This window comes from Arvicola amphibius, chromosome X, assembly GCF_903992535.2.
Source record: "Arvicola amphibius chromosome X, mArvAmp1.2, whole genome shotgun sequence".
In the NCBI taxonomy this organism is placed as follows: Eukaryota; Metazoa; Chordata; class Mammalia; order Rodentia; family Cricetidae; genus Arvicola; species Arvicola amphibius.
This window is the reverse complement of record NC_052065.1, coordinates 115,133,644-115,710,359: the sequence shown is the minus strand read 5'-3', so window position 1 is coordinate 115,710,359 and position 576,716 is coordinate 115,133,644. Positions and strand designations below refer to the sequence as shown.

General features: G+C 39.4%; 3 protein-coding genes across 10 annotated transcripts; all 3 read left to right on the top strand.

The window, feature by feature from the left end:
• Positions 1 to 189,411: 189,411 nt before the first annotated feature.
• Enox2 (ecto-NOX disulfide-thiol exchanger 2) lies at positions 189,412 to 470,688 on the top strand. 8 transcript variants are annotated; one of them, XM_038316243.2, is made up of 15 exons: positions 189,412 to 189,462; positions 190,967 to 191,026; positions 310,828 to 310,971; positions 391,997 to 392,131; positions 406,568 to 406,723; positions 414,839 to 415,045; positions 421,160 to 421,393; positions 432,495 to 432,707; positions 435,477 to 435,583; positions 444,551 to 444,665; positions 455,749 to 455,930; positions 458,312 to 458,419; positions 462,133 to 462,241; positions 466,455 to 466,540; positions 468,768 to 470,688. In XM_038316243.2, the coding sequence occupies exons 4-15, from the start codon at positions 392,035 to 392,037 to the stop codon at positions 468,897 to 468,899; spliced, it is 1,746 nt and encodes a 581-aa protein (XP_038172171.1). In that variant the 5' UTR covers positions 189,412 to 189,462; positions 190,967 to 191,026; positions 310,828 to 310,971; positions 391,997 to 392,034; the 3' UTR covers positions 468,900 to 470,688. The 8 variants fall into 8 exon arrangements, with proteins under 8 accessions (XP_038172171.1, XP_038172166.1, XP_038172167.1 ...); XM_038316238.2 differs by having other exon boundaries at positions 189,436 to 189,592; positions 190,967 to 191,015; XM_038316239.2 differs by having other exon boundaries at positions 189,436 to 189,592.
• Positions 244,180 to 244,855, top strand: LOC119804686 (60S ribosomal protein L19-like). The gene has a single exon (XM_038316245.2). It carries the CDS (start codon positions 244,190 to 244,192, stop codon positions 244,778 to 244,780), a length of 591 nt encoding a protein of 196 aa, XP_038172173.1. The 5' UTR covers positions 244,180 to 244,189; the 3' UTR covers positions 244,781 to 244,855.
• A 96,244-nt stretch (positions 470,689 to 566,932) lies between the features above and the next one.
• Positions 566,933 to 567,675, top strand: LOC119804874 (peptidyl-prolyl cis-trans isomerase A-like). The gene has a single exon (XM_038316648.2). It carries the CDS (start codon positions 566,973 to 566,975, stop codon positions 567,465 to 567,467), a length of 495 nt encoding a protein of 164 aa, XP_038172576.1. The 5' UTR covers positions 566,933 to 566,972; the 3' UTR covers positions 567,468 to 567,675.
• Positions 567,676 to 576,716: the final 9,041 nt, after the last annotated feature.

The window sequence follows — 576,716 nt, the reverse complement described above, 5'->3', positions numbered from 1 at the left end:
TTTAGAAGCATTTTCTGTATATTTATTTGACTCCATACTCATAATATCCCCACGCAGGTGGTTTTGTCTTATTCCCAGTTTTTGCCAGTGCAAGTGGAGAAACAGAGCAGGCATTCATTTTCAGCCCATTCTATGCCAAGTGTTTTAATACACATCTTAATTAAATTTTCAGAAAGCCCCGTGAAGTACGTGTTCTTAGCTACATTCTACAGATGGGAAAACTGAAACTCAGAAAGGAGTCCAAGATCACAAGGAGCATATAATTTGCCTCCTCTGCTATTTCATTGTTCTGTAAATTTGATTATAGAAAATCTAGTGAGCAATATTAAGGAGGCATACAAAAGGTATTATAGAGTGATATTATAATTATTATTTACATAAGTTATTTTTTGGTGTGCGTTCCTATGAAATTTACTGTCAGGCATATAAAGAGCTGGAAGGGAAAATAAAACCTTTCTATTTCCAAACAATCCTTGCCTTTCTCCTTGCATATTGCAGTTGTAGGAACCAGTGATTGAGTGCTTCCCATGCACCAAGCATTATGCTTAGAGCTTTACGTGTGTGTTTTCATTTAATAATGAACATAATCTTATGAGGTAGGGGCTATTATGCCTTAATATATGCATAAGATAATTGCACCTCATAGGAATGAAGTAACTTGTTCAAGGACCCCCTAGTTTGTGAAGTATTTGAAATTTTAAGTCAAGTTGATCTTATCCCAAAGTCAATGTTCTTTCATTGATACTAGGCTGCCTTCCTAAAAGCATAGAGAACTCAAGGGTCAGAATGACTATGTGACATCAAGTCTCCTGACTATATTTCCTACTTTCTCCTGGGTGCTCACATATCTTGTGGAGGAGACTGCTTTGCATTGTCTACAATCTTCATATGTCTAAGGTCTACCTCCTCAGCCTCATCATGAGCTCTTCCAAATGTCTTTAGATGCCTCCACAGAGAGTTCTTACTAAATATATGACAACTGATAAGCATGAGTCTCTCTTCACTTGAGAGGATTATTAATAAACCATCACGCTTTGATAAAGCCCTTATCTCCAAAAGAAGTGAGCCCTTGGTGTTTAGGAGACGTATCAATTTCTCGTCTCCCTGCAGCTAGAAGTCAGAAGCCCACACTCCCCACCTCCGCACAGCATCCATTCTCCAGGGAGCCTCATAGCGTCAGAATCATTTCACTGAAGGCTAAATTATGTGTGTGACTTTGGGAGAGTGAGGTCCAAGAAAAAGGGGTGAATGACTATGAGCTGAGATGCTGCAAGCAGATGAACTCTGGGGATGTTTCTATCTACCTAAATGATGTGTCAACTTCTAGCAGCCACATTCCATACAATGAACTTCACAGATTGTGTCACTGTTATTATAAGGAATATTAATAACCTTATACTTGGACAGTGAACTTCTATTTGCACAAAAGGCTTCTGCACAAGATTTTGTTATTTTTTTAGTTTGTGCTGTTTTTCGATCTTTTTTTTTTTTTTTTTGGGCGTTAGCATTCCACCCCAAACAGCATCCTGTCCAGTCTGGGGAAATGGGAACCAACTCAGGGAAACAGGGACAGCTAAGGCTAGAGAAGAATTTTAATTGAGTGTAATTTAAAGTCAGCAATTGATCCTGCTGCACATTTAGGATCTCAAACATAGTCGAGGTCTTAAATGCAAGCCCCCAGCCTTCTTCCTTTCCTTTTCCTGTTTCCAGAGCGTGCAGAAGCCTTAGCTCCTTCTACCATTATAATTCAGTCTCCCAAGTCCCTTCCCCCACAGATGGCTTCAGCAATTATCTCCTGCCCTCCTCCAGACCAATTTTCTTATGCATTTGTATGAGTCGGTTTAGCATCTTGCAAAGAGATAGGCAGTAGTAATAACCATAGCTAACACTCATGGAGATTTTACATTGAGCCAGGCACTACAGTAAACATCTTACATGAATCATTTCTGTTTGTCCCCACAGTAGTCCTATGAAGGTTTCTTAAGATCCCCATTTCATGGAGAAGGACATTGAGGTTCTGAGTGACTAAGCAACCGCCAAAGACCACACAGATAGCTAATACGGAGTCAAGATTCAAACCTGTGCACGTTCATAAAGCACTAGCTTGATACTGGCTTCCTTTCTCATATACAAACAGTAAGAGCTAAGAATTGGGAAGCCATGTAGTAGTCAGAGGAACAGTTTCAAGAAGTCAGAAAATAATTTTCCTCACATTTTTTTTTTGCCAGTATCTACCTGGAGGACTCCAGGGAGTCACTTAAAGTCCCCTGCTTCTGAATCTGCAAACAGGGTCCAGTGTAGTGAGATTCACAGTTCAAGAAAGGTTAATCTCCTCCAAATTTGTGGATCTTAAAAGCACCACACAAATGCAAAGTGTTCTCATCATAATCCTTAACATTATTATTCCAGCCTTTTCATCTACCAATGAACCTGGGATAGAGTCCTGGCTCTGTCCCTGGATTCTGGTGCCATTTAAGTGCCAAGACAAATGGTCTCGGGGAGTAGTGGGTGATCCATTATCCGGCTATGGATTATTTCTCAGGAGTAAATCGTTAGCCCTGTCGGACACTGATGAATTCTCCCATGGCACCTGGGGGCTCATCGCTCTGCAAGGGACGTGCAGGGAATGTAAGCAATGACTAGAGTCTCACAATGACTGTGCAGATGGGTTCCTTGGGGGCAGGGAATAAGCATGGAGAGTTTAGGTTCCCACAGCAGCAACAATGCCACCCACCTATGAGAAGACAGGCAATGAACTTACCCACCCACAGCTAAGCCCAGGGTACACATGAGTAATTCCTGACCTCTCCTGATGTTTGAAGCATGTTTGAGCCTGGCATTCTGATATACTTAGAAACTCCTCAAAGAGAGATGAAAGGAATGGACAGCAAAAAGAAACAAAAGTAAAGGAATAGTAAAGTAGTATGATGTTATTTGCTCTTTTGGGGGGCCTGCCACCCAGCTCCCAAATGAACCACACATGGAGGTGAATTCTTAGTTATAAACGCCCGACTTTAGCTTGGTTTGTTTGTTGCCTGCTTTTCCTTAACTCATGTTATCCCATCTACCTTTTGTCTCTGGGCTTTTCTCTTCTGTAAATCTTACTCTTCCTCTGTGGATTACTGTGTAGCTAGATGACTGGCCCCTGATGTCCTCCTCTTTCTTGGGCTACTACTCAGAATCCCTTCTCTCAGATTTCTCCTATTATTCTGTCTGCCTGCCAGCCCTGCCTATCCTTTCTCTTGTCGCACTGTTGGCCGTTCAGGTGAACCATCGGGTGTTCTAGACAGGCAAAGTATCACAGCTTCACAGAGTTAAACAAATAGAACATAAACAAAAGTAACACACCTTAACATAACATTCCTGGCACAATAGTGGAAGATAAGGATAAAATAAAGAGCAAAGTGATAAAAAAATAAATAAAATGAAACACAACAGGAAAAACATGAATAATGCAAGGATTAAAGTGAAAGAGAAATCCTAAAAGAAGATTCAAGAGGAATTAAAAGGAAAAAAAAGGAAGGAAAAAAAGAACAGTCTCAGAGAGAAATTTTGTAATGATGGTGGAGTATGGGAAGAAAATGAGTTTATATATGAAAATGTAAGTCTGGAAGAAAAGCAGGCAGTATCCAAAGAAGAGAAAGATGAGAAACTAGAAAAATAGGGGAACGATAAATAGAAAAATAGAATCATCAAATATAAAGAGACAATAAAAAGGAAAGGCATGGAGATAAGAGATGGTAAAAATAGTAAATGAAGGACCCTGAGATATGTGGAAGAAGAAACATCTTTAGAGGGATGAAAAGTGTTTCCCCCAATTTGGTTCTTCTTTCCCCCCTTTGATTACAGGGCACATATAAATTTCAATGTGATGCTCAGGACTGATCTTAAAAAATGGTTAGGTCTCCACTATTGTTTAGAAGGCTCTCTCCCTTGTGTTTGGAAAGATGACTCTGCAGATAAGAGTACCTGCTGCTTTTCCATTGGAACCATGTTCAGTTCCCACTACCCAATGGAAGTACCCAAGCTTCTGTAACTACAGTTACAGGAGGCATGATGCTCTGTTCTAGACGCCATGGGCACCAGGCATGCAAGTGGTTCATATACATACATGCAGGCAAATATTCATACACATAAAATAAAAAAATCCCTTAAAATATTACATAAAATTCTCCCTGACTTTCATCAAGTCTCCACTGCTCTTGTAAGGAAAAGCAGTAAAGGCAGAAATAAAGCTGATATTAACCATTTATATAGACACAGAGGTCTACACATACAGAAAAGCATCTCTCTCTCTCTCTCTCTCTCTCTCTCTCTCTCTCTCTCTCTCTCACCTCATATACAGAAACTCATTCAATCTGAGACAAATAGGCATATGAAAGATAGCCATCCAGATAATATAGGTGCCAAAAGGCAGAAGACATTGTCCAAATGTGACCTCACAATAGACAGACATCAACAAAGCCAGTCCACCCTCAGACCCAAACAGAAACTGAGAAGTAGCGATACACTACTGCAGAAGATGACAGAGACTCAGGAAAAGCTGGTCATTTGTAAGCGATAGGAAGCCAGGGTAGGAGCACGCTTAAATCAACTCCTCCTTAGATCAGCTCCTCCATTCTGCATTCAGGAAATTTTCTAATGCCAGATGTTGGTTTCTCTCTAGTTCCCTCAGAATTTTCCTTTGAGCTTTGTAACAGTTGGTTACAATGTGATTTATTTAAATAAACTCACTCCTGCTAACAGTCTGTTAGCTACTATGTCACCCTTCCTTGGGAACAGATGTCCCCCAACACCACCAGTTTGAATGACTCTCCAAAAGGCCTCTTCAAGCGTGGATGTAAGTGATAGAATTTCCAGCCCTGTGGCTAAGACAGAATTTTAACCTGTCTTGACTTCTACTCCAAGCCTAGTGCTTTCTCCACTATATATCACAGACCTCTACTGTTTCTGTAAGACGAGGAGACCAAAATATGGGACCCACACCCCAGATGGAATAACAGAAGAGTCATCCATCTCCTTATCTACCAAGTGTTTCGGGAAAACCTCAGAGGGAAACAGGGCCAGATGAATTCTAAGAGTGCTCCCAGGTCTGACATTCTGGGATTCTATGACTAAGAACTAAATCATTCAAATCTAAACCTACAGTAATTGTACGGAAACTGACTGGATTTTCTGGGAAAAGATGGTATCACTGTATGCCCCAATAAATATTTACCTGTGGCCCCAGTTTATTGATTTTGTTCAATATCAATATTTCTTGGCACAGTTTCCAGTCCCGACTGATAGACACCTGACAGTGTGAAACATATAGCCTCCAAAGCCCATTCCAGATAAGTCACAGATGGTTGTTTATGTGTCCATCTGGCACGTTCTGACATGCAGGCTGCACCACTCTTTCTGGCTTGTGCTGGGCACGTGGAAGCGTGAGACAACTGCATTTTCAAAAGAAATAGTATTTGGCGGGAAGGATCAGGGTAGTCTAAGTGCTTAGAACTGCTGTGGCCTGCTGTTTGCATAGAGAAGCAAAGCGTTAAGCTCTACTTTGATGATGTGTAACATCACTTAGAGATTCTGCCTCCTTAAATCTCATTCATTCATTCATTCATTCTGCGAAGACTGCTTTCTCTGTACCAACCTCTGGGAGTCAAAATTGTGGTGTAGTGAAGGGGAGCAGTAGTTGAGGGAAAACCACATGATATTAATGCTGCTTAGCATAAACAAACTTAGGCTATGGATAAATATTTATGAGAAGAAGTAATTTGGTAAGGATATTTCTGTATATGTAGCCTTTTAATTTTTCCCCTGGGCAAAACAGTTGAATCAGAGTCTTTTTTCTGCAGTACTCAGGTTTCACAGAAGTCTTGTAATTAGTTCAGGTGAAATAATTTGCTCTGTAAGTACAGCTCACAAAAGTACGTTAGCTGATTTTTTTATCTTTTAGTTACACAGTCTTAGTGACAAGGTTTCATTTGTTGGTAATAGCTTGAGAACATTGTTCTGGGAGAGTATCTGAACATGTACCGAATGATAAAGGAACAAATTCTTTATTTGATGCCATGGCATTAACTCCATAGTAATAGTAAGAGGTTTGGGCACATTGCTGAACAGTCACTCATTTCTTGTATCCAATAGCCATGGACCAAACACCTTCACTGCCTCAAACACTTGGTCAAATGTGGGAACCCTGGAAAGATTCAGATACACCTCTGCCTGTGAAAGGTTTATGTACCAAGACATAACTTTAGGGCTTTACAATGAGTGCTTTAAGAGAGATTTGCTAAAAAATAAGAAGAACAAAGACTATCAATGAGGTACAAAAGATTCTGGAGAGATTCTAAGAGACAAGGGAAGCATTGATGGGGTAGGGTGAGAGAATTATGAAAGTCAACCCTATATACATCATGTAGGGGCTAAAGAAGAACAATCCCCATTCCTCCATGTCCTTTGAAAACAGTAGAATGGGTTCTTAAATACAGCAAGAGGATTCAAGTATTACTGTACACTAAGGTGGCTTTCAAATTATTCACATTCCAAAGGAGCCATAATGACTTCCAAGATAATTGGTTGTAGAAATAAGTCCTTCTAAAAACCCAGCAATAGAATGTTCGTGATGCCACAGGATGATTTAGAGCATTTGGCCTTAATTACTTTGATTGTCCGCCAGGATTTAATATATGAATATTACATTGCGATCTTCAATTTAATTTCTTGTGTAAATGGGTTGTGGCAGAATCCTGTAGTCCTGGAACTGGCACATAATTCAGCGTGGGAGACACTATCTTAACTCATCTCATTACTCAAACCATTTGTTGTCCTTCAGGCTTTGACAGCTAGGAGATGGGAAAGTAGCAGAGGTGATGCGGTCTCTCAACCTGGGTCCAGACAGACATGAGCCATCGTCTCTACCGATTACGTTGTTACACAGACACAGGCAACACTTTCTTTCAGAAGGGGAAAAATATTTCAGTCAACATGCACCTGTGTGTTCTGGACTTTCTTAGCATAGCGGAGTGGGAAAATCTGTGGCATGCATGCAAGAGACCTTAGATCTAGTTCTAGCTGGAACACCAAATTTGAAGCAGGACCTTGGACAAGTCCTTTGATTTCTCTGAGCTTCCAGTTCCTTCTTATTCTAGAGAAAGACATATGACCACTAAGGTTTTATTTTTTTTCCCCCCCAGAAGAAAAGCTTTCTGGAAAATCTAAAATCTTGGCACCATGACTGGTCAAAGGTCATTATCATTAATGCCATGAATAATAAGCCACCCCCAACAGAGAAGGCAAGGTTTGAAAGAAGGGAGAAAAAGTCAGGAAGGATGATTTGGAGGGAAGGAGAAATATGAAAAGGAAGGAAATCTAGAGGAAATAGCTTTGCAGCCTTAGTAAAGTGTCCCCTTCTCTTGTGTCTGGGTGAACTTGCAAAGGGCTTAGCAAAATGGGCACCATTTTAGCTCAGGAAGTCTGATGAAAATTAGGGAGATGAGAATGAGTCTCAAGTATTAACTGAGAAACCACTGTACTGGGAATATACCTGTGGTTGAGGCAGGGGCTTGCTATCATTTATTTATACCAAATAATGTTTATATAAAATCCATAAAGAACTCTTACAACTTAATAAGGAAAAGAACAACATAGAAAAAGAAGCATGGAAGGCTTAAATAGGAACTGTGTGGAAGAGAGTTTAGAAAAGGCCAATGGATATATGAGAAGAAGCTCAACCTTATTAGTCACCAGAGAACTGCACAGTAAAACCACAGTGAGATACTGTTGTACACCCACCAGAATGATTAAAATTTCAAAATCTGAAAACAGTGTTGATAAAGGTTTGGCACAATGAAAGGGTGTAAATTGGTACACACTTTGGAAAACTGGCAACAGCTACCAAAATGGAACATGTGCATATGTTATGACTCAGTTATCCCACTCCTAACAAATACAGGCGCATGTGCATCCAAAGAAAAACAAAAATATTCAGAGTGATATCAATCCAAATAGCTCCAAAATGGAAGTATCTAGCAACCCATGTCTACTAGAATGGATAGATCAATAGTGATATGTCACAAAAGGAGTATTATACAACAAGACAGAACAATAGAAGTTTTGTGCAATGATATGGGTGAATCTCACAGATATAATGTTGAGTGGAAAAATCCATATACCAAGAAGTACATACTGAATGATTGCATAAAGGTGAGTGACTGGCGAACTTATAATGTTTAAGGATGTAAGGTATGTATGAATATAAAAAGCAATAAAGTGCTTCAAACCAAAAGAATAGCTGTCAGATTTTAGGAGGGAATAAGGTTAGGAAAGCTGGCATAATTTGGGAATAAGGAATGTTAATATTCTATTTCTGTTGTTATGGTTGAGGCATGGTGTAGGAGGAGGGCCCGCTTGTTCGTCCTGGCTGCCTGGTTTGCTATGCAACTCTTGGCTGGCCAGCCTTGAAGCCAAAAAGTAGCCTAGCCTGTTCTCAAACTCATAGAGACTCCCAAGTGCTGAGATTACAGACATGCACCACAATGATCAGCAGTAATAGTCTGTTTTCCAGTTGGGTAACAGATAACACTGGCCTTTCACTTAATAAGCTGTACGCCAATGATTTATGCGTTTTTTCCATTCTGTGCAGCATATTTTAAGAGAAAGCTTTAAAACAGAGGTAAGAAAAAGTCAAAGATACCCTTGTCTCAGGCTACTCATCCTCTCACACTTCTGGAAATGGGATTCAAGGCTCTTTTTGTGTCTCTGTATCTGTCTACAGTGATTTAGAGCCAGCCTGAACCAAACCTGTATCAAATAGCTGTCAGCCAACTGAGGTCAGTGACACCAATGTACCTGCTATTGTCTAGAATTGTACTTGTTTTCTCTACTCCCAAATTATTCTGGCTCCATTGCAGCTCTGTCTCCCGCCTCCCCAAGTCTGCTACCTGCTGTTTGCAGTCTTCTTCATGACCTTGAGACTAATGGTTAAGGGATCAAACTAGGTTTCTTTTTCTGAGCTTCAGCAAGGTCTCTCTCTCTCTCAAGACTTCAGTGTCTTCTCTTTACACACTGAAGCATCTTCTACTCCTGGCCAACTTGAGTAGATTCTCCACCAGTACCTCATTCTAAGATCTAAGATACTGAAGGGCTTTATCAAAAACTCTTGGAGCCAGATACATTTCAGAAGTGTGAGAGTGAACGGTGGTGAGGATGGATGGTATAAAGTAATCCCACACTAGCTCAGACTCTGCCTGCAGGGTGTTATCAAGATAAGCATTCACATTCGCTTTTACTATGTGATACATTTAACAGATAGTGACATAGCTCATATAATCAAACACGTTCATATTTTTGTTAAGAAATATATGAATATTCATGCTCAGTAGGATGAAAACTCAGTATTTTCATGTGACAATATGGATAAATATTGAGATAAGTTAAACTGAGTTCTAGTGCCAAACTTTTTTTTTTTTTAGTTTTTGGTACTTTGTGTTTTTTTTTTTTTTTTTTTTTAAAAAAAAACAAATTTAGCCTGGCCATGAAATCCCAGTACTTTGCAGGCTGAGGCAGGAGGGTTGCCATGAGTTTGAGGCCACCATGGTCTGCCTAGCAAGTTACCAGCAAGCCTGGGCTACAAAGTGAGAACCTGATTCTTAAAATGAAAGAGAGAGAGAGAGAGAAAGAGAGAGAGAGAAATTGTAGTAGGAACCCCCTGTTTAAAAAAAAAACAGATAAAGAGGATAGAAATGCATATAGAAACAATGCATTCATTACATGTCACTGTCTTTCCAAATAAGTGAGAAATGCACATTGAACGAGTTTTTATAGATCTAACTAAGAGTGCCCAGTTGTGAGTAATGAAATTTCATTGCTGGCAAGAAGAACACCATTAGAGAAAACTACCCCAAGTAAATCTGCTATCAGATAATAAATGGCCTGCTCTGGATCTTATGGCCACGTCTGGTACTCAATCAGTAGCCACGCACGAAAAAATACAAGTCTTTTTTCTGGCTGCAGGTAGTGTAGGACTAACTAGAAGAGATATGTTGCATTGCACACACTTGGGACTATTCTGTTGGGTGCAGTGTGAAAGTAAAGAATGAGCTGCATGAATCACTTTCAGGTGCTCTTGTTTAAATATTATTCTCAGCCAGGCTTAGCAATGGTATTAAGTAGTAGTCAGTTTAAGACTCCCTTCACAGCAATATCTGGAGCTCAGTAAGTTCATGTGGATAGTTCAACATAGAGGGAAATATTTACTTCCAGCCCCCTGGGGATAAGAGTACTATGTTCTATTGTTCTGGCATGGTCTAGAGGCAAAGCAAAGGTCCCAAAAGAGATTGATAAGGGAGTAGAGCATAAATCTAAGTTAAATTGCCAGGTTTTCCCACCCAAAAGAACCAGTGAATCATGGGAAAACCCCAGTAAGAGAATGTCATACAACTACTCTCAGAACAATGTCTGGAGGGGAAAGCCAGCCAGGTAGATACATTTTAGAAGTTAGGTTTCGCTTCAAAGCTTTGGGACACAAGGTTGCTTGTTTCTAGAGGGCAGAAATGGCAAATCACAAGTTTGGCTCCTCCCACAGCAGTGCCCCAAGCTCTTCAACCTTAAAATAGAAAACAGGACTTAGATGAGCCCACCACCTCTTTCTGTTTTACTTTTGAGGCCCAACAAATCCGTGATTCCTTTGAAAATAGCATGTATGCTTATTATTTTCATAAAAGCAACTCATAGTCCTTGTTAAAAGTTTAAGCAACCAGATAAATATATGCAAGCTTAAACTCAGCTATCATTCCCTTTCTTACACATTTCAGAACATTTCCTCTTGCTTGCTTTTGTTTCCACTCCTTTCATAAAATTTCGATCATAGAGTTTTGTGTTTTGAGTTATAGACTCTCAAGTATATTTGCAGCATTTCTCATACTAATACTAAAGCGAGTGCAATTCAAATGTCCACCAGATACAGTGGTATCTGTATCTTAAAATAGAATGGGTACCCAGCCTTTATGGAATCTAGTCTGAGTAAGAAGACAAGACATATATACATGATCCAATAGTGAGAAATACAAAATGGAATATAATTAAAATTCATTTAGGAAGATAGACAGGAAAGACCGTTAGAACTCTAAGGCGGAAGAGATTGATATGGATTGATATGGGTAGAAAGTAAGGCTCCTGGACAAGAAAGTGCTTACATTGTTCTTTAAATGATAAACAGGGGGAGTGAAAGGGAAAGCCACACTAAAAAAATAACCTTTAATCCTTTTTTTTTGTTGTTGTTGTTGATACTAGAAGTCTACCCATGGCCAGTTTTCTTACTTGAAGGGGATTTGGAAAATAGATGCAAGAAAAAGTGAATCAGTCGTGTTAATAAAATAGCTTCAGCTCAGACCTTATGTTATTTAGAAATTGGCTTTTTGCTGCATACGGAACAGTGATGGATCACAAATCATAATGTGACTGGCAAAGTCCCCAGTTGGACAACTTCTTAGGTAGGTAGTTGGTTAGATGACTTCAGAACCTTGGTCATACTCAAATTCACTACTGTGTCTTGATAGTCACAAGAAGAGAGCACCAATGAACCAATGAGAAGAAGCCCAGGGCACAAGCCCCCTTCTTCTACTGAAGACACAGCTAAAAGTGAAGAAAAGTGAGTAAGCTACACTGGTGATCTGGAGACCGCCTCCAGTGAAACCAGAAATTCCCCAGGGGCAAAAAAAATCAACGAGATGAAGAAAACTAGAAATGTACATGAAATATATAGCTTGCTCATTTGTGATGCATCCAAACTGCTCTTCCTTGTGTCGAGAGACTTGCCACTAATCAGCTGTATGCATTTGAGCAAATTACATTAACTCTCAATGTTCACCTCAGTTCGCTTACCCATCTGTAAAATGGGAACTATACCAAAGTTCCCTTTGGCACCCAAATCCAATGGACCTAAGACTTCTTTGGACCACTACTTCCTTTCAAATTTTAGTAATGCCCTATGACAATGCAAATAACTCTGAGAAAAAAGCTACATCTTACCCTGCGTTGCCAGTCACCACCATACCTGGGAATCGAAGTCCTTTGGGGAATGGACCAGAAGAGTGAGCAGGCCCAGCCTAAGGGGAGAGGCACAGAAAGGAGAAGTGGGTGGGTTCCCAAGATATCACCAGTTAAGCAGAGTGAGCATCTTGATATCTCCTCCTCTTTCTGCCTCTCCCCTGAGTGCCCAGTAGCAGGCTGTGCCCAGTTTCATGCCTACGTACGTGCCTGCTCAGCACAGGATGAGCTGGCTGCCAGCCTCCTATTCTAAGCCAATGAGAGAACCTGGAGGTGAATGATCTTGCGGCCAATCATAGGTGGACGTATCTCTTTAATGGCTTGAGAGATTTTTATCTTTGGCTTCTTTTCATTGGTTCAGGCTAACAGAAGTCTCTCTGGACTGCCAGCCAATGCCAAGCCATAAGCCAACGGGAGTGGGTTTAGCTGTGGGATCTTGCTTTCATCTGGATCTGAAAGTAGTCCTGCCTCAAGGGCTATCCTGTCTCTCCACTGGCATCCCTGACTGAGAGCTTCTGCCAAAAACCCAGGAGACATAAGCAGTTTGATCTAACTGAGGCAGCCTGGTGAGAGGTATGCATGCCTGGGGATCAGGAGCTGGGTGTTTGCCCAGCCCCTACAGGTGAGTGCAGGCATATCAGCAAAGGAAAAGGAGGCAGCACTGGTGGGAGTGAATGCTGTTAGGCTAAAGGCAGGTCTTGGCAGGTTACATTGCTTTTCCTTCCTTCCCACAAGTTGTAAATGTTCAAGGTACCTATTCAAAACGCTAGTGTTTTCTGTATTCGTGCCCTGTGTGGGATTCCCCCTAAGAGAGTGAGAGCTGTGCCAATCCTTCCTGAGCACCTGCATCCCCCATTTTAAGTTGCTCATAATACGTAGTGATAGAAGTTGATGTAGCTGGACTCCAAAGACAGATCGAATTCATGGTCTTCTCTTCTAAAATATTTGCTTACTCTGGGTACCTCTGGTTAAGCTTCAGGGAATGCTGGGATTATGGGTTCCACTGTAAGTTACTCTGTTGGAGTAATTTGCGGCTCCTGTGCTAGACAAAACATGTAAACTTGGAAGCTTTCTAAGCAATGTATACACATTAAGCAGGGTAAGAGCATGAATGGGGCCATGGAAAGCCTTCAGGGTTTCTGGAGAGATTCGGTCATTCGGGAAACTTTTGCTGAGAGCTTTCCATGAGACAGGCACTGTGATAGATACTAAGTGGACAGAAAAATAGTACCTATGGATTTGGGGGAAGTATAACCAGGCCAGAGCCTAGGAAAATGTGTATTTTGGTTCTTGGTGATAGACCATCTTTAATTCTTTCAGTGACTGGTTGGTTGTAGTAATGGAGGTTTTTGAAATACATCAGGACTGATCTTTGGTTAAAAACTGGTCAGAGAAGTCTGGCTCCAATGTTCTTAAGATGCTCTCAATTTAAACTTTGTTTCAGAAAAGAATCTGCAGCAAAAGATATCTTGGATGAGTCATTTCTCAGTTCTCTTCCTTGTAATAAGGAGTTAGACATAAGACAGTGAAGTCTTTTTTTAATCTAATAAGCGATATAAGAGAATTCAGTCGTTAGTAGGAATTTAACTAGCCACATCCTCCTCCATGGGCTTAGCCTCATTTGAAGTGTTGTCTCCAGTTGATAATGAAATGCTTTGTCACTGAGTAAAGAGGAAGAAGTATTTGTTAAAGGACAAAGAAGAAATGGAAAATAATGAACTTCCTCAGGAATCATCAGATTCTTTTCTCTCCGGCTGTAGCAGCCTGCAATCAGTTGAAACTGATCCCAAAAGATTATTTTGGTACTAATGAAAAGAAAAATAGAAATAAATCTGATTGGGGGATTATAATGCTTGAGCACTAAGGAACTGTTGCAGCACCATTAAGGGCCAGTAACATCTCTGAGCAGCTATTTCCTAGGCTCAGGACAGAGTTAACGATAGCAGCTTTGCTCATTGCTCCCTGCCCCGCCTGTTTCAGGTATCTTTTATAGCCCAAATGTCTGTCTTACTGGCCCCTGATATTTTGAATGATACAAGGTCAGGAAAAGTGAGAGCGATTCAGAACTGCACATCATTTCTTAAGCACACTTAATTGTAGAAGGCACCTAATCAATGTGAGTTCCCTGTCTGAACACGATAGTTAAGAGCGGTAAACCAAAATAAGAAAGTCCAAAGGGGAACGGGAGGGAATGGGATCAATGAATCCAATCAATGATGCATATTAATGTTTCCTATATGAGCATGCTGAATGGTAGCTCTCCAGGTGCCAAATGGCATCTGGGAAACATCACTCCATCCCCCAATTGACGTAATAATTAGATTGCATAAATGGCTCCTCTGCGCTCACTGCCAGACCAAGAGACAAATGTTATTGGTGAGCCAATCAATCTACCCCCATCTCACCCCTCCCCATCAAAGCTTTTACCTGCGTCAGCAATTATGCTGTGAAGGTTGAAAGCCACCCAAATGAGTAAAAACTGGCAAAGATAAATTTGGGGAGTGGGTTATGCCAGGCTACTTCCCAGTAGACTTGGAGTGTACATGAACAGATCCACAAAGTGGGCATACCAACAAGGGGCCAAAAGAATAAAGGAAGGACAGTGGCTTCATCTGCAAGACTGCTTTCCTCTGTCCCAGCTCACCCTGAAGGCAAACTAAAGGGACTAAAAAGAACATGGCAAGGGAATGCATTAATCATTTAGTATAGGTCCTTGTGACAGCCTAAATATGCCCCTTCCTCACAAAACTGTGTATTTATTCCCCAGAATCTGTGACTGTGGCATTCTACGGGACATTGCAGATATAACTTAATTACAGATCCAGATCTTGAGATGGGAAGATTAGCTTGGATTGTCTTGCTTCCATTAAAATTGCCCTTACAATAATGAATCGGAGGGAAATTAGAGATGAAGAGGAAGAGGCAATGCATTCGTGGAGACAGAGCTTGGAGTGATGCAGCCACAAACTAAGGCATGCCCACCACCATGAGAAGCTAGAAGAGGCAAAGAACGCAATTCTCCCCTGGACCCTTCAAAGGGAAGTTAGCTTTATCAATTCTCAGTTAAGTTTATATTAGACTTCTGGCCTCCGGGCTGAGATGATATATGTCCATTGTGTTAACCCACAAAGTTAGTAGGAATTTGTGGTCACAGGTCTACAAGAAACTAACACACTCTTCCATCACTATGGCTCATGGCTAATGCAGTGGTAAGTTCATACTGTTGTATAAATAGCATCAAAATCTTCTTTTAATTAACTTTGTTACGTTTGAAAATTAAAAACCACCACACATTGAAATTAATCTGACCAAAGTTTATACATCTCAACCAGTTTTTATACCATTGGACTAGGCGTTCTGAAGCTGTGAAATACACAATCTAAGGTGAAGCTTCACAACTTCAAATTCCTTCTGTGGCCCAAATATGTGGTCTACCATCTTGCAACGCTGAATGTTAGGAACTCAAAATGCACAAAAACACCAATATTTCTACACTTGGGACAGCTTTCTTGCTGAAGTATATATAAGCTCCTGTTTTCCATTAGTGCTTTTGCACGAATTTATATATCTAATTACCTCCAGCCGCCAGATAAGCCTTGGAGGGACCGGGAAGGACACTGAGCAGGTAGAGAAATACAGTCAATATGTCTAAATTGAAACCACAATTGGGATCAAATCAAATACCTTTTAGTAATAACACTAAGGAGGGCCTTTAGGAAAACAAGTCATGGCAGAACTAACTGAATTTACTCTTCTGATAAGGTTTACATGGCTTATAGATCAGGAGAATGCTGTAGACAGGATGAATCTAGATTTTAACAAGGCTTTTGACTCGGGCCCTTGTGAGTCGTTTGTAGAACAGGTGAAGAAATGCAGACTACAGGTGAGCCACCTGGCGAGCGGGTGGCTGCCAATGATGTGGATCATGGTCTCTTATGACAGGTCATGAAATCTATCAGTTCTAGTCAATCACCAGTCTTTTCTATCAGCTCATGTGAAAGTCAAGGCAGATGCCATGCTGTCTAAGGGTGAGGATGCTGGGAACCCAAAGGATTCGGCTAACAATTTGGAAGTGAGAGTTGGGATTCAAAACAATCTCCTAGGTTGGTGCCACTGATTGACCTCTGTGAAATGCAATAATGAACTCCAGGATTTGGAAACTCACAGGGACAAAACCAAGTTTCTATGCAGAGCAGCTATCAGGGTACAGAAAGCAGAGGGGTCGGCAGGGTGGCAGCTTGATGAGTCAGAAGAACGGTGAGACTCTCGGCAGGGGCAAAAAAATTAAATGGATATATCGCCCCCAGAAAGAGGAGAAAGTGAACCATACTCCCACATGCTTGTGCCGCAATGTTCAGACCACACAGAGCTTTAGTTCCAGAAAAGATTATTTTTTTTTAACTTCTCAGATTCAAAAGATTATTTTCAAAGATAGGAGAAGGGAAGGTCTTTGGTCAAAAGCCCAAACATTTGGGTAGACAATAGGCTTAAATTTGAGGAGTCTGTTGCACGGCAGGGTGGCTGTAGCTAGTAACTGTACAATTAAGATTGCTGAAAGAGGTTTTACATAATCTCAGCAATTTGAAAACTGGAATGTGAGATAAAGGATGTGTTGACCAGCCTGAGTTAATCATTTTTAAATGTATATACATATTAGAAGACCACACTATACAGTGGAAAAAATATACTGTTGATTTGTCAAATAAGCCTTAATAAAACTTGGATGGAAAAGAAATTCACCAAAGTATGTGCATTAAAAATCAGTGGCTAAGTCAATTTACCTTTCTTGCTATTGAAGTAGCAAGAACCATAAAAATACATATGGCAACTATAATTGTATTGAAGTGCACTGATGTGTAGTGTTTGGGAGAGGGTAAGTGTATGTCACGGTATAATGTGAATTAATTAGAATAAAGGAATTCTGAGAATTTTATATATTTTGAGCATATTCACTCCCACTCCTCCCATAGTCATCCTTACCTTCCTAACCATGCAACTTCTAGTGTTATTTTTCCCCATAGAGTCCATTTTGTGTTCCCCAACTATTACTGAAAGTGTGCCCTGTCCTTAAGTGTGGTACAATTGCAAGTCATAACCTTAAAAAAATAACCTTTCTGCCCCTCTCAACAGCTGTACAATGCCAATATCTCCTTAGTTGGAGTGAAACTTTGTGCCCACCTCCCTTGCTCTGTGCAGCTATTTGTCTGGCACGCAGGTCATGTGCATGCTGTCACACCCTCAGGGAGTTCATATGTGCAGCTGCCTTGTTGCATCTGGAAAACACCATTTCCTGGAAATCATCCACCACCTCTAGCTCTTGAAATCTTTCTGCCTCCTCTTTCTGACAGGTCCCTGAGCCCTTGGGGAGAAGAACATAGCATCCATGCTTATGTTAGAGCTGGAAAGCAAAGAATAAAGTGATTGTACCAATAGGATATAGTGGTCAGTATACCCAGAACTTCTTCAGTCAGTACATCTTTCTTCTTTCTCATGTCATACTTGAAGATCTGAAGCACTAGCTACTAGATTTTGGCATGAAACTAAATTTCTTTGGGTACTTTTCAAATGCTGATTCTCAGACCTCGAATATAAGGAGTTCACATACAACACATTGAGAAATACTATCATCTGCTATGAGACATCTTTGATGCAAAAAGTGGGAATAAGAACAATGGAAAAAGTCTAGTTCTAGGCATGAATATGTGGAGGAAAGGAACATCTTTTCTCCTTCTCTCAGCAGGTGACCTAGTAATTATAACCGTCTTCATTGCAAAGTTCAATGAAATTCTTCCCTGGGTACCCAGAGATCTAAGTTTTCAGGGGACTAAACGACCGAGGACCACTGCACCATTGTTTCTCCCTCCGTGAAGAACTGTACCATCACCAAAAGTGTAAGTTCACTATAGGTTTTTTTATATAAAGAAGGAGTTTCCAGCAAGTTCTGTCCATAGAAATTGGAAGTCTTCCTACTGCAACCTGTTCCCTGGGAGTGATTAGTTTCCAATCCAAAGAATAATTGAAAACCAAGAATTAGCCCAATATGGAAAAATAACAAGTAAAGGGTGAAACTCTTTAACTTGCTCATCCCCTCAAGTCATGTGTAAGATCATCAAATCCTAACTCCCATGTATCTTGTTTCATCGTCACCTGCTCATTTGATACAAGAAATAAGATGGAGTAGGAAGGAGTGTGAGGGAAGTGAATAACCAGATTGCTCATAAGAGTGCTCAGTGGGGAAGTTCTACAAAATATCAATGTCTAATGACTGGAAAAGGGACTTCTAGAAAAGGAGCCAGAATTACCGCTTACTAATTCAGTCTACAGCTTTGCATTAGAGACTCTCTTCATCAATCACATGCTGTGATTTTCAAAGTCCTTTTACCTTTAGAATCACCAAGTATCCTGCCTTCAGCTCTGAAAGGCCAAAGGGACATCGCTAAGAATACAGAAATTGGAATGCTAAATGAATTTGGGGAAACCTTTACCTTCTAGTAGAAAAGAGAACTATATAGTTCACAGTGCAGAAAAAAGTTATACTGCTATACATAATTTTATGTCTCACAATATAAAGTAGTTCAAATTTCACAAACAAAAAGAGTCTAAAAGGAACTATAGATCCAGTATTGAGTTACCCTTGGGAGGCTGCATGTGAATGAAATTGATTGTTTTTTCTATACTTAGATTTTCTACTCACCTCAGATATTGTATGATGGGCACCATTTATGTTAGTAAACAATGAAATTGTTTTTTAAAAAAAGTCAGCCCAAAATTAAAGTCCCAAACTTTATCCTTTGTACAAGGTGCTTTGCAATCTGAGACTTGGTTTCCAAAACTGTCCTCATGACCCTAAGGCTTGCTTAGTGACAGAAGATATTGGTGAGAAAAGAGGACAGAAGGGCAAAGGTTGCGCTTGAGATGCATTTCCAGTTCTATTTCATGTGGTCTTGTAAAGCAGAGGTACTGTTTTCTGACCTTAGGGATGGTGGCTATGAGAATAACTTTGGAAGTTGTCAAGGATTATTATGGAAATGACAAGACTTATAATTAAAGCCCCTGTTTTTTCTGCATATGAATGAACATATATGCACAAACACACCTTGCCCAAACTGCTTGAAAATCCACTTTGTCTCATTCTTCTCTCCCCTGACGATCTTATTACTAACTTGATGCAGAGTATGCCTGTGCTTTTTACTAGCCAAGCCAGCGACATTGGGCCAGGCTTTCTAAGCTCTTCTTCCCATAGATTGTTATGTCATTAACAAGTGTTAGCTACATAACTCAAAGTCATATCCTGGGGCTCTGCAACAGTGAACACAGTGATTAAAAACAATCTGCACAACAAGGACAGGACCTGAATTGTATTATTCCAAGCCAAATTAATTATCTCATTAATGACCATTCCTGACCTGTGTCCACTCTATCGCTGTAATAACATGTACACACCATCTCTTTTGAGTACTGGGCAGGAGGCAAAGTAGGGATGGAAACTATGGTTTACAGAGCACAGAAAGGGTAAATAAGAAGTCCTGGAATCAAAAGACTGAACATCAAATAATATTAGTATTTCAACCCAACTAACTCTGCACCCAAACCAATCTTTTTATGTTCTGCCAGGGCAGCACCTCATCACTGGATGCATAGAAATAAAGGATGCAAAACTGATGTTGTATACTTAACCATGGAGAAATATGGCATACCATGCAGTTAAACCTTTTTGGGAATAGAATAAGACAACGAATATGACTTGGGAGATTTAATTTAGATCCTAAGGACCAAAGATGCTCTCTCTCTCTCTCTCTCTCTCTCTCTCTCTATATATATATATATATATATATATATATATATATATATATATATATATATTCTTCCACAAATCACTTATTCTGTCCTTATCCACTAACTCCTCTATACTATAAGCTATTAGTGAGCATTTTTCTATGTCAAATATTGTTCTTAGTGTGGTATATATGATACAAGAAAGGGTAGGGCATGGTCCAAACCTTTAAAGAACACATCCTTAGCCTAAGAGAAAAGATACAAACAAATATGGCTTACTTTTAATACATGTTAAAATGGGATTTCTGCCCTGAGAGAGGAAAATGCTTTGGTAGTATAAAGGTAAGATTCTGATATTTTGGAAATGATTTCATGGTGGGTGAGATCAATCTATGAAGACTCAGTAGAAATTAAAGACATAGAAAATGAATCGGGGAGTGGAGCTGCCGGGAAAAGAGAGCAGGATGACGTAGGAACCGAAGGAAAACACCAGATACATTAGATGAGAGTACGGGGATAATTTTATTTGGATGGCGCTGGGATTGTACACAAGAAAGGAAAAAAATGAGAAGATATGCTTTGGGCTAGACTGTGGTAAATATCTAATACTGTGGTCCCAGACTCAGCTTCCGTCTTTCTCAGTATCCAGCAGAAGGGGCTGCTCGGGGAAGCATTTGGAAAAGGCACACAGCATGGGCTGTTTCTCTATGAAATCAGGAGATCAAGAAAAAGAAGGTGATATCTACATGGGCTCCAGAAAGGGATAAGCCAGCTTCTTTTGCAGGGTGAGTAGTAATAGCTAACTGCTTTAGGGGGAAGCACTTCTTTCTTTTATTTTCACTAAAATCTTGGCCTCCCCAGCTTCACCTATACTTGTGTGTAGCTTGAAATCTCTAGTGTCTTTCTAAGCCTCTCTCCCAGTCGATCTGTTTTTAAAATGTTGATTGGCTTCTTTAGGAGGTCTTTCTCTCTGCCTTTTGCTTCAGTGATGCTAAGTTCTCCACAGATAAAGTCATAGGTATCCATTTCTGTTCCTTCTCTTTCTTGTCTGTTCCTCAGCTCGCTCATTGATAGGTGTGAGTTAAATTCTTTCTCGTCTATCAAAGTCTAATTTAAACATGCCATTTCTGGACCGTTTGGTTCCCAGTCGTGTCTGCAGCTACTATGCTCATTGCCTATAAGCCTACATCTCCTTTCTTTGGAGTCCAAGGCCCAGAGAGAAAGTCACCTGTTTGGCATTTCTATTCTGATGCTTCACAAATAACTGCACCTCAGAAACATTCCCATCAAAACATTCCAGACCACTCAATGCATACTTTTCCCACTTAATTTTAACATTGCACAGCTTATGAGTAAAATTAGGCACTTGGAAATTTACCCCAATTTCTCCCCAACTCATTGTTCCCTAAATAATCAATCAAATCCTAAAGTTCCTTTTTCTTTAATATTGGCCAAAGGTGTCAGCTTATATCTATTATCACTGCTAACATCTCAATGGGATTCCTAAACTGATTTAACTTATTACCTGGACTCCGAGTCATGTGCCACAATTTTCATGCAAGCTTTGAGTCAGTACTCGTCAACTAATATCTCTTCCAGAGAGGACAAAAAACTTGTGAGAACCAGAGGACCAGGACAAGGAGCTGCACCCATGAAGTCTCAACAGTATGGTCACCTAAACAAGACCTGCACATTGACACCAGTTGACATGCCAGTGCAGATGAGGAACACCTTACAAGACCATACCCCTAAATAAAATGCTATATGAAATTGATGTCTTCTGGGAGAAAGAAAGTCAATCTTCTTCAGACACAAGCCCCCTGACAGTTACCTAACACCAGTGGTTAACACTAAATTGGTATACATACTAAGAAACAGGAAATCGACACAGCAAGTTGTATTTGTGTGTGTGTCTGCATTTGTAACAATAGTAATTAAGAGGTCTTTTGATTCTTTTTAAAGATCTATTTTTTAACACACATTGGTGTTATACCTGCATATATGTCTGTGTGAGGATGCCAGATCCCCTGGAGCTGGAGTTACAGACAGCTGTGAGCTGCCATGTAGGTATTGAGAATTGAACTTCGGGTCCATTGAAAGAGCAGCCAGTGCTCTTAACTACCGAGTCATCTCTCTGGTCCCAATTAAGAGGTCTTAAAATTAGGATGAAGTGGAGTGAACATGGGAGTACCTGGAAGGGAGTTAGGGAGAAGTAAAATTATGTAGATATAGTATTCATGTATGAAATTCTTTTAAAAATTAAATAAGAAAATAAACAATACCCCTTCTAGAAAGCATTTTTCTGACCACTCCAAGCCCCTGTTTTTCTTCACATAGATCCTACACAGGAAACGCTAGTGCAAAACAGGCAAAGAACTGGGGGAATTATGACATTATCCCTTACTTCTTTAAGTGGGATTCTGGCCAATGGAGATGAGTGTTTTCAGAAATGTCTTCCAAATGACAAATGCTTCTGGAGACTTTCAAGATACATGTGTGCCCAAGGAAACAGAGACGTAGGGCTGGGGAACGGGCTCCAAGGCAGCAGCCGAACTCTGGAGGATTTATACTAATTCACCTCCAAACATTTCGATTTTCTGATTTTACCCTTCTCTTTGACCGTCTCACCAAAAATTTGACCCACTGCTGCAGGGATTTGGGGAATAAAACGTATCACTATTCAAAAATTACTCTTCCCTAAAGTAAAATATTAGCTCTGTTGTGTAGTTAATTACATTATCAGAATGAACAGCTCATCCTCTTTACAATGGTTTTAAACCCTGATCACTTAATAAATGCAGGAATTATAGTTAATCTATTTCAAAATTTAATTATGATGAGTCATACTTCACAAAGCAAAGTACACAGCAAAATTTCAGTGATGTCATGTCCCGCTGACCCTGACCTCGGGCTTGCTGCTTTTTTCTAAGAGGGATATTAAAAACCCTTCCTGGTCGTGAGACAAGAGGCTCTTCCTAAAGAGACCCACCATGGTGTCTACCTTGCAGGCCTTACAAGACAGCCTGCCTAAATCAAATCTTACCCTGAGAAAGCCCAGAAACAGCTCTCCCTGGAGACTTTGCCTTTCCAGATCTTTCCAGTATCAGGGCACTATCCAGATACAGTTGAAGACCACAACTATAGGGACAGGCTGGGACAGGGTACTGAGGAACTCAGACCTTCAAAATCCAACAATGGCTCTACATCTAGATTTTGAGACTCTCCAGGTTGACAGGAACCTGAAAGGTCATCAGTTCTATGTCACATGTTTAGATCGCAAACATTTCCTCACTCCTCACAGAATTGAAGAGAGCCTTACAGGGGTTTCTGAACAGAAATGGGCTCTCTGTCGTCTTTGGAATTTTACACTTCTAATAATGGGATTTTAAAAGTTTTGTCTCTCTGAAAACTTATTGTCACTCAAGTCACCTTCTCTCTGGTCACTCTAGTGGCTTTTATACAAATTTGGGTTGGACTCAGTTGTGCCATTTTTCATTAATGCTTGCTAAATGCTACCTGTGATATTTAATGCATTATTCCTTTTTCTCATATCTCTGGGGAATATTCTTACCCTCCAAAATAGTAGCTGCCTTTTCTTACTTTTTCTCATGTGTACTGTTGAGAAGCAATCTTTTCTTTCCTACCTGTTTACAAGTCATTTCTGTTCCGACTTAACCATGCCCCAGAATAACATGCTGATGATGGCTATTTCCTGATGGAAAAAATTAACAAGGCCTCTTTTTATTTGACCTTTCCTTTCTTTCCAACCTATATTTTGACTTCCTTGTTTTAGTATTTTGGAATTTAGGGGGAAGCGTTTTGCTCTGAACTTTCCATGACTATAAACAGGTTTGTCACATGGCTCTCTTCTCCATTCTGGTTATATATTGGTGTATAATAAACCATTCAAAATTTAGCAACCTAAAGCTAAACTGGTGCTTTACCTGATTCATGTGGAGTCAGCCAAGAGTTGGGGCTAGACTATTTTCAAATTGATTTCTTCACCTACAAGTTTGTCATATCATGCCCTCACACCTTACCCTTCCATTTCATGCGAATCTCCTTCTCTTTGTTTTCAGCCCTCCTTATCAATATGGCGTTTTAGCTTTTGAGGCCTTTCAAAAATCGTCCAAGCTTTCCAAGTGTTGGTAGTTACAGGTTAGTCATACATTGGCTAGCTTTCGATAAGTAGGAAAAGGCAATTGCTAGGCCAGCTAGGATCTATTCCAAGAACTGTCACAACATTAATTATATTGTATTTCTTTGGCTAAATCAGTCATGGGTACAACCTGGACTCAAAGAGGTAGAAAATATGCTGCTTCTTGCTGAAGAAACAGCATATTGCTGCCTTTGTTGTAGAATATGTGATGTTTCAGTCACTATCTTTGAAAATAAAAATATGTACCTTGAATAGATTTCCATATTTCAAAACCTAATACTATAAAATAAAATATATATGGAAAAATTAGACAAAAATGCATGAAACTTAGAGAAATTGGATTTAACTTAAGATAGCATCATATAAGCGTTCAAACAAGGATTTAAATTCTGAAAATCTGAATTTGAAACTTATCATATCTGATACCAATCTTATATATGAGGTAAAACTTGCATATATTAATAAGTACTTACTAAGCATTTTTCATAGACTGAACATTTTGTTAAAATTTAAGGGATTTGGGAATGACTAAAGTAATAATTAAGAACTGAGAAAGGCCAAAGTATACAAGGGAAAGTGACATAAACAAATATTTTAAAAAGAGTGTACTAAATGATATAATAAAAACACCATGTACCTTGGTGGCTCAGAGTAAGAAGCTGTTACTGTGGGTGCCTGGAACTACTTCATAGAGCTGAAAGAAGCAGAATAAAACCAGAATGTGTTATACAGAATGACAGAAATGCAGAATAGCACAAGAAACTGTCGAAAATTAAAGATAGAAAGAAAATATGAAAAACATTAGCATATTGTTAGTAAGCTGTGATACAGTTTTAATCAGCCTAATTAACATAAAATCCTCAAAATAGGAAGGAGGACAGAAAAATATTGGAAGGAATAATGGCTGAATATTTTCCCAATTAGATAAAAATATGAATCCCAGTGTCTAAGAATTGCAACATATCCCAAGCATAAAAAGCTTGAAAAATGATACCAAAGCATATTGTAATCCAGTTTCTTAAAATCAGTTGTAAAAATAAAATCTTAAAAGAAACTAGTGCACAAAAATTAGTATATGAATAAAACCAGATTTTTCCTTAAAAGTTAAATCAGAAGACACCAGGAAACAATATACTAACAATAGATAAAGGAAAAAATAGTATGGCAATATGAAAAGTAAACTTCATGCTAACATTAAAGACTTCAGTTCATCAAGTACACACGACAACGTTTATATATATAGTTGATTTAATAATAGAGTTTCAAAAATATTTGATGTGTGGCAGCTCACTCCCATTATCCCTGTACTTTGGAGGCCGAAGCAGGAGATTTCAATAAGTGTTAGGACAGCCCCAGCTAAAAGTAGGATGCTTTCATCCCTCCAAAAAAGATACATGATGAAAATAAAAATAGAGCTTAGAAAACTCTGCAATTACAGTTTGAGACTTCAATATCCATCTCTCAGCTTATAGAACAAATAGACAGTAAGATTAGAGACAAGAAAAGTACAAGCGAAATTGACCTAAACAACATTAATAGAACACTATACACGAAAGTATCACAATACATATATTTAAGTGCACACAGAACACTTATCATAGTTGATCATACTATGCTACACAAAACAAGCTTGAACATTTTATATTTATTTTATTTTACATGTATTAATATTTTGCATACATGTATGTTTGTATACCATGTGCATGTCTGGTACCTTTGAAGGTCAGACAAGTGTATTGGATCCACTGGAACTGGAGTTATGGGTGGTTAGAAGCTACCATATGAGGGCTGGAGATTGAGTGCAAGTTCTTGTAAGAGTAACAAGTGCTCATAACCACTGATCCATATCTCCAGTCCCTTGGATAATTTTATGAATATTAAAGTCATGCTAATATGCTCTCTGACAAGAATACAATTGAATTAGAAATAAGCAACAGAAATACATTTGAAAAATCCCCCAATGTTTAAAAAGCATACAATACATTATAATTCAGGGATCAAGTAAATAATTAAAAAGGAAAAGTTGATATTTTAAACTGAATGAAATGAATATACCAGTAAGCTATATTTGTAGGTGGCTTAGAGGGTAATGTATATGATGAAATGTTATATATCAAAGAAGAAAGATCTCATGCAATGTTGAAATTTTCATTCTAAAAAAAACTGCAAAATAAAGGCTTGTTAAACCAAAAGTAAAAATAAGAAAAGAAATAATAAAGATTAAAGACAAAAATCAATAAAATGTAAAACAGAGAAACAATGAAACATAAATCTAGTTAGTCTGAGTAAATGAATGAAATGGGTCAGTTTCCTGCTCAGAAAACAAGGGGAGGAAACACAAATTACTACTGTAAGAAATGAGAGAGACGATTGCACTATAGATTCTGTAGGTAATAAGCAATAACGGACAACTTAAACATTTCACACCAAAAAGTTCAGTAGCTTCAATGGCATAGACAAATTCCTTACAGACCTACAGTCACAAAGCTCATCCAAGAAGGATAATATCTTGAAATCCCCCAAATCTATTGAAGGTATTGAATTTGTACTTGAAACCTGCCCGCAAAGGAAATTCTGGTCCTGCATGACTTTTCTGGTACATCTTACCAAGCACTAAAGAAAGAAACAATACTAACTGTACAAATTTATTTCCAGAAATCTAAGAAATTAAAAGATGAGGCAGCATGCTCAAGCGGTCATGTGCATACCTTTTAGCATGACGCTCTTCACAATAGCCCAGATGGGCAATCAGTCTTGCACCAGTCAAGAGGTGAACAAAGAATATGGTTTGTAAGCAACAGTATTATTCAGCCATGAAGAATGAGATCTTGTCATTTACAGGAAAATGGATGGAACTTGAGAGAATCATATTGAAGTTAATTACAAAAGAGTCCTGGCTGTTTCCTCTCATATATGGAAATGAAAACAAAAGAGTGATCTGAAAGTACAAGAGGTATTATTAGAGACCGGAAAGGGAGCCATAGGGAAGCAGGAAGAGAGAGGGTAGAAGAATGAATGCATGGGCATGGTGAGTGCATGCCATATTCAAGTATGAAAATGCTGAAATGAATATCATGTGCATAATTTTGTTAATTACAATAATTCAAAATGTAGGAAGTAAAAAAAAAGATGAAAGAGTACTTTGTAAGTTACTTCTTCACCAACATTACCCTGAGAACGAAACCAGTCAAAATCATTCCAACTAAAGAAAACTATAGATCAAAACAACTCACAAATATACTCACCAAAATATCTGGTGAGTTGTGGCAAATCACCCTAGTAATACAGTCAGAAGATATTGTGTCATAACTAAATGGAATTTAATCACAAACTTGGATTTATATTCGAACACAAATATTAGTATCTCTTCATATTAAGTAACTAAAATGGGACTGGAGACAATGGCTCAGTGTTAGGAGCACTTGCTGTTTTTCCAGAGGACCTAAGTTCAGTTCTTAGTACTCACATCTGGTGACTTACAACCACCTGTGACTTCAGTTCCAGGGGAAAACTCCACATAGACACACATACATACACCTAATTAAATGCAAAAACAAATCTTGGAAAACATAAACTAAAAATGATAAATCTTGTTATTTTCTTAGTGCAAGGAAAATGAATGCCATAAAATTTAATACCCATTCCAGGTTCTAATTAAGCAACTTTATGCATAGCTGCTATGAAAGAGGACACCCACAGACTCCTAAGAGGCACTATGAACGCTTGACAACTAGTATGCTGAACATTAAAAGACTCAATGTTTTTCCATTAAGAGGGCGAATAAAGCAAGGATGTACACTCTCACTTCCTCCTGTCACCATTTTACTGGAGTGTTACAGGGAGCGGGGTCTTTTTTTTTTGGCCACCCGGCTAGCTTACACCAAAATAATCACACAGAAACTATATTAATTAAAAGACTGCTTGGCCATTAGCTCTAGCCTCCTATTTGCTAACCCTCACATCTTGATTTAACCCATTTCTATTAATCTGTGTTCACCACAAGGTAATGGCTTATCGGGAAAGGTTTAGCATGTCTGACCTGGTGTCTCCATGGCAGCCCCTTGACTCTGCTTTCTTCCTCCCAGAATTCAGTTTTGTCTCCCTGCCTACCTAAGTTCTGCCCTATCACCAGGCCCAAAGAAGTTTCTTTATTAACCAATGAAAGCAGCACAAATACAGAAGGACCTCCTACACCACTGAAGACCATGTGATAAGGTATAAAAATAAATTAAAGACATACAGCTTACAAGAAAAAAGAAAATATATTTTGTCCCTAAACTATAGCATCATTATTGCAGAAGCGCTTAAGGGACCTAAAAGAATGAAAGCATCAATAAGTGAGTTGAACAAGGTTGCAGGATACAGGTTAAATATTCAAAACTCAACTGTTGGATCCTAGCAGAAAAAAAGAAGAAAAAGAAAATTGAAATTTTAAAAATAGTGTTTCCAATAGCATCAAACAATACAAAATAAATAGAAATAAATTTGACAAATGATGTAGAAAACTTGTACACAACATCACTGGAAGAAAATTTTAAAAAAGATAAATCATGTTTATGGATCAGAAGGCTCAGTACTTCCAGGATACCAGTTTTTCCAAAATTGATTTGTAGATTCATAACAATCTTATTCAAAATCCTAGCAGGCTTGTTTGTAAACCTTGATAAGCTGAGTCTAAATTTTACATGGTAATTCAAAGGACCTGTATGTGTCAAAACAACCAAAATATGAAACAAATAACTACTTAATTTAATGATTTATTATGAAGATACAATAATCAATACAAAATAGCATTGCTGTAGATAGTTATACATATTAAGGGAACAGAAGAGGAACTCTGAAATAGAACCAAAAATACAAAGACCATTGATTTTTGACAAAGGTAACATAGTAAATAAATGGTGGAAATCTTTCTCAATAAATAGTGCTGAAAAAAACGGAATACCATGTACAAAAATACTGGACTTCAGTCCTTATTTCTCACTATATACAAAAAGTATAAAACCTATAGCAAGATGCACAATAGAAACCCTAAGTGATCTTGCATTTGGTAAAGATGTTCTAAATATAATATAATAAATCTGGATGAGAAAAGTAGAGTAGATAATTGTAGGAAAATAAAAAGGCAAGTCATAGACAAGAAACAAATATTTGCAAGTCATGCATCTAATAAAGAACTTATTTTTAGAATGTATAAAAATTCTTATAACTCAATTATAAGAAGACACAATAAAGTTTTTTTAAAAAATGGACTAAAGATTAGAATAGACATTTCACAAGAGAAGGAAAACAGATGACAAACATTTGCACATGAAAAGATACTTAACATCATTAGTCATTAAAGAAATGCAAATTAAGCCCACAATGAGCTTCAACTGCACACCCATTAATCTGTCTAAAATGCAGAAGACTGACCATAGATTATCGGGGAGGATTGAAAACAGTAAGCTCTGTTATTTTTAGCAAAATATGAATTTATAATCCTGTGGTAAAGCAAATTGGTATTTATTTAGTTAGTTTTCTAAATTAATATTTTTGAGAATTTCAAGCATGAGTGCTGCATTTACACCATTCTCACTGCTTCCTTTTACCCTACAACTCTCTCCACGTCTCTCCACTCTCTCAAATCCATGACCCGATCTTCTTTGATTATTATTGTTTTCTATATATGCACGCATATATGTAGGTGCATATATAGGTATTTTCTTGTAAAAATTAACATATATTTGCTTTGCAATCTACTCATTTTTCTCTTATGTACTTGCCCCTAAAACCAAGTATACATTTGAACAACCCACAAATATTCATTTTAGCCATGATTAAATAGTGCCAATTTTAAATAATCTGAATACTGTATGCAATGAGATTTGCCTGAGAAATTTAGTGCATAACTGTTTGTGTACAAAATTGAGTGACTCTAAAAATAATGACAAATGAAACAAGAGAGACAAAAAGAACATAAACAAATGATGGGACTGTAAGAAATGAATTATGTTTCAGTATCTCTGAGCAGATCATGCATAAAGACCTTGGAGTCAAAGAAAAGGAAATGTGGTAATAGACCAACAATTTACTAGTCAGTGTATAACTTTTAAATAGTCATAATAACACTAATGCTAGTCTTTCATCTTCTAAGGGGATACTTATGCTAACAAAGTGGAATGCAAACAGTATCAGTGTTGAAGTCAAAGTATGGTTGACAAGTGGGAATGTGGAAGGAGGGAGGAAAAGGCAAATGGAATAGTTGTAGTGTTCTTATACAGTCGGAAGCTGAAAGAGTTAGTCTGTTATGAAGGGAAAGAACCATCGTATTCCTTACAGGATAGCTATAAAGTTTCTAAAATAGTAATAGAGCTATAGTAAAGAGAGGTTGGTAGCAAATAACATGAAGACAACAGTAAATGTCTGGAGATGGGCAGTTCACAAGGAATGTCTCAGAAAATAAAAATCAACACCTGGTGTATGGGAATATGTACTAGAGACTTTTCATTTATTAAAGAGCCTGGCGATGAATTGTTATCACTGATTTTTTTTCAAAATTAACTAAACTGAATGGAAGTAATTACAAACACCCAGAGCGTAAAAGGTCAAAATTCTAAAAAAGAGTACATATTGCCAGAATCAATTTACATAAAATTCTATAAATACAAGTTAATCTATGCTAACAAAATTCAGATCAAGGGTTGCTTAGAGACAGCCTAAAGGGCATTTGTATACAAAGGGGGACTCATAAAGCTTTTGTTGGTAGTAGATATACATTATTCTGTTTGAGGCTATATTTTCATTGAAATGTAAATTTTAAATATGCCCAATTTATTATATGCCTAAATAAAGCTAAGAGTGGAGCTAGCAAATAGTCCTGGTGAACAAACAATAGTGGAGTAGAATTATTAATGCCAGATCATACTGAGTTAAGGGAATGAGAAGAGGTAGAAGCAAATGAATATAAGCCACCCACACCCCACAGAAGGTTCTTGTACATATTATACATTACTAGCTTTTAAAATTTAAAAGATGTGAAAGTTGTAATAGTAGATGAAGTAGGCAATGATGTCAAGAATAGATTTCTAAAGAAGAGAGCCCAACCTGATGTAGAAGAACTAACTAGCTTGGAGGCGTGATTTAGGAAAAAAAGAATTTTAAAAAGCAAGTTAGGTAGGTGTCAAGGGGAAGACTAGAGGAGGTTGTACAGAAGAAAAATGAGTTATCTTGGGGTCTAGGGAGCAATACCCTAACTAAAACCCTCATACTAGCAAATAAAAATCCAATACCAGGAATGCGTTACCTCTTTTTAAGTTGTTGCCCAGTGGAATTACATAGACTCCCAAGTATTACAGACTATTATCAATTCCTGGTCACCTCTAGAACTTGATGGTAACACCCCATTGTTAAAGATACCACATTTTGAATCACAGAACATAGAGAATTCAAGCTGGTACTCACCTGAGATCTTCATCCCTACTGTCTAAAATTTATTGCGGGATGTGCTATGCACTGGAAGGAGGAAATTAGGCCTCAATCTCTCCCAATGACTGGCCCAACAAGATATGCTCTTTGGTACAATAGAGCTATGAATGTTATGGGAGTAACCAACTAGTTTCTAACTGGATCTAAGGACAACTCCATGAGATGGAACCCATACCTGTCACTGTTAAGTAGGCCAAGAACATATTGCTTCATAGATCATAATGAGCCATAGAGAGAACTCAATACTATAATTCTAGTCAGTGGACACAGTATCAAATGATTCCTAATGACTTACTGCTATTTCCATAGATCAGAAATTCCCTCAACCCTCACTAGAGAAGCTTCTCCTTGCAGTAGATAGCACTAAGTGCAAAGACTCTCAACTAGACAGGCCCCACACATTTTTAAGACTAGCTAGAGAACAAAAACTGGATCAAGTGGAAAAATAAATCCCAAAGTTGGGTGGTAATGGGTGGTACTATGGGAGGAGAGGGCTAAGTATGCTCCAAGTACACTGTGTGGAACTCTCAAAAATTAGCAAAAGTATTGCAAAAATGGAGCCTCTGGAATGTAAGGACTTTTCTCTTTTTGGCTCCATATTCTACAGAATATAAATACAAAGTGAGATTTAGAAAAACTCAAAAGGATGTTTGTAGATTTGAAGATAAAGAGTTAGAAATGGCTTGAATTTCCTCCGGGAAATAATAATCTCGGTAATTTTTGAGGATTTAAGAGAGGATAGATGGCATTGGGACCTTATTTGATGGAAGTGATGAAGAAACTTAAGTACAAGTGGAAAGGAAATGGAGGAAGTGAGGACTAGATGCATGTGAAGGATTGCTGAGTGACCAGAGGGGTCAGATGTAGCTGGAAATTCTCACTGGTAAAGGTATTAACATTTCTGGGGCTGCTTTTTTCTCCCATAGTTCAAGCCGAGGATGTTGTTATCCCATATTTGGAGGGACCTAAAACTGAGGCTAAACCTTACAAATGTGGTGTTTCTAGTTTCATGGGATGATGATACAATCATTGTTAAATCTATATGTTCCATGATCCTGGTTGGGTAGGAAAAGAAATAAAAGAAAGGGGGAAAAGAGCTTCAAACACGGGCTCTGTAGGCCCTTTATTTAGACCAATAGTAAATGGGAGAAAAAGAAATTTATGGGAGATTTGAGCCAGTATTCAAAAAAAGTTGGGTTTGAATACTTAGTTCATCACATTTCTGTGAGAACAAATTAAGATAATGGATTTGAAATCAACATGGAACCTGGCACCTAGTAAGTGATCTGTAAATTGAAGCAGTGACTATTAATAGTATTTTATTTTATTTTATTTATTTTACCAATTAAGTAATGTTGTCCATGTGCTAGGGGCTCCCTCTGAAACTGTAAATTACAGTTCAATTTTTACAAGCAACAAATCCTCAGACATCAAGAGATAGGAAAGACATCCCTCATTCCAAAGAAAAAAATCTCTAATTTCTACCCTAGCCTTCCAAAGACCAACTTCCTGTAATTCCAATGAAAACGAAACAAGGTACACCATTGGACTTGAGCTCCCAAGGTCCTGATGAGGAGCAGAAGGAGGGAGAACATGAGAAAGAAAGTCAGGACCGTGAGGGAACCTCCAGCTGGCGACAGATGGGGAAGGTGACTGAGCCCCACATTGGAGCACTGGACTGAGCTCCCAAGGTCCTGATGAGGAGCAGAAGGAGCGAGACCATGAGGGAGAAAGTCAGGAACGTGAGGGGTGCGTTCACTCATGGAGACGGTGGGACAGAACTAAAGGGAGATCACCAACTCCAGTTGGAATGGGACTGATGGATCATGCGACCAAACCCGTCTCTCTGAATGTGGCCAACAGCGGGGGCTGACTGAGAAGCAAAGGACATTGGCGCTGGGCTCTGATTCTTCTGCATGGACGGGCTCTGTGGGAGCCTTCTCAGCTTGGTCGATCACCTTCCTGGACCTGGGGGGAGTTGGGAGGACCTTGGACTTAGCATAGAGTGGGGAACCCTGATGGCTCCTTGGCCTTGAGAGGGAGGGAGGGGAGGTATGGGTGGAGGGAAGGGGAGGGAAGGGGGAGAAGGAGGGGAGGGAAGGGGGAAGAGGAGCGGAGGGAGGGGGAGGAGGAGGGAAGGAGATGGAAATTTTTAAATATAAAAAAAATAAACCATGAGAACAAAAAAAAACGAAAAAAAAAATTAAAAAAAAAACAAAAAAAATTCTCAACATATTTGCCTTAGCCACTGCACTTGGAAAGTGCATGTAGTTCTAGTCCTTAGAAAGATGGCATAGACAATATGTTGATTGACTGATTTCACAACACCAATAGTAGATTCAGTTTTGGTAGTCTGGACAATTCCTGGACTACGACTTCTTTGAGAACTAGGATCATGGGTTTTCTAATCTTTTCAAATTATTTCTAAATATGCAAAGGACAGGCATTCAATAATTCTCTTTAAAATAAAATTGATCTCGGCTCTCTGTTTGGTCTTTAAGACAAGCACTCCTGTTAACTGTAAAATTCAATGGGCACAAAATTTGCTTAATATTTAAAGTCAGTTGACTAGCATCTTCATGCACAATTATCATTTAGGAACTTTCCTGACATCTTGCATATACTGTTATTATACTCCCAATAAAATGAAATCCAGTGAGCTTGCAAAGGCAACAACAGCGATAGCATCCCCTTTTAGTACTAGCACTTAAAAACGTATTAATCAACTCGGGAGGCAGAGGCAGGCGGATCTCTGAGTTCGAGGCCAGCCTGGTCTACAAGAGCTAGTTCCAGGCCAGGCTCTAAAAATGCTGCAGAGAAAACCTGTCTCGAAAAACCAAAAAAAAAAAAGTATTAATCAGTGTATGTTTGTACAGGATATGTGTGGGCACAGGCCTAGAAATCTGAGAACATCTTTATGTGGTCCTTCCAACTTAAGCGCACTCCTAATATGGAGCTCAGATCTGCAGGTTGGTGCAAGCACTGCATGATGGAGAATGTGTGTGTCTCTGTGTGTATGTGTATGTATTTACATATGAAAGGCCATCATAGTGATGGGTACCTAGGTGTAGGACACTGTGCATGGAATCATTTAAGTGTTAGGCTCTTTGTTCCTATTTAGAAAAGTATCTTTGGTGTAATAGTGACATAGCTGCTGGTGGAAGTAATCAACTGCTTTCTGGTTGGATTTGAGGTCTACTCATGGAGGGAATACATATCTAATATTGTATATCTGGATAAAGGCCTATCTACGGATGAGCGGTCACAGACCCTGGGGTTTGAGGCTTACCAATGATGTTGTGCTAAATGTAGATATAGGACATACAAATAGATAAAGAAAAATCCTTCATGGTTTCTTTTCTATATGAATGTTTGATTTTAAGCTTTAGATAAGTGTGTTTTGTGTTCTTTTTCTATAAAAATAATTTTATCTATTTGTATGGTATATTATGATCATATTCACTCCCATTACCCTGCCTTATCCTCCTTCAACTCTTAACACCCCCTTCCCACATTTTCTTCCTCCTCCTTTCATGTTCTTTTTATAGTTCAGGTCTCATACAGGTATCCTGAACCGTTGTGCAATCATCATTACAGTGGTCTTATCATACCCAGAGGACAATATTTCCTAACAACTCTTCCTCATCCTCCAGCTCTTAGTCTTCCTACTCTGTCCTTCCCAGTGTTCCCTGAGTCTTTAGTGGAGTGACTTGGACATCCCATTTGGGTACAACTCTCCACTATCACTTATGCTCAGGACTTTGAGAAGCTAGGAGTCTCTGTGGCTGAGGATGATAGAAACAATAGTCTAACGGTATAAAAATAGATATTTAGGAGGCATTTGGCTATATCTACATTTGCACTCTGTCTTTACAATGTTACTTGTATTATGTTTTTAGGGCTGACCATTTGGTCAAAGTCATTTTAATTTTCATTTCCCTGGTGGCTGAGGACACTGAACATTTTTAAGTGTTTCTCAGCTATTTATTTTGTCATCATCTGAGAATTCACTGTTTAGTTCATTATCCCATTTTTTTAATTGGGTTGAAAAGGGGGAAGAATATGTTGCAAATATAATGTATAAAAAAGTTTAAGTGAAAAAAGTAGAAAAAGCAGTCTTTTTTCTCTCTAAACCCCTAATCTAATGTTGAAGTCTTTCTCTGACCAATGCAACTTCCAATCTAATTTTTCTTTTTTCTTTGTTTTCTTAAGTTTCCATTTATTGATAAGGCACGGGAATTTCAAAATGCTGAGGCTATACAGCTGCTACATTGTAATACTGCCTCTAATTTATCACAGAGTTACTTGTCTAAGACGTTGCACATAGCTATATTGAAAAAGTATTTGGGAAATGTGATAAGGTGGATTCTGCTGGAGATCCACAGGGATTTCTCTTTGGAGTTTGAAACAAAAGAGCAAAAGAGCAGAGCAAAAACTATTGAGGGAGATCTAGGTCATGAAGGCAGAGCAAGGAAGGAGCTGAAAAACAGCTCTGAGGATTCAGGTTGCAGAATGTTAGCTGTTGGACACAGGATCAGGATGTAGGGTGCAGGATACAAGATGCAGAATGCCTTCCTTTCAGGTCAAAAGCCAAAAAAAAGTGACTTGGAAGGATGGTATTCAAAATAAAATACTGAAATCTCTTTGTGGACCAGTTCCCAAAGAATCTTCTTCTCTCCTTGAAGTGTGAGAACAGTTATGTATTTTTTCCTATCACAAAATGAACTGTTATCTACAACCTTCTACAGTGCTAACAGGAGCTATTGAAATACATTCCCCAAGTCATGTTTCTTTACAAATCTTTTTTTGTTTTTTCCTTATTTGTTGTTTTTATTGAGCTCTGCAGTTTTCTCTGCTCCCCTCCCTGCCTCTCCCATCCCCTCTTCAACCCTCCCCCAAGGTCCCCATGCTCCCAATTTACTCAGGAGATCTTGTCTTTTACTGCTTCCCATGTAGATTGGATCTATGGAAGTATCTCTTAGTGTACTCTTTGTTGTCTAAGTTCTCTCGGATTGTGATTTGTAGGCTGGTTTTCTTTGCTTTATGTTTTAAAACCACATATGAATGAGTACATGTGATAATTGTCTTTCTGTGTCTGGGTTACCTCACACAAAATAATGTTTTCTAGCTCCATCCATTTTCCTGCAAAATTCAAGATGTCGTATTTCTTTCTGTTGTGTAGTACTCCATTGTGTAAATGTACCACATTTTCCTTATCCATTCTTTGGTTGAGGCTATGTTTCCAGGTTCTGGCTATAACAAACAATGCTGCGATGAACATAGTTGAGCACATGTCCTTGTGGCACGATTGAGCATCCTTTGTATATATACCCAAAAGTGGTATTACTGGGTCTTGAGGAAGGTTGTTTCCTAATTTTCTGATAAATCACCACACTGACATCCAAAGAGGCTGACCCAGTTTGCATTCCCCCAGCAATGCAGAAGTGTTCCCTTTCCCCCACAACCTCTCCAGCATAAGTTGTCACCAGTGTTTTCGATCTTGGCCATTCTTACAGGTGTAAGATGGCATCTCAGAGTTGTTTTGATTTGCATTTCTCTGATGAGTAAGGATGTTGAGTATGTCAAGGGTATTTCAGCCATTTTAGATTCCTCTGTTGGGAGTTCTCTGTTTAGGTCTGTACTTCATTTTTTTTATTGGATTATGTGTTCTTTTATGTGACCAATTTCTTGAGTTCGTTGTATATTTTGGAGATCATACCTCTGTCTGATGTGGGGTTAGTGAAGATCTTTTCCCATTCTGTAGGCTGTCATTTTGCCTTGTTGACCATATCCTTTGCTTTACAGAAGCTTTTCAGTTTCGGGAGGTCCCATTTATTAATTGTTTCTCTCAGTGTTTGTGCTGCTTAGGTTATATATAGGAAGTGGTCTGCTGTGCCAATGTGTTCAAGTGTACTTCCCACTTTCTCTTCTATAAGGTTCAGTGTGGCTGGCTTTATGTTGAGGTCTTTGATCCATTTGGACTTGAGTTTTGTGCATGGTGATAGATATGGGTCTAATTTCATTCTTCTACATGTTGATATCCAGTTATGCCAGCACCATTTGTTAAATATGGTTTCTTTTTTCCATTTGATATTTTTTGCTTCTTTGTCAAAAAACAGGTGTTCAAAGGAGTATTGTCATTATTCTCTATCCCCAATCTTATTTATTCTATCGTATATTCATACTAGTATATATAATGAACATCCTTCAGAACGGCCATGCCTATATATTATCTTAAATTTTCAGTGTTTTCACATACATAATACACTACAAACTTCCTTGCTTTACACTTAGCATTTTGTATGTAAATATCTATATTAATATGGTGAATTGTCATTACAGAATTGTTTGGGTCCATCTTAAATTTAGAAGTTGAAGCAGCATTAATTCCATTTGTAGGCACTCTAATCTGACAACTATTTTGGCACTAAGGTATGTAATGTTGCCGTAACAAATACATAAATATGGTAGCTGATTTTGAATATTATACACAATGAGTAAAGGCTGGTAGGGTTTTGAAGTATATGCTAAAGTATGCATACTATGATCACTTCTGGTGTATTCTAGTGTAAATATATATAATGAACATGTATTGAAAATTTGAGAGTGGACAATCCTTTTAAACCTTGGAAAAGAACTTAACTGATCTACGGTATAGTGATTGGTGGAAGGTAGCATTAGCTCCTTAGGGCTATTTCTAAGCAAAGTTAAAGGAGTAATTTTATTTTTTTCTGGATGTTTGTAGTCAAATATTAAATAAGAGAGATTAATTGAAAGAATCATTATGATCTAGAACTTGGAGATTTCAAAAAGCCTCTGTCAATAAAGAGAAAAATTAAAAAAGCTTCTTTGGAACAGAACACTAAGGGTATGTGTGAACAATAATTCAGTAAAGAGATCATGAGTGTGAGTCACGGGTTTAGTCAGTCATGTCAGCAGAAGCAAGTAATCGAGATGGGATTGCATCATTAAGAGGACCAAGAAGCTCAAATGGAATTCAGGGAGGCTACCAGACTTAACTAAATTTTATAGGACTGAACAGTAAGTAAGGCTATCTTGCTCACTGCAAATGCATACATAGTTCTTCAAGAAAGGAAAGAATGAACCCAGAGGTGATTCAGATATTTTCAAAACTGCTTTTTCCAAAAAGTGTGTGACCATTATCTTGGTTTTGTCAGTACAAATGTTCAAAAATACTTGGAGCACCGAGGACAGGGCCCCCATATAGTGTATCCTGGAGGACATGATCTCCACCAGTAAAACTGCTAAGGGCAAATGACCATCACAGTGGGTCCAGAAGGCAGATCTTGAACCCTCTTTCTCCCTCAATGATGAGAGTGTTCAAGACATACTTGCTCACCCTTCCATTTTTGGGTGTCTATAACCATAACTCCTTGATTGCATAGATTCATAGTAGAGAGAAATTAGCTTCAGGATAAATTAGACCCTAAATATTAATCATGCCCAATTCAGATACTATTTTAGAAGAAACATAAGATTTTACAATTTGTGTTAGAATGAGCTAAGACTTTTTTGTTGCTGTTGGTATAAATTGTTTTTGCATATGAGAAAGGTAGGAATTTTGGGTGGTTTATGTAAATTGACATGGACTGCAATCTGAGTTACTACAAAATATACAAGTTGAAACATTAACTACCAATGTTGGTGGCAAAGGAAGATTTAGAGAGGTGTCTTTAGTAATGAAGGTTGGATGAGGTCATGTGACAAGGACCTCATAATAAAATTTGTATCTTTATTATGAAAAATACTAAAGCTCAGTGACATGCTTGCTCTACTCCTACCTAAAAAGTCCAATAATCCTTTCATTCTGGATTTCTCAACTCCAAGAATGTAGAGAAATGCAGTTCCACTGTTGAAGCCATTCAGAGTATTGTATTACATTACAGCAGCCAGAACAAACCAAAGCCTCAAGCTAGATTGGACTTCTGTTTTTAAACAATATTTCTAGTATATGTATATATCTCTGTTTACTTGTGTGTTATCCTAGAGATAGGGATCTAGTGTGCTTCATTGTTATCACAATGATTTCATAAACATTATCACGCATGTTCCTTAGTGAACCCGTTCACTGTAAATTCACTCATAAGGTTTATACATAACTTTATTAAACTCTTACAGATTGCTCCTCGGATGGGCTCTGTCAATTCATGTGCCATATAATAGTAAACAATATGATTCCCCATGTTATCGCCAGCTAATAATATTATCTGACTTCCTGGTTTTCCTATTGAAATATGTGTTCAATACTATGTCATGATTTTTCAATTTTGTATGACTCATTCCATAATTGGGCATGTTTCTGCAGATGCATAGTCCCTATTGTGTCAAATGACTCATATGCTGTTTTCGATTTCTATTGGATAAATCCCCTTCCCTCATTTGATGAGACCGTAAATCTTTATATTTTATTTGTTATTCACAAGTTTATGTTGAAAATGTATGGGAAGCATTAACATAATAATTAAGGAGACAAGAGCTGATAAATAAGACCAAAAGAGTGATGGGAAAATCACATAAAGAGAGGGAAAAGCAAACATGAAACAGTTACCTCCACTAGCATAGCTCTGAGCATCCTGCTAGCCAAAAAATAATTGAAATGATGATTCATTTATTCAACAAATGTTTTTGTTGAACCTTTATGGTTTCAAAAATTTTTGGTCCCTTGGCTGAGTCTCAATATGGAAAATAAATATGGTTTTGAGAAAATAATCTAGCTAAATCAAGTCCCGAAAACACAACCAGCAGAACAACACTAGGAAAAAAAATATTCTTTGGGGCTGAATCATCTCACTAATCATCACATCTACAACAAGCTTTTCAGACATTTGTTTTGGTTTGAAAAAAGTATCTTCAAGACATGTTGATTTTTAAGTTATTTTTTTTTTCAAAAAAAAAAACTTTTGTTTGGAACAGTAGGAAGCAGAATGCACAAAACGGTTTTTAAAATGTTTTCTAAAAACACTGTGCTGCTGAGTTTTATTTCAAGAACTTAGATTTCCAAATACTGGCTCCAAAATGGCCGTGAAAAATTGCACTCCTCGGGCAAAGTGTAGCTAGAGTAAAAGGATCAGTGATTGCCACAGGTTAAGAGGAATGAGTAATGTAGACACCTCACACGGGGGATTTGTGGGACTGTGAAAGCGCCAGTGTGATGCCATAATAGAGCATACAGGTCATGATACATTGGTCAAAACTCATGGATGTAGAACTCCAAGGGCAAAGCCTAAAGTAAAGGTGGAATTTGAGTGATAATGATGTGTCAATGTGACTTTATCAGCTTTAATAAATGTACCACTCTGCTGAAGGATGCTGACTAGGGGAAAGGGTTCATTCATGTATTGGGGCATATGAGAAATGTTTATATTTCCTTGTCTATTTTACTGTGAAATGAGAACTGTCTTTTTATGATGACAAACGTGTCCTCCAGGGCTGTTGGCACCTTAACATGGCTTCTACACAATGATTGCTCAGGGTCTTAGTTTGAAGCTTGGGTCCCTCTGGATATTGAGCCTTGCAGACAAGAAAAGGTCAAGATTGAAGAGCTGAAAATCGTTAGCTCAAGGGTCCAGGGATTGTCATGAATGCCTCCTAGGGAAATGCTGAGAGATCTTTGATAAAAATAACTCAATGGTCACCTTAGAAGCTCTGCAAACTATTCAGCTGGTCGAGGAAGAGGGCCTTACAAGTCCCTTACCGAATTCTGCTTGATCAGTACCACTGGGTCTTTATAGATCCTGGTATTCCAAAGCAGAAAATTCCATTTACAAATACCATTGTGTAGTAGTTCTGGTCCTCTACACATGTTGCATCCAATGTTCTCAGATCTCCTGAGCAGATAATAGTATTATTCCTGATTTACATATGAAGAGACTGATGCTCTGAGACAATAAATAAAACCCTCAAGGTAGCAAGCACACAAATGGGAAAATGGACTAGATCCAAACAAAGTTCAAATGGTCCCAAATCCAAGCTTTTGATAACCATTTTATTTTATTACCTGTCTCCTCTCCTTTCAGCACTGGGATTAGCAATTTATATTATTATATTGGCCACACTAGTAGTAGCTTATGTTCACTCTTCTGTAAACAGAGTGCTGGGGGTGCAATCCAGGGATGTACACATACTAGGCAAGCAATCTACCATAGAGTTACAGCCCCAACCTTACATCTTATAATTGTATTGTCCTTTGCCACTTAACACTGTACAGTCTGTCCCCCTGACTGGGTCATTAGCCCTGAAAGGGAATGAGCTGCTATTTGTACTTCACTTATACTCCAATAGTGCTTAGCACAGATGTAAAACTCGTAAGGGAAAAAAGGAAAACAAAGGACCTATGTTCCTTTCTTATATTTCGTGCCACATGGAGTATCCCTAGATTTGTCTTTTTTAAATTTTTTTATTGATTTTATTGAGGTATACATTTTTCTCTGCTCCCCTTCCTTTCTTTCCCCTCCCCTTCTACCCTCTTTCTTAGTCTTCATGCTCCCAATTTACTCAGGAGATCTTGTTTTTTCTACTTCCCATGTACATTAGATCCATTGTCTCTCTTAAGGTCCTCATTGTTGTCCAGGTTCTCTGGGATTGTAAATTGTGGTTGGTTTTCTTTGCTTTATGTCTAAAAGCCACTGATTAGTAAGTACATATGATATTTGTCTTTCTGGGTCTGAGTTACCTCACAAAAAATGATGTTTTCTAGACCCATCCATTTGCCTGCAAATTTCAAGATGTCATTTTTTTCTGCTGTGTAGTACTCAGTTGTGTAAATGTACCACATTTTCCTTATCCATTTTTCAGTCAAGAGGCATTTAGGTTGTTTCCAGGTTCTGGCTATGACAAACAATGCTGCTATGAACATAGTTGAGCACACGTCCTTGTGATATGATTGAGCATCCTTTGAGTATACTCCCAAAAGTGATATTGCTGGGTCTTGAGGAAGATTGTTTTCTAATTTTCTGAGAAGTTGCCATACTGGTATCCAAAGGGGCTGTACCAGTTTGCACTCCCACTAGCAATGCAAGAGCATTGCTTTACCCCATATCCTCTCCAGCATAAGTTGTCATCAGTATTTTTGATCTTGGACATTCTTACAAGTGTAAGATGGAATCTCAGAGTTGTTTTGATAAATGGGCTGAGAAAGAAATCAGAGAAATATCACGATTCACAATAGCCACAAACAGCATAAAATGTCTCAGCGTAACTCTAACCAAACAAGTGGAAGACCTGTATGACAAGAACTTTAAATCTTTGAAGAAATTGAAGAAAATACCAGAAAATGGAAATATCTCCCATGCTCTTGGGTAGGTAGAATTAACATAGTAAAAATTGTAATCTTACCAAAAAGCAATCTACAGATTCAATGCAATGCCCATCAAAATTCCAGCAAAATTTTTCACAGACCTTGAAAGAACAGTACTCAACTTTACATGGAAGAGCAAAAAAACCAGGATAGCCAAAACAACCCCATACAATTAAAGGAACTTCTGGAGGCATCACAATTCTTGACTTCAAACTCTACTACAGAGCTACAGTACAGAAAACAGCATCGTATTGGCATAAAAACAGACAGGAGGAACAATGGGATCAAATCGAAGACCCAGGTATCAATCCACACACTTATGAACACCTGATGTTTGACAAAGAAGCAAAAAATATGAAATGGAAAAAAGAAACCATATTTAACAAATGGTTCTGGCATAACTGGATATCAATATGTAGAAGAATGAAAATAGACCCATATCTATCACCATGCACAAAACTCAAGTCCAAATGGATCAAAGACCTCAACAAAAAGCCAACCACACTGAACCTCATAAAAGAGAAAGAAAATGACAGAGTCCCACATAGGAGCACCAGACTAAGCTCTCAAGGTCCTGATGAGGAGCAAAAGGAGGGAGATCATGAGCAAGGAAGCCAGGACCGCGAGGAGTGCTTTTACCCATTGAGACGGTGGGACAGATCTAACGGGAGACCACCAAGTCCAGTCGGAATGGGACTGATGGAACAGGGGACCAAACCGGACTCTCTGAATGTGGCTGACGGTGGAGGAGGACTGAGAAACCAAGGACAATGGCAATGAACATGAACTCTACAGCATGGACGGGCTCACTGTGAGCCTTGTCAGTTTGGTTGCTCACCTTCCTGGACTTAGGGGCAGCTGGGAGGACCTTGGACTTAACATAGTGAAGGGAACCCTGATGGCTCTTTGTCTTTGGAGAGGGGTGGAGTGGGGGTATGGGTGGAAGGGAGGGGAAGGAAGGGGGAGGAGGAGGGGAGGAGATGGAAATCATGAATAAAAAAAAAAGAGAAAGTAGGAAGTACACTTGAACGCATGGGCACAGGAGACTGCTTCCTAAATATAACCCCAGTAGCACAGACACTGTGAGAAATAATTAATAAATGGGACCTCCTGAAACTGAGAAGCTTCTGTGAAGAAAGACAAAATGGCAACCTACAGAATGGGAAAAGATCTTCACTAACCCCACATCAGACAGAGGTCTGATCTCCAAAATATACAAAAAACTCAAGAAATTGATCATAAAAAGAACAAATAATCCAGTAAAAAATGGGGTACAGACCTAAACAGATAACTGTCAACAGAGGAATCTAAAAATGGCTGAAAGACACTTAAGGAAATGCTAGGTATTGTCTTTTTGTTGTTGTTTTCTTGGGTTTTGTTTTTTCATTTCTTTCTTTGAGGCAGGGTCTTATTTGTAGCCCAGGTTGACCTGGAACTCACAGATATACTCCTGCTCCACCTCTGGAGCGTGTGCCACCACTCCAGGCTAACTCACATATTTTCTAGCTTTATCTTCCTAAATCTACATCTGTATAAGTGCTGTTGCTGTTCTCATTATAAAGACAAAGAGACTGAGGTTTAATGAGTTGTAATTACTTGCAAATTCCATTTGCATAAAGACTAAACTTTGCCTGGCTAAATTGTTTCATGTGTCAACTGGGCAGAGGCATGTTGTCCTCGGCATTCTTCTCCAGCAGATGGGCACATCTGGATAGGGTTACCCAGTTGTGCATTTCATATATATATATATATATGTATATATATATATATATATGTGTGTGTATGTATGTATATTTCTAAGTATAAGATTTATTTCAATTAAAGGCATATTGTACAACCAAAACAAACGACATGTCAGAGCTCCATAAATAGTAAATGGTAGGGTGCAATTTGAACTCAGATCCAAAAGATCCAGCTCTTTTGCTTTCCCAAAATGCTCAGCTCTTCTTAGTTTTGCCATTTTTTATAAGGAACAGTTTAGTCCCTCTCTAGATCAGTTTCACCATGGCTTCTCTTACTGAACCCGAACTGAGAAAGGAGGATTCATAAAATGCCCGCTATCTAGCTCTCTTCATGCCCGTCATTCAACAAATGAGCTTTCTTTTAATCAAGGCACCACATTTTAATCCACATGTTGTCGATAATTCAAGTGGAGGCATTCATCAAGCAGACATTAGTAATTAAAAGCCGGTGATGTTGAAATAATTCTTCTGCCTACTTTCTAATGATTGGAGAATTTTTTATCACCGCACATAGCAATGGTAATGGTTTCAGTTCAGTTAATCCATTTAATTGTACCAGTTTCATTGGTCAACTCTCCTGTACAAGTCATTGTGCTAGGTCTGTGGGCAGCTTCACAGAGGACCCTATCAGCATCCCCAATGTACTCCCAGGAGTTGAGTTGAGGAGACAGATATGCACAGGTGCCTTTGCCCTGCCAGAAAGTGGAATGCTGCCGTTTATATTACACAGCTGCAAAGGGATGCTGGCAATCAGGAGGAGACACTGAGTTCTCTGGTGGGAAAGTAGGAACTATCCAGAAGGCCTCCCAGAGGACATAGTTGGAAGCAAGACATGAAAACTAATATCTAAACTGCACAAAACCCTCAGACTCACCCTCAGATTCTTCCGCTCCATTTTTCTCTCCTACTCTGTGTCTAAATTATCCACAGGTCGGTTGCTCAATATTTTAAACATGAACCGATGCTGCTCCTCACACCCACTTCTACTCCGAACACCGAGGACCAAGATTTTATTTGTCACCTGGCCTATTGCACTAGTGTTCTAACTGGATTCTCTCCTAATCTTGCCTCCAGGACTTTCTTCTTCAGTGTTCACAAATCTATTAAAAACATAAATCAATTGTTGCTACTGACCTGCCTAAAAGTCTTCTGCTGGCTTTTCATTTCACTTCAAATATCACCTCAGCTCGCTAAGCGTTGGCCTTCACAATCCTGCAAGCTCGGCTCCCTGCCTTGTCCCCCTCACCTCGTCTTCCTTGTTCAGTATATTTTGAGACATTGTTCTCTTTCCTATTCCAGGAACATTTTGTGTACGTTCTCTGCATGAAAAGTACATGCACTTTTTGTTCCAGAATGTCTCATCCTTAACCTCTTCAGGACTTGTCCGTGTGTTGCCTCCTCCAGAGAGAACCTCCCTACAGTCTGCAGAAAGAATAGGCATCCTATCCACATCTTCTACCTTTGGATCCTGCTTTTCTTCTTATTGGGATTTATCATGACTTGGCATTTGTTTATGTAAATTTGTTTCTATAGATTGGTAAACTGCTGTCCCACTAAAACATATGCTAAATCAGAATCATGAGGTTTGCCTGTCCTTTTTTTCCCAGTTCAAACGTTGCATGGCTAATAGATGGGACTGTTAGTTTTTGCTTATTTATTGTCAATACTCCTAACCACAGTTTTCCACCCTTTCACTCCTCCTATCCCCCCACACCTCCCATCTCCCCCAGATCCTCTCCCCCTCTGTTTCATTTCAGAAAACAGCAGGACTTCCAGGAATATTCACCAAACATGACCTAGCAAAATACATTAAGGCTAGACAGAAAGTCTCATATCCAGGATGTGCGAGATGGGTTTGCCTGGCTTGCTCACTGCAAAATTTCTAAATCCTGGAATAGTGATTTTCACATTTTAGGTGCCCAGTAAACAACTGGAAAATGCACAGGCAGAGATGGAAGGAGATTTAGATTTCTAGGGAAAGAATGGCTCGTGCAATCAACACAATGCTGTGTACTGGGCTAAGGGTTTATCAGGAAAAGTACACCATGTCTGCACAGAATTCCCAGGGTAATAAACAAGCAATTCGAAACTGTAGGGTAAGTTCATTGACAAAGGCTAACGCTGTGGACCATGGGAGGGCAAGGGAGGACCACCCTATAGTGATTAGCACAGTGACTGGCCTGTGATATTGATTTGTTCCTGTCTCCATCTATCACACATTTATTGAACACCTCCTTTACGAAAAACATGGCACTTGGCACAGAGAAGTATCCAATTAAGAAGATGACTCAGTCCTTTCTCTCGCAAGGCTCACAGTCAAGTATAGAAGATGCATGATGAACACTGGGATATAGGAAGGCAAAAGTGAAGGGTAGTAAAAGGAAGAAAGCAAGTAATTGGCAGTAAAGCCCGAGAAGGCACTAGTGCCGTAGTCATCACAGAGGTAGCTGCTGGTCTGGGACAGGGGAACCAGTCAAATAATATGCGGCCGCTTTTTCTCAAAATACCTTTAACTGGGTTGGAGAAGCTTGTTATCAGGCCTTGCACTCCATGGCCCCTCCCATCATCGAACATGTTGCTTTCTCCACCAGGGGCTTTCGTGAATCCTTCCTGACATTTCATGAGTGAGGCCTGTGGCTCTGGCACATTTCACCACACAACTGAAATTTCATTTTGGAAAGAAAATTGAGGCATGGAGGCAAGGTGGGGCTACATTAGCCCTATCAGCAATGAAACGTAATGGAAGAGATATCGGAGGCAAACTGGAAGCGAGGGATGTGTGAGATGTAGGAAGGCCCCTCCCTTGAGCCAGCCAACTGGGCCAAGAGAGCCAGACCAAGAGTTGAGTTTCCAGGGGCCCATAGCATTTCAGCAGACTTATTTAGACATTACTTTATTTATACCCCTGCCTCATTCCACACTGCCTTCTGATCTGATCTGTTGATCCCCTCTTCTCCCCTTACCCTTTCAAATGAAAGGTCATCAAGATAGATTTCCTTGGGGGCCCAGCCTACACCTGTTCCTCGCACGTGCTCAAATGGGAAAGTGGCCAAGGACTAAATACAACTACTTCGTCGTTAGGGAGAAAATTGAGACTCAGAGAAGTTAACAAAACAACTCAAGGTCACAGAGCTAGCAAGTAGCTAAAGCCTGTTTTAGCTTAGATGCAAGCTTGGGTCTTTCTGATAACCCTAGTTCAAGTATATTTTCTCATTGCCGAAATGGCAGAAACATTGTCCAGTGGAAGCTTTGCTTAAATGGAGAATGCCATTCAGCGGAGGGGGGGGGGGTAGAATCCCTTGTATAAGTAGTATGGTGTTCAGTTTTACAAGAAGCTAAGCAAGCTTGCAAGAAGAAAGGTGTAGGGAGGAGGTAGGTACATGCCTATGTATTGGTTTCTGTCAACTCTACGTGTACCAATGCATACTCACACACATACATATTCACTTCAGGTGCCCATAATATTATTAGTTCAAAAAGTTGTTTTGGGTTGCAGCCATTTCCAGCCAGGTTGCAGTGGTCTGTAGGGTCTCAAAGTGATTGAGGGCTAGCATCATTATTTGCTCCTCCTTCTGTCCAACTGTAAGCCCAAGCCCCTCTTTGCCCCTGTTACTCCATAATCATTTATTGGTCACTTTCTGTCACTGCATTCATTGATGCACTTTTTCTCTGCCATTTCCCTATCTCTTTCCCTCTCTGTCTCTGTTCTCTCTCCCTTCTTCCTTCCCTCCATTTTTCCTTCCATCTCCCTCTCCCTTTCCCTTCCTCTCTCTCCCTCTCCCTCCCCATCTTCCTCCAGAAGCCCTCAAAGAGTCTTCTGAGCTGGTCAGTCTTGGTTTTTGCTCCTAAGCACCATTTCCCGTGACTCAGCTCAGGACTGAACAAATATCAACAGCCAATTCCCTTGCCTTGGGTCGCGCCTTGACTGTTAGCAAACACAAAGCTATTCTTAAATCCAATTCCTCTTCTTAGGAGCTAGGATTACTCATGAGAGCTAAAAAGGAAAAGAATCTCCCAAAGTCCAAAGCACACTGTGCCTTCAGAGGTCTCTCCTGCCCTGCTGCAAAACACATACGCCATATACCTGAGAGTATGCCCTTCCATGGAGATAGACTAGGATGGCCGTGAGCAAAGGCCTGCTGGTCTGGTTCCCACAGCACCTGTCACCTCAACCTTCTTACCACCCTTCCTGTAGCTTTCCTTGCACCGGATGCCATTTCTAGGATTGTTTACTCCTTGTGTGTGCTTATGGTGTTTTTTCTCTTCCCATTTGGACAGTAGGCTCCAAGAGGGCCAAATGTGTGTATGTATGGCTCTTTCAACCTTTAGACCCTCAGTGCCTAGCACAGTGTGTGGTAAAGAGTGAGCATACATGCCATACACTTCGATTGAACAAATCAGCAAATGAAGCAATTATGCCCTCTTTAAGCTGCAAGGTTCTCGCCTATAAAATGGGGAAAACATTACCCATGTAATGTTTTCCTCCTAGAATTGTTAGATGTACTGAAACACGGCAATTTATATAAAGTATTATCAACAGATGTTCAATGGAAGTAAAAAAAAAAAAAACTTTGCAGTGTTGTTGGAAGAAAATTAAAATGACACACACGGACCTAACTAGAATAATACCCGGCACAGAGAGGCCCTTGGTAAAGATAAATATCCTTTCCCCCCCCTTTTTTTTTTACATTTTGCTGCTAGAGGTGCAGGGGACCAGCTGGAAGTGAGGCCCCCTCCCAACGGCCACTCAGAATGGAAACCTGTACCGTCTGCTCGCCACCCTCAGCGGTTTTAAGCGGGTGGACACTTAGTTTGTAATCCCCAAGGCCTCCGTCTCCAGCCCCTGCTCAGCCTTTCCTGCTAATTAGATGAGTACAAGTGTTTACTGTCTCTGCCTGGGCAGCTGACGGATGGTTGAGGCTGCAGATCATTAACCTTTCCCAGGTTCCCAAATGTTCTCATTAAAGAGCACTGTCCTATGTCTTTTTTCAGCCCAGAGCTGAGGGCTACAAGACTGCCTGTCATGGGAAACAAGTACTGGGTGGGACCTGACTGCAGCCCGTTCTGGGATGAGTCCTCGGCTGTAGCCTCAGGATTCTTTCTGTTCTCCTCGCCCTTACCAATCCTTTCAAAACCCACCACCTTGTGGGGCCATGTACCTGTGGAAACCCTGCCCCGGCGGAGACTACATCACCCCCCACTTGCTTTTTTCTACTTCACTAGCATGTAAAGGTAGATCAGGGATTTGTCGGGCTGCTCTGAAAACTCACAACTCTGGGATGGAAGTAATAGAGCCCCAGGCAAGCTTGGGTTTAGGTTTAGCCTGCCTCTGCTTTTAATTTGCACTGTGACTTTCGGGCAGACTAGCTGGCCTTCCTCTCCTCTGTGTCCCTGCCTCTGGAGATAGGCTTCTTTGTTCTTTAATGGCTCTTCCACCTCTTCAGAGATCTGTTTCAGAGACAGGGATGGTAACAAATTATTAGTAAGACAGAGCTGAGGAAATCTAGCTCACAAAAGGGGACCTCATTCCACTCTACCTGTCAATCTCAGTTCTGTGGAAGAGAGCTCTTTATTCCCTAAATGCACCTCTTGGACTGCCAGAGGCATACACTCTGGTGCATGGTGACAATGAAGAAATGAATGAATCGGGTTGTTAAACACTCACAACAGGCAAAGGCATCCGGGTTTCGCATCTGACTACGTGTATGAGTGAATGAATTGCCTAGCTCTGCTGGACTTTGGTTTCTTTAACTCTAGAGTTGTTCAAATAACAGGTAGAATGACTTGGGACATTACGGGAGACAATGGACAGAAAACTCTTAACTCAGTGCTTTCATTTTTACAAAGAAGCGTCAGGGCTTGTCCCATTTTTTTCTTGAAGGTTTTCTTTTCTCCTCCCTGAAACTGAGGGAGGGTGGTGCAGAATTCTTGCACGGCTCCAGCCAGCCTTTTCCCTTTAGTCAGCCAGTCACAGTGACATGAGCTACCTCCCTAAAGAGCTACCCATAGAAGGTTCGCATGATGTATGTATTTGCCGTAGGTGAATATGGGGATATGGAACAGAGCAAAGACATTCCATATGGATAGTCTATTAGAACCCAGGGGAAAGTGATGAGATCCAAACCAGAGATGTGGGCAATTCCAAAATCGGAGACATAGAAAGGATGAAATACGGAATATAAGAAGAGAAACTCCTCCATGGTTTTCCCCATGTACCATATCCAATGCACAATGGAGTTCGAATATCTATGTCTTTGAGCATTATCTTTTATTCTCCTTAATTATTTTTTAATTTTTGAGATTATAATTTATTTACAGCATTTCTCCCTTCCCTTTCCCCCCACCAAACCCTATCACACACTGCCCCCCACTCTCCTTCAAATTCATTGCCTCTTTTTCCACTAATTGTTATTGCACGCATGCACAAATTTGTATAAGCATGTGTTTCTAAATATGACCTGTTACATCTATATAATGCCACTTGTATGTGTATTTTCAAGACTGACTCTTTGGCACTGGACAGTCAATTGGAATACCTCTCCCATGCCCACATTTCCTTAGTTACTTCTAGTCTTTTGTGTAGGGGAGAGGCCTTGAACATGTCCATAAGGGAATGTGTCATCCCTAAGCTACTACTCTTACCTATGTTTTCTTCACTTTAGTGAATTACGTTATTACCTGGCATAGATGCCAAGAGAGTGGGCCACAGCCTTCCTCCCTACCTGTTCTTGTTAGACCATGGAAACTCTCCAAGCCCGGTATTCCACATTCAAACTATGTCCAGCTCTCATGCTCTTTGGTCTATCCCAAACCATCAAAATCTAAGGAGGTGAGACTCAGAAATCAGTATTTTTAATTTTTTTCTTTCAAGTGTTTTACAATTTCATACATGCATATCTTATACTGTGATCATATTCAGCTCCCATTACCCTCTCTTACCAACTCCCATGTGAAATCTATAATTTTCAAAAGTATCCAGATGAATCTAAGGTGTAGTAAAGGATAAAAGCCACAGCTCTAATCATTAACCAAAACCTAAATTACACTTTAATTTCCTCTTTACAAACCTTTTCTTGGATTCTGATTGTGTTTAGAATAACCCAAGCTCTTTCTTATGGCCTATAGCAGGGCAGCATATATAGAGTTTCTATTGCTATAATAAAACACCATGAACAAAAAAAAAACTGGGTGAAAAGGGGATTTATTTCATCTTACAGCTTGTAAGTCCATGGAAGTCAAGGAGGGAAGTCAAGGCAGGAACCTGCAGGCATGAACTGAAGTAGGGTCCATCGAAGAGCGCTGCTTACTGAATTACCCGCTCTTACTCAGCCTTTTTTTCTTAGAGTATCCAGGACTACCAGCCCTGGCATGGCACCATCCACAGTGAGCCAAACGCTTCCACTTCAACCATCAACCAAAATAATGCACTACAGGACAATCTAACAGAGGCATTTTCTCAGTTGAGGGTCTCTCTTCCCAAACAACTCTAACTTATGTCAAGTTGATATCAAACTATCCAGGACACAGGACTTCTTAAAAAAATTTAATGGCAACCCCTTCCCAAGAGAGGAAATTTTACTTTGCCTCATAACAATTATAAAATAGGTTTATGAGAAAAATTTATTTAACTTTGTTTATAACAATATATAAAATAGGTATACAAAAATATTTGCTGATAATAAAACTCTTTGGCATACATATAATCTTACCATTGATTAAACATGAAAACAATTTTGCAGGCTTAGCTTTATAAAGACTTAAAGCTTGGCTGAATATTTGATACTTCAGGAGATAAAGCATCATTAACATTCTTCATGATGAAACAATATTGTAACATTATAATCGCCAATGTTGTAGCACATAAATATGTAGTACAAAACAGCAGAAATATGTTTAAGCAAATACGATCAGTGCTAATAGAAGTAGGACACAAATTTATTTTCAGAACACTAGCAGCACTGAGAATCTGTTAGCAATAAAAATTAGTGGGCCTCATGCAGATCTATTGAATCAGAATCCATGAACATGGAGCGTGGTCATCTGTGTTTTAACAAGGCACCAATGAATCTTGACTAGTGTTCACTTCTTCCAAGGCTGTTGTCTGGTAAGAAACAAGGAGGACCTTGTATAACTCTTGAGATGTTTCATGGCATCTAAGCCAATAGATGTTAAACGTAAGCAGAGATGAGAAATTCAGAAACTAGTGGCAAGCTGATTGGGGTGTGCAAACAGCACATGGAACAGCTTAGAGAATTTGAAGTGGCATCAGTGAGCCATAGAAGAGGATAGCCCCAACTTGTGCTAATACCATTTGCTAGGCTGGGACTTTCCACTGCATCCAGTCTGCTTCATTTCTCCTCAGTCTCTAACAGCAGCCTTGGGGAAGGCCCCGACCTATTCTCTCCTACACACTACAGTGTTTAGCTATGGGCCTTGGTTACTGACCTTTCTGCCTTTGAAACTTTCTGCTCAATTAATAAAATCTCTCATCTCCTTAATGGATTAAGCCAATCCTGTTCCAAAACCCATTTCATTTGGCTTTGGCTTTGGGTGGTGCTGGGGGTGAACTAAACAGTCTCACTGAGTTTGCCAGAATCCTCGTTTTTCCCGTACATTCCATCAGTCCACTTACTTTAAGAGCCTGTCCGGAAGATGATAGAGCGCTCAACTTTGTGCCATCTCCAGGACTGGGTCCAATGACCTGGGAGCTGGCCCAGGGAATTGACAGACTCAACAGGTTAGCTGCCAGTCCTATTGGCTTCTTGACGACCTAGAACTCCACAAGATTAAAACTTAAAGAACATTCAAGGTTTTCTATTTGGTCATGTTACTTATTTCATGGAGAAACTGAATCCAATGGCCACACCAGTAAGTGGTTCCTAAGAAGGGTGAGGAAAGGAGTTCTGGCTTTATCATCCCTGTTTCTCCCAAGGAAGACCATATGGAAAAGTCAATAACTGAAGTTCCAGCTTCCATCACTGCTTGCTTTGCTTGACAAAAGTTGCTTCTTTAAACAGTGGACTCATGACAGCCTCAGGGATCCAAAGAGGCAGCTCATGTAATGTAAAATGGCCTGGACCTCCCCAGCACTGTGTTCAGCTGGTGCACGTCCCTGGAGCTTGGACTTTACACTTGTAGATTTCATTCCCTTGTTTATTTGTGCCTTGTGGCAATACCCCATACTTGCCTGCCTTGCCATGGGTTAGACATCCTTTCTATGCAGAGAACTCGTCTGACGAATAACAAAAAGAATATATAGATCACCAGGACAATTGGTAGACGTAAAGGCAGATAGACATGGATTCATAGTTCAAGGTCCATCACTTCCTAATCCTGATATGTTAGTCAGATGATTTCTCTGAGCCCAGTTGCACCCAATTAAAATAAAATGTCATTTTCAGAATTGTCCAGATAGAATAATATCCATTTCAAACTATATACATTGCCAGGGACATAGGAAGCACTTACTAAAGGATAGTCTTTATTTTTATTAGCAGAATATTCTGGAGTATGTTCTTTCTCCTCTCATGCCATCAAGTTCCTTACCATACTTCAGATGGAGATGAAAATATTCTCTTGATACACCTGTTACGATGATTAAACAAGGTTATGATTGGAAGTTGCTTGCTGCAGCACTTAGCACATTATAATCACCCAATGCCTGTTTTCTATGAATTAAGACCGGAGACAACATAATAGCCTGAAGTAGAGGTTAACATAAAGGGCCTGAGTTGCTAGTTTCTCTAAAGTGGGGGGTTTTAACATTCTGTTAGAAGCGCTGGTAATTGCAGAGCCATTGGCATTGGGTTATTTAGCTTAAAGACAGGAAGCTAATAGGGATTTTCTGGGAGAGTTAATCCTGTAACACCAGCATTCAACATCAGTTACTGTTGTCTGGATTTTCCACATTTCTCGGGTTCTCTGGGGGACCATGGCAGTGTTGATTCGGAACTAACCAGAGAAACAGGAAGAGTACCGTCACCACACAGCTTGACTATCGCTGAGTGCCTTGATTTGAGTACTTTGACTAAGGCAGCTTAGCCTGACCACTGCACGGAGATGGGTAAGGCTCAAATCAGTGGGTAAATAGACAGATTCCTAGGCAATGTGGTAAACATGGGTCCTTGAGGGCCTACGCATGGCACCAAAATATCCTCTTGGCAGGTCCAGGAAAGGCTTCCCATTTGAATCTGACTTTGGAAAATGGTTTCAATGGGTGAGAGCAGAACAAGAAAATAGCACATACAAAAGTATGAGTAAGTAAAAGAGCCCGTGAAGGGAACCGGCTTCAATAAGGCTTGAGTTCATCATGTGATTAGCAAACACAGGCTGAGGTTTTTTTTTTTTTTTTTTTTTTTTAAAAAAAAAAAAGCAAAAAACACATAGTGAGTTTCTTTGTAGTACAAAATGAAGAGACTAAACTTGGAAACTGGAAGAACTGGAGATGTTACTCAGGGGTAGATCACTTGCCTATCACACATACAAGATTCTGGGTACTGGAAAAAGGAGTTTTGGGGTTGGTGTAAAGCGCAGCACTAAGATGATTTCCAAACTTGCATGAGGCCTGATGCTTAAACCCCAGAACCAGGTCATGAGGAACTACTGAAAAGTTTTAAACTGAGACTCAATGCCCTGATCAGATTCATATTTCAGAAAGAGTATATAGTTGCACTGTAGAGAAATTGTTACAGAAGAAATTGACACACACACACACAAATCATTGAGGGGGTTGTTGCAATAGTCTAGATGAAAACAAGGTACTATAATAGAGTAGGGGAGAAAGGTAACCAAGGGGGGTGAAGAAGAAGAACTAGAACTTGATTATCTGTTGACTTTGAGGGTTGAAGGAAAGTAGGGGAAAGTGGAGATGACTTTAAAATTAGAGTTTAAGAAACTAGGTTAAGGGTGGTATTGTAAACTAAGGTAAAGAACATAGGATAAAAATGAAACGAATTATGGCCAGTTTTGTCTTGTTTATTTGTCTTATTTTGGGGCTTTAGGAATTAAACTAGAGTCCTTTAATAATAATAAGCAAGGGCGCTGTCACTGAGCCACCTCTGTAGTCACCGGGTTATGAGAATTTTGAGGTACATAAAGGCTATGTAGACGGAAATGACAAAGACTTATTTTCGAGTGCAAAATATGGTATTTTTATCATTTTCTAATTTAATCCTTAAAGCAATGCTCTGAGACACTATGCTTACTCCCATTTTATAGATGAGGAACTGATGGTAGATTTAGAAGCCAACACTAGTCTCAGGCCAGACATCTAGTATGTGTACGTTACCACTCTACCCATGAGACAAAGCCCTAAGAATAGTTCACTGCATCCAGCCCAGGAAATACCTGTCATTGCTCCTCAAGTGGACAAGCAGAACCTGACTTGTTGCTGCGGCAATTCCCAAAGTTATTTCCTGAGATCCCATTGGAGACATCTTCTGGAGATTGATCTAAAGGGGTGTGTTTTCAACCAGGATACTCTGAGCCACTTGGCCCTTAAAAATAGAGAAGACCCTCAGGTACTCTGCTACCTGATCCATAGCTCCAAGGCTTCGTGGGCTGCCATAGTGTGTGCCGTTTGGTCTATACCTAGGTCCCATATCCATTTCTAGCAACTACAATAAAAACAACTCTGGGCAGGCATCACACCAGTGAAAAGGGTGTTCAAGTGTAGGAACCTCATAGTACCCAGGAAGAGATTTTAAACTGCAGTATTCTGGCCTTTTGTCTTTTCCCAGTCTTGGATACCTCTCCATATAAGAGATAACCTTTCAACGATTACCCCCAGAATGGCCTTTCTCACTTATATTCTTTATTTGCCTCCTATCGACCACTTCCATCCTTGGGGGTTTTTTCAAAGTCACTCTAAGACCTCTGTGGTTTTAATTAACCAAGTGGTTTGGTGCCATCAGCCTCCTTCCATCAATTTATTAGTCATTTCCTTCTTGGGCTCATTAATGAACATACTTAATAATGCTGTTTCCATCCCCGAGTCTCCAGAGCCCTCCCCAACCCTCCCCACAATGCCTTTCTCCTTGCCAGGAACTGCTGGACATTCATCCCTTGACCCCTTTCTTCTGTGCCAGCTTGAAATCCATAAATATGAGTTTACTCTCCAGGGTTAGTGAGAAATCTCTGGGTACATGTGTAGGCGTGAGGATACATATGCATATAGAGAGGAGCAGAAGGGGGATCCTGATAGAAGACACAAAAAAGCAACATGGAAATGGAAGAAAATGAAAACATTTTCTTTAATCGGGTGTTGACCCACTGGACTTTTGAAAGACCAGTCAATTTCATATGCTGTGTATTATTCCTTCCCTCACCCAGACTGTGCTCTCACTACTTCCCCCTGTGACTCCTCCATCCAAAAAAACAAAAACAAACAAACAAAAAACCCAATGAATCCAAGACATACAAAGAGGCATGAGTGGAAGGGACCTTAAAGAGCCACTGCATCTCACCTTCCTAACTGGAAAGATGAGGTCAAGAGGTGATCTGGCTAGTGGAAGTTAAGAGGATAGATGTGGGATCATGGTTCTTTAGGTTGAAATCTTAGCTCTGAAAGCCAACTGTGTTGGTTTGCTGGGACTAGTGTACTAAGTTAGCACAAACTGGCTGAATTAAAACTATGGAAATGAATTATCTCACTATCCATGAGGCCAGACGTGGAAATGAAGGGATATGTAGGGTGGGCTCCTTTTAGAGGCTCCAAGGAAGAAACTTTATTCTTCCTTTCTCTGACGTACTGACTGTCTACAAGTTTTGCATTGCTTGCCACACAGTGCGTGGCTCTACTTTGTCTCCGTCTTCACATCAGCTTCTTCTTGTTATTTCTGTGTATCCATACTCCTTTGCTGAGATGCAGGATTTCGTGTCCACACTAAGGACTTCATGATCCTTAATTGATTCCATCCTCATCTTCAAAGGTTTTTATTTCCTAATAAAATCATACTGTGGGGTTCTGGGTGGACATCAATTCTGAGGACTATTATCCAACTTACCATAGTCATGACGCATCTCTGAGCCTCACCTCTCTGCTTAAGGGAGATAATGTTCCTTATCTTCTTTCTAATGAGGTTCAGAAGATGGCATAAGCTAACAGATGGCACAAAGCATTCAAAACAATGCCTGGCATGTAGCAAGCAGGACACTGGCATTTTAGCTCCATTCAGCCCTGAGCTCCATGCAGAATTCTTTCTCTGGTTTTTCCTGTCTTTTATATACCTTGAATTGAGAACTGTTCTTGACACATAGAAGGACAAGGTAAAAATCAAATGGACACGTGGATGTTTAGTCACCAAGAAAAGCTGTTCTGTACACATTCTTCCAGTGGCAAAGCTAGAATTCTTTCAGCCCCTCGGGAGAAACAAAGGAAGCAGTGTGGAGGAGGTTGTTACAGCATTGAAGGTCGGGGTTTATGAACAATATTGGTGAAGGGCATTCTGAAGCCACACATGGGGCCCAGAGAGACCATGGATATATTAGACTCACTTATCTCTGTGAGTGCAGATACACCAATCAGGGTGGGGGGAAGAGAGGGAGAGGACAAGAAGGCAGGCACCAGCTGCTGGTTGACCCGGTCAGTAAGTACCAACAGATCTCTAAATACATCCTCCTAAATGGTTCTGGGGACATTGCTAGCGGGGCTAAAAGAAACAGTCATGAAGTTCCCTATGGTCTCTCTCTTCAATTGGACATTGTCGCCCAAAGGATGCCCTTACTAGGAAAAGTGCCTGGCAGGGTCTGAGCCAGCTGCCCAGCTGTCTTGTAGGGCTCAGTTACGTTTCGCTGCCTCCCCACTGGGCAGGGATTCGTTTCTGGAGTTTGAGTCGAAGAAGTTTCACTGTATGCACATGCTCTTGTGTGTGTGTGTGTGTGTGTGTGTGTGTGTGTGTGTGTGTGTGCGCGCGCGCGCGCGTGCACATATGCTTGCACGTGCACGCGTGTGTATGTGTTTGTGTGTGAGGGGGGAATGGTGAGAATGTGTATATGTGTCAGTGTGTGGTGTATCTGTACCAGTTGGTTTGAAGAAGGATTACTCTCCAGGGCAGGAACACGTAATCTAACCCTTCCTCCAAAGCCAATTCCAGCAGGAGAGCTGAAATCCAAAATTAGCACACTGAGTTGAAGCCTTAGCCTGAATATGTAAGGGTGTGCACATCAGGTACCCAGCCAGGATAGATACTGGGGAAAGACACCAAGGAACCTCCAACTGGGCCACCCTTAGTGAGAATGCAGGTTCATGGAGCCTTCCCTCATTGTCATACCCAGGACCATGCAATGTTAGATGGGCAACTGAGGGACAGTACCTAGAATTTGGAGCTCAGCATATGACCAGATTCAGTTGTTGGCTAGGACAAGGGCCCATAAATAGCAAACATTTGCTGTGTTGGTACCAGGTGCCAGGCACTGTGTTAAACTCTTTACAAACACTGACTTGTTTCTCAGCTCATTCCTAATAGCATCCCTTCCTTTCCAGTCAAAACCTGAGGCTCCTTGGACATTAAGCTACGCTGTTCTCAGAATCTGATTCTTCTAGATGAGGTCAGGGTAAAAGGGGCAGGATGTAGTAAAAGGTAGGACTTTTATCTTCAGACAAACTTGAGGTAATGTTTAGTTCCTTTTCGACCTTGGTTTCCATTTTGATGTATTGCTGCAGCAAAAACAGCAAGGGCTTTATGTAAGGTTGTGCCCCCTTGTGTGTGGAAGCAAGTAAACAAAGACTTCTTCTTCTTCTTCTTCTTCTTCTTCTTCTTCTTCTTCTTCTTCTTCTTCTTCTTCTTCTTCTTCTTCTTCTTCTCCTTCTCCTTCTTCTTCTTCTTCTTCGCAAGATTTCTTTTCTTGTCTATTTCTGTGCTCTGAGTGCCCGGTGGGTTCAGGGCTTTTGCTGCATTCTCGAGTGTGTGCAGTCCCAGGAGGGATGGCTGATGAAAGGAATAGAGTTATGTGCTGACAGAGAGTCCCTAAAATATGCCTAACTAAAGACAAGGGTCTGGGGCATCTAATGTGCTTTAAAATCAGTGATGCAGAAAGAGTTGGAGGATAAGCCAAGGGATTGAGCTAAGTATTTTATGGAAACTGAGAAAATGCAAAGAGGGGAACGTTTGATCGGGAATCCATTAGGCTTCCACCACCTGTTGCCATAATAATCATATGTTCCTGGAAATCAATTAGTAACTATTAAATAATATTTAATGTTGTGAACAGTAAGAGCTCTAATTTATTGAATCCCTACTAGGCTCCAGTGTGGTACAAATTATTCTTTCTGCTTTGCAGTTATGGAAGGTGAACTTTAATGATGCAGACTGGTTCTTCAATTCAGCAGCGGTCTATTTCTGAGTGGGCCAGGTAACCTCTCTGTACCTCAGTTTCCTCATCTTCAATACCATGGGGTTACCTTTCAAATAATTTATCATCCTATAATCATACAAGTCTTTGAGGTCGGTAGTGGTATGCAGAAAGTACTTAATAAATGTTAGTCATTTTCATCTATGCAATGAAGATCCTCTCCCCAAAAAAAAGTCTTCTCAGAGTTCCAGACCACATATCAATCTGTTTTATCATCATCTTCAACTGAAGGTCTCAACAACACTTGAAACTTGATGGATGCAAAAGCCAAACTCAGGAGCACAGACATCCCAAACTTTCTTTCTTCCACGCATCTCAGTGATTAATTTCATCAAACAGAAAGCCCATGCCAAAAGTGTTCCTGCTCCTGTCTCTGGCTCAGTCCCCATAACCAAATTCTTCAACAGTCATTTTTACTCCTAAAGGAATAAAAGAAGTGGTTTAGTGTCAGCTTTAGGAACAGAGTCTGGGCCATAAAACCTAGTGTTAGCTGTGGACCTAGTCACCTCTGCTCCTCAGTTCCTCGCCATAATATACAGACAATATCTGTATCTACCTGCTTACATTGTCATAAGAGTATATAAATCTGAGCATAAAAAAATTCTTAAAACAGTATCAAGTATCTTGCAAACTCTTTGTTGTTGTTAAGGTGCTATTTTCATTAATATAAATCTATCTTGTGAGTTTTTATCTGGATGGCTGTAGCCTTGGCTTCCTTTACTGTGCCTGGCCCTCTGTGTGTTTACTTCTTCTGTAGGAAGCAGAATGGCAGGAAATGAATGTATGAAATTCTAGTAGTGAAATCTGGATGGTAAAGCTATAAATGACCTTAAATCAAACAGAACAGCACAGATGGCTCAGACCCTCATCTATATTCCATATTTGTTAGAGGAGGTTGATGCCGACCTGGAATACAGCAAAAACCTGACATTTAGAGGAGACAAAAGCTGGACCAGATTTAGATGATCATTAGAGACATTTGTTTAGCCACTAACACCATATTAGGTGAACCCCTACTATGTGCTAGACACTGGGAAAATAAGTAGATGAAGCATAGCCCTGCTTTCAAAATCCTCACAGTCTCTGACCTCAACCAAACAGTAGAGTCTTCCAGTCAGGAACCAAACACCATAGTGCTGGGGTTCATCACTGGACATTGCTCAGCATCAATCCCCTCACTTTTGCAAGGAAACCCCTGAGAGTTCCCGTGTCAGCCCCATCAGAAAGGCAGTCATCAAGAAAATAGATGACAAATGTTGATAAAAGACAACTCTTACACACTATGGGTAGGAATGTAAACTAGTACAGCTACAAAAGAAATTAGCACAGTGGTGGATCCATAGAAAACAAGCACCAATCTTACACATGACCTAGCTATACCACTCCCAGGTATTTATCAAAGTCAACATATCAGAGATACTTGTACATCAATGCTTGTTACAGCACTAGTAACATGAGCGAAGTTATGAAAACAGCCTAGGTGACCAATAGTAGAGGAACAGGTAAGCAAACGTGGCTTACATGCACAATGGAAGTTGCTAACCATGAAGAATAAAGTCATGCTATTTTGGGGAATATGAATGCAACTGGAGATAATCATATTCATAGAATTGAGTCAGATGCCAAAGGAAAATGCAGCATGCCTTCCCTCATTTGTGGTTCCTAGATTTTACATAGTCAAATATAATGATGCATGGAGCTATGACATAAAACTAGAAGTAAAACTCTGAGGAACACAAAGAGGAGAGAGAAATTGAGAAGGAAAGGCTATGAGGAATGGAGGCATGCTCATCATACAATATATACATGGATGATTTTTAAAAAGAGAAGTTAAAAAACCAAACAACAACACCAAAAAAAAAAAAAAAAAGACTCGCTTGGCTGCTTCACAAACTCTGCCCGAGAAGAAAATAGTATCCCCAGATCTGAAGGTGCCTAGGTCAAGGGGAAAATTCTAATCTCATCACATAGAAGCTGTGTGACATTTTCTCTAAATCCTTGGGCCCCTGATGTTTCATCTGTACAATAGAATTAATAATAGTACCTACCTCATAGGACTGTGGAGGAGTAAAAGATCATCCATATAAAGCAATGAGCACAGTGCATAGCCTGAGTAAGAATCGAGTTCCCATTGGCCACTATTCTTAGCCCACAAGTATACAGAAATAGCCTGAGAAGCAGAGGGAAGGACCATGAGGTTGTTTGTATTTATTTTACCAACATGGAAGGATGTTCACAAACGAAAATCTTGGGCTCTGTTCTTTTCTAGTTAGGTTTCTCTGTTGCTTGGTTAAACAGTGACCCAAAACAACTTAAGAAAGGAATGGGTTTATTTCCTCTTACAATTCCCAGGAGACTTGAGGAAGGAACTCTCGGCTTGAACCTGGAGGCAGAAATTGTAGCAGTGGCCATAGAGAAACGTGCTAACCGGCTTGTTCCTCGTTACTTATTTGGTCTGCTTTCTTGTACAATTCAGGACCACCTGCCCAGTGATGGCACCACCTCCAGGCGTCTGGCCCCTTCCAAATCAATCAGCAATCATGAAAATGCCCCACAAGCCTATCTCTAGACAATCTGATAGAGGTTGTTCCTCAGTTGGCATTTCCTCTTCCTAGAACGACTGTAGCTTGTGTGAAATTGGCAAAAACTAAGCAGCCTATGTCAAGAAACTAAGACCACCATCCAGGTTTATGACACAGCATCCATATGTGCTGTGTCAGGGCTCACGGAGGGAAAAGATGCACTGCTGTAGGCACTTGGGAAAATAAAGTTACATGGCCAGAGAGATGGTTCTGTGGTCAAAGGCACCTGCTGCCAAATCTGATGACCTGAGCTCTACCCCAAGAACCAAAATGGGGAAAGGTGAGAACCAACTCCCGGAGACTGTCCTCTAGCCTCCAGCGGCATGCCATGACAAGGAGACACACAACAAACAAACAAACAAAATCATGTAAAGGGGAGAAGGAAAAGGGAAATGAGATTAGAGAGCAAGAAGAGAGGGGTCTTGTAGACTAGCAGGGTTGTTTGTTGTTTGTTCATTTGTTTGAGACAGAGTTTCTTGTGTCCCAGGCTACCCTCAAACCTGCTATGTAGCTGAATAATCTGATCCTCCTGCCTCTACCTGCTTAGTGCTGGGATCACAGACACATCCACCATGCTCAGCATGTGTGGTGCTAGGGATCAAACCCAGAGCTTTATGCTTGCAATGCGAGCATTCTACCAACAAACAGAACTACATCTCCAGTCCTGAGGCAAACTTTCTAGAAGTGGAATGTTTGTACTAACACGGTGTGTTGGCCATGAATATCATCATTAAGGAATGAGTTTCTCTAGATTGGGGTGTCATATACCAGATAATCTTGGTTTAAATACCCCTTTGGTTGTGGACTAAAATGGTATACTTTTTCCTTCTACTTTGCTACCACTGTTGTTTGTTTGCTGCATGGGCTCCCTAGAATGTGTTGCTGTCTGCCACATTGTAGTTCTGCTACTTACTTGCTCTGTGACACGAGGAAAGTGACTTGGGCACAGAATTGGGGTAGTCTCTGAAGAGAGAAGGACGTAAAAAGAAAGAAGTATCTGCACATTTCCTGGGTCCTAATTGGAGGCATCCTGTGCTGGGTGAAGGTTTAACTTGCCTATTAAGCTTATCACCCATGTAATTATGAAACCCATCAGAATTGCACTACACACACACACACACACACACACCACATTCTGATTTTGGCTTTAGTGAGACTCAAAAGAACAGACTGTATTTACAAGCATTGGGATTCACTCTGCAGAGTGGAAGGAGACTGGGCCAAATAGCCAATGCGTTTTAACTTTGAACCTCAGCTTTTCTGTGTGGTGTTGGCTATGCTGCTGAACATCTCTGAGCATATTACTCCATTTTGAAAATAGGTATCATCATGACTAACTCGAATTTTTTCTGTGTAGAAGAAATGTTACTGTATTCTTCTCAGACACTACTGAGTCTGAGATACTGAGTCTGGACCATTTATCATGCGGGGTGGAAGGTGGAGATGGGAGGATGAGTAGATCCTGGAAAGGAAAAGGAAAATAATAAAAGAAGATGCAGAATGATTAAGTTGGGATAAATAACATACATCAACCTTACCTATTTCTCTTTATGTTAGGGACCATTTAAAATGTATTATTGTAGTAACTTTGAAATATTCAGTCTTCCTAGTTATAAGTGACCATGCCATGCAGTAAAACTTCCTCCTTTTTTCCAAACTGCAGTTTTGTGCCCTCTAACCTTTATGTCTCCATACTATTCCATGGACTCCCTGGTAACCATCCTCACCCCTGTTTATGCATATTTGATGGCTGTCTTTTAGATTTCACATATAAACGAAAACATGTGGTATTTACCTTTCTGGCCCTGACTTACTTGGTTTAACATGATGCTGTCCAGTTCCATACATGTAGCTGAACATAGCAGAGTCTGCCTTCTTTAGAGCTGAATTGTATTCCATTGTGGGTATGCAGCAAGACTCCTATGAACATTTAGATTGTTAGCATATTTGTGTGTATTTAGCCTTGCTTCACCACTGTATTATATGGATATGTATCATAACATCACTTTGTACCTCATGGATATATAGCGTTACTGCTTGTCAGTTACAAAAAAGGTGGTGTGGGGAATACATATGAAGAAAAGGGCTATGAGGATGGCCTAGTGAGAACTTCCAGGTTCTCTGTGAGAAACTCTGAGGCCAGTGCACTAGGAAAGAAGGTGCAGGAACTTGGGGCTCTGTCTTGCATTTGAAGTTGTTAGCTTTTCCTGTGGCCTCCCTTCCCATCAGTAAATGAATTACCTGCTACTTTAGAAAACCCTTTTGGGCCAGGCAGTGGTAGTGTAGGCCTTTAATCCCAGCACATGGGAGGCAGAGGCAGGCGGATCTCTGTGAGTTCAAGGCCAGTCTGGTCTACAGAGCAAGATCCAGGACAGGATCCAAAAAGCTACACAGAGAAACCCTATCTCGAACCACACCCCTCCCCCCAAAAAATCAAACCCTCTTGGATGAGGAATAGCATGGATTCTGTCTGTGCACATCCTGTCGCTCTTTCAAACCACCCCATTCCAGTGGTCACTTCAGCATACCTTTGTGCTGTGGCTTATCTGGAAGCTCCCTTCAAGTTTTTAGATATCTGTAGATGCCACAAACTGTGAGTCAGTCTGATAGCATTAGAAGTTTCCAGAAGAGGGGGTTGGGAGTGTGTAGTTCTATCCTCGGAGGAAACATAGCACACACACTGAATGGACAACATAGCCAGCTAGCATCTACTTTTTCTACCACTTGAGGAGGGCAGGGACTTGGGTACCCTGCCTTCCTAGTACTCGTTTCTATAGAAATTTCAAAGTTCTTCTCAAACATGGATCTTAACTTTACCCCTCTCCATCCTCTTCATTTCTACCCATTTCTTTTAGCTTGGGCCCCACTATCTCCCCTCCACTCATTCCTCTTTCACCCCGATAAGAGAGACTTTATTTGAATCTCTGAAGCCCTGTGGAATTCCCTCGTAACAGGCAGAGAATTTAAGACAGTGTTCAAAGTGACTGACCTCGTCCAGGCCGGAGGAAGATTTACATCTGCCTCAGAAGGAAAGAGGAGGAGGTTTGCTTTCCCCAGTGGATAAATAGCCTAAAACAAGTCTTTTGAAAACACCTGCCACCTCAACTCTTCAGCTGCAGAAGAGGCCCTACCATCTGTCACAGTCCCTGTGCCCTCCAGGTTACAGAGGAGGGAAAAGAGTGTGGCTAGGCATGCGTCATCACAGGCCAGGGTGGCTGTGGCAGATGGTTGGAGGTGGGAGGTTACCAGGAACGAGAGAGGGGGTCCATTTCCATACATTTGGCCACAAGCTTATTTCTGCTGTTGTCAAATGTTCACATAAGCATATGTACTCAGGGACTATCTTAGGGACTCTTGGTTGTCAGGGACATAGCGTTTGAGTCAGCTTTCCAGCCCAGCTGTTCCCTTACATCACCCTAAAGCACCACTGCCGTCATCGTCCCCGACCCAGGCCCTTGGCTTTGGAGCCTCTCAGGCTTCAGTCGGGGAGCACACCATGTGACTTCTCTGTTGGCCCCCTCAGATCTCATGCTATGTTTTCCAGCACAGATCTTTCTCCTCATCGCCTGCATTGTGTGGATGCGTCAGGGGTGTGAAGAGACTTTTGAATTTGAAGTCAGATGCCTTAATTTGGGGGTTTCAACACCCACAGTCCTCCTGCCGATTGCAATGGTCCCCGGTGGTTTCAGAAAACATTTTTTGTTGTGTGTCCCCTTTAAAATGTATGTATGTATGTATGTATGTATGTATGTATGTATGTATGTATGTATATATATATATATGCACATATAAATGCACATATATCTCCTAATTATTGACTCATTTTCATTACATCTTCGCAGTAAGAGAAAATAAACTGCAAACTCCTTATGTTTGTGGCTGAGATACAATTTTAAAGCCGAAACAAACTTCCAAATGAAATGTAAACAAAACTACAAGACCAATAAAAATCAAATGAACAACAGTTATTTGAACAAGGTAGATGATGTTGTTTTTTCTAAAATTAAATTGCTGTTCAGATCGTGACTGCGGTGCCGACTGAGATACAGGTTCTTTTGAGTTCGTCATGCTATCTTACTGTGAGGCAGGCCATGACTCAGCTCTCACACCACTTTCTTCCTATTAGGTCTACTGCTAAACTGTCATTCTTACAGCCCTCGGGGACATCATTTGGCCTTCACTGGAGACTAAGCCATCATTTATGTATTAAGTCCTCCTCTGTTCTTTTCTCATTAGTCCTTGACAATACAAGCAGGACATTGTGAAGCTAATGAGTTCTTCTGCACGGAATGTAGCAGAGACTGCTAGTTATCCATCCAACTGCACACCTTCTTCCTCCCTTAACTAAAGTCCCAAACCTTAAAAAAAAAACCCTACTCCACAGTCTTCCTTGTAGCCATTCTGCAAGGTCCAGTTCAATGAGACAAATAAAAGTGTTACTTAGATTCTTTTGAAGATCCCCTAATGTGGGAAAGGTAGCCTGTCTTTGTCCTTTGTCCCACCTTCTGGCTTTTAGTGAATAAGGATTAACAGGGCTATTGCAATCAACTTGGATCATGAAAGTGGAAGAACTACTTACAGGATGGCCCCGCAGAGAGCTGGGAGGAGTTGTGGTACTAAACATGGTCATGGAACCATCTTTCTCAACTCTGTAAATCCCACTTCCAAATGTCCTACAAAACAAGTCATCTGTGTTGTTTAAGTCACTGTCATTTTGGAATGTGGGGATCTAATATGCAACCTAATATGATTTGTGTACTGAAATACAAATATACAAGAGGGCCCAGAAGTCTTGTAGCTCTTCTTAGTTTTTCTGTGGTCATTTGGAGGATAGACAACAGGCTTATTGCATTTGCTTTAGGTTTTACGAGAGAGAGAGAGAGAGAGAGAGAGAGAGAGAGAGAGAGAGAGAGAGAGAGAGAGAGGAGAGAGAGAGAGAGAGAGAGAGAGAGAGAGAGAGAGAGAGAGAGAATTTTTATTGGTGTAGCCATCATGGGAGACAATATAAAACTTACTAAAAAAAACATAGAACGCACAGAATGAAATCAATACCACAAAGAGTTACCTGCGTTCCCATGTTCATTCCTGCTCTCTTCACAATAGTCACGGTACAGGAACTCTCTAAATATTCATCAACTGATGAACAAAGAAACTGTTGCACACACGGAGAGGAATATTGTTTTACCTTTTATAGAAAGTGGAGCTCGTTACCATTTTCACCATCATGGATGAAAATGGAGATCATCAATCTCAGTGCAATAACACAGACATAGTCTCGCTTATATCTGGAAAGTTTTGTTGGAAAAAAATGAGTCGTGCAAACAGGGAGAGTACATGCAGACAAGATGGCTGCATGAGGCCAGTGGCAGGGATGAGGTCCTGGGTCATAAAACTGCAGTTCCATGGGATAAATCGTATAGAGATCTGCTATACGGTATGAGTACCATATAGTCAGTAATAATGGATTGCACAATGAAAATTTGCCAGGATGGTAAATTGAAGGTGCTCTCATCATAGAAAAAAGAACTAGGAGAATATAGGTGTGTTAATTTGTTTGACTGCAGCAATCATTTCACTACAGATATGTTCGCATGGTACACATTAGCATGTACAAAAGAGTTTTAAGAATCCAAAGACTAAACTTGCCACACAAAAATCTAATCCATAAGAATATGCCATGCCCCCCAGAGGCTGTCATTGACACCCAGAAAGCCATTAGGGTGATGTGGGAAACAATGGAAGTCCTACTGGGATTCCCAACTTTGAGCTTGCCACAATCAGGCCCTAAAGGACATAAACTAGAATTGAGTGAGGTGGGAAACTTAAGAGGGAGATGACCTGTGGTGTGAGGAAGCCAGTGAGACCCTCAAGGAGGCAGGCTGGCAACGGCCATATCTGCCTGTGTTGTTCTGCTCTTCCTCAGCCTCCCAGAGCTGCACAGAACCCGGTTTATGATGGCATGAGAGGCCTCAAGCCAAGAAAGTGGCTGTCATTGCTTCCTAGAACGCCAGTGGCATGGAGCAGGTGACAGGAAGGTGGGGGCCAAAGTGCTAGCCAGGAAGGGCCAGCTTTCCACCCCTCTATGGGGCCTCAGCTGCTGGACATAGCCACAGCTCTGGAAACTTGACTCTTCTGACTGAAATCCCCGTGCTAACTTCAAATTTAGCCCTGGGCCTTGGGCCACTTCATAAGTTGCCTCCCTCATATCTTCCCCACTCTGGCACCTCAGAGCTCAGGGCCAAAATCTGGATGAGGTTATGAAATGTGAGCCTTAGTTTGGCCTGCTCAACCCATCTCCAAAGAATAAATCTTAATCAAGTCACTGAAGAGAATCCCCTCTGCCTTGGCTATAAAATGATTTCTGCCTCTGCCCCTGCCCCCCTTTCTGCTCCCACCTCACTTCGAGCCTTCTTAGACTCCTTGCCCTTGGCCCAGCTGGCCTTCCCTTCTTCTGCTGGCCCTGCCAGGCCCCACAGGATGAAGTAGTGGAAAAAGCATACATTTGAGCCACAGAATGCAAGTTAATCTGGGATCTACCACTAACTAACTGTGAGATCCAGGACAGGTCACTTCAATCCCCTCTGTCTGCTTCTATTCCAGAAAAAGAACGCAGTGCAGTGCTTCTGCTAAGGAAACTGCCATTGTGGTTTTTAATTGGATGAGACACAAATGTAAATGTCCCTAAGATCTAGTCAGGAATGTCTGTTGCTACGCATGTCATACATCCTCCCCCGGACAGAACTATTCCCCCATACCTGACCCCTTCCAATTCTTCTGGCCTTGATGAACGACACCTGCTGTCAGCCAGCAGGCAAACAACGATGCCTGACTCATGCTTCTGCCTTCACTTCTAACTCCAATCTATCACCAAGTAAGTCCTGTCAATATTACTTCCGTGTCTAAGCCAGATATTGTCTCATAAGACCATGTTCCCTTGTCACTGCTTTCAAAAGTGGCAATTTTGCCTTGATGATGTGATGATTCATGCTAATCTCCCTGCTCTTTATTGTACTCCCAGGCCTAGCACAGCATTCGTCATGAAGTTGGGCGCTTAATAAACAGAGTTGAATAAGAGAATTAGATGGGGGTTAGAATTATTGCCATTAACTGGTAAAGCACATGATTTTTGCAGAATCTAAATGCCTCTCCCGGAGTGACAAAAATAGAGAGCAATGAAGAAACAGTTTGAAGAGAAATTTGTCTGATGCCAGAGTCAGCTCCCCGACTTTCTTGAGGTATAGAATTAGATCAAACTGTAGAGACCGAAAGTATACAATCTGCCGAACTGTTGTACACATAAATGGTGACCTTAAAATGATTGCTATCATCAAGTTCGTCAGCACACTCATCAGCTCACCGCGATCAGGTCATGTGGGGTGTGTGTGTGACTGTGCGTGTGTGTGTGTGTGTGTGTGTGTGTGTGTGTGTGTTCGTGTGTGTGTGTGTGTGTGTGTGTGTGTTGAAGTTATTTAGGATCTGTTCATGAACTGTGCCTACATGACATTTGTCCCTAATTCTAGCACTTGGGGTTGTTGAGACAGGAGGATCGCTAATTACAGGCTAATCTGGACTGGATAACAAGACTCTGTCTCAAAATATAGAGATTACCGAACAACAGCATTTACTCAGGATGCTGTATGTTCGAGAAAAGCTCACTTACAATGCAAATTAAACTTTGTCCACTTGTCACAATGACAAAATTGCTGTGTGTGCTGTTTAAACTACGGTGGAGACATGTGTCTTTTGTACATGTTTGCCTGCAGACTGGACTTCAGTTAAATTCTTTCTCCTGGTGTTTTGGGTTTGCTGGCGTGGTGTGAGCCTGGGTCAGGAATCTCATTATGTTGACATTTTTCATCTCTTTTCATGCATGGTATAGGAGTGCTATCAGCCTTGACCACCCTAGCAGCTTAGGCTTGAAATTTCTTTTAATTATATCTGTTCTGAACACGAAGGAACATTTTGCTTCATGTTATCCTTAAACAATATAAAGCAGCAATTACTTATGTAACATTCCCTCGTATTATTTATTGAAAGCAATTTAGAGATGATAGAAAGTGCCTTAGTGTAGGCTTGGAAGTACTATACCATGTTATAAAGGGGACTTGGACACACGCCGATTCTGACTCAGGGATCTTGACACAAATCCCCATAGATACTCAGGGATAGCTGTATATGTGGGTGGGACCTAGGAGAAATGTCAGGCAGACCCGTACTTGATAAAATGAAGCTTCCCTGGTGTCTAAAGGGAGTAGTGGTGTGGCTTAGTATCACTTGGTAGCTACATAGCAGTTCCCCCAAGGTACCCGTCTCATTTAACATGGAGAATGAGTCATGAGAAAATGTCAAGATGTCTGGGGCTGAAATGAGGGGATCAGAGCAGGAATTAGAATCATATTCAGAATTGAGAGTTAATTGTGCACAAGAGTCTGAATAAGATGTTGATTTAATCCTCCCACCAAACCAGATAGAAGCTAAAAGGCCAGAAAATAAAGCGACATCCTTGAACTCATGAAGCTACAAGATTGCGGCAAACACAGCAAGGACCTGGAGCCAAGGCTGTTTCTCCAGCATTCCTGTTCTTTTAACTATACCACAATAGTCTATGCTGCAAACATGAGGAGCTTAACAGAAAAGTATGCATAAAGAAATGGAGTTCAAGGCCAAAGCCACTTCTGTCCTGGTGTAGTGGAACAAGCATGTAATCCTTGCCCTGGGAAAGGCAGAGCAAGTAGAATAGCCACAAGTACAAGGCCAGCCTGGACCACACAATGAATGCCCATCTCAGTTTCAAACTAAAAGGACCTGACCACAGAGCACCAGGCTCTGATGCTCCTAGGCTCTCTTGAAAAGTTCCTGATAATCAGCTGATGGTGACGGCCAGGCTTTCAGAGCCCAGCCCTGCACGCCCAACACTCTAGCCCTATGCCATCCACTCAGCCTCTGATTTGCAGCATGCTCTTGATGCTCAAGCCCAGTGGCTCTCCATCCATGGATCTCAACCTAACTCATAACAGTAGTAAAATTAGAGCAATGAAAATACATGTATGGTTGACGGTCGCCACAACATGAGGAACTCACTGCAGTAAAGGGTCATAGCATTAGGAAGGTTGAGAACTGCTCTTCTGGTGTCCAGTGTTGTTAAGGGCTACTGTTTTGGAGTCCATTCTCTCTTGACAGGAGGTGAAAAATAATATTGCAAAGCCATTCAGATGTGAGAAAAATAGATTAAAAATAATTTAATGAAGCCAGGCATTGTGGTACCTGCCTGTGGTCCCAGCTACTCAGGAGACAGAGACAAGAGGATCACCGCCCAGGGATTTGAGCAACACTTTTGTAGCAAGATCAACCACCTGGCTGCGGTTGAACCACAAAGTCAGACTTCATCTCAGAAAAGGTGTAATGTCTATTATGCCCAACATTTTAATCAGGATTAATAAGGTCTCTAAGTTTTCCAAGTAGTCATGAACCTGAAATACTTCTCATTGCTTTACCACTTAGCGCTATTGTATCTTATAGGCAGCTCACTCCCTAGCCCCGATCCTCAGATCTGTAAATAGGGACCATCCTTTGTTTCATGGGCATTGACTAAATGACGAGCTAATGTGCGCCAAGAGCTCTTTCGGGCACCTGGCACACGCTAACGTGCCATTGTTACTCATAGCCAGCTGTACCCAGCATAACATCCTGTTTCAGCAGAACATTAGTTATTAGTCAAGTGTTAAAAGGTTCCATTTACTTATTCAGACATTTCATTGTAAATACAAATTAGCAATCTTATCCTGTTCGGATGCAATCCTGAGTGAACATAATGATCAAACTTCCGGGTGATCAAACTCTTGAGAGAGTTGTCTACCGTGGCAAAAGATGGGCTGGGGAAGGCACGGGCACTTTCTGTCTGCCATCTGTACGTGTGACCCACTCCGAAAGCACATGCAGGGTGATGCATGTTCTTACGTGTTTGGTGACCTGCAAAAAATATTAGCCAGCAAATTCGGTGCATTTAAATTTGTAGCTAAATATTGAAAGCTATGAAGAAATTCTTTGGCTTTAAAACAGTAAAACATGGTTAGAAAGGCCTACAGTCTTGAATCTGTAATCTTTCATTGTCAGTGTTTATAAATGGACGCTTTCCCTTTTTTTTTTCTTCCTGGTTACTGAATATTTGGTACACATTGGCTGAAAAAGATGGGTGAAAGTCTCATCATTTAACCTAGGTGAACATTAAGGAACCATAGCCAAGTGTTTGTTTGCTACACGTTAGCACATGGCACTGCAGGGGCTCTCAGTGATCACAGACGCACCGGGAACCCCTGAGTTGAAAGGTGTGGCCAGCATAGCTTAAGTGCCATATGTAGGACTAATCAACCATCAGGTGTTTGGGCCAACCTCTACAATTCCAGCACTCCGGAGACAGAGTCAGGAGGATTGCTGAGAGTTCTATGCCAGCTTGGGCTACACAGTGAAACCCTGTCTTTGAGAAGGCATAGATCCAAAAGAAGACTCATATGAAGCAGGAGCAGCTGGGAGGGCTTCTGCGTGCCTTCCTGGCAAGCCATGAATCACCATTTCCAAAAGCTGTAAAGCGGAACAGCGCCCTCTGGCGTTGTATACTATAATGGTCTTGCCCATACTTACGAAACGGGAAGAGCTTCTAGATAAACAGATAAAAAAGGGATTGCTTGCAATTTGTGCCAAGCAGCCCAGAGTTGTTCACAAATGTGCTTGATAGATAGAGGTGCCCCCTTCATCTGTCTGGGTTTGTTGCCATCTCCCGAGTGCTCAGACTTGATAGCTTATCCGTGTGTCCAGAGAAGAACATCCACTTAGGCATCCCAGACATCAGGTTATACCTCTGGACTTCTCAGAGACCTTTCCTAGCCCCTGTATTGATGCCTGTCCAACCAGACATACAATCTGAGAGTGACGACTTGTTCCAGGAAAAAGGACAGATAGGGAGTGGCTCAACAATTTCTTTTGAAACTCCTTTGGCCTTAGCAGTTTTTCTTTGACCTGACCCCTTAAAGAAATAGTCTCAATAGGAAGCAGGAACATAGCCAGCTTCAGAGAGAGGCCGAAACTACTTCATCATGGTCTATGCAGACTGGGCCACAGGACTCCTTCCCCCTCAAACATAATTTCTTCCCAGATACCCACTCATTTGACATATGAGGGCCCGATACCTGCCTTCTGTGACTGTCAGACATTTTGTATAGAAAGATCGATCCTGTGTGCCCTACCTGACATGAGCCAGCCATCACCATTTTTTGGTGGGAGGTTTTTTCCTCATATTTCTGCAGCCAGCTCCTTTAAGCTTGATGGAGAGCAAGATTCTGTCTTTAGAACTAGCCAAATCAAGACCATCCAGGCTCTTACCATTCCCTTCTCAGGGATCAAATAACCTAGCATTTAAAAAATAAATAAGTATTTGTGAAAAAAGAAAACAAATTTAGAATACGTAATGATGATAATATTGGCTCAAAAAATACTGGCTAGGATATGTATTCTTCTCTGATTAGTTTAATGATATATTTTATTTGTAAACCATCAGAAAACTATAGGTTCATAAAGGAAAACCTAAAAATCACTTTTAACACCAAATCACAGAAATAGCTACCATTAACTACGTAGTTTCTCTAGTGCTGTTTTCCAAGGTATAAAAAAATATGTTTGTGGCTGTGTTGTATATACAAATATGCTTCCTTTGTTTCTTATGTTGTTTCTTATGTAAAATTATGAATATTTCCTCAATTAAATGTTCTCAAAACACATGATTTATCTAACTACTATACTATATAACAATAGAAACATATTCCATAACCTATACAGTCTAAACTCTACTCCTCTTAACAGATTTCCAAATGTGAAAACACTATTCTCTCATTTAGAAAGAAAGAAAAAAAAAACAGAAAATATGTTCCATAGAGGACAAAAGCCAAATTCTTATTCTGACAAAATTTTACAAGTTTGTTTTCAGCACGACTGCTCTTAGAGCCTTATTATGCCATTGTGTGTAAAATTTACATAGATTTCCAAGGAGATATGGCATGCACGATTTCCTGTCTGTGGCGCAAAACATTAAACCAAATGTGAGGACATACTGCCCTCTGGTGGTCATTTAGTATGTTTTCTCTCTCTTTTTGTGTGTGTGTGTGTATCTACGTCTCTCTATATCTCTCTCTCTACCTATCTCTTCTTTTGTATACACCTGATGTTTTCCTTAGAAAAGATTCTTAAGAAACTATTGAACAAATAGTAGACTTCTGGGGCTTGATAAGTTGCTTTATTTATAGAGTAGTTGTTAGCATTCACAAAGCCCTGTGTTTCTGTTTCATACCCGAGGTCATTCTTGGAAGCATACAGTTTCAGGACAGCATAGTATACATAAAACTCTGCTTCAAAACGAAAGGAAACATGAATAGAGTTTTGATTCTGCACTCTGAATCTCAAAACTCAGAACAACAAGCTTATTTACACTCAGGCCAGCATTATCTGCTTAAGCTGGAGGATCTTTTTTAAATTTAAAAGCGAAAGGTCACAATGTTTTCAATTTTTTAACTGCTCTACTATGGGGGTTTCCATAGATAAACTGCACCATTTCCCCTGTTATTAAAATCTCACACTGGTATGGCATAATGTTACAATTAATGAACGAATGTTGCTAATATAATTAAACTTTATAATCTTCAAATTTTATTAATTTTGAGCTAATGTCCCTTTCTTTTGCAGGGTTTTATCCAGGATGCCTCAGGATGTTTAGCCATCCATAATATCTATCCTCTTAGGCTTCTTATACTTGGCTGCTTGTTTCTCAGACATCTCCTATTTTTTGTTTGTCTGATTGTTTTAGTTCTTGCGGGTTTGTTTTTTCACCTCAACAGTTTTGTGAGGTTGTTTTGTTTGCCTTTGCATTTTGATTTTCAGACAAGGTTTTACTCTCTCATTCAGGCTGGCCTCGAACTTGGAGAACTCCTGCCTCTACCTGTTTATTGTTGACATCCAAGGCATATATCCTCATGCTGGCTTACTTTAAACAGTTTTGAATCATTAGGTGGATTATATGCTACATCCCTTAACTAAGATGTGTCCGGCATTTGCCTGATGGTTAAAATGTTTTTGTCAGGGAGTACTCAGAGACCAAGCACTGTTCTCAATGCATCATATCAAGAGTATAATATGGGCACAGTGTTGACACTGGCAAGTAAAAGGTGGAATTCAGAATCCTCTTTAGGTTGTAGAGAAAGATAGGCATGAAAAGAAGTCAATGACCACAGGGATAGCCACTTTTAATAGAAAAAAATGCTTTGATGTCTGTTTTTAAAACCCACTGAGTTGTCTTAGGGTTGTACAAGTATGGGTAGCAGGTTATTTACTGGAGCACAGGCAAATTGATAATGGCTACAACTAAAGGGAATGACAGTCATTCTCCCAGCAACCCTTAACTACCAACAGCTGCTGGAGTGTCCTCAGGAAGTGCCATCCTACACACGACAGAATACTACAGGGCCCAACTGAGTGCAAGTGTCCACAACCACTGCACATTCACGGTTGCAATGACCATGTTCTATGGAGTTCAAGTTGTTAAAATGCATTAGGGCTATAAAGATGGCTCAGTGAGTATAGATGCTCACTTTCAGGCCTCACAACCTAACTGCAGTCCACAGGACACACGTGGAGGAAGAACAGAGCTGATGGCCAAAAGTTGTTCTTTAACCTCACGCACTCTAATACACATTGTGCATTGACACACACACACACACACGCACGCACAAACACAACAAATGATTGCATGGAAAAAGACAATGTACTTATAGTTTGTGTACTATAGGTGAAATTTCCAGGTGACTTTGCAAAATTTTAAAATATAACAACCTCAGCGAAAAACTGCCTACCCTCTGAAGCCTATCAAAATTGCCAAGGGCAAGATAGCAAATAAAGAAATACTAAGTCAATCTATTAAATCTGGGTGAGAACAAAAGAAATCTATGCAGCTGAGCCATGAGCTTCCTCTACCCTCCCCCAGCTGAGTCTGAATGAATGCATGCATTTTACATATACACGATAATAAAAAATAATTTTAATAAATAAAAAAAAACTCCGTTCAGGTCAGTTTGGTGGAATGCAGGCTACCTCCCTTAGTCCCCAGTCTAGGGCGATCACCAAGAGGGATAAGCCATCTGCCTGTACCACTATTGCCCTACAACTGACAAGCTCCTGGTGACCACAAGTGTGAGAAAAAAAGATGGTGAAATGTGTCTTTCTTCCATCAGGCTTCATCACAGAGAAGAAACGCTACTGGTCCTCCAGACGCCCTTGACCCAGGTCACTCATAGGCAGAACTCCAGTCGTGGGAGACCCAAGGTGAGAAAATCACAGGTTACTGCCCTTTCTAACTGAAATTACTTGCATGGCTCTAGAACCCAAAAGTGCAGCCTTATTTGTGGCTGAATAATAACACTAACTATCCTGGTCACAAACCATGAGCAGAAACCCAAGAAAAGCAGAGCAGTGTCTCAACACCCAGTTGGGGAGCGATGACTCTTAGATAAGCTTTTAATTCAGCAACGGGGGTAGACCTTAAAACACAGATTTCCAAAGCTCTTCCTAAAGAAGCTGGCTTTATCCAAACAGACTGTAGTAACGCTCAGTAACAAGGCATATTTGGTGGTAAACAATTAAGAAGCTGTTGAGAAGTCTGTTAATTAAGAGCCACAGATAAATGACTTTCCTGAGGAAAGCCAAGGAAAGAGACAATGATGAGGAGCACCCTTGAGATCTCAGCAAACTTCAGAGACTTGCCTCAAATACTACAAGTTGGAAGAGGACCAGATTTAATTGGATCTGACTGTTGAACAATTGGTGCCCCAGGACATGTTCAAAAACAATAAAGCAATCCCTGCCCAGCACGCGGCAAAGCCTAGCATCTGGGTGTGATTGCAGCAAAAGCAAGAGAAAGTCACAGCCAGCTCTGAGGAAGCCACTGCCATCCCGCAGTGCTGGTGCAGGGGCTGGAGGCTGTGATTTCTGCATATCAATGTGAAGGCTTCACACTGAGGCAGAACTCGGCCTCGCTGTAATAGTTTAATTAAACCACAAAACAGGAAAAGTAACAGCAAAAGTAAGCCTTGGAGAGGGGGAGACAGAAATCAATATCTAGTTGATATAATATATTACCTGGCATGCCCAATTTTCAACAAAAAGAATTAGGAGACAAGGAGAGAAACAGAAAGGAAATCACAACATGCAGGAGACAAAGCAAGCACCTAGAAACCACGAGGGCACTCCAGGGTTGGATTAGGCCAAGACAGCAAAGCTTAGAAACCAAGCACAAGGAAGGAAAAGAGAATCAGAGAAGCCTGCCCAAATCCTCTTCCTAGTAAAGGCAATGGGAAAACTACCAAACAATTCCAAATCAATGTTCTCCCAAGAATAAACCAAGGCTTTACAATGATCTTAGGTTGATTTAGCCAAACCAAATGGTGGAGGATCTCAATAAGGATAGTGATATTTGTGATGCTGTGTCTTGCCCAGGTGCGACCCTGTACATTCTGGCTCCAAAGTTGTTCTGAGAACTCATAGTCTACACCCACAGTGACAATTAAAACCCTGGAAGGCAGTAAGGAGCAGAAAGGGGCTGGACTTCCTTGGGGAATGATTCCCACAGCACTGCCATTACTTGACCAGACTGGTGTTGCCTTGGAACAGTCCCTTTGGAAGGTTGTGTGTGCATAATGGGACTCAGGGCTCCCTCGGTGTGAAAAGCCCTTTGTCTAGGAGTATTTGTCAAAAACAAGTCCATGGGACCCTCTTTGCTGCTCCATGAAGCACTTCAAACTGAAAGTAGATTAATGAAAAGATCTTTGAAATTAAATCTGGAAAATAAAATCTCCATAGAAGTTTTTTTTAAAAAAAAAAAAAAACTTTATTTTAGCAAGGGAGCCCAAGCAAATCAATGAGAGAGCCCTTCCACGAGGTGCTGTGATAACTGGACCATCAAATTCAAAGGAAGGATGCTTGCTCTTGCATTTCTTTCTAAAAGTTTTGTATTTCGTGTTACTGACATTTAATGATTTGATGTACTTGCAGCTAATTTGTTGTGTACAGTGTGGAAGATGTTTGTTAAGAAATTCTCACACAGCTAAAACAGGATACCACTGATGGAGTAATTTACGAAGGACAGAAGTTTATTTCCTCACACTTTAGAAGTCTAGAAAGTCCAAAATTGAGGAATTACCTATGGTGTGAGGAGGGACATTTTACTTTGTCACCCATGGCAGAAATCTAAAGGGCAAGAGAGATCAAGAGATCAAACTTGTAGCCTTAAGTCCTTTTATAATTGTCATTAATCCAATTTAAGGACACCATCCTCATGACATAAGGTCCCACTCCCAGCACCGTTGTCCTGGGGATTAAATTCTCATCACATGCTTTTGAGGGAGCACATTTAAACAAATGACTTCTCACTTGATAATTTGGGAGCAACATACGAAATGTCAGGGAAATGAAGCAACGTCCTGCTCAGATAGGGCAAGCTACGTAAAGGATTTTCAACCACAAACTAATCAATTAATAGACCAGTCATCTGGTCGTGATTGTACTGGATCCCCTCCACAAATAAATGTTACGCACACTGGGCAGATCACATCCATTTCCTGCTCACAGCCTCAGGTTCATTCATACACGCATACAGAAATGTTGTATGCCAACCCCACGTATAGGTGTTTGGAGTTAATGTCACACTTTAGTGTAAGATTTGATGCTTTACTTAGAGATGTGGCCTTGACCATGTTGGAAAGCTTCCTTAACCTGTTCTCAGCCGTGAAACATAGACAATGTAATAGCCAAACCTACGGGGTGTTCGTGAGGGTTGAGTGACAGACAGTTCATGTAAAGCGGTTAGCATAGTACCTATCCAAGAGTCAGTATTAGGATGGCAACTTTGTTCCAGCCCTCCACCCACTGGTAGGACCTGAAAAATTAACCACCTTTTATCAACAACTAGGCCCATAGGTGGAAAACTGCCAACTCTCAGGCATCACTCCTGTCTTAAAGATTCTGAATATCCCTACAGCAGATGGTACCCCTGGCTTTTAACTCATTGCATCCTGGTGGGCTTCTTCCTCTCATTTGTCAGGGCTTCATGACCTGAGCCAAGCCGAAGTGTCAGAGGGAATGGCAAACCACGCTCTCTGTGCTGATAAACATCCCATCTCTCCCCACGTTCCTCCGTCAAAATATTGTAATGCATGTCTCTGAAGTCCAAGATAAATCATTTGAGAACTGCTGTTAAGATTGTCTGCAAACAAGTTCACCTCCACCAGAGGAAATAATTAAAATCTCACATACTTCCTTGGAGCAATATTCTTTTACATTTGATTCAGTTGAATGGCCATGATGAGAATTCCTTATAGCTTGATAGCTTTCAAAGAAATTTTATATTAGTCGCTTGGAAGGCTAAAACCAGCTGTGGGAGTGGGAGGGTGGGACTCATTCAGTAACTCTGCAACTGCCATAAACAGATGTCTCGAACCTCCTGACTGCTCTCTGTTGTTTTTCTCAGGTACCCTAGCGCCTTTGAGAGCTCTATACACTCATCACTCCCACCAGCTGGAAAGCAATCTTTTCCTCTTCCACCCAAAGTTTTCTTTGCCCCTGCTTAGGAAACTTTAGCCCCTTTCTGAGTAATCTGTATCCAGGCCCCAGGGGAGGTAGCCCTGCTGGATTTTTGATGATGTCTTTGCTCTTCCTGTTCATCACCACTTGCAAACGGCACTGCATCCCTCTCTGTCTTTGATCGTTGTCAGTCTGACTCATTTGTCAATTTTCAATCTTGAGTTATCACTCCCCACCCAGGTGCTTATTAGAAGCTACCAATATCTTTCCATCTCGTCCATCTTCTCAGCCTCTGCATCTACCACGCAGAAGGTCATATTTCTCTATTCCAATTTCTGTTAATGGCCTTAACAACACTTAATGGGAACAGAAAAGAACTTCACCTTTCAGAAGGTGGCGATCAACTTTCAACAAGTTCCCCATTAATTCTGACTGTGTTTCCAAGGATTAATCGAACAGGGCTGTTGACGTCTACTACCCTGGGGCTGCTTCATAACACGAAATGTCCTGCTGGATTCTATCTGCTGAGAGCCACTTAGAGGGTGGAAAGTTATATTTAGTCATAATCATTCTGCTTGACAAATGACCTTAGGGGGCCAGTCATGTCCCAAGAACATTAGCTGAATGGCACCCCAGAGTTAATGTACTGTTTCTTTTTCTCAAAAGTACAGATAAGTTGACCAAAATTCAGCAGTATCATGCCCTAGTTCTTACATCTCCGAAGGAGATGAAGCAAGAAAAAAAAAAAAGGGTGCTAGATTTGCAATTCTTACTGCGTTGATGGTGGCCGGCTGGAAAATTCTAGCTGGGTATGCGTGGAGCCTTACTGAGAAGCCCCTTGGCTCTTGCAAGCCGGATTATGGGACCACACTAGTTACAGCACTTTAGAAGGCACACATTCTGCGTTTACTCTCCCAGCATCTACCCATTAACACAAGTGTCCCTACCAAAACCATAAAGTAGAGATCAATGAAGACAAGTATTGGTCATGTCAGACCTCTTGCAAGTCTATGGAAGAAGCAAGCTGAGACAGAGTAGATGGCCTAAAGTTACAGACCGAGAGGGAGAGATCAGTGGGACAGACAAATACATAACCATGTTAGGAGGCAGCAGAAGAATAACTATTAATGGGTAGATACAGCATGCCTCAAGGACACAAAAGAGAAGTTCCAGCTCTGGGCTTGGAAGATTAAGATGGATCTCTTTGAGAAAGTAGTTTAAAAAAAAACGTGTAAAGAGACAAACTAACTAATGGTAGGCTCATCTGAATCCTCTTCCCAACTAGGCCTTAACCTGGACTTCCATGTCTGTCTCTGCAGTACCACATTTTCACAAGATCTTAACTGACTTCCCGAGGCTCCATTTCTCATCACGTTCTTCATCCTTTATAGTCCACAAGGGACGATGAGCACCCTGGCCTGTCTTCAGGAAGAATCACATTATGCCAGTTTGAGCAAAGTGGCCCCTCACCCCTAATTTTTACTCCTAATAACTGTTAATTCACTGACGGTCTCCCTATTCTTTGGCTATATACTATACCCTCATATTTCCTCATTGTACTTGACGTTGAGCTCAATCCTCACCTACTACAAAACATTGTATTTCTCCTTATACCGGACACAATTGTCGCACAGAAAGTCTGCCTTCCTATCTTTAATATGTCTTTACAAATAAAACATTTTCCTTTAGTACACTGATCTTATTCTCTGAAGCATGCCAAATAGGTACATGAGCAAAAGTAGCTGGAAGGGAAGAATGTTCTAAGCATGGGAGAGCCACATAATCATCAAGTCAGAGGGAAGGAAGATAAAGAGGGAGAAACAGAAGGCCAAGCCACAAGAGGTTCTCTACATACATCAGCTTCCCAGACACCAACTGGGCAAAGATTGGCAGGTTAATTTCACCCATATGCCTACTCATAAAAATTCCATTATCTCTTACAGGATGGATAGAAGCATTTCCAGTCTCCAGGGAAACAGCAGATGTGATGGCTCAGGGTCATGGAGCTCGTGTCGTCAGAAGCTCTCAGCATCTCCTGGACAATGGGACTCATCAAACAACAACTAACCAAGCCCTCCACTGAACTCAGGTTATCTTGGCCCTCACCTCAGGATCACCTCACGTTCCCCTACGGGCCTGAGCCCTTTTGAGTTGCTTTATGGCAGGCCCTTTCTCCTTAACCATCACCTCCCAGTTCAAACTCCTCCACTGGAGGGGTACCTACCCTACCTCTCCCTCTTAAGGTCCCTTCTCCATTCACACGCTGACAATTGTCTTCCTGCCACCACACTAGTGGACCCTAATGCCCCTAAACCTGCCCTGCTCTCCCCAGAGGACAGAATTGTTGGGGCAGCTGGCCCAATCCCTGCGTTCAGGGGCGTGGCTGCCCCAGGGAAGTAGGATACCCTTAAATAGGATGGGGCGCCAGAAGGAGCCCGTTTTGCTCTCCCCCGCGTACCTTCTGCTCCGCTGGACCCTTGGTTCTGTAAGTTCCCTTATTTCCCCTTGTATTAAAACTGATTAATTATAAAAGGACTATCGTGGTTATTCCCTAACCCCTACAACCGCTGGTACCGCCGGCACTTGCCGGTACATTTGCCGGTACACAGAATACTCCTCAAACAGTTAACTCCTAGTCTCCCAAACCTCAATGGACAGGACCTCACACGGTAATCCCCACCACCCCCTCTGCTGCCAAGCTCTTGGGACACTCATGTTGGTACCATCTCTCCAGGCTCAAGCAGGTGCCTACTCAAGATACTTGGTCTGTCCAGTAGACAGGACCTTCCACCCTCCAGTTTTCCAGGATGCCACAATGAAGGGCCTACCTGTTCCTCATTGTGGCACACTCATCTTTAATGATAACATTTTTTTCCCTAGACACCTGCCTTCTCACCTCCCCCAAGGAACAGATGCCGGTGTCTCCGAAATGACAGCTGACAGGATGCCTTTCCAGCCACACCTCTTGCTGAACTTGGACACCTAGCTCTTCCCTTCCCCACGCCACCCCGTGCCCGCAGGAAGTAGCCAGATTTGAGTCTACGCCCTTTTTTCCAAAGAGAGCCTAAATGTTTGTCATAATTATCGCTCCAATTTTCTGTCACCCCTATAGCCAAAGAGTCTGGAATGTCAGGTTGGGAGCATAGGCCCCAGCCCCTCTCATCTATCCCAGCCCCCAGGCCTGGTCGGGACTCCAAATCCCAGCAGGCCAGGTCCTGATCCCTCCCTGGGGGTGGGATCAGGATCCCTTTTTTCCCCCAGGGTATTTAAATGAGTTCCCAAAAGAATGTGGTCTCCATTTCTTCCTTCTGGTGGCTTCCCGGTTCCCCCTCGGGGCTACCTGAGAGCACAAAACTTCCATTAAACCTGGATATTTTTTAATTTTGCTTGTTTTAATTCGGCTTGATTGGGAATTTTGCATCAGCAGGGAGCTCGCGTAAGGAAATATTCCTAACAGTCCCCGACTTTAAGATGTTTAGGATTTGTCTGGAATGTTTTGAGTAGAGACATAAAAGGTATCAGAAGTCTAAAAGACACGGTGTTAGGGATCTCAGATATCTGTATGGTTTTGATATTTTCAGGTAGCCATGGCATCTGAATAAGCCCTAGTGAGTAAAGAAAGGCTTTGTGAAAGAATGGGTATTAATCAAAGACTCAGGCTCCACCAGTTACCTCTGTGACCCCTTGTTTCATTGAATCAATGGTCATTCATTGTTAATCACAAGCCACTAGCAAGCTTGCTAGCATCCTTGCCAGTACTGAAGGATGCTGACTTTCAGTGGCTCCACCAAATAAGGAAAAAAAAATAAATGTAATTCCTTATAAAAAAAAATGACCATGGATAAAAAGCAGTGTAGGCTTCAGGCAAGCTAAGAGTCCATTCCAAAAAAAGGAAAAGCACAATATATCCTCAAATACCTCCTATTGCTTCTCCATGGTGGTAGCACATCCTTAACACTATCAGCATTATGTCTTTCCAAGTACACTCTTGTTCTTCCCCCATGCAGATGTGGAAATTATTCTCCCAAGCCCCCAAGCATGCACTATCCTGTAAGTGTTTCAATCAAATGAAAAGAATACAAGTTTCTTCAAACCAATTCCAAACCCAGGCTTTGTCTACTTCCTATTCTTCAAATGCTCCCTGTGGGAACCATGTGGCCAATGAACAGAAATCTAAGCAACAGGTAAAGGGCTCACATAGATCTTTTAGTCAAGGTTCCTTCTGAACTCCTACATGACACCTAGCATAAACTGCCAATGACTGTAAATCTAGCTCCATCTTACTATGGCTTCACGAGGAAAATGAAATGAGCATTTCTCATATGTCCCCACCCAATACATAGAAGTGTGCAATATAATAATGATTTGCTGTCTGCAGACACAAAGGTTAGGTGTCATCTAGTAGATGACACCAAAATCTGAGCACTTTACTATTGTATATCTTTGTACCACATGCACGCTTAGTGTTATATGAGGCCAGAAGAGAGTGTCAGCTGTGAGCTGCTGTGTGGGTGCTGGGAATCAAACCTTGGTCCTCTAAAAGAGCAGCCGGTGCTCTTAACCACTGAGTCATACCTCCAGCCCCACTTGCTGCTCTTGCAGAGGACCCAGGTTCCGTTTCTGGAACCTATATCAGATGGCTCACATTGCTTGTAACTCCAGTTCAGGAGATCAGACGCCCTCTTCTGGCCTCTGTGGACACCAGGTCTACATGTGGCACAAACATGCACATGCAGGCACTCATACATACACACACAAAATAGAAACAAAAACCCCTTTAAAGTATATGTTTTTACAATAGCGCCAAAGAAAATGAAGTCCTTACATATGCAAAATTAAACAGGAACTGCATCCTGAATAAATCTTTAAATGTGAATAAAACAATCTTTTTTGAAGTAATTGGAAAGATACACTTTAGAAGATTCAACATAATAAAAAATGTCAATTCTCCTCTAAAATTACTTGTAGGGTATGGCAATCCCCATAAAAAAATCTGCAAGACAGCTTGTAGACACAAATGGACTTTTTCTAAATTTTATTTAAGAAGGAGAAGACCTTCTAACAGCTAAAGCAATTTTGAGAAAAGCAAAATGAAGAGTTACCCCTACTCAATACTGTCTACCCAATATTGAAGGTTACTCTATAAGCACAGCAATCAAGAACATACAATATTGGCAGAAGGGTAGACACACAGATCAATAGAAAACTAAATAAAGATGCCAGAAAAAACCCACACACATACATCCACCTGATTTTTGACACAGTGACCAAACTATTTCAAAGGAAGAGGAGAACACCTTAAATAAATGGTAGTAGAGCCAGTGAAAATTCACTTTAATATTTCAAAATGGATCATGAACTTCAAATGTAAGATATGAAATTAGAAAACTTTTTTGAATGGGAGAAATTATTCAGGGTTCAGGGATACGTTGCACTTGATACCAAAAGTGCAATCCATGAAATTTGGTGAGATTTCAACAAAATAAAAATACCATTGCTCTGAAAAAATGGTATTATGGCAAAGCTAAAGAATAAGAGACAATATTTGCAGAGTGCATAGCTCATAAAGGATGTTATTTAATATATACAAGTACCTCATAAAACCCAATAGTTTCAAAGATAACAATGAAATAATAGGCATTTGATGCATGTGTTAGCCAGTTTTTCACCAGTGTGGCAAATACCCGAGAGTAACTATTTCAAATAGAAAACAAGTTCCTTTTGTTTACAGTTTCATAGACTTACAGTCCAGGGCCATTTGGATATATTATTTCTGAACTTGCCATGAGGCAGGACACCCTCACTAAGAGCATATGGGAGAACCAAGTTGCTTACTTTATGGCGTCCAGGAAACAAAAAGGCACAAAGGGACAAAGGGCAGGACCTTCCCAGGACGTACCTTCAGTACCCTTTTTCCCTGCAAGGAGTCCCTACTTCCAAGTCTCTACAACTCCCAGTAATGCCATCACATTATGAATCTTTAATTGGATGAATCCACTGATTAAGAGCCCAATGACAGGATCCAATGGCATCCCTTCAAATTCCACATTTCGACACTACTACATTGGAATCCAAGCCACACATGAGAATTTGTGAGGACATCTCATATCTAGACCTTCTGAAAATGAACAAACATTGCACTAATACATAGATGAAAAAAGGTACATGAGAACATGCTCAGAGTCATTAACTACTAGTTAAATAAAAATAAAACAAAATCATAAGAGCTGAAAATTTAAAAATAGTAGTGATGCCAAACTCCAAGAAAATGTGAAAAACTGAATCACACATATATTATAGATGGCAATGTAAAATTATTTGGCTCCTATGGAAAAGCTTGGTAGTTTTTCAAATGTCAAATCTAGTTTCTGTGTGGTCCATTGTTATATTAATGAGCCGAATACATTCTGTATATTGGCCCCCTGTTGTATACTTCTTTACAGCAGGCCAGGACCTGATAGCAAAGCCCTCCAGCATCCATCTCAAGTTTTTACATATGCTATTGTTTTCAATGTAGCACAGAAAAGGAATATTTTATCTATTAAGAACCTTGCCTGCTGTAAGTATTCCACAAAACTGCCTCCAACATCTGGTGAGTATGGGTAAGATAAACCACGGAGCTGTAAAAACCCTAAGCATCTGTTGCCTTTGGAAGGATTCTGAATCAGAGACACTTCCATGATGCTGAGGATATTTAACCTGCCTCTCTAATACCTGTCTTTTCAGGGAATTCCTATGACTATTTTCTCATTAAAATAAAAAGCCATAAAAAGTCATATATATATATATGTGTGTGTGTGTGTGTGTGTATGCATATATATAATCTATCTATGAATGTATGTAACCATCCATCTATCTATTCATCTATCTATCATCTATGTAATCTATGTATTATGCATCCACCTATCTATCTATCTATCTATCTATCTATCTATCTATCTATCTATCTATATCATTTATCTAGTGGGGAGCTGTGCCATGACACACAAGTGGAATTCAAAAGAAAACTTGTGGAAATCAGCTCTCTCCTTACATCATATGGGCTCCATGGATGGAATTCGAGTGTCAGGCTTGATGGCTAGCACTTCTACCCATTGAGCAAACTAACCTGCCCCCCCCCCCACGTCTCCTCTTAATGCAATACAAGGGGAAGTTTGTTCACAGAGATAGGCACATACATCGAAATGGTGTAACAATGGGCCTTTGGTGATGTAGTGGAAACTGGAATAAAGACAGCTGCAGACCAAAGATGTCCAACTACCACCAGAAGGTAGAGATGGTAAACAGTAAGTTCTACTAAACTGGAGTCTCAGAGGGAGTTGACACTTTGATTTTGGATGTCAAGTCTCTAGAACTATGAACCAGCCAGGCTGGCACTTTGTTATGCCAGTGCTGTCAGGCTAGCATATCGTGGAATAACGATAGTAAGAGTATTGTATGCCCTGCTTATGGTTACTATTGCTGTGATAAAAGATGACCAAAGCAACCGAGTATGAAAGGGATTATTTGGCTTATACCTCCATATCATTGTTCATTGTCAGGACAGGAACTCAAGTAGGGCAGGAACCCGGAACCAGGAACAGACAAAGAGGCTATGGAGGAATGATGCTTACTGGCTTGCTTCTCATGACTTGCTCAGCCTGTTTTCTTATAGAATTATAACCACTAGCCCAGGGATGGCATCATCCAAAAATAGGTCGGGCTCTTCCTCATCCATCACTAATTAATAAAATGCCATAAAGGCTTGCCTACAGGTTTGTCTACAGCCAGATCTTAAGTAGGCATTTTTTTAAACTGAGGTCCCTGGTATAGGAAGTCCTTCTGTATATGTGGTTTTTTTTATTGGTTAATGAATAAGGAATCTGTTTTAGCCAGTGGCTTTGCCGAGTAGAGCTAGGCAGGAAAACTGAACTGAATTCAGTGAGAAGGGAGGCAGAATCAAGAAACACCATGTAGCTTCCAGAGGGGAAAGATGCGAGCTGCCAGCCGGAACCTTGCTGGTAGGCCACGAGCCTTGTGATAAAATATAAAATAATAGAAATGGGTTAATTTAATATGTAAGAGCTTGCTAGGAATATGCTCTAGTGATTGGGCAAGAACTGATTTAAGTAACACAGTGTCTGTGTGGTTATTTCAGGAGTCTGGGCAGCCAGGAAATGAACAAGCAGCCTCCTACAACAGTTCTCTTTTCTCAGATGATTTTACCTTGTGCCAAGTTGACATAAAACTATCCAGCACTGCACACTATTGATAAACGTAACAATTTTAAGATGTACACTGAATGTTTAAAAAGTTCGATTTCAGAGAGCAGGGAAATGGCCCAGTTGGGAAAATGCTTACTGCGAAAGCGTGAGGATCTGAGTTTGGCACCTCAATTCTCAAGGAAAAAGCCAGACTCCTCAATGCGCACTCGTAATTCCAGTATTGAAAAGTTGGACACGAGTAAATACCTGGAGCTTGCTGGCTAGCTAGTCTAGTCCAATAAATGAGATGAAGGTTCAATAAGAAACACTTTCTTAAAAATAGAGGGGCCATACAGATGGCTTGCCATTCAAGTTGATAACCTTAGTGTGGCCCCTAGAACCCATGTAAAAGGTTGGATGTAGCAATGTGCATCTGTAGCCTTAGCACTCCCATGGTAAGATAGAAGGCAAAGACAGGCAGTACAGGACCAGCTAGCATTGAGTATTCTATGCAACGGCAGAAATAACAAGAGAGACTCTGCCTCAACAAAGTGGAAGACAAGAATAGACACCTAAAAGTTGTTCTCTAGCCTCCATATAAAATCTGTAACACACACACACACACACACACACGCACACACACACACACACACACACACACACAAAACCAAGCACAAATAAAAAGAAAAAATAAGTAAAAGTTAATAAAATGGAGAGCATTTGAGGAAGAAATCCAGCATCAATCACTGGCCTCCACATATACATACCTGTGCAAACATATGTACACACAAACACATATACACATGTATTAGTAACTTATCTTGCTGCTACAACAAAATACATGACACAAGCAATTCAAGAAAAATGTAATGGTTAAATTTTTTCAACTTGACACCAGCCTGAATCTTAATGAGGGATTCTCTTTATTGGTTTGGCCTATAAGCACATCTTTGTGGCACTGTCTTGATTACTGATGTAGGAAGAACCAGCCCACTGTGAGCAACGCCATTCCCCAGGCATGGGGTCCTGAACTATATAAGGGTGGAGAAATGAAGCAACTAAAAGGCAAGAGAGCATGTATGCATGCATTTACCTCTGCTCTTGACTGTAAATATGATGTGACTAGCTGTTTGTACTGCCTGCCTTTACTTCCCCACAATGATGGACTGTAACCTGGAATTTTGAACTAAAATAAACCCTTTCTTCCCTAAGTTGTTTTTATCAAGATATTATGTTACAGAAACAGAATTGAAGTAAACTAGAGGGGTTTGTTTGGGCTCCAAATTTGAGGATACATCCATCATGAGAGGAAAGGCACCATAGTAAGAGCTTAAGGTCAGCTCACAGCGTATCTGCTGCCAGAAAGCAGATAGTAATAAACATTAGTGCTTAGCTCATTTTATTCTTTTTATTCACTCTGGGACTCTAACCTATGGCATAGTGCTTCTTACATTTAGGATGGACCTTTCCACTTCAATCAACCTAACTCAGAAGTTCCCTCAAAGACATGCCCTGAGATTTGTTTCCATGGTGATTCTAAATGGTGGCAAACTGACAACCTTCACAACTTTACCTTTTGCCAACTTGACAACTGAATACATTAAAGTCATAGCATTCCACCTTGACCCCATAGGCTCATGGCCATCTCATAACGTAAAATCCACTTAACCAACTTAAAAAATCCTCAAGATTTTCACAGTTCCAACGCTGCTTAAAAGTCCAAAGTCAAAATCTCAGCTGAAATTCAAGGCAATGTGTTAACTGTGAGTGCCCACAAAATTAAGAAAAAACCCAACAAGTTACATTTATGTGGTTGTTTGAATGAGAAATACCCCTATAGGATCATGCATTTGAACATGTGATCCCTGGATGGCACTTTTGGCAAGGTTTATGATGTGAAACCTTGCTAGAGAAAGTATGTTACTAGGGGAAAACTTTGAGAGGATATAGCCTCTCCTACTTCCATTTTTTCTCTCTGTTTCATGTTATTTTGCTTGAGGATGCAATCTCTCAGTATCCTGCTCACCATGCCTCCCTGCTGTGATGCGTCTTATCTTTCTGGAACCCTGTAGATATTTGAATGGGAATGGCCCTCATAGGCTTATATTTTAGAATATTTGATTCCCAGTTTGTGGAACTAGCTGGGAAGGGATTAAGAGATATAGCCTTGTGAAATAAATTATGTCACTGGGGATGAGCTTTGGAGTCTCTCTCTCTCTCTCTCTCTCTCTCTCTCTCTCTCTCTCTCTCTCTCTCTCTCTCTCTCTCCCTTCCTCCCTCTCTGCATCATAGTTGTGGATCAAGATACAAGTTCTCAGCTACTGCTCCAGTGCTATGTCTGTCAGTCTTTTGTCATGTTCCTCACCATGATGACCATGAACTCACCTTCTGAAACTTTAAAAAAGTCCCCAATTAAATTCCATCTTTTATAAGTTGCTCTGGTCATAATGTTTTTTCACAGCAATTGAAAGGTAACTAGAGAAACCATAAGCCCAAATATTCAGACACTTCCTTCTCTAAGTTAGCTTCAATTGGGGAGTTTTGTCATAGCAACAGAAAGGAGACTAATACAATCTTCCCAATATACAACAACACAGAATAAACATTCCCATTCCAAAAGGGGAGAATTGGGACATAGTAAGCAATAATCATATCAAAGCAAGACTGAAAGCAAACATAGAAAACACCAACATCTAAATCACCATGCCTTGTATCTAAGGATAATATTAGAATCACATGGATACCAAAGATCTCTAATATCCCCTTCTCTCCAGGTCTGCCTCCTCTAATACACAGAATAGTGATTATTGGACTTACGTGTAGCTTTCCTCAGAAGGTACCCTCCAATCTTGCTATCTCCCAAATCTTGTGGCTTCCACTGCAACTCAGACTTCACCTTCACATTTTCATACTGTGCCCTCTAACAACCTCCTTGCAGGAACTCCAACTCAGCTACACATCGCCTTGTCTCAATGATTCTGCGGAACTACTGTGCAATACTCTATGGCCCAGTTCTCAATAGATTACATGTATAATCCTATTTACGTGGTAGTTTTGAAATGATTAAATCTTAGAAATAGAAGGCAGGTTAGGATTTAGGCAGGGATCATGAATAGGACAGGGAGATGATGAATGTAGTTACAAAAGAGAAAAACAAATGAGTCCTTTGGAAATGCTCTGAACCTTGACTGAGGTCCTGAATATATAAACATATATGTACATAATATAATTGTGTAGGACTTAAAACATGCATGTGTAAATAAAACTGAAGGTATAATCAAATCAGTGAATTACATGTCAGTATACTGGATGTAATATTATGGTGTACTCTCTCACCATTTTACCATTTAGGAAACTGAGTAAAAGCATTAGTGAGCCTATGGATTATGCCTAACAACCAAATGACCCCACAACTACCATGATAAACAAATTCATTTTAAATATCATTATGAAACTATTTGCTTTTTAAAATTTAAATGGCCAAAGAGAAAACAGGGAGTACAGTCAGGATCGTAGCAGGAGAGACAAGAAGAAATGGTTGGATTTCAGAGGGAAAGGATTTTGAAAACAGAACTGGAGCAAAGGGGTCAAGGCCACCATGGGGATACCCAAGGAAACAGCTGACCTGAGCTAGTGAGAGCTCACTGACTCTAGAATGAGAGTAGGAGAACCTGCAGAGGACCAAACTAGGCCCACTGGGGACAGTTGTGAGTCTGTGGGGCCACTGGCAGTAGGCCAGGATTTATCCCTAGTGCTTGAACTGGTATCTAGGAGCACACTGTTTTTGGAGGGATATCGTGCTCAGCCTAGATATAGTGGGGAGGGTCTTGATCTTGCCTGGAAGTGAAGTAAAGTGTCAGACTTTGTTGACTCTCCAAGGGAAGCCTTACCCTTTCTGAGGAGTAGGTGGGGGTGGGGTGAGGGAAGGGTGGAGTGGGAGGAGGGGCGGGAGTGGGAATGGGATATCTATGTAAAACTGAGAAAATATTGCATTAAAAATTCATAATGAAAATGAAAAATATCAATACTCAAAAAAGGAAAAACCTGACAAATTTTGCTGAGGGTTACATGCAGGGTGGAAAAAAAGAGTAAATAGCATTGGAATTTTAAGCTGGAGGTATCTGCTGATGGAGGAGATTTGGTAGGAGGGGAAGAAGGAGAGGTTAATGATGGAGGAGTGTCTATGTGTTACTTTCATTACTAATAAAGAAAACTGCCTTGGCCCTTTAAGAGAACAGAAAATTAGGTAGGTGGAGTAGACTGAACAGAATTGTGGGAACAAGGAAGTAGAGTGGGGGAGATGCTTCAGGCATTCGCCATAGTGAGTCTCCATGCTGCTCCTCTCCGAGATGGACGCAGGTTAAGATCTCTCCTGGTAAGCCACACCTCGTGGTGCTACCCAGATTACTAAATATGGGTTAAAGCAAGATATGAGAAATAGCCAATAAGAGGCTACAGATAATGGGCCAGGCAGTGTTTAAAAGAATACAGTTTCCATGTAATTATTTCGGGTGTAAAGTTAGCCGGCGGCCGGGTGGCAGGACGCAGCCCTGCCGCTTTCACACTACAGGTTAAGATGTTAAAATGTAGGGCCAGAATAAGATCCTCAAATCTACAAAAAAAAAAGAAGAAGAAAAAGAATAAGAAAAAAAGATAGAAAGAAAAAAAGAAAAAAAACCTAAAAACCAAGACTTCAAGAAAGATTCTCAAAGACTAGCCCCAAAAACACATCCCTCAAACTTTGCTACTTAGTTGTGAGAGTATTCCTTGTTCAGATGATTCAGGGTCTACCTGCTGTAAGGAATTTTTAATCTGCAGGTAGTGTTCCGGGGAGCATGAGCCTCAGGACTTGAGATGTCACAGCCCACAAATCTAGGAGAAAGCATTCCCCCTTTCCCAGCAAACAAAAGAGCGGCTGCTAGTGCATGTTGCAAAAGTTTCTGAGGGTGGATATTTTCTGGTAAATACTGTATAAAGAATGACTTCAGTATGCCTCTTGAATACATTTTTCCACTGAGGGCTTGCTTGCTACCCCCAGGTCCAGCCTGGAAGTCTTATATTTGATAAGAGACTTCAGGAGAGATGGCCCTGGCTGCCACCCTCTCTCCATCATGTTGCTAACCCCATTTGTTGGCTCATTCTTGATTCTCTGCACTTGTATTAGAATTCTCTTTTGGGAACCCAATTAGGGCAAACTCATCAAGCAAAACAGATGTGCCCTCTGTATGAAGTACATATACCAATGTTTAATGTGTTGGTATTGAGAAACACAAACAACACTCTGGCACTGCTCCCATAACACCTGTCACTTCCGGACAGGACCACATAGGGGAGGGAAAAGGAGGGAGGAAGAGAAGAGGATTGGAACATTTGGGAACATAGCTGTCTCCCACGGCTGCTTTTCCATGACTGGAAAAGCAATGAAAGCGAATGGCAGGAACTCAGTTTCCTAGGCCCCTGGTGAGGCAATGAGAGCTCTAAGCCAATTAGTTTCACAGAGAATGAGAAGGTTGCTCAGTTTGGGGAAACAAAGCATGGAGGGGGCTGAGATGGAGACAGGAGTTTTCTCCAGTGGCGAGTGTGTATAGCTGTCAGTATTGGGGACACGAAAATGATGGAGGGAATTGCTTTCTTTAGTTTGACTTCAATACTCAAACCTAATGATACCAGTGAGTTATGAGAGACAAAGGAAGTAGGTTTAGGTGGGGACAGATCTCTTGATAGCCAGTCTTTCTATCAACCTGGCTCAACCTGTTTGTGGTCTGGGACCCATTGAAACATTTCAAAACACTCTGCTGATCTTGAGCTTTTTTAGCCTTATACTATGGTGCAAAATCTAACTTTATTGAGTCCACACAAAATACCTTCTCTAAATCATACTCAGTAGATTCCTTCCTGTCTCAGGAAGCTAAAGAAGGAAACTAGAGAGAGGATAAGGTTCTTCAATATATAAGGGATTTTTAAAAAGATTTACTTACTTTATGTGCATAGGTGTTTTATCTGCATGTTTGTCTGGGTACTAGGTGAGTGCCTGGTGCCCACAGAGACCAGAAAAGGATACTAGTTCCTCTAGAACTGGAGTTACAGATGGTTGTGAGCCACTACGTGGGTGCTGGGAATCAAACCCAGTACTTCTGAAAGAGCAGCCTGTACTCTTAAATAGCAAGCCACCTCCAGTCACAAATTATTTTTAAAGGACAAATTTATGGAGTCACCTCATTTCCCTCTCTTCTTCTGAGGATTCCTATTATGCATGTAATTGTGGAATATTCCTTTATATTATATAAATATATGTCACTGTGATTGGTTTAATAAAGAAGCTGACTGGCCAATAGCTAAACAGGATAAGGTGGGAGAACCAGACTAAGGACACTCGGAAGAAGACTGGAGTCAGAGGAGTCACCAATAAGACACAGAGAAGAAGCAAGAGGTATAAGATGAAAGAGAGATAATACTACATGGAAAATGCAGATTATTAGAAATGGGTTAAGTTGTAAGTGCTAGTTAGTAAAAAACCTGAGTTATTGACCTAGCATTTATAATTAATATCAAGTCTCTGACTGATTATTTGGGAGCACTTGCCAAGACACAGGAATAACTCTGCCTAAAAATGGTGGCCAAACATCCAGCACCTACATCCACATAAAACTTGAGAGCTTTAAAAAGGTTCTAAACACACAAAAATTGAGCCAAATAGAGCTTCCTAGTCTCATGTCTCTCATGCCGGCCACAGTACTGAGATGCATCTCATTGCAATTGTCTGTGGGAGCAGTCAGTCACCAGCTGCCATGAACTAAGGTAAGCTTCACTGGTAAGCACTGACATGGCAGTATATCATTCATCTCATGTGATCAAAAAAAACAATACAGATGTTGAGTAAAGACAGATCTGCATGGGATAAAAACCTCTAAATGGATTACAGTGTGTTTAAAAATATACATAGGCTTGGGAGAAAAAAAGAGAAAGGATAGAGATAATAATAGATTTTAAAATAGTCTAAAAATAATACTACAGTCCCTAAAAATGGAATAGAGTAAAAAAGAAAATAAGCTACATAAAGATGAAAATACATAGTCTTGATTCTGTATGTTATTATGTTGTCTTTAGATTTTCTGATTGTTAATAATGAAATGTTAGCTGTTAAAACAATAGATTATGAAAAATGCTAGATTAAACTGACCTCTATATTTTAAAAAATTTCTTGATTTTAAAATGGAAGCCACAAGATTAGTTACTTTGAGGAAGAGGTTTTGCTTTTATTTCCACAGAAAATGAGAGGCTGTAGATTCATTCCAGATTGATATGGGCTAGGTTTGATCAAGGATGATCCCTTGAAAGTCCAGACTGTAAAGACAAAGAAATAAACCTTTAAAAAAAACCCTGCATGCTTTACCTTCTCAAACATAAAACAAAAAATCATTTTTGACTAACTTGTGTACCACACAGTCTATACGTATATTAATACAGATATATATGTTATCTTTAAAAGTTTATGTATTTTCATAACAAGGAAATGAGATACCAATGAAAACAGACAGCCCAGGTGATCCAACATGTCAGAATGCCTCTGTTGCAGCTTTCTGAGTTCAACATCCAGAAAATCTTCACGGCTGCTGGTTCAGATGATCCAGCCTCATAGACTACTACAGAAAAGACTTAATCATTATCCCAATTTTTCTCAAGGTCCAAAGATACCAGCACCCCTAAAGAGGACGTTGCCTAGAAAATAACACATATATTCCCAAAAGATGGCTTATGGATGTTTATTATCATTTAAGGGTAATTGGTTACAAGTTGTTATTGGTAATTATCAAGAAAAAAAGCTGAACAAATCAGATTAGATCCAGTGATCTTGTTCTGAATAGAAAAAGGAGAATATATAAATGATGCAATAAAATAGTAGATTACTGAATCTACTTTTAAAATTAAAAAACAACTACTAGTCTTAAATATTTTACATTGATATGGATTTTATTGATACAAATCTAGAGTTATTTTGCTGTACTATATGTATGTTTCTACTCTTCTTTGAAATATTGTGTTCATGCAAATCTTTTTTAAAATATAAGGTATAATTAAGAAATATGGGCTAGTTGTCATCTAGTTGTAGTCATATTAGGTATGACTTCAAGGTTAAACAGATATAGTTAGATAGATGATCTTCAGACAATTCAAAGCCTAACAGAATATGACATTTAAAATGTTTTAATAACATAAAGCTTTTCTTGACACCACAAATTTACTTCAAAGATGATGATGATGGGCATCGAAGAACCTCCATTTGGAGTTTGTTTGCTTCATGGCAAAAGCTAGCCATTTGGACAAGGAAAGTGCCCCTTGCCTCAATTGCTGACAGTGTACTATCCAAAGTGGACCAACAGGATGCAAAAGAAAGTGACTGTCAAACTTTGCCAAGACAAAGTTGAACAGTCCTTCAAAAGTCCCTGCTTCTCAAAAATGTCTGTCAGATATATTAGTCCTGTGGGCCAAAAATGGATGTTCTAACATTACAGAAGAACTTTGGGTGACTGTTTAGGCAACCAAATGTTCCTGTCATTAGGTAATATTTCACCATTTTGGGGTCTTTGATAGAGTTAAAGACTAAATAATTAAACTGAAGGTTTTCCTTGGTTATGATTAAAAGATAAATTAGTTCCCATTTTTTGTCCGGCAATCTTGTCTACTTCCAGTATCCAGGAAGATAACTATATGTTTTTCTTTGGGTTCACCTTCTTATATAGCTTCTCTAGGATTTTTTACGAATTATAGGCTCGATGTCCTTTATTTATGGCTAGAAACCAATTATGAGTGAGTACATCCCATGTGGTGGGATGGGGGGATGGGAGGGTGTGGAGAGAAAAGTGTGAAGTGGAGGATGGGAAGAGTTTGGGGGAATAGGATGGTTGGGATATAGGAAAAGTGGATATGGGAACAAGGAATTATATATCTTACTTAAGGGAGCCATTCTAGGGTTGGCAGAGACTTGACTCTAGAGGGGTTCCCAGGTGTCCAGGAAGACGCCCCCAGCTAGGTCCTTGGGCAGCTGAGGAGAGGGTGCCAGAAATGTACAGATCCTATTACCATACTCATGAATATCTTGCATATCACCATAGAACCTTCACCCGGCATTGGATGGAGAAAATGACAGAGCCCCACATAGGAGCACCGGACTGAGCTCCCAAGGTCCTGATGAGGAGCAAAAGGAGGGAGATCATGAGCAAGGAAGTCAGAACCGTGAGGAGTGGGTTTACCCATTGAGACGGTGGGACAGATCTAACGGGAGACCACCAAGTCCAGTCGGAATGGGACTGATGGAACAGGGGACCAAACCGGACTCTCTGAATGTGGCTGACGGTGGAGGAGGACTGAGTAACCAAGGACAACGGCAATGAACATGAACTCTACAGCATGGACGGGCTCACTGTGAACCTTGTCAGTTTGGTTGCTCACCTTCCTGGACTTAGGGGGAGGTGGGAGGACCTTGGACTTAACATAGTGAAGGGAACCCTGATGACTCTTTGTCTTGGAGAGGGGTGGAGTGGGGGTATGGGTGGAAGGGAGGGGAGGGAAGGGGGAGGAGATGGAAATCTTTAATAAAAAAATGAGAAGAAAAAAAGATAAATTAGTTATAAAACTTCAGACTCATGAAGATAAGATGGGTAGTATTTTTTCTAAATTTACCAAATACAAATGGACTGGATATTGTAACTGAAAGTCTTACTTTTTAACTGTTTTGGTGTATATAATTTTACTATGTTAAAACCTTGTTTTTTATTTAGACAAAGGGGGGACTGTGGAATATTCCTCAATACTGTATAAATATATGTCACTCTGATTGTTTTAATAAAGAAGCTGACTGGCTAATAGCTGGACAGAATAAAGTTAGGTGGAAAAACCAGACTAAGGATATTGGGAAGAAGGAGAGTGGAGTAAGAAGGTTGCCAGAAAGACATACAGAGGAAGAGAGGGTATAACATGAAAGAGGGACAATACCACTTGGCAGAATTCAGATTAATAGAAATGTGTTAATTTAAGTTGTAAGAGCTAGTTAGTAATAAGCCTGAACTATCAGCCACACATTTATAATTAATATCATGTCTCTGAATGGTTATTTGGGAGTGACTCCTGAGACACAGAAAAAATGAGCCAACATATAGTGGTGCATGTATGGCTATTTCACAAGCCTTTCAGGTGTTGTCTTTTGGCTTCTTATTTCTGTTTATCAGACTGCCCAATAATCATCTACCTTTGAGTTTGCTGTTGAGCCATTCTATTAAATTTTTCATTTCAGTGATTATGCTTTTCAACTGCCAAATTTCTATTGTATTCTTTTTCTAATATTTCTTATTGATTTACTTTATTTGATGAAAATTCATTGTGATAGTTGTCTTTAGCTTTTGAAATATGGTTTTGTTTAATTCTTTGAACATACTTATAATAACTACTGTGAAGTTGGATTGCTTATATTAGGCATAGTACATGTAGAGAGATTTTTCATTGACTGCCTTTTTGGTATATAGATTATACTTCCTTGTTTCTATGCATTATATTTGTTTTTTCATTGACAACTAAACATTTTAAATAAAGTATCATACAAAATTTAGAGATGTATCTCTTCTCTGTGTCTTGGTGTTGACACTTGCTTTATTTAGCGACTTGACTAAACTAAGTATGTGACTTTGGGTAAACTATTAACCTTATATTGTACAGTTTCAAATGTCCCTACTGAGGCCTTTTTCTTTTATGGTTATTTTTAAGATTTATCACTCATTGGTAAACATAGTTGGAGGTCAGAGACTAACTACTTATAAGTTGCCTGTTTTAATGTTTTCACCCCTGCCTTTAAATGGATATGTAGCTGGGAGATTGCAATTTCAGGTCAATGGAAAACTTTTTCAGCAACTAGTGTTTTCAGTTCTCTAATATTTCTGAGTTAAGTATATTCTGTGTCATGAGATTCTTCCTTTTTATCTGAGATGAGTGTGAATTTAGCAAGACCCTTTTAATCTGTCTTTTCCATGATATTTTAAGGTTATAGCTGATTTATCTCTATCAGTATCTCTGATCAGTTCTCTTCCTGATGCTATTTTAGTGTGCATGTATGCATGCACGCACGCATGCATGCATGCATGCATATGTGTGTGTTCAAAAACATTCCAGGGCATGAGTTTCTCTAGCCTCTAATCCAAAACATCTTCCCCATCACTCTTTGCATCTTGACCACTTATCTCATAAATAATATTACTTCCAGGATACTGCAACTACTTCTCTACCTAGATCCTTTCTATGGATTGAATACTGTAGGTTTGGGCTGTTGCCACTCATGAGTGAAATTTCTGCAGTATGTAGGTGGGAAAAGAGGATCTACTGATAGTAAACAACCTCTATTACCTTACCAATATACTAATAGATCTTTCACACTAGGGAACTGGGAAAAATACAAGAGTTGCCTTCTTGTCTATAACTGTGCAGGTAGGGTTGTTCAGTCTGCTGAGAGAGTAGAACCACAAACAGCACTCGAGGCATGGTGCGTGCCATCTCTGGCTCCTCAGATGCTGTGAAATAGATGTCTCTCAATTTTGGTTTATCCCAAAGACTTGAAAATGTTTTCTTTGTGAATTTTAACTAGTTTAACAGTTGTATCTCTACAGGAATAGATTACTTGAACTGCTTACACCAGGGAAGAAATTGTACAAACTTCTTATGCAAGACTGAGATCAAAATTACAGTTGAGGTCTTATGATTGAGAACCAGAACCAAGGTTGGATAGAGAAAGTAAAGGCTGCCATCATTATTAGTCTGGATCAATAAAGAAGTAGACAGGAAGAAAATTCAGCCATGCCATGCAAAATATATGTGTTATAGCCATCCTTGATCTGGGTTTACTTCTATTTTATCCTCACAAGATGTCACAAATGGCTGTTTGCATAACTGACAACAGATTTATAACCCATTCAACTGAAAATGCATCTGTCTACTCTGAAGCAGGATATGTCCTCTGTATTCATTCCCACTCCCTTAGTAAATGATTTCCTGGCCAACACTGGAAGGAAGAAAAAAATCCTTAGTGGTTCCTTAGTCTGGTGTTTTGGGAGATATTCCCCTACTTTGTTGGAGTAGAAAATTGAAAACCACCTTGTAGAAATCAACAGAATGCCATTGTGTTACATGGAACACATGAGAGGATGAGACAAAACAAGAATTAGGTCAGGGCCTTGATTCATATGTCCAAAGTTCATCCTTTTTCTCTTAGAACACCAAGATCTTGAGCAAGACATTTAACTTTTCATTTTCACCTTTTCTCCTCTATAAAATGAGGTTATTGATGGCTTCACAGTATTCCAGAGGTGATAAAAAATAATCTTGCCTCTGCTTATCTCTTTAACCCATCTCAAAACTAATACCTTTTTTCATTCAATACACTCAAAACACACTGTTTTTTTGTGTTACTTGTACACATCAAGTTCTTTGTACCCTTGGGAACTTTTATAATATATTCGCTCATCTACAGGTTATCTTTGGAAGTTCTTCATAACTTTAGTTTTTGGTAACAGCTTAAATATAATTTCTGAAGAGTATGCCTGCTGTGGGCCAATGGTCTGTACCCTGTCACTTGTATTTTAAATAAACACTGATTGGCCAGTAGCTAGGCAAAAAGTATAGGTGGGGTAACCAGGCAGGAAGTAGAGGTAGGGCAACAAGAATTCTGGGAAGAGGAAAGAGTCAGTCTGCATTCATTAAGCAGACACAGAGGAAGCCATTTAGGACTTAATGACTGCAGAAGCCAGGCAGGAGAGAAACCTCAGTCAACAGAATTGTGCCCAACATGTGGACAACTGTATCCACAGAAAATCCGAGAGAGCTTGAGAAGTAATTCTAGATGCAAAATAACAGCATTAAGCACAGCTTCTTGGTAGCAATTTCATGGGTTTTCTCTCTTTGCTAGAGGCAAGGATTCTCATATAAGAGAGGCTTCCTGACTCAGTTTACCTGCAAAACCTTGAAGCTCTTTTAAGAGGTCCTGCCACAAAACACTTAAATAGTGTTGATGAAAAGCTGACTGCATACTTTTTGGTGGTATCAAGGACCTTGAAATGCCATAGAGTTGTGGCAATAAACATGGCTCTGGCCAGTACCTCTGCCATGAGGCTAGACTCAGAAAAAAGCTAAGGAATGGGCTGGATCCAGCTGTCAAAGCCACAGCTTTAATCTTAGCCATATTGCTTAGCATATTAAAGACTTGTGTGGTCAGAAAAATAGAGATATACAATAAAAATAGATTCAGATGAAGTAAACCTCTAAATGGTTTACAGTGTGTTAAAAAAATATATGTAGGCTTGGGAGAGAAAAGAAAAAAAATGATAAAGTCCTTAAAATAAAAAAGAAAGAAAAAGAGTAGTTGGGTGTGGTGGCACACCCCTTTAATCCCAACACTTGGGAGATAGAGGCAGGCAGACCTCTGTGAGTTCAAGGACAGCCTGGTTTACAGGGTGAATTCAAAGACAGCCAAAAATACACAAACACTGCCTCAAAAAGACAAAAATTAAAAATAAAAATAAAAGAAATACAGTTTAAAATAAATCCATGTAAAGATGAAAAATATACAAAGAGTATGGATATTGTATGTTATTGTATTGTCTTTAAATGGTTTGATGGCTGAGGAAGGAGCAACAGTTGCTAAAAGACATTTGATTATAAATACTGCTGGATTAATACAACCCATATATTTTAAAAATGCTTTGACTTCAAAATTTAAGTCAAGAGATAGGTTACTTTTAAGAAGAGGTTTTGTTTTTGTTTCCACAGGAAGTGAGAGGCTGTGGATTCATTCTGGATTAAGAAAAATCAGGTTTGACCAAGGAAGATCCCCTGAGAAAACTCTGATAGGAGGAATGGCCCAGATGTCCGAGTTTTACATCCAGAACAATTCAAATACTGCTGGCTGAGATGATCAAGGCTCACAGGATATTCCAGTCAGGACTTGACCATAATTCTAAATTTTCTTTAGGTCCCCATAAGATTATCAGCACCCCAATCAGCAATAAGTAGCCTGGAAAACTATGCCCACATTCCCAAAAATGGATTAGAGATTTTTGCCTTTGTTTAGAAAGTTGGTTACAAGTTGTTGTGGATGATGGTCAGTAGAAAAGCTAAACAAAGATTTGATTCAGAGTTCTTGTTTTTAAAAAGAGGGGAGTGCTGTGGGACGATGGTCTGTACTCTGTCACTGTATTTTAAATAAACACTGATTAGCCAGTAGCCAGGCAGGAAGTATAGGTGGGGTGACCATGCAGGAAGTAGAGGTGGGGCAATGAGAATTCTAGGAAGAGGAAAGAGTCAGTCTGCATTCATCAACCAGACACAGAGGAAGTGAGACACAGAGCAAGCAAGATGTGACTGCCTCACCAAAAAAAGGTACCAAGCCACTGGCTAACACAGACAAGAATGATGGGCTAATATAAAATGTAAGAAAAAGTTAATAAGAAGCCTGCGATACTAGGCCAATCACTTTACAATTAATGTAGACCTCTGTGTGATTTCTTTGGGACTTAATGACTACAGGAACTGTGAAGGACAGAAGCCTCAGTCAACAGAAATGACAATTCAATTTAAAATAAAACCAAACAAAAAATTGTATGTTGTGCCCATTCCATCTCATTTTATTTTTTCATGACATTTATCAATACCCAAACATAGAGACAATATAACTTAATTGGATAGTGCCAAATGCCCTAGGTTTAAATCCTGTTTCTATAAGTGTTTGCTTACAGTTTTAGAGGGTTAATCCATGATCATCATGGCAGGAAGCAATCAGGCATGGTGATGAAGCAGTAGCTGAGAGTATTACATCATGATCTTTAGGAAACAAGCAGAGAAAGAGAGAATGGGTCTGGCATGAGATTTTAAAAACCTCAAAGCCAACCTTCAATGACAACCTCCTCTTAATTCAACAAGGCCATGACTCCTAAATCTTCTCAAACAGTTCAACTGGAGAATAAGAATACACATGAGCCTTATATGATCCTATTCTACATATAATAATTATGCAAATTAGAAATAATTTTGTGTACTGCTATTAATCGGATTCCAGGATCTACCATTGGGTTCAAAAAGCAAAGTTAAAAATAGTGTTTACAGTATGCTCTCTTGTACCTGGGTTCGGGGAAAGGTAAGACTAGGAATGTGGAGTTCTTTTTCTTTTTTTTTTTCCTGAGGATACCAGATGAAAGTATTAAAAATCCTTTGTGTAGCCTGTTTTGTACGTAACATATTTTTTTGTTTGTTTTTTGTTTTTTGGGGGGGTTTTTCATGGTTCTTTTTATATTTAAAAATTTCCATCTCCTCCCCTCCTCCTCCCCCTTCCCTCCCCTTCCCTCCACCCATAGACCCCCTCCCTCCCTCTCCAGGCCAAGGAGCCATCAGGTTCCCTACTCTATGTTAAGACCAAGGTCCTACCAACTATCCCCAGGTCCAGGAAGGTGATCAACCAAGCTGACAAGGTTCCCACAGAGCCCTCCATGCAGAAGAATCAAAGCCCAGCGCCATTGTCCTTGGCTTCTCAGTCAGCCTCCACCATGGGCCACATTCAGAGAGTCCAGTTTGGTCGCATGTTCCATCAGTCCCATTCCAACTGGAGTTGGTGATCTCCCATTAGTTCTGTCCCACCGTCTCCATGGGTGAACGCACCCCTCACGGTCCTGATTTTCTTGCTCATGTTCTCCCTCCTTCTGCTCCTCATCAGGACCTTGGGAGCTCAGTCCGGTGCTCCAATGTGGGGCTCAGTCATTTTCTTCATCTATCGCCAGGTGGAGGTTCTATGGTGATATGCAAGAAATTCATCAGTATGGCTATACGATCTGGCCTTTTCGGGCTCCCTCTCCTCAGTTGCCCAAGGAACTAGCTGGGGGCATCTCCCTGGAAACCTGGGAACCCCTCTAGAGTCAAGTCTCTTGACAACCCTCAGATGGCTCCCTTAATTAAGATATATGCTTCTCTGCTCCCATATCCACCCTTCCTGTATCCCAAGCATCCCATTCCTCCGAGCTCCCCCAATTCTCCCCTTCACGCTTTTCTCTCCCCATCTGTCCTTGGCCCCGTCTCGCCCCACCCTCAAGTTCCCAATTTTTGCCCGGCGATTGTGTCTACTTCCAATACGCAGGAGGATTACTATATGTTTTTCTTTGGGTTCACCTTCTTATTATCTTCTAAAGGATCCTGATTTGTAGGCTCGATGTCCTTTAATTATGGCTAGAAACCAATTATGAGTGAGTACATCCCAAGTTCATCTTTTTGGGTCTGGGTTACCTCACTCAGAATACTGTTTTCCATTTATATCCAATTGCATGCAAAATTCAAGATGTCATTGTTTTTTACTGCTGAGTAGTATTCTAACATGTATATATTCCACAGTTTCTTCATCCATTCTTCAACTGAAGGGCATCTAGGTTGTTTCCAGGATCTAGCTATTACAAATAATGCTGCTATGAACATAGTTGAGCAAATGCTTCTGTAGTATGATTGGTCATCTCTTGGGTAAATTCCCAAGAGTGGAATTACTGGGTCCTGGGATAGGTTGATCCCGAATTCCCTGAGAAACCGCCACACTGCTTTCCAAAGTGGTTGCACAAGTGTGCATTCCCACCAGCAATGGATGAGTGTACCCCTTACCCCACAACCTCTCCAGCAAAGGTTATCATTGGTGTTTTGGATTTTAGCCAATCTGATAGGTGTAAGATGGTATCTAAAAGTTGTTTTGATTTGCATTTCCCTGATAGCTAAGGAGGTTGAGCATGACCTTAAGTGTCTTTTGGCCATTCAAACTTCTTCTGTTGAGAATTCTCTGTTCAGTTCAGTGCCCCATTTTTTAATTGGGTTAATTAGCATTTTAAAGTCTAGTCTCTTGAGTTCCTTATATATTGTAAAGATCAGCCCTTTGTCTGTTGCTGGGTTGGTGAAGATCTTTTCCCAGTCAGTAGGCTGCCTTTTTGTCTTAGTGACAGTGTCCTTTGCTTTACAGAAGCTACTCAGCTTCAGGAGGTCCCATTTATTCAATGTTGCCCTTAATGTCTGTGCAGCTGGGGTTATATGTAGGAAATGGTCTCCTGTGCCCATTTGTTGTAGAGTACTTCCCACTTTCTCCTCTATCAAGCTCGGTGTGTTCAGAATAATATTGAGGTCTTTAATCCATTTGGAATTGAGTTTTGCGCATGGTGATAGACACGGATCTACTTTCATTCTTCTAAACGTTGACATCAGTTATGCCAGCACCATTTGTTGAAGATCCCCTCTTTCTTCCATTGTGTACTTTTGTATCCTTTATAAAAAATCAGGTGTTCGTAGGTTTGTGGGTTAAGATCCAGGTCTTCTATTCGATTCCATTGGTCGACTTCTCTGTTTTTATGCCAATACCAAGCTGTTTTCAATACTACAGCTCTGTAATAGAGTTTGAAGTCAGGGATGGTAATGCCTCCAGAAGTACCTTTATTGTATAAGATTCTTTTGGCTATCCTGGGTTTCTTGTTTTTCTGAATAAAGTTGATTATTGTCCTCTCAATATCTGTGAAGAATTTTGATGGGATCTTGATGGGGATTGCATTGAATCTATAGATTGCTTTTGGTAGAATTGCCATTTTTACTATGTTGATCCTCCCAATCCACGAGCAAGGAAGATCCTTCCAAATTCTGGTATCCTCTTCAATTTCTTTCTTCAAAGACTTAAAGTTCTTGTCAAATAAATCCTTCACTTCCTTGGTTAGAGTTACTCCCAAATATCTTATGCTATTTGTGGCTATCGTGAAAGGTGATACTTCTCTGATTTCCCTCTCTGCTTCTTTATCCTTTGTGTATAGGAGGGCAGCTGATTTTTTGGAGTTGATCCTGTATCCTGCCACGTTACTGAAGGAGTTTTTCAGCTGTAGGAGTTCTTTGGTGAAGTTTTTGGGGTCGCTTATGTACACTATCATATCATCTGCAAATAATGAAAGTTTAACTTCTTCCTTTCCAAATCAAATCCCCTTGATTCCCTTATGTTGTCCTATTGCTATTGCTAGAACTTCAAGCACTATATTGAAGAGATAAGGAGAGAGTGGACAGCCTTGTTGTGTTCCTGAATTTAGTGGGATGGCCTTGAGTTTCTCTCCGTTCAATTTGATGTTAGCTGTCGGCTTGCTGTAAATAGCCTTTATTATATTTAGGAATGACCCTTGTATCCCTAATCTCTCCAAGACCTTTATCATAAAGGGGTGTTGAATATTGTCAAATGCTTTTTCGGCATCTAATGAGATGATCATATGGTTTTTTTTCCTTCAGTTTATTTATATGATGGTTTCCATTGATAGATTTTCGTATGTTGAACCAGTCCTGCATCTTTGGGATGAAACCTACTTGATCGTAGTGGATAATTTTTTTAATGTGTTCTTGGATTCGGTTTGCCAGTATTTTATTGAGAATTTTTGTGTCAATGTTCATGAGTGAGATTGGCCTGTAATTCTCTTTCTTGGTTGACTCTTTGTGTGGTTTAGGTATCAGGGTAACTGTAGCTTCATAGAAGGAATTTGTCAGTGACACTTGTGTTTCTATATTATGAAATACCTTAAGAAGTATAGGTATTAGGTCTTCTTGGAAGTTCTGGTAGAATTCCACATTGAAACCATCTGGTCCTGGGCTCTTTTTTGTAGGGAGGTTTTTGATAACAGTTTCTAATTCTTCGCGACTAACAGGACTATTTAGAGCATTTACCTGGTCCTGGTTTAACTTTGGTATATGGTATTTGTCTAAAAAAAAAAGTCCATTTCTTTTACATTTTCCAATTTTGTGGCATACAGGCTTTTGTAGTAAGATCTAATGATTCTCTGAATTTCTTCTGTGTCTGTGGTTATGTCCCCCTTTTCATTTCTGATCTTATTAATTTGCGTGTTCTCTCTCTGCCGTTTGATTTGTTTGGCTAAGGGTTTGTCAATCTTGTTGATTTTCTCCAAGAACCAGCTTTTTGTTTCATTGATTCTTTGGATTGTTTTCTGTGTTTCTATTTTGTTGATTTCTGCCCTCAGTTTGATTATTTCCAGTCTTCTACTCCTCCTAGGTGAGTCTGCTTCTTTTTTTTCCAGAGCTTTCAGGTGTGCTGTTAAGTCACCAATGAGTGCTTTCTCCGTTTTCTTTAAGTGGGCAGTTAGTGCTATGAACTTTCCTCCTAGCAGTGCTTTCATTGTGTCCCATAGGTTTGAGTATGTTGTGTCTTTGTTTTCATTAAAATAAAGAATGACTTTAATTTCTTTCTTTATTTCTTCCTTGACCCAGGTGTGGGTCAGTAGTTGACTGTTCAGTTTCCATGAGTTTGTAGGCTTTCTGGGGGTAGCATTGTTGTTGAATTCTAATTTTAATCCATGGTGATCCGATAAGACACAGGTGGTTACTAATATTTTTTGTAACTGTGGAAGTTTGCTTTGTTACCAAGTATATGGTCAATTTTCGAAAAGGTTCCATGAGCTTCAGAGAAGAAGGTATATTCTTTCCTATTTGGGTAGAATGTTCTATAGATGTCTGTTAAGTCCATTTGGTTCATTACCTCCATTAAGTCTTTCAATTCTCTCTTAGGTTTCTGTCTGACCTGTCCATTGGTGAGAGAGGAGTGGTGAAGTCTCCTACTATTAGTGTGTGTGGTTTGATGGCTGCCTTGAGTTCTAGAAGTGTTTCTTTTACATAAGTGGGAGCTTTTATATTAGGGGCATAGATATTCAGGATTGAGACTTCATTCTGAAGGATTTTTCCTGTTATGAGTATAAAGTGTCCCTTTCCATCTCTTCTGATTGATTTTAGTTTGAAGTCTACTTTCTTAGAAATTACTATGGCCACACCGGCTTGCTTCTTAGGTCCATTTGCTTGATATACCTTTTCCCAACCCTTTACTCTGAGTAGATGTCTGTCTTTGTGGTTGAGGTGTGTTTCTTGTAAACAGCAGAATATTGGATCCTGTTTTCATATTCAATTTCTTAGCCTGTGCCTTTTTATAGGTGAATTGAGTCCATTGATATTAAGTGATATTAATGACCAGTGGTTGTTAAATTCGGTCATTTTTTTGTAGTAGAGTTTCTGTGTTTCCCTTCTTCTAGTTGTGCTGGTGAAGGTTCGCTAGATGCCTGAGTTATTGTGGGCATTGTTGGACTCCTTGGTTTGTGATTTTCCTTCTATTACTTTCTGCAAGGCTGGATTTGTAGCTACGTATTGTTTAAATCTGTTTTTGTCCTGGAATATCTTGTTTTCTCCATTGATGGTGAATGCTAGCTTTGCCGGGTATAGTAGTCTGGCTTGCATCCATGTTCCCCTAGTGTCTGTAGCACATCTATCCAAGACCTTCTGGCTTTCATGGTTTCCAGTGGGAAGTCAGGTGTAATTCTGATAGGTTTCCCTTTATATGTTACTTGACCTTTTTCCTTTGCAGCTCTTAATATCTGTTCTTTATTCTGTATATTTTGTGTTTTGATTATTATATGGTGTTGGGATGCTTTCTTTTGATCCAGTCTATTTGGTGTTCTGTAGGTTTCTTGTAGCTTCATAGGAATATCCTTCTTTAGGTTGAGGAAATTTTCTTCTATAATTTTGTTTAATATATTTTCTGGGCCTTTGAGTTGTAATTCTTCTCCTTCTTCTACCCCAATTATTCTTAGGTTTGGTCTTTTCATGGTGTCCCAGATTTCCTGGATGTTTTGTGTTAAGAATTTATTAGATTTGTTTTGTTCTTTTATCTGTGAGTTTATTTCCTCTATAGTATCTTCAGAGTCCGAGATTCTTTCTTCCATCTCTTGTATTCAGTTGGAAATACTTGTCTCTGAAATTTCTGTTCGTTTACTCAGAATTTCCATTTCCAGTCTTCCCTCGGATTGTGTTTTCCTCATTACCTCCATTTCATTTTTCAGGTCTTGTACTGTTTCCCTTACCTGTTTGATTGCTTTTTCTTGTTTTTCTTGTTTTTCTTGGGTATCTTTGAGAGATTTATTTATTTCATCTACTTTTTTGTTTGTCATCTCCATTTCTTTATTGCAGTTTTTACCTCCTGTTTAAGGTCATCTATTATTTTCATGAAATAATACTGTTTAAGGTTGATTTCTTCTTTCTTCTGGAGTAGGTTGTTCAATTCTTGTTGTTTAGGGATGACTGGATTCTGGTGATTGGAGTTCTTTTTCTATTTGAAGACACCACTAAAGTGACTTTGACAAGTTATTTAAACCATCTTTAGCTTCTGCTTCCTTGTCTATAAAGTAGGAACAATAACAATGTCTGCCTCAAAGTGCTGTGAGTTGGTATCTGTGAAGTTCTCAGCATGGTATATGGAATTTCTGTATGGATTTCTGTCAGTGCTAGCTCTTGTGGTGCCAGGATATAAGGGTGTGATCCCTACCTTTGGGTAGTGATCTCTCTAGTCATCCTTGCCATATGATACTTACATACTGTTTGGTCTGTGAGAGAGGACCGAAGTCATGGCATTGCCCCTTCTGAGACAAGGTATAAAAGACTTCATTTCCCTACTTCCCAGCACCCCCATGCTCCCAATCTTGTTAAGCAATCCTGTCTGTTTACCCCTTCCAGGTGAATCTATGTATGTTCTTAGGGTTCACCTTGTTACCCAGCTTCTCTAAGATCATGCACTATAGGCTCAATATTCTTTGTTTTATAGCTGGTATCCACTTGTGAGTGAGTATATACCATGTTCATCTTTCTGGGTCTGGGTTACTTCACTCAGAATGGTTTTTTTCTAGTTCCATCCATTTGCATACAAATTTCAAGATGTCATTGTTTTCACTGCTAAGTATTAGTCCAATGTGTAAATGTGCTATACCACCTTTATCCATTCCTTGGTCAAGGGGCATTTAGGTTGTTTCCAGGTTCTGGTTATTACAAATAATGCTGCTATGAACATATTTCAACAAATGTCCTTGTAATAGGGTGAAAGGGGAAGAGAAGGGGAGAAGGGGGAGGAGAACTTGAGTGAACAGAATAGTTGAGATGGGGGGAGGATGAAGGTGGGAGCAAGGAAAGAGATATTTTGATTGAGGGAGCCATTATGGGGCTAGCAAGAAATCTGGCTCTAGAGCAATTCCCAGGAATCCACAAGGATGATCCCAGCTAAGACCCTAAGCAATACTGGAGAGGATGCTTGAACTGGCCTTGCCCTGTAGTCAGACTGATAAATATTTTAAATATCACCATAGAACCTTCATCCAGCAACTGATGGAAACAGAGACAGAGACCTATATCACAACTCTGGACTGAGCTCCCAAAGTCCAGTGGAAGAGTGGGAGGAGTGAGAATATGAGCAAAGAGGTCAAGGCAATGATGGGTACACCCACTGAAAGAGTTTACCTGAGCTAATGGGAGCTCACCAACTCTAGCTGAACAGGGAAGGAAACAACATAGGTCCAAACTAGTCCCTTTGAATGTTCGTGACAGTTGTATGGCTGAGGCAGACTGTGGGGCCACTGCCAGTGGCCCCAGGATTTATCCCTACTGCTTGTACTGGCTCTTTTGGAACCTATTCTCTTTGGATGTATACCATGCTCTGGTATGGGACAATTCTGTATTCTGTCAATTATATTTTTAATAAATGCCTATTGGCCAGTAGCCAGGCAGGAAAGATAGGCAGGAGATGGGGCAAGGAGAACAGGAGTATTCTGGGAAGAAGGAAGCTCTTTCCAGCAGTCATGTCCAGACCACGGAAGAAGTAAGATGTGACCCCACTGAAAAAGGCACTGAGCCATGTGGCTAACATATACTAGAATAATGGGCTGGTATACATTATAAGAGCTAATACAAAGCCTGAGCTAATGGGCCAATCAGTTTATATCTCATGTAAACTTCTGTGTGATTTTGGGGGGGCTAAATGGCTGAGGGAACTGGGCAGGACAGAAACCCCAACAAGCAGGCCAACATGTTACATTGCTCAGCCTAGATATAGTCAGGAGGGCCTTGGACCTTCCCCAAAGCAATGTGTCTTACCCTCTCTGAGGAGTGGATGGGGGTGGGGTGGTAAGTAGAGGGAATGGGAGGAAGAGAGGGAGTAGGAAATAGTATTTGTATGTATAATGAAAAAAGATAGTTTGTTTTCTTTTTAAAAAGTAAAATTAAAAAAAGAAAGACTTCATCTTTCATCCTGGGTGTCTCAGTTATCTTTAATATTTCCCATCGGTAATTACCCTTAGGGAAGGGCAGCCATATCATATCACCTTATGAAGAAAGTTACAAGATGATCACACACACACACACACACACACACAGAGAGAGAGAGAGAGAGAGAGAGAGAGAGAGAGAGAGAGAGAGAGAGAGAGAGAGAGAGAGGTAGAAATGATCTAAACTCAAATGACTGAACTTGGCAGTAGATTTGCTACCCTTCATTGCTTCACTTCAACATCATGAAAAATCTTTATCCAGAATTATTAAGCTAATCTGCTCCAGAATTCCTGACTTCCAGAAGTCATTTATGCTAACAAATATTTTAAAGTGATTTGTTATGAAACAACAGAGTATTAATATAGCCATTAAATGACATTGTTGGTTTACTTCATTATTAATCATTACTGTTTGCTCTATCCCTAGACCTTCTTTAGTAGACTTCCAAGTTGAAAATGAGCATATGCAGTAAGTATGGCTCAAAATTTAACTGAAAGGCTTAAATAAGCCTTGCTTTATTGTTATTTTACTTATTGTGCTATAATGTAGACCACTGGACTAGGAATGACAACTATGCTTACTGCACTTGATATCTGAGTGATCTTAGATAAGTCATTTCATATCCTGGAACATTCTCATATCTCCAAGAAACAAACTAATATCTTTCCTACCCAGTGAAATGAATAATTATGAAGATGAAATGAGATGATAGATGGGAAACTGGTGACAGAATAAGCAAGTCAGGACAACATCAAATTTCCTCTAACACTTGTGTTGTTCTTGTCCTTCACAGCTATGTGAACAAATATCTCCTGAAATTTTTTAAAATTATTATTATTATTATTATTAATTTCTATATGGTATGTGGAATTAGACTCTGTTGTAGTTTTGATATGATTTAATATAACACAGTTTTCCATGTAATCCTCCCCAATTTTCCAATTCTGTAACTAGCAATTATTATGTCAAAGCAAAGATTTTTTTTCCTCCTAATGTACCAAAACATTACTCTCTTCAAATATTTGTGATTTCCCCCTTCGTATTAATTCCTTTTAATTTAGGTTTGAGTATTCAACTTCTGCCACAAATGGATCAGTCCTGAAATGATGAATTCACCATTTGTGTAATTTTTTTGTGGTGCAAGTACCTGCCCATAACTTGAAATAGATAGTTTCCCTTAATTCTCTGCTTGCCACACCAAGGCCTGCTGCATGACACTGTTTCTTTTAAAGCTCACACATTTAATCCCAGCACTCAGAAGGCTGAAGCAGCTAGATCTTTGTGAGTTCAAGGCCAGCCTGGTCTACAAGAGCCAGTTCCAGAACAGCTCCAAAACTACAGAGAAGCCCAGTCTCAAAAAAACTGAAAAAGAAAGAAAAGAAGGAAGGAAGGAAGGAAGGAAGGAAGGAAGGAAGGAAGGAAGGAAGGAAAGAAGGAAAAGGAAAAGAAAGAACTATCTTCAAGGACAGATTGAAGCATCAAATTTTTCATTGCTTTTTATTAAGCTCTACATTTTTCTCCGCTCCCCTCCCTTTTAGTCACACAGTGAAGAACTATATAGCAATATAAAGGGATTAGAAATCATTTTGTGTACTGCTTTTAATTTGATTCCAGAATCTACTGTTGGGTTAAAAAAATGAAGCTCAGAATAGTGTTTACAATATTCTCTCTTTATCTAGGGTATGAGGGAAAGTAAGAATATGAATGTGGAATTATTTTTCTATTTAATAAGAATCCTGAAAAGACAAACAAAAAATTAAAAAATGGCTACCTATAAAAGGAAGGAGAGACTAGCTTAAAAATAGAGGAACATTTACTAATATAAACATAACTCTTTTGCATGTTTGTCTTTGAAGCACTGTAGCTCTCATATAAACTATCAAGAATTTACATAAAACAAAATAGCAACGCAGTCACTACAATTAAAACAAAAATTAAATAGATATACTTAATTGCATACTGAGATGAAAACCTACCTTATTCATTTAAAGAGAATCATTTCAGCCAGGTGGTGGTGGCACATGCCTTTAATCCCAGCACTTGGGAGGCAGAAGCAGGTGGATCTCTGTGAGTATGAAGCCAGCATAATCTACAGGACATCCAGGACTGTTACACAGAGAAATCCTGTCTCAAAAACAGAAACAAAAACAACAACAAAAAAACAACTGAAAGAGAGAGAGATTGATGTGGGATTCCCCTCTCCATGCTGTGAATATACTTTACCATCAGTTAACTGGTTAATAAAGAAGTTGCTTTGGCCTATGGTAGGGCAGAATAAAGTCAGATGGGAATTCTGAACTGAGATATATATATAGAGAGAGAAAGTAGAGTCAGGAAGAAGCCATGTAGCTGCCCAAAAAGCAGGAGGTAACAAACCACAAGTGTTGTGATAAAATATAACATAATAGAAATGGGTTAATTTAAGATCTAAGAGTTATCTAGAAATATACCTGTGACATCGGTCAAACAATGTTATAATAGTTAATATAGGTTCTGTGTGATTATTTGGGTCTTGGCAGCTGGGAAAGAAATTTTACAGAGAATTATTTCAAGTGATTTTAAAACATAATTTGTTTATAAATCCTTTAATGTATATACTTCAGGGACAAAAGCAGTTGTAAATATATTTTTGATATAGTTTCAGTAACCATATTCCCTGTAGTAATATTGATAATATTATGAAACTCTAGGTCTTAGTTCAGATAGCTATAAGAAAATATCAGAAACAGGTAATTATAAAGACCAGACATTTATTACTAAGAGTTTTGTTCTGGGAGCATTGTTACTAACATCAGTTCTGGGGACAGATGGCAATGAGGATGTTAACATGACCTAGGTTTTGGTGAAGGGTCACTTATGTGTTGTAGACAAAACTATTTGCTATGGTATTCCTAGCAGATAGAGCTTTATCTATCCATTTATCTGATTTATTATAAGTGAGATCATCCTGTTTCTCTTCCATTTTCCTTCCTTCTTTCCTTCCTTCCTTTCTTTTTTATTTCTTTTTTGTTTTTTTTTTCAAGACAGGGTTTCTCTGTGTAACAGCCATGGATATCGTGGAACTAGCTCTGTAGAACAGGCTGGCCTCCAGGCCTCCAACTCACAGAGATCCATCTGCTTCTGCCTCCCAAGTGCTGGGATTAAAGGCCTGTGCCACCACCACCCAGGGAGCTCATCCCATTTTCACAACTTCACGGGTGTGATCTAATTTTCTACCAAAGCCATCTTGATGGAAATTGGTATTTCAACATATGGGCTTCACAGAATATAATTTGTCAGTCATAATACTATAATAAATGTTTTAGGATAAAGTAAGCAAATAATTTTATTACTTTTATTAGAAACCAAAGTTTTGAGTATATAAAATTTTTCCAGTCAGGCCTCACTCAGAATCTATAGCCTTAGCTCGAAGGACAGGACATTTGTTACTAGATGGTGTCTGTTAGACATGACAGGGATGCTGTACCCACTAGATCTTAACAATATGGTTGATTAAACAAGACCTTCATAATGATAACACCACTCCACATGACAATATGAATCACAAAATTTTGCAAGGCTCCACCCCTAAATAAAGAACTACAGGCAATAATGGCTCCTATGAGAGTGAGAATCAGTGTTCTCCAGGAATGAGGCCTAATATCAAGTACTCAGCCATAAACACGTGCACATAAGAACAACATTAAATGGACTCAGTAAGTAGTGTGCGTGTGTGTGTTGTGTAAAACAATAATAATGAATTTGAGAGAGTGTTGAGAGCATGGGTGGACTTAGAGAAGAAGATGGAGGGTGGAGATGATGTAAGTACAGTACTCGTATGAAATTCTAAAAAGAAATTTAAAAAAGATACCTCTACCCTTGCCAGGTTATCATGAAGCTCTCCAAACTCAACCATCCTGGCAGCACCAGAGGAGGCTTCTATGCTCAGCAGTGATCTCATCCCATGCTACATCACTGTCTACTGATGTGGGAGGGTCTTCTGTTTTAATAAGGAAACTGCCTTGGCCAGCCCTTAGGTGGGTGGAGTACACAGAACAGGAAGAAGGAAGTGAGGTAGATGGCTCAGTCAGATGACACACCTCTCCTCTCTGAGATAGACCGCCTTGCCTCTCCTCAGAGACTGCCAGAGATGCCATGCTTCTCCTCAGGGAGCGAGATGCGATGAAGCCAGCCACCAGGACAGACATGCTGAATCTTTCCTGGTAAGACACCATTCGTGGTGTTACACAGATTATTAGATATGGGTTAAAACAAGATGTGAGTAAGAGGCTGAAATTAATGGGTCAGGCAGTATTTAAAAGAATACAGTTTGTGTGTTGTTATTTCTGGGGCTAAGCTAGCCGGTGGCCGGGACCCGGGTAGGATGAAAAGCAGGCCTGCCCGCAGCCCCTCACTATAGTCTACACAACCATGTGTACACTTGGACTCCCACATGAAAACCAGAAGAGACAGGCAAAACATTCTTTACCCCTGAAACAAAAGAACTGTTGTCTCGGAATCCTATATCCATAGGAAGCATGCTTCAGCTTTGAAGAGAAAATCAAGATATTTTCACTTGAAGGAAAATTAGTATTTAAATTAAAGATTTTTTAAGATTTATTTTCTTTTTAGTTACCTTTGTGTGGGTATATGTGTGTGTTCATGCAGGTGCCTGTGGAGCCTAAAAGGTGTCTGATTTCCTGGAACTGGAATCATAGGTGGTTGTGAGCTGCCGAGTGTCAGTGCTGGAAACCAAACTTGGGCGCTCTGCAAAAGCAGTGCACACTCTTGAATCTCCAGACCCTTGAACTTCAAATTGAAGGTATCAGAACTACCATAAAAGAATGACCTTAAAAAGTTCTTGAAATGGAAAAGGAAATGACAAGGGAGAAATATCTTGGAAAATCAACAAAGAAACCACAAATGGGAAAGTGTGGATAAATAAAAGAAAATTTTCTTATTCCTTTTAATTTTTAGATATGTGTATCATGTGATGGAAATTTTATAGCTGCATAATAGAACTTTAAATATGCATAAAATTATAACATTTGCATACCAGAGTAAGGAAATGAACCAGCAAGAGGGATGGGGGACAACAGAAGATATTGGGGGTTAAATATTACCAAATTACATAATATACACATATGAAAACATCATAATGAAGGCAAATCAACACATCAGCAATAATACAAAGACAATTATGTCATAAATTAAGGAGGACCTAGGGACAAAAGGGGAGAAAAATTATCTACAGTTCACCTGAACTGATTAAAATGTGGCATGTGATCATAAAATTTATAATCAATTTTATGGTCTATAAAGTTACATTTAACATTGAATTCACAAATACAGGAACAATACTTATATTTAAACAAATTATGCTATGTATTTATAGCATGGTATTCTCTATGTTGCATGATTTGATTGGCTGAAACATTTTAGGATTCTTCAATTTATTTCTGAAACAGGTGTTGGTTTGTAATTATCCTTTCTTTATAATTTCTGCTATAAATTTTTAAGCAAAGTTTTTCTATTAATTCTATTTATTGTTATTGTTCTATCAAATGGAATTTGCATTAATCAGAGTTCTCTAAAGAAACATAATCTGTGTATGGAGATTTATTAGGCTTATTTATAGAATGTGGTCCAGGTAGTCCAAAAAAATCATTGTCTAGAGTGCAAAGGTCAGGAACCCATAATTGTTCAGTTCAGGAGACTGATGTCTCAGCAGTACACATACAGCACAGAAATTCTGGATGATTCCTAAAGTGCTGGTGGTCTTCAGTTTATGTTAGAACTCCATAAAAGCAAGTTCTAACACCAGTGGAAAAATGGCTCATCAATAGGGTGGATGAATTTGCCAATGATTGTGAAGGCAAGCAGATCAAAAATGAAAGCTTCCTTCTTCCATGTCCTTTTATATAGACTGCGCCAGAGGTATGGTTCAGATTTAGGGTGGGTTTTCTAGCTTCAAATAATTTGATTAAGAAAATCCCTCACAACAATGCTCAGAGTCTTGGATTTTAGTGGATTCCAGATGTTGTCAAGTTGACAACCAAGAATAGCCACCTCAGGGTTAAAAATACTTAAGATCATTGTGAAAACTGAATGAAATATCCATACCATTTAGCATGGTTCCTATCACATTATAAAGATATTAATAAATTGTGGTTGTTATTTCAAATGGATTTTTTAAATCTTTGCAAATGGCAAGCAATTGTTCAGTATAAAGGCTTATTCATCTAGATATAATTGTTCCAGTTATTAAAATATGGGCTTTTGTCTTTAAATACTTTCTCTGAGATTTGGCTTCAAAATATAGGACTGAACCTTGGCCAAACATATTTTCATCATGTTGACAGTTCTCTGCTGCTTTCCCATTCCTAATCTTGTGGCAAGAGTTTTAATAATGCTTTTATATTTCCTTAATACTGAATAGGATTCTTCACTAGTATTCTAATTTTATACTGTTGTTTAACATAAATTATATTTTTAAATTATTTTTTCTGCTTTCTACAAAAATTTAAAGTTATTGGAAAAAGTTCTTTGTAATATCCCATTATATTTTCTAATATAGAGAGTGCATATAGTGATTACCTATTCTTTTATTCATGAAATAGACAATTTTCTCTTTATTTACTTGGTAAGTCATGCTGGCGTTTTATCTATATTCATTTTCTTGCTTTATGAATGAACATATTCTTATTTATTATTCCTCTTTTGCAAACCTATATAAGGTTATTTGATATACATCACATATATATGTACTCATATATATGTTTTAGAGATGATAGATAGATAGATAGATAGATAGATAGATAGATAGATAGATAGATAGATGATAGACAGCATCTCATAAATACTGCTTTGACAGTGTTCCATAAATATTAATCAAAACATCTTTTAAATGTAGTTATAATTTAGAAAGTAACATTACACAGTTTTGATGAATTTTAACAAATTGCCGCAAGTGTCATCCAAACCACTATAAAACCAGAATAAGATAATTGTGGTGATGCATACCTGTGATGCCAGCACTCAGGAATATGCTACAGGAGGATGAAACGTTTAAGGCTAGACTGGGCTACTTAGCAAGACAGTATGTATCAAGAAAATTTCATAGCCTGCTACAGTCATCAATGAGTTTCCCTCAACTTCTGCTACAGTTATAGTCTACTTTTAGCCAGATGAAATCAAAATCCTAAACCATACTCAATTATGTAAATATGTCATAAGTTTCTTATGCATGACACCTTATTGAGACAGGGTCACAGACATGAACCACCATGCTTGGCTGAATTATACTTTTGATAGATATTTAAATTGTTATTCATGTTCAGTTATTCTGAACAATGACTTAATGATTGCTCTGAGGATGTCTTGAGGTTTTTTGCCTCCGTGTAGTAATTAACTAAGAGTGGATTGGTAAATGACACATTAGGTATTTGTGATGGTCAATTTTATATGACAATTTAACTAGATTACAAGTTGACCATATATTTGTCTAGACATTGTTTCTAGTTATTTATGGGGACATATATGAATTAGACCAGCATTTGAGTCAATAGTTTGAGCAGGTATCACCATTAGTTGGACTGAGCCCCATACCATCTGCTAAGGACACAAATGGAAGGAAAACATAGAGGAAGGGTTAATTCCCTCCTCTCTCCTCTTGACTTAAGACATTTGTCATCTCTTACTCTTCATGGGAGCTCTTGGATTTTAGATCTTTAGAATATTGAAACTGCATCAGCAGACCACATTCCTTTGCCCATTTCTATGAGTGTCAGGCCTCCAGTCTGAGATGAAATTTACATCAGCAACTTGGCTGGTTATCCAGCCTGCAGATGGCATACTGTAGGACTTCTGAACCTTGTACAACACATGAACTAGTTCTCATAAAGAATCATCCCCCTGCTTATTTACAAATATGTCCTATTGGTTCTTTTCCCCTGGGGAATGCTAACATATGTCTAAAGTTGTAAGAAATAAAAAAGAAAAGAAAAGTTATTTCAACCATGTTTCACCAGCAACATATAAGATACAGTTTCTCTACAATCTCAGGAAATTTTGGCACTGACAATCTTTTTAGCAATACCTGTATTGTTGTATGAAAAAACCTATAATTATGGCTTTAACTCAAAGGCTGATATTATTGAACAACCTTATGGACCCTTTACATTGCCTGCAAGCCACCCATAGGCCAGTTATTTGGTTGCTGTTCGTAGGTTATGAAGACAAAATCTTACTATAGAGCCCAGACCAGCCTTGAAGTCATTAAGTTCTTGAGATAAACACCTTTGTATATGATATATTTTGTAGTATACTTCCTGGATTCAGTTTAGTAATATTTTATTACAGATTACTTTGTATCATGTTCACGATGAATGTTGGTTTGAAATTTATAACTCTTATAATGCTCTTGCCAAATTAAAGTTTGATGCATAATGTGAGGCCAAACACAAATAAAACAGTTTCTGTACAGAAATAGAGAAAACATACTAAAATAGCAACATTATTCTTTGGAATTTTGTATTGCACATAAAACATATTAATAATGATGTTAAAGATTCATAAATAATACTATAAACTTACAAAGTAAAAAAATGTTGTAGATGTTCATATTGATACAATAATAATGACAGTTCAGTTTTAATGGTATTGCTATGTAATAAAGTGTAACTTCAAACTTAACCTTTCTGCCTCTGTTTCTTAAACACAGGAATTAAAGGTATGCATCACAATGCCTGCTTCTCTCTCTTCTTTCAGTTATGAGCTTTTAAAGTTACTTTTCTAAAAAATCATTTATTGCATTACCAACATGTATACTTTTGGCAACCACATTACCTTTTTGATAATTAAAATATGTTTTATTAACTCTTTCTTCTCCCTTTATTGAAAATAGAAGTATCATACAATATTATATATTCTGATTATAGTTTCCCTTCCCTCTAGTCCTCCCAGGTTCTCCCCACCTCTGCTCTCATCTGGATCCACTCTCTTTCTATATCTAATTAGAAAAGAACAGGCTTCTAAGAGATAACAACCAAACATGACACAATAATATATAATAAGATAAAACAAAAAATCTTTGCATCAAAGTTGGACAAGGTAAACCAATAGAAGGAAAAGTACCCAAGAGCAGGCAAAAGAATCAGAGAATGATTTGTTCATACACTCAAGAGTCCCATAAAATACTAAAATGAGAGTTCCATCTGGACTGCCTTCCCTAGTGTTTTCAGGTGTCCTGCTCCTGTACTAAGGCCATCCACCCAAAGGGGTCAGACTCTGGCCTCTAGGCAGGTCTGAGAATTCCTGCAAGGGAGTGCGGGCTTCTTCAGATTGTGCCGCAAGGAATAGGTCCTGCTCTGGCTCTGGGGAGATCCAACCAGATTCAGTCACAGCAAAGATTGGTCTAGGACACCAAGCGCCTCCCGGCTCCATTTGAAGGAAGAGATGGGCAGGTGCCAATGCAAGAACTCCTCCAAAAACATGAAAGGCAACATGACATCACCAGAATCCAGACATCCCGAAAGTACAAGAATTGAACACCCTACCCAGAAGATATAGAAGAAACCGACCTTAAACAGTACTTTATGAAAATAATAGAGGACCTTAAACAGGAGGTAAAAAAACTGCCATAAAGAAATGGAGATGACAAACAAAAAGGTAGATGAAATAAGTAAATCTCTCAAAGATACCCAAGAAAAACAAGAAAAAGCAATCAAACAGGTAAGGGAAACAGTACAAGACCTGATAAATGAAATGGAGGTAATGAAGAAAACACAATCTGAGGGAAGACTGGAAATGGAAACTCTGAGTAAATGAACAGAAACTTCAGAGACAAGTATTTCCAACTGAATACAAGAGATGGAAGAAAGAATCTCAGACTCTGAAGATACTATAGAGGAAATAAATTCACAGATTAAAGAACTAAACAAATCTAACAAATTCTTAACACAAAACATCCAGGAAATCTGGGACACCATGAAAAGACCAAACCTAAGAATAATTGCGGTAGAAGAAGGAGAAGAATTACAACTCAAAGGCCCAGAAAACATATTCAACAAAATTATAGAAGAAAACTTCCCCAACCTAAAGAAGGATGTTCCTATGAAGCTACAAGAAGCCTACAGAATACCAAATAGCCAGGATCAAAAGAAAGCATCCCCACGCCATATAATAATCAAAACACAAACATACAGAATAAATAACAGATATTAAGAGCTACAAAGGAAAGAGGTCAAGTAACATATAAAGGGAAACCTATCAGAATTACACCTGATTTTTCAATGAAAACCATAAAAGCCAGAAGAGTTTGGATAGATGTGCTACAGACACTAAGGGAACATGGATGCAAGCCTAGACTACTATACCCAGCAAAGCTTGCATTCACCATCAATGGAGAAAACAAGATATTCCAGGACAAAAACAGATTTAAACAATACGTAGCCACAAATCCAGCCTTGCAGAAAGTAATAGAAGGAAAATCACAAACCAAGGAGTCCAACAATGCCCACAATAACTCAGGCATCTAGCGAACCTTCACCAGCACAACTAGAAGAAGGGAAACACAGAAACTCTACTACAAAAAAATGACCGAATTTAACAACCACTGGTCATTAATATCACTTAATATCAATGGACTCAATTCACCTATAAAAAGGCACAGGCTTAGAGATTGGATATGAAAACAGGATCCAATATTCTGCTGTTTACAAGAAACGCACTTCAACAACAAAGACAGACACCTACTCATAGTAAAGGGTTGGGAAAAGTTTTATCATGCAAATGGACCTAAGAAACAAGCTGGTGTGGCCATACTAATTTCTAACAAAGTTGACTTCAAACTAAAATCAATCAGAAGAGATGGAAAGGGACACTTTATACTCATAACAGGAAAAATCATTCACAATGAAGTCTCAATCCTGAATATCTATGCCCCTAATATAAAAGCTCCCACTTATGTAAAAGAAACACTTCTAGAACTCAAGACAGCCATCAAACCACACACACTAATAGTTGAAGACTTCACCACTCCTCTCTCACCAATGGACAGGTCAATCAGACAGAAACCTAACAGAGAATTGAAAGACTTAATGGAGGTAATGAACCAAATGGACTTAACAGACATCTATAGAATATTCCACCCAAATAGGAAAGAATATACCTTCTTCTCTGTGGCTCATGGAACCTTTCCGAAAATTGACCATATACTTGGTAACAATGCAAGCTTCCACAGTTACAAAAAAATATTCGTAACCACCTGTGTCTTATCAGATCACCATGGATTAAAATTAGAAATCAACAACAATGCTACACCCAGAAATCCCACAAACTCATGGAAACTGAACAGTCAACTACTGAACCACACCTGGGTCAAGGAAGAAATAAAGAAAGAAATTAAAGACTTTCTTGAAAGATACAACATACTCAAACCTATGGGACACAATGAAAGCAATGCTAAGAGGTAAGTTCATAGCACTAACTGCCCACTTAAAGAAAACGGAGAAAGCACTCATTGGTGACTTAACAGCACACCTGAAAGCTCTGGAAAAAAAAGAAGCAGACTCACCTAGGAGAAGTAGAAGACTGGAAATAATCAAACTGAGGGCTGAAATCAACAAAATAGAAACACAGAAAACAATCCAAAGAATCAATGAAACAAAAAGCTGGTTCTTGGAGAAAATCAATAAGATTAACAAACCCTTAGCCAAACAAATCAAACGGCAGAGAGAGAACACACAAATTAATAAGATCAGAAATGAAAAGGGGGACATAACCACAGACACAGAGGAAATTCAGAGAATCATTAGATCTTACTACAAAAGCCTGTATGCCACAAAATTGGAAAATGTAAAAGAAATGGACTTTTTTTAGACAAATACCATATACCAAAGTTAAACCAGGACCAGGTAAATGCTCTAAATAGTCCTGTTAGTTGCAAAGAATTAGAAACTGTTATCAGAAACCTCCCTACCAAAAAGAGCCCAGGACCAGATGGTTTCAATGCGGAATTCTACCAGAATTTCCAAGAAGACCTAATACCTATACTCCTTAAGGTATTTCATAATATAGAAACACAAGAATCACTGCCAAATTCCTTCTATGAAGCTACAGTTACCCTGATACCTAAACCACACAAAGACTCAACCAAGAAAGAGAATTACAGGCCAATCTCACTCATGAACATTGACACAAAAATTCTCAATAAAATACTGGCAAACCGAATCCAAGAACACATTAGAAAAATTATCCACTACAATCAAGTAGGCTTCATCCCAGAGATGCAGGGCTGGTTCAACATACGAAAATCTATCAATGTAATCCATCATATAAATAAACTGAAGGAAAAAAAACCATATGGTCATCTCATTAGATGCCGAAAAAGCATTTGACAAAATTGAGCACCCTTTTATGACAAAGGTCTTGGAGAGATTAGGGATACAAGGGTCATTCCTAAATATAATAAAAGCTATTTACAGCAAGCCGACAGCTAACATCAAATTAAACGGAGAGAAACTCAAGGCTATCCCACTAAATTCAGGAAAATGACAAGGCTGCCCACTCTCTCCTTATCTCTTCAATATAGTGCTTGAAGTTCTAGCAATAGCAATAAGACAACATAAAGGAATCAAAGGGATTCGATTTGGAAAGGAAGAAGTTAAACTTTCATTACTTGCAGATGATATGATAGTGTACATAAGCGACCCCAAAAACTCCACCAAAGAACTCCTACAGCTGATAAACTCCTTCGGTAACGTGGCAGGATACAAGATCAACTCCAAAAAATCAGCTGCCCTCCTATACACAAAGGATAAAGAAGCAGAGAGGGAAATCAGAGAAGTATCACCTTTCACAATAGCCACAAATAGCATAAGATATTTGGGAGTAACTCTAACCAAGGAAGTGAAGGATTTATTTGACAAGAACTTTAAGTCTTTGAAGAAAGAAATTGAAGAGGATACCAGAATTTGGAAGGATCTTCCTTGCTCGTGGATTGGGAGGATCAACATAGTAAAAATGGCAATTCTACCAAAAGCAATCTATAGATTCAATGAAATCCCCATCAAGGTCCCATCAAAATTCTTCACGTATCTTGTGAGGACAATAATCAACTTTATATGGAAGATCAAGAAACCCAGGATAGCTAAAAGAATCTTATACAATAAAGGTACTTCTGGAGGCATTACCATCCCTGACTTCAAACTCTATTACAGAGCTGCAGTATTGGAAACAGCTTGGTATTGGCATAAAAACAGAGAAGTCGACCAATGGAATCGTATAGAAGACCCAGATCTTAAATCAGAAACCTATGAACACCTGATTTTTGATAAAGGAGCCAAAAGTACACAATGGAAGAAAGAGGGCATCTTCAACAAATGGTGCTGGCATAACTGGATGTCAACCTGTAGAAGAATGAAAGTAGATCCGTGTCTATCACCACGCACAAAACTCAAGTCCAAATGGATTAAAGACCTCAATATTAATCTGAACACACTGAGCTTGATAGAGGAGAAAGTGGGAAGTACTCTTCAACCAATGGGCACAGGAGACCGTTTCCTACATATAACCCCAGCAGCACAGACATTAAGGGCAACATTGAATAAATGGGACCTCCTGAAGCTGAGCAGCTTCTGTAAAGCAAAGGACACTGTCACTAAGACACAAAGGCAGCCTACTGACTGGGAAAAGATCTTCACCAACCCTGCAACTGACAAAGGTCTGATCTCTAAAATATATAAGGAACTCAAGAGACTAGACTTTAAAATGCTAATTAACCCAATTAAAAAATGGGGAGCTGAACTGAACAGAGAATTCTCAACAGAAGAAGTTCAAATGGCCAAGAGACACTTAAGGTCATGCTCAACCTCCTTAGCTATCAGGGAAATGCAAATCAAAACAACTTTGAGATATCATCTTATACCTGTCAGATTGGCTAAAATCCAAAACACCAATGATAACCTTTGCTGGAGAGGTTGTGGGGTAAGGGGTACACTCATCCATTGCTGGTGGGAATGCACACTTGTGCAACCACTTTGGAAAGCAGTGTGGCGGTTTCTCAGGAAATTCGGGATCAACCTACCCCAGGACCCAGCAATTCCACTATTGGTAATCTACCCAAGAGATGCCCAATCACACTACAAAGGCATTTGCTCAACTATGTTCATAGCAGCATTATTTGTAATAGCTAGATCCTGGAAACAACCTAGATGCTCTTCAGTGGAAGAATGGATGAAGAAACTGTGGAATATATACATGTTAGAGTACTACTCAGCGGTGAAAAACAATGACATCCTGAATTTTGCATGCAAATGGATGGAAATAGAAAACACTATTCTGAGTGAGGTAACCCAGACCCAAAAAGATGAACATGGGATGTACTCACTCATAATTGGTTTCTAGCCATAATTAAAGGACATAGAGCCTATAATTTGGAATCCTTGAGAAGATAATAAGAAGGTGAACCTCAAAAAAATATATAGTAATCCTCCTGGATATTGGAAGTAGACACGATCGCCAGGCAAAAATTGGGAACTTGAGCGTGGGGCAAGACGGGGCCAAGGGTAGATGGGGAGAGAAAAGCGTGAAGGGGAGAATGGTTGGAGCTCCGAGGAATGGGATGCTTGGGATACAGGAAGGGTGGATATGGGAGCAGGGAAGCATATATCTTAATTTAGGGAGCCATCTGAGGGTTGTCAAGAGACTTGACCCTAGAGGGGTTCCCAGGATTCCAGGGAGACACCCCCAGCTAGTTCCTTTTCAGCTGAGGAGAGGGAGCCTGAAAAGGCCAGTTCCTATAGCCATACTGATGAATTTCTTGCATATCACCATAGAACCTCCACCTGGCGATAGATGAAGAAAATGACTGAGCCCCACATTGGAGCACTGGACTGAGCTCCCAAGGTCCTGATGAGGAGCAGAAGGAGAGAGAACATGAGAAAGAAAGTCAGGACCGTGAGGGGTGCGTTCACCCATGGAGATGGTGGGACAGAACTAACGGGAGATCACGAACTCCAGTTGGAATGGTACTGATGGGACTTGAGACCAAACCAGGCTCTCTGAATGTGGCCGACGGTGGAGTCTGACTGAGAAGCCAAGGACAAAGGCGCTGAGCTTTGACTCTTCTGCATGGACAGGCTCTGTGGGAGCCTTCTCAGCTTGGTTGATCACCTTCCTGGACCTGGGGGGAGTTGGGCGGACCTTGGTCTTGGCATAGAGTGGGAGCCTCGATGGCTCCTTGGCCTGAAGAGGGAGGGAGGGGGAGTGTGGGTGGAGGGGAAGGGAGGGGGGGGGAGGAGGGGAGGAGATGGAATTTTTTAAATATAAAAAAATAAACCAAAAAAATACTAAACTGAAAGCTATAATATATACACAAAGGAGCCATAATATATATACCTGGTGCAGACTTGAGTAAGCCCTGTGCTGGCAACCACATTTTCAATTGATATAATGAAAACATCATGTATTTCTAGATCATGATAATTCTGCAATACATTTTGATATATTATCTTGAAATATAAATGATGATTCTTGAAGAACAATTTGCGTTTGACTATGTGTTGGTCTATATGTATGTAGATGTGTGTGTGTATGTATGCACATGTATATGGAGGTCAGAGATCAACATCAGGTGCCATTCCTCAGGAAACATCCACCTTGTTTGTTAAAACAAGGTCTATGAATGACGTGTGAACTAGGCTGACTAACTAGACTGGCTAAAGATCTGCCTCCTCAGCCCCTGAACTGCAAGCATGTGTCACCATATCTACCTTTTTACCTTTTCTGGGGATGAAATTCTGGTCCACATGCTTGTATGGAAAGCCAGTGCCATCTCCCCAACCCCAAGACAGTATTTTGAGGTAGATATTGTGTCATATCCCAGACTGGCCTCAAACTCATAGTAATACCCTGCCCCAGATCCCCAGGTACTGGGATTGCAGTTGTGAGTCACCATACCAATCACAGATCAAGTCTGTAAAAATCTAGTTCATTATATGAATTAGTTTTCTTTAAGTTTATATATATATGAAATGATGTGCTAGGTAGGATTTTTAAATGGTCCTTAAAATATCAATGCTTTAACCCCAGAACCTCTGTCAATACATATGATATGGTGAACTATATTTATTATGGTTATGTCTTGTTCTATATGACAGATGATCTTCAAATCACAAGATTATTCAGGTGAACCTAATAAAATCCTATGAGCACTTTTGGACATAGCAATTTTTCTCAAACTAGTAGGAGAATTGGAAGGTAAAGGTGTAGTCAGAGGCAGCTCATTCATTCCCGGTTTTTCTTACCTGAAATAATCACACAAAAACTAAATTATTTGCAATGCTATTTGGTCAATAGCTTAAACATATTTCTAAATAGTTCCTATATCATAAAATAACCCATTTCCATTAATCTGTGCATCACCATGAGGTTGTGGCCTACAGGCAAAGTTCCAGAGGGTTCCAGTGGGGGTATCTGTCTCCTGCAATGGCTACATGGCTGCTCGCTGACTCCACCTACTTTCTCTCATTCAGTTTAGTTTTCCCACCTAGCTCTATTCTGCCCTATCACAGGCCAAAGTAACTTCTTTATTCATTAGCCAGTAAAAGCAACACCTATTCAGAAGGACTTCCCATATCATCTCCCCTTTTCTATCTAAATAAAAAGGAAGGTTTTCACTTTAACATAGTAAAATTATATATAACAAAAATTATCAAGCAAGAATTACAGTTACAATATTTATATTTACTTTATTTTTATCATAAGTAAGGAAAACTATAATTATAACTATCTGTTTTTCAACTCCATCGAAGACTCCAGACGGCTATAATATTACCTAAGTTAACAGGAAGTGCATTGTAAGCAACTTCCAAAGCTCTAGAATTAACAGAGACATCTCATTGCCTGGACGGTCACCCAAAGTTCTTCTGTATTATTGGAGCATCTATCTTCAGTCTACAGGCCCATATTACCCAGCAGATTTTTCCACGAAGCAGGAAATTTGAAGAAGGAAATTTGAAGATCTATTTTGCCTTGTAATGGCAAAATTTGTCAGTTGCTTTCTTCTGTGTCCTGTAAAATGTCTGGCAGTTCTTTCATGAAGCAGGAAACAAAGGACCATCTCACTTTTTGGCAAGTTCAGCAGTCATTTTTCTGTGGGTCCTGTATGTCCAATTTATATAGCATACCTTAAAGCAGTCCAGGCAAGAGCAGTCTCTTGTCCAAATGGCTAGCAAACTCCACAAGGAACCTCTGCCATGCCCATCTTCCTCTTGAAGCAGATTGGTGCTGCCAGGAGCAGATGTGTCTTATTGTCATGAAAAGACCTAAGTTCTTAAAACATTTTAAATGCCATATTCTGAAGGTCTCTGCTTCAGAAATTCTTGAAAAATACCTAACTAACTGAAATATATCTCTATATATCTAGAAAACCTAATTAACATGACTACACGTTTGACTGTTACAGATAACTATATCTAGAAAACCTAATTAACATGACTACAAGTTTCATAATTATAGATAATTATCTATTAACCTGTATTTCTGAATTAAACATTACATTTTAAAATGAGAAGCACAAACACAATACCTGAATCAAGAGCAGAAAAAAAAAAATATATATATATATATATATATATATATATATATATATCAAGATTAACCTTAAATTTGTATCAATAAACCAAGAACCATAACAATGCAAATCTCTATAGCATATCTCATTTTAAATGAAAACAAATAATTATAAACAATATTTGGGAATCTGGGTATAGTTCTTTCCAAATTGCTTCCTGTTTTTGTTGGGTGAAGTAATTTTTTAGGGGTGTTCATGGCAACTTTTCAAGGGATCTTAGTCCATCTAACCACATTAGTTTAGAAGGAATCTACAGGTTCTCATCCTCTGTGGAAACAAAAGATGTACCTCTTTTACAAAGCAACATATCATTAGACTCAAACTTTGAAGTCAACATACCCTTAAAACCTATATATTGGTTTTACTTAGCAGCCCATACAATGAAATGTCGCTCTGTTTTTAGCTCATTCACAGTCAAAAACTCAAAGAAAACACAATAATATATATAATCCAGACTCTCTGTGTATATTCCATCTTTATGTGGCTTATTTTCTTTATTCCTTTCATCTTTGACAGTCTGTACTCTGTCTCTTTAAAGACTTTGTTTTATTTTTTAACAATTTACTTCTTTTTATGTAGAAGGAATGGTGGGCTGTGTCCCGCCACCCGGCTAGCTTTACCCAAAATAATTACATGGAAACTGTATTCTTTTAAATACTGCCTGGCCCCTGGCCCATTATCTGTAGCTTCTTATTGGTTGATTCTCATATCTTGCTTTAACCCATATTTAGTAATTTATATAGCACCACGAGGTAGATCGCTTACCAGGAGAGATCCTAACCTGCGTCCATCTCAGAGAGGAGAGGCATGGTTACTCATTATGGCGACTGCCTGAAGCGTCTCCCTGACCCACTTCTTCCCAGCATTCTGTTCTGTTTATTCCACCCACCTATGTTCTGACCTACTGGGCCAAGCAGTTTCTTTATTATTTAACCAATCAAAGTCCTCCATCATTTCCCCTTTTTCTGTTTAAACAAAAAGGAAGGCTTTAACTTTAACATAGTAAAATTACATATAACAAAACAGTTATCAAGCAAGAATTACAGTTACAATATTTAGATCTATTTTATCTTTTATCCCAACTAAGGAAAGCTATAACTATCTATTTATTCTTCAACTCCATCAAAGACTCCAGAAGGATATAATACTATGTAAGTAAACAAGAAATATGCAGCTTTCAAACTCTAGAAATGACAGAGACAACTCTCTGCCTGGACAGTCACCCAAAGTTCCTCTGTATCATTTGGGCACCCATCTTCGGCCTTCAGGCCCATAGTGTCCAGTAGACATTTCCATGAAGCAGGAAATTCCAAAGACAGTTCAGTCACTTTCTGCTGTGTCCTGCAGAATGTCTCGCAGACTCCCTCACTAATCAGGAACCCTGAAAGACCATCTCACCTTTAGGCAAGTTCGGCAGTCCTCTCTCTGCAGGTTCTTTGTGTCCAGTTTATGCAACAGTCCAGGCAAGAGCAGTTTCTTGCCCAGATGGCTATCAAACTCCATAAGAAGCCTCTTCGATGTCCATCTTCCTCTTGAAGTAGCTGGTGCTGCCAGGAGCAGATGTGTCTCATTGTCATGAAAAACCCTAAGTTATTAAAACATTAAAATGCCATATTCTGCAGTCTTTGAAAGATATGAAGAATGTCTATCTGAAATATATCTATGCACATCTAGAAAATCTAACTAACATGACTACAAGCTTGACTATTATCAATAATTATCCATTAACAGCCTATATTTCCTAATTATACATTACATTTTAAAATGAACTACACAATCACAATAGCTTAATCAAGATCAGAAATACATATACATATAGCAAAATTGACCTTAAAATCCATACCAATGCAAATTATTTATATCTATATCATATCCCCCTTTAAATGTAAAAGAACATTTATAAGCAATATTTGGGAATGTGGGCGCAGTTATTTCTCTTCAAACTGCTTCCTGCTGAATGGGGGCGCTGTTAATCAGATCTTCCATGGTGTAATCTGTGTGCCAGGGTCATCTTAGTCGGCAGTTGAGTGAAGTAATTTTTTGAGGGTGTTCACAGCAACCTTTCAGGAGGGCGAGGTCTATCATACCATACTGGGATAAAAGCAATCCACAGTGTGTCATCCTCTGTGAAAACAAAAGAAGACCCTCTTTTCCAAAGCATCATGTTCTTAGATCCAAATTCTGAAGTCATACTGTTAAGATGTCCATTCTGGTCTAGCCTGGCAGCCCATATAATGAAATGTCTCTCTGTATTTAGCTCCTTTACAGTCAAAAATTTCAAAGAAAACAAAATAAAATACATAATCCAGACTCTCTGTGAATTTTCCATTTTTACGTGGCTTATTTTTACTCTTTCACTTTACCCTTCTTTAAAGGCATTAACTTTATTCTCTATATTTTCTTCTTCTCTCTCTCAAGCCTACGTACATTCATCCAACATTGTGAGCCATTTAAAGGCCTTCTATGTCTGAATCTTTTTTATTGTGAATCTGTAATTTTTTTACTGTCGAGAAACATGTTTGATTTGTGTCTTTACATCGCTAAGCGCTTAAGACTCTAAGTTGTGACATTCCTAGGTCAAAAACAGGTACTGTGTGCTTGCCCTGCCCAGTCCAACATGGCAGAGCTGCTTGTGACTCTGAATTGGTTGCACCTCTGAGCTGCAGAGCCTCCGGGCTGTTCTGGATGTTGGCTCCTCCTCTCTCCAATTTCAAAATGGAGGATATACCATTTTCTGCTAGCTCTGGGGCCGCCAGGTAGGAGCCACACTCAACACTTTAACTCTGAGACTGAGCATGCAGCACAGAAACTCTTTTCATCCAAGTTACAGTAAAATCTGACATACAGAGCACTGCGCAGTCTGAAAACATCTCTCTGCCATTCTCTCCCGCTCGCCTAAGCCTGATTCCACCATCTGCCCAGGTGCAGGCAGGGAGCAGCGAGCCATTGGCACAGTCTCAGACTACTTTCTTTCCGATCCCGAGTGGGCACACAAACATCCAGTCCTATAAAAGCCATTGAAATGCTTTAAAGCCAGAGTTTGCACTGGCGGCACAGCACCAGGAAGCCCGTTTTAAAATGACTCAGCTTTTTCTCTGCCGCTATTGCCGAAACAGGAAATCTCTCTACGGCACATCCTAGCAAACAGCAAAAAGCTGTGTTATACTCTCTCTCCTTTATTTAAAGCACTCTCAGGGTTTTAAGTCGATTTAGTCCATCACGTTGGGCGCCAATCTGTAGAAGGAGCGGCGGGGCTGTGTCCCGCCACCTGGCTAGCTTTATCCAAAATAATTGCACGGAAACTGTATTCTTTTAAATACTGCCTTGCCCCTGGCCCATTATCTGTAGCTTCTTATTGGTTGATTCTCATATCTTGCTTTAACCCATATTTAGTAATTTATATAGCACCATGAGGGGTGGCTTACCAGGAGAGATCTTAACCTCCGTCCTTCTTGGAGAGGAGAGGCATGGCAACGCACTATGGTGACTGCCTGAAGCATCTCCCTGACCCCCTTCTTCCCAGCATTCTGTTCTGTTTACTCCACCCACCTATGTTCTGACCTATTGGGCCAAGCAGTTTCTTTATTAATTAACCAATCAAAGTCCTCCATCATTTTTATAACTCTTTATTCTTTTTTCTCCTCTCTCCCAAGCCTACATATATTTTTAAACACATTGTGACCCATTCAGAGGTTTATTTCTGTCTGAATCTGTCTTTATTGCATATCTGTAATTATTTTCTTGCCAAGAGCACTTTTTTTTAATGCTAAGTGGGATTGGCTAGGACCAACTCCATGATACTACCTGTTAGCTTTGCCCAGTCCAACATGCTGGAGGCATGTTGGCTGTCTCTAAGAGCCATGCACATTGCCCCATTTTCAGGTACACAGCAGGTCTATGTTGTCATTAAGGAAGTTGTAGCACTCTGTTCACAAACCCATTTAAATGTTCCACAGTCAGACCTTCTGAAAGAGTCAGAGCCATTTGTGCTGGTGAACCAGGAAACCACCATTTTTAAAGAAGCCACACACATTTTACTGCGCTTTCCTTAAAGGAGCCATGGCACTCCTGCTCTCTGCAAGCCCATCTGGGGAAAAAATGTGAATACCAAGAAGCTGCGCTAAAGTCTGGGTTTTTGTTTGTTTGTTTGTTTGTTTGTTTGTTTTGTGTGTGTATGTGCCTAAATTCCTTTCCAAGCTTTCTTAGGTTTTACATGGATTTAGTCAGCCCCATGTTGGCATGCCAATCTGCAAACGGAGGCCGCTCATTCATTCCAGACTGCCCTTACCAGAAATAATCACACAGTGCTGCGGGAGCTATTTGCAATACTGTTTGGCCAATAGTTTAAGCATATTTCTAGCTAGCACTTATACCCTAAACTAACCCATCTCCATTAATTTGTGCATCACCACGAGGTCATGGCCTACTGGCAAAGTTCCAGTGGGCTCCAGTGGGGGTGTCTCTCTCTTGTGGCAGCTACATGACGTCTTACTGACTCCACCTACTTTCTCCAAGCATTCAGTTTAGTTTTCCCCCCTATCTCTATTCTTCCATATCACAGGTCAAAGAAACTTCTTTATTCATCAACCAATAAAAGCAACATATATACAGAAGGACTTTCCATATCATAAAGGGATTTGAAGTATGTGTGATGGAGAATTGACAGAAGAAATTTTGCGTTCGGTATAATGCTCTGTGAAGGCTTCTGCACTCTAAAGTTGATTTGTCCCCATTTAGATGCAATTCACTAAGACTTAGCCACACTCAAGGGGATAGAGGTAGCAATAACTAAGTTCTATCTCGTGGAAAAGTGAGTCCCTAAAAATTAAATTACATAGAACTATTTTATAAAGATGAATTGTCCCCATTCTTCTACTCATTTACTTAAATATTTAGTTATACAAATAAAGAGACAAATGCATTCACTTTGTATTTTTAACAATAATCTAGTAATTCTTTTTCTCAGAATTTTCCATCTCTGGGCAATTGGAAGTTGTTTGTTATTAGCCTCTGTGGTTCTTTCATGAAGTCTTTTGTTGAACTTCCTTACTTTCTGGTACTACAAGATACTTTACATTCATCTTGTACTTTCTTTCAACCATTTTTAAATGTTAAATTAACCCACTCATGTTATTGATATAGGTGATCTGTTTATTTTAAAGTCTGTCATATAATTTTATTTTGCATTTAATGTGTGTTCAGCCATGTTAAATCAAAGAAGGAAAAGAATGGGTCTGTGGGAGTATGTATATACATTTGTTACAAAACATGGCTTATGCAGCTGTAAAGGCTAGATAAGCAATCCTGAAATTCTTTTTTTTTTTACTTTTTTGTTTATTTTATTGAGCTCTATATTTTTCTTTGCTCCACCTTTCTGTCCCCTCCCCTTCAACACTCTTCCAAGGTCCCCATGCTCCCAATTTACTCAGAAGATCTTGTCTTTTTATATTCCCTTGTAGATTAGATCCATGTGTGTCTCTCTTAGGGTCCTCATTGTTGTCTAGGTTCTCTGGGATTGTAAATTGTAGGCTGGAAATCTTAAGTGATTCATAAGAATAGCAATGACAGGCAGGTAGAGACTGACATGGATCTTCAGAGGCATAGCTCCTTGTTTCTTAGAGAAATTTCAAGCTCAATTTACATTCATAAGTGATTTTAGTTAGGCTCACTGCATTTATCCATAGTAATCTCCTTTACTTGAAGCCAGTGGGTTAAAAGGTTAATTGCATCTGAAGGATTTTTTAGCAACAACATCTAGATTAGTGTTTGAAAGAACAATAGGACTGCAGGTTATACAAATTGATACATCACAATCACGCTCTGCCTGTTTTGTATTTACAGTGCCTATTTACTGGGAGCCCGTCTTTGTATTTAAGCTGATTTTTCATTTTGTACCAGTGGATCACTTGATGCTAGTGCCTTCTGTAATGCCCTGCTATTCTCTTCCCTGCTTAATCTTCTATTATCCAAAATTTCAGACTTAGTGTTTGTTATTTTTTATCCATGAATTCACTATGCAATAATAAAAGAAAGCTATTTAAAAGTACAATGAAAACAATTTTGTTCAAGAAATTTGACATGTAAATATCTGTAATCCCAATTCTTAGGAAACTGAACTAGAGAATGGTAGATGGTATGTCTAATGATAACCTGAGCCACATAACAAGACTATGTCTCGACATTCACTTTAGTTTATTTTTTTTAATTTACATGTTATGCCTGAATATACATGCTATACAAATATTACTCATGTTCTTTTATGCACATGTGTTCCTGATGCACTTAGAGGCCAGAAGGAGTCATTGGATCCCCTGGAACTGGAGTTATGAGCCACCACGTGGATTCTGGAATCCAAATCTGGGTCCTCTGAAAGACTATTAACTTTTCTTAACCAGTGAGCCACCCAAGGCTCAGGGATCTATGGAAAAGAGAAGCCACAATGATTTGTAACAGCCAGAGGTAATATGCAACTCCAAGAGAATACTGTCTTCACGACAACAGGGATATCATGTAAAATCACAGAGATGGACAGAATGTGTAGGGCCTGCACAGGTTCAAACCAGACAGAATCCTAGGTCAAGAAGGATAAGTGGACACAATGACACACTCATAAACCAAGAAGCTATTTTAAATTGATAGTTTCTGGAAGGATAATCAGTTTTATCTAATGGAGTGACACTGTGTATCAACCACACTTGTGTTCAGGTCTCATTCTCAGGAGCAGTTGAATAACACAAAGCAAACTTCATGGCTTTTTTCTGTGCTCTGTTGTGTGTGTGTGTGTGTGTGTGTGTGAGAGAGAGAGAGAGAGAGAGAGAGAGAGAGAGAGAGAGAGAGAGAGAGAGAGAGAGAGAGAGAGAGGGAGAGAGAGAGACAGAGAGAGGGAAAATAACCGACTAGTCTCTCTCTCTCTCAGAGCTACTCTATATAAATGCGACTAGCTCTATAGAGCAGTACGCTGCTCCATTTTTTTTTGTTGTTGTTTTGGTTGGTTTGGTTTGGTTTGGTTTTTGGTATTTCTCTTTCTTTTTTTAAAGAAAACAAACTATATTTTTTTTTATTTTACATACCAATTCCAGTTACCACTCCATCCCCTCCTCCCATTTCCTCCACCTAACCCCTTTTCACCCCCTATCTACACCTCAGAGAAGGTAAGGCATATTGCTTTGAGGAAGGAAGGTCCAAAGCCCTCCCTATTATATCTAGTCTAAGCAAGGTAGCCATCCAAAAGGAATGGGTTCCCAAAATTCCAGTACAAGCAATAGGGATAAATCTACCCCAGCCATACAACTGTCACTCACATTCAGAGGGCCTAGTTTGGAACTATGCTGGTACCTTCCCAGTCCGGCTGGAGTTGGTGAGCTCACATTAACTCAGGTAAACTATTTCAGTGGACGAACCCATCATGGTCTTGACCTCTTTGCTCAGATTCTCACTCCTCCCACTCTTCAACTGGACTTTGGGAGTTCAGTCCAGTGCTCCACTGAGGATCTCTGCCTCTGTTTCCATGGGTTTCTCGGTGAAGGTTCTAGTTGATATTTAAGATATTCATCAATCTGACTACAGGGCAAGGCCAGTTCCGGCACCCTCTCCTCTATTGCTTAGGGTCTTAGCTGGGGTCATCCATGTGGGTTCCTGGAATTTCTCTAGTGTCAGGTTTCTTGCTAGCCCCATAATGGCTCTCTCAATCAAAATATCTCTTTCCTTGTTCTCATCTCTGTCTTTCTTCCTTCTCGACTATCCTATTCCCTCAAGTTCTCTTCCCCCCTTCCCTTCTCTTCTTCCCCTTTCACTTTCCTTTCTTTCCCACACACCCACATGCTTCCAATTTTGTCAGGCGATCTTGTCTATTCCCCTTTCCAGGTGGATCTGTGTATGTTTTTCTTAGGATTCATCTTGGTTCTTAGCTTCTCTAGGATCATGATATAGGCTCATAATCCTTTGCTTTACAGCTAGAATCCACTTATGAGTGAGTACATATCATGCTCGTCTTTCTGGGTCTGGGTTACCTCACCCAGGATGGCTTTTTCTAGCTCCATTCATTTGCATACAAATTTCAAGAAGTCATTGTTTTTTACCTCTGAGTAGTACTCCAATGTGTAAATGTGCCATATTTTCTTTATCCATTCTTACATTGAGGTTGTTTCCAGGTTCTGGCTATTACAAATAATGCTGCTATGAACATAGTTGATCAAATGCTTTTGTAGTATGATAGGGCATCTCTTGGGTATATTCCCAGGTGTGGTATTGCTGGATCCTGAGGTAGGTTGATTCCCAATTTCCTGAGAAACCGCCACACTGATTTCCAGAGTGGTTACACAAGTTTGCATTCCCACCAGCCATGGAGGAATGTTCCCCTTACTCCACATCCTCTCCAGCATAAGCTATCATTGGTGTTTTTTATCTTAGCCATTATGACAGGTGTAAGATGGTATCTCAGAGTCATTTTGATTTGCATTTCCCTGATTAGTAAGGATGTAAACCATTTGTTTCAGTGTCTTTTGGCCATTTGAGATTCTTTTGTTGAGAATTCTCTGTTTAGTTCTGTACCCCATTTTTAAATTGGATTGTTTGGAATTTTGATGTCTAATTTCTTGAGTTTTTTATATATTTTGGAGATCAGTCCTCTACCTGATGTGTGGTTGGTGAAGATCTTTTCCCATTCTACTAGTAGGCTGCCTTTTTGTCTTATTTGTCTTTTGCTTTACAGAAGTTTTTCAGTTTCATGAGGTCCTATTTATTTACTGTTGCTCTCAGTGTCTGTGCTACAGGGGTTATATTTAGGAAGTGATCTCCCGTGCCCATGTGTTGCAGACTACTTCCCACTTTCTCTTCCATCATGTTCGGTGTGGTCAGATTTATATTGGGTCTTTAATCCATTTGGACTTGAGTTTTGTGCATGGGGATAGAATTGGATCTATTTTCATTCTTCTACATGTTGACATCCAGTTATGCCAGCACCATTTGTTAAATATGCTTTCTTTTTTCCATTGTATAATTTTAGCTTCTTTGATTTGATTCCATTTGTCAATCTGTCTGTTTTTATGCCAATACCAAGCTGTTTTCATTATTGTCGTTCTATAATAGAGCTTTGATGTCAGGGATAGTGATGCCTCTAAGTTCCTTTATTGTACAGGATTGTTTTGGCTATCCTGGGATTTTTTTGTTTTTCCATATGAAGTTGAGTATTGATCTTTCAAGGTCTGTGAGGAATTATTTTGGAATTTTCATGGGAATTGCATTGATTCTACAGATTGCTTTTGGTAGGACTGACATTGTTATGTTGATCTTACCTATCTACCAGCATGGGAGATCTTCAATTTCTTTTCTTCAAATACTTGAAGTTCTTGTCAAACAGGTCTTTCATTTCTTTGGTTAATGTTATCCCAAGATATTTTATGTTATTTGTGGCTATCGTGAAGGGTGATATTTCTCTGATTTCTTTCTCAGCTTCTTTATCATTTGTATATAGGAAGGTTACTTATTTTTTGAGTTGATCTTATATGCTGCCACATTACTGAAGGTATTTATCAGCTGTAGGAGTTACCTAGTAGAGTTTTTGGGATCACTTATGTATACTATCATATCTCCAAATAGTGAAAATTTGACTTCTTCCTTTCCAATTTGAATCCCCTTGCTCTTCTTTTTTGTCTTATTGCTGTAGCCAGAACATCAAAAACTGTGTTGAATAGATATAGAAAGAGTCAACAGACTTGTATTGTTCCTGATTTTAGTGGACTCACTTTGAGTTTCTCTCTGTTTAATTTGTTGTTGGTTGCCAGCTTGCTGTATATTGCTTTTATTATGTTTAGGTATGTTCCTTTTATCCCTGATCTCTCCAAGACCTTTATCATGAAGTGGTGCTGGATTCTGTTGAATGTTTTTTCAGCATCTAATGAGATAATCATGTTTTTTCTTTCAGTTTATTTATATGGTAGATTACATTGATAAATTTTCATATGTTGAACCATCCCTGCATCTCTTGAATGAAGCCAACTCAATCGTGGTGGATGATTTTTTATGTGTTTTTTGTGTTTTGATGAGTTTTTTCTTTAGCAGAGCAAAAGAACATGAAGTTGAGGGATGATCTGGGAAGAGTTGGGGAATAGGAATGAGTATAATCAAAACAACATATGAATAATATAAAATAAAGGTAATAAAGTTGATTCTGTCTGAAAATAAATAAATAACAGGATGTAGAGGCTAATTAAGTTTTTTGATTCAAGAATGAACTTTATTGTGGTGTAACAAAAGTTGGATATTTTGGGTAGGGCTGATGGTGATGACCTTAGTCATATTTATGTATTTTTAAGTTACTTTTCTGTTTTTCTTCTTTCTGTTGCATAAATCTCTCCCCAGTACACCCTTCTTCTCTTCAACAGTCTCTAAAATGTCCTTTTCTCTTTTGCTTGACACAGTTTCCCAGAAGAAGTTTTCATGAAGCTTCCTCCTGTGCTCCCATGAGCATTGTGATTCAATTTTCATTTTGAGATAACACATGCCTTTAATCCCAGCACTCGGGAGGCAGACAAATCTCCATGAGTTCAAGGCCAGACTGTTCTACAAGAGCTAGTTCCAGGACAGGCTCCAAAGCTACAGAGAAACCCTGTCTCAAAAAACAAAACAAAACAAAAAATATATACTTCCATATGTCTGTGTTAGAAGTAATCATGAAGAATCCTGTGTGCTCTTTACCCAGCATTCTTCAATGTTAAAGAAGTATTAAAGTTTTTTTAAAAAACTTGAAAACAAACTAATTAGTATAGTCACATAGACACAGTCAAGGTACACAACATTTGTATTATCATGATTGATCGTGTTGTACTTTTATATTCACCGTCTCGTCTCCTCCTACCACCCCATGTTTAATCTTCCTAATCCTTAATCTTTGTATATATACATATATATATGGGAATGAAATGGTGTGGCATGTAATTTTGACTGCTTTAGTATGATTCTTTGGAGTTCTCTATGAAGTTTATTGTGTATATCAACAGTTTGTTCTTTACTATTTTATTGTTTTGTGTTATATATATATATACATATATATATACGCAATAGCTTGCCAATTCACTCATTGACTGATATCTGAGTTATTTCCAATTTTTAGCCATTACTAATAAAGTTTTTATGAGTATTTATGCACTTGTTCTGTGTGGAAATAAGTTTACTTTTAAGGTATGTAGTGTTGATGCGAGCAGGCCTGCTTTTCATCCTGTCCGGATCCCACAAGGCTAGCTTTACACCCAAAATAACAACACACAAATTGTATTCTTTTAAACACTGCTTGGCCCATTAGCTTCAGCCTCTTACTGGCTAACTCTCACATTTTGATTAACCCATATTTAGTAATGTGTGTAGCACCACGAAGGGTGGCTTACTGGGAAGATTCTAGCCTACGTCCATCTTGGGTCGGAGCTTCATTGCATCTGACTCACCTCCCTTCTTCCCAGCATTCTGTTCTGTCTACTCCACCCACCTATGTTCTGACCTATCAGGCCAAGCAGTTTCTTTATTAATTAACCAATGAAATCATCAGATAGATAGAAAACACACCTACATCAAAGGTATGTCCAGGTGTGTGATTCCCAGTCATATGACAAATGTTTAATTTATTTTCTACATGTCATATGTTTTATGGATTTGAATAAGTACAACCAATTGGACATCATTAAGAGCATACCTATGCTTTAAAGTAACATGATTTTTGTGAAACATGATCCTAATTAGTCTTACCAATAAAAATCAGGAGTCAGATATTGGGTAAAAACCTGGAAGATCAAAGAACCAGGAACAGCTGCCAGACCCTGTCTCTGCTGTACCTTATCACTTCCTGGGATTAAAGGCCCATTAACCTCCCAAGTGTTAGAATTAAAGTCATGAGCAACCACTGTCCAGTTTTTATGGTTAACTAGTGATGAGCTCTGCCCTCTGTTGTCAAGGCAAGTTTTATTTGTCAGAACACAAACAAAATATAACATGACATTTTTGCATAATGCATTAGTAATATTTTTATTTTTGAAGTTATAATTACCTCATTTCCTCCCTCTATCCTCTCTTTTTCATTACCCCTTGCTCTCTCTCAAATTCATGATCTCTTCTTACAATGCACATACAATACATATTCATATATATATATACATATATATATATATATATATATATTCCCAAATATACAGCAACAACCTTGTCAGTCTATATAATGTTACTTGCATGTATAAGATCTCAGGACTGACCATGTGATATTAGATAACCAAGTGGGAGGCCTGTACTACATGTAAGCATGTAGTGTTCTATTCCATTCTGGACATGAAAGAGAAGTTATTATTTCCTAGAGACTATGTATATTTGCACAATTGATGTATGAAAGATTCAGATTCCAAGGATTCACAGCATCATGAAACTTTATTGCTTTCATTTGGTTTTAATAAGAAGTCTGTGATCAAATGCCTGACAAAAAGCACCTTAACAGAGGAAGAACATATTTTTTCCTTACACTTAGATGTGATACAATCCATCATGTCAAGAATGATGTAGTAAAAGGTGTATGAAATGGTTGGTCAGCTACACTGTCTTTATAATCAGTAAACACGGGTCAAGAAGTGATTATGGTCTATTTTTGGGCCTGTCCACTGCGAACCACTTCTACTTGTTAGGTCCCACCCCAAGGCCTGACCCCAGTTGGGGACTAATTATTCAACACATGTGCATACAGGGTGCATTTCCCATTCAAACAATAAGATCTCACTTTGTAACTTAGGGTGGTTTTCAAACTCAAAGTAAGTAGATTCCTGCTTCAGTCACCTGAGTGCTGGAATTATAGGCATGAACCACCACACCTGGCTTATCATTTTATAATAGTTGGCCTAACTAATTTGTAGTGATATGTCACTGTGGTTTCCTAGTAGCTAATAAAGAACTGTTTTTAAATACTTACCGTTGAGTTTCAGAGATGTTCTTTGTGATGGTCCTCATAGGCTCATATATTTGGATGTGTGGTCACCAGTTAGTGGAACTATTTGGGAAGAATTAGTAGGTGTGTGCCTGTTGAAGGAGGTATGTCATTGAGGGCATGGACTTTTAGGTTTTGAAAGCTCACACCAGGCCCAATCTCGCGCTCTCTCTCTCTCTGCCTGCAACTTTCCAATCAGATGTAAGGTTCCAGCACCAGCTCCATCACCATGTCTGCCTCTCTGCCACCATGTTGATGATAATGGATTTACCCTTTGAAACTATAAGCAAGCCCCCAGTTAAAGGCTTCTTTTAAAAGTTGCTTTGATTTTAGCCATTCTGACAGGTGTAAGATGATATCTCAAAGTTGTTTTGATTTGCATTTTCCTTACCACTAAGGAGGTTGAGCATGACCTTAAGTGTCTTTTGGCCATTTGAATTTCTTCAGTTGAGAATTCTCTGCTCAGATCAGTACCCCATTTTTAATTGGGTTAATTAGCATTTTGAAGTCTAGTTTCTTGAGTTCTTTATATATTTTGGAGATAAGACCTTTGTCTGTTGTGGGGTTGGTGAAGATCTTCTCCCAATCAGTAGGTTGCCTTTTTGTCTTAATGACAGTGTCCTTTGCTTTACAGAGGCTTCTCAGTTTTAGGAAGTCCCATTTATTCAATGTTGCCCTTATTGTCTGTGCTACAGGGGTTATATGTAGGAAGTGGTCTCCTGTGCCAATATGTTGTAGACTATTTCCCACTTTCTCTTCTATCAGGTTCAGTGTGTTCAGATTGATATTGAGATCTTTAATCCATTTGGACTTGAGTTTTGTGCATGGTGATAGATATGGATCTATTTTTAATTCTTCTACAAGTTGACAACCAGTTCTGCCAGCACCATTTGTTGAAGATGTTTTCTTTCTTCCATTGTATACTTTTAGCTCCTTTGTCAAAAATCAGGTGTTCATAGGTTTGTGGTTTAATATCCGGGTCTTCTATTTGATTCCATTGGTCGACGTCTCTGTTTTTATGCCAGTACCAAGCTGTTTTCATTTCTGTAGCTGTGTAATAGAGTTTGAAGTCAGGGATGGTAATGCCTCCAGAAGTTCCTTTATTGTATAAGATTGTTTTGAGGTCTTTGGGGTCACAAAATCCCACAGCGCAACCTGTTTGGGTGCCGGGACTGGGAATTGAGTGCACTCAGGCCGGTGGGAGGTCCCCTGTTTCAATAGTCTGCCTGCAGCAAGGTAGGCCCTTTGTCAGTGAGACACTTGGCCAGCAAGGAGACCTGACTGTCTACCAGAAGATCCATCATTCATTGGGGTGAGTGAATTGAATTCATTGGGGTGAATTGAACTTCTAAAAGAAGACCAAAAGGGGATTATTCAGAGGAAGAAATGGGCAGGCGCCAATGCAAGAATTCCTCCAACAATTTGAAAAGCAACATGAAAGCACCAGAACCCAGTGAACTTGTAACAGGAGGACTTGAACACACTAATCAAGAAGAAGTAGAAAAAAATTGACTTTATGAAAGTAATAGAGTCCCTTAAACAGGAGGTGAAAAACTCCCTTAAGGAAATGGACGAGAAGAATAACAAAAAGTTTGAAGAATTGAGTAAATTCGTAAATATCCTAGGAAACCAAGAAAAAACAATCAAACAGATAATGGAAACAGTGCAAGCCTTAAAAACTGAAATGGAGGCAAGGAAGAAAACACAAACTGAGGGCCAGCTGGATATGGAAAATCTATGTAAATGAACAGAGACTACAGAAGCAAGCATAACCAACAGAATACAAGAGATAGAAGAAAGAGTCTCAGATTCTGAAGATACCATAGAGAAAATAAACGCACTGATCAAAGAAAACAGCAAATCCAACAAATTCTCATCACAAAACATTCAGGAAATCTGGGACACAATAAAAAGACCAAACCTAAGAATAATTGGGGTTGAAGGAGGAGAAGAATTACAGCTCAATAGTCCAGAAAATATATTTAATAAAATTATAGAAGAAAACTTCCCAAACCTAAAGAAAGATATTCCTACTAAGGTTCAAGAAGCTTACAGAACACCAAATAGACTGGATCAAAAAAATCATCTCCTCACCATATTATAATCAAAACACAAAACATACAGAATAAAGAAAGAATATTAAGAGCTGCAAAGGAAAAAGGTCAAGTAACATATAAAGGTAAACCTATCAGACTAACACCTGAATTCTCTATGGAAACCATGAAAGCCAGAAGGTCCTGGATAGATATTTTGCAGAAACTAAGAGACCATGGATGCAAGCCCAGATTACTATACACAGCCAAGCTTTCATTCACTCTAAATGGAGAAAACAAAATATTCCAAGATAAAAACAAATTTAAACAATACGTAGCCACAAATCAAGCCTTACAGAAAGTAATAGAAGGAAATTCACAAACAAAGGAGTACAGCATTGCCCAAAATAACTCAGACACCTAGCGACCCTTCACCAGCACATCTCAAAGAAAGGAAACACACAATCTCTACTACCAAATAAAAAATGACAACCGGACTTAACATCTACTGGTCATTAATATCACTTAATATCAATGGACTCAATTCACCTATAAAAAGGCACAGGCTAAGAGATTGGATACGAAAACAGGATCCAACATTCTTCTGTTTACAAGAAACGCACCTCAACCACAAAGACAGACAGCTACTCAGAATAAAGGGTTGGGAAAAGGTTTATCAAGCAAATGGACCTAAGAAACAAGCCGGTGTGGCCATACTAATTTCTAACAAAGTTGACTTCAAACTAAAATCAATCAGAAGAGATGGAAAGGGACACTTTATACTCATTACAGGAAAAATCCATCAGAATGAAGTCTCAATCCTGAATATCTATGCCCCTAATACAAAAGCACCCACTTATGTAAAAGAAACATTACTAGAGCCGGGCGGTGGTGGCGCACGCCTTTAATCCCAGCACTCGGGAGGCAGAGGCAGGCGGATCTCTGTGAGTTCGAGGCCAGCCTGGTCTACAAGAGCTAGTTCCAGAACAAGCTCTAAAAAAGCTACAGAGAAACCCTGTCTCGAAAAAACAAAAAAAAAAAAAGAAAAAAAAAGAAACATTACTAGAACTCAAGGCATCAATCAAACCAAACACACTGATAGTAGGAGACGTCAACACTCCTCTCTCACCAATGGACAGGTCGATCCGACAGAAACCTAACAGAGAATTAAGAGACTTAATAGAGGTAATGAACCAAATGGACTTAACAGACATCTATAGAACATTCCACCCAAACAGGAAAGAATATACCTTCTTCTCTGCGGCTCATAAAACCTTTTCAAAAATTGACCACATACTCGGTAACAAAGCAAAATTCCACAGTTACAAAAAAATATTAGTAACCAACTGCATCTTATCAGATCACTATGGATTAAAATTAGAAATCAACAACAATGCTACCCCCAGAAAGCCTACAAACTCATGGAAACTGAACAGTCAACTACTGAACCACACCTGGGTCAAGGAAGAAATAAAGAAAGAAATTAAAGTCTTCCTTGAATTTAATGAAAATAAAGACACAACATACTCAAACCTATGGGACACTATGAAAGCAGTGCTAAGAGGAAAGTTCATAGCACTAAGTGCCCACTTAAAGAAAACGGAGAAAGCACTCATTGGAGACTTAACAGCACACCTGAAAGCTCTAGAAAAGAAAGAAGCAGACTCACCTAGGAGGAGTAGAAGACTGGAAATTATCAAACTGAGGGCTGAAATCAACAAAATAGAAACACAGAAAACAATCCAAAGAATCAATGAAACAAAAAGCTGGTTCTTGGAGAAAATCAACAAGATTGACAAACCCCTAGCCAAACTAATCAAACGGCAGAGAGAGAACACACAAATTAATAAGATTAGAAATGAAAAGGGGGACATAACCACAGACACAGAGGAAATTCAGAGAATCATTAGATCTTACCACAATAGCCTGTATGCCACAAAATTGGAAAATGTAAAAGAAATGGACACTTTTTTAGATAAATACCATATTTTTTAGATAAATACCAAAGTTAAACCAGGACCTGGTGAACAATCTAAATAGTCCTGTTAGTCGTGAAGAATTAGAAACGGTTATCAGAAACCTCCCTAACAAAAAAAGCCCAGGACCAGATGCTTTCAATGCAGAATTCTACCAGAACTTCCAAGAAGACCTAAAACCTATACTCCTTAAGGTATTTCATAATATAGAAATAGAACAGTCATTGCCAAATTCCTTTTATGAAGCTACAATTACCCTGATACCTAAACCACACAAAGATTCAACCAAGAAAGAGAATTACAGGCCAATCTCACTCATGAACATCAATGCAAAAATTCTCAATAAAATACAGGCAAACAGAACCCAAGAACACATTAGAAAAATTATCCACTATGATCAAGTAAGCTTCATCCCAGAGATGCAGGGCTGGTTCAACATACGAAAATCTATCAATGTAATCCATCATATAAATAAACTGAAGGATAAAAACCTTCATCTCATTAGATGCTGAAAAAGCATTTGACAAAATTCAACACCCCTTTATGATAAAGGTCTTGGAGAGATTAGGGATACAAGGGTCATTCCTAAATATAATAAAGGCTATTTACAGCAAGCCGACAGCTAATATCAAATTAAACAGAGAGAAACTCAAGGCTATCCCACTAAATTCAGGAACACGACAAGGCTGCCCACTCTTTCCTTATCTCTTCAATATAGTGCTTGAAGTTCTAGCAAGAGCAATAAGACAACATAAGGGAATCAAGGGGATTCGATTTGGAAAGGAAGAAGTTAAACGTTCGTTATTTGCAGATGATATGATAGTGTACATAAGCGACCCCAAAAACTCCACAAAAGAACTCCTACAGCTGAAAAACTCCTTTAGTATCGTGGCGGGATACAAGATCAACTCCAAAAATTCAGTTGCCCTCCTATATACAAAGGATAAGGAAGCAGAGAAAGAAATCAGAGAAGCGTCACCTATCACGATAGCCACAAATGGCATAAAATATGTTGGGGTAACTCTAACCAAGGAAGTGAAAGACCTATTTGACAAGAACTTTAAGTCTTTGAAGAAAGAAATTGAAGAGGATACCAGAAAATGGAAGGATCTCCCTTGCTCTTGGATTGGGAGGATCAACATAGTAAAAATGGCAATACTACCAAAGGTAATCTATAGATTTAATGCAATCCCCTTAAAGATCCCATCAAAATTCTTCACAGATCTTGAGAGGACAATAATCAATTTTATATGGAAGAACAAGAAACCCAGGATAGCCAAAACAATCTTATACAATAAAGGTACTTCTGGAGGCTTTACCATCCCTGGCTTCAAACTCTATTACAGAGCTACAGTATTGAAAACAGCTTGGTATTGGCATAAAAATAAAGAAGTCGACCAATGGAATCGAATAGAAGACCCAGATCTTAACCCACAAACCTATGAACACCTGATATTTGATTAAGGAGCTAAAAGCACACAATGGAAGAAAGAAAGCATCTTCAACAAATGGTGCTGGCATAACTGGATGTCAACCTGTAGAAGAATGAAAGTAGATCCGTGTCTATCACCATGCACAAAACTCAAGTCCAAATGGATTAAAGACCTCAATATCAATATGAACACACTGAACCTGTTAGAGGAGAAAGTGGGAAGTACTCTACAACATATTGGCACAGGAGACCACTTCCTACGTATAGCCCCAGCAGCACAGACATTAAGGGCAATATTGAATAAATGGGACCTCCTGAAGCTGAGCAGCTTCTGTAAAGCAAAGGACACTGTCACTAAGACACAAAGGCAGCCTACTGACTGGGAAAAGATCTTCACCAACCCCGCAACAGACAAAGGTCTGATCTCTAAAATATATCAGGAACTCAAGAGACTAGACTTTAAAATGCTAATGAACCCAATTAAAAAATGGGGCACCGAATAGAACAGAGAATTCTCAACAGAAGAAGTTCGAATGGCCAAAAGGCACTTAAGGGCATGCTCAACCTCCTTAGCAATCAGGGAAATGCAAATCAAAACAACGTTGAGATACCATCTTACACCTGTCAGAATGGCTAAAATCAAAAACACCAATGATAGCCTTTGCTGGAGAGGATGTGGAGTAAGGGGTACACTCATCCATTGCTGGTGGGAATGCAAACTTGTGCAACCGCTTTGGAAAGCAGTGTGGAGGTTTCTCAGGAAATTTGGGATCAACCTACCCCAGGACCCAGCAACCCCACTCTTGGGAATTTACCCAAGAGATGCCCAATCATATTACAAAAGCATCTGTTCAACTATGTTTATAGCAGCATTATTTGTAATAGCCAGAACCTGGAACAACCTAGATGCCCTTCAGTGGAAGAATGGATGAAGAAAGTGTGGAATATATACATATTAGAGTACTACTCGGCGGTAAAAACAATGACATCTTGAATTTTGCATGCACATGGATGGAAATAGAAAACACCATCCTGAGTGAGGTAACCCAGGCCCAAAAAGATGAACATGGGATGTACTCACTCATAATTGGTTTCTAGCCATAAATAAAGGACATCGAGCCTATAATTCGTAAAAAAAAAAATCCTAGAGAAGCTATATAAGAAGGTGAACCCAAAGAAAAACATATAGTTATCCTCCTGGATATTGGAAGTAGACAAGATTGCCAGACAAAAAATGGGAACATGCGGGTGGGTTGGGATGGGGGGAGGGAGGGGATGGGGAGAGAAAAGTGTGAAGTGGAGGATGGGAAGAGCTTGGGGGAATAGGATGGTTGGGATATAGGAAGGGTGGATATGGGAACAAGGAATTATATATCTTAGTTAAGGGAGCCATTCTAGGGTTGGCAGAGACTTGACTCTAGAGGGGTTCCCAGGTGTCCAGGAAGACGCCCCCTGCTAGGTCCTTGGGCAGCTGAGGAGAGGATGCCAGAAATGTCCAGATCCTATTGCCATACTCATGAATATCTTGCATATCACAATAGAACCGTCACCTGGCATTGGATGGAGAAAATGACAGAGCCCCACATAGGAGCACCGGACTGAGCTCCCAAGGTCCCGATGAGGAGCAAAAGGAGGGATATCATGAGCAAGGAAGTCAGGACCGTGAGGAGTGCATTTACCCATTGAGACGGTGGGACAGATCTAACTGGAGACCACCAAGTCCAGTTGGAATGGGACTGATGGAACAGGGGACCAAACTGGACTCTCTGAATGTGGCTGACGGTGGAGGAGGACTGAGAAACCAAGGACAACGGCAATGAACATGAACTCTACAGCTTGGACGGGCTCACTGTGAGCCTTGTCAGTTTGGTTGCTCACCTTCCTGGACTAAGGGGACCTGTGAGGACCTTGGACTTAACATAGTGAAGGGAACCCTGATGTCTCTTTGGCTTGGAGAGGGGTGGAGAGGGGGTATGTGTGGAAGGGAGGGGAGGGAAGGGGGAGGAGGAGGGAAGGAGATAGAAATCTTTAATAAAAAAAAAAAAGAAAAAATATAAAGGAACTTCTGGAGGCATTACCATCCCTGACTTCAAACTCTATTACAGAGCTACAGTATTGAAAACAGCTTGGTATTGGCATAAAAATAGAGTAGTCAACCAATGGAATCAAATAGAAGACCCAGATCTTAACCCACAAACCTATGAACACCTGATTTTTGATAAAGGAGCTAAAAGCACACAATGGAAGAAAGAAAGCATCTTCAACAAATGGTGCTGGCATAACTGGATGTCAACCTGTAGAAGAATGAAAGTAGATCCGTATCAATCACCATGCACAAAACTCAAGTCCAAATGGATTAAAGACCTCAATATCAATATGAACACACTGAACCTTTTAGAAGAGAGAATGCGAAGTACTCTACAACATTTGGGCACAGGAGACTGCTTCCTACGTATAGCCCCAGCAGCACAGACATTAAGGGCAACATTGAATAAATGGGACCTCCTGAAGCTGAGCAGCTTCTGTAAAGCAAAGGACACTGTCACTAAGACAAAAAGGCAGCCTACTGACTGGGAAAAGATCTTCACCAACCCCGCAACAGACAAAGGTCTGATCTCTAAAATATATCAGGAACTCAAGAGACTAGACTTTAAAATGCTAATTAACCCAATTAAAAAATGGGGGCACTGAACTGAACAGAGAATTCTCAACAGAAGAAGTTCGAATGGCCAAAAGACACTTAAGGGCATGCTCAACCTCCTTAGCAATCAGGGAAATGCAAATCAAAACAACGTTGAGATACCATCTTACACCTGTCAGAATGGCTAAAATCAAAAACACCAATGATAGCCTTTGCTGGAGAGGATGTGGAGTAAGGGGTACACTCATCCATTGCTGGTGGGAATGCAAACTTGTGCAACCGCTTTGGAAAGCAGTGTGGAGGTTTCTCAGGAAATTTGGGATCAACCTACCCCAGGACCCAGCAACCCCACTCTTGGGAATTTACCCAAGAGATACACAATCATATTACAAAAGCATTTGTTCAACTATGTTTATAGCAGCATTATTTGTAATAGCCAGAACCTGGAAACAACCTAGATGCCCTTCAGTGGAAGAATGGATGAAGAAAGTGTGGAATATATACATATTAGAGTACTACTCGGCAGTAAACAACAATGACATCTTGAATTTTGCATGCACATGGATGGAAATAGAAAACACCATCCTGAGTGAGGTAACCCAGGCCCTAAAAGATGAACATGGGATGTACTCACTCATAATTGGTTTCTAGCCATAAATAAAGGACATCGAGCCTATAATTCGTAAAAAAAAAAAAAATCCTAGAGAAGCTATATAAGAAGGTGAACCCAAAGAAAAACATATAGTTATCCTCCTGGATATTGGAAGTAGACAAGGTTGCTGGGCAAAAATTGGGAACTTGGGGGTGGAGTGGGATGGGGGGAGGGAGGGGATGGGGAGAGAAAAGTGTGAAGGGGAGGATGGGGAGAGCTTGGGGAATGGGATGGTTGGGATATAGGAAGGGTGGATGTGGGAACAGGGAATTATATATCTTAATAAAAGGAGCCATTCTAGGGTTGGCAGAGACTTGACTCTAGAGGGGTTCCCAGGTGTCCAGGAAGACGCCCCCAGCTAGGTCCTTGGGCAGCTGAGGAGAGGGTGCCAGAAATGTCCAGATCCTATTGCCATACTCATGAATATCTTGCATATCACCATAGAACCTTCACCTGGCATTGGATGGAGAAATTGACAGAGCCCCACATAGGAGCACCGGACTGAGCTCCCAAGGTCCTGATGAGGAGCAAAAGGAGGGAGATCATGAGCAAGGAAGTCAGGACCGTGAGGAGTGCATTTACCCATTGAGACGGTGGGACAGATCTAACTGGAGACCACCAAGTCCAGTTGGAATGGGACTGATGGAACAGGGGACCAAACTGGACTCTCTGAATGTGGCTGACGGTGGAGGAGGACTGAGAAACCATGGACAACGGCGATGAGCTTAAACTCTACAGCATGGATGGGCTCATTGTGAGCCTTGTCAGTTTGGTTGCTCATCTTCCTGGACTTAGGGGGAGCTGGGAGGACCTTGGACTTAACATAGTGAAGGGAACCCTGATGGCTCTTTGGCTTGGAGTGGGAGGTAGTGGGGTATGGGTGGAAGGGAGGGGAGGGAAGGGGGAGGAGGAGGGGAGGAGATGGAAATTTTTTATAAAAAAATAAAGAATTTTTAAAAAAAGATTGTTTTGACTATCCTGGGTTTTTTGTTTTTCCAAATAAAGTTGATTATTGTTCTCTCAAGGTCTGTGAAGAATTTTGTTGGGATTTTTTTTTCATTTCCCCCTTTTCTGTTTAAACAAGAAAGAAAGGCTTTCATTTAACATAGTATAATGGGGATTGCGTTGAACTTATAGATTGCCTTTGGTAGAATTGCCATTTTTGCTATGTTGATCCTACCCATCCAAGAGCATGGGAGGTCTTTCCATTTTCAGGTGTCCTCTTCAATTTCATTCTTCAATGCCTTAAAGTTCTTGTCAAATAGATCTTTCACTTCCTTGGTTAGAGTTACCCCAAGATACTTTATGCTATTTGTGGCTATCATAAAAGGTGAAGTTTCTTTGAATTCCCTCTCTGCTTCTCTATCCTTTGTGTATAGGAGGGCTACTGATTTTTTTCGTTGATCTTCTAGCCTGCCACCTCACTGAAGCTATTTATCAGCTATAGGAGTTCTTTGGTAGAGGTTTGAGGGTCACTAACGTACACTATCATATCATCTGCAAATAATGAAAGTTTGACTTCTTCCTTTCCAATTCTAATCCCCTTGATCTCCTGATGTTGTCTTATTGCTATTGCTAGAACTTCAAAAACTATGTTGAAGAGATATGGTGAGAGTGGACAGCCTTGTCTTGTTCCTGAATTTAGTGGAATGGCTTTGAGTTTCTCTCCATTTAATTAGATATTAGGTGTTGGCTTGCTACACCTGTCAGAATGGCTAAAATCAAGAACACCAGTGATAGCCTTTGCTGGAGAGGATGTGGGGTAAGGGGAACACTCATCCATTGCTGTTGGGAATGCAAACTTTTGCATCCACTTTAGAAATCAGTGCGGCAGTTTCTCAAGAAACTCGGGATCAACCTACCCCAGGATCCAGCAATACCACTCCTGGGAATATACCCAAAAGATGCCCTATCATACTACAAAGGCATTTGTTCAGCTATGTTCATAGCAGCATTATTTGTAATAGCCAGAACCTGGAAACGACCTAGATGCCTCTCAATGGAAGAATGGATAAAGAAAGTATGGAATATGTATGCATTAGAGTACTACTCAGCGGTAAAAAACAATGACATCTTGAATTTTGCAAGCAAATGGATGGAAATAGAGAACACTATCCTGAGTAAGGTAACCCAGACCCAAAAAGATGAGTATGGTATATATTCAACTCATTAGTGGATTCTAGCCATAAATGAAGGACATTGAGTCTATAATTCTTGATCCTAGAGAAGCTAAATAGGAAGGTGAACCCCCCCCCAAAAAAAACCATGTAGTTATCCTCCTGGATATTGGAAGTAGACAAGGTTTCCAGGCAAAAATGGAGAGCTTGGGGTGGGAGTAAGGGGAGATTGGGAGAGATAAGTGAGAAGGGGAGGATGGGGAGAACTTGGGGGAATGGGACAGTTGGGATGGAGGAGGAGTGGATATGGGAGCAGGGAAGTATATATCTTAATTAAGGGAGCCATTTGAGGGTTGGCAAGAGATTGGACTCTAGAGGGGTTCCCAGGTCTCCAAGGAAATGTCCCCAGCTTGTTCCTTGAGCTGCTGAGGAGAAGGTGCCTGAACTGGCCCTTTACTATAGCCACTCTGATAAATATCTTGTACACTACCATAGATGGATGTCGATGGATGGAGATAGAGACAGAGACCCACATTGGAGCACTGGACTGAGCTCTCAAGGTCCAAATGAGGAGCAGAAGGAGAGAGAACATGAGCAAGGAAGTCAGGTCTGCGAGGGGTGTGCCCACCCACTGTGACAGTGGGGCCCATCTAATGGGAACTCACCAAGGCTAGCTGGACTGGGTCTGATGGAGCATGGGATCAAACCAAACTCTCTGAATGTGGCTTACATGGAGGGCTGACTGAGAATTCAAGGACAATGGCACTGGGTTTTCATTCTACTCCATGTACTGGCTTTGTGGGAACCTAGTCTGTTTGGATGCCGACCTTCCTAGACCTGGATGGAGGGGGGAGGACCTTGGACCTCCCACAGGGCAGGGAACCCTGACTGCTCTTTGGACTGAAGAGGGAGGGGAAGGAGAAAGGGGGGAGGGGGAGGGAAGTGGGAGGAGGGGAGGAGGTGATAATTTGTAGTAATAATAATAATAATAAAGAAAAATAGTTGCCTTGATCATGGAGTCTCCTTAAAGCAATAGAACAATAACTAAAACACTCTTTATCCAGTAGAAGACATTCTTATTTTTGAGAACTTTATGTTTTAAAACATTAGTAAAGTTTGAACTTTGTCAAATAATTTTTCTGCATTAATTCTTATGTTCATTTGACTTTTTATCCTATTGAGATACTAGACTAATGTTAAAATCAATTGAATTAATTTTCAAATGTTTAACTAGCCTGTTAGAGATGGATTAAACACTGCTCAGTTGTGTCATATAATTTTAAAATGTATTAATACATTCTAGTTGCTAAAATATTGTTTGGAGATTTTTGTGTCTGTATTCACTAGGAATATTTGCCTATAGTTTTATTTTTGTATATATTTGCATTGTTATTAGAAAAATAAAAGCTTTACAAAAGGAATGCTCATTTCTCTGCTTTTGTCATATATTGTATAAAATTAGATCAATTTTTCTGTAACTGCTTACTAGAATCTTCCAGTAAAATCATGAGGGTATAAAAAATTTCTTTTTGCTTTTGAAATTTAAAAGATACAATTTTATTTCTTTAATATATACATGTTTATTAAATCATTGATATAATATTTGGTGAGTTCTGATTACTTATACATTCAAATTTACTGGCTTGTTCTTCCTTTCTCCCTTTCTTTTTTCTATTTTATTTCCCTCCCTTCTTCCTCCTTCCATCCTCCTTGGCTCTCTCTCTTTTGTCTTTTGTCTCCCCCCATATGTGTGTTTGTGTGTGTGTGTGTGTGTGTGTGTGTGTGTGTGTGTCGTGTGTGTCTCCCTCTAAGATAGGACCTTAATAGTCCATGCTGTCTTCGATCTTACTAGGTAGCCTAGGTTGGTGCCTAAATATTGACCATATTGCCTCAGCCTCACTAATGCTGGAAACAGCTTTATACTACTGTCTGGCTCACTTTTTGTTGTTGTTAATATATTTTGAGGCTTTTTATTTTCATTAATTGCTTTAAAAGAATTTTATCACTGTAATTTTTTAATTCCTATGTTTTAAATATAAAATTTCCCATATACTACACCTCCAGCCCCCTGTCTAATTGAGTTTGCTTTTCAGGTTTCATTTATAAAGCCTTGTGCTCTTGTCTTTTTTTATTTCTTTATTTCTGTTTGTTTTGAGTATATTTTGTCATGCTTTTCTAGTTTCTCTTTCATTCTTGAGACAAGATCTCTTTAAGTGGACCAGGTTGGACTTGGATTTACTACATATTCCAGACTGGCCTCCAACTCTCTTTATTTCTGTTCAGAGTCCTCAATGCTAGAATTACAGGCATATACCACCACGGTCAAGATCCTCTTTTTTCCACCTCGCTTTAAAATTACTTCCTTGAGAGTTTTGTACAATGTATTTCATTCATATTCTTTCCCTCCCCATGCTCCTCTAGATTCATCTTCCTTCCCTAGCTGCTCAACTTTGTTTCTTCTTTAAAAAAAAAACACATCAAATACAACTGGTCCTTCCCATACATCCTTGGATGTATGGTCTTCCACTGGAGTGTGGCCTATGTACCAAGGGTAACACCTTGAAGAAAACTGTCTCCTAAAGGAGGAGGAGGAGGACGAGGTGTTGTCCAGTTTAAAGATGTATCTTCCTAACTCAAAAATTCATATTAAAGATGTATCTTCTTGCCTGCCTCAAAGATCCAGATTTTAAAAAAAAAATAGGTCTTCCCACTTCAAATGATTTAACTAAAAAAAAAATCTCTCACAGGTGTGCCCAACCTGGGTTTTAGTTAGAGAATGTAGCCAAGTTGAAAACCAAGAATATCCATCACAATGGTCTATTAGTACCGTCTACTGGAGGAGAAAAGTAATCACTAGTTTCACCTAGCTGTAAATCCTATTTACCACAATAGCAGCATGACTGAAGATATGTTCACTGGTGCAATAGAGCACAAATGTTATGGGAGTAATCACGCACTTTTCATTGTGTTTAAGTCCACTTTATAAGATAGAACTCATTCCCAACTCTGTTCATGAAACCAAGAACCTGACACTAGCTAGGTCATGGATCCTAAGGAAAATATACTATTATTCTGATAAATGGACTGTGGTAGTCTGAATGAATATGACCCCCATAGACACATAAGGAGTAGAATCATTGGAGATGTAGTCTTGCTGGGGGAAGTATGTCACTGGAGGATAGGCTTTCAGGCTGTAGAAGCTCAAACCAGGCCAGATGTAGAATTTTCAGCTACCTTTCCAGCATCATGTCTTCCTACATGCTGCCATACTTCATGCCATGATGATCATGGACTTAACCTCTGAACTGTAAACCAGCCCCAATTAAATGCTTTCCTCTATAGAAGAGTTCTCATGGTCATGGTGCCTCTTCACAACAATAAAAACCTAAGATACGGACACAGCAATAAAACAAGGAATGATGACTATTGTTATACACATACATCTTACTGTTGTGAAGAGACACCATGACCATGGCCACTCTTACAAAAGAAAGGATTTAGTTGGGGTTTAATTACAGTTTCAAAGGTCCATTATTGTCATGATGGAGAACATAGAGGCAGGCTGGCAGAAATGGTGCTGGAGAAGGAGATGAGAGCTCTACATCCAGATCTGAAGGCAGTAGGAAAAGAGAAATACTGGGCCCAACTTGAGCATTTGAAACCCCCAAGACCAGTCCCAATGAAACACTTCCTCCAACAAGACCACACCTACTCCAGCAAGGCCACACCTCTAATACCTTTCAAGTAGCACCACTCCCTAATGACTAAGCATTCAAATACATGAGCTTATGAGGGCCATTCCTATTTAGACAAACACTCAGCTCGCTGACCCCTACAGACGTGTAGCCCTATCATAATGAAAAAAATGCACTCAGTCCAACTTCAGAAATCCTCTTAGTTTATAACGGTCTCAATACTCTTTAAAAGCCCAAGGTTCAGAGTCTCTTTAGATACTGATGACAATCTCTTAACTGTAATCCCCTGTAAAATAAAAATCAAAAAGCAGAGCACATACTTCCAACACAGGATATACATCACCATTTCAAAATGAAGAAAAGGGAGCAAAATAAGAAAATATTGGACCAAAGCAAGACCAAAAACCTTCTGGACAAACTCCAAACTCTGCATTTTCATATCTAAAGTCAAAGAGCTCTTCAGATCTCTAATTCCTTTCATCTTTGATGACTGCAATACACTTCTTTCTCTTGGACTAGTTCCACTCCCTGTTGGCAGCTTTCTTTGGCAGGTATTCCAAGATTTTGTCATCTCCAGTACTTTGGGGTCTTCAAGGCAATCCAGATCTCACCTTCACAACTTCACACAAAGGTGTCTCTGGGCCTCCATGCAGGGACACTCCTATCCACATGCCTCAGTGGCTTTCCTTAGTAGTAGAAAGAGATGCTATAACCCCCTTCTTGTATCCTTGACTCTAAAGCCAGACCATGAGGCCAAAGCTAACAAGTTCTGCTGTTTGCTGGGGCTAGAACTTGGTCCACTCATTCAAATACATTTTGATCAGCTTTCGATTTTCAACAGTTTCCTTTATTACTTGAACTTTTCTTTAATTCCTTTCCACAAATTAGAAACTTAGGCGGGTGGGATCTTTCCCTGAGATCAACACTTCCTTTATTCCATTTAACATTAGGCTTAAACTTTTTATCTCCTTGAGCCCTGGACTTAGCTCCATTACACTTCCTGATGCTCCTTTTATCTTCAAATTGTACATTTTGTATTTTTGCTTGCTCAGCTTGCTCCTTTTCATTATAGATTTGCATAAAAGTGGCCACTAATAACCAAATAACACCATCAATCCTAGGTTGTTTTGAAATCTCTTCTGTCAACTCTATTAATCCAAAATTCTTCAATTTAGCCTCAGGCAGACTTTTCAAAGAAGGGCAAAAAAACCAGTCACATTCTTTATCAAAATATCACAAGAATGATCTCTAGACCACTTGTTAATATTATCTCCTTTAAAACTTCTTCAGCTAGGTTGTCATAACCTACATTGTTCTCAGTACTACTGTCTTCCATGCTCTTACTAGTATGGTCCACTAAGCCCAACTTAAAGCATTCTACTTCTTTCCTAATCCAAAGTTCAAATTCCTCCGAACAAAAGCATGGCCATCCCTATTACAGCAATACCCCAGTCCTGGTATCAATTTCTGCTTTAGTCAATGTTATATTGCCATGAAAAGGCACCATAACCACAGCAGCTCTTATAAAGGGGAACATTTAACTGGAGCTGGCTTACAGTTTCTAAGGTTTAGTCCACTATCAGCATGGTAGGTAGTATTGCAACATGCAGGCAGACCTGATATTGAAGAAGGAGCTGAGAGTTCTACATCTGGATCATCAGGCAACAGGAAGAGAGAGTGAGAAAACCGGTAAGCCTGACTTTAGCTTCAGAAACTCCAGGGACACCCCCAGTGACACACTTCCTTCAGCAAAGACACTGTACTCCAACAAGGCCACACCTACTTCAACAAGGCCATACCTTCTAACCCTTCTCAAATACCACCACTCCCTAAATATAGTGTGGAGGGCTGTGGGCCGGCCTGCTTTTCATCTGGCCTGGCTCCTGGCCACCAGCTAGCTAAAGCCCCGAAATAACAACACACAAATTGTATTCTTTTAAAACACTGCCTGGCCCATTAAATGAGCCAGGCAGTTTGTTTATTAGCCAATGAGAATCCTCCATCATTTCCCCTTTTTCTGTTTAAACAAAAAAGGCTTTAACTTTAACATAGTAAAATTACATATAACAAAACAGTTATCAAGTAAAAATTACAGTTACAATATTTATATCTTATCTTTTATCATAACAAAGGAAAACAACTATAACTATCTATTCTTTAACTTCATCAAAGACTCCAGAAGGATATAATATTACCTAAGTAAATGAGAAGTAAGCAACTTACAAAACTCTAGAAATCACAGAGACATCTTGCTGCCTGGACAGTCACCCAAAGTTCCTCTGTACCATTGGGGCATCCATCTTTGGCCTTCAGGCCAATAGTTTCCAGCAGACATTTCCATGATGCAGGAAATTTCAAAGGCAGTTCAGTCAGTATCTGCTGTGTCCTGCAGAATGTCTTGTAGACACTTTCATGAATCAGGAACCCCAAAAGACCATCTCACCTTTAGGCAAGTTCAGCAGTCCTCTTTCTGTGGGTTCTTTGTGTCCATTTTATGCCAACAGTCCAGGCAAGAGCAGTTTCTTGCCCAAATGGCTATCAAACTCCATAAGTAGCCTCTTCGATGCCCATCATCTTCTTGAAGTAGATTGGTGCTGCCAGGAGCAGACGTGTCTCATTGCCATGAAAAGCCCTAAGTTATTAAAACATTTAAATGGAATATTCTGTAGTCTTTGAAAGATATTAGGAATGCCTATCTAACTGAAATATATCTCTATATATCTAGAAAATGTAACATGACTACAAGCTTGACTATTATCGATGATTATTCATTAACAACCTATATTTCCTAATTATACATTGCATTTTTAAATGAACTACACAATCACAATACCTTAACCAGTATCAGAAATACATATACATATTACAAAATTGACCTTAAATTTATATCAATAAATTTAAATTTATACCAATGTAAATTATTCATATCTATATCATTTCCCCCTTTAAATGTAAAAGAACATTTATAAACAATATTTGTGAATATGGGCACAGTTATTTCTCTCCAAACTGCTTCCTGCTGAATGGGGACGCTGTTAATCAGATCTTTCATGGTGTAACCTGTGTGCCAGGTTCCTCTCAGTCGGCAGTTGAGCAAAGTAATTTCTTGAGGGTGTTCATAGCAACCTTTCAGGAGGGCGTGGTCTATCATACCATATTAGGATAGAAGCAATCCACAGGGTTTCATTTTCTGTAAAAACAAAAGAAGAATCTCTTTTCCAAAGTATCATATCCTTAGATCCAAATTCTGAAGTCAAGGCATTTTCAAAATATCTATCTTAGATTAGTTCAGCAGCATTTATAAACAAATCTCTTTTATCAGCTGTTGTTTCTTCCTCAGCATTCAAACAATTCAGAGAGAGCATAATAGTATACAGTATTAAGATTCTCTGTGTATTTTCCATCTTATAGGACTTTATTTTAACCTCTATTTTTTTATTTTTACTTTTATTTTTTGAAACAGGTTCTCTGTATATCTTTGTCCTGGAATAACTCTTTAGACCAGGCTGTCCTTGAACTCACAGAGATCCACTGTCTCTGCTTCCCAAGTGTTGGGATTAAAGGTGTGTGCTACAACACCTTGAACTCACAGAGATCTGTCTGTCTCTGCCTCCTAGGCATTGGGATTAAAGGTGTGTGCTGCCACACCTTGAAGTCACAGAGGTCAATCTACCTCTGCCTCCCAAGTGTTGGGATTAAAGGTATGTACCACCACACCCAAACTACTCTCTTTCTCTCTTTTTCTTTTTTACTTTTAAAAACTTTAACCTTTAGCCTGCATGTATTTTTTAACACACCATAAATCATTTAGACATTTTCTTCGACTTTGAATCTTTCTTTTACTGTATATCTCTCTTTTTCTGAACACATGAGCCTTTAATTTACCAAACTATATCGGTAGGACTAAAGCCTTGACTTTGACAGCTATATCCAGCCCATTCCTTAGCTTTCTGCAATCCAGCCTTGTGGCTGAGGTACCACCCGTAGCCACGTTTATTGCTACAACTCTACAGGTCCCTGACAGCAAGCAAGCTGCAGCATTCTTCTCAAAGACCACATTCAAATGCTCTGTATGTATTCGGACCGCCCGCCTGAAAGAGTCAGAGTTTGCCCTGGCAGGACGGCCCAGAAAGCCGACATTTTTAAACAGCACAACGTTTTTCAGCTATGGCTGAAAACAAACAAGCATGCAGTCAGCTTTTATCAACGCCATTTAAGTGTTTCGTAGCAGGACCTCTTAAGAGCTGCAGGGTTTTGCAGCTAAAGCTGAGTCAGGAAGCCTCTCTTAGATGAGAGCGCTTGCTTGCCTCTTGCAAGCATAGCCAGACCCGAAAACATGCTTTACTCTATTCTTTCCCAAGCTTTCTGAAGCTTTCTGTGGATTCAGTTATCCACGTTGGCGCCATTCTGTAGTGTGGAGGGCTGTGGGCCGGCCTGCTTTTCATCTGGCCCGGCTCCTGGCCACCAGCTAGCTTATGCCCCGAAATAACAACACACAAATTGTGTTCTTTTAAAACACTGCCTGGCCCATTAAATGAGCCAGGCAGTTTGTTTATTAGCCAATGAGAATCCTCCATCACCTAAAGACCAAACAGTGAAATATATAAGCCTATCGGGGCCATTCCTATTCAAAACACCATACCATAGATCAGGGCATCTCTCAGTACTCATCAGAGAAGGACCTTCTTGAAGTAGATGGTAAGTAACAAAGTGACCCACAACTAGACAATGTGCAGAGAGTAAGAGTACTAGGCCCTAAATGGGATGTCTATACCACACCCCTCTTCACGAGGCTCAGGGTTCTATGCGGAAGAGGAGGGGAAAAGATTGGAAGAGCCAAAGGTTGCGGACAATATCAAGGACACTGCATGACCAACAACAAGGCTGATACACATATGAACTCTCAGAGACTATGACAGCATGAACAAGATCCATACAGGTTCAAGCCAGACAAATTTTCTGTGGGGCTAAGGAGACACGAGTACAACATCCCACTACTAGCCGAAAGGCTATTTGCAATTGATAGCTTTCACACAAGGAAAATTGATTTTATTCATTGAAATGACACTGGGTATATCAATCAAATTTCAGAGCAGGCCCCAGGTTCAGGAGTGGTTGGCAAACATAAATCAGACTACATGTTTGTTTGTTTGTTTTTGCTTCTTTTTGTTGTTCTGATTTCATTTTTTAAAAATCACAAAAGACCATGAAGTTAGGTGAGTGGGGAGGTGAGAAGAATGTGTGAAGCATTGAGGGAGGGAAAACAATATGACCAAAATTTTTGAAATTCTCAAAAATAAACAAAAACATTAAAAATTGACCCAATTGCTGGGCAGTGGTGGCACATACCTTTAATCCCAACACTCAGGAGGCAGAGGCAGGCAAAGTCTGAGTTCGATGCCAGTCTGGTCTATAGACTGCATTCCAGACCAGCCAGGACTGTTACATAGAAAAACTCTGTCTCAAAAAAAAAAGAAAGAAAAAGAAAAACTCTGTATCATTAAAAAAAAAAAAAGGTCCAACAAAGAGAAATCACAATAGCAAATGTCAACATGGAAGTGGAAGAACTGGAACTTTAATATCTTGTTGATGTGAGTGAACGGTATGGCATCCACTTCAGGGAAGCATTTGGTAAAATGTTCTAAAATAACCCTACACCATGATGCAGTAATTACACTTCTAATAGATTTCCAAGAAAACAAATGAGGTACATTGCTCTCATGCAAATAAATAACCACCGACCTATGTTCGTGCAGGCAACACTAGTTAAATGTGGCAGGACACACACACACACACATACAATGGAAATTTAAGGGGAACTTGGGGAAAAGGGGAGAGTTCAGTGTGGGGGAAACGGGATACGATATAATAATGTAGTGACTATATAAAGTCAACTAACATTTTATCTGTATGAAATGGTGAAAAAATAAACACATTTTTAAAAGAAATGAATGCATATATAAAATTACACATTTAAGAATTCTGTTATTCTACTCATAAGAATCTCAAACTGAAAAAAAAAGAAAATTCCATGAACATATTAACAGTAATGGGACAAACATTAAAGTCACATGGTAGACTGTTATAGAATATTTGTTTAACCAGGCAAAGATGTGTTGCATTTTATTTATGCTGAAGAATATTACTTTAACTATGTAAAGGTGTGTTGTTTTTATTTATGCTGCATTTGTTTAACTATGTAAGGATGTGTGTTTAATGATATAAAGATGTGTTGCATATATACCCAAAGGTGGTATTACTGGGTCTTGAGGAAGGTTGTTACCTAATTTTCTGAGAAATCGCCACACTGACATCCAAAGGGGTTGTATCAGCTTGCATTCCCACCAGCAATGCAGGAGTGTTCCCTTTACCCCACAACCTCTCCAGCATAAGTTGTCATCAGTGTTTTTGATCACCGTGCCACAAGGACAAGGGCTCAACTATGTTCATAGCAACATTGTTTGACTTAGCCAGAACCTAGAAACAACCTAAATGCCCCTCGACTGAAGAATGGATAAAGATAATGTGGTACATTTACACAATGGAGTATTACACAGCAGAAAAAATAACGACATCTTGAATTTTGCAGGAAAGTGGATGGAGCTAGAAAACATTATTTTGAGTGAGGTAACCCAGACACAGAAAGACAATTATCATATGTACTCATGCATATGTTGTTATTAAACACAAAGCAAAGAAAACCAGCCCACAAATCACAATCCCAGAGAACCTAGACAACAATGAGAGACATACATGGATCTAATCTACATGAGAAATAGAAAAAGACAAGATCTTATGAGTAAATTGGGAGCATGGGGATCATGGGAGAGGATTGACGTGGGGGGGGGGAGGCAGGGAGGGGAGCAGAGAAAAATTTCGAGATCAATAATGTCAAAGAAAATAAAAATAAAGATGTGTTGCATCTGTTTCACCTTGTCTGACTAAGGCATCTTATTGGTCCAATAAAGAGCTGAATGCCCAATAGCTAGGCAGGAGAAAGGATAGGCTGGGTTGGCCGGCAGAGAATAAATAGGATGAGAAACCTAGGCTCAGGAGGAAGGAGGAGAGCATAAGGGACATATTCAGGATAGGAAGCCAGGCAGATGCCAGCTAGCCAGACAAAAAGAAGCAGTGACAGTAAGATGTACAGAAGAACAGTAATAAGACCCAAGGCAAAGGGTAGATAACTAGAAACAGGTTAATTTAAGTTTAAAAAAACTAGTCAGAAATGTGCCTAAGCTACTCCAAGCATTCAAAACTTATAATAAGTCTCTGTGCCATGATTTGGGAACTGGCAGCAGCCAGTCAGCAAGCAAGTCTCCTGCGGCCAGATCTCTCCACCACCATCCCCAGCTGCATCAGAGGACCCTGGAGGCGCATTCTCACCTGCACCAACTGAAGGAAGAGTAGCATCAGAGAGCCCCAGAGGCACAGCCCCAACGGCACCGATTGGAGGATGATTTGGGAGTTGGTTGGTGGTCCAAAAGAAAAAGCCTGCTACAATAGACTGTTATCCAGAATTTTGAAAATGTGATTGAATTGCACTGAAATGGAGAAAACTATGAAAAACTAATAAATATAATTTGGATAATTTGGAAAAATTATTTGAAAAACATTACTCACTAATAATGTTATTAGAAGAAATGGGAAATATTTTTAGTCTTTTCTATTAAGTAATTCTGTTATTAAAATGCTTTCCACAAAAAGTTTCCAGCCCCAGATGGTTTTGTACATAAATTTAGTTTATGTTGACCTCTATGGGTATTCATATGATGAAGGAAATATCATTTTAAAACATACTGTCTTCAAAGCCAGAGGAGTAAGTAACATTTCTCAATTCACATTATGAAGTCAGTATTATCCTAATATTCTAAGAAGATGAATAAGAGGTTCTCAACCTTCCTAAAGTTGCAACCCTTTAATACAGTTCTCCATGTTGTGGTGACCCCAACCATAAAATATTTCATTGCTACTTCATAACTAATTTTGCTCTTGTTATTAATTGTAATGTAAATATCTGATATTTAGCATATCAGATATGCAACACCTTCAGAGGGTCAAAACCCACAGGTTGAGAACCACATGCATAGAGATACATGCAAGTTAATTCCAGAATTTGGTAGGCTGAGGTAGGAAAATAGTGAGTTTGAGGTCAGTTTGGATGAAATAAGACCCTACTTCACAAAAGCAGCAATAACAAAAAGATAATGTAATAAAATATTAAATCATTATTCTAAGAAAAGTCTTACAATTTTTAATCTACCAATATAGCAAAGAATTCAAACTAATAATAAGTCTCTGTGTCATGATTTGGGAGCTGGCTGGTGTCCCAAAAGAAAAACCCTGGTACTGTAGACCAGGGAGTGGTCTTCCATGATCCAGTTGATGGTCCTACACCCAAGCACAAGCGCATATGCAAAGCTCTAATTGAAATCGGTGGGTTATCAAGATAAGAAAGAGGATGTGAATCTGGGAGTGGGATGTGGGGAGGTCTTCGAGAAGTTGAAGGGTTAATAATATATATGGAGTTAACAACATGCATTCATACACACACACACACACACACACACACAAAGTGGGATGTCTTAGTTTCTTTTCAGTTGCTATGACAAAGCACCATGACCAAATCAATTCTTAAAAGAAAGTATTTAATGTGGGACTCACAGTTCCAGGGGTTTAGAGTCCATGACTATCATGGTGGGGATCATAACAGCAGGCAGACAGGTATGACATTGGAGCAGTAGCTGAGACAACAACCAAACACAAGGCACTCTCATTCAGACCACCACATGGGGTTTATCCCATGAGTACAAGAGTATTTTACTATTTGAGAGGCAGTGTCATTTGCCATAATGGATTAAGAGAGAAAAATCTGTATAAAAAATCTACCTAAACTTTTGCAGAAAAGATACTTGATGAAACTTGTAAAACTTATCTGAGCAATTCGGAGAAGACAACTTCTTTAACTTCATGAAGGACAGTGAGAAAGAGAGAAGAGGGAGAGGGAGAGGGAGAGGGAGAGGGAGAGAGAGAGAGAGAGAGAGAGAGAGAGAGAGAGAGAGAGAGAGAGAGAGAGAGAGAGAGAAAGAGAGAGTTTTTAACTGAAGAAGGAATACTTTCTTCCTTTATCAGGAAAAAGCAATAATGTTTACTACCATTGTTTTGTTGAGTATTGTACTGGATGTCAGTCAGAGAGTGACACCAACATGAAATGAAAGGAATACATATTAGAAAGGAAGATCTTATTTGTTCACGTTATAATTGTGGTTATAGAAAATTTGAAGCAATCTAAAGAAAAAAACTAGTCAATCTACTTATGTGAATATAACAAGGTCAACATATAAAATGCCAATATGAAACTATCATTCGTAATTCTGTATAATAGTAATGAAAGTGTAGAAGTGATCTTAGGAACAATTCCATTTATAAGAGTATCTGAATATATATGGAAAGAGGAACAAATCTTATAGAAATATTTTATAGGATCTATACAGTGAACACTATAAAACATGGTTAAGAGAAACTCAAGCAGAACTAAATGAATGTAAAAGATATTCCAGTTGAATGCATGAGAAGACTCAAAATTGTAAATATGTAAATTATTTCCCATTTTATTCACATGAGTCAAGAAAAAAGAAATTGATAATGTTAAAATGGATATTAGAATAGAGCCTAAGAAACATGTCTACTCATACAGTAACTTCTTTATTACAGACACCACTACCACTCAGGGGTGGAAAGATAGTGCTAGGCGAAGTAGACCCTCATATGAAAAAAATGGCTCTAACAGACCCCTTGCATTATAAACAAACATCAATTAGTTCTAGGAAAAATAGAATAATGTTTTTATTTTATTCAAGAAAACATATTTCTTAAGAAGAACACATAAAGTACCAAGAAGAAGTTAAAGATGGGCCACACAGATGGCTCAATGTTTAAGAGCAGTTGTTATTCCAGAGGACCTGAGTTCAATTTTCAGCTCATAGTGGCTCACACAGGTCTGTAATTCCAATTCCAGTGGATGTACTGCCCTCTTCTGGACCCTATGGGCCTGCATGCACGTGGTACACAAACATTCATACAGACCAAATACCAGTACACATAAAATAAAAATAAATAAATCTTTTAAAAATAAATAAGAATTCAGTTTCAGTTCAGCTAAGAATACTTTTTAATTCAAATAAAAATAAAAACACCAAATTGTTATAAAAGCTTAACAATATTATTTTTAAATAAACTGTCTTTCAACAGGCTGAAGTTTAGCAAAATGCAAGAATAAAAAATGCAGAAATCATGATTTGTAAACTTGAACGCAACTTATATGGTGTTACAGATTCCAAAGCTGAAGGGGGGAAGCATAACAGCATGGATACAAGTATGGAATCATTATGCTAAGTGACATTAGCCAGGCACAGAGAGACAAGTATCGCGGGGCCTAAAAATGGAGATTGCAGTTGGGAAGTGATAGGCAGAGCTGATGAATGAATGAGAAGTTAGTTAAAACTAATTGATGTTTGTTTATAATGCAAGGGGTCTGTTAGAGCCATTTTTTTCATATGAGGGTCTACTTCGCCTAGTACTATCTTTCCACCCCTGAGTGGTAGTGGTGTCTGTAATAAAGAAGTTACTGTATGAGTAGACATGTTTCTTAGGCTCTATTCTAATATCCATTTTAACATTATTAAATTATTATCATTACAGTTAGGAGCAAGAAGTTCTGGTGTACGACTGGACAATAGTGGCTACAGGTGACAATTTTGACTAAAGATGTCAAAACAGAATGAAGGACGTTGAGTATTTGTTGGGGGCTGCAGACCCCTAGCCCCTTGACTTTCTTTGCCTGCCTCAGATCCTTTGCCTGCTGGAGTGAACGGAGTAAACAACTTGTTTTCCTGTGCCTGCAGCTGCTCTGAGCAGGAGACCCCCATGGGTTCCTGGTGGCAGGGGAGTGGCTTTCACAGCAGAAAATCCCAAGAGCTGGGGCATGGCTATCACTTAAGGATCCCTATATAAGCTTCCCTGGAACACAATAAAGTTGGCATTCTTGTTTCAAGGATGACCCGTGTCCCTGTGTCTCTGTCTCTGTGTGTATGTGTTTAAATCTCCAGCCCCTTTCCTGGCATGCAAACAGTCCTGTAAGTATAGGCACTACAAGTATTCTCACCTCGAAGAGTGGACAAACATTTAAGGAGATAAATAGGTTTAGCCTGGTTTAACCATTGCTCCCTGGGTACATATGCAAAATGTTACCCAGTATCCCATTAATACGTGTATTTTTATGACTTTTTTGCCTTCAATAGAAATATTATAGCCTTTAAAACATGACAACTAAAAGGTCTAGCCATAAACTAGAAGACATATAATCTGCTATGTATCCAGAACATAGAAACACAAAATATATGACCACACTAGAAAAAATTAGTTATACAGATGTGTACCCATGTAACGAATCTGTCAAGGGCTATATATGAAATGTGCGCATTTTCCATATATAAGATACATATCAAGAAATAAGAAAAGAGGAATTATTTGAGATGATAGTGTTTTCATAGAAACTCTATATGTAGGAATATAAAATTATTGGAATTAATTTTGTAGATCTGGTGAAAAGCATCATTCTGTTAAAATTCTGTATTTTTTAGAAATGCTTTCTGAATTTGATTAAAATAATTCAGCTTGGTGGGACGGGGTAGAAGAGAGGACATACGAAACAAGATTGACTCTGTGTGAATAATAATTACAAATTGATGAGTAAAAGAAATTTCATTATGTTATTATCTTCACTTCCCATTTAACTGAACATTTTCCATAATAAGGAAACCTTTCATCATTTGAAAAGAATCACGGGTTTTTGCGGGCACTGATAGACCCTCTACTGATCAGCTTTGTTAGTAAAGAAAACGAACAGTGGCCTAACCTACTTGCCTCCATTCATGCCTCAGAATCTAGGACAGCCCCATAGGACTCCAGGGTCGAGCACTCAGCGTGAGAACTAGCTGGAGTACACCAGGTGCTCAATACTGACTGATTGCCTTGTCCCCATTCCCTTCACCCAAGCTTGCCCTTATTTCTCCAGTTGGTCTTTGGTTTCCTAAGGAACACTGTGTTCTAAAGTGTATACCAACGTACTTTCCCACCTAAGGACTTGAGAGGATGTAATGTATAGTTTGAGAAGAGACGATAACAGTGTAGGCTAGTTCTGGTTCTGTGCTGTGAGATGGCGATGCCCTTGTCACACTAGCTGTAGGTAGAGTAGCTGATTCAAATGTACCTCCTGGCTAAAGAACTAGGTGCCTCTACCCTGGAGCAACTTTTCCTTTGGTCCTAGGTTTGAAGGTAGAGATGTCCAAGTCAGTGGTATGGTGACACTCCTCCCTCCTTTTTCCACCACTCCATAGCCTCCTGGACTCAGAGTATCCAAGGTACCTTCTTGCTATCTTAAAGTTCATCATGTCATCACAAGTGTGATGGACAGCAACTACAATCTACAGCTTAGTGATTAAAACCTCTAACGGCCTGCTACTAAATAACTCCGGAAGTTATTTAGCCATTCTGGGTCTCATTTTACATACTGGAAAAGCGGAGATTGTGTGCTAAGTGGTTGGTAAACTCAAATGGGAAGAACTGCATATAAAGTTCTTCGCACAATAATGGCATTGGTGCAAGCAGAAAATATGATCTTATAGGCCAGGAACATTCCACATTCCTTGGGTCGTTTTCCTTATCCGCCTGCCTTTTGGGGCCCCTAGTTAATCCTAACACTCACTAACCTTTCAGTGCCTGACCCCCGACTGCTTACCCACCCTGGGCCAACTTCATAGTCCACCTTCCCCTGCAAACTTAACTGCCCACTTTTCTGTATCCTGACGCACTGCCTCTTTTCTCCAGTAGGTGGCGCCAGAGAATGTCACAAGCCCATCAGCTCCTCGTGAAACTGCGGAATGGTATGAATTTGGAGGTGGGCTTCCTGGAGGAGTAAATAGTACTTTCTTCCATAAGGATATTTTAGGACTTTTGTTTAAGGTCCGCCCGAACTAGTGTTTCACTCTGGACCGACTTAGTCCACAAATTAAGTTTCTGCCCTGCCTAGACTGTTCATTCATGTTGCTTCCTTTTTCATGCTCTTGGGTCCAGAGAGGCCTTTCATTTAGAGCAAGCACCCCTTCCCCTGAACGCTTTCAAAGGCTACCTAAAGTCCCCTTAGATCTCTTAAAGTACTCTCCCAGGATCCCGCTATTCTTCCTGCACTTCTAACCATCTACCTCTTTTCATCTACTCACTGCTGGCTGCCTACAATGGATGGGGAGTGTTTCCTTTAAGAAGTCTTTGAGAAAGACAATCAGCTAGCCCTGGTTGGCTACCTTTGTAGGGTGGTCCCTTGTTGGAGAATATTATTTTAATGTGTTATTTTTGTTTATGCTGTGGAACATTTGTTTAATGATGTAAAGATGTGTTGGTTTTGTTGATGCTGCATTTGTTTAACTCTGTGAAGCTGTGATTTTTTTGCCTGACTAAAACACCTGAACGCCTAATAAGGAGCTGAACGGCCTATAGCGAGGCAGGAGAAAGGATAGGCGGGGCTGGCAGGCAGGGAATATAAATAGAAGGAGACCCGAGCAAGAGGGGGGGACGTCAGGGGCCAGCCACCCAGTTACTGAGCAAACCATGGAGAAAGAAGTAAAGAAAGGTATACAGAACTAGAGAAAGATACCCCAAAGGAAAGAAAAAGAGAGAGAGAGAGAGAGAGAGAGAGAGAGAGAGAGAGAGAGAGAGAGAGAGAGAGAGAGAGAGAGGGCAGTTGGAATAATTTGTTAAGAAAAACTGGTGAGGAACAAGCCAAGCTAAGGCCGGACATCCCAAAGAATAAGTCTCTGTGTGTGTGTGTGATTTATTTGGGAGCTGGGTAGTGGGCCCCTCAAAAATTCTAATAAAGTATCACACAACAGTGCCTGACTCTCGAATCCTCAAAATACTAGAATGAGTGTTTTAGCTGATGTACAGGAAGTTCTTTTTGAAAACTCAATACTATCCACACATGGGATCCACCATTAGAAAGGCTCCAGGTAGGCTGAGAGAATTCTGAGGAAACAGATTCTACAGACAAAGTTTCACACGTTACCATTTCTACAGCTATCCAGTGGAGACCATTGTAGTTCCAGCCATGTAAGATTATTATAAAGAAAAACGGTATTGTTTGTAAAGTACTTGTAACAGTGTCTGGCATGTAACAAACGCTGTCCTTCCTTTGCTAACAGCATTGCTACCATTAGGAGTCTTTTGTCACATCAAGGCCATACGGACAAAGTGTTTTTAGGAAGCTGTTCCTTTCTTGGCCTTTACTGTCTTTGTAGAAAGAGGCGGCGGGCTGTGTCCCGCCACCCGGCTAGCTTTACCCAAAATAATTACACGGAAACTGTATTCTTTTAAAACACTGCCTGGCCCATAGTTTTAGCCTCTTATTGGCTAATTCTCATATCTTCCTTTAACCCATATTTAGTAATCTGTGTAGCACCACGAGATGTGGCTTACCAGGAGAGATCTTAACCTGCGTCCATCTCGGAGAGGAGAAGCATGGAGACTCATAAGGCGATTGCCTGAAGCATCTCCCCAACTCTACTTCCTTGTTCCCACAATTCTGTTCTGTCTACTCCACCTACCTAATTTTCTGTCTCTTAAAGGGCCAAGGCAGTTTTCTTTATTAATTAACCAATGAAAGAAACATAGACAGATAACTCTCCTCCATCATGTCTTTACTTTCCAAGGTGTTCCTGAATTCCTCTAGAAACATCTCAGGATGGGAGCCAGCACCCTCCAAGTTGTTTCTGTTGATAAATTCTAAAGGAAAATCTTAATGAAAATCAGACAGAGCTGAATGAGTAGAGGGGAGTCTGTAAGAGGTGACCCATGCTGCTCAGGGGCTGGCTCAAGAAATGTGTTAGAATGGGAAAGGCTTAGCCCCAACAAGGAATCTGAGGCCTTATCCCCTACCCCAGATGTTCCCAAATTTTGTAATAATTTGACACTTTCATAGGCTTCTTCATGTTGTGGCAAACCCTCCCAACCATAAAATTATTTTGGTGCTACTTCATAACTGCAATTTTGCTACCGTTATGAATCATAATATCTGATATGCAACCCCAAGGGGTTGTGACCCACAGGTTGAGAATCACTGTGCCCTCTCCCATCTCCGCCTACCTTCTTGATTGTAGCTCAGGCTACTGTACCATGTTTAGAGCTTCCCAAGCTTGCTGCAATGTTTGTCGCCCCTCTCTATCACTCTGTGTCAAGCTCTACTTCCTGTGATGTGATGGTTGTTACTTCGGGGCAATGAGAACCACCAAGCATTTAAAGTTCTAAGTGGCAAACCACCATTTTGCAGAAAAGAAACCTACTTCCATCTGGACAGAGGAGGGGCCTTGCTAACAGACATGGAGGTTTTGCAAGGATGAGGACTATGGTTCTAGCCAACTAGCATGTTGTCTAGTAGACCGAAAAATCAGCACATTTCCTGCAAAATAGGATCCACTGTTTTCTAATCTCCAATACCAGCTGCGGGCCATATTGTGTGGAAGATACAAAGACTGCATGCAGGCATGAAGCAGGCTGACGACTTCCAAACCTGCCCTCAGTCCTGTTGTCCATAAGTCTTTCCATCTTTACCTTTTCAGACTCATTAAATCCACCTCAAAACTGAGATTCTAGGCTGAAACTGCAATTAGGGGTCCTTGTAGCACCTTCCCCCATGTATTAAGAGTCCCCCACTACTTCTATTTCATTGTTTACTACCACACACTCAGAGCATGTGTCCGGTACAATTCTGTGGTAAGAGGGGGAGGCAACTCTTCAATTCCACTGTCCTTGTGATGCTGTCAATGATGTTCTCGACTGTCCATGACTGGTCGTACAATCTGACGGCCACACCCTGCACACCTCTCGCTTCCTGTCTGTATCAGCATGCTATGTGCTTCAGTTGGACTGCCCTATTAATTATCTTCCTCTCCACATAGTCAAATCCCCACCACACTGATGTCCTGCCCAACTACACACACCGCCAGGAAGATTATGATGCCAACTCTCTGTGAATGTCTATGGTCTGTCCTGTTGCCTGAAGCCATGTTGCTGCCCATTAATGCTGCCCCCAAGGGCCACATTGATGTGAGTGTCCTGCAGTGCCACCTGGGACCAGGTTGGTGTCCATGGTCCCAGCTGCCTTTGAGAGCCTTATCTGGGTCTGTGGTCCTACTGCAGCTGGTGGCCATGTTCATGGTTCGTGCTGCAGCCAGAAAATGTAGAAGCCCATGTTCTCACCGACTATAAAGAGCAAGGAAGATGCCTTTTGCAGTGGTATCAATGACTACGGATGCCCAGTTGAGAAAGAGAGACATGAAAGGCTTCTGTGACAACACTTACCCCCACTTCCACTTCAACCCCCCAAAAGTAACAGCCTAAACAAGAAACCATCAAAAAGAGCTCTTAAAAACTGTGATGGGGATGCTGAAGTTAGCTCTCCACAATTGGTAGTTTCTGGCATGGGTGCAGGAGTGGAAGGACTCAGTTCTATTTAAGAGGCAGGCCACTGAGAATTCAATCATGCTCCAGTTGAATAGCTATAGATAACTAGGCTTCAGTTATAGATAACACAAATGGGACTTGAGTTGTTTCTGTTTTAATTTTAATTTGGAGGGGAGTGTTGAGAGAGATCTCTGTCCCACCAGGTCCCGCAGCTGTTCAGTCTCAAACAAACACACAGAATTCTATATTAATTATAAACTGGTTGGCCTAATAGCTCAGGCTTCTTATTAACTAATTCTTACATCTTAAATTAGCAAATAAATTTTGTCTGTGTTAGCCATGTGGCTTGGTATCTTTTATCAGTGAGGCATTCTCATCTTGCTTCCTCTTGGTCTGCATAACAACTGCAGACTGAGCCTTTCCTCTTTCCAGAATTCTCCTTTTCTGGTTGCCCCACCTATACTTCCTGCCTCATCACCTTGCCTATACTTCCTGCCTGGCTACTGGCCAATCAGCATTTTATTAAAACAATACACCTGACAAAACTTTACAGGGTACAAAACCATCTTTACAGGGTACAAGTCCCACAGCAGGTCAAAAAGGTTGGGGGCAGACATGGAAGGACAGGGAAATGAGGGTGACTGGATACATGATGTGAAATTCCCAAAGAATAATAAAATATTTTTTTAAAAAGTATCTCCCTGAACATGTTTCCCCAATCGTATAAAGAAGATAATAATAATACAAGCCATCTTTTCAAAGTTGTAAACATAAAATATGACACAATCAAGTCAAAGTAAGTTATAAATCTCATATATGATACAGAGAAAATAATATCATACGAAGACATAGAGGCTTGAAGTCTGAATAGAACTGGATTTTCAATCTGGTTCTGTATCAACCCCTTCAAGCTTCTTAGCTAGATTAACAGGTTTTCTTATCTCTATGATAGATATAATACCACTCAAGTAAATGTCATGAAGCTACAACGGGAGAATGTGAGTGAAAATAGGAGCTAACAGAGTGGGATTATGAACATGTATCCCTGGCACTTGGAAGGCTGAGACAAGAGGATTATAATTTCAAAACTAGCCTGGCTGCAACATGAAAACCCTCTCAAAAAAGTGAAAACAATCAAACAAGAAAGAAAACAAGCATGTGTGCTATACTGGCTAGTCTATGTCAACTTGATACAAGCTGAAATCATCACAGAGATAATTTCCTTGATTGGAAATATACCTCCATTAGATTGGGCTATAAGGTATTTTCTTAATTAGAGATTGATGGGAGAAAGTCCAGTGTTGTGGAATATTAATTGAAGATGTGTTACATTTGTTTATGCTGTGGAACATTTGCTTAATGATGCAAAGATGTGTTGTATTCTTTTATGTTGCATTTGTTTAACACTGTGAAGCTGTGTTACTTTGCCTGTCTAAAATACCTGATTGAGCTAATAAAGAGTTGAACAGCTATGAAGCATTTCAATGGCATTTGTGGGCCCTGGTGTATGTGTGTTCATTTGGGGTCAGGAAGAAATAGCTGAGACCATGCCCATGGCTCGGCGTTCCCTGCCTGGGCAGGTGGCAGAATCAGATCTACTAGGCATGCACAAGCAGGAGAGCATGGCGATTCCTGCTGCCATACACAGAGATGTTTCCAGGCTGTGCAGTGCTCTGCGTAGCAGATTTGGCTGTTATTCAGATAAAAAGGGTTTATGTGCTGAACACTCATTCTTGGGGTTGGAGTGCTAAGTACAGCTTCTGCCTGGCCCCAGAGCTAGCACTGGTTGTGATTCCACCATTTTAAAAGTGGAGAGAGAGGCAGAGCCAGCCTCCAGAGCAGCTGCAACCAAGCTTCTTATCATTTAAAAAGGTCTTCAAGACAGTAGAGCATTACAGATTGGCACCCACATGGCCAACTAAATCCACTTAAAACCTGAAAGAGTTTGAAAAGGAATTCTAGACATAAAAATACAGAGTTTAACACAGCTTCTTGCTGTTTGCTGGTGGTGTGCTGCAGCTCCTTTAAGAGAGATTTTCATGATTTAGCCCTAACAGGAAAAAACCCATGGCCATTTTAAAATGTCAGCTTTCAGGGCTATGCTGCCAGCAGAGTGGCCTCTGGCTCTTTTGGGATATGGAGCATTTGAGTGGGGTTTGTGGGCAGCATGCTGCTACTTGCTTGATGGCAACTTGGACCAGCTTTGTGCCTGGAAGTATGGCAGTGTGCATGGCTCAGAGATGCAAGCAGTTCCACCATGCTGGACTGTGTGGGGCAAGCAGGCAGTACCAGTACCATATTTAGCCTAGTAACATCACAGCTTAGATTCTTAAGTGCTTAGTATTTTATGAAGCACTTCTGGTCAGAAAATAATTACAGATATGCAATAAAAACAAATCAATGGGTCATAATCTTAGATAAATGTACATAGACTTGGAAGAAAGAAGAAAAAGAGTATGGAGAGTCATAAAATAAAGTTAATGCTTTAAAAAAAGGGTAAACTCTTTAAAGAGTACAGATGGTCATAGATAGGAATAAAGAAAAATAAGCCACGTAAAGATGGAAAATTCACAGAGAGCCTGGATTATGTATATTATTGTGTTTTCTTTGAATTTTTTGACTGTGAAGGAACTAAGTACAGACTTTTCATTGTATGGGCTGCTAAGCTAAGCCAGCATGTATATTATAAAGGTATCTTGACTTCAGTATTTGGGTCTAAGGATAAGTTGCTTTAGAAAAGAGGTTCTTTTGTTTCCACAGAGGATGAAAACCTGTGGATTGCTTCCAGACTGGTATGGTTTGATAGACCACACCCACTGAAAGGTTACTGGGAACACCCTCAAAATATTACTTTGCCCAACTGCTGTCTGAGATGAACCTAGCACACAGGATACACCATGAGAGACCTGATTAACAGCACTGGTGTAGGAGGTCCTTCTCTATTTGTGTTGATTTCATTGGTTGAATAAAGAAGCTGCCTTGGCCTTTTGATAGGGCAGCCCTTAGGTGGGCAGAGTAGAGAGAACAGGAGGCTGGGAAGAAGGGAAGTGTGGCAGATGCCATGCTTCTCCTGTCCAAGATGGACGTTGGATAGACTCATGCCAGTAAGCCATGACCTCATAGTGAACACAGATTAATAGAAATGGGTTAATCAAGATGTGAGAGTTAGCCAATAAGAGGCTAGAGCTAATGGGCCAGACAGTGTTTAAATGAATACAGTTTCTGTGTAATTATTTCAGGGCTAAGCTAGCCAGGTGGTGGGACACAGCCTGCCACTCTTCTTACAACACAGCACCTCCCAAACATCAGGAAATGATATGGACAAATCTATGCCCATATTTCCAAATACTGTCTTTAATTGTTTATTTACATTTAAAGAGGGATATAATATAGATATGAATAGATTGCATTGGTATGGGTCTTGGTTTATTGATTAAAAACTTAAGGTCAATTTTGTTACATGTATATTTCTGATCTTGATTAAGGTATTATGATTGTGTAGTTCATTTAGAAAATGTAATGTATAATTAAGAAATATAGCTTAAGATAATTATTTATAATAGTCAAGATTGTAGTCACATTAGTTGGATTTTCTAGATGTATAGAGATATATTTCAGTTAGTTACATATTCTTTAAATCTTTCAGAGACCTTCAGAATATGGCATTTAAAATGTTTTAAGAACTTAGGACTTTTCACAACAGTGAGACACATCTGTTCCTGGCAGCGCCAATTACTTCAAGAAGAAGATGGGCATCGAAGAGTCTCCTTAGTCATTTGGACAAGAAACTACTCTTGCTTGAACTGCTTGAATGGACATGCAGAACCCACAGAGAAATGACTGCTGAACTTGACTAAAGGTGTGATGGTTCTTTGGGGTTCATGCTTCATAAAAGACTCTAGTAGACATTCTGCAGGACACAGAAGAAAGTGACTGGCAAACTGCCAATATAGGCTGAACTGTCTATGAAATTTCCTGCTTCATGGAAAAGTTTGCTGAATAATGTTGGCCTGGGGGTTGAAGATAGATACTCCAATGATAGAGAAGAACTTTGAGTGACTGTCCAGGCAGCGAGTTGTCTCTGTCATTTCTAGAGTTTTGGAAGTTGCTTACAATGTACTTCTTGTTTACTTAGGTAATATTATATCCTTCTGAAGTCTTTGATGGAGTTGAAGAATAGATAGATAATTATAGTTATGGTTTTCCTTAGTTATGATAAAAGATAAAGTAAATAGACATATTGTAACTGTAATTCTTGCTTGATGCCTGTTTTGTTATATGTAATTTTACTATGTTAAAGCTAAAGCCTTCCTTTTTAATTTAAACAGAAAAGGGGAAATGGTGTGGCAGGTCCTTCTATGTGTTGTTTTGATTGATTGATGAATGAAGGAACTGCTTTTGACCCATAGCAGAGCTATAGGGGCACAGAGCTAAGGGGTGGGGGGGGGATTAAACGGAATGCTGGGAGGAAGAAGGCGGAATCAGGAGATGCTATGGAGCCGCTGTCAGAGTCAGACATGCTGGCACTTTGCTGGTAGGCCACGAAGTCATGGTGATATACAGATTAATAGAAATGGGTTAAATTAAGATGTAAGAGTTAGCCAATAAAAAGTTAGACCTAAGAGCCAAGCAGTGTTTTAATTAATACAGTTTTCTATGTGGTTATTTCAGGGCTAAGCTAGCCAGGCAGCCAGGACAAACAAGCTGGCCCTCCTCCCCTGCGACAGGCCCAATGTTGTGGAATATTAATTGAAGATGTGTTACATTTGTTTATACTGTGGAACACTTGTTTAATAAGACCTAGATGTGTTGTATCCTTTTATGTTGCATTTGTTTTACACTGTGAAGCTGTGTTACTTTGCCTATCTAAAATACCTGATTGAGATAACAAAGAGCTAAGCAGGCCAAAGCTAGACAGGATAAGGATGGATGGGGCTGCCAGGTAGAGAGAAAAAAATAGAAGGAGAAAAAGATTAGAGGAAGAAACAAGAAAAGGAGAAGGCAATGAAGACACCATGGGCAAGCCACCCAACCACAGCCAGATATGAAGTAAGAAGAAAAGAAAAGGTACACAGAAATAGAGAAAGGTAAAAGACCAGAGGCAAAAGGTAGATGTGATAATTTAAGAAAAGCTGGCTAGATATAAGTCAAGCTAAGGCTGGGCATTTATAAGGAAGAATAAGTCTTCATATGATTATTTGGGAGCAGGGTCCCCCCCCAGAACAAAAATAGTAAAAAATAAAAACCAACAACATTTGGCAAACCAACATGAGGCTCGAATTTCCATGGGGGCATAATAAAGCTTTAAAGCTCCGAAGAAACTGTGTCTTACAGCAGAGCACTTAAACAGCCCTTTCCACACCAAATAGAAATTTTAAAAAATCTAAGTAAAAAACGCTTGCCACAGTGCAGGACACTGGCATTCCAGAGTTGGGGGTTGAATGCAGTCCTGGTCAAACACACCTCCACCCAGGCCATGAGCTTTAGGCTTGGCTCTCATGACTGCAAAGTGGGTAGAGCCAGCTGCCAAAGCTGCATGATGTCCTACCCATGCCACTTAGCAGTTTCTGCTCACACAGACAAAAAGACTAGAGATACACAGTAAAGACAGATCCAGACAGGGAAAAAAAAACAAACCTCTAAACAGGTTCCAGTATGTTTTATAATGTGCATACACTTGAGAAAGAAAAAGAATATTATAGGTAGTCATAGAAAAAAATGAATATTTAAAAAAAATAATAGTAAAGTCTTTAAAGACAGTAAAAAGTAATATAAAAGAAAAATCCATGCAACAATGGAAAATAGACAGGGAGTCTGGGTGTTTTATAGTATTGTGTTGATTTTGAATTTTTTGAATGCTGATAGAGCAAATGACAACTGCTGACAGACATGGGATTGTGAACTGGACTACTAAATTAAGCCAGACTATATGCTTTAGGAATGCCTTAACTTTAAAATGGAAATAAAAATATATATTTGTAAAATGGAAACTAAAAAAATGCATTGCTTTGGAGAAGAGGTTTTGCTTTTGTTTTCACATGAAATAAGAGGCTGTGGATTCCTTCAGGGTGGATATGGATCAGGTTTGATGGGGAAAGACCTTCTGAAACTTAATACTTGATATCTATCAACAAAGGTTACTGCTGGTCTTCCCAGCACTTGGCCATTATCTCTATTTTCTCAAGGATCCCTAAAGATGCCTTCACCCACAAACAACAGGAAGCAGTTTAGAGAAAATGGCAACCACATTACAGGAGACTGGGTTTCCAGGCAGAGAGAATAAGTAGAATGAGAAAAAGAGAAGAGGGAGGAGCAAGAAAAAGGAGGATGTCAGGAGCCAGCCACCCAGCAAAACATTCAGACATGGAATAAGAAGGAAAAGAAAAGATATATGGAAATAGAGAAACATAAAAACTCAGAGGCAAAAGGTAGATGGGATAATTTAAATGAAGAGAAACTGGCTAAAAATAAGCCAGACAAAGGCCAGGATTTATGAGAAAGAGTAAGTCTCTGTGTGATTATTTAGAAGCTAAGTGGTGGACCCTCTGTTATGGTTTTCGTCTCTTTAAGAGGCAAGCTACGCCCACTCCTGGCGACCCCTGCCCTCCTCCTGCCATCTTGGATCTCTCACTGTCCCCTCTTGGCATGTGTGTGTGTCTCTCTTGGGCCCTTCTCTGTCTCTCTCCTCTTCTTCTCTTCTCCTTCTTCCCCCCCCAACACTCTCTCTCCTCTAAGTAATAAATATCCAATTCTATTCTGTACGATGTGTCTGCCCATGTGCCTTCCTTTTACCTGCCGCCTGCTCATACTTGCCCACCTGCCAGCCCGCCTGGGACCTGCTGGGAGCTGCTCGGAACTGCGTCTCTGCCTGGGACTGGCTGCTCTGTGGGTCTGCCTGCCTACTGCTGCTGGGGAACTGCCAGCATTTCCCCGCAGCCAGCTGCTTGGGACCCCCCAGCCTGGCCCCCGGCTGCTTGGGACTGGGGACCGGGACCACCACCAGCTGCTCTGTGGGCCCGCCGGGGATTTTTTTAAAAAAATAATAACCCCCCCAAAAAAGTAAAAAAGAGTAAAAAAAAAAAAAAGAAAGAAAAAGCTCAGCCCATGGTGGGTGGGGGTCATCCTGGACAGGTGGTCCTGGGTTGCATAAGGAAACAGACTGAGCAAGTCAGTAAGTGGCACTCCTTCGTGGCCTCTGCATCAGGTCCTGCCTCCAGGTTCCTTTCCTATTTGAGTTCTTGTCCTGACTTCCTTCAGTGATGAGCAGTGATATGGTGTTTCATCACAGCCATAGTATCCCTAACTAAAACCCAGATCGCGATGAATAGTGACAGCAAGAGCACTGGTGGAGCTTATTGCCCTGTGATAGGATACAGGATCAGTATAGCGTGGAGAGACATGGGAAAGAAGCTAGAACGGATACTCAGGAAAGGTCCATTACCGGCACACACACACACACACACACACACACACACACCAAAAAAAAAAAAAAAAAAAAAAAAAAAAAAAAAAACGTGAGAAGAGCACTTAATCAACAGCGGTTTCCATCCATTACAATTCTGTTTCCATTTTACCTTACTCCTTCCTAGACAATGTGTAGAGAGTTCTGTCCTTCAAGAAGCTTCCATCTACTTTCCCAGGGTGGATATTCTCAACTCATCAGTTCTATGATTTCCCTTCAATGTTCTGTGTGTGCCTTACTACTACCTTAGCATACATTTCTGAGACACCCAAGACATTCGTGGTCCAGATTCATATGTCTGCCTCGCAGTAATGCCAGCATTTGGGAAGCAAAGGTACGTGGGTTGCTAATTCCAGGTCAGCTTGGGATCCATTGCATTCTTCAGAGCAGCCTGGAATACAGACTGAGACTTTGGAAGAAAAGAAAAAAGTATGAAAAGGAGGAAAGGAAGGAAGAAGGGAAGAAGTAGGAATTATCCAAATGTTTAAGTTGTAGAAATCTGACTCTTAAAACATTTCCATGACAACCTTATTGAAATGCAATCAATATACCAGTACAGATAAAGTAGCAAGTTTCCTAAGCTGGATCATATGCCACCCAGGCAGACTCAAATAGAGGCCCTCTGTTTAACTCTGGCCACCAACTCTATATAGAATCAAAGATTTTTGCTTGGGCTATAGATGTAGATAGACTTCTAATTCTGGACTTAGAGATTTAATTTAAGTTTTGGAAATCTCTCAAGCTAGCCAAAGACAGATACCTTAACTCTAACCATGAAATGAGTCTCTTTTTGGCCACACTCCAAATTTTTAACCCTGAGAAAATTGAGTTCTTAGACCTAGTCACATACAAACTACCAAAGTGTGGCCCATTCACACCTATAACTGCTGAAGACAAAATTTCTAACCCTCACCTAATTGTAATGTAACTATTGTCATCAAATCTGAATCCAATGTAGTATCAGACATAGCCCCTAAACTTGCCCCTAAACTGAATGACTACTTAAGTTACAGATTGAGCTAACTTTGGAGTATAGTCAACATTACACACACACACACACACACACACACACACACACACACACACACAAAATGAGGGCTCAGCATAGTACTGAGTGAGAGCTACCCCTGAACACAGACTGACTTTCTAACTCAGTCACAACCTGAGATCTGATCCTGGAAACTAAACCAGCTACAATTTCCACAGACTTAGCACTAACCAGAACATAACTCCAACCTTGGCAAGAGAGTGACTACTAAACTTGGACTCAGACAGCAAGGAAAACATGTACAGAAACCAAACTCTAAACTTGGCCTAAGACTGCTGTAATGATGGCCAAGAAGTGTAACTCAATCTTCTATAAAATCTGACGATATATTCTGACTCAGACGAGGCTTGAATATAGCTGCAGACTAAGAGTTAACCTTATTCAAAGACAAAACTCAAACCTAGTTATGAAGGAGCTAGTAAACCTGACCATGAAATAATTGACTGAGCCCTATCACTGGCCACTAATTTGTCTCCTAAACATTAAAGTCTTAAACTGCTCATAGGCTGAATCCCAAATTTTGACCACAGGCTAAATATGTAACTCTTATCATAGACTGAAATTATAATCTTACTTTCCAACCTGATCTTTCAACCTGAAAGTAAATCTAACTCTCACTCCCATCCCACCCCACTTCACATTCATTAAAATAGCTAATGAGCAATCTTGCCTCTTTAAGATGGAAAGAACCCTATTTCTGGATAAATATTAGTTCCGGAGTGGATCTGAACTCTAACAAGCCATAGCTTTAACCTTGACTCTAGCCATAGAAAAATAGTAGCAGAATCTAAACTGCTTGTCAGAACTGGGATGGGATTGAACCAAAACTTTAAACATGACTTAAGTACAAACCTGACCAAGATAGACATACATGTCTCATAATCCGAGCCTGAAACCTACCATCAGATCCTATTCTGTACCCGACTACAGACTAAATTCACTATAGTCAAGGACTGAGCTCTATCATTGGCCACATTCAGAGCACTGACCTGAGATGAAGCCTTTAAACCCTGACCATAGTTGGAGACCTAAAAATCAAGCTCCATTTGTGGCTATAGAATGATTCCTAACACTAGTAGTCTAAATCAAAGCCTGCTTCACATTACTAAAATGGCCAAGACTGACTGCTAATATTCATTGTAGAGTTTTAAGTCCGTAAATAAAATTCATCCTATTTGTGGCCACAGACTAAGTTCTAGCACTAGTTCAAGACTGAGCAATCTGTCTGGCTACAAACCTGTCCCTAAATTGGGGATAGAAGCACTCATGAGAACCATCAACACAGACTGAACTCTAATACTGATACCTGCATTCCTGCTACACTGATGAGAGCTTAAGTGTGTAACTGACAATTGGGCATGAATACTGTGAACTCTAAGCAAGCCAGTAGTTTGATTCCCAAACCCTCACTATAGCAAAGTTTCTCAACTTGAATTCTAGCTGTATCCTATGGCTTTTAAATTCTTATTCCAGCCTTACCCATAGACTGACATGAAACGTCACTGTGCTGAAAAAACAAACAAATAAACAAACTGTTGACTCCTTTAGCTCTTAAAGTCTTCTACACATACAACTTACCCTGAGTATTGCTAACTCCAGAATCCTGGTGAAAGTTTAAATAGAAAGCATGACCTTTAGCACTCAGTAAACAAAACTATAGATAATGTCAAAGTGGAGGCACTACCTCCAGATCCAAGTCTAGAGGACTGTGATGGTTAGAATTTTCAACTTGACAGAATGAGTTCCTAGGCATGCCTGTGTGAGACTATCTTAATTTTGCTAGCAGAAATGGGAAGACTTGCCCACTATTCCCTACCTGGGATCCTAGATAACATATAGGTGGAGAAAAAGGCCTGAGCACTATGTACGCTTTCATCCATTTCTGCTTCCTGATAATTAGTGTGATTTGATCAGGAGCTTTAAACTCTTGTTGCCTTTATTTCACCTGAACAATAAATATCCTTTCTCCCTTGAATTGTTTTTATCATAGCAACAGAAAAAGAGACTAACTCAAAGACCAAATTGAAATGAAAGAGGTCATAGTTATGGAGTCATACTTTGTCCACTGATGGAGGAATCTCATTGGTTAATAAAGAAACTGCCTTGGCTTTTCAATAGGGCAGGATTTAGGTGGGTGGTGTAGACAGAACAGGAAGAAGGAAGTTAGTCAGATGCCTCAAGCAGTCGCCATGACTCTCCTCTCTGAGATGGATGCAGGCAAGAATCTTCTCGGTAAGCCACCTCTCATGGTGCTACACAGATTACTAAAATTGGGTTAATCAAGATGTTAGAATTAGACAATAAGAGGCTGGAACTAATGGACCAGGCAGTGTTTAAAAGAATACAGTTTCCGTGTAATTATTTCGGGGTATAAGCTAGCCAGGCGGCTGGGAGCCAGGCGGGACAAAAAGCAGGCTTGCCCACAGCTCCTCACTACAGTCCACTGAATGAAGACCAATACTAGCCACTGAAACATTATTCCTGATGGGTGTAAAATCTTAACACTAACTAAATTCAGAAATCACAATTTGAACATAGACAAATATGTACCCCCAATCCTGTTCATATTTACAGTTGATATCCTGGCCACAAACTCATGTAGTCCATAGATAAAACATTAGCTGCAATTTAAGAACTCCAGGACACTCCTTTGGCTTTGGTGTAATTTGTCATATAAAAGTCTAAATGTAAAGGTGATTCCCCAAAGTGACAGTATGAGGAGTTGAGGTCTTATGAGAGGTCCTTGGTGGTCTGTACAAAGCTGGTCTACAGACTGAGTCCTAGTGACAATCTAAGAATCATGGCTTTTACAATGAGGTGTAACCCAGACCATTCTGCAGTACTGTTCACCTCAGAATGAGGTTTAACATTAATCAAAGATGTATTTTGGTTCGTGGGCTAAAATATAACCATAACTTTGGAGCCTAATATTGGTATTGAGTTGAATAGTAATATTTGCTTTATGGCTCACTACCATGGATCCACACTAACCTATAAATATAGCTGCAGTTCAACAACAACTTATACTGAGGCAAAGTTTAAGTCAAGCACATTCTACATTATAAACATAAATCAAACTCTGACCTGATGAGGTTTATACTGGCTCTGTCTGAAAAATTTTGAAAATTTCCCTATTAACTGATCTCTGAATCCATTCAGCATTATTTGGCAGTATTTCAGAAATGGGATGCTATTTCATAAATTTATTCTGCTATACACCAATAGGTCAAAGAGTATCCTAACAATGAGCCAAAGTCTATCAGCTTTTCAGCTTTCTACATATGACTAGTCAAGCAGGAAGTATAGGTGTGGTGACCAATAAGGATGATGGGAAGGAGAAGGATGGAGTTAGGTGTCACCAGCCAGACACTGAGGAAGCAGGAGATTAGCATGCCATGCTAATAAAGGTACTGTCATGTGGCAGAGAGCAAAAAAGAAATATCAGTTAACTTAAAGTGTAAGAGCTAGTAACAAGCCTGAGCTATCAGCTGAGCATTTATAAGAAATATTATGCCTCTGAATGCTTGGCGGGTAGGAGAGAAACTTCTGCTTACATATATATACATAATATATACTATATTATTATATATTAATATATATATTATATATATACTATATACAATATATATACACTTAGGCCAAATAATATTTATGTGCATATGTACATATATACAAGTATATATATATACACACTATATACCTATACCTATACATATGCTAGATGTATCTACCATATCTCTATTTATATATGTCCATATGTAAATCATATTTTATATGTGTGTGTATGTATATCCATTGATCTTGCTCCTTTACAGAGCCTTAACTAATATACTGTCCTATTTGTATCCCCTTTATCCACCTCTCTGTCTTATTCTTATTGCTCAAACTAAGATTGCAAAAATAGGGGGGTGCAGGAACATCCTTGTCTGTTGTATTACTTTTGTGGAAATACTTCCAGTTTTCTCTGATTAGCATGATGTTGACTGCGGGCTTGTTGTTATTACCTTTATTATGTTGATATATATTTGGTAGATTCTCCAGGAATTTTATCGGATGTTAGTTTTATCAAAGGTCTTTTTTGTTTCTAATGAATCAATTATGTGGTTTCTGCCCTTGAGTCTATTTATGTCGTGGGTTACATTTATTGATTTACATATGATGAACACACCTGTATCTCTGGGATGAGGTCAGCTGGGTGGTAATGGATGAACATTTTGGTGTGTTCTTGAATTTGGTTTGTAAGTACTTTATTCAGTTTTTTCATCTATGTTCATTAGGGAGAATTGGCCTGGATTTACTTTTTCTTCCTTCCTTCCTTCCTTCCTTCCTTCCTTCTTTCTTCCTTTCTTCTCTTTCTTTTTTTGGTAAGGGATATTTATCTGGTTTTAGTATACTGATAATATTGATTTAATAAAAATAATTTAGTAGTGTTCTTTCACTTTCTATTTTATGGAATGATGTGAGGAGCATTGACATTAATTTTTCTTTGATAGTCAGGTAACATTCTATGTTGAATCCATCTGGTCTTGGACATTTTATATCTGGGAATTTTATTATTACTGCTTATATCTTGTTTGCTACTATGGGCCTCTTTATATTATTTCATCATGGCTTAAGTTTGGTAGGTCATATATATCTAGAAGTTCATCCATTTCTTTTAGATGTTTCCTTTTCATGGAATATAAAATTTTAATGTCCTCATGATTCTCTGAATTTCCTCATTATCTGTTGAAATGTCTCTCCCTTCATCTCTAATTTTATTAATTTGGGTCTTATTTCTCTTTCATTTGATTAATTTGCAATCCCTCAAAGTTTGTTTGTTTTGAAACAGGGTCACAATATGTGCTCTTGACTGACTTGGGACTTACTATGTAAACCAGGCATGCTCTGAGTTCATAGAAGCCAACCTGCCTCTGTAGTCTGAGTGCTGGGGAAGGTGTGCACCACCACACCTGGCTTTCAGTTTTCTTTTGCTTTAAATATAGGCCCTTAGCACTATAAAATTTCCTCTTAAGCTTTCTTTCATTGTGTGCTATAGATTTTAATATATTGTATTTTCATTTTCAATCAATTTTAATAAATTTCAACTTTTCTTCTTGAGTTTTTTTCTTGACCTAATTATCATTCAATAGTGTGTTTACTTTCCACGAGTTTGTGTGATTTTTTATTGCTATGGATAGCTAACCTTATTACACTGTGGTTCAATAAAATACAGTATGTTATTTCAATTTTCCTTTTTTAAGACTTGTTAACATCATCTAAAATGTTAATTTTAGAATAATATCCACGGGCTGCGGGGAAGAATATGTACTCTTTAGTCTCTGAGTGTAATATACTGTAGGTATCTGTTTGGTCTACTTGATTTCTGATATCATTTAAACCAGAGTTTCTCTATTTCATTTTTGTCTAGATGAACTGTCTGTTGGTGAGAACTGGGTATTGAAGTCACCCACCATGGAAGTATTGGCATTACCTGTGCTTTGAGATCTAGTGTGTCTTTTATGAAGTTGGGTTTACCTTTGTTTATCCACCCATTTATTTATTGCCCTCTTTTCACATAGTTTTACTTAAATGACATTTTCTTAAAGATAGATAAATTACTTACTATTGCAGATGTATTGTGTATGTTAGAACCTATAGCTTTATATCAGTACATGGCACACCCACTGAGCTTCGCTGCAAGAATGCAGGTTCACTGCATAATTGTTTAAGAGATTGGTTTCTTCTGGGCTATCCCATATCACATTTTCATATTTAATTACGACAAGTTCTAAGGGAAAATATAATTCCCAATTAGAAGTATGCAGTTTTTATACTTTATTGTTTTAATTTAGCTATACATTTTTCCCTTCTTCCCCTCTCCCCTTTCACCTTCTATCCTGTCCCTCATGCTCCAAATTTACTCAGGTGTTCTTATCTGTTTCTCCTTTCTAGGCAGATCCTTCTATTTCTCTCTTAGGCTCTTCTATGTTGTCTAGGTTCTCTGGGCTTGTGGTCTGTAGGATGGTTGTTCTTTGTTTTATCTCTAAAAGTCACTTATGAGTGAGTACATATTATATTTGTTTTTCTGGGTCTGGGTTACCTCACTCAGGATGGCCTTTTATAGTTCTGCACATTTGCCTGCGAATTTTAAGATGTCATTATTTTTTACTGCTGTGTAGTATTCCATTGTTTAAATGTACCACATTTTCCTTACCCATTCTTCATTTGAGGGGCATCTAGGTTGTTTTCAGGTTCTGGCTATTACAAATAATGCTGCTATGAACATAGTTGAATAAATGCTTTTGTAGTATGATTGAGCATCTTTTGGGTATATGCCTAAGAGTAGTAGTGGTATTGCTGGGTCTTGAGGTAGATTGATTCCTAATTTTCTGAGAAACTTCCATATTGATTTCCAAAGTGGTTGTACAAGTTTTCACTCCCACGAGTAATGGGGAAGTGTTACCCTCACTCCACATCATCTCCAGCATAAACTGTCATCAGTGTTTTTTATCTTGGCCATTCTGACAGGTGTAAATGGTATCTCAGAGTTTTTTGATTTGCATTTCTCTGATGGCTAATGATATTGAGCATTTCCTTAAGTGTCTTTTGGTCATTTGAGATTTGTCTGTTGAGAGTGCTCTGTTTAGAGGTCTGTACTCCATTTTTTTTATTGGATTATGTGTTCTTTTGATGTCTAGATTTTTGAGTTCTTTGTATACTTTGGAGATTAGTCCTCTGCCAGATATGGGGTTGGTGAGGATCCTTTCCCATTCTGTAGGTTGCCATTTTATCTTGTTGACTGTGTCCTTTGCTTTACAGGAGCTTTTCAGATTTAGGAGATCCTATTTATTATTTGTTGCTCTCAGTGTCTGAGAAGTACACAGTTTTTTTTAATGACTCTAATAAATGGCAAACTTTGACGGGTAATTAATTAATTAGTTTTTTCGAGACAGGGTTTCTCAGTGTAGCTTTGGAGCCTGTCCTGGAACTAGTTCTTGAAGACCAAGGTGGCCTCGAACTCACAGAGATCTGTCTGCCTCTGCCTCCCGAGTGCTGCCTCTGCCACACCGATTAAAGGTGTGCATCACCACTGCTTGGCTTTAATTCTTATTTTTGAGACAGGGTTTCTCAGTGTGGCCCTGGCTGTCCTGGAACTCACTCTCTAAATGGTCTTTAACTCACAGAGATCTGCCTGTTTCTGCCTCCCAAGTCCTGGGATTGAAAGTGTGAACCACCGATGCCCAGAAGTTAAAATTTTAAGCTTAAAAAACAGTATATATATATATATATATATATATATATATATATATATACACATATATATATGTATAATAAATAGTCTTGGTAGCACATGTGTTTAATATGTGTCTCAAGAGGCTTAAGCAATAGGATCCTTAACTCAAGGCTACTTCTAGGCTAGATAGTAGCGTTTTGCCTGAAAAACAAAACAAAACAAAAAAATCAACCATACTCAGACTTCAGTGAGAATGTCAAATCATAACACAATGTGAACGTGCTTTCTTCAAAACATAAGCATTTTAAAAGCATTCAAAAGAGTCTAGAACATTAGTTTGCCTTAGCAAGCACTTTATACTCTAAGCTAGTTTGAGGGGCCATGCACATTAAACTACAATACCCAGACTACTCTCCTGTAGCCGACCTCAAGGAATTAGCGGAAGCTTGGTGTTAGAAGAATTATGGGTGTCTCGAAGAACTATATTGACTTCATCTCCCACAATCCACTGGCATCCTTTGAGTTTTTCCACCAATGCCAAGATTGCATGGTTCCGAGAAAGAATAGTATCCAGTTACTTTAAACTACATTTCCCATGAGGCCATGCTCTTAGGACTTAGACTTTCCTGGTGATCAGTAGCCAATGGCAAAGGCCTCTGTAGCCACCCAGTAGATTAGAGTTCAGCCATTGGGTCCCATTGCTTGGCCTAGGCCGGTTAGCAGAAGGTACTGAGTTGGGAAGACAGTTGTGGGGCTTGCGGTGCTGCAAGGGCACTCCGGGTCCAGGAGCTTCCGAGCGGACCCGATTTTCCGCGGATGTTTAAGGAGTAGAGCTTCCGTAGCCGGGGAGCTGGAGGTCAGCGAGGCAGAAAGCCCGAGTGGCAGTGGCCGGGGACTGTGGGATCGAGGGGGCCTTGGGAGGAGGGTGCTTCCGGGGCTGCCGTCTTTGGCGCCTAACTCCGCCCAGCTCTGCCACTTCAGGGGTGGGGGGTGTCCGTGGGAGTCAGGGAGTGGGCACCGGTTGCTGGAGCAGCCAGAAGACAAGCACGTCCTCCACACCCCCCCACTTTTGTTTTAGTTCCTACCACCACTCGCCCCTCTCTCACACACCTCTCAGCATGTGCTTCTTCATAGCTGATAGGACTGAGAGAGTCTTCATTAAGTGGCAGCTGGGAAGGGAAGAGAGAAAATGCTGACGAGCAATAAGCGAGAAAAGAGAGAAACGAGAATAGAGACGAGAGCACCAGAGAGAATAGAGCACCTCTCCTCTCTCTCTCCCTCTCTCTCTCTCTCTCTCTCTCTCTCTCTCTCCTCCCTCCGCCTCCTCCTTCTTCTCTCCCTTCCTCCCTCCCCCCTTCTCCTCCTGCTCCTCCTCCTTCTCCCCCTCCTCCTCCCTCCCTCCCCCCTCGCGTGCTTGGAAATTCCTTGCTATACCTGAAGCTTGATTTTCTGTCCGTTTCAGCTTCCTGATGATGAGATTTTTAAAAAAATCGACCTATCTCTCTTACTGGTCCTCTTCAACCAGTCATTGGAGTAGAAAGTATGTTCAATTTCCAGAAGGGATAGGGAGCAGAAGGAAAGAACCTTACTTTTGATGAATGTATAATTAAGGTTCAGTCCAGTGTTCTGGTGAGAGGCAATTGGACCTATTAAAAAACGTGGAGCATTTTAAAAGCTTCCAACGAAGACTAGTTAGCACTAGTGTTGCTAAACATTTAATGGGCTCACTGTCTGCAAAACACAGTAGACTGTGAAACACACCGCATTAATTACTGCATATTACAAATGTGTGCCAAAAGTGCTCAGGGCTTAGTGGAAAGGCATATAGATAGGAGGGAGAGGCTTATTTTGGAAAGTTAGAGCCTAACTCAGAACTTGTTGGAGTCTTGAAATTTATCCTTCTTTTAGATCAATCCTAGTAAGCTTTGTGGAGGAGGTCACCTTTAATTTGGGCTCCCATGGAATAAAGGAAATTTGAAATGAGCAAAGGTGGAAAAATGCTTTCTAATACGGGGATTGGCAATTAAGAAGAAGGCATAGAAAAGGGGGGCTGTGTGACAGGGGCACATCTGATTATATAAGAGCTATCAGCACGGATATATTGGGAGGTAGTGTTTGGGATCATAGTAACATGAGAGGTTGAAGGATGTACAGAGTTTGAGTTTTATTCTGTATTGAATAAAATTAAGATTGAAAAATTAAGACTGCGTGATTTTCCTTTTCATCCTAGGGGAACCTGATTTGAGGTCAATTCTCGGAGAACACAAAGAAGTGTGGTGGTATGTTCCAGGTGTGAGTTTAATGTAACTAGAAGGAGAAACTTTTGTCTTGCAGATGTTTTGTTTATGACTATTCTTAGCCACAACCTGTAATTGTCAGTTAGAAAGCAAAGTGCCATAAACATTTTCTTAAGAGATGAGTTTGCTGTCCTTGTACAGCAGATTATCCGTATTGCAATCTTCTGATTAGTTACTAGTAATGACTCTTTATTGCGCTCAAATAATATTCCAGGCTTCATCATAAGCCTTTTGTTATATTATCTGAGTGTCTTATAAGATGTGTACAATTTTTTCCATTTTTTTCTCCAGAGAAGAAACTAAAATGCAGATTTTTAAGCCCATAGATTGGAGGTAATTGAGGTAGAGTTTCAGTGTCCAGACTTCTGACTTGAAAACCTATGCTCTTTCCCCTGTGGTTTCCAAGTCCTGATATGCATTTTTTGTTTTTGATTTTCCAGTTGTGGCAAGGGAAGGTTACTGTAAGGTACAATTGGCCATCCTGGAAGAAACCCAAATGAGTCATTTTGCATTTCTATATCACTGTTTTTGCTGTAAAATAGTTGCCAATACCAAAATTGCTTAACTGCCGTTATAACCATAGTTGATTATGTCTGCCAAAATTATAGTCAATATATCATTTTCTAAATTAGATGATTCTGTACAAAAACTATGTCCTATCTCTCAGCCATTCAACTCTAGTCAGTTCTGTGCATTTTATTTTATTTCAGCTTTTTCAAAGGGGAGCCAGGTTACTAGATGTCCTTTGTGACTGGAGCACACATTAAGTGTAGAAGATGCGAGGAAATACAAGGTCTGAACCCACAGTGGGTCCAGGGGACCACAGTTCTGAGATACCATAGAGTAAAAAAATTGTGGGAGAACAGAAAGAGGTACAGCATTGTGGTAGGATACAGGAAAGAGTGGCGAACCAGAGAAAGAGAGAGCTGGGACTTTTGTGAGGAGGTGACATGATACATAATTCTTGAAGGTAGAGAGGAGCCATTGGAGATACAGGAATCAGTCTGTAAGAGGTGTGTTTATGGTAGAGTGTGGGGGTTTTTCTAATGTGAGCAGTTCATCCTAGCAGGGTTCTGAGACTGAGACAAGGAAGGTTCAAGCAAAGTATGCTGCAGAATTTTGAGAGTGCTTTTTGGAGAATCAACCGTAATACTAAGAAATATGAGTGTGTTCCCACAGGTAGTTACATTGTGCTTCCACTCACAATTCAGGTTTCATTAGTTGCATAGTTGGATGTATCTGATTAAAAAAAAAACTATTATTCATCAAACCTAAGGTACAAAATACACTAGTCTTAAGTTGGTTTAAAGACAAATACTAAGTAATAGTATGAATATGTTAAATATGGCCAGGTTATAACCTCTTACTGTTGGGTGTAAGAAATAAAGTTGTAGGCGATAGGAAAAAAAGTCAACATTTTTAGGAAAAGAGAACCATGAGCAGATTTTCCCATTTGTAAGATAACAGTGGAAAGGATGCACTGGAGGGAGGCTTGATCAGTAGGGTGTTTCCCTTCAGGGAGCTCATAAGTAGTGACGTGGGAGAGGAGGAAACAAACTTGAGAGATATTTTTTTTTGGTTAGGATTAGTAGTAATGGGTACATGTAAATATTATTCCATTAGTGTTTCCAATTGCTTATTCTCTATATTTTATGATGAGCATAACATTGCCAGAGCATGCTATTGCATACATTAAGGTGGCAATGTAGGGGAATTGGTACTATTCAGGAGAGTGGATTTGGGGAATTGGTACTATTCAGGAGAGTGGATTTGGGGAATTGGTACTGTTCAGGAGAGTGGATTTGGGTTATGCAAAAGCACCCCTTTGCCTCATTGAGTGTTACTAGAACCCTCAAAGTTCAATTAAAACATGAGTTTCTCTGGGAAGCCTTTCTAATAAACACTCCGCATTTGCATGAATGCACACACAAGGCAAGGTTAGTATTCTCACTTCTGTAGGACCCATGCTGCCTCTATTCCAGGTGAGATCATACTGTAGTATGCTATTCTGTGGTTGTTTCTTTCTTAGTAGATTGTGAGCTTGAGGGCAGGAATCATCTCGTTCATCTCTATACTTAGAGTACTTGGGACAGTAGACATCTGACAGTCGGTTATTATATGACAAAACGTAACAAATATTCACATGGATGCAGCTATGGAACTTGGTAGTACAGGATATTAACATTTATTTTTATTGGCCGGGGGGTGGTGGTATGCCTTTAATCCCAGCATTTGGGAAGCAGAGTCTGGTGGATCTCTGTGAGTTTGAGGCCAGCCTGGCCTACAAGAACTAGTTCCAGGACAGGCACCAAAGCTACAGAGAAACCCTGTCTCAAAACAAAACAAAACAAAACAAACAACAACAAAACCAACAAAATAAATAAAAATAAAAATGTAAATGGACAAAAATATAGCAGTTTACTGAGTGTGCTACTTTTACTGAATATCACAATTCAAATGCCCACACTTTCATTGTGTGTTCATTTTTAGACATTCTTGTTATCTTTTTCTTTCTCATAGTTTAAGCCTGTTAGGCCTGCTTTACTTCTCTTGACAGGGTTCACACTTTTCCTTTCTTGTTACTTTCTTAGAAAACATCTTCCTCTCTAGCCACCCGGTCCCTTTGATTATCTTTGGCATTAGTCTTAAATGCATCTTCTCTTGGTTAGGCACATTGGTAGTGGGCTGATAATTTTAGTCAGCCCTTTTTTGAAAGGGATTTGTCAATATGAGTCAGAAATCCTAAAACTGAACATAGTCTTTAAGCGATCCTCAACTTCTAGTGCTGTATTCTGAGGAAGCAATCATGTTTCCTAAAATTTAGCTCCCTGCTATCCTGGAGCTGTGTATTATAATGACAAAAAGAGGGGAAAATGGCACCAAAATTACCCAGTACGGGAAGTTGGAATGAAATCAATTGTGGATCATTAAGTAGCCACGTCATTGGATGTTACCAAAGTATATTTCATGATGTGGAAACTTGTTTGTGATATATCCAGAGAAAATTCAGGCCATAAAACACCCTATATAATGCAGCAGATTCCAACTTAAACATATGTACAGATCTTATACATGCCACATAAATCTTTGTATGCACACAAAGGAAAATTACTGTTAAATACACAAATAGGGGTTTGCTACAAATGATAAGATTACATAATGACTTCTACTTTTTATCTTTTATTTTTATTGTCCTATATTTTCCGGGGATACATTTGTTCCTTATTTTTAAAGATAATTCCACCATACTTCATTTTTTAATTTGGTAAGTTTATTTTAAAATAGTTATTCCTTGTCTACCACTATTGCCTTTGCTTTACTTTGGGTTGTGCTTACTAGCCAGCACAAATGCGTCATTTCTAGCCTAGATTTCTATTGCCTCTACACTAGCTCTCTTCCCATCTGTTTTACATAGAAAGGATTTTTTTTAATGAATTACAAATATGATTCTATTCAGCCTTCATAGACATAGTTCAAAGGCTGCTCATTTTCTTAGAATACTATCCAGATGATGAAAGCTTTGCAAATCAGCTGTACTTGGATCCATTTTCTCCTATAACTTGCTTGGATTTATAATCTTGGAATTGTAGGCCACTGTCAGGCAGATGTGAACTGTTTATAGTTGACCAAATGCTGATGTGGATTATATAGGCTGATTGTTGTCAAACACACAAACTATTAGTATTCTATCATCAGAGCAAACATATTAAATACATTCAATAGTTGTTACTATTTTAAGCTGGGTGTAACAGAGGCAGGCAGCATTCTGTGAGTTAGAGGCCAGCCTGATCTACATAGTAAGTCCCTGTCTCAAAAAAAATTACTGCTATTTTACAGATGGGGAAGACTAAGTGATAGAAGAAAAATTATCATAATAAGGGACTTTGTTAAGAAAAACCATTAACACCCTGCAGTGGCTCAGTGCTGTGTACTTTCCTGAAATACCTGTTGATTTTCTCACTCTACATAGACTTAAAGTCCCTTGGCACGTTACATGTGATCACAGCGCAGCAAGAACAGTCCCAAACTGGCATAGTTTTACTATGCAATGTTTCACATTGTGTTAATTATAGAGATTTTCTTACTCACATAACACTTCATGGAAGGGAGTTGGAATAGTTCCAGTTTCTCTGTGTTTCTTTCTTGAAAGTCTGTGCCTTTGGGAATGGGCATCCCAGCAGGAAGCTAGAGAAAATTGTGGTAGAATTGAGTGTACAAGAAGCAGAGCATGTCATGGGGGCCAATGTCATTGGCTATATTTTTTTAAGTGCCATGTAAATGCATTTTTCAGCAATTTGTCCCTAGGGAAGACCTTGGTTGAATTATACAGTTAATCCCATTTACAGAATATAACCCATGAATGCACTATATTCTTGCATTAAATGATTTTAGGCATATGTAAGGGATTATCATAACAAAATACTTTTGTATGAATGTTGGATATCAAATTTTTCTCTACAAAAGTAGAGAAAAAAAGTTGTCATCCAGTCACTTAGTATCTTGTAGTGTGATTTCTTCATTTTTCTTACAAATAATAAGCACTGTGCAAAATGAATGATCTTTAGGGACAGAAGTTATGAGTACAAATCATCTGGGAATGGAATAATATTACTTTACATAGACTACCATATCCCCTTTAAACCCATTAGTTTTACAATTAATATGCCTATATACTAGTAAAAAAGAATCTGTAATTCTCCAGTTCAACATTGAAATTATAGTTAGGATTTCAAATTATTCACTGAATTATTGCAGGCTCATTATGTGCAATTACTGTGCTAGACTCTGTACCAGATAATCATAAATACTCCTTCTGATGCCTTTGGAGTTTGTGTGTGTGTGTGTGTGTGTGTGTGTGTGTGTGTGTGTGAGAGAGAGAGAGAGAGAGAGAGAGAGAGAGAGCGCGAGAGAGAGAGATTAGAGAACGAACATTCAAGAGCTGCTAAAAGAAAGAGAACACTGCAACGAGCAAGCCTATCATCTAAATGAAAATTTTACCCAGCTGATAATTGGGCTGTGTGCCAAAAGGGGGTTATTTTTCTTTCCGTCTTTTCCCTCTGTGGGATCTAGGCAAAAGTGAGCTACCAGATAGCGGATAAGCAAACGATGTACTGGCCTGTTTCTAAACAGTATTACCTATGGAAGGGTGGGTTCCTGTGGCTCCGGTGCAGCACAAGCTTGTCGGTGCTGTGAGAATTATGATTGTGTCAGCTTTTCCAGGGCTCCTGTCCCTGCTGCACAGATTTGGCAGACACCTCAGACAAATTTTATGTCTCTTAAATCTTCCTCAAGCAAGCCTTGGCCCTTAGATTTATATGTACACAAAAAAACCCAAGTGTTTACCAGTTTGACATTTTTGAAGATCAAAACAGACTCAGTTGTTTTTCTTTTTCTTTTTCTTTTTTTTTTAGTTCAGCAAACCACCTCAGTTTAGTCTAAAGAAAAGGCTAATTGCTTTGTCCTACTTTTAAGAAGTAGCCGCAAGTACTCTTTAGAAGTGGCTGCTAATCATATACCTAAAGATTTACATTCCAGTCTTCAGCTTTGTTTCCTCTGTTTCTTCCCTACAAAGTACAATATTTTGCTGGCCTTTATTTTCCTTTTTACACTTTACTGATAACAGCGTATAAAGCTTTGTACGATGGGGACATAGTGAAACGCACTGGTGATATAGAAGGAACAAAGTTGTTTTTTGCTTTTTCTTTCTTTTTTTTTTTTTTAGAGCTCTGTTCCCCTTCCATTTGTAATATTTTGTTTAGTGGTCTCTTAAAAAAAAAATACTGTTCCCTGGCATAATAATGATAGGTGAGAATAAAACTTGGAGAACATTCAATGACTATCCATTAACAGGGCTGGTCCAAAGACATCAGTAGGCAGAGCACAAATGAAAGTTTGGCTGTAATTCACAGAAGCTGAAGCATTATATGGAGCATGTTATAGTAACAATATTGCTTCAGTGGTGGACTGCCTAACAAAGATGGGGAACTCCCTGGTAAGGCCCCCTCTCATCTGCTCCAGCTGCTCTTTTTAGCAACAACAACTGCCAGTGAGAATTGCCCGGGATGGAAACAATCCCACAAGAAGACCTCATGATATGTCCGTCTGCTCTTTCCTCTTTAGTCGTGTGTCCTCGGACACACTTCACTACTATTACATGGGCCGCATGGTATTCCAATTTTCACATTTCAGGCGATGTCAAGGGCTGTGAAATAAATGTGGCATGAAAGCAGAAGGCGGACTGTTTGGGGACATGAGGAAGGGGACTGGCAAGGAAAGGGGCTAAGCCAGCTAGTGGGCAAAGAATAAAGTATAATAATGCCACAATAATACCCATTTATTTCTCTGCTAACCAAACATTAATTTTTGAAAAGATGCTGAATTTAAAATCAAAGGACTTGTGATTTTCAAAGTCACTCATTTGATAAACATTTGATCACTTATAAAGGTCTGGACCTTATGCTAAGCACTGGAAATACAATATGTAATTATATGTAATCCTTGCCCACCTTAATGAGCTCACAGTCTAGCAGAGGAGATCGAACTCAAAGCAGTGACTATATTCTAATCTACACAGGGTACTCAAAAAGAGAGATGGACACAAGGCTTCCTAGAAACACAGATAAAGGAATTACTGCCGGGTATGGGCAACCTGTAGATCCAAACCTTGACTTGGCTGAGTCATAAAGAATAAATGGGAGCTGCCTATATTCTAAGTAGATAAACAAGTTGCTAGCAAGGAGTCTTAGCAGGACAGCCAACATGTAAAAAGAAGTTTGGATAAACGTGGAAAGTTTCGGTAAAGGTATGATGCTGTATGAAATCTACTAGGAATGTGACATAGGGATACAGACTAGGAATTTTGGAAGGTGTCCTGTGGCAAGTTAATGAGAGAAATTGGTTGGTACTAAGTGTAGTCATTGTCTCATAGGCACGCAGGGGTGAGACAGTGGAGGGGAGTAATACAACTGGGTTAGAGGGTTTGGGGAGGCCGAGAAAGTTCACTTTGTAATGTAGCAGTTTTAAAGAAGTGGTATTTTAATCACTTACCCCTGTCCACCAGTGCCACCACCATTAAGCTTTCTTTCAGTATACAGAGTAATATTGTTGCCTTGTACACACAGGACATATATTCCTGTACCCCTTTGTATGTCACTTAGTTGAATATTCAGTTTTTCCACCCCAAATCAGTGATCCTTGCAGCAATTGGGGTTTGATTATCACAAAGGAAATCAGTTTCAGAGCCTAGCAGCTTCATTTCAAAAACATTATGTGAAGCTTATTTATTGCTGGCTGACTCAGCAACACTGAGGCAAGTTGAGGGCACAAGGAGGGAAAGGGACATAGGCTGAATATATGTAAGGAAAAGGCTGCCTGAAAAGTTGCCAGTGTCCACAGCGCTGGAAATCTCTATAGTCCATGTGAGATATACAGGGGCCAGAAGTATATAGATATAAGCCAAGTGCATGTTGAAGGTACATTTGCCTAAACAAATTGTACTATTTAGCTAATCAGTTTTAGTTAATTTTCTTTCCCTGACTCAGAAACCATAAATAGCTTCCTGTTATCCTTAGGAGGAAGGCCAGATTCTCCACCCTGGCATTTGCTGCAGTTTGGCTCTAGTCTGTTTCCAATATTTATACTTCTCTCTTACAGAACTCTGCTCCAGCCAGTTACCCTTTCAGACAACACTTTGGCATTCCTTTATCTATATTTTTAGCTGGCTCAGGGCAGGGACTATTAAAAACAAAACAAAACAAAACTCTGAGTCCCCTACAATATCTTGAATATGGTATCTTGAATACTCTAATGCATCTGTGTCTTTTCTATTGGTTGATGATTATTATTCTCCTACCCTTGTTCCATTCTTTTCAATATCTACCACCATAGGCCTCTACTAAAAATGGTTGCTGAAACAGTCAAATGTCATATATCTGAATTTAGCATTGGGGAGATTGAAGCGTAATGATCACCACGACTCTAAGGCCCACTTGGTCACATGGTCACATAGTTCTACAGCCAGCTTGGGATGAGATACTGTCTCAAGAAGAATGAAAAAGCAAATCAACCAACCAGTCAGTAAATACACGAATAAAAGTTTTGAAATGACAACTGAGCAACTGTGATACTAAATGAAAGGGATCACTGCTCAACAAATTGTCTTTGAACTTTGTGGTATGTGTGCATGTGTGTGTGTGTGTGTGTTACACATGTTTGTACTGATGAGCGTACTAGTTAGCATCTGTGGAGGCCAGAGGAAGGTGCCACTTATTCCCTTGCATCACTCTCTGCCTTATTACTTTGAGGCAGGGTCTCTCTCTTAACTTGGAAGTCACATTTCCCAGCTAGACCTGTAGGCAGAAAGCCCCAATGAGCCTCTGAGTTTCACCCCACTCCCAAATCTATGGCTCCTGACACAAGCCATCTCTCCAGTCCTTTTAAGCACTTTTAAATATGGAGAAAATTCACCATATAATAAGTCTTACCATTCATTCAGAATCACCAATTTTGGTCTAATTGACTCATGCTTTTATAATGTATGACTATTTCCTTTTAAAAATTTGAGGTTTAGTAAGCTATGCTCTTTATCCTTAACCTCTAATTATGAAAACTTTCAAATGTAACAGAAAAGTTGAAAAGAACTATGCAGTGAGCACTCAGATAGCAGTTAGTCATGTTATTGTATTTGGCTTTTGAGTTTATATAGTGTGTGTGTGTGTGTGTGTGTGTGTGTGTGTGTGTGTGTGTGCATGCACGTGTGCACGTTTGTGTGCACACATTCATGAGCACGTGTGTGCCACTGCACGTGTATGCAGGTCAGAGGACAACTTGAGGGCGACTGCTTTCTTCTTCTACCATGTGGATTCTGGAGATCAGACTCAGGTCATTAGATTTGGTAGCAAGTGCCTTTACCTGCTAAGCCATCTTGCCAGTCCCTGTATTTCTTTTTATTGCCTGCATTACCACCTATCTGTCCCTTTCAAACTAAGTTTTGCCATCAGTACAGATTTTCTAAATTCTTCAGTATTTGTATCATTAACTACATAAAGAAATGTTTTTGTGCTCTGAAATCAGTCAAACCTTCAATTATACCTTCATTTGCTATGCTGCCAAAACTCTAATCAGCCTGGGTGTCTTAGACCTGTGTTGCAATGGAGCATGTATCTCTTTGATTAATTTTGAGATGTCCCCCTGTTTTATCTAGTGGCAGTGTCAGGTGCATAGTCCATAAATACCACTTGATGTTCTTGAGCAGAGACAGCGCTAGGCTAGGGCAAAGAATACTAAAAGTCAGCATACATGGAGGAAGGGAGGGGCAAAGGAGAGTCTGAGAAGGCCACAGTTGAATGGGAGGTGGTCCATGAGGACTTAAAATATTATGGGAAGAAGGATGCTCAAGTTCCATAAGTAATCCTCCAAGCAGAGCCTCTATTTTCTTCCCTCTCTCTTTAGAAGCAGTAGTTCTAGGAAATTAGACACAATTGCTGCTTAGTGTAGCACATGGCAAGTCTCCTTGCTGTTGTTTAAATACTACCAATTAATACATTCATTTTGCTCTAATTTATCATACGATGCAACTTAATTTTGGAGGCCATGGGTGGACTACTGCTTTCATATTCTACCTGTGCTATGCCTAAGTGCACCTGGGCTCTAAACTCTCTCTCCCTTTTTTAAAGCCCTTTCAGGTTTTTAAGTGGATTTAGTCCATCACGTTGGGCGCCACTCTGTTGTGATGGGAACGGCAGGCTGCTTCCTGCCACCCGGCTAGCTTTACACCCGAAATAATTACACGGAAACTGTATTCTTTTAAACACTGCCTGGCCCATTAGTTTTAACCTCTTATTGGCTAATTTTCACATCTTGCTTTAACCCATATTTAGTAATCTTTGTAGCACCATGAGGGGTGGTTTACCAGGAGAGATCTTAACCTGCGTCTGTCTGTCTTGGAGAGGAGAGGCATGGCATCCGCCTGAGGCATCTGCCTGACTCTGCTTTCTTTCTCCCACAATTCTGTTCTGTCTACTCTGCCTACCTAATTTTCTGTCCTATTAAAGGGCCAAGGCAGTTTCTTTATTAACCAATGAAAGTAACACATAGACAGATGACCCTCCTCCATCATAAACCTAGTTTTCTTTTTTTTGGAACATCCCCCCCCTTTTTTGCTGTGCCACTTAAAATACAAAGAGACCTCTAATCTGATTTTATTGAGCAGAAATTTTGTGCCAGGTATTGTGCTAGCTGCCATCACATCAGTGTTTCTCCATTCGCCAGACAAGGGAATTTGAAACTTAACACTGTCAGGTCCATAAGCCAGAATGAGAAACTCAAGTCTGTCTGCCTGGAGAACCTAATAGTCCCCTACATCATCAGATGACATTTTAAAACAGCAACAAAACAAGGGACCAGAGAGATAGCTTAATGGGTAAAGGTACTTGCTGTCAGTCCTGATGACCTGAGTTCAATTCCTGGACCCCACATAGTGGAATGAGAGAATCAACTCCCTCTGATCCCCATTTGTGCCATGGTATTTGTGTTCCTATTCTCTTTCCCTCCTTCCCTCCCTCCCTCTCCTACCTCCCCTTTTGTGTGCGTGTGTGCGCACACACATAGACAATAAAAAAGGTTATAAGAGACAAATAAAAATACAAGGAAGTCTCCCTTTACTAGATGGGCTCAGCATGTGATTTATTCATTAGGTATTCAGTTGTATGATTGACTTAGGAAGTATGCCTTAATCATTAAGATTTTGGTATAGTAAAGAATTCTGGTTGCTTGAGTTAAAAATCTTATAGCAGTTGAGTGACTAAGTAGTCAATCAATATAAGCTGTCCAATTTTCTTGCTTAGAAAAATGTATATAGTACCTGAGTAACACTGTGTTGTGGGTACTGACTTGTGTAAGATACCTTGTTATGTCTAGCATACAATAGGTGATCAGCGTATTTTAGGTTACTCTCCTCTCTTCATATTTTTGTGGGGACACGACTGTGCACTTTTAACTTTGACCTGAGGATAAGAAAGTGTTTCTAAATTATTTTTTAGAGTATACATATTTTAAAACAAAGACTGTTGGGGTATTTTCTTGAGTCTGAACAAGACAAGCGACTAACTCTCATGTAAAACATACTTCAAAATAAGCTAGAGATGTAAACTCATAAGAGAGTTGTGATCAGTGAGTGTCTCTGCTTCTTAACACTCCTGGCCAAATTGTGATGTCATTTAATTTTTTTCCCGCTAGACTAAATTTCATAGTTGGCAGCAACTATTAGGTTTGGGCTGTTGGCAATCTCAGCGCAGGTATTTCCAAGCCAACAAAGTAAGGCTGAGAGAACAGAAGTGACTTGAACAAGGTCAGACGGTTAAAAAAAGTAAAATGGCAGCGTCTGGCTATTCTGATTATCTTGTTTGTTTGTGTGTTTTTGCCTCTCTAAGCCAGCCTGTAAAGTGTGCTCCTTACAGGACTTGAGCTCTTTGTTCTCTCAGGGTTTTGGGGTGAAGTGTGATGCATTCAGAAAACATGAAACTTTGTTTTGGTTCAAATTAGTTCATTACTTTTTACTTTGATTACACTCTTAACACTTTCATATTAAGGTTTAGCAAATTAGTGTTGTTCCTCCCAGTTGAGGTCCGTGGTTTGGTTCAAACCCTTGCTTCTTTGAAATCTTCCACTGGGACTTTTGTTTTTGACAAATATACCTAGAATCCCAAATGAACAATGACCCTAGTTCATTTGAAAAGAACAGGCAGGCATGGGTGTGACTGCTGAGGGGAAGCAGTTTAGGATGCCATTTATGCTTAGATTTTAAAACGTGATGTCAAGAAGTAAGCCTTGCAGTAGTCTTTGATATTTCTTCTCATCGGGATGTTTTTATGGTTTCATTTCCATTCTTGCTCACGTGGGTTGAAGGTGCTGCCCCCACCCCACCTCGTTCCCTTTGGGATACTCTGTCAGACGTCTTATAGATAGGGCTTTTACATTTTGACTGAAGGAACAATGCGGACAAAGCATTTTCCCAGTCCTTCCCCGTTTACTTTGTGTGGCAATTCTGAGGAACTTGAGGGATTCGAATTTCAAACTTGGGTTTGTGGGAGTTATTTACAGTGTCCAAAGGAGTATCACCCTGATTCTAAAATAGACATTCTTTCTTTCCCCTTTGTGGAACCGGAAGTTTGGCTGATACCTTTCTTTGCAGCCATGCCAGAGGTTAGGCTGTGGTGGACGATTATAGGTGGGAGGCCTCTGGAGGTCTGTATTTCACACACTCGGCTTTCTGCATGCCAGGGGAAGTAAGCTTTGGTGTTGGGACCTCCAGTGCCTTTGCATCTTGTTTATCCACATAATCAGATGGAAGGCAAGGTTACAGCTTTGGTTATAGCAACTGTCATTCCCAGTGCTTTAAAAGGGAAGCAGAAGGGATTTGCTCTGACCCAGTGTGTGATTAGAAAGCTCACTTCTCACTCTTCCTTTCTCCCTCTGCTGTTTCTTCTAGCTTTTCCTTCCCTTGCTCTTTAAATGGCTCATGTGGCCTTAGCTACTAGTTAGGTAACCCTTTGTGATTCATCTTCTCTACTTCCCCCATTGATTTAAAATAGATTTCAGATAAATATTTTACTGGCATTTTCAGCAACGGCAATGGTATTGGAAAGAGCAATGAGGAAGTTTTCTTTCTTATTTTAAGAGTTGGTCTAAACACTTGTTTGAAGACACAGATGGCACTGGATGGGGCCAAGATGAGCTGACATCTGATATTTCTGCTTTTTTTTTTTTGGCTGTTTCGCATTTGTCCCATGTGGACAGACACACACTTGGGTAACTACCATACAGATGGAAATCAGGACATGTGGGATTTGGCTGAACTGGAGGTCCCCAAACATTGCCTGGATCATTTAGTACCCCAGGTGTGGCCACCCCAGGACTTCATGTGCTAAAATTGTGTCCCAGTATAAGCCAGCTGGTCACTGTATATATAGTATTAAGTCAGCTTGGAGCCTTAGAAAGCCTGACTTTGGATTTTTACCTTGTAGATTTAGACTTAGTCAAGTCTTTTCCCATATGCTCGGCATAGAGATGAACCAGATAGATAGAAAGAATGAGCAAAAGGAGATGTTTATTTTTCAATAGTTAGCATTCTAGATGGGACATGAACTCAGATCCTATGAAGGAAAATGGACAGACTTTCTAGAAAGAGAGAATTAGGGGGCTCCAGTTCCTTTGACAAACTTCTGATATACTATGGATTACTCTTTAAAATGTTTTTTTTAATCCCCTTTTTTGGGGACTTATGAGAATAAACAATGATTCTAATTAGAAGAATAAATAATGATTTAAAAAATCATATTTGTCCTTTTTATTTTCCTTATGTGAGAGAGGTGCTTCACTTCAGTCATTTAGGCAGGAACTGGCTCATAGTGTGGCGATAATAACCTCATACATTGCCTGTCCCTGTATAGTTTGCAGAAGAGCCATGCCCATTATCCCCTTACCTTCATATGATACTCTTGTGAAGCAGTCATGACGTGTACCATCATCTCCAGTTTAGACATCTGGAAGCTCAGGTACAGAGAAGTTATGTTCCTCATCTCGTGTCACCAAGCTGTAGAAAGGGAACCCAGGTTCCTGGAAACCTACCCCGAGGTGTTCCTTCACATGGCTCACATTTTCCCCATAAGAATGTACTTCCTTCCTGTTTCTATTCATATATAATTTTTAAAAATCAGTCAAAAGACGTGTGCTTCACTTTAGCAGATGATGAAATCAAACCACTTTCAGGTAGTCTTTTCTGAACGTCCCTTATCAATTGAGTTCTGCACATAGCTCTTGGTTTTTCAGCTTTATTTTTAAATAAATTAGTTTTAGATAGCCATTTTTCAGGGTTAAATAGAGGCACAAAAGTTGTTTGATCAATTGATTATAGGTGTGGAAGCTGCACCTGGAAAATGGGAGTCGCGATGGAACGTTGGCTTAAAATAATTAGCTTCTTGTCTTTTTGTTAAGAGATGTCATGTTCAATAGAATTTAATTTCTTTATACTTCCCTTGCTCTCAGCCTTTTAAATATAATTCTTTAGGGAAAATGAGCAAATACTCCTTCAGAATGTTGATTTGTCAGGAACAAGGGGTAGCCAGAGGAAAGAGAAAGTAGAGAGGCGACTTTCTATACCCTGGAAGTGTGGATAAGTGTTATTTTGTTTGGAGCTGCGAGCTAAGATTTCTTTTAAGGCATGCAAATCGTAAAGTTCTGATTTGTCAACTGCATGCTGTTTCTTTAGGCACTGATGTATGAAATCCCGAACGAATTCTCCAATGAACATACTGCTAATTGCTTCTCCACCTGCTCTCCAACCTCCCCCCCCCACCCCACCCCCTCCACTCCCAATTCAGCCTCTAAGTGTCCGTCATTGGAGATGGATGGTGACACATGCAGTAATAGCAATTCATAAAAGGCAGTTCCAGCCCTTGTCTTCAAGGCTCCTGGATTTTCCCCTGCCTGCTTTTGTGTAAGTGAAGTGGATAGAAGTGCTACTGGCATCAGAATCCACCTCCCCGTGCTCCGTGCTCCGTTGCTAGAGCTCAGTTGCTCGGCTGGAGCTGAGCTTAACAGAAGCATCGGAGCTGAGCCGAATTGTGCCTGTGGGTTTTTTTCCTCCTCCATGGGGGGGGGGGGGTTAGGGATAGTGTGTAGTGGGGGCTTAGGGTGTTTTGGCTTTTCTTTTTGAGGAGAGAAGAGGGTCAGGAGAGAATAACTCACGGTAGGATACAGCGTGAAACAGTTCCCCGAAGAGTGTCACAATGTTCCTGGTACAATATACAGGTATAGTATGTTTTATTTTCTCTGAAATTTCCCTTTGGTTTCAAAGTGAATTTCTTTCTCTTCTTTCTCTTCCTCTTCTACTAGGCTGAAAGATAAATGGGATTCTAACAAGCTAAACAAAATAGCTGCATAAAAACTCCGTAGCTATGTGTGTGGTAGATTGCTGTGTGAAATCTGGGTTTTCTGTTAAATTGGTAGTCGCGATCCCTTAATTGTTCACGCTTCTCTGCTGTATTCTTGTATTGAATTTCCCAAGTCTTCCATCTGCAACTGGTAGTATGTGATAATGCCCACACTGTTTGCACACAAGACAGTGTTTTGGAAGCAAAAAGCAATTTTGAAACTCTCAGTATGTTGTTTTGCTCTTGAGTTTTTAAGCTCCTGTATTTTTTAATTGGTTGTATGGATTTCCATGTAGTTAAGAGTAAGGAAACTTCTAATGGGAAGCATTCCGGAGCACATCTTTTCCGTCAATTTATTTTCCTTTCAGTATTGAACTCAGGCTGATTAATATCATGTATTATTGTTTATTCTCATGGTGCTGAAAAAAAAAGTGCTGGAAACAGCAAAGCTTAAAATGCCATCCCAAAGCCACCGTATTGTAACATATCATCGGATCTAAAATGTTCCTTAAGGGTTTGCTTAAGCTTTCAGAAAAATATTGGTGCATAATAAGGCAAACTCTGGGGCTCTGATCAGCCACTTATGCGGCTGTTTCAAAGGCTTGCTATACAGCTGTTAGGCAAGAAGGACCCTTGCAAATGAGAAACCTTGAGAAAGTTTCACTTTCCCACTGAGCAGACCAGGAGCTTAGTCCCTCTAGCCGCATGGTTTTGGGGGAACTTTGGATATCATTTATTGCTAAGGAATTGCATCCACATTCTTGTTTCCTTCTTAAAAGAATATCTCCTGTGCTGAGCAGCTAAAAGATCACATTCTGTTTTGATGCGTGGTTTGACACTTGCTTTTGCTCCTCATTAATGGGGCAGTATGCAGATGATGTGGAGAAGGGAGTGAGTAACAGGGTTTCAAGGCTGCATTGAGGAGCATACAGTGAACCTTAGTCCCTGGACCAACAGCTGCTGAATTGAATTGTCTGCAGTTAAAGCAACAGCAGGTTTGTGTAGTCTCCCTGCCGCCCATTTCTTTGAATTTATGGCTTTGGTTTCCTTCCTGGCTATCAGCTGGTTTGTTTCTGGAAGTGTTTTGGAAAGTTGTGCTTGCTAGGTGTTTTCTCCAACTACCAGTGCAGGCACGACTCCCCAAGAAAAGTATCTGGACATTTTAATGTGACAAGTTGCTGAGGTTGTTTTCCTCTGGTTAAATTCAGAGATGTCTTATTTTGTCATTATAAATTAGATAGCTATATTCTCATGGCAAACATTGCTCTGTTCAATACATAGATGTTTCTTGTGTGCTGATAATGCTGGTGTAGATGTCTGGCAGTGCAAAATCCTGGACTTTGTTATGCTCCTGGAATTGCTGTATCTGGGAACACTTCTTTGTGTTAATACAATGTTTACATTAAAAGAAATGGTGGCGTCCCTTTGCTCTCTCTCAATTCAAGGTGAGCACATGGATAATACCAAATTCAACCAGGTGGCCTTACTGGCTACATTTGATTCGTGTGTTAGTAATGGATATGTTTAACTCTTTAACGGTTTTATTCTATTAAAGTTATATTACAGTTGTTGGTTGTTAGGGTCACAGTGGATATGTAAAACATTTCTACAGTGATTTAACTCATACTCTCAGTTTAAGCTCGTAACAATTCTACGTGGCAACAGTAGTGATGTGATCCGTATTTTATAGGTAAGAAAACCGACACTGAGACTCAGAGGATAAGTAACTGACCTGAGGTCTTATACCTACTGAGCGGCAGAGCCTGAACTCATAGATTAAATCATCTGATTAAAAAAATCTGTGTTTACTTTTTCTCCCTTATAGCACACTATCTCTCTAATAATAGGTCCCGGGTAAATTGGACTATGCTACAAGTTGAGAAGACTACATTTAGTTATTTCCAGAAGCAGTCTATTCTTTTGTAACACACTAGTGTTCTGGAGAATTTATATACCAATATGAATAAAAGTAAAAATTGAAATTTTGAGGAAATAAATCTTGTCTGATTTAAAGGTTAATGTAAACTATTTTTCCATCCAATAAGATAATTTGTTGTACTATTTTGCTCCGTGGACTTATAAATGGTTTTCATAAGTATGTATGTATTTGAAAATATCCTGGCTATGAATGTGAACTGTTATGTTTTCAAAATTAGAATATTTTTGCACAGATAACAGAAAAAAATATGTAGCTCATTCATCCTCTTCCTCCTTCCTGTGCTCCTCACTTCTCTCTCGTCTTTTCAAGTTCTCAAATAGATTTTTCAATTTGTTCATTTTAATGAAAAGTCAGACTTTTTGTACCACCAAAGAAGGGAATGCTGTTTCAAGTTGCGTTCTAAATTCAGCAACGGGATCCAGACATTGAGTAATTCACACTTGCTCTAGATCTCGTCTCTGATCAAACTTTTCTTTCAAAGCCTTTGAGGAGACATTGCTCGTGGAGTCGTTCTTACATCAGTTTATGGGAGCTCTCATGTCCTGGGGAAATGACTGCTTTCATGCCATGCACAGTTTCCCAGCATCTGGCAGTGTTCAAGAGTGTTATTAGGGAAATAAGTGAAGCCAGGCATGGTGGCAGCACACACCTGCAATCCCTGTACTTCTGATGCGTAGTTAAAGGCAGAGGCAGGTGGAGAGGCAGAGAGGCAGAGGCAGGAGGAGCACCACAAGTTCAAGGTTAGCCTAAAGTACAGAGTGAGACCCTTCCTCAAAGAGTAAATGAACAACAGAAAAGAAAATGAATCAGAGATAGGACAAATATTGTTATAATGTGTTTATTCAACTTTTAGAAAAATAACATATGAGGATGGTAATGACTATAGTGCCTCAGCCACCATGCGGTTAGAATTTATCTTCATCCAAGATTATGTCTTTAATACATATTAAAGTAAAATAAAGCATTATTTCCTCTAGTTAAGGAAAAGGAGGACTATATGAAGCCCATTCATCTTTCTTTAAGCTTAAGTGAGATTTGGTAATTAAAAAAGGAGTCATAGGTCAAGTTTACAGAAAGGAGAGGTGGGGAATTGTATACATGAGATTGGAAGCTCCATATTAAAAAAGTCTTGATTTTTCAGTGGACAATTTCTCATGCATTTAGAAGCTTTGAACAAAACCCCCTTCTCCACCCCCAATTCACACTGATTCCTTTTCGTGGGAACAAGCACACTGAATTTAAATGAAAAGGAACTTATTGGAGGCTTTTAAAAGAAATTGGTATTTTTTTTTTAACTGGAGAAGAAAAAAGAGTCTTTGATCTGTTTAACGTTCCCTTCCCTGCACTGGGTCCAAGCAAAACTACAAAGCCAGTTTCTGGGCTTCAGCTCTTCAGGGCTGTAAAGCTGGGTACACCTGTTAACTGTGTTCAGTGAAGAAGAGGGCAGGCCCAGCCTACTCAAGATTATCACTGAGAATATTTACAAATGGAAATCCTTACTAAAAATTACTTAATATCCTCATTAAGAATAATCCTCAAGGGGTGGCAACATGACTCAGCAGGTGAAGGCACTTGCCACCAAGCCTAATGAATTGAGTTAGATCCCTGGGACCCATATGATGGAAGGAGAGAATCTGTTCCTACAGGCTGACCTCTGATCTCTACATACTCCGTGTGGCAATGTGGCATGCCTCCCAAACAAAGAAAAATAAAAGTGTTTTAAGAAGGAATAATAATTAAGGCATGCTGTTTATTGTAGTGATGGGAGAGGCGGGCCGCATTCCCGCCCGGCTCCCAGCCGCCTGGCTAGCTTATGCCCCGAAATAACAACACACAAACTGCATTCATTTAAACACTGCCTGGCCCATTAGTTCCAGCCTCTTACTCACATCTTGATTAACTCATATCTAATAATCTGTGTAGCACCACGAAGTGGTGCCTTACCGGGAAGATTCTAGCGTATGTCCATCTTGGGCCGGAGCTTCATCATGTCTGACCCAGAGAGCAGAGGCATGGCGATTTATTAACTTCCCTTCCCAGCATTCTGTTCTGTCTACTCTGCCCACCTAAGGGCTGGCCAATCAAATGGGCCAGGCAGTTTCTTTATTAACCAATGAAATCAACTCAAACAAAAGACCCTCCCACATCAGTTTATGCAGGACAGTAAACTTCAGGTGCTCCTTGGACTCCTGAACAGAATTATGACATCCTAGAGATAGAATACTCATGCCTTTAGGGTTACTGTGCATAGTATAACTAAATGTGTGTTCTCCACTCATGTATACATAGATGAGCTAATATTTATTGAATGCTATTCTGTAGCAGGTTGTTATTTTAAATAAATAACTTGTATGTATGGGTTCATCAACTTCCCATAGGTAGATAGTAGTATTTCCATTTAAACAATTAAAAAACTGAGGCACATTCCTTTTTCTTGGGTTGTTTGGGGATTTCCACGGGAGCCCTTTGGTTAACAGCTCAATTGGATGGAACCCAGCACAGACTTTTAAGTAACCTGCTTATCAGGTCTTAAAATTACTAGGCTTCAGAATGTGTGTGTGTGTGTGTGTGTGTGTGTGTGTGTGTGTGTGTGTGTAATTGCTGTTTGAGACACAGTCTTACTATGTACCTCAGACTGACCTCAAATGTTCTATGTAACACAGATTAGCCTAGATTTTATAGTTTGCCTCTTCCTCCTCTCAAGTACAGTGTTTGTCAGGTAGGCACCACCATATATACCAGTACTAACCCCAAGATTTGATCACTGAAAATTTGCCCCAGAGCCCTTATTCTTAACCACATGCAATATGTAGGGAGTCTCCATATACTTCACTGAAGAAGCTGCATGTGCACGAGTTAAAAGCTGATATTCAGTTGTCTGTGACTTCAGAAGGGCTAGGCACTGCAGAAGCATCTGCTCACTAGACCATTGACACTTTGTTTTTAGTTTCTTTCTGATCCCCATCGTGAATCCTCTATGGACAGAGTCACGAAGGACCACTGAATTCCCAGCAGTTTTGAAATGCTGCCACTCTTCATGGTTTTCATAAGATTTTCAGCTTTGTTTTAATAAAAGTCTTTCCTATTCTGTTGCTTTTCTCTTGATATTTAGCTTTTAGCAGTAAGAAACATTGCAAGTAGAGTCTATTTTTGCTTCCATGCGGCCCAAATGACCAATCATAGCACATCATCTCTGCTTCTCCTACCTGCCCAGTACCTTTTATGCCCAGCTAGTACAATGTTTCCCTAAATACAGATCTAATACTTAGCTGTGCTTCTCATTTTTTTTTTTTGCTAAAGGATTATTTTTTTTAACTAGAGACATTTAGGATAATCTGTGGTTGTATCCCAGCCACCCAGAATGCTTTTCTCCCCCGATGTTACACCATGCAACTTTGTATATCCTATTTATTTATGAATTAGACTACTTCTGGGTCACCTGGTACCTTCCGTATTTTAAAGCTCTTATGCTTCTTCCATGCTATTCTCTACATTTAAATTACCACCTTTCACATCTCCAGCGACTTAGAATCACTTGACACTTAAGATTCAGCTCAAATCACACCTGCTACTGTATTATAGTACTTATCCTTGCTCTGTCTTCCTCTGGTAGACTGAGTTCTTGAAGTCATTAACTGTATTTTTACCCATCTCTCAGCCCACAGTCTAGTGTCTCACACAAAAGCATTGACTTATAATATTAGGCCACCTGCAGCGGTACCAAGGTTTTTCTCCTCTCCTGCTATCTCAAGTTTCAGAATCATTTTAGAGAGTTCCAGAAAGTGGGTAGATACTTCTGCTTTGCACAGATATTCTGGGATATTCTGTTCAAAAGATTTGTTCCTATTGCTTGATTTTTTTTCTATGCTTAATATTTTCACAGATCCAGTATACCTTGAATGTTCCATTGTCTTTGGTGAACATTTTGTAATTTTACATAGAGGGAAAGTCTGTATTATGTATATACAGTAATATATATATATATATATATGTATATACTCAAAAATAAATCGATACATATAATATATATGTACTTATAGGAAATGATACACACACATATAAAATGATAATTGGAATTTTCCCCATGGTATTATGTCAGGTAAAAACTTTAAATATTTAAATTATATTTATTTTTAGATTACTATATAAAAGCCCTCCAAAAATGTTACCTACTAATGGGGTGTTATCTAAGTAGTGTTAACACATCCATACATTGTGTAATGTCCAAATTATATTAAATATTCCTATTTCCACAAACATTTATCTTATCTTTCCTTTTAGGCAGAGGCGAGAGTGACTTGTAACTCATTGTTTTCCTGAGTCAACCTACCAGGTGATGGGATTACAGGTTTAGCCATCATGCCTTGGCTCATTTATCATTTCTATGTGCTGAAAACTCCTTCCATTTTTTTCTTCCAGACATTTCAGATATACAGAACAGTTGTTACCTTTGGCCTCTTTATTATGCAACAGCACATACCGTGAAGTGTCTTTATCACTGCTTATGACTTAGCACTCACCAACCAACGTCTACCCTCCCTGTCCTTTGCTCTGCTTTTCCTAGAATTGCTTGGTAACAAACATTCTATCCAAAACTTAAGTGAGATCAACTGTTTAGATCCCACATGTGAGTGAGATTATGCAGGACTTGTATTTCTTCGTCTGGATTTTTGTGCTTAACAAAAGAAACAATCTTCAATTTTGTTCATATTATTGGAGATGACAGCATTTTATTCTTGTTTGTAGCTGCATAGTATTCCATTGTATGTATGTTCTACATTTTCTTTATCCATCAGTTGACAGAATCAGTTGGAATATTTTGATGTATAATTATAACATTTCTCAAAATGCAGAAATGCATATTTCTAGATCCAGACCTACAGAATCATTTTTTTAGTAATAACCACTTAATAAAACCCCTCAAATAGTTCTTCTGCAAATTGATTTTTGATAATCACTCTTCAAAGTAAAGCATAAAATGTTAGTGCAGATCTGTATTCTCTATGAATATGAATACTAATTACATTGTTTAAAACTGTAATTGAAACGGTTTCATTTTTGGTTTATCACTGAAGCCTTAGTCTTCTGATAACTAACCCAATACTATCTGAGGAAACTGTCTATGATGATAAAATATTCTGACCCATTCCTTCCTAATACAGTAGCGCCACTAAGTGACATGTGACTAGTCAGCTTGGAAAGATGGCTGTTTCAAATGACCACGTTATTTTATTGGATTTTAATTCAATTGAAGTTTAAATAGTCACATCTATTGAGTATGGTATTAGGAGTGAAACTGGAGAATCTTTGGTGATAGCCCCATTGATAATTGTATCAATGGTCAACAAACAGAGATATCTGTTCCTTTGACATATAGGGAATTGCATTTCTCTTGATGGATAATTTAAATTTTAAATATGGCCTAAAATGCATTATTTTTCAGAAGTGATTTAACAAATTATGATCTCAATTAAATTTAAATGAGAGCTCCACTCTGCATTTCTCATCAGTACTGTTTTTCTCATCATACTGTTGAGAGCTGGCTGTAAGCCTTGATGTCTAAGCTAAAGTGTAGTTAATCAGAAGAAAGAGCTCCTGGCTCCGCTGCTGCTTAGGTCATGGATTCTTGTATGCATTTTAGCGTTCACAGACCTTCCCACTTTCCTCTACTAGATTATTCCCCCTTTCATATGCTCATGACTTTGCTGGTTTCATATGCTCATGACTTTGCTGGTTCCATTTCTTCCCTGACAAACTTTCCTTGAACATGTATGCCCTTTCCAGATCATTTCACTACTTAAAATCTCATGAAAAGTTTGGAAGCCTTTGAATGAGAAACACTGCGGTCTGTACGCAGACATGATACCTCCCTGTTTTTATTATTATGTGAGTTCATGCGTATTAGTTGTTCTTGGTGGCCTTAAAAAGGGCCCAGCTTCTAAATCCATAGTTTTACAAAAACACATGGGTAATATATTTGAATATTGCTGCCTACTAAACTGTATGGTAATAATTATGCCTGCTTGACCTGCCCTCTGTTGCCTGGATTCTAGTTCTTTATATTCTAATTTTTAATTGCAAAAAAAATTTGCACATCCTTAAATTCCCATTCTGTCCCTTGGCATTCTTCACTTTCTTTGTGGGCTTTCACTTTTCAATGAACAGATGATCTCGTCTCCTTTTTTGGTAACATTTAAATTCATTGTTGTGTCTGTCCTTACTCGGTTAACCTAGGGAGGTTCAAACTAGTTCATCTTAAGGCTTTAAAGCATCACCCAAGACTCCCTGCAACACTCGTAAGTAAGTTCCTTTGTTTTGAGGACTAAAAAGACTGAAGCTTAGCGACAGTTTTGAGGAGTTGTAAAATCAAAATATATTTAAATCTAAAGGAAATTTTTAATCCCTTCTCTCTCCCTTCCCCCACACTACAACCCTAATGTCCATTGACTTAAAGATAATATGTTAAGGAATCAAGACCTTGGTTCTTTTACTTTAAAAAAGTTCCTTCCGATCCAGCACTTCCATGATTGAACCAAGTAGACAAGCAATGTTTCTCAAAGGTATACTATAGGGCTTTGCTAGGATTCTTTCACAAGTCATTTTTATTTACTCCTCAGCATTCCCAACTAATAATAGTTGTTCTTCTCATTCAAGGTTGTTAGAACACTAACTTGTTAACACCTCTGACTTTAAACTCCAAAACCTGTATTTCTTTAGATGACTGGTTTGTGTTTAAATGTGAGTGGTTGTGCTCCCTCCTGTGTGTATGCATTTCTAGGGAAAGAGAAGGAGAAAGGGGGGTGGGTGTGAGAGGAGGATGGGGGATGGGGAGGAGGGGGAGGAGAAGGTGGAGGATGTGTTTCCTTGTGAAAAGCCCAGATGGGTTAATGTGAGAAGTGTAAAGGAAGCACTCTGTTTAGCTGTCATCGAAGCGAGTTTGGGATGTGTTCAGTCAGTGCCTCCGAGAGGTTGTAAAGAACATTTTGTTTAGAGTCTTTATATAGTCTCTTCGTTGCCACTCTGATCCTCTATCCTAGACTGCCAACTCTTCCCCCATAAAATTGTTGGCATTTTCTCAAACTCTGTGACTTTTGGGTTTGGAGGTGGAAGAGCTACAAAGAATGTCAACCTTTATATACTTGACTGAGTCATAGAAATTTGCCCAGCGTATTCAGTGGAAGTTGTACAGTCTGAATTCACCTCAGTTTGTGCTAGAGAATGAGAAGAATATAAAATAATTGTGATAATGCATATTTAATATTCAGAGAAGTAAGTTTCTGGAAAAGTTTTGTTGATTTATATGTTACATTTTATCTTGATTATTAACTATCAAGTGAATTGATTTCAAACAGGTCACTGAAGATGCTTTTCGTAAGTCTGTGGGTAATGGATGTAGTATATCAGAAGTATGTAGTCAGTTATAGCCAATAGGGATTTTAATAACTGACATGGCCATGGATAGACAACTTCTTAGGGCCAAGTAATGAGAATCCCGTTTTAAATCATAATAAGACCATGCTGAACTTCGCTTTTTCTACAACTGTGATTCTTGGAATGAAAAAAAAAATAATTGGAATGCTTAAGATATCTAGGGAAAATAGTTTATAATGGTGGGACACAAAGTAAATACAATAAATATAGCTTGAGTAATTAATGAATATTGGTGCTTATGGCTGTTTTGAATGATGCGAGCAATAAAGAACACAATCTGGCAGAAAAGGGGATAAGCTTGGGCAGAAATATGATCATTGGTAAAATAAGCCTGGAATTCCAATAATATGTCTATCTCTCTCAAGTAGTGTTCCCCGAGTGCCCTGTTCATTGGTCCTTTAAAACGTTTAACAAGAAGGAAACAAATGGGCTGGGACTGAAATAAGAAAGGCATACTTTTTGTCAAGTATTTCTGTCTAGGGGCTGACAGTGTAGCTCAGTGGTAGAGTGCTTGACTAAGGTGTGTGTGGCCCTGGATTCTATCCTCAGCATTTGCAAAGCAGCCTAACAAATCACCAAATACACTCGAATTGACAGTCACACACAGGAGATGTTTTCTGTGGTACACAGTAGGTTGAGAGTATTTAAGTCATGTTCTGTATGTTTCAAATTAGATACAAGAAAGGATTTGGAATGTTTTTTACACTGAGAAGTAATAAATATTGGAGGAACTAAATATATAATATTCTGATCTAAACATTACACAAGGTATACATGTGTTGAACATTTAAATGCCTATTTTTAATTTTATCAATTAGTATCTGAGAAAGTACATCTATTTAAAATGAAAAGAATACTAACCCAACAACAAACTCTGTGGAACATTTTTTTGGCTGTCCTCTCATAGAGAAAAGCTGTAGAGAAGATCCTCACACTAGCATGAAATATGATATAAGGCAATGCCCTTCTTGGACCTTCTCCATGGAGATTTATTACTGGAAGGAAGAGAAGGGCTATGTCAGAACATTAGAACATAGTTCCAAGGCATGAACTTCAAGGTTGACAGTGAGTACAATTTCACTGTAGATGTTTTTCATTTCAAAATTTTGATACAGAATTTTTGTGCATGCCGAAGTTGTCAGTAAGCTAGGATAAGTCAGTACTACTTAGCACTTACTATCTATGTTGATGCTCCTTGACCAATCTAGTGACAGAAATACTTGAAGCTGGTTTGTCATTTCTAGGTCCCTAGATGCTATTAGTCGGCTTTCTACTGGAACACTAAATTATCCATTGGTATTGGAAAACATGATAATTATATAAGCAGATTTCTCATAGTATCTGGATTTGAATTTTCTTTTGAATTTTTTCAATAGAGAACAATTCTAAGGACTTTTAAAGAATAAAGTGGAGTAGAAATTGCTGCCCCATGAGTTTTTAAGTCTACATATAGCTGCCAAATGATTTCCCTTCATGATCTCAAGTTAAAGTTCTCAACAGAGAATAAAAGCATTGCAGGAGGACCAAATGCCAGTTTCTTATGGCATTTATGGCTTTCTGCCAAAAGATTTGAAATGCTCATACAAATAGTTCATTCTAGAGCTTTAGAAGCAACTTACAAAAATCAACAGCTTGCATGTTCCATGTCTGGGGAAAGGCCAGGAGATGGTAGAAATGAAGGACATAATCCAGAGTGCTTTGCATTCATTAACTGTTATTAGTGTAAGTACAGGGTCGGATGTTTTTCTTGTTGAAATTCACATTACCTTTAAAGCTGCAGACTAAAAAGTAAGTGTAATTGAATACATAGCTTCTTTAAGAAATAACTGACCCGGAGACAACTTGTGTAGATTGGAGAAGGCTAAATCACAAGGTCAAGTTTTATTTTCTTATAAGAAATCATTATTGAGACTTCTGTCTGGTATAAAAATATGCAAGTATTCATTGTCTCTTGGCTATTGTTAAAATTATTCCATGGGGAAAACCTTACAGATGCAAGTTTTGATGGACTTTGTAATGAGTGAATTTTAATAAAATTGTAGGATTTTAAGAAACCTTTGAATTTTATTAAATTATATCTCCCCATCTACAATATATACACACAATATATTACATGTACCCATCCACTTCATCCTTAATAGGTTAATACTGTTTCTATCTGGAAACTTCTAATAATTGTGTTCTCCCTACTCTAAGATGAGAAATTTGATTTTTGAGTAGCTCTAGTTACTGAATATTTACATAAGTGAATCAAAATCTTTCCCTTTTCTTAAGCAAAGGCACACAAAATACAATATGAACTGATTACTCCGCTGTGTAGTTTAGCTCTGCTTCAGCTCGTCCCTAGAGGCTGCACCAACCAGCCCTGCTGTGCTTTCATATGGTATCCCTTGTGATGGGTAGTGTTCATTGTTCATTTGGTGGACTCTAAAATCACTTGGAAGTTTGGTTTTAGGCATGGCTGTGGGGAATTGTCTTGACTGTCTTCATTGAATTGGAAAGACCTGCCCACTGTGGGTGTCATTCTTCCCTGAGTAGGATCCTGAGTTTCTTAAGTGGAGCAACGGAATTAAGTAGTAGCATGCATTCATTGCTCTTTACTTTTTGACCATGGAATTTCCTTTTGCCTTGACTTCCCTGCAGTTATGGATAGTATTTTGGAACTCTGAACTAGAAGAAGCCCCTTTCCCTGTAAGTTGCCTTTGAAGTAATAGGAAATGAAACCAAGACTTCCATCAGATGTTGGTGTAGTGATTAGCTGTGGGCCGGATTTCCGCCGCCCTGCTCCCTCATGCTTAGCTTTACACGCAAAATAACATCACACAAATTGTATTCTTTTAAACACTGCCTGGCCCATTATTTTCAGCCTCTTACTCACATCTTGATTAACCCATATGTAATAGTCTGTGTAGCACCACGAAGTGGTGCCTTACCATTTAGTTTTTAGCATACGTCCATCTTGGGCTGGAGCTTCATCGCATCTGGCTTCTCTCTCAAGAGAGGTACGGTGGTCTGTCTCACTTAGGAGAGGTGTGGCATCTGACTGAGCCATCTACCTCACTTCCTTCTTCCTGTTCTGTCTACTCCGCCCACCTAAAGGCTGGCCAATCAAATGGGCCAGGCAGTTTCTTTATTAGCCAATGGGAATCCTCCATCATTTTCCCTTTTTCTGTTTAAAAAAAAAGAAAAGCTTTTACTTTAACATAGTAAAATTACATATAACAAAACAGTTATCAAGTAAGAATTACAGTTATAATATTTATATCTACTTTATCTTTTATCATAACTAAGAAAAACGATAACTTGTTGATTCTTGTATATTGATATATTGAACATTGTATGAGAGTATGATACTACCTCTGTTTAAAACAATTGTTATATTGACATTGTTTACTATATTACAATGTACATCTCTACCTCTGATATTATTTATGTAATGACATTGTTTACCATATTGCACTGTACATTTCTACCTCAGATATTATTTATGTAAGGACCCTGTTTACATTTGGAAATCATTGTCTTCATTTTTTACACAGTTGTCTATTCTATTAGTCATACAGTTACATAAGTGTTGAGAATTATATGTTGGTCATATTTATATTTAGGACAATCAGGTTTTTTAGACACATAGAGGTTGTATTTAGTATAGATAGCATAATCTTCAACCTCTTTGAAGAGCTGTAGAACATGGCCTTTAATCTAACCTACAGTTTTGTATTTATGAGACACAATCACTCCTGGCAACAATGCTCTACTCCCGAGAGAACGTTGAGCACCAAAGACGCTCCACTGGGAGTTTGTCTTCTACTTGGCAGAACTGGCCTTGGGACAAAGAAAAGCCCATACCTCCATTACTGACTAAAGTACAAAATATCCATAAGTGGATAAAACAAAATTGTCTTATCTTGCCAAGACAGGATAAGATAGTTCTACTAAAGGTTCCTTGCCATTGTATAATGGTATGTCAGGTTTTTTCAGGCCTCAGCCAGAGTTGGTTGCCTCAACATTGCTATCAAGACTTCGTGTGGTTGCCCAGGTAGTCAATTGTCTCTGTCTTCTGTTGCACATTTTGGAAGTTTCTCGTTTGTGCTTCCTGGTTGCTTTGGTAATTTTACTCTCCTTCTCAGATCTTTGATGGGGTTAAAGATTAGATAATGGTAGCTACCTTCTAGATTATTTAGACTTCCCAAAGTAGAGTGATTAAAAAAATTCTTCGTTATATACTTCTCGCTTGATATTGTTTACTTTTTGTAATTTTATATGATCTGTTCCCATTGTATATAGTTGTATTTGGTTTCTGAATCTGTCTTATTTAGACAAAAGGGGGAGATGTTGGGACAGCTGGCCCAATCCCTGCGTTCAGGGGCGTGGCTGCTCCAGCGGGGTAGCATTCCCCTTAAATAGGATTGGGGCGCCGGAAGGCGCCCCGTTCTTTGCTCTCCCCCGCGCTCACCTTCTGCTCCGCTGGACCCTTGGTTCTGTAAGTTCCCTTATCTCCCCTTGTATTAAAATTGAGTAATTATAAAAGGACTATCGTGGTTATTTCGTAACCCCTCCGACCGCTGGCAGCCGGCACATGTTGGGAAAGAATTATGTATATGCTCCCCAAGTTACAGATTCTTTTGTTTTGAAAGCTTTGTTGAGGTATCATTTACATACTAGACCATTCACCCTTTTAATTGTGTAATTTAATCAGTGATCTTTAGTTTGTTCATAGTTGCCTAACCATCACCACAATTATTTTTTATATATTTATTTGTGTATGTGTTGTCTGGTGTGTGTGCACACACATGCCTGAACTTGCCATAGAGCATGGATGGAGGTCAGAGAACAACTTTCAGGAGTTCTCTGCTTCTACCATGTAGACTTCTGGGAAATAAAAGTTGCCAGGCTTGGCAGAAAATTCCTTTACCTTACTGAATCATTTCACTGAGCCCCCAAACTTTTATTTTTTGAACATTTCATTACTGTACAAAGAAGTAAACCTTGATCTCTTTTAAGGCTCCTCCTAGCCCTCTATATCTCCCTGCTACCTGAAAGGTAAGCAACCACTATCCCAATGTGTTTGAATACAATTGACTATCTTAGTTATCCCACATGAATTAAATCACAAATGTGTGGCCCTGTCCTTATTTGTCTAGCTAGAGGTTTATCTGTTTTTTTTTTTTTTAAATCTATTTATAGAGCCACTTCTATGCTGAGTTCTGGTTTTGATATTGGGATGTTAGCCTTCTAGAAAGTGTTTGAAGATTTCTTTCCTCTTTTGTTTTTTGGAACAAATTAAGGAGAACAGGTATCATTTCTTTAATATTTGGTAGAATTCAGCAGTGAAGGTACCTGGTGTTCTTTTGATTGTGACTTTTCATTACTAACTCAAACATATTACTTGGGATTGGTCCATTTGGGTTTTCTGTTTCTTCATGATTCAGTCTTGCGAAGGTATGTATGTCTAGGAATTTTTTAATTTATCCTATATTATTAAATTTGTGGACACATAGTTGACCATAATAATCTCTGATGCCGTTTTTCATTTTTCTGATGTCAGCTGTAATTTTTTCTTTAAATTTTTTTTCTCCACTTTGTTCTCATTTGACTAGCTAAAAGTTTGTGTATTTCTTTTCAAAGAACCGGCTCTATGTTTCCTTGATCTTATATATTATTCTTTTATCTCTATTTGATTTATATCTTCCCTGATCATTACTATTTTTACCCTTCTACTGACTTTGGGCTTAATTTATTTTGTTTTGATATTTCTTGTGATAGTTTATCTGAAATCTTTTACTCTTTTGTTGTGGGTACTGATTCATAGAAACTCCTTCCTTATTACTTTTTTGCTATGCTCCACATTTTTTGGTATGTTTTATCTCCATTTTTTTATTTAGTTAAAGTAATTTCTAAACTTCATTGATTTCTTCCTTTCTCCATTGGTTGTTCAAAAGTAAGTTGATTTGATATTCATATATGAAATTCTCAAACAATAAAAAGCTATAGAGCTATAGACATAACTTAAAAATACTTTTTAAAGTAAATTACTAATTTACATGTATTTGTATAGTTTTCTGTTTTTCTTCTGTTCTAGATTTATTGCATTGTGGTCAGAAATATACTTCATATAATCAGTAATTTCTCTGCTGGCATCCTCTATCCCTAAGTCTTTCTCTCTAATACACACACACACACACACACACACACACACACACACACACTGTACTGTGCTGGGGACAATGTAGACACTGACACATGCCTCATTTAAAAGATTATTGAAAATTGTTTTGTGTCCTATCATATGATATCCTCTGGATAATATTCCATATGTTGAGAAAAATGTGTTCTTCAGCTGTTGGATGGGGTGTAATTTAACTCTGCTGTTTCTTTGTTGATTTTTCTGTCTTGGTGATCTGTCCATTGCTGAACAGGGAATGGTAAAGTCCCCCACTGTTATTATGTTCAAGTCTCTTAGTTTCTTTAGGTCATTAATATTTGCTTTATGTATTTGCATGCTCTTATGTGTGTTAGATGCATATTTAGACTTTTATTTCCTCTTGCTATATTGAGCCCTTATCTTTATATACTAACTTCCTAGTATCTTTTTATTGCTTTTGATATGAATGCTATTTTGTCTTAGTACAGCTGCATTCTTGCTTTCTTTCAGTTCCCTTTGCATGAATCATTCCACCCATTCACTTTGTACCTCTTCATTTTTAGTCCTTCAAGGAAATGTGAGTTTCTTTTAAGACACATACATTGGATTTTATTTTGTTATCCATCCAGTCATTCCATGCCTTTTAATTGGAGTATTTAATCCATTTGTATTCACAGTAATTATTGACGAGTAAGGTCTTACTACATTCATTATGGAAATCGTTTCCTAGCTTTGCTGTAGTTAGTTCTTTTCTTTCTGTTTTCCTCTCTTACTCTGCCTAAATGTTTGTGGGAGTTACTCTAGTTGTGCAGCTAGGATTCCATGCTTGTTACAAATTGGTCCATTACAACAATGTCCGTTAGAAAATTTTGCTTTATAGTTTGATTATAACAAATTATTTTGGAATGAAGATGGGGTTGTTTGGGATCTGCCAACTGTTAAATTTCAGCAGCCCAACAGCCATTTCCATACAAAAGTCCTAGCCTGGCAAATGAAGCCTAGGGATGTTGTTCAGTTCATGCGGGGACAGCATTTGTGAAGGCAGATCCTTGACCACCTGAAACGATCACGCCATAGTCTAAAAGTTACAAGTATTCCCTGTCCCAGTGGGTACCCTGACTGCTACACCACAGGTAATTGTGATTCAAGCTGGAATGTAAGTCTGTCTGATTAGATTAAGGACTCTACTTGGTATCAGCTCCTTTCCTCCAATCCCTATCAATGGGCACTTGGATGACAGTACTATGTTGTCTGGGTGGGAGGATTGGTTGCAGAGATTGTTCCTTGGCCACCAAGGCTAGTATGCTTGGTTGACCTAAGTCTTACAGCAAAACTGTTTTGTGTAGTCTCAGGAGTAGGGTGTGTGTTTCCCAGGCTCAGTTTACAATGGGAAATAGTACCGCTGAAACTGTGTCTTACACAGGTGAGCAGATCTTTTGGTGCTGGAGCTCAGTCTGTGGGCTCTGGCCTATGCATAGTGCTTTCTCCTTCTACAGGATCCTGTCTCATGACAACAGGCCTTAGACTTTTCTCCAAGACAGCTCTGTACTAGGTTCCATGCTCTGCCATTTCCCTGGGGAAAGTATTGCTCCCAGATCTACTGCAGGAGGTTGAAGGAACCATGGTCATTGATCTTATTGCTACCTGGCCTGGTGTAGTTGGAGCAGCATTGTTCACACAAATATTGGCCTGGGAGAGAGGGCATTGCAGAGCGCTGTTTCACTCTGATAGGTGTTGTACTAGGCTTTAACTTTTAACACCTGGGTTTAATTCCTTTCCCGCCCTCAGTGGAGGTAGGTGCCTTTGTTCTACATTGCTTATCAGGACAGGGAGAGAAGAACGTGACTCAACTTCCTTCTTGCCTTTTCCAGTGCATTTACTCATAACATCTTACCTAATTCCTTAGTTCTGGTGCTGCCAGATAGGCACGTGGATAGCTATTCAACTGGGTGTGTCTGTGGGGAGAGATCATTGGAATGTCTTGGCTGTCATATTTGTCAAGTTCCACTAAAACTATTTCTAGTACTGATTTATGACTGCCCTTATGTTAGTATCATCCCGTCTTGATTATTAGCCTTTGTCATAATATTTGAATTCAGGAAGTGGGAGTCCTTCAACTTCTTTGTCAAGAATCTATCTTTCATTTCTCTGCTTTCCTTCTTCTGTTTCTCATCCCTTTGTTTGAAAGTAGTTTCTGCATTTCTTTGCTTCTGTCTCATAGCATTCTATGAATATAGCCCCCCCACCCCGACACACATAACATTACTGTCTGTTCTTCCAGTCTTGAGCTACTGGGTTGCTGACCCTCTCCACACTCACACTTTAAAAAAAGGATTCACACTCACACTTTAAAAACAAGGATTCACACTCACACTTTAAAAACAAGGATTCACACTCACACTTTAAAAACAAGGATTCGCCGGGTGGTGGTGGCGCACGCCTTTAATCCCAGCACTCAGGAGGCAGAGGCAGGCGGATCTCTGAGTTCGAGGCCAGCCTGGTCTACAAGAGCTAGTTCCAGGACAGGCTCTAGAAACTACAGGGAAACCCTGTCTCGAAAAAAAAAAAAACCCCAAAAATAAATAAATAAATAAAAAGGATTCAGTTGTTTTACAGAAACTTTCTAATTCTTTCATACCTCATGCTTCTGAAGGCACCAAATTCACCAGGTCATGTGTTCCCTAATTAGATACAACTTTTCTGGGAAAAGTCCAGGCTATTGCAAACAATACACTTATTAGAGACTAGAGAAGAGAGAACCAATCCCTACAAATGAACAGCATTCACTCAGTACTTTGGACCTTACCTGTAAACCTGGAGTTGCATTACTGCCTTTAGCTTTTAAAAATCGCCTTGGCTTTCTTCTTTCTCTCTCCTACCCCCTTTCCTTTATTTTTTCTATTAGCATTATGATCTACCATTCAAGGGAAGATTAAAATGAAGGTTCATAATAGTTTACAAGTATTAAGTCTAGACTAATGCTGAAATCATGTAGAAGAGACATGCCGCCTTGGGAAAATATAGAAGTTGAGGAGACATAGCTTGAAAAATGCTTCCAAAAGATTCTTATATGCTAATTGGTAAGTACTATGTCATCCTGTTTGAGAATCATTTCAAAAATAAAAATGACTCCCTATTTCTAATGAGAATTTTATATTCTTAGCAATATGCAATAGCTTGATATACATTAGTAAACACATTTGCCTTATAAAATAAAACAGAACAAAACTACTTTGGTCATTTCCACTCTTTGTACTTAATAATATCCACCAATTGTGATGCATCAAATGAAGGTTAAAATATTCTTACAAATAAGAGGAAATGACCATGCATTTCATTAATTCTAGCTAATAAAATAGCGAAGAAACATATTTGCCTCGGATAGGTAAAGAGCAGAAAAATGCATTGGAAGACCTCCCCTATCATCCAGTTTTTTTCCCACATAATTTCACCAATTGGTTGATGCTCTCTCTTTTTTCTCTCTCTACTTTGATCTCATTCTTGCTCTAATATGCATATGTTTCATGGAAAGTTTAAGTCGCAATCATATTTTAGCACTTATCACTTTAATCAAATATTCAGATCAAGTTCTATGAAAGTTTTCTGTTCCTGATCAGGTTAGAAAGGACACTGCACATCTTGTTTTCTTCATTATCTGTTGGAGAGTACTTGGTGTGGGACTTTCAGAATGCTTCCTGATGTGAAGAACTCATTTTGGCCTGGGGAGATAGTTAGTAAACAGAATGCTGTGAAAGCATGAAGATCCAAGTTCTGTTCCCAGGCCCCTTTTAAAAATGCAATGTGGTAGCATGTACTTGTAATCCCAGTGCTGGGGAGGTGGAGACAGGTGGACCTCTGCCAGCAAACTTTGTGACCTCCAGGCCAGTGAGAGAAACTTTCTCAAAATACAAGATACCTGAGAAAATGACGAAATGACAGCTGAGCCATTTCTGACCTACACACACGCCCCCCCCCACACACACACAGAGAGAGAGAGACAGAGAGACAGAGAAACAGAGAGACAGAGACAGAGAGACAGAGAGAGAGGGTGCTCACACACATAAGTCAAGAGTTGGGATAGGGTTACTGTATGTGATGTTGATTAATTTGATTCATTGGCCACCTTCTTCAGCTTTCTAAATCCCAACCCACTTGACCTAACTCAAATCCTATACATCACAGAAAAGTCTCCCTTTCTTCTGATAGTCTACTTTAATTTCCCCCTTCACTGAACTGTAATATATTTGCTGTTTGTACCCCCAATCCAATATTTGATTGAGTATTATATTCTCCTGTTCTTTAGTAGGCTTATGTGTGCTGAGCTTGTGCTTCTTTATATGAGACTGATGGTAGATTTGCAGTATAACTTACTGCTGGAGAAATAATTATAATTGAAAATAGATTTTAATATATTCTGATTATGGTTCCCCTCCCCCAACTCCTCCCAGATCTTTCTCACTTCTCCACCCACCAAAATCCACACCCCTTCTTTCATTAAGATGCAAGCAGATATCTTTAAAAATATTAAAACATAATTAGATGAAGTAAAGACAAACCAGAATAGGACAAAGCAAACAGAAGAAAAAGAACCAAAGAAAAAGCTCTAAAAACATATACAGACATGGAGAGACAAACACTTGCACACATAGAAATACCATAAGAACACAAAATTGGAAACCATAATATATATGAAAAGGATGTGTAAAGGGGAACAACCCCAGACAAAGCATTATGAGACAAAGAACCTCCAAAAAATGCCACTGAGTTAGCTTTGTGTTGGACATATACTGCTGGGACTAGGACTTGGCCTTAAAAGGATGGTTGGTATCTGTAGTAAGGAGGCCACTAGTTAGTTCCCGGCCACTTAGCCCTGAAATAATCATACAGAAACTATCATTTAAATCACTGCTCGGCCCCTTACCTCTAGCTTCTTATTGTCTAACTCTTACATATTAGTTTAACCCATCTCCATTAATCTGTGCATCACCACGAGGTTGTGGCCTACCAGCAAAGTTTCAGCCTGTCTATCTCTGGCGGAGGCTCCATGGCTTCTCCTCCTGCCTTCGTTCTCCCAGCATTCTGTTTAGTTTCCCCTGCCTACCTAAGTTCTGCCCTATCAGCAGGCCAAGCCAGTTTCTTTATTCATTAATGGCAATCACAGCATACAGAGGGAAATCCCACATCAGGTATCCCCAGTGCGACTCTGTTAGAGCAAACTAGTTTTTCATTGGGGGGTGGTTATGGATTGAAAATAGCTTCTGGGTTAGGGATCTGGGCTTCTGTCCATTTCCTCTCTTAGTTTTGGGACCCTGTCAGGCTCAGACCTATACAGGCCCTTTGAATGCTGCTTATACCCAACACTGATTGGGTGACCAAAACCTGAGACTAAATAGACTGGGTACTTAGGGGAAACCAAATGATACTCTTCTGCTAAAAGAACAAAGCAATGAAATGATTCCAAAGTATTCTCATGTATTCTTAAATCTGTGCCTCACTCAGCCATCATCAGAGAAACTTCCTCTTGCAGTAGATAGGAACTAATACATGATTATAAATTCTTGCAAGCTCTAGAGAGGTTTCTTTATTTCTGCTTTGATATTCGTCATTACATGCCAATCAATACAGTTAGATCTATGGAAAAAATCAACAAACTACTGATGTAATTAATGTAATTCATTCAGTGCTGTTGTCCCCCTTAAAATTTATGAGTGTGCTGTACAGAAATGCCTGTAGTCACTGCCTAAGTTGGCAACATTGTTTTATTCTATTCTTGTAAGCTTTTTGTAGTAAAGTGGGAAGTAGCTTTTCCTGCTACTAGCCATTTCTTGTGGCCTTGCTATTGGCTCCTTCTCACAGTGACAACTGGGAACACTTAGAAGGACTACCTAGTAGCTTCACATAATAGAGTAGGGACACTGAAAAAAATCCAACACTCTTTTCATGTTTCCCAGATTTCTAAGATCTATAAGCAGACTTTATTTTGTTGCTCTTATTTCTTAAATTCTGTCTGTAGGACGCAAAGAAAACTGTTGACTTAGAATCATTTTATTTTTTTGACATAAATTCAGGAGAGCAAAATAAGAGTATTCTTAGTCTAGAGAGCTATAGCGCCTTTTAATTTTCAGCAGTCGGTGGAGCAGTGAAGCACAGTAGCCATTGTCAGAGTGTGTGTTAAAGGGATTTATATATTTAATTAGTTTCCCTCCGCACTTCCCCACTTCTTCCTTTTAACAGCAGGTAGAATACAGTGCTGACGATTGCTTCCCCTCTCCCCCAGTTGAAGTTTAAAATTATGAGTGTTGTATAATGAAATGGTGATTTTTATTCTGTCCTGGTGGTAAAAAGGGATTTGCTGATGTGTAAAATGAGACAAAGATAAATAACAAACAGATGTTCTCACAAAATGTTCATTAAATCCCTGCCTAGTAGAAGATACTAGATTACATGTGTTCAAACTCTAAATGTGTTAGAGAATAAGGAGCTTTTATACCTTAATGCTCAATTTAGGAAAGACTATATAACTTTCTCAGTAAAAATCATAGTAATCAGTGACTTACAGTCTCTTTCTCATTTCAGTGAAGCTTGTCATGACTGTTTTTAAACTTTCCTCATTGCTTTTCACAGGTCCAATTATTCAAGCAGACATCACTTTATTGGGGATTATGAAGTGGGGTTAAGTTTTTATTTGGCCCGACATAGGGGTATTCCACAGGTGGAAATTGCAGCTCACCCTTGGACCACCTGTAAATGATTACGTGATGTGGCTATGTAATAATGGTTTTAGGGGGATGGGGTTGCAAAGAGAGAATAGCAATAAGATTCTATTCTTCCTCTGGCTCTTCCATAGTCGTAGCAAATATAAGGTTTTCTGTCATTTTAAGTGATGGGTTGTCTTGCCATACTAGGCAGATCAGGTAGTTCTTTTTCTTTTCTTCCTTAAAAATATTTATTATATTTAATTGTGTATATGCAGGTGGAGGGGTATGTGCATTTGAGTATAAGTGTTTGCAGAGGCCAGAGGAAGTGGCTTTCCCTGGAGCCAGATTTACAGACAGTTATAAGCTACCTGACATAGATAATTGGAACCAAACTCAGATCTGCTGCAAGAATAGTACATATTCTTTACTGCTGAGGCATATCCAGCCCAGAGTAGATAGTTCTTGCTGCATTGTATTGCTTATAGTAAGGCCTACTGGACACGGTTAAGTCATGGCTCTGATGTGTTAAGTACTAGGTAGTTGTTTTCTTCAGGTAAGTTTTAATATGAATTTTATGTCCTAGTGGCAATAAGGAACTCCTGGTTTTACCTGGGGAAGGTATTACTAGAGAAGAGATAATAGTCGGTCCTATTGTTGAGGAATAGTAGAAGTTCATTAGGAAAGGGAACAAAAAAGTATTCCATCTGGTGGAAACAACATATACAAAAGCGCAGACTCTGAAACAATATGAGAAACTTTTGAACTCTCAGTGATTCAGTTTGCTTTTGTGTCTCAGTTTCCTCACCTACAAATAGATGTAGCAATAAAACCTATCTTATATATTTATAATGATCAAGTATATGTAGTTTAGAATAGTTTCTCATATATGGTAAATGATAAAAAAATCTTTGATTTCTGTTGTTTGTTACGTGGTTGGGAAAGTGGAGAAAATGTCAAGTTAAAGTAATTAGTATGAGTAGAGGTCAAATTATTTACTTATACTATGCTAAGGATGGACATTTTCCCTTTTAGCTGATGGAGAACCATTATGGCCTTTGTTCAGGACTTGAAATATGTCCAGACATGAGTTTTAGAAAGACTATTCTGTTTGCCTTCTGCAAGATAAAACTGGATAGGAAGAGAAGGGAGAAAGATTTGGAAAAATAGAGTCAGAGAGGTCAGTTATAAGACTTTGCATCCACACATGTAAAAGATGATGGAGAAGTCCTGGTCTAGGAAGTTGAGCATCCAAACAGGCTAGGTCCCCCCAAAGCCAGTATATATAGTAGGATCAAAATCAGAACCTTTACTGCTCTTTGGACTGGAGAGGGAGGGGGAGGGGAATGGGGGAGAGAGAGGGAAATGGGAGGCAGGGAGGAGGTGGCAATTTTTAATAGAAAATAATAAAAAAGTAAAATGAATTTACAAATTAAAAAAAGATGATGGAGGATCAACTCAGAAAAGTGGTGGTCAACATGAACGATAGGTAGAAAGTCTGAATGGAATGTCGAAAATACGTTTAATTTTGCCTATAGTGTTGAAATTTGAATAGCTTTCTATGGAATGTATGTTCTCCAATTTGACCTAGGCTCCCTATCTTATTACATCACAGATTTACAATGCCTGACTGCCCCTTTTGCGGGGGGGGGGGGCGGAGAAAAAAATGAAGAATGACCCCTAAAATAAAAAAGGGAATGTAAATTGGGAAGGAGATGTACCAGGGGCTGGTATAGGGGTAGCTGTAGAGAAGGAACAGAGGATAGATATGACCAAGATATACTTTGTATGTGTATGACATTTTCAGAGTGCTTAAAATGAGTCGTACATATGAAGATTAAAACTACTTTGATATGCCATGGCCAGTTAATATCCATGGGAGGCCTTCCTCTTTCTGAAGGGAAATGGAGGAAGAGTGGATGTAGGGGGTGGGGTGGTACTGGAAGGAGAGGAGAGGGGAAAATGTCGTTGGTATGTAAATAAATAAATAAACAAATAATAAATGAAAGCAAAAAACAAAACCAAACAAAACTCTACTTTGAGATTCTTTATCACAGTTAGAATGGCTATCATGAAAAGCAATGATGCGTGGGGATGTAGTTCACTTAGAAGATTACTTGTTTAGCATTCATGAAGCCTTTAGATTTTGTCAACAGCACCCTAGAAAACCTGATATTGTAACACTCCTTAAGTGGAAACCAGGGGATCATAAGTTCAAGGTGAGTTTCAAAACAAAATAAACAGGAAAGAAGAGATAAAGAAAGAGACGAGGAGGAAAGGCTACCGTATGACATTCACCTATGCCTTTCCTGGGTAGATACCCAAAGAACTTTAAGTTCTACCACAGAGATACCTGCTCATTACTGGACTATACACAGTAGCAATGATGTGGAATCAACCTAAATGTTCATCAGCAGATGAATAGATCATGAAAAATGTGGTACATACATACAATGGAATGTTGTTCATCAAGAAAGAAAAATAAAATCATGGCATTTACAAGCAAATAGATGAAAGTAGAAATCATCTTAAGTATCCCAGACTCAGGGTGATAAGTTTATAATTTTTTCATATGTGTATCCTAGTTTTTTATTTAGATACAGATACACATGTGTGTATACATGTGATACATGTCTTGAAACTAGAAAGAAAAGCATGAGAGGTGACTTCGTCAGTGTTATTTTGCTGTGAAGAGACACCATGACCATGGCAACTCTTATAAAAGAAAGCATTTAATTGGGGCTTATTTACAGTTTCAGAGGATTAGTCCATTATCTTCATGGTGAGAAACATGATGGCACACAGGCAGACGTGGTGCTTGAGAAGTAACTGAGAGTTGAACATTTGGATCCACAGGAAACAGGAAGAGAGAGAGAGAGAGAGAGAGAGAGAGAGAGAGAGAGAGAGAGAGAGAGAGAGAGAGAGAGAGAGAGAGAGAGAGAGACAGTGACAGAGACAGACAGAGAGATTCTGGGACTGTCTTGGGCTTTTGAAACCTCAAAGCCCACCCCAAAGACACACTTCCTCTAACAAGGCCACACCCCTTAATTCTTTCAAATAGTGACACTCCATGGTAACTAAGCATTCACATCTACCAATCTATTTGGGCATTTTTATTCAAACCACCACAGAGGGGTAAGGATTTTCTTTACTTTTTATTTAATTATTATTATTATTATTATTATTATTATTATTATTATTATTATTTTGTATTTATTGGTGCTCTTGCACTATTATCACAGCAAACATACAGGTCAACAGACAGCCTTCATGAGTTGGTTCTTCTATGTTTACATGGATTTCAGAGGTTGAAATAAGGTCATCAGTCTTATATATATGTATATCTGTGTCATCTCACCAGCTTGAAAAAGATCTTAAGGGAAGATTGGGAATAGGGAAGGTAATGGTAACAGCATATGTATGGAATGGAAGAGGAGGGGTGGATGGGTAGAGAGAGAACTAGCAGGAGGAAGTACAAGGGTGGTGGATGGTAGGATCAGGGGAGGAGGAGAAGCAAAACAAATTTGAAAGAAAAGTTTGTCTATTATATTAATAGATACCAGAAACAGGTCCGAAGTTGAAGAGCTAAATCTGCATTAAAGGTATAGATTTAGGAATCATTTCTTAGCTTATACATGATACCGGAAATAATTTTGGTCAATCATATCATTTCCAGTTTCCTAGATACATGCACTTATTTAATTTTGTGTGTGTGTAGGGTCATGCCCTTGCCATGGTTCATGTTTGGCAGTCAGAGGACAACTTCCATGTGTCTGTTCTTTCTTTCCACCATAATGGTCCTAGGGATTGAACTCAGGTCATCAGGTTTAGTGGCAAGTGCCTAAACCCACTGAGCCATGTCACTGGTAGCTCAGTATTATTCACAGAGTATTATAGTTGGAACAGAAACTGTCTGCCATGCTGGTGGTGCTCTTTTCGTAAGTTTTGGCCCCCTTTGCACATTGGGCCTGCTTGGCAGTCACAAGGTTGAAGTGCTCTAGAGGCAGGAAATATGCATTTCAGCTTGCCTTGGTGTTAGCCCAAGTCTCTTTGGTTCTTTGTTCATCAAAAATATGAACTGTTCCAACCACTTGCTCCCATCATCATGAACTTCCCCACTATGGACTGAAAGCTCAAATAATGAGCCCCATAAATTCTTCCTTCTTTCAGTTCATTCAGCTGTTTTCTCACTGCAATAAGAAAAGCAATGAACACCCAACAGAAGTTTGAGCTCAGTAACAAAGCAGTGAAGTGCCCAGAGGTAATGCTAAATGAAGAAAGAATTGGAGACATAATATAGACCATTTGTTCTCAAAAGTGTGGTTCATGGGTCCTGGGATTCCCTAAGATTGTCCACAGGCTTTGAAATGTCAGAACAATTTTCAAAATAATTTTAAAGTGCTTCTTGCCTTATTTTTTATGTTTATAATTCACTGATGGTCCAAAAGCACACGTGACTAAAAGTGCTAGTGACCTGGTAAGAATCAAGGGAGCAACACAAAACTGCATTATTTAGTAATTTTGTTCTTGGCTATTGCATATTCAAAGTTAGGAAAACAAAACTATGTTTGTAGTGAGGAGCAGCGGGCTGTGTTCCTGCCGCCTGGATCCCAGCCCTGAAATAACAACATGGAAACTGTATTCATTTAAACACTGCCTGGCCCATTAGCTCTAGCCTCTTACTGGCTAACTCTCAGATCTTGGTTAACCCATTTCTAATAATCTGGGTACCACCACAAGGTGGTGGCTTACCGGGAAAGATTCAGCATGTCTGACCTGGTGGCTGGCTTCATGGCGACTGCCCCAGAGAGGAGAGGCATGGCGATTGCCTCACTTCCCTCTTCCTCCCAGCATTCTGTTCTGTCTACTCCACCCACCTAAGGGCTGGTCTATCAAATGGCCAAGACAGTTTCTTTATTAACCAATGAAATCAACACAAAACAGAAGACCCTCCCACATCATATGTTTACTTAGTTATATTGCTTTTTACAATGAACAGATACTGATATTAATTTTAACTTTATGTAGTTTTAATATCCTGTATATAAATCATGAGAAGTACTTCTGATGCTTTGATGCATATTAGAATATAATGGTTTCTTTTTGTGTAAATCATTTGCATGTTTGAGTTAAAAACTCAGCTCACAGCTTTTTACATGAGACTCCAGCTTCACTTAAAACTGACAAAGCATGTTTATTGTGTGTTACTGGGTATTTGGCAGGAATCAACCCCAAAATAAAGTGGGAATGTTATTTTCAGGATAGCAACAAACAGTATTTATTTCTTGCCAGTTGCAAATATAAACACTTAAGTGCAAGTTAGAGTTTTGTCACTTGTTTTCTGCCATCTTGAACTTGACAGCTTCCCAATACACTATAACTTTTTTGATGAGGCCAGTGATAATATTAAATAATATGATTTATAAATCTTGCATAATTAAATGTGCCACCATCTGGAAAATTTTCATAACTCAGCAAATCAATAGTTGTCAAATGATCAATACATGCTGATATAAAATCATGCTTTGGAAAATCAGTGCAGAGATGACCAATGATTTTAATATAGCTAAGCCTTAAAAGTTCATTAATATAGATTCAGATTCTCCATTGCTCTAAAAGAAACTATTGTCAAATCTTCATGTAGTAACAGATAATACCAAAATTATATGAAAAATATTCTCAAATAGTTCTTTATTTTCTAACTATATATTTGTTTGGGGCTAGGTTTTCTTTGCACATGTCAGCCAAAGACCACAGAACAGGCTGAATGCCAATACATTAAATACATATATGAAATGTCATAATAAACCAATAATATGTATGATTAATGCATACTAATAAAAGCTTTTTAAGAATCATTAAAAGAGAATCTCAATGTTTTCAATAAACTTGAAACATTGTAAAACAGTTTATAGTTATTGTCAGTGACTACTTGTGTTGGAAAACAAGTTATAAGCAATTTATGTTAACATGTACTGCATTTGTTATATTTTAAGTAAATGAATACTTGAAATTTCATGGTTATAATTCATATAGAGTAAGTAATAATAAATATAACTACCAAAAACCCAAAGTATTTTTAAAAAATATTTTGGAGCAGGGTGTGCAACAGCAGAAATTTGGAGGTCAGAGGGCAACTTGCAAGACTCTCTGCTTGCCTTTTACCATGTGGGACTCAGGAATTGAACTTAGGTTATCAGTCAGGCTTGGCAAAAAATAGCCATGGCCCATCCTATTTGGCTCCCCCAAACATTTATTTTGGGTATCCTTCATATTCTTGAAATATTAAAAGGGGTATCAGTATGAAAAAAAGCTTTGGAAGTGCACTGTTGTTATAGAGTGCTGAAAGTCGTGAGGAAAATAAGTGGGAAAGCTGTCTCATTGTCAGACAGCCTCATTTTCTATAAGGGAATGGAGACGATGTAAAATCAGAATGTGGAAAAATATCACTAGCCCTAGACAGTTAGTAGTTTCTACTAAAGTAGAAAGTAGTGTGGAATAGAATGCTTAAGAGATCTTTTAGACATACAGACTTGAGAAATGTAGGACTTTGTAGCACAAGATAGAAGAGGATATGTTCTGATCGTGATGATTAACATGAGCAAAATTCCAGAAATTAAGTTAGACACAGCACTTGGGAAGAGCAAGTAAACTATCTCTGAAGGAATAGTTTATGTTGGTGAATAGTGATAGTTTAGTTGAATAAATAGTATAAAGCCAGATTATAAAGCTTTACATGCCAAGATAAGAAATTAAGTTCTTACTGCTAATAGGAATCTCTTAAAGGTCCATGATTCAGCATGAAAGTACTATGAAAATGATATTTTATGAAAATTAATCCAGAAACAACATAAAGGTGAGATTGTAAAGTAAAAGATTAGAAGTCAGTTAAGGGAGTATTATAGTCATTTATACAGTCAGTGATTAGGACCTAGTAGTTGGAATGGAAAATAAATAATGGATATGAAAGATATTAGAATAGCCTAGTGGACAGAACTTGATTGATTGGAAAGAGGATTAATTTTAGAGTGGCCAACTGAGAGGTTAGTGATGCAGGCGATGAAAAAATGAAAGAACAGGTAGACAAGTAGTTAATGATGACTGGGTTGTTATTTTATTTGTTGAAAATCTGGGATTATTTTAGTAGAAATATGGATACTTAGGGCATAATCATAGAGGGGTGATCATTGGATTTGAGAAAATGAATTAATTGTATGAGGAGCAAATTATGTAAATCAGGAGCCTACAAAATAAGTCATTATCTCATTAGGTTTTGATAGGGGCAGCCAGTGAAGAAAGCTAAAAACATGATTGGAGACTTTTAGAACAAAATAATATTATATTGCAGACACCAATAGAAGAGTTTCAAGAAGATTGCATGAGCTATGCCAGGTTCTACACAGAATAGAATGTTTAACATATGATGTAAGGTTTCTGAAAGTTGTCTTAATATATCCTCTGTTTCACTCAATGATATTTCCAAAATGCTTGATTTGATACATATAGTATGTTTGGTACATGATAGATAATGAGAAAATAAATATATTTGGCTATCAAATGCTAATATTTTAAGCATTTTTAATGTGTTTAGGCTTATAAACACATTAAAGAAAATTAATTGGGAATATCTTCAGTTGCAGTCCTCTCTAGACACATTGATTGTTTCTGTTTGCTTATCAGTGCCTATTAGTGTAATCCAAAATAGTGTCATTGAAATACCCAGTGAATCTAAGGTAGATCATTCAGGTCTGCTGTCTCGTATATAAGGCAACAGGAAGATGACTGCAAAACTCCACAGACTGCAGCACAGTCGGTGGTCTTACATTCTAATCCTTTTAAATTGTGCTCTTCATCCAGGTGTGGCATAACCTTATTCTTATGATGTTGTATGCATGTATTATCCTACATCAAAGTGAAGAATGCCTTAGAGTTTAAACAGTTGTGATTACATTCATTAAGACATTTGATTTGAGCCTAAACTTATTTTGATAACAGTTCATAGATTCTAGTTGCAAATTGTTCAGAAAACCAATACATTGCTTGGATTAAAAATTTATGTCTAATTTTTTATTTCAGTTTTTATATTAGTAACCATAATAAATATGAAAGGAAAAATAAAATTTTTAGTAGAAAATAGAAGTTATCTGACATTTTTTCAATTTATAAGCCAATGATATGAGAATTAGTGTTTTGGATTTTATATTAGCTATCAACTGTTCTGTGACAAATTATGGCAAAGTGCAGTAGGTTAAAGCAGTAAACATTCTGAATGTTTTTAAGGGTTAAGAATCTAGAAACAGTTTGGAAAAGTGGTCATGTCTCAAGATCTCTCACGAGGATGCAGTAAACTGAATGCCTTGGTTCTGATCTCATCTTGAAGGGTAACTGGTGCTGGAGAGATGGCTCAGCAGTTAAGAGCACGGGCTGCCCTTCCAGAGGTCCTGAGTTCAGGTGGCTCACAACCATCTGTAATGACATCTGGTACCCTCTTGAGGAAGAGATCTGGTTAGTTATCCTCATCAATTTAGACCATTACACCCAATATGGACAAGTTCAACACTGCCATATATGGGCTGCCCATGCATGCTTCAGTGTTGCCAGGGCATAAATTTCAATTTTTTAAAGGTTAGGTGGCTATGCTTTTAAAACTCAGAGCTGTGCTTCCTGCAGTCCCTTATCCATGGACTTTTTCACAGGGTTGCTCAAAACATGGCAAGTACCACTGTAGAGACCATAACCCAAGAAAGAATACCCAAGATAACCAAGCCAGAGGTATTTCAAATTCTAGTCCCAGAAATGATATACCATTACTTTGAAGTAAATCAAAGATTAGTTAATACAAAAAAATAATTAATACCAGGAGGTGGGGATTATTGGCAGCCCCTGTAGAAGTTGCCCAGTATAGGTTTACCTTTAAAGCACATAACTAGAGTTATAGAAAAGAAAACAGCTACAGACCCATTTTCCTCAGTAAATCCTTTTAAAACCATCTACCCCTTTCATTATTTTTTTAATTAGCATACAAAATAATAGGCTTTTATTATGGATCTTTAGTAATGAAACCGGCCATATCCTGTGTATTGAAGCATGAAATGTGGAATTGTCTGCTATAAAGAAAATAGAACTTAGAAAATTGCCAGACTTAATTATATGTGTGTATAGATAGCAATATTTATATACACTAAGATATATACACATGTATCACACATAGGCAGACTTTATATATATTTATTTTGTTTTATTGCTGTGTTAGAAATTGACCAGTAGTCTTGAGGCACACTAGACAAATGACTTACCACAGATCTATACATAAATTCTGTATCCAATCTTTAAAGGCATCTTGTATTTACTAAAATACAGAATCAGAAGAGACAGAAAACCTGATTTAGAAAGAGGTCATAATTATTTTTAATTTACTCCTGTACTTAAAGTTCCCCCAAACACATAAAAAATGATATTAATAGCAGTCGTATGTAAATTTCAATACTGTTACTGAATTTATGTAAGTAAGCATGGACTAAGGTAAAGACCACAGTTAAGTGTATCCATTGCATACTGCTTTTAGTGGGTATTTGAATACAGAGACAGAGAAAAGTAGAATGAACCTACCAAAAGTTGAATTTTATATAGATATAGATTTGCTCACAGTTTGTATCTTTTCCTCTTACCTTTTCTTATGTTACATTTTCGCTTAATAACTGGAATTATTAAATGCACATTTTTGATGATGGGATGGTAATTTGGAAGGAAGCAGAACAATGCTGTCTTTCAAAAGTAGATCTTTAAATCCAATTTTAACTAAATTAATTTCGCGAGAGCTAGGCTGTTCTTTCTAAATCCAGAAATTATAGGTATTAATTTATATTCACAAACTATATCCCATTTATTCCAAATAAAAGATATAACCCTGTACTTGTCTACAGAAAAAAAGGAAAGGATTAAGGAAAGAAAAAAGTATCTTATTAATCATAAAACCTATCTGTTTGAATCTGAGGAAGAAATTATGTATAGGACATGCATTGGTGTATGTGCATTTCAAAAGAGATGTACTTTTATTTGGTCATTCCTTATTTTGAAATACAGACATATTTGATATCATAAAGGAAAATAATAAGTGAAAGTGGAAGAGTTTTGAATTTGGTGATGTCTCAGGTGGATCCTAGCCTTAACATTCAGAATCCATGTTCAATCAGAATCCATGTTCAATTTAGATATTTGAGGTATAATTCTTGGTTATTTGTGCTCAGGAGAATGTATAATTATATATATATATATACATATATATATATATATCTATATATATATATCTTTGAGTTTAATTTTTTCCACATGAAGATTCTCCTCAAATAGGCTTATGCTATTTTTGAAAAAAGTTTGATGTATTTTAAAACTGTTTTACTATATTATTTGAGAATTTCATACAATATAATTTGATTTTGATCATATTCTCTCCTCTCCCCAACTCTCCCCAGATCCTCCCCTACCTTCCTACCCAGCAAACTTCATATCCTTTTTTTCTCTTCAAATAGTCTGATTTGTTGTGGTGTATTCTTGGATACGGGATCTGCCCTGGAGTGGTTGTTAAACCCAGTGTCATTCCATCGAAGAACTTGATTTTCTTTCTCCCAGTAGCTGTCAATTGTCAATAACTTGTTATGCAGAAGTGGGACTTCTCGCCACCTCCATGATGGGACTTTGTCTGGTTTTAACATGTGTAGGTCCTGTACGTGCTGTCATAGTCTCTACAAGTTTATAGTTACAACTTCCCTGATGTGTCTGAAAGACACTGTTTTCTTAGAACTTATCCCTCTTCCATATAAATCCCGACTGTTGGGTGGAAGGGATATGATATAGATATCCCATTTAGGGATGAGTATTCCAGTGTCTCTTACTCTTTGTGCATTGTCCGGTTGTAGGTCTGTGTGTAGCTCTTAATTAACAACTACTACAAGAAGCTTCTCTGATGAGATCTGAACCATTAACTGATCTATGGGTTAGATATATATTCTCAAATTCTCTTCAACTTCTCAGCCATAACTAAGCCATAACTAAGATAGCTGTTCCATATTTTCTCAGCTCCTATAGGTTTCGTACTTATCCTTTAATTGGTCATATATTTACTTTGTGCTAGGGACTATTTTATGTACTGTCAATGTATATGGTCATCAAAAAAACCCTAATTTATTTCTTAGGTTCTGAAAACGATAAAATGTTAAAAATATTAGTCACACCCATACACAGAAACACACATGTAGTCTTTAAGTTATATAATATATATAAATAATATATACATATATATATGTATATATATATATTTGTAAGATGATAAGTATATATGCTGGTTTTGTGTATATAATTGGAAGAAACAGAGCAGGCTTAGAGAAATTGAGAGCAATGGTAAATGTACAGGTTATAATTTTCAGATGTCTGAGGTTGCTTCATTGGAAGGAACATTAAACAGTTATTTGGGAGAGGTTGGAAGAGAATAGCTATCTGAGGGAAGAACAGTGAAACCAAGGACATTCCCAGCAGAGACAGTCAAAAAACTTCCATTCAAGGAGCTTGTGTGAGTAAATCAGAGTGAGAAAGGGGAATATTAGGAGCTGAATTTGAAAGTCTGTATTTAAAAGAGCAGCTGGATTTACCTTTTAATTTGAGTAAAACTTATAAGTAAGTCTGTGATGAATCTTGTGCAAGGAGTGATGTAATTTAGCTTTTAAAGGAGTTTGGGGGAACTTTGAGTGATGGCTTGCTAGGTAAGAGCAGTTGCTCTTGCAGTGTAATCACTAAGTGCTGAGTTTGCATCCATGTGGCCACATGTGTGCCTGACCCCAGAACTGTGCGACTTGGAGACAGGAGGATTGCTGAGGCTTGTTGGTTGCCAACCTCCAGATTTAGTGACAAACTGGTCTGCAAGGGATAATGTAGAAGGTGATAGCAGGCCATCTGAAGTCCTCCCTTGGCCTCAGCCATATACTCAGTGCACATACTCAGGAACACATACTGCCACACACATGTGTATACTCACACATTTACCCCACCCAACACACAATACTGGTGGCTATTATTATTTATGTTGCTTAAAGTCAAATAATTAAAGTGCAGTTGATGAATAAAATGTTGTATGTATTTAGTGTACATATCTTGATAATATTGGAGATAATTATATGTCATAAAATCATGTTAGTTTGTGCTATGAGCCTATCAATTATCCCTCAACGTTCCCTTTTCATGTTTGTATGTGTGATAAGAATACTTACTAAAAGATACACTGTCTTGGCAAACTTTTAAGTCATTATTACAGTATTTTTAACAATTAATGCTATACTGGCTCTCTAAGACTTAACCAGTCTTGTAGTACTGAAACTCTACCCTTGACCTCCTTTCTTCATCCTTCCCTCAGTCCCTAACTACCACCTTCTATTCTCTGATTTTATGGGTTTTGTTACTTTTGAATCACCATAAAGTTGCTACCATGTGGTTTTTGCCATTCTTTGTCTGGTTCATTCATTTAGGATAATATTTTACAGGTCTACTCATTTTGTTGCAAATGCTTGTATCCTTTTAAGACTGAGAATACTATTTATGCTATTTTTCATCTATACAAATATAATTTGTATAATCATAGTATATATGTATATTTTCTTGATTCATTCTTCATATATGGGCATTGTGTTTTTTTCAAGTCTCAGCATTTGGGAAGACTATTTCAGAGATCCTAGCAGTATAGATATCTCTTTAAAGCTCTTATTTTAGCTTTTTTTTAATGTATGTATAGAAATGGGACCATTGAATCATAGCAGTTCTATTTTAATTGAGTGGGATTGTGACTCCATAGTATTTTCCATAGAGACTGTACCAATTTATATTTTCAGTAGCAATATAAAACTATTTCTCCTCCCTTGTATTCTTGATAATACTTTTTATCTTTTCAAAATTGTAACCAGCCCTGTGGCTATGAGGTAATAACTTTATTGTGGTTTTGATTTGCATATTCCAAATAATCAGTGGTGTGAGCCCATTTAAATATACCTGCTGTCCATTTTACCTTTTTTGGAGAAGTGTTTATTCAGGTTTCTTTTTATTTCCAGTTTTTAAGTCTCTTTTTAATTGTTGCTACTAGGCTGTAGGAGTTCTTTTGTGTTTTGAATAATAATGTTTTATCAGATAGATGTTTGGTTTGCATATATTTTCTCTCATTCCATGGGTTGCTTTTTCATTTTATTGTTTCCCTTTTTTGTGCAAAAGCTTTGGCCAGCTAAAGAAGAGATCATTAATGCCTTTGCAAGGTAAAAGCCAAATACAAAATCACTAAGATAATTTAGGCAAGAGTTGATGCTTATAGGTGCTGTTGCAGGGAGGCTACTTGTTTATCCCAGCCGCCTGGCTAGCTCAGTCAGTAGAGCATGAGACTCTTAATCTCAGGGTTATGGGTTTGTGTCCCACGTTGGGCTCCAATTTTTGTAAGGGAGAGAGCTGATTATTTGTTCCGGCTGCCCAGAACCGAAATAAGCACACAGAAACTATGTTAATTAAAACGCTGCTTGGCCCATTAGCTCTACCTTCTTATTGGCTAGCTTTTACATCTTAATTTAACCCATTTTTATTAATCTGTGTATTGCCATGTGATTGTGGGCTACTGGCAAGGTTCTGTGTCTGACTCTGGTGGCGGATCCATGGTGTCTCTCTGACTCTGCATTCTTTCTCCCAGAATTCAGTTCCATCTTCCCCGCCTACCTAAGTTCTGCCCTATCAGCAGGCCAGGGCAATTTCTTTATTCATTAACCATTACGAGCAACACACAGAGTGGACTCCCACATCATAGGTGCAGGACTGAAACAACTTTTGATGTTACAACACGTAAGATTTGTTGGTATATTGGCTAGGGGATATAAAATGGTGATGCTAAGGATGAATCCTATAGCTTGTTCCTGTGGAAGAAGGTGACATTTACTAAGGTAAGAAAGACTGTAGGTAGATTAAGCTTAGCATGAAGGAGTTCACTTTTAGACGTTTCACTTTCAAATCCTTACTAGATATCTAAGTGGCAATTAGGCAGTGTATACATCTGGAGTATGGAGAAGAGGTCTGTATTGGTACTATGCACTTAGGGGATTCATCATATACATAATTAAAGCCAAGAGTGTGAAGGCAAAAGAAGCTATAAGGACTGACCCTGTATTAGCGTACTGTTAAAATCTTGTGAGCTAGAGGAAGAACCAGCAATGAATACTGATAAGAAGTGGCCGACAAGGAATGTGACGACAATCAGTTGTATTTTGAAATTAAGTAAGTTGAATTATGGACAACTAACTCTTCCATCTTGTATGTCACCAGTGCTTTATTCCTTGCTCATCAACACTGTCATTACTTGTCATTACTTGTCTGACCTGCAACAGCCTCTTACCTGGTCATCTTGTCACCATTCTGTTTCCTCTACTGCATCCATACTGCCATTCTTTTCCATCTAAAACACAAATTTAATCTGGTCACCCTTTTGCTCCATGATAATCTATTTGTAGTTTATGTACATTCTGATGCTTTCTCTTTCACACCTCCATTTCCTCATGCAGGTTATTGTACCTTCCCTCTACATCCCTGATCAGCTGGCTAACTCCAAAGCAGCTTTGATCCTTCAAGATTCAGTTTACGTTCTATCTTATTTGTATAGCCTTCTCCAGTCTTCCGTTTGTACTTTTAGTTTGCTTTCTGCATATTGTAATTCTTGCTATAATCTTTATAAATTAAATTAAAACTCTTTAAGAATGTTATGTGTAAACACTATCTACCTCACTCCTATCCTTTCCTTCAATACTGCCCATCTCACTCTCCCCTCCTTAATTCATATTTTTATAATTATATATAATTATAATGATAATGCATATATATGTATACATATAGTTATATGCACACATCTATATACTACCCACTAAGTCCATTTAGCATTGTTCATAGGCACATGTGTCCAGAGCAAACTATCTGTGATTGGACAACCTATGCTGGAGCTTGTCTCAGGAGGAAGCTGGTTCTCCCTCTCTCAGCAGCCATAGACCACCTGTAGCTCTTTAGGGGTATAGTTATCTATGATCTGTTTCTTGTATTTTAGGCTGTTATTTCTCGTAGGACAGTTACCATATTTTATCCATATTTAAATGTTTGGCTCCTAGCTAAGCAAGTGAGTAGTTAATCCAGTGATGTTCATGCCACTGTTGTGCCATTGGACATGTCTTGTCAGACTAGTCATTTTTGTAGCTTGCAAGATTCACAGTTAGGTAAGATTGATGACCTCTTTTTTCCCTGGTACTATGCATTGCACCTCCCAGCTTGATGAAAGCTAGCCCATAAGAATGAAGCTTTCGGGTCAGTACCAGCTTGCTGTTTCCATGTCTCACCAGCACTCACCCATTGGATCATCATCGACGCATATCTTTATTTTCCTCTCAAATACTAATGTTTTCAACTTACTGCACTTGGCAGATCTTCCAGTACTATATATATTGAATATTAGATAAATTGTGACAAGAGATACTGTTTCTTTCATTAAGTCCTATTAACTATTCAGTTATTACCCTTTATATAAGATGTTAATAGGAGCTTTTTATAGATATCCTTTAACATGTGGAGAACATTCTTTCAATGTTCCTTTGTTTTTTTAAGGCTTTTAAATAATGTATTACTGATGAATTCTTCAAATGCTTTTTCTATATCAATTACTATAATTATATGGTTTTTCCCATTTAGTCTTTTAGTATGGTGGGCTCACTGATTGAGTTTTTAATATTGAACCGACCTTACATCTCTGGAACAAACATTCCTTGGATAGGATACATATTTTTTTTTCCGTTTTCCCTTTTATTGAAAATAGATACTTTTCTCATGCATTATATCCTGATTATGGTTTCCCCTTCCTCTGCTTCTCCCAGATCCTCCCCACCTCCCCTTCCATCCAGATTCATCTCCTTTCTGTCTCTCATTAGAAAAGAATAAGCACGCCTTTCGCTGCTGCGTCCGCAGCCATGAGTATGCTCAGGCTACAGAAGAGGCTTGCCTCTAGCGTCCTGCGCTGTGGTAAAAAGAAGGTCTGGTTGGACCCCAACGAGACCAATGGAATCGCCAATGCCAACTCCCGTCAGCAGATCCGGAAGCTGATCAAAGATGGGCTGATCATCCGGAAGCCAGTGACTGTCCATTCCAGGGCTCGATGCCGGAAAAATACTTTGGCTCGACGGAAGGGCAGGCATATGGGCATAGGAAAGCGGAAGGGCACTGCCAATGCCCGGATGCCCGAGAAGGTGACCTGGATGAGAAGGATGCGGATCCTGCGCCGCCTGCTCAGGAGATACCGCGAATCCAAGAAGATTGACCGCCACATGTATCACAGCCTTTACCTGAAGGTCAAAGGGAATGTCTTCAAAAACAAGCGGATTCTCATGGAGCACATCCACAAGCTGAAGGCAGACAAGGCCCGCAAGAAGCTCCTGGCTGACCAGGCTGAGGCTCGCAGGTCTAAGACCAAGGAAGCAAGAAAGCGCTGGGAGGAGCGCCTCCAGGCCAAGAAGGAGGAGATCATCAAGACTCTGTCTAAGGAGGAAGAGACAAAGAAATAGAGCTTCCCTCGAGTCTGTACATAGTGGGTTGCCTGTGGCCTCAGGTGGATCAGTCATTAAAATAAAACAAGCCTTTGTCTGGTGGAAAAAAAAAAGAAAAGAATAGGCATATAGTAGACAACAATCAGACATGACAAAATAAAATATGAGATAAAATAAAAAACATCACATTGAGATATGACTAAACAATCTAAACAGAAGGAAAGAGCCCCAACAGTAGGCACAATAATCAGAGACCCACTTGTTCTCATACTCAGGAGTCCCACAAAAATACTAAAGTAAAGCTATAATACATGCACAGAGGATCTGGTGCTGACCCATGTAAGCCCTGTGCATGCTGCTTCAGTCTCTGTGAGCTCATTTGCTCCTTGATTAGTTGATTTAGAAGGCCTTGTTCGCGTGTGTCTTCATTCTGTCTGGCTCTTATTATCTTTCCTTATACTCTTCTTTGGGATTCCCTGAGCTCTGAGGGGAGATATTTGATGAAGACCGCCCCCTTTAGACTCTGTTTGTATAATGTCTGGCTGTGGATATCTGCATCTATTCCTATCTGCTGCCAGAGGGACCATCTCTGATGATGATGATATAGAATTTTGTAAGGAATTTAATTTTAAGCTGTGTCTGGCCTTTCAGAGTTCAGGGCAGGAAAATTGCCATAATTTTGATAACTATCCCCGCAAAAAAAAAAAAAAAACTAAAAGAGTCTACCTCAAAAAATAAAAAGTATAAGGAGAGGGGAAGAGAATGTGTTGTGTGTGTCTGTGTGTGTGTGTCTGTGTGGTAAGACACTAGGGGGAGTGGAGGCTGCAGCCAGCATATATTGTATGAGAGAAGAATAAATAAAAAGGAAAAATGCAATACTATTTATATTGGCATATATTCATTGCACATAGTATGGGGTTTCATAAAAATAGCATCTTTTAGTTGGATTGCAATTTGACCACATTCAACCCTTCTACTCCTTTACCTTAGTTCTTCTTCTTCCCTTTCTGCTAGTCATCTTCTTTTTTCCAGTCTTTCTTCTGCTTTCTTGTTGTATATGTATATGTGGTTTTGTCTCTATATAAAGAATTCTGGTATCCACAAATGAATGAATACGTGGTATTTTTAATCTTTCTGCACTGGCTAATTTACTTAGTGTTATCTCTAATTATATCAAATTTCTAGCAAATGGTATCAATTTATGCTTCTTTGTAGATAATAAACCCCCCCACACACACACACTGATTATAGTTAGTTTTTTATAAATTTGACACAGACCTAGACATACCTAGGAAAAGAATCTCAGTTAAAAAACAGTCTCCATCTGATTGGCTTTTGGGCATGTCTGTGGGGGAATTTTCTTGATTGCTGATTGATGTGAAATGGCCAGCCTGGTGTGGACAGTATTATTCCAGGACTGGGGGTCCTGGGCTTCAAAACGGAAGGTAGCTGAGCAAGCTAAGGAAGGAAGCCAGTATGCAGCATCCCACCATGATCTCTGCCTCAGTTCCACCTTCAGATCCTGCCCTGGCTTCCCTTGATTTCAGACTAACCTACAAAACCTTTTCCTCTGCAAACCGCTTTGGATCATGGTGTTTATCATAAAAACAGAAAGCAAATAAGGACAATGCTGTATTTCTTTATTCATCTGTTAGCGGACAAATAGGCTGATTCCATAGCTTGGCTGTTAAGAATACTGCTGCAATCAACACCGATGTACTGGTTTATATGGCATTTTCTCTTATAGTCCTTTGGATATATATACCCAGAAATAGGATAACTGGGTTATATGATAATTCTATTTTTGTTTTTATGAGGAAGTGCCATATTGATTTCCACAGTGACTGGACCAATTTGCATTCCCTGGAACAATATATGAGTTTCATTCCACAGCATCCTTATGACTATTTGTTGTTGGTCTTTTCTTGATGATAGGCATGGAGTGTTATGACATCTCGGTATAAATTTTATTTGCATTTCCCTGATGGTTAAGGATATTTAACCTTTTTATATGTTAATTCACCTTTTGCACTTCATCTATTAAGAACTATTTGCTCATTTCATTAGCACATTTATTGATTGTATTGTTTGAATTTGTGTTGTTCAGCTTTTATGAATTCGTCATATATTCTAGGTAGTGATATTCTATCAGGTGTACAACTGGCAAAGATTTTCTCCTGTTCTGCATGCTAACTCTTCTCTTGATTAATTCCTTTGCTGTACATAGTTCTTCAAATGTCATGTTATCTCATTTGTCAAAATGCTTGATATTATTGAAGAGTCTTGGCCAGAAATTTCTACATTTTGCTCAGAAGATAGAAGCATGTTACAATTTGGCCAGCTGCCGTGGCTGCATTATAACTCATGTGATCCTTTGAGTAGCTGGACCCACTCCAAATTTAAGTCTCCCAAATGAAGCTCAAGACCTTGAATTGCATTTGTATTTTACAGAGGCAGTGTGAAAATTAATGAGAGGAGTCATAGATGTCATTTTTGTGAACTTGCCTACTCACTTTATTTTCCCCCAATATAACTTGGTGGCGGGTACGATGGTAGCAGGTACATATAGGTGTCTCCATAGACTGAATTCTCTATATTTGCCATAGTAGATGTAGAAGTGCAACGTTTCCCATCAGATGTCATTGAACCTTGGAGAAAAATGAGAAAGTGTTGAACATTTTTAATTTAATCTGTTAATTTGATAACTCTCCAAAGTCCTCTGTTACCAGACAGGGATAATAGATTTTTGTTAAAACCCAGAACTGTTTTACACCCTCTGTTTATAAAAATATGTCTATCTAAATGGCATATTCAAGATACTAAGACTATGCTAAAACAAAAAAATGGAATTTAAATTTGCCTCAGTCTCCTTTCAAACATAGTAGCCTTAAAGGAAAGCACAACTGAGATTTGAAAGCATTAGTTATATACAACACTTGTCCTTGATAACTTATATCACCTGAGCCATAAAAGTTTAGAGCCATCTGTCCCTTTCCAGAAAGATTTCCTCAAGAACTGATATTGTGCTTTGAATGGGAAAAGCTTTTACTTAAATGATCTGTCTCCAGTAAACTGTCAATCAAATTTCCTGCAATTGGTTCTGTTGTCTTAATTTTATTTAGGTGCTGGGTAGCTGATTTTGAGTCAGAGACCAAAAAAAAGTTATTATTGGGAAGAATTTAAGCTTCAGAGGAAAAGAAAACCAGTTGCCTTCTGCTTGACCTTCCTGCCTTCTTCCCACTGCTAACGGAGATGAGAGGGAAGAGAGAGAAATGCTCCTCATTTCTAACTTGATTTACCTACTTTGGAGACTTGCAGCATATGAAAGACTTCCAAATAAACAGGCTTGTTGCAGGAAGGAATTCCTGTCAAAGCAAAAGTCAGTCTTGCTTCAACAAAATGATATTTCAAATGACAAGGACTCATTTTGTATTTAGTTACTTCAATAACTAAAATATAGGTGCTAACATGTTTGGGTGGGATTTTTTGCTTTGTTTTTATTCTAATAAAATATCACTATTGTGATTATTATACTAGATTGAATAAATGGGGAAATGTGATTATTTTTCCTGGCACCCTGTACATATATGAAAGAAAATATGGAATGTACTTTAAAATCTTGACTGTTTTGGATGAATTTCAGGGAATGTAGATGATCATTTACTTATTCAATATTGATTTGAGTGCTTGTTTTCCAGGCAATAACATTAAAATAAGAAAGATATAGAACTAGACCTTTACTCTAGTGGCCCTAGATATTATCCTGTTCCTTAAAATCTCTTTTGAAGGCCCTCCTCATAGTCTTGATTTTGATTTCCCCAAGATGGAAAGCTCTTTTAAGGTAGAAATCTTATTTCATGTTTTCTTTGCTACTGTATAGTCAACAAATACTTACCAGATTTGATATAGCAAAGAAGATGTAGGTGGGAAAATTTTAGTTTCTTGTAGATTATGAGCATTGGAGGGAACCTTAAAAATTATGTGGCAAATAAATTTTCAGTGTTCCCAATCTGTGTAAGAATCTTTCAGGCTGTTTCCAGGGAGAAGGGGAGACCTAGTGGAGAAGAAGGGGACATGAGATTGTTATGAAGACACTGTAGTTCAAGCATAAGAGTTCCTCTTTTAACTCTTTCAGATATAGGAGATTTCTTTTTCAAAAACATTAAGCTAGATGTGATAGTACACTCAACACTCCTGAGACAGGCTGGTGGATCTCTTGAAGTTCAAGGCCTGTGTACTTTACCTTGTGAGTTCCAGACCAGTCCAACCTACAGAGACTCTACCTAAAAAAAGAAAAAGAAAAAAATTGAATAGTCCAACATCTTTATTAAGTCATCCATTGGTGTCAAAGTTTGTTGTATATTTTAGCTATACTCAGTAGTGCTGTAGTGCACATGGGGGTGCACCTCTCTTTTCAGTATGATGACTTAATTTCTTTTAGGTATCATACATAGTATTTGTATCTCAACGCCTTTACTTTTTAGATATCCCTAAGAATGTGAGTGATTTGTCCAAGGTTACAGATATAGTTCATAATATCCTTAAAACTAAATGTTAGAATTAATGTTTTGTGTTTTCCCTTGATAATCTGTTGAGTATTAGTTTTTACTTACTGTGAAGAGACACCGTGACCAAGGCAACTCTTATAAAAGGAAACATTTAATTGGGGGCTTGCTTACAGTTTCAGAGGGTTACTCTTTGATCATGGTAGGAAGCAGGAAGGTGTGGTGCTGGAGCAGTGGATCCAAGCTTTATGTGCTAACATGCAGACAGCAGGCAAAGAGAAAGTACAACTAGACCTGGCATGGGTTTTGAAATCTCAAACCCAGTACTAGTAATATTCCTCCTCCAACAAGGCCACACCTCCTAACCCTTCCCAAGTAGTTCCACCCCTTGGTGACTAAGCATTCAGATATGTGAAACTATGGGGGCATTCTCATCAACCACCACAGTGCTTGTGTTCAATTTTGATATCCTGACTTTTCATTCCTGGGACCCACATGTTAGGAGAATAAACTTGCTCATGCACATTGTCCTCTGACCTCCACATGTTTGCTACACACTTCTGCATTCTCAGACATAGAATAGTATTTTAGGATTGTAGAGCCTTCATTTGACTTAGTTGCCTCACCTTATCTCTACAGATAAATATTTAATTTTAGTCTTTTAGCTCTTTGGTATGATTTCTCCTTTAGTTTGGCTGTTTAGTTTATTTCTTCTTCCTTCCCTCCCCTGTTGCTTATCTTCTCTGTATTAGTTGGATTGTATGTAGTTGGATAAACTCTCAAGTCTAGCTTACCTGGTATTATTAGCAAGGACTTTGAGATTTCCTCAAGGGAATGTCCTTTAACATCGCAGTTTCTCACATCTTGTAGATGGATCCTCAAGGACTAGTTTGCAGGAATATTTTCTTTTGGACACAGATGTAAGACTGCTTTAGGGAGGGGGCATTGTCATCAGCCTCTGCTGATAATACTTCTGCTAGTAAAACAGGAGGGAGGAAATAAGCTCTTTGAACTGACAAAACTAGATTTTTTTCTAGAATATTCTTGATTGGGGATGCTTCTTAGCATTGTAGTCCTAGAGAAAAATATTAGAATTCAAAGATGAAACTTGTTTCCAGTTAGATAACAAAATAGGATTTCTGCTTATAAAGTTCATGCCAAGTTTGCATCCTTTAAGACTGCTTTCATAATTTTTGTTACTGCTTTTTGTTGCCACCCAGATGTTTCTGTTGTAGTAAATACTAAATATTTACCTGTTATTTTAAACTGGATAGACTTTTTTTGGTAATAGTATTTATTAACGTATAGGTATTGATGACAGAATTGAGACTTTTTGAAAATACTGTTTATTCTTTGAGAATTACATACAATGTGTTTTGTTCATGTTTATCTTTTCTTCTCCCCTAACAGTCAGATCCCCTCCCAATTTTATATTCTCTTTTTAACAACCCATGGAGTCAAATTTGTACTGCCCATAATGTATACGAGTTTCTAATTCGGTCTTCTATAGATGTTTATAGGTCTTCATGATATTGATAAATTATGGTTTTGTATATTCATAATGCCTTCCATATACATATACCACACACACACACACACACACACACACACACACACACACACAACACACACACACACATACACACACACGTTATTTTTGGCATATTTAATTTTTTGAGTCCCCGAGGTCCAGAGAAACCATGATCAGTGTGCTGGCTAGTTTTATGTCAACTTGACATCGGAGAGGAGGAAGCCTCACTTAAGAAAATGCTTCCATAAGATTGGGCTGCAGGCAAATTTATAGGGCATTTTCTTAATTAGTGACTGATGGGAAAGGGCCCAGCTCATTGTGGGTGATGCCATCCCTCGGCTGGTGTTCCTTGCTTCTATAAGAAAGCAGGCTGAGTAAGCCATGAGGAGCAAACCAGTAAGCACTCCCCCTCATGGCCTCTGTATCAGGTCCTGCCTCCAGGTTCCTATTCTGACTTCCTTCTGATGTGGGATTCCCTTCTGTATATTGTGAATATCATTGTTTAATAAAGGAATTGCTTTGGGCCTATAGCAGAGCTATAGGGGAACAGAGGTAGGTGGGGAAAACTTAAACAGTGCTGAGAGAAAGGAGGCAGAGTAGAGAGAAGCCATGGAACTGCTACTGGAGATAGACATGCTAAAACTTTGCTGGTAGGCCACAACTTCATGGTGATACACAGATTAATAGAGATGGGTTAAATTAAGATGTAGGAGTTAGCCAATAAGAAGCGAGAGGTAATGGGCTAAGCAGTGATTTAAATAATACTGTTTCTGTGTGATTATTTTTGGGTCTAAGCTGCCGGGCTACTGAGAAACAAGTGATCTCCTCCCTCCAACATCCTTCAGTGATGAACTATGGATGTGGAAGTGTAAGCCAATTGCTTTTTGTCATGGTGTTTCATCACAATAATAGTAGCCTAAACTAAGACTACGAGTTTAATTATTTTTCTAGACATGAGAATGACTAAAATAGAGTTATTAGATGATTTAAGTGTATGGAACTTTGACAAAATCAGTTAGAAACTTGGAGCTTTCTCAAACAGATAATTGATTTGGTAGCCCAGAATCATGCTAAAACTAGGATTTGTGCTGAATAATTCTATAGTAAATTATATAATAAAGTCTTTGAACATTATATAACATAGGACAACCGTTGGCTTATAACATAGTGAAGAAATATTGATAGCACTATCTTAGGAATGAAGGTTATAGTTCTAAGTTAAATGGGCAGAGCTACTCTTTTGAAAGTTGGTATGTTTTTGAGTAAACAGAAGACCTTACAACTTTGTCCACATTTTTGTTCTGATTTTTGTAGTGAGGAGCAGCGGGCCACGTTCCTGCTGCCCCGCTCCCTGCCGCCTGGCTCCCGCACAGCTAGCTTAAAACCCGAAATAACAACACACAAACTGTATTCATTTAAAAAATGCCTGGCCCATTAGTTTCAGCCTCTTACTCACATCTTGACTAACCCATATCTAATAATCTGTGTAGCACCACAAAGTCGTGCCTTACCGGGAAGATTCTAGCATAAGTCCATCTTGGGCCAGAGCTTCATCACCTCTGGCTCAGAGAGCAGAGGCAGGGCAATTGTCTGAGCCATCTACCTCACTTCCTTCTTCCTGGTCTGTCTACTCCACCCACATAAAGGCTGGCCTATTAAATGGGCCAAGGCAGTTCTTTTATTAACAAATGAAATCAACACAAACAGAAGACTCTCCCACATTAGATTTTTTTTAGGAACTTATATCTTCTGAAGGTTTTTCTTTTTTTCCCTAGACGTTACCTAATTGATATTACTCAGCTTAGATTTTTTTTATTAATTGGATTCAAGGCAATATTTGGCAGAAACTGAATTAATGCTTAGGTATTCTAATACCGTAGGAACTGAAGTAATACTGTATTAGAATACCTAAGCATTAATTCAGCTTTTTCAAAATTGGAACTGGAGTAACCATGTGGTTTTTAGGATCGGAATCTGGGTCATTTCTCTATTCCCTCAAAAGTTTATTTTTTTAATGTACATGTGAAAATACATTTTTTTTCCAAGTAGACAATCCGATATAGCCTTCTCAAATGATTTTAGGGCACTTTCTTACATCTTATTTCTTACAAAATCCTAAATTTGGCCTTGGGCCTGTGAGATGGTCCAAGATTATTTTCTTACCCACTTTTGTAATGAAATCCAACTTCCTTAATAGGGACTTGGTGAATACTATCTCAGGTGGCTGATTTTGAAGTATAGATTTTTCCTCTTTGTCTTACACCCCCATCCATCCTCTATATTTCAAACATATACTTTAAGCAGAACCAGTATGCCAGAATTCAGATTTATAAAAGATAAGTGAAGGACAGTTCTACATGAAGCTTATTGGTACAGGAATACTTCACTTCAGACAAAAACTCTATAAGAAACTGAATATATAAATTCCATATTTGCAGAAGCAAATTTTAGTTTGGAGTACAATATTAGCTTGACATTTTAAAAGGCTGCCATGTGGAATGCTTCTGTATTACAAATAACCTTGCCTATATTATCTGGTTTGTAGGCTGAAAAAAGGAATAATAAATCTTCTTAAAGTAGGACACACTGTATACCTATGCAGAGTTCCTATTTCGAGGAATTACTGCTTTGTTAACCCCCATTTCTTCATCTTATCTACCCTAATACCTTGAGATTTCATTTTACTTCTTTATTATACTGATTCAGGTGGACTTTCCTGACTCCTCATCTCTGCTCAACTTAAATATATTATATATCAAAATATAATATACATTTACATGTGAAATATAGGAAGAGTTTATACAGGAGTCTTATAAACATGGATGTTTCATTCTGTACAGTGCTTTCTAAAACCAATGAGAATAGTATGCATTGTTAAGATATACTTCTATATATTGTTATTTACTCTATTTTTTATTTCATCTTTAATCTTTTTCATGTTATACTAGCTACTGTATCCACTAGCATCTTTGTAACTATGTTGAAAATTCTCTGACAAAGTGCCACTCATTCTTTTTTATACAGAAAGAGTTTAACCTATCTTCAGTGCTAATAAATGATAATGGTTCTTTCGATTTGCTTTTAAGAGGGTATGCACTGGTAATTGCATTTGTTTCTCTCATTTCCTAGTTTGTTTCCTTTGCCTTACTTGCTTCTTTATGGGGAAGAATGCATCTGAGGCTTTCTTTGCTTCTACTTTTGCCATAATATGTAGACGAGTTTATGGAGAAATACATCAATTGCTTGCTGTGCATTTAAATTTCCTACTTCCTTGCTGCAACTGTGTGCTGCAACTAAAAGACAAAGAGATAAATGCAGGGCCATTTTTGTCAGCATAAGTTTTTGAATGCATACTTTACCAAGCACACTTATCATTAAATATGGGAAGCAAAAATGGTAGTATTTCAACTTTGTCCCCAGAGAACAGAAGGGTCAGTGTTTATGAGAACTAAATGGAAATGTATCTTTCCTTATCAATCAAGGAAATTAGGAGATGAGAATTGGCTTTTTAGGCCATCTGGTTCTTCCCCAGAGACCGGTAGATGATTGGTCCTTTCATTATTTTGCTCTTTGAGCTGGTTTTTGTTACATGTTTTCATAGGTTTGCAGTAACCTCCAATGATTCTATATCTATCGTTTCTCCACTTGTCTTAACTGGAGAAATTCAGATTGAAGTCCATTTTGAAGGAGGTCTCTCTCTCTGTTTGCAATTTGCAAGAAAGCACAGGGTACTGTGATTCAGACTTTATTTAAAAGGTGAATAAATTCTCTTGTATCTTATACTTTTTAAAACTTTACCTGTTTTGAAGTTCTCTTATATAATTTTAGCAATTTGGACATCATAAACTAATTCAACATTGTGAACTTCTTAAAATTGGACCTCAACTTCATTTTTACAAAAAAAATAGAATTATTTTTATTGAGCTGTACTTTTTCTCTGCTCTGCTTCCTTCCTCCTCTGTCCTATTCTATCCTTTCCCATGACCCCCATACTCACAATTTACTCAGGAGATCTTCTCTTTTTCACCTTCCTATGTAGATCCATGTATGTCTCTCTTAGGGTCCTTTTTGTTGTCTAGGTTCTCTGGGGTTGTGGACTGTAGGCTTCTTTTCTTGGTTTTATATCTAAAAATTATTTATGAGTGAGTATATATTATAGTTGTTTTCCTTGGTCTGGGTTACCTCACTCTATATTTTTTTCTAGATTCATGATTTGCCTGCAAATTTCAGGACATCATTACTTTTTACCTCTGAGTAGTACTCCATTGTGTAAATGTATCACATTTTCTTTATCCATTCTTTGGTTGAGGGGCATCTAAGTTGTTTTCAGGTTCTGGCTATTATGAATAATGCTGCTATGAACATAGTTGAGCACATGTCCTTGTCGTATGACTGAACATCCTTTGGGTATATAGCCAAGAGCAGTATTGCTGGCTCTGGAGGTAGATTGTTTCCTAATTTTCTGAGAAATGGCCATATTGATTTTCAAAGAGGTTATACAAGTTTATATTCCCACCAGAAATGGAGGAGTGTTCCCCTTAACCTACATCCTCTCCAACATAAGCTGTCATCAGTATTTTTGATCTTGGCCATTCTGACAGATGTAAGATGGAATCGCAGAGTTGTTTTGATTTGCATTTCTCTGATGACTAAGGATGTTGGGCACTTCCTTAAGTATCTTTTGACCATTTTAGATTCATCTGTTAAGTAAGAATTCTGTGTTTAGGTTTGTACCCCATTTTTATTGAATTATTTGTTCTTTTGATGTCAATTTTCTTGAGTCATTTGTATATTTTGGAGATCAGACCTCTGTCTAATGTGGGGTTGGTGAAGATCTTTTCCCATTCTTTAGGTTGCAATTTTGTCTTGTTGAACATGTCCATTGCTTTTACAGAAGCATCTCAGTTTTAGGAGGTCCTTTTTATTAATTGTTTCCCTCAGTGTTTGTGCTACTGGGGTTATGTTTAGGAAGTGTTCTCCTGAACCAATGTGTTCAAGTGTACTTCCCACTTTCTCTTCTATAAGGTTCAGTATAGCTGGCCTTATGTTGAGGTCTTTGATCCATTTGGTCTTGAGTTTTCTGCATGGAGATAGATACTGATCTATTTGCAGTCTTCTATATGTTGATATCCAGTTATGCTAGCACCAGTTGTTGGTTATGCTTTCTTTTTTCCATTATATTTCCAGCTTCTTTGTCAAAAATCAGGTGTTTGTAGGTGTGTGGATTGATTTCTGGGTCTTCAATTCGATACCATTCATTCTCCTGTCTGTTTTTATGCCAATACCAGGCTATTTTCATTAATATAGCTCTATAGTAGAGTTTGACGTTAGGGATGGTATGCCTTTGGAAGTTCCTTTTTTGTACAGTATTGTTTTGGCTATCCTGGGTTTTTTGTTTTTCCATATGAAGTTGAGTATTGTTCTTTTGAGGTCTGTGGAGAATTTTGTTGGGATTTTGAAGGGAATACCATTGAATCTGTAGGTTGCTTTTGGTAAAATTGCCATTTTTACTCTGTTAATTCTACTTATGCAAGAGCGTGGGAGATCTTTCCATTTTCTGGTGTCTTCTTTAATTTCTTTCTTCAAAGTTTTAAAGTTCTTGTCATAAGGTCTTTCACTTGTTTGATTAGCGTTACCCCAAGATATGTTATTTGTGGCTATTGTGAAGGATGATGTTTCTCTGATTTCTTTCTCAGCCCATTTGCCATCTGTATAAAGGAGAGCTACTATTTTACGTTAATCTCATATACTGCTACATTACTGAAGGTGTTTTTGAGTTGTAGGCATTCCCTGGTAGAATTTTTGGCATCACTTATGTATAGTACCATATCATCAGCAAATAGAGTTTGACTTCTTTTTTTCTGATTTGTATCCACTTGATCTCCTTTTGTTGTCTTATTGCTCTAGCTAGAGCTTAAGTAGTATACTGAATAGATATGGAGTGTGTGGACCACCTCATCTTGTTCCTGATTTCAGTGGGATCATAAACTATTTCAACATTGTATACTCCCTAAAACTTCATTTTTAGAAAAGATAGACATGGTTTCTTTAAAACACATTTCCCTCTGTCTTTATCCCATATTCCTGTGATGGTTAGTTTTAATTGTCAGCTGCTATGACTTAGAATTACCTGGGATGTGTCTCAGTGAGGAATTGTCATAATCATGTTGGCCTGTGAGATATTCTGCTTCATTGGTTTCAATGAGGGAGAAAGGCCCACTCTGAATTTGAGTGGAACCGTTTCATAGGCTGGTCTTTGGACTGTGTAAGAGTTAAAAATGAAAGCTGAGCAAGAAGCATGAGTGCCTGCATGTATTTCTTTCTGCTCTTAACAGTGGATGTAAACTGACTAGCTGCTTCTAATTCCTCGCTTGACTTCCCTGTAATTCCAGGACTATAACCTGGAATTGTAAGCTAAATAAGCCCTTGCTCCTAGTATGCTTTTTGTTAGTGTATTTTGATCACAACAACAGAAATTAAACATGCTCCCTCCCTTCTTGCCCACCTCTGTCTTTTCTTCAAAGTCTTGCTCTCTTTCTCTCATATCTGTCTTTTTTTCCCTCTCACATGTATACAAAGAAATATTATATGTCTTGGCTTTTACTCAACTTTTCTTCAAATATCTAAAGCAGATTATCACAGTGCTGTTATGATGACAGAAATTCAGGGTAGGAAAAGAGGGAGATGGTTTGGGAGATGGAACTTGTATATGACAAGAAAACTGAACATTACTGAATTTCCAAGATAGGAGGAAACATAGAGAACTTATACATCATACAAATGATGCTCACAAGGCCCCAATACTTCATTCCTAAGCCAGTTGACTTCTAGAATCTCTGTACCTTTTTCCAATGCTAGATGAAGGTAAAGGTTGTGGATATTGGTAGTGTGGTAAAAGTCTGGAATTTCCACCTGCACAGTAATTCGTTCAATTATTTATCTCGTATTTGTTGGCAAACAGTGGTGTGCCTGGCATTATATTGTGCCTTCCTTTACCATGTAGTTCTTGAGCTCCAGGAGCTGATAGTTCATATGCCAAGTTTAGTGGGCATCAGAAGAAAAGAAACAGGCAGTCATAATACAGAATGATGCTTGCATAGCAAGTATATGATATTATCTGAGTATATACGAGGCACTGCTCTTGGAACCTTAGAGTCTAGTGATGGCTTCTTAGCAAAGGTTACCCAAGCCGAGGTAGACGGGGTGTTTAAACCTTTTATGATTGAGATTATATCTCAACTCCTGGAACTTAAGTGCACAGCAGGCAACTGACGTATTTCTCCATAAACTGCTCTAGGTATCACGGTAAAAGTTGAAACAAAAAAAAGCCTCAGGTGCATTCTTCCCCACAAAGAAGCAAATGGGGCCAGGGATTCAGCTAGAGCATGTATAGTAGTTAAGGGCTGAATGGATTGGTAAGAGGTCGACAAACTACAGAGTACGAACAACCTACTCAGATGAAAAGGAGTTAGGCAATGAAGGACTTTGTTTGCCATACCAGGGACTTTCAGGGTTTGTGGTCCAAGAACAAGAAACAGACAAGAATTTTGAAGTCAAAAGTGAGATTATTTTTTATTTTTTGCTTTAAAAATGTCACACTGCCTGCAGCTGAGAGTTGATTGGTGACAGGAAGACATGCGAGGAGGATATTTAAATTGTTCATCTTTGTTGACATGATGCTTACAGGGAGAAAGGTCCACATTTGAAATAGGAGGTAAGCATTAGAGAGTTTGGTTATTGAATGTGGAGAATGAGGTGGAAGATAGAGCATATAGAAAGCAGAAACAAAGGATTCTCGTGCCACTACACTGTAAGACGTCCACATTGAGAATAATTGTTACGAAAGATATGAGTATGGAATTATCAGCATTCATACAGAGATGATTTGAAGTTTGGGACCAATCATAGTCAGTTGGAAAATCAGTTGCCCTGCTTCCTTATTTTGTTTTGCACTCACGAACCTGACAAACAGTATGTACCACTCTATATATAGCTTCCACAGACTTCTTGAAGCAGGCCCAGGAGCCTTTGTGATAGGCAGGTCTAAAACCTCTGGATGTAGAATAAGAATAAAAGAGCCATAAAAAATGCGACACCAGGAAACAGTATATTAAAAAATGGGTAGACATGAGGTTCAAGAAGAAACTGAGAAAGAAGTAGCCAAGAGTCAGCGTGTATTAAAGAAAGCTAGGCAAGGAAGAGTTACAAGAAAGCAGGACTGATTGATAGACTTTGGCACGACAGTTAAGAATAAGGTAAGGCCTAAACGTTGATAACTGGCTTTGGCAGGCAAGTGGCAGTGACCTTTACAGGGGTGTCAGTAAAATACCGTGGACAGAATCCTGAATGTAGGCCTTAAGACGTAGATGGGGAGGGAAGCAGTGACAATAGGAAATGTGGTATTGGAGTTTGAGGGGAGGGGTGATTTTTGTTAATATAAGACCGTATAGAGCATGCTGAATTTCTTTCAGTATTTCTTTTTTTGGCATTTCTTTGAACTTCCTAATTTTCTGATTTCTTACCATTAAAAAGATAAGCTGCTTAAGAAATGGGGGTTTATAACTGCCTACTGCTTATGTTGAATATTAATAAATGATGAATTGTGGGTTCATATTGTTACAACTGTATATCTTTCTCAGTTTTGTTGAAGGTATTTGTCTAGTCATAATCAATAACGCCTTGGGCTGTACTAAATTAGCTCTGTCATATGTATATTCAGGCTAGCCTGTCTGGGTAAGGGAGCCAATAAGGCTGGCCTTAGATCCTAGAGTGGGGAGCCAGCTTTGTAATGCCCAGCTTAGTAATTATGGAGGCGTTATGTTTGCATGTGTGAACCTTAGTTAAGCTTTGTCATAGGTTTCCCCCAAACACCTGGGGCTTTGGTATATGAAAACATTAATTTGTGTCTCCAGGGGCTATGCATAAATCAAACTGGGAACAAGGGGAGGAGGAAGGAATTTCTTTCTTTGTGCAAATCCCAGCTCCTGTTAACTGTTTAATTGAGGAGAAGGAAAAAAGTCCTATGGCAATTGCTGCATTCATGATGCGCTATTATCTTCTGCTTGATGTATTCTTGCTTGGTGCGTGTATAGTAAGAAAGGCAGTACATACTGCCTCTCCCAAGAAGGCCCTGCTTTGTTGACTTTCAACAGAAATGTTGCCTCAGATTTCACAGTTCCTGTTGATTCAAAGGGAGGCTTAATGTGGGTTAGTGATGGTTATTAATTTAAACTTTAGTCCTCCTTTTTTACCATCTGTTGTGCAGTGGCTTGTCACTCACACATCAGGGACAATAGCAAAGCCCCTACCTAGGGAAAGCTGAGTAATAACATAGGCCCTTAGGAATACTGCTGCGCCTTCCTCTCCAGCCTTGGAACAGATTATTCAGAGGTAATATACACCATCATGGAAGTAATTGTCATATTAGAGTGAATTTAGAACAGGAAGTGAGCATGAGTCAGTATGCTTCGAACCTTTGAAGTACCAGCCTAAAGGATATTGTTTTAATGCAAGCTGGCTCCTTCTCCCACTGCTTTGGCTGTATCTTTTAGCCACTGCATGTATCTACCAGAATGCTCAATATTTAGAACCAGGAGGAATCTAATTTTCTGTTTCTGTAATTGCTGCCCTTTTAGTCTGATAGAGTAATAGATGAAACAAATAGAATACACTCTATAAAATAGACTAGGACTCCCACTCTGCAGTTGTGTGTGTGCCAAACACAAGAGTAAATTCATGGAGGCAAAGGGCTGTATTTTCTTATATAACATTTGTGTGATGTCACTATAAGTGTCTAAATACTAAAATTCATACGCTATGACTTTATATGATGTTTTCCAAATTAGAAGCCAAAAAACATCCACGGGTATTTTTGTATTTTCTGGATTAATCTAAAATAATTGTAAACAGCAACATTAATTCTTAGGGCTTCTCTTGGGCAGTATATCTTCCTTCAGGTTTAATATAAGGAAACGTGGAATGGTAATCCTAATTAATGGGCTGTTGCTGATTATATATTAAATATATCTATTTTAAAATATTTTTCTTATAAAAATATGCACCTCCTTGTAAAAGAAAGGGTTTGAGGTAGGCTGTGTTGTGCTGACAACACAGCACAACACAGACTTAATAGCAGTCATTGTGTTTCTTGACTGCTTCATGACCACACCGAATCATTGATTTACACCATTTGGGTTTCTGGAGGTACATGCTATGATACTGATACATGACATCTCTCAATGCATTTCTCTGAACTTATCCCTGTTGTGAGATGAGATATGGCTGTGCTGTGTGGAAAAAATATGAAGCAAGAAAAGGGGAAAGAAAAGTGACGTGTGTGTGTGTGTGTGTGTGTGTGTGTGTGTGCATGCTTGTGTGCATGAATGTGTGGAGCCAAAAGGGTTATGCTGGGTATCTTTCTCTAGGGCTCTTTACCTTATTTTTTGAGCCAAGGTCTCTTACAGAACCTGGAACTTATTGATGGGTACACTGATTTTGGCCAATGAACTGTTATGATCAACTTGCCCCTGCCTCCCAGTACAGAGATCGGTTTATGCCACCACAGTTGAATTTTTATGTGATTTCCAGGTGTTCAAACCCTGGTCATTTTACCCACGGAGTTATCTCCTCAGCCACAGGCAAGTTGATGTTCTGGGTTTTATCCTCGTACCCCCTAACAAACTATTAGTTTGTCCTAAGTATGAGTATTCACAATATATTTATGCAACATTTAGGTACTATTGTCAAGCATGCTATGAAGAGCAAGGTTAAAAGTAAGATAACATCAAAGGCCTCTAACTCAGGTTGTGTGAATGTGCTGGGCGTACCTGCTATGTTAGTAAGCCTTTGTGCCCTTTCAAGTCAACCTGTGATTCATTATAGACAGCTTTCATTTCTAATTCTTGTTTTTAAAAAGACTGGCCTTCCCAAGTCCCAGGCTGGCTTCAAATTTTCTGTGTAGCTGAGGATGCCTCTGAAATTCTAACGGCCCTGCTTTCACCTCTCTAGTGCTGAGATTCCAGGTATCTAGTATCAAGCCTGGTTTATGTTGTGTGTGAGATGCAACGTAGGGCTTTGTGTGTGTTAGGAACGCACTGTATCCACTTGCTGCAGCACCAGGTTTTTATTCCATTTCTGTTACTCTGTAGATGAGCTCTTTGCATAGGGAATTGTAAGTTAATGGAGAAAAAGCCATTCCAAAGGCCTTGTTGTGAGAAGAAATAGAGAAATGAGTGGACAATGTCAAAAAAAAAAAACTGATTAGCCTCTGGGGTTCTCTTTTTTAATCACAATAATTTATAGTGAAAATGAATGAACTATCCACGTTCAAACTCCAACTCATGTTATCTTAATAATTCTTTGCATTAATTTGCCATGTATGGTGCTTCCTTTTCCAGTCCTGTGATAATGTCATGTATCTATTTATTCAAGAAACTTGCGTAAGCCGGGCGGTGGTGGCGCACGCCTTTAATCCCAGCACTCGGGAGGCAGAGGCAGGCGGATCTCTGTGAGTTTGAGGCCAACCTGGTCTACAAGAGCTAGTTCCAGGACAGGCTCTAAAAAAGCTGCAGAGAAACCCTGTCTCGAAAAACCAAAAAAAGAAAAAAAAAAAAAGAAGAAGAAACTTGCGTATTTTTATTAGTGGCCAGTTACAAAGCCATCTGTGAAGTCATATAGCACACTTGCCCAAAGCATAAGAGTTTCATATAATTTAAAAACATAAACAGCACGCCATGAGAAAACAAACACAGAGCTATAACTAAATAAACAGCTAACTCTTTTCTCCCTCTGCCTTAGTCTCTCTCCATTTTTCTTTGTCTGCTTTTCTAAAATAAAATAAAGTAAGTCAGGAGAAAAAAAATGAACTCTCTGGGAATTCCATCACTGTCACTGGCAAACACAAGGAGACACTACCATTAACCTCCTTTTGCTCAGTTGCTCTTTAGAGCTTTGACAAAGCAGCTAGGAGTGTGGCTTATCATTGCTTCTGTGTCAAACATGACAATAGGTAGTCACCTGGGAAGGCAGCAGGCAGAGGGAAGCAAGCCAGGAACCGCTCTGGAGAGATAGGACTGTAAAATCTCAAGACTTGAACTGACTGGCGTCCCTGTAAGGAACCAATAAGTCTTGTAAATGTGTCCACTCTTTCTGATGACTCACTGATGAGTTTGACATTATACATTGTATGGTCAAGAGGCTGCGCATGCTGATTGGGATTCTGTCTTATCAAAGTTAATGTGGAATTTTCCCCTGTGAAACTGAATTCTCTATCGTCTAGTTACATTTCACATAGCTTTTCTCTCAGTTCAGCTTTACGTAAATCACCAGTCGTATTTCAGAAACAATATATGAGGCTTTTACATTATTAGGACCATTTTTATTGACCTAACTGAGGCCTTTGGTTTAGTCACCCATAAACACTTTCTTCGGAAATCCCATGATTCTGGGCTTAGCAGTGACCCTGCAAAATGGCTTTCTCTCCATTTAGTTTTTGCCAACTTAGCCTTGACCTGGAGGTCCAAAATCTTTGCAGACTTGTCATTTTTAGTGAAGATTAAGGGAAGTTTCTCTTTGGCTGATGGTGAAGGAGAGTTCAAAGACTGCTGCCAGCTCCATTTGCTATCACAAAAGGTTTCCCTTTTGAAATCCTTTCTTCAGCAGATGTACTGTATCGAGGGTATATTGGATGGAGAATTTCTTTCTTGAGTTACTTATGGTGTAAGTTATCTCCAGCAGCAAACCGTCTATGGTGATTCATGAGACTTACTTAGTAGAACAGTAAAGTGGTGGAACCTTTACCTTGATATCTTTGTTTGCTATGTGGAACAGCTGAGGCCCAGAGCATTAAATGGTTCACATATTACCATGCAGTGGTTAGCTTTGGAGTTTAGATTTGAACCCAATTCTTAAGACGACCCCCCCCCCCACTTGGATGTTGTTTTCCTGCATTAAGCTACTTTCTGCCTAGCTAGTTTATGTCGAATTTGTCTCTTATATGTATGCGTTTAGATGGCACAAGAATATATGCTAGATAAAACTATTTGAGATATAGCTTAGCAGTTCACAGCAGACCTGGATCGGAATTCTTCTGCTTATTGTTGTATGAGTTTCTACACCTTATTTAACGTTTGACCCTCAGTTGTTTACTAAGCTAATAAGAGTATTACATATTATATGAGTATTTTATATACACTTGTCTAAATGATTGTGAATATTAAGTGAGAAAATATATGAGAAGCACTTTTCAAAGTGCCATTCAGATAGTTGGTTTTCAGTGAATGATAATTTGCTATGCTATTTAACTTTTTCATGCATGATTCATATGTACCCACTTCCCCATCTTCCATCATTAGAATTCTCTTGGAAATATTAATTAGATTTAAAATAAAATTTGATTTTTATTAAACTAGCAAGCTAATGTATTGAAAAGCAGCAACATTCTTTTTACTAAACCCAATCTAGTATATCATTTTATTTTCTAAGCTAATTGCATCCCAATCTGGTTTTGTTTAGTATTGCATCTATTTCTACAAACAGGAAATTGTTTTCTGTATATTTTGATTGGTAGGGATGGTTTTTTATAAATGTTACTGAATTACACTAGTATTGCTGTATGATGAGGGACACAATATCATTATAATTCCTTTGGTGCTTATATTTTTCATAAAATTACCCTTTGGAATAAAATTTTTTCAGATGAGGTGGAAAAAATTGGAGGGTGTTAAAAGCGGAGAAAATTTTTGTAACGTTTCATTTGACTAATGATAATCACACTTTAAGGTTTTCCTATTTGCCCCTGCAGTTTCAAAAATTTGAAACCCCATAAGAACCAAGAAATTCATAAAAGAGTGTTTTTAAAGAACATCTTGCAGAAATAGAAATCCCAGGGGAACGGTGTGTGTATGTGTGTGTGTGTGTGTGTGTGAGAGAGAGAGAGAGAGAGAGAGAGAGAGAGAGAGAGAGAGAGAGAGAGAGAGAGAGAGAGAGAAAGGAAGAGAGAGAGAAAGGAAGAGAGAGAAAGGGAGAGAGAGAGAGAAAGGGAGAGAGAGAGAGAAAGGGAGAGAGAGAGAGAAAGGGAGAGAGAGAGAGAAAGGGAGAGAGAGAGAAAGGGAGAGAGAGACACACACAGAGACAGAAATAGAGAGAGACAGAGAGAAATCAGTTTTATGAAGATGTATCTGGCTCCAGAGGCTTTCTTTTTCAAATCATCTTTGACAGTACAGATTTTTTTTAATAACAATATATTTTTTGAAATTGGACTGTGATATTTCATATTCCCAACTATTCTTGATTTTCACTTTGAGAAGTATTTATCAGGAAGAAAAATAAATATAGACAAAGTAAACATTCTATAAAGGCTCTAGGGCTAAGGGAGGCAAAAATTCTAAATAGAATTGGAGGCTTACAGCTAATCAGAGACCCTCAAATTCAGAAGCCAGAGACTAGTGCCTTAGGAATTTTGATCAAATTTCTGTCGTCAGGATCTGAGAGACATGGGGTATCATTGTAATGAAAGCTTTCTTCATTAGAGCTAATCACAACTAGAGGGAATCAGAGAGATGACGGTGGCTGAAAGAGGTTATTAAGGTTAGGTATGGGGTTGGAAAGAATTTAAGAAGCAGCAAAAAAAAAAAAAACAACCTACACTGAGCCCTTGAGAAGCTAGAGAGTGCAATAAAAAAGAAGGGTTTCTTAATCACTTAGACTAGCTTTAGGTTATATGATGATTGCAGTTTTTACTAACTCAACTAAGCAATCCCCATTTAAAAATGTAAGCTTTGTGGCAGTCAGCCTTATTGTGTTTGCTTCCTAATAGATATCATCCGTAGGAGCCATGTGTGTGGTTTATAGATGGGCCAAGTTCATGTTTGCTGAATCTATGAATGAATCTATGAACGTCACTTTGGGGTTTCTTTCTTCTAAAATTAGATGAATTGATGACTCCACTGCCTTCGTGTATGTTTTAGAGCGAGGAGAAGATTAAGAAAGACCCTAAACCCAGTGTGGAGATCAAGCAATAATGATGATCTGGGCTCAGGGCAACTGAAGTTTGGGGTTCTTTAGAGAATGTTTTATTTCTTTCAGTTTACTTTTAGCACAAGATTGGTTTTACTTTTAAGGTATCTGTCACTGGAGTCTGAGATATATTATGCTGGAACTAATAAGGAAGGAAGCTAAAGTGACCCCTTTTCTGATATCTCACCCGCTGCTAACAGCCTACGGCCATTTCTGTTCCCTTACATGATTAAAAACAGCAACAAAAGGAACAGCCTCTTACACATCAGAAACTTTTTGTTACATGAGTCTATGAAGCTATTCTGTGGCCCTTTAATGCCGGCACCCAGTACTAAGCAGACTGTCTGTTGAGACTAGTGGTAGTGGCACAAAGCTTTAATCCCAGCACTCTGGAGGCAGAGGCAGGTAGATCTCTGTGAGTTCAAAACCAGCCTGGTCTACAGAGTGAGTTCCATGATAGCCAGGGCTGTTGCACAGAGAAACTTTTCTTGTAAAAGCAAAAATAAATAAATAAATAAATAGATAGATAGATAGATAGATAAATAAATAAATAAATAAATACATAAATAAACGAAAAGACAAAGAAAAGAAGAGAGATACCTGTTGAATATATGGCCCTGTCTGGTCATGTGATTTTGAGGGACACCTAGTATATTGCAGCACTTCCCACAGCCCCCTTAAGAAGACAGGAGCATATCAGGAAGAACAATTATGGAGAAATTAGAGAACAGGAATGTAAAAGTAATTGCAATTTCATATGTGCTCAGATTCTTGTGTACTTTGGGAAATCTCCTAAGTGTCTCAGATGAGCTACAGCTCCATTCTGTAACCCAGTTCCTTTAAATGTGCAGATGCTAAGACTCAAGAAAGTTCAGAAACAGTGCTGGTGTCTGTGTCACTGTGCATGAATACTGATGCCTGAAATAATAGCATTTAAACATTCATGTCTTTTTTGAGCTCCTCTGGCCCATCAACTATAGGAGCCATACTCAAGTACATAATAAAGACTTTTCTGAGCTTCAACCCCAAAGTATTTGTGCATAACCAACTTCTTTAAAAATAAGGAATGCTGTAGAAAGGCAAATTTTCTTTCTAGGTGAAATTTTGGATTTGACTGCCAAATGAACTATCGATAAGGCTGAGTTTCATGCCCTAGATGCTAGGAAATAAACAATTATGGACAACGTTTTTCGTAATAAGGCTAGATGTGGAGGATACAAAACTAATACAGGAAATGGAGAACAAGAATGTCTGGCAGCTTGCTGCTTCTGTGTAAAATGGCTCTTCTGGAACACTAGTGGGAGGCAGTAGGCTATAGTCATTGTAACAGCTTTCTTCTCAGTCTTCCATATTCCTGAATTTTTCTTATGCTTTAGATTTTTGTCTGGTTTAGTTTTGCTTTTTCTTATAAAGCCCACATTCCCTCTCCCTCTCCCTCCTCTCTCTCTCTCTCTCTCTCTCTCTCTCTCTCTCTCTCTCTCTCTCTCTCTCTCTCTCTCTCTCTCTCTTTGTGTGTTTGTGTGTGCGCGCGCGTATGTTGTCTGTGTCTGTGTGTGTACAAGGTAATGTCTGTATTTAGTTTCTGTCTTTAGGTGAGTTTGTTTTCTCGAGTTACTTCTCCAACAGCTGAAACGGTATTGTTTGGCAAGTCGTTTATTTTGAACACTAGAAGGTTTCTGATGAGAGTTCTGTAAGCTGCAGCTCTAAATTGGTGTTGAACAATCGATAAACTACTTAGCAGAGGAATAAATGGCTTGAGGTAAAAATAACCAAGTAAAATATACCTACTACTTTCTGCTCAACTCTGGATAGTGGAGAAAGAAGCCTCGATCAAAATACCCTTAGATGGGCTATAACCCTCAAGGTTCTTTGTCTTTTGAGTTAACTTTGAAGATTCAGCTTCTCTCTGTATGTGCCTTTCTCTGTCTCTCTTTCTCTCTTTCCCTTCCTCCCTCCCTCCCTCCCTCCCTCCCTCCCTCCCTCCTTCCCTCCCTCCTTTCCTCCCTCCCTCCCTCCCCCCGCCCCCCCTCTATGTTAGAGAAGAGATACCATGAAAGCTGATAAGAGCATACTGGTTACCATTTATCAAAAGTTAGCAATCTAAAAATAAGCCTGATTGTGTTTCTAAAGAGGCCACATTTTTTTCTTTTTTCAGACTGTTTTTAGGTAAAGTATAGTGGTAAAAGATTATAAAGTACCTTAAAGTGTCTCATGTGGAGTTTTTTAATGTTATAGTTTACTGGTACTAATGGACTACTCCCCTCCTTCTTTAGGTTTATTATTCTGAGCACCGTGTCTTTGTCTACTTGACTATTGTTTCAGATACTTTTCAGTGAGATTTGGGAATTAGCCTATTCCTAATTCAGAAATTATGTAACGAGTATGTTGAGACTATTTGGTGCCAGATAGTCTATTAGACACTGTAAAAGTAACAGTAGAAAGATATACAAAGGTCCCTTTCCTTGGTGAACTTTGAGATAGAGAGATAACATAGAAATACATCAGTACACATATAAACACGTACTGATTATAGGACATGCCAGCACAGCTGTGGTTGAGGGAAATGGAGAACTTACTTAGTTGTCATGGAACAATTCCCTGAAAAGATAAATTTAGGTTGAGACTTGGCAAGTAAAAATTCATTATGCACGTTTGCTATGGAAAAGTACGCACAGGTTCCTGGAGCAGGGAAAGACTGCTGTTCTGCAGAACAGAGGAATGGACGGCATTGTGGAGTGATCATTCACAGCATCAGATGAAGCTAACAGAGGGGGCCACATCAAACAGAGCATACAGGCGCCAACATGTTAGAATCTTGTTCTAAGAGCAGCGAGAGCTCATAGAAAACCAGAGGGAAAGTAGGGAAAGATTTGAATAACTTTTTATTTTAAAGTTCTTTTTAAAATAAAAGCTACATTGCTTTTGAGAGCAAGTTAAAGGTAAACAAGAATGGAATTACATAGCCAATTACAAGGGTAATTATTTAATTATTGCAGGAGTCTAGGTAGGAAAGAATGATAGCCTAAATGGTACTAGCAAAGATGAAGAGAAATGGATTGAAAGTTATTTGGGGTTTGAATAAACGTTAAGATCTGCAAACGGTTATGATCTACTAGGTGTTGAAAGAGTAGAGAAACTCAGGCTCTTCCAGTAGAAAAGGGAGAATGGCATAGAATTCAAGAGCAGATCTGAGTGGGGAGCGAGGATGGTATTCAAGGACTTGTTCTTCCAGGCAGAAAACAAGAATATAGAGGTGGGTAAGTGTGGAGACTTAGTGATGTGAGGATGAGTGTGCTCCTTCTCCTTATGCCCTTTATTTTTTCCATACACTATAAAGCAAGATTATTAGTTAAAGCCTGCAAGTAGGAGTGTATGTGTGCATGCGTGTGTGTGTGTGAGAGAGAGGGGGGGGGAGGGAGAGAGGGAGGGAGGGGGAGACTTAGAAATATTGAGGACAGCAGTGAAGGACCATTCACTTTGAAACATGAGAAATCTAGTTCGATGGGAGAGTAGAATGGATGGGTAGAGATGAGTACTCAGATGAGGGGTGTTTGTGAACACTTCCAATGGAAGTGAAGGCCATCAGCTGACCTATGGGAATTTTCTCCAGGAAATTTCAGTAGCTTAATTTCTTTATTTCTTCCTTGACCCGGGGGTGCTTCAGTAGTTCACTGTTCAATTTCTATGAGTTTGTGGCCTTTCTGAGAGTAGTATTGTTATTAAATTCCAATTTTAATCCATGGTGATCCGATAAGACACAGGTGGTTACTCAGATTTTTTTTTTGTATCTGTAAATGTTTGCTTTGTTACCAAGTATGTGATCAATTTTAGAGAAGGTTTTACGAGGTGTTGAGAAGAAGGTATATTCTTTCCTGTTTGGGTGGAATGTTCTATAGATGTCTGTTAAGTCCATTTGATCCATGACATCTGTTAGTTCTCTTATTTCTCTGTTAAGTGTCTGTCTGGTTGACCTGTCCATTTGTAAGAGTGGAATGTTGAATTCTCCTACTATCAGTGTGTGGGGTTTGATGTGTGATTTATTTTCTTAGTATGATATAATAGAAGAGACACCTGACCATAGGGTCAGATGACCTAGGCTCTAATATGGGCTCAGCTACTTGCAGACCATATGACCTTGGGCAAGTTGATTAGCCTTGCACTACTTCACATGTCTCACTAAGAAGAAAGACTAAGTCTTTTAGTTTTTTTTTTCTTTTGGGAAATTTTGTGATCTCAACCAGTTTCTTTTGAGTATCATGTTTTGGTTAAATGTATAGGACTGGAGCAATACTACTTGGATTTGATTTTATCGCTAATTCCCCAGCCATGTGACCTTGAGAAAGTTATTTCCTCATTGACTACCAAAGTTTCTTCTTCTTTGCTATGGGCATAATAACAGAACATACCTTGGGAAGATCATTATGAAGATAAAATGAGCCAGTGTATGTGAAAATTGTAACGTCGTTCCCATCATGTGCTATGCCATACGTGAGTGGTAGCCACGATCGTTACTCCTGTAAGAGGCCACACAGGGACTGGAAGCCTGGCTTTTCTCCTACCTATGAACATGTGCCACCTGGCGGCATACTCATTTGTTTACTTTTAATTTCTTAGTATTGTAATATGTGTGTGTATGCGTATGCATGGCATAACACATGTGTAGAAACCAGAGGACAACTTTTTGGAATAGGTTTTCTTTTTCCACCTTTTCTATGGGTTCTTGGGATCAAAATCAGGTTCCCAGAGTACATAACAAGTGCTGTTACCTGCTGACCGGTGGCACCAGCCCCCTGGGACCTTTACACCAAAAGATTTTGAACGTACTCAGTCTTGGTTTGTATCCTCTGTCAGCCATTTAAATAGTGTTGAGACAGTGAGTAAATTAATCAGCTGCTACTCAAATTCCTCTTTTCTAAAATGAGGACAATAGTATAGTTTTCTGATAATGTTTGTGGCAAATTAAATGAGATACCACAAGCACAGAATGTGATACTATAGGGTTTATGGGTTGGGCATTTAATTACAGAAATTATTACTGTCAAAGTACTCTTTTTATAGCAACTATTGAGGAATAAGTTACTTCTGTTGTTCTTATGTTTATCCTAGAGTGCAGAAAAGTAACAAATAGTCCAACTGGAGAAAATGACCTAAGCAATAAAGCAAGAACAGCTAGTAATTAGAAACTAGGGTAGAGCAGAAAGGTTAAACAAAGAGCATTGTCTTTTGTTATAATAAGCATTATAAACAATTTAGACATCTAACATTAAAGTGTTATTTTAGAGATAAGACACCGACAGAGCCCTCCTGATCAGGCTTCATGGCAGTGGCCATTCCTGTGAAATCCATGAACTTCTCAATGAAAAGGCATAAATCACATAAGGCTGAAAAATATAATAAAATGTCATTCTTCAAGACTGCAGTTGGAATAGTACCTACATATATGAGTATGAAAACACCTTTCCAAGTTGGAAAGTTTAGGATTGCTTGTTTGTTTTTTGGGGGGGGGTTCATTTTTAAGCAAGGAAATTATGGTGCTAAAGAGATGTCATAGTGGTTAAGAATACGTATTGCTCTTGCAAAGTGACCAAGTTCAGTTCCCAGCACCCATGTTGGATGGTGCGCAAGTGCCTGTAATTCCACCTGTATTGAATCTGACACCCTCTTTTGGACTCCACAGGCACCTGTATTCACATGCACACACATGCATATACACATAATTAAAATAAATAAGTCATTGTAGGAATGAGCTCCTCATTTAAATGGTTTTGGATAGTGTTAAACTTTATCATATGAGGCTAAATACGATCCAAATTAATATAGGTGTTTTCATTGCAACGTTACTTTTCACATGGTATTAATTACAAATATAGATTAGGCTAAAGTGTGTTTTTTCTTCTTAATTGCATTTTAGAAAAATGTTAGATTTAATTACTATAGCTGAGGCCTTGGCCACTCTTGTTAAATGCATTTCATTTTATTAGTCTGTTAATTTCTTGTAGTTAACTGAATGACTAATGTTAATGCAAAATTTTACCAGCTCCAAATAGAAAGTAAATGCCCATACCAGCCCCAATTTACCCTTGTATGTGCTTGTTAAGTCAGTAATTTGAACCCAGAAGCTAAATTACTTTTACTAGAGCAAAACATATTAGTGAGTATGAATTATGGGATCTCTTTCTGTATCAGATATTTGCTCTTATCTGTTCCTCTCACTCTAAAAGGTTGTGATAATAATTGTGATCTTACTAGGGTATACTGTTCTAGTGGCTGGAGCATCAAATTGGATATTGGGATACCATTTGCAGATGGGAGAGTTCACTTCACTTCTCAATCCATTTCCCCCTCAGAAAAATGACAGTGATAATGTCTGCCCTCATGCATTTTAGTCAGAATTTGTAAAAGTAAATGAAGCATGGATGGAAGCAGTTTGGGCATAAATTCATAACTGAGGAATTATTACTCTTCTGGACTTATTTAATTATACTGACATTTGTGTTCTTAGAAAACTCTCAAAAAAAAAGAAAACTCTCCCTCTCTTCCAATCAACACGTGCATAATTCACTCTATCATTGTGAAATTTAAAGAGACGTGGATATATAAACCCTCATGTTACCTAATATATTTTTCCTTAACATCTTTTAAAAATGAGTGCTTTTCATTTTGTAAAATTTGACTTTAATGTATTTTTATCTGACCATTTATAAATCAAATCATCAGTTCATTAACATAGCCAACAGTTACTTATCAGCTACCTACTAATGTGCTAGGTGCCATTCTATGCTGAGGAAACATTACAGTAATAAAAATTAAGCAGATTTTTTTTTGCTCACAAGCTTATGATTGAGTAAGGAAAATCAGAACACTACTGAAGAACTTTAAGTCCTTATTATAAGGGTGATTGTCGAGGGTAGAATACCTCGAAGGAATGCGGGCCTGAGATGAGAAGATAGAAAGGCAGTTCACAGAATCGACAGTCATGCTGAGGCTTAAAGAATAATTGTAACCCAGCAGAGATGTGGGGAGGGACATGCAGAGGGGACAGTATTACTGTGTGGTGCACTGGTGTGTGGATCTGATCACCTTTCGAAACCAGCCTATTTGCAAGTAACTGTGGCTCCGGCTAACCTAGAAAGAAGCTCATAGCTTTTCAAACCATGTGGATTAGTCACTTTTTGTCTAGATTCACTGAATGAATGAAAAGCTTCTCTAATATGAGTTGGTTTTGTCCGTTAATTGATTTTCTGCTTCCTAAAAATCAAGCTCTCAATCTTATTATATAAGTCTTTCTTGTGATAATTTTGAAAACTGTTTATTTTTCTTATCACAACTACAGATAATTCCACATTTGCATTTAACAAATTTCTATGCTTTTAATAACTTTCTGCATTTTAGCTGGGTTAATTACTCTATTGGAGAGTTGTGTCCATCAACACACAAGGTACTTTATCTTTATAAGCTCTGCAAGCATATGTAATTTACTGATATTAACATAGTCTTATTAACCAATGATCTGTGTGATTTGGGCAGTGACCATTTATTTATACACTATTTTAAGACAATGCAAAAGACCATGTAATCTACTTTTTAAAACAGGTTAAAGTCACTTTCTTCCACCAAATTTCTAGGACTTTCTTACTCACTGAGCTCTGCTTACCAAAAGTCATTCCAATTAAATGTTACAACTATTTCTTATTGACTTAAATTTTTCCCTGTATCATTTTCAAAGCGTCAAGCTAATCTCTTGTGTTTTTCTTAATCCCAAATTGTTTATCCTTCAAATTAATGCCTGGGTTCTATTCAAGCAAAGCTAAGTTCAAGCGGTTTGTAGAGAATTTGGGGTGTAATTTACAAAGGCTATGGTAAGTCTTTTCACTAACTGGACTCTTGAGCTAATGGCTATAAAAGCTATCACTGTTGTGTAACAAAATGAATGGTTTACTATTTGAACATAAGCATGTGACCGTATATCTGATGAAAATATATAGTGCATTATTACGTATGTTTATGTTTTGTGGGGCTTTTTTGAAGGGCAACAAGTAGGCTGAAGGCAGATCCACACCTCTCCTTCTGCTCCTCCAGTTCCAACTCTTGAACCCCAATCTCAACCCTAGCTCCGTAGTAGAACACCTGCTGTGGTCTCCTTTTTCTCCCTGACCCCATCCTCAATGGATCCCAAAGATCTTCTCTCCCAACCTCCCGCTACCCAACTCCTCCCATTATCCCAGCCTCCGAAACCAGCAGACATTCCCTGGGAACACAGGAGCTGAGAGGGCAGGGAAACAGGTAAGCTAACTGAAGACCTTTGCCACTCCCTCCTCTCCTCCAAATCCAGTGCTGCTGTCTCACCCCTAGTGCTGCAACAGAACCCCAGCTACAGTCCCCCCAACATCTCCTGTGTTTCCTACAAACCACCGCTCCTAGCCTCTCTCCTCCTGTGCCTCACGTTATCCCAGTCCCCAACTCCAGCACACACACCCCGCTAACACAAGGACCCACTCCTTCCAGGCAACAAGTAGGATGGAGGGACTTTGGAGATTCAACCTAGGTATGTCTTCATGCATGCCAGACAAGCATATTACTTCTGAGTGATACCTACATCCCTGTGAGACTTGCATTTGTCTTTTTGGTTAAGATCCTAGTCTTTAACAGCTGAGCCATCTCTCCAGCCCGTTGTGGAACTTTTAAAAGACATCAAAGCTCTAAAGTTTGTAATGAATAAGCAGGTGGTTGACATAGTAATGTCTGTGGTTTTGTAATGTGAACCATTGATAGTTGTAGAGAAAATGCATTTCTCTGTTCTTTCATAAAACATCGTATTATGAAAAATTCAAATCAGAAAATAGGACGTGCAACTTTCCCTCTATATTATATGTATATATGTATGAATCTAGCCATAGTTTTAATGTTTTCAAAATTTCATAATTCACTGTCTCATGGAGCAACTTGCCCTTTTCATTCCACATTGCATGTTTCATACTTACTGTATTACCTGCTTATTCTTTTCCTTTCCATTTTTTAAAACCGCAAAAATACTTCATTTGATAAATAAGACCTTCTCGATGGTTTTATTCATTTCCCGTCCATGAAACATTTTTAGGATGTTTCTCTTTTTTTACTCTCATAAGAAGTTCTTAACTGTCTCTTGAATGTCTGTGCGGTGTCTTTCGATTTGAAGTAATATTCCTGGGTTGTGGCGTGTGCAGTTTCAATTCTACTAGCTCTCCAAGGTCTTGTATCATTTTCTACTCCCACAAGTATATATTAATATTCCTGTTCTCCACATACTATAGTCCTCAGCATTATAAGATAGAAAAATCTTTTCAATGTTGTGGGTAAGAAATAATTATTGTGTTCTGATGTGCATTTCCTATTTATTAGTTAGGTTTAATATTCCATGTGTATATTGAGCATATCCTTATCCTTTTCTCTGTTTAGTTGTTGGCCTTTTTCTATTGACATGGAAGATATTACCTATTCTATATATTAATCCCTTACTTGAAAATATTATTTCCTACTCCTCTACATGTTGTTTAGCTTTACCTAACACTTCCTTTGACCAGGCCTTTGTTCTTTAAAAATACTACTGGGTAGAAGAAAGTGCATTCCCATACAATCTACAATACTTCTCATAAAAATATAATGAAGCAACTTGAAGTAAGACAGCAGGTCATATTAACATGATTTCACATAAAATAAATTTGGGTGGTTGATTACAAAGGTATAAGTGTTTTCAGAAAAAAAAACATGTAACTTCACCAGACCATTAAAGAAAAATATAGCTGGGTGGTGGTGACACATGCCTTTAATCCCAGTACTGGAGAGGCAGAAGCAGGCTAATCTCTATGAGTTAGAGGCAAGCCTGGTCTGCAAAGTGAGTTTCAGGACAGGCAGGGCTGCACAGAGAAACCTTTCTTTAAAAAAAAGAGAGAGAAAGAAAATATGAATATTAACATGTGCAATGCCCTGTGTTTAGTATTTAGTACTGCTCCCCAAATAAAAACTAAATAAAGGTACGGAAGGCTTGCACACACCTAACGGTACTGTATTTTATTATTGTTTGTTGGTCTGTCTGTCTGTCTGTGTCTATGTTTGAATGTCTGGGTATGTACACATTTGCCATGCCACATATGCAGAGGCTTGAGGACAGCTGGTGGCAATCCATTCTCTACCTCCACTGTGTGGGTTCCAGGAACTGAACTCAATTTATCAGGCTTGATAGTGCTTGGTTTTACCCACTGAACCATCTAGACAGCCTGGCAATATCTTTAAAATTTTAAAGTTTAAGAAATTAGCTTTCATGTTATTTGTGCTTTTTCAATGTGAGACAAGAAACTAAGAAAAATTTAGTATATTCCCTTTAAACTAAAAGAAAATCGTATCCTAAGAAATGTCAATGTTAATACCTTTATTGATAATTATGCACCTTGGACATGTGAATTTTTTACCTCTTCATTTTTCATATGTAAAGTGAGTAAATGTGGGCTCTAATATATATTCCACCTCAAAGTTGTGTGATATTTGAAACAGTGATGAAGGACTTAAAAGTATTCTTATTTCAAACTTTCGTTAAGAATTTCCCCAATTTCAGATCATGCAAATTCTCTCAAGAATTCCACTGGTATCTCAAGAAGGCTTCTAGGACACATCTACTTCCCACATAAACCTCAGAAGTCCTGGGTAGTTACAAGCATTCTCCATAGGTGCTTTTGAAAGCTTCTAATACACACCTACGGTCCCATGTGAGCCTCAGAAGTACTGGGTAGTTAGAAACATTTTCCATAGGTGCTTTTGAAATGCTTAAGCCATGAAAAATCCTCAGATCCAACTAGCCAGTTGTGTCCTGCCATAGGGAATTCTTCTGGACCCTGAGCGGTCTAATTGGCTTAACCTCAAAAGAAACCTCGATATACAGAGATTTCTTAACCAGTTTCTCTGCTTTGTGTTTTCCTAGTTCTTTCATTTTGCAGTTGTGTCGCCCCTTGTATCTCTTTGACAAAAGTCTGCTTTTGTTAAAGTTTAGTGGAGTGATATTCTTTGGTAAGACTTCTATGTAATGCCGCAACTGACATCCACTGTTAGGTAATTGTGAAACTGACATTCCATGTCTGGATGTAAAATCCAGGATAGGAATTCCTATTACTTCACCAGTACAATTTTTACAGTGGATTTAAGCTCCACAAGAACACTCCTTCTCGCAGTTCCTCTTACCTGTGCTGCTCCCTCCCCTTTCCCTTCTTTCACTAGAAGAACCAGCTCATCAGACAAATGATGACTCTCCTTCAAGAATTAGTCACTTCATTTCTTTTATTTTTAAATATTATTTATGATGGGCAAAGATTTAATGTTCTGAAATAATATGCAAACATTATTTGATGACTGAATTGAGCTAATTAATTTTTTGTGTGATGAGAAGCACTTAAAATATACTCTTATTTTCAAGAATATAATGTTACTTTGATAATCATGTTGAACAATGGATTTCTTGAACTTACTACTCTAACTGAAAAATCTCCCAACCCCACTACCAGCCTTGATAGCTATCATTCAACTCTGTGTTTATGTGACTTTACCATTTTAGATTGCATGTGTGTGAGATCATGCAGCATTTGTCTTCATGTGCCTTACTATAATGTCTTCCAAGATCACTCATGGTAGCATAAATTTTAATATTTCCTTCATTCGGAAGATTAGGTGATGTTAAATTGTTTTATAGTTACTACTTCTCCTTTATACATTCATCCATTTATGGACACAGGTTATTTCTGCATCTTGGCCATTGTGACTAGTGCTACAATGATCATGACAGTGGACTTTTCTGATATGGATTTACTTTTCTTTGGATATAGACACAATAGGTGGATTGCTAGATCATGCCGTAGTTCTATTTTTTTTTTGAGGAACTTCTATGCTTTTCTACATAATGATTATGCTAATTTGCATTACCACCAACAGTGTGCAAGAACTCACTTCTTTTCACAGTCTAACTAATACATCTCATCTTTTTTGATATTAGATATAATTACAGGTATGAGGTTATAGTTTGTTGTCATTTTAATTTACATTTTCCAGATGACTGATGACATTGATCATTGTTTTCATAAGTTAGTAAGCCAATTGCATATTTTTTCTTGAGAAATGTTTTCTGTAGCAGAATAATAATAGTAGGTTCATTCCTGGTGGCAGTGAGCTCTCCAGTCATGGATTCTTGGCCATGTTTATTGTACAATGTATGCATTTCTTTCTCTAGAGCAGACCTTAAAACCAATCAGGACTTATTTGTGGCATTTTAAATCCTACAGAGGAGCAAAACTGATTTTGAGGGGGGGAGGGTCAATCCCCAATGGCCTCCAAACTTGAAAGGATACCGACTTTTGTCAAATATATTTTTTTCTGTCTATTGAGATGAACTTAATTTTTTGTTAATATGGTGATTGTAGGTTTTCCTCTTAGATCCATGACTTCACCCCCCCCCCCCAGTAATTGCCTAGATTTCCAGGACCAGGAATGTTTTCCCTTATTGAGTAAATACAACTCCAGTTAGAGAGACGCTGATTATCACAAAGATATGTATGCCACTTATGCCATGCTGGTCATTGTTGTGGGTAGAACCAACTGGGTGAGCATTGTCAGCCCAGGTGTGAAATTTTTATTTAAACTATGATACATACACACAGATTTACATGTGTTATAGATATTTTTAGGTAGATAGTTAATGATTCCTTATGACTTTTTTCAAACATCCTTATTGTTATTATGTAGTGAGGAGCAGCGGGCTGTGTTCCTGCCACCCAGCTCCCGGCCGCCTGGCTAGCTTTACGCCCGAAATAACAACACACAAACTGTATTCTTTTAAACACTGCCTGGCCCATTAGCTTCAGCCTTAACCCATTTCTAATAATCTGTGTAACACCACGAGTGGTGTCTTACTGGGAAGGATTCAGCATGTCTGACCTGGTGGCTGGCTTCATGGTGACTGTCCCAGAGAGGAGAGGCAGGGCAATTGCCCGAGGCATCTGCTTCACTTCCTTCTTCCTGTTCTTTCTACTCCACCCACCTATGTTCTAACCTATCAGGCCAAGCTGTTTCTTTATTAATTAACCAATGAAACAGCAGATAGAAACACTCCTACACCATTATTATATACTTTTACTTCCTTATTCTGAATTTACTCCCTTTTCACTTTTTAATCAAAGTCACTCATTTTGCCATTTCTCCCTTTAGATCACTCGTAGCCTGCTATTCACCCCCTATCCCCGAACCCCACCAGACAGCACTCCTTTTTACCTTCCTGTGGCCATATACTCACATCGGAAGATTTGTAGCTAGGAGCCCCAAATAAGAGAGAAAATATAGTAAGTGTCTTTCTGAGTCTGGTTACCTCACTCAGTATGATCTTTTGCTAGTTCCACCCGTTCACCTGCGAAGTTCATGATTTCTTTTTTCTTTATGGATGAATATCATATTCCTTAGTGTATATGTACCGTATTTTCACTATCTATTCATCAGTGAAGGACATTTAGGTTGTTTTCTATTTCTTAGCTGTTGTGAACAGAGCAACTGTGAGCATGGCTGAACAAGTATCCCTATCCATGGAGTAGAATGTCAAGTCCTTTCAGCCCAGGCCAAGGTGATTTATATGGGAGATTTATTTTTAGGATTTTGCAGATTCTCCACATCAGTTTCTAGAGTTGCCAGGCCAGTTTGCAACCCCACCAAGAGTGAATGAGGTTCCTCTTTTTCTCACACCCTCTCCAAGATTTATTGTCTGTTGTTTTGTTAATCTTTGCCCTTCTGACTTGGCAACATGAAATCAGAAAGTTGTTTTGATTTCAATTTCCCTAACTGCCAGGAACAATCAACACTTTTTGAGATGTTTTTAGCCATATTTTATTTCTTCTTTTGTGAGCTCTCTCCTGAGATCTCAGGCCCATTTTTAATGGTCATTGGATTGTTTTTGGGAGGGGTGATTTTTCGAGACAGAGTTTCTCTGTAGCTTTGGAGCCTGTCCTGGAAATCGCTCTTGTAGAGTAGGCTGGCCTCGAACTCACAGATTTCCCTGTCTCTGCCTCCTAAATGCTGCGATTAAAAGTATGCACCTCCACCGCCTGGCAAGGGTCATTGTATTTTTTTTAATTTTTTTAAAATTTTTTTATTGAAAATTTCCATCTCTTCCCCTCCTCCTCCTCCTTCCCTCCCCTCCCCTCCACCCATACCCCAACTCCCACCCTCTCCAGGCCAAGGAGTCATCAGGGTTCCCTACTCTATGTTAAGTCCAAGGTCCTCCCAACTCCCCCCAGGTCCAGGTAGGTCAGCAACCAAGCTGACAAGGCCCACACAGAGCCTGTCCACGCCGTAGAATCCAAGCCCATCGCCATTGTCCTTGGCATCTCAGTCAGCCTCCACCATCAGCCACATTCAGAGAGTCCGGTTTGGTCGCATGTTCCATCAGTCCCATTCCAACTGGAGTTCGTGATCTCCCGTTAGTTCTGTTCCACCATCTCCATGGGTGAACGCACCCCTCACGGTCCTGACTTTCTTTCTCATGTTCTCTCTCCTTCTGCTCCTCATCAGGACCTTGGGAGTTCAGTCTGGTGCACCAATGTGGGGCTCTGTCATTTTCTCCATCCATCGCCAGGTGAAGGTTCTATGGTGATATGCAAGAAATTCATGAGTATGGCTATAGGATCTGGCCTTTTCCGGCTCCCTCTCCTCAGCTGCCCAAGGAACTAGCTGGGGGCATCTCCCTGGATACCCGGGAACCCCTCTAGAGTCAAGTCTCTTGACAACCCTCAGATGGCTCCCTTAACTAAGATATATGCTTCCCTGCTCCCATATCCACCCTTCCTATATCCCAAGCATCCCATTCCCCCGAGCTCTCCCCATTCTCCCCTTCACACTTTTCTCTCCCCATCTGCCCTTGGCCCCGTCCCACCCCACCACCAAGTTCCCAATTTTTGCCTGGCGATCTTGTGTACTTCCAATATCCAGGAGGATTACTATATGTTTTTCTTTGGGTTCACCTTCTTATTATCTTCTCAAGGATCCCGAATTAAGGCTCGATGTCCTTTAATTATGGCTAGAAAACGATTATGAGTGAGTACATCCCATGTTCATCTTTTTGGGTCTGGGTTATCTCACTCAGAATAGTGTTTTCTATTTCCATCCATTTGCATGCAAAATTCAAGATATCATTTGATGGAGGACTCTCATTGGCTAATAAACAAACTGCCTTGGCTTTTTGATAGGGCAAGATTTAGATAGGTGGAGTAGACAGAACAGGAAAAAGGAAGTAAGGTAGATGGCTCAGACAATTGCCCCGCCTCTCCTCTCTGAGACAGACTGCCGTGCCTCTCCTCAGAGAGAAGCCAGACGAGATGCGATGAAGCTCCAGCCCAAGATGGACGTATGCTAGAAACTAAACGGTAAGGCACCACAGATTATTAGATATGGTTAATCAAGATGTGAGTAAGAGGCTGAAAATAATGGGCCAGGCAGTGTTTAAATGAATACAGTTTGTGTGTTGATATTTCGCGTGTAAAGCTAAGCATGCGGGAGCAGGGCAGCCGGAAGCCGGCCTGCAACCCCACACTACAGAATGGCACCCAACGTGGATAACTGAATCCACAGAAAGCTTGAGAAAGCTTGGGAAAGAATAAAGCATGGCTTCTTGGTAGCAGCAATTTCTCGAGTCTGAAAGTGTGTTTTTCGGTTTTCAGCCATAGCAGGAAAAAAAAGCTGTGCTGTTTTAAAATGCTGGCTTTCTGGGCCGTCCTGCCAGGGCAAACTCTGACTCTTTCAAGCAGGCAGTCTTGACTATGGAGCTTTTGATTATTGTTTGACATTGTTGCAGCTTGCTTGCTGGCAGGGACCTTGAACCGCCACAGAGTTGTGGTGATAAACATGGCTACGGCCAGTACCTCTGCCAGAGGCTGGAAAGCTAAGGAATGGGCTGGATCCAGCCGCCAAAGTCATGGCTTTAATCCTACCTATATTGCTTGGTAAATTAAAGACTTGTGTGGTCAGAAAAAGAGAGATATACAGTAAAGAGAGATTCAAAGACAAAGAAAACCTCTAAATGGTTTACAGTGAGTTAAAAATACATGCAGGCTAAAAGTTAAAGTTCTTACAGTTTAAAAAAGAGAAAGAAAGAAAAAGGAAGTAGTTTGTTGTGGTGGTACACACCTTTAATCCCAACACTTGGGAGGCAGAGGTAGATTGACCTCTGTGACTTCAAGGTGTGACAGCACACACCTTTAATCCCAATGCCTGGGAGGCAGAGACAGACAGATCTCTGTGAGTTCTATGTGTGGTAGCATACGCCTTTAATCCCAGCACTTGGGATGCAAAGGCCAGTGGATCTCTGAGAGTTCAAGGACAGCCTGGTCTGCAGAGTTATTCCAGGACAAAAATATACAGAGAACTTGTCAAAAAATAAAAAAAAAGTAAAAATAAACGAAATAGAGGTTAAAATAAAGCCGTACAAAGATGGAAAATACACAAAGAATCTTGATGCTGTATACTATTATGCTCTCTTTGAATTGTTTGAATGCTGAGGAAGGAGCAACAGCTGCTAAAAGATATTTGTTTATAAATGCTGCTGAACTAATCCAAGATAGACATTTTAAAAATACCTTGACTTCAGAATTTGGATCTAAGGATATGATACTTTGGAAAAGAGTTTCTTCTTTTGTTTTTACAGAAAATGAGACCCTATGGATTGTTTCTATCCCAATATGGTATGATAAACCACGACCTCCTGAAAGGTTGCTGTGAACACCTTCAGAAAATTGCTTCACCCAACTGATGACTGAGATGAACCTGGCACACAGGTTACACCATGAAAGATCTGATTAACAGCGTCCCCATTCAGCAGGAAGCAGTTTGGAGAGAAATAACTGCGCCCATGTTCCCAAATATTGTTTGTAAATGTCCTTTTACATTTAAAGGGGGATATGATATAGATATGAATAATTTGCATTGATATGGATTTTGCTTCAGTGATTTAAATTTAAGGTCAGTTTTGTTATATGTATATGTATTTCTGATACTGATTAAGGTATTATGATTGCATAGTTCATTTAAAAATGTAATGTATAATTAGGAAATATAGGTTGTTAATGAATAATCATCGATAATATTCAAGCTTATAGTTATGGTAGATTTTCTAGATATATAGAGATATATTTCAGTTAGATAGGCATTCCTAATATCTTTCAAAGACTACAGAATATTCCACTTAAATGTTTTAATAACTTAAGGCTTTTTATTACAATGAGACATGTCAGCTCATGGTAGCACCAAGTATATGGTCAATTTTCGAAAAGGTTCCATGAGCCGCAGAGAAGAAGGTTTATTCTTTCCTATTTGGGTGGAATGTTCTATAGATGTCTGTTAAGTCCATTTGGTTCATTACCTCCATTAAGTCTTTCAATTCTCTGTTAGATTTCTGTCTGATTGACCTGTCCATTGGTGAGAGAGGAGTGTTGAAGTCTCCTACTATTAGTGTGTGTGGTTTGATGTCTGCCTTGAGTTCTAGAAGTGTTTCTTTTACATAAGTGGGTGCTTTTATATTAGGGGCATAGATATTCAGGATTGAGACTTCATTCTGAAGGATTTTTCCTGTTATGAGTATAAAGTGTCCCTTTCCATCTCTTCTGACTGATTTTAGTTTGAAGTCAACTTTGTTAGGAATTAGTATGGCCACACCGGCTTGTTTCTTAGGTCCATTTGCTTGATAAACCTTTTCCCAACCCTTTACTCTGAGTAGGTGTCTGTCCTTGTGGTTGAGATGTGTTTCTTGTAAACAGCAGAATGTTGGATTCTGTTTTCGTATCCAATCTCTTAGCCTGTGCCTTTTAATAGGTGAATTGAGTCCATTGATATTAAGTGATATTAATGACCAGTGGTTGTTAACTCTGGTCATTTTTTTTTGTATTAGAGTTTGTGTGTTTCCCTTCTTCTAGTTGTGCTGGTGAAGTGTCGCCGGATGCCTGAGTTATTGTGGGCCTGGTTGCACTCCCTAAGCAGTCCCAGCGCCCTGATCGGGACTGAGCTGGATATGTTATGAACCCGAAGAGGGGAGGAAGAAGGGAGGGGCGGTTTTTCTGGGTGCAAGCTGGGTGGGGTCGGAAGATGGAGGCAGTAGCCAGAGAGACTAGCCCCTGCAGGAAGACTAGAAAGTGTTGGGGATCAGGGAGTGGCTGTGCTCTGTCTCCCAGGCTGCTGCCGAGGGGTCAGGAAGTCACTCACCTCCCAGATGTGTCTTCTGGTCCTAATATCCAGTGTCTTTGCTGGCCAGGGAGTTCTGGAGAGGGCCTACCTTGCTGCAGGCTGGCTATTCGGGTCATTGTATTTTTAACTTGGTTTTTGAGTTCTTTATGTGTTCTGGACATTAATCACCTGTATGATGTGTAGCTGGCAAAGATTTTCTCCCTTTCTGGGCTTCCTCTTACTCAACTGATTGCTTCTTTACCTGTGCAGAAGCTTATTAGTTTTATGAAGTCTCACTTGTAAGTATCCGGAAAATGGAGTTCTATTCAGAAACTCCTTACCTACACCTATATCATGTAGTGCACTGCCTATGTTCTCTTATGCCTATATCATGTAGTGCACTGCCTATATTTTCCCACACTTTTATCATGTAGTGCACTACCTATGTTTTCCCACATCTTTATCATGTAGTTCACTACCTATGTTTTCCCACACCTTTATCATGTAGTTCACTACCTATGTTCTCCTACACCTTTATTATGTATTGCACTACCTATGTTCTCCTACACCTTTATCATGTAGTGCACTGCCTGTTTTTTCCTACACCTATGTTATGTAGTTCACGACCTATGTTTTCCCACACCTATATCATGTAGGACACTGTCTATGTTTTTCCACACCTTTATCATGTAGGGCACCTACTACGTTTTCTAGCATCTTCAGGGTTTCAGGTTTCACATTTGTATTTGACTCATTTAGTATTAGTTTTTGTGCAAAGTTATACATATGAGTTGAATTTTGTTTTTCTGCCTTTGGACATCCAGTTTTTCTAGCACCATTTGTTCAAGGTGCTTTCTTTTCTCCAGCTGATGTTTTTAGCATCTTTTCCAAATATTAAGTGGCTAAAGTTGTATACACATGCTCAGGCCTTTGATTTTGTTCCATTGGTCTACATGTCTGTTCTGTGATAATTCCACATTTTTTTATAACTATGACTGTGCTTTATAGCTTGGCATCTGAAATCATAATCTCCAGCATGGTTTTGTTTGCTCAGGATTGTTTTGGCTTTCTAGGATCTTTTGTGATTCCATATAAATTTTAGGATAATTTTTTTTCCTATTTCTATGAAGAATGAAGTGGGAATTTTTATTGGGATTACATTGAATTTGTAAATAGGCTTAGATAGAATGGTAATTTTCAAAATATTATTTCTGTCAATCTTTGAGCAGGGATCTTTCCATTTTCTAGTGTGTGTCTGTGTCACTTTCTTTTTGTCATTTCCATCAGCCTGTGTTTGTGTTTCCTTTGGCATCACTTAGGCATTTGTTCTCCTTAGTTCCTTCTCTCTGGTTTCACTTAGCTCTTTCTTTGTGTCTTCTTTGAATTCCTTGAATTCTTTGATGAAGTATGTGATTGTTCTTTTTAATTCTGTTTCTTGGGGTTAACCTAGGTAATTCTTTTTTAAGTTTTTTAAACTTATTGTTGAAAATAGATTCTTCTTTCACACAATATATCCCAAGAGATGGCTAAGCTGTTAAAGGGTAGGCTCACAACAACAAAAAAAAATATACAATCTAGGTGATTCTCATTGGCAAAAATTTCTACAGAACTGGATGATTTTAAAGGGAGGTTAGCCAGTAAGCAGTACTCCGACATGGCTTCTGCATCACCTCTTGCCTCCAGGTTCCTGCACTGCTTGAGTAACTATCCTGACTTTCTTCAATGATGAACTGTGGAAGTGTAAACCAAATAACGCCCCCCACATACAAAAAAGAGGAGTTACTTCTTGGATCTTTCATACTACTTGTGTTTTTTAAATGAGATCTGGGCATGTGTACTTTGGTTAGTTCTGTGTGTCATATAGGCAGAGCAGCTTGGCTCAGAAGAGAGGATGTGCAGGTCTGGTTGGGGCTAGAGGTTAGATATGGTTTATGTAGAATGAAGTAAAGTGGACAGAGGGTCCCAGCTGATGTACAGGATGTGATTTGTGGTCCAAGTCTGGAGTTTTGGGGTAGATATGGGGGACATGAGGGTGGTGAAACTATGTGGAGGGTAGAATCAGGTGAACTCAATAAACACCGGAGAAGCATGTACAGAATCTTGCTGCGTGGATAGGTTAGATGTGGCATGGGAGGGACCTGTGGGTCAGGGATGCAGGGTGGCTCCTGTGGATTTCTAGAGGCTGAGAGTAGTTCAGAAAGGGGTGGCCAGACTAGGCTGGGTCACTTGATAGGGGACCCAGGGTATCTTGAGGTTGAGGAGAGAGCTTAGAGGGAAGAATCATGTGGACTCATCTTGCTGTAACCTGGAGAAGGATGTGCCTCTCTTCAAGTGCTTACAGAATATACAATTTTACTCTCGGTTAACTCTTTGTGTTTTATCTATTGTTTCACTGACTTGATTATTTATTGGCATTTTCTTTTATACTTCAAGGAACAATTATTTAAAAATCTTCACCAAGTATACTGTATTTCTTCATTTCTTTGGGGTCTGTTCCTGGAGTTTTATTTTCTTCCTTTTACAAAGTCATACATAGTTTCTTGATTTTTCTTGATCCTATAGCCGTGAGGTAGTATTTTTATATTTGCAAAAATAGGCTTACTACACCGTTAATGATTTGAACTGTCGTGGACCATCGAGGATTCTGGTCAGTCAGTCCGAAGATTCTGGTTCTGGTATGATTCATGTGTCAGCTTGATGGAGTCCTTATGCAGGTTTGCTTGGTGCGTAGGTCAGCAGATTGGTGATCTTGATTTCTGTGTCTTTGAGATTGCACTGACAGCCTGGAACCCTTGGTGTAGACCATTTAGTTAGGTGGTCTTTGAAACTAAGCTGATCAGGTTCGACCTCTATCCTTTATCTGTGGGCTCTAGGCTGAAGTGTAGATATGTGCAAGTTGGACCTCATATTAGGGTGATTTTTATCCTGATTCTGAAAGTACCAGGTAGGTATTGGGATGAGATTTGTATTTTGTTATACTATGACAAACCAAGATCCCAAGTCCTGGGGAACTGGCTTAACACTGAGATCTGTTTGTAACCTGCATCTGTGGGTACTGTCCCAGCTCTGATGTCTGCAAAGATGGGTCCTGGTGCCGAGTCTACTAGAGCAGATTTAGGAACCCAAGTTGTCTTTATTTCTGGGCTGTAGACGTTATCACAGAAAGTGGGAGAGCAAAGACTCACTGCAGGCCTAATATGTGTGCCTGGGGTAATGATTTGATTCCCCCCATACCTGAGCTGTTGAACTAATATTGAGGCAAGTAAAAGGCCTGGATATTTAGGGACAAAAGTGGTTATGACTAGTGTCATCTGGATCTTAGAGTTAGAGAGACTGACCTGGCACAGGGCATTTGTGGATCCTGTATCTTATAGTTCTGGGCTGATGACTAGAACTTCAGTCGTGCTGGAGTGGCTCCTTGGGGGCCTTCCCAATGATGTGTTTTACTGAACCAGTCTTGATGTTGGGATCTAGGACAAAGTCTGGTGCTCCCTTCTCTATCATTCCCCAGAAAAATGGTATCTTTCTCCATTCTGCTTTTGCTAGTTTAGGGGAAGGATATTGGCAGTAATGGTAATACGGTTCCTCTTATTCCCTCCCTCCTGTAGTGATGAAACAAGCCGGCAGGCCTAGTTTTCATCCCACCCAGCTCCCGCATAGCTAGCTTAGCCCCAGAAATAACAACACACAAACTGTATTCATTTAAACACTGCTTGGCCCTTTAGTTCCTGCCTCTTACTCACATCTTGACTAACCCATATCGAATAATCTGTGTAACACCACGAGTGGTGTCTTACCGGGAAAGATACAGCATGTCTGACCTGGTGGCTGGCTTCATGGCGACTGTCCCAGAGAGGAGAGGCGGGGCAATTGTCTGAGCCATCTACCTCACTTCCTTCTTCCTGTTCTGTCTATTCCACCCACCTAAGGGCTGGCCTATTAAATGGGCCAAGGCAGTTTCTTTATTAAGAAATGAAATCAACACAAACAGAAGACTCTCCTACATCACTCTCCAATGACACTTTTGAATTTTTGTTTTATGCTAGTTGCTATAATTTCTTACCTTATTTCCTGATTGCTTGTGTAGTTACTTTTGTATTTAGACAGTTATTCGAATTAATTATCTGCCGGGATGTGAGTGCTCAAAAGTCCTACTCCCAATCCTTCTCAGGTTTCTTACTTGACTAAACTTTCAAGTGCACTGCCATTCTCTTAGAAAGAGCACTTTCAGATGCTAGGTTTTTGTCTCATCTGTTCTGATGGTTGGTAAACATATACCACAGCCATTCTGTACCATTCTTGGGGTAGGGATTAAACTTGAACTTGCAATACAAGTGTACCCTTTTGCTAATTGTAGCTGTAATCTTTCTACGACTTCTCTGCTCACAGCTTTGCTATATAAAGCATGAAATGAATAGCACTAACCAAAGATATAACTTCATTTTGTCTATCAAAACAAACTCTGCTTTTGCCCTATGCAAATAGCAAAAAACTTACTTGAAGGAGCATGAAAGTTAGTAACTTAAACATATGCCTTGGCATTGTTTAAAGACTGTGAAACCATGAATTTTCATTGTCACTCTGGTAGAACTCAGGACAGTAGCAGTGACAGCTATCCTGGCAGATGCAGAACTGGCATTGTTACTTTGAGTAGTGTAGTGGAAACTCGGTCCATGACAGTATTATAGATGCTGTCTACAGTGAGTGTCCCAGAATCAGCACTTGAGAAACTGGTGACTGGTTCACTGTGTTTCCAACAGCCTTACATACATCAGCTCCTCTTTTGTAATGGAATAGCTAGTTCAGCTACCAGCAAAGAGGAAATCAACTGTAATTTTCTTGATCTCCAGATAATGAAAGCGTTGTATCCCTCTTAGTAAACTTAAGAAAACTCTCATGAACATTTTCATTTGTTCCTTTTGCCACTTTAATCACAATTTTTGATGGTCATCTGGAAGGAAATAGGAACTTACTTCCAGGCCATAATATTTTGAGCAAAAGTTCGACCAGCCTTAGTTAATTAAAAACAGCTAAAATTCTTCTGATTTTTATGTCACACACAAGAGCAGTTAGAAACCTCCTATAACTGTGTACTCTATGGTGTGCTAAATATATATAAAATTAGTAGGTGAGCTTCTAATTCTGTGAAGTGAGAAGCAATGTACAAAACAAGGTTGTATACATGCCACAGTTCAATAAAGTAATAGGAACTTCAAGTGCTTAGAGAGAATACAGATTAAGGTGAGGTCTTTATAATGTCCAGTTATTCTTGGAGGCGTTTTAGTCTTGTTATCCCATTTACCAGCTCTCCTAAATCACACTTGCCAGATCTTGCAGCATACGCTTTCTGCTACAGAAAATAGCAGATCTTTGAGAGTCTTCACATTTAAAAATTATTTTCAAAATGTGTATCTCTTGTTTTATACCTAATTGATACAGTTTTATGTGTGTTTTTTATCAGTTCTGTGACTAAACATTGGAACCTTTTCTTATATTAACTTAGTTCCCTAAATATATATTTTATTTTCTGTTTTTATAAAATTATTAGGTTTCATAAATGCCGATTTTTTTTCCCATTTTGTCCACTGTCGTATTTCCTTGGCCTATCATGTAATAATTACTCAACAAATATCAGTTAGTTGAACAAAAATAGAATCATTCAAAGTTTACTTGATAGTGTTAGCCTAGGAACTGTTGGCAGGGAAAAATGAACACATGTTATCTATCTCCTTTTCACTACTTTGCTACATATCTGATTATTTGATGATTATATTTTTCTTATATTGTTTCATTTGGGTTCTATAAAGACTGTGAAGGAACAATATACAAAATGAATACATATACATCGTACTGTTAAACAAAATGGTTCTGACTATAAGTGCATATAGACAAAAATTGTTGTAGGGTATTATGTTTCTATGTTACATTTTTATTAGTGTATATTCATTGAAGAAATAATTTGTTTCATTATGATATTTCTGTTCATGAGTAGAAAATACTTTGTGTCATATTTCACCCCCTCCCATTACCCTGTCTTGCCGATCCCCTTCTTATTTTCAAATAGTCCCACTTTTCCTTCCTTTGTCATTATATATAATATATTACATATTTATACATGTGATAAATAATATATTGTGTACATTTATATGTGTATTATATAAAATATTACTTTTAGTTCTAGATTCTGTATGGGAGAGTAAACAAGGTATACATCTATATACATATTTATATACATATTTATATACATTTAGATATAATCATATTTATAAAATCTAGATTTGGGGGCTAGGCAGATAGCTCAATAAATAAAGTACTTACCATAGTAGCATGAGGATCTGAGTTTGGATCTCTAACCCATGTAAAAAGCTAGTTACACATGCTTGGATCTTAGTTCTGAGGAGGCAAAGACAAGAATCCCTACAGGTCCCTTTTCATCTAGCCTTGCAGAATTGATGAGTTCCAGATTCAGTGAGAGACAGTGTCTCAAAAAATAAAGCGGTGGAAGTATGTTGGTGCACACCTTCAATCCCCAAAGTCTGGAGACAGAGTGAAGCAGAATTCTGTGAGTTCTTGGCTAGCCTGGTCTGCAGAGTGAGTTAAGGAGAGTCGGGGCTACATAGAAAGACCTTGTCTGAAGAATAGAAGTGGTGAGTAGTAGAGGAGGACCCCAGACAACAGCATGAAAATGCATGCACACAAACTCCATCACAAGCATTTGTCATCATCTAAATTCTATAAAGAGAACAAATGTACAATAGTTATGTTCCAGAATTTGGCCTATTTCATTTAACATAGCTATCCATTCACTGAAAATGATAGAATTTCATTGTTTATAGTTGAATAAAACTCCCTCATGTATATATGTCTCTTTTGTGTTTAAGATATCTCAGCTGGTGTAATAACTTGACTGTTGTCAATAGTTTTGCAATGACCATGGATGTGCAAGTATCTGTGTGGAATACTGGTTTTTAGATTACTTCAGTTCTAAAGGAACCATATAAAAGGATTGCATGGAAATTCTAGTTTTTTCCTTTTCAGAGGAATCTATATTTATTTCAACAGTGATTTACTAATTTACTAATTCATGCCAGGACTGTCTCAGGATCCCCGCCTACTTCAGCCAGCATGTGGCCAACATTTGTTGCTGTTTGTTTTCTTGATGGTAGCCACTTTGACCAAAGTGAGACAGGATCTCAGTATATTTTGATTAGTTGCTTCCTGATTATAAAAATATTTCTTTGGCCATTTTTACTTTTTCTTTTTAGAAGTTTCTGTTCAGTTCATTTGCCCTTATATTTATCAGATCACTTAATATTTTGCATGCTTATTTTTATGTTGTTTATAATTTTAGATATCAATTCCTTGTGTGAATATATCTGCCCAGTTTCTTCAGCACCATTTATGGAAGGGGTATCCATTCTCCAATGTATGTTTTGGGTACCTTTGTTCAAAGTCAGATAACTGTAACTGTAAAAATTTATTTCTGCGTCATTTGTTCTATTCCATTGGTCAGTACATCTATTTTGTACTAACACTGTGTTCTTTTTGTTTTCGTTGTTACTGTGGCTCTGTAGTATAATTTAGATGAGGTATTGTGGTCACCTCCAGCACTGCTTCTTCAAAAAATTCTCTTTGGCATCATTCATGCTTCCAATCAAATCTTAGGGTTTTTTTTTGTTTGTTTCTCAAATTTTCATGGACAATTGTATTGACTCTAAACTCAGAACTAAAACAACATTATGCGATATTTTCACTCTTAAATTACTCTTATAATACATTGTTTGTATTAATGTTTTTGCACTCCTTAGACCACTAATTGTTCTTTTGCACAAGACCTTATTGAAATAGGTATACAGTTAATCAGTCCTTATACATTTATTCTTAATTGCTTTTGTTTATGCATGGTCTTGTATTTGTTTGAATTTATTTTTTTCAGAAAATAATTTGTTATCCAGGCACACTTGCTCATAGAAGTGATATTCTTTAATAATAGAAAGACTTGAATGAAATATGAAAATGTGCAATCGGCTTCTTGGGAATTTTCCCATTCTCTTAGTAGGTTCAGTATTAGCCAAATATTTTATCCTGTATGCAGAAAGTTGCTGGTTTTGTCCATGATTCATAGCATCCTTTCTTTTTAAAAATTGTTTTTATTGAGCTATATATTTTTCTCTGCTCCCCTCCCTTCCCCCTTCCTTCCTCCCTCTCCATGATCCTGACTCTCCCAGTTTACTCAAGAGATCTTGTCTTTTTCTACTTCCCATGTAGATTAGATCCATGTATGTCTCTCTTAGGGTCCCCGTTGTTGTCTAGGTTCTCTAGGATTGTGAATTGTTTGTTTTTTTTTTTTGCTTTATATCTAAAAACCACTTATGAATGAGTACATATGATATGTGTCTTTTTGAGTCTGGGTTACCTCACACAATATGGTGTTTTCTAGATCCATTCATTTGCCCACAAATTTCAAGATGTCATTTTTTCTGCTGTGTAGTACTCAGTTGTGTAAATGTACCACATTTTTCTTATCCATTCTTTTGGTTGAGGGGCATTAAGTTGTTTCCAGGTTCTGGCTATGACAAACAATGCTGCTATGAACATAGTTGAGCACTGTCCTTGTGGCACAATTGAGCATCCTTTGGGTATATACCCAAAAGTGGTATTGCTGGGTCTTGAGATAGGTTGTTTCCTAATTTTCTGAGAAGTCTTCATACTGATACCCAAAGTGGCTGTGCCAGTTTGCACTCCCACCAGCAATGGTTGCTCAGCCATTAAAGGCTAGACTCACCACCAAAAATATAAGAGCATCCTTTCTTTAAAAGATGATGCATTATAGGATGCTTTCTTCTGGTGTCTGTGGACACGTGCACAATGTGGTGCATAGACATACGTGCAAACAAAACACCTCTTCACATAAAATGAAAATAAATCTTAAAGTAATTTAAGTCACTTAGCTTCTCTTACCTATAGGATTCTGTATTTAAACTGTTTGAGATTGTCTTCTTTGCTCACTTTAGAGAGTAGCTCTGACATAGGTATGAAGGAATGTTAAAAAGATAGTAGTGATCGCTGAGCGTAAGTTGTTTTAGAATACTGTAATGAAACATCAATTTAATTGTAGCAGTGAATGAGTGCTCCTACTTTTGCAGCTGCTTCGTGTTTATCCACATCTTGTATACAAATCCCAGCATATCAGTGAATCTGACATGACAGTACATTTGACAATACAGTTCAACTTTATGCTGAAGGGCAAGAGCGGCATTTTTTTAAAAATAAGGCTGCTTGCTAGAAGGTATTTGTGAAGCAGCTATAGATGTATTGCAATTTGGAGCCAAATCATTTTGTTGACCACAAGGCAGAATGGTAGCAAGCTCAGATGGAAGAACTGTAGTCATTATCCAAAGGTCAAACTTGATAAGCAGACTCTGCTGTTTCTTCCCCTAATTCGCATATGTCTGGAAGGGCCACTGGGTAGCAGAGGGAGCCAGAAATTTCGTTGTCAAAAATATTTAGGAAATTTTCTGCAAACAGTCCTGGTTATATTGTGTGCTGAGTAACAGAATTGTCTGTCTTCAAGGAGTTCTTAGTCTAAGGAAGTAAAGCAGCTGCAGGAGCTTAAGGCAGAGCCAACATCTGTCATGATTCTCGCCCCAATCTAAGCATTCCTTAAATGTCACTTGAATGAGTGTGTGAATGAATAGGTGGACAGACATAAAATAAATGAACAATAACCTTTGAAAGGTTATTCCTCAGAATTACTTTCGTAGAAACGTGAAGTGACATCTTGAAAGCATTTAGGAATATAACTAAGTTTTGCATCCTTTTCCATTTATTATATGAAATCTGAACACCTGAAACTCAGATTAACTATGAGGAATAAATTATTTTTTCTAATTTGTATAGAAAACTAAAGCAAAACTTAAAATTAGTAATTCTATCCCTCTTATATGAAGTCATACCCAGACTAATTACTTATTATTAAGTTATGAGTTCTAATGAATAATTTATCATGTTTTTAATCTGCTTGATTTATTTCCTATCTAGATATCCTGGAGGTAGTGTTTATGCTTTCTCTTTCATCATTGGTGAACCATGCGTCAGTAAAAATCATTTTTCCACAGTTCAGGCAGCATAGTACAGTAGGGAAGCCAGGAGGTAGGGACTCTCGGTCCTCTACATTTCATATCATGACCTAGTGCAAGTTGCTGAACTTCTGATCTACAATTTTCTTCAGCAGCAAACAATTGACATTGATTCCTTCCCCCACCATAGGCATGTTGCGGAAGCAATTGATAATCTCTAGTGATCTATAATGATAACAGATACTTTTAGAGTTAGAAATAATTTTTTATTGCTCAACGTCTTTGGTTTATGGCATTTTAATATCAAAAGCCCTGTGTAGTCCCCAAATTTTCACCACTGTTCTAAGATTTTACAGTATTAAAGTCTTGAACTCATAGCAGCTATGACTTCCTATATAATTCCTATACAATATTAGGTTCATCAACATTTCCTCATGGAGGAGGAAGGGCTCATGAGACCCCCACCTTTGTGGAGGACTTACAAGCACTGAATGGTTGCTAAAGGAGGAAGAGACATTTTCTTCGGTGCTGTAGCCACTGGTAAGTTGCCCAGGCTTCTGTAAGCAACCCTAATGAAAATCAGTGGACTACATAGTCACACATACATATGAACACGCACACACACACATACACCCTCGGGTGGGGCTAATTAGGAAGGGCATAATCAGGAAAAATGGGAAGAGTACAAGAGAGGCTAATAGGGCTTATGATCAAAGTGTGTTATATATATTTGTGGAAATTGTATAAAAACCCACCATTATGTATAATTTATGTATGTTAATAAAAAATTTTAAAAATAAAAAAAATGCTCCAAATTATATTTCATATCATAGTTGGCAAGATTGTAAGGGATAGTTAATACTCTTTAGATTGTACTACTCAGTTGAAGACCTCTCTAAATTTCATACATGGCATATACTGTGTCCTGCTCTGTGTTACACTGATCTACGTGGATTTGTCTCATTGATGGGCCCTCATAGCATTTGACATGTGCCGTAGTTATTAAAAGCTTTGCTGTAATATAATTGTCTCTCTTACTCAATTACAAAATGACCATTTACATTTGGAAGATTAGTATCCTTGTAAACACAAATCTCTTCACTACCCTCCAAAATGTAGTTGTGTTTCAAAGCAATAAGCAAGCTGCAGTACTAGATGGGATTGTAAATTTGTCACCAAATGTTCAAATCAGATTGTCACAGAAGCCCAATCCCATCTCCAAGAGGAAGATATCTATTAAGAATGGGCTTTAGAAAAAGACATTTTGTAGATGTGCTAAAATAGGAAACATAAGCTGATTAGGCAAAGTTCCAAAGATTCATTAGTTTATTAAACTAGATTGAAATGAATGTTTGAGAGATTTAAATAAATTAACCTTTAATGAGTACCCAGGGGCCAAGGAAAAAGAATGACAGAAGATTAGGAGCATTTTGTGTGATTTTTGCATAATGCACACTGATTAGTTTTTTTTCTCAACGCTCATTGCTGTATAACAATACTAATAAATAAAATAGATTAAATCTAAAACATCTCTAGATTGTGTTTGTTGCCTCCTCTTATGTGTACACAGATGCTGTAGTTGCCTTTAATAGCTATCCTGTAGGTTTGGTGGAGGGAAACAGGAATTTTTGTGTTTATGTCATTACATTTTGAAATGTCTCATATGTGACCAATGCTATGCTCAATTAGGGTAATTTATTCCTGCTGTTCTGGACACGCTATTAGCATTTCAGCATTAGATTCTTAATATTAATTGTGGCAAGTTAGATAGAAGGTATATTGGCATTTAAACATCATCAAAACAACTTTTTTCTCTGTGCACCCTACCTGGTTCCATCTTATGATTAGCAAAATTCTTTTTTTTAAAAAAAATTATTTATTGTGTATACAATGTATGCCTGCAGGGCAGAAGAGGGCACCAGACCTCATTACAGATGGTTGTGAGCCACCATGTGGTTGCTGGGAATTGAACTCAGGACCTTTGAAAGAGCAGGCCATGCTCTTAACCACTTAGCCATCTCTCCAGCCCCGATTAAGAAAATTCTCAAGGATATCCTTTTTTTGAAGCTGTATTAGAATTCCTTTGATTTTTTTTTTCGTAGTGTCTTAACTGTACTACCATTCAATCATGAACTGGCTGCTACGTGAGTGTCATGTAAGTGGTCTTAGGACGACCTCTTGGTCCTCCTGCTGTTCTGTTTCAAGCCCCTTTCACTGGAATTGATTTCTGGTTTCTATTGATGTCTTCTGCCTAGCTTTTTTCTAAAGTTCAGAGGTAGGAAACCCCATTTTTCATATGACAGAACTGATCAGGAATTGCTCATACTTTGTTGCTCAATGAATTGAAACAGCAGACACGAGCAGCTATTGTCGTTATGAAGCATTCTTCCACTATACTTCTCTTCCTCCTTTGATTTTTTTTACCAGACTATAAAGTTCAGTGAGATCACTGAGGTAAATATATACATAAACTGTATTGCAGAGTTATTTTTATCAAGTACACTTGTAGTTCGGATGCAGTGTCTTCCAACATTTTGCATGATATTGTATGTTCAGTGAAGAAAATCAAGTTCTACTTCAAGACAGGAGGATTGATTGACCTAGAGTTGCAAAGAACATGAGATTCAAGGCCAGTTCCCAAAGGCAGCTTGGACTCTTTCCCTGGAAATGAAAACCTGATATAGTATTGCTAAAATAATTTAGCTAATTGTCCAAGAGGAAAGGAAAAGACCTCAATCCTGCAAGAATACTTTGCCTAATTTTTCTTTGACACTTCAGTTTGTTTTGGTTTTGCCATTAATCCTTCTTTCTTCCCAAACTGCAAACTTGAAAAGCCTCATAAACTAGACAGGTTTAGGTCTAATGCATTTATGTCAGACAACCAGTATCATCTCATGCCTGTTGTAGGTAATGAAGAAGTGAACTTCTAAATGTTTTCTGGTTTCAACTTTAAAAGAAAATGAAAGATTGGGATCTTCCTTTTCTGGCCTTAAATTAGAAACACATTTAGACAGGACGCTTTCATTTCTGCCTGTGCATTAGAGTCCCCTGGTGCATATTTAAGCTCCGTCCTGACCATTTTATATTGTGTGTGTGTTTGTGTGTGTGTGTGTGTGTGTGTGTGTGTGTGTGTGTGTAAATAGGTGTTCTTTAAAAAATCCTCCCATGTGATTTTGTAGCCAGGAATGAATCATTTTTGTGTTAAAGTTTAGGGACTAATAATGTCTGGGGATACCCCTAATAAATCTGAGGACTAATAATGTCTGGGGATACCCCTAATAAATCTGAAGACTAATAATGTCTGGGGATACCCCTAATAAATCTGAAGACTGGACTGAGGCAAGTAAAGAGGTGGCAAAAATGAGAAGATTATGGGACTTGCTTTTGTTTCTGTTTGCTTTATAATAAACCACACTTGGTTACGTATGTGCCAAAGTCCACCATTGCCATTCAAAAAACCAAGGAAGCGGCCCTTAATATAATAGATTTAATAAATGTCAGCTATGATTGGCATCTGCCCAGGTTGCCACTGTAGAGTTAGGTTTTCAGAGCCTGGGTTCATTCCTACTTTATTTCCTCCTTTCCCTCCATCATCCTAGGCAAGTGCCCAGTTTCCACAGATCTTAGCCTCTGAATGTAACCAATTCAAATCTGTTTCCAAAGGACGTTTTCCTAAGCTTAAGGAGCAGGACTTAAAAAAAAAAGCCTAAAATGAAAATCTTAGTGGAAGATCTCAGTGGATTCTATTGAGAAGGAAATGAAAATGACCTAATACGGAGTAATGCCTTGTCTTTTGATACTCACTACAAGGTCACAGTGACATTAGTTGGGCTTGGATGTTTAGGTCTTTTCTGATGTCCTAGAGGTACTTTTGGAAAGTTTCTGTGCTTTTACAGTCAGCCTTTGTTTGGTACATTAGCTTCATCTATTTAATTGAATCATTGGGCTGTACACCTGCTGCTTCTTGGTTACCTCATATTCTTAGATGGGAAAAATCTAGGCAGTGTTTAAATCAATCTGCTATGATGTCTCATGATTCTCAAGCCTACCCAGTGCTATTCTGTTGCAGGGACACTCTTAAGTTGCGAGTGCTTGTGGGATTTATTCAACCATGGTATGCTGGCATTCTGGTATTGAGTGATGTGATTCAATCCATCACTTTGCAGTCTCCTAGGAAGCCCAGTGTTCTCTGTTAGTTGTATCAGAACAATTTCGTGAAATGAATTTACTTTAAATTTAAAGATGATTACAGTACTTCTTCTTCAGTAGACAATTACATTGCTATATTCTTTGGCAGGAAGAAAATCATGGTAGCATTATTTTCAAGTTAGCCTTGAGTGTTATTAAAAGAAAAATTGTCAGTTTATTCCAACAGAGTATAATATCAAAAAGAACTACTATTAAAATGCTGTATTTGATAATAAGACCATTTGGGAAGAGGCGAGAAGGAAATAGTTTGAAGAGAGAGAGCAAAGGAATCTATTAAGTATTACTGACCTTCAAAGACAACTTTGTCAGGGAATGCTATACACAAAATAACCCAACTCTACAACCTATTATTAAAATGCTCTTTCCTCTCCTTAGCCCAATTGTTTATCCTGCCTCTTACAATATTATACTTTTTATTCTGGATGAATTTGTGTCTTTTGACAGGCTGTGTTAGGAATACACACTAAAGGTCAAGTGCAAGTCATTCCTGGTATTCTTGGCAGCCTTTATCCTATGATAAATAAAGCCTGGAAGCAGCTTTATTTACAGCATAGCCATATAGATATGCGTCACGATGAAATGTGCTTTTCCTCCTACTGATAGCCACAAAGGTTGCAGCTTTTATGTGTTTGAGGTATATGTATCTTTTGTGTGCATGGCAAATGCCAGGGCACATCTGTTGTTATCAGGGTTAGGTTCTTTTCTTTCCACTGTGAGTACCAGGAATTGAATTTAGCTCATCAGGCTTGAAAACCAAGCTCTTCTTCCCACAAGCCACCTTGCCAAGCTAGGTTTCAATTTTTAGGATTCAAGGGTTTTTAATTGAATCGTTCTGTCTCAAATCCAAGATCCAATCAGTGGATTGGATGTTTCTAAAGATGATTCTTCTTTATAAATATTTCTGAAACCCATTCCACTGAGTACTTGCTACTGCTGTATTTCCACAATATGACTGTTATTTTTCAAATTTGTCTTTCTACCTGTAGTGCTTTCTAATTTTCATTACATCCTTCATCTTGGTATCAGATGGCATAGGTCCACTGTCACAGTGCCCACCTAGAACACACACAGATATCCAAAATGAAGTCATATGTCCTGCTTTAAGTGTTCTGAGAAAATACTCAGCAAAGAGAACCTTCAAGGGTGAGGGAAACTTCCCCAGAGAGGTGGTGTGTGGGGAATTTAGAAAGGCAAGTAACACTCTCCAAGTGGATAAAAGGGAACACTGATTTTCAGGCAGGGAATGTAAACACAGAAAAACACGGACATGAATGTGACTAGCATTTTGGGGGTACTTTGAGAAAGTTAGATATGAATGACCCAGGTTACTTAAGGAAAGGAGAAGGAGTTGAATCTAATGCACAATTCAGGCCAGATTGTATTTTGCTGGCCTTCCTTTCTGGCTCTGGTCTCCTTGAGGAAACAGACTATCTTATCACATTATAAACTCCTCAGGCCTTGCATACTGATAGACACACAGAATTGTTTTAGTGAATTGGGTGAATAAGCAGGCAGATAATGGGTCCATATTAATTCATTAGCTCATTTATTCCAATACATATCGACTACCTCAATTAGACTTCAGACAGAATAAAATTAATTTCCCACTCTTTTATACAACAGCAGTTGTACTACTCACTTCAAAGGTAAAGGTGCTCTTCTTCTTTTTTTTTTTTTACAAGCTTCTCTTAATAAAGTTCTGCTTTCTTCCCAAGAATCACAGTCTAGCTTCTGCAGAAATGAATTTAACTTCAGCTCTGGCAGTGGCTTCACTAAAGGAGTTATCACTTGTCACCTCCCTGTATTAATGATACTCTTGAGATGAAGTAGTTATAGGGAGGTATGGATCTCTAAAGATGCATTAGTATATTATGGGAATCTCTGTTTCTTCCTGTGTGTTTAATTCCACAGTCAACAAGAGACATTTATTGTACATATTTGAAAAATGAATCCAAATGGTGATCAAAGACCTCCAGAGCATCAGTGAAAGAGTATAGCAAAAGTTAATGGTGGTTGTCGGGAGGATAAAACTTTTGAGAATGTAAATGAAGATTTACCATATTTATGCAGTTCTATCTTTAGGGAATGCTAAATCACAAACTCATCATTGGTTAATTAGGAGGAAATTAAAATTGTAGCACAGTGATTGGAAAAATAGTTAATGACAGCCGAATATATGAGGGAAGGAAATCTGATGAAATTCATATTTTTTTTAGAAAGCAAAGATTGAGATATTTTTCATGCAGTGCGTCTCTCATAAAGGATACCGATATCCCTCTAGCGTTAATTGACGAAATGAACTCTCCAAAGATCAGAAGAGTTCCAGCTCACTTTTCCTTTCAAAGCATCTTACACTAAAGTCCAGATTTTTCTGACAGCAAGTTCAATTTCATTCACTCACAGCATGCGAAATTATGTTGCTGAAAGTTGTTTACAACTTATTTACTGGCATCGTAAGAATCTATTAGGGGAAATTGGTGTTCTCTGTGTATTATAACTGTTCCTATTGAAAGGGCTTCCCCAGCCTAGGCTCCTGACCAGATCTAGCTGATGAGCTAGTTTTCAAAACTGTTGAAGTAGGTTTTGCAGTGAAAACTCTGCTTGCTTTTGATAATTGCCTCAGCTTTATGAAATCAATCAGCCTGAAGGGAAGACCTCATTACAGATCTGACAAGGTAGACTCCAGTTTCAATACCAGAACAACTCTCTGCCCTTAGGTTCAGAAATATGCGATTATCTGTTTTATCAAGCCGGAGAAACCCATAATACAGTGGCTCTGGGCACATTAGCAAACAGGAACTAAGTAGATAACCTGGTGGTCACTGTGTTAAGAACTTGCCCTTTCCTGTTACTGGGGTGGAAAGTTGGTCAACAAGAATTGCTGCATGACTTCAAGCCAGCTCAAAGCTGCACTGACGAATCACCATCTTTCTGTACCAGCTCCCAAAGATGTACAGAGACCAGTGGGTACCCAAACTGTTCCCTGGGGCTAAACTACAGCAAACTTTAGACCACTGTTATCATTTCCTCTGAGGAATGCCAGACTTTAAAGAAAATGATAGATTGCCCATCTACCATCTGTCAGTTTGAACTATTCTATCAAATCAAACATTTTTGAGCCTTGTTTTCATTGAGTAATGTGATTTTGCTGTGTTTCCCAGCATTAAATTGTATAAAGGAAAGAGTTCTGAGGCATTCTTCTTCTGAAAGGTAGAAATCTGTATTTGGTTTTCTTACTCAGGAAACTTAAGCACCTTAATAAGTTTAGCTCAGACTCACTCAAATAATTCACCATTACCAGGCCTGTAGATGTCATCCCCACAGGAAAAGCACAGACAGTACCCCAAGTTAAGGGAAATAGGGATTTAGAGAAATGATTCTTGTCTATCGCAGCGCCACTAACACTCCAGTGTTGCAGTATAGCATCCTTCTAAAGATACCACTTAATACAGCTTTGGGACAAGGCATTATAGTTGTAATTTATTCTTACATTTTTGAAAGTCCATGGTGATGATAGGAATTATCTCAAGGCATTACAAGCCCAAAACAGTCATATTTTCAGATTCTTTATTAATATTTGCTTTAATCACTATGTATTAACTGGAGAAATGCATTAGAAGAGCACAAGACTAATATCTCTCAGTCCTTCAATAGGTATTAGTCTGCAGGTGTAGGCTCCACACTATACTACAAATGGTCCTAATTCAATTTGTGAGGCAAATTCATATAAATTCCTGCTGATTTAAAAGAGTATGTTAGTTATGTTTCTTGTTGCTATGAGAAAATACTGGGCAAAATACATCTTAAAGGAAGAAGAGTTTACTTTGGCTAATGCTTGGTGGTTGCAGACCATCATAATGGTGACAGCACTGAACATGAATGGAAGTGCCTGGTCTTGTTGCATATATAGTCAGGGGGCAGAGTGAGATGAATGCTGGTATTCTACTAAGTTTCTCCTTTTTATTCAGTGCAGTGCCATGGACCATGTAATAATTATGCTCACCTTTCAGGGTACATATTCCCTCATCAGTTGAAGCTCTCTAGAAATGCCATAACAGATATGCTCAAAAATTTGTCTTCATGTTCTAAATCTCAAGTTAACAATCCAGATAAAGTATCGTAAGAACCTTTTTAGTTTCTAATATGTACTAGACCTTAAGTGATTATTGTCCCTATATTAGCTAATACTGATCGTCAACATCCCAGGATCTAATATCAGCAAAGAGACAAGCATGTCAGTGAGGAATTATGTAGTAGGGAACCCGCCTGTTCATTTCCTGGCCGCCTAGACTCCATAAATAATTACACAAAACTATATTATTTAAATCACTTCTTGGCCAGTTACTTAAGTGTATTGATTGCTAGCTCTTACATCTAGAATTAACACATCTCCATTATTTTATATTTTATCACGAGGCTCGTGGCCTACCAGCAATGTTCCGGCTGCCTGGCTGCTTCCATCTGTCTCCTCCATGACTTCTTGACTCTGCCTTCTTTCTCCCAGCATTCAGTTTAGTTTTTCCTGCCTACCTCTATTCTGCCCTGAGCAGACCCAAGACAGTTCTTTTATTAACCAATGGTGTTCACAGCATGCAGAGGGTAAACCCACATCAGAATTATACAAATTAGATTTATTGGAGTAAAACCATGTACCTTAAATGTGCTTTTCAGTCAACATTTCATGGTCTGCCCTCCAGGACTATATAAAAACGAAGAAGAAGCAGAGTCCCAGCATTCAACCACTCTGTCCTGCCTGGTTGCTGATACAACCATGAACTGTGAGCCAAAATAAACAATTTCTTCTTTAGGTTGTTTTTTGTTTGGTCTTTTGTCCCAGCAACATATAAAATAACTAATATAGTCCCATTTAGTTTTCTTCATATTCCAATATTGGAGAGACATTCCTATCCCTGTATTACAGTACAGAACTAGAAGAGATAAAATGACTTCTCACGCACCTTATGAATAACATATTTAACAACTGGAATGTAAATAAAGGCTTCTCTGTCCCATCCCTTCCTGTAGCCACTTCTAAATAATCACTCAGAGGCTTAATACTAATTGCAGAATGTTTGGCCTATAGTTCAGGCTTATTACTAACTAGCTTTTACATTTAAATTAACCCATTTCTATCAATGTATATATTGGCACATGGCCATGGATTTTATTAGCCTGCTGCCACCTTGCTTCTTGTACAGCTTGCTCCCATCTCCCTGACTCTGCCCTTCTTCTCTCTGTATGTCCACTTGGATTTTCTGCATAGCCAAATTCTGCCTTACTATAGGTTAAAGCAGCTTTTATTATCAACCAGTGAGAACAATATATATTAATGGCAAACAGGCATAAGCCATAGCACTGGGATACCAAGTAAGTGACAGATTTGGGTTTAAGTTCATTTCTAACTCTATAATAGCAGTGTCCTGTGGAACTTTATGTGATGGTTGGGATATTTTGTGTGGTCTGTCCAATATAGGAGTCCTTAGCTACAAATGTCTGGTAAGTCCTTTAAATGTCACTAGTGCCACTGAAGTTTTCATGATATTCCATCTTAGTTAATTTATATTTAAAGTTATAATAGCTGCATATATCTTATGCCTATTGTATTAGAAAACACATTTTTGTAATCTGTCTTTTTAAATTATATTTTCATAAAGTAGGGTAGGTAACTTACTGCCCTTAGAAATATTAAGAAATGATTCACATATGCTCTCTTCTGTAGTGTTTTATTATATTGGTGTCTTAGACAATGCAAAGACCATTTTGGCTTCCAGAAAAAGAGAATGAAGTTGTGCAGAGTCATGGTCCACTAGTTAATTTTCCATCATTGTGACAAAAGAACATATAATTAATTTTAATTATGGAATGATTTCTTTTTGCTCATGGTTTTGGAGGTTTCACTCCATGGTCACTTGGTTCTATTGTTTTGGGACATGTGGCAAGAAACACATAGTAGAACAAAGCTATATACCTAATAGCATCCTGTAGATAAAGGGGCTGTCACACCAACATCCACTGGAAATGAATCCCCACAGTGTTCTAACTTCCTTCTTTTATTTATGATCACTCCAGCCATAGATCCATTGGTATCTGGAATGAGTAACACCATTACTGTATCAAAGATAAGATACAATATCAAAAGAAGTATAACACAAAGAATGTTTTAAAATGCACAGGTAATATACAGATTAAAATAAAAGGAAAGCTACAAGAATGTTTTGGATTTTAAAAAGCCTGTGTTCCTTTTAATATTGCTTATTAGCTTTTTGACCTTTGATATTTTCTTTCAGTTCTGTAAGTCTCCCATTCCTTGTAAATGGGAATGATGGCTAGGAAATAAAATAGATAATATGTGTAACTAGTGTATATAGTATACAACCAATAATAGATTTTTATGAGTAGCTGATCTCTTTGCTTTGTATATATTAGGTTTGATATAAGTAAATGAGGAATTGCATCACCATGTAAATATAACTACTGAAATAAACCTTAAAGTAATGTTGGTATTTTAAAGTTTGAAAATCAAGAAGAGGCAATGGAGTTTCACTGGGCATATTAACCACACTTAAGAGTAGGCCCCATGCCCAGCAATGAATCGTCAGTACAAAATCAATGGTATTTTATAGACATTTGGTCTCATATTATTTTTTCTGGACATTTTTTTGTCTTACTGACATTTTGTTTGTATGTATGGTTTCTGGTTTTATGTTTTTGTGCTCTGTATGTGTGTGTGTGTGTGTGTGCATTTCTTTTCTTAAAATTTTATTCTACTTATCTCATTATGTTTTGTTTGTTCTCTGTATGCTTTCTAAAGAGAGAGAGAAGGGTGTGCAGTTGTTGCAGGAAGATGGAAAGGATCTGAGAGGAGTTGGGGGAGGCAAACTGTAATCGGAATATATTGAAAAAAGTAGTTTTTCAATAAAAGTATTAAGCATAAAAAATAGGCTGAGGAACAGTGTACACTAAAGATATGGAGGTATAAAAATAGATGAGATAGATTTATATCCACAGAGACTCTATACCATCATGTCCAGCAACATCCAAGAAATTCCCAGGAAAGCAGCCCACAATTCAGACTTACTGAATCTGAATCCTAGGCTAACGTACAATCTCTAGTGGATGCATAAACTTGTCAAGAAAAGTGGGTTGGGTAAAGTTTTAAGATGGGCATAGTACAGACTGCTAGGCAGTGGTGACACACAACTTTAATCCTAGCACTCGGAAGGTAGAGGCTTGCAGATCTCTGTGAGTTCCAGGACAGCCTGGTCTACAAAGTGAGTTCCAGGATAGCTAGGGCTGTTGCATAGAGAAACCTTGTCTCGAAAAACCAAAACCAAACAAATAAAAAGCAACAACAAAGGCATGTATTGGATGGGATATTTTTATGATGATCCTAGTGCCTTGACTGACTAGTTTGGGGAGTAATTAAAGTTGAGGGTCCATCTTTTATGAAAATGGATAGTTTCTTGTGTTGCACATTTGGGAAAACATGACTTTAGTGTAAATTTTGCTCTGAAAGTTATGTCCATTAGAAATCATGCAAGACCTTTATTTACAAGAAAAAATTTATCTCTCTCTCTGTCTCTCTCTCTCTGTGTATGTGTGAGAGAGAGAGGGAGAGGGAGAGAGAGAGAGGGAGAGAGAGAGAGGGAGAGAAGATCCCTTTGTGTAGTGAGAGCTGCGGGCTGCGTTCCTGCGGCCCAGCTCCTGGCCTCCTGGCTAGCTTATGCCCCAAAATAACAACACACAAATTGTATTCATTTAAACACTGCCTGGCTCATTAGTTTCAGCCTCTTACTCACATCTTGACTAACCCATATCTAATAATCTGTGTAACACCACGAGTGGTGTCTTACCGGGAAAGATTCAGCATGTCTGACTTGGTGGCTGGCTCCATTGCATCTGTCTCACTGAGGAGAGGCATGGCGATTGCCCGAGGCATCTGCCTCACTCCCAGCATCCTGTTCTGTCTACTCCACCCACCTAAATCCTGCCCTATCAAAAAGCCAAGGCAGTTTCTTTATTAACCAATGAGAGTCCTCCATCACCTTTGGGCCTGTAGTGGCTGTGACCATTCACATATGGGTACTAGAAATCAAACTCTGGTCCTCTGCAGGAGCTCAGTGTGGTCTTAAACATCTTGCTGTCTCTTAACCTCTTCAAGGAAGACCTTTGTTTGATATAGATGGAGTGGCGGGGCTGCATCCCGCCACCCGGCTAGCTTTACCCAAAATAATTACATGGAAACTGTATTCTTTTAAACACTGTCTGGCCCATTAGTTTTAGCTTCTTATTGGTTAATTTTTATATCTTGTTTTAACCCATATTTAGTAATCTGTGTAGCACCATGAGGTGGTTGCTTACCAGGAGAGATCTTAACCTGCATCCATCTCAGAGAGGAGAAGCATGGCGACTGCATATGGCGACTGCCTGAAGCGTCTTCCCAACTCTGCTTCCTTTTCCCCACAATTTTGTTTTGTCTACCCCGCCTACCTAATTTTCTGTCCTCTTAAAGGGCCAAGGCAGTTTTTTATTAATCAATGAAAGTAACACATAGATACTCCTCCATCAGTTTGAGAAAAGTTTGCCCTTTTTTCCCATCTCATAGCTGACTTTAAACTGAAATCATTTAAATAGGACAAATTCACCAGGATGTTCCTGTTGCCAAAAAGCTGTTCTTTTTTTTCAGCATTAATTTCTGTGTGAAGATTGCTGCCTTCAGTTAACAGATTTCACAGACCTTCAGTCATTTTCACGTAAAATGAACTTATCCAGAGACATTTAATGTTCGTCTATGAGCCACAGCTTTAAACAATAAGTTGGATCCACAGGGTCACATTTTAACCCTATAAGCTAAAACACCCATTGTACGTATTAGAATGCATTGGGAAGGGTGTTCCTAACTTGATCTGATAGTAGAATACTATAGACAGTTCCTATATTGTACAGAATGAACTTTGTAACCTCAGAAGTTTCTTCCACACATAACAATTTTCAGTTCATCATGTTGGTTAGAATCTAGTAGAAATTGCTTTCATAAAAGATTTGAAAGTAAATCCTATAGTTTCAGTTAGAGTTACAATATTGGCGTTGCTAATATTTTTCTTTATATCATCATTGAAATTTAACAAGAAGTCTTGGCATTAAAATTATAGATTTCATTTTAATATTTAAATAATTTTGTGATGTCTTTTCACTTAAAATATCATTTGACATAAGTCACATATACCTAGCACAGAAAAGACCCTATAGGGGCCTATTGACTTACTAGTTTATTTGATGCTGTCTTTGGGGAAGAATGAAACAATACAGTAAAAATAGCTAGGAATCACAAGTGTCATAGAATTTTACCAGCTCTATAGCTCTTGCTCTCAAGCTACAAATCTTTGAAGACTATATTGGGTCCTAGATAATATAAAATGTGGATTTGTGTTGAATGAACTGGCTTACTGAGTGAAATGTCTCTGTCTTTGACATGAGATCTTTCCCTATAAAAAAAATAAGACCTGAGGTGCTGCACTAAATTTTCATGTATCTGGATCTAATAAGAGGTCAGTTCACAGAAAACTCTTGAAATCTCTGTCTTATTTGATGTCAGAAGATCTAGACATTAGTATGAGGCATAAATCATCCGAATCTCCGATGTTATCTGCAACCAAATAGAACAAACACAGTTTTGACCAAATGCCTATGAGCAACGACCCTCAAGTCACCAGACTTTTGTTTTTTGTTGAATTCCTTAAACTTTTACAAAAATGGAAAAAGAGCAATGGAAAAGTTAAATGAGGGAAGTAGGCTTGGTTTTGGATTAGGCCAAATTCAGATTAGTTTCCCTACTTTATATTTCCTCAATATAACAAATTAAAAATTTAAAATCAATATTTTAGTAGTTGTGGTCAGTATTTATTGAGCTTACCATATTTATTCAACCCCAGCATAGAAGCCACTCCCTTGATATCTCATGTGCTCCCTCCAGGAGGAAACAAATGTGTTGACCTGGGGCGGAAGCAAGAAGTAGGAAGGCAGTGCCATAAATTAGACAATCAAGAATATATTTTTTAATGTATTTGATTTAAATATATTTTGATGATCAATATATATTTATTGATCATTAGCTATGGGCCAGATGTGATAGTGAATGTCTCACATCCATGATCTGGTTTTATATTTATATCAGTCCCAGGAGTTAGGTGTTTTCACTAGCCTCCACTGACAAATTATGCCTCAGAAGTCCTAACCTACTTCATAAGCAGGAAAATGGACTAATACATTATTCTTCAAATTATCAAGTGCAAGGCAAAATTAAAAGCTCTTATGATTAACAGTCATTAATCAGAATGTCCTAATCTCTGAGAATTTCTTTTAATCAGTATTTTACCCATCCTGTAGTATATTACTCAAATGGTGGAGATGTGTTTAAAATCAAATTATTTTAAATAATATTGCTCTAATCAGCATTAGAACTTTTCAGTTGTGGCATAATTCTTGGCTATCATCTGTCAAGACTTTATAATCACATGACTTATGAACTACCTACACCCACTAATAAGTTAATTTATTCAATATTCACTATGTATTAGTGTGGTGCTAGGTAAAAAAGGATACAATTTTTGGGTGCAGAGTTTCCTTCAGAAGAACTTGACAAGTTTATAAGGCAAATCCTGTTGTAATTCACTTACAATAAAAATAATTGCCACAAACATCTATTTTTTTAATCTCTGCAACCACCCTGTGTAGTATTATCACTTATTATATACTTTATGAGACTAGGGATAAAAGAGATTATATGGTTTGCCAATCAGCTCTAGCTACTAAAGGAAACCAAAGATTTGCATTCTCAATGTGTTGTGCGTTTCCCCTGTACAAGCATTCTGTTTTCTCCGGAATTTGATCTGATCAGAATGATAATGCAGAAGGAAATGCTAAGAAAGTTTTGCAATTGTTAAATCACTTTGGAGTGATTGAGATCCACACCACTGTGTCTACTCTGTTATTTTTAGTTCTAGTTATGATACATATTTAATGGGATATAGACAGGATATAAGTGAACAGTTGACTTAAGAAAAAAAGCAAGTTTGATTATTTCATGTACTTACATGTTGTAAATGAAGAATATTTGATAAGTTCCAAAGGACACTTAATGGAGGTGTTCCTAGTGGAGTCTAGTTGCTAGGAAAAAAAATTACCTTTTATATGGTCTGAAAACATTAACAAAAGGATATTTAATAGAAACAATAATGGAAAGCATTTTGCTCAGTGTTCATGCTACTGAGATTTGACTGACATTTACCTATCTTCCAATGTTTTCATTGATGTTTTGTAACATTGTCTTAAGAATTGTACAGTTGTGGGTCACAGAAAAATTAGATTAAAAAATGAACCATGTCAGTCCAACCTGATTCCCCTTTAAATAGGAAGTAGTGGATAAAAGGCTTGGAAGAAATATGCTTACTTTGGGCTTTCACAAAGCTTTTCTTTCTGTAGTTCATGACATTTTAATTGAAACCCTTGAAATTCCCTGTGCTGCTGCCAGAGAGAGAACTTAACTGGACTCGCCTCTTAAGGTGTGTCTATGCTGTGGCTTCAGAGCCACTAGCTGAATGCAGCACAATACAGAATTGTCAGTTTACTTCAAATATTAAGGATTTCTGTGATGTTTTCTATAAGTTTCACAAATGATAGCATCGTTTCTTAGTGTCAAAGATTTTGACAGAGCTCTAAGACTTAGCGAGTGGAAAGTACCTTTTGGCATCCTGTGTGGTGCAGCAATGTTATAGTTAAGTATCCATGCCTCTGACAGCATTTGAACGTGATGAGAGAAATGCCAGCAAACCTGGCCTAGAAGCCCCCATTATTCTAGCAAGTAAATAACTCCCCACAATGTCCATATCTTTCTTTTCTTTTCTCATTTGCCATGAGCTTACAGTTTTGTTATGAGAGACCTTTGTGTTATCTTTGGAGATGACTAACACCAGAAGTATCTAATGCTTGTATCTGCATCAGTTCAGCAAACCTCATAACAAAATAATAGAGAAGGTCTTAAGGGATAATTCAAAAATTCAAAGCTAACCTTTCTCAAAGAAAAGTAGGTTCAGCTACAGAAACATCTAAAAAATAACTTCTATATTTTTTGTTTGAGATGAAGTCTTACTATGAAGTTTGTGGTATCAAACTTCTATACTTACACGACTTCCTTGCCTCAGCCGCCTGAGTACCTAGGCCTATTGGCACAAATCCCTGCATCCAGGTAGCTCTGTCATTTTAATGGAAGAAGTATAAAACAAAATTGGGAGGATTCTTAACCAATGACAGAGTCACCATCTTATATTTTAATTCTGAACTTGTCAACAATCTGCAAAAATTACAGAGGGCAACTGTCCTGAAGGATTTATCTTTTTACAAGAAGACTCTGTTAAGACCTACAAGATTTTTTTCCCCACTAGTGGCATCTATAATAAAGTCTGGGGATGATCCCAGTCCTTAATGGAGTCTGGACTTGGCTTTCTTTTTCTTCTTTAGGATTGAACCAGCTGCCCTTTGACCCTGCCAACAACAACGAACCCCTGCAGTTTGGTAGTGCCAGTGTCCCTCTGGTCACAGATGGCCTCATTGCGAATGGAGGGGATTCAAGCAAGAAAAGAAAGAGAACAAATACTCCTGCAGGTAAGCTAGGTGGAAATGCACTGTCTTAAATCAGTGCTATTGAGCCAAATTTTTCCCATAACCTGGTAGGTTGTGGGCACTGCGCTAGGCAGTGTAGGGATTGCAGAAGCAAGTCAGAGGCCCATGCCTTTTCATCTGACAGTGGGGCCACATATATGAATAGCTTGTATTATCATGAGTGCTGCAGTTGAATGTGTGCAAGGGAGACAAGCTGAAAAAAGGGATATTTTGATTTACCTTTAGAGATTATGGAGCACTTCATACCGCATGTGACATTTTTAGCAGATCCTCGAAGAATAGGTAGATTTGAATCAGGAAGAATAAGTAAAGAGTTTTGACTTTTATAGAAAAGGAATTGTGTGAGTAACTATTTCACTACCCACTTGTCTTTTTATGAACATGGAACATGGAACACTTTATCTCTAAATCAGGTAATTGCATACATTTCTATCTCTCCAGCTCCCAGTACCTCTGCAATGCATATAATGTTCACATGAATACGGTTATTTTAAGACAGTATTTCACTATGTAGCCCAAGCTGGCCTCAAAATTATCTGCCTTCGTGACTGAGTTGTATGATCAGAGGTTTCACCACCATAGCAGGCCCTACATGTCTTTTATACCCTCAGAATTAATTAGACTACCTGAGAAACAGATTCTCCGCACTCCCCTAAAACAGCACAGTGGATTGTTAGCATTCCCTGCAATCCTTTCCTCATTCCTCCTGTCTCGTCGGCACATTCTCATCTTAAATCTCTCTAAACTCAGTGAGAAAACAGCAAAACCAAATATTAACTGACCATTTAATATTCAGGTTTCATCATTTAGGTCAGACATCAACCCGAGATATTGGGGTGGGCTTGCCTAATAGACATGTTTATAGTTTTTTTTAACTATTACTGTTATTTGCATCTTCCAAAATCAAGTATGTTTATGAACACAGTATCATTTTCTGTCTTTTAGATCATAGTCAAGATGTTTGCTAAGTATATATTTGGAAAATGAAAGTACAGTATAAATATTGCCTGTATGGAATCCTTAATATAAAACAGAGTTCTTTTTTGTAGAGTTTGGAAAGGTAAGGTGGATAGCCCAGGAGCTGTCTTGAGTTCTAACTCTGGAGATCTCTCTCTCTCTCTCTCTCTCTCTCTGTTAATTTGTCTCTCTCCTTCATTCTTTCTCTCAGCTTAGAGTGAGTTCCTTAGCCTCTCTGAGGTTCCCTTTTCTTCATGTGAAGCAGAAATGATGCTAAAGCTTTCTTCAAGGGATTGTGAGGCAAAGTAGTTGAAATGATATAGGTGGTTTTTAACATCATAGCTCCATACAATGACCACTTAATGAATTGCCATTCTTTTCTTATTACATATGAGCCACATCATTTTTAGCATCAATATTTTTCACTTTTGAAGGTTATCTGTTGTCGACACAAAGTATGCCTCGTTGTGTATGTGGGCTTGTGAATGTATTTGTGTTTTTTTCTGTTTTTTTAATTAAAAATTTCCATCTCCTCCCCTCCTCCTTTCCCTTCCCTTCCCTCCCCTCCCCTCCACCCATACCCCCACTCCCTCCTTCTCCAGGCCAAAGAGCCTTCAGAGTTCCCTACACTGTGTTAAGTTCAAAGTCCTCCCAACTCCCCCCAGGCCCAGGAAGGTGTGCAACCAAACTGACAAGGCTCACACAGAGCCCGTCCATGCTGTAGAGTCCAAGCCCATCGCCATTGTCCTTGGCTTCTCAGTCAGCCTCCACCGTCAGCCACATTCAGAGAGTCCGGTTTGGTCGCATGTTCCATCAGTCCCATTCCAATTGGACTTGGTGATCTCCCGTTAGTTCTGTCCCACTGTCTCAGTGGGTGAAAGCACCCCTCGTGGTCCTGACTTTCTTTCTCATGTTCTCCCTCCTTCTGCTCCTCATCAGGACCTTGGGAGCTCAGTCCAGTGCTCCAATGTGGGGCTCTGTCATTTTCTCCATCCATCGCCAGGTGAAGGTTCTCCGAGATGTATCTTCTGGTGCTGAGATCAGGTGTCCTTGCAGACAAAGGGCCTACCTTGCTGCAGGGAGGCTAATGAAACAAAGAAACTTCCGCCCGCCAGTTGCACTCCCTATCCGGTCCCAGTGCCCCAATCAGGCTGAGCTGGAGATGTTATGAACCTGAAGAGAGGAGGGAGGGTTTTTCTGGATACAAGCTGGGTTTGGGTAGGAAGAGAGAGGCAGTAGCCAGGGAGAGTAGCCCCAGCTGGAAGACTGGGAAGTGTAGGGCCTTGAGGAGAGGCTGTGCTCCCTCTCCCTGTATTTGTCTTTTAAAACTACATTTGACATAGTTCAACTTGGATCAGTTAGGGGCATCATTGGTTATTTACTGCACTTTAATAATTCTATTACAATTTTCAGAATTTACCAGGGAAGATTATACAACTTTACCTGTATACTAACTTGCCCTGGGTTGTATTGGTTTTCTAGTTATCACAGCTACATTTTATACAAGGTCTGTTCCTTTTCTGCAGTCTGCAGTCACTTAGTCTTCTCAGTGTTCTTTTAAAAAAAAAATATTTATTTTACATACAAATCACAATTGCCTCTCCTTTCTCTCCTCCCCTCCCCTCCCCTCCCCCACCTGCCCTACATGTTCTTTAGCAATTCTTTTCCTTTTTCCAATTAGTTAATAAACTTTGAAACTATCAAATAAAAAAATCCTTTAAAAAAAAAACCCTGTCTTTCTAAGTTCGTTTCTCACGCCTGTATGTTAAATAAGGGCAGAACTGACTGTCAGTAGAACCTGCTATGGAGAGTGTTCTTATGATTTATAATATCAACTTTAAACGTCGCTTTTGGCTGCAGGCTTTTTAATCACTTGTTCGTTTTTATACTATAATCATAAGTGATGGACTAGTTTCAGGCAGTACCTTTCTAACTGTGGCTAACTCGAGGGGGTGGGGAAAAGGGATATGTATTAATTTGAATTGTGAACCAGCTTTAAAGAATTGACATTTCATTTCTAATGAGCTTATTCAATGCGAGCCAAGTTAACTGTTGCAGATAAAGGATTTTAACAGTAGATTACACTAATCTATAATTAGCAGAATCAATTTGCATTCAAATAATGAATATTCTGAAGTTCCTTAAAAACAGTGTATTCTTTAAAATAGGTGGAATAAGCTCCTAGAAAGCTAAATTAACTTTCTTGAAATCCTGTTCACACTATTTGTTTAGTGAGCCCTTTCTTTGTTAAGTATCACAAAGGTAACACCAGCCTGGTTAAATGACCACAAATTCCAAATTGGTGTAGTTTAAATTAACGAGATTTTGCTATAGAAAAAAGTCTCTTATAATAGTCCAGCTGGCAATCCTGTGATATTACAAATGGGTGAGTTGCTTCATAATATTATTTCTTTCTTGCGCGGGAGTAGACAAAAGGAAGATTGATGGTTTGTGAATAGGAACTACTCCTTTTGTCACTGTTTACTACCACATGCCAAAGAGGGAAGCTGGGGTTTGATGTTCTCGTAGGAGCTACCAGACATTTCAGTTCTGAGCCACTAACTGTCTATCCGTTACATCCATAGCTGTGAGACAAATCTGACTCGTTCTTCTTCTCCGCAAATGAATTGATGCTGAAAATCGACTTCACCTTCAGGCCCTCCTTATGCCTTTTCTTTCCTTCCTTTCTCATTCCAACTACATTGCCTCCTTTCAGCAAACCCTTGGTCTCCTTTTGTACTGAAACCAATGTCTTGAAAGTTACTCATGATTTCTGCTGTTGTTCTATTCTCTCAAAGATTCCTGTGGTTTGTTCCCCCAAAGGTTCTTATGCTAGAAGCTTGGTAGCAAATATGGCACTGCTAAAATGATGAAATCTTTAAGAGCTGGACCCTAGTGAAAGGTATTTAGGTCCTGAGAGCTCCCTCCCTGGTAAATGGATCGATGCTGGCCTCTTAGAGTGGTCTTGCAGGAATAGATTGATTTCCACAAGACTATATTTTTATAGAAGGGCATGCCTGGCCTCTTCCTGTTGTCTTGTTTTCTTGTTTGCACATGCACCCCTTCTCCACATGGCTGATTCATTTTCTACCTCTCTGAAAAGTAATGATATAGTCTGATGGAGGCACAGTACCATTTGGACTTTCCAACCATCAGAATTATAAACCAAATAAACATATTGACAAGGTACCCAACCTTGACTATTTTGTCTTTATGACACAAAATGAATGGAGACAGCCTCAGCAACTTTGAAGTTAATGTACTTCAGGCAGTTTTTGAAGGACATTTTTAAAATTGATACTGTTGATCTATACATTTTTCTTTTTTTTTTTTACATTCCTTAAACTCTTTTTTTTCTTTTTTTTCCAGTTTATTTATTTTTTATTAAAAATTGCCATCTCCTTCCCTCCCCTCCCCTCCACCCATACCCCACTCCCTCCCTCTCCAGGCCAAAGAGCCATCAGGGTTCTCTACACTATGTTGAGTCCAAGGTCCTCCCAACTCCCTCCAGGTCCAGGAAGGTGAGCAACCAAACTGACAAGGCTCACACAGAGCCCGTCCATGTCGTAGAGACCAAGCCCATCGCTATTGTCCTTGGCTCCTCGGTCAGCCTCCACCATCAGCCACTTTCAGAGAGTCCGATTTGGTCGCATGTTCCATCAGTCCCATTCCAAGTGGACTTGGTGGTCTCCCATTAGTTCTGTCCTGCCGTCTCAGTGGGTGAACGCATCCCTCATGGTTCTGACTTTCTTTCTCATGATCTCTCTCCTTCTGCTCCTCATCAGAACTTTGGGAGCTCAGTCCGGTACTCCAATGTGGGGCTCTGTCTCTATCTCCATCCATCGCCAGGTGAAGGTTAAGGCTCACAGTGAGCCCGTCCATGCTGTAGAGTTCATGTTCATTGCCGTTGTCCTTGGTTTCTCAGTCCTCCTCCACCGTCAGCCACATTCAGAGAGCCCGGTTTGGTCCCCTGTTCCATCAGTTCCATTCCAACTGGACTTGGTGGTCTCCCGTTAGATCTGTCCTACCGTCTCAATGGGTAAACACACTCCTCACGGTCCTGACTTCCTTGCTCATGATCTCCCTCCTTTTGCTCCTCATCGGGACCTTGGGAGCTCAGTCCGGTGCTCCTATGTGGGGCTCTGTCATTTTCTCCATCCAAAGCCAGGTGAAGGTTCTATGGTGATATGCAAGATATTCATGAGTATGGCAATAGGATCTGGACATTTCTGGCACCCTCTCCTCAGCTGCCCAATACATTTTTCTCTGCTCCCCTCCCTGCCTCTCTCCTCCCCTTCAACCCTCTCCCATGGTCCCCATGCTCCCAATTTACTCAGGAGATCTTGTCTTTTACTACTTCCCATGTAGATTAGATCCATGTATGTCTCTCTAAGGGTCCTAATTGTTGTCTAGGTTCTCTGGGATTGTGGTTTGTAGGCTGGTTTTCTTTGTTTATGTTTAAAAACCACTTATGAGTGAGTACATATGATATTTGTCTTTCTGGGTCTGGGTTACCTCACTCAATATGATGTTTTCTAGCTCCATCCATTTGCCTGCAAATTTTAAGATGTCATTTTTTTCTGCTGTGTCGTACTCCATTGTGTAAATGTACCACATTTTCCTTATCCATTCTTCAGCCAAGGGGCATTTAGGTTGTTTCCAGGCTCTATCTATGACAAACAATGCTGCTATAAACATAGCATTTGTCCTTGTGGCACGATTGAGCATCCTTTGAATATATACCCAAAAGTGTTATTGCTGGGTCTTGAGGAAGGTTGCTTCAACATTGCCATACTGATATTCAAAGGGGTTGTACCAGCTTGCACTCCCGCCAGCAATGCAGGAGTGTTCCCTTTACCCTACAACCTCTCCAGCATAAGTTGTCATCAGTGTTTTTGATCTTGGCCATTCTTACAGGTGTAAGATGGAATCTCAGAGTTGTTCTGATTTGCATTTCTCTGATGACTAAGGATGTTGAGCATTTCCTTAAGTGTCTTTTGGCCAATTTAGATTCCTCTGTTGAGAGTTCTCTGTATTTGTTTGTACTCCATTTTTTCCCTCTGTCTGATGTGGGTTAGTGAACATCTTTTCCCATTCTGTAGGCTGCCACTTTATCTTGTTGACTGTGTTTTTTGCTTTACAGAAGCTTTTCAGTTTCAGGAGGTCCCATTTATTAATTGTTTCTCTCAGTGTCTCTGTGATTGGGGTTGTATTTAGGAAGTGTTCTCCCATACCAATGCATTCTAATTTACGTCCCACTTTCTCTTCTATGAGGTGCAATGTGGCTGGCTTTATGTTGAGGTCTTTGATCCATTTGGACTTGAGTTTTGTGCATTGAGATAGATATGGATCTATTTTCATTCTTCTACATGTTGATATCCAGTTATGCCAGCACCATTTGTTAAATATGCTTTCTTTTTTCCATTTGATATTTTTTCTTCTTTGTCAAAAATCAGGTGTTTGTAGGTGTGTGGATTAATATCCAGGTCTTCAATTTGGTTCCATTGGTCCTCCTATGAAGGACATTTCTCAATGTATTTATGTACTGAAAGGTCAAGTCTGTACACTTAACCCCATTTGGTAGCATGCTCATTGGCTCCCCCCCCCCCCATTTTCAATATGAGCTACAGTTTTAAGATCCAGGATGCTAACTCCCCATTGAGAATGAATCTCATCTTATCTGTTGTTGTAATTTGTACTGATAGCTTTTTACCAGCTTAGCCAGGGTGCTTTTGTCTTCCAAATTAAGCTGTGATGGCAACAGTTGTACCTGTCTTCCTCTGGATCAGCCATCCCAGCCTGGTCTTCTCCTTGATGATGCAACAGGGTACCCTCATTTTGTGATACAAGGAAGACCCTCCCACCTTATGTTTCTCCACCAAGATAGTGACATTATAGACCCCCTGCTTGAAGATCAGGAGGTCTCTTAGTGAGGGGACCCTTTTTCCAGAATCTTTTCCCCAGCCCATGTCAACAGCCTCTAGTTTTCTCCTGATTTGTCTCTGGCCTCTTCTTGTAGGCAAGTTTGAACAAGGCCTCGGTGACCTGGTTATCACAAGAAGATGGGGATTGGAGGCTGTTATTTGAAAAATCAGATGAACTTCCTTTGGGGATGGATGTACTGTCCAGTGCCAAAGTTAAGGTGTATAAAAAGAGAGATCTCTACCCGTTTTCCACTTGTAATGATTGAATCCCAAGTGTCAGTTCCTTCAGAAAAATACGTCAATTTATTAATGATCCACTTCAGTGTGGTGATTCTCTCAAAGAAATTGCATATTCTGTTAGTTTATACAGATGAGATACTAATACCCAGAAAGGAAAACCAGCTTTGACCAACATATACTAGCATCACTAGAAATGTTTCATTAAGATAAGGACCCCACCCCATCCAGGTACTAAACAGATCCAACCCTGGTTAGCTTCTGAGATCAGAGTTGACTGAACATTCAGGGTAGTATGCCAGGCCTCCTTAGTGTAGTGAGGGGCTGCGGGCGGTTTCCCACCGCCCTGCTCTCGGCCACCGGCTAGCTTATGCCCCAAAATAATTACACGGAAACTGTATTCTTTAAAACACTGCCTGGCCCATTATTTTCAGCCTCTTACTCACATCTTGACTAACCCATATCTAATAATCTGTGTAGCACCACAAAGTGGTGCCTTACCAGGTAGATTCTAGCATGCGTCCATCTTGGGCTGGAGCTTCATCGCATCTGGCATCTCTCTCTGAGGAGAGGCACGGCAGTCTGCCTAACTTAGGAGAGGCGTGGCATCTTACTGATCCTTCTACCTCACTTCCTCTTCCTGTTCTGTCTACTCCACCCACCTAAGGGGCGGTCTATCAAATGGGCCAGGCAGTTTCTTTATTAGCCAATGAAATCAACTCAAACAGAAGACTCTCCCACATCACCTTAGCCTCCTTATTCCCCAGGGAAAGGTGAGTGTGCTATCTGCCTGTTCTGCAGCCCCACCATGCAGGGCAATCAGACACGATAGGGAGTCAAGTCAAAGCAGAAACTCAGTTTATTACTGTGAGTGTTAGCTTATATAGGTTAAGTGACATCGTGTGATGTGGGGTACCTCCAGCCAATGAGAGAAAGCCAAGCCTTCACTCTGGCTGGAGGGGTGTCTACCTAGATTTTGCTGTCTAATCCTTACTTGGTAGTTTTGAGACTATCCTTCAAACTCAAGCCGGGCTTTTCTCTGTCCTACAGGCCATGATGTACAGGCCCTGAGATAATTTTGGCCCAACAGTAGTATAGTCAGATGTTACCACAGTGGGACATAGGAACCCTGATCCTGACTGACCACTGCAGCAGAAGACCTGGTCCCACTCCTCATGTTAGAGTTGGCCCCACACTTACGAGAGAGTGGTCCCATCCCTCACCATGGGCATGGGAGAGCTGGGCATGGAAGAGCTAGCTCTGCCCCCCACCTCAGAGGTGAGTCCCAGCACCCAGGAGTGACCAAATCAGCTACTACCCAGACACATATCCAAGGGCCTTTGAGATGGCCCACCCCAAAATCTACCCCATCTGTGACCTACCAGAGTATGTGAAAAGACCAGTTCTGTGGAACCATAGCCGTGGGTAATCACCATGACTCAGAGCAACAGCAGGATCTCCAAGAGGAGTTTCCGTGAGGGTCCAGTATTGATGGGTATACCAGAAGCCAGAGGACTTTAACCAGACCAATACCTCATTGCAGTGAACATTTGCAAGTAAAGCTGAGTGGACAAAGGGTCTACTGTGCTCTCAGTGCACTAAGGTGAATGAAGAGGTGTTGGAGAGGCAGGTAAAATGGAGGAGCGAAGTGATTATTTTGATTGTTTTATTTTGTTTTCAATTAATAGTTTTTAACTTTTATTTTGAGAGGACACTATGGGGGTGAAGGGTAGATATGGAGGGATTGGTAAATGAGTAGAATTAGGGTGCATGATGTTCTCAAAGAATCAATTAAAAATTATGTTTAAAAGGTATGTATCTAATCCTGATCATAGATATACTACTATTCTAGCTTGTTGTGATAAACGTCATAACCAAAAGCAGTTTGGGGGAGGAAAAGATTTATTTGACTTGAATTTTGTATCCTAGTTTATCGTTGAGGGAAGTTGGGGTAGGAACTTAAGCAGGAACATAGAAATTGGAACTGAAGCAGAAATCAGGGAGGAACACTCATTAGTAGCTTGTTCCCAGCCTGACCTTCACCTTCCTTTCTCATATAGCCCAAGGCCACTTGCCTAGGGTTAGTACTGTACACAGTGGGCTGGGCTTTCCTATTTCCTCACAAATATGTCCATAGGCCAATCCGATGGAGGCAGTTCTTCAGGTGAGTTTCCCTCTTCCCAGTGTGTCAAGTTGACAACCATGATCAGCCATCACACTAATTTATCACAAATTTCTGCTATAATTTCTGACAATCAAAGCAAGAATTCATGATGTGAATACAGTAAACATTTCCACCAAGGGCAAGTCTATAATAATACAAGGAAGTGAGCCTGCAGAGCAGCTAGAAAGAGCTTCAGTCAGATATAGAGAACTGTATTGGAATGAGTTATCAAGGAAGTTGCTCAAGCTCACTTGGAAGGGAAATACAAAATTAGATAAAACACCTGTCTGCTTGGACGTGTTTTTATTTCCTTTCTCCTCTAGAAAAAGAGCAACAAACCAGCGAACTTTTCAGTGACACTAAAGCCCTTTGATTTACCGCAGACTCACAAGGCTGAGACTTTTATTTCACGTGGAATTTGAAGTTCACAAATGAAAACATTGATTGTTTTTAAAGAGGAAGAATGTTACCACTTTTTGTCTGGGAGTGTGGTATTTCTAGCATGTCAGCTGAGTTATTATAGTGCCAAAGGCAAGAAGAACCTATTGTTCCTTCCAGTGGAATTAAAATACAGAAAAGAATAGACTAATCGTCCAACTCAGTTTCTTTAGTCCTTTGGACATTTTTATCTGATTATAGTTTCAAAAAATAAAACCATTATCTTGATAACTGAAGGGATCAAAAAGTAACTAGGCTACTTGCTTTCTCAGGTCTGATAGAATCTCAGTGTGAAAATTTTTGTCTTCAAGGACTATCTTAAGGGGAGAATGAGGATGTTACAGAAAAGGCAGGGGAGAAAAATGCAAATATATCTCTTAAATTTCCTCAATCATTATACCAGCTTTGGAATGATTTTGTAATTTCATTACACCAAAGTCTTTAGACATTAGTAGCTTAGCAGACAGTGGTAAACTTCGTATGCTGATGATAAAAAAGCTAATGGTAAAAACTGAATCATAATACTTTAGACTTGAAAACAACTTTGTCTGATTACATTTTTACAAGCAAAGAATTGAGACCTGGAGAAGGCCTGAAGTCACATGGTTAATTCTGAGACTTTGATGTAATTAGAGCCCAACATATGTAAATATTTCAGTTTGGCTCACACTATATGTGATTAATTTATTGTTGCTAGAACACATGAAGTGCTGACTTCTATGCTTATACCCTTATATGATTTGTAACAAACTAAGCTAGTGGCATGAGAGACCCCACAATCTCTTATGCTGCTACCCAGGGGAAAGCTCTTTGATTTTCAGATAGGGAAAGACTTTATGATTAGGAAACACTTGTGAGGGAATTACTTCTGTCAAGATGGTACATGTGCAGCTTAGCAAATCACAGAAGAAATCCATGATATTTGCTTACTTTTGTGTCCCCACTGCCAACCCACCCTTAAGTCCCCTTCATCTATATAAAAACCATTTATAAGTATGATTTATCTGTGAGTTCAACTTTGTTGTATAATGTTGTCTAGAGCAGTGGTTCTCAACCTTCCTAAATGCTGTGATCCTCTAATACAGCTCCTCATGTTGTGGTGACCCCCAACCATAACATTATTTTCATTGCTACTTCATAACTATAATTTGCCACTGTTATGAATTATAATGTAAATATCTGATAAGCAGGATATCTGATATTTGATACCTAAGGGAGTTACGACTTGCAGGTTGAGAACTGCTGGTCTAGAGGCTATCTCTTAATTTCATTAAGTCATTTTTTGAGAATTTTCTATATAGGTATTGTATTTATATTATTTGCACCTCTCCCTCTCTCCCCTCCAACTTTTCCTATGGCCAAAAAATTCATGATCCCTTCTTTGATTGTTGTATATACATACATACATACATGTGTGTGTATATATATATATTATGCCTGCATATGTATGTATAAACACAGCCTTCTGTGCCCATTGATGATATTCATATGTATGTGTGTTAATATCTGACTGCTTGGGATTAGATAACCTATGATTGGGTTCATCTCTGGTGAAGACTGGTTTGCCTTCTCTTAATTGTCTGTAGCTTCTGCATCCTGGCATATGACTTTATGAGAGTCTCCCCACCCACCATGGCATTTCCTTATGCGAGGCTTGATTAGGCAGCCATGTGTTTGAGATTTCATAGGTGTGGCTTTCCAGTCATATGTAGAAGTTGCTAGCTAACACTAACAGTCCTGGCCCCTTGTGTCTTGCTGTCTTTCTGGTTCCTCTTCTGCAATGTTCCCTGAGTGTTAGGTTTAGAAGTTATGTTATAGATGTATCAATTATTGATGGATATTCCCTCTGTTATAAAAAAATCATTGATGAGGTTGAGAGCTACACTCATCTGTATGTATAAGGATGTGTATTTAGGATACAGTTAGAGGTCCACTCAATACATGTTTGGTTCGGTGAACAGCTACCCATGGCCAGTGAGGTCCTGGACCCTAGGAAGAACCTACTGCCTCCACTTTCAAATTTCTTGAGTTTTAGTCAGACTTGTTAAAAACAAACAAAAACAAAAACAAAAGCAAAAACAAAAAAAAACCCACAGTCTTGGGTCAGTGAATCTCAATTTTAGCACAAGAGGGTTCTTACATTTTGGGAGGTTCTGTCCCTTTCTATTAGCTCAGTAAAGTTAAGGTCTTTTTTCTTGTCTTTTGGGCCTGTAAGGAACTGGTGAGAGAAAGGAACATACTTAGATATTCAGTGAAAATTAGTTTGGGTACTGAATTTGTCACTAACTAGTCTTTTGACCTTGAATAGATCATAGAAGCCATTTCTAAGTATCACTTTTCAAATCTATTTAATATGAAAAGCATTTTTAAAGCTGTCAAAAAACGTTCATGGTTACTGCTCTGAACATAAGAGTTTGAGAGCCTAAAGGTACCATATTGCTTTTATTATTTTATGAATTAAACCAAGGAAAACAAAGAAACTTTACAATAAACCAAAATAAACTCCCATAGTCTCATTATACCCAACCCATTCTGAGGAATGTAGCTCGAGCCAGAGGCTCAGTGAAGCCTTTAAACCCATCTAGCTCCAAATGTGTCCTTCAGTAGGAATCAGTCCACTCCTTGCCATCTCAGGGTCCTTGAGAATGGTTGCATCTATCACACTTAAATAGAAACTAGAAATTATTTGCAAGGTGGGCCTATGGGCATTTCTCTATATCCACGGTAGGGTACAATTCTGGAGACTTTTATCTGGCATTTTCTGTACGCCCTTACAAACAACTTGAAAGTTTCCTCCTCCCCATGAAATGATAACAAATGGGATAAGAGCCTCCATATCCCTAAGAACTGACATTTACTTTAAGATTAACATGATTTGGTTTTCTAAAACCTATCCTTAGGATTCTTTTATACAATGGGTAACTGACAATGACAGTCTATTGTGTTAGAAAAAAGAAATAGTGTTGTCTAGTATACCTGTATTACATTTAGATTTTTTTCTAACTTGTGTCAAGACAAATTCTAGGTGAAACCAGCCTCTTATTAGTTCCACACAGTGAAGATATTTCATTTTTATGAATTTCAAATACAGAACATTTCTGATGCCTTTTCAACATAATCGTTCATATGAGGCTGCAAATTTTAAAAGTCTCAACTACCTCTTCTAACAGATAACAATAAAAATACTTTGTAGAGGGCTGGTAATGTGACTTAGCTTATAAAATCACTTGCTGCCACGACTGAGTTTCATCCCCAGGATGATCTGAGTTTGATCCCCAGGACCTATCACCGCTTTAGAGGCAGTAGGACCTGGGAGGATGGAGCAGATCAATGAGGTAGACTAAAGTTTCATACAACAGCCAACTTTATTCATAGCCTCAGACAACTGTACCCTGAGGGTTAAGGTTATGCAAGTAATGTTCTCAGGAATCCAAGTTGTATATAATCACAAGAACAAGCCACATGTGTCAAAAACATGTTTTTCCATAGAGGTATATAAAGAAATAACAATAGCCAGTTGTAATAAGTAATTGGAAGTAAATCAGTAAATCTTAGTCATCAGAAGTAAAGTCACTCCTCCCAACTACACTTAGGAGGGGCATGAAAATACATTTCAAGAATAATTCCATGCTTTGAAGAAACTGAAATTGCCATACTCTGTCTTGTTTTCTTGACATGTTCTCATAAGCACTCAGACCTCAGAAATCTCCTCACATGACTCAATTATTGGACCATGTTCCTTCAAGGACCCATACAGTGGAAATAGAAAACCTGTTCCTGCTAATGTTCTCTCTGACCTCCCCACCTGCACCATTGCACATGGAGCACTGGAATAAGTAGGAATGCCTAGACAACTGTGCTTCAAAATACAAGAAGTATGCAAAGTAAGGCCTCGAGAAACTAAAATGCTTCTATAGAGAAAAAAAAAATATTCATTTGAGTTGAAGAGGTAGCCTACAGAGTGGGAAAAAAATCTTTACTAGCTATATATCTGTCAGAGGGTTAGTGTCTAGAATATACAAAGAACACACAAAAACTTCAGCACCAGCGAGCTGGGCGATAGCTCAGCCTGTTAAGTGCACAGCACTGGCGCAAGCGAGGTCCTGAGTTCGAACCCCGGGTCCCTGTGATTCTGTCACAGAGCGGTTCTGTGTCCTGTGTCTGTTGCGTGTGTCTGTGTGCATGAGGTTTCCCATGCTGTCTTGTGGGGAAAATAAAGTTTTGGGCTGGAGAGATGGCTTAGTGGTTAAGAGCATTGCCTGCTCTTCCAAAGGTCCTAAGTTCAATTTCCAGCAACCACATGGTGGCTCACAACCATCTGTAATGAGGTCTGGTGCCCTCTCTGGCCTGCAGGCATACATGTAGGCAGAATTTGTATACATAATAAATGAATAAATATTAAAAACCTTCAGCACCAAGAAAATAAACAATCCAATTTAAAAATGGAATTTGGAATTAAAGAGAGTTCTCAAAGAAATAGAGATGGCTGAGAAGTGTTAATTTTAAATGTCCAGTAGCTCTAGCCAACAGGGAAATGCAAATTAAAGCCCTACATATGCCAAAAACCTATATATCTCATACACATGAAATAAAATAAACAAATATTTTCAAAGTAATTATTCTGAGTGAGGTATCCCAGATCCAGAAAGACAGCCTGTACATATTCTTTCTCAAATGTGGTTGCTAGCTTTGAGTCTTTAGATAAGTGCATTTTAATTGGAGTTTCCATAGAAATCAGCAAACTAGTAAAGGGCCATGGGAGCATTTCAAGGGAAAGGGTAAGAACACAAGTGGCATGATGGGAGAAAGGAATATAATGGAACATGGGGGGTTAAACAGGGTGGGGGCATGATAGAGAAACAACTGGTGTGAGGGATAGCTAACACTAGAGACTTTTTGAAAAGCCATAAGGAACCCCATTACTATTAGAGTGTCCTTACAGATATATATGCATGTATGTATGTATGTATGTTTGTATGTTTGTATATAGGTGTGTGTGTGTGTGTGGTAATTTAATTAATTATTCAAAAAGAGGGAGATAGTGCCTCTCACAGGTACCAGAGTCTATCAAATAAAAATCCCAGTGAGTGGTATCACTTAGCTCTTTCTAAATTGTTGGTTGGTTGAATCCTACCCCATCCCCAGGCATTATAGGTTCTTGCCATTGTTTTACCCTCTAAAACTTGATGGTAAGACCCTATTGCTGAAGACACCACATACTTGAGACATAGGATATGGAGAAATCATGCTGGTACTGACTCAGAAATGCCACCCTTACTGGCTAACTTTCACGGAGCTGTAAGATGCTATGCAAATTCGTGGAAAGAAAATAACCATCCACCTTACCTAACTGTGAATAAAAATTGGCCTATCAAGATATATTCACTGTTGCAATAGTGGCACAAATGTATGGTAGTCACAAACTAATTTTTAATTGGATTTAAAGCCTACTCTACAAGAGGGACCTCATTCCTAGTAGTCATTAAGTGGACCAAATTCCATAACTAGCTTGGTCCTAGAACCTAGAGAGAACTAAAAACTATTATTCTGCTAAATAGACACAATAATAAGCTGTCTTCTATGTTCTTCATATCCATAGATTAGTGCATAGCTCAACCCTTATCAGAGACTCTTCTTTTTGCGTAGATGGCGATTAATGCAATTGGTCAACATGCAGAGAATAAGAGACTGTGGAGTATTTAACTCTAAATATTTATCTCATCCCTTCCACCATGGCTCAGGTATCCTTAGAGGTAGTGGGTGTCTGCAAGCGAAACAGTATTTGCTTGACATGACAATGCTTTTCCGTACGTGAACTCACAGCATCTTTGACTGCATGTACAAGACCTGAACAAATTAAAGACAGCCAGAATACCAGCATGTATTGTAGAGGGACACAGGAAATCCTACCATGAATGACTCTTGGCATTCGGGGTATGGATAGTCCATTTTCTTCAGGGATGTGGATACTAAGAGGCTAGCCAGCTACCATAGGCTATTCTACATATACACACACACAGATAAGACTAAGCAGTGTTATGTCTCTATGTTTTTTTTCTTTTCTAAAAAGCACACAGAGCTATAGAGATTGCTCAGTGACTCGCAGTGGACACTGCTCTTGCAGAAGATCAGAGTTCAGTCCTAGCTCCCATTTCAGTTGGCTGACAACAACCTGTAACTGCCACTTGACAGCATTCTATGTGAGTCTCCTTCCAGAGCACCCACACATATGTGCACATAACCCCACTCAGGCACACACATATACACAACACATAACTAAGTATAGAAAATACTTTATATAAAACATGCAAATTTCATTAGGAAATGTGATATAATAAAAATCTATCTTCATGAAAAAGAACATAGGCAGTTGGTAGGAAAAGTCAGGGGGATAGAGGAGGAATTAAGAGGGGAGGGAATATGAGTAGATTTAACTAAAACATATATGTATGTATGAAATCATCAAGCAATAAATAAAATCATTAGTAATGTGGACAATTCTAGGACCGAGTATGTTGAGAATGTTCTGTTAGAAACTAAGGTGGCAGAAAACGAAAAGATAGAAAATTAACGTAGTGTGTAAATGTTGCCCTTTCTGTGCATCTAAACACAGAACAAAGAGACCACGGTATTTGCAATTTTTTCTGTGCCCTGTTTCCTGATATCTACTGATTCTTTGCCAGAATCCATGAAGATGAAATTCCTTGTAGCTATAAGCAAAAGGACATTCTTGATTTTTCTTTAATTTTGAATTTCCTTAATAGTGTAAACTGTTGAGTTTAATATTTGTAGCCTATAGTAATCCTCATTGAGCCATTTGTTTTATAATAGAATTTAAAAATATTCCTCATATTCCATTTGTATTTTAACCAAAAAGGAGATCTTCTGTGCAAGTTGTATTATGAAACGCTGTGAGGGTTGATGAGAGTTACACAGTAATCTAGTAGAGACATGCCCAACTGCAGAAACAAGTGCCCTGATTCACAGGGTGGGGCAATGCTTAGCAGGTGGCTTCCACTGACTGCAGTCACTTTTCCTGCATACTGGCATTAGTAATAATAGTAATAGCAGCAGCAGCAGCAGCAATAGCAGCAGCAGTAGCTTATATTAAATCTCGATTCTATGCCAACCACTCTGGCCAAGTGCCTTACATATATAAACTCAAGCAGTCGTTACAACAAACCTGTGAGATAGACCTTCATTCCTTTATTTGGGGGTACTTTTTAAATTTCAGGCTTGGACAGCGTGAAACATCCTCTGGAAATTAGAGGAGGCATGTTAGCAGCGCATGTTCAGGGGCCTGGCTCTGCCCCTAGACAAGTTGCTGCAGGCCTTCTCAGTTTCCTTACCATAAAATACCAGTAATCCAGGTATGAAGCTATTTTAGAATTCCCTCAGAAATTAAAGAGTGCTTAGTACATTGCAGTTTTGTTCAATTAATATTTATAAGTGTGAGTCATTTGGTAGGCACTATGCTATTACAGTAAGCTGTGAATAAGACAGACATTGTCCCTTGCTTTGTGACATAGCCTAATGAGGAAGATAGCCATTAAGCAAATAATTATTTGCATTCATGCTTAGTGCTATGAAAGAAGGACTACTAAAATAAACACATGGTAAATAAGAGTAAATATTTACTGAGTGGGTATTGCATGCTGGGATCTATGCCAGGCAAAGAATTGAGTGAAAGTCCATAGTCATTTGAAGAGCGAAGGCCATCTCATGAGCTTGTCTATTAGTTTAAGATGGGCTCAAAGGAACTTTGAGAGGATGAAGTAAAATATATGAAGATGCTTGGTTCAAATCACTGGAAAGCAAAGAAAACAAGTTGTAAGTGTGCTTTCGTTCCACAGGACTAATTCCTGAAGGTCGTGTAAGTCTTGAAATGTAGGGGACATTCCCGACATGAGAGTATATGAGAGAAATGTTAGGAGGCCTGTGTGACTAACCATGGACTCCAGCCTTTTCTTCTCCAGTAAATACTAGGGTTTGAGTTTGCCTTGGGATTTGGCATAAAGGTGTGAAAGTGGCAAGTCACAGCTATCCGCTGTTTTCGAATTTTTAGTTAAATGTCATTTCATGCAAATATAGCGGTTCTTCTGGCAAGCTGTTTTCTAATCTTGCTGTTTTTATTCTCCTCCATAATTACCCTGATGTACGATGCACAGCCTGAGAAACATTGACTAATGCATCTGAAATTATCTCAGCAGGGTAACCACAAAATTTCAGCTTCTCTTGATTTTGTGCCAGGTCTCTGTTAAGCCGCTCTTTCCACATTAGGTATTTGCAGGGAGAACTCCAGATCATTCAGTCTGGGGCTTGCCATCAATTAAGACTGTTGTCCTTGGCTGTGGGATGCCACTCTCTGTGGTACAGCCTATAGAGAAGCAGATGCCTTGACTCTCTGCTCTCCTGTCAAATGGCTTATTGGTTGATTGGGAAGCTGTGAGTTCCTGCTCAGATGGCTTAGAAGTGGTTTCTGCCTTGATTGGTGTGAGTCAAGTAGTAGGAGCTGAAGAACTTGACTCCTTGCTTTCTTCCTAGGTCCCTAGCTAGTAAAATTAAGGGTGGTTTAGGACGACATGCACCCAATGGTTAAAGTCATTTCACCGTGACTCTGTGATGCCAGCTTCTGCATCCTTAGATTTAGTCAACCATGGATCAGAAATATTGACAAAAAGTATGTTAGGCTTCGAATATAGTTCAGTTTTAGAGTGCTTGCCTAGCATGTGTGAGACCCTAAGTGCAATTCCTAGTACCTTACCTATGAAATACTGTCTGTACCGCATAAGGACAGACTACTTGTTATTCTCTAAGCACTAGAGTATAACAACCATGTACACTGTATTAGATACTAGAAATAATCTGTCATTTGGACTTAGGAGCAAATGTGAGTGTACAGCCCAAGAAGTAAGACTGCAGAGTTCAAAGACTAAGGGCTTAGTACATTTGGTGACTACAGTTTCCCTAATCGCCACATCATCCTCCAAACCTTGGTATCTTGGATCCTATACCTTGGTATCTATACCTTGGTATCTGGCCAGTTTGAGAAATGGTAGCTGCACTTTTGCGTAATTCTTGTCTCTCTGATGAACAGTGAACTTAATCATATTTTAAAATATTTACTCGCTTTTGTGTTTCTTTTAGAACTTATTTGTGATCTCTTTTGCCATTTTCTATAGTTATTTGGCTTTTTAGTTTATAGATTATGTCTTTTATGTCATAACAATCAATGCTTTTTGTTAAATGTGTTTCTAAAAGTCTCTCATGTTTTTGTCACCTTTTATACAGTAAGCCATTACTCAGATCTCTTCTATAAAGGTATTTTTGTAGATACTTTTGTCATCCCTAAGTATGGTAAACCACATCCTCCAGATATTTGAGAGTATCCTGATCCCATTGACCCCAGAAGTCTACTAAGTACATAGATCAAATTATGTTTTCTGTGCTATTGAGTCATCTGGCCTGTGGTAGTTGGCAGAGAAGCTCCTATTTTGTTTACCAGACTAGTTCCAGATGCTCTTTGAGAGAAAAATAGGGTAGCAGGACACACCTGCCACTAAAGCTTTGGAATTTGCTATGTGCTGAAGAGAATGTGACCAAGTATTCTAACATCATATACCCAGCTGTTTTGTGCTACAATTCTGAGATGTCTAGTTGCTGCCTGAAAGTGTGTGGTTACACAGAATAAGGTCTGGAAGAGTTCTATCTGGTATCTATTAAAGAAAGCTGGACTGCTTTAGGCATAGGGGACATTCTCCTAAATTCTCATGCATATTCTTAAGGACTAGAAGATTATGCACAAGATCATAAAAAATCACAGCCTATACATAAAACATTTGTGAAAAATTTACACCTGCCAGTCTAATATTTAGCAACTTATATAAACAATTTAGAACTATACATAGAAGTAGGCAGTTAGAAACAAAGACTATAACTTATGTGTATTTGCTCAACATTACTATATGCCTGTTATGTGTCAGGTAATGCCTGATAGAAGAATAAATGAATGTGACAATTTCTAACAGCAAGTGAGAGATGAGTAAGATCTGGCTTCTGTATTCAAGGTATTTACACTTAGTAAATAGAAACTGTGCTCATCTGCTGATGAAAAATCTTTCCCTAGTAATTCTAAAGGGCCCACATTTGTTAGTGTTGAGTTGGAATTGGCGAGGTTATGCAAGAATAATAAAAGTAAATTTTCAAGCCTTTAATAAGTACCAGTGTATTATATCTGTATTTTTCTCTCAGAAAGTCCATTAGTATGCTATTTTCAGAAAAAGTCAATGTAAGCATTCAGCTAAGTAAAAAAGATGCCTTGTCCCTTTTTAGAATTTTCTTTGACCAAGTGCTAGTGACATCTTGAAGCTATGAAAGGGAAAGTGATGTTCATTTGGATTGATGGGTGTTCAGATGGTAAAAATAAGAAAACTGAGATGTGACATTAAGCATTACAGAATGACAGATTTTTCACTGAGAAATGTTCTGGGGTGATAATTAGCTTCCTGTTGCTGAAGGACCATAACTTGAGAAGAAAATATTCCCCTAGACTATGAAAAAGGTGGTGTTGATATTTTATTTCTAAAATTAATTCAGTAAACATTCGCTCCAATAATCAAGCTCTATGAAATTCATTCCGAAGGCATGTTTTCATTTTTAGTGTAATTTAAAACTTTCATAAGGATAGAACAGCTTAAAAAAGCAGCTGAATAGTAGACTGACCATCTTCTTCCCCTCTCTGCCCCATTCTCTTGCCTCCATCCTAGCTGTATTTGGTGTCTTGATCTAGCGGGGAGTTTTAAAAGTCAGACCTTCAAGAATAGCTTTATAATTCAGAATTCCATCTTCTGTGCACCCTGACTCCAGCCTCTACGTTTTTCTCAACCATTCTTTGAAAGGATCAGGCTGCTCCTGCTTCCTACTGAACCCCAGAGTTATTTTTGCAAGTTAGCACTGGCACGGTAACTCTATCCCCTTCTTTGTGGAGCAGGTGCTCGGGTCTTTCAAATTTCATTGGCCGCTAGCGGTCAGTTTTCTTCCAGGGCAAGATTTTATAGCCCCGAGAACCTCCAGAAGGGCCAAGTATTCCCCCGAGAGGCCCATATTAAACGGAAAGCTTAGCTGGGAGTAAGAAAAGAGCCAAAGCATATGAAAAGTTGCTGTAAGGGGCAGGACAGGGTGGTGGGAAAGACAGATGACTTAGAGATCGTCTTTCAGTGATTCAGAGCCAACATGGCAAGGGGTGTAGTCAAGTATGTAAATATTTGTCATTGTAGCAGTGATAAAACAGTTGGGGGGGAGAGCCTGAAGCAGAGACTCTTATTGGATACGTTTATAAAAAACATTTCCAAGAAGTTTTGTGAGTGCAGTGTTAGGAACCTGCCCTCCTCGCCCAGTGTTAACTGAGCTGCAGTCCAAGTATCACATATAGTGCAGTGGCAGAACTGAATTGATCCCACATCTCTGGGGTTCGTAAGAACCCTTAGTTTTCATCATTTACAATTATGGGCAGAAAAGAAGACAAAGAAAATGAATGGCCTGAGACTGAATACCTGCCTCCATTCTTACATCTTACCCTCAATATTACAAATGTGTTGAATCCTCATATTCAAATACAAGTCATTCTTATCTTCTGCTAGACATTTTGAGCATTTCCTCGAGTCCTGATACAATACTGGATTTCTTGCCAAGAGTGTCCTATGTTTTCAGTTCAATCTAAATAAAAATCTCCTGAATTCAAATTCACATTTTCTCCTCTTACAGCACATAGTGTTTCTTATGTATTCTTGATATGTATACACATTTAAGCTCCAACTATGTTGTTTATAGTGAATATCTTCACACTATAGTAATAAAAGTAAAAGTCTTTAGAATCGAAGAAAGTTTCGAGGAGGAGATTCCTGCATATATGAAGCCTGAGTATCCTTATGCAGGACACAGATAGCATATAAGAATAAAAGAAAATATAAAAGAGCATTTAATAAGTGAAGGTGGGAAATAGTTTAGTTCATCACAGTTCTAGGGACTAGGAAGTCCATGATCAAGGACTGTATCTGATGAGGGCTCTCCACCAGGCAAAAAACACAAAAGAAAGGGGGAAGAAGAGGAAGAGAAGAAGCGAGGCTGAATGGATCCATCTGTTCAGGCACCAACCTACACCTAAAATAACATGAATTCATCCATGAGAGCAGAGCCCTCGTGATTTAAGTCACCTCTCAAACTTCCCACCTTCAAATAATCTTGCATTGCCACATGTGCTCTTGATGGCATTCAAGCAATATCAAATACAAAATTTAAAAACTAAATTTTAAAAGCTTCAGTAGAAGAACATTATTGAATATCTCACTAACCTTAGAAATCTGAATGTGATTTAAGGCACAAGACTTCAGGGTATTAAAATATTTGCAAAGGTTGATAATGGTGCCTGCAGCCAAGCCTGATGAGCTAAGTTCAGTCCTTGGGACCCATACAGTGGACGGAAAGAGTCGACTCCTGTAGGTTGCCTTCTGATCACCAAAGGTGCACAAGGGTGTGGACATGCCAACACACATACACAATTATTTTTGCAACTAAAAAATTTTGTTTACCATATTATGTCAGATATAGCTTGATCTGTATAAAAAAAAAACAAGATACAGACTAAGGAAACACATGCAAAAACAAAACTGACGAGATATTATGGAGTATATGTAAAGATGTTTAAAAAATTATTAAGGAAGCTGGAGAGACAGACGCCTCAGTGGTTAAGTATGCCTTCTACTCTTACAAAGGACTAAGATTCAATCTGCAGCGCCCATATTGGATGTCTTGGCAACTGCCCCTATCTCCAGTTCCAGAGAGATCAATATGGCCTCTGCTGGAACATGCACTCAGGTGCACACACCCACACACAGACACATAATACCTACCCATAAATTTTAAAAAAAAATATAGTAACAATAGATTATTTTTAAAAAGACAGCACAGGCAGGAAAATGGACACAAAACATCAATGTTCCACAGAAGTGTAAGCATATCTGGCTAATCAGCTTGTGAAGAGAGATTCAGCATCATTACGATTCTGGGAAATATGCTTCAAATAATACTAAAATATTATTTTAAACCCAATAGGTTAAAATAATAATTAAAAAGTGAGAATATCAACAGTGATTCCTGGCAAAAATAAAGTGTTAATGCCCTAAAGCATTTATTATTTAGAAAGAATTAACTTCTCTGTTTATCTAAAATGGTACTAGCCACTTTCCACCCTTAAGAGAATTGAAGAAATAGTCATTCGAACAATTTTCTGATTTTCATGGTTTAGAGGAGAAATTTCAGCTGAAAAAGGCAAGTATTAGAGCTTTGCAATTTTGCTAATGAAATAGGAAGCCCAGAAATAAGGTGCCACAGGAATATGTATGTACGTACATACGTATGTATGTATGTATGCATGCATGCATATTTGTATGTATGTAAAATATGTAAAATTGCAAATTGCTGCAAAACCATTTAAAGAAATTTTTGGCATTATCTCTGAAAGTTAAACACTCATATACTAAGACCAAAATATTATACATCTTCATATATACACAGAAACTTTTCATCATGTAAATCAGAATATATGGAACATTATATGTATGTTCATCTCACAACAGTCTAGAAACCACCTAAATTCTCATCACCATTAATCTATTATTTATTGGCATTTTGTATAGCCTTCATATGAAGACCCACCCATAAAATATGGATCAATCTTATAACACTTCATAAAAAATAAGCTCTAAAATATTACATAGAGCATGCTATCATTTTATAATCTTAGAAATTACAGGCAGGAGGATGAGGTAAGAGGAACTTGCCACAATTTGAGATAGCTTGTGCTATGTAGTGAGTGCCAGGACAGTATAGACTACAGAGTGAGGAAACCTATATCAAAGAACTCCAAACCAAACTAATAAAAACATAATTTCAATGGTACATGTAGACTTAGTAGAACTATATGAAAAGAAAGGGAGGTAAAATGAATGTGGGTTCGGTATGGTTATATTGTCAATGGGAGAGGGTATGTAGGATTGGAGAGAAGAAAAACGTATGCTTTGTTGTTGGATATTGATTGGCCAAATCTTAGCTTTCATTCTGGATTTTTAGATTATGGGTAGGTATTACCTTATTTAAAATAATTAGCTAAAGAAGGGACTAGTGATGACGTGTCACAAACCAAGTGTTCTAGTTCATGAACTTGAAACCATGAAATAAAAATATACATAAAAATGTGTTTAATAACCCAGTGCTGTTGATAAAAAATAAGGCTAGGTAAATGATGGTTTACATTAGTAACTTTTATTATTTCTCTTCCTATTTTTCTTCTTTTCTCAGTCATTCATTATCTTCCTATTGTGTCTGAGAATTAATGATTCTGAGAAATATTAATTTGCCCGAGAAAGTCCCAAATAACTGAGAAAACTGCATTTAAAATTTAATGTGTTCTAAATTGTCAAACATTAGTAAAAATCCATTAAGTCTCATTACTTGCGTTTTCCCAATTCTGAAAGTACCCTGCACACATACTTTTAAAATCTCACACCACCCAAACCTTTAACCTCTGCATATTCTGACTGTAGTACTCCAAGTCAGTAACAATGTGATAGTCTAATAGTGCTAGATGGTACTGAATTTGTGCACTTTGCTAGATCATGGCTCGTTAGATAGGAAAAAAATACAAGAAAGTAAAAGCCTGTGCTCTTAGTCTAAATCTCTTAAGTCTGCTAAATAAGTTTATTTATTAGACTTCCTGAGTGCTTCCGTCCATTCTTGTCACAAATTCTTCTATCTTTCCATCAGAGAGCTGAAATTTGAATGCCTCAAGGGGGAGATGAATTAGAGGTAGTTATTTTAGTGTATTATTTTGGTGTTGAGCTTCAGTGCATAAAAGGAAAAAGAAAACTAACTGATTAAGAGAAGAAATCAAAGACCTGGTTGTGCTATCATGTATGATTATCTTTGAGGTTAAAACAAACAGGAAGGCTTCTTTTCCTAGGTCAATGGAGTTGTTGGTGTGCTCTTACTATTTTTAAAGTTTCTAGTGAAATTTAATCTAAATATATACAATAACATGCATGAGTTTTGAAGCATAAAAATAAAATATTTCCAGATTTTTAATTCTGTATTATTTACATAAAGAATAAAGCACGCACATGTTACTGAGAAGCCCACACAGGCAAACTTTTTCATACATTGAAATTGGAATTAATATAGCACAGTCTCCAAGAGCCGTATTATAAGAACCATGCTTCTTCTCCCAATGGGCAGGATGATGATCTAATGAATCATGGTATCATAGTGCTGAAAGGCATGGTATTCCAAAAGATTTAATAATGGCTCCTATATCCTGGAGTTAAGGAACTCCTGTCTATTTGGACATAAGACCTGCTAAATAGGAGGGAATTAATGTCTGACGGAACTGTAGCTTTACTACCTATGTGTGGTTTGGCCAAGGAACATAGGGGAACCTACTGCCACTTTTACTTATTATTTACACAACTTAGTTATTTGTTGGGTGCATGGTAAAGTTGTGTTATAGTCAAATCTTGATATCCTAACTATCAATAATGAGGATCAAAGTTCTGATACATCAGCAGCATGGAAGAATCTCCACAAAATTACAGAATATAAAAAAAGCAGTTACATGTTATATTATTTTTTCATATAGCATTTTTCACATGACATGAATATAGAAATAAAACACACAGTGATGGTTGCCAGAGATTAGGAGCTGCATGGTTAGAAGTAGGATTATTGTAAAGGGCACAAAGGATCTTTCTGGTGATGGAATTATCCTTCCATGATCAAAAAGCTCTTGGGCGGTGGTGGCGCACGCCTTTAATCCCAGCACTCGGGAGGCAGAGGCAGGCGGATCTCTGTGAGTTCGAGGCCAGCCTGGTCTACAAGAGCTAGTTCCAGGACAGGCTCTAAAAAAGCTGCAGAGAAACCCTGTCTCGAAAAAAACAGAAAAAGAAAAAAGAAAAAAAAAGCTCTTGTTTTGTGATATTATGATATTATACGAAGCTACCATTGGAGGGAATGGGTAAAGAATATATAGTGTCTCCACATATTCTTTATTATACTTGCAGGTTAGTCTGTGGTTACCTCAAATTAAAACTTTCTTTAAAATGAAACTAAATGAAAACAAATATCACCTCTCAAGGATTGGGATACTTAAGTAAAACTGAGTTCCTATTCTGCAAGGCAATATTAGATAACTGAAGCAATGGGAACTGGCCAGGACTGCATCTCCATTGACAATCATTTAACTTCAACACACACACACACACACACACACACACACACACACCTCATCCACAAAAGATAGTTTTCTCTGCCTCTGCTGCTGCTGCCTGTCAGGCCTTACTGTAGCTAGTACAAAAGTACAGAACATAGCTAAGGATATTTCTTAGAAGTGCACTGTGTACATTTTGTGGGGATTTGCCCCTAATCTTTGGTTATATAGTCTTGTTTTACCTGTACTACTTGGACAAAATGGATTCTGAATGGTCCCAGTATGTGAAAATAAATTTGCAAGGAAGCAAGCATGGACACAGATACCCTGATGCTAGCAAGATTAGGAGAGCAAGGACATAACAGGTATTAGGCAGAGATGGATATTTCTAAATCCCCACAGATAATTTGATGTCCTTATTCCAAAGAATATCGAAGTGAAGAAAGCAAAGAGTGAGTAATTAAGATCTGAGAATTCTCACAGGATGTGTGTAAATTGATGTTTTGTCACAGAATATATTCTAATATTTAGTATTTAGCTTTGTGCTTCCAAAGATGAAACTTCATTAACCACAGAGAAACGTGCATTATGCTAAGACATGTGGAAGTAACAGCGTTTGCCTGAGTAAATACCTTTTGTGTTTCCACAGACTTCTCCTTTTTTAAAGACAGTCATTGTCATTAGCCTAACTAACTCATGGGCCTGAATTTTTATGCTATGAGCCAAGAGCAAACTGCTCTTCCATGTTGCTTCTTTTCTCGTAATCAGCCTCACATCCAAATGACCCATTCAGAAAATGAGAAGAGCATGCTGAAAGACTATGTTAATTAATATAATTTCTGTGTGTGCAAATGTGTATATGTTCCTTTGTGTGCAGGTGCACATGGGGATGTGTGTACCTCCAAATGGGGACCAGAAGATGATTTTAAGTGTCGTTACTTATGTGCGATCTAACTTTTGTTTTCTCTTTCGAGACAGCATTACTCACTGACCTTAAATTCAACAAATAAGTCAGAGAGCCTCAGGAATCCTCTTGTCTACACCTCCAAGCACTGGAGCTATAATCATATTCCCTCAAGCCCATAATTTTATATGTGGGTTCAGATGGTAAAACTCAAGTCCTTGTGTTTGTATGGCAAGCACAGATATCTCCCCAGCCATACAGTGGATATATTTTTGAACAGTATGGATGGTCCCTTCAGGATATACAGCAGGCAGGGAAACAATATACCAAGAGACAAGACTGAAACTCGGTTTAGCCCAATTTAGGTACCAGTGCTGGGTCAAGTCTTTGAGAATCTAACACTAGTTTATTTACTGTAGCCATATTTAAACACAGCACAATTGAGGAAAAAAAGTTTTTTGATAGCAAGTAACTCAGCCCTGTGAATACAACAAAGCTTAAGACGTGTTTACCTTGAAGCTCTTTGCAAAGTACACATGACTCTGTCCAGAAGATGGATTCTTGTGGACACAGAAATAGTGCTTAGGATAAGGGTCTAGGGAGAATGATTGAGGGAGTCAGGATTTACCTGGCCTTAAGAAAACATAGAAGTCACTTAGACTGTTATAAAGTACAGATGATATCTGTCACAATGATGAGTTTTGTTATCCAGAAGTAATGCTCAAGGTTTTAGGGGGTGTGAGTTCTAGGATAAACAAACATAATTGGGGGATATGGGTGGAACTTGGCCCAAAAGGTAGCAAAGAATTGCCAGGTTGTTAAATGACATCCATTCCCACCTTTCCAGGAGAAGGACATGTTAAAGACCTCTTTCCTTTAAAGCATGCCTTGTATGATTAACTTTCCTGACTTCTTAAGTGCTTATCTGTGTGCACAAGGACATGTTGCCTTCTACAGAACAGAGTTTTGGCATGATATCCATTCAGTCTACAGAAAATAGTAATCAGTTTGTCAATAGTCCATGTACACACACAAGATTATCAGAAACATATTTTCTGATGTCCTTTGTAAACTGCACAGGAGAAACAACTTTGACAACAAAACAAAGCTTTGAAGGTTCAACAAATGATACTATAGATTTCCTCACATAGGTAGATGATTTCACCCCACAGAGCATCCAAAGTAAGGTGCATGATGCACAGACAGTACTTAGAAGCAAGGTACATATCTACAAACAGAATTTCCAGGTACTTCTCATACAGGTATTCAATTTAAAGCGAAGTACAACACATCTGTTTCATTCATTCATTAATTGTGTGTATGCACATGAGTGTGTCTGTGCAATGGCGTGTTTGTAGAGGTCAGAGAACTATTGAAAGAGTTAGTTCTCTCCTTCTATCATGTGAATCCTATGAACTGATCTCAGTTCCTCTTGCTCATGGGTCCAGCTTTATGAGAGAAAACTCGAAACACAACTTATGAACTTCCGTTTAGAATTCCAGGACTTGGTAGCCAGTGTCATTACCCACTGAGCTATCTTTCTGGCCCAACATCTCTTTTTTTTTTTAAAAAAAAAAAAATAAGGCATGTTAGCTCATCACAGTTTTAAGTCCATGTTTTATTTCAGTGTGTGTGTGTGTGTGTGTGTGTGTGTGTGTGTGTGTGTGTGTGTGTGTAAATGTATAACCTGCCCCAACTATTCAATGTGGGAAGCATTGAAGAAAAAGAATTAGAATGGATGTTGTTTGCAAATTCACATTGTTTTTCACTGCATAAGATGTGAATATGTCAACAAAATCACATAGATTTATACATATCAGGACTGCTTACAAGTAGTTGAAAATCAAAGCTCCACTCTCACTTTTTTCTTGTCTTTGTAACTTCAGTGCAGACATACTACTGAGAATAGAGAAATGTGCCATGGAATTCATCTAAAACATCATCTCAGATAGCTCGACAGCCAGAGTCAAACGACATTCTAAAACCATAGAACCATAAAGATCTTAGTGGTATGCCTTCATTCTTTAGACAAGAAAACTTTATGGACGGACTTTCCCAGAGTCTCATAACCCTCTTGATTACCACTCCAGTACTGCTTAGATAATTATAAGGATGTCAGTTACAGAAGGAGAATAGTCACATGTCTTGTAAAAATCGATATATATATATATATGTGTGTGTGTGTGTGTGTGTGTGTGTGTGTGTGTGTGTATGTGTGTGTTGTTATTGTTGTTTGTTTTGTTATAGTTAGAAATATTTTGTTGCTATGTAGTCCAGACTGACTTTGAACTAAATATCTTCTTGACTCAGCCTCCTGAGCGCTGCTATTAGAGGCATGTGCCACCATAGAAAGACTGTATGGAAATATGCTTTGAGATGTGTCATTTGGCTATTTCGTCTAACATGGGTACAGTGTCATTAGGTAATATACTCTCATGTCACCACTGTCGTGTGCCATTTTTCATTAATATGAACAGTATAATGTAGCACATGATTATAATGAGCTAACATTTGAATCAGGGGGCTTCTGCTGGGCCAGGCAGTGTAGTGTTCTGAACGCTTTGTTCAGATGTCTCCTTTAATTCTCATAACAACCGTGTGGGCTCATGTATTGTCATGTTGTGGACAAAGCAACTGAGACACAAAGATATTAAATGACTCTGTTCCGTGATGCAAGTAATTATTTCTTTGTTATCGAGGACTTGAGGCTTAAGAATACTGGACTGTCAGGTAAAAAGCCAGTGATTATTGTGATAATAATCAGAAAAATATCTTGATTGCCTGGTGCTTCACTGGCGGTGTAAATTCTTGGGACAATCCATTCAGTGTCTGTATTATCTGTAGTCCATTCTTTATTCCCTATTTCCCTCAGAAGAGTTTCTCAATCGTAGTTGTCTTCTGGAAGCTTAGTTAAGATGCAAATTCAGTGAAATGTTTACAATATATATTTTGATACATACATTATTCCACTAAAGGACAGCTGCATAACCACATTTGAAACATTGAAGTTTGTATATTTCCATGTTTTAAAGTATCCAGTTGACATATTAGATTTATATTTCAGAAATCAATACACTCCATTTTTTTGCAAGCCAAGGTCTGTCATTCCATTCTCTAAGATGCACGTGTTTAGCTGTCACCGGTTAAGAAGTAATTCATACTTCCGCTGTTAAAAATGCTACTGTCATTCAGATCAATCTCTATAGCACTTTCAAAGTAGAGTACCACGGAGAGGCAGACACGCTGATATAGAAGAAGGAATGGACCGTATGGACAGGGTCAGAAATAGATAGGTAAAGATAGACCCAGAATAAGAGATAAACAGGCAGATGGAGGGAAAGTAAGAGGAAAACAGATAGAGATTCGACCAACAGGAATCGAGAGAGATAGAGGTATATCAAGAGAGATACAGAGGCAAAGACAGGGGGCCTGGCAGGAAGACAGACTAGTGGAATGCCACAGAGACAGAAAAAGAAAGACGGATGCGGACACAGAGCAATGAGAGGTTGGATGCTGGTTGCCAATCTTGGTTGTCAGTTTGACTGTATCTTGAATCAACTGAAACCCAAGATGCTGCACACACCTGTGACTTTCCTTGATCAGATTATTTGAAGCAAGAATACCCAGCCTAAGTCTAGACAGCACCTTCTGTTGGCAGCCTAGATAAAAAGACACAGAAGGACACTTTGCTTTTTGCCAGCTTGTTCTCACTGTCTATTTTGCTAGTATCAGAACCAGATTCTTCATGATTCCAGTGCAGACTGAAGATCAGCAGCTATCCAGGAATCCTCCAGGATGCTAGTGCCATACTGGGCCTTCTGAGCCATCGAACCTCATGGACTGAATAGCTACCAGATTTTCAGCCTTCCCAGGATGGGACAACCATTTTTGGATTGCCCAGACTGCATCCTATATTTTATATATATTTATTCTCTCAGGTTTTGTTTTATCTTTAGAGAATCTTGACTAATATGGAGTAGGGCAAGACACAGACAATCAGGAGTAGCCCAGAATGGCAGGGTCTGAAATTGAGATAAATGAGCACAAAAGGAAAGAGAGACAGACTGCAATAGCTCAAAATCTAGAGAGAGATCTAAGAGGTAGAAGCCAAGGGAGGAAAATGAAGAAGAAATGGATAGAAGAGAATATGGAAAAGGAGGGCAGAGGAACAGTGATTTACACCCACAACGATAGACAGAACTTCAAATGAGAAGCGGAGGACACAGGAACACAGACTGAGTAACGAAAAGAAGCGAGGAGTTGGGTGTCAGGAGGGACACGCAGAGCCAGGACATAGACAAACATAGAAGCAGAAACTACCAAGAGAGAACAGCAAGTAGTGAGGAAAGATCCTGGACACAGAATGTCAGAGATAGTTATGTAGGACAAGTCGAGAAAAGAGGGAGGGAGGGAAGGAGAACCATAAAGAATATAACAGATACAGGCTCAAATTGAGTGACAGAGTAAGACACACACCTAGAGAAACATAGAAGAAAGCAGATAGCAAAACAGACCAAAAGAGACATTTACCAAGAGAGACAGAGACAGAGAGACACAGAGAGATTTCCCATAACAAAGAGCTAACCCAGAGAGGGTGGAACAGACATAGAGTTAAGACAGAAGTGGGGAATGAAGGAACCGAGATAGATGGATGAAGAAACTGAAGAGAATGACTAAAATGGGAATAGAAGTCAAGAAAACAAATGGAAGAGAGAACAAGTAAAAAGGAAGGAAGATGACAACGGGATGGTGTGTAAGTATAAAAGAGAAGACATGGAGATTTACATATATATGCCAAGGGTCCGGAATCCGAGAACACTCAAAAAACTCTTAGAGCTCAAAGACGAAAGTCTGCAGTTGTGTAAGCAGCTGTACCAAGGGCAAGACATCTGGAAAGAAAAGTGCATTATCTCGTTACAGGGATCATTATCCTCTCCCTTTAGTATGCCTTAAGGTGGATCCCCCTTCCCAAAGAGTGTTCCTGCCTTCCTGAGCTGTGTGATCTCTTATCTGGGAAATTGACCAACCTAACTGGAGTGCTAGGTTTTTACTCAGGCTAGAGATTACATGCTCTTGACCAGAAGGAAATAGATTTCCCTGAATGAGTTTTCAGTGCTGCTGTGGCAAAACAAGGCTAAGGACTTGTGCAGACATTTTGGGGGACGGGGAATAATACATTCAAATTGCTAGTAGGCACATAAAGACTTGCTCAGTGTCATTGATCATTAGCAAAATACAAATGAAAAATCACATTGAGATACTACTTTATACTCACTACAATGGCTAGACTCTAAAACATGATACTCAGCTGTTTTGAAAGATATGAAGAAATTAAAACACTGCTAAATCTCTAATATAAATTGTTTCAGTCATTTGCAAAACAATTTGATGTTTCCTTAAAAAAGGAACTTAGAATTGCCACATGACTTAATAATTCCACTCCTGTATATCTAACCAAAAGATGAAAACAGGTTCTCAATCAAGTAAATATGAATGTGTGTTTACAGTGGCTCTATTGCCAATAGCCAGGACATTGGAAAAAGCCCTAATGTCTGGGTGAACAGATGATAAAGTTATATGTCCATACAATGGCATATTATTTAGCCATAAAAAGAAATGAAATGTTGACACATGCTATATGGCACACAAAACTTATCATACATAATTCTAAGTAATATAGCAGCCAGACACACAATTGCACATTCTATATGATTCCATTTATATGGAATAGCCAGAATCAGTAAATCCCTAGGCTAAAAGAAGATTGGTCGTTGCCGGTAGTTGGGAACAGGAAGGGAGAAACAACCGCTGAATGAGTGCAGGCTTTCCTTAGCAAGTGATGAAAGTGTTGGAGGACTAGAGAGGTGGTCACTGTACAGCCTTGGGAATGCACTGTACAATGCCTCAGTTTCTGCTTGCGAATGAAGGTGGGTGATGGTCACAACAGGAGAAAAACCAGCAAAGAGAAGTTAATGAAACAACTAGGAAACTGCTAAGAAAACAAGGGAAAACAGACCCTAGCATGCTGACATCGAGATAGGTTGATGGAAATGCAGATAGAGAAATTGCACAATACATGGAGCGTCCCCTCCTCCATCCCCAGTTTAGCTGTCCCTGCTCCTACTTCTACTACAAATGTCCTGGCTTGCTGAGCCCTGGGTGAGGAACAGCAGGGAAAAGTTTTGGCATTATAGGTGGATCATGGCAGATATTTAGGGAAAAGTGGGGCTGACAAAAAATTGTTCTGACCCCACTTTTTTTCGTGCTGCACAGAAACTAAGTATAAACGTCTTTGCTTTTTGGAAATATTCCAGAACCCATGTGCTATTAATGTAGGGGAGTGCTTGTCCTATGTCAATACTATGACTCTTTTTCCCTTGTCAATATTGTGGGACTTGGCTTGTTTTTATTTTGGTTTCTGAGTAAACACATGAAATCTCTTAGAAGTCCATTGTTTGCAGATTTCCCATCATGCTCCCTTCTTCCCTAGAGGAAAACTCTTTGATTCTTTGATAAAGCAAACTTATTGCTTTTTTTTTACAGTCTTCTACTTAGTGTGTTGTTTTCATAGTTTAGAATTCGTACAGCTCTCAGGCAAGGTTCTCTAAGATGTTTCTATTTAATATTCTGCTGTTGCACTAAGAAGTTTATCATTGTCTTCATTTTTTGAAATAAAAATCGGGGGAAATGTGTCTTCTTCCCGTAGGCATTTTGTCTTAATGTTGTTGAGAGACTTTTAGTTTTTAAATAATTATGACTGGTACCTGAGAGTTGCCACGCCTTACTATACAAAGAATGTGTCAATAAATAAAAAATGAGGTCCAGAGGTTCCTTTTTCCTGCCCAGACCCTCAAGTGGTGGTAGGCAGACCAACTTGTGACCAGGAATGGACTATTAAGCAGTAGGGTGTTTGTTACTTATCCTCTGGGAACTAGAAAGTGAGGGTGAGTCTCTAGTCTTAGGGATTTGTAAGGGTGGGACCTTTTGTCCTGCCAATTTCGCCAATGTGCTTTATAGAGGCTGTTCCATTCTCAGAAGCATTGGACAGGAAAGTCAGTACCCCAGAGAATCAGGAACCTCACATTCTCAAGAGGGAAACCTCACACAGCCTATTAAGAATCTAGTGAGAAATCTATCTACTGAAATTTTATCCACACTTGTCTAAAGAAAACAAAGCTTGCCCCACACTCTGTGGAATTATTGCTATTTTAGTACTAGAGAGTGGGAAGGTTATCCCGCCTAAAGGTGTCTCCAGTAAGTGAAGAAATGAAGGAAGCAGAAACCTCATTTAGTAAATTGTAAACCCAAGGCCAGAAAACTGAAGAAATCATTCAGATTCTGTATAGCCCGTGTTGCATTAGATATATATCTAACCTCTCTGTGCAGAGATAAGAGCGCTTACAAATGATTGTAATGAAATAAATGAGACAATGTCATGACATAGTTTCTGATGCATGAGTAAGTGTTTAATGTGTCACTTTTTATTATCTAAGAAAGAAGTGACTTGGAGTTATAGCCTCTTGCTTGCTTGCCCAATTCCCTTTGAAAACCAAGATCTACTGAATATGTAGTAGTTCTGCCTTTGAAGCACAGACCTCCTATGCCCTTAGTTGTTGCTTTTCTGAATTTGCATAACTTTGGGAGAAACAAGAGCCTAATGAGCATTTTCCTCAAACCACATCCCTCCACATTTGCTACTAATCTTTGTTATTGTCTCCAGGCCTTCTTCAGTGGTAGCAGCAGCCTGAGCTACAATCTGAATTGTCCACAGGCATGTTGAATAAACACATCTGTCCAAAGACCCCCAATTCTATCCTCTATAATGCTGCAAGTCTGGTATGCAGTGTTGCACATCTTTATTTTTATAGCACGTATAAGCTGAGGGGCTGTTTGCTACTGGTTGAGCCTAATTACTGTGTGCAAAGAGCTTGCTCGGCAAAACAGCTCTTTAAAAAGCCCTATTTTGGGGGCACAGGGCCCATACATCAAGCTACTTTGTGTGTGAAAACAGGTTTTCTGCGAACTGTTTCTTGAGTCACCTGAGAAATAACACTCCAAACTCAGCCCGGGGAGATAGGATCAACTCTCTGCAAAACTTAGACTTCGCTGAGGCTCCTTTTATCTACATGGATAATTACCAACTTGAACCCGGGAAGTAGTCTGAAAGTTAAGTTGGAGCTATTGGTATTGAAAGGGTTTTAAGCTGAATAATTGATCCCAGCTTCTTATCATTCAGTTATTTTTGTTTGAGAGGCCATTGCCTTCACAAAGAGGATTATGGGAAATCAAAGCTTTTATTTGTTGCTAATTTCCATCGTGAGTATATGGGAAAAAGTAACCAACAACAGAAACTTGTCTCCTGTCTTTGAGTAGAGTGCAAAAGCCTCATGTAACATCCATGGGCTTCGTTTGCAGATCCTGTTTAAGTGATGAGTTACCTATTCTTTATGCCTTGATCATCTGTCTCCCCATGCAAACTATGTGTCTCAAGTCATCCTTGCACCTTAACTTAAAAATTCAGGGTTGGTAGTTCTTGCTGCTATCATTAAACAACTTGGATTGATTCCATGCATGGTTCAGGCTCCTTCTTCACCTTCCAATTAATATCTAAGAGTAAGAAATAAATGTAGGTAGCCCTCCTTTCCCATTTTCATTGCTTATAGCCCATTGTACACTTTTAATACTCTCAGTCTCTCTGTCTCTTTCTCTGTCTCTCTCTCTCTCTCTCTGTCTCTCTCTCTCTCTCTCTCTCTCTCTCTCTCTCTCTCTCTCTGTATGTGTGTGTGTGTGTGTTGTTACAGATAAAAGACATAGCTATTTGTCCATTGCTTTTCTTTATCTGTTATTTTCTTGATCTTGTTTTCCATTATACTTAATTGAATTTAAAATATCAACTTTAACTTTGTAGTATTTGAATTTTTCTTTTTTTTTCTAAAATCATCTTTGTCCCATGATTTAATTTTAAAACATTAATTTTTTTTATTATTTCTTTGCTTTTTTTGTTTTTCGAGACAGGGTTTTTCAGTATCTTTGGAGCCTGGCCTGGAACTAGCTCTTTTAGATCAGCCTGGCCTCAAACTCACAGAGATCCACTTGTCTCTACCTCCCGAGTGCTGGGATTAAAGGCAGGTACCACCACTGCCCAGCCTTCTTTGCTATTTTTAATGTGTTTTTTCATGAGCATATATTCACTGTTCATAATACTGGGTTTCATAGACAATTTCTTGTAAGTGTACCATGCAATTTAACCATATTTACACCCTACGACCTCTTCTTTTTCCCCCTCTCCTCCTCTCTCCCAATGTTTTCCTTCATTCCCATAGCCTCTTCTGCTTTCATGCTGTGTGTGTGTGTGTATAGATTTATGTATACCTCTATAAAATCTAGAATCTAAAAATGAGAGAAAGTATATAATATTTATGTTTCTTAATCTAGCTTATTTAACTTAATTTTAATCATTTCCAGTTGGATCCTTTTCCTGTAAATGATAGGACTTCTTTATGGCTGAACAAAACTCCATTGTGTATATATACATTTTCTTTTCCCATTCGTCTGTTGATGTGCACCTTGTTTGATCCTAAGTTGCTTATTCCCAATAGTACGTTTAGTATCTCTTTGGGATGTTGATTTGCTTCCTCAGGGTATATGCTAGCTTTCTGGACTCCAGATGTTTCCTCATTGCTGACATGCACATGATTGATCTCCTATGATGAAGACAGCCTCATTCTGGCTGTCAGTAGGTGCTGTGCACAGACACAGCTATCCTGCTTTGTTTGAGGCTTGAGATAGTACAACAAAATGCAACCATCTTTTGCATGCTTCTTGATTAGATACTAGATTCACTTCCACAATTCCCATCATGGAATATGAGATTGCCTTGTGCTTAAAGACTAGCTTAATTGTTTGGTCTTTCTCTCATGGTAAGTAGTTCTGAACGTGGCAAGTCATGTTGAAAGGAAATAGAGATTTCTAGTCCATATCAAGTTGGATATGAATGCAAGGATATTTAGAAAATCTTGCCAATCACGGTTTCCGTTAAACACATAGAACTGGTTTGCAGCTGCTGTTATACTAACCTCTATACCTAAAGCAAGGAGAGGCTCAGATCAAGCATAAAAGAAAGCAAAAGTAAGGTCCAAATAAAAGGGAGAATGAGGCTAAGTTTATGAGGACTCTTGTATGTGAAGCAATAACACAGAAAAATGAAACCAGGCAGGGCAACAGATGCACCCCAAGTTCATGGTTTTGTAAGCATTCTTCAAGTGTCCAAGGGTTAGAAAAATGGGGAGTACAAGCAATGGTTTCTGACAAGACCACTGCTTTCACAGGAAGCTTAAGAGGAATGCAGGAGCTGGGGGAATGCACTGACCTTTCATCCAGTGTTCAGATTGTCACAGAAGCAGTTTCTGCTTGCTCTGGGAATAGCTTTTCCAAAGTGTGAACTTGTGATCTGTTTGACACAGTGGATATGTAATTCATCCCAGGCTATGGAGAAATGTCAGGTTCGGACCCAAAACTTAATATTTGAAGTGACCTTCCAAATTTTTCCTGCAAGTATTTAGTCCTTCATTATCAACTATTGTCTTTTTCTTTCGATTCTTTTATTCCATTCTGTTTACTTTCTTCTAAAAATATTTTTAATTTTTTTGAGAGTTTCACACAATATGTTTTGATTATATTCAGTTCCTTCTCTGACTCCTCCCAGACCCCCCCCCTTTTTTCCCTACCTGCCCATCTTCTTGTACTTACTGTCACAATCACCATGAATTCTTATGTGCAGCTGCCCTGTTGTGTCCAAGAAACACTGTAGCGATCCACTGCCTTTTGTTCTTACGGTTTTTCTGCCCTCACCCCTTCCTCAATGCACCCTGTGCCTTGTGGGGAGAGTATGATGTATTCTCTGCATATCGAGCCATTAGGCTTCTGTGTTGATTGCCATCTACTGCAATAAGTTTCTCTATGAAGGTGTGAGAGATGGGCTAATCTATGGACCCAAGTTTAATCAGTCATTTTATTACTATGTCCATTTAGTAGCACAGTTAGTAGGTCCTCCCCTCAAGTCCATAGCCTTTTTAGCCAGAAGTACTTGGCAGAGATGGTGTCCGGTATGATGCCATCTAGTGAAAAGGGTCTTAAAATCCAATCATAAGTATTTGGTTACTCCTATAATATTCAGGCAACTCTTGCACAAGTAGGCATTTCTTGTCAGGACAGTCATTTTTTTGTAATTCATAGGGTTCACAGCTAGGTACGCTTGGTGATTTCTTTTCTCTTTCAATTAACCTATAGCGGGAGCAGTATCCCTACTCGATCCCACATGCTACAAATAAGCCTCCAGTATCAGGAATACATTAGTTAGTTGTAAGCCCATGTGGTTTCACAGACCTCCCCTTCAAAACAGTACAGCCTATTTCTGTTGCTCTTGGTCACCCTCTAGAACATGGCAGTAAGCCCCTGGTACTGAAGACACTGTATACTTGAGTAACAAAACATGGAAAAATCCAGCTTGCATTGTCCCAATGACTCTACTTCCTATCTAGCCCTCATAGTTTCTTTACATTCTTAACCAGGATCCAGTAGAACCAAAGAATTTTTCTAAACTTTAATAATTTATTCTAAAGGAAGGAGGTGGGTTGTTCCATTAAGGAAGTTCCTTAAGAACATAACGGTCCTTCCAGCAGATCTTAGACTGGTCAGAAAATTCATCCATTGCTTTACAGTCTTTATTAAAGGTACACTTAATCTGAGAGCTCACCCATGGAGAAATCTAGATCTTCTTCCTTCTTCATACGAATCATCATAAATCACTATTGCAGGGTTCTGCTCATGGTGAGCAATATTTGGGTGATAATACATCAACTGTTTGGTCTCCTATATTTCTCATCTCTTAACAATTGTCAATCTTGATTAGGAAAACAATGGAAAAAACTATATATTTCAATGCCTTTGTTCTGCAATATTTCTTCAAGAATATTCTTCTCACAGTCATACCTACAGAAGAAGGTAGGAACCTCCAGATGCATCACTGTGTGTGCTAATATGGTTAGGCTTTCCATTGGAATTATTTGTTTTAGGGAGTTGGAAACGCAGCTTAGCAGCTAAGAGAATGCTGGAATGTTTGAACTGTGTGAACTTTGATTAGTGACTTCTCTTGTTGACCTGAACTGTACATGGAAATACTATCTTCCTATTGATAGTCTAAAGTCCTTGTATGGTTTAGATATGGTAATCTACTTAAATATTGTAACATAGCAATGGGAACCAAGTTGAAAATAAGGCTTTGTAAATTATTATTTCTATGTGCCTCAACAGAATCATCATCCTGTGATTCAACCATTAAGATGAATTGATTTGGAAGTTTACATTTTTGTACTTCTTCATTAATACATTATCATTAGGGTTCAAAATTATTTTTTGCTTTCTCATATCCAGATGGTATTCTTATCTATCTTTTTGAATCCTTGGCATGTGTATGATTTTCAGAAATGTTTCCACATGTTTGCATGTGCACATATATGCACAGAGATAAAGAGTTAAAAATTCTGTGTTTGGAGCATCTGCATTGATCTCTGTTTAATCTTCCTTAAATTAAAAAGAAGCAAGGATGATTTTTTTTTGTCTTATGTTAACAGTTGTCATGACTCATCTAACTCGATTCTACCATTACCTCACCATAAAATTCCTTGTGGTACATTTTGTTCAATTATTTGTCTAAATATTCCATGTAACTTTAAGACCACTGTTTGCAGTAGAACTACTCCTGTCTCCTTGGCCCTCATGCAATCCTTATGGGGATTCCATTTGCTGCTATATTGACAGTAGACCATAGTTTTCATCATTTAGTAAACACTCACTAAATGCAACTTATTATCCTTATTCCATGACTGTATTTCTATAATTATTAGATGTTTCTTTCTTACACAGTGCTGGATAGTTTTATGTCAACTTGACCCAATCTAGAACCATTTAGAAAGAGGGAACCTCTTTTGAGGAAACTACCCCACAAAAGTGACCTATGAGTAAGCATATGGGACATTTTCTTGATTTATGATTGATATGGGAGAACCCAGCTTACCTCTGGGCTGATAGTTCTGGATGCTATAAGAAAACAGAATGAGCAAGCCATGAGGAACAAGCCAGTAAGCAACTAAGCTCCTCCATGGCTTCTGCTTCAGTTTCTACCACTACTTTCATGGCCTGACTTCCCTAGAGATGGACTGTTACATGGAAGTGTCAGCAAGTATAAGGTAGGCATACCTTTTCCTCTGCAGGTTGCTCTCATGGTATTGTATTACAGAAAACTAAACCTTAACTCAGACATGTACTTAACCATAAACTATTTCCTAGGTTGTAATATAAAACACATGACAGCAAGTCTAATCTGTTCTTGATTTTGACGTACTGGTCCTTGAAACACATACAATTCCCACAAACTCACATCTTTCCCACGGAAGCTAAAGATTCTGTTTACTTTAAATAGACCTCATAGGAAATAGATTTCAAACACTTCTCACCAGTTATTTTCCCCTAGTTGTGTTCCTCTTGCTCTTTTTGCTATCTGCCACAGCAGAATCCAGTGGCCAGTAGCAGAAAACAGTGGTTCTGCTTCTCAGGTTCTGGAGTGTACTGATGTTTGTTTATTTATTTGTTTGTTTGTTTATATATTTATTTATATTTGTCTTATTTTTTTGAGGATCGAGGACAGTGTTGTTAGCGTTTAAGAAGAGAAAACCAGATCAAACAAATTGTAAATCTCAACAACTGCCCAAAAAAAAAAAACAAATGGAGTAGAAAAAGAGAAAAGGCCATGCCATTTGAGTGAAGCCAGCATGGAGGTCAGCCACGTGGCAGGGAGGGAAGCATTAGAGAAAGAGTGAACAAGTCCAAAGTACCAGAGGAAGCATGGCTAGGCTCTGGCCAGCATTAAAAACATTTATTGGTTTTATTAACATAATCAAAGTTGTACCTGTTTTTAGAAACTGTTTTATAATATTGGCTGTTATTAACTTGGCAAACTGAATGACCTGTGTCTTTGTAACACAAGCTATGGTACCATAATATTATCTTCATTTCATTCTTGGATGATCTGTTTTATTTTTCATTTTCATAGTTTCAGGGCCATTAGTTCAGCCATTCTGCCTCATAAAAATAGAGATATAATAATAAACCAAAAAGTTGAAATATTCCCTGTCTTCTTGCTCAGAATAGTTTTAGTGTGCCATTAGTCCATGTTCTTGTTTTCCTTGCTTCACTCGGATCTTTAAGGAAACCCTAGGCAATAAACATGATGTCCTGTAGACTGATCCTCTCTGTTTCCCATACCCTCCAACCTCTGCTCAGTTTTGCTGTGTCTTCTGGAGAAAGAATATTCCAGTGTAATTGTCAAGACAGTGTGAGTAATAACTACAAGTGTAATATGTTTTCTAAAAACCACTGATTTAGTAGAAAGCACACTTGCCTTGAAGTACAGATGTTGCCACTTACTAACTCTGTAGCTTTGGATAAGTTATTAACAATCTCTCTGAGCTCTATGTCTCCTAACTTTACAATTTTCAAACTAGATAGTTTATGCACATACAGTAGTGTTGAAATGATAATAAATAATGGTAATAATTATTACTGAAACTCAGTAATAGCATCAAAAAAGTTTTCTCCCAATCTTTGTCTTATCTACCATTAGGATAAGCCTGCTTTTAATACTGTCATTCCAATAAAGCCATACATTAATATACTGAGCATGACATGGGCAAGTACAGAGTACTTTAAAACTATTGTAGACGAGCCATGAAGTTGTCGGTCCATACAGTCACTGCTTGAACACAGTTTGTCACAAGAATCTGAGTAACGAAGTTATATGATCTGCATTGCTCTGTCTTTTAAAGTAAGGTCACTGAAAGCTTTGCTGCGAAGCTGTCATTCTAGTATCCTTTCAAAGAAAAAAGAATTAAAGAAAATCATCTTTCCTTAAAGTCATGCTATTACACTAGCTTCACTGGTCAGCACTTACTTTCATAAGTGCTTGTATATCATCTGTTTAATAAGTCATTCTTCAAGTGGTGACAGCCAACAAGCTCAGCGATTTTAGAACCCGAATTTCCCTCCGTTTGCAAACAAAGTTGTTATTTTTTGTCACAACCAATGGCTTTCTAGACTTTCTTTAATTCAAAATCAAGACTATAGCCCTGGGCAAAGGACAATTACCTATAAAGATTATTTTGATGATAATACTTTATTTACTGTAAATTTTCCTTTTTCTGAAAGTAGAAGGTTTTTTCTCACATTATATATCCCGATTATGTTTTCCGCTCCCTCTAGTCCTCCCAGCTCCTTGCCCCCCCCCACTCCACCCATCCAGATCCACCCTCTTTCTGTCTCTCATTAGAAAACAAGCAGTCATCTCTTTTCCTCCTAATGGGTAGGCTTGTCCAGCCTCCATATTGTTGCAGGAAGCTGCTTGTTGGTTCCCGGCTGTTCACTGATGTGGGATGGTCTTCTGTTTGAGTTGATTTCATTGGTTAATACAGAAACTGCCTGGCTCATTTGATTGGCCAGCCCTTAGGTGGGTGGAGTAGACAGAACAGAATGCTGGGAAGGGAAGTTAATAAATCACCATGCCTCGCCTCTCTAGGGCAGACCACTGTGCCTCTCCTCAGGGAGACAGATGCCATGAAGCCAGCCACCAGGTCAGACGTGCTGAATCTTTCCCGGTAAGACACCACTCGTGGTGTTACATAAATTATTAGATATGGGTTAAAGCAAGAGATGTGAGAATTAGCTAATAAGAGGCTGGAACTAATGGGCCAGGCAGTGTTTAAAAGAATACAATTTGTGTGTTGTTATTTCAGGTGTAAAGCTAACCATGCGGGAGCCAGGCGGGACGATAAGCAGGCTTGCCCGCAGCTCCACTACAGTTCACCTAACTTAGACCTGAAATAATCATACAGAAACTGTTTTAATTAAATTACTGCTTGGTCCACTAGATCTAGCTTCTTATTGGCTAATTCTTACATTAATTTAACCCATTTCAAGTAATCTGTGTATCATCACATGTCTATGGCTTACCAGCTAAAGTTTTGGCATGTCTGAATCTGGTGACTCCCTGGTGTCTCTCTCCACCTTCCTTCTCCCAGCATTCAGTCCAGTTTTCCCCAGCTACCTATGTTCTTCCCTATCAGCAGGCCAAGGCAGTTTCTTTATTCATTAACCAGTAAAAGTAACACATAGACAGAAGGACCTCCCACACCACATATGAGAGCTTTTGCCTTGTCTTGGTATATCGTGTTTTGTCCTGTTTGGCTGTAGTCTCTTGGAGGCTTCCTCTTTTCTGAAGAGAAAATGAAGGGGTGGGTCTGTAGGAAGATGAGAGGTAGGGGGAACCTGGGAGAGTGGAGGAAGGGATGTATTATATGAGAGAAGAATCTATTTTCAATTAAAAAGAAAACAAACAGGCTTCTAAGGGCTAAAAAGGTAAAGTAAATCATCATTAATGATTATAAGATAAAACAAAATAAGATTAAAAGTAAAACAATAAGATAAAAGCAAACTAACACATTGGAATTGGACAAAACATGGAGAAGGTAAAGAGCTCACAAGAAGGAGCAAGATATAAACTCACTCATTCCCACACTCAAGTATTCCATAGAAACACTAAGCTGGAGGCCATGATATGTATGCAAAGGATCTGTAGGGTAAAAGAGAAGAAAACTATGTAAAGAAAATAGAAATAAGATCATTTAAAAAAAGAAGATGAATTCTGGCACAATATTATGAGACAAGGATCTGCCATTGGTGATCTGCTGAATATACAACCTACCCTTAAATGTAACTTGTTTCTCCAGTGAAACGTCCTTTGAGGAAACTAATTTTTTATTTGTAAGTGGTTATCAATCGAAGGTTGCTTTTGGTTTAGGAATGGGGCTTGTGTCCACGCCTCCTTTCAGCTCTAGGAACCCAACTGGTGCAGGCATGTGCAGTTACTCTGAGTGCTGCCTCAGTCTCTGAGTTCATTTGTGTGTCAATCATGTTGATTTAAAGAGCATCTCTTTTTTTTTGGTGTCCTCCATCCCCTCTGGCTTACTCTTTTTCCAACATTCCTGTTAAGACTGAGTGTTTATTTCAAGATCTCTCATTTCCTGCATAATATCTAGCTCTTGATCTCTGTGTTTGTTCCCATCTGCTGCAGGAGGAAGCTTCTCAGACCTATGAGTAAATCAGAATATCATTTTATTGCTTTTATTACTTTGTTTTGGGGGTTTGGGTGGCACTTTTTGTTTGTTTCTTAGAACAGTAGTATTTGTTTTAGTTCTAGGTACCTCAGGGTCTTGGTCACCAGTGTTGCAGCTGGGTTCCATCTCGTGGAGTGGAAGCAAATGTCTTAGTCAAGTGGAGAGACACCATGACCATAACAACTATTACAAAGGAAAACATTTAATTGTGCCTGGCTTACAGATTCAATGTTTATTATCATTGTGGGAAGCATGGCAGCATGCAAATAGGCATGGTGCTAGCTAGGGAGCTGAGAGTTCTACACCTGGATCTGCAGGCAGCAGGAAAAGAGAGAGAGGGAGAGATTAGGCCTTGCTTGGGCCTTTGATACCTCAAAATCCAACCCCAGCAACACACTTCCTCCAACAAGGCCATGCATACTCTAACAAGGCCACATCTGCTAATCCCAGTCAAGCACCACTCCCTAATGACCAAACATTCAATTATATGAGTCTGTTGAGGGCATTTTTTATTCAAACCACTACATCAAATATTGGCTAGTTATTCCAACAGGCTTTGGGACACCTTTGCACTAGCACATCTTGCAGATAGAACACCATAGATGCATTGGTTTGTGGCTGAGTTGGCGCTATTGTTTCTCCTTTGGTAGCATACGAAATACCTTCCTGTACCAAAGACGCTAACACAGAAGAGTGAAGGCTTTATGTAGGCACCAGGTAGACTTCTCTGTGTTCAATGACTTGTGTAGGTGTGGGGCCTTGACATCAGTTTCTGGAGAGCTACCTAGAGTCTTGGCAACAGCCTGGGTTGTTTGGCAGTTCTCATGAGACTCCTTTGGCTGAAAACTGAAGTAGATGATTTACTCTATGTTTTATAGATGGTTAGAACTATGGAGCTTAACTAGATGATTTTCTTATTTGGAACCAGTTTGTCTCTCTTGAGTTCCTCACATTTAAATATTACATTGTTCACTGTCCCTTCCCCCTTTTAATTAGTGTATCCATCTGTTTTTCTAGTACCAGAGGGAGGCTCATTGGTTGGTAATTACAGCAGCGTCCCTGGGCTCCTATTTTGAAAATGTGTTCCACATTCATGACCTTCCAGGCTCAGGTAACAGTTGCTCTCTCCCAGGATTCTCTTGCCTATCACTCTTGGTACCTGTCATTTCCTTCAGTTTCACTCGCACACACCAGGGACTGACTTCCTTGGAATTTCTCAGGCACTCCTTAGAATAGTTGACTCTTTGCTTGGATGTCTCTGACCTCTTAGGAGAAAGTGATTTATGCCCAGGGTCCTGAAGATAAAATGTCAGTTGGAATTTCTCATCCATTAGAAAGAATGTGGGGGAAAGCTAGTATGCCAAGCATGCCATCCTTTTAAGAAATGCTCCCTTGAAAAGCTGAGTGTCCGGTGCTGGGTTCAGCCACTTTCGCTATCAGTTGGTTAAGTTTCCGTCAAGTGATTCCTGTGCCTCTTTCTCCGTAGTTGGAAGACATATGTAGTCCCCATAGGGCAATCTCCTCAGACCAACCATGAAGGTTCTGCAGAATCTGACCTTAACTTTCCTTGTCAACACTTTCCCCAACAGCTGTGATTATAGTAGGCTCCGCATTACAGCCCCAGTGTACAGCAAAGGAAACTAATCTCCTAAGAGGTTAATTAAGGACCCTGTCTTCCAGAGAGTTAGTAGTATTCCTAGTACCCAGTCCCATATCTGTCTGATTTCAGAGCCTAGGCTCTTAGCCATTATTAAGCATATCTTCAATGTCATTTTATTGATGAGTGAAGAAAATGTGCAAAGAACGCCCTCTTCTTGAACACTTAAGCAGAATATGGCTCGGCCAGCCACTCTCCTCCGTTCACACCAGCATCCTCAGATGTTCATTGTTGTGCTTTATCTCATGATCTCTGAGCACTCTTTGGTCGCCTATTCCTCTGCCAGTTAAGTTCACCCATGCCCTTCAGTGCCAAGTCTAATTCTATTTATTGCATGAAATACTTCTCTCTTTCCCATGACATTGTTACATTTATTGTTATGACTGTAGTGTTGATCACTTCATTATACACTGTTTGATTCTTACAAATTTCCTTGTGGTCAAGAGTCACCTTTTACATTTTTGCAAATCCCCGCAGCACTTGTACAGAATCAGTTAAATGGATGTCCTATAAATATTTTCTTTGATTATTTTTATACATATGTAATGATCAATTTATATTGAAGTCATCAAGCAATATGGTTTTTTTTTCAGAGTCCTCCTAGCCAGTGATCCTAGTATGAGAAATGAAGCAAATGCAGTTACTCCTGAAGTGAATGTAAACTACTATCCACTATCTAGATCTAGCACTTAAAATCTCTCATCTCCAACTGGCACTCTTGACAGCCCATACAGGACAGCTGGGAGATGTATTGGTAAATTAGCCAAACCAATTAAAATGTGGGTTCTATTATCATTAAACTTGAAACATGTTATTGACTGATCTAAGCCTTATGGGTTTTTTTTTTTTTGGTCTGGTAAATGGAGATACTATCTATTCTCCTAACTTTATTGGATTCTTAAGAAAAATATATTTGAGAAAATACATTTATTAGCACATTAAAAGATGTACAGCACCATGCAGATCTGGTTATTTTAATTAGTATAGTTTCTAAGAATTTTAACATTGTAGAAAAAAAGAACCATAGTTGTCAATTATTTGTGAGAAATTCCATGAATTTTCTGTGAATGGGGCTCCAGCGTAGTCCTTTATGCCAGTCTTAGGCTGGGCACACACAGCCTTTCACTGAGTTGGCTGGAATCCCTTCCGTGATAGAATCATATGTTCCTGATCTAAAAATTGACCAGCTCCAGCACAAAGAGGAAAGCACTTTGTTTTCACTAGGCAATAGGGCAGCTCTCTCTGGATGCACAGTTGGGGCCTTTTGTAATCATAGTCACTTGCTGTGCTTCCCATGAGGTGAGTTAATGAACCACTAGAGAGCTGTTGTGAATTAAAAAGGTCATACCTGACAGGAGCCATTTCAGTGCTGGCATCCTGTTCTTTTCCCCCTCTTCAAGGGGAAGATGTTATTTAAGACCATCTGCAATTTGCCCAAGTTGTGAACTGTGTGAATGGCAAGATGACCCTTGCAAATCCGTGTCAGGGGAGAAAACTCACTAGGAATGATAGACTCATAAAAGATCACTCTGAGGTTGGAGAGTAAGCTTTTCTCATCTAATAGATGAAGAAGCTCACATCCAAAGAAAGGAAGTGACCCAACCAAGAACATGCAGTAAGAGATGACACTTGAAAACAAGTTTCCCTAGGTCCTCCTACTTCTTGTTGACTATACTTTCCTCCCTGTCGGTCATTTAAGTTACACATTTGCAGTGCTGTAACTAGCCACCTCCATTTTACTGGCCTTCTCTAAAATAGAAAGACTTCCTCTAATCCACTAACCAGGAAGAGTTAGAATGGCACACCTGCTTTCATTCCGAATCTGTCATTTATCGGTTTGAAAGCTGTCAGTTGAATATCTTAAAAGCACTGCCATCACCACAAGGCATTCAGCCACCCCTTCATTCACACTTATATACTGTACAATGTTTCTAGACTGTGTTCAGCAGTTCTCAAACTGTGAGTCACAATTCTTTTGGAGGTTGCATATCGGATATCCTGCATAGCAGAAATTTACATTACAGTTCCTAATAGTAGCAAAATTACACTTGTGAAGTAGCAATGACAGTAACTTTATGGCTGGGGGGGGGGTCACTAAAACATGAGGAACTATATTAAAGGGTTGCAGCATTAGGGAGTTTGAGAAACACTGGTTTAAGTTGCCAGGAAAATGTATAGGTACCAGCTTCATGAGCAGTTGGATGGCATTAGGGATATATTGCAATAGAAACTGTTGTAGTAAATTTACATTTCAAGATAAATGCTGAGAAGCAACCCTGATGAAGCTCACTAGGTTACTATATTAACCTCTAAAGGAACAGAACCAAAAATGAACATATATTAAAAGAGGATTTATCAGGTTGGTGGAAATGATATGATCTGGATATTCTTTCTTCACAATGGGAAGGCTGAGAACCAGTAGTTGCCCAGTCTACAAGTCTGGATGCTCAAATATCCTAATCTGGTAGTGAAGGCCTAGGACTTTCTCAAGAGCTGCTGGTCTTTGGTTTATGTTAGAAGGCCAAAGACATTTTAAAAGTTTTATTGAAGCACATTTATATCTGTTATTTTCATAGTATCCATGGCTGCTTTGCCATGAGAAAGGAAGAGTTAAATCACTAGAGCAAGAAACTATAGACTGCAAAACCTGAAACACCAAGGATTTGGCTCTTTGGGTAGAAGGTTGTCAACATCTCTTTATTAGAAACTGGAACTTGAATGGAAACCTGAAGTGTTTAAATTACAGTTTTTAATAAAATATGCAAGCATATATCTATGATCACATATTATCTCTTAAGATCTTTCTGGATCTATCTATCTATCTATCTATCTATCTATCTATCTATCTATCTATCATGAGAGTGTAGCACAGCATACATAAGGAAATCAGGACAATATGCAGGAGTCAGCTCTCTTCTTCTACCACGTGGTTTCTGAGTATTGAACTTAGGTTGTCAGTCTTGGCAGCAAGTACTCTTACCCACTGAGGTATCCCACCAATCCTTCTACAGTATCTTTAACAAAATATTATGAATGCATTTTAGTGAAGAAAGGTGTTAAAAATCATTCAGCCACAATACCTAGAAAGGCCTCATATTAATATTCTGATGTATATTTTTTTCTGGTGGTTTTTACTTCTCCATATATTTTTCCTAAAATTAAATGAGTTATATTGTACATTTTATTTTGTAGCTTGCTTTCCAGCACTTTTTTCGCACCTGTAAACATAGATCCCCATCCTCATTTGCACTGGCTACCAAATACTCTGTTGTGTAAATATTTAATTATTGAATTAATCCTTTTTAATTAGATTTTGAGTTATTTTTCTTTTATGGCACTGCCTTAGCAGGCAGCCATCATATGTACAGTTTTTTATACTTGCATTCATATGTTCTTTTCCATTTTTTAAAAAATCATCAGTTAATGTAGACAGAGAGCTAGAGAGCCAAAGCTCACGTGCCTTCATGGGTAGGTTGAATTGGTGTAAGCGACTGGATTAACATTAATTAACAGCATGTGTGTTGCAGTATATTTTCTGAAGTTTCCAGTTCACATTAAATACCAATGACAGGCAGTAATTTCCTCCTTCAGGGGAATGTAATCACCCAAGCAAAACTGAAAAGGGTGGATCCACTTAAAAAAGAGAATACCCACAGTACTTATAGCAAGGTCAAGTTTCTGTTGGAGATGGCAGCTAGAAGAGAAGGGGGACACCAGGATGGTACAGTGCTCTCTGGAAATGGGCTGAACACAAAAATGAGTGTGAAAGTCTACGGTTCTTAAGGTGACTCTGGAACACTTAAAGAAAACGGGAAATGATGCAGAAGCAGGACAAACTCCCTGTGCAGCACCAATGAGACAGCCAGATCCCAATGGCTGTAGCAGACCTTCTCCTGAGTGAACTTTTCTGTTAAACTAGAATATCTTAGTTCAGCCATGCTACATGTTCACTTAACCTCAAGGAACACTGCTGAGTGTAGTCACCTGCCTTCGTGTTTTCCCATAGATTTTGTCAACATGGAGGTAGTGTGTGGGAAGGCCTGAAATTTGTTGTTAGTCAGGGAACAGAGGAGAGCAAAAAGAAAAAGTATTGTGTCTATTTGAACAAACTCTGCCAAAGATATGAAGCATTCTCCCCCTAGATGCATCAGCTACATTAGAAGCGGCTGTGTTTGCTCTTCTGCACACTCATCCATGTGTGAACAGTTAGCCTTTAAAATCAGATGCCAGCAGTGAGTTGGTGTTTACTCAATACTTCCACAAAACCTATCCATGATAGGTAAATTGATGCCCAATTACCCAGACATGTGGAGACAGACATTCTGCTTTGTTTTGTTTTGTTTTTCAAGACAGGGTTTCTCTGTAGCTTTGAAGCCTGTCCTGGAACTCACTTTGTAGCCAGGCTGGCCTCAAACTCACAGAGAACCACCCGCCTCTGCCTCCCCGTCCCGAGGGCTGAGATTAAAGGCCTGTGCCACCACTGCCCAGCTGCTTTGTTTTCTTTTCTTTTTTGTTTTTTTTTTTTTTTTTGTCAAAGTGTGATCCTCCATGTTCTCTCCACCCTCTCTTTTTATTCTTTACCTTGTATTCAGTACAGAGCTGCCATATGTCCTGCTCCCCGCTGCCTGTCCTCTCCATAGGCCATGCCAAAGAATACACCTTTTCTACCCTGAGACCCTCTCTGCTGAATTATCTCAAAGGAGATTTGGAAGTAGCAGCCAGGGTTGCAGCAGCAGTGCTGTTTGGAGGATTTTTAGGAACTCTCCACATTGTGACTATGCCTGAGCTTCTTAACCTGCATTAATTATGTGATATACCCCCACAGTTTCCAAATTTGTAAGAACAGTGGCTAATACCCCAGTGAGAGGAGCAAGTACTATCTCTGCATGAAAACTCTGCTTTGCTTTCCTACCCCGGGGGGATGTCTGCAGCACAGTGGATTAGCCTGGGAGGCTGGAAGCCTGGGAAGCTGGGCCAGACATCTGAACTGAGCTGTAAATGGGTTTCTGCTCTGCTCTGTTCTCGCAAGCACGCCTTGCTCTCTTCCATTTTTTTTAAACTAAACTTTTAAAATTTGAGATGAAGACTCACATGCAGCTGTAAAAAATAGTGCAGATTCCATATACCTTTTACCAGTTCCTATCTTGCAACACAACCAGCATATTGCTGCTGTTGAGAGCCAAAATGCAGAACGCACCCCTCTCCATAACTATCCCTTGTTTCTGCCTCCCTCGACCTCACTGTCTACAAAACCTTCCATTTTCCAGAATTTTGGCATTTCGGGAATGCCATATGAATTATAATCTTTCTAGTTTTGTTTGTTTCATTGGTTTGTTGGTTGGTTTGGTTTTGCTCAGCTTAATCCCCTTGATATTCATTTGGTTGGGTAACTGTGTGTGTCAGGAGTTGATTTTATTATGTTGTATTTTATTGCATGCATATGCTGCAGTTCAACCATTCACCTATTGAGGCTATCAGGCTTTTTTTCAAATTTTGCTATTATGAAGAAAGCTACTATACAGACCTACATGGAGGTGTTTTATTGAGGGCCTTGAGGACCAGCCTCAGGGCTCAGAATAGGATGCCCATGGCAACAAAGATCTGAGGGTAAAATAATTAACTCAAGTAGGTTACCTCAGCACGTTCTGTGTGTGTGTGTGTGTGTGTGTGTGTGTGTGTGTGTGTGTGTGTGTGTTAGGGAAAAAGGTGAAGTGAAGGGGCGATCTCTGGGAGGTTTTAGTTTGACGGACGTAGTTGGGAATTTCCATAGGCAAAGACAATGATAATGTGCATATCAAAATCACAAAAGGGCAGGTAGAACCTGATAAAGCAGCAATTCTGAATAGGTGACACCACCTAGCATTCAAGCGGAAGTAGCTGACATTCCAAACCCTTAGATAAGGTTACTAAACCTCCCCTATCCTGAATTCACCCTTTCTCCTCAACCCACCCAATTTCGGTTGTGATAACCAGCTTTGGGGACGCCCAGATTTGTTTGTTAACAAAGGTGGGTCATGCTGCCTTCCTGCTCAGTGCCTGTCTTCTTTAGAAATTTCTATGTGGTCTGTTAGCAGGTAATTTTGTGGAATTGTCTATATGTAAATTTGACTGCTAGAACAAAGAGTGAATGTTGTCCTCTAAGGCCTCATAGGCATTTGATGTTGTTCTATTTTTTTAATTTAGTCTGGGAATTTAGTGCAGTTGCAGAGTGCTTGCCGAGCATACCCAAGGCCCAGGGTTTGATCTCCAGCATCACACCAAAAGTATTCTGAGAGGTATCATGTTGTTTCTCACTGTGATTGTGATTTGAATTTCCCTAATGGTTAATGATCCTGAAGTGCTGTCCATTTGTATGCCTTCTTTGAAGCAATGCTTCATCCTGTTCATTGTTGATACTCATCCTCTGTTGTCAAGAAAATTAGTGTTTTCCATTTGATGGAATCCAATTTTTTAAAATATGTTTTTGATACCTGGGTTTTAGGTGTCTTATCTGTGAAACCGTTGCCTGGCCAAACAACAAGAAACATTTCTCTTTTTCTTTTGTAGGAGTTTGATGGCTTCAGATCTTATAAATCTTTAATTTATTTCTAATTTTGTGTCTTATTCAAATTAACGGGTTCAGTCTCCTGGTTTTTGCATGTAGCTATTCCGTAATCCCAACACTGTCTTTAAAAAATGTCATTTCTACGTTGTGTGTTCTTAGCACGCTGTCAAAACTGCTTGACTATGTAGATGCACAGGTTTATTTCTAGAATTTCTTTTGTGTTCCACTGGTCTGGATAGCTGCCTTTGTTGTAGATGCCGTACATATTTTGATTGGTTTAGGTTTGTAATGTGTTTTGAAATGAAGAGATTTGATCCCTCAAATGTTGTTCATTTTCAAGATTAATCTATTAATAGTACTATATAGTCTTTTACAATTCTATATGAATTATTTTCTGTTCCCATAAAAGATGCTGTTTGGGATTTTGATATCTGTGGTGTGAAAATGTTTACCATATTATCATTCCATTTGTATGTACTTTATTTAGTTCCTTTCATCAAAATTTTGCCACATTGTTACATTTATTCCTACATATTTAATGCTTTTGATGCTATTTTAATAGTAAGTGTTCTGCCAGTTCTCCTTTTTCATAGTTCACTGTGAGTGTAGAGAAATATAACCAACTTTAATGTCAATTTAGTATCCTTTAACTTTACTATGTATGTTCATTAGTTCTAATGAGCTTTTATGTGTAGGTTTTAGGACCTTCTACATGTACCATGTCCTGTGCAAATAAGGATAACTCTTTCCTTCCTTTTCTATTTGCATATTCATTTGTTTGTTTCTGGCTAGTATTTCCACTACTGTGTTGACCAAGAATTTTCAGAGTGGACATTCTTACTTTGTTCCTTATATACAGGAAACACTTTGGGTTTTCACTATTGGGTATAGTGAAGGCTGTAGACATGTCATATGTGTTCTTGATTATGTTGAGTTTCTTTTGGTTCTAGTCTGAGTTTATTCATAGTTTTTAAGTTTTCTATTTTCTCTTTCTGCGTGTGTGTCACACACAGGCTCTAGCACACACAGGTGCAAGAGGCACATGCATGCCACATGTGAAGTCAGAGGATGATTTCATGATGTTCATTCTCTCCTTGCACCTTTCAGTATTTTCAAGAATCAAACTCAGGTCTTCATGCTTTTTTGGAAAGAACTTTGACCCACTGAGCTAGTTTGCCAGACCCAAGAGATTTTTCTTTTTAATTATGAAAGATTATTGAAATTTGATAAATGCTTTTTTGTATCTCTTGGAGCAATTCATGTGATTTTTATTTCATTAAAATGGTATATCACATTTTTAGTTTCTTTTTTAATTAAACTTTTAAAATAGTATACAAATTAGTGGGTCATTATGACCTTTTCATACACGTGCCCATGCACACATGGACACATATGATTATGTTTTTCATTTATGTTCCTATCTCACACCTCCTTGCCCCCTTCCTTTTGATTTCATGTCGTTTATTCCATTGCCCTCTGTTTTTTCCTGCTCTTCACTCCTTTAAGATCTCTCCCTCTTTTACATGTACCCTTGCAGTGCAGAAATGAGTCACATTTGATCGTAGTTTATTCTCTCTGGGCATCCAAATGTACCATTGGATTCAGTTTGTGATAATGTTTTGTTGAGAATTTTTGCATCTACATTTATCAAGGATACCATATTTCATTTTTAATTAATTTTTGTGTAAGGCATATATGTTAATTGAGAAACAAGCATCAATATCTGGGGTTGGAGAGAGAGATCAACAGGTAAGAGCACGTGTTGCTCTTGTAGGGAACCCAGGTTCAGTTTCCAGCATCCACATGGTGTAGGAGGAGGTCCTGCTTGTTATCCCAGCCACCCGGCTAGCTTAGCCATGAAATAACCACACAGAAACTATATTAATTAAAAAACTGCTTGGCCCATTAGCTCTAGCCTCTTATTGGCTAACTCTCACATCTTGATTTAACCCAGCCAACAGAGACTCACAACTGGTCAAAGTATTAAGGACTGTTGAATTCTCAGCCCTAAATCAGGTACCTATACAATCTATTCCAGGGAACATTGCAAAAGAGGGGGCAGAATATTGTAAGAGTCAGAAGATGGGAAGAAGCACTATAAGATGCTTTCAAGTAGTTATAACATGGCCTTTGCAACCATAAACAACAGCAACAGTAACTGCCTGCCTAAGACCTGTACAGAAAAAAAGTTAAAAGGCATGAGAATGGGAGGTGGCCTAGTAGGGAAGAAGGCTGTCAGCAAGAGTAACAGTAATAAAAGAAGATAATACTGAGTGAATATGGCCACAGTACTTTGTATATCAGTATGGAATTTTTAATTAAGCCAAAGAAAGTGAATCAGCAGAAATTTTGCAAGTTTGTATTTTTCAATCCAAAATACTTTTCTTTGTGTTTTTGTTTGTTTGTTTTGTGTTTGTTTTTGTTTTGTTTTGTTTTTTGAGACAGGGTTTCTCTATGACTTTGGAGGCTGTCCTGGAACTAGCTCTTGTAGACCATTCTGGCCTCGAACTCACAGAGATTGCCTGTCTCTGCCTCCCGAGTGCTGGGATTAAAGGCGTAAAAAATACTTTTAAATGAATAGTAGTTAAACACATAGAGTACTTACTATTCTTTTATTCCTTTAAAAACTTTGTTATGCTACTATACTTTTAACATATTATTATCACCATTTTACAGATGAGAAAATTAACTCAAAGAGGTTAAAGTCCTGTTCAATGATAGGAGTAAATCTATGTGCTCAGCCCAGAGGGAACTTTTGTTATTTTTGTTTTTAGAGACAGTCTTACCATATAGCCTTTACTGGCCTGAAGCTTTCTGTATAGACCAGATTTTCCTTGAACTCACAGAAATTCATCTACTTCTAACTCTGTAGTGCTAGAATTACAGGCATACATCACTACACCCATAGAAAATTATGGAATTCCCGTGTGATGGTGGCATACACCTTTAATGCCAGCACTCAGGAGGTAGAGACAGGCAGATTTCTGTGAGTTCAAAGCCAGCCTGGTCTACAAGAGCTAGTTCCTGAACAGCCAAGGCTGTTACACTGAGAAGCAGTCTCCAAAAAACAAAACAAAACAAAAAAAAAACAAAAACAAAAAACGAAACAGAGAAAAACTATGAAATTGATCTAAAGGTATATATGCCATAAATTCTAGGCTGCTCTTTATGTCAGTACCATTTTCTGTGTTTCAGTCCACCTAGCCATTCGTGGAAACAATTTGTAGTGGGTTGAATTAGAACATCCCGTGTTCTATTACTGTAATAAAACACCATGACTATAAAAGAAAGTGTTTAATTTGGGTATTGGATTCAGGGTTAGAGTCTGTGACCATCATGCTAGGAAGCATGGCAGCAGACAGTCGTGCTTGCTGCTGATGCAGTTACTGTGAGCTCACATCTTGAGAAACACCCATGACGCAGAATGAGAAAGAAAATGTGGAATGGTGTGAGTCTTTTGAAACCTCAAAGCCTGCTCCCAGTGACACACCTCCAACAAGCCATCCTAGTCCTTCCCAAATAGTTCTACCAATGGTGTGGGGAGGGCATCTCAAATATGCACAGATATGAGCTGATGAAAGCCATTCTTATTCAAACCACTGCATCACCTCCCCTCCAAAGGTTCAGATGTTTGAATACTTGTTGCCTATTTAGTGGTACTGTTTGGGTAGGTTTAGAAAGTATGGCCTTGCAGGAAGAAGTGTGTTATTTGGCAGACGCTGAGGTTTCAAAGCCACATTCCATTCCTCATGTGCACCCTTGGTGTTTTGTGCATGTGTTTTGAAATATGAGCTCTCAGCTCTCAGCTTCACGCCCCAGCCGCCATATCAGACTACCTGTTGCCACACTTTCCTGCCATTGTGACAATAGACTTTTCTGTCAATGGAATCATATTCCTTCTATAAGTTACCTTGGTCCTGATGTTTTATCACACCAGTAGAAAAGTAACTACTTCACAGCTGGCTCTCTGCTATGTAGTCATGATAACGGCACCATCAAAGGCTTTAATTTTAAAGGGAGGGCACTATGTTAAGAGGAAACAGGCCTACACTGATTTTCAGCAATCCTTAGTCAATAGCAGTGAGTTGCTGAGGCTTTACAAAGAAGTCCAAACTGGGGCACTAAACTCCTACCTGCCACTTATTCTCCCTGTCCCCACCTGCTCTTGCAGTGTAAACTCAAGGTGCCCTGAAGCTGTATTCTTTGTCCCACTCCATATTTGGATCTGTGATCTCTCTGCCTGCACCTATATGGGATGAAAGAGGAAAAAGCCAATAAAGGTTTCCTGGAACTGGGATCAGAGTCAAGGTTGGAATGAGCAGAATCTGGAGGAGAAGCAGAGACTATAGCTTCACTGAATTTCTGGAATCCAGTGGGTTAGTGTTCTAGGAGGAGAGGAATAGTATGCAAAATAGTTCCAAGTTCTCTCCTTCATCTGTGCTGATCAGGACCTTCACCTGCACACAAAGCACTATGTTCGACATGATCCAAAGAGCCATGGACGTCTCTAAACTATCAGGATTCATAGGTACTCTGTCTAAACAACCTGTAGTGGAAGCTGCTGTGGCTTCCAAATGGCAGTTGTTTTTACTGTGAGGCCCATAACCCATGGGGTGTGTATCAGAAATGGCCTGGTAATTGAATATGCTGATTAAGTATGAAGCTTTCTGTGTGCTTAAATTTGATCTGGGCCAGTACTTCCTAAATACTCCAGAGATTGATTTGTATCACATATGGGGAACATTGTAGCTGACTACCAGACCTTGAGATTTACAATTCCTTATTCATATCTATTTAACTACTTTCTTCCATTTTTGCATTTGTTGAGCTTTGGGGAGGCAGAATTGTTGTATAAGCTAGTCAGAGCAGGGACACATAAAGAATATAAAAGTAGATAGGTAGTGGTTAATTACTAAGTGTTTTAGAAAATGCTTTATGCAAAAAAAGAATTCAGCCGTACAAATCCATGAGTAATATAAAAATTATGATGGTGTTCTGTCACTGGTGAAAAACGGTTTTCCTCATAATACTTGCAAAAGATACTGTCATGCAAGCTTTGAACAGCTAACTTCTATGCTAAAGGTTCAGACGTTTTCCCACAACATTCATGATACTTTCTGTTGTGTAAACATTGTTATATGTTTCTAAGTGAAGGCAAGGTGTAAGAAAAATGAAAGTAATTGATGTCTTGAATTGGAGAGGAGCCTTGAGCTTTGAAAAGGAGTCCTGTCGGTCATCAAGGATTCAGATACCACAGATTGTGAATTCAGTATTGGCCATTTTACTACAGATAGCAATAATTTTAGGTTGTCATAACACATACTTGGTGTAGAAAACTTGACCTGTGTAACTTCAGGTATTACTGCAGTTGGTAGGGATCATAAAGCACCTGAGTGCCATTGTCCTTGAGTTCCTCCGACTCTGCTTGTCTTTCCAATCTATCAAGTTTTTTCAGCTTCATTGCATATGTTCCAGCACCAAAGAAACCACACATGTTGTAACTAGTTTTATTTTCTCAGAAAGCAGAACAGACGGTCTCCAGCCCTTCCTGGGGTAGGCAGGATGGAAACACTAGTTCCTTGTTTTGTCTGTAAACCTCATCTCTAGGAACAGAGATGTCCTAGATCTCTGTCCCTACCCACACTCTCCTGGAAGCGTCTCTGCCCTAGGAATAATGAACATTGAGAGGCAGGGGAAGGAAGTCTTTACATTGGCCTGGAAAATTCGTAGAGAAACCACACAGTAATTTTAATAACACAGGTTTAGCATAAATATTGGCTGTAACAGAGGACTGTTAAGAATCAAAACATCTACAAACACTATGCAATCAACAGATGTAAGGCACAACCCCTATTGCTACAGTTGAACTAGAATATCTAGAATGAAACTCCCCCTCCCCTGCCCCGTTAAGATCTAGATCTTATAAGAGAGCACAGTCAAGGCTCACTGGTTGGCAGCAGAATTGCTATAGCACTGCTTCAGCAAGACTTTCTCGAATTGTGCACTATAAAAGTTCTGGGAAATCCATCCTCTATATACTAACTAGGAAAGTTGCTCATAGGGAGGTATCCCACTATAGGTATTCTGACACTGAACCCTCCGATTGAAGAGTCTTAGGAGAAGCATTTGGCTGCTGGGTGCCCTGATCACCATCACCACAGGAGCTGCATACTTGAGAAGTTTTTTGCACTGCAGAAATTGGTACTTTTTGAGCTATTGTAACTGGCCACTGAAGATACTGAGTGCTTCCATTACAGAAACCAAAAGGAAAAGTCCTTTCCTTTCAAAAAGAAACTGTCTAGCACCCTCCACTGAAAAATCTTAAAGCTCTGCCAGATGGGAAAGGGGATGTATTTAGAGGGCGCATAATAGTTCTTCACCAAGCAGTCAAAGTGATTTTGGAGATGAGAGCAAAGTACTGAGATACAAGTGATTCTCATATAGTATTATTCTATTAATTCTGGTTTGTGTTCTGAATGATCTCTCAATCTCCTGTAGATTTGGGACAAAAGGATAAATGTTAGTTACTCCTTATCTTTGTGTCTTTTATCACCCTTTCTGTAATGTTATCCCTGAGAGAAAATAGAATATAATTCCAATTCACCTATGCAACCTCTCATGTTTTTATTGTCAAATATCCAGGTTACTCTCAACTCTTCCAGCCACCTACCTGTACCAGTTGATTAATATTGGAACATTATCAAATTCCAATAGACATGGCAGAATTCATAGGTTAAGTATATGCTCTCTCTGTGTGTGTGTGTGTGTGTGTGTGTGTGTGTCTGTCTGTTTCTCTGTGTTGAGTTTGGTATGGGTGTGGTCACATGCATGGCATGGCATGCATGTGTAAGTCAGAAGACAACCTTGGGTGTCAGTCATTTCCTTACACCTTGCTTGACTCTAGTTTGCTGCTGTATGTGTGAGGGTAGCTGGCCTACAAGCTTCTGAGGATTTCTCTTTCCACCTTTCATCTTGCTGTAGGAGTGCTGGGATTGCTAAAGTATGCTGCAGTATCCAGCTTTATGTGGGTTCTAGGGATCCAGACTGAAGTCTTCATGCCTCTGCAGCAAACGCCTTACCCATTAAGCCGTCTCCCTAGCCAAACAGCATGAACTTGTCAAACACAAGCTTGGGTTATAATCCTTTATTTGCCCTTTACTCCTATGCAGTCGTGAACGTGTGACTTAACCTATTAAAATCTTCCCCCTTCTTACACACACACACACACACACACACACACACACACACAAATACACACACACCTAAATCACTACCTATAACTATAAATAGAAATAAGGTACACATACAAATCAAGAGTGCCATGAGATTTCAGCATAACTAACCTACCAAACACAATTCCTGGCACATGAGGCCAAATGAAAGAACTAGCTTCATCTTTTACTAATTTTTGAGCCTTTGTTCAAATTACTTAAACTTGACAGACTTAGTTTGCTTCCCCCATGAAATTAGAATCATAGTAATATCTACCTTACGAAGTTGCCATAATGGTTAGATGCATACAGAAAGCTTGCTACCATAATGGGTGCACATGAAGCACTTGGTAAGTGCTATATCTAAAGGTGTATGCAGAGGTATGCACATCATATTGTGCCATATACTTTGCTTTCATAGTCTTTCCTTCACCCACTCTAGCCTCCCTGTTGTGATGCTTCTATCTCGTGAGCAGAACATAAGCATTATTCTTGGTCCAGTGACTGCCTGCTGGTTCAGTGAGCAATCCTCCCCACCACCAGACACCCATCTCAACCCAGAGGCCCTTATCTTGAAATAGAGGTAGAGGGTGCAGTTCTTCATTCTGGCTTATGACAAAAAGGTCTCCATCCCTTTGAAAAAAATTAATTTCCTCAGTAATTATACTATTGCTTCTTTGAAAGTATGTTACATGCCAAGGAAAGAAAGAGACAACCCACAGACCTAAATCATCATAAAATCATTAGAGAGAGACTGGGAGAAAGGGGGAAATGAAAGTAAAGCATATTGAAAGAATATATTTTTTTTCTAGTGTCAGCAGCATGAAATACCCCTGACAAACTTCAGACCAACTTAAAGGTTCAAATTTCTCCTTTACTGGAAAGGTCATTTACATTCATGTATAAATATCCCATTGGTCTGTTGCATAAGTAAAATCTCCAGCATGACATTTTTGCAACTGAAGCTGATGCAACTTAGCAAGAGGTAGACGTGGGCATGAGACTTGGAGATGCCTGTAACTTCCCTATCACTCTCTTCCACTGGGCATGCACGTCAGAGCTCTTCTGTGTCATGTATGCTCTGTGCAGGCATTGATCCTGCACATGAAACCTCAGCTTTACGAGGAAATCCCCTAGGGAAAGAGCTTCGCTTCAGTGGAGTTCTTTTATTGCAGTTGATGGAGGGTAAAGAAGTTCTGGGGTATTTTCTTAAAATTCACTAATGAAGACTCTGATGGCTCTTCCCCCTCTGCACCATGCTGTGGCATGCCATGTGAAACTATTAATTAGTGTGCACTCTCATTTCTTTTTGTGTGTGCAGCTTGCAACCTGAGAAGTATCCTATATAGTAAGATAATGTAATGCAGTAACATAATGCTTCTGAATTTTTCCTTAATGCCCACATGAAAATTACTACATCACTTTCTTAAATACCTTTTGATATTTCTTTGAGAATTTTGTGAGTACTGTACATCATTTTTACCTCTCTCTCTCCCCACTTTAATTCTTCCTGTGCCTCCCACTCCCTCTCATATTCATGGCCTCTTCTTTAATCATCACTGTTACACACACACACACACACACACACACACACACACACACCACATGTTGAAAAGAATACATTTTATGGGCACAGCTCCTCTGTCATGTCTAGAATATACTGTCTCTCAGTAGGCATTCTGGTTCTATGGCTTTTACAATTGTTGCTCCTCCATTTCCATTAGGTTTCCTGAACCTTGTGTGTAGGAGTTCTGCCATAGATGTATCAACTGAGGACTGATATATGGCCAATTATTCTTTACATTTTGACTGGTTATGAATCTCTGTAGTGGTCTCTGTTTGTTGCAAAATGAAGCTTCTTTGATGAGTGACAAGAGCTATAATTATCTGGGGGTATAAGAACAAATACTTATAATGTAGTTAGAAGGTACATTGGTTTAGGAAAAAAGTAGTAATAGCTTCTCCTCTAGGGCCTATGATCTCTCCAGCCATGGGTAATTGCCTATATTTATAGTACTAGGCATGAATCCCTTTCTACTGAATAGGCCTTCAGTTCAATTAAATAGCTATTGGTTACCACCAAGAATAAAAGTGCCACTGCTCTACTATTGAACATCTTGCTAGACCTGTCATTATTGTGCTTGTAGGCTTTATAACTGGTTAGGACTTTCAATGATTTTTCTCCCTTGGCTAGTCCTCAGAGAGGAGGCGACAAGGTCTGTTCCAGCTCAGTTCCTCCAGGTCCTGTGTCCAAACTGTGTGGTATCTTCAACGATAGGGTCTTTCCTCAAGTTCTGAGAGGCAAGTAAGTACAATGACAATAGCCTATATTGTTTATTTGGGCTTCTTAGCCACGCCCCACCCCTCAGAGACAGCTAAATGGTTAAGAACGTGTGATGCTCCTCCAGAACCTGTGAGTTTGGTTCCTAACACCCACAACCACCTGCAACTCAAGCTCTTGGGGCTCCAACTGGCCTTGGACACCTGCACTCGCATGTACTACTTCTACATAGATACATCATCATAATTTAAAGTAAATGATATATTTTTAAATATATTGAAAGACTTTCTATGCTGGTTGTTAACTCAGTACATCTGAGTGTCCTCTAAATGATCCCTGTCACCAAGCGCATCGTGCTATTTCTCCAGGTTGCCTCATGTTGCAATAATATCATAGCAACAGTATCTTCCAGATCCATATCCAGCGATAAAGTGTGCCTATTTATGTTTGGTTGCCAATGTCATTCTGATGTTCAAGTGTTTTACACTTTATTTCTGACTTCCCTGTTGTTAACCATAATTTTTTTGTGAACATGTTTTAGGCAAAATTAACCAACTTGACAGGAGAGTCCTTATAGCTGACTAATTCTTATATAAATCAAGTATAATTATTGATAGAAGTAAACATGGGAAGTAGTAGCAAGATTAACTTTAAGAAAAAATATATAAATTTTCCCAATAGCACTTCTACTTTTAAAGAATCAACAAAGATTGAGAGCCACAATTATGGTTAGGCATTACCACATAGTCAATGGTGCCATCATATTGAAAGAGAAAAATATAAGCAAATTATGATGGTTATTTGTTCATTATATGGTGGGAGGGGTGGCATAATTGAAAGGTGTATTTCATACCTTCCCTGCCATTAGGAACTTTTACAACCTAGCAGGGGAAATCTTTCAGGTAGCTAGTTGACTATTCATGTAAGGCAAAATCCAAATTGCCATTTAGAAAATCACACCTATGGCGTATATCTCTTAGAAAGGCAGGAAACCAGCACTTTTTCTATGCTACAAAAATATTCCCAGTCTGAGAAATGCTTAGTTCCTGGGAAACAAATGAGAAGGGTTCCTTACTCAAAATTGGATTATCTCTGTAATGTTAAATGTGTACTGACTCTGCGATGATATATGAGACTTAATGCCATAAAACTTAACTATTAAAAATAATCTTACTGATATGAATAGAGTAATATAAAAACAGACCATTGCATTGAAGGTTGCCTTCTCTCCTGTGATGGAAACCAGCTGGATAATTTTTATTTCGTTATCATCCTCTATGAATTATATTTGTTAATAGGATATACTTATCATTGGTAAAGAAAGAAGAGTAGAGTGAATCATTATAATGAATGTGCAAATAAAGAGCACAAGACTCAGAAAGCTACATTAATGTACTGCCTAAATCAAGTCAACCAGGCTTTCCCACTCTGTGTCTAGTCATAGTCCTTTGTGTATATAATACACTTGTTAGAACACAGTGACTGGACAGCTAATTCCTCCTGGGTAGTACTTTGTTAGTGCTGCTGTTGCAGAGGTTTTCCAGAAACCCTACAGAGTTTGCCTGTGGAGAGTCTCTTAGCTCATTTGAAGATGATGCATCCTCCCCGTATGTTACTATCCCTTGTGCTTCTTAACTTTTGGATAATAGATTCCTGCTACAGACTCACTACCATAAGCTGGCATAAGAAAGATCATGCAGAAGGGTGTCATGTTTGTACCATCCCCAACCTACACATTTTCTATCTTTGCCCTGAGCTCTCTGATGCTTGCCAAATAATCTCCTTATGTAGGAAGCTTATCAATCTTGAAGTTGCATCTATATGTGATAGAGAAAAGGTTGGCTAGTTATCAAACACTGGATTCACCTTACTCATTATTCTTATTCCCTAAATCATCAGTTCTGACTAGGTACTTAATATATGCCAAATATATATACTAAGTGTAGCCTCTTGTACTTTATTCCTAGAAGTCTATAGCTCCTTTCCCACATAGTTCTGTCAGTGCACAGGTATCCTGAAATACATCAACCTCAATTCTCCCTCTGATGAGCTTAACTGGACTTTAATAATCACTCCTAAATTGCCTTGTGACTCTGTCAAGTGAATAAAGACTAGGGACTCTAGGTTAGATTATAAGCATCAAATTAATTTTATTGCAAAGGTCAGGGTGCTCTCCTAGTATTCTGTTGTGCTTGAAGGTTAGTCCCTGCATGCTTGGCCAAAACCTCCCTGTCTGAGTTGTATTCAAAACAGATTTCAGGATACAGCCAGATTGAAAACCAGACGTTTGGAGATAACAGGCTGTGGACTCTAACCCCTTGGAAACAGCAAGCAGCTGCAGTGATTTCATGTGTGTATATAATATACCATAATCTCCAGGAGATTATGGGCATTAAGCTCAGCACCTTTTGCTCCCAAAGCAAATGTCTGCTCATCCTTTCCACCTAGCTGCTCATGTCAGAGTTAAGAAATAGTTCTTACCAAATGACTTCTAAGCTTGCTTGTCTTTAAGAAGTGATGCCCCTGGGAAAGCAAGACCTATCGGTGGAGTCTGACTCAAAAAAAGATGTAATCATATTCAGATAGTGCCAGACACCTCCATCCTGGTTCCCCTTAACCTTCATCTGTCTTCCCAATTTAACAGAAGGATAGTCTTTACAGCTCACCTCCTTTGGCCAACCCTGTTATAAGTCCATGTGCTCTGATGTATGTGTCCAATATATTCATCAGTTCAAGTTCTACAAGAAACATTAATGTAGTTTCTTGTCATTTATACACCCATAAAAATCTACTTAGGCTTTTTATGGAGTCTTGTTTGGCCTTGACTTTGTGCAACAATTTGCCTACTCCTTCCTTGTAAGTTTGCTTAGGGAAGGATTTCTTTCTTCTGAGAGGCTTCTGTTTTTCCTGTCTCAGCCATTAGAAAGCAACAGTAGAAAGGCTCAATAAGTATACGTCAGTTTATTTCTGACTAGGGAACACAATCCGAATGGATTATACTGGGTTCAGAACTCAGATGTACCATTCTGTTCTTAGAGGTGAAAGTTTACCTCTGAGGTTGCACTGTACTCTTGAGAAGTAAAAACACACTCCACAGTTCTGTGCTACAAGCCATAATACATTTTTGCCAAGTGCGGTGGTTCAGGATTATGTGCTTTTCACTGGATTTGAGAGGGGACTGAAAACCAGCACTCATTGCATTCCCTGAATGATGCCCTCTCGAAATTACAGCCCCAAAGCCCATCTGTCGGCTCTCTTCATAACTCAAGTCCTGTTTTGCGATGCTGGTGCCATCTCTTTTCATCTTCACTTAAATTCTCCATACCTTTCTGTTTTCCTCATCAGTATCGATCTGCTTTCCAGGGATGCTTTGAGGACACAGTGCTGATAAGAAAACATTCTATGAGAGAATATTGATGACAGTTGTTTTGTAGGCACAAAAGGAGAGGGCACTCAGTAGTAATTGGGGGCCATGTTTAGCTACGCGACCACCCATTATCGTTAACACTCAGATTGAATCTAATGCATTGGAATAATGGAGCATGGGCTACACATGGAGAAGAGGAATTTATTCTCATGTGATTGTTAGCAATGACAAGCTGTTTGAACATACTCTGAACATAGCTGTATGGGTGTCTTTTGTTTCTCTTCCTTTCTTTGTTTGGAAATCTAATATTTATTTATCCTTGGCTTATCCTATTTTCTCCTTTTATGTTACATGCTAAAGTATTGTTTTTATTCCCTTTTTTAAAGCCCTATTTCTCAATGAACAGCTTAACCACAGAGGACGGATTTAGAAAAGCAGGTTAAGCAGTAAAGTCCAATTTAAGCATTGTGGTAGATGTTATCACTGGGCTTTATTAATGGACCTCATTCTGGCTACATTGCACTTTTTTCCCTATGCATTTGTATAAAAGCCCTTGGCTGTCTCGTTAACCCCTTTGACTGTGTTAACTCATTCCTGGGCATTTGTTTCCATAACTGCAGCTGTCCTTCAGCTGGAACCCCAATGCTGGCTCCTTTGTGGGCCTGTTTGTTCCAGGCGTCAGCTGTTAAGCGGAGGGCAAGAAATTGACAACCTCTGAGGTCAAACAGCCTGTCCTGTTTGCTTAAGCCCTGTCTGTTTTTTTTCTTGCGCAGCAGATGGGCATGTGGCTGTCTGGCCCCAGGGCTGGGAAACACGTGTGGGTACATGACCAGGGTTCATCTTCCCTCACCCACTCTGGGCACCAAAGCAGGTAGCCTAGCTCCATGTTCAAAAATATGATCAATAGTTCCTCTCAGTTGACTGAATCTCTTCCTTCCACACCTGAGGCAGCTGTGAGGAATTGTGTGAAACTTATGTCTGTTCCTAGAAATAATTGCCAGCAATTTTATGGAGTGTCTCTTCTGTGTGTTTCTGCCCTTTTACAGATTTGATTATACCTTTTGCAGAAGCTTACCACTGCTTGCTCTCTTTCTCATAGATCTTCCTGGAGACACCCCTCTTTTTAAAGCAAATTGGAAATGTTCTGCAAATGGCTATATCCATATCCCACTGGCAAAAGTTAGGAGTTGCAAAAGGTTCCTTGGGCTCAAAGTGATCAAGTGATAAACACATCTTACATTCATTTGTTTGAGATAGCAGCACTGTCCTATGAGAAATGATTACAATGAGAAAAGGCTTACATACTTGTAAGGTGCAATTACGTTTTGTCCTAGTACTAATGAAGACCAGAGCCAACACAACTTTCACACACAGAGACTGAGCAGGTATAGTAGGGACTGTAGGAAGTATGAAGATGGAAAATTTCCACACAGACCGGGAACACAGCACTGGAGAAGAAATTTTAATGTTGCCCATGTTGTGCCAGTTTTGCTAAAAAGCCCATGAAAAATAACCTACCGATTGCCCGTGCTCATAAAATTCCAGTATAGCCTTTTAGCTCTGTATAGCCTTTCGCCCTGACTTTAATAGAATTGATAATATGCCATCAACAACAGCAGCACAACTAACATCTAACATTCCCCCAATATTTCACAGCTTTCCAAGTCTGTTTACAGTTGACAACTCTTGTTTAACTATCTCAAGAACCCTGTAAGATTGTTGTAAATGTTGATGGTGCTTTTTATGATGAAAAAAAAAAATCCCAGGCCCAGAGACACAGACAAGCGAGTTGTCTCAAGGTTATATAGCTAGTAAATAGCCTTGTCTTCTGACGCCAGACCTCTGAGGCACTCATGGTAGGCAAGGTACACTGCCTTGTCGCCATGCCATCCAGCCCACTGCTTCGTCTGCGGTTCCAAATCTGCACCAAAAATTCTGGGTAAAGGAATCCAGGCCCTGCAGGGATTCACTTTAAAAGCAAAGGGAAAGTAGCCACATTACTGGGGAATTAGTGCCTTCGCATGTGGATTTGCTGCTAAATGATATCTTTGGCACTTGTGTTTGTTCCTAGATCACAAACTACTGATGTAGCTAAGAAAGGAAGGTTGGAGAGTGAAGAAGTAGGCAGAGTGAGAGAGCAGAACAACTGTGCTGGCTAGTTTTATGTCAGGTTGACACAGGTTAGTCATCTGGGGAGAGGGAGCCTCAATTGAGAAAGTTCTCCCATTGAACTGGCCTGTGGGCAAGCCCGAGTGAGTACATTTTCTTGTTTGATGATTGATGTGGGAGGGCCCAGCTCTCTATAGGTGGTGCCATTCAAGACTGGTTTTCTGGGTGCTATAAGCAGACTTAGCAAGCCATAAGGACCATTCTAGTAAGCCGCACTCTTCCATGACTTCTGCTAGAGTTCCCGTCTCCAGGTTCCTGCTCTGCTCAAGATCCTGCCCTGACTTCCATTGACAGTGGCCCTGTAAACTGAAATAAACCCCTTCCTCCCCAAGTTGCTTTTCATCATGGTCTTTATTTAAAGCAATAGAAACCCTAAGAGAAGCCGTAAGCTCTTGACAACTAAAGAATTTTTTAGAAATTAAGATATTTTTGAAGTAATACATTTGAGATACATAGTAGATCTGTGAGGATCAGCAAGGGATGATTAACACAAAATCCTAGTCATTTTTTTTTTTCTTAAACCACATGTTGGGTGCAGTTTTCACAACATTTTTTATAGTTTATGTATGTCTCTTCTAAATTTTCTTTTGTAACTGCTCAGTCTTTGATTAAAAGCTAGAAGTCAGCACCAGTTGTACTCAGTGGGTTTTATTTTGTCTTTTAAGACAGTAAAAACAAACCTAAAGTTAGGAGGAGGCTATACAGGCGATACTGAAAGGAGTTGGAGGAGAGAGTGGAAGTAGACGTGATCTAAATAATTATATTCACATACCAAAAGAATAGATAATAAAAAACAGAAAAAGACAATGTGAGGCAATAGAAACTAGGCTTTGATACACAGAAATAGATTTACTGCTACTGAAAACGAGATGCATGTTGATAAAAAGCTTGGCCGGTTTACTCTGGCAGTGTCCCCAGTAACATACCAGACAGATTCTCAGAAGTGCTGATATGTATGGACAGTATGATTTCCCAGAACAGTCTGAGTATTCACATGGCCCTGCCTCTTACTTTCTCTTCTTTCTCACAATGAACTTCTAGCTTCCTTGAGATAAGAACAGTTGCATGGTCCTTTGGGGATTGGAAGTTGAATGCCTTAACTGTAACCATGAATTGATACATTGTTTCCTAAAACCTGGTGGCTTCTCTTGGTCTTGGACCTGATAGAGAATGCAGTAAGCGGATGGGCTTGTCTATTTATTTTCATTCTGGGTTGGTTTCTCTCTGGCCAATCTAGACAACATGTGAGCATGGACTGTCAGAAATTACAGCTTTTCTTCCAGGTGGAAATAAATGGATAAGAAATGCTCCCAGGCTGAATTTCTTTCCGATTCATTATTTACAGGGAATTCACCCTTTGTTGTCAGTTTGGAATCAGATTTACTCTACCAGTCTCTATAAGGTTTGCCCCGGAGTTCCTTGCCAAATTAGATGCCTTGTATTTTTTAATACCTTATGTCTCCTCCACATTAATGCCATTAAACACACATACAGAGAGAGAGAGAGAGAGAGAGAGAGAGAGAGAGAGAGAGAGAGAGAGAGAGAGAGAGAAAGATTTAAAAATGATGTCACTATTGGCCTAGAGATTCACTAAGGAAGAAATTTTGAGCTAACTTCAGAAATGCATACAAAGGAAAGTAAGAAAGTTAATAACTCGCATCCTTTTGCTGTTTGAACTGCTGTTGCTGCATTAAAATATTAAAAACATATAAAATGGTTTTCAGGAAAGGAACAATTAGTATAGCTATCTTAGAATCATACACTAGCAAACTAACAACGAAATTTCCTTGCATACAAATTGTTCCTAAAGTAGACTAATACAATGGGCTTCCTCTGCCCAGCTGTCACAGAGGTCACGGTTCTGCCCTTAACCTCCCCTTAGCTTTGCTAGAAAGTTGGAAATAAAGAACAGTCCTTGCCAGGATTGTCATGGATAATTAAGATGCAGGGTCAGAAAAGAAAGTGTGGATACAAAAATGCTACCCAAGTTTTTTGAGGAATAAAAAGCTTTGGAAATTATTCTGGTGAGGTTGGGGTGTAAATTGGAGTAGAAGCTAACACTGGAAAGTGTTTACAGGATAAGCAGTACTTTTCTGAAATGCGTCAGCTGGGACTATTAAGGCAGCCCAGCATGTAAAGCACGTGCTGCACCAGCCCGATGAACTGAGCTTCATCCCCAGAACCCATGTGAAGAGAAAACCAACTCCACAAAGTTATACTGTGCGGTCCACACATGTGCACCTCCATACCTGTCACACACAATAATAATAATAGTACTTATAGTTAAAGTAAATAGTAATAATGTAAATACACAAATTAAAATGCATCAATAGGATGGAAGAATTTAAGTTAGTTTTGTTCTTCTGGGCAGTATTCTTGGTATAAAGACAAAAAGAGAAGCCATCCTGTTCTTTTGTTGATGTTGCTGTTGTAACCGTACTCCCTAGTATTATTGATGGGTGGTTCCTTCATGTCCCTTCACCATGACGGAATCAACGTTGTCTCCTCTCCTCACCTCTGACACCCATTTTTCATAAGATAGCAAAGGCCAAGCTCACAACTGTTACTACATTAGTAATCACTCATATTCTGCAACCATATTATTGAGCTAAATGCTATGGTACACCTTTTCACATATTTTCTTTTTTGATTTTCACTCCCACTCTATGCGACAAGCACCACTATCCTCATTTTTCGACTTACAAAATAAATTGCAGAGACTGTAGCTCACTTCCCAGGCATTACACAGCTAATTAGCGGTATGCCAGGATTAGAATTCAATTGTAATCCAAAGACTAATCGTAATCGCTGTTATAGCCAGAGTTTTCTTCAATCAGGGTCATACTGTATTAAGGATTGAGAGATCTCGGTTACTTTTTAAATTAATTCTTCTGTAATTTCATACATACGTATACAAAGTATTTCAGATATATTTACCCCTCACTACTCCTTCTAATTCCCCCAGATTCACCCCTCAATCCCATATCCCCTCCTGACTTCATATCCTTTTATATATATACAGGCCACTGTGTACAATTTGTACTTCCCATATATATATAGGCATGAGTATGGGGCCATTCACTGCATAATAATCATCCTACAAGTGAGCATATCCCTAAAAAAAACTGTCTGCCCTAGAAGCTTTAAACTATGAGTACTTTAAAGTAGCCCAGACTCTTGAAACCCTCCCCTGTCCATATTAAAATGTTGACTGGCTTGACTTGGTACCTGTTTTGGGCAGGCACCCCACATCTACTATGAGCTCATGAGTGTAGGTTTCCTATCATATCCAGAAGACACTATTTCACCCCAGTCTTCCCTGACCTCCATCTCCTGTGATCTTTCATTTCCCTTTTCTGTGTTGGTGTCTAAGCCTTGGGAATGAGGTATGATATAGCTGACTCATTTGTAGCTGATCCTTCCACTGATACTTATTTTCTGCAATTTGATCATTGTCCAGTGCACAAAGAAACTTCACTGATGAAGTCTTTTTAGCCAAATTAATCTTCAGATAGAGAGATACTTATTTAGAGGGCAGTTTGATATTAAGTCCACTTTACAAACTAATAGCAATAGGCTTAAGAGTTCCCTAAGCTTGGATTGTTGGCCAGATTTATAGTACGAGACATGTGTTTCCTCCTGTGAAGAAGTCCTTAAATCCAACTAAGAAAGCAGTTGATTACCCCATAGCATTCATGCCACTATTGCACCCTTGGGCATATCTCACTAAGCTGGTCATTTTATCTCCCAGTGTTCACAACTGGGTACGGTTATTGATGACCCTTGTCCTACAGCAGCTTACATAGCACCTTATGGTACTGTGAAAACTGGCCAGTAGAGAGGACGCTTTCCAGTCAGTTTGAGCTTGGTCTTTACATATCCTGTAACCAAATTATGTGGTGTCTCCAGCAATAGGGTCTTACTATCAAAATCTGGCATGATACCGAAGGCCAATAGCCTAGAGCTAGGTATGGATATTCCTCCTTGAGTAATTAATTGGTCAGGGATGTTGGGAGATCCCCCCAAACAATACAGGGTTAAGAGTTTTCTAGTTGCTCTGGCCAATTGCATATTGACAGCTGATGAAAGGTAGTTTTCAGAGAAACAAAATGAGTTATTTTGACACATGAAAGATGATGAGTGATGTGAACATCTGAACAGTAAAGGCTATTGCTTCCAGATTATTTGTTAAATGGGAGTAAAGTTTAGAAATTCCGTTTCTGCTGTTTATGGAGGGAAAGGGGAAGACGAAGTTTAGAAGGAGCCACAGCTGCTGGCCCAACACAAATCCTACCATTAGTCACTGCCTCCCGTGGCTGTTTGTGTATATATAGCACTGCCCTTCATAGTTGAGAGCGACCCTGCTGAGGCAGCTAGTTCTCAAGCCAAAGTTCCCATTATCACTAGGATTTAACACCACACTTGTTTATAGTTATCATGGCTAGGGGCCCACCTCCCTGACCTAGACCATGGCACTATGGTTAGTGGCCTTGCCCAGCAAGTCAACAATATAGTCTCAGAGACAACCAACTGAAGAACAGAAAATAACCCCATTTGTTCAGCATTCTACTTTTAGTGTAGATAGAAGCATAGAGTCAGGTATGGCCAACACATACTAACTATTCATGTTATTTTCAGCACAGCACCATGGAAGAAATGATTTCAGTCTCATTATTAGATAAAGAAATTAAACTCTGTGTTTCTCAGGCAGGAAGAGTTACCTAGGCTACTTAATCACAAGGCAGATTCTCCATCACCACCGAGATGAAAATCCCAGCAGTGGACCCTAGAAATCTCCCCATTTAGCTCACAGTCCCGTGTGTTCTGTTCCAAGCATTGGACTCGGCATTCTTAGTGGTAGTGTAAAGCTCAGTTTTGAAACTTGGGTGCTCTGGAAGCATACTTTCCCAAGATGGAATTTCACTTCCAGAATTACATATATCTGTGCTGACCTAGGCAATTTCCTAACTTCTTTGTATTTCGTTTTCCTTATCTGTAAAATTGACATAATTGATAAATATTACCTGTGTCATTTGGTCCTTGAGAATAACATGTAATGAGCATAGGGCCGGAAATACATCTTTTTTTCTTTACTAAAGCATTTCTACTTTAAAAAATCATTAGCTATAAAACTACTTTTGCACAATTACCCCTTATTCAATATTAGAAATCAAAATAATTATCGTTTGGGGCTGGCGGGTTGCTCAGTGGTTAATACACTTTCTTCATAAACATGGGAACCAAAATTCAGATCCTCAGGTCCCACATAACTGTTGCAAGGGTATAGTGGGCATTGTGGTCCACCTATAACTCCAGCCACAGGTATGGAAACCGGGCAAGCTGACTAGCAAGAATAGTCAAGAGATAGAGACAGGGACAGCTGATTAGCAAAAAATCATCTACCAGCAAGTTCTAGGTTTGACTGAGAGACCCTGCCTCAATGAAGAAGGTGATTTCCAACACCACCATTGGGCATCCGCATGCGAACACACAAGTATGCATATCTACACACATTTACCCACACACTTGCAAAACATGTACATATAGGCACACAAACCATATACACATTTGAAAATGGGAGGGATAGTGACTGAATAATTGCCATTGTCTTTGTACCCGAAAGATTGTCAGTATGTTCAGCTATAGGTGAATAAACTGATCAAAAAGTTTATCAATCTGTCAATTCACACAAGTAATAAATTTCAGAACTATGGTGAGAAGATATGATTCTGTCTGCCTCCAAGGTGTGTTGCTTCCACTCCACTGTGTTGCCTTCATAGATACAGGATATAGGCTATGAATTCCCAACTGGGCGTGGGCCAAAACCTGTGGCCTGCTTCCTTACTACCACCACCCTACTCTACTATAACTGTTACCAGAGCACTTGCATACAAATAAGAGTTTTGCTCAAACCCAACCCCTTTCCTCTTTTTTAGATCTTTCAATATCCCCCACTACTTCTACCTCCCAACCACATGCACTCTGCTTTCTTATCCCACGGAGTCCAGTTAGTGTTGCCAGTGTGTACATGGATGTAGGGCCACCATCCACTAGCATGTGGACAACCTAGCAGGGGCTGCATCCCTGAAGAAAACTGACCCTCCCCAAGAAGCCATCAGCCTCCAATATCTCCTTAACTCTGGGTAGGACTTCCTGAATGCTTGTCCCATTTATGCTGGAATTTTGGCTGGCTTTATTCTGTGCATGTCTCATAGAATTAGTTTAAAACCTGCCACATTCTCATAACTGTTCCAATACTATCTCTAGGACTGTCCTGTTTGTTCATAAGAATATTGAATCACTGAGATGCCGTTTACTTTGTGGAAGTACCTTATACCCTAAAGTTCTCATCTGTATGTTTTAAGGATTATCCTATCTCTCACCCATCCTGCTCCACTCACAACCCATGTGAGAATGGTTACCTACTGTATACACTAACATTAAGACCCTTTGCTCAACAAAAGATCCTTTTCTCCCCCCCTCCTCTTTTTCTTTCCTCATCCACTCCCTCTCATTCCCCTCCTCTCCCCTTCCCTCTCCAGTAAGAATAAGTTGTGACATCCTAGTTCTCTCGAGTGGCTCTTTGAGCCATCCTCGATAATACTCGCAGGGAGGCAAAGCCCCTGCTTGTCTAATAGCATCATCTGTCTTTGCTGTCTCAGAGCTTTGCCTTACAGAATTTATTGTCCGCTCTTTCAACCTGCATAACCATGATGCAAGCTGTGGCGTCACTGCCAGTGACATCTGCAACGGGAGAGTGGGTACCTGGGGCTTCGGTGCATTGTTCACAAACAATGATGGATTGGTAATTTTCAAAGAAAATGAACAAGGACTCAAAATAACACTTGCAAAGCACAATATATTGCTTCATGAGCAATAAATACCAAGCAGAAGATAAAACCTTGAGCCTTAGGCTTAATGCAATTCGAAAACATGATTTATTCTGCTGCTTCCTTTCTATTAGCCAAAGAACTGAAAGCACAATGTTATTCAGTACTGGGATACACAGTCCTATCCTTACACCATAATCTATCAAAGGAAATATTTTTGTGTGCCTATTGTGTACAGGGTTCTATGTGATGTGCCAAAAAATGAAGGTTTCTTCTGTGTTCTATGCAAACATTTTCTAAGGTTTCTCTCGCTTCCTTTCATCATAGTGGGATTCCTAATGCTATTTCCAGTACCACTCTCTAAACAGCAGTCTATCAGCCATGCATAATGCCTGTTCCCACCGCCACCACAGTAATGATTTCTTTGATGTAGCACATAGAAACGGACAAACATTTTAATAGGCTCCTGGGTGTCCAACCTGATTAGATTTAGTATTTACTGTATAGTAGCATGAGAGAGTAGGGCAAGAACTGTGGACATGGGATTGACTGTGCAAGTGATAGATGATTCAGGGTTGCAAAGAAACCGGGGGTATGGATCACTCTTCATTAAGAACCCACAAAATTGTGAACTATGGGGATGGCTCAGTGGGTAAATGTGCTAACCACACAAGCAAGCATAGTGACCCAAGTTCAATAATGACCCAGGTTCAATCCCTGGAACTCGCCTGGAACAAAGGTGCTAGATGAGGTGGCATACATCTGTGAGTCCAGCATGTCTACCACAAATAAGTTAAGAAATACATATTTTTTAAGGAACACACAAAATAGCTGCCATAGAGAAAAGTCTCTCAAAGTCGATACAATAGACATTTGGAGCCAGATAATTCTTAACTTTAGCAGACTGTCCTAAAGGACAAAAGATGATTCTCAGCTTCTCTGCCTCTATCCACTCACTAGACAGGTCTCAGTAGCAACTTCCTGACCCCAAATGGTACAAACAAAAATGTCTCCAGATATTGTCAAGCTTCCATTGAGAACCACTAGAATAGAAGATGTGAGGTATGCCCATATGTCCAACCTCAAATTGGACTAAATAATTTTTTGACTGCCCTGGCTTTGTATAGCCTAGTAGGTAAGAGCAGAACTAGTGGAGCCAGGCTGTGTAAGTTAGTATTCCAGCGCCACTGAAAGCTCCCTGTCTAGCCTCTCTTCCTATTAATTCATCAATACGATGGGATGATGAAAAGTTCTTTCATACAGTTGCTTTGAGTTTTAAATTAATATACTTTTTAATAAAATGTCAGAACAATGCCTGGCATATAGTAAGCATGATCAAAGTGTTAGGTGTAGTGATATTTTGTTTGTGTTTTAACAAATAAACTTTGTTTGAGGATCAGAGTGCCAGGGGGTGGCCTTTCATTACAGGACTCAGGAGACAGAGGCAGATGGATCTCTGTTACATGAGACTGAATCAGTCTAAAAGAGAAACAGAGCTCACACAAAGGTGATCCCAGCAGTTGGGATCACAGGCCTTGAATCCCAGCACTAGGGAGGTGGAGATCGGAGTGATCCTGATCCAGCTAGGCAGGGAAAGGAATATAAGGTGGGAGGAGACAGGAGAGCAGTGCAGTCTGAAGATTCAGTCAGCCCTTTCCATCTGCGGATTCAGAAGAGGTAACAGGTCTCTCCAGTGGCTGGCTGCACTGCTTCACAGATCTGTTAGCTTTTACCCCCTAATATCTGACTCCAGGTTTTTATTAAGAGCAATTAGAATTTGTGTTCTACTTAGGCCTATTATGGTTTCTGTTATATTGTTTGCCATATTTATAAGTAATGGTGTGGTTCGATTGTCTGGGGTCTCCTCTCTTTTGTACTATATTCCTTCTACAGACTGGAGAGCTAAGTCCACAGGCCTGAATCACACAGTATAAAAAGATTTTGGATAGCTTTAGATCTGTTAAGTAGACAATGCAGGTAATCCCCCACATTGAACATTGCGGAGTTCTCTTATTTAAAAGTAGATTTATTGGTAGAAGTAACAAAAGTAAATGAGATTTATGTCCACTGACCAACTCCCACAAGTCATATACTCTGACCTCCATGAATGCATGGCATATGCTTTTCCACACACAAACACAAGATAAATAAATACTATTATTTTTTTTTAAAAAGAATTGGAGAAGAGTAAATTGCCAAGAAAGGAGAGTTTTTATTTGAATAAAAGAATATAGTTGAGCTGGGTGGTGGTGGCATACACCATTAATCCCAGCACTCAGGAGGCAAAGGCAGGTGGATTTCCGTGACTTCTTGGACAGCCTGGTCTATAAGAGCTAGTTCCAAGACAGCCAGAACTGTTTTGTAGAGAAACCCTATCTCAAAAAAATCAAAAAAGAATATACATAAAGAGATGGTACCAACATATTCATTCTACTTATTTCAAAAGAAAAAAAGAGAAACATTTATAAGCATAAACTCTTGTATGATAGAATTTGTAATCTTCATTTTCAAATAACTTTTACAGAATTGAGTAATCAGTGGTTCATAAACGGCGCTGACTTGTTAGTTCTAGAGAGACATCAAGTTAGAGTGGGCAATCACTTCAAAAGCTTTCATTCCTTTGATACTTATGCGCTCTTATTCCAAAGTGCTATATCTTCAATCGAGTCACCCCGAAGGCACTTATGAACAACTCCTCTATAACTTCTGATCTTGAGGAGTTGTCACACAGCAAATTAGAACTAGGGAAGATATTTTGAAGAGCATTTTTGCATCGCTGGCATTTGCCTTCTCTCTAGCCTTTCTGAGTATTCTTGGCTGCTACTAGTAATTTGTAAGAGTCAGAGGAAACAGAGCGATATCCTCCTCTCCTCTGTGATGTTAATATTCCTTTCTTTTCTTTTTGGGGACAATTTGTGTGTGTGTGTGTGTGTGTGTGTGTGTGTGTGTGTGTGTGTGTACATATGTGCACATATGTATGCAAGTCTATTTGTCTGGGCACACGCATAGAAGCCAGAAGAGAGCCACGTTTTTCCTCTTCTGTCATTCTCTGCCAGTTGTTTTGAGGCAGGGTGTCTCCATGGACTTGGGGATTGTGTTATCTTAGGCTGGAATTCAGCAAACACCAGTAACCCCTTCCTTTCCACCCACTTTAGAACTGAAGATATAGGCATATATGGGGTACTCATATGTTATGTGTGTGCTAGGATCTGAACTTTGGTTCTCAAAAGCACTCTTAGACAGTGAGCCATCTCTAGCCCTTTCTGAGTATTCTTGGCTGCTAATAGTAAATTATAGTAGTCAGAGGAAATGGCAGCATCCTCCTCTGTGATGTGAGACTAGTTTGATAAGATACTTAAAGAAATTTCCAGATATCCATATTTAGACTTGAAAGAGAATTAGACTAAAGCTCAACTTTTCCACCGCTTAGTGATAATTCTACAGATATATTTGGCATAGCATGCTTTGTTAATGTGAACCATTAATCTGGACAGCTGGGAAGCAAAAGATCACCTAAAATTTGTCTTTGAATGAAAACTTTTGCAATCTTGCTTACATAAATGATTGTGCTGATATAGGCACATGGTTATAGGTAATAAGATCAGACTAAATTATTAGTTGCATAGATCTATCTCTGGTTGTAACTCTAAGCAAATTCCTACATATTTTTATTTGCTATTGAGAATTGGTTTAGCAATAATGCCATCTCTATATTTAAAAGTTTATCATTCTGAACATGGATGTAGACAATCAATGAATGCAATTGCATGCATTGCCTGTTTGTTAGTCATTTATTCAGATATATCAAGGCATTAAGAGTTGGAGGCTTAGAAAGATGTCTGTACTGGCCGTGCTGCCACACACCTGTAACCCAGCACTTACAAGACAGAAGCAGACAAATCTCTATCGGCTCCAAACAAGCCAGGGCAATGTAACGAGAGTCTGTCTCAAAAACATTATTAAAAAGATGCCTTATCTCTTAAACCCCATCTCTGACCTAAAGGAGTGACTAGCTAGAAGATAGAAGTGTAGCCAAGAGCTATAATTCAAGACAATCGGTAATAAATATTCCGTTGTTCTTGATTCCTACGCTTCTCTAACCTGATGATCTTCCAATTCATTATCTGGAAGAAAATCATAGCCTTCCTTAAGGACACATTGCAATGATATTTTCCAGCAAAAGCTTCTCTGGCAGCTCATCTCCGTCCATCCCAGCTCCAGATACGTATACCTAAACCCATTTCTGTAATATTAAACTATTCTCCTGGAGTCCCATAGCACTCGACTCATTGTAATGCTTATTACAATAATTGATATTTGTTTCTTTGTGTTTCTGTGCCTCCCACTGTACTGCACACTCCTCCAGTAACCAGGTTTTGTTCATCTCTATATTCCTAGTTGCTAGCTCAGAACCTGCTGTATAGCAAGACGCACCAAAAACTGGGTTTGAGGAGGAGGAGGATTCTAAGAATAAGCAAACATATAAAAATCACACACAAGATAAAATGTAATGAGAACACATAGGAAGGAATAATTCATTCCAGTGAAGCGGCTTTACAGGAAAGGTTATGGTATTTCAGATAACCCATGGAAAATGAGTAGGATTTGACAAGGTGGGACTTAGGTGGTCTGAGAAGGGAGGGAGATGAGAAGAACATTTAAAACACACTTGGGAATTTAGGAATGACAGTCATTGTGGTAAAATAATGCTACTAGTTCCACAGGGTCCTTATCTGTCCTTACAAACAAGCCTTCCCGGGAACTGTGCTCTCGGGCATCTTAACAGGCACTTTGATTAGTAGACATTTTGAAAAGAAGACTACTGTATTGTCCTTTAAAACTGACAGTTTAGATCATTATCCTTCACTCCCTGGCCCCCAGATTTGTTCAGTTTAGAGAGGTTGGTATGTTGTAAATTCCATTATTGGATTTCACGTCCCATGTTGAGAAGCATTCCCGAGTTGTTAGTTTTTCTTTTTCACAGGAATACATAGCCATGCTGGGAATAAATAAAAGAGGCAAAAGAAAAGCATTTTTGACACTGGGACCTAGCTCCTGTGGAACTGCCTGTATTCCCTGGGAGCCATTCAGCAGTCTTAAATCAGAGATCCCCTAAACACTTGCTACTTGTGGAAATTGGAAATCCAGCTGGACCTAATTATTGCTTCTGTAAACTCTGGACCCAAAGGATGTTCGATGATATATGTTTGTTTTCTTACTAATATTTCCAGAGGAGCTATGTTTAAACTTAAGTTATGTCTTCATAAGAGAGCACTGAACGTGGGTGTGAGGACTAGAGTTCCTGCAGGCAGGGAAGTCAGCAGCTCAGGCTGTAATGTGGGATACTTATGGTCCTCTCCCTCTCTCTCCTCCCCTTCCCTCCTCTCTGTATGTGTGTGGTGGGTGTTGTTGGAGGGAAGGCAAATTCAACACAGAAGAATGACAAAGACTGGAATCTCAAAACTAGTGTCTTTGGACGTTTGCTTGTTCTCACCAGGACTAAAATAGCACAAGTATAAATAACTCAGCCAAGGACCATCCCTGATGTTGCCAGCTTAGACGGACATGATGGACATTAATAAGCTACACATAGAACAGAGTTACCTTCAGGGGTCTGATTGGCAGATGTTCATATTGGACTGTAGTAGAAAGGCTGTGTGATTTTCTTTTACCTGGAGGCTATCAGCTATCAGGGGGAAAATCCCAAATTAAAACCCTTTTGTGCTCAGATAACTTATTGACTATATCTCACCCAACACAGTTACCACATGCCCTTGTAAATATAACCCACTTCAGTGTCTTTTCTGAGGTGTCCCTTCCTTTTCTTTACTAGTTAATAGCCAGCTATCATTCAAATTTTACTACTCTTTTAACATCCGTTCTCTATAATTTCTACCTACTCAGACCACAGAACCTTTTTATTCCATAATCTTCAGTAATCCAGTGTATACCACTCAAGTATTTCCTTGGCTCTTAATTATTTCATTAGGGATAGTAGACCATAGCCATAGTGACTAAATGGATGTATTCTGTACAATTTTGGGTAAAAGAGATAATCTTTAGAAACCTCTCATTTGTTACATGCAGATATAAATCCTCCCCACCTCATAGCTTCGTCCCAAAAGTTAAATGACAGTGACGCATGCCAGCTGCTGTAGTTGACATATGGTAAGCACACAATAATTGGTTGTAGTGAAAAGAAGGCTGAGGTGGTGCTAGTACTAACAGTAATTATCATTATCATCGTCTTCTCTCTCCAACTAGACTTGCAGTCTTTGTGGCTAGGAGCCATGTGGACTGTCTGTTTGTTCATTGGTTCTTCGCAACCCCCAGAATGTTCTATTAGCTGTTGATATATATATGCTCAGCTCTTTTGATTGTACTACTGCAAGGACCTACAATCTCATCAGGAATGTAATTTTCATATTTTATTGCCAACTACAGAAGCCCTTGGATGATTTTATTTTCTTGGTTTGTATTTCTGAGGAGTTTGAATAGAATCTGCTGAAGTAATAATATGCTAGTAGACAAAGGATGAGAAAATTCTTAATTATTCCAATCTCCTTTGATGTGTACATTTGTGATTGGGAGAGACGGGGGAAAGGGTAGAAAGGAAATACACTGAAATGCCATCTGGTAAATTGCTTTCAAATTTCATGACTTCCTGCCACGTCAAGCTGTATTATTTCAATCCTTGTAAGAAAAGTAGCATTGCATTGAGGCCTTATCCACCACTTGTCTGTTGACCATTTGTGTAAAGTGGTTGTCACAGTTTTCTCTAATAGCGTAACTAGGTACCGGAACCTCAACACAACAAATTATTTGCCCTGTCATTTCATTTCAGCTGATAGTGCTAGACCTCTGAACGTAGATTCTACTGCAATGACGCTGCCTGTGTCTGATCCAACTGCGTGGGCCACAGCAATGAATAATCTTGGAATGCCACCACTGGGAATTGCTGGACAACCAATTTTACCTGGTATGTTATTTTTAATTACATCCCAAGTACGTCTTTTTATTGACCATGTGGTCACATCTTATTTTGAAGTTAACGCTTTCTGGATTCTGCCTTGAGTGAGCAATTTTTTGATATGAGCTTTATAGGCCCGATGGCCAGTACGATGGCACTTTGTGTATATCTAGGGGGTATATCTGATGCGGGATGGGGCTATTGAACATGTACTGAAGTAAAAGGCAACAGAATTTTGGCAAGTATTAACAAAGCTTGTCTAATTTTATAGACTTCTTACAGAAGACAAACATAGGCATAGAACAAGAACTTACTGAAAAAGATCTCAAATCCTAGATTCCTAAAGGGAAGAAGGGAAAGTGGTAGGTGCATTGGCTCCAAAATAATTTTGACAATAAATAATACTTTTTATACATATGTATACAGGCACACACATAAATGTGAGCACACATGTGTGCAAGAGTGGCCATGATGGACTAACTATATCTCCACTAAGTATGAAGACAAGGACCAGTAAAATAGCTCAGAAGGTGAAAATGACTTTGTCCCAAAGTGTGATGATAGCTTGATATTGATTCCCAGAACCCACATGGTGGAAGGAGAGAATCAACTCTTGCAAATTGTCCTCGTCACTTCCACATGCATGCCACATGCACACAAATCAGTAAACATGTTTTGTAAGTGTTTATTATAAAAAAATAAAATTAGAAGAAAAACATCACAATATGTAAAGGGGTTCATGTAGACACAAAAAGGACTTCCTGGCTAGTAAGAGCTAATTAATGCCATTTCAGGGAGCCTGGGGTGGCTTTTGAAACAGCATAAACATTAATCTCCTTCGATTTATTTAATTGTGGCCCTACATAAATGCACAACAAGACCTAATCAAGCTAGATGCTTGCTGCTCAAATGTGCTTTTGTATAGTCCTAGGATTGTTTTGATTCCTAAACTATGAGGTCCCATCCCAGACCTACTGAAGCAGAGACTGCAGTTTTACAAAATGCCCGGACAATTCACAGGCATGGGCATCACCATTATGATCCCCTTTGCCGTGCCATGCAATCAGTTCCTTCTCCAGTTTCACAATTCCAACCTGAATTTTAAATCTTTATAGATTAAAATGGAATTGATGGCAATATTAGAAAAAATTAAAAGGTGCTATAATGCTAACCACTGGGAAACAAATACAAAAGAGATCATGGGGGGGAAACGATGCCTTTCTGAATAAGAAATTGATACCAAACCAGAAACTTCATTAATATTTGATAACTTTAATAGTTCCAGGAAATTGTATTTATGCTACAAGGAAAGAAAAATATTCAACAATCTTACCCCATTGTGAACCCTGAGAACCACAGTAGCCAATGACCTGGCAAGATGTGCGCACTGATGCAATAGTTATGTTATAGGGATAACCAGTGGATTCAAAGCCTACTCTACAAGACTGAACTCATGACTTGTACTGTTGTCTGGCTAAGCCACAGGCCCTAAATGAGAACATAATACTGTATTAGTCTGTTTAATGGGCATAGTATTGAACTACCCTGTGTTCTTACCTTCATATTCATAACTTAGTGTATCCGTTATCCCTCATCAGAGAAGCTTTTTGGATTTTTTTTTTTTTTTTGGTTTTTTGAGACAGGGATTCTCTGTGTGTTGCTCTGGCTGTCCAGAACTAACTCTGTAGACTCACAGAGATCATCCTGCCTCTGCATCCTGAGTTCTGGGATTTAAACCATGTGCCACCAGTGCCTAGCAAAACTTTTTTTTAAATTAGATAGCCATTAATTAAGAGACCCACAACCGTAAGGTGAGGGATCATGTAGTGCTCATCTCTAAATGGGACATATATATCATAACTGCCCAAGGCTCAGGGACCATTGCAGGGGCAGGAAGATTTTAAGATTCAAAGGTAGTGGATGGCCACGTGCTTACTAGAAATGACAGAACAATAGCACACATGAACTCATTAAAGTGCTGACTGCATCACTGAGACCTGCACAAGCTCAGGTAAGGAAAATTCTTAACATGTATTGCATTGAGCGATGTATACTGGATTGGACTGATAGATGTGTACTGGATTGGACTGATAGATGTGTACTGGATTGGACTGAGAGATGTGTACTAGATTGGACTGAGAGGTGTGTACTGGATTGGACTGAGATATGAACTGGAATGGATTGAGATATGTTCTGGATTGGACTGAGAGATGTTTACTGGATTGGACTGAGATGTGTCCTGGATTTGACCAGAAAGATGTGTACTGAATTGGACTGAGAGATGTGTACTGGTGTGGGCTGTGATGTGTAACACATTGTTTTGAGTGATGTGTACTGGATTGGACTGAGAGATGTGTACTCCATTAAACTGAGAGATGTGTACGGGATTAGTCTCAGAGGTGTGTACTGGACTGGACTGAGATATGTACTGGAATGGACTGAGATGTGTTCTGAATTGGACTGACAGATGTGTACTAGATTGGGCTGAGACCTGTGTTCTAGACTGGACTGAGAGATGTGTACTAGATTTGACTGAGATGTGTACTTTATTGGACTTTGAGATGTGTATTAGATTGGACTGAGATGTGTACTGGTTTGGACTGAGAGATGTGTGCTGGATTGGACCGAGAGATGTGTACTGCATAGGACTGAGATGTGTACTGGATTGGACTGAGTTGTGTACTAGATTGGACTGAGAGATGTGTAATGGATTGGAATGAGATATGTACTGAATTGGACTGAGAGATTTGTACTAGATTGGACTGAGTGATGTTACTTGATTGGACTGAGAGATATGTACTAGATTGGACTGAGAGATGTGTACTGCATAGGACTGAGAGATCTGTACTGGATTGGACTGAGTTGGATACTTGATTGGACTGAGATGTGTACTGGATTGGACTGAGGTGTACTATATTGGACTAAGAGTTGTGTACTGGATTGGACTGAGAGATGCGTAGTGGGTTTGACTGATGTGTACTGAATTGGACTGAGATGTGTACTGGATTGGACTGAGATTTTTAATGAATTGGACTGAGAGATGTGTAGTGGATTGGAATGAGCTATATACTGGATTGGATTGAGAGATGTGTACTGGATTGGACTGAGACATGTGTACTGGATTCGACTGAGATGTGTGGTGGATTGTACTGAGCGACTGAGACGTGTACTCGATTGGACTGAGAGATGTGTACTGGAGTGGATTGACATGTCTACTGGATTGCACCGATATGTTTACTAGATTGGACTGAGAGATATATACTGGATTGAACCAAGATTTGTGCTGGATTGGACTGAGAGATTTGTACTAGATTGGACTGAGAAATGTGTACTAGATTGGACTGAGAGATGTGTACTAGAATGGACTGAGATGTGTAATGGATTGGTCCGAGAGATGTGTACTGGATGGCACTGAAATGTGTACTGGATTGGACTAAGATGTGTGCTAGATTAGACTGAGATGGGTACTTGATTGGACTGAGAGTTGTGTACTGGATTGGATTGAGAGATGTGTACTGTATTTTACTGAGAGGTGTGTACTGGATTGGTCTGAGATGTGTACTGGATTGGACTCAGTAAAGTGTACTGGACTCGTCTGAGATGTGTACTAGGTTGGACTGAGATGTGTACTGGATTGGAATGAGAGATGTGTCCTAGATTGGACTGCCATGTGTACTGGATTGGATTGAGTTGTATACTGGATTGGATTGACAGATGTCTAAGTGATTAGCAGAGCATACCACTGGATACATCTGTGATGGTTTTCACAGAGATGATTGACATACAGGAGAGCTACTGAGGAGAAAATACCCATAATTAACATGGGCAGCACCATCCAATAAGCTAGAGGCCATTTGAAATACAAGTAGACAAATCAGAATTCAGCCAGCAGTTGCAAATTCACTTTTCTGAGTGAGCATATCTCATACTGTTGTCCAAGCACATTGGAATCCTACCACTTTAGCATCTTAATGTGTGTTTTTACTACTTACTCTCTAGGAATCTCTGGCCTCTTCAGTCTTCAGCCAGGACTACATCATTTAACCTCCCTCTTTTTCTGCAGCTCAGTTTCTTTCATAGAATAGTTACTAGTTAACATATGTAATTTTTGCCCAACCCTCTAGAAAGCTGACCAGTGAGAGGGGAAAGTGATAGAAACTGTGGTAAAATCACTGTCCTTAATTACATGTATGGAAATGTTATAATGAAAACCACTGTATTTTTGCAACTATTTATACGCTAAATAAAATGACTCTTATGGAACTGTTCTCTTAAGTACCCTTATTAATGGTTTAGGAATTCATCTACTTTTCTTCCACTCAGGCATTTTCCTGCTGAGCCAGTAGGCTGTGGTTTAGCCTGTCTCCTCTGGCCTTTCTATGGTAATAGAATACACTTCGTCATAGATAAAAATCAGATAATACATAAGCTTTCTTGACATCCTCCTGAGAGTTCAAATCTCTACTGTCATGGATGTTGATGGATACATACTTGTCATTGAAGACAATGACTGACATAATTATATTCTTCAAGTGGAGAGCAGAAATAGGCCATCTCAGGTTTGGAGTGGATCTGCCTTTCATCTGTCATGCTGTTTTGTGCAGCTGCTTTTCAGTAAAATTAATTTACAGGGATGACAGGTCAGGATCCCTTCTTAACACCTGTTTTCTGCAACAGTGTTTGTTTTGCCAAAGCATTCCAAAAAGTCTCTTTATTTGTCCCAAGAAAGAGTCAACCAGAAATGCCAGAGCTTCTGGTGAAAAAAAAAAAAAAAAAAACAGTGTTCTAGTTCAGTCATGCCAGATAGAATCAAGGATGAACCAACTGAAAATTACTCAGTGATTATTATTTGCCTCTGCTTAGTATTTCCATCTTAATTCAAATAGTTTTAGCAGCTTCATAATGATCTATGAAGTATGAAAGTAGGAGAAGAATTTCATTATGACATCTTCTTTGCAAGGACTCAATATTGGAAAGAATGGAAAGTGTGGGACATGGATCTTACTCCCAGAGCAAGTTCAAGCCCCACCTTGGGTATTGTCTTCCTAAAAAAGACAGTTATCCTTGAAATTACTGGGTTAACTATAAGAGAAACAAAAAGAAGAATGGGATTGCCTGTCTCATGGCTGGTTCCATTTCTGACAGGCCCTGAAAGAAGACTGGACTTAGCTTTGTATTAATGTTTACATCTCCAACAGATACAGGATGCTTTCAGTGACAAATGGGGTGAGATCCTGGGAAAGATTACTTTACCAAAAGCCAATGATACAAATGACAGTGTTCCATATAGAATTAATATTTCTCCAAAACAAACTCAGAATCCTTCCGGTAATGGTAATCCTAAGATACCTCATGAAATATATTTACACCTAGAGATGGTTAGTTATTCTCCGGGAGGCCATGTGTGTTCCCACGGTTTCACAGTAGCTGGCAGGGACATCAGGGAAAACAAGTTGTCATCATTTGGGTTAGGCATGGCTGAGGTTCTATAGAATATAATGGAAAATATTTAAAATGTGTAGTTATTTGCCTGTATAAATAAAGAGGTACCCAACTGTATGATCCATGTACTGTCATATTTTTCCTCAGAAACAACCACATCATGATTGACTTGGGAGCCGATGAGAATATCAAAATTAACTAGGGCATAGGGGACAAAATGTAGATGGCACTGTAGAAGTTGAGTATTGAGAGACAACCACCAAAGTTGAAGCCTAGACAAACGTCCCAAGGACTGCTCCATAAGAACAGATAGTAATTTAACGTCACAATATGTGTAGATAAATGCTATGGCACCGTTTTCATACCGAAGTGTTCTAAACTATTTATAACCTTTAGAAAAATACCCAAAGATCATGAGCTTCAGAAACTTCAAAATAAAGATCATGGTCTTACATGCCTTTAATCCCCGAACTCAGGAGGCAGAGGCAGGTTGATCTCGGTAAATTTGAGACCAGCCTGGTCTACGGAGTGAGTTCCAGGACAGTGAAGGCTACACAGAGACACCCTGCCTCGAAAAACCAAAGAAATAAAAGATGATGGTCTTAACTCACTGAAATACATAAATGCACAAGCAATCATAAGAAAAAAACATATTTTTTTAGAGACTTCCTACTGGAAACCATTAGGAAGGATTGTAGTGATACCGTTTATTTATTCACTCATAGAAGAAATATTTACTAAAGCCTGCTATATGCAAAGTACTATTATGAGCCCTAGAGAGAAAGCAGGTGAACTCAAAGATCCCCGCTCTGAAGTTGGCAGAATCACATTTTCTCCTCCCCCAATAAAATGTGTTTGCAGGTATAAGCTGTCTCTTGATTGGCAATAGCTCAAAAACTTCCCATCCATTTTATTAGTTTGTTTTTTCACTTCTGCATTCATTTATTAAATCAGACACTGAACTCAGTCAAAGTAGAGATTCAAAGGGTTCAGTCCTTGCCTTCAGATCAGACTCCATTGGTAGGGGCAAAAAAATAAATACGACTGTTTTACAATGTAGAGTCAGAGTAAAATATTGTACACAACTAGATAAACAGTGCTGGTCTGGGAAGGTTCACAAAAGAGGTGACTTTTGCATCAGAGTTAACTAGGAGCATGTTGGGGACAGAGAACTGGACAGGGGGAAACAGTGGCCATAATCAGAAATTAAGCAAGAGAAGGTAGTCTAGAGATAGTAGTGAACTACTGAGTTCGAGTAGATCACCTTCTTCCACAAAGACGTTGACCCAGCTTGTGAAAAAAATGACAGTATAAGAAAAATAAGTCTTCTACAAATAAAGGGAATCATCACCTGGGAAAATATAAATAAGAATGGAAAGAGAAGACAGTGCAAGAAGGTTAATTAAAAGTCATATATATAAATCCTAGAACTGCACTGTCTCCAAAGTTGAGAAAAAAACTGAACAGGCAAACCGAATGAAAAAAAAAAAAAGACAGGAATGAGGGACCTGATCAGTTATAAAGATAAAATACACCAATATTCCAGTCCTTGAGGAAAAGGAAACATTTATGTGTATGTATGTGTGCATGTATATGTCTTTGTGGTATATGAAAATTAGGGTGCACATATATAGGGGGTGCACATGCCTTTGTGCTGTACAGAGGCCAGAGGAGATTATTGGGTGTTCTGCTCTATTGCCTTGTGCAATATGTAGGGGTTCATAATAAGTGAAATGCTTGAGTGGTTTCAGAGAACTGGTACATAGCCCCAGACTAGTGAATACTACTTTCACTAGTCTGCTGCAAAATATAAAACTGAAAAATATAATGAGTTTTTGTGAAGCTGAATTTGATTGACTGAAAAGAATGTTTTTTATTTCTAGAGTATCGGTTTCTTAAAGTGTGTTTTAAAATGTTCTATTCCCTATGAGCTATATGAATCACTTAGATTCCCTGTTATTTTTTCCCACATATCTTTTCTTGGCAAATTCAGAAGTTAGCGATATTAAACATATATGCATACATAATATTTTATGCATCTCTAAAGCCCAGATATTTAGAAACGGTGTATAGAATAGGAAATGTTCTCATTAGTTCTCCAAAGGTGTGCAAAACATCCTTGATTGAGAGTTGAGAGCATAATTTGTAAGGCATCAAATTTTCTAGAAAGACAAGCACACAATGCAATTGAATTGGAAGGACTAGAGGAAAGATGGCTAGAAGGGTAGATGTTCATAAACCTTCAACTATAAGAGTGAAATCCCATAATAGGATATGTGGGACCAAAACAAAATGTAAGAATGAAAAGATTGCTCAGTGAGTGTGGTGATTTGAATACATATGGTCCCCATAGACTCACGTGTTTGAATGCTCAATCCATAGGGATTGGTTGTTAGGTGTGTCCTTGTTGGAGTAGGTGTGGCCTCGTTAGAGGAAGTGTATCACTGTGGGGGTGAGCTTTGAGGTGTCATATGTGCTCAATCTATGCTCAGTATATGGTCTTTGCTTCTGCTGCCTGAGGATCAAGAGGTAGAACTTTCAGCTCCTTCTCCAGTACCATGTCTGCCTACATGCTACCTTACTTCCCACCATGACAATAATTCACTAAGCCTATGAAATCATAAGCCAGTCCCAACTAAATATTTCCTTTCTAAGAGTTGTCATGGTCATGGTGTCTCTTCACAGCAATAGAAAACCAAACTAAGACAGTGAGTATAAGGCATTTGCCACATAATCCTAACCTAAGTTCAATACCCCGAACCATGTTCTGGAAGGAAAGAACTGACTCCACAAAGTTGTCCTCTGATTTCGTCATATGCATCATAGTATGCCCCACATAAATGTATGCAAATGTACATGCATACACCCACAATTTTTTAACAAAAGAAACCCAAGCCAGTCTGCTAGCTTATTTTCCATTGTCCATGAACCAGGCCTTATTCTACCTCATCTTGCCTAATGGGCTGAAATAGATATCCAGTGATCTACAAAGGCATGGTAGGTGCTGGTGGAATTTTGTATGCATTAAGCCAAACTTTGGGAATGTGTGCTTATATGAGGTCTCATAATTATTCCAGGAGAGTCCAGAATCATCTTACAATTTAGCCAGGCTGCTCTTAGAAATCTGAATCCTTTCTTTCTATTAGCTGCCTACAAAAATCTTGCAAAGGATCTGTATAGGGAGTCCGGACCAGAATCAGAAAATATCAACTATTATGCCATAAAATGTGTAATGTCTTTGTTTCCATTAAAGATGGGAAACTTCTAAGATTTCTAGGATTTTAGAAACAGGCCTAGTCCAAGAGTGTCAGTCACCCAGCTTTATACCAATAGGCTCTTCCACAGAGCAAAAGTGCCATGACAACAGTTGCCCTGTAGGATCTTAGACATGATTACAATACTCTGAAAAAGTTCATTGTCAGTCTAATGCGAGGGTTTCATGCCTTTCTAGTTTTGTCCTTTAAAAAAATAAATGAGCCGGGCGGCGGTGGCGCACGCCTTTAGTCCCAGCACTCTGGAGGCAGAGGCAGGCGGATCTCTGTGAGTTCGAGACCAGCCTGGTCTACAAGAGCTAGTTCTAGGACAGGCTCCAAAGCTACAGAGAAACCCTGTCTCGAAAAACTAAAAAATAAAAAAATAAAAAAATAAAAAAAAATAAAAAAATAAATGATTCTATTAACCCATCACACCCCACACCAACCAGACTGGATACTCTTTTTGCCTTTTGGGGGTGAGATTATAGAAAATGCTTAACACGGTACCTAGGATATTATAAGCATCCAATCAATAACGATGGTAATGATAATAATTAATGGCAGTATTCTGTTTGCATGGTTGTTTCCAAACTAGAATACGATTTTGTCGTATTCATTTCGCCAATGCTTGGCACAAGACCTGACACCAAAATTTAGACAATGTATAACAAATTAGAGAGAGACTGCTGCTCTCTAGGGAACCAAGATAGGATTCTGCTTGATCACTGTCGAGTGATGTTCAAGTGCTGTTGATGTTAATATAAGCCCTTATTGCAAGCACTCCTTTCATCTTCATTTCCTTTACAAAGTTAAGGTATTGCGGAGGAACATTTGTCTTCACAATGACAGCTATTAGACCTTATCTGGTGCCGTGGCTTCTTTGAGCAAAGAACCACCCACCAAGCAGCCAAAGTGCCCTCTTATCAACACTAGCTGCGTCATAAACTCCATGGACACTTGAAGAAACTTCAAGGCAGTTATCGATGTTGGCTGCTTAAGCACGACTCTGGTCCAGAGAGGAATATCCCTATCAAGTTTGTTTTAAACAGCCTATAGTAGGCTTTTTTCCACCCAAGATGGAAGAGGCACACTTTCCACAGATGCCCAGCAGAAGGCCTGTAATTCGTACAGACACATTCATTAACTTGAATGAGAGACTCTTGTGATTAGGATAAGCATGGTTCCATATTTGCCTAAGTGCTAGTGTCACTATTGGCCCAAGCACAGCCCTTCATTTCCATGAAAGTGTACTTTAATTAATGCAAACTTCCATGACACATCCCCTTTCCAGTTATATAAATGGATTGTTTGACTCACATTTCTAGTAAGCCTGGAGACACCCTCCTATGCTGGTGTTTCAGCATTCAGCCCAATAAAGGATTCCCTTGAGTCGTGTTTTTTTAACCTAATAGTCTTCATCAATAGTAAAGGCAAAGGAGAGGACAGGGCGGCAGCAGCAACAGCAGCAATGGGATAGCAACTGAAGAGTTCCACAGAGTGATGAAAACAGAAACACTAGAGAACGGAGACAGCAAAGAAAAGCCAAAGATGAGGACCAGAGGGCTCCGATCATTAGAGGAGTACCAGAAAGCTACCAGCCTTTAAGGGCTAAGGGCCTTGGATACCCTGAACCCAAGAGCTTTGTGTAGGCCACTGTCAAAGCCTGAAGATCCCAACTCTCTGGACCAGAGAGTTCTAACAGTTGTCAGTGCAGAGCTGTGGGTCCTAGCACCTGAGATCCATGTGAGAGATTTAAAACTAGAAGGTACTGTCTGCTTCTGCTATCTGCTCTCACCCCCACCCATAAAAGTTGCTAAGTAGCAGGAAAAGTAAGTCTACACTGAAAATTTACTTGGAAATGTGATGGATCTACAACTCTTACTCTGAGCAGAAAGCTTGCCCAACTAGCTCAGAATTGGCAGAATTTCTAATAGGGTGGGACTTTGAAAATTGCATGACTCAAAAGGAGGTATACAAACCAATATTTTATGGCCTACCCAGCAGAAGCTGTGCCGAGTCAAGAAGGCTGTAGGAAATCATTGGCAAAAGAAGAAATAATAAAGGCAAAATTGAACAGTGAAATTTTTGTCAAATGAACTTTGGAGGAATACTTTGCCCTTTTAACAGCCTTTGTGTATGATTTCAAATCTCTTTCAGTTGTTGAAATTCCAAATAATAGGTGGCAATAATACATATGTTGGCAGTCCTCCTCAATCCAGGCTAGAAGCCAGAAAAGGAGAAGGAATTTCTTTTCTGTTCTACTCCCAATGTATTTTAAATTTCTCTTTGAGTTTTCAGATTCTGTAATACTCATATAAAGGCCTAGATCTTGTTGCTTTTCCCCAGTGGCATTGGAAATCTGGGTCCATTTTGTGTCGTAATGGTTAAATGTAAACAAAATAATTAATGGGATGGGAGTCTTTGAAATGTCATGAACAAATGCCCTCTAGCAAGCCCTCTTGGGCAGTTTAGCCTATGGAACTCGACATGTTGAATTAAAGGGAGGTTATCTATTCTATCTTTAGCCGTATGTCATGAATACATTTGCTTTTAAATGAATTCATAAAATATTAATGTAATCCTACCAAGCTGCAGAGTGGTGACTTCATCAGTCAGGAGTTATATTATCCTATATATTTGTTTGTCTCCATCTATTAGTAGACAGTACATGAAGACAGGCATTTCCTTCTCGGTGGAAGCAGCAGAACTTGTTTAATGAAGTGATGTGTCTGTAAACTGTGGAAAGGTAGAGTTGTGAGTGACAGAGCTATATGAATACCAATGAGGAGACAGGCAGAACAATAAGAGGATGACAAACATTTCAATAGCTGGGGAAGTAGATGGAATTGTTTAGGTGGCATACAGTCTAATCTGATCTCTTCCTAAAGAAAATTAGTAGTTTTTAAATGGGTGAGATGATGTTAGCAATGTCTCCAAAATCTTCTGCACAAAGAATCAGATTTTACGAACACACAAATGGCATTCTGAATCATGGTGCTCTTACTTGCTGTAGGCACAGTAAGACAGAGGGCCAGAGACCTAAAGTTCTCCAAGATGAAAAGGGAAATTAGACACCTTTCCTGGCCCCTGCGTAGAGCCTGACTTAAAGAAGGCTTATCATAAATGTTTGTGAACTATAATAGTGAATGACTGAATTAGTGAGTTTATCAGTATGTGTTTCACAACTGGCACAGAAGAAAGAAAAGTGATCTATGCCAGGGGTCTTAATACCTAATTTGTTCTTTCATTGTTTGAGCTGAATTTCGTTATGTGCCCCTATTGTTTACCAAAAAGAAAATGGAAGCATGGAGACATTAAGAAACTTTCCTCAAGGTCACATACTATTGAGTGCAAAAGAATAAAATTATGAGAACCTCAGGAGACAGTTATATACAGGTGTGCATGCATGTTGAGTAGGTTAACCTATGAGGGTTGAACCTAAGTATTTCTATAAAATAAAAGAGCTCTTGAGAGAAACTTTTTTCTTCCTAAACCTCTCTAAGATATTAGCACCTCAGGGAGACAGACATTAGAAGATGGGGATGACCTAGCTTTCTTGGATTGTCCTTGCATAAGGGAATGTCCATGTGGTATTCACTTACCTGTCTGCCCAGACACAGGGTTCCTTCAATTCTTGGCATGGTAGGACTAAAGTTCTGCCCCTTTTGGAACCACAGAGTCTCTCTGCTCTTTAAATCTGCCTCCTCCAGCGTCTTCAAGAACCACCCAAGATCCTTGGGGCCACCTTAAGGACAACCTTACAAACATTATTCCACCGAGCTCTGTGGCTAGCATGACGAAATCTTTGGGAGTAGGGTTCACCACTGCTAATGCAACTGTCCCTTCATCACCAGCACGACCTTTCACAGTGTCTCTTTGATTGCAGTACACTGTATGCATAGCTATACTGAGGTAAGTATTGTAATGGGAAGTCAAAGAAACTTGAAGTCCCTTCTCTCAAAGAATTTTGTTTACAAATCTCCAAGACTTTTTTTACAAAAACAACTTAGACAGTGAAATTAGGACTACTCTTATATCCAAATGAAGCCCTTGTTCTGAGCCTGTACTGCATTCGGGGGTCATGCCAGGCTTTCGATGGCTTATTTTGCCATCTTCTAAGTCTCTCTAGTGCTGAACACTGGCTAGGAGGTCAGTGCCATAAGATCAGTACCAATCCAGAGTAGGATCTGTTTATTCTACCCACCAGAAGCACCTTTCTTGAAAATTATAAATTCCTCTTCCATATCAGGGACTGATCAGAACTGACACTGTACCTGGGTGCAGAATCCCAATTTCATTCTAGGTCCCTATGGGCCCCCGTTTCTATTTATCCCATTTAGGGGTCCTGTCCCATTTTCTATACTGTATATGGAATCAACTAGATACCTCTAGAAGCTTCAGGCCATATGCCTATGGAATCCTCCTAGATTCTGGTAAAGAAATCAATCCAGGGGCCAAAGTTGTATGTCTTTGCAATGTATCACAAGAGAGTGTGCCATCAGAATGATGATGATATTGATGTTGTTGATTTGAGATTCACATATATAAACCTCACAAAAATTGTTTGGGTACTGTCTTAGGGCTTCTATTGCTGCGATGAAACATAACCAAAAAGCAAGTTGAAGAGGAAAGGTTTATTTGGCTTATACTTCAACATTGCTGTTCATCACTAAAGGAAGATAGGAGAGGAACTCAAACAGGGCAGGATCCTGGAAGCAGGAGCTGATGCAGAGGCCATAGAGGGGAGCTATTTACTGGCTTGCATCCTCTGGCTTTCTCAGCCTGCTTTCTTGTAGAACCCAGGACCACTAGCCCAGGGGTGGCCCCACCCACCATGGTCTGGCCGTCCCCATTGATCACTAATTGAGAAAATGCCTCACAGCTGAATCCGATGGAGGCATCTCCTCAACTGAGGCTCCTTTTCTCTGATGGCTCTAGCTTGTGTTGAGTTGACACACAACCAGGCAGTGCAGGTGCTGCCATACTTCCTAGAGTCATACCTTTTTGTAAAAACAAAAGCAATGGAAAGTAAAATAAAATTCAGTGGCAAAAAGTTTGAACAGATTTTAGACACAGAATTAAGGATGCACCAGAATAATCTACAAAGGACGCTTCAAGTGTGTAAGACTTAGGCTTTGAAGCACAGGGAAAATTCAGAGAGCTTCAGACCCTTCCAGCCAGGGAAAACAGCATGGACAAAGACACACAGAGTAGTTGTTTGTTGAGCCACTTCGTGTTGTGCGTTATGCTCAGCACATTTCATTCTTCATTCTCTTTACGCCTCATGGCTCCCTGGAAGGTAGGAGATATAAACCACATTGCAGCTGAATGACAGAAAGGAGAACCTAAGTCTGCCCCATCCCCACAAAGTGTATACTGTTATCACTATACTCTAAAAAGGCAGAAAAGGTACAAGGAACAACAAGAATGGAGCCAAAGATGTGTACTGGAAACTGATGGATTACACAAGGCAGAGCAATGTTATAGAAGATGCTGAATATCAAACAGACATGTAAAGACTATTTACATAGTCTGGGATCAAACAAAACAACTCCTACATCGTGAAAGAAAAGTGTACAGATACATGGTAATTAAGACTGAGAATGTTAACCAGAAAGAGGCATTTGTTTGTTTTGCCTTTGTCTAACAAAGACCTTTTGACTTGATATTTATAACATTCTGCCTCCATTTGACCTTGTCTGCTATCATTTATTTGTTTGTTTGTTTGTTTGTTTGTCTCCTTTTTCAGACTTTGACCCTGCCCTTGGAATGATGACTGGAATACCACCGATAACTCCACTGATGCCTGGTTTGGGAATAGTGCCTCCGCCAATTCCTCCAGACATGCCTGTAGTAAAGGAGATCATACACTGCAAAAGCTGCACTCTCTTCCCTCCCAACCCAAGTACTAGCCTGCTTTTTCTTTCTTTCTGTTGTTGTTGTTTGGTTTCACCTATTTAAGCCACAGTGTTTCCGAGTGTCTTCTTTTTCCAAAGAATACCTAAGGGCTTCTTGGCTGTAGATACAGAACTTCACCTAGAAAGAGAAACGGAAAGTTGCTCTGTTACTGGGAGAGGCTGAATTTTATGTACAGAGCAGTAGATGTTTGTGTGCCGGCTACAGTACAAGTGGTGCAGTGTGCCTAATGCCGTGTGGCAGGGAATTCAAGTGTGGTCGTACAGAAGGAGGTGCCCAACCCGAAGAGCTCACCACTGTCTTTTGTGGGCTTTTCTTTTTATAACTGATACACACAATAGTGATGGCGGAGACTGAGTATGGTCTGAGCCCACTTGAAGCCCTCGCCTTGAGAATGAGCCTAATGCTAAGCAGGCCCCATTGCTGCCGGGTAGTCCCACATCATTTTACCAGCTGCTAGTCACCTTCTATACTATGGTATACAGTGAGGTGCAATTCAGTTCCTTGGAAGGGCAAGGAATGTTGAGACTAAGTCAGGCTACTTGTAGCCCTGTAGTCATCTAACCCAATAGAAATGATCTAGAGAATCCAGCTTGCTGGTGAAGAATAGGCTTCTCTCTAGCCTTACTTTACATGTCTATAGTATTCAGGTCAAATTTAACACCACTAATCCACTTTTTCTCCAGATCCATATTTTAAATGATTACGAGCTATCCCTCAACGTGACTCAAGCCTTATTAATGTTTCTCCTAGAGTCCTAGTATACTGCATGGACTGTCAAGGAAGCTGCTGCTGTATCGCTCAGATTTGAGTTGTTGGTTTGAAAATCCATCTAGCTGTTTAGACCATAGAGCAAATGAACTTGCCTCATCAAGACAAATAGGAACCTTTAACGTGTGTCTTCAGACAAATATTTCATCCTCTATGTAAATAGGAGTGAGTTCATCATGAATCACATGCTGCCAGGGACCCGAATTCTATTTAGTGTGACTTGCTCATAACTGAGAGGGCTTTAGAATCAGCAGAGGGCTTTAGAATTTGGCTTGACAGGTCCCCTTGGCCACTTTTGCTAGTGAAAAATGATCTTAGCGCCTTCTGGGCTTTTAACTGAGTTGTTAACAGGATACATCTTTTCAGACCACTAAGAAACCTAGGAGACCAGCATCCAAAACTATTTAGAAATGAGTATTTTGTTTCAAAGAGAATTGGGGAATAAAGAAGAAAAGTCTTTTGTAGGCCCTTTCTTGACAACTCACATGGCCATTCCTGGATTTTGGTTTTATGCATAGCAATGTCATTAAACCTTATGTCTTACTTTTAGTTCCACTGTCCTCATGTATGCGATGTCCCTTTTGCCCCTTTCTTCCTGCATTTTGTGTTCAGATTATAGAAAGAGGCACATCCCTAGTAGTTCCTTTATCATGTAAAAACAACCCCTGAATGTAGGCATTGCGAGCATTAAAACTAAAAAGGCAGAGTCCTGCTGATTTAATCATTCATGTATTACGTGAGCAGCCTGTGCTAGACTTTCATTATTTTCATCAAGTCTAAGCTAACTGGATGGTTCATAACCTGTGATGTCCAGGGTGGATACAATAGATGTTCAGTTTAAGAGTCGAGTTTCTAAGTCTCCAAAGGAGAGCACAAGTGTCCTGATTTTTGTTTTTCTTTAACACAGAGACCACATTATTAAGCAGTCTTTGAATGCATGTCGGTGCATGTCTTAAAGAGATTGTAACTTCATATTCTTTCGTAAAAGAAATAAGTAAATGTCTCAAAAACGTTTTTACCTTTCTCTTCCTGCAGCCATGATTCCTCTGTTCTGAGTTGGAAGAGCCACAGAGTAAGAAGGCAGCATTTACCCAAAGGCCCAATCATTTAGTTCTTCATCTTTGTACTAAGGAAGGCTGACAGGGCAATTAATGCCAGTAAATGAGTGGCTTCTGGGCATGAATCTGCTTTAGAATTGAGTTCAAAAATAACACTCCCATGAAGCTTAAATCAGACTGGCTTTTTATTTGCTTTTGAGAAATGGAAATTTTGTTTAAAGAGAGATACTCAGTTTAGTCGTGTACAAAAACTCGGGCATCTCTTTCTTAATTCTTTGCTGAAAGTGTGGCAATTCTGCCATTTTTATCAACAGTGAGAACTTGTTTTGTAAAGGTATGACGGAAAGCAGGCAGTTGATATAGCTTGAACACCTTATCGTCTTTAGGGCCCACCAAGCCTAATTTATTATAAGGCCTTGATGAAAAGCCCCACTACTTCCTCATGCCTACCTAGTATATTCAAAGTCGCCCTCAGCACTAAGATCCTAGTATTCATCTCAGTGTCTTAGTCACCGTCCAGTCCCCCTCCTAAATGCTTGCTCTATAAATAGAACTGATTCTCAGCCTTCCTAATGCTGTCACCCTTTAATACATCTCCTCATGGTGTGCTGACCCCCAACCCTAACATTATTTTTGTCGCAACTTTGTACCTGTAATTTTGCTACTGTTATCAATTGTAATGTAGCTATCTGTTTTCTGGCCATCTTAGACGACCCCTGCGAAAGGGGGGGGGGGTGACTCCCAAAGGGATCCCGACCCACACGTTGAGAACCCCGCTGCTTCATTACTGCTTGCAATTCTTCTTTACCACTTACCACATGCCTACCCTTTAGTCAGGTCCCAGCGCTTCCTGAGCTCACAGCCTCACTCACCTCCCGCCGAGCTCCAAGTGTGCTCTCCTCTTCTGGAGTACCTCAGTGTGAGAGGTGCTGAGATTAAATCTGTGGTGAATCCTTCTGAGACATTTCTATCTAGATGCTAAATCCAATGGAAACACTGGATTTTTATCCCTTACTTTATCTCTATGCTGTATTTCATACTGTTGACCCACTTACCCTTCTTGAGAGCTTACCTGATTTAAAGGAGCAAGAATGACTCAGACCAACCAGAGATAAAAATCAAAAATAAATAGTAGAATGCAACTTGATGAGGATTCCCAACATTTCAAAATGTCAAAAAGAAACAGTGGGCTAGGTTCTGTGGGTAACATGCTTGCCATGCAAGCCCGAGGACCAGTACCCCATGAAAGCTAGATGTTGTGTGACCTGACCAGAAGCAGGCAGATCCCAGAGGTTTGCTGGCCAACCAGTGTAGCCAATCAAGGAGCTTCAGGTTCAGGGAAAGCCTCTGTCTCCACAGAAAGGCAGACGTTAATAGAGGCGCATCTACCACTAAACCATGCTACCTAGTGTCTCAGATTCTTTACCCGTAAACTATGATATTGGCTTAGATTAGCCTAGATACCGCTATCTTCACTCAGCTCTAAAACTATGACTACTACATTTTAAAAAAAAAATCTACCACTGTAAATATGTTTCTAGGTAAAACTCTTCAAAATATACTAGAAAATCAAAAAAGGGTTGGCTTGGAATATATGGGGCTTTTTACATTTGCTGGAGCAGGCAGAATACCTTAACAGTTAAGTACTCGGTCTCAGAACCAGCCCAGGCCTTATTTCATAGCCCAGTTTTCCACCTCTTTTCAGCCATGAGATGTTGGCAAGTAACTGAACCTCTCCGATCTAGAGTAGGTGACGTAAAACGTAATCTAGAACTTCAATAGAATTTACTAACGGGGAGAAGACCAAGCACTGGGCTCCTATTCCCAGGATTCGGAGTATAGCAAAAAGATAGCTGCCTATAGCACACATGCTTTCTCTGCAGGATCGCTCTCAATGATGTACTGATTCTCTCTCAGTGGGTCTCTCCGATGAGAGACCAGAGCACCATCTCTCTAGCAAAGTCAGTTCTGTCAAGATTTTCACTTCCACTTTAACACCTTCTGAGGACAGGTTACATTTTGAATCTGTTGGAAGTAACAGTGAATGAGGGATGAATAATGACATGTCACCTACTGCCTGTGTGCAGACACATGTGGAAACACCCAGGAACCAGAAAAGGCTTTTTTTTTCATTTTACCACATCAAAAGAGACAGAACCCATTTTGCCTCTGAAGGCTGGACTTTATAAAGAGAATTAAAATAAATGAGTAAATTGGGCATTAATAACAATTTTCCAGCGTTCTGATTGTTTCCAATTAGTTGGGATTACATTAAAAATGCATCTGACCTCCACTGATTGTCTGTAAGGCCTTCGCTCTTGGGCTGTCTAATAAAATCGACTCACAGACTTTGCATTGTATACGTTCTGACAAACCAACCGAGTGTTCGCTGATGCTCCTCTGAAAAGTAGGATGTTATGCAGATGGTATTTACACCCTCTGTGCTGCTCTCTGCCTCCTTTCTTAAAGACCAGCAATGGATTCCGATCCTAATACTGATAGTCTTAACACACTCCCCAGAGTGGCTGCTTGGATGTAATTAGAATTACCAGAAGCGCCTCCTTTTCCATCACCAAAGACTAGTTCTTTATTCTTCCAGTTATCTTGCATCTTTACATGAACCTTTCTCTGTCACCACACTGAGTGATGATTTAGACACTATAGGACTTAGCCCATTACCTGGTGACTAAGGAGAGTTTAAATGTGGGGTTCTCATTGCTGTGTACTGATCAGTGTATTCCAGTGGCTTTAGAAAGTCGGGCCTGGACAACAAAGACATTGAACTGTTAATTAAAGAAGAGATACTATACTATCCATGAATGAAGACAATGCAGTCTTTTCCCTGCTTACAGGGATACACCTAAATCCCGCGACTGCTCTCAAAGAGGTAGTCTGCATTTACTTAAGGAAAGCAGATGCATCCCTGGCATCCTCTGCATTATTCTTAGTGGATTTTATGCTCCATTACTTAACTGAAGTCACCACAAAAGAATCACAGCATCTGAATAATGACTTCATCACAAAATGTTAAATCCCACAAATGTAGTTGGGAGATGGACATTTGCAATTGGGGCATTATATGTAACTTCCAGAACAACCACATATTCCTTAGTCTGTCAGTGGGCATAAACTAAATTCAGGTCATGTAAAGAAGGTGACTTTTGCTTCATAAAAGAATTATTTACCATGCAGCTCCTTTAAAAGTAAGTTCCAGAAGCCTTTTTTATTCTAAAATAGGACTTCCAAAGCTTTTTGTTTGAGAACAATTCTATCTAAACAGATGGTCTTGAAAATTCACTGCCTATATACCGTGGCTTGGTTCTATTCTGTGGTCAAAACTACATGCATCTTTATGGCCACAAATCCCTCAAGCTCAGATTTATCTGGGTAAATCAAGGGGGGGTTGTATTTCACAGGTTCGGGTCCTCGCTAACACTGTACTCCAGTGAAATGCTAGAGTTGTAAAAAGCACCAGATTGGGAATTAAGACACCTGTGAATATTGACATTTTAATGACTACTATTTTGTAGTGAGAGCTGCGGGCCGGCTTCCTGGCTACCGGCTAGCTTATGCCCTGAAATAACAACATACAAACTGTATTCTTTTAAACACTGCCTGGCTCATTAGTTCCAGCCTCTTACTCACATCTTGACTAACCCATATCTAATAATCTGTGTAACACCAAGAGCGGTGTCCTACCGAGAAAGATTCAGCATGTCTGACCTGGCGGCTGGCTTCATCGCGTCTGTCTCCCTGAGGAGAGGCATGGCAGTCTGACTAACTTAGGAGAGGCGTGGCATCTGACTGAGCCATCTACCTCACTTCCTTCTTCCTGTTCTGTCTACTCTACCCACCTAAGGGCTGGCCAAGGCAGTTTGTTTATTAGCCAATGAGAATCCTCCATTACTATTTATTAGGAAGCTAAGAAGTGCTAGGGTTTGTACAACATCCAATATGGTCAATGTAGTATCAATAGTCATACAAAAAGAAGTTTAAGTTAGGGAATGGTATCCCAATTTAATAGATTGAAAAGGGAGTTTTCACAGGTTGGGTAACTTCTCCATGGTCACACAGATTTCCTGTTCCAAGTTTATGATATCTTTATCTGATCTGATGTCTTTGAATGAGACACTTCATTTAGCCAAGAATTTTTCTCTGGAATATCAGAAGTTCAGAATACTCAGTAACTTTCAACACTAACTACATACTAAGTCTGCCTGAGAAGCTTAAAAAAAACCACACAAGCAGCACCCTGAACCCTGATGAGCTCTTGGTGTGTGGCCAGGCATTATGTGCTCAACTCCCAAGTGGATTCTTTCATGCAACCAGAGTTAAGAATAACTGGAATTAGGATGGCAATAGTATTTTCCAGTTGTTAAAAACCCCAAAGCCTAAGTCTTAAGCAATTGTCAACCTTTTTCTTCCATAATTGCTAAATGTCATCACTTAGTACTCCTAATTAAGATAATTCAGACTCCTGCCGACTCTAACTTGTTCTCTTCCCCTCTAAACTTCTCATAGGGAACACCCAAGCGAAAACTAAAACGGTGAGTTCTGAAAATTGCAGACTTCAAAACTTAGCAGTTTGTAAGTTCTCCTATTGTCCACTTTATCAACTAAATAAGAGAGGAATGTCATCATGAAAACCTTGGTCTTCTCAGCACCCCAGTAAAACAGGCAGCAGTAGCAAAGCGAGGTACATAGAGAAACTGCTAACAAAGCAGGCTCCCAAATCAGCTGTTTGCCAGCTTGGATAAGACTCAGGTGGAGGCTTCATTCTCCTCTGTGAATGAGACTCATTTATTTTCACAGGGGAGCTGTAATCCCTGATTGTTGAGCTTCCAAATCTTGAGCCGGGAGAATTGTTGAGAGCTGAATCAGAAGAATGGATTACACAAAATAAATCCTTGCAGACACAAACCAACACTAAGAAGAAGAAAAAAAAACATGGCCACGGGCTGGAGAGATGGCTCAGAGGTTAAGAGCATTGCCTGCTCTTCCAAAGGTCCTGAGTTCAATTCCCAGCAACCACATGGTGGCTCACAACCATCTGTAATGGGGTCTGGTGCCCTCTTCTGGCCTGCAGGCAGACACACAAACAGAATATTGTATACATAATAAATAAATAAATAAATAAATAAATAAATAAATAAATAAATAAGGTGGATTAAATTATTTTTTAAAAAAAATATGGCCAGGATGCTTTGTTTTGTTGGGCTTTGAACTGGAGGGTTTCATTTTTAAAAATGCTTTGACACATATAAAAAGTAACAAGGAGCTGACAGATTTAACAAGCTTTATATATAGTGAGTGGAATGCACTTTTTATGCAGAGGGTGAATCATTTCATTAGAGATTTTTTTGAGGTTGGATATTTATTTAGTGGATTATAGAAGGGAAAAGGGAGAAGAGCAGAAAGAGAGGTAGGGAGAGAGACAGACAGACAGACAGACAGACAGACAGACAGACAGAGGGAGGGAGGGAAGAAGGGGAGAAGTGGGGAGAAGGGAGAGACAGAAGCTGCCTCTCAGAGAGGGAGACCAAAAAGCATTAGGGATACTTTTAATGACTCTCTATGGCAAGATTTATCTCACTTTAGTTAATGGTTTTCCAGGCAAGCTTAGAGTTTCTGCCCCTTTAAATGCTATAGGATTGGCTTTGGACCTCACTACTCCAAAAAGAAATTAGAGGAAAGGTTTATTTGTATTTATATTTTAAAATCCCTAAGAATATAAAAGTAATACTTTGTACTCTAATTTATTTAACCAAGCCCTTCTAACAGCTATAAATACTTTTGTAAATATTCACCTTGTAATTGTCAAATTAGTCATGAACCACCTCTTTCAATAAACATAAATAGAATGTATAATCTACCATCTGAACTAAGTCGACTCCATCAGGGACGTTGGGTGTACAGGCTTGAATGTAATTAGTGAAGCTAAGGGAAATTTCCCCTACTTATTCCTCTTAATACAGATAACCAAAAAATTAACAGTAAAGGTTTATCACAGCAAAAGTAAGGAACAAAACTGAAGGTCTCTAGATGAATCAGACAGAATGGGTCTTCATTCCGTAGCAACCACAATCACAAAACTCATTGGATAAAATGCTTTTCAGGTTCATACAATAAATTTTCTGTGGGGCAGAGACAGGCACTTAAAGAGGCTAAAGTTTTTGAGGAGACAATAAGACTATCTCTGAAAAAAAAATCAGATTTCAAAGAGGTCTGTCCCAAGCAAATATTTTTATTTCCAATTATTTTACCTTTTAATTTAGATCTCCCACCACCTGCAACACGAGAGAGGCCACCAGGATGTAAGACAGTATTTGTGGGTGGCCTGCCTGAAAATGGGACCGAACAGATCATTGTGGAAGTATTCGAGCAGTGTGGAGAGATCATTGCTATCCGGAAGAGCAAAAAGAACTTCTGTCACATTCGCTTTGCTGAGGAGTTTATGGTGGACAAAGCCCTTTATCTGTCTGGTAAGTGTTGATCTGCGGGGATTGTACTCACCAGGCACAATGCAGAGATCTGAAAGCAGAGTATTTAGGTCATTAGCAGAAGTGTGTTAATTAAAAGGGACTCCCTCTACCATAAAAGATGGAAAAGGCATATTACCTCCTATCCAGCCTTCCCCCTTAAAGCCATCAGAAGTTCCAAACTGTCTGGAAAATAACTAGACTTTACATGTGGCATTAAAGATGTGGATGATAGACTCGGCTCAATATCACATCCCAATTCTTCCTGCACACATGTCCCAAATACACAGTAAATTCTAGGTTCCAGAATGCGCCACAATGTTTTATGTCTTTGCCCATGCCAATCCAACACACACTCATACCCTAATGCTGCAGCTCAAATATAAACTCTCTGGAAATCTTTCTCTAATTTATCTGTCCAATCTGTCCCAGGTTTGGGCACCGTTTTCCTGAGTGCCCCCACAGCACTTGGCACTGTATTCTAACATGACATCTATTGCATTATTCTAGAACTCATGCTTCTACCTCCATCTGATAAGGCGCACTCACTACTAATAATGATGACTGATTTAACAATTACCACAGGGAAGGGAAAGCTAATGGAAAGGTGAGTGAAAGAGGGATGGAAAGAATAGGGAGGGCTATTTCCGAATCCCAAGAGAAATACACAGAAAGGTCAGGTTTGAAATTGTATTTTACATTTATCTGTGGCGGCGGCGGCGGTGGCGGTGGCGTGTCTGTCACGGCCTGCATTTTGAGGTCAGATGGCAGTTTACAGGAGTCAGTTTTCACCTTCTGTCACAACTCTGTCCCTTTGCAGCAAGTGCCTTTACTTATGGAATCATCTTTTAGGCACAAAAAGATTGATGACGAAGCGAAAGCATTTTCTGGTGAACTATTGTTGTGGGGGCTTTGAATGAAATTGACCCCCATAGGCTCATATGTTTGAATAGTTGGTCCCCAATCGGTGGAAATATTTGAGAAGGATTAGAAGGTGTGGCCTTGTTGGAGTTTGTGTGTAATTGGAGGCAGGCATTGAGGTTTGAAAAGTCTGTGACCTCCCAGTTAGCTCACCCTACCTCCTACTTAGAGATAAGACTGTAATGTAAGCTCTCAGTTACTGTTCCAGTGCCATGCCATGCCTGCCGTCCTACCTGCCTGCCTGCTGCCATGCTGGCACCGTGATGGGCATGGCCTATAACCCTCTGAGACTGTAAGCCCCAATAAACGCTTCTCTGTTTCATTGTCATGTCTTATCATAGCAATAGAAAAGTAACCGAGACAGCAGTGGAACAAAGAATCCCATGAGCAGAATTACAAAAGTAGAAAGTTATGGCAAACATTCAAGAGAGTAAGAGTGGTGGCTTGTATATTAAGCAGCCATGAGAGAGGGTTGGAAAACCTAAGTTGTTAGCCTACATTGAAAGGTTTAGCAACTGAGTTTTTACTCCCCGGGTAGTAGGGAGTAAGGAAGACAATTTTGAACAAGGAAACTGGTTGTCTCAGGAAGATTAATCTGACATTTCTGTGTAAAAGTGGATTAGGGGGAAGAAGAGAAAAGAAGAACGGAGGTTAGTTTGAAGTCTGCTGCAATAGGCCAGGGGAAAAGGTATATAGAATTTGGAAAAGTAGGCTAGTAGCATGGGGAAAAAGAGGGGGTGTTAGGTGCAGGATGCTCTTAGTACAGTTGCTAAGTGCTACAGAATTCAACTACTGAAGATTAGGCAGCACTTAGCAACAATAACAGCGCAGGCCACAATAGACTATTTTAATAAGAATGTCAAGGTTTCAAACGCCCTAAATAGTTAGACATTAAAGAAAACATACTGTTTGGGAGGCAGCCATCTGAACATGAGTGAAATCTAGTCTCTGTTTACAGTCACCTCCTACAAACATCCGCAGGACTGCCAAAGGAAAGGAGATGACTGGCAATCAGTGTTGTGGAAAGAACTAAATTTTCCCTTTTAAATTTGAGCATTCTTCTGGGGAAGGTCACAGGTGCCACTAATCTCTTGAATTCTTCTTTTATTATAAATTATAAAAGAATGTGATGAAAAGAATCAAAACATAAAAACCTTTTCTAGAAGATGTTACAGGAATGTAGGAAGAATCATTTCCTTTTTTTTCTTTCTTTTTTTTTTTTTTTGAGTCGACACACCTTTGGGTCTACCTGACCCACAACATCGTAGCATCTTTGCTGTGGCTTCTAGGGCCTGAATATCCTCATCTCTTTTGTAATTCATCTGCAGCTCCACTTTTCTGATGGCTTAGATGATCAGTAAAATGAATGGGCATGAGAGTACCCCACCAAACAGGAAAGGGTCGTAAGTTGGTTGATAAAATATGGTTATTGGTTTTTTTTTTAATTTTGTTTTTTTGTTTTTTGAAAAAGAAATATGTGACACCCTTTGTGTTACTAGGGGTCACTTATTACATAACACTAATCGAAACATAGAAGTATGATCATTAATACACATAATTCAAAATACAATTATATAATGTGTGATATGATACAGATATAAAATCATCACCATTTAAAGAATTAGCATACCCTCCACTCCCTAAAGCTTCCTTTGTCCCGCGTTTGTGATTCTTTCTCCCCTCCTATTTCATCTCAGGCAGTCACTTATCTGCTCTTTATCAGATTACCATGCATTTCTTGGAACTTCCTGTAAGTGGAATTATACATTATGTATGTTCTTCTTTCCCTTGCAGAGTCAGATTTCCATTTGGTATCATTTCCCCACTGCTTGAATTTCCTTTAACATTTTTCATAGCACAAGTCAGTTCCGATGACCTCTTTCAGAATTGTATGTTTCAGAAAGAATTAATCTTAGCATTCAGGAAACTAGGGGAGGAAAATTGGGAGTTTCACCCCAGCCTGCGCTACATAGCAAGAACCTATCTCGAAAGGGAAAAAAAAATGACTATTTTCTTTGAGAAAGATATGTTTATTATTTCTTTCGTTTTTGAGATTATAATTATCTCATTTCCCCCTTTCTTTTCTCTAAACATCCCATATACCTTTCTTTGCTCTCAGATTCGTGGCCTCTTTTTCATTAATTGTAGTTACATGCATATATGTATATACAAGTATTTTCTAAATTCAACTTGCTTTATATTTATAATGTTACTTGTATGTATGTTTTCACTTCATATTGGTGGAGATACACACTTTTATATTCTTATAAATAATACTTTTGAGCTTTGCTCTAAGATGAAAGTATGAAGCCTGAGAAACTTTATCCTTTTAAAGGTTGCTTTTAAACACTTTCGGTAGGACCAAAGCAAGCCTAGGGCTATTCCCATCCCCCCTCCCGTCCCCCCACCCCCGCTATTAAGGTAAATGTTTCTAATTACCCAGTACTCTGTTTTTTATGAGTTTTTGTCCTCTGTCTGGTAGAGAAAGGAGCTATTTCCAGACCTATGTGAGCTCCAGAGATTGCGACTTGTAGCGTTCAGATGGTTTCCACTTATCATGATAAATTATTGTGGCGGTCTTTGAAGATCTCTCCTACAGATACCTTAAGTTTTTTCACTGTGCAGATTCCTTCCTTCTGATATTCTGCCTTATGAACTCTGTTTACCATATTCTTCATAGAATCCCAGGGAAGAACAGCAGGCTCTATCAGAGCTTCACATTCTGCACTGAGACCTGGAAACCTCTGGACTGTAGCCTGGGGCAATCACAGGGATCATCTCCTAGGATTGTCTCCCACTGCTCACTGTCTTCATTGTCCAGTATCTTAAACACCATTGTTTCATGTGTTTACTCTTTTTTCCAAGATAGGGTTTTTCTGTGTACCCTGACTGTCTTGGAACTCACTCTGTAGACCAGGCTGGCCTTGAACTCAGAGATCTTCCTGCCTCAGCCTCCTGTGCTGTAACTAAAGGTGTATGCCACTGCCACCACCTGGCATGTGTTTATTTTTTTAAAGAGGAGGATAAATATGACCCCCTATTGCTTATCAAAGAACAAATTCTATATTGGGCCTTACTCAGCAGAATAGAAGAAAGCTCAATAGCTTTGCAAATCTAACTTCTTAGATTCAAGTTCTGATTCTGCCCTTTGCAAACTCCACTCCCCACCCCCACCCCCAGGACAAACTGCTTAACCTCTCTACCTTCTCTGATGCTTATGTTCCTCATTGGTAAAATGTTTGCTGAGAACGAGAATGAAGAATATATATCTGAGCTCCTGAAACACAATGTACTAAACAACATCTTAACTGTTTGTCAAGAAATTTTGCCTAGGTGATATAACTGGCACAAAAAAAAAAATAGAAGGAAGAAGTTGGTTCTGATTTTCTAAATCCAAATTCTGTTTGAATATTCTGATTACATCAACATCTTTTATTATCCCAAACTATGTACCACTGCATTGTATTACCCCCCCCCATCTATTTAATTCTCTCCCAGAAAGGAAAGTAGTCCAGAATTCCTAATTACATCCAGGAAACAATTTTTAAAAGTTAAATTACAAGCAAATACATTTATATTTCACTAAAATTCTATGGAATGATGTAACTTACATTCTTGAAGTTGTCCAAGAACATTATAATTGGGAAATGCCATTTCCATTCTTCCCAGTCCTTGGTACAATAGAAGGCTCATTCTTTCCTTCATGGTGCTTTGTTTTAGCATACCTTGCCTCTATATACAAATGTGTGATGTGGTGCTTGAGCACATTTGTGTGTGTGTGTGAATGTGAGCATGTCTGTCAGTCCTTATCCTCTACATGGTTTGAGACAGGATCTCTTGGTCACTGCCATCTGCACTTGCAGTTGAGCTCCTGAGGATTCCCCATATCTCCCACCCTGTCTGCATCTCCATCTCCCATCTCATCGTAAGAGCATTTGGATTACAGACATTTGCTACCATGCCTGGTTTTCTATGGGGATTCTGAGATATGGGGATTTGATTCAGTTCTTCATAGTTATGCAATGAGTACTTTACTCACTGAGCCATATCCCTGAGCTCTGATGCCCATGCTTAATGTCCTGTCAGGTGGCAAAGTAGAGAAAAGGAATCCTAAAAACAAGATCATCCATATCCATAGAATAGAAAACTGTTACTAAAGATGTGTTCTGCGTGGTCTGGAAAATGATCTGTGATAGCCATACTTTGTGTTTTTAATGAATGGGTTTATTAAGTACATAATGAGTCAAAATAAAAGAAGAAAATACCACCAAATTAAGTACTCAAAATATCCAACAGAATTCCACTGGGAAAGCTTCGTAGAGGCAAGTCAGCAGGAATTACTAATTGAGAGAGTCCCAGGCAGAGCAGAATGTTCCCTTAGAAAAGGACTCCAAGTAAAAGAATCACAGCACTAAGGTAACATGCTAAAAATGGAGGGTTACAAACGTCAGCAGAGACCGACTGGGGAAACCCTCATAAGGCAGCCAGCTGAAGTTCCCAAATAAGATCCCTGGGGAGAGCAGTAAAGTTCCTTGAGTGAGGCTTCCAAGTTAAAAAAAAAAAAAAAGCAACAGATAGAGATAACATCATCAAATTAGGCCCTCATAGCACCCATCAGAAACCAACTGGGGAAGCTGGACCAGTCAGCTGGAGTTCCCAGTTGACCTTTGTCTCCATGGATGAGCTTTCTGTGCTGCACTTCTAGATCCTCTTTCCCACTGTAGATACTTTTATATCTTGGAATAAATAATAGTAACATTTTCTGGAAATCATTTGCCTTCTATCTACACTCAAAGGCATGTTGCTTTTTACTCTTGGACTGTTTGGCACTTCTTTTCCCCTCCCTGTCATGGAGTAGAAGTGAACAGCCCAGCCCCAGACAAGAGGCTTTGGAGGACACTTTGAGACACATAGAGTTGGGTCTGAAATGGGGGAAAGAGAGGCAACTCCATTTCCAGCTCCATTTTCTCAGTAAGTTCAAACGACACAAGACAACTTCATACAGTGTACATTACAAAACAAGATTGCAACCTAAGTCTTTTGCTGATTCACTTTGATACCATGAGAGAGAATTTGGTATTATGTGACCACTTTGAACTACTCAAACCATCTCTAAGACACTGAACTTTGAAAAAGTACATATAGTTGTTGGCTTACTAGTCTCTAATCGCTTCCCCCACTACCCGTTTAATGTAGGTTACCGAATTCGCCTGGGCTCCAGTACTGACAAAAAGGACACAGGCCGGCTGCATGTTGACTTTGCCCAGGCTCGGGATGACTTGTATGAGTGGGAGTGTAAGCAGCGCATGCTAGCAAGAGAGGAGCGGCACCGTAGACGGATGGAAGAAGAAAGACTGCGTCCACCTTCTCCACCCCCAGTGGTCCACTATTCGGATCATGAGTGCAGCATTGTTGCTGAAAAACTGAAAGGTATAGAAGGCATTCAAGCTCCGTGATTGGGTGAACTTTTGGGGGGGGAGAATTGTAATAAATGTCATTGTGCTGTTCAGAGTTACCCTTTCAATTTCTGGCTAATAGACTCTAGCATTTCTTGTATTGGAAGCTTGCTGATAGTAACAAGTAACTCTAGAATCAGGAACTGTCTATCGCATGTGTGTCTCTGTTCCTTCGTCGTCTCAAAGGTTGATACCTTTCAATTCAGACATCAGATAGCTAAGAAGAAATATTTTCCCATTTGCCACACTAGATAATTTGAGGTGTGACTCATGGTTTAGGACCTACATGTACCCCCTTTCTTAGTGGGTACTAGTGAGGTTTGAACTTTCAATCAGTGAGTACATCACCATGATAGAACTGGATATAACACTGGGAAATTCTAGTAAAGTCCTCATTTTAGAGATGTCAAAATGAGCTGGTATAGTGGGGCATGCTTGTAATCCCAACACTCTGGAGGCTGAGGCAGAGGGATCACCAAGAATTGCAGGCCAGCCTGGGTTATAGAATGAACTGCTATCTCAAACTAAATAGACAAAATCAAACCAAGATGGCAAAATGGAGACCCAGAAATTAGTCACCATGTGTATGCATTGAAGACTTAGCTACTACTAAAGAAGTCTTTATCATTGTTAAAGGCCAAGTTATTCCACAAAGCAACTATGGAGACGTCTAGATGTTGTTAAGGCAAACTCCTTTTTTTTTTTTAGTTTTGCTTCCTAGTCTTGCTTAGATCTTAGAGCCACTTTGCTAATTTGACATTAATCACCTTGCCTGTCCTCTTGTCTTAGTAACTCACATCCAGTCTCAGCTTTTCCGAGGATAGCTGATTTCACTGAATGAATGCTGCTGTCCCATTGACCTTTCTTATGACACTGACCCAGCTCCAATGAATGGTGTGAATTTGCCCTGCTTCTGTGCTTTTCATTTCAGCAAGAGATCCTGCTAATTCTACTTTCTAAATAAATAGGTTGCACTTGCCAAACTTGTTTACACCACATGTAAGAAATCTGTTTGGACTGACTTTGACTTTCTGCAAGGGAAAAACAGAAAGCGTAGCATCCCGAACTGAACAGGAATGATGGTACATTTTGAAACACTAGAGAAGCTTTCACGTAGGTGGGATGCCAGTTTCCAAGACTTGTCTATTCACATGACACCAAACAAGAAACCTTACATTTTTTTTAAAGAAAAAAAGAGATTCCATGGCCCTCAGGAGAAGCATAAGCAGTGTCAACATAAGAAACAGTATCCAAGTAATGAAATGGAAAGCTGCTACATAGGGGAGACTCATCTACCGCTGTGTCTGCACCGAGAAATAAAGGGCAGGGGGCAAGAAAATAAAATTGCAGAGCAAGATATTTCTGCTCGACTAAGAGCTTCTAGCCAGTGAGGGACATGGAGCTGTAGAATGTAGCTTCGCTTGGATGCTCTTAGAGTCTGTTTGGCAAGTCTGTAAGAACAGAACATGTGAGTAGCTTAGGAGGGAAGCCTGGAAGGTATGGATGAGCTGTGCTCCTCTAACATTACAGGATGACCCCTGGGGAACTGCAGACATCTACTGGAAGGCAAGGGACAAAGGATATGAGGACACATGGAAACAAAAGGATCAAAATAGATCATGACTGGGACTGAATAGGGATGCAGAGCTCTGAATTGGATTCCAGAGTGCTTTTAAAAATGCTTGAAGATTTAGGTGCTTACACATACAGAACTACATACTGAACTCATTCCTGAAGCTCTTTCCATAACTATAATTCTATGGATCCAGGGTAAAAGTCCTGACATATCCCACTTACATGCAACAGTCTCAATGGCTTTTCCTTATTAAAATGCAAGATTATAGAACTGTGAGATTCCCCCATTGTTAATCCCCCCAGTGTGTGTCTACGCATGTGTCTGCATGCATGCTTGTGTGTCTGTCTCTCACTCTCTCTGCCTCTCCCTCTCTCCCCATCTCCCTCCCTCCCTGCCTCCCTGATGGTGTAAATCACAAACAATCCCACACCAGTTTGGAATTATGATTAATAGAATGGTTATTTATTTAAAGGGGAAAAAACTTACAGATCACCGTCCCAGACAACAGCCCTCTGCGCAATCAGGAAGGGAGCCTAGTCGTCAGAAGCGGAGCCGGAAGCCAGAGAGCGAGCGGAGGGAAGTGGCCGCATTTTTTAAAAAGAGAGACCACGCCCCAATGGGCTGGTATCTCAGCGGCTATTGGCTAAAGGAGCAGAAGGAGCTCCCGCAACACCTCCCCCTTTTGTTTAAGTAAGAGAGTTCTAAACCTACTATGAAATTATATACAATAAGCACAGATATCCTATTCCAACTAGCTTAAGTCTTGTATAATAAATAACTTGGCCAAGTCATGAGAGGAAAGTAACTACATTTATATAGTCTTCAACCCCATCGAAGATCTGAGAAGGAAAATAAAGTTACCTGAGTAATTAGGAAGTGCATTCAAACAACTTCTAAAACATGTAACAAATCACAGAGACAACTAGCTACCTGGACAATCACCCAAAGTCACGTTTGCAGCGTTGAAGCAACCAACTTTGGCTAAGGCCTAATGTAACTGACATACCATTTTCAAAGGCAAGAAACTTTTCAGAACTATCTTACCCTGTCTTGGCAAGATATGACAGTCCTGTTTTATCCATTTATGGATGCTCTGTATCTGTCAGTGGTTGAGGTATGGGCATTTCTTTGCCCAAAGGCCAGTTCCGCCAAGAAGAAAGGCTCCACGTGGAGTGTCTTTGGTGCTCAACATTCTCTCAGGAATAGATTGGTGTTGCCAGGAGCAATTGTGTCTCACTACCAAATTATTTGTCTACCATGAAACTCTGAGTTAAATTAAAGGCCATTTTCTACAGCTCTTTGAAGAGGTTGAAGATTATCTATCTATTCTGAGTATAATCTCTATTTATCTAACGAACCTGATTAGTCTAATTATAAATGACAAACATAGATGACTACTAATCTATATAATTCTCAATACCTATCTAACTTAAAGACTAAGACAATAAACAACTGTGCAATAAATGAGGACAATATCCCCAAACGTAAACAATGTCATTATACAAATAACATCAGAGGTAGAAATGTACATTGCAATATGATAAATATCTCAATATGACAATTGTTTTAAACAGAGTTAGAAGCATACTCTCATACAATAGAGGTAGAAGCATACTCACATACAATGTTCAATATACAAGAATCAACACCAATGCAATTTTCTAATAACAATAATTCACAAATACCAATCATCCCATCAAACCAGGTAATTCCCCCCCCCTTTTTTGTTTCATAAACACCCCTGAGTCCATATAATACCTCCCCCATCCCCTCAACCCTATACCAACTACTAAATGATGTCCCTAAACCAGAGGGCAAACTCTGTTGGGAGAGGGGGCGTCGTCCTCTAAGATTGCTTCTAGCTGACATGGGGGCGACGTTCTTCTCAGGGGGTCCCATGAAAGCAAATGATGGTAAAATTCCCAGAATAACATTTGGTCGAGGAAATTGTAACTAGCCTCTGAGTGTTTTGAGGAGGTCCGGCCAGAGTGTTGTCAAAATTGTACACCATTTGAAACTGTCTTGTGTAGTTGGTACCAAAAAAAACCAAAAAAAAAAAGGTCTAATTTTAGCGCTATTAAAAACATGACGTCATAGTAACCAGGTGAAATTGATGTTGTGGGGCCCCATCTTCATCCTGGAAACTTCAAAGATTACTGAAGGAAAATTTTTTGTTTGTTACAGGAAAGGTAAACATTATCTACAAAGACATATACAGACATATATATTCGATGGAAGGTATAATAAAGACAGACACAGATATGAGGAAAGGCAAAGAAAGTTTATCAAGTATCATCATCATCATCATCATTATTATTACTATTATTATTCTGTCCCATTTCATGGCTCCTGACCTGAGACAGAATCTCTGAGATATCTCTTATCAACAGGCTTGGAATTGAAGAAGGACTGAGCCATAGTCCAACTCCAAAACCAGCTCTATATACATATAAATAAAAGCATAGTAATGTATATATATATATATATTTAAAAATTGTTTTATACTTACTAAACCTATTCAGGTTCTGTGTTGATCCATATTAGGTTGTAACTAGTGTCCATCCATCAGTATTTAAATATCCAGGGTCCCTTAAGTTCTTTGAAGATGAGTGGTTTCCTGTGGAGATAAGAAAAGAACCCTGCCCCCAACCTATATGCTTTTCTTACCATCAGTATGATCATCATCCTTGTGAATGAATTATTTTTCTTTTCCAAGGGGCTTCTCCTCTTCAAACCGAACCTTTATTAATTTTGATGGTATCCACAATTTTTCCTCTCCTGTGGAGACAAGAGCAAAACCCCTTCCCCAACGCAGCACATCTCCTGGCTTCCATTGAGAGGTCAGCACATCTTTGAAATAAATTGGTTGATTTAGTTCAGCAGACTTTTCCATTATCCAATGTCTTTCTGCCGCTGTTGTTCCTTTCTCATTAGCGTTAAGAAAATTCAAGGTTAATAAAGCATTATGCAATCTATTTCTGGGGGTATTTTCCGTCCCTTTTTGTTTGTTCAGCATATCCTTTATAGTACGATTTGATCTTTCTATAACTGCCTGACCTGTAGGATTATTTGGTATACCTGTAATGTGTTTTATATTATAATAATCAAAAAAGCGTTTCATTTTCTTAGATACATATGCTGGACCATTGTCTGTCTTTATTTGTGCAGGTATACCCATGATGGCCATAACTTCTAATAAATGTGTGATTACTGAATCGGCCTTTTCTGAGCTCAGGGCAGTAGCCCATTGAAAACCTGAATATGTGTCTATGGTGTGGTGTACATATTTTAATTTACCAAATTCCATAAAGTGAAACACATCCATCTGCCAGATTTCATTCCTTTGAGTACCCTTTGGGTTACTCCCTGCAGGCAACGGTGTTTGATTATAGAAAGAACAAGTAGGACATCTCTTTATAATGTCCTTAGCTTGTTGCCATGTAATGGAAAATTCTTTCTTTAGGCCTTTACTATTGACATGATGCTTTTTATGAAATTCTGAGGCCTTCAACACACTTCCAATCAATAATTGATCAATCTCTGCATTACCTTGTGCTAGAGGACCAGGCAGACCCGTATGGGACCGGATGTGTGTTATGTACATTGGACAAAGCCTATTCCTAATTATATCTTGTACCTGGATAAACAATGAAGTCAACTCTGTGTCATCTGGAATAAATTCAGCAGTTTCAATATGCAAGATAACTCTTTCAGCATATTGTGAATCTGTAACTATATTAAGAGGTTCTTTAAAGTCCCTTAGCACCATAAGAATGGCATATAATTCTGCCTTTTGGACAGAATTATAAGGGCTTTGTTCCACCTTACTCAATTCATCTGACTTGTAACCAGCTTTCCCTGACTTATTTGCATCAGTATAAAACGTACGGGCTCCAGTTATTGGAGCATCACGTACAATTCTAGGAAGAATCCAAGAAGTTCTCTTTATGAGATTAAGTCTATCACTTTTGGGATAGTTGCTGTTAATTTCTCCCAAAAAATTAGCACAAGCTCTTTGCCATGGTTCATTGTCTTCCCATAACTTTTTTATTTCCTCAGTAGTAAAAGGCACTATAATTTCTGCTGGGTCTATACCTGCTAGTTGACGAAGTCTCAGCTTACCTTTTATAATTAATTCAGAGACTTTTTCCACATAAGTTTTTAATTTTTTACTTGGTTTATTAGGCATAAATATCCACTCTAAAATAGTATCTTCCCTCTGCATTAAAATCCCTGTAGGAGAAATTCTGGAAGGCAATATGACTAGGATGCAGCTAAGATTTGGGTTCACCCTATCCACATGTGCCTCCTGTAATTTTTCCTCAATCATTGTCAGTTCCTTTTCTGCTTCAGCTGTCAGTTTTCTGGGACTATTCAAATCTTTATCACCATCTAAGGTTTTGTTTAAATGAACTATTAGATCAGGTGTTATCCCAACAGCTGGTCGTAGACTGGAAATGTCTCCTAACAATCTTTGGAAGTCATTAAGAGTCTGTAACCTGTCTCTCCTAATTTGTGCCTTTGCGTTTTAATTTTCTCTAACCCTATTCTGTAACCTAGGTAATTAATAGAATTTCCTCTTTGAATTTTTTCAGGGGCAATTTGTAATCCCCATTTAGGCAAGACTTTCTTTACTTCTTCAAACATCCTTTCTAAAGTATCTTTATTTGAATCAGATAACAAAATGTCATCCATATAATGATAAATTATTGACTTGGGAAATTGTTTACGAATTATTTCCAATGGCTTACTTACAAAATATTGGCACAATGTGGGACTATTGAGCATCCCCTGTGGGAGGACAGTCCATTGATATCTCTTAGTAGGCTGAGAATTATTATAAGTAGGCACTGTGAAGGCAAATTTTTCTCTATCCTTTTCTTGTAAAGGTATAGTGAAAAAACAATCTTTCAAATCAATAACTATAAGAGGCCATCCTTTTGGTAATAGAGAAGGCAAAGGAATTCCAGATTGTAGTGGGCCCATAGGTTGAATTACCTTGTTGACAGCTCTTAGATCTGTCACCATTCTCCATTTACCAGATTTCTTTTTTACAACAAACACAGGAGAATTCCAAGGGCTGGTTGATTCCTCAATATGGTGAGCATCTAGTTGCTCTTGTACCAGCTGTTCCAATGCCTGTAATTTATCTTCAGCTAAAGGCCATTGTTTAACCCATATTGGCTTCTCGGTTAGCCATTTTAAAGGTAGAGCTGTTGGTACCTCTAAAGGTTTGTTAGTTGCTTTATGTTCTTGTACAGCCTGAATGGCTGGTGACCTTTGTGCATGGTACTTTATTACATCCTTCCCAGAATTATGAGTTCCTGAGACTGCAGGAATGTTAATCTGGGTATTCCATTGTTGTAGCAGGTCACGGCCCCATAAATTTATTGCAATATTGGCTATATATGGCCTTAGTCTTCCTATTTGCCCTTCAGGCCCTATGCATTCGACCCATCTTGTGCTTTGTTTTACACGAGACAGGGTTCCAATTCCCAGGAACTGAACATCTACCTCTTGAAGAGGCCAATTCGGATGCCAAGATTCTGGAGTAATGATACTTACATCCGCACCTGTGTCTAATAAGCCTTCAATAAAAATGCCATTTATACAGACTCTTAGCTTTGGTCTTTGATCATTAATAGAAGTCTGCCAAAATATACGTTTACTCTGTCCTACTGGATTTTTTGACTCGTCCTCCACATGTAATTCATTATTTAGACCAGTATTACTTTTTACAGCAGAAATTGGAGCTTTTAGTTTTCTTGGTGAGGCACGTTCTCCACTGTGACTGGGAATGACTGGGCCACTGTTGGCTTGGGGGCCTGCGAGAGGCCCCTCAAGGGGTTTCCCGATGGTATCGGGTTTCCTTGTCTGTCTGTTGTTGACCTGCATTCGTTGGACCAATGTCGGCCTTTACCGCATCTCCTACATATACCTGAAGGCCGAGGTCTCCTATTTTTGTCATTCCCAGAAGAGATATTATTCCTAGAAGTTCTTTGTCTGCAATCCCTTTGCAGATGCCCTAATTTACCACAATTAAAACACCTGGCAGTTTGATGTCTCCTCATTGCTTTGGAAATTGCTTCTCCTACCCAAGATTCATCATTATAGCTAAATGTCTCAACATTCATCGTATGCTGAATCCATTCATCCATAGGTGCTGATCTAGACTTTAAAGGCCCAATTATCTTTTTGCAATCTACATTTGCATTTTCAAAAGCTAGAGATTCAAGAAGTATTCGTCTAGCTTCTGGGTCTGTTACCCCTATGTCCAGAGCCTTAATTAATCTTTGCAAAAAGTCAATAAAGGGTTCTCTCTGTGTTGGCGCTCCAACGTGGTGACTAAATCCACGTAAAAACCTGTAAAAGCTTTAAATAAAGGAGAGAGAGTGTTTAACACAGCTTTTTGCTGTTTGCCTGGACGTACTATAGAGAGATTTCCTGTTTCGGCAATAGCAACAGAGAAAAAGCTGAGTCATTTTAAAACGCGGCTTCCTTGTGCTGTGCTGCCAGTGCAAACTCTGGCTTTAAAGCATTTCAATGGCTTTTATGGACTAGATGTTTGTGTGCCTGCTTGGGATCGGAAAGAAAGTGCTCTGAGATGATGCCAATGGCTCACTGCTCCCCACCTGCACCTGGGCAGATGGCGGAATCAGGCTTAGGCGAGCGGGAGAGCATGGCGGATTCCTGCCGCCATAGAGATGTTTTCAGACTGCGCGGTGCTCTGCGTGTCAGATTTGGCTGTAACTTGGATGAAAAGAGTTTCTGTGCTGCACGCTCAGTCTCAGAATTAAAGTGCTGAGTGTGGCTCCTACCTGGAGGCCCCAGAGCTAGCAGAAAATGGTATATCCTCCATTTTGAAATTGGAGAGAGGTGGAGCCAACATCTAGAACAGCCCAGCGGCTCTGCAGCTCAGAGGTGCAACCAATTCAGAGTCACAAGCGGCTCCGCCATGTTGGACTGGGCGGGGCAAGCACACGGTACCTGTTTTTGACCTAGGAATGTCACAGCTTAGATTCTTAAGTGCATAGCGATTTAAAAGCACAAAACAAAAGTGCTTCTGGATAGTAAAAAAATTACAGATTCACAATAGGACAGATTCAGACATCTGAATGTACGTAGGCTTGAGAGAGAGAAGAAAAAATATAAAAAATAAAGTTAATGCCTTAAAAAAGGGTAAAGTCTTTAAAGAGACAGAGTACAGACTGTTATAGATTAAAAGAAGTAAAGTGATAGAGTAAAAATAAGCCACGTAAAAATGGAAAATTCACAGAGAGTCTGGATTATGTATTTTATTGTGTTTTCTTTGAAATTTTTGACTGTAAAGGAGCTAAATACAGAGAGACATTTCATTATATGGGCTGCCAGGCTAGACCAGAATGGACATCTTAACGGTATGACTTCAGGATTTGGATCTAAGAACATGATGCTTTGGAAAAGAGTTTCTTCTTTTGTTTTCACAGAGGACGAGACTCTGTGGATTGCTTCTATCCCAATATGGTATGATAGACCACGCCCTCCTGAAAGGTTGCTGTGAACACCCTCAAAAAATTACTTCGCTCAACTGCCGACTGGGATGAACCTAGCAGACAGGTTATACCATGAAAGACCTAAATAACAGCGCCCCCATTCAGCAGGAAGCAGTTTGGAGAGAAAAAACTGCGCCCATTTTCCCAAATATTGCTTATAAATGTTCTTTTACATTTAAAGGGGGAGATGATATAGATATGAATTTGCATTGGTATAGATTTTAAGGTCAATTTTGTTATATGTATATGTATTTCTGATCTTGATTAAGCTATTGTGATTGCAGTTCATTTTAAAAATTGTAATGTATAATTAGGAAATATAGGTTGTTAATGGATAATCATTGATAATAGTTAAGCTTATAGTCATGTTATTAGATTTTCTAGATATGTAGAGACATATTTCAGTTAGATAGACATTCTTCATATCTTTCAAAGACTGCAGAATATGGCATTTAATGTTTTAATAACTTAGGGTTTTTCATGACAATGAGACACGTCTGCTCCTGGCAGCACCAATCTACTTCAAGAGGAAGATGGGCATCGAAGAGGCTACTTATGGAGTTTGTTAGCCATTTGGGCAAGAAACTGCTCTTGCCTGGACTGTTGCATAGACTGGACACAAAGAACCTGCAGAGAGAGGACTGCTGAACTTGCCTAAAGGTGAGATGGTCTTTCGGGGTTCCTGATTCATGAAAGAGTCTGCGAGACGTTCTGCAGGACACAGCAGAAAGTGACTGAACTGTCTTTGGAATTTCCTGCTTCATGAAAAAGTCTGCTGGACACTATGGGCCTGAAGCCCGAAGATGGATGCCCCAACGGTACAGAGGAACTTTGGGTGACTTTCCAGGCAGCGAGTTGTCTCTGTCATTTCTAGAGTTTTATAAGTTACTTATTTCTTGTTTACTTAGGTAGCATTATATCCTTCTGGGGTCTTTGATGGAGTTGAAGAATAAATAGATAGTTATAGATTTCCTTAGTTATGATAAAAGATAAAATAGATTTAAATATTGTAACTGTAATACTTGCTTGATAACTGTTTTGTTATATGTAATTTTGCTATGTTAAAGTTGAAGCCTTTCTTTTTTGTTTAAACAGAAAAAGGGGAAATGATGGAGGAGTGTCTATGTGTTACTTTCATTACTAATAAAGAAAACTGCCTTGGCCCTTTAAGAGAACAGAAAATTAGGTAGGCGGAGTAGACAGAACAGAATTGTGGGAACAAGGAAGCAGAGTTGGGGAGACGCTTCAGGCATTCGCCATAGTGAGTCTCCATGCTGCTCCTCTCCGAGATGGACGCAGGTTAAGATCTCTCCTGGTAAGCCACACCTCGTGGTGCTACCCAGATTACTAAATATGGGTTAAAGGAAGATGTGAGAATTAACCAATAAGAGGCTGAAACTATGGGCCAGGCAGTGTTTTAAAAGAATACAGTTTCCGTGTAATTATTTCGGGTGTAAAGCTAGCCGGCAGCCGGGTGGCGGGACTCAGCCCCGCCGCTTCACACTACACCTCCCTCTCTCAAATAATCAGATAAATTAAGAAATTCTCAATACATGAAAACTATCATATCATAAACATGTTTTTGTTTAAGGGAGAGTGTGTGTGTGTGTGTGTGTGTGTGTGTGTGTGTGTTTGTGTGTGTGTTTACTGGGGATGGAAACTAGGGCCTCACACACACTGACTTACAGCCTCAGAAATTTTAGGAAGGAAAGAAGCCACCCTCTTTTTGAAACTCTTCTTAAGCCATAAGCAGTCTTCCTAGGCTTTCTTTATTTCTTTCTTCCCACTTGCTGGCTGTGTGTGCATGTGTGTGCATGGGTGTACATGTGGGCTTCCTTCCCGTCATTAATTCATTGAACTATAGTTGCCAAAATCCCTGATGCACTCTTTTCCAGCATATTGTAAAAACAGATCAAGATTTGGTCACTGCCCATAGTTTGTTTTCAGAATAAATTCTTTTGTTTCAGATGATTCCAAATTCTCGGAAGCTGTGCAGACCTTGCTCACTTGGATAGAGAGAGGAGAGGTGAACCGCCGCAGTGCCAACCACTTCTACTCCATGATCCAGTCGGCCAACAGCCACATCCGCCGCCTGGTGAACGAGAAAGTAGCCCATGAGAAAGAGATGGAAGAAGCAAAAGAAAAGTTCAAACAGGCCCTTTCTGGAATTCTTATTCAGTGTAAGTGGAAGCTGATGTTGTGCTGAAAGCCTGAGAGAGCCCTCTGCTTAATGGCCACAGGCCCTCCACAGGACCCAAGGCCTGCAATGCCATCTATTTCAAGTGGCCAGGGAACCTTCCTATCTGCCTTCTGCTCTCCTTATACCAGTGGTTCACAGCCTTGCTAACATTGCGACCCTTTAATACAGTTCCTCATGTTGTGGTGATCCTCCAACCATAACATTATTTTTATTGCTACCTCATAACTGTTATTTTTCTGCCATTATGAATGGTAATGTAAATATCTGAAGCGTGGCGGTCGGCGGAGATTGGAAATAACCAAAAACAGCCTTTTTCGAATGAATCAGTTTTAATAAGGGGAGCAAGTGGGGTGCACTTACAGAGCCTAGGTTCCAGTGAAGCAGAGAACCAAGCGGAAGAAGAAGGGGCCGGGCCTACCCCAAACCCGGTTCTTTTAAAGGTATGTTTTGCCCCTGGAGCGGCCACGCCCCTCAGACAAGGGATTGATCAGCCGCCCTAACAAATATCAGATATGCAACTCCCGAGAAAGGCTCATTTGATTCCCCCAAAAGGGTCACGATCCACGTGTTGAGAACCACTCCCTCATACTGTCAAGTGCCAAAGCTCTAACTTCACAGGATACATATGAGCACCTGTTCCCATTTTCTCTGGTTTAGCTTCTTCGGCTCTCCAGAAGCACTGGGATGTAGGTAGGCAACAGTTCATCTATTTACAACCCTGGTCCTCAGAGTAGAGGATTAGAGACTTCATTGCTGAAGTTAGAATATGATGTTAGGATTTTATGGCTGTGTTTCTTCAGATTTACATGATTATCATCATGTAGTATGCTGTTTAGGAACTTCTAATAAATAAGATTATATTTTCCCAAGATGATAGCATAAAAGATAAATTAGCTACTTCTACATTTTCAGTTTAGTTTTCTTTATCTTCACTAGATATGATAGGCACCATAGGGGTGAGAAGCCATTGAAATGGCCACTTTGAAAAATTAGACCACTTCAGATCTATCTAGGTTCTTAAATGAGATAGATCAGATAAACTCTCAAGTAATTTTTTTTTTGTTCACCCTGTAACAAAATTATATGATCACATCTTTTCAGTAAGGAGCTATATTCACCTTAAGAATCAGGGCAGTTTTATGATTTTGCTTTTAAGCAATTATGGTCCCACTCTTCCTACACTTTTTTCTCCGTACTTGACTCATACATAACTGTGATTAAGGAGTTCCTCCGCTTCCACTCATACTTTGGAAGTATAGCTAGACATAAAATCCAAGAAAGGAAAGCACATATCTTCAGGACTACAGAAGAAGTAGAAAAAGAAAACAGGGAGAAGTGTGAGAATCCTGAAGTCATTAGAACACAGTGAGAACATGACTGGAAAGAGAAATCCTGTCTCTGGATTTGTCTGCTGTGAGAAGCAGGGGTTCTTCTGCTTTTGTTTCTCCCAAATACTCATATCCAAGCTCCTCTTCCTGTGAGCCAGAGAGATGGCGCCGTGGGGTAAAGTGGATGCCTCCAAGTCTAACAATTGAAGTTCAAGCCCCAGAACCAACATGGTGGAATGAGAAGACTGACTCTCACAGCTTGTCCACACACACACACACACACACACACACACACACACACACACACACACACACACACTAAATAGCGGACTATCCCCAAAGATTTGTGTGTGTTTCTCCTTTTAACATTTTAAGGGACCTTGAAAGATACTCTCTAGGACTGCATTCACAAAGATTTCTTGCATAATTTTTTCTCTAGTCAACAAGTGTATGTAGGTGTACTTAATATAGACTCAACCATTTTATATTTTGATTTGATGCTTCTGGTTAAACATAACTTCGACTAGCAAAAAAACGAATTTTCCTTGAAGTTAAACATTCCCCTTTATTTTAGAAGGCAACTTAATAAACAGAGACAGTGAATAGGAGTAACACATAATCAATATATGTATGAAAATGTTATAATGAAGCTCACTGTTTTATGTTATCTACAAATTAATTTACAATAATATTAAATAAATAAAAGGACCCAGTAATATAGTTTGTATCCATGCTTTGCAGAGTTCATAGCACTCAGCTAAATATAAAATCTGAACTTAAAACACATTTATTTTGACTCTTTCTTTTTCCATAAATGAATACACAATTTTCGTATGAAAAACTTGGCTCATCATCTCACCCCAAACTGGGAGTTTCTTCTTCCTGTATATTGATGTCTCTTTCCTTGAGTCTCATTTAAAATCACAGTACCTGTTCTGATTTGAATGAGAACTGTCCCCATAAGCTCATATGTGTGAACTCTTGGTCCCCAGTTGGTACTAATTTGAAGGTTGTGAACTTATAGGAGATACAGTCTCACCAGAGGCAAGAGACCACTGAGAGCATTTGTGAGGTTCTAGAGTCCTGCCTCATTTCCTGTCTACTCTGTGCTTCCTGACTGACATGCACTGACCGCCGCACACTCCTCCTGCCAAGCCTTCCCTGCCATAATTAAACTATGAGCCAAAATAGGCCCTTCCTCCCTCCTTCCTTCCTTAAGTTGCTTCATAATGTCTCACAGCCATGAGAAAAGTAATAAAGTACATTGGCCCATGTGATCTTATCTGATTACAGTCACAGGCTGCTTTGTGTCCTAAGAACTTGATGAAACAAGCCTCATGTTTCTCTTTATTTCTCTCTCTCTCTCTTTCCATCCCTGGATGTTGATTTGGCCCGATCTGACCGCTGATTTGATGCTGCAGTTGAGCAGATAGTAGCTGTGTACCATTCTGCTTCCAAACAGAAGGCATGGGACCACTTCACAAAAGCCCAGCGTAAAAACATCAGTGTCTGGTGCAAACAAGCTGAGGTTGGTAACTTTCTACTCTGGCACCTCCTCTTGGGGACAGTTTCCTTCCTTAACAAGTTATTGATTTGGGGGTTTAACCAGAATTAAATAGTCCAAGCTCCCATGGTCACAACAAGGCCCTAATGAAACACTAAAATGTGTTCTATACCCTGTCAACATCCAGACCCCTTGCTGGCAAAAAATAATAAATATGCATGTGTTGTCTTAAGTGCATCCTGCTGGATAGAAATTCAGTGAAAATGCAGCTGGGATAATTGTAAGTTTACTTCTCCACACTAGCTGGTCTTGAGTACAGTGATAATTACTGACCTGTCCTTCTAGCATTAATATTATTAGGGCTGTCTTCCATTTATTAAAGTGCATTGACAGTTGAGGCTAGCAGCTGTCTGCTGGTACTCTGGAGCAAAGAAATTTCTGAGCTTCTTTTATCAGATCTGTCCAGCTGTCTGTACATGCAGGAGATTTAAAGGGAAGAAAGGACTGTGATTTCAGATCAAGGTCGACACATACCCTTCTGCTTGTGCTCCAGGAAACCTTTAGCAGAACACTACAATATGTGTAATATGATTCGGTTAATAGCCTGCGTCTAAAGATAAAGTACATGGGAGGTTTGTTTCCACTGAACTACCTGTGGAAATAGTTTTAAGGGTATCTCCGTGCCCATAGGAAGCCTCCTTCCCTGGGCCTGATTTTTTTTTTTGTCTATATATACAGCAACTTTTTCAGCTTCACCTATGGTTTATTTGGCCATTCTGGTAACAAATTCTATATCGTATCCATAGTTCAACGTCTCATATTCATCTTTCTCTTTCTCTGTGCTGACAGTTGAACTCAGGGTCTTGTATATTTTAGACAGACACTTTCCCACAGAGCTATAGCCTCAGTGCCCAACACTTAACATCCACAAGCACTGTACACTCGTTATATCGCCCAACCGTAAGCCTTACAGTTAATGCCGTGGATACAGGCTACTTGTGGACTGAGAGTCCAACAAGAATTCAACTGTCAGCTTTTGTTACATTTGTAGCTTGCTGGATTGAGCAAGTTATTCAGCATCTCTTGATCCCTATTCCTTTGCCCGTTAATTGGTGATGATAACAATGGAACCAGTTTTATAAAATTAAATGTTTAAGAAATGTATGAGCAGTTTGAAAATGTAAATGTGTTATTTCAGTTTATTATTAAACAACTCAATACAGGATAATGAGTAGGTGTAGAACCCATGCTTTGCATGTAGCAAAAGTGAAATTCAGAAATGTTAAATGACTTCACAAAATTACACAAGTAGGAAGTGAGTAGCAATTATTCTCCTCTGAGCTCTGCTACAGACTTCCATGTAGTTTTGGACAGATCTTCTAATCTCTGTGAGACTTAGTTTGCTAACCTTTGACAAGTCAGCAATATTCTCTCTACACTGTCCTTTTACGAATAGGTAAGCTATTTGTATGGGAACAGCTTCAAATCTTGACAAACATTTAAGGAAAAATAAACCAAACTCTGGTCCTAAACTTGTATCTGTAAGGCTTCAGTTCTAGGTCAGCAGAGAGAACTGGGAATCACTGGGAAATCTCGTGAAGACATCTATCCAGTGAGGGTATAGAATTATAAAAGGCTAATAGCATTTTCATTCATTTTTGATCTCTAGTATCATGTTGGCACTCAAACATTTTCAATTTTGGAAACATTTTAGATTTTGAATTTGGTGGATTAGTAATTCTTAACCTACATTAAATATCTCCCTTCCCTTTAATATACATAGGCCTGCATACCTTTTAGATGGTCTAAGATCTAAGCTCCCCAGAATTTTTAAGGAAAGCCCTACAGAGAAGAAAGGGACTCACTTCCCAAGGCAACAACTATCAGGCAATAAAATATTCCCCAAAGTAGATGTGGTAGCACACGCTTGAAATCAATCCCAGCAGGCTGAGGCAGGAGGACCATACATTCAGTGCCATCCTAAACTATATAGTGAACCCTTATCTCAAAAAATTTCCCCATCAAGGCTCTGAATATACTAAGCCTGACTACCTAGGGAGTATATACGTTATTCTTAAGCTGAATTAGGGTCATAGTAAAGATGGCTGTCGTGGTGAACTGGACATTTCTCCAGAGCTCTAGAGAACTGAGAATCATAGAGCCCATTATACAGTATTGTAAAAACCTCCTAGGCAGGAGTGGTAGTGATAAGATGCACGGGCATAATGGTTTGCCAAGAGCTACATGTTCCATCTGTGCCTTGTTGGTCAAACCTGCTTCCTGTGTATTTGATTAGATTAACTCCAGGCCTACCTTCCTTAGTCCTGGTAACTAGAACTGATAGTGACTCATAGCTAACTCATGACGTTCCTCTGCTTGCTTTTACATTCAACACTGAGACATATCTCATGGCTTTCCTTTGAGCTTGCCTTCCCTAAACCTCAAAGCATTCTTCCTCTTTGCATTGCTGTCTCCTGAACTGTGGTTTGGTGCTATTATTTTCGTTTTTGCTTTCAACTCCACAAATTCTCTGCTGATAGCAGACCACTGAGAAGATTTAAGAGATATAGCCTATGGGAAGTGAAAAAAGCTATCTTCTTCAGATGCGACTGCCTTTTAGCGCACCCCCACTGAAAATCAGAACAACTCAAAAGTCAGGTGTTCCATCAAGTTAGAAGTTTTGACAACTCCTTCCCAGTCGCCTCAGGGAACAAATCAGCTGCTGGAAGGCTCATGTCAGAAGGTACCGTTCCTTGTCTCAGTGTCATGCATCTACCCGCATTTCTTATCCTGCTGAGTGAGGGATAGAGAAAGCATGAACTTAGGGGGAAAAACCGTCTGTGAGGAACTCTAGATACTGTGAAGAAGTCCGTGCCAAGCTGATGTGTTTGGAAATGAGTCTTTTTAATTGCTTTGGCTTTCCTGGTTGGGCTCCTAGAAATGAAATGCTAAGAAAAAGATGCTAAGAGGGCTGAAGCCCTCCTCTTTTTGCAGGTTGATGCCTACAGTCACAGTTGTATTTACGATGGGGGCTCCTTCCTACAGAATCATTTGAAAAATCTGTGTTTTGCTCAAACTGACCCACACTCGGTGCTACAGCTTGGATAATGTATAGAAACTAGAATCATAGCCATAAACATGAAGATGATAGCTTCTTGCACCCTTCCTCGCAGAAGATTTTACACCACTGAGCTGAAAGAAAAGGGCTTTGATGATTGTAATTGACAAAATACCCTTTTCCATTTACTTCCATTTCATAGTGTGAAGAACTGTTTGTAGATAGATAATGAAGTCATCTGTGCACCCTTGGTTTAGTACTCACTTGCATTAAGACTGGCTGTTGGCCTTCAGCCATCCAAAGCACACTAACTCAATTTTGCATCAACCTAATTTGTATTTCCATTATTTGCCATACAGGAGGCAAACCTGTGTTTGTGAGTTGCTTCATTTTATTAAATGATATTTCAGAATCAAATTGTTCTGTGAGTGTACATGCTACTTATTTCCCTAGCCTCTGTTCTTTCCATTCCCTCCTGACTCTTTTCCTACCATGGTTCTTATTAATACTGAAAAATTATAGGTTAGTAGGGTCTTGTTACACATTTAATAAGGAGTGTTGATATTCTGGTAATAATGTTCCTATCATAAAGCATGAGTAAGATCAATTAAAGTCCACATAAATTCTTGTGAAACTATGGTTAAATAATTAATATGTAATGATTTATGATTTGCTTACTTTGTAATAAATCAAAGATGTCAGCTGGCACAAAGTGGTTCTTTGCATGAATTTCCTTCTGTCTCTGGTTCATTTCATTCTATAAGAAAGTGCTTTTTGTTCTCCATTGTGGAGCAGTGGAAAAATCTAAGTTTCAGAAAGGGTTGCCACCATTAGAGCAGACTCTAAATTATTACAATGCCATTTCAGAAATCACTACCTGTTCAAAATGAGATGTACCACATATTTACAGTGGGCAAAAGGGTGGCATAGAAACTTTAGAGCCACTTATTTTTAAAAAGTATTCTGCATGTCTCAGAAAATTTCGTGTAGTGACTAACACCTGCAAATTACTGAAAACCTTTTTGCATGCTATTCCCACATTTTGGTTGCAGTGCTATATCAAGATGTCAGAATGGGAAATGGAGCAAAACTGAGATACAGCTATTACTTTTGATGTCTGAGCTTCAGTTAGGAATCCACTCCCTACCCAGTCTTATATCTGAGCTATTTAGAAGGTCTTTTGGGGGGTGCATTCCACCTTGCAGTCTGTTACTCTGAAAGCATTTGTAAGGATTTCTTTCTCAAAGCTTTTCTGATCCACCAGAAAATTCAGAAAATGGATGCAGAGTACTTTAATGGTAAAGGTTTCCAAGAATTAACAAAGTCTCACTTTTCTTAGAAGTAGCCTATCATTTATCAAATGGGCCTTCTAAATTTTCTTTAATATGGTACCCCATAGCCTCTGCTGTTCTCTTTGCTTCTACTCCAATTGTATGACTTAGTATTGTGTATTTGTAGAAAAATAATGATATGAGCTTTAGGGAGTTTTTTTATAGCCAAGGATTGTATAGTGTACAGTGCAGTCCACTGAGTAAATTAGAAAATGTTTCCCTGAGTTTTTCATTATTCTCATTTCATTATTAGCTAAAATAACCGACAATTCTTGTCCCTGAGGTATTTTGAAGCATTTAGGTAAAATTTGCCCCAGGTGTGTTATATTTATAGGGGTGTTTTGAAACTGTAAAAGACCTCTAGGTAAGACATCATGTAGTTATTGAAGTCTTTGTATTTCTAAGATCTTAAGCTGTCTTGCCAAACTGGAAGCAAAAAGATGCTTTGTGAATGCTGGGAAGCTACAGGACCATTCTTAGTTGTAAGATCTTGCTGCCCTGGGATATTTCCCTAGAATGAACACAATTTACTCTCACGAGAAATGTAATAACTTTATCAGCGTTAGTGACATGTGTGTGAGTTGAGAGTTGGTGTCTGATTATACCCTGTGACAGCCTATGTTTTTATTAGAAATCAAGAAAGCACACAGCTTTTCCTGATGCAGTAAACTGTACAGTATTTGAATTTGCCAGTGTCAAATTTTATTATAATCACCTTCCAGTAACAGCCCTGCTGCTAACTGAAACTAAATCCTATGAGGTAGAGTGCATTCAGAGGAATGAGATTCCCTGATTGTTCTTCATGCAGCGAGTCTGAATAAGACATAGCACATCTTTTTCATGACACACCCCTCTAAAGTTCATCTATCACAAGCAAGTCAGTGTTTTCTTCTATTTTAAGTAAAGTTCCTGCAGTACATGGGAGGTGCTATGTGAACATCTGATTTTTTTGTTACTTCTTAACAATCAGTGATGACTCGCTTTGTAAAGAATCCATTTAGTGTTAATCGAAACTTAACTGGAACTAGAAATCATTTTTTTTCCTGATAAAGGAATGAAAAAATAGGATAGTGACAAACTATGACATTATTAATAAATCCATTTGAAGGCCAGGTGTGGGTGGCACATGCCTTTAATCCCAGCATTCAGGAAGCAGAGACAAATGAATCTCTTGAGTTCAAGGCCAACCTGATCCAGAGTGAGTTCCAAGACAGGCAGGACTACTTTGTGAGACCTTGACTCAAAAAGAAAAAGAAAAGAAAAAAGCAAGAAATGTATATAATGCTTATAAATGCGATAATTTATACCAGACAGCTATAGATGTTTCTGATATTACACCCCAATAGGAGTTAACCTAGGTAGGGTGGTCTCAGCTTAACACCTAGAAAATCAGTACAGTCAAGTGATGTTTAAATGATTTCAAATTGCTCTGATATTCATAGTTCTCATTCTTACTTGTTTTGGTATAATGTGCGTGTGTGAGTGTGTGTGTGTGTGTGTGTGTGTGTACATGTTGACATGTATGTTCATTTATGGGTAAGAATGTGTTTGATCACAAGCATATATTTGAAGACCAGAGGTCTACACTGAATGTCTTTCTGAATTGTTACTCCCTTCCACACAGTGGATTGCAATTTATTTCTGATGACTGAGCTTTCTAGTCTTAGAAGTGTAGTGTACAACAAGAGCTACTTTGCTTTGGGTTAGTATGTGTGTGAGTGTGTCTATGTAGTAGGTTTCTTGTTCATGTCACATCTTAGGTATACTAGCTAAGTATACCTAGTTCTTGTATGTGCTGTTTCATTATATTATAGAGTGATTTTTATCACCTTCTAATCAATCCCTCATTATTCCACTCCTTTCTGTGGTAAAAAAAAAATCTTCACATTAAGTATTTCTTGATTAAATTTTGTTATGCTGATTAAATTCTATCACCAAATGTTAAATCATTTCATTAAAATTTTTACTGTACAAAGATATGTGGAAGGAAATGGCAATAACATCATAAAGGTCTGCAGTAAGAACTTTTGTTTAATGTGGAAAATAAAGTAACTTTTCATTTCTTAGTTCATTATTTCTGGATAGAAGAACTCTTTTATTTTAAGCTAAATTAATCTGTGAGTTATTTTTAAAGTATCTGACCTTTTGATATAATTTCCTATCTTTTTTTTAATATGAGCACAATTTCTTTATGCCAGGAAGATAGTTAAATAGATACTTGATTATTTGTTTGCTGAGTACCACATCTGAATCACTTCAAGGTTGTTCTGTCGTTCTTTTTCTGGAAAATGTAATCTTAACCTAGTTTCTGAGATGTCCAATGATTTTGGTGGTTATCCTAGATATAAGTATTATAGTGTAAAAATTATGGACTCTTCTACACTCTTCCAAAATGTTCGCTTTGTGTTATTTTGCTTAAATGATCATTTTAATTGTTTTTATTCAAGCTAGAGGTTTATTGGATAGAAGTTCCAGTAACAGTTTGGCTCCTTTAGCCTTAGCTAGACTGCTTAGACTCTCTTGTGCTTCCTTGGTGGAAAAAGCATGCAAAACTTTGAAAGGATTTTAGATACAAACTGTAAACAATCTCTGTGTGTGTGTCTTCCTTTCTCCCTTCTGCTTACCTTCCTTTATGCCCCCCCCCATTTCTTCTTTCTAAGATTCCCTTCTTACTCTCCAATGACTGTTTTTCTTTTTACAACTCTCTTGCAATTATTTAGGCCACAAAGGCTGGGTGTTCTACTAGAAATTTAGCTACCCTGTGACTGAATAACTCTGATCTGCTCTCAAACTAAGAGGAAAATCTGGGAAACTTGTTTCTTCCAAATGCCAATTCCTCTTCATAATATGCCTACTTTGTTCCCTGTCCATTGACATCAAGTAGCTATGTATTTTGGTTTGTCCAAACATTATAGCTATTGTCCATGAGAAAGTTAGTCTTGTAGAAGGTTGCTCTTAGCAGCTCTTTTTTTTTTGTTTTGTTTTGTTTTTTATTATTTATTATTTTTATTAAAAATTTCTGCCTCCTACCTGCCTCCCATTTCCCTCCCCCTCCCCCCTCCCCTCCCCTTCCTTTTCCAGTCCGAAGAGCAGAAAGGGTTCTCTGCCCTGTGGGAAGTCCAAGGTTCTTCCCCCTCCATCCAGGTCTAGGAAGGTGAGCATCCAAACAGGCTAGGCCTCCCCAAAGCCAATACATGCAGTAGGATCAAAACCCAGTGCCATTGTCCTTGGCTTCTCAGCAACCCTCATTGTCTGCCATGTTCAGGGAGTCCGGTTTTATCCCATGCTTTTTCAGTCCCAGTCCAGCTGGCCTTGGTGAGCTCCCATTAGATCAGCCCCACCATCTCAGTGGGTGGGTGCACCACTTGCGGTCCTGACTTCCTTGCTCATGTTCTCCCTCCTCATTTGGACCTTGGGAGCTCAGTCCGGTGCTCCAATGTGGGGCTCTGTCTCTATCTTCATCCATCGCCAGATGAAGGTTCTATGGTGATATGCAAGATATTCATCAGTATGGCTATAGGATCGGGCCATTTCAGGCTCCCTCTCCTCAGCTGTCCAAGGAACTAGCTGGGGACATCTCCCTGAACACCTGGGAACCCCTCTAGAGTCAAGTCTCTTGCCAACCCTAAAATGGCTCCCTTAATTAAGATATATACTTCCCTGCTCCCATATCCACCCTTCCTTTATCCCAACCACCTCATTCCCCCAAGCTCTCCCCATCCTCCCCTTCACGTTTTTCTCTCCCCATCTCCCCTTACCCCCATCCCACCCCACCCCCAAGTTCCCAATTTTTGCCTGGCAATCTTGTCTACTTCCAGTATCCAGGAGGATAACTATATGTTTTTCTTTGGGTTCACCTTCTTATTTAGCTTCTCTAGGATCACGAATTATAGGCTCAATGTCCTTTATTTATGGCTAGAAACCAATTATGAGTGAGTACATCCCATGTTCATCTTTATGGGTCTGGTTTACCTCACTCAGGATAGTGTTTTCTATTTCCATCCATTTGCATGCAAAATTCAAGATGTCATTGTTTTTTTACCGCTGAGTAGTACTCTAATATGTATATATTCCACACTTTCTTTATCCATTCTTCCATTGAAGGGCATCTAGGTTGTTTCCAGGTTCTGTTTTTACAAATAATGCTGCTATGAATATAGTTGAACAAATGCTTTTGTAATATGATAGGTCATCTCTTGGGTATATTCCTAAGAGTGGTATTGCTGGGTCCTGGGGTAGGTTGATTCTGAATTTCCTGAGAAACCACCACATTAGCAGCTGATTTTTGTTGTATCTTCTAAAACTACAAAAATCGTGGTTTAGAGTTCTGTTCAGGAAAGCTGTTGATGGAGGGGAAATAAGAAGCAGCAAAATTAAAGAACCCAACATGGGAAGGTATAATGACCAAACTCTAAAGGGAAATTCCAGAACTCCACACAAGAGCCAAGTGTGCCTTTTAGCGAGACTGTGTAGTTTCAGTATGCTGTTGTTGCCTTTTTGTTTAAGAGCACCCTGAGAGTTTTTAATATGTCCCCATACCTCCGTCCATTTCCTCAACATTTTCTAAGTTTTCCCCCTAAAATACATACCTTTTAACCTTAGGAAATTCGCAACATTCATAATGATGAATTAATGGGAATCAGGAGAGAAGAGGAAATGGAAATGTCTGACGATGAAATAGAAGAAACGACAGAAACAAAAGAAACGGAGGAATCAGGTAATGATCATTGTGGTGGGTTATATGTAATAAGCATTTCCTTGCAGTGGCAGTATTTTCAAACCTTTAAAACAAGTTAAGATGATATATACATCAACCCACCAGACTAGACATCAGATAGAAAACAAGTTGATGGGGCTATATGAGTAAACACTGGCTAAATATCAAACCTCTGTCTACAGGGTTTTCTGTTCTTCATGTATCCCCTTTTCATTTGAAGTGCCTAATTTAACATATGCACTTTTTTCAAAAAAATAAAACCCCCACTGGACATTTAGGTATCATTGTTCCATATTTGATTTGGATTTATTCATATTCTCTTCAACTGTGAGAAAAATCTGCATAAATGCTAGATTACTTATACATTCTACCCAAATCAGTAACAGATAGATATGAAGTTGATTATATAATTTAGAAGAAACTGTCAAGATTTTTTTTAAAGGCTTAGTCAGTGCTTACCATGCAACGTGAAGACCTAAGTTCAGATCTCTAGCATCTGTAGAAAAAATTAAAAGCTGGAACAGAGGGCCACACCTGTGATCCGGATGCTGAGGAGTTGGAAACCGAAAGATTCCTGGAACCTGGCCAGCCAATCAGTAAGCTTCACGTTTGGCAAGAAACCCTGTTTCAAACACAAGGTGGAGTGTGATGGCACAAGAAACCCAGCATTAATATCTACTTGCACATGTCCATGCACATCACGTACACATGCACACCCCCTAACACACACAGTTTAAAGAAGATTTTGGACTAGTGCATAGAAAATTAAATATTTCCATAAAGTCCAAAAATTAAAATCTACCAAGTAATAAATAACTATCGCAGTTACTTAGCAAACATATTGGGTACCAAATAGGAGTCCACAAAGGTTGTCTGGGTGAAGGCTTTTATTCTATTCAAGTATTAGCAGGACCTCACAGAAGCTATGATGTTGATATCCAGTGGGCCTATAAGGTAAGCTTCAGGAACAATAAGACAACACTTTACCCATTAGTTCATCATAAATTACTGTGGAAGGAAGATCATCACAAGACTGAATACCTGCCACCAGACCAGTGTTTCCAGTAAACCACTGCAAACAATATTAGGACTTTAATTATATGGAATGCAGTCTAAAAATGCATTAGGCTAGGGAGATGTCTCAGTATGTAAAAGCTTTTCCTTTGGCAAACACGAGGACCTGAGTTCAAATCCCCAACAACTACATATAAAGCCAGGCATGGCCTTGGATGCCTGTAACCCTAGCATTGTTTGGGGTTGGGGGCACACAAGATCACTGGAAAATGATAGAACAAAACACCCAACATCATTCTTTTCTGGTGTCTATGTATGCATGTGGCTGTGCACATCTGCACACACAGGTCATATATACATACACATTTTTAATTAAAAAAAAAGCACTAGGCCTGAATTTCAAATATCTGAAGTCTACTCTCCCAGATCCCTCCCTGACAATCATCTGCCATGTCATAACAACTGACTTGGATTTTGTGGTGGTCAGATTATTTCATCCAGTCATTTCATTGCTGTTGTATGCCAAGCAAGTTGTAAATATTAGAAATATAATAATTTAGTGTCTTTAATTTAACTTGTCATGTGGTAGGAGTACATATCAATTGGCTGAAACTCAAATCTGCATTTGGTCTCATGTAAGGGGTCTTAGAATCTTCACTCCATAAACAAAAAATCTTACAGAAAAAGAAAAAAAACCATCAAGTCGGACTTTTTAAAGCTATCCATTAGCTATTGTAATGAAATTTTCTCTATTTTTGTGATATACTAAACATAAAAACTATTGTCTGTGCGTGATACTTTCTATAAGCATTGGTTAGCATTTTCAGAATATTGAATTGCTGCAAATAAATACTACAAACCTATAGCCAAAATAAAGAAAAGTCTGTAATAATAGTGAAGCTATTCAACTTCACTAAGTGCTTCACTAAGATGTGTTAGAGCAGATTAATTATGACTTGTAGTATTGCCTCCACTTCAGTATCTCCAGCATCATATACACTGCTTATACGTTGTTATAGTGGGATAGATGCAACCTAATTTTGAGCATCCACTTGATGGATTGCAGAGTTTGAGGAGGTAGTGGGGGAGGTGAGGGGTATGTGGGAAATCCATACTGAATGCACTTACTAGGGATATATAATTGCATTTTGTTTCTGTATCTCTTCTGAGTTAAAAGCTGTATTGGCTACTGCACAGAGTCTTATTCGTTCAGAGACTGGAAACTCCCTGACAGATCATCTTATAGCTATTTTCTCTCCTGTTCCACATGCCAGGATGCTGCTTTGTCAAATAAAGCTATCTACAATAGACTTAATGGAGCTTACCAAATAGCTTTTCTCCCAGAAGGTTTCAATTCATTTTAATTCAAGGACTTTTGTGCATTTTTCTTCCCCTCGATCGTATCTAATTCTGTTATCTCACTTCTGTAGTACTCAGCTGCAGAAATCCTGCTTGACGTGAGCCAGCAAGAGTCTCCTTGGTTTTTATCTAAATCAGCTACGTTTTTTAGCTATCACATGTTTCCAATTAAAAGCTTAAGCAAGTAGATCGCCACGTTGTTGCTTTCTCTCACTGTGCTTCCCAGACTTGAATTCCAGGGGCCTGTGGCACATCTCTGGTTATCTTTTACCTCTCAAACTAAGTAAAACTAGTTACATTATCTAGTGTCACAGAATTTCTGTTCCTCCAGAGACTCTGTAGTAGCCCATATCTGTGACACAGTACTTGCAAAAGAAGAAAGGACTACTTTGCTGAAAGCAGTCTATTAAACGGGGAAATCCCATCAAATTGGATATTGTGGAATTGTTTCATTCTTTTGTTAATCGTGTGCCCAGTACACAGAAGAGCCAAGAGGGACTGTTCTCTTCATATCCCTTTTCCCTTCTTCAGTTAGATTAGTGCTCACCAAGACTGGTGCCCCTGAAAATCATTTTAGGCGTCCTAAAGGGTACAAGCTGTCAGTCAGGAGATACACAGTCTAGAGATCCAGGGTGTACTGCTGTCACTACAGTAAATCGTGTATTTATATGTGAAATTTGCTGTGAGAGGGGACATTAAATGTTAGCGACTCCCCAGGAACTTTGTTCACAAGTATGTTAATTAGAACATACAAATCATTGTACAAACCTTACTTCTCTGGAAAAGAAACATTGTAAACCTTGAGTATATACAATTTTTTATCAGTCATACCTCAATAAAGCTGAAGAAAATTAAAATTAAAAAAATATTTGTAAGATGCAGAGAGTCTGACCCAGAAGGTCTTTAATGGTGTTTCAGATACTTCAATTATTTAGATTCTGGTGGTCTGGGGACCATTTGAGAAACAGTGAAATAGACAAATTCTTCTTGATTGTTCTAGCCAAAATATTCTCTTCCAGGTTCCCAACTTCTCATCATTTAGCTTCCATTATTCTCACTTTAAGAATTTGAGCAATCGAGCCAGGCGGTGGTGGCGCACGCCTTTAATCCCAGCACTCGGGAGGCAGAGGCAGGCGGATCTCTGTGAGCTAGGCCAGCCTGGTCTACAAGAGCTAGTTCCAGGACAGGCTCCAAAGCTACAGAGAAACCCTGTCTCAAAAAAAAAAACAAAACAAAAAAGAATTTGACCAATTAATTATTACAAGTAATTAACATAAATATAAGTAAATCTGCATAAATTTAAAATACTACTTGGTGCTAACCTAGAAAGTACTGAATAGAATCTAACCAGGGCAAGAGATATCAGTGTGATCCCAAGTAGTCACAGCCAGCAACAATTGCTCAGGACCTTGAAAGGGGAACAGTTTTATGTATGATGTGGGCGAATAGAAGGAATAGGGAGTCAGTGATGGAAAGAGGCATAATATCTGCTGGGGGATAAAAGACTAGGTAGGCACAATGGGTCTAAAGTCTGGAGGAGAATACATGCCAGGCTCAAGTTTAGCATAGTAAGCTCTGTGGCACCATAAGCACTTGAGAGCATAGCACTACTACGATGAAAACATCATGGAATCTACATTGTAGGAGATAAGTTTGGAAAAAGGGAGACCAGCCTGATTCTGTTTTACAAATAGAGTCGTGAAATGATGAAGACTTGGACTCGAGCGACGACACTAGGAAGGAGCAAAATGACAAAAAAAAGAGACAAGAATGGAAATATGAGATTCATAAAGGAATGGATTCCAAAGGCTTTAGTGTAAAGCTGGTGTATAGATGAAGAAAAGTAAGGATCACTCAGTGAGCTAGTCTGAGAGACCAGGGAATAGTAGATGGGTGTATTTGATCACTAGAGCCAGAATAGCAAAATACCATCCCGTGGTTGACTTAAACAGTCATTTTATTTTATTTTTATTTTATTTTATGTGTATACATGTGTTTTGCCTGCCCAACATGTATGCAGTGTCCATGGAGGCCAGAAGAGGGGATTGGGTTCCCTGGAACTGGAGCTGCAGTTGGTTGTAAGTTGCCACATGAGTACCAGGAATTGAACCCAAGCTCTCTGCAAGAGCAGCCCGTGATCTTAACTGCTCAACCGTCTCTCCTGCTCTATGGTAGTGACTCTTGACCTGTGGGTCTCAACCCCTTTGGGGGAGCAAATGACCCTTTCACAAGGGTTGCATACCAGAAATCCTGCATATCAGATATTTACATTATGATTCATAACAGTAGCAAAATTACAGTTATGGTGTAGCAATGAAATAATTTTATGGTTGGGGGTCACCAAAACATGAACTGTATTAAAGGCCCACAGCTTTAGGAAGGTTGACAACCACTGGCCTGTAGAGTTGTGTTTTATAACAGATTTATTGTCTTAATTTTATTAACACTAGGAACTCAAGGTGGAAGTATCAGCAGAGTTAGTTCCACCCGAAGGCTGTGGGACATAATCTTTGTAGCCTCCTCACAGTTTCTGCCGTTTGGCAGCAATCATTGGCATTCTTTGACATATAGATTTATTACCCCAATCTCTGCCTTTATGCTCACATGAAGTATGTCTTATCTCCCTGCCCAAAGTTCTCCTTTCTGGAAGGGCACCAGTCATAAGATTAGGACCCACCATAATGACTACACTCTAACTTGATTACTTCTGTAAATGTCCTGTTAGTAAGCAAGATCCCATTCTTAGAGCTTCAACATCTTTGGGATGACAGGGAGGAACACAGTGCAATCCTCAGAACAGAGCTTGTATAGATGAACTGAAATTGAAGTATTTGTGTTGTTGTTATGGCTTATGTTGATGGGGAGGAGGCATGGGGTTGGCAGGGTTTTTGCTGAGTAGCCCAAACTGCTCGGGACCTCACTGTGTAGCCCAAGTTGATCTCAGACCTGATGGTTCTTCCTGTCTCTTCCTTCTGAGTTCTGGGATTACAAATGTGCCCTTTTAAATTGATTTTTGATGTTCAATTAAAGGGAAGAAAGTCATGAAGAATGTGACTTCTTCAGTACTTGAAGATGTGGCAACATTTATGGGAAATTGTGGAAATGAAGTCCTAGAAAAAAAGAACAAAAGGGGACTCAAAGTCAGAAGATGCTTACATTCTCATGAGAATTGTCTCTATGATGAAAGTAGGGGAAGCTGAAAGTTATGTATGCAGCCCAGACTTCTGTATATAGTAAGAGATTGGTCATTCATTAATCACATAAGCTATTTAGAAGTAAGACCATGGAGAGTGAGCGATAGATATTGAGTACATACTGTGGAAGCATGGAAGGAAGAGAAAGGAGCTGAGAGATCCCATCAGCTAGGACCAACATGATTCCATATTAATCTAGCTACCTAATTCCACAAATTCCTTTAAAAGTACTCTGAGGCCCAAGAGAAAGAGCAGAGAGAGTTGAGTCAGGTGACCATGAGTTACAGACTGGGATGGTCAGCTTGGTCAAAGGTTTTTCAGGAGACTGAAGAAATATTGGGTGCTGAGGAGTTTGCAGTACAGTCTATCCAGAAACAATTAACTGACTGAATGGAGTTGGCCATTCCAAGAGATTAAGGATTTAAGAAGGAGAACAGAATCTTAGAGTGATGAAGGGCTAGGAGGCAACTAACCAATTAGGATGAATTCTTTACTTGATAGAGGGATGTAGGTGATATAGAAAGGAACCATGATGCTCCAGATGCATCCATTTTGGTAGAAGACTGGTTAGAGAGAAATAATGACATGTAGAGGCAAAGAGAATAAGACTTTGTGAGATCAGGGAAACTACTCGAGATTTTGCCTGAACCACCTTGCAGCCACCTCTATAGGTTGTACTTACATCATCTCCCTGTCTGGTTTTTTTTTTTTAGCTTTTAACCCTTTAAGAATTGCTAAGGCTTAGATTTTTCATGAACCTTGAGAAAAATGTTGCACATTTTCTTTCTATCTTCTTGTCGCATTTTTTTTAGCTTCTCCAGTCATAAAGTTTTCCAAGAATAGCTTAATAACTTAATGCATTTAGCATTATTTGGCTTTCTTTCCTTTACGCCATCGAATATTTTTAATGGCACGAAGTCTGTTTTGATTCTTCATTGTACAGAGACATGTCTGAGATTCTGCTCTCAAAGGCTCCTCTAGGAGGCTATGTTCACAGCTGCCTTCATTATTTTCATATTGTCATGAGAACCTGGCAGCCTTCAGATCTAAGGAGCAATTGGCATAAAGAAAAACATTCTCCACATACGGAATAGTCAGAAAAGAGAAGCTGAAAGTTAACGATGGCAGAATAGGAATGCATCCACTGTACTAGGCTCTACAATGTCAAGACTGGTGGGTTCACTTACTCAAACATAGTATTCAAATTCAAAGGTAATATTGAACCTTTCAGTGTTCTGACCATGTACAAAAGACTCCAACTTCAGGAACAGGCCCAATTAATATTAAGTCTGTGAAGGGAAGACTTTGTGTTCTCATTAAAATGACACTTTAATTTCAGAGTAGAAGTTACATTTTGTCAAGAATCCCTCCCCCTAGCAGTAGATGGTTACCTTGTTTGTTTGGTTTTTTTTCTCAGTGACAGGTATAAACTGAGGAGATTATTATCTGCCCCTGCTTCTGTCAGTGCCCGTCACTCTGCCCTCTCCCCCGGGCAGTATACAAGCACTCTCTCCTCATCATTTTCTTAAAGGGAATTTTTTTTTCACACTTAAACTTGAGATTATGCCTCTAAGCATTGTCCTGAATCTGCCTTTCCCTCAGTCGTGCACCTCCAGTGACACGTAGAGTGAGAGCCTACACTGGCCTGTAGGACTGTAGTATGTGAAGAAACCAAAGGAGGAAGATGGAATGTTGCCATTTTGTTTTGAGCCATATAGATCACCAAATGACATTCAAACCACAGCAGAAACAAACAACTGTCCATCTATAGGAATCCCGATTTACAGAGGAACCTGTATGCCTATGAAGCGGATGCTATAAGAGCTTGAGGTGCTGTCCTTGGGGCTGATTCAGCAAACAAACCAAATATTGCTTCCTCTGTTTGACAGGTGGTTAATGTCCCTTTTCCTATAGCATTTTGTTCATACACGAATCATTGTATCATCTTTCTCTCGTGCTGTGAATGCCCGATGAAAAGTATCTCATGCCCCTGTGGGTTGACATAATAATGGGTAAATAATATTTAGAGATCTAGAAATGCAAATCTCTACATAATGGCTTTCTCTTCAAAGACATAAAATCTGTGTGGTTACAGAAGTAATTAAAATCAGTTAGAAAAATCACACACAAAATGAATGTGCCCTCAGAAAGGGCTTTTGTAATTGATTAATTGAAATGTGAGATCCAAAACTACTATATCAAGATAATTACATGACCATTCATTGAAAACAAATGTGGACACTGAGAAATTCTTTCTATTACAGTGCCACCCTCTGCTTTTGGTAGACAATCTGACCATAGTAGCCTAATAACTTTAGGAATACTCCTAGGCTCAAGACATTTAATTAAACTCAGTTCTCCCTAAAGGCAGATTCCTTTTAGGAATGAGATATGTCTTAGTCTCAGGATAAAGTTCTCTTTAAATCCAGACATGGTATAATATGCCTCTAATTTCATCATTTGAGAGGAGGGGCAAGAGAAACAAGAGTTCAAGAGCATAAGTGATTACATAATGAGGCCATTCTGGAAATCCTGAGATTCTGTGTGAACACAATACATTTCTTTCTATATATAACTCATCTTTTAGTAGGGTAGAGATTGCATTTTGCTCAAGGTTTTGGATGTTTGGCTTCATCATGACAAAGAAGGTATAGCTGAGCTGTTCGTGTCATGGTAAACAGGAAACAGAGAGAGGAATGCTTGAATTAAAAATAAATTGCTGTGTAGACCAAACTGACCTCCACTTGAAGCCATCCTCCTGCCTTCTGAGTCCTGAGAATGTAGATATGTGCAGTCATGCATGGCTAGGGACTTTTTTGGTTTACTGTAGTGACAATGTGTTTTGACTGGTGTATTCAGAGCAATGACATTTAAACTGATTATCGGTATGATTGGATAAATGCCTACTATATTTGCTGAAGTTTTCTTTGGAGTGTCCTTGCCCCCTCCTCCTAACTTGTCCTCCATACTTTTTCTTCTTCATATGGCTTTAAGCATCTCCTATTATTTTTTCTCTTTCCTCAGTATATTATTATGCAGGTATCCTACATTAACAAAATATTTCCAATTCTCTCATCCCATGCATCATTGCTATTGTTCATTTCACATGTACAGAAGCATCCATAGTGTGTGCACTGTTACTGCCGCAATTTTGAACTTTATACTCTAAATCAATAAGAAAATTTAAAAGGTTTTATTTTGTCATCACAAACTCATCTTTTATGTTCTACTTTCCTGTGTGTAGATCTGAATTTCTGAACTATGTCATTTTTGTTGCTTCGAACAGCTTCTTTAATATTTCTTTCAGGGCAGATTTATTGTCAAAACTCACCCTCAGTTTTTATTTAGCTAAAGAAATCTTTACTTCTTCTTAATTCCATTCGAACATAATTTCACAGGGTACAAAAATTCTACACTGGTGACTTTTTTTTGCTAAAATATTTTCCTCCATTCTCTTGCTTTGTGTAGTTCTGGGAAGTCCTATGTAATATTTTTGTTTATTCCTCTCTACAGCTTTGTTCTGGCCTCTTTAAATAATTTCTTTATTTTGATTTGCTGAACTTTGAGTAGATTTGAGGGTATTTATCATTAATGCTCTACGAACTTCATGGATCTGTATGTAGTTTCATGCATGGCACAAGTTTAGGGAAATGTTTAGTCATGGTTGTTTCAAATGTTGCTTTTTCTCTTCTCTTTTGACTTTGCCATTTATGCATGCTTACACTGTTTGTACCAGGTTGCTGGATATCCTGTTATTTTCTTTTAGTCATTTTTTTTTCTCCCTGCTTTTGTTGTCACCTCAGTGCTTGTGTAGCCCAAAATTCATATGCTGAAATGTACTCACCACTTAACTAGTGGAATCTTGTGTAACCCTGGCTGGCTAGGTCAACTCAAAGTTCTAATCCCCCTGCCTCCACCTCTTGGGTGCTGCGATTAAAGCTGTATGCTACAATACCAAGTTATATGTGGCACTGGGGATTGAACCCACGGCTTCTTGAATGCTAAGTAAGCCCTCTACCACTGAAATACATCCTAGCCCTAAGTCTCGGTCCTTTGGTAACCCTGTTTTCATGGACAGTGAAATTCACCAGTGCTTCTCAAATGTGTTCCTATGCCCTTAAGTGGAACAAGATGTCTATAAGTCTAGAGCAGTGGTTCTCAACCTTCCTAATGCTGTAGTCCTTTAACACAGTTCCTCGTGTTGTGGTGACCCCCAACCATAACAGGATTTTCATTGCTACTTCATACTGTAATTTTGCTACTATTGTGAATTGTGCTGTAAATATCTGATCTGCAGGATGTCTGATATATGACCCACAGATTGGGAACTGCAAATCTCCAGTTAAGTATCTCCCTTTCTTCAATTCATCACGGCTCTTTTAAAACTGTCAAAGGTTCTGATCAAAGTTTTTCTTGGGGATAGGTCTAGTTAAGAATAGAATGTTCTGGCATTTCAAACTTCACAACTGTTCCTTCCCTGCTGTGAAGCAGAAAGGTTTTTCTCTGATATTCACTTTGAGGACCCGGTAGACTCACAAAAGTGTACCCAATACACACTTGTGGAGCTTTTAAGTCACAGGCTTGTCCATACTAACCTCCAGTAATTCAGTTTGTTTCTCTACCCTACCGCTGGTTCCCGTGAGGGTTTCTGCTCATGGCTTTGGGGTTCTGTACGATTTGATTTGTTGTGTTCAATGTCTCTGTCTCTAGTTTGAAGAGTTAATTTGCTGAATAATCTCAGTTCTCTGAAGACAATAAGAAGAGTTAGTTGTTAAGACAGTCTTGGCAATGCACACGTTTAATCCCAGCCCTTGGGAGGCAGAGAGAGGCCGCTCTATGTTTTCAAAGCTAGCCTGGTCTATATAACTCCAGGCCAGCCAAGGCTACTGGCCAGCCTGGTCTACGTAGCAAGTTCTGGGCTAGTCTGGGCTATGACGGGAGACCCTGTATCAAACAAACAAAAGAACCAAAAAGAGTTGTTTGGTTTGGGTTTGTCCAGCTTCCTACTCCCTGTCAAGATGCAGGGGGGTACAGAATTCATGTACAGAATGTGGAAATGTCATCTTGGTTCATGTGCTTGCTTTTCTTCTGTGATATTAGTGAATCTAGGTTTTTTTTAAAAAAGGATTTCTCTTTCAACCAAGTTTTTGTGTAGGCAATCATCTGTTCAAGGCAATCAGTCCTGTATTTGATCACTACTGTGCTCTTACCACTTGCTCCATTTCAGTGAAAGTAATGGGTGGTACTTGCAAATAGTTACCTTTGGTTTGGAGAATGTGAACCACAGTGAAAATAGTTGTGTATTGAAATCCTGTTACATTTGTGAGAGCAAGACCGTCTTGCTTTTTGTGTCCATCTTTCACTGCCATGAACAACTAAACTTGACCTAAAATTCCTTATGAAGCAGCTTTGTCTACACATTAATTAAAAGTACCAAGTTTTCATAGCACTCAGATGGACCACAAAAACATCTAGACACAAGGTTTAACATTTTCCATTTTCCATTGACTGTTTAGCCTTAGTCTCACAGGCCGAAGCTCTGAAGGAGGAAAATGACAGCCTCCGTTGGCAGCTAGATGCCTACCGGAATGAGGTGGAACTGCTCAAGCAAGAGCAAGGCAAAGCCCAGCGGGAAGATGACCCAAACAAGGAGCAGCAGCTGAAGCTCCTGCAGCAGGCCCTGCAAGGAATGCAACAGGTATGGGCAGCTGGTTTTGCTGCACCGTCTAGAAGGATAGCATCAGCTCTTTGTTTGCAAAAAGATCTGAAATTACTTCAGGCTATTTGAAAAACTTCAGTTACTTACATATGATAAAATGCTGATCAGTGAGTATTAAAACAAAAAAAAATAGTCTTTTAGAAAAAACAACAAACATCTCTTGATTTCCATGGAAATGGGGACCTTGTAATAAGTATCAGTGCTTTGGGATTATAATACCAGTTTGATTTTTATTTTCACACCAATTTATGTGAGTTTACAAGCACGTAATCCCAAGTACAAAAATTAAGGTAGAGTGCCAGAGACATGACTCCATGATTAAGAGCACTTGCTGCTCTTGCAGAGTATCAGTATTTGGTTCCCATCACCCACGCTGCTCAACTAACCACCCACGCTGGTCAACTTCCTGGTATCTGATGGCCTCTTTTGGCCTCCATGGGTTCATGTGTAATAAAAAATAAAATGGCAGTCAGGATGTAAAAAACAAATAAATAAATAGAATGAGCACTAAAGATTCATTTGAATCAAAAGAAAAATAAATAATTAAATCCAGTGGAAACTACATTCAAATGAAAGCTTGTTAATAATAACCTTGTGGTCAGTATCTCGACGTTTGTTGTGGCTATCACCACAGCGAGCCTCCAATTTCAAATCTATCAACACCTTTGACTATAGAGAAGGACTAGTGCTTCTGAGAAAGGACATGATCATATTCTGTCTTGACAGTCTACCAACCATCTTCCGTACATTTTAAATTGTGCAATACATTTCAACTCTGTGCCTGGAAGTTATCTAGGGCAAACTAATTGCTGGTGGGAAATTATAAATGACGAATGGGGAGTCTCTTCTGGCACTAGCATCCCTGTGTTATTACTTCTGTCACCATTGTCGTCCTGTGTGACAAGTATTATCACATTAATATTTCACCTTTCCCATTAGCAAAATGTGTGAAGTAATGCTTACCTTCCTTTTATTGTCACTACAGAGTTTAATTAGAATACATAAATTATATCAGGAATCTGTCTACCAAAAACTGTGTCCCTGTAGCCGCCCTTCAAAAGGCTTTGGCAACATACATTGTACCTTGGTTTCTAGCTGATGGCCTTTCGCAAGTCTAAAATAAGACCTTAAACATTTTTATCATTGTTTCTCTCTTCTTACATTGCTTTTGAAACCATTACAAATAAGAACCGTTCTGTTGCTTACATGCAAAGATCTCAGCAAGAAGTCTCTGCCTTCTAAAAATTAATTTCATTCACTTTGATTTCTTCCATTGGGAAAATAGTACTGTAGCCAATGAACAGCATTTTCCCATTTTATCGCAAAAGATTTATAGTAAATATGGATTTTGCCTAAGTAAAGGAGTGTCAGGGTTGCCTGGCCTGGCTTTAAATCTAATTCCGCTACTTTCTATCTGAATGGCCTTAGGAAAGGTCACATGAATTAATGTACATGAGTCCCTTAGCACAATGCGTACTTAGTTCATACTGGGAATTCAATAAATAGTTGCCATTACTGATAACAATAAATCCAGTTCCTTGGCTACTAGTATGGAAACTGACATGTGAAATTTGGATTCATGACTGTCTTACCTACACAAATCAAAGTTGGCATACCAGATGACATCACAAAAAATGTTTTCCAACATTAAATTCATGTCTCTGCAATAATTAAAATGCAGTTTGTACAGTATTAACTGCATGGTATGCTTACCTATGGCCAGGACACAGAAGAAGCTAAGCAATTGTGTTTATTAATTTCTCTGGTCCTTTAAAAATATGAACAAGTTCGGAGCTTACCAAACCCAGCTGGACTGGGACTGAAAAAGCATGGGATAAAACCGGTCTCCCTGAACATGGCGGACAATGAGGGCTGCTGAGAAGCCAAGGACAATGACACGGGATTTGGACCCTACTACACATACTGTCTTTGGGGGTGGGGGGGCCTGGCCTGTTTGGATGCTCACCTTCCTAGACCTGGATGGAGGGGGGAGGAACTTGGACTTCCCATAGGGCTGGGAACCCTTACTGCTCTCTGGACAGGAGAGGGAGGGGGAGTAGAGGAGGGAGGGGGTAAATGGGAGGTGGGGAGGAGGCGGAAATTTTTAATAAATAAAAAAATAAAAATAAAATAAAAAATAAAAAAAATATGAACAAGTTCAGAAGAAATATATAAGAACCAGATTTTTAAAGAGAGAAAAGTATCTTGATTTTCCCAAGATTCTTTTTCTCTACATGGAAAAAGTACTGCTTGTAGAGGGGGAAGTGGGGCTGGTCTACCTGATACCTGACCTCAGCCAGGGATTGTGCATGAAGTGTAGCCTAAGTGAGTGACGTCATTACCTGTAATCCCTCATGAAGCATCTGCTCCAAGTCCAAGAGGAATACAAAAAGAAAGAAGCTGAACTTGACAAAATCAAAGATGACAAGTTCCAGGTGGAACAAATGTTGGAAAATCTTCAAGATAAGGTACGTGAGTCCTACATCAATCTTTCCGTCTCCCCTGACCCCCTTTCAGTGATAATGAAAATGCTCTAGAAGTTTCTGCAAATACTGTTGGTTGGGAATTAAAAGTCTCTCTCTGTGGTAATTCTTCTGTCAAGTTTTCTGCTTTTAAGTACTTAGCATTTCTAAAGGGTTCTAGTTAGGAGACCATAGGGAAATGATGCTTCCTGGCGTGCTCCTCCTGGCTAGCTCAGTTTGCCTTTAATACAACATTAGGATCACCTGTCCAAAGGTAAGCACCACCCTCGGTGGGCTGGGCCCCCTTTCATCAATCAATCATTAATCAGGAAAAAATGCCCTACAATTTTTCCTGCAGGGCAGCCCATAGAGGCAATTCCTCCCTTGAAGTTCCATCTTCCCAGATGAGCACGACTTTAACTGAACATTTCATTAAATCAGAAACACAGCTAGAGCGTTGACCCTTCTTTCCACCCACTCTACGTGATCATGAGCTGCCACCGCTCGGCGGAACAGCCAACACCAAGTCAGGCTGAATCCCAAAGCGTAAGACATGGAGGCAGGGAAAACAGTTCATTGTCATCCTTACCTACATAGCGAGTTAGGAGCCAGCCTGGGGTATATGAGACCCTGTTTCAAACAAACAAAATAGCCAGTACCAAAATGGGGGAAGCCCTGTAAAGAAACAAGGAGACACAGTTTTCTAAAACCTTATAATAGCAGCAAAGAAAGGAAGGTGAAACAATCAAGTGAGAGTCTGCTGCATAAAGAACATGGGTAAGACACCTAGGAGAGTCTTTTTAACGTTTGGATTCTTCTGTGCATCAGAACCATGAGTCAGATGTGTTTTTATGATGTGTAAAGTCTCCCGATGTCTGTGTCATACCTCTCCAGTCTCATGTGCCTCAGTGCTCAGCTGACGTTATGCACTAGAAAAAAATGACTCATTAACCAGAACTCCCTGCTGTGGATATTTGAGAAGGAAAAGAAAACATAGGGCTTGGACCAAAAGTCCAACATCAGCAATGGTACAGTTCCACAAGAGCTCTGCTGTTGGTCTTCCTTGCTCAGCTCAGGAAGACGGAGCACATACAGGCCCCCGGTTTGTTCACCAGCATGGGGATGTACCCCAGAGAGCCATTAGGAACTGGCAACCTTGGTGTAGTTGAAACAAATGATTGAAAATGTTTTCTTTCAGAGGCCATTTGCAATATGCTTTTAATCCTTCCACATCATAAAATCATCTCACTTCCTACTTTTCCGGGTGCTATTAAAGAAATGAGCACAATCCCAGAGAAATTCATTTATCAAGCATTTAATTGAAAAGTGCCAAAGCTGCTGCGCTATCAGGACTTTGCTCATGCTATCGGGCTTTCTAAATTGTCCCAGAGCTGCAACAGAGCTCTATTTCTCTTCCTGTATAAAATGCACTGTGCAGCCAGAAGACCCTCCATAGACGAGGGGCTACGCCACTGCTATCATGCTTCCCATCGCTCTTTAGGTTGCCATTTCAAATTGACTGAAGCACATTTTTAGTATAGGCTGCTTTCCGCTTTGTGGAGAATTTTGTCTAAAGAAACAGGAGGTCAGTTGGCACAGAAGAAACTTGTCATATTGTGCTTGATGACAAATGTTTCTCATCTTGATTAGAATATACCACAAAATAACAGTTAAAAAGACGAGAGAGAGCCAGATGATAATCAGAAAACAATGGGTCAGATTTTCTTCTGTGATTTCACGCAAAGCTTCTGTTACAAGAATTCGTGACAGATCATTACAAACTGATGTTTTTTGTGAAGCTGCTTTGTGGCCAAATATTTCAACCTGAAACAATTAGGTTAGGAAGCAAAAGACCATCACATTAGACTACAAAAATAATTTCAGGTTGAAAGACAAGCAGCAAGTTTTGGTGATGAGGGCTCTATTTGCTGCTTTTCTTTGGGTTTCTTGACAGTAAGCCACAGTATGAGCTATTTGTTTTTGCAATTTAACAGTGTGAATTATGTCTCTTATACTGGTGGAAAGAATGACCTCCTCAAATCTGCTAGTGAATTTCAAAGAAATCAGTGTCTTCTGGTATCCCTTCTAATTTGTTAAATGCCAGCATGATAAGTTTGAAATCAGGTTCAGTTGAGGACCTGAACTTAGCCATTCAATACGGCTAAGACTTCTTAGAAAATCTGAATATTTTAAATCAAACTCAATCTGTTAAGTGTCCACACTTAAGAAATGGCTTCCTGGCCCACTTAAGGTTGCCAGGGCCGTAAAAGCAGATGCAGAGCCCCTGCCTCCGGAATAAGCCAGTGCTTCCAACCAGATGTGGTATAAAACCGATGTCTCGCAGCATCCATAGACCACTTCATCCCGAGGTGGTATATAGCAAGCTTTGGAGACACCTTTAACGAACACAGCAGTGCAGCCCCTGCTGAGAGCTTGTGGAAGGGAAGGAGTGCCAGAGTGTCCGAATCAAGCGTGATGGCCCCCACCCCTGCCCAGCGTTCCCCCAGCGTTTTCTTTTATAGCAGTAGAAGAGCAAAACACTGAGATTGATGCAGGAATTTCTTTCTTTCGTTCCTCTGAAAGCCCTTACTCTATCTGTGCAGGAGAGAAAGGTATTTTTTCTACACCCAAAGATAGAAAGATCCACAAGCAGTATAGGGACACTTTTCAGATTCATTACCTGCTGGGCATGGGTTTTACCTGAGTGTTTCATAAAACCAAACTGCTGCCCTCAGAGAAAGTTTCCACAACAAAAAAAGGCAACTGACAATTGATACTTTTATTCGTGGTCATCTCTGACTATAAAGGCAGAAATATTTTAAGTGATAACAGAGAAGAGAAACAGTCTCTAGTCTATAAATAAAGGTTCTAATTTCTAGTCCACAACCTGCAGATACCAGAATAGACTGGACACGTCACAGATTTTCTAAGCAGATGTGGGCCTTACAGAGTATGGATCGAACGTGGAGAGAGAGGAGGCTATGAAAGAATATAACCTGATATGAAATGCTAACTCTCCCATTTCCATTTCCTAACTATACAGTCAGAGCAAACTTATCCAGTTTATCCTTTCCTGTATGATGGAGGTGATACATGTATGTAATACACAGAGTTGTTGAGTCTCCTCCCCAAGGTTACTTGTATAGAGCTAAGAATGATGAAGCCAGGAGAACACACTGCTCAAAATAAATATTTACATCTTTCTGCATTTGGAAGTCATATAAAGAAGCTTTGAAACCAGTGAGATGTCTCAGCTGGTAATGGTACTTGCTGCCAAGCCTGAAGAACTGAGTTCAGTTCCCAGGACCTACATGGTAAAAGGAGAGAATCAACAACAAGCTTTCTTTTGACCTCCACAGGTGTACCATGGCACACACACACACACACACCCCAAACAAGTGTTTCGAAAGGGTAATTTGGGTTATCTGGTGTTTTTATAATTTGAATTTTCAGTAATCCAAATTAGACTATGTTGTTTTGATGATACTGTGTTGTTTTGTGGACCTGTTACTGGGCACAGTGGAATACACCTGTCGTTCTAGCTACTCAGAGAGCTGAGGTGGAAGGATCACTTATGTCTGAGAGTTTCAGAGCAGACTGGACAACATAGTGCAAATGTATCTCATCTTTCAATAAAAATTATCTGTTGCGCAATTAATTGAAACCAACTCTTTGGCCAAATAAGGTGAACTGACCCAGAAAGCCTGTTGTTCCTGCAGGAAAGCTGTGGTTCTAAACTGTGTGCATCAAGCGAGGAAAGTGACTTACCTCTTGAGAAGACCTTGACCGGCACTCCTGTTAAATCTGAACGTGAAGCACTGCTAGTGGGTAAGGATGCCAACACACACACACACACACACACACACACACACACACACACAAGCATAAGGCACAGAGAAAGACAAGGGGGTTATTTAAGATTAATGTGTCTGCCAAGTAGTATGAAGTGTGACGGTGCAAGAACACAGAGTTCTAAAGGTGTTAGGAAAAGATCAAGAAAATTTTCCCTAAAAATTCAAAGAACAGCTCCAAGGTACTTCTGGCTCCTTGTTGCCACTGTCATGTCAAGCGTGCTGATGGCAGCATTATACTAAGAGTGGGTCAACTGGAGAAGCACATTGTCTCTACAAGGAGAGAGGGCCCTTTCCCATTCATTCAGCAGGCTCATATAGACACTGCTGAAAGCTTTTTCAGATGAGCCTCTGTAGCAAGTGTCTGCCTTCAAGTTTTGTGCTATTGACCGAGCCATTTTTATTTACGGGGGATATTTGTTTTTACTTCTTGACACAACCTATACTCTTTCCAATACTGCTTTTCCAGCTCTCCAACACCAAGTATGTATCTGACCACTTTATTCAATTCAAATCTAATATCAACTAGCTGAATTTCCATTCCACAGGTTTAAAGACCCAGTCTCCCAGATCAGCCCCCACTTCAGATACCAGGCTCAAACATCAGATCCCAAATGTATTGGTCAACTTTCCTTTATAAAAGAGAAGGCTTATTTGGGTAGACAGTTTTACAGTTTCACTGCATTATTGGTTGGCACTGTTGGTGCTCTGGGGCCTGTAATTAGGCAGCACATCATAATCAAAACATGTGGCAAAATCATTTATCTCATGGCCAGGACATATGACAGACAAAAGAGAGGGAAGCACTAAGAACCCACAGCCATTTTCAAAAAGCATGCTTTCAAGAGTGTCCCACTAGGCTCCACCTCTTAAGAGTGTCCCACTAGGCACCACCTCCCTGTAGTGCCACAGGATGGAGACATACCCTTTATCACATGAGCCTTTGGGCATCGCTCTAGATCCAGACCACAAGTTACACACTCAGTCCTGTCTGGTTACAAAGTCAGGAACTTCCCAGCACTCCACCAGCCAAGTTCTATAACTTGTTAGAACAGCTAGAACTCCCAGGAAGTATTTGGCTTAACTATTGCCAGCATGTAGGAGAGCATAGTTCGCACCCTGTGAGCCTCAATCCTTTGAGGGTTGAATTGGAAAACACAGATATTTATATTATGATTCATAACAGTAGCGAAATTACAGCTATGAAATAGTAATGAGCCAGATGGTGGTGGCGCACTCCTTTAATCCCAGCACTCAGGAGGCAGAGGCAGGCAGAGCTTTGTGAGTTCGAGCCCAGCCTGTTCTACAGAGTGAGTTCCAGGACAGCCAGGGCTACATAGAGAAACCCTGCCTCAAAAAAAAAATAATAGCAAAAATATTTTTGTGATGGGGGTGGTCACAACATGAGGATCTGTATTGAAGGGTGGCAGCGCTAGGAATATTAAGAACCACTGGTGTAGAGAGCGAAACCCAGGAATGGAAAGTTGGAAGAGATACATTGGACAAGAAACTAAGAGGAAAGGAGTCAAGCTTCTGAACCCTTTCTGGGCTTGCTATGCTACCTTCTCAGCACTTTTAAGTGTTCTCCATTTGGAAGGCTCTCTGATCTCCATCATGTCTTTATGGAGGTTTCATTATGTATGTGTGACTTGGGAGTGGGAAACCTAAAGACTCCATACTCCTGTTATGTCTTAGCCTAACTGTTGTGTTGGCCAGTCCCCACCATGACACTAGTAAAGGGCTTCCGGCCACAACTACTATCCCAAGTAACCAGGCTAGCAGCATATGCTGTAATCTCAGCATTCAGAAGGCAGAGTGAGGGGGATTGCAAATTCAAGGCCAATCTCAGAAAACAAATTACACTGAGGTCAGCAAGGTGACTCTGTAGGTAAAGGAACCTCCTGCCAAGCTTTACCACCTGAATTTACTCCCAGGGATTTACAGGATAGAAAGAGAGAACTGACTGACTCTTGCAAGTTGTTTGTGGCCTCCACTTTCATACTGTGGCTCAGCCCACATACATACAGTAAGTAAACTATTAAACAAACAAATAATAAATAAATGTGCAATTAAAGGAGTTATTTAAAGGATCTGTGTACCAAAAACTGGGGAGAAATTATTAATTTTGTCATTATATCATATTGACAAATGAGTCAGGAAACTGTCAATAATGTGTTAGACTCTAGTATGCTATAATTGCTCTTACTATCTAAAAATTCCAAATTGTACAGTCAAAGAACTGGGCAGCCATAGTTGCCCATCTTGACACCTATATCTGTTTGCCGAGATTCAGCTCCTCCATCTGCAAATTGAACAAGCTATTACTTACCTCGAAGGTCAGTTCTGAGTACTAACATGATACCTAGCCCAGATCACTTTCCACAGGACAGTAGTCAGCTACAAGGAAAGCAGCCAGCACTTCCAGTACTAGTCACAAATGCTTGTTGACTTCATGTTCCATTTGGGAGCTAATGGAAAATTGGGGTTCAAATTTTATTTGGTCCTTTAGCAAGGGTTGGTTAATCCAAGCTTCTTTTTAGGAAGTGAGCCACGTCCAAAACCCTCCATGCTGACTGGCTTTTGGGTATTTTGAAGGGATACCTGTCCTCTTTGGTAATGGGTGTTATACTCTGATAGAAGGCTTTCATATGTTAATAAAGGTGCACATGGGGGATCTGCCATCGAGACTTTAAAAAAAAAAATGACAACTTTTTAACATTTTCCAGCTCAAAAGTTTTTAACTAATTGTCATGGTAACAGAGGTATTGGGGAGAGAGGGGCTTCTCTGTAAATGGATAGCCCAAGAGAGAAGAAAAAAGATTCCTTCAAGTGACTACCTCTTGCTTGACTTTTTAAAGAATGTAGCCTAGCTGATGGAGAAATCTGCTTTTTAAAATAAGTTCATTGAGTGTGAGCTCACAAAAACTTATTAGTGTTTTTAAACCTCTGAACTTATTTCTTAGCATTCAATACTTTTCCTTAGCTATGACATTTAGGCTTTCTTTGAATATGGACTTTTTTCCTTCAGAACTGAAGTTTTCAACTCAAATCAGAGCTTAGAAATTCAATTTACCTGGTCATTTAAGAATAAAGTAATGATAAAAGTAATAATATCCCTTTTGAACAGATTTTGTGTCTCACCCCGATTCCTCCCAGATTTTCTCTGCCCACCCTTCGCCATCTAATATTTGAAAGGTTTTCATGAAAAATAATTGAATTTCAAGCTATCATTTAAACTTGTGCTATTCTCTGTCAGCCTCTAAAAGGACAGAAAAGTTGCACTTTCTAAACCAAGTCAATGCCCGCTCCTATTTCCTGGCAGTTTTTAAGCTCAATTCTAGAAGATCTGATAAAAGGGAGTGAATTCACAAGCATTTAAAGATGCATCTATACAATTTTTGAACGATTTTTCCAGTTGTTGCCAGTTAAGTGTTAGAACAATTAACGTGACATCCATGAGAATGAAGACACTGGTTGCAGCTGCCTCTCACCCCAGAATCAAACTGAATTGAAATCTCCCAGGCATTCCTGAGAGCTGGAGGCTGCTGGGAGAACTCTGTTAGAGGAACACATCTGGGACCCTCAGCACACAATGGCAGTGACCACTCATGTCAGCGGGAAGAAAATGGGTGCCTTTCTTGAGAGAGCAACTCACAAAATAAAACCCCATGCAATCAGCAGATTCTTCTGTGAGAGGAGCTAGATTAATAGAGCAAAGTACGTGATGTGTGTTTCCCACGAGACAGTCTTAATTCCTAAGAGCATGAAGTCGTATTTAATGACTGCTAAAACACCCATCATCATCTAAAGTCATCTAAATTCTAAACTTCTAATTGTTCTCAGTGATGACAAGTGCTGGGAGTGGCCTCACATGCCAGCTTCACTGTGTGACACAGCACAGTGAAAGGCATTGAGTGGTAAGAACCATGGAGTTCACGTGCCTGCTCTACCGCTTGTCAGCTGTACACTGAAACTTTGTCTTGGTGCTGACATCTGTGAAGTGGGAGTTGACAGTACCTATGCCACAGGGTTTTCATAAAGATTTAATGAATAAAATATAAGCACACTTAAAATACCGCCCAGTGTATGGATAGTGTGCATGTGTACATTTTGTCTGTATGCGTTCATTCACTGTGGAGTCTCGAGGAATTTCGTGCTGTAATGTAACCTCTGGGGCTTTGTCTCTGCAGGGATCATCTCCACATTCCTTCATGTTCACCCATTTGGAGCAAGCATTGAATACATCTGTTCCTACTTGCACCGTCTTGATAGTAAGGTATGTGGGGAACTCAAATGGAGATGGACGGATGAAGAGTTCTTTCTGTGTAGGTGACCTTACTCTGTTGAAGCATTAGTGGACCCTATTACTTACACTCTAAGCAAGTTCCCCTTTCTTTGTCTCATTGTATTCATTGTGTGACATCCCTCTTAGAAATAGTGGCTTTCTGTTCTACTTTGCTAAAACTGAGACATTTTCTGAGACTTGAAACTTTTGGTGCCAAGACCAAGGAAATCCCATGCAAACTAGAATTAACTGGCTAGCCTACTCCTAACATATATTTTAGAAGATTCTGGCTGCTCTTTATTTCCATGCAAGCTACCAAATAGTCAGCAAATTAACCACTACTTTCTCTCTTAGCCATTGGACAATTGTCCTGGGCCTCTAGCCATTAACAAATTTTGATTTATGAAATTGCAAATCTTACTCCAGCTACCCCCCACCATCACTACTGCCATTATCTGCTATGAAACAGTTGAGAAAGGTTCAAAACTGATGAAACAATATGCTGAGGGATTCTGGAATGCCGATTGGGTAGCTGCTCATAGCTGATCTGTGGGCCATTTATCTGCATGTTATCCTCAAGGGAGGATCTCACAGTCCACGTGAAGTGAAGGCAAGTGTTAATTCCCTAGAAAGTCAAGAGCCAGACTCCCAACTCTTCCTTGGAACAAATAAGCTCATGATATATATATATATATATATATATATATATATATATATATATATATATATATATATATATTTAAAGTAGCATTTAGTTAAGCTTTCCTGTAGAATGTGTCACTATTTCACCAAACTGGGCCTCCTGGGAAGTGCCATTTAGTGTGGTTTCCTAACATTATGTTGTCCAAAATGTTAAATCAGAGAAACCGTTGTCGTCTTAGCAAAGGCACTGACCATTTGGGAACCTAATTGCTCTAAGCATATTCTAACTTCAGTGATACACTTTCCTCTATGACCTTTGTGTTAGTTCTAGACGGCATTACCTCCTTATTTCCCTCTAGGAAGTAATTGGCAGTTCAAAGGATGCTGGAACAGCAATATCGGGAATGTGTGGTCAGTTACAGCAGCAGGATATTGAACTGTATGTCAGTGAAACTTATCTCCGTTTTTCAATGTTTAAAAATAATGTACATTGTTTTGGAATGCAAGCAATATAAAAACACAGTGAAGAAAAAGTAAAATTTTCTATAGTCTCAACTCAGGGATAACCACTGTTAGTGGTTTATCCTGTAATTTCAGACCCTTTTCCATAGCTATACTGTATCTGCATGTATATAGCTAGATCCATTATCTCTAGTCACATGTTTTGAAACGGGAGTTCTATTCTGCGGTGCCCTTCAATGTGCTTCTCTTACTTACGTGGATCTAGTTAAGCAGAAGCATTGTTGGGAGAAGGCCACAGCTTCACTCTTAGCCTGGGCCCAACTATGCCCTAGCAGCTTTCTGCCAGGGCTTTAAAGGGTACCTAAGTTCTGTCTGGCAGTAACTCCAGGTGGTCATCAGCCAAGCCCTGTGCCAAGCTCACAATTAGGAACGTTGTTATGATTTAAAAAAAAAAATATGACTACGAGAAGAGAAGCCCTTAAAGAGTCCACAGATTTGCTTTTGTATGGAGGGTGTGTGTGTGTGTGTGTGTGTGTGTGTGTGTGTGTGTGTGTGCGCGCGTGAGAGAGAGGGAGGGAAAGAGAGAGAGAGAGGGGAGAGAGAGAGAGGGGAGGAGAGAGAGGGGGGGGAGAGAGAGAGGGGGGGAGAGAGAGAGAGAGAGAGAGCACATTGGGGAAAAGAAAGAAATGATGTGTCAGAGTAGGAAGAGAGAGTATTCTTTACTCCTATTACTCTTCCTTTGTGGGATGATGCATATGTGGAAGATTCTAATCCATTGACAGGCATTTCTACCTCTGTCCCCTACAAAAAGACTTTGTACCTTCAGTGGGCCTAGACGTGCATGCATCCACAGCACTGGGCTGCCCTCATTCCGTTGGCTACATGCCCAAACTTCTCCATACAACTGCCACCAGTTCTTGTCAAAAGCAGTTCCATGGACCATATGTGGTGGTCCCGGCAGATGAACACTGATGTCCAAAACCACTCTAACAACACACAAATGCACAAGGTCAGGTAGATTCCCCTGTCACCACCCTCAGCAAACACACACATCAGCAGATGACCAGGGATGCAAAGCTGGTTCTGATTTGAGGGTGTCCTCTCTGTCCCACAGATCTGCACCAATGACGTGGAATGTCTCATGACTAGACTCCAGCATACCTTCAGACAGGAAATGACCGGAGTTGGAGCCAGCCTAGAGAAGAGGTGGAAATTCTGTGGTTTTGAGGGCTTGAAGCTGACCTGAATCTCTTTGCCTAGCAGTTTGGGATCCTGAAAATAAATTTGTGCTGAACAAGTTTAGGATGTGATTTTGTATTCTCAGTGGTTGTCACGTGGACATTGCTTTCAATTTGTCAGTTCATTCCTGAGTATCTTTCAAGTTAAAATAAGGATCCTAGAACAGCACCTCAAGCTACAGGTCCGAAAAAGAAATTGCCTCAAACCTCAAGTGCTGTAACTCCCTCCTATTTCTGGCAATTGCTTGTCTTTTCTTCTAAGTAGTATTGAAAAATTCCTGAGGCTAAAAAGTATTTGGAATGTTTTCAGTGTCCGTTACTACTGTTGTAGACCTTGTACTTTTCAGCACTGTTACTTGGTGATTTGTGTGTGGTTTGTGTTTCCAGACTTCTCTTCACGTGTTACTACTTGTAAAAAGGAATAAGAGGAGTGTTAGAACTCTCTGCAACTGCCATTGTCTTTCCAATCCACAGTAAACAGTGAATGAAGAAACCATTCGTGTCTTCTACAGGGTGCTTTACCAGTTCACCTTTAAAACAAAAAAAAGCATGAACTGTGGTTTTTTGTAAAAATATTGTGAACCAAAAGTTGACAAACGTTCCAAAGTTATTTTCTCTAATAGATAGAAGGTCTATTTCAGAATTTTCAAGCAAGAACTCAAGGTGGATTCGTGGAAAGTCTCCAGTGTGACTGCTATTGTGTTTTTGCGTTTTTCAGCTGCTTGTAAATAACCTGCTTTTAAAAGAGGGCATGTTTAGTTTTCTATAAATTAAAATGCAGTCAGGCGTGGGCACACGTGCACATATCGGCAGAAGGGATTTATTTTACTAGTCTTTCCCTTCTGGCCTTCTCAAAGTCTGTTGGTCCCTTTCTTCCTGCTCTTAGTGTGTTGACTTGCAGACTCTGTGCTGCTGTAAATGCTGTTTACTTCATGCTAACTGTTTGTAAAGATCTGACGTGAATATTGAACATAATGAACTAATGAGTAACAGGTGGGGTGTGTGAGGCTTCCGGCACGTACGTCAGCTCCACTCAGAATGCTGACTGACAGGAATACCTCTGACTCAGCTGTGCCCATCTCTCCATTGCAATGGCCTCGCCAAGTTTAAGTGGACCATTCAGGAAGTCCTGCTTGATGGAAAAAGAAAAGAGCATAATTGGAGGCTGTTATCCTAAGGTAGAGATGGCCTTTCTTCTTTTTGTGGTGGTGATGGTGGATGGTGGTACTTCTAATTCCACAAGCATCCTCCCTGGAGTTCAGTTGAAGGTAAAAAAAAAAAAATGCAAGAGTGAGCACAGAGGCAATGGGAGTATTTCCTGAAAATACCTTGCAAATGAGATGTGGGTGGTGTTCAATGATGTATTTTTAAAATACAAATATTCCCTTTTATACCTCAGCTTTGTGTTATGTTTTGAATGATTTGCTTCCTATGGGATTCTTTAGATCATCTCGGGTTCCCTTTGAGTTACCAGGATGTTGGAAGAAGATGGCAAACTTGCTTGATGACTAGAAATAGCATTCCACAGCAGTCCATTCATCCTAAAAGTTGGCTTGCCCCACAAGCACCCCACTGTGGCCCCAGCAGGAAGCTAGAGTTATTTTTATATTAGCTTCCTCACTAGAGCATCTCTGCCATCCAGGCTGCTGCTCAAGAAAGCTTTGATTCGTCCGCCTCGGGGGTTCCTGAAGTACCTTCTTTTTGACCATGTCTGTAAAATCAAGAGAAAATTTCCACTTGCCACTTGTTTCTTAAATAAGTTAAATAAAATTAAATGTCAAGGCTGCCGTACCTAAACATCTCGCTTGTCTTCATTTAATTTCCTTTTCCCCTTGTTTCTCTTCTTTTTCCTTGAGTCGAGGGTCTCACTATGTAACTCAGTCTGGCCTAGAATTTGCAGTCCTCCCACTTCAGACTTCCGAGACCTGAAATTCCAGGCATGCACCATTATGCCCACCCAAACTGTTTCAGTTACGCATTCCAGCTTGATCCAGGCATAATTCTTCTAGCATGCTTCCACATACTTGTGATGGTAAACTTTGTCTCCAATTGGCCATGTGTTTGGTCCCATAACAGGCACCATGTTAGTATGAGGAAATTTCCTTAGATGTCATTAAAATATAAACCAATAATCTTTAAGTAGTGTAGCTTTCTCACCAAAATCTCCTCACTGAATTCATTCACAACCTCAAGTGTTGGCTAAGAGGTACCCAAGGAAGGCTATCTGCTTCTAGGCCACCCTCCCTTGGAGTTAAAACTGCAACATCAGCTCTTGTCAGAAGTTCTTGCCTGTTGATAGCTCTACAAATTTCAGCCCTCACATTTACTTAAGCCAGTTCCAGGAAATCTCGTGTGTGTGTGTGTGTGTGTGTGTGTGTGTGTGTGTGTGTGTGTGTGTGTGTCTGAGTGAGCATTCTCACACACACAGGGGTGGTTTCTGTCTTTATTTTAGTCCATTACATGGGTTGTCTTTTCTGGAAAGTTCTGATAGCTATAGTACTATAGAGCTGTTATAATGTAGAGTACAGTTGAGCATGATGGTGCAAACTGTAATCCCAGCACTTGGGAGGATGCAAGAGTGATTTAATTAATACAGTTTCTGGGTGATTATTTCGGGTCTAAGCTAGCTGTGTGGTCGGGAACCAACAAACAGCCCCTCCAACAAATTGGCCCCCAACACAAGAGGACCCCAAATTCAAGGCTGTATGCCTTATATTCTTCAGCTGTATGCCAAGTTTGAGGCCACCCTGGGCTATATGAGACTCGGTCTTTAATCAAGAAACTAGGGAATAAAGTATACTTTCATAATCAAATTGCAGCACACACCACCACCACGACTACAGTCCTTTCTGTTCATCATAGAAATTTATTAATGAAGCTATTTTCTTTAAAATGTCTCAGTGCTACTTATGGTTGTGTTGTTCCTCAAATATTTTGGAATATTTTTGTCTTATTATTTTATGAGAAACAGTATTTCTGAGTAATAATGAACATGAGATTTCTTTTTGATTTTCAAATGGATGTTTCATCTCCCTCCCTTTTCCTGTGACATCTCTAGTTCAGATGTTTTAATATTACCAAGTTGTTTGTACAACTTGTGTCGATACAAATGGAAAACATTATTGTTCAGAAAAAAATAGATACATCTGTGTACAAGTTATATAGAGTTTGAAAAATTCTTGGCCCCCAAATGTACGATTTGGATGTAGTTCACAGTGAACTGCATTATTTGAAGAGATTGTAGCTGACCCTCTCTTATGTACTTGCTTTGCACAAAACCACCTCCTGCCCACATCTCTTTTTTACTATTATTATTTATTTATTTTACTTACTGACCACAGTTTCCACTTGCTCCTCTCCTCCTGTGCCCTCCCCCGCCTCCCTTCCACACAACCCCATCCACGCCTCCTCCTTTCCTACTCAGAAAATAGCAGGCCTCCCATTGATATCAACAAGACATGGCATATCAATTATAGTAAGACTAAGCACCTCCCCTTGTGTTAAGGCTGATGTCCTTGACCCCCTGGTTCCTATAATCCTTCCTCCCTCTCTTCTAAAGCTTTCCCTGAGTTCGGCCTAAGGTTTGATTGTGAGACTCTGCATCTGTTTCCACCAGTTGCTGGATGAAACTTCTCTGATTGCTATCAGGCTAGGCACCAATCTATGAGTATAGCAGAATATCACTAGGCATCATTATATTGACATTTATTCCCTCCAGGAGTGTTTGGTTCCATCCTAGGTCTCTAGGACATCTAGCCTCTGGGTCCTGGTGCTCCAGGTAGTGTCAAGAGTGGGCTTAACTCTCCTGGCATGAGTTTTAAGCTAGACTAGTCATTGGCTGGCCACTCTCTCAGTCTCTAAGCCACCCTTACCCCAGCATATCCCATGGGCAGGACAGTCTTCATGTCAAAGTTTATGCGGCTGGGTTGGTGTCTCAATCCCTCCACTGGAAGTATTGCCTGACCACAGGAGATGACCAGTTTAGTCTGCATATCCCTCACTTCTTAGGAGTCTTAGCTAAGATCATCCATGTAGATTTCTGGGAGATTCCCATTGAGCCAGGTTTTTACCTGACCCCAAAAGACTCCCCTTTCCAATAGTCTCAGTGCTCTCCCCCTCCATGCACCCCCAACCTGATCACATATGTTCCCATCCCCACCCACCTGCAGTACCCTCATGAAATCTTCCATTTCCCCTCCCAGGGAAATCCAGGCATCCACCTTGAACCCTCCTTGTTACCTAGTCTCTTGGTCTGTGAACTGTAGCATGGTTATCCTTTATTTCAGAGCTAATAACCACTTATGAGTGAGTACATGCCATGTTTGTCTTTCTGTATCTGGGTTACCTCACTCAGGATGATTTTTTTCTAATTCCATCCATTTGCCTTCAAATTTCATGATACCATTGTTTTTAGCAGCTGAGTAATACTCCATTTTGTGATGTACCACATTTTCTTTATTCTTCAGTTGAGGGACATCTAGGTTGTTTCCAGGTTCTGAGTATTGTGAGTAAAACTACTATGAACATGGTTGAGCAAATTTCCTTGTAGTAGGATGGAGCATCCTTTGGATATATGTCCAAGATTGGTATAGCTGGGTCTTGTGGTGAATTGATTCCCTGTTTTCTGAGAAACCGTCGTATTGATTTCCAAGGTGGCTATACAAGTTTTTATTCCCACCAGCAATAGAGAAGTATTCCTCTTACTCTACTTCCTCTCCAGCATGAGCTGTCACTTGTGGTTTTGATCTTAGCCATTCTGATAAGTATAAGGTTGAATCTCTTGAGTCGTTTTGATTTGCATTTCCCTGATAGGTAAGGACATTGAGCAATTCCTTAAGTCTTTTCGGCCATTTGAGATTCTTCTGTTGAGAATTCAGTTTAGATCTGTACCATTATTTTTTAATTTTGTGTTTTGATGTTTAGTTTCTTCAGTTCTTTATATATTTTGGAGATCAGTCCTATGTCAGATGTAGGGATGGTGAAGTTCATTTCCCATTCTGTAGGCTGCCAATTTCTCTTATTGACAATGTCCATTACCTTACAGAAGCTTCTCAGTTTCCTAAGGGCCCATTTATTTATTGTCAGTCATAGTGTCTGTGCTACTGGTGTTCAGGAAGTCATCTCCTGTTCCAATGTATTCAAGGCTATTTCCCAATTTTGCTTCTATCAGCTTCAGTATAACTGGATTTATGTTGAGGTCTTTGATCCACTTGAACTTGAGTTTTGTGCAGGGTGACAGATATGGATCAGTTTGCATTCTTCTATATGCCAACATCTGGTTAGAACAGCACCATTTGTTGAAGTTGTTTTCTTTTTTTTCATTGTATTTTTCTGGCTTCCTTATTGAAAATCAGGTGTCCATAGGAAGGAGCGTGGATTTATGTTTGGGACTTCAATTCCATTGATCAGTATGTCTGCTTTTATGCCAATACCATGCGGTTTTTATCACTATAGCTCTGTAATAGAGCTTGAGATTAGTGGTGGTAATAAAACTCCAGAAGTTCTTTTACTGTACAGGACTGTTTTCGCTATACTGGGTTTTTTGTTCTTCCATATAAAGTTGAATATTGTTTTTTTCAATATAAAGAATTGTGTTGGGATTTTAATGGGGGTTGCATTGAATCTATAGACTGCTTTTGGAAAGATGGCCATTTTTACTATGTTAATCCTGATCCATGAGTATGGGAGATCTTTCCATCTTCTGATATCTTCTCCAATTTCTTTCTTTAAAGATTTGAAGTTCTTGTCATACGGGTCTCTCAGTTGTTTGGTTAGAGTTACACCAAGATATTTTGTATTATTTTTGGCTATTGTGAAGTGTATTCTTTCCTTGATTTCTTTCTCAGCCTGTTTATCATTTATATATAGGAGGACTACTGATTTTTTGAGTTAATCTTGTATCTAGCCAATTTACTGAAGGTGTTTATCAGATGTAGGAGTTCCCTGGTAGAATTTTTGAGTTTGCTTATCTATACTATCATATTATCTGCAAATAATGATACTTTGACTTCTTCCTTTCCAATTTCTATCCCCTTGATCTCATTTGGTTGTCTTATTGCTCTAGCTAGAACTTCCAGTGCTGTATTGAATAGATATGGAAAGAGTGGACAGCCTTATCTTGTTCCTGATTTTAGTGGAATCCCTTTGAGTTTCTCTCTATTTCATTTGATGTTGGCTGTTGGCTTGCTCTATATTGCCTTTATTGTATTTAGGTATGTTCCTTGTATCCCTGATATCTCCAAGACTTTCTTTTATCATGAAGGGTTATTGGATTTTGTCAAAGGCTTTTTCAGCATGTAATGAGATGATCATGTTTTCTTTTTCTTTCAGTTTGTTTATATGCTATATTACATTGACAGATTTTTGTATGTTAAACCATCCCAGCATCTCTGGGATGAAGCCCACTTAATCATGGTAGATGATCTTTTTGTTAGGATCTTGGATTCAGTTTGCAAGTATTGTATTGAATATTTTTCATCTATGCTTATGAAGGAAATTGGTCTATAATTCTTTTTTGTTGAGTCTTTGTGTGGTTTGTATATTAGGGTGACTGCCCACATTTCTTTAGGAAAAATGTGAACACAATGTGAGCTTCACCTCTCTCTCTCTCTCTCTCTCTCTCTCTCTCTCTCTCTCTCTCTCTCTCTCTCTCTCTCTCTCTCTCTCTCCCTCCCTCCCTCCCTCCCTCCCTCCCTCCCTCCCCCCTCCCTCTCTCTCTCCCTCCCTCCTCTCCTTCATTCCCTCCTCTGGTTTTTTGAGACAGGGTTTCTCTGTGTAACAACTCTGGCTATCTTGAAACTCACGTTGTACCAGGTTGGCCTCGAACACACAGAGATCTTCCTACCTCTGCCTCCCAGGTGCTGGTATTAAAGGCATGTACTACCAAATACCTGGGCTGTGCTTCATCTTTCTATAGACAAAATAATGAATTAGTACATACCTCACTGGATAATAGTAAAGATTTAGCATCTACCAGTTTCCTAGCCAGTGCATGGCCCACAGTGAGTTGTCAACGGAGTAATAAATACAATTGTGATTCTAATAAATTTCATACCTTCCCCTCTATATTTTTTTTAATTTTATGTTCTTGCTTCAAATTATAGGGAAGTCTATGTCATGTCATCTGACCATAACAAAGGAGATTCACTCGCTTGAACATATACCAAACATTTACATGTCCCACACATTTTGCCATGCACTGTTGGATACCAAAGGAGTATGAATGAATGACCCTTACATCAGGATGATAGAAAGGAGCCATGCCTGGTGAAGCAGGAAAGTTGAGCAGGATGGTCATGAGTTCAAGGTCTTTTCTAGGCTGCATAGCAAGTTCAAAGCCAGCCTGGGCAGTTTAATGAGTTCCTCACTCAAAACAAAAAGTAAAAAAAAAAGAAGGCTGTGGATATATATCTCTGTGATAAAACACTAGTCTTGCATGTGCAAAAGCCCTCAGTTCAAACCCACCAGTACCACAAAGAAAAGAAGAAGAGGAGATGATGATAATGGGCAGACAGATAGCTTTTAACTATGACGCCTTAAGTGCTTCACCAAAAGCCACATAAATTCAGCAGAATAAGTGTTGACCAGGAATGGTGCAAAGTGGTAACAACGAATTATGACTGAAACCTGAATTTTCTGCACCTCCGTTCAACCTAAAGAATGCAAGTTCCATGAGAAGACAATGATCTGTATGTGTCCTGTTCACTGCCGTATCTATTGTTCTGATGCATTACCAGTTTACAGAAAATACCTAGTAAATAAGCACTTGCATATCATTTTTAATCCCCAGAATAATAGTGATACTATTAAAAGCTAGCATCATGTAGTGATTTTGAAGCGGGTTATAAATAGATGGTACATTGATAGGGGAGGTGTGGCAGCGCAAACATGAGACAACTGGGCACATGGTACCTGCAGTCAGGAAACGGAGAGAAACAAATGCTGGTATTCTGCTGGCTCCCTCATTTTCCCGATTTTATTTTTTTCTGGGTCCCCACCCAGCCCATTGGATGGTGCCACTCATATTCACACTTAGCTCAGAAAATTGCAGGGGATTTCAGTGCTGGTCAGTGCTCCATCAAAGGTAGGTAATGCTGAGTGGCCTTACCATCTTCTAAACCTCAAGATCTATAATGTCATTGCAGTCTTTTAGCTTAACAGTAAGTTTTGAAGATCTCAGCTTGCCTAAGCATTATTTTTATCTGTAAGGAATATCGCAAAGGCACACTGGAGCGATTAATTATTGGAGCAATGGAAGGAAAGGAAAGAAATTGATTATACGCAGGTATGAGCCCTCTAGGCTGCACAGCCTTATGGAGATGCTATTAGATCTTAGGTGGAAAATGACATGTATAACACATTAAAGAGCATTCTACCCAACTGTGCTCATACTGAGTATATTGGAGCATTGTAATGCCTTAAAATTAATAGTCCTCTTTAGCACTAGACTTCTGAATCTTAATTTACTAGAATTCCTCAATAAAAACCATATATGATGCTTTAAAGGGTTTCAAAGCAATAGCTTTGGTATTATGTTCTGTGAGACATCAGACAGTTAGCTCTCTCACTGTTAAGGCAGCTGAGGAAAACCATTCTCTAAGGGCTGGAGAGTTTAACATGGGTTGCACGGCCAAGTGGGGATGAGAATTTAGGATTAAAAACTGTCCCAACTCTCTATCCCACCTCAGCTCCAGCCTCAGCCTTTTGTGGCTAAAGGAAAGAATGCAAAATAGGGGGTCTTAAGGGTATTTATGGTACCATGGATCCCCCATCAGAGTAATCATAGAGGCATGAAATAAAATACAATAGAATGCAAAGGAAAACACCCACATTTGAGAAATACAGTTCTCAAAAATTTAAAGTGTGGACTTCATTTCATCATACATGTCAGTATGTATCAATTACTTAGAAAACACATCCTATATCACATAACAAACTCTAAATAAATGTTTATTGGGTAAAATAAACTCAACAATAAGGTTTATAACTGAATGAGATGCTGTTTCTGTGCACAGTGTGAAATTCTTAGTCAGTGCCTAACTGGCAGGAGGCTCCCTCAAGCTTGTGTTTGTGTGAAAAGTGACAGATGAGCTCCAGTGTGAGCAAGTCGAAAGCCCTGCGTTTAGAGGAAAATGAGCCAAATGCTATTCACAAGATGTTAGTCTGAAAACCATCAGCGCTGGGACAGATAAGGGATGTGGGAGCTGCCGGAGAGAAGTCCCTGAAGACATCTGCCCAGTGTGGGCTTGGAATCATAATAAGGCAACACATTCTAAATACAGTTTTTTTTTTTAAAAAAAAGGAAAGAAACAAAGCACAAGGCATTTTTTATCCTCTCTTTTAAAACCTAAATTTGAATCCACATAGCGCGGTTCATAGGGCTGGGCCTCAGACATGGAATTCAGCACTTCAACTCACATGTTATTCAAGGGCTTATTCTGTCCAAAGCATTCTGGCAACCAGTGAGGAATGGAGAGATGGATCTGACATGGACTTGGCCTTGAAGAGAGATCAAAGGATCAAAGATGTGTGTAGTTTTTAATATATTCATGAAAGGTTTTCTGCCTCCTCTGAAACAAAATCATTTAACCTGGGAAGGAAAAAATATTGTTCAATCCAGTGGCTGAGGATATGGTTCAGTGGGTAAAGGACTTGTCACGCAAGCATAAGAACCTGAGTTCGAATCTCCATAACCCATTTAAAGCCAGATATGATAGTATGTCTGTAACCCAGTATTACTATGAGATGGGAGGTGGACACAGGAGAATTCCACAAAGTTCATAGACCTGCTAGCCTGGCATACACAGAGGCCAAAGCCAAAGAGACTTTGTCTCAAACAAGGTGGAAGATGAAGACTGATACATCAGGTTGTGATTTGACCTCCCTGTGTGGACTGTGGTGCATACATACCCCTTCCCCAACAAGCACGTGTCAGACACACAAAACTAAAACCATGCTCCTCATGTTATAGTAAGTGTTTATATCCTGCTAAGCTCATCATAAACTGAACATACCAGTAAGTAAAATGCATGTGATCCCTTTTACCCACTGAACCCCCAGCTAAGCCATACAGCTCACCACAGAGATTGGTTGTCATTGACTCTCATGATAGCATTGTTGACTGGGATCTACAGCAACCACTGCCTGGCATCACAAGAGAGGGTCCTGTTACCTGGCCTGTTACCAGCCATGAAAAGGCCAGATATGAACTGTAGTGATGGGAGCGAGCAGGCTGCATTCCCGCCTGGCTCCCGGCCACCTGGCTAGCTTACGCCCGGAAATAACAACACACAAACTGTATTCATTTAAACACTGCCTGGACCATTAGTTTCAGCCTCTTATTAGCTAATTCTCACATATCTTGCTTTAACTCATATCTAATAATCTATGTAGTACCACGAGGTGGTGGCTTACTGGGAAGATTCTAGCATAAGTCCATCTGGGGCCGGAGCTTCATCGCATCTGACCAAGAGAGGAGAGGTGGGGCAATTGTCTGAGCCATCTACCTCACTTCCTTCTTCCTGTTCTGTCTACTCCACCCACTTAAGGGCTGGCCTATTAAATGGGCCAAGGCAGTTTCTTTATTAATGAATGAAATCAACACAAACAGAAGACTCTCCCACATTAATGAATATAGTATCTACTGAATATATATTGCTTAGATACTATCATAAAATGAAATATGGTTGCATTGGACTTTTGCTACATTGAAGACTACACAGCTTAGTCTTCTGAGCATATGAGTTCCATGTGCAGCGTATACACACAAATCAACTTGTACAAATCTTCATAAGACCAGCATTAAAACAATCAGAAAATGACATCTTGGCATTTCACACACATAAATTTACCAGGTACCTATACCACGACCCTTGCAGTGCTATTCTAAATGAAGAGATGTCTATTCTAAATGACATGTCTGAGGTACTTGGTGCTCTTTTCTGTGTTGTTAAACAGAGGGGTCCAGACTTGTCCTGATTGTTCTATGAGAACTCTCTGCTGTGGCTATGAGGATCCCTTCATAGATTACACAGTGACAAACGCTCTAATCTAATCCTGCAGTTTCCATATTCACCCTCTGCGGCAAGAAGTCACCTAGTTCTTTCCCTAAAGGGGCATCTGCTTTCAAATTCAAAATCTCCTCCCTCTTTCTCCTGCTGCTTCATATTGTGATAAGTTAGGAATCACAACTTGTCCCTAGAGAACTTGGGGTTCTTACCTGAGACATTAATGATGGAGGCGGGTCTTCTATCAATCTGTTGATTTCATTGGTTAATTAATAAAGAAAACTGCTTGGCCTAATAGGTTAGAAAATAGGTGGGTGGAGTAGACAGAACAGGAAGAAGGAAGTGAGGTAGATGGCTCAGACAATTGCCCTGCCTCTACAACGAGATGCGATGAAGTCAGCCACCAGGTCAGACATGCTGAATCTTTCCTGGTAAGACAACACTCGTGGTGTTACACAGATTATTAGATATGGGTTAGTCAAGATATGAGTAAGAGGCTGGAAATAATGGGCCAGGCAGTGTTTAAAAGAATACAATTTGTGTGTTGTTATTTCTGGGGCTAAGCTAGCCGGCAGCTGGGAGCCTGGTGGGATGAAAAGCAGGCCTGCCCACAGCTCATCACTACACATTAATTGAGGGGAAAAACTAAATCAGATACTATCATTAATGGCTCACGTTTTTACAGCCAGTTCTGTAACCTGCATACCCACTGTACTTTAGACCACACCTAAAGACAAAGCTGTTGAATGTGGCATTCAAGAACTGACACTATTTCTTCCCAGGCTTCACTGTAGTCTTAGTTTCTATTTCTATTACCCACATGTCCTACTTCAAACTGACTGAACTCCTTATTTTGCTCTGCAGCCCCGAGTCCAAATCCTAAACTTCCTGGATGGCAACTATTCATTGAAATTTTCCTAGCTCCCCTCTCCCCCACCCATCTCTTCACTGGGCTCCTAGAGCCCCTTATCTGTAGCTGTATCATAAAATGCAACCACTCTGTGCATTGTAGCATACTCACACATGTTCTCTCTTCTCTGTACTCACCATATCTGATTCATTCATGCATGCATTCACTTGAGAAATAATTACAGGGACACACAGTGTGGTAGACAATTATTTTTGGCATTGGGGATATAGCAGAAAGCAATAAACATCTTTGTCCTTGAGGTTTACCTATAACGAAAGACTTTATGTTACTCTGTCTGACCTGCTGTGATGACATAGACTGTGTGACTTCTGGAGGCTACAAAGTCCAAGATGAAGTTGCTGGCTAATTTGATTCTCTAGTGAAGGTTTTCTCCTGGATTATAGAGAGTTGCGTGTTTCACTGTATCACAGTTTCATGATGGGTGGGGGATGAGAATTAATGAATCTAAAATTAGGCTTTCAGACAACAAATTCACTACGACTATGTTGATCTTTGAGTCCCTCCCAGATTCAGAACTATAAGACACAAATTTCTCTTGTTTATAAGCCTGTGGTATTTTGTCATATCAGCTCAAGTGAACTAATATGCTTGCCAGTATGGAAGCTAATTTGAATTCCAAGTTGTAGCATAGAGAGAATGCAACTGGGAGGCAAGGAGTCAAACAGAAAGATAATTTTTGCCAGACATGACATTCAATGCTTGAACCACAGTAATGAAAATAGGACTTAAGAGGAAGAGGCAGATTTGAGAGAAAGTCTAGAAAAAAAGTAAATGGAGAAATGGTTCAGAAGCACAATTCAGTTTATCCTAAAGAAAGAAGTTGAGAATGTTTAAAACAAGAGTAAAGTGATTACCAATGTAAAGTGCAGCTGAGAAAAAAAGAGAATAGTTAAGCACAAAAAATAAACTTCTTGTAACTGCTAGCCATACTAAGGAAAATAAGGGATTCCATAGCAAGTACAGGAATACAAAGAAAATATCAGCCAGCATCCTCCTGAGAAACCAACAATATTCCATACATGGAGAGATCAATGAATGTATAGATGTGAGGAAAAATAGAATTGGTTCACATTATTTTGAAGACTATAAATGCTTGCAATATTTGGAGTTGGAAAGCTAGAATGTCAGGAAAGCTGGTAGTATATTTGTAACCCAAATTTTAAGGCCCCAAAGCCAAGAGAGTTGATGGTTTTAGTTCTAGTCTGAGGACAGGAGCAGGACAGTGTCCCAGATAAGGAGACAGGGAGAGACATCTAAGTCTCCCTCTATCTCTTTTTATTCCATTCACACCCTCAATGGGTTTGATGAAACTCTTCCACATTGGGGAGGGTCTTCTGCTTACCCTGTCTCCTAATTATTATTTTTTTCGGACATATACACAGACACTTTTAGAAATAATGCTTAAAGAAATATATAGCTACCACATGGCCTAAGTTAACACATAAAAGAAACTATTATAGTTTCACTGTAACTTCACACTTTCTAAGTACAGAGGCACTGGGACACATTGATGCTATTTATTTCAAATCTTTATATTACATAAACATACGCAATACATATTACAGTAACAAATATATCCTTGTTCTTCTGTTATCTGAACTAAACAGACACTAGGAAACATAACCTCTAGATTGAGTGCTGTGTGGCTTTTCCTGGGAGACATCAACAACTGTCTGCACTCTAGCCACCCAAATCTAGCCTGTTAAACTAATGCCTAGTGGAGTTATTTACAGGTGTAATGGAAAAATTAAAAATGCTGCAGGATCACCGGTGGCAGCAGGCATCAGGCAGCAGAAATGCTGCAGCTCCCCAACTGGTGGCAGCCGCCCCTGAGAGCAGCCAGTCCTGGGCAAGGACAGCTGCAGTTCCCCGAGCAGTGACTGTTCCAGGGCAGGGAGACATGTGGCGGCGGCAGTGGGCGAGAGACAGAAACATGGATAGGCACGCCATGCAGAGTGAGGTTGGATATTTATTTAGTGGTTATGGAAGGGAGGGGAGAATTGGAGAGAAGAGAGAGAGAGAGAGAGAGAGAGAGAGAGAGAGAGAGAGAGGGAGGGAGGGAGGGAGGGAGGGAGGGAGGGAGGGAGGGAGGGAAGGAGGGAGGGAGGAAAGAGGGAGGGGAGAGAAGGGAGAGATGAGACGGAAGCTGCCTCTTTAAGAGGGAGACAGAAAGGAGAGAGACTAAGGCTGCAAGCAAGAAAGAAGACTTGCCTGCCTCAGCAGATGGGGGAGGGGGTGGGCATGGCTTGACTCTTAAAGAGACAGAACAACCATTACACTCCCATCTTTTTTTTATAATAAAAAGGCGGGAGGTTTGGCACCATAGGTTAAAGGAATTGGGGCGGCAGACTCTTAAGACTTCTTCCAGCTTATTTGTGGGTGTAGTCTTTGGGAGGGAACCTGAGAAGGCTGGGTGCTGGTTACATCCTGGCATAGTTGGTCTCTTTGCTCCTGTCTGGTATTTGTAGTATGGAAATATCTGGTATCTCTTACACCTGTTTGAGGTATTGGCAGAATAGAGGAAAAAGTTAAATTAAGGAAAAGAAATTTAGGACCAGGGAATTGAGGGGGGTGTATCTGACCTGTTTAAGGTGGATCCTTCAATTTGGCTCCCTAAAACTCACAAGAATTCTTTGCATTTGTGAAAACAGAAGTATTAAACATATACATTGTATAAACAGTAGCACATTTATGTCAGAATAACTGTGACAAATATTTTTGCACAATGAAAAGTATTTTTAAGACAATGAAAGGCACAATGAGGGAGAAGTTTGATAACTTATACTTGTCCTCACACCTTTATAACTTGTAGGTCTTGTATTTGTATTTTATTGAAATTTGTTTGGTGAGGTTGTCCTTTTAAACTGACAAAACCTCTCAGCTGTCAAACTATATCAGAGATCTTTGAGAAGGATAAAATTTTACTTGAGTTACTGATTTAAAAATGACAGAGAACTTACTTGGCTGGCACCCAGAGCTATTCTTCAGAGTCCTCTATGGTCGCTGAGGGTCACATTTGACTTTTGCTGTTTAGCACAGGTCCTGCCAGGCTCCAGAAGATCCTGTGGGCTAGGAAATTTGTAGGAAGACAAGCCTACCTTGACCTGAGCAGCTAGGCTGTCAATTCCAGTGATTCTGTACATGTCTGGAGATCTTCAGTTTAGATGAAAGGCAGTTTCACCCAGTGGTCAGTGCTTAGCAGTTGAAGCAAATTGCAGATGGACATTTTTATGTGCCCATTTGTCTTCTGTCTTCTTTGGAGGAAATAGAGTGCTGCTGCTAGGAGCCAACCTGTATCTTTTGTTATGAAGTTTTTAATGATTAAATATTTAAATGTCATATTTCCCAGATCTTTGAGCAGTTGAGGGCTGTTTATTAGGTATAACTACTGTAGAGAATCTGCCTGGAGGGCTGGGTCTGAGCTTGACTGTACTGGCTCTTAACAGGTAAGATTTACACTTGTAAAAAGACAGAAAGAAAAAAAAAACAGCTTATAAAAGAAGGTTTACGCAGAACTGACAATAGTAGAGAGCAGCTTAATATATTTTAAATGAGGGTTGGATTAAATATAAAGTATTTTTTAAGAGATTTAAAAGTACATACCAATTTAAAACATGAAACTTATTGTTTTTGTAGTCTGAAATGAGATGCAATAAACAATTATAACATTAAGCATAGGTACATTTAAGTTACATGTAGAAACACACAAACAGAGAGTGAACAGGAATTGGGCAAAGTGGATGCTCTTGGTGTGCCCTACTGAAAGCATACCACTACACAAAACACACATGCAGCAGAGTCAACAAGAGGAATTTAGTGAAAAAAATAAGTAAACTGGGGGACAAGGCAGGGTATACTTCAGTAAAGATGGGAGAACTTGGTCATCTGACCTGGCTCTCAGCCAAGATGTTGGTAAGGTCTCCCATGCAACAGAGCTAACACTGGGGAACCAGGCAGGGAGCACCTCAGTAAAGATGGCAGAACTTGGTCACCTGACCTGGCTCTCAGCCAAGATGGTGACAAAGTCAACTGACCCCATCAAAATGGCACTGGTCACATGTTGCATGAAAAATTCCACTCAGTTAAGATGGCAGTGAAGTCACCTGACTTCAGTTAAGATGGTGGTAAGGTCACATGACCAAAGTCAAAATGGCAGCAGTCACATGTGGTATGGAAAATCCACTCAGTTAAGATGGCGATGGAGTCACACGTTGTATGGAAAAGCCACAATTTTTGAGCTTAATAAGAGAGACCTAGAGGTGTGATCTGCCCTGTGGCTGAGCCACCATGCCATGCCACAAGCCACAGCAGGGAGCAAAAGGCTGGAATTGGAAAAAGCTGCCTCGTGGATCTGACCAATATTTTTGGCAGCAGTAACCATGGCAGGGTCCATTTGCCTGTGCACTAACAGTAGTTAGAAAGTTCCCACAGACAGTAATCAGAAAGCACCCATAAAAGTGGAGCTGGCGGATCACCAGCAGAGTAAGGATTAGAGATGAAGAAGTAGGGCATTAAGGCCTGGGAAATTTGGGCCTCTAAAAGGCTTCCATCTCATGGGGGACAGACATGGATGGCTTGTTACTCACAGCTGAAATTGTGAAACCCTGCAAAACGGCGACACCACAAGGCCTATAACGGAATGTCTCCCCCACAGGTGGGGTGCAAATCAGCACAAACACCGCAGGACCTGTGGCTGGACATCCCCTGACCCCGGGTGGGGTGCTATGGCCTGGCTGGATCTGGTGAGGATGACTCAGAAGTCAGAGAGGCCAGAGGCCACTCCAAGCAGCCTTTTACAGCAAGGGAAAAGAAAACAAAAGAAAAGAAAGAAAAGAAAAGATATGAAATGAAATGGAAAAAAGAGATAGAAGAATCTGAGGGACCCTGGGTCCCCAGTCAAATGCACCGCACAGAGTGTGCAGTGCTAGTGTCCAAACACAACCATAGCAGAATGGGGGAAATTCACCAATCGAAGCCGGTGGTATGAATAGAAATCACACTCAGGCATATGGAACACATGGTTGTGGGAAAAAAATACCTGGTTCAGGATCCCAGCTCTAGGAGAGGGGTTCAGGGTGAGAGAGCCTCCCGAGTCTTGTGGCACCAATGTAATGGAAAAACTAAAAATGCTGCAGGATCCCTGGTGGCAGCAGGCAGCAGAAACACTGCAGGTCCCCAAGCAGTGGCAGTGGGCCATGTTGTGGCAGGCAGCAGACCCTGAGAGCAGCCAGTCCCAGGCAGGGATGGCTGCAGGTCCCTGAGCAGTGGCTGGTCCAGGACAGAGAGACACGTGATGGCAGCAGTGGGCGAGAGACAGAGACATGGACAGGCACACCATGCAGAGTGAGGTTGGATATTTATTTAGTGGTTATGGAAGGGAGGGGAGAAGGGGAGAAGAGCAGAGAGGAGAGAGAGAGAGAGAGAGCTAGAGCGCTTCTCTCTCGCTCTCTCTCTCTGCTCTCCTCTCCTCCTCTAGCTCCTCTCTCTCCTCTCTCCATCTCTATCTCTATACTGTCATCTGGCCCTCTCCAGGAGGGAGACAGCAAAGGATGAGAGAGACTAGGCTGTAGGCAGGCAAGACCTGCCTGCCTCAGCAGATGGGAGAGGGAGTGAGTATGGATTGTCTCTTAAAGAGACAGAACAACCATTATAATAGGAGCATGAGTGACCCAGAGGCAGCCGCATCACCAAAAAGTCCAGTGTAAGATGGATAATGACTCCTGAAATATGCATCCTTGAAGGCCCCTGAACAACTTGCAGTCATCTCCAAAAGAGAATGTCCTGTCTTTCAGTGACTGCTTACTGCTTATATAAGCTTGGAGATGGGACCTTTGAATTGTATAACTTTCTTAGCTTCCTTCACCTGGTAAATATCTTGAGTTGCCTGGGCTGTGGGAGTTTGGTGAACTTCCTCCCTCCCTCCCTCCAGGATGACTATTTCAGTTCTGAGGAATAGTTAACTGTGGGTCACTATCCACATTCCTATAAATCCAATTACCTTTCTTCTCTGTATTGTCTCATGGATTGTCTCTGTATTGCCTGGATAGCAGACAATGATCATTTGAGCTTGACTGATGTTAATTATTTATAGGTACTTGTTCTGTGGTATGTTGTTTATAACCCAAGAAAATGAGCTACGAGAATGATATTTAAAGACAACACCCTGGACCAAATCACAAAAGAACTTCAAGAGCTAAAATTCCCAATACTAAGAATTTGGGGAAGTGGATAGGAAATCACAAAAAGACACTGTAAAGAAGCAGACTGAAATGTTTGGGGGGTGCATTTCAAGGGTAAGTGTTTGACTCTTGCCAAAGTTGATGAAAAGCATCTAATCCATAGTACTTATTTGCCTGCAAAATGAGCAAGCTGAGATAGAAACCAAAAGAGGCATGCAAGCCATACTTTGGGTCCACCCCACCCTTACTCAGTACCTCCCTCATCCCAGATTTCTAGGTATAAAGGCTTTAGTTTGTATTTGTCCTATTTGATCCATCTCTATATTAGCTTTCACCAAATTCAATAACCCAATGCTGGCTTGGGAAATTAGTCCACTCAGAAATATTTAGGGAAATTCTTACTGAGCTTGTTTTTCAGCTAGTGAGCCTGATGGAACTTACAGATATGTGAACAAAAAAATCAACTGTGACAGTCCTAGAAATAGAAATGTTATTAGCAGCCCCTATTAGCAGTCTGTGTGTATGTGTTTGTGTGTGTGTGTGTGTGTGCGTGTGTGTGTCTAAGCAGTAGAATACAGGTGGTTTACCTGAAAAACAATTACAAAGACAACCAAGGACAAAGAAAAAGGATAGGGCTTTATTTTCCTCCACTCATTACATTTCCACTTTTCTAACAGCTAAGACACATTAGTGATACAAACACCTCTGAATAAGAGCCTGGAGAGAAATGGCCAAGAGCTCTTCAAACAGTGTCTGAGTCTCTAGATATCTAGAGGTGAGAATATTAGCTTGAATAGTGACCTGGGATGCTTCCATCATTATGGGATATAGCCTGTAGAAAATTCGAATTCTCAAATCCCACCCTCAGAAAAAGAAAGACAGAGAAAAGTAATGTCAGTATCACAGGCTTTTTTGGTAGGACAAAAAGTCTCCCAAAACAACACATTTAATTAAAACTGCAGAACATTGGTGGAGGAGAGGTTCATCACACCCACCCAGTTGAAGCCTTTCTTTTTAGAAGACGGGGAAACTGAGTCAAAGAAAAGGCAGATGGCTTGCCTATGATCAGTTATAAAATGACTATTCTCAATCTCTCATCCCTAGATAATCACTTTTCATTTCCTGATACACTTGAGCATGTACTAATGGAAAACAAATTAAAGTAGAAGATTGCAAAAGGGTTAGAAAAGCTGAAATTGCTCATAAAGGATTGCTATTCTCTCAACTGGCTTTTGGCAGCACTGGAAATCTAAGTGAAGTAATCCAAAAAGCAAACTGAGTGGTGACAGTAAAATCCTAATTACTACTCCCATTTGAAAGCATTGTGTTTACAGCATTTCCTCTTCGCATGGCAAAGCCCCAGATATCTAGAAACCATCTTCAATGCCTATTGAAAGTTTGTTTTAATAATTGCTCTGTGAAACATGAGTGATTCATGCTCCCCCCCCAGGCACAGCCACTATGCCATCCAACAGTTAAAATCCCTTGCTAACATAGCCAGCACAGGTGAAACCCAAAGGGTCAATTTTTGAAAGCATACACATGTTCATGCACACGCACATACACACACGCGCGTGCAAAATCAGATTAAATCACTGATGATGTCAGGATAGAATTTTATGAAAAAAGAAGAGAAAGACATGACCTACGAGACTAATTGTGAGGGGGGGGACCAAGTCCGTGGAGTCAAATGCCATCACTGTTGAGCTCTCTAGGGTCGATCTAGGAGCCACCTAGAGTGTACTACCTTCAAGAGCGCCTCTGAGAGCCTTTTGCAGAAGATGCAGTTAGCAGAGGGAGGCAGCAGTGCATTTCTTTGCATGCTTTCTCCTCCTGTGTGCATTTAAGAAATGATAATTGTAAGATTTTTTTGCATTAAGTTCCCCCTTTTACTTATTAAAGCTTGAGTGTAGCAGTTACCACTGTTCCTTGAAAAAGAGTCATTTTTTTTTTGCCTTGGCTGGGGCAATCAAGACTAAAGGAGAGGTTAGGCACTTGCTTCTTCCTGGTGTCTGACAGAGAATTCTTCAACCAGCCGTCTCTGTCTTCCTAGTTTACCTCTAGCCTTGAATTAGAGAAAACTGGTTTTCCAGCACAGTGCCAAACTTAAGAGAGCATTCCAGAAGGTGAGTATGTAAACGCCACAGTGGCTTTCATAGAAGCCCTCTGTCAATCCATGAGAAGAGACATGTCAACACCAGCAGCTGAAATGAAAGACAGCCCAAAAAGTCAACATTAACACTAATCACACACACACACACACACACACACACGGCAAGGAATACTAAACATGCCGGAAGAGCATTTCTGTTCTGAACATTGATGGGGATAGGAGAATAGGTGATCCAGTCTTTAAACTCACACAGCCAATATTCCAGTGTGGAGGGCAAGTTGTACACATTCAGTTATAATGAACAATACAAGAAAATACAGAGGCAGACTGGAGCCCATGATTCCCAATAGAAAGAGCACCGATGAGTCCTGACTGTAGAGGGAAGTGGCACATGTGGCAGAGACAAGAGAACTGGAACAGATGACTTACAAAGGAGCACAGAGGAATACAGACTGCCTAGGGGAAAGGGAGAACAACCAAATCATTGGAAAAGTTAAACACTAGAGGTCGGGGGCCTTGAGAGACAAACTGCAGACTCTAGACCAGAAGGGGCTGAAGAATAGAGCGCACTTAAGGTCTGTTCCCCACATTGGAGCACTGGACTGAGCTCCCAAGGTTCCTGATGAGGAGCAGAAGGAGCGAGAACATGAGGGAGAAAGTCATGAACGGGAGGGGTGCGTTCACTCATGGATACGGTGGACAGAACTAAAGGGAGATCACCAACTCCAGTTGGAATGGGACTGATGGATCATGCGACCAAACCCGTCTCTCTGAATGTGGCCAACAGCGGGGGCTGACTGAGAAGCAAAGGACAATGGCGCTGGGCTCTGATTCTTCTGCATGGACGGGCTCTGTGGAGCCTTCTCAGCTTGGTCGATCACCTTCCTGGACCTGGGGGGAGTTTGGGAGGACCTTGGACTTAGCATAGAGTGGGGAACCCTGATGGGCTCCTTGGCCTTGAGAGGGAGGGAGGGGGAGGTATGGTGGAGGGAAGGGGAGGGAAGGGGGAGAAGGAGGGGCGGGAAGTGGGGAGGAGGAGCGGAGGGAGGGGGGAGGATCGGAGCGGCTGAGTTAGGGGTGAGGATGGAAGGAGATGGAAAATTTTTAAAATATATAAAAAAATAAACCATGAGAATGGAAAAAAGTAAATAAATAATAATAAATTAGGGAAAGCAGCATTGCACCAAAACAGGTTACTAGAATGATTTAGGACAGAAGCTGACTGCACTGGCATGGTACATCAAAACTAAAGTTTGCAGGGCAAAACATGGAAACTAAGGGGAGAAAGTGTAGGCAATTTAGAGCTAAAACTAATTGTGCCACTAGTTGAGTAGCTATTGTGGATGTTTCCCACTTTTTTAGACCAACAGCAGTGACTCTGACTCCCCTACAGGTAATGTGTCTTTTTGTTTCTCTCTCTGTGTATCTGTCTCTCTTTTCTCTCTGTTTCTCTCTCTCCCTGTCTTGCTCTCTCTGTGTATGTCTCTCTGTCCTATGTCTATTTGTGTGTCTGTCTCTGTATATTGTGTTATGTAATTGCAGAGTCTTACCACACTTAAGTTAATTCCCCCACACTTCTGTTCTTTTGAATCAAAATATAAGAAAATCAAGAAAATAAGCAGGAAGTCTAGAAATAATTAGTAAATACTAGTTTGTATGTAGTTAATGACATTTAAACTACATTATTAGCCGGGCGGTGGTGGCGCATGCCTTTAATCCCAGCACTCGGGAGGGCAGAGTCCAGGGCAGATCTCGGTGAGTTCGAGGCCAGCCTGGTCTACAAGAGCTAGTTCCAGGACAGGCTCCAAAAAACTGCAGAGAAACCCTGTCTCGAAAACCAAAAAAAGAAAAAAGAGAAAAAAAAAAACTACATTTATTTAGTTACTTGAAAGGTAGCCTGCCACAGCACACATGTGGAGTCAATGGACAGTGTTCAGAGTTGGTGTTCTCCCCTTCCACCATGTGGGTCCCAAGAATCAAGAGTAGATCATGAGCTTGGCAGCAAGCACTTTACCAGCAGAGCCAGTTTGTTGGCCCAGGTTAATGACATTATATTATTATTATTTCACATACTACTTTAGTCCAAAAGTACAGAAGACTCCAAGAACCTCCATAAATTTCTGAATAAATTATCCATCAATGTGATACAATATAAATTCAACCTTTACTTCATAATATAATAAATTAACTCAAATTATATTTACAATGCAAACATCTCCCACAGGAATTTTATATAAAATATGTCAAAAACTCAAAAATAAAATGACAAATTAAATTTTTAATTGGATTGGATGACAGCTTTAAACAAACAGTTCACACACACACACACATTCATGTCTTCTGCTTAATTCGTTCTATTTGTAAACCACTGATTTTTCTAGCTGAGTTATTGCCTTTTTCAGTCCCAACATAATTTCATCTTGAGTCCTCTTCAATGTTTTTTTATTGTTTTATTGAGCTATACATCTTTCTCTACTCTCCTCCTTTCTTCTTCTCTCCCCTTCTAATCCTGCCATGACCCCCATGCTCCCAATTTACTTAGGAGATTGTGTCTTTTTCTCCTTTCTATGTAGATTCATTTATGTCTCTCTTAGGGTCCTCTTTGTTATTTGGATCTCATACTAAATTCTACTTTCAAATCCTAGATGAGTTTAAAAGAAAACAAATGTGGGTATATAAGGGTTTGGAGAGAAGAAAAGGGAGAGGTAAAATGATTGTAATTATATTATATTCTCAAAAACTTTAAAAATCACTGGAAAATACAAACAATAACTGAGCATACATGAGATCAGAACAAAATAATCCTATGTGGGAGTTGTGAAGATGAATGAGTAAATACAGAAGTCAATTAAATATTACTACATAATAAAACATGTATAGAAATGGTTGTCACGTTAAAGGATACACAACATCATGACATTAATTGTCAGCAGCAACAAAATGCCAAATAAACCACTTCTATGAGTTATCAGTGCGCCATCATTCTAAAATTTAAGTAAATGTTGGTGGCCATGTGCATCAGCTAAAACTCCCATATATTGCTAACAAAAGTGGTAGAAGCTCTTTGCGGGGGGCGGGGGATGGAGGCATGGTGCCATTCACTAAAAGTCACCATGTATTCAACCTTTGTTTCAGAAATTCTACTCCTTGTTGTTTACCCAAATGGAAACCTATATCTACAAAAAGTCTTGTCTATAACTATACCTTTATTCATAATAGCCCAAACCAAGAAACAGACTAGCTGCCTAATAAGAGATTAATAGACAAATGAATAATATCCATACAATGAAATACTCTTCAGCAATACTACAGGACATGTGAGAGACACACTTATTAACATGTGTGAATCTCAAAAGAATATAGCAAACCAAAAATGAACCTACTGTGTGACTATTCATACAACTTTCTGTCAAGTATGAATGTGCTCTATAGTAACATACAGGATATCCATGGCTAAGGGCCAGAGATGGTGGGACTGATATAAAGATACACGAAAATATTGGGGGGTGGGGATATTCTACATCTTGATTATGGTTATTAAGTCATGAATGTACATATTTCTCAAAACATATCCAATTGTACAGTTTAGTGCTATAGGAGCTAGGGCTTTAGCTAATTGGTAAACTGTTTGCTTAATATTCATGAAGCCCTGGATTCCATGAACAACTACACAAAAAATCAAGTGTGCAAGTTATGATTCCTAGGGACATGTTGCTATGGCCATAGATTAGTGCTTCTTTCAAACCATATCAGAGAATTTTTTTCAGTAGGTGTTAATTAACAGAGGCCCACACTGGACAGTGTGCAGGGGGTGAGAGACTTTGGAGCACTCAGTCCTAGATGGCATATCTTCAACAAACCAGTGAAGTCAATCTGTCAAAAATGTAGATAGTATATTAGAATGACAAATGAATGAAATCCAAAACCTCCTTTATTAAAATGGTAAACTAGGAAAACTATAAGCATACAAGTTATAGAAAATAATACAGCAGATGCTCTAGTGCCTATCACTAAGACAAAGCAAGTGCAATACTTTATCTTCCAGAATGCTAAACAAGGAATAAAACAGATAAAACATTACTATTACAGGTAATGGCCCCTTACTTCTTTGCCTCTCCCTCACCTCTTCCCAGCGAGAATAATTTTCTGGTGCTGATGCTTAATAATCAGGTGCTTGGTTTTGTGCATCATCTATAAAGATGTATGTCCATAAATAATGCATAATATTGTTTTGCCTATTTTGAGTGTATTAAACAGAATCCATTGCATGCAGATTCTTCAAAACTGCAGTTATCATATACCATGTTTTGACTATTGATACAGATAAATCTAACACTGCATTTTTTCAACTTTTTAACTTGTATACACAGTATTGCAATAAACATCATCTCATATATATGTATATATATATATATATATCTTAGTCATACATAAAAGAATTTTTCTGGTGTAGATATTTAGATGAGGAAGTTCTATGTTGAAAATGTGATATTTATTTATGCTGTACAACAAACCATCTCTGAATAGGAGCGATCACTTATCTTGGTTCATACATTTGCAATTCATATGAAGATAGTTCATCTCTGCTATATACAGTGTCACCCAGATGACTCACCTACAGCAGGAGTGTGTACTTCCGAAAGGGACTGTTCTCGTTATTGACTAATTGCTGCTGTGTGTCAGCAGGAGTCACTGGTAAGGCTACCAGCTGAAGACCTGAACCCTTGTCTGTGTGTCCCTCTCCTTGTAGGCCTTTGGGTTGTCTCACAGCATGCTGAGGGGATTTCGAGAAATTCTAGGTGGAATATCAGTGTTTTTTCTGACATTATGACTAAAATCTTTTTTTTTGTTTTGTTTTTTTGTTTTTTCGAGACAGGGTTTCTCTGCAGCTTTAGAGCCTGTCCTGGAGCTAGCTCTTGTAGACCAGGCTGGTCTCGAACTCACAGAGATCTGCCTGCCTCTGCCTCCCGAGTGCTGGGATTAAAGGCGTGCGCCACCACCGCCCGGCGACTAAAATCTTATACCATAACTTCTAGTACATTTTATTAGTTAAGCTATCCTAGATTAAATACAAGTAACAAGGAATTTGCAACCATTTTAAAGTCTACCCCATTCTCCCCTCTAACCATATAGTGCTAAGAACACAAACAGCAAACAACATGACCACAATCGCCACAGATCTGTCAATAATAACTTGAAATATTAATGGCCTAAATATCCCCCCATCAAAAGACACAGGTACCCAGAACTCAGGAAGCAGAGGCAGGCAGATCTGAGTTTGAGGCCAGCCTGGTCTACAGACAGAGTTCCAGGACAGCCAAGGCTACACAGAGAAACCCTGTTTCAGAAAAATAAAAGACACCAGTTAGCTGAATGGATTAAGAAACAAAATCCACCTTGAAGTTTTTCAGGCCTTGTGCAAGTGTCAGTCTCTGTGAGCCCATATGTTTTTCCTTCCAGGTGGGTCTAAAAGAGTCCCTAGAAGTCATCTGTCACCTCTCACAATCCCTTTGCCTCCGTTCCCACATGCATCCCTGAGCCTCGAGGGGAAAGACTTGTTGAAGATATGCCATTTAGGACCGAGTGCTCCAAAGTCTCTCACCCTCTGAACACTGTCCAGTTGTGGGCCTCTGTTAATTACCACCTACTGAAAAAAATTTCTCTGATATGGTTTGAAAGAAGCATTGATCTCTGGCCATAGCAACATGCCACTTGTAGTCATTTTGTTGCTATGTTTATTTAGCAGAATAATATGACTAGAGTTTTCCCTAGACTCTCAGGTCCTGACCTCATTAGGAGTATCAGATATAGGTGCGAGTTCAACCCAAACAAAATACCAGAATTGGAAGGGGAAGTGGCCACAAAGTCCCACTCCTAACTTAGAAGCTATTGGCAATCAATACCTGCTGGGAGAGAGAACGTCAATTTTCTCCAGTGGAGTTACCCTCGGTGTATCAACCACATTTCAGAGCGGGCCTCAGGCTCAAGAATAGTTGGTCATTTCATCTACTTAAGGATGATTCAGGGTGTAAAATCACGATTTCAAAGGCTGGAGTCTAGAGCTGTGGAAAAGCAGTCCAACAGTACTAAATCCTAATGAAAGAACTAGCAACATATGTCCAACAGGACTTCAGAATTGCTATGTGGCTTCTGTTCCCCAATGAATGAAAGTATTTGGTGTGGAAATTGAATTTCTTTTATAAATAATTTGTTGATTTCTGTTTTATGTGTATGAGTGTTTTTCCTGCATTATATGTGTGCACCATATGTGAGCCTGGTGCCTAAAGAGGAAAGTGGGGACTGTTGGGTCCCCAGGAATAGAGTTAATGGGTGATTGTTATATAACTAAGCCTGGGTCCTCTGGAAGTCATGGAGTCATCTCTCCAGTCCCACATTTTCTCAGTTTTAATTTTAATTAAAATTTTATCATACAGTGTACCTTGATCATATTCTTCTCCCTCCTCCAACTCTCCCCAGATCCTCTGCCCACCGACCCAACTTCATTTTATTTCTCTTTCAACAAACGAATGAACAAAACAAACACCCCCCCAAAAGACCCACAAAAACAAGAAAACAGGTTTTAAAAGCACACACACACACACACACACACACAAATGGAGTCTGTTACCTATAGCTCTAGTTCCTGGGTACCCAACAGTCTTTCCTTTTCTCCTTGGACACCAGGCACACACAGGGTGCACACATGCATATGTGAAAAATGTTCACACACATAAAATAAAAATAAATAAATAATTTGTAAAACAAATTCAATTTCCACACCAGATACTCTTATTCATGGGGAACAGAAGTTACCTAGCAATTCTGAAGTCCTGTTGGACATATGTCACTAATTCTTTCATTAGGATTCAGTACTGTTCTCTTGGACTGATTCTCCACAGTTCTTGACTCCACCCTCTGAAATCATGACTTTACACCCTGAATCATCTTTAAATAGATGAAATGGATTATGGTCGAGAAATTTCTTGAATGGTGTTGAGAGGTCATCCAACACTTTACTTAATGAACTAGCTAACCATTTAATTATTAAAATTACTTTCTAAACCAATTAATCACTGGGCATTGTCATAAGGATGTAAGCAAATGAGGAAACTTTATCCAAGAAGTTTTACTAAATCTTAAGATCAGTAATATTTCTGGTACTTGAGCCATCCAACTCTGCAATGAAATTTCTACACTGGGCAAGTTGTAGACCCAAAGACAGGTAATCCTTTGCCTAAAACTCCTATTCTAGGGCTTAAATCTTGCTTCAAAGGGCCGGGCATGCAAGTGTTTCATGTTTTCAGGCCCTGGTTGCAAGAATTCTATTTCTAGCAGAAAAGTCTGAGAGCACTGCAACCTTTATTTCACTAATATGGCAAGGATGCTACCTGAATCACAAGAGATCCAGAAACCTGGCATCCAATAGGTCCACTGGCTTATTCAGGCACAGAAGTTCTGTTAAGAATCAAGCCACTTAGCTGGGTAGTGGTGGCACACGCCTTTAATCCCAGCATCAGGAAGCAGAGGCAGGTGGATTTCTGTGAGTTCAAGGTCAGCCTGGTCTACAAGAGCTAGTTTCAGGATAGGCTCCAAAGCTACAGAGAAACCCTGTCTCAAAAACAAACAAAACAAAAATATCCAAAAAAGAATCAAGCCACTTGAGAAGACCAGGGCTACTATGGTGCTCACTGGAAAAGTAGAAATGTCCCTCCAGAAGCAAGCAAGTCATCTTGCCTATTCTTAGCCCCAATGCAAGGTATAGAATTTCTGCCCAAGGGAAGAACAGGGCATAAGTTCTGAGAGCCCCTCAGTTCTTCCTGAGATGTTGGAGTTTCCTAAGGGCACTATCATAAATGGGGAAATTTTTGGTGGGCAAGTGAGGAAAAGAGGATAGAAGCCTCATAATACTAGTAAGTAATAAGGAAAATGTCAGACCAATAAAAGGCCAGCAAAGAGAATCAGGGAAAGGACACATAAGAAACGTTCTCCTTGGGATGCATCCCACATACAAGCCAAGGGTATTTCTGACAAGACAAGGACAATGTACTTTGCTTCCTGAAGCATGGTTTATGTCAGTCCTTTGACTACCATGGAGTAATAGCTGCTCCGAAGCATGTGTCTTCCTGCCATTATGTTACATCTAAAGAGACAGAACAGTTTGTTCCAACATTTCAATTATCAGTGTTGATAATTTGACACCTTCATTAAGACAGTGTCCCTTGACCTCAGTACTTAACAGGCATCTTTCGTCCTTTGTAAACAACATGAAAATTGTCCTAGATGACCAGTTTTAAATCAATTCTTATGTAACTCTTGTCTTCTCCCCCTAGTGTTTGAGCAATTCAGCTCTTCTGGGTCCCATGAAGTATTCTAGATTACCTGTTTTTTTCCCCTACCCAACCTGGATATATTCACCCCTCCAGAAACACATTAAGGGTTTCTAGGTTTATACAGGGATTCCAGCTCTGTTTTATCATCTCATGTAAGCTAATATATTTATAAATGATGATTATGTAAACTCCTACACACCTCTTGGACTACTGAGATGGGCATTTCTTCATGCCAAGCAGGCCTTAGACTTAGTTCTCAGTCCCTTTTTAGAGCTTCTGACATTCTGCAATTTATTTTTCTTGGTTAAATACTCAACCAAAGACATTTAAAATAATTGCCCTAAACTGGAAATAAATGTTTTGTAGTCACATAATTTTTAAGATATGTTTTTATTAATTATTGTGATATTTCATGCATGCATAAAATTATTCACATTCAACCTGCCATCCCTCCCACACTCCCTCCTGTATCTACCTACACCCCTCACCTGCTTCCAACTTCATATCTTTTTTTTAATTAACCTATTGGTTCAATTTGTGCCACTGTATAGTCGTGACTGTGAAGGCCATACTGATTGACCTACCAGGGAACTTACAACCTAAAAGAAACACTACTTGTCCTCTAATTGTCAATAGTGTGATAGCTAAGGATGGTGGTTGTGAGTACTCATGATTTTGTGCTGGAAAGTTGACTGGCTTGTTCTTGTGTAGGCAGCCACTGCTGCTGTGATTTAACGAGTCCATTGACCTTTGTGTACAAGAGACACAGTTCTTCTGATTCTCCTAGACTGCTTTGCTCTTATATTCTTTCTGTCCCTTTTCTGTGAGGTTCCTTAAATCTCTCCCATTTATGGAATTGCTATGCTTGTCAGGGAAATTTTAAGCTATCTGACATACTAAGTCAACTCCATTATGATTACAGTTGGGATTATTCAGCATCTAAGAAAATTCAGAAAGTCCTATTTACTTCCTTCTTTTCTGGATGGTTCCATGAATTAGGTCCATGGTGTATAAACAGAGTCTAAGAGCTCCATCTGAGTCCTAGGCCATTCTCTATGCTTGTTTCATTACTGCAAATGCCCAAACTCTCAGCTATGTTTTATCTCCTTGTCATATTTACTATATTCCCTATAGATATGATAGCTAATATCATTTGTCAATGGGATGAAGAATCACCTAGTAGACAAGCTTCTGGAAATGTCTATGAGGGGTAATCTGGATTAGATTAGCCTCTGGGCATGTCTATGATAGATGATATATGATGTAGTTAATTAAAGTAGAGAGTACCATTTAACGACAGAGAGTATTATTCTATGGACTGGGGTCCTGGACTGAATAAAAAGATGAAATTAACTAAATGACATCATTCATTTCTCTCTGCTTTCTGATGGAGGATGCAATGTGACCAGCTGCTCCAAGTTTTTGTCGCCATAACTTCCTCTCATGATGTATTGTTTCCTACAACTGTGAACCAAGCTAAACCTCACCTTGCATAAGTTACTTTTGTCGGGATTTTTTGTCACAACAACAAAACAAATATGTAGTGATATGATGGAGGACTCTCATTGTTAATAAAGAAACTGCCTTGGCTTTTGATAGGCAGGATTCGATAGGTAGAGTAGACAGAAGGGAATGCTTGGAAGAAGGGAAGTTAGTCAGATGCTTCAGGCAATCACCATGACTCTCCTCAGTGAGCCAGATGCCATGAAGCCAGCCACCAGGTCAGACATGCTGAATCTTTCCTGGTAAGCGACCACCTTGTGGTGCTACACAGATTACTAAATATGGGTTAAAATAAGAGAGAGTTAGCCAGTAGGAGGCTGAAACTAATGGGCCAGGCAGTGTTTAAAAGAATATAATTTGTGTGTCGTTATTTCAGGGCATAAGATAACCAGGAGACAGAGAGCTGGGCGGGATGAAAAGCAGGCCTGCCCGCAGCTCTTTACAACAGTGATATTTCATTTGTATTTCAATACATAAAGCTTACCTGAGGATCAGAGAAGTGAAACAGCCACAATAGCCTGCCATACAGACCAGGCAACAATGACACACACCTTTAATCCCAGCAGCCACAATGACACAAACTTTAATCTCAGTAGCCCACTACCTCACCATAGAAACCAGGCAGTAGCGGTGCATGTGCTTAAAACCAGAACTAGTGAGATAAAACAGGAAGAGACAGCTCTCACTCAAAGTCTCAAATCTGCAGGTTCCTGAAGGCAGGATCACCATTTCGAACCTGAGATAGAGGTTAAGAGCTAGTGGCTGCTGTTTCGCTTTCTGACATTCAGGTTTGAACCCCCAATTTCTGTTCTGGGGTTTTATAAATCATGCTTCATCTGGGCACCCCCAACTTTTAGGGACATGAATTTACAAAAAATCTATTTGCCTGAGGCTTTTTAGCTACCATCCAAGGCCCAGAACTGGGATCTTGGAATTCCAGCTCTGGGAATTGGAACCCAGGCCACATGGGTTATGGAGAAGCTCTAGTGCTCCCAGCTCCCATCTGCCCCAGCTTAGCTTCCTCTCCTGCCATGCCCTTCCTTGTTGCCACCCCCACTGGGCACTTGAATCCCCCACTCCAGCTTTCTGTGGCTTCCAGGGTCTCGAGGCTTTGCCACCTAGCCCCACATGTGTGTGGCTCCCACATGCTACCACAGCTTCCCCTGACTCCTGCAAACCATGCACAACTGCTGCATGGCTACCCTGACCAGCAACTCTTTAACAAAGTATATTCAGTTGGTTTTTGAGTTCTTCTTAGAAAAATCCACAGGTAATTATGTCCCACATTGTTATTAAACTGTAAAAGTCTCAACTAAACCAGGATTTAAACAGAGGTAAGTCATCTGTTTTTTTTTCTTCAATTGGTAAACCACTCCCTAAGGTAATGGCAGACAATATCCCAATCCAGGAATTTAATAACCTTTTCACTTATATTATGGATAAAATTCTAAGAGGGTAAATGACTAGCCTGGATCTATATATTCCTAGCCATAGCTTCTATCAGTTTGATAATTCATCCATATCTTTAAAGAAATGGTTTGATAACAGAGTCAAGAATGAGAAACTTTTAGAAATGATACAGACTAGTAATGAGAAGTTAGCAGAAAGGATTCATAGAATTGAAAATGATAACCTTAATTTTACAGGCAAAATTCAATCCATGTCAATGGGTTATGAAACCTTACAAAATGATACTGAGAGATTATCTGAAAGAATTTCATACTGTTGAAAATGACAGTAAAAATCTGTTAAAAAGATGACAAGCTAACAGATAAGATCACTCCTGAAAGACAATCTATATGCCATCCAAATAATCTCTAAGTTTGAGAAGTATCATTAATAGAAAAAGTTTAAAAACTTAGAATCATATGTACATGATGAGAACAAGAAATTGATTGATTTGATAAAATCATTATAAATATTCACAAGGTCAAGTAATTCAGACTTTACAAAAGACAGAGATAAAAATATTTGAATGATTGGGAAACTTGTCAGACTGATAAGCAAGGAGAGGAGGTACAGGCAAAAGACAATAGTAAGATTTAGAATTGCCAGTACCTCTCAGAGTCAAAGATAACTTAACAAGAGTTTTAACTACTTATCCTGTTACTACTTCTGAAAAGCCAGCAAATACTACATACCCAAAAGGATATACAGGATATAAATGGGAGCCTATAAGTATGAAAGATATAAAAGCTATTAAGCAAGCAGTAGTATCTAATGGCATGCATTCACCATACGTAAGGGAGTTGGTAAAGAAATAGGTTACTCCACATGGATGGCTTCAACTAGTCTCAGCTGTACTAGACCATGGTTTGCAGCTTCAGTGAAAGAGTTATTGGAGAGAGGAAGCTAAGGACCTTGAACATCAAGGTAGCGTCAGAGGTTTTGAGGCCTCCCAAGATCAAATTCTTGGTGAGGGCCCTTATGCTGATCTGAATAGTCAAGCTACATATAGTGAACACATATTGTCCCTATGCTGTACACCAGCTTTGAATGATTGGGACAAGATTCATGTACTAGGAAAAAAATTGAATCATATACTAAGGTTATACAAGGTCCCCAGAAAACCCTTTAGTGACTTTTGCAAAGATTAAATAAAGCTGATCTCTCCAAGGCCTTTATCAGGCCTTGTTGTATGTTGTATTTTGTCACAGGCTTTTCATAATCTAATGAGATGATCATATGGCTTTTATTTTTCAGTTTGTTTATATGGTGGATTACATTGACAGATTCTCATATGTTGAACCATCCTTGCATCTCTGGGATGAAGCCAACTTGATCATGGTGGATGATTGTTCTGTTGTGTTCTTGGATTCAATTTGCCAGTATTTCATTTACTATCTTTTGCATCAATGTTCGTGAGTGAGAGTGGTCTGTAATTCTCTTTCTTAGTAATGTCTTTATGTGGTTTCGGTATCAGAGAATTGTAGCCTCATAAAATGAGTTTGTTTACTGTTCCTTCAGTTTCTATTGTGTGGAACAATTTGATGAGTATGGTATTAGTTCTTTTAAAAATCTTGTAGAATTCTGAGCTGAAACCATCTTTTCCTGAGCTTTTTGTGGTTGGGAGACTTTTGATGACTGTTTCTATTTCTTACAGCAGTTATAGGCATGTCTTAATTTGCCTTATCTGGTCTTGATTTAATTTTGGTAAGGATATTTATCCAGACAGTTGTCCATTTCCTTTATGTTGTTCTATTTTGTGGAGTACAGGTTTTCAAAATATAACCTAATAATTCTCTGTATTTCCTCCATGTCTATTGTTATATCCCCCAATATTGCAGAGGAACTTTGGGGTGAGTGAGTGTCCAAACAGCCAGCTGATTATGTCATTACTCACATTTTTTTGGAAGTCACTAGCTTGTACTTCTTGCTTACTCAGTTAATATTATTTCCCTCTTGGGTCTGAGGGAGTTGAAGACTAGACAGTTATGTTTATAATTTTTCTCATTTACCTAATATAGAAAACAAGTTATGATAGAAAAGTAAATTTGATTCAAGATTTTGGACTCACCAAGATAGGATAGATATGGAGTGTTTTATCTGAATTTTTCAGATGCAAATGGATTAGGTATCATTGATATATTTACTGCCTGTGAATATTGTATATAGTTATTGTACTTATTGTATATAGTTTTTCTTGTATTAATTATAGCCCTTCTTTTAATTTTAGACAAAGGGGAAATGTAGTGGTATTTCATTTTTTTTCTCATTTTTAAAAAATTTCCACCCCTCCCTCCCCTCCTTCCACCCATACCCACACTCCACCCCTCTCCAAGACAAAGAGCCATCAGGGTTCCCTTCACTATGTTAAGTCCAAGGTCCTCCAAAGCTGCCTGAGGATCTGAAAAGTAAAACAGTCATACCGGCTAGCCTTAAAGATAAGGCAGCAATGACACATACCTTTAGTCCCAGTATCTACAATTCCTTGCTGATGGAGGTGGGTCTTCTATCTATATGTTAATTTCATTGGTTAATAAAGAAACTGCCTTGGCCTTTGATAGGACATTAGCTTAGATAAGTGGAGTAGACAGAACAGAATGCTGGGAAGAAGAAGGCAGTGAGGCAGACAATATAGCTCTCCTCTCCAAGATGGACGCAGGTTAAGATCCTTCCTAGTAAGACACCACCTCGTGCTGCTCCACACATTATTAGAAATGGGTTAATCAAGATGTGAGAATTAGCCAATAAGAGGCTAGAACTAATGGGCCAGGCAGTGTTTAAAAGAATACAGTTTCCGTGTAATTATTCGGGTGTAAAGCTAGCCGGGTGGCGGGACACAGCCCGCCGCTCCTTCTACACCTTGCCATAGAAACTAGGCAGTATTGGTGCATCCCCTTAATCCCAGAACTAGAGAGGATTATAGAATGGGCAGAGACAGCTCTCACTCACAGTCTCATTCTGAAATTCCTGGAGGCAGGACTGCCATTTCAGACTAAGGTAGAGGTAAAAGCCAGTGGCTGGCTGTTTTGCTTTTCTGACCTTCAGGTTGAATCCCAATTTCTGTCTCTGAGTTTTTATTAATCATTCTTCACAAATAACTAATATTTGTTGATATAGAAAGGGCTGTAATCTTCAGAGCTTTCCTTTCCCTGAAGGTTCCAGGAAAACACCTTCATTTAAACCCTTCTTCTTTTAAAAGCTTTATTGTTTATCACATGAAGAAACATGCAAAAGTAAGCAAAAAAGATAGGAATTTCTTTCAGTTTTGGTCCTATTGTCTGTTAACCTTCAATACAAGGTGGGGGATACTCAATGCATGTTTATCAAATTCTTAGGGACAGTGGACAATACCCCAGAGAAATAAACTTTAGTTTTAATAATCTCTGGATCTATTGCTCTGGCACCACTCTGTATCACATCCTTCCTACTCAGTGAATTATGATTCCTGCCTAATAACGAGGACCTTGGGTAAATCCCACTGGATGTGTGAAGAGAAGACCACTACCATGAGTTAAAAGACTAATTTGGAAAGTCAAGCTTTAATTAATATGTCAGGGTGGATTGGGCTCTGGTGAAGTCCATGCATAGGTTCCAGGAAATGGCCCAGAATTTACAAGTTTTGCCGTGGCTTTCAAAGGAAACCCATAATCCTTGTTTGCATTTCCCATCAGGTCCAATCAGGGACCAAATATACATCCTGAAGTACTCACAGCCTATGGTCCAATCAGGGACAAGCACATTTCCTGCCTGTGAACATCCCATTCACATGTGATCAAGTACATCTGGTGCAGATGGGTCAAGCTTGTTTAGCCGAATGAAAACATGTAGCTTGATATCTTCCATAAAGAATAGATAGATAGGAACTATTTATCTTGGACAAGGGGCTTGCAGATCAAAATCATTTTCATTTCATGGATCTCTAAGGCATAGTAATTAAAACTAAAAATGTAACTTAGGTTCTCATATTACCCCCACTTAAGCTGTATCCTGAGTCAAATCTTTGTCTCTTTGATAGGTACTGATTTATATTTGTATCTAATAACCATCAACTTAATGGTACCCACATAGGAATTATCATTTAGTTAAGGCATGAATGATACAAGAGCCAACAGTAATTAGCAGAATCAAAAGGACCTAAGGCTCTGTGATGGATGATATCAGAGTTACTATCTAGAAGAAACCTGGAAATGAGAATGGGACCATTTATTTACTTCATCTTAGGTCCCATTTTTGTAACTGTTTTCTTCTGAGTACAGTTGGATTATTCTAATGGATTCTGAGTAGTTATATCAAAGCAATTTTCTTTTAAAAGTTATATAATACAATTCTGCTTTAACACAGAGCAAATTGAGTGCCTATCATATTATAGACCTATTTTATCTAATGAATCTACCTGTTGATATATATCTGGGTTTATTTTTGTTTAAACAAAATGGGTATACCATTATAGATAGCTATTTGTCTCCTACACAATGGAGTTTAGTCCTTTTGACCCAACATTCTAGTCTGGAGGGGACAAGGGTGACATATTTCTTTCTTCTATAAACTATTTTCCTGCTGAATGTAGGACATTGTCATCAGGCCCAGAAGCCTGGAATCCTAGTCAAAGGCAAGGAGGAAACTTAGGAAATGGGGGGCATTCATCAGAAGCATCTTGTTTGCCTCACCCAGCTGAAGAGAAAATGAACATTTATATAGGCTAGACTGGTCCACATCAGTGTCAGCAAGTCCAGGACATGCACAAAGCTTGTTGTAGTCAGAAGTTGATGCTTGGGATGTGTCTGTTGGCCAACTGGAAATCTGTTGAGACCGAAAATAGACTAGGGACAGAAGCTAAAATTTAAGAACTTAAAGAAAAAATCTTACATTAGACCTTTCAGGACCATAGTCCTAGTATTGGGGAAAGGAAGGAGTCCTCAAGATGAAGAGAGAGAGAAATACCCAATTCTCAAGAATGGGGGGGGGGGATTTAGGCTGGCACTTATCTAGAGTCTTTTTGACCTATAAGAAGTGGATCCAAGACTTATGAGTCTCTCATTTCTCTGGAGCTTACGTGAATTCTTTTGTTTACAAAAAGACATAAAAGTTTTAGATATTATCAGCATTACCAATCTGTACTGAAATCCACTCATAGAAAAAACAAGTGACTGGTGTCTGTAAAAAACAACTGGAGTAGATTAACACTTTTGAGTTCTAGCAAAGCCATATATTTGGTTTTAAAAGCATGACATTTTTCCTTTGTCCAGAGAGGTAGATATAGATTGAACAGAGATATCTTTAGCCTGATGAAAGCACCTTTTATGTCTATACTTAGAAGACAACTAAAGGAAATTGAAAAATGTTGAGCTTATGACTAAACAGTAGTCATTGCTCTATTAGCTTATCAGGAACTCTCCCTTGATTCAATGTTAAAAAAAACTCTAATCTTTTGAAATCTTAGTATAAAAATGAGTAAAAAAAAAAAACTGAAACATTTTCCATTTTCACATAACCTTAATCATTTTATATTTTTATAACTTGCATTTACATTTTAAAATAATTTTAAAGACCCTCAAAACTTAGCTTAAAGTTGTTTTTTTGGGGGGGGGGTTTTTTCAAGACAGGGTTTCCTCTTGTAGTTTCTAGAGCCTGTCCTGGAACTAGCTCTTGTAGACCAGGCCTGGCCTCGAACTCAGAAATCTGCCTGCCTCTGCCTCCCGAGTGCTGGGATTAAAGGCGTGCACCACCACCCGCCCGGCTTTAACTTAAGTTTTTATCCTCCTCAGACCTTCATATATGTTAGACCCTCAGAACTTACATAGACTCTCATACACTCAGACCTTTATATAGATTAGAACATGTTTTTAGACCCTCAAAACTTGCATAGACTTTAACACTCTTTCTTTCCACTAATCATTTACCAGAGACACAAGTAGTTATTACCAAGAACAATCATTGCAAAGCATGTTCCTTTAGTGGAGAGTTATATCTGAAATGTGTTTATCTTTTAATATAAAGCCTATTAGCAAAGCAAACCTGTCTACCTTTTCTCAATAAGATTCCTAGTACCTCTTGAGAAAGAAAGGCTTGAGTTTTACATATGAAGTGAACTAACAAACTGGCTGCAGCCTTGGGGAAGAACCTGGTTGCCTGCTGCAGCTAAGCTGACAAAGATATAATTAGTCTAGCCAGCAATACCATCAGTGATCTGTGAAGGATAAATTACAACACAAAGTATGATCCAAATGAACTATGTATCAGTTAAAATAACAGAGACCAGTCCATTACCTAGAAGGTTATCCCAGACCATCTCCATAGCATTGGGGGCAGAGGTACCAGAACAGCATCAATCTTAGCTGCTAGGATCAGAAGGTGAGAGGCTTTTCCTTTGAGGAGGAACATTGAACCCAGACTGACATTACCTCATCTAGGAAAGTGGAACAATCAACTCTTCAGTGTCCCTGCTTGTCCCACAGTTTGGTCAGGGGTCTGGCAGTAGGGTCCTGCATTCGGGGCAGTGTCCTTTGTCCAGTGGTTAGTGTTACTACAGTCCAGGTAGAGACATCATGGTGCCCAATCTCTTCTTTGGAGATGTTGGGATCACTGCTAGGATTTGGGAGTCTCTATCTATCCATAGTAAGCTTTTTCCATTAAACATTTTAAATGCCATATTCATCAGATCTCTGACAAGTTTGAGGCCCATTATCTATTAAATATATCTGAGCTAAGGAAATCTAGGATTAACTCTGAAAACACACATCTAACATCACTAGAAGTTTTAAACTTAAAAAACCAACTACTAGTCTCAAAATATTTCACATTGATAGGGATTTGTTATATGATACAAATTTAAAGTTATTTTGTTATACTACATTATATTTTTCTACTCATGTTTAAGGTATTATCCCCTATATTTTTAATTATAACATTATATTTTAAATATACTGCATAGGTTTAAAAGTAGTTTCAATAATCTACCCTTTTGTTCTATCAATTTTAATTTAAAAGTGGCTTTCAACAATCTATGCTTTCTTATGTTCCCTTTTTTTTGGAAAAAAAACCCTGAATCTACCTTTGTTGTTTAGTTTCCTCCTCCTGACAAGCAGATCAATATTAATTTGCAACCAATCCCCTCTAACCAAATTGACAAACATCCACTGAATGAACAGAAATCATCTACCCCACTTCTTGGGAATATGGATGTCATGTTTACTAGACTGCTTTCTGTTGTCTGGAGCTGATGGCATCTCTAGGAGATCCCTAGAAAATTGGGATAATAGTCAAGTCTTCAGAGAGCTAGTTTATTATTTTTTTGTTTAGTCTCTGTGTGATGGGAAAATGTTGAGATTATCTGAAGTCTTGACTAGAGTAGTTTGTGAGGTTGGACTGTGTGGGAACTGCAAGCCCCGACTTATGGAGATCCCTGCCCCATTTGAAGGTGCTTACCCTGCAAAGAAAACATATAAATTCCCTCTGCTCCTGGAGCAGAGGAAGGAAGGAATTTTGAGTGCATGGTGACCATTTCCTTGATACCTGCCAGGGTCAGGGTCCTTTCGACAGCCCCCTCCTCATTTGGTGCCATGGTATAGAAGCCAGCCCCAGCAGGACAATAAAGAAGCTGTTCCACCTCAACCTCATGCTCTGTGCATTCATTCAATCCGGACACCCTCCGCCGAGATTCTTGGTTCTAGCCCTCGCTGGCGTGGGCAGGACTAACCATCTCAGCTAGTAGCTTTGAAGATGTTCTGGATGTAGATTTTTGAGGAGAAACTGTAACTGAGGAATTCTGAGAAGCTGCATCATTTGAAATACTTGTCTTTACTCATATTAGGTCCTTTTGTTCTCTGAAAATATACAGACTTTTAAAGGTAATGTACAAAACTGTATTGACACAAGTATGAAATATGCAGTGTGTACAAGTCAGTTAAGATGATTTGTTTTATGCTTGAGCAGGTAAAAAGACATCTGTCAACCTTATGAGTCTGTTTGGACTGTACAAACCAAACTGTTATGAAGACTCTTTAGCCAACAAGATTTATCATGTTTCATCCAGTCTCAGAGCTGTTCCCACGTAGAGGAATCAGTATATATGTCACCTGTCCTATAGTCTTTCCTGGCTTCCTTGGTACGGGAAATTATCTGTATTCTGTCAATCATGAATTTTAATAAAACACTGATTGCCAGGCAGGAAGTTTAGGTGGGAAAAACCAGACAGGAAGTAGAAAAGGATAATGCTGGGAAGGAGGAAGCCCATTCCTCCCAGTCCTGCCCAGACCACTGAGAAGCAAGATGTAATCTTCCTGGATGAGAAAGGTACCGAGCCATGTGGCTAACATAGATAAGAACAATGGTTTAATATAAGCTACAAGAGTTAACAAGAAGCCTGAGCTAATGGGACAATCAGTTTTTATAACTTATGGAGATCTCTGTGTGATTTTCTTTGGAGATTGCCAGCCTGTGGGGTATCCGGTGGAACAGAAACTCCAATAAGCGGCCCCTTCATGTACACTTCCTTCTCCTTCACATATGCAACCAAGATCCTCAGGAGGGTCTCCCCTGGTCAAATCTGATCTTTATTCATTTTGAAGAAATATATAAGTTTTCATTTCCTGTGAAAACAAAAGCACAAACCTACTCCTCCCCCAATATAACACATTTCCTGACTATTCATTCTGAAGCCAAGACAATCCTAAAGTATATAGGCTGGTTTAATTCAACAATTCTTTTGACAGACCCAGTGTCCTCTTAGCAGCTACCATTCACTCACCACTGTTTAAAAAAATTCAAAATCAACAAAGCAACATACAGGATCTAGGTGCCCTAGGTGACTTCCCATCTCTCTCTCTTCTCCTCCTCTCTCTCTCTCTCCTACTCTCTCCTCTCTCTCTGCTCATCTCTCTCTCTCTCTCTGCTCTCTCTCCTCCTCCGTCCCTCATCCTTCGCCTCTCTCCCTCTCCCTCTCCTCTCCCGCTCTCTCTCTGTCCCTCTACCATCAGCCCCGCTCTCTCTCCTCTCCTACACAACACAAATCTTACCATTTCGTTCAATACTGTTATTGGTTTTTAAATTATTGTACTATTGTCTAATGACTGTTCCTATACCCAATTTCTGTTTCTTCTTAAGCCTACACACACTGTTAAAACGCATTGGTATACCTGTTAAGAAGGATTTTTTTTCCCAATCTGGACCTGTCTTCACTGTGTCTAGCCCTTTCTTACCACATGAGTGAAATCTTAGACTATTAGGTGGTGGCTAGGCCCTCGGCCATGTTGCTCTAGTATCTGTCTCTACCAACCCAGTTCCCTGAGAGTCTAGATATAAGCTGGCAGGTATGAGTGGGGTAACTTTATTTACAGCCCCAGCAATGGGAAGTTTTGAGCTCACTCTCTGAAATCCCTGCAAGTGACTGCTGACTGCTGTGAGTGCTCTTGGAGAGGCCCAGGTGGTAACTCTAACAGTACTGACTGGCATGACTTCTCCATCTGCATGGTCATTCCAGCTTTGGACACCAAATATAGTCAGATTTTTTGTCATTATCTATAATGATTTACAATAACTTATTAGCTTTCATGAAGACTAGGGACTTTCTGGGGTAGGACATGTAGATGCAGGCAATGGGCAAGCTACTAAAGGATAGCACTTGTCCTTGACAACTTAAATAAACATCCAACACCATATGTTAATGAAAAGCCACAAGTTCCTTTTGCCAGAGATAAGGAGAACGATTTCACTTTTTAGCAAGCAGGAATTTTCGTCAAACCCATGAGGGAGTGGGGCTTTTGTTTAAATGCCTGATCTTGGGAAAAGAACTGATAGCTTTATTTCTGTTGATATTTGAGACTTAAAATATAATTTCTGAAATAAATTCATTTAGTACCAAAATAACCTTTTAACTCACAAACATAGTCCACAGAGAGACCTGGGGAAATTTCCAGATCCCTTTATAGTATACCATTACAAACCATAACAGTTTCTTATATTACTCAGTTTATCAAAATAGTTTTAAACTTAACCAAGTTAGCGCGAAGACAAGGAGGCTAGACATGCATTTTTAAGCATGAAAAGACTTTAGGTAAGAAGAGATACTCTCTAAGCCAGTGTTTCTCAATTTTCCAATGCTTTAACTCATTGAGATACAGTTCTCCATGTTGTGGTGACTCCCCCCAACCACAAAATCCTTCCCATTGCTATTTTATTACTGCAGTTTTGCCCCTTTTGTGAATCAGAATGCGAACATCCAAACATGCAGTTGGTCCTTGACTGCCCCCTATCAAAAAGTCTTCAGCCTCTAAAGGGTCAAGAATTATGGGCTGAAAAGCTGCTCCAAACCCTTTGACAGGATGCTTAGATCATTGTCTGTTGTACGATCAGATAAGCAACATCCCAATTTCTAGTATTTAATCCTTGTGCTCATAGCGGTGGCCCTTAATTTTTAAACCTTTTATTTATCATTAAGTTCAAATATTAGAAATATAAAACATTTATAAACTTAAAATGGCTCCATAGCATTATAACATCTAAATATTTTAAAAAAACGATTTCTTAAAAATATCCTGCTTTTCAATTTCTCTGTAAGACTTTAAATTTTCCTCTTAAAAAGTTTAAAATTTCTCAAGTGTGTGCTTTGGCAATATAAAACAAGTACGTGGCTGGGAGTTTCATCCAGACAGGTGAGTTTAGTGCTATCCCAGGCAGACTGTCCCACAAGAGAGCATAGCCCACCACCCCAGCTGCTGCTGCAGGGGTTCTTCTGTGTTCCACTTCACCCTAACCCGGCCCCCATGTCCACCCTTGTGTCTGAGGGTGACCTTGGAATACCAGGCATCCCTGTTTCAGTGCTGAGGAGTTCATCCAGACAGGTGAGTGTGTGCTATCCCGGGGCAGATTGTCCTGGAAGAGAGTACAGCCCCCCACCCCAGCTCCTGCTGCAGGGTTTCTGTGTCCCACTTGACCCTGCCCTGCCCCCACTTTCACCCTTATGTCTGAGGAGGAGCCATGGAATACCAAGTATCCCTGTTCAGTGCTGAGGAGTTTCATCCAGATGACAGGAACAGTTCCTGCTCCTGCACTGAGGAGATCCACCCAGAGAGTTCAATCACAGCAGATGGACCAAGACACCAGACTGACTCTCCTGGCTCCCATCTGAAGGAAAAGATAGGCAGGCACCAAAGCAAGAAATTCCTCCAACAACCTGAAAGAGGCAAACATGACATCAGCAGAAACCAGGGATCACGAAACAAGAAGAATTGAACACTCTATTCCAGAAGAAATAGAAGAAATTGACTTTAAACGGAGCATTATGAAAATATTAGAGGACCTTAAACAGGAAGTGAAAAACTGCCATAAAGAAATAGAGATGACAATCAAAAAAGGTTGAGGAAATGGATAAATCTCTCAAAGATACCCAAGAAAAGCAAGAAAAAGCAATCAACGGGTTAAAGGAAACAGTTCAAGACTTGAAAATGAAATGGAGGTAATGAAGAAAACACAAACTGAGGGAAGGCTGGATATGGAAAATCTGGGTAAATGAACAGGAACTGCAGAGACAAGTATTACCCACAACAGAATACAAGAGGTAGAAGAAAGAATCTCAGACACTGAAGATACTGCAGAGGAAATAAACTCACTGACTAAGGAACAAAACAAATCCAACAAATTCTTAACACAAAACATCCAGGAAATATGGGACACCATGAAAAGACCAAACCTAAGAATATTGGGGTAGAAGAAGAGGAGAAGAATTACAAACTCAAAGGACCAGAAAATATATTCAACAAAATTATAGAAGAAAACTTTCCCAACCTAAGAAGGATATTCTATGAAGGTACAAAGGAGCATAGAGAACACCAATAGACTGGATCAAAAGAAAGCATCCCCTTGCCATATAATAATCAAAACACAAAACATATAGACTAAAGAACGATATTAAGAGCTGCAAGGGAAAAAGGTCAAGTAACATATAAAGGGAAACCCTATCAGAATTACACCTGACTTATCAATGGAAAACCATGAAAGCCAGAAGGTCTTGATAGATGTATGCAGACACTAAGAGACCAAGGATGCAAGCACAGACAACTACATCCAGCAAAGCTTGCATTCACAAACAATGGAGAAAACAAGATATTCCAGACCAAAAACAGATTTAAACAATACGTGGCCACAAACCCAGCCTTACAGAAAATACTAGAAGGAAAATCACAAACCAAGGAAGCCAACAACACCCATAATAACACAAGCATCTGACAACCCTCCACCAGCACAACTCTAAGAAGGGAAACACACAAACTCTACCACCAGAAAAAATAACCCGAGTTTACAACCACTGGTCTTTAATATCACTTAATATCAATGGACTCAACTCACCTATAAAAAGGCACAGGTAAAGAGAATGGATACGAAATCAGGACCCAATATTCTGCTGCTTACAAGAAACATACCTCAAACTTAAGACAGACACTACCCTCAGAGTAAAGGGTTGGGAAAAGGTTTTTCCAATCAAATGAGCCAAAGAAACAAGTGGGTGTGGCTATACTAACGTCTAACAAAATTGATTTCAAACTAAAATCAATCAGAAGAGATGGAGATGGACACTTTATACTCATAACAGGAACAATTCATCAGGAGGAAGTCTCTATCCTGAATATCTATGCCCCTAATATAAAAGCACCCATTTTAAAAGAAACATTACTAGAGCTCAAAGCATACATCAAACCACACACTCTAATAGTAGAAGATTTCAACACTCCACTCTCACCAGTGGATAGGTCAACCAGACAGAAATGTAGCAGAGAAATAAGAGAACTATCAGATGTAATGAAACAAATGGACCTAACAGACATCTATAGAACATTACACCCAAACAGAAAAGAATATACCTTCTTCTCAGCATCGCATGGAACCTTCTCAAAAATTGATCACATAATTGGTAACAAAGTAAACATCCATAGATACAAAGAAATTGTAGTAACCACCTGTGTACTATCAGATCACCATGGAATAAAGCTAGAATTCATAAATTCTAACCCCAGAAAGCCTACAAACTCATGGAAACTGAACAGTCAACTACTGAACCACACCTGGGTCAAGGAAGAAATAAAGAATTTTTTTTTCTGAAATGATCAGCTTTATTTTTTTCCTCATTTTTTTATTAAAAATTTCCAACTCCTCCCATCCTCCTCCCCTTTCCCTCCCCTCCCCTTCACCCATAGCCCAACTCCCTCCCTCTCCAGGCCATAGAGCAGTTAGGGTTCCCTACTCTATGTTAAGTCCAAGGTCCTCCCAACTTCCCCCAGGTCCAGGAAGGTGAACATCCAAACTGACAAGGCTCCCACAGAGCCAGTCCATGCAGTAGAATCAAAGCCCAGCACCATTGTCCTTGGCTTCTCAGTCAGCCTCCACTGTCAGCCACATTCAAAGAGTGGTTTGATCACATGCTCCATAAGTCCCATTCCAACTGGCCTTGGTGATCTCCCATTAGATCTGTCCCACCGTCTCAGTGGGTGAACGCACCCCTCGAAGTCCTGACTTAATTGCTCATGTTCTCCCTCCTCCTGCACTTCATTAGGACCTTGGGAGCTCAGTCCAGTGCTCCAATGTGGGTCTCTGTCTCTATCTCCATCCATCGCCAGGTGAAGGTTCTATGGTGATATGCCAGATATTCATCAGTATGGCTATAGGATCTGGCCGTTTCCAGCTCCCTCTCCTCAGCTGCCCAAGGAACTGGGGCATCTCCCTGGATACCTGGGAACCCTTCTAGAGTCAAGTCTCTTGACAACCCTCAGATGGCTCCCTTAATTAAGATACATGCTTCCCTGCTACCATATCCACCCTTCCTATATCCCAAGCATCCCATTCACCCGAGCTCTCACCATCCTTCCCTTCATGCTTTTCTCTCCCCATCTCCGCTTGGTCCAGTCCCACCCCACCCCCAAGTTCCCAATTTTTGCCCTGCGATCTTGTCTACTTCCAATATCCAGGAGGATTACTATATGTTTTTCTTTGGGTTCACCTTCTTATTATTTTCTCAAGGATCCTGAATTATAGGCTAGATGTCCTTTAATTATGGCTAGAAACCAATTATGAGTGACTACATCCCATGTTCATCTTTTTTGGGTCTGGGTTACCTCACTCAGAATAGTGTTTTCTATTTCCATCCAAAATTCAAGATGTCATTGTTTTTTACCTCTAAGTAGAACTCTAAAGTGTATATGTGCCACACTTTATTATCCATTCTTCTATTGAGGGGCACCTGGGTTGTTTCCAGGTTCTGGCTATTACAAATAGTGCTGCTATGAACATAGCTGAACAAATGCTTTTGTAGTATGATTGGGCATCTCTTGGGTATATTCCCAAGAGTGGAATTGCTGGGTCCTGAGGTAGGTTGACTCCCAGTTTCCTGAGAAACCGCCACACTGATTTCCAAAGTGGTTGCACAAGTTTGCATTCCCACCAACAATGGATGAGTGTTCCCATTACTCCACACCCTCTCCAGCCTAGGTTATCATTGGTGTTTTGGATTTTAGCCATTCTGACAGGTGTAAGATGGTATCATAGAGTTGTTTTGGTTTGCATTTCCCTAATTGCTAAGGAGGTTGAGCATGGCCTTAAGTGTCTTTTGGCCATTCAAACTTCTTCTGTTGAGAATTCTCTGTTCAGTTCAATGCCCCATTTTTTAAATGGGTTAATTAGCATTTTAAAGTTTAGTTTCTTAAGTTCTTTATATATTTTGGAGATCAGACCTTTGTCTGATGTGGGGTTGGTGAAGATCTTCTCCCAGTCAGTAAGTTGTCTTTTTGTCTTACTGACAGTTTCCTTTGCTTTACAGAAGCTTCTCAGATTCAGGAGGTCCCATTTATTCAGTGTTGCTCTTATTGTCTGTGCTACTGGGGTTATACATAGAAAATGGTCTCCTGTGCCCATTTGTACTTCCCACTTTCTCCTCTATCAAGCTCAATGTGTTCAGATTAATATTGAGGTCTTTAATCCATTTGGACTTGAGTTTTGTGCATGGTGATAGATATGGATCTACTTTCATTCTTCTACAGTTGACATCCAGTTATGCCAGCACCATTTGTTGAAGATGCCCTCTTTCTTCCATTGTGTACTTTTGGCTACTTTATCAAAAATAAGGTGTTCATAGGTTTGTGGGTTAAGATCTGGGTCTTCTATTCGATTCCATTGGTCGACTTCTCTGTTTTTATGCCAATACCAAGCTGTTTTCAATACTGTAGCTCTGTAATAGAGTTTGAAGTCAGGGATGGTAATGCCTCCAGAAGTTCCTTTATTGTATAAGATTGTTTTGGCTATCCTGGGTTTCTTGTTTTTCCATATAAAGTTGATTATTGTCCTCTCAAGATCTGTGAAGAATTTTGTTGGGACGTTGATGGGGATTGCATTGAATCTATAGATTGCTTTTGGTAGAATTGCCATTTTTACTATGTTGATCCTCCCAATCCAAGAGCAAGGGAGATCCTTCCATTTTCTGGTATCCTCTTCAATTTCTTTCTTCAAAGACTTTAAGTTCTTGTCAAATAAATCCTTCACTTCCTTGGTTATAGTTACTCCCAGATATCTTATGCTATTTGTGTCTATTGTAAAAGGTGATACTTCTCTGATTTCCCTCTCTGCTTCTTTATCCTTTGTGTATAGGAGGGCAACTGATTTTTTGGAGTTGATCTTGTATCCTTCCATGTTACTGAAGGAGTTTATCAGCTGTAGGAGTTCTTTGGTGGAGTTTTTGGGGTCGCTTATGTACACTATCATATCATCTGCAAATAACGAAAGTTTAACTTCTTCCTTTCCAATTCGAATCCCCTTGATTCCCTTATGTTGTCTTATTGCTATTGCTAGAACTTCAAGCACTATATTGAAGAGATAAGGAGAGATTGGACAGCCTTGTCATGTTCCTGAATTTAGTGGGATGGCCTTGAGTTTCTCTCCATTTAATTTGATGTTAGCTGTCTGCTTGCTGTAAATAGCCTTTATTATATTTAGGAATGACCCTTGTATCCCTAATCTCTCCAAGACCTTTATCATAAAGGGGTGTTGAATTTTGTCAAATGCTTTTTCAGGATCTAATGAGATGATCATATAGTTTTCTTCTTTCAGTTTATTTATATGATGGATTACATTGATAGATTTTCGTATGTTGTACCAGCCCTGCATCTCTGGGATGAAGCCTACTTGATCGTAGTGGATAATTTTTCTAATGTGTTCTTAGATTCTGTTTGCCAGTATTTTATTGAGAATTTTTGCATTGATGTTCATGAGTGAGATTGGCCTGTAATTCTCTTTCTTAGTTGAGTCTTTATGTGGTTTAGGTATCAGGGTAACTGTAGCTTCATAAAAGGAATTTGGCAATGACTCCTCTGTGTCTATATTATGAAATACCTTAAGGAGTATAGGTATTAGGTCTTCGAGGAAGTTCTGGCAGAATTCTGCATAGAAACCATCTGGTCCTGGACTTTTTTTGATAGGGAGGTTTCTGGTAACAGTTTCTAATTCTTCGCGACTAACAGGACTATTTAGATTGTTCATCTGGTCCTGGTTTAACTTTGGTATATGGTACTTATCTTAAAAAGTGTCCATTTGGTTTACATTTTCCACTTTTGTGGCATATAGGCTTTTGTAGTAAGATCTAATGATTCTTTGAATTTCCTCTGTGTCTGTGGTTATGTCCCCCCTTTTCATTTCTAATCTTATTAATTTGTTTGTTCCCTCTCTGCCATTTGATTAGTTTGGCTAGGGGTTTGTCAATCTTGTTGATTTTCTCCAAGAACCAGCTTTTGGTTTCATTGATTCTTTGGATTGTTTTCTGTGTTTCTATTTTGTTGATTTCAGCCCTCAGTTTGATTATTTCCAGTCTTCTACTCCTCCTAGGTGAGTCTGTTTCTTTTTTTTCTAGAGCTTTCAGGTGTGCTGTTAAGTCTCCAATGAGTGCTTTCTCCGTTTTCTTTAAGTGGGCACTTAGTGCTATGAACTTTCCTCTTAGCACTGCTTTCATAGTGTCCCATAGGTTTGAGTATGTTGTGTCTTTGTTTTCATTAAATTTAAGAAAGACTTTAATTTCTTTCTTTATTTCTTCCTTGACCCAGGTGTGGTTCAGTAGTTGACTGTTCAGTTTCCATGAGTTTGTGGGCTTTCTGGGGGTAGCATTGTTGTTGAATTCTAATTTTAATCCATGGTGATCCGATAAGACACAGGTGTTTACTAATATTTTTTGTAACTGTGGAAGTTTGTTTTGTTACCAAGTATATGGTCAATTTTTTAAAAGGTTCCATGAGCCACAGAGAAGAAGATATATTCTTTCCTATTTGGGTGGAATGTTCTATAGATGTCTGTTAAGTCCATTTGGTTCATTACCTCCATTAAGTCTTTCAATTCTCTGTTAGGTTTCTGTCTGATTGACCTGTCCATTGGTGAGAGAGGAGTGTTGAAGTCTCCTACTATTTGTGTGTGTGGTTTGATGGCTGCCCTGAGTTCTAGAAGTGTTTCTTTTTCATAAGTGGGTGCTTTTATATTAGGGGCATAGATATTCAGGATTGAGACTTCATTCTGAAGGATTTTTCCTGTTATGAGTATAAAGTGTCCCTTTCCATCTCTTCTGATTGATTTTAGTTTGAAGTCAACTTTGTTAGAAATTAGTATGGCCACACTCGCTTGTTTCTTAAGTCCATTTGCTTGATAAATCTTTTCCCAGCCCTTTACTCTGAGTAGGTGTCTGTCTTTGTGGTTGAGGTGTGTTTCTTGTAAACAGCATAATGTTGGATCCTGTTTTCGTATCCAATCTCTTAGCTGTGCCTTTTTATAGGTAAGTTGAGTCCATTGATATTAAGTGATATTAATGACCAGTGGTTGTTAACGATGGTCTTTTTTTGTAGTAGAGTTTATGTGTTTCCCTTCTTCTAGTTGTGCTGGTGAAGGGTTGCTAGATGCCTGAGTTATTGTGGGCATTGTTCCACTCCTTGGTTTGTGATTTTCCTTTTATTACTTCCTGCAGGGCTGGATTTGTGGCTATGTATTGTTTAAATCTGTTTTTGTCCTAGAATATCTTGTTTTCTCCATCGATGGTGAATGCTAGCTTTGCTGGGTATAGTAGTCTGTGCTCGCATCCATGTTCCCTTAGTGTCTGTAGCATATCTATCCAAGCTCTTCTGGCTTTCATGGTTTCCATTGAGAAGTCAGGTGTGACCTTTTTCCTTTACAGCTCTTAATATCTGTTCTTTATTCTGTATGTTTTGTGTTTTGATTATTATATGGTGTGTGGATGTTTTCTTTTGATCCAGTCTATTTGGTGTTCTGTAGGCTTCTTGTACCTTCATAGGAATATCCTTCTTTAGGTTGGGGAAATTTTCTTCTATAATTTTGTTGAATATATTTTCTGGTCCTTTGAGTTGTAATTCTTCTCCTTCTTCTACCGCAATTATTCTTAGGTTTGGTCTTTTCATGGTGTCCCATATTTCCTGGATGTTTTGTGTTAAGAATTTGTTAGATTTGTTTTGTTCTTTAGTCAGTGAGTTTATTTCCTCTATAGTATCTTCAGAGTCCGAGATTCTTTCTTCCATCTCTTGTATTCTGTTGGTAATACTTGTCTCTGTAGTTTCTGTTCGTTTACTCAGAATTTCCATTTCCAGTCTTCCCTCAGATTGTGTTTTCTTCATTACCCCTATTTCATCTTTCAGTTCTTGAACTGTTTCCCTTACCTGCTTGATTGCCTTTTCTTGCTTTTCCTGGGTATCTTTGAGAGATTTATTTATTTCGTCTACCTTTTTGTTTGTCATCTCCATTTCTTTATGGCAGTTTTTTACCTCCTGTTTAAGGTCCTCTATTATTTTCATAAAGTACTGTTTAAGGTTGATTTCTTCTATTTCTTATGGAGTAGGGTGTTCAATTCTTGTTGTTTCGGGATGCCTGGATTCTGTTGATGTCATGTTGCCTTTCAGGTTGTTGGAGGAGTTCTTGCATTGGCACCTGCCCATCTCTTCCTTCAAATGGAGCTAGGAGAAACTTGGTGTCTTAGTCCAATCTTTGCTCTGACTGAATCTGGGTGGATCTCCTCCGTGCCAGAGCAGGAGCTATTCCTTGCAGCACAATCTGAAGGAGCCAGCATTGACTTTCCAGAAACCTCAGACTTGCCTGGAGGGCAGACTCTCACCCCTTTGGGTGGATGGCCTTGGTACAGGAGCAGAATACTTGAATACACTAGGGAGGGCTTGGGAGAGGCAGGGACGTGTGTATGGAAGACACCCCTGCACCAGGCACTGGGGGAGGGGGGCTGTGCTCTCTTCCAGGGCAGGTCGCCCCAGGTTAGCAAACACTTACCAGTCCAGATGGAACTCCACAGCACTGCATCAGGGATTCCTGGTTGCCGAGGGATGCCGCAGGGACAAAAGGGCAATGGAGGGGGCAGGGTGGGATGGAGTATCACACAGCAAACCTTGCAGCACAGTCTGAAGGAGCCCGTACTCCCTTGCTGGAATCCTCAGACCTGCCTGGAGGGCAGCCTCTCACCTCTTTCCCTCCTTCTTCTGTTTCAGGCTAATGGCTCCTTGCTGGGCAGGTATCTCAGACAAAGGCCCAGCTTGCCACCGGCAAGCTGGGTGAAACATAGGATTTCCCGCCCCTCACAACCAACCGGCTCCCAGCCCCAAAAGGGCCGAGCAGGGCGGTTTTGTGGCCCCTAAGGAGTGGAGTGATGCTTTAGGGATGCTGGGATGGGATAGGAAGAGAAGGGCAGAAGGCGTGGGGAGAAACCCCTGCAGAATGACCAGAAAGATTAGGGGCTCGAGGGATGTCTGCAGAAACACACTCACCCTCTGCTAGGGTCTTCTGTTTCAGGCTAATGACTCCTTGCTGGGCAGGTGTCTCAGACCTTGCCTTGTCTTATACCCACACTGATGATTATCTGGCATATTACCATAGAACCTTCATCTGGTGATGGATGGAGATAGAGACAGAGACCCACATTGGAGCACTGGACTGAGCTCCCAAGGTCCTAATGAAGTGCAGGAGGAGGGAGAACATGAGCAATTAAGTCAGGACTTCGAGGGGTGCGTTCACCCACTGAGACGGTGGGACAGATCTAATGGGAGATCACCAAGGCCAGTTGGAATGGGACTTATGGAGCATGTGATCAAACCACTCTTTGAATGTGGCTGACAGTGGAGGCTGACTGAGAAGCCAAGGACAATGGTGCTGGGCTTTGATTCTACTGCATGGACTGGCTCTGTGGGAGCCTTGTCAGTTTGGATGTTCACCTTCCTGGACCTGGGGGGAGTTGGGAGAACCTTGGACTTCCCATAGTGTAGGGAACCCTGACTGCTCTTTGGCCTGGAGAGGGAGGGAGTGGGGGTGTGGTTGAAGGGGAGGGGAGGAAAGTGTGAGAAGGGGAGGAGATGGAAATTTTTAACAAAAAATAAATATTAAAAAAGAAAAATAAATAAAAAATAAAAATAAAACAAGTACTTTTCTTTTTACCTCAAGAGGGATAAAACAGGGCACAACCCTAATTAACATAATCACACCCAAGCTCCAATAGTACAAAAAATTCAGAGCTCAATACCTCGGATTCATTCAAGATTCTTTTAGGTTTGTTGAGAGTCTTGTATCACCAAACCTTTTTGGCCACCCTCTCAGAAGCATATACTTGATCTCCCTTCTAGATCTCAGTCTGCCCCCATTTCATTGTGGCTGGTGCTTCTGGTGACTATCATATGACACTAGCATTTCCAAAACTGCTAAAGTCCACCATTGCAACTCTCTAGGAACTCTAGTCCTGCCATATTTGCAAACCTCAGCTGTCTCCCATGATCCCTTCATGCCTTTAAAACCACTAAGACTTGGGTGATTCTTAAATTACAATGTTTAGCTGCCAAAGCAAGGTACATTCTTGCATATAAAAGCATGAAGATACAGGTTTAATATCATATCTAAAAATTATCGTTCTTAAATCCTTTCTTTCATAAACTTTGTTTTCAGGACAAGAATTATCATACAAAAATCCAGTGTAATCCAAATTATTTTGAAGACTGTAGCGGCAGTCGGAGGAATTTGGAAATAACCAAAAATAGTCCTTTTAGAATAAATCAGTTTTAATAAAGGGAGAAAAATGGGATAAACTTACGCGAACCAAGAGGAAAAGGGAAAAAAGGGCCGGCCTACCCCAAACCTGGTTCTTTTAAAGGTATCCTCCACCCCTGGGGTGGCCACGTCCCTCAAACAAGGGAGTGGTCAGCCGCCCCAACAGGAGACCTATTGTTATCTTCTTGGTAGGTCCACTTCACGTGGTCACCTTTAATCAAGATGGCAGTAAAATCACATGGCATCTGCCTTCTCTAACCCTAGCAAAAATACCTGCCAGACACACGGCTGCTGCTCAGAGGTGGTGAAGTCACGTAACATCCACCTTCTCCAAACCTAGCAAAAATGGCAATCAGCCATGTGGCTGCCTAAATATGGTGACAATCAAAAATTAAATCATACCCATGGTTCCTTTAAAACTATCCATTTGTGGGTTTTTAATTATCAACTTCCAGTGTTAATAGTTTTAACTTTTCTCAGATTTTACAGATTTTTTTTTAAACCAAACACAACAAAATAAACTTATAAATCTTGAGATAGAGAATGTTCACATAAACCAAGTCTAATTATTTTGGCTGCTCTGTTTTTCTTTCCTTTCCCTGTCACTTTACCACAAATGGCACAGCTACATAGAAGAAACCTTTAAAGATGCCTGGGTCTAGTGGAGGGAGAGCCATAATCCAACTCTAGAGACAGATTGAGAAAAAAGAGACAACTTCAATGTTATTCACACCCAAAAGACAACTGAACTCTTACTAACCCAAATCCAGTGACCTAAAAACTCAGAGATTAATTCTGAGTCCTGGCCATAGATGCAGCCAGGGCAGCAGTAGTGACTAACTACTGTTGGCAGCACAGACAGCAAAACTATCTGACCCGTTTCTGTCTCAGTTCCATGCTTGCAACAATACTTACGGGCACATCAGAAAACACAGACAAAACTTTCCAACAAAACAAGGATACACACTCTCTCAAGAAACAGAGAAAACTTTCTATCAAGACAAACAATGCAACAAAATTTACCAACAAAACAAACAGACACAACTTTCTCTAGAAATAGGCAAACAAAATTTTTCCAACATGACAAACAAAACTCTGCAGGAAACAAACAAAATCTTTCCAACCAGAACCAGAACCAGAACGGGCAGGTGGTGTCTCTCTATATGGGCTCGATAGGAGAATATTGGGGTTCCATCAAACTCCCTTCACATGCCAGATAGGGATCCCACAAAACAGAAACAGACTATGACTCACCAGGAGGGCCACAAAATGCCTGCTGCATTTCTCAGCATTAAAGTTCACTCTAATAGTTGGAGAACTGGCAGCAGCCTCAGAGCCTTGGAAGCCCTCAAGGCACCTGCCTCCTGAAGCAGCTCCTCAACCTCAGAGCTCTGGAATGAAGGCACAGCTTTAACATTTGTGTGGCTGGTCTGAATCTCACTGAGGACTCCAGAAATTGGTTACCCCACTAGTTGGAAATAAGACCACTACCACAGTGTAAGCAAAATTTGAAGCAAACTTCAATTAAATACTGGTCAGGTGGATGAGCTCTGCCCAGGTCCATACCCAGGTTCTCGGGAAATGATCCAGAGTCACAGTTTGTAGTAGCTTAAGAAGGAAAACCCACAATTCATTGCATTTCCCATCACGTCCAATTAGGGGCAAGCACATATCCTGATGTATTTTCTGCCTGTGAAATTCCCGCCCACATGTGATCAAGCACATCCAGTGTAGATGGAAAAAACAAACTTGTTTAAGGAGTGGAAACTTGTGGCTTGTTATCTTCCATAAACATTAGCCTCCCACATTTCAAGAATTTTCTGTCCTGGGGCAAGGAGCTTGCAGATCAAAGACATTTTCATTTCATGGATCTTTAAGGTATAGTAATTAAAACTTAAAATGTAACTTTGGCTCTCACAATTAACTTTTTTGAGACAGGTTCTCACTGTGTATCCCTGGTTGTCCTGGAACTCACTACACAGACCAGGTTGGCCTCAAACTCACAGAGATTCACTTGCCACTGCCTCCTGAGTGCTGAGATTAAAGGTGTACACAATCATGCCTGACTGGGACATTGACATTTTAAAGTTATTTGATTATATCAATATCAGTATGGTAAGTGCACACAGCTACACAAGTAGAAAACAATGACATTCTGATTTGATTACAATTTTTTTAAACCACATATGGAAAAAATGCCAGAGGTGCTGTCTCTTTCTTTGAGAGAACGAGGTACAGAGGAAGGTAGGAATTTGCTCCTCATATAGCTATTGTTAAAATATTACTTCTTTTTTTCTTTATTTATTATGTGTACAGTGTTCTGCCTGCATATACACCTGCAGGCCAGAAGAGGGCATCAGATCTCAGTACAGATGGTTGTGAGCCACTGGGTGGTTGCTGTGAATTGAACTCAGGACCTTTGAAAGAGCAGTCAGTGCTCTTAACCTCTGAGCCATCTCTCCAGCCCACATCTTTTTTTAACAATTTGAACATTCTGAATTTATTATTCATCCTAACGAAGAGCTGCCACCTGATGACTTTAGAAGAGCAATATACATAAAGGTAATTCCCACCATGTTGAAAAGTACAATATTTTACTGTAATATAAAAGATGCTTCTGGATGACGTGCCTTTTCAGTACTGTGGGTTGTTCCAGACAAACAGAAACTAGCCTTGAAAATGTTCTTGCATCTTTCTTATATTTTTATCACAGAAATTCACTTGTCAGTCCACTTCTAAGATTTAAGTGAAAATTGACTAGACTGTAAGAGTAACAACCCAGGAAGTTAACATGCTCAATACAAATAGAAGAATTTTATGCTAATAAAGAATTTTTTTTTGATGATACAGAAAGTAAATGATAATGGTTTGAACATGCTATGGAGACGTTAATACTGGGCATGAAAGGAACCACTTATCTTTGATAAGCAAATGATTACAATATAAACTCCAATACCACTAATTGCAAATAAATATTAGGTATGCCAGAGTCTACTAAACCAAAAGAGCCGTAGTTTTCATTTTTCAAATAAATAAATCATGTGTCTGAAATAAAAAGGTATCACTTTTTTCTGCTAACCACACTGAGAATTAAATTAACACAAGAATTTCCAGGAAACCATTTCCTGCTAATTACACTATAAACAGTATAAAGTCACAGACCTGAGGTAGAAAATATCAGTTTTTCACCACGTTCTAACAAATAGAAGTCTGCAATAAGAGGTACAGTTATACAAGGTTTACAATGACATAAATATGTTACTGGATGATGCTTGGCTTTGGGGAAAAAAGGCAACTTCCCATGCCAAGGAGGAGCTGCAATTATTCATGGTTTTACCTTTATCATTTTCACTATGAACTACTAACAAACAAACCCAAATACATATATGGGCCAGCAACACAGTTCAAGGGAACAGAACACTTGCCTTGCAAGCCTAATGACCCGAGGTCCATCCCAGAAAGCACAAGTCACAAGTGTCTGACATATATAATCCCAGCACCCCTAAATCCAATTGGAGCCTGAGCACATAAGAACAGCTCTGAAGCTCACAAGTCAGCCAGACTGGAACACATTGAGCAGCAAAAACAGTGAGAGACCCTACTTCAACCAGGGAAGGGGGAAGCCAGCTCCTGAATGTTGTTTTCTGGTTTACACACACACACACACACACACACACACACACCATCACCACCACCACCACCACCACCACCACCACCACCACCACCACTAGCATAACACACACAAGCACACAAACAAACAACACACACATGTGCATTCTCTGAGAAGGGAATTCTGGGTTTCATTATAGCCTCGAAGACATTCAGAATCCTTAGCAAAATAGTTGGCATGGCAGATAAAAGTTTTTAAACTTCTGGTCCTGTGTACAAATGTCTTGGGTTGGCCCCATGGTGGCTCACAACTAACTCCAGGTCCAGAGGATCCAGCTCCGTCTTCTGACATCCATAGGGACCAGACATGCACGTTGTGCACACACGTGCATTCAGGCAAACATTCATGGAAATAAAATAAAAATAAATAAATCTTACAAAAATATTTACTATGAACTAGGTACCATACCAAATGTTTTTCACATATCATTTACTCTCAACCGTAAAACCCAGTACCCTATCACGTGCTATACAAATGAAGCAACATGATCAGTAGTTAAGACATAGTATTTAGAGTCCAACAGTTGTTTTATGCATGAGGATTCCAATTCCTTATCCAAGGCCAAACAGCTGGTAGTAAAACTGATAAATCAACTTCAAATTATCTGAATCAAATGACTATGATCTTAAATATAAGAAAAATATTTTTCAAAATATTTTGGTACTTTAAAAATCAGTCATCAAAATGTGTGCTGTTTTAATGAGATGAACTCCGGCTTCTTTTCCCCCCCGACCTGTGACATTTTCTCTTTCCCATGTACCTTTCCTTTGTTAGCACAAATTCTTGCATGTGAGACCCTGTCACCTCATGTATAGTAATTTGTGCCAGCATAAGCATAATGAGATAGGGCCTATGTACTTTGTGTGTATAAGCCAAACAATGCACAAAAGTCCCAATCAAATAAATCGGTTTTGCTGAATTTATGAAGAGAAAGGGAAAGGGCAGAAAACGTGTCCGAAATACCCACTCACTGAAAAGCACTTGGTATTCACGCCATCCCCTGCTTTATTGCCTTGTTAAACAAGAATTATGGCATAAAGCACAAGGCTTATATCTCAAGCAGGTCACATGTGGTGCTGGTGACCTACAGCTCTTATCTACCCCTAGCAGATTCCCTTTGAGCCCTCTTCTGTCTCTGAACACTTGCCTGAATATAAACGTGCTCGATAAGTAGGCTGCACTTTGTTCATTCTTTCCCTGCACTTGCCTTGAGTAGCAAACACACAGAATTCTGGGACCTGCCATGAAGATCCTTTAGTGACACAATGGTCTTAGTTTTAGCAGAAAGGGAGGAGGGCTCTTCTGTCTCTGCTACAGATGGCATTAAGGAAGGAGGAGAAGTAGTCAGAATATTCAGTTGCCTTTCTTTGTATGCATGGTCAGATTTCCTACTCAGAATTCAAAAAGCTCAGAGAGCATGAGCTGTGCGCTGCCTCCAGGCTTGGCAGCTCTTCCTTTTCTGTTGGGATGACTGCCTGTCCTCGGGGGATGTTTCTTTTAGATGTCAGCTACACATTTTTTTCCCAGACAAATCTTCCAACAACTTGACTTATTCCGAAGAACTCCCATAACAACTGAGAGGCTATTAGCAGGTTAGATGGCAGGTAGGCTGAGCTGCATCCGCAGAAAGAGAAAGAAACAGATATGGCATACTGTTGATAGAAGCTTTACAAGTTAGAAAACGCCATCGAGGCTCGTTTTAGAATAGTCGTATGCTCTTTTCACCATGGTGGCACGAGTGTCTGCACTGAAGTTAGCTTTTTTTCCCCTTAACTCCAGATTTTAGTGTTCCGGGAAAAATAGGCTCCTTAGGAAAGACTGGAACCTTTCCAGCATACTACTTATTGATCACATTATAAGAGAGTCCACATAAAGACATCAGCATTACCACTATGAAGTTTTGCTCATTTGTGCAATCCTTCAACACGTATTGCAGAAATAGCTCATGTTCATAGAACACAATGTTTTCTAAGCACTTTAACAGGACTTACTTTATCAGATAAAGGTCTAACTGTGCTGTATTTTGCAGGGTAACGGATGAAAATACATTTATTGTGAGACTACTGCACATGTAGGATTCACATTTCACACTAGTGGGTAAATGAGTAATGAAGTACCAGCTCTTGAACTTCATTAAAAGTTAATAGAATAGGTAGTTAACAGAATGTTTAAGAGTTTAAGACTAGGACTTGCTTGACTTTGAGGCCTCTCTCTGCCTCTTACCATGTAACTTTCAGTAGATTACTCAAATTCCTCTGACTCAGTCTCTGCATCTGTCCAGCAAAAATCCTAAGAACGTCATGGAGTTGTATGTATGAAATGAGATGAGATGTAAAATGCTTGGCACTGAATTTACAACCTATCATGAGTGTACGAATGGTGATCCTGGGTGATCACAATGTCTTTCCCACTCACAGTGGGGAAAGCCATATGGATGAGACATTGTCCTTGCCTTCGAAGGGTTCTCTGGATAACTGAGAAAATATATGTTTCACATGTGGGGAAAATACCACAAACACCAGTAGTATGTATTAACTGCAAAAAAAAAAGTGCTAAAGAAGAACACACTGTTCATCAGTTTTAAAAAATACAGCCTGATAATTAAATTAAATTAAATTAAATTAAATTAAAAAGAGCATCAATAGAGATTTCTCTGAGGGAGATATGCCAGTGGTCAGTAAGCTCAATGGTCAACATTATTAATAATTAAGGGAATTCAAACAAGAGCTATATAATGAACACTGACACGTAAAGATATATGGACTGAAGGGTTTACTGTGTACCTCACTGGGCTACACAACAGCTTCCCATGCCAAGATTTTTTATTTTTTTTATTTGTTTGTTTAGTTTTGGTTTTTGCCTTTTTTGTGGTTTTGGTTTTACTTTTAAATTTTGAGGGTTTTTTTTTGGGGGGGGGGGCGTTGCCAGGGCTGAGGGAGGAAGTAAGGGGATGAGGAAATGATGATGATGTGGACTCCACGAAGAATCGATAAAAAAGTGTTAAAAAGAAGTCTAACACATCACTTCACAGTCAATATTATGAATGGTTAGAATTTAAAAAATAAAAACAGAGAATTCAAGTCCCCATCTGTAGTCCCTGCTACTCAAGGAGTCACAGTAGAAGGACTGCTTGAAGCTGGGAATTAAAACTAGCCTGGATAACTTGGGAAGACACTATCTTGAACACCGTAATTAAATAAAAAATAAGATAAAAGCCTTTGAAAACATATATGATAGAAACTGTTGACTGTGAAGCAATTAAAACTTTCTCACTATTGGTAAGAATATAACATGGTGTAGACACTGTGGGACAGTCTTTTAGTTCTTAAAAAGAGTGACATGTGGAGTTACATGCAAATTATTAGTTCCACTAATATATGTGGTGGCTAACATGTACTCAAAGGGGCTGGGGAGAAGGCTTAGGCAGTGCACTGATTACTGTGTAGGCATGAAGATTAGAGTTTGGATCCTTAGCAATCACATTTTAAAAAGCTGGACACAGCAACACGCCTATAAGTCTAGCCTAATCAGTGCACTCCAGATTCTCTGGGTTCAGTGAGAGACTCCGTCTCAAAGATGGAAGGCTTTTAAGAAAACATACTACAAAGACTTTTGGGCTTCTCTCTCTCTCTCTCTCTCTCTCTCTCTCTCTCTCTCTCTCTCTCTCTCTCTTTCTCTTATGTATGCATACATTTATAATCAGCATCATTCATAATAAGAAAAAGTGAAAACACTCCTGTATTTATTCCAAATGGGTTATATATCTCATGATAGAGATATTTGCTCATTAACACCTCTTGCTATACTTATTCATAATAGCTAAGAAACAGAGCCAGCCTAAATGTATATTAGCAGAAGAATGGATAAAGAATATAGAGTACATATACAAAAGTATGTAAATGCCATGATGAACCCTATTACTATCTATGCTAATTTGTTTTTAATAAAAGGACACACCTATATATAAAAACACTATTTGACAATTTTAAAACTGAAGCATTGGCACACAATACAATGTCATTGGCTTTCATAAAAAAAGTCATATGCAAAAGGTCACATGATGTATATGATACCATTCTTATGGGATGCTGAGAACAGGCAAATGCTCAACAACAAATTTGAGGACTTGTGTTGCTGGTGGGATGATGATATTTGGGCAAATGATGTGCTAGGGTGTGGATTTTCTATAGGAAGAAGATGAGTGTTTTGGAATCTTATGTATATCTCTAGGACTATATTAAAAGCCTTTGAATTGTGCACTTCAAATAGGAGAATAGTTAATATGTAAATTATCTTAGCACACAAAAGCTACACCAATCACATATCTTTGATTACTTACATTGTATCTCCTCACATGCCCTTGGTCCAAGTAAGTCCAAAGGTCAAGCTCAAAGGCTTCAGAGTCTCATAGAAAGTAGAAAAACACAGAGCTGAACAAAACATTAGGATCAACAATTCAATCGAATGAAGTATTCCAGGTAGAGCAACCATTCTTCCAACATTTACTCTCTACTATATGCTAAATGATTCTGAGATCCAGAATACAAAATGAAACAAAACATGTGCCCACCTTAGTGCAGATAACAGTAGTCAGTGATGGCCAGATATCAGATTTAATATAGACTTGCATACTACAATCAACAGATTCAAATGCCCAGACTTGTGAGGCAAATGACTTCTTTTTTTAATTTTTATTGAGCTATACATTTCTCTCTGCTCCCTTCTCTGCCTCTCCCCACCCCTTCAACCCTCTCCCAAGGTCCTTATGCTCCCAATTTACTCAGGAGATCTTGTCTTTTTCTACTACCCATCTAGATTAGATGTGTGCATTTCTCTCTTAGGGTCCTCATTGTTGTGTAGGTTATTTGGGATTATGATTTGTCGGCTGGATTTCTTTGCTTTCTGTTTAAAAACCACTTATGAGTGAGTGCATGTTATACTTGTCTTTCTGGGTCTGGGTTACCTCACTCAAAATGATGTTTTCTAGCTCCATCCATTTTCCTGCAAAATTCAAGATGTCATTATTTTTTCTGCTGCGTAGTACTCCATTGTGTAAATGTACCACAGTTCCTTATCCATTCTTTGGTCAAGGGGCATTTAGGTTGTTTCCAGTTTCTGCCTATGACAAACGATGCTGCTATGAACATAGTTGAGCACATGTCCTTGTGACACGATTGAACATCCTTTGAATATATATCCCAAAGTGGCATTACTGGGTCTTGAGGAAGGTAGTTTCCTCATTTTCTGAGAAATCGCCACATTGACATTCAAAGGGGCTGTACAAGATTGCATTCCCACCAGCAATGCAGAAGTGTTCCCTTGGTAAAGTGTTCCCACAACCTCTCCAGCATAAGTTGTCATCAGTGTTTTTGATCTTGGCCATTCTTACAGGTGTAAGATGGAATCTCAGAGTTGTTTTGATATGCATTTCTCTGATGACTAAGGATGTTGAGCAGTTCCTTAAGTGTCTTTTAGTCATTTTAGATTCCTCTGTTGAGAGTTCTCTGTTTAGGTCTGTATTCCATTTTTTAAAATTGGAATATGTGTTCTTTTGATGACCAATTTCTTGAGTTCTTTGTATATTTTGGAGAGCAGACCTCTGTCTGAAGTGGGGTTAGTGAAGATCTTTTCCCATTCTGTAGGCTGAGGCAAATGACTTCAAACACAGAAGACTGAATAGAATACAAATGAAGATTAGAAGAGGCAGCTACTTCTCAGCTTCAGGTGACTGAAGCCAAAAGGAAGCATGAGCTTAGTTCTTCATATAATGAACTCTATGATACAAACTAAGCAAAACTCATGAGAGTAGGATGTGACCTAGGATCCACAAGTTTATTGGCCTCTGTGAAAAAGTAATTTGGATAAGATATGCTGCTAGAGATAATGGAAGTCCGTGTGATGTTCAGTAGAAAGGAAAAGAAGGTTCCTTGTTCCTGCCACTGCTTGGGGAACTCTAAGAAGGTAAAAAGGAAAAGGAGACATCTATGAAAACTCTCTTGGAAGTAGTAAGCTTAGTCAGTTAAAGAATAGCATATGTAGCTGGAGGCTGCTCATTAGTTCTCGGCCACCCAGACCTGAATAATCATGCAGAAACTGTATTGATTAGAACACTGCTTGGCCTACTAACTTAGGCTGCTTATTAAATGAGAAAGTGAGTCCCAGATGAGACTGGTGTGCCTTGAGGATAACCAGAGGTGAGACTTAAGATAGGATAACCATAGAGGTCAACATCTAGGCACATACCAAAGAAGAACAAGATAGGAGATCTCATGGTATTGCTGGTATCAAAGTTCTAAAAAGAATTATGAAGAACCAAAACATCCGTGCCAGTGAAGACCCAGGCACTGGGCATCTCTAAAGCTGTGTGGCATTAACATCACGTTCTCTCCACCACATTCTGTGACTGAATTTTTAGGACCTAGCAGTTTAAGAAAAACATAAAGTCTACAGTCAGATTATTGGTGTTCTAATCCCAACTCTTCTTCCTTCCTAGATGTGTGATCTTAGAAAAATTACTTAGCTTACTTAATAAGAGATAACTAAACTGATCTTATAGAATTGTCAAAAGAGTAAAAGATACAATGTGTGAAATACCTGGTATGTGGTGGGCAGTCAATAAATGTTGGCTATATTTTCCAAATGGTAGTAAAAGGCAACTCTGGCTTCTCCACTGAGCTTATGTAGTAAACAGGATCCTTTTTGTACCACCTTTTAGATCCTTCTCAGCTAACTTCAGTTATCCAACACTTTGCTTATGACCTTCCTCATCCAGTCTCATCACCACTCCCCATTTCACCGTATTATAAATTCACCCAGCCTATCCCCAAATCAGAAAATTAGATATGGTTTTTCATTATTCCATAGATTAGTTCATCATATCAAATTGACTCCTGCCATTTTTATTCCCTAAGTAACATTCAAGTCTGACCATCTTGCTTCATCTTCACTGCCACAAATTTATCTGTGAGCCTGGGAATGATCCGTGATTCTTTTCTCAGTACCCATCATTGTCAAGTTCCTTTAATGCTACCACCTAATTATGTTTTTCATTACTTTTTAAGCCTTTAATAACGATGTATTTATCATACATAAAAAGATCATATGGAACATGCATGCAAAGTAGGTAATAATTACCAAATGAACACCCACTTACCAGGTCAGCATTTCTAGCACTTTAGAAGTACCTTACTCATGGCTTGCATTATAGCTCAGTGGTAGAGCACTCACCAAGCATGTGGTTGGCATTGCCAACACCACAAAAAATATGATAGTGATACAATATAATAACATGCATGCAAGGTACATGTTTTCTTTCTGCTAATGTTTGCTTTAAAAATATTGTGTATATGTTCACACAAATACAATCAAAGTATACCATGGACATGTATAAATATCTCATGCTATTATGTTTTTACAAATAATATATGCTGCCTCAAAAAGAAATGTCACATGCTATGTTGCCTCTTCATTCGATTATTTCTCCTCTCTTATGATGATTATTGCCCTACACTTGTTTAACAAATCCTTTGCTTTTGTTCATGACTCCTCTATGTATATAGTTATCCTTAAATAACATTACCTAGTTATAACTTTATTTCATGCCATCTTAGCCAAAAAGCTGAGAAGCTATTTTTATGCCTTAGTTTCATAGACATGGATCATCCTTGTACATTCCTTGGCTGCTTCTTTATTATAGTTAATGTATTGTGAGACACATTTATGTTGGCGTGTATAAATTTAGTATGCTTGTTTCCTTTGCAAGATTTCATTTCATTACATAAGTATATTATTGATACATTTTTCTTTATTCTCTTTGGGCATTTCTTTTTTTTCCAGCTTTAAAGTATCACAATGTAGCCATGAACATATATAGCAATTGTTCTAGGTTATACACAGTAATTAAACCAGTGGATTATGAGACATGAGGATTTTCTATTCATTAAAAACGGTATTTTCAATTTATGTTGTTATTGACATGTTGTTAAGCAACAATTTATGTTGTTATTAACAGTGTCTAAGATGGGTCATTACACCTTTCTCCTGAACTTAAAGACAAGCATTCAGTTTTCAGCATGATGGACCTTTTTGTTGATAGCTTTTTTTCTAAGTTAAGAAGTTCTATTCTCTTCCTTGTTTGTTCCGTCATAGATTATATTGACATCTATCAAGGTTTTCAGTGTCTCTTAGCATGGTTTTGTCCTTTATTTTACTACTATGCCATATAACATTAATGGATCTTCAGATGTTAAGCCAACATAACATTACTAGAATAAATTTCATAGTGTCATAGTGCATAATCCTTTTTATATGTTGATAAATTTGGTTTTCTAATTATGTTAGCTTTCTAGTGCTGCATAACAAAATACCACAAACTCAGAAGCTTTATTAACTCTCGGTTGTGTAAGTATGAAGCCATAACTGAGTTCTCTGCTCAGACTATCACAAGACTAAAATCTTGGTGCTGTAGACTCTGGGGACAATTTGCTTCTACGCTGTTGTTGAGAAAATTGAGTTCCTTAGCATTGCTGCCCTGAGGTACTCATTCTCTTAATGGTTAATATTTGTGGACTGATTGTAGTTGCAACAGCATGTGATATCTTCTGTATCTCCATATTCAAGCAGCAATAGCATGTCAAACTTGTGTCTGACTTTTTTATTTTTTAAGTTTTTTATTATTAATTTTTGTTGAGCTCTACATTTTTCTCTGCTCCTCTCCCTGCCTCTGCCTCCCCTTCAACCCTCTCCCAAGGCCCCCAAGCTCCTAAATTACTCAGGAGATCTTGTCTTTTTCTACTTCCCATGTAGAGTGGATCTATGTATGTAGTGTCTTCATTGTTGTCTAAGTTCTCTGGGATTGTGATTTGTAAGCTGGTTTTCTTTGCTTTATGTTTAAAAACTACTTATGAGTGAGTACACGTGATAATTGTTTGGGCTGGAGAGATGGCTCAGCCATTAAAGGCTAGGCTCACAACTGCCTTCTCCTTTGGAAACCAGCTAGAGAGCCCTCTCTGCTTGCAAAGGGCTAATGCCATTAAGTCAAACCCACCCACACATTTCCTTAACTGTCACCTGACCTAGGAACCAATTATATTGGTAAAACCCCTTCACAATAATACATAGATTAGTGATTCATGAAATGATGGAGGAGTGTCTATGTGTTACTTTTATTAATGAAAAAACTGCCTTGGCCCTTTAAGAAAACAGAAAATTAGGTAGGCAGAGTAGACAGAACAGAATGCTGAGTAGCAGGAGTGGGGAGACACTTCAGGCAGTTGCCATATGCAGTCGCCATGCTTCTCCTCTCTGAGATGGACGCAGGTTAAGACCTCTCCTGGTAAGCCACCCCTCGTGGTGCTATATAAATTACTAAATATGAGTTAAAACAAGATATGAGAATCAACCAATAAGAAGCTATAGATAACGGGTCAGGGGCCAGGCAGTATTTAAATGAATACAGTTTCTGTGTAATTATTTTGGGTAAAGCTAGCCGGGTGGCGGGACACAGCCCGCCGTTCCTTCTACAATGAAATAATTGATAAAAGGTATGTGTGGATCAAAGGTCAGGATCTTTGGAGATCATGTTAGAATTTTACCTGTCACATTAATATTAATTAAGTTTATCTGTGTCCGTACTCACAAGAGATACTGGGAATAGCAGTATCTGACTTTGGAATCATGTATTTTTTGCCAAAAAGAATAGGTTGGAAAGTAATCATTTTCTCTTGATCTCTGTATATATTTGATGGAATTTACCAGTGTTTGGATATGGACTAATTTAAATTACTATTTCATTTTCTTTGCTTATTAAAGACTTATTCAGGTACCCTTCCCCCGACAGAGCCTCATATAGCCCAGGCTGGCCTCAAATTCATGATTTTCCTACCTCCATATTCCATGCATTGGAATTATAACCATGTTCTACCAAGTCTGACATTCCATTCAGATTTTCTATTTCCTTCTGATTATATTTCATTCATCTGACTTTCTAGAAATGTGCTCATCAAAGCTATCTACTTTGCTGACACAAAACATTTCCTGGATGTGATTTAATAGTGTTCCCCAAAATATACAGGTCTACCCAAAATCTTAGAATGTGTTCATATTTGTAAATATGATCTTTGCATATGTAACTAGTGAAGATGATGTCTAACAACTGCTGTCCTTATAAGAAGCTCATAGAAGAAACTAAAGTGGCACACATAATGGGGAAGGCGATGTAAAGAAAAAAAAGGTTGCATTTGTGCCACCAAAAAACAAAGAATATTATAACTGTCAGCAATCATCAAAGACCAAAGGATTTAGGACATAGTCTCCCAGAAGAATAGTATTTCTCAGCCACTTTAGGTGTCAAATGGCCCTTACACAGGGGTCACCTAAGACCATCAGAAAACACATATATTTACATTACATTTCATAAAAGTAGCAAAATCACAGTCATGATGTAGAAACAAAAGTAATTTTATGGTTTGGTTGGGGGTCACCACAACATGAAGAATGTATTAAGAGGACACAGCATTAGGAAGGTTGAGAGCTACTGCTGTAGGGCCTTTAGAGAAACTGTGGCTCTCCCACAACTTTAATTTTAGATTTATAGCCACCAGATCTATGAGAGAGTAACTGTCTATTGTTCTTTGCCATGCAGCTCTTCTTATCTACACAACTTAGAAGTTCAAGGAAGCTAACACATGCCTGTGTAGTCTGTTTCATTTCTATAGGGTTAGCAGTAGTACTCACTTTCATTCATGACAGTGGTAACATGTGGCTTTCATCTACTTTCCTCTTTGTTGTTGTTGTTGTTACTGGGAATGCATTTAAAACTGGTTAATTCTATTAGTCTTTCAAAAGATCAAATTTTAATTTTATTAAATATTTCTCTATTACTTTTCTGATTGATGTTTCACTGATTTCCATTCTCATCATTTGTTCCTTCCATTTGCCTTGAATGCCATTTGCTTCTACTTTTCTAGATTCTTATGTTGGAGTTTAGTTTACTTTGACTCTTTTATACACATTTAGAAACTTTTCTTTTTGTTTTTCAAGAAAGGGTTTCTGTATGTAGCCCTGGCTGTCCTGGCGCTCACTCTGTAGACCAGGCTGGCCTCAAACTCAGTCTTCCTAAAACACAGTGCTTGGGCTGCATTTCAGAAGCTTTGCTTTCTTTTCAATTCATAATACTTTCCAGTTTCCATTGAGAATTCTTTTCTCGCCCATGGAGAGTTTGTGAGTGTTTTAAACTTCCAAATGCTTGCAATTTCCAAGTTTTAACTATTGATTTTTTTTGTTTTTAGTTATACTGTAATCAGAGAACATACTTTGCATGATTTCATTCCATCACAATGTGCTGAGGCTTCTTTTATGAACTAACATCTGTTCTATGTTGGCAAATGTTCCATGTGCTCCTTAAAATATTATTTTGCGATTGTTGGAGGCTGTATTGTATACCAGTTAGTTTAAGTTGGTGGATAGGATTATTCATAGCTTCTGTATCAGCAATTTTCTGCTTGTCTTTACTATCTGTTACTGCAGGTATTGAGCTCTCCAACTACAGTAAATCTCCTATTTCCTCTAAATAGCTCATTTAAGGGTGTGTGTGTGTGTGTGTGTGTGTGTGTGTGTGTGTGTGTGCGTGCGTGCGCATGCGCAACTGTTATATATTCCTGTTGCATCAACTTTCATCCTCATAAAATGTCTATTTTTAAAAAAATACTCTTTATCATAAACTCTGTTTCATCTGATATTAATATTGACTCCACTTTGTATTTGGGTTGCTTTTTGCATGGTGTAAGTTTTTTTTTTAATTGAAAATTTCCACCTTCTCTCCTCCTTTCACTTCCCTCCCCTCCCCCCACTCCCACTCCCCCACCCTCTCCAGTCCAAAGAGCAGTCAGGGTTTCCTACCCTATGGGAAGTCCAAGGTCCTCTCCCCTTACCCCAGGTCCAGGAAGGTGAGCATCCAAACAGATTAGGCTCCCACAAAGCCCGTCCATGCAATAGAATCAAAACTCAGTGCCATTGTCCTTGGCTTCTCAGTCAGCCTCCACCGTCAGCCACATTCAGAGAGTCCAGTTTGATCACATGCTCCATCAGTCCCAGTCCAACTGGCCTTGGTGATCTCTTATTAGATCAGTCCCACCATCTCAGTGAGTGGACACACCCCTTGTGGTCCTGACTTCCTTGTTCATGTTCTCTCTCCTTCTGCTCCTCATTAGGCCTTGGGAACTCAGTCCAGTGCTCCAATGTGGGTCTCTGTCTCTATCTCCATCCATCGCCAGATGAAGCTTCTATGGTGATATGCAAGATATTCATCAGTGTGGCTATAGGATAAGGCCAGTTCAGGCGCCCTCTCCTCTGCTGCCCAAGGAACAAGTTGGGATCATCTCCTTGGACAGCATGGTGTAAGTTTCGCAGTCTTTGACTTTCAACTGATTTACCTTTGAATCTAAAGTCTGTCTTTTGAAAGCAACACAGTTGGTCCTTTTATTTTTAACCTACTCTGACCATCTCTGTTCTTTGATTGGCTATTTTTACATTACATGATTAATTTAAATCTTGTTATAGCTTAATCATATCTGGGATTATCATTTCTTTTATGTAACTCTAGCCTTTGTTTTCCTCATTGTCTGCCAACTTTGGTGTTAAATAGTTTTAGTGTACCACATTAATTCCTCTGTTGGTAATTATTATACTTTTTCATTCTTTTGTTAGTGGTTGCCTTAGAGATTACAATATGAATCATAATACTACAATCTGTTCCAAACGCATATGAACTTAATTCTGGGTAATTACGGAGCTTTTGCTCCTATAAAGCTCCATTATGCCTCCCCTCTTTCTGCTATTATTTTAATGGCACACATATTACATCTGTATATTTTAAGGCCAGCAATACAACATCATAACTGTTGCTTTCTACAGCTTTGTTTCTCTTTAAAAAGAGATGAAAATGTCTTTACCCTTTATGTTAACCATTTGTGGCACACTTTCTGTCACCTTATAAATTCTAGTTACCACCGGTAGTCCCTTCCTTTCAACGTGAAGGGCTTCCTTAAATCCTTAAGGATGCTTCCTAAGTCAGATGTGTTACAAAATGATTATAGTCTTTGTTTATCTGGAAATGCATTTATTTTAATTTTCAAATGGTTGTTTATGAGAAATAAACTTTTTACTAAACAATTTTAGTCAACATTTTGAACATATGCATAATTCTTTTCCCCTTGACCTACATTGTATCTGATACTAAAACTCATAATTGTGTTAATGCTCCAATAAATATGATGCACCTTCTCTGATATGCCTTCACACATTTTGTTTTAAGCAGTTTGACTATGACTTTAGGTGTGGCACTCTGTACTTATCTTCCTTAGATTGCTTGAGATTTTCAGAATCGTATGTTAAGATACTTTATCAATGCTGGGAAATTTTTGTTCATATGTTCTTAAATTGTTTTACCCCTTTCTATTATACTTTTTCTATCTCCCACCATTAATTCTCACTGAATGCTTTTTTTCTTATTTATTTATGGTTTAATGGGAAAAGTAACTAAAATTCATTTGGTAAATTCTAACTCAATTGTATTTGAATTCTATGGTAACCAAAGAATGACCCTCATATCTTTTTCCCCCCTTTCTCTGGATAAGGGAAGAACGGAAAAACAGAGCATGCTGTGATGCAGAGGACACCTTATTTGCATTCATTTCATCTAGAAAATTCCCTGTGCTAGCACAGAGATCGTCTTTCAGTCTTGGAGATGGAATTAGACAGTGAGGTACTTCAAAGGCTGGTATCTAACACTCTCTGTATTGGTTGTTATTCTATTGTTATGATAAAATGTCATTACAAAGGCAATTTATAGAATGAAGGTTTTACCTGGGCTTAAAGTTCCAGGGAGATAAGAGTCCATCATAATCACAATAGGTAAGAGTGGCCAGGCATAATGGCTAGAATGGGAAGCTAAGAGCTCAGATGTTAAATCACAAGCAGGAAGCAGAGAGTTAAATAGGAATGTTGCTTGACTTTTAAAACTTCAAAGCCCACCCACCAGGGACATAGTTCCTCCAAAAAAATCATGTCTCCTAAGCCTCTGCAAACAGTCCCACCAATCGGGGAGCAAGTTTTCAAACACTCAAGACTTTTCAGGGACATCTCCCTCAAGCCACCACACACTCTCTTAGGTTTTTTGCTTTCCTGCTATGCTCTTTATGTTGAATAATTTCTGTTGAAATAAACTGTATTTAAGAACTCAGATGATTGCTTCTGCCATGGGCATTTTCTCTTAAGTGTATATAACAAAAGTTTAATTATACACCTTGTACCATGAATAATAAAAACCCAGAGACAGATATTGGGGTTCAACCTGAAGATCAGAAAATCAAAGCAGCCAGCCATTGGCTCTTATCTCTATTTTGGACCAAAAATAGGTAATCCTGCCTCCACAAATCCTCAAATTGAGACTGAAAGTGAGACCTGTCTCCTCCCATTTTATATTTATCTCTAAAGATGGGATTAAAGCCGTGTACCACTGTAGTGAGGGGCTGCGGGCAGGCCTGCTTTCCTGCCTGGCTCCCAGCTGCCTGGCTTGTGTATGCCCCAAAATAACACACAAATTGTATTCATTTAAATACTGCCTGGCCCATTAGTTTCAGCCTCTTACTCACATCTTGATTAACCCATATCTAATAATCTGTGTAGCACCACGAAGTGGTGCCTTACCGGGAAGATTCTAGCTTATGTCCATCTTGGGCCGAAGCTTCATCACGTCTCACCCAAAGAGCAGAGGCATGGCGATTTATTAACTTCCCTTCCCAGCATTCTGTTCTGTCTACTCCACCCACCTAAGGGCTGGCCAATCAAATGGGCCAGGCAGTTTCTTTATTAACCAATGAAATCAACTCAAAAAGAAGACCCTCCCACATCATACCACCACTGCCCAGTGTCTATTGCTAACTAGTATGGCTGATAGGAATAAAGGTGTGTGCTATGGCTGCCTGGCCTGTATGGCTGAGTAGTGTGGCTACTTTGCACTGATCTTCAAGCAAGCTTTATTTATTAAAACACAAATAATATACCACTATAACACTTCAACTTCATAAATATCATTTGAATTTTGGTTTTTGTTAGCTTGTTTTATACGCTAATCAATTGTATAAAAATTCTGGTTCTGCTTATTCGATGTTCTATAGGTTTCTTGTATATGGAAGGGCATTTCTTTCTGCAGATTTGGCAAATTTTCTGCTATAATTTTATTGAAAGTATTATCCATGCCTTTGACCCATAGTAGTCTATACCCATATCATAGGTTTGATCTTTTTCTTTTTTAAAATTTTATTTTTTTCCTCTCATTGAAAATGGATTTTTAAAATCACATAATATATCCTGATAGTGGCTTCCCCTCTCTACTCCTTCCAGTTCCTTTCTACCTCCCCTCCCATCAGGTCTACCTAAAAAATGATAAGATAAAAAATTTTAAAGGTGGAAAGTTGTGACACTTGATTATGAGACAGAGAGCCTCCGAGGATGGCATTGAGTTTGTTTTCTGTTGGCCATCTACAACTGGGCATACAGCCTACCCTTAAGAGTAGTTTGTTTCCCCCAACTAATAGTGAGATCCCCTTGGAGAAAACTAAATTTTTACTTGTAAATGGCTGTCTATTGGAGACTGTTTTAGTGTAAGCAATTAGATCATGTGTACACATTTCCTTTTGTTATGCCCAAATCCGCAAAGTCCCCCAAAAGCCAACAAGGAAACAGAGTCCTGTATGTAAAAGCAAAGAGCCTTTATTTTATGCAAGTTTGCAAACTTGGTCTCTCCACATGTCCAAGGTATCGGAATAAACAGAAAGCCCCAAGCTCAGTTAGAATAGGGTTTTTATAGTAGTAAAGGTGGAGGTGAGGGGTTTCTGAGGTTCATGATCCCTGATTGGCTGACATTTATCTAGGGGTGTCCTGGGGTGATCCTATCTACAGCGACTTGAATATTAGGCAATTCCTTTGGGTGGTCTGTAATTGGGTGATGCTCGGGTAATCACAGTTTGATATTCTTCCAGCAACCAGGTATTGCTTCAGGGTAAACTGCTGAGACTCAAACCTCTATTAAACTTATCAATGGCTAAGTCTTAGTCTGGCAGGTGATAATGGTTGGAAGTAAAGAACTTCCTTTGGGTGATCTATTCATATTTAGCTTATCATGGCTGGCTCCTACACTTTCAGCTCTAAGAACCTATTTGGTGCAGATCCGTGCAAGCCCTGAACATGCTAGTCTCAGTCTCTGTGAGTTCGTCTGTGCCTTGATCTTGATTTAGCGGGCCTTGGTTTTTTGCTGTCCTCTATCTTCACTGACTCTTGCACTCTTTCCACCTCCAATTATGAAGGATTTCCTGAGCTCTGGAGGAGGCCTTTGATAGGGACATCCCACTTAGAGCTGAGTGCTCCAAGATCCCTCACTCTCTGCATAATGTCTTGCTGTGGCTCTCTGTTATTTGTTCCTGTCCGCCACAGGACGGGATGGCTGAGCAAGGCGCTGATCCATGAGTAGAGCAGGATGTCATTAGGAGTTATTTTATTGCTACATTTTTAGAACAGGAGCATTTGGCTTTACCTTTGGTCCATAGGCTAGCTAGTCTCAGGTTCTTGGTCACCCAATCAGTGTCACATGTGAGTTCCATCTCACGGAGTGGGCCTTACCTCAAATCAGATACTGGCTAGTTAATCTCACAAGCTTTGCCCCCCTGGTGCACTAACATATGTTTCAGGGGGTACAACATTGTAGATAAAAGGGGTTGTGGCTGGCTCGGTATTTGCATTTCTCCTTCAGTAGAGTACAGAGTACCTTCCTGTAAGGAAGAAGCTAGACTGTAGGGATAAAGGCTCTATATAGGCACCAGTTCAGCTTCTCTGTGTTCAGTGAGTTGTGTAGGTCTTATCTAAAGCAATGGGGCCTTGCCTTCTGTTTGTAGAGAGCCACCTATAGGCTTGGCAACAGTCTGTGTTATTTAGAGGTTCCCATGGGACCCCTTTAATATAATATTTTATTAATTCTTTGAGATTACCATATATGCACACACTGAATTTTGATCATATTTGCTGCTACTCCTTCTCCTAGTTTTTCCCAGATTCACTACTTACACCCTATTCCTCCAGCCTTCATGTAAAACCCAATTTGTGCTGCTGTGGAGTGTGGAACTAGACACAAGGGCATGGGAGATTGGCCAGCTTCCATACAGAGAAAAACAGTCTTCTCCCAGAATTTGTAAATTTGTCATCATAACTCTTCAACTAAGGGCTCAGTAATCAAAAACAGAGGGTCTAAGTTTGGTTCCAAATGCCCACATGAAGCACCTCTCAAGAACCTATAATTCAGCAGGGCGGTGGTGACACATGCTTTTAATCTCAACACTCAGGAGGCAGAGGCAGGAGGATCTCTGTGAGTTTGAGGCCAACCTGGTCTACAGAGCTAGTTCCAGGGCAAGCTCCAAAGCAACACAGAGAAACCTTGTCTTAAAAAAAAAAAAAGAGCCTGTAACTCCAGATCTAGGTGGATCTGATGCCTTAAACCTCTGCAGGAACCTGCACTCGTGAGCGCAGATCTATTATGCTGGTCATTTTTTTCCAATCTGATACAATCTAGGGTCATCTGGAAAGAAGGAACTTTAGTTGGGCAAACACCTCCATTAGATTGGCCTATAGGAAAGTCTATGGGGAACTGTCTTGATTAATGAGTGATATGGGAGGGCTCAGCCCACTGTTGGTGGGGATACTCCTAGACTGGTGGTCTTGGGTTGTATGAGAAAGAAAGCTGAGCAAACCACGGAGAACAAGTATCTAAACAGTGTTTCTCCATGGCCTCTGCTTCAGTTCCTGCCTCCAGGTTCCTTCTTGAATTCCCATCCTGATTTTCCTTCATTATGGACAGTGGTTGGGACATGTAAGCCAAATAAACCCCTTTCCACACCCCCCAAACATTACTTTTGTCATGGAGTTTTATAAAAGTAATAGAAACCCTAAGACACCCAAACATACACACATAACATTTTTATTTATTTTTATTTTTTAAAAAATACTTATTTCTTATGTATACAATATTCTGTCTGTGTGTATGCCTGCAGGTCAGAAGAGGGCACCAGACCTCATTACAGATGGTTGTGAGCCACCATGTGGTTGCTGGGAATTGAACTCAGGACCTTTGGAAGAGCAGGCAATACTCTTAACCACTGAGCCATCTCTCCAGCCCCCCACATAACATTTTAAAAAGTGGTTTTAAGAAATAATTTCCTGGCTCTTATGGAGACTATAGCTGTTGAATATTTGTTCTCTTTCTTGAAGTTAACAATTTCAACAAGGTTTCCTCTAAGTTTTTGCGCATATTTATTAACAGGTGCTTTGAATTCTTTAGCTATTAGTTCAGCTGTTGTGTATACTCAGGTAGTTTCCATATATGTATATTTTCCCGTGTGTGAATTGTACTTTTCTACTTATTTATATGCTTTGTGATCTTTTTCTTGAAAACTTAACATTTTAGATCAATTTTGTGACCACTTTGCATTATTATACTTTTCTCCCAAATGCTGTGGTTGCTGTTTTATTGGTTGATTGATTGTTTGATTGATTGAGCCTAATCTGTTAAATCGACATGTCAGTCCTGCATTGTGCGAATATGTGATATCTCATGTCCTGCTACTGTCTCTGCTTAGTTGTTTTTCAAGACCCACCGCTTGATTTTTAAGCCTGGCTTTCTCTCTCCCACTGTTTTTCCTCTCTGTGTCTCTCTGGTCAGACATGCTGAAATATCTTAAATCTGTGTCCTCTGGGGAACTGTAGCTTTATGGGAGACTGCTTCACAGTTTGAACTGCTCTCAAGTTGTGCCTCTGGTTTTCCTTTCTACCAGACCCTTTGCATCTATCCACACAACTTCCAAACAAGTCAATAATGGGTCACTAGCTGGATACCTCACGGACTCTCCACTGATATATGAGCAGTCTCAGTAAGAAATGCACTTGGCACAGACACAGCAATAACCACAAATTTAAGCTAGCAAAGACAAGTTGTGAATCTTTTCTCAGTGGGCCAGCTTCTCACAAGTCAACTCCCTTGACAGTTATGCTACGTGATTGCTCCTTTATCAAAAGAAAAGGTGGTCCTCCCCTTCTCCTTGGCAGAGAAGCTTCCAAGTCACAATGTAATGCAACCCCCACAGCAATAGGACTATTATGAGACAGAAGCATCCCTAAACCAGAGTGCTGTTCCTGCTGGATGTTTTAATCAAATGTAAACAGTTTTTTTTTAACACAAATGTGCTTCAAAATGTTGTATGCATTTGGTTAATTTCTAGACTGCTGAAATTGGTTGTTTTGTCATGGTTTCCAACTTCCAGTTGCTTTTGAAAGCAAGGATTTGTCTATCACTTTCTTAGCCTCAACAGCTCCTGATCTTAATTTTTTTTTACCTGCCAAATGGGTATGTAATGGTTTCTCATTATATTTTTAATTTGCATTTTCATAATTACTATCCAATTTGTGCATCTTTTGTGATTACTGTCAGGCGTTTTCTCTTTTGAATGTTTAACTGAAATTTTTTAAAAATCAGGTTGCCTTTCTTTTTCCTATTGATTTTTAGGTACTCCCTACATACTTTGGACATGAGTTAACTACGGGTTTCTAAGTATTACAACACTCTCCAAACTTTATGACCAGCCTTCTTAGTCTATTGGGAAGCCTATACCTCTTAATAAGCTAAAGCACTTAATTTTGATGTAATTAAATTGATCAACATTACCCCTTCTGTTTGCTACTTTGTTCTTGTTTTATAAGACCTTGCTTACTCAGAAATTATAAAAGCAGTCATCTACATTAACTTCTTTATCCATTAGTAGCTTTTTAAATTAGCATGCAAAGTAATGGGTTTCATTAGCGCATTTTCATAGACTTTTTGCTGTTCCCCCTCCTATATTCTCCTTCCTTGTCCACTTAACCACACCCTACCAGTCCCCTTTCTCCCCAAAAATGTCCACATGCTTTCAGCCCACACTAACATTGAAAATTAATTTTGGTATGTTTTGAGATTGTAATATATTTATATAATTTACCCCTTCCCTTTCTTCCCTTAAACCCTCCTATGAACCCCTGCCCCTTGCTCTCCTTTCAAATTCATGACCTCTTTTTATTTAATTGATGTCACAAATGTGTGTATACATACATACATATAGTCCCAAATGCATAAATACAACCTACTCAGTGCATAAAATGTTACTTGTATGTATGTTTTCAGTGCTGATCGTTTGGTATTGGATAACCTATTGGTGGTATCTTCCTTGGGAAAGATTCTTTCTCCTGATCTCAGCATTTGTTAGTTACCCGTAGCTCTTTGTGTAGGCTTCAGATCTTGTGAGCACCTCACCTCACATTAACTTTTAAAAGCCTTCCTTTTACATTGAGGTCTTATAGCTGGATGTGGTGGCACACGTCTTTAGGCCCAGTACTCAGGAGGCAGAGGTGGGTGGATATCTGTGAGTTTCTGGCCAGCCTGGTTTACATAGCGAGTTCCAGGCCAGTAGGGTTACACAGAGAGATCCTGTATCAAAATAAAAATAAAAAGTAATCATTTTCCCTGTCATAGTTTACATTTATATATAATATGTTGTATGGATCATTTTCATTTTTTCTCAATGGATAAACATTATAGCATTGCTTTTCTTAAATATGACGAAATAAAAATAAGATAAAACAAAAATCATCACATCAAATCTGAAGAAGTCAACCCAATGGAAGGAAGAGTCCCTAGAGCAGGCACAAAAATCAGAGATCTACTTATTCAAACACTCGGGAAACCCATAAAAATACTAAGCTGAAAACGATAATATCTACTCAGAGGACCTGCTGGAGACCCTTGTAGGCCTTGTGCTTGCTACTCCAGTCTTGTGAGTTCTTACGAGCCTTGCACAGTTGATTCAGAGAGCTCTGTTCTCTTGGTGTTTTCCATCCCTTCTGACTTTAAAAGTCTTTTTACCTCCATCTTCCATGGGGTTTCCTGAGTACTAAAAGGAGGGATTTGATGGAGACATTCCATGTGGAGCTGTGTGATCCAAGGACTCTCTCTCCACTAAAAGTCTGGCTGTGGGTCTCTGCACTTGTTCCTGCCGGAGGAAGCTTCTCTGGTGATGACTGACTAAGATACTGATCCGTAAGTATAACAGAATATCATGAGGAGTCATTGTATTGATACTTTTGTAGATGAATAGTGTTAGGCTTTACCCTTGGACTCTAGGCTATCTAGTCTCTGTTCCATGGTTACCCAAGTGGTGCTGGGTATGGTTTCCATCTTGTGGAGAAGGCCTTAAGTCAAATCAGACATTGATTGGCTTACTCCACAAGTTCTGTGCCCCCATTGTCTTAGCATATCTTGTGAATGGAAAAGATTGTAGGTTAAACATTTTGTAGCTGACTTGCTTTTCATGTTCCTCTTGTCTTAGTAATCCACTGTCTTAGCAGCAGCCTGGGTTGTTTGGAGTTTTACATAGGACTCCTTCCCCTTGGCCAACAACTCAACAACTCAACTCTATCAGAAAGCCTGGTGTGGTGACAAGAGACGGCCAGTTGAGACTCTGTTCCCCCATTGTGGTAGTTTGAAAGAAAATGCCCCTCCCAAAATGGAGTGGCACAGTTAGGAAATGTGACCCTGTTGGAGTAGGTGTGGTCTTGTAAGAGGAAGTGTGTCACTGGGGAGACAGGCTTTGAGGTCTCATATATGTTCAAGCCATGCCCAGTTTACTTCCTGTTGCCTTTGGATCAAGATGTAAGAGTCTCAGCTACTTCTCCATCATCATGTATGCCTGTGTCCTGCCTCGCTTCTCGCCTTGAGGATGAAGGACTAAACCTCTGAACTGTAAACGAACTGCCCCAATTAAATGTTTTCATTAACAAGAGCTGTTAAGGTCATGGTATCTCTTCACAATAGAAACTTGAAGACAGAAGTTGATACCAGTGACTGGGGTATTATTGTGATAGGCTAAACCATGTTTTTGTATGAACCTTGGGACTATGAATTAGAAAAATCCATTTCTAAAGCAGCACTTTAAATGCTGTTTAATGGGCCATACTAGTAAAAGCAAGGAAGGCAGTGGTGCTTAGAGTGATTTGAACTGTGGGGGATTGGCTCGGAAGGTTTCAGAGGAGAAGAATATTAATATGTGGCTTAGTGATCGTTCTTGTGAAACTTTGGTGAAGAAAGTGAGTGTTTTTTGCCCTTGTCCAAAAAAGTCTGCCTGAGACTAAAGTGAAGAGATTTGGATTAATTCCTTTGGCAGAGGAACTCTCAAAACATCCTAGCAAAGACTCTGCTGTGTGGTTATTAGCGTTCATGCTTATTAAGATTTATAATGAAAAGGAGAAAACTGAGGAGGAAAGGAGCATCAGAAAGTGGAATAGCGCTAAATCCCTGTTCAAGGAGAAAATAGGTTAAGAAATGAACTAAAGGGAGTGGAGATCTCAGGACAAGATCCCACCCAGATAAATTTCCAATTTATGAAGAGGCATTAAAGAAAAGCATGCCTTTAATTCCAGCACTCAGAAAATAGAGGCAGGCAGATCTCTGAGACTGAGGCCAACCTGGTTCTTTTTTAATTTTATTTTTATTGAGCTCTACATTTTTCTCTGATTCCCTCCCTGCCTCTCCCCTCCCCCTTTCAGCCCTCTCCCAAAGTCCCCATGCTCCCAATTTACTCAGGAGATCTTGTCTTTTTCTACTTCCCATGTAGATTAGATCAATATGTTTCTCTTAGGCTCCTCATTTGTTTAAATTCTCTGGGATTGAGATTTGTGGGCTGGTTTTCTTTGCTTTATATTTAAAAACCACTTATGAGTGAGTACACGTGATACTTGTCTTCCTGTGTCTGGGTTACCTCACTCAAAATGATGTTTTTTAGCTCCATCCATTTTCCTGCAAAATTCAAGCTGTCGTTATATTTTTCTGCTGTGTAGTACTCCATTGTGTAAATGTACCACATTTTCCTCATCCATTCTTTGGTCGAGGGGCATTTAGGTTGTTTCCATTAGGTTCTGGCTATGACAAACAAAGCTGCTATGAACATGGTTGAGCACATGTCCTTGTGACACGATTGAGCATCCTTTGAATATATACCCAAAAGTGGTATTACTGGGTCTTGACGAAGGTAGTTTCCTAATTTTCTGAGAAATCACCACACTGACATCCAAAGGGGCTGTACCAGATTGCATTCCCACCAGCAATGCTTCTGTGTTTCCTTTACCCCACAACCTCTCCAGAATAAATTGTCATCAGTGTTTTTGATCTTGGCCATTCTTACAGGTGTAAGATAGAATCTCAGAGTTGTTTTTTTTTTTTTTTGGTTTATTTTTTTTTATATTTAAAAATTTCCATCTCCTTCCCTCCTCCTCCCCCCTCCCTCCCCTCCTTCTCCCCTTTCTCTCCCCTCCTTCTCCCCCTTCCCTCCCCTCCCCTCCACCCATACCTCCCCTCCCTCCCTCTCAAGGCCAAGGAGCCATCAGGGTTCCCCACTCTATGCTAAGACCAAGGTCCTCCCAACTCCCCCCAGGTCCAGGAAGGTGATCGACCAAGCTGAGAAGGCTCCCACAGAGCCCGTCCATGAAGAACAATCAGAGCTCAGAGCCATTGTCCTTTGCTTCTCAGTCAGCCCCCGCTGTTGGCCACACTCAGAGAGACGGGTTTGGTCGCATGATCCATGATTTGCATTTCTCTGATGACTAGGATGTTGAACATTTGCTTAAGTGCCTTTCAACCATTTTAGATTCCTCTTTTGAGAGTCCTCTGTTTAGGTCTGTACTTCATTTTTTATTGGATTATTTCTTCTTTTGATGATCATTTATTTTAGTTCTTTGTATATTTTGGAGAGCAGACCTCTGTCTGATGTGGGGTTAGTGAAGATCTTTTCCTATTCTGTTGTTTTGTCTTGTTGACCATGTCCTTTGCTTTATAGAAGCTTTTCAGTTTCAGGAGGTCCCATCTATTAATTGTTTCTCTCAGTGTCTGTGCTGCTGGGGTTATATTTAGGATGTAGTCTCCTGTGCCAATGCGTTCAAGTGTATTTCCCACTTTCTCTTCTGTAAGGTTCAGTGTGTCTGGCTTTATGTTGAAGTCTTTGATCCATTTGGACTTGAGTTTTGTGCAAGGTGATAGATATGGGCCTATTTTTATTCATATGCCCAAGAGTGGTATAGCTGGGTCTTGAGTAGATCGATTCCCAATTTTTCTGAGTAACCACCACATTGATTTACCTGGTGGAATTTTTAGGACCACTTAAGTATACTATCGTATCATCTATGAATAACAGTACTTTGACTTCTTCCTTTCCAATTTGTATCCCTTTTGTCTTACTTAGGGTTTCTATTGCTGTGAAGAGACACCATGATTAGGACAATTCTTATAAGGAGAACAATTAATTGGGGTAACTTGCTTACAGTTTTATACATGTTGATATCCAGTTATGCCAGCACCATTTGTTAAATATGCATTCTTTTTCCATTTGATATTTTTTGCTTCTTTGTCAAAGATCAGGTGTTTGAAGATGTGTGGATTAATATCTGGGTCTTCTATTCAGTTCCATTGGTCCTTTGGTCTGTTCCTATGCCAATACCAGGCTGTTTTCAGTACTGTAGCTCTGTAGTAGAGTTTGAAGTCAGGGATTGTGATGCCTCCAGAAGTTCTTTTATTGTACAGGATTGTTTTGGCTATCCTGGGTTTTTTGCTTTTCCCTATGAAGTTGAGCAACTTGGGCCATATGATTCTGGATTTATAGTTAAGGATAGAAGAAAGGGGTTATGGAAACTTCCTCTGCAACTAAGGAAAGTCACTATGGTCAGGTATGTGTCAGGGGTGTCCCTGAATGGAGGCCTAGAGAGGCCATTTCATGAAGCTGTGAAGTTAAAACATGAATTGCCTTGCAGACCCCAAGATGTTGGAGATGCCAGAGCCATGGGATACCTGCAAAGGAAAGCTGCTAACAGGGAGTGGAACCAGCCCAAGAGAAAGAACAATGTGGCAGTCAACAAAGATAAAGAGTTGGAGATCTGAAGAGACATGAAGATGCAGAATTTGAAGTTTAACCAGTTGGTGTTTGGTCTTGCTTTGTTCCAGTATTTCCTCACTCTGCTCCCTTCCCTGTGTTTTGGAAATATGTGCAAATTTCATGATGCCATTTTTTAAGCAGCTGAGTAGTACACCATTGCGTAAATATATCACATTTTCTTTATCCATTCTTCAATTGAGGAACATCTAAGTTCTTTCCAGCTTCTGGCTATTATAAATAAAACCACTATGAACATAGTTGAGCAAATACCTTTATGGTAGGCTGGATCACCTTTTGTGTATATGCCCAAGAGTGGTATAGCTGGGTCTTGGGTAGATCGATTCCCAATTTTTCTGAGTAACCACCACATTGATTTACCTGGTGGAATTTTTAGGACCACTTAAGTATACTATCGTATCATCTATGAATAACAGTACTTTGACTTCTTCCTTTCCAATTTGTATCCCTTTTGTCTTACTTAGGGTTTCTATTGCTGTGAAGAGACACCATGATTAGGACAATTCTTATAAGGAGAACAATTAATTGGGGTAACTTGCTTACAGTTTTAGAGGTACAGTCTGCCCCACAGTGACACATTTCTTTCAACAAGACCACCCTACTCCAACAAAGCCATGCTTCCCAATAGTGCTGCTCCCTTTGGAGGTCATTTTCTTTCAAAGCACTTCCGGTGGGATTACTTTTTGTTCAAGAGCTTTAAAGTGTGCTGTGAAGTTCTATTATGAGATCTCTTGTAATCAGAGGTTTTCTTCTGTCCTGCCCTATCCCACGGCCTTTTCTAAATAATCACTTGAGGCTTAGTACTAATTACAGAATATTATCCTATACTTTAGGCTTATTACTAACTAACTCATACGTTTAATTAACCTATTTCTATTAATCTATGCATTGCCACATGGCCATGGCATCACTAATCTGCTGGCATCTTGCTTCTTGGGCAGCTGGCTCACCTCTGCCTTGCCTCTGCCCTTCTTTTCTCACTGTATTCAGTTTAGTTTTCCCACCTAGCTACATTCTGCTTTGCTATAGGTCAAAGAAACTTTTATTATCAGACAATAAGATCAACATATATTCATAGCATATGGAAGGGTTTTCACACAGCAATCCCTGTATTGTTTTTTATGTGGGCACTTAGTGCTATGAACTTTCTTCTTAGCACCATTTTCATAGTGTCCCATAAGTTTGGGTATGCCATGTATTCCTTTTCATTGAATTCTAAAATGTCTTAAATTTCTTTCTTTCTTTCTTTTTTACCAATTTTTCATTCACTGAGTATTCCTTTGTTTCTAATTGGTCTTAGTAATAAAAGCCCTAGTGAGACATAGGAGAAAATACTGAAATATCAGAGAAACAGAGCAGCCAGCCTTTAGTTCTTACCTCCACTGAATCTTCATACCAAATGGGCGATCCCGTCTCTATGAATCCACAGGTTGAATATCTTGAGCTCCTGTCTCCTCCTACCTTATATTCCTATCTCCACCCAGCCATATCCCTTCCTGTCTCCACCTCCTTAGTGTTGAGATTAAAGGCATGTGACTCCCAAGTACTGGAATTAAAGGTGTGAGCTACTGCTGCCTGGCTCTGTTTCTCTTTGAGACTGGATCAATCTAGTATAGCTCAGGCTGACCCTGAACTCACAAAGATCTGTCTGCCTCTGCCTCCTGTGTACTGAGATTAAAGGTGTGTGCCACCATTGTCGGGCATCTATAGCTAACTAGTGGCTCGCTCCGCACTCTGATCCTCAGGCAAGCTTTATTTGTTATAGTACAAACAAATATCACCACACTAGAGAGTTGTTCAGTTTCCGTGAGTTTGTAGGCTTTCTGTTGTTGATATTCAGCTTTAATTCATAATCTAATAAGATACAGGGAGTTATTTCAATTTTCTTGCATCTGTTGAGACTTGCTTTGTGACCAAAAATGTGGTTAGTTTTGAAGAAAGTTCCATGAGGTGCTAAGAAGAAGGTATATTCTTTGTGTTTGGGTGAAATGTTCTGTAAATATTTATTACATCCATTTGGTTTATAACATTTGCTAGTGTCAGTATTTCTCTATTTAGTTTTTGTCTAGATGATATGTCTGTTGATGAGAGTGGAGTGTTGAAGTCTCCCACTATCAGTGAGTGGGTATCAATATGTGATTTAAGCTGTAGTAGTGTTTCTTTTACAAATGCAGTGCCCTTGTGTTTGGGACAAAGATGTTAAAAATTGAAATGTCACCTTGGTGGGTTTTCCTTTGATGAATATGTAGTATCTTTCTTTCCCTGTCTCTTTTAGTTAGTTTTTATTTAAAGTCTATTTTATTAGATATTAAAATGGCTACACCAGCTTGTTTCTTAGGTCCATTTGCTTGAAACATCTTTTCCCAACTCTTTACTCTGAGGTAATGTCTAATCTTGATGTTAAAGTATGTTTCTAGAATGGAGCAGAAGGATGGATCCTGTTTTCACATAGATTCTGTTAGTCTATGTCTTTCTATTGGGGAATTGAGATCATTGATGTTGGGAGATATCAATCACCAATTGTTCTTGATTCCTGGTACTTTGTTGTTTCTGCTGCTGTTATTGTTTGTGGTGGTGGTGGTGTGTTTCCCTTTTAATTTTTCTGATGTGAAATTACTTATTTCATGTGTTTTCTTGGGTGTTATTAACCTTCTTATTCTTGAGTTTTCCTTCTAGAACCTTCTGTAGGGATGGGCTTGTAGATAGATATTGATTAAATTTTGTTTTACCATGGACCATCCTATTTTCATCATCCATGGTGATTGAAAGTTTTGCTGGGTATAGTAGTCTGGATAAGTATCTGTGGTCTCCTATAGTCTGCAGTACATTTATCCATGACTTTCTAACCTTTAGAGTCTCCATTAAGAAGTCAGGTGTAATTCTAATAGGTCTGCTTTTATACATTACTTGTTCTTTTTCCCTTGCAGCTTTTAATATTCTTTGTTCTATTGATGTGGGAAGGTCTTCTGTTTTAATAAAGAAACTGCCTTGGCCAGCCCTTAGGTGGGTGGAGTAGACAGAACAGGAAAAAGGAAGTGAGGTAGTTGGCTCAGACAATTGCCCCACCTCGCCTCTCTGAGCAGACTTCCGTGCCTCTCCTCAGGGAGAGATGCGATGAAGCCAACCACCAGGTCACATGTGCTGAATCTTTCCCAGTAAGACACCATTCGTGGTGTGACATAGATTATTCGATATGGGTTAGTCAAGATGTGAGTAAGAGGCTGAAACTAATGGCCAGGCAGTGTTTAAAAGAATACAGTTTGTGTGTTTTTATTTCGGGCTTTAAGCTAGCCAGTGGCCGAGGGCAGGGCGGCGGGAAGCTGGCCTGCAGCTCCACACTACATTCTATATGTTTGTTTTGTTTCGTTTTTTAAAGTATTATGTGTGAAGGGGACTTTGATTTCTGCTCCAATCTATTTGGTTCTCTATATGCTTTCCTGTGCCGTTATAGGCATTTCCTTTAGGCTAGAAAATTTATCTTCTAAGATTTTGTTGAGAATATTTTCTGTATCTTTGTGCTGTAATTCTTCTTCTTACTCTATACCTATTATTCTTCAGTTTAGTCTTTTCATAGTGTCCCAGAATTCCTGGAAGCTTCGTACCAGTTTTTTAAAAAAGATTTAACAGTTTCTTTGACTGATGTATCCATTTCTTCTATTGTATCTTCAATGCCTAAAGTTCTTTCTTCCAAATCTTGTATTCTGTTGGTAAAATTTACCTCTGTAGTTCCTGTTCAAATTCCTAAATTTTTTTCATTTCCAGAATTCACACAATTTGGGTTTTCTTTATTGAGTCTATTTCCAATTTTAGATTAGGTCTTGAACAGTTTTATTTATTTCCTTCCACTGTGTGTGTGTGTGTGTGTGTGTGTGTGTGTGTGTGTGTAGTGTTTTCCTGAATTTCTTTAAGGATACATTAACTTTATCTTTAAGTCTCCACTGGGTCCCTCCTTCTCAGAGATTAGGGAACCCCATGAAATAGGGGGAGGAAAAATTGTACGAGTCAGAGGGGATGGAGGACACCAGAAGAACATGAGCCACTGAATCAAATAAGCAGGGCCCACATGGCCTCGTAGAAAATGAAACAGCAAGCATGGGGCTGCATGGGGCTGCATCAGGGCTTCTGTGGTATTCTTGTGAGACTCCTAACGGTGGGAGCAGATTTATCCTATGTTTTCTGTTTTATTATTTTCACTCGCATCTTCGTTCTCTTTACTTATTTTATAATCCTCATGCCCCTACCCTGGTAAGTGGTATTTTTGTCGAAGTTGGTCTCTGATATTTGAGCACTGTTTCTGAAGTAGATTCCTATAATTTTTCCATCGCAGCACTTAGTTATAATTTGTACTCCTAATTGTTTTTTTAACTATTCATCTAGCCTCTATTTCTTTAAAAGGTAAAGCTGTTGAGGCCTTAAATGTGGGCTATCTTGTTTATTGTCATGCTCCTAGTATCTAGAGAAGTACTTGGAGCATGGTTAGGCACTCAGTACTCTTTAATAAATAAGTCTAATCAGAGCTAAGACATAGAAGAGGCATAGCTTTGTTAGGGTTGAATCAAGTTATAAGAAAACTGCTCCTAAGGCATTAGTAAACTGAAATCAGGAGCATTTCAGTGGACTTAATAGCAAGAAGAGTAAGCAATATGGAATGGAAAGAGTCCTTGAACACGAGCCTAAGGAACTTTGATCATGTTAAAGTTAGTTGAGAACCACTAAAAGTATGGCAGAAAAATTAAACAAGGTGCCAGACTCTGAAGTCCAGGAGGTCACATGCCAACTATCAGGAAGACTGGTCTATCATATGAAAAAGAAAGGAAAGCAGGGATTGAGGTGGAAACAAGAGCAAGCGGTGGGTGAGAAAGGGGGAAGAGAGGACAGAAGAGTATTCTTTCATCCCAAAAGAACCATCTCATCTCATTTGGGGGGATGCGATGATTGGGAATTGAGAATGAATGAGATATTCCTATGAACTCCCACCAATAAAATCACCTTGTATCTCCTGAACATCTCCTGGAACAAGACTAGAAGTGGTAAATCTCAGGGTGTATCTAGAGCCCAGTTTTTAAAGATTATAAACATTGACATTCACAATGCTGGTAAGGAAGGGAAAATTTAAATTAAATTCTGCCAATAACAAAATTTTCAAATTTCTCCTCATTCCTTTGTTAAAGTGGGTAAGATACATGAAATACTGAAAGGTCACCAGCTAAAGAATTAACTTCCAACCTGCCTGGAGCTTCAATTTTATACTCTGTTCCTCTTACCTTCAAGATCCAAGAACGAAAATTCAACAGTAAATCACTACTTATAGATTGGTGTCACTTCAATTTGCTTTGTGTTTCTCAAGTGTAAATAGAGCAGGAAGGTGGAAACATCCCCCTCAAACTGAGACTCTTGTTTGCTGAGCTTCAGTGCCCATGATGGCCTAGCACACGTATAAACATCATCAGCCCATTGCCTTCAGTCCCCTGCCTATGAGGGTGCGGATTTCCAGGGTTGAGTGGCCTAGATACAGTCTAAGTGACAACTTCGTGACCTGTGGGCTATAGGAGGTCCAGATACGCACTGAAATTTTATGCCCATTTTGTTGTGTGTGCTTTCATCAGATTTCCAAAGGACCTTGTGTCCCCAAAGCAGGCACTGCTCTGACAGATGTGGCTTTACATCTATCGCTGTTATAATTTATAAGTACAAAGAACCGAACCTTTCTGTACTGCATTTTTAAAGCCATTAGAATGAGGAGAGCCTGCATCATGGTTTAGAGAGCCAAGTAAATGGTTTAAATGGAGAGACTTTGAAAAGGTCTCTTACCTTAAATAGATAGCATCCATTGGTTTACTGGGGTGCACATTTTTTTTCCATTAGCATAACCATGTAAGGGCCTCTTTGATTAGGTTCAAAAGCTTCTAGGGACTTCTATTTCCTTTAATGACAGACTGGGCTATTTGGATGAGCCCTCCTGCCCAAAGCAACCAAATATACTAGATAAAATAAAAAGCATTCCCTTAAAATATTTACATGATTAAAAGGCTGGGAAGTGCCAGGTCAAATTTTCTATAGAAGTAAATTTAATATCAGAACACCACAGGCACTTGTTACAGACCAGATATTTATGTCTCTTCCAAATTTATATACTGAAATATTTTCTCTAAATGTAATGGTATTACAATGTGGGGTTTTGGGGAGGTAATTGTGTCACAAGGGTGAAGCCCTCAGACACTGAAAGCACCATTATGAGAGAGCTATCTCTCTCTCTCTCTCTCTCTGTATATTAGGTGGAGACAGAAGAAGTTAGCAGTCTAACCCAGAGGAGGACCCTCACCAGTACCCACCGTTCCTCTCATCCTGATTCCAGACTACTACTCTGCAGAACTGTATTCAATAAATGTTTGTTGTGTAAGGCGAGCCAGTGTCACTTTGTTATTGCAGGTCAAACTGACAGGAGCATGCATCACTTCAGTCTGCAAGTGTTTATTGGCAGTACATCCTTTAAGCATCAGCTCCGCAGTTTCAAGGGACAGGATGCACAGAAGTCAAAGGCTCAAGGCTTTCCGAAGATGAGGAGTCTTAGGGTAAAACCAACCTATATAAAGCTAAGACTCAAAGGGGTCTATATCATGGTTTAAGTGAAGCACAACTAAAATAAACCCCTCTGCTAGATTTTGTGCAGAAAAACAAGCATCGCCTTGTACACCAAAGCAGATAACCCTGAAGTGTTCAAGTGTTCACATGAAAACACCGTGGTTCTCAAAAAGCACTGTGTCACTTCTCTCAATCTCTCTCTCTCTCTCCCTCCCTCCCTCCCTCTCTCTATTCTCTATGCTCTTTCTCTACTCTCTCTCTCCCCTACCTCATCCTCCAATCCCTCCCTCCCTTCCCTCCTGCTGCCTCTCTCTCTCTCTCTCTCCTCTCTCTCTCTCTCTCTCTCTCTCTCTCAGAAAATTTCAGTTCCTAACAGTGAGAAAGTGAGAATATACTCACTCTTTTCATTCTATGATTCTATATTTGGGTGCCTCAAAATGAAAACATCATTTAAAAGTCGTATATGAAAGGTGGGCTGAAAATATTTATTTGTTAATTTACCTTGTATATAAAACGTAAGTCTTTGAATATGTAGCAAAACTCTGCTGGAGCCATTTAAGCTGTGGATTTTTCTTCATGGAAAATATTCTTGTAATTTTCCACAAATGTTAAAGTTATTGTACAATTCATGCCCACAACACTCTATGGAGACTTTAAAGTCATTAACATTTTGCTCTACTTGATTTACCTAAACAAATAAATGGTAGATGTACATATTTTACTTTTGCTGAACTACTTAAAAGCAAGTTGAAGGAACTATGTGAGATCATCTCCAAACTCAGCATGCATTTCCTAAGGATAAGAACATCCTCGTGCAAAGCAACATTCTGCCTAAAATTTCAAGAATAATTTTTCCTTCTTAAACTGGTACAAGAAAAGAGTTATCTGAACAACAAATTATCTGAAATACAAATAAGAGGGATCGAAGCATATTATGTGAAGGCTTAAGGAGAAAAACTAGTTGCAACTAAAACCTCAGTGAAATTTGAATTTGAACATTTGGGGCTGGCTGCTTCAAGCAGTTACCCACCTGTGGTGTTAGGGAAGTAGGTTGCGAGAATCTGAGATCTCACACTAGAGTGTGGTGTTGTGACAGGTTTTCCAGGGCCGTCCTCCCATTTTATAGCCTCACACACATAAAGCAGGGAAAGTGAAGCCCAAGCACACACTCTAGAAGATGTGAGAAGACCCACCTCAGGAGAGTGAACTCCGCTGAGGCCCTTGCTTTCCTCACCTACAGATTTTTCTTAGCTCTACAATTCAGTTTTTTTTTTTTGATGACACTCTGGGGTTCATTGCTATATCTCAAATAATTTGAAATGGATTTTAAGTTTAAACATAATTTGGAAGATGTTTTTAAAAATACACTTAGAACATAAACCATGAAAAAAGCAGAGAGTCATTGTGGCAGAGACAAAGAAGCAGAGAGAGGGTACCAAAAGAAAGAAAGAAAGAAAAGATCCTAGTCTATGATCTTACAGAATTAGGGGCAACACGAATTCAGCTGCACCTCTGAGCAATCACCTGGGCAAGTTACATCATGAAAGACTCACAGAAAACTGTACCACTGAAAGGTCCCACTGGATGCTGTCCATTCAGCTATACTACCAAAGAGAACAACCAAGTCAATACTTTCTGTCTCATATAATCTTATAGAGGGTGGCACCTCACAAAAGCTCCTGGAACCCATAAAGACTCTTGATCCTCATGATGTCCAAGAGCTTCTCCCTTTTTTCCCTCAAGATGCTCTGACTCAAGATGGCAATAATCATACCCAACCCAAAAGAAACAGTTCCGTAACACATTCATACTTTCCATAATCATTGGAGAAAAACTATAACCAAATGAAATCACACATACAAAAAAACTATGGAGTCCATTGTATGTTGACTAACAATTCCTGAACATGAGACTTCCCTTTGAGTGGCTGATATACACAGGGCCACTCCATTGCAGAAAATTGACTTTCCCTCTCCCAGCAGGTATAAATGACAGTTCATTGTTAACCTTTATTCTAGTGGCTGGGATTTCATTCATTCATTCATTCATTCATTCATTCATCTATCCATCTATCTATCCACCCATCCATTCATTCTTAAACTGTAATAATGTATAAGATAAAATGTAAACTATCATATTGAAGTTGGACAAGACAAACCAACTGAAGGAAAGAGTCCAAGAGAAGGCACAAGAATCAGAGACCACTCATTTGTACACTAAGCAATCCCATAAAAACATTAAACAGGAAGCCATAATAAAAGTGCAGAGGACCTGGTGCAGACCTATGCTGGCCCTGCGTATGCTGCTTCTGACTCTCTGAGCTCCTATGAGCTTTGCACATACTGATTTAGAGGGCCTTGCTTTCTTGGTGGCCTCCATCTCCTCTGGCTCTTACACTCTCTGTGCCTCCTTTTCTGCAGAGTTCTCTGGGCTCTGGAGGAAGACAGTTAATGGAGACATCCCATTTAGGACTGAGTGTCCCAAGATTTCTCACTCTGCATAATGTCTGGTTTGGGGTCTCTATATTTGTTCCCATTTTCTGCAGGAGGAAGTGTCTCTGCTGATGGCTGAAAAAAACCACTGATCTACAAGTATAGCAGAATATCATTAGAAGTCATTTCATCACTACATTTTTTTTTCTTTTTTTAGACTAGTATTTGATTTTGTGAAGCACGAAAAATAAAATCCCAGATACAGATATTGGGGTTCAAACTGAAGTTCAGAAAAGCAAAGCAGCTAGCCCCTGGCTCTTACCTCTACCTCAGACAAAAATGAATCCTCAGACTGAAAACTGAGCCTGAGACCTGTCTCCTCCTGTCTTATATTTCTCTCTAGTGCTGGAACTAAAGGCGTGCACCACTCCCTGGCCTGTATGGCTAACTAGTGTGTCTACTTTGCCCTCTGATGTTCAGGCAAGCTTTATTTATTAAAGGCAAATAATATATAACTATAATTTTCTCCTAGATTCCTGTGCTATCTAGTCTCATTTCTTGGTCACCCATGCAGTGTCAGGTATGGGTTCCATCTGAGGAATGGGCCTTAAGTCAGATCAGTTAGTGGTTGGTTACTCCCACAGCTTTGTGCCTTCATTGTCATAGCATACATTGCAGATGATACAGCATTATAGAAAAAAGGTTTTGTGGCTGACATGGTGTTTACATTTCTCTTTTGACAGCATACAGAGTATCTTCCTGTAACAAAGATACTGGAATATAGGGGTGACAGTTCTATGTAGGCACCATCCAGACATCTCCATGTTCAATCAGTTGTATGGGTATTGTCTTCAGCAATGGTACCTTGCCGTCAGTTTGTGGAGAGCAGCCTATAGTCATGGGTTGTTTGGGGATTCTCATGGGGGCCCTTTAGTCAACAATTCAACTCAATATAACCTGTCTCAATACTGGAAGCACCATTTGGTGACAAGAAATAGCAAGCTAGGACCCTTGTGTCCCCTATTATTTGGCAATTTCACTTAGGACACCTTCATACATGTATATATTTTAGGAGGTTTATACTGTATTAGGTTTCCATATTCCCCCCTCAAGTGCCACATGTTTTGTCATCTCTTCCCTCCCACTATTTCCTCACCCTCACCTCACCACTTGATCCTCCATTCCCAGATTCTTCTCATTCACCTGTAACTATCTATCCCATTTCCCTTTCCCAATGAGATCTATCTGTTCCTCCTAGTCCCTTAATCTATACCTACCCTCTGTGGTTCTTTGGATTGTAGCTTGGTTATCCTTTACTTAACAGCTAATGTCCCTGTACAAGCAAATACATACCATATTTCTCTTTCTGGGTCTGAGATACTTCACTCCGAATGATTTTTTTCTAATTCCATCCATTTGTCTGCAAATTTTATGATGTTGTTTTCTTAGCAGCTTAGCTTAGTAATACTCCATTGTATAATATAATACATATTATATATTATACCACATTTTCTGTTGTGGTGCATCTAGATTATTTCCAATTTCTGGTTACTAGGACTAGAACAGCAATGAATTTGGTTGAGCAAGTGGTAGTTTGAAGAGTCATTTAGATACATGCTCAAGAGTGGTATAGCTGGATCAATTCTCATTTTCCTGAGGAAGCCGTCACACTGATTTCCACAGTGGCTATAAGAGTTTGCACTCCCACCAGCAATGGAGGAATGTTTCCCTTACCCCACATTCTCTCCAGCATGAGCTGTCACTTGTTTTATTGATTTTAGCCATTTTGACAGGTGTAAGATAAAATCTCAAAGTAGTTTTGATCTACAGTTCCTTGATGACTAAGGATGTTAAACATTTCTTTAAATGTTCCTCGGTTGTTTATGTTTCCTTTATTGAGAATTCTCTGCTTAGATATGTACCCCATTTTTAATTAGGTTATGGTATAACCTTTCCCCCACATTAATTTCAACATTTGTTGTTATTGGTATTTTGATGGGAACCATTCTGGCTGGGGTAAGCTCTTTCTGGTATTTGGGTCTGCTATAAGGTCCTTAATTCATTTAAAGTTTAGTCATGTGTAACATGAGGAATAAGAAGCCTGGTTTCATTATTTTATTATTTAATGACATCCAAGTTTCCTGGCTATGTTTGTTGATAATGATGCCCTTTACCCAATATGTATTTTTTTCACCTTTGTCAAAACTCAGGTAGCTGCTGTTGCATGGACTTATATCTGGGTCTTCTATTCTATCCCTCTGTGTGTCTGGTTTGTGCCAATATCATGCTATTTTATAACTATGTATAGATACTTCACACTAAGCTTGGCAATATCTCCTCTGCGAATGCTTTTGCAGCCCTTGGTCATTTCTGTTTCCATATTAGTTTTAAGATTGAATGTGTTACTGCATCTGGAACCACAGTGACCATGTGGAGCAGCTATGGTGCACAGGCCCAAAGCTGGAGGGGCTGGAGGGCTAAGATGGGAGTGAGGTCTCTTACCAGGTTGGGGCCATGGCCACAGTGACCTTGTAGAGTGTCTGGGGTGCATGGTTTTGGGAACCAAGCTGAGGCTGGAATCACTTACTGATTCTGGAGACCACAGCCCAGCCATTCTTTAGTCTGAGTGTGCAGGCAGGCCAGCCTTGTGCTTCTGGTCTTGTATTGGCCTCGTTAGAGAGTTCTAGGCTCAGCTCAGGTTCACTTCATAGATCTAGAAGTTGATTGGTTGCCAGCTAAGGTAACTGGGTAGCAGGATCGCAGACTTCTCGCTTAGTAAAAGTTTAGCCTATCTTCAAATGTGCATGAGATACTCATTCCATAAATAAGGGACTGGGAAAAGACAAGATCTCCTGAGTAAATTAGGAACATGGGGACCTTGGGAGAGGGTTGAAGGGGAGGAGAGAGGTGGGGAGAGGAGCAGAGAAAACTGTAGAGCTCAATAAAAAATAAGGAATTGGAATCCACAATTCTTAGAATGCAATGAGAACATAAGTGTGTATATGTATGTATTATGTATATATATATATGCTTTTCTGTTATGATAAACTGTATATTTCCTATTGATACCCTCCAAAATAAAATCGGGTGGCTCCTCTGCTTAGAATCTTTCATTGGTTGACCCTCTCTTTCAGAAATAAAAGGGCAAGTCTCTCAGTGGGCCATAGAGATATACCTTCAAAGACCTACTCCTCCCTGCTTCTCTAGCTTCATTTCCAAAAGCATTTGCAGTTATCCAAATTGGCCTTATCACGTCAAACTTCCATGCTTTGGCTGCTGCCTGAAATAGCCTCCTCTTTACCCTGTCTGCCTGTCTAGACAGCACCTACTCCCATCGCTGTGAAGGTTTTTCTGCATCTCTGTGGCAGAGCTGACCCTTTAGTCACCTGTAACCCCGCTAGACGTTGAGATACATTGCATCACTTACATATTCCCTACCGGCTCTCTCTGAGCTCCTGAAGGGAAAAGAATGGGTCTTTTCATCTCTGCATCCCCAGTGCCTGGCACACAGCAAATGACTAAATTAATCAATTTCGAGGTTGGTTGTAAAAGGAATTCCATAACTGTTTTTAACATCATTTAAATGATGACATAATCCCACGGTGACTACTTTGAAGACAAGAACATTAATTTAGGGACTGTAAATTCTAGCAAGTTGTTAAAAATCAGTCACATTAACTTTATCCTCTCTTTTATACTGTGTCCTCAAAGACACCACTAAGTATTAAATTAAGAGACACTTTGCCTCCACATTTTAAGACATATAAATCAAGACAGGGCAGGTTAGACTGAAGAACCACGTGATTTCAAGACTGAAGTACATTACCACTTCCTGAACTTTTTCCCCACACCAACAGCTGCAGATCTGGGTGCCTGTTTGGGAAGCTGTAGTCCATTTATGGCAGATAATATACCCCTATTAAGAAAGGCAGAGGAGAGATGCTCTAGGGAGCTGAGAATTAACAAATGTTCCACTTAAAAGCATTTTCACATTTCATCTGCAAGTGACAGCCCTGTGATATTTACCTTCAAGACAGAATAAAATGGAGTCCTACTTTGTGCCTAGCAGAAAAAAGGGCCAGCAATAGTGATATACTAACACCATCTAAAGCAGGTTGCTATTAGGCCCAATCTGGGTAAGGAACAATAATTACTTTTGTCCGTCTCTCATACATTACATCCTGACTGCAGTTTCCCCTCACTCACTCCTCCCTAATCCCTCTCTGCACCTCCCTTCTCCCCCAGATCAGCCCCTCTTCTGTTTCCCTTCAAAAATAAAGGACACTCCTTCTAAGGATATCCACTGAACATGGCCTAACAAGATGCAATGAGAGTAGGCACAAACTATCACATCAAGGCTGGGCAAGGCAACCCTGTAGGAGGAAAGGGTTCCCAAGCACAGGCAAAAGAGAGATACCCCACACTCCCATTGTTGGAAGTTCCACAAGAACATCAAGCTACACAACCATAAGGCATATGCAGAGGACCTAGCTCAGACCCACGTCTGAGGGTCCCTGTTTGGCACAATAGTTTAACTTATCTTTTGAATTGTTAATTTAGTTTATATATGATAATTAGTTTCACGTCTCTCAATAGCTCTATATTTTCCTTCATTAACTACCTACTAAGGCATCCTAGGAAGATTTGATAGGGTGTTACCTCAAATTAAAGATAGCTGAAAGACAGAATTCTTTCTCTCTGGGGAACTGAGTTTCTTTTCTCTGAAAGCCTTTAAAGAAATGGTGAGGCATGCCCACACTGTGGGGGACCTTGTTCTTCACACAAATTCTACCAATGGAAATGTTAATCTCATTCAAAAATACCTTCATAGACATACTCAGAATGAGGTTTAGCTAAATATCTGGGCACCATGGCCTAACAAAGATGGTACATAAAATCAACCATTACACACACAGCGAAGGTGCACTGAGCACTCATTTGAGGGACTAACTAGGCATTGTTTTAAAAATTGTGAAGTCTATGAGAAGCCTAGCAAATTTCTGGCAGATTCTAATTTATATTTAATAAATAGAAATACCATACCACCCATGACTTCCCTAAAAAGGTCACTTTGGAATCCTTTTGTCAGATACATTAATTAACCCCTGTAATCTGAGTCTCTATCAACGCTCGCCATTTCAGGAGCAATTTTTACTACCAATACATCTAGATTTTTTGAAATCTCATTACTAATTGTGTTGAATGAGTGTATAGTGGATGTTAGAGCATCAGGTCTGGGTCATGGAGGATAATACGCTTGAAGAAGGCTATAATTGTATTTATAATATGCAACAATATATTTGACAACTTGTTAGTGAATTCATTTGGTTGTAATGGTCTTCTTTCTTTTTTTAGAGCATTTTTAATATTGTATCTTTTTAAAAAACTCTTAAAGTGGGGGATTCATATCATATTTGTAAAATCACATACAATTCAGACTTAATTATAAGAAATACCAAAGCCTATAATGTTTTCCTTCTGCCCCATGATACCCATTGGTAATGCCAACCTGTGAAGTTAGGCTAATTTCCACTTGCTTTAATCATAGCTCAATATCTCATTTCTTATCCTTGACCTCAGCACAGCCTTTGCAGTACACTGTCAGCCATCTAACTCTCAGCAGCTCTACAAACACAGATCTGGGAAAACATCATTAAGAGGATTAAAGGCAAAGATCCCTATTTATGAAAATTTCTAAACATCTGTCATGAAGTCTGGTCAGGATATTTCCCAGTATATGTTAGCACTCCATGTTTATTTGACAATTACTGTCATCGATGTCAGAAGGGAGGAGAGGAGAGTTATTAATAGGAGTTTCTTGGCTTTGGTGATTAGCAAAAGTCAGTCCTGGATCTTGTCACTGTCCTATGAGATTGTCATGCAAGCTGTATCACCATGACAATAATGTAAAGCCTGAGCCTCAAGCTAGCAGGGCTCAGATTCATTGGTATGAAAGCAGAAGAGGGAGTGAAGGTATGTCTGGAGAGTTTTGTACAAGTAAAGACTTAACACAATTCTCAAAAACTATAACTATACCTGGAGGAAGACACACACCCAATGTAGCCCCCCACAAAAGCACTTTTTAAAAATCCTCAAATCCTAGAAGTATCTGCAACAAAATCATCTGACAGACTCAGTGGGAAATATAATAGTTAATTTTTACGTGCCAATTTGAAAAGTCTAAAGGATGCCCAGCTAACTGGTAAAACATCTTTTCTGGGAATGTCTGTGTTGATAGTTGCAGAATGAGTAAAAAAAGATCACATTTAGCAAAGCACACAAAGTCATCCAGTTTACTGATGCACTAAGACAGAAAAAAAGGCAGAGAAAGGGAGAAATTGTTCTCTCTCTTTGAGATAGGGCACCCATTTTCTCCCTACATTGGCCACCAGTTAGCCTGGTCCTCAGGTATTGAGAGACCCTGATTGAATTATATCACTGGTTTCCTGGTCCACAAACTCACAGAGAGCAGCATGTAACTTCTCAGCCTTTATAATCATGCCACCAAATTCCTCAAATCAACTTGTCTCTAAAACAGACAGATCTTGTTTTCTAGACCTCTGACTCTTTTAGCAAACTTTTATAGATCTATTTGGATCTTCCTTTGGAGTTATAATAGTACTGATTATGATTGGTGTATTAGTTTCCTAGGTACCATAGCAAAATGACATGAATTGGTTCCCTTCAAACAACAGAAATTTATTATCCCACAGTTTTGCAATCTGGAAGTCCAGAATCAAGACTCAACAAGAATGTATTTTCTGGTGGCTTTAAGAAAGGCTTCTTCCAGAGCCGGGCGGTGGTGGCGCACGCCTTTAATCCCAGCACTCGGGAGGCAGAGGCAGGCAGATCTCTGTGAGTTCGAGGCCAGCCTGGTCTACAAGAGCTAGTTCCAGGACAGGCTCTAAAAAAGCTGCAGAGAAACCCTGTCTCGAAAAACCAAAGAAAAAAAAAAGAAAGGCTTCTTCCTTACTTCTTCCAGTTTCTAATATTTGCTGCCATTATATGTGTGATGTGTCCTTGTGTTATCTTAGGTGTCTGTCATTGAGTCCAAACTTCCCTTTTGGATACAAATAGCAGCATATTAGAAAAGGGCCCATTCCCTGACTTTAAACTCTACTATAGAGCTACAGTACTAAAAACAGTCCAATATTGGCATTAAAACAGACAGGAGGACCAATGGAACCGAATTGAAGACCCAGATATCAATCCTCGCACCTATGAACACTTGATTTTTGACACAGAAGCAAAACATATAAAAAGGAAGAAAGAAAGCATATTCAAGAAATGGTGCCACTTCCTAAATATAACCCCAATAGCATAGACACTGAAACAATTAATAAATGGGACCTCCTGAACTTGAAAAGCTTCTGTAAAGCAAAGGACAAGGTCAACAAGACAAAATGGCAGCCTACAGAATGGGAAAAAAATCTTCACCAACACCAAATCAGATAGAGGGATGATCTCCAAAATTTACAAAGAACTCAAGACATTGGTCATCAAAAGAACAAATAATCCAATAAAAAAATGGGGTAAAAACCTAAACAGAGAACTCTGAACAGAGGAATCTATAATGGTAAAAGTCACTTAATGAAATGTTCAACATCCTTAGTTATCAGAGAATTGCAAATCAAAACCACTCTGAGATTCCATCTTACATCTGTAAGAAGGGCCAAGATCAAAAACACTGATGACAACTTATGCTGAAGAGTATGTGGGGCCGCTTTGCAGACGCCGCTGTCCCCTCTCGCCGCTTGCTGCAGCCATGGTCAACCCCACCGTGTTCTTCGACATCGCGGCCGATGGCGAGCCCTTGGGCCGCGTCTCCTTCGAGCTGTTTGCAGACAAAGTTCCAAAGACAGCAGAAAACTTTCGTGCTCTGAGCACTGAAGAGAAAGGATTTGGATATAAGGGTTCTTCCTTTCACAGGATTATTCCAGGATTCATGTGCCAGGGTGGTGACTTCACACGCCATAATGGCACTGGCGGCAGATCCATCTACGGAGAAAAATTTGAGGATGAGAACTTCATCCTGAAGCATACAGGTCCTGGCATCTTGTCCATGGCAAATGCTGGACCAAACACAAACGGTTCCCAGTTTTTTATCTGCACCACCAAGACTGAGTGGCTGGATGGCAAACATGTGGTCTTTGGGAAGGTGAAAGAAGGCATGAACATTGTGGAGGCCATGGAGCGTTTTGGGTCCAGGAATGGAAAGACCAGCAAGAAGATCACCATTTCCGACTGTGGACAACTCTAATTCTTTTGACTTGCGGGCTTCTTACCCACCAGACCATTCCTTCTGTAGCTCAGGAAAGCACCCCAGCCCCATCTGCTCGCAGTACCCTGTAATCTCTGCTCTCACTGAAGTTCTTTGGGTTCCATATTTTCCTCATTTCCCTTCAAGTCTAGCTGGATTGCAGAGTTAAGTTTATGATTATGAATAAAAACTAAGTAAGAAAAAAAAAGAGTATGTGGGTTAAAGGGAACACTGCTCCATTGCTGATGGGAGTGCAAACTGGTAAAGCTACTTTGAATTTCAGTATGGCGATTTCTCAGAAAATTAGGAAACAAGCTACCTCAAGACCTAGCAATAATAGTTTTGGGTATATACTCAAAGGATGCTCATCATACCATAAGGACATGTGCTCAACTATGTTCAAAACATCATTCTTTGTCATAGCTAGAATGTGGAAACAACCTAAATGCCCCTCGACTGAAGAATAGATAAGGAAAATATGGTACATTTACACAATGGAGTACTACACAGCTAATAATAATAATAATAATAATAATAATAATAAACAATAATAATGACATCTTGTAATTTGCAGGCAAATGGATGGATCTAGAAAACATCATATTGAGTGAGGTAACCCAGACCCAGAAAGACAAATATCATATGTACTCACTCATACATGGCATTTAGACATAAAGCAAAAAATAAGCAGCCTACAATTCACAATCCCAGAGAACCTAGACATCAAAAAGGAACCTAAGGTAGACATACATGGATGTAATATACATGGGAAGTAGAAATAGACAAGCTCTCCTGGGTAAATTGGGAGCATGGGGACCATGGGAGAGGGTTAAAAGGTAAGGGAGAGGCACGGAGGGGAGCAGAAAAAATATATAGCTCAATTAAAACAATTTTTAAAAAAGAAAGAAAAAGACCCATCAAATAGCCCCCACTGAAACTTATTTACCCCTTAAAAGACCTATTTACCAAGTGCAAGTTTGTAATAATGTCTTTTAAATTTATTTTTAAATGTTTTTGATTGAAATACAATTACATCATCTTTCCTTTCCTTTCCTCCCATCAGCCCCACCCAGTTATTCTCTCTTGAACCCTTCCTATATTCCCCACTCTCAAGTTGATAACCTATTTCCTTTGATTATATACATGTAAAAATATATGTATGTATGTATGTATGCAGAAACATATAAAATTAGAGCCTGATGTGTCTGGTCTTGTTTTTGTGTATATGGTTTCAAGGCTGACCACTCTGCAATGGACAACCAATAAAAGGTCTCTTCCCTGGGAAAGGCTAATTCTCCTTCTCCCAGCAGTCAATGAGTTGCCGGTAGTTCCTTGTCTATGAGTGGGACCCTGTAAAATTTTTTGCCTTCCACATTAACATGTCCACTGATATTGGAAATGTTCTGATCTTGCTTATGCAGCCATTTCTAGGAGAGACTGTTGCATGGCAGAGGCCCTGGTATTCTGACTATTACAGTCTTTCTGCCCCACCACATTTGTGATATATATATATATATATATATATATATATATATATATATATATATTAATTATTGATTCTTCCTTTGGTTACTCCTCAGAGGTTGAGTGTGAGCCCCTATTACTGAAGGTACCACACCCTTAGGGCATATGACTTGGATGACTTGAGCTGGATCTGAATGAAAATGCTATACAAGATGCCAAGGAAGGGAAGCAATTCAACACTATGACCCAATGTAACATCTGTAAACCTGTCAAGGTATGCATAAAGGTGCAAGAAGTGGCACTTATGTGTTAGTTGCAACCAGCAACTGTCAAATTGGGTTTAAGGCCCACTCCATAGAAGGGAATTTATGTCCAGTACTGGAGAACCTAGCCATCTTCCCACAGATACAGAAACCATGGACCTTAGATTAGAATCTACTACCACCATATTCCTAGACCAGCATAGCTTCTTCCTATATTCAGAATCTTACTGTTATATCCACAGATAAATGAAGTTACCACCCCTCCTTTCTTTACAGCAAAAGGAGACCATCACAGAACACTCATAACTGGATACAATGCAGAGATCAATGGACCATGTGGAGCCCAGTCTCAACAAATGTATCTGCATCACAGCTCCTGAATGTTATTTTTGAAGGACATAATTCAACCTCCTAATAGTGAGATAACTAAACAAATAAAAATAGTAAAATGGAATACTTTATGATAGATAAAAAGAACAAAATAGCTTATAACTTACATTTTAAAAATGAGGCTCTAAATGGTTCTACAGTGTGCTACAGATGGACAAGCACTTACATACATCAGGGACTTGACCCCTAACCCCAGCTCTGTCTGAATCATATCCCTGGCCTTTAACAATAAGCTAACATCTTGAAGCTTTAATTTCCTTAACTTGAAAATAAATGACTTTCACTTATATCTCTAAATGTCTCCTTAAATGCTGATATGATTTTTTTAACTACAGAAAAGTTGGGTCAAATAAAAAGTGGTTAATGTATATGGTGATCCCCATAGCAATATGGCATGTGTTTAGAATCTTTCTAACCTTGAATTTTGTGTAGGGTTAGAAGAGCAATAATGAGACAAAATTAAAGCTGAATAATTGCCAAGATATGGGGGTATACATGCAGTGATATAATGGGACAAAACATGAGCTGGGGGTGTATCTCAGTGGCAGAGCACTCGCCTTACATGCTATGAGCCCCATGCCCAGCACGGAATAATAAAACATTGATAAGAGTTAATATAATAAGAATTTAGAGAAATAATCCCAAGCCAATAAAGTGGCAATAACACAGGGCCTTGTATGGAACAGTAGGACATGTTTTCAGTTGTACTTACTAGGTCATCTAGCACAAAACAACCACACTGGAAACAACTGACTATTTTACTGTATTAATGCAAGAGAGACTGATTTGAGAAATTCTTCAATCCTTGCCTTTGAATCCAAAGTTTTTTCTTTCTCCATTCTTTAGATACTGTTTTCCTTAAAAAAAGCAAATGAGATGGGTGAATTGTACAACTCTCTAGTTTTCATTCTAAGTTATGTGTGCATATTATCTCATTAAAGCAAAACCCCAAAAAACCTTATTGTTATATATGGGAGGCAGATAATTACAGATATACAGAATGACGTTGCATGTGTGTACATATCCTTTTGGTAGAAAAAGTCAATGCAAAATCAGCAGTAGATACTGAAGTCATGTTCTCCCTTTAGGGAAAGGAATATTGGAGCAGAACATGTCACTATAAGAAAGAAGCAAAAACATCTCAAGCTGACTGATGTCGAGAGCTCTTATTATCCTGTGAAAATGCCCTTTGATCGGGATGCATAATCACCATATTGCATCCAATTACAAGTTGAATATGAAACATGATTGCTCCTGTCATATTTATATCTAATCAGAAGTTGGGAGACAATTATGGTAATAAAGTATGATGCCATGGAGGAGAATCCATGTCAGAAAAAGAGGGCAACCTTGGCTGAAAGACTAATCCCTGCCCTGTAGGAGAGAAATAGAGGTGTTCAGTTGCTCCAAAGCCATGTCATTCAAGTGTGGTAGAGTAGATAGAGACTAGAGGATTGAGAATTCAAAGTCAACCTCAGATACATAGTGAGCTCGAGGTCAGCCTGGCCTACATGAGATCTACAAAATTGTAAAAGTAGATAGATAGATAGATAGATAGATAGATAGATAGATAGATAGATAGATAGATAGAGAGAGAGAGAGTAGGTGGGATCAAAAAATGCTATGTAGCTACCAAAGAGAAAGACTCCACCACCAGAACTTTTCTGGTAAGCTGCAGCCTTGTGGTGTACACAGATTAATAGAAATGTGTTAATTTAAGATTTACGATCTAGATAGGAATACACCTAACCTATTGGCCAAACAGTGTTGTAATTAATATAGTTTCTGTGTGATTATATGAGTCTTAGTGGACAGGAACAAATGAGCAGTCTCTGCCTAAATATGGCACCCACCTGTGTAACATGAGTGTCAGGCTTGTTGGGGTTTCTGTCCTGCCCAGTTCCCACAGTCAGCAAGTCCCAAAGAAAATCACACAGAGAGTCTACATTAGATATAAACTGATTGGCCCATTATCTCAGGCTTCGTATTAGCTCTTATAACTTATACGAGCCCATTATTCTACTATATGTTAGCTATATGACTCAGTACCTTTCTCAGTGGGGTAGGTCACATCTTGCTTCTTCTGTGATCTGGGCAGGACTGGGGAAAGAGCTTCCTTCTTCCCAGAATACTCCTGTTCTCATCCTCCCTCCTCTACTTCCTGTCTGGTCAACCCGCCTATACTTCCTGTCTGGCCAATCAGCATTTACTTAAAACATGATTGACAGAATACAGACAATTCTCCAGCTCTACATGCTACAGAATGGTGAACCGAGCAGGGCCTAATGTTACAGAATGGCGACCATGAAGGGATAACTGTATCCACATAAAGCCTGCCAGAGCTTAGGAAGTAATTCTAGAACAAAATGACAGCACTGAGGATGGTTTCTTGGTAGTAGCAATTTCTTGGATCTGCTCTGCTTGCTAGAGGTAAGCACTCTCATTTAAGAGAGGTTTGCTGACTCAGCTTTAGCTGCAAAACCCTGCAGCTCTTTAAGAGGTCCTGCCACAAAACACTTAAATGGTGTTGATAAATGCTGACTGCATGCTTTGTGACTTTCAGCGATAGCAGGAAAAAAGGTGCATAGTTTTAAAATGCCGGCTTTCTGGGCCATCCTGCCAGGGCAAACTCTGACTCTTTCAGGCAGGCAGTCTGACTATGGAGCATTTGAGTGTGGTTTGTGAACACACTGCTGCAGCTTGCTTGTTGGCAGGGACCTTAAAAGACCATAGAGTTGTGGCAATAAACATGGCTACAGCTGGTACCACCGCCATGAGGTTGGAATCACAGAAAGCTAAGGAATGGGATGGATTCAGCTGTCAAAGCCATGGCTTTAATCCTACCCATATTGCTTGGTAAATTAAAGAATCATGTAGTCAGAAAAAAAGAGATATACAGTAAAGAGAGACTCAAAGTGAAAAAACACCTCTAAATGGTTTACTTTGTGTTAAAAATATATCCTGGCTTGGGAGAGTAAAGAAAAAGGTTAAACTCCTTAAAATAAAAAAGAAAGAGAGTAGTTGAATGTGGTGGTACACACCTTTAATCCCAACACTTGGGAGATAGAGGTAGACTGGCCTCTGTGACTTCAAGATGTGGTGGCACACACCTTTAATCCCAAAGTTTAGGAGGCAGAGGCAGACAGATTTCTGTGAATTCAAGGTATGGCTGTACATGCCTTCAATCCCAGTACTTGGAAGGCAGAGACAGGCAGATCTCTGTGAGTTCAAGGACAGCCTGGTTTAAAGAGTGAGTTCTAGGACAAAGATACACAGAAACCCTGTCTCAAAAATCCAAAAGTTAAAAGTAAAAATAAAAGAAATAGAGGTTAAAATAAAACCACATAAAGATGGAAAATACACAGAGAATCTTGATACTGTATGTTATTATGCTTTCTTTGAATTGTTTGAATGCTGAGGAAGGAGCAACAGCTGCTAAAAGATATCTGCTTATAAATGCTACTGAATTAATTCAAAATAGGTATTTTGAAAATACCTTGACTTTAAAATTGAAGTCAAAAGGTATGTTACTTTGGAGAAGAGATTTTGCCTTTGTTTCCACAGGAAACGAGAAGTTGTGGGTTCATTCTGAATTAAGAAAAATCAGGTTTGACCAAGGAAGATCACCTGAGAAATCTCTGGTAGGAACAGATGGCCCAGATGTCAGAGTTCTACATCCAGAACAGAACAGGTTCAAGACTGCTGCCTGAGATTATCAAGACTCACAGGATACTCCAGTCAGGACTTGATCATAATTCTAAATTTTCTTTAGGTCCACATAAGATTATCAACACCACCCAACCAGCCAGAAGTAGCCTGGAATACTATGCCCACATTCACAAAAAAATGGACTATGGATATTTTCCTTTGTTAAAAAAAAGAGGTAGAAGTGGTGTGGGATAATTGTCTGTACTCTGGCAATAATGTTTTAAATAAATGCTGATTGGCCAGGCAGGAAGTATAGACAGATCAACCAGAGAGGAAGTAGAGGTGGGGTGATGAGAACAGGAGAATACTGTGAAAGAGGAAGCCCATTCCTCCCGAGTCCTGCCCAGACCACTGAAGAAGCAGGATGTGACCAGCCCCACCGAAAAATGTACTCAACCATGTGACTAACATGGATAAGAATAATGGGTTAATATAAGCTACAAGAGCTAATTCAAAACCTGAACTAATGGGCCAATCAATTTATCATTAATATAGAATCTCTGTGTGATTTTCTTTGAAGATAAATGGCTGGGGGACCGGGTGGGACAAATGCCTAAATAAGCACACCCTCATGTTACAAACATGGGCCAACTACATCCACATAAAACCTGAGAGAGCTTAGGAAGTAATTCTAGGCAGAAAAGAACAGAGTTAAGCAGGGCTTTTTGGTGCAGCATTTTCTTGGGTGTGCTCTGTCTGTTAGAGGTGAGCAGAGGTGAAATTCCTTTAAGAGAAGGCTTCCTAACTCAGCATTAGTAGCAAAAACTGCTTTGTTCCTTTTAGAGCCAGCTTCCTGGTTCATGCTGGTGTGGATACACAGCACTTAAATGAGATCTGTGAGCATAATGTTACAAACTGTTTAATATTGACATAAACTCAATGTGCCCCTGGAGTTGGGGCAGTGAGTATGGCTCGCAGAGGCAGTGAACATGCCTCTGCCATGTTGGACTGGGTTGAGTAAACAGGGCCACAGAGTTGGTCCTAGCCATGTCTGCTTAGCAATTAGAAAAAAAAAAAGATGCTCCTGGTGAGAAAACTATTAAAGATATGCAATAAAGACAGATTCAGACAAAAATAAACCTCTGCATGAGTCACAGTGTTAGATAAATGTCTGTAGACTTGGGAGAGAGACAGTTGTAAAAATAAATAAATAGTTTTAAAAACAATTGAGACGGTGGGACTGATGAAACATGCGACCAAACTGGACTCTCTGAATGTGGCTGACGGTGGAGAATGACTGAAAAACAAAGTCTTTAAAGAGACAGTAAAAGTAATATAAAAGAGTACAGACAGTCATAGATTAAAGGAGTAATAAAAATAAGCCACATAAAGATGGAATATGCATAGAGAGTCTAGATTATGTACATTATTGCATTAACTTTGAATTTTTTTCTTGACTGAAGAGAGACATTTGATTCTGGAGGCTGCTAAGTTAAATCAATATAAAGGTATCTTGACTTCAAAATTTGGGTTTAAGAATATGTTGCTTTGGAAAAGAGGTTCTGCTTTTGTTTCCACAGAAGATGAAAATCTGTGGATTCCTTCCATATTAATATTCTTTTATGAAACAAGATCCCCCCAAAGGTCTCTGTAAACTTTAAAAATACTTTGCCCAATAAACAGCAAGAAGCAGTTTGGAGAAAACTGTTGGCATACAAAAGAGTTCCACATAGCCCAAAATGGAATATATTTATTTGGGGATAAACTCAAAGAAAATGTAGCAATCCAGTCCTCGGTGTTCTCTGGAAACTGGAACTGAATCCAGCAGTCAAGAGAACGGCACAGAGTTTTTGACTGCATTTATGGTACATGAGACCATGTCCAAAGTGGGCTGGTATTGTAAAGGGTATTGGTTGAAGGAGTTCCCTCAGCACCTCTCCCTGATGTAGGTGTGTCTTCTATCTATCTGATGATTTCATTGGTTAATTAATAAAGAAAATGCTTGGCCTGATAGGTCAGAACATAGGTGGGTGGAGTAGACAGAACAGGAAGAAGGAAGTGAAGCAGATGGCTCAGGCAGACGCCTCAGGCAGTCGTCATGCCTCTCCTCTCTGAGACAGATGCAACGAAGCTCTGACCCAAGATGGACATAGGCTAGAATCTTCTCAGTAAGACTCCCCTCATGGTGCTACACACATTACTAAATATGGGTTAATCAAAATGTGAGAGTTAGCCAGTAAGAGGCTGAAGATAATGGGCCAAGCAGTGTTTAAAAGAAAACAATTTGTGTGTTGTTATTTCGGGTGTAAAACTAGCCGTGTGGGATCCGGGTGGGATGAAAAACAGGCCTTCCTACAGCTCCCTTCTACAGAATGGCGCCCACGTGGATAACTGACTCCACAGAAAGCTTGAGAAAGCTTGGGAAAGAATAAAGTATGTTTTCTTGGTAGCAGCAATTTCTCTGGTCTGTTCTATTTGCTAGAGGCAAGCAAGCACTCTCATCTAAGAGAGCCTTCCTGACTCAGCTTTAGCTGCAAAATCCTGCAGCTCTTTTAAGAGGTCCTGCTACGAAACACTTGTTGATGAAAAGCTGAATGCATGCTTTTCGGTTTTCAGCTGTAGCAGGAAAAAAGCTGCGCCATTGTAAAATGCCAGTTTTCTGCGCCATCCTGCCAGGACAAACTCTGACTCTTTCAAGCAGGCGGTCCTGACTATGGAGCTTTTGAGTATTGTTTAACACTGTTGCAGTTTGCTTGCTGGCAGGGACCTTGAAACACCATAGAGTTGTGGCAATAAAAATGGCTATAGCTGGTGCCTCCACCATGAGGCTAGAAATGGAATGGACTGGATCTAGCTGTCAGAGCTACGGCTTTAGTCCTACCAATATTGTTTGGTAAATTAAAGACTCATGTGGTCGCAAAAAGAGAGATATACAGTAAAAGAAAGATTCAAAGTCAAAGAAAATGTCAAAATGATTTACAGTGTGCAAAAAATATATGCAGGCTAAAGGTTAAAGTTCTTAAAAATAAAAAAAAACAAAGAAAAAGGAAAGAGAGAAGTTGGGTGTGGTGGTACACACCTTTAATCCCAATGCCTGGGAGGCAGAGACAGACAGATCTCTGTGAGTTCAAGGTGTTGTAGCACACGCCTTTAATCCCAGGCTGAAACAGAGGGATCTCTGTGAGTTCAAGGACAGCCTGGTCTAAAGAGTTATTCTAGGAAAAAAATATACAAAGAACCTGTCTCAAAAAGTAAAAGTAAAAATAAAAGAAATAGAGGTTAAAATAAAGCCACATAAAGATGGAAAATGCATAGAGATTCTTGATACTGTATGTTATTATGCTCTCTTTGAATTGTTTGAATGCTGAGGAAGGAGCAACAGCTGCTGAAGATATTTGTTTATAAATGCTGCTAAACTAATCCAACATAGATATTTTGAAAATACCTTGACTTCAGAATTTGTATCTAAGAATACGATACTTTG

Bases quoted from the DNA above. Each gene is read 5' to 3' on its own strand.
- LOC119804686 (XM_038316245.2), top strand. From the start codon at position 244,190: ATGAGTATGCTCAGGCTACAGAAGAGGCTTGCCTCTAGCGTCCTGCGC.
- Enox2 (XM_038316237.2), top strand. From the start codon at position 328,494: ATGAAGATGCTTGGTTCAAATCACTGGAAAGCAAAGAAAACAAGTT. The intron at 328,540-391,996 runs GTAAGTGTGCTT...ATTTCATTTCAG, and splicing joins GAAAGCAAAGAAAACAAGTT to CTGATAGTGCTAGACCTCTG. The intron at 406,724-414,838 runs GTACTAGCCTGC...CTTTTAATTTAG, and splicing joins TCTCTTCCCTCCCAACCCAA to ATCTCCCACCACCTGCAACA.
- LOC119804874 (XM_038316648.2), top strand. From the start codon at position 566,973: ATGGTCAACCCCACCGTGTTCTTCGACATCGCGGCCGATGGCGAGCCC.